This window comes from Prionailurus viverrinus, chromosome A2 (genome assembly GCF_022837055.1).
Source record: "Prionailurus viverrinus isolate Anna chromosome A2, UM_Priviv_1.0, whole genome shotgun sequence".
Classification (NCBI taxonomy): Eukaryota; Metazoa; Chordata; class Mammalia; order Carnivora; family Felidae; genus Prionailurus; species Prionailurus viverrinus.
The window spans coordinates 121,700,398-122,134,181 of NC_062562.1; the positions used below are offsets into that span (position 1 = coordinate 121,700,398).

The 433,784-nt window shown below is 45.7% G+C and overlaps 7 protein-coding genes, 1 non-coding gene and 1 pseudogene across 23 annotated transcripts in view; 4 read left to right on the plus strand and 5 right to left on the minus strand.

Moving 5' to 3' along the window:
* Positions 1 to 330: 330 nt before the first annotated feature.
* On the plus strand, positions 331 to 83,582 carry WIPF3 (WAS/WASL interacting protein family member 3). Of its 2 annotated transcripts, none has more exons than XM_047850363.1 (9): positions 331 to 543; positions 19,031 to 19,181; positions 55,961 to 56,093; positions 58,576 to 58,707; positions 63,720 to 64,475; positions 67,404 to 67,553; positions 68,564 to 68,665; positions 79,215 to 79,291; positions 81,330 to 83,582. In XM_047850363.1, the coding sequence occupies exons 2-9, from the start codon at positions 19,089 to 19,091 to the stop codon at positions 81,351 to 81,353; spliced, it is 1,467 nt and encodes a 488-aa protein (XP_047706319.1). In that variant the 5' UTR covers positions 331 to 543; positions 19,031 to 19,088; the 3' UTR covers positions 81,354 to 83,582. The 2 variants fall into 2 exon arrangements, with proteins under 2 accessions (XP_047706319.1, XP_047706320.1); XM_047850364.1 differs by lacking the exon at positions 331 to 543 and adding an exon at positions 690 to 779.
* Positions 83,583 to 87,189: 3,607 nt separating this feature from the next.
* SCRN1 (secernin 1) lies at positions 87,190 to 152,260 on the minus strand. 3 transcript variants are annotated; one of them, XM_047850417.1, is made up of 8 exons: positions 152,079 to 152,260; positions 127,982 to 128,141; positions 113,485 to 113,666; positions 109,146 to 109,348; positions 105,768 to 105,962; positions 102,885 to 103,050; positions 93,838 to 94,018; positions 87,190 to 91,273 (listed from the first exon to the last, which is right to left on the minus strand). In XM_047850417.1, the coding sequence occupies exons 2-8, from the start codon at positions 128,138 to 128,140 to the stop codon at positions 91,115 to 91,117; spliced, it is 1,245 nt and encodes a 414-aa protein (XP_047706373.1). In that variant the 5' UTR covers position 128,141; positions 152,079 to 152,260; the 3' UTR covers positions 87,190 to 91,114. The 3 variants fall into 3 exon arrangements, with proteins under 3 accessions (XP_047706373.1, XP_047706375.1, XP_047706372.1); XM_047850419.1 differs by lacking the exon at positions 152,079 to 152,260 and adding an exon at positions 150,344 to 150,380; XM_047850416.1 differs by lacking the exon at positions 152,079 to 152,260 and adding an exon at positions 128,604 to 128,729.
* Positions 152,261 to 163,626: 11,366 nt separating this feature from the next.
* On the minus strand, positions 163,627 to 175,296 carry FKBP14 (FKBP prolyl isomerase 14). The gene is made up of 4 exons (XM_047830437.1): positions 174,884 to 175,296; positions 171,359 to 171,510; positions 167,948 to 168,075; positions 163,627 to 165,094 (listed from the first exon to the last, which is right to left on the minus strand). Exons 1-4 carry the CDS (start codon positions 175,078 to 175,080, stop codon positions 164,936 to 164,938), a joined length of 636 nt encoding a protein of 211 aa, XP_047686393.1. The 5' UTR covers positions 175,081 to 175,296; the 3' UTR covers positions 163,627 to 164,935.
* A 206-nt stretch (positions 175,297 to 175,502) lies between these two features.
* PLEKHA8 (pleckstrin homology domain containing A8) lies at positions 175,503 to 270,193 on the plus strand. 8 transcript variants are annotated; one of them, XR_007146351.1, is made up of 15 exons: positions 197,178 to 197,269; positions 200,023 to 200,139; positions 201,348 to 201,503; positions 202,885 to 203,009; positions 206,406 to 206,564; positions 207,554 to 207,594; positions 209,331 to 209,485; positions 211,342 to 211,501; positions 211,893 to 211,978; positions 216,188 to 216,246; positions 217,076 to 217,206; positions 217,834 to 217,904; positions 227,950 to 228,011; positions 259,254 to 259,353; positions 269,790 to 270,193. XR_007146351.1 is itself a non-coding variant. In XM_047830407.1 (14 exons), the coding sequence occupies exons 2-14, from the start codon at positions 200,118 to 200,120 to the stop codon at positions 233,586 to 233,588; spliced, it is 1,425 nt and encodes a 474-aa protein (XP_047686363.1). In that variant the 5' UTR covers positions 175,503 to 175,579; positions 200,023 to 200,117; the 3' UTR covers positions 233,589 to 239,266. The 8 variants fall into 8 exon arrangements, 5 of the variants coding, with proteins under 5 accessions (XP_047686363.1, XP_047686356.1, XP_047686349.1 ...); XM_047830407.1 differs by lacking the exons at positions 197,178 to 197,269; positions 259,254 to 259,353; positions 269,790 to 270,193 and adding exons at positions 175,503 to 175,579; positions 233,391 to 239,266; XM_047830400.1 differs by lacking the exons at positions 197,178 to 197,269; positions 259,254 to 259,353; positions 269,790 to 270,193 and adding exons at positions 176,939 to 177,461; positions 233,391 to 239,266.
* Positions 262,483 to 305,538, plus strand: MTURN (maturin, neural progenitor differentiation regulator homolog). Of its 2 annotated transcripts, XM_047830458.1 has the most exons (5): positions 262,483 to 262,490; positions 269,893 to 269,895; positions 276,266 to 276,483; positions 286,790 to 286,912; positions 300,164 to 305,538. In XM_047830458.1, exons 3-5 carry the CDS (start codon positions 276,322 to 276,324, stop codon positions 300,272 to 300,274), a joined length of 396 nt encoding a protein of 131 aa, XP_047686414.1. In that variant the 5' UTR covers positions 262,483 to 262,490; positions 269,893 to 269,895; positions 276,266 to 276,321; the 3' UTR covers positions 300,275 to 305,538. The 2 variants fall into 2 exon arrangements, with proteins under 2 accessions (XP_047686414.1, XP_047686406.1); XM_047830450.1 differs by lacking the exons at positions 262,483 to 262,490; positions 269,893 to 269,895 and having other exon boundaries at positions 276,080 to 276,483.
* Positions 305,539 to 397,251: 91,713 nt separating this feature from the next.
* Positions 397,252 to 399,069, minus strand: LOC125153778 (peptidyl-prolyl cis-trans isomerase A-like; annotated as a pseudogene).
* Positions 399,070 to 417,708: 18,639 nt separating this feature from the next.
* On the minus strand, positions 417,709 to 418,977 carry LOC125154479 (methyl-CpG-binding domain protein 2-like). The gene is made up of 2 exons (XM_047838841.1): positions 418,508 to 418,977; positions 417,709 to 417,765 (listed from the first exon to the last, which is right to left on the minus strand). The coding sequence occupies exons 1-2, from the start codon at positions 418,975 to 418,977 to the stop codon at positions 417,735 to 417,737; spliced, it is 501 nt and encodes a 166-aa protein (XP_047694797.1). The 3' UTR covers positions 417,709 to 417,734.
* The window catches only part of ZNRF2 (zinc and ring finger 2), a 127,152-nt gene continuing 112,343 nt past the window's right edge, over positions 418,976 to 433,784 (plus strand). For all 5 annotated transcript variants that reach the window (XR_007147804.1, XR_007147801.1, XR_007147802.1 and 2 more), the window contains exon 1: positions 418,976 to 419,444. Coding sequence is in view for 1 of the 5 variants with exons in the window: in XM_047838813.1 (XP_047694769.1) it covers positions 418,976 to 419,444 (469 nt within the window). In the remaining 4 variants the exon portion in view is untranslated. The remainder of the gene's footprint in view (positions 419,445 to 433,784) is intronic.
* LOC125161341 (U6 spliceosomal RNA) lies at positions 424,182 to 424,289 on the minus strand. The gene has a single exon (XR_007150557.1). It is a non-coding gene; the product is annotated as a U6 spliceosomal RNA (small nuclear RNA).

A 433,784-nucleotide genomic window follows, 5' to 3' on the forward strand; every position in this document is an offset into this window, starting at 1 on the left:
AGGCGATTTTGTTCTCCCTTTTGTCACCACAGCTTATGCCGCCTCCCGGAGCATAAGAAGGGTTCCAACTATCTTGCGGTACACTGATGAAGCAGTGGCGTGTTCCCAGAGTGGCGGTGCCTTAGGCCCCCTCTCTCCGCAGCTCTGACTCCGGACGCGGACCGGGAGGGGCGCACCCGTGTCGCTGGGACCCGCCCCCGGGCTCCGGATCCGCCCCGCCCGCCCGGCCGCGTCCCCGCGAGCTGGGCGGAGGCGGCTGGGGCAGGAGCCCGCGGAGCAGGTGGGGCGACGGCCCCGCCTCCGCGTCCCGGCAGCACCAGAGCCGGCGGCGGCGAGGGAGCCGGGCGCACCGAGCGCAGCACCGAACGCAGCGTGGTCGCGGGGGCGGCGCCTGGAGCACGGCCTCTGCTGGACTGAGCCCCGAGCCAGGAGGCGGCGGCGGCGGCGGCGGCGGCGGCGGCGGCGGGGACGTCGGCCGGGGCTCGACTCCTGTCCGGCCCCCGGCACGGCTAGCGGCAGGTGGCGGTCCGCGCGCGTGTGCAGGTCCGTGCCTGGAGGGACAGGGGGGACGCGCTGTCGCCGCGGCCGCTCGGGCCGGTCCCGGCGCGGAGTGGCCCGCGGCGCGGACAGGGGTGCCGCGCGCTCGCCGGTGTCCGGGGATCCCCGCCCCCCACTCTGCCCGTCGCGCCGCGCCTCCGGGGCCGGGCCGTAAAGGGACCGCGGAGGGAACGAGGTCACCGCGGGGTTGCCTGGTGACTTCCCCCCGACCCGACTGTCCGGTGAGCGGCCCCTGGCGCCCAGGCCGCCTGGCCTGGTCCTCGCCCAGCTCTCCCTTGCTCTCTTCCCCGCTTCCCCCCCAGAACAAAAGGCTGGGGTCTCGCTGAGGAGGGGGCAGTCGCAGGAAGAGCTGGCGCGGAGTAAAGAGCTAGGACATTGCAGGGCTGGAGGTGGCTTTGGGGGTACAGAAGCAGCCCCCAACGAGGAAGCCAGTCTGGAGATGTGAAATGACTTGTCCAGGGTCACACAGCTGGTGCTTAGTGACCCGGCTGGGGCCAGACAAGCGAGTCTGGGGACTCCCCTCCCAGCGTTCATCTCCAGGCTCCTGAGGTCGGTAGTCTGTGCTCTGGCGATTTAGATCTGGCCACACATGGGCTTTGGAGTCCTTTGAAGGAGTCAGAGAAGGTGGTAGAGCCTGTCCCCTCCCCCCCCCCCCCCCCCCCAGAGAGGGGCGAGAGGAGCAGGGCTGCAGGAGAGGGCACTTGGGAAGGGGGTGTGAGGAACGAGCCCTGCCCCCGTGGGCAGGCGGGCACAGGCTCGCAGGAACAGTGCCTTCCGAGCGCCGCGTGCCAGCCGCGTGGGTGTGCCTGTGGCAGGAGCCCGAGCCGCGTGGGGACCGAGTGCACGCTGCTCCCTGGAAAGAAGTTCTGCTGGGAGAGGCCCGGGGGAGCTGTTCCCGGCTGGCGCTGGCCCGGGCTGCCCAGATAGCATCCCTGACATTCAGGATGTTGTTGTGTTTTGTGAAGGCAGTATTCGGAAGCAAAGTTACTCTGTAGCAGGAAGTTGGACTGTCACTTTGCCTCCCCGAGAGAGCCTGGGGTCATTGGCTGCAAAATGAGGGCCTTGTTCTGCATGGACTGAGCGATTGAGAAAGTTCATTCCCCATCCCTTATTTGCAAAATCTTTTATCTCTTCAGGAGAAGGATTGGAAGTCTATTTCTTATGGTCAGCCACAGGATATCACTGGGACCCCGGCCTTCCCTGGGTTGGGTTGTTTGGGTTTGTTTGTGGTTTTTTTGGTAACTTCAGGCAAAGCTAATCATGGCAGTGCAGGAGCATCGCCCGTATTAGGAGCAGGGTTGCCTTTGGGCCTTGAAATGACCTGGATAGCACATGAAGGGGGCTTCTGGGGTGTTGGAAATGCTCTCTACCTTGCCTTAGTACTGATTCCACGGTGTAGACATATAGATGTTTATAAAGTCATTCCCTTGAGATTTGTGCGCTTGGCTTGTGTATGGGTTACCTTGATAAAAAAAAAAAGTAAATAAAAATTTAATGCTAAAAATCCACTCACTGTGGTAGCACACAGATTAGTGCAGTTTTCCAGCCAGTGCATTTTAGAGACACATTTCAAAACCACAAAAACCGAATCAGAAAAGAAAAAAAAAAAAAAAAAAAAAAGGACAGGGGAACGAATGAAAGTGTAGAAAAAACGGGGAATGAATTATACGCCGCAGAGACCTTCACCACATCACCCCGTATGAGTCAGTTCTTTAAGGGGGGGGAGAGATTGTTATTCTGCCAATTTTACAGATGAGCAAATAAAGTCACACACATTTAAAACGCCTTAAATGCCTTACTCGGGGGAGCCAGGGTTAAGACCCTGGGTACACAGACTTCAAATTCTGTACGTATGATGAGAAACAGGCAACTTTTGGCCACCTGAGGCAGGAAAAAGAGACTGGAAGCCTGGCTTCCTGCCCTGCCCCCTTTTTGTTCCTTTCCAGGAGTCTCTGTTGTTTTCATATAATTGTGCGTGTGAGATTGTGTCACAGGCTGAAGTTAGCCAGCAGCAGAAGGGATGGAAGAAGCGTGTGTGTCTAAGAACATACAGTTTTAGAAACAGGAGAAAGCCAGCTGGCCTAGCCTGCCAACGCTCTTTTAGGGGATGTATTGTTCAGAAACCATAAAGAACAGGTTGCGATTTTGCAGTTACTCAAACACGCACACACACACACACACACACACACGCACACACGCACACACGCACACACACACACACACACACACACACACACACACACACTAAATAATATAATCTAGAAAAGTTACGAGAAACCAAAATGTAGTGAACTCTAGAGAACACATAGAGTTTTCACCAGGGAGGAACCGTCAACTTTCCCACATCCTAGAATTTATAAAGATATGTTTGTTACCGCTTGAGTAAAAACAAAAACAGAAAAACCACACACTCTACAAGAATAACTCGGCAGATGAAGAAGAGTTGTTTTCTAGCCAACGTGTTATAAATAGACGTCAAATTTGGTGCAGAAATATTTGAAACCTGAAGGTATAGTAACATCATGTCCAGAGAGAAAACTTATCCTCATGTGTGGTCTTCTAGTGATTTGATATTTCTACCTATTAAAGAAGTAGAAACGTGTTTGTTTTACCAGCCAGTTTCATACTGAAGAGTTGGGAGGTTGGTCTTATCCTTGGAAGTACAAAGTTTTGGGTTAGAGCACATGGGTTATGTGGAGCGACCAAAGAGGTATCTCTAGGTGAATCTGCTTAGCCGAGTGCCATCAAGCATGATTATGCATCACAAAGTTATCTTTAGGAGACTTTTGCCTTGTCACAGTAGTGTTCCTGCCATCTGGCTGCTGGAATATTTAGAAAGGAATCGTAATGTTTGACTGACTTTGCTGATAGTATGACAAAACAAACTTTGAGAGGGAACTATTAAATATGAGTTAGGATCGGTGAGAGAATGATTGGTGACTTCTCATGTAGTCACTGTGACAGAACTGAAGAGACGTACTGTTCCCTGCTGATGCCCAGCAGGTACAGCACGTATATTTTCTTACCGGCTTCAGCCAATAGCACACTTGAAACTCCCCTTTTGCAATTCTTAAAAATTTTTTAATGTTTTTCTTTATTTTTGAAGGAGAGAGAGAGAGAGAGAGATAGAGCATGAGCGGGGGAGGAGCAGAGAGGGAGGGAGACACAGAATCTGAAGCAGGCTCCAGGCTCTAAGCTGTCAGTACAGAGCCCAATGCAGTGTTCGAACTCACGAACTGTGGGATCATGACCTGAGCCGAAGTCGGACGCCCAACCGACTGAGCCACCCAGGCGCCCCAACCCCCCTTTTGCAATTCTAGTTGGGTCTTTCCTTAGACCTGTTCAAGTGGGAACCTGACCCAGTGTGCAGCAAGGGAATCGTGTAGTTAACTGCTGTGGTTAAGTGCCAATGAGATAAAGTGAAGCAGAGCAAACATGGGAAAAATGCCAGGCGGACGATATGTGGAGCAGGTACTGTGTGGAAGATTTTCAAGTGCACCTGAAAGGGACGTTCATCGTGTATGGGTGATGTATTCCAATGAGACACTGAATCTGAGATGGTGACATCCAGGAAAGAGTGCTTACGGAATGTAAGCTCCTAGGGAGTAGCTACAAGGAAGCGACAGCCAGCCGCAGTTCTTGAGCTTATGAGGACACGTGTCCATAAGAGTGTGTGTGTGTGTGTGTGTGTGTGTGTGTGTGTGTGACAAAGCAGGATTCCTGGGGTGCTGTCCCCTGTGCCTTGGGAGCTAAAAGCTAACAGGTGCTCCACACTTACTCTGTGCCAGGCTAGGCTAAGACCTTTCTATGTATGAAATCATCACAATAGCCTTATAAAGGAGCTGGTTCTTCTTACTTTCATTATCAGTTGTGACAGAGAGACCAAGGGCTAATCTGCTCTTAGAATAATCATGTCACACCCAGCTCTCAGCAGTCTGCTATCAGCCCATTCATAACCCCAAGACACCCTCTACCTCCCTGACTCTCCCTTTTTGCAACTGAGCTCCTGAAGGGCAGGTACTTGTCTGCTTCGTCTCTGTTCCCAGCACCTGCACCATCATGGCGTATGATGAGTACTGCATGAACAAGAAAGTGAATGGAGGAAAACCCTTATGTTCTAAGATCATAAGCCAATTATTTTTGGATTATCTGTCCTTTTGACTTTTACTGTCTCATTCCCCTCAGTTGATATGGATCGTCAGGCATGACTTTATGGACAAGATGTATAATAGATATCTCCTGTAAAGCTGTAGGATGGTAGGGGTCCCTGGGTGGCTCAGTTGGTTAAGTGTCCGACTTTGGCTCAGGTCCTGATCTCGCAGTTCACGGGTTCGAGCCCCAAGTTGGGCTCTGTGCTGACAGCTCAGAGCCTGGAGCTTGCTTCAGATTCTATGTCTCTCTCTCTCTCTCTGTCTCTCTCTCTGACCCTCTCCTGCTCATGCTTTGTCTCTCTTTCTCTCAAAAATAAGTAAAAGTTATTTTTTAAAAAGCTGAAGGATGGGAAACTCAGCCTACAAAATCAGAAGGCCTCTGCTTCTTTTAGAAATTCAATATTATTATTTCTTTTTTTGTAGAAATTGTATAATTCAGAATACCTGGGTCTGAATCTTGTGTTCATCACTTGTTTGTTATATGATCTTGGACAAATAACTTTGCTATGCCTCGGTTTCCTCATCTGTCAAATGGGCCTGATAATAGTAGTTATTTCATATTTAGAGTACATAAGATAGGTTCAGTGCTTAGAATGGTACCTCATTCATAGCAGTGGTCAATAAATTAGCTATTGTTATTATCATCTGATGCTTTTATTTTTTTTTAATTTTTTTTTAACGTTTATTTATTTTTGAGACAGAGAGAGACAGAGCATGAACGGGGGAGGGTCAGAGAGAGGGAGACACAGAATCCGAAACAGGCTCCAGGCTCTGAGCTGTCAGCACAGAGCCCGACGCGGGGCTCGAACTCACGGATCGCGAGATCATGACCTGAGCCGAAGTCGGCCGCTTAACCGACTGAGCCACCCAGGCGCCCCTCATCTGATGCTTTTAAAAGTTGTCTGCCTTAAATATTCCCCATTCCATACACATTTGAGGAGCTTACAAAAATAGATAATAAACAGAAAATTAGTAGAGAATGAAACCAGGGTAAAGAAAACACAGATTGGAAAGCAAGATAAAATCAGAGGTAACTTAGAGAATAAGCCCCTTTCGTAAGATGCAGGTAGTTTCTAGAGATGAGTCTACTGTGAAGTCTAGTATGGTTTCTGGAGAGAAGGTTACAAATTTGCCAGAGCTTCCCAGTGGCCAGAACACAGAGGAAAGAAAACACAAATAGTTACTTGATCCACAGTGACCATGAGAAAAAAACAGATCAGTTGCACAGCTTTCCCTGGTCCCGAAACCTGGGACAACTTTCTCCTGGTGGGTCTTCAAAGCGGTCGTTGCTGCCGTAGGGACCTAAGTGTTCAACATAGTCCCTACTGTGGACACAATGGAAGTTTTGTGGTAGAAGGCAATAATAAGCGTTTCCTAGAATGTTATTGACTATAGTTCTGGAGACCTAATCCCAGAGCACAGCCCAGTAAAGGCTCTTCTGTGAAGGACCAGCAAGCTGTGGTTGGGGGACATGCTATTTTCTTAGCTATGGTTACTGAGGGCCTAGGAGAGTAGAAAGATTCTTTCTGCCAAAGATTGTCATTCTTGGGAGAGTCAGGTGAACAACCCCATCTTTAAGAACATTCATTTTGACTAAAGCCATTTAAATTGCCAGATCAGTTGACTTCATCCAGAAGGGTGTTTCATGCACATATGCTCATTAATAGAGTATGTATTCATGAATTTTCTTAATGCGGATAGTCCCATAATCTCTGTTTAGCTGCACATTTTATCACAGTGTTTGGAAAAAGAAAAATCCAGTGCTTTGTACGACCTCTTAAACCCCTTAATGCTATCAGGACTTCTGGGTAGTAAGAATAAATACTTTGGTTTTAAGTTTTTTTAGTAATCGAAATAATGGTCATGTCTTTTTAGTCTTACTATATGTTATATGCTAATATAATCTAATATGCCTAACAGTAAAAATATATATTAGTCCAAATATGACTTGTGTCCATTAGGATTGCATTCAGTCGCCAAGCCGACCAAACAAAACAAAAACAGCACACGCATAAGAATCTGACTTAAACAGATATGTTTATTTGTCTTGTGGAAATAGACTCCCAGGAAAGACAGTCCAGAGCTGATGGAAGAGCTCAGACAATGCTTTCAGAGAGTCTGTCTCTTTCCATCTTCCTGCTTCACCCTCCTTCGCCTATAGGACCTCATCTTACATCTGGCTGCTTCATGGTCACAAGATGGCTGCTGTGTCTCTGGGCTTACGTCTGTAGTACAGTCAGGAAGAAGAGGAAGGTGTAAATATCCGAAGAGTGAGAGCCCTTCTGGTGCGAAGGTGTTACCTCTTTATTCAGAAAGTGATGCCCTCCCCAGCTGCTCCCACCTACATCTCGTTGACCAGGATGATGTCACAAGGTTGCTCAAAATATAGGGAAGTCTGAGAAATCAAATATTTTTAGCTGAGTAAATTGCAACCCCTACCCCCACCCCCCCCCCACACACAAATTAGGGGTTTCGCTATGAGGAAGAAGAGGGGATGGTTATTGAGTAGACAGCAGTACAGCCACCTGACTTGCTGCCTTTATTAGCCATGCCCTTGCCTTAATTAGAAATTACAGAAGACAACTCAGTTTAAAGTGTTATGTGTTTCCAGATCTTCATACAATTAGCACGCAAGAATGAAGCATACCCAACTGCCTTATGTAAAGATTCCTGAATCGCTCTCACCCGTCCTGATTCTTTTCTAAGTTTTGGATCTAAATTTCCATGTGCTGAAAGCACTTCATATGCTTCAAAGTACACCCACTTCTCCCTGCCCATCTACCCCTGGTGCCCCCATCCACACACTTTCTCCCATCTTCCTTATTTAACCCTAGATTGTCTTGGCAAGGAGTACTGGGGTTATCCTGGGCTGATTCTTCTCCCCCATCTGCACATGCAAGCTAATATCCTCCTTGCCTGGATCCCATGATGCTAATTCAGATAATGTCCATCCTCGCTCGTATGGATCCCCAAATTTCTCCACCTGTTCGCTGCTTCTCCCTATAATTCATGTTCCTCACGTGGCCGCAGGGTGCTGTCTTTGAAACACAAAGTATTTTAACATCTTTCCTGTCTTTAAAAGCCTACAAAATGAAGTTCAAATTCCTTGACAACCTGGCTCTGTGAGCGCTATGCTGGCTGTGACTGGTTTCCACACACGCCATACGTGTGCGCGTGGCAAAGCTTTGCTCATACCCTTCTCACTCCCTTCCACCATGCAAGGCCTGCCTCAGGGTTTTCTTATGCTTTTTACTTGTCGTTACCCATGGGAGCAGTTAATTCAAAGCACTTTATATTTCTATTAATATTTTTTTTTACCCTGGGGGCGCCTGGGTGGCTCAGTCGGTTGAGCAGCCAACTTCAGCTCGGGTCATGATCTCGCGGTCCATGAGTTTGAGCCCCGCGTCGGGCTCTGGGCTGACCGCTCAGAGTCTGGAGCCTGTTTCAGATTCTGTGTCTCCCTCTCTCTCTGACCCTCCCCCATTCATCCTCTGTCTCAAGGATAAATAAATGTTAAAAAAAAATTTTTTTTTAATTTTTTTTACCCTGGATTCTGTTTTCCCTGATATTAATCATGCTGCACCAGTTTTTTCAATAACAGTCTTATTGGATTGTAATTCACATACCATAAAATTCACGCTTCTCAGATGTGCAATTCAGTGGTTTTTGGAGTATTCAGAGTCACACAACCATCACTGTCATCTAATCTCAGAACATCTTCATCACCCCAAAAAGAGACCTATTAGCAGTCACTCCTCATATTCCATCTCCTCAGCCCTGACAACACCCATCTACTTTTTACTTCTATGGATTTACCTATTCTGGATATTTCAAATAAGCGGGACCGTACGGTCTGTGGCCTTTTGCGACTGGCTTCTTTCACTCCGTGTAATGATTTCTGGGCTCATCCGAGCCAACGCGTGGATCAGTCTTTCATTCATTTTTATTGCCGAATAAGATTTCATCCCCTGGCCATTTTGTTTATCCACTCGTGGGGCGATGGACATTCGCGTTGTTTCTACATTTTGGTTCCGATGAACCACATCACTAGAAATATTCACGTATAGGTCTTTGTGTGGGTATGAGTGTTCATTTCTCTTGGGTAGATAGCCTGGGAGTAGAGTTGGTGGGTCTTACGATAACTGTTGGACATCACAAGAAACTTTCAAACTTTTCTGTGCCATTTTACATTCCCCGCCCCAGCAACGCACAGTTAGCTCTGCCTACGGTAGGAGGAAGTCTCTGCAGAGAACCTGGCACCCGAGCATGTTTTAGAGAATCAGTAGTCATTTTCCAGGTGGCAGAGGCTGTCATATGCAGCCTGACTAGCATGGGCAAAGACGTAGAGGTATAAAGAAAAGGTACATAAGAAAACGTCCCGGGTGTGGTGTGGGTAAAGTATAGGATGCGTAGAAAAGAGTGGAGGATGAGATCTAGAACTTGCCTCCGTATTAAGGAGCTATGAAAGGTGGTGTGTTAAATCGGGGAGTGATGCCCTGTGGTCTGAGAGGCGTGGCCTCTAGTCACTTGGCTGTCACTGAACTGTGCTTGCTGCCACGGGAAGGGATCTGCCTGGCGAGAGATGAGGTGGCTCCTGGAAGCAGACTGTTTGACGTTCTAGCAGAGCTTCAGGCAGGACGTGAGACTAGAGGTGCCGGAATCTGCTGGGCCCTTCTCTGGCCCGAGCTGGAACAGTAGGAATAAGGTGAAAATACTTTAAGTCTCAAAAGTGACCCTTAAAAAGAAAGGATTTGTCTCTCAAAAGTTTAGGAGGACTCACCATCCTAAGTGAAAAGTTACCACCTTAGCCTTAGAAAGTAAAAAGCACCCTCCTTATAAAATCTAACATCATCAAATGTATTAATTAAAGAGGTGGTAATTTATTTTGCAAAATGACTCATTATTTTATAACACTGATTACGGGCTTCCATTGAATAACAAACTCCTTTTGTATACTTAAAGCATACCCCGATTTTCCAAAATTAGAGATGCCGTTTTTCAGAAGGATAGCTGTTATATAAAATGAGACTTACTTATAAATGTGTGATTAATATCATGTATTTTGAATAAGCTTTGTTCTTCTTTTAGCTCATTCAAAGGCAGCAAAAAAAAAAAAGACAGGAAATCAATGTTTTCTGCTTTCACCCTTAGGAACCTCACACACAACGATTTTTATGGCATTTAACTATAATTTAAATACCTGAGTCATTGGGGCGCCTGGGTGGCGCAGTCGGTTAAGCGTCCGACTTCAGCCAGGTCACGATCTCGCGGTCCGGGAGTTCGAGCCCCGCGTCAGGCTCTGGGCTGATGGCTCGGAGCCTGGAGCCTGTTTCCGATTCTGCATCTCCCTCTCTCTCTGCCCCTCCCCCGTTCATGCTCTGTCTCTCTCTGTCCCAAATATAAATAAACGTTGAAAAAAAAAATTTAAATACCTGAGTCAATGATAAATATTATCAATATCTCCATTTTTCCCTTCGCCAAATACTGTTCAGATATTATAATGAATTCAGTGAATGATCTGGGAACAAATTTGCGTTTCCCTAAGAGTCTTCTAAAAGGAAACCAATTTGTGAGCTCAGGGTAGGTGTGACTTACTAGGTTTCATATTAGATTGTGGTTAAAGTATGTCTTCATTGTGGAACTCACATAGACAAGTCTGCATTAATCCTTTAAGCATTTCAGCAGATAATTAACTACAATCTCCGATGAGGGCCGAGCAGATTCAGCCCCAGGAGCTATTGTCATCAGGGCTGGTGTTTCTCAGGTGTTAAAAGTCCTCCAGATCACAGAAGTGAGAGGTGAGCGGGCACTCAGCTTAGTTTCCCTCTCATTTTTGTGCCTCAGCTCCAAGTCCGGTATGCCATTTTCATGGATCCAGACTGCGGAAATTAAAGGAGTCTATAGAAAGCCTTTCGGTAAAGGCTCTTCCAATGGTGTGGGACAGAGAGTTTCATCATGCCAGATATTCTGCAACAGAGCTTGTCAATTTTTTTTTTCAACGTTTTTTATTTATTTTTGGGACAGAGAGAGACAGAGCATGAACGGGGGAGGGGCAGAGAGAGAGGGAGACACAGAATCGGAAACAGGCTCCAGGCTCTGAGCCATCAGCCCAGAGCCTGACGCGGGGCTCGAACTCCCGGACCGTGAGATCGTGACCTGGCTGAAGTCGGACGCTTAACCGACTGCGCCACCCAGGCGCACCACACTGTGCCTTTCTTACATGTTTTCCACATTCTAGAGCCGCTCAAACTGTGGTGCCCAGGCCAGCAGGGTTGGTCTCACCGGGGGGCTGGTTAGAATTACAGAATATCAGGCCCCACCCAGATGACTGGATCAGAATCTACATTTTTACAAGATCCAAGATCCGATGCAGGGGCTCGGACCTCATGAACTGTGAGATCATAACCTGAGCCGGAGTCGGACACTTAACCAACTGGGCTACCCAGGGGCCCTGTGTTTTCAAGTGACTTAAGTCAGCATGGTGCTTAAAAGCATGGACTTTGGAGCCAGGCACCCCAAGTTTGAATGCCAGCTTCCCCACTAATTTCCTGTGTGACTTTGGATAGTTTTCTTAACCTTTCTGTGCCTCCGTTTCCTCCTCCGAAGAATGAGGATAATAGTAGTTATCTATCTGACTGGGCTGTTATGGTGCTTAAATATACAAATATTCAAATATACCAAAAGCCCTAAGAACAGGATCAGACACATAGTAAGGGTTATGCTACGTCAGAGCTAACTTGTTTTACTATTACCTAGAACTCAAACGTTCAAGGATTTTTCTGTGTGGTTTATATTTCTCCCCGCCCCCCATCCCCCCGCTTCCCTGCTTACTTAGGCCAACATGCCCCAACTCCCTCCAAAAGGCTAAATACCTTCAGGACCTGCATACCATTAAGGAGAGTGAGGATATCAACTTTCATTCGGCCAGAAGAGGACAGTGTTAAGTGGGAGAGGTGGCGTATGGGACAGGTGGGAAGTCCTAGGAGACGGCTATGCCCATTTACTCATCCAACAATGAGGAAGTGACAGCAGAAAGTGAGCACTCATAGATGATTTTCACCATCACCTGGAAAAAAGGGTGGTTTTTTTTTTCTTTATCCTTTTCCTTATAGCTTTGGCAGCTTTGCCACATGCTTTTCGAGAAAATGTCTTATTTGTGCCTTATGTGCTCATGGGCTTGTGGGTTATGATTTCCTGGCCGCAGGGCACCTTTGATAAATAAATGACTGATCTGTAGGGTGGCGGGACCCGGCTGAGACCATAATGCAAGCAATGGCTTGTCCCATGGGGCTCATTCGCCTTTATTAGTTCAGAGGTAAGAAATCTCTGTTCTTGTGAACCCCCAGTTCATAGGCAAAGAAACAAAGAGACTCAGTGGAACAGTGACAAAACAAAAAGTTATGAGTACACAGAGAACCTTATTTTCAGATTCCTATTGAAATGTATTTTAAGAACCAGCGAAAGCAGCTTTTGTCAAATAGTGGCAATAATCCTTCTTCCTTATGTTTTTAAAATAGGCACACATTCTATTTGTGAGCAACTGTAAACTACCCTTGGGGGGAGAAAAGTGAGCGTATCGTTTTGACAAAAGCAGCTAGCGTGTAAAATCCCTTACCGTAAGTGATTTCTCCCTGAAAAAGCTCAGTTGGTGTACATATATATGTAACTTTTTGTATTAATGACATAGGCAAGCCCAGTCCACATCTCTTTCTGAATCCGGTGGGGCAGGAAGGGGAACAGAGGGGTAGGAGGGAGGGTTTACCATCTACCCCCCCCCCCCCCCCCCCCCGCCCAGACTCCCGCTAGCTCCTGGTAAAGGGATTGTACTGTGGCGGTCTGTGGATCCTGTGGGACGTGCAGATGTGTTCTCTTGGCCCAGTGATTTTTAAAAGTGCTTTCTGAATTAGTTAGCCACATTTCAAAACTGGATTTCACACAAAAATCTGGATTTGGGGCCTTTGAGCGCAAACTGGGAGGATGTGGCCCATACTGGTCTTGCGTTCCCGCTGAATATCAGTCAGCCAGAGCTCAACGGGGGCCTCCACCTCCAGACCCGGACCGTCACTCCCGGGAGCCAGGGTTCCCACACACCTTGCCCATCCACTGTTTCCTCACCTCTGAATCAGTGGTCACAAGTCGGCTCCCTGCGCAAGGGATGCTGGGAAAAGGAGCTCCTGGCTTCTGGCTGAGGGAGGCAGGACTCCTGGGAGAAATTCCTCAGGCATAGGAAAAGTGTCCAAGAGGTGATGGATGGCCACAACAAGACAGACGTCCACCCGTACCCGAGAGAAGAGACACTTGCAGAATGGTATCGTGCCATTTCAGCCCCTCTGTGGTTCCAGCCTTTCCTCCTTCTCCACCACGCCTACAGCGCCCCCCAGACGGCTCCCGTTCTCCCACTTCTGTATCTCTGCCTCTGTGCCCACAGCCCTCCTGGAGCCACCTCTGCACCTGCGGAAGCACGCAATAGCTTCTACCAAAATGTGTACCTATTGCCGCCCCTACCCCCGGCTCTGAATTAAAGGTGACATTCCTCGACACTCCCCAGCCCTCACGTACCCTACTCCACCTTTTATTGTAGTTCTTGGTGGTGATAGTGTGATGATGAGAAGTACAGTTTCCAGTTACGCGTCTGCTGTGTGTCACAGCCTCCCTGATGTTCTTCAGGTACTGTCTTTTAGTCCCGATAACGAACTAAGAGTCAAGCATTAGAATTGTTTCACAGATCAAAAAAATGAGACATCCCCCCCCCCCCCCCCCCCCCCCCACTGAGGCTAAGTGACTTGGCCAGGGGCCACACAGCTGGGAAAAGCAGAGGCATGAGTAGGGCCCGGGTCTGTCCAACTCTCAGAGCAGCATGGTCCCCTGTGCTCAGGGGGTCTCATGTGGATGTGGCATCAGTTGTTGCCTGGGCACCCTCTAACGCTCGCTGCTTGAACATCTAACCCGCATCCATCCCAACGCTATTTTCTAGAGTTATTTCATGAGTTGGGAGGAAATATCAAGGCCTTTGAGAATCCGGCTTTTTTTTTTTTTTTTTACCCTAGACACTTTTTAATACATTACAGAGCAAAATAACAGTTTTAAATGTGTCGGGAGAGCACAAAGCTTCAAAGAGCTCATGGGAACAGCCTGTGACTTCCTGGAGCTCTGCATTCTTCACTGTCAGATTTTAACAACTACTTTTCTAGATAATTACTTAATTATTTTATCTGTCAGGAAAAAGCCTTCACAGCCATCAAGTACCGCATGTAAAAATACCCTTTAATCCTCAAGTTTGAAAAAAATCACGCCGGCGATTTCAGCGAGCCGGAAGCCCCGTGGCACCTACTTACGCTCAGATCTCTCAGGATAAAGCTAACGGACGGCAAGCGGTGTTCAGGTTCAGGGAGAGCAAGTGGGAGAATTATACTTCCCTGTATCCGGTCCTTTCCACTTGAGGGTCTCAGAAATATTTAAAAACCTTTGCTAACTGGAAACAGAGAAGTCCTATGACCTGAATTATGCCAAGTTACTGAAACAAAGAAATGAGGTCTTGGATCCGAGAGGCCAGAGCGTTAACTCATCTCTGAAATTCACCAGAAACGAAGCAATGTGTCTGAGTCAAAATCCAGTTCTCCACCATAGGAAATGCCAGCGTCCCCCACAGAGTCGTTGAGGGCATTAAACAGAACGGTGTATTATAAGTACCTACTACGGTGCTGAGCACATACAGGGGGGCTCAAAAAGTTACAGCCAATCCTTATTACTCACAGATTCCATAGTTTGCTAACCAACCCCAAAGTCAGTATTCACAGGCACTTCCATGGTTTTTCAAGGACACGCACAGAGTAGGGGAAAATCTTGAGTCGCCCCGTGCACGGATGTCTGTTCCCAGCTGAGGTTGAACGAGGCAGCCCTCTGTATTCTTGTTTCAGCTCTCCTACTGTAAACAGGCGTTCTTTACACATTCTGTGTAGTGCCATGTTTTTCAAATTTTTGTGCTTATTGCTGGTGAGTCTGCTTTTTTTTTTTTATAATTTTTTAATGTTTATTTTTGAGAGAGAGAGAGAGAGAGAGAAAGAGATGGGGAAGGGGCAGAGAGAGAGAGGGAGACACGGAATCCAAAGCAGGCTCCAGGCTCCGAGTTGTCAGCACAGAGCCTGATGTGGGGCTCGAACTCACAAGCTGTGAGATCATGACCTGAGCTGAAGTTGGACGCTTAACCAACTGAGTGTCCGGGTGCCCCTGGTCTGCTGTTTTAAATGTCCCCTCTGGCATATAACGCTGAAGTGCTGTCTAGTGTCCTTGAGCACAAAAAGGCTGTGATGTACCTTATGGGGAAAATGTGTGTTAGATAACCTTCATTCAGGCACGAGTTATAATGCTGTTGGCATGAGTTCAAGTTAATGTACCAACAATATATATTAAATTAGGTGTCTTTAAGCAGAAACACTCATAAAACAAGATTACATATTAATGAATTGACAAAAATCTTGTGACCGGATGTCCAGAGGGGTCCAATCCTATGTTTCTGCTAAGAGCAGAGGCTCAGTATTTGCTAACTCAGTGCTTATGACAACTTCAAGAATGTAACTACCACAAATAATGGGAATTGGCTATATTCTATTAGGTTCCTATATTAGGTAGCTTAAAAATTAGTGGCTATAATAGATTAACTCCAAACCCTCCATGACTTAACACAGTCCATTTTTCATTTCTGTAAAATCCAGTCAAGGGGCGCCTGGGTGGCGCAGTCGGTTAAGCGTCCGACTTCAGCCAGGTCACGATGTCGCGGTCCGTGAGTTCGAGCCCCGCGTCAGGCTCTGGGCTGACGGCTCAGAGCCTGGAGCCTGTTTCTGACTCTGTGTCTCCCTCTCTCTCTGCCCCTCCCCCGTTCATGCTCTGTCTCTCTCTGTCCCAAAAATAAATAAACGTTGAAAAAAAAAATTTGAAAAAAAAAAAAAATCCAGTCAAGTGTTTGGCACATGGCCTTAAAGAGGGGAGTCAGGAACCCAGATTCCTTATATCTTGTGGCTGTGCCCACACATAGGACCTTTGCTTGCAGCCAGTGGATGGAGGAAGAGAGAAAAGCCATGGGTTAGAAGGTCTTTATGAGCCAGCTACAAGTGGAGCCCATCACATCTGCCTTCGTTATCTTGGCCACAGCTCAGTCATATGGTGACATCTAACTTCAGAGGAGGCTGGAAAATATAATCTAGCTTCGTGCCGATCGGTTACATGAATAGTTTTGCCACAGTTCCCCATAATTATTTCCCATGGTCATTTTTCCTTAGATAAATGACAAAACCTTTATGTAAGTGACATTGAAGCTCCTTTTTTTAAATGTTTGTTTGTTTGTTTAGAGGGAGAGAGACGTAGAGAGTGAACAGGGGAGGGGCAGAGAGAGAAAGAGAGAAGTCACACTGTCAGCACAGAGCACACCACAGGGCTCGAACCCACACGCTGTGAGACCATGACCTGAGCCGAAACCAAGAGTTGGACGCTTAGCCAACTGAGCCACCCAGGCGCCCCGACATTTAAGTTTCTGAAGTTGCTTTTCTAATCCCTTTCCAGTTCTTCACCAAAGGAAGCAGGTCTTTCTCCTCTCATCTGTTCTGCTTAAAAGATGTAAGCCTCACCTAATGAGACCTCTAGATTTTCTCTTGCTCTAGAATAGTTCAGCCAAGTCTTTAATCCCTACTGTCAATTTCTGAATGAAATTATTTTGCCACTGAATTAAGGATCATCATAAAAACATATACCCAGGGCCTTTTATGAAAGAAATTGTTAAAATACAAATCACTGATCATTCATATTTGCTCCAGCTAAACGGTGGGCTCACATGCAACTCGCTTTAGCATTCAGCCAGTAAAATGCCAGCTTCATCTGACTCTCCATTATTGTCCAGTGACAATTGACATTTTATTGTGTAATAAAATGACATGGCCGCTACCTGGAAGGAATACCAATGACCACCTGGGGTCTCGGCCCAATTTTAGTATAGTTTTACTCTCTGGACTTGGATGAGTATTTTTTTTTTTCAGTGTTTCTGTTCTTGTTTTACTGTCAAGGGAAGAAACAGTGACATATAAATTACCAGGCGTGAGTAACTTCCAGGGGAATACTTTACAAGACAATTGCACTCTCCTACGGTGACCAGCTCACGCACCTCTTTGGAACTCTTACAAAAACTATCAAGGGTTCTTGCCACATGAAAATTGAACTTACATGTAGAGCCTACACCATGTTAAATTTTGCACAGTTTTAAGGGATTTTTTTTTAAGTTTATTTATTTTGAGAGAAAGAGAAAGAGAGAGAGCACAAGCACGGGAGGGACAGAGACAGAGGGAGAGAAAGAGAATCTCAGGCAGGCTCCACACTGTCCACACAGAGCCCGACTCAGAGCCAAACCCGTGAACCGTGAAATCGTGATCTGAGCCAAAATCCAGAGTCAGGTGCCCAACTGACTGAGCCACCCAAATGCCCTTTAGGGGATTCTTAATCCTGCTGAAAACAGGGTAGTACCATATGATCCAGCAATTCCACTCCTAAGTATATGCCCAAAAGAATTGAAAGCAGAGTCTCGAGGAGATATTTGCACACCAGTGTTCACAGCAGTATTCACAGCACCCGTAAGGTGTAAACAACCCCAGTATCTATCAACAGATGAATGAGTAGACAAAATGCAATTAAGGAAAGACACTCTGACACGTGCTTCAACACGAATGAAGCTTGAAGACGTTAAATGAAATAAGCCAGATACACAAGGACAAATACTGTATTTGAAGTACCTAGAATAACCAAATGCACAGTAATATGCAGTAGGATAGAAGCTACCAGGGACTAGGGGGGAGTTATTACTTAGGGTGTACTGTTTGGGACGATGAAAAATTCTGGGAATGATAGTGGTGTTGATTTCACAACATCGTGAATGTACGTGATGCCACTGAACTGTATACTTTAAAATTGCAAAAATGACCAATTTTACACTGTATACCTTTTACCACAATAGAAAAAAAAAAAAATCATGCTGAGAAGAGGCCGGATTTAGAGCCTGGGAAGCCTGGGTTCCAATCCCAGGTCTGCCAGTTAATAGCTATGTGGGACTTCGGGCAGGCTATTTGATAGCTTTGAATGTCATTTTTCTTACCGATAAAACTGGGACTACACTACTGACCTCAGAGGCTTGTTGTGGAAATTCATGTGATTAGCTGGTCACATAGCAGCCACAGAGGTAAAGAGAACGCGTATTAAGTAAGCAAAATCCTGTGGACTAGATTAAGAACAAAGTACCAGGTTACAGAATTGCTTCTCGCCTCTAAGAGATAAGAATATTAACATTGAATAGTACAAATGCCGCAGGAGTTTAGAGCTAAAGAAACAGGCACAGGCCTTGTTCTGGCCTTCCAGTAACCTCAGAGACAGAAGGAACACAGAAGTACCCCTGCCTAAGTCAGATGTTTATTTCTATTTCCACTTAAACTGTTGTTAGGTTCTGACATAGGTTTCCCTCATTCTTCTACGTGGTGGGAATTTTATCTACTATAGGCTTTAAGTATAGTTTATCTAGTGTAGGCTTTTTTGGCGTGTCTTGATGCGGATTCTGAGACACGCACATACACACACACGCACGCAAGTGGCCCTGCTCCGCAGAGAAATACACTTACTTGCAGATCAGACATCCTATAACGTTAGCTGTTTGAAACAGAACCGTATTTGCAGATCTGTGCTCCAAAGCCCTCTATGTGGCACATACCAGACTGTATAGAAACAACAACACAACAACAGAAAGAAAAGTAAGAGCTGACAGTAGAGAAGGAAGCAGGAGAATGATTAATGCACGTGGCAAGCCTGGTTCAAGGCTGGCATCATGAGCAACGTGGAGCCCGTGACATTCAGAAAGGTGACATTTCATTCCATTTGTTCTGCTTAGGAAAACTGGAGCACGTACAGAATATTTTTAAATTGCATCAGAAATGATTAAAAGTGTGATGCTAAGGAGATCGAACGCAGTTGTTTGGAAAAATCATGATGGAGCGAGGTATTGCCGTTGACATATATTCTACTGACATTGAGACATAAATAGCTAAATTTTACCAGTTTTATCACATAATTCTGCCTAAAATCTAGCTCCTTCTTTTGTGTCTAGCACTTGACACAATGCCCGCCTCACAGTGGGCATTTAATATTCGTAGAAAGCATGAATGAGTGAAAGAATGAATGAACGCACAAGTGAAAGAAAGAAGCCATCCATTACATGCATGTGTCTGCGTGTCACATATTAACCTGTACATGGATAAAGACATCCGGATTCGAAACTATCTCTTTCTCCCTTTCAGGGCAGAAACCATTCTCCTGGGGACCCTTCGTAAGCAAGAGACGCCGACGCTGTGACATATGCCAGTGCCACCACCACCACCACCTCCTCCTCTGCCTCCACCTCCCCCACCTTTGGGGGCTCCTCCCCCTCCCCCCCCACCAGCGCCCCCGGTAAGACCTGCTGTTTTGCAGTTTGTCAGTCTGGTTCACTGTTGAGTGTAAGCTGCTTTGAATGCACTTGAGCAGAAGGTTTTCAGTGTTCAGAACCACCTCCCCTATGGCAGGTGGCATTTTCGGGGCTGTCTCTGGGGGCTCCAGGGTCCGATTCCAAGCCAGCCCCGCCAGGTACTTCTCTCCCCACTCCTCCGGAGCTCTCCCACTTCTGTCGCTGTGTTGTATACAAACATCTGCGTAATTTCTCTTCTGAGTCCTGCTGCGCAATACAGCTTCCCAAGACCCCCTAACTGAGGCGAAGTGCACCAGCCGATGTGGGGTGCTGCTGAGTCGGCTTCCAGTGTGCCCTTTGGGTGGTGATCACATGGCTTGGGCTTCAGTTGCCTAGTTCTGGGTGCAAAGAAGAGAAGTGTCGTGCAAAATGCCACAATGAAACATAAATCTCTAAAGGAAACTTCCGTATCTACACAAGACTGAATTCAGTCCATTCCCGTCTGTGTTACTGGACACTCTTTTTCGGTGTAATGGTTTGGGTTTAGAAAAAGAGGCACAGAGGACAGTTACTTCGTTTTAGAGAAAGGACTTCTCAACCTTGGCACCACTGACATTTGGGGCCAGATAATTTTTGTCGCGGAAGGCTGTCCTGTGCCTTGTAGGATATTTAGGAATATCCCTGGCCTCTACCCACTAGAGGCCAGGAGCGCCCCCAGTCGTGCCAATCAAACGTGTCTCCAGACTTTGCCGTATGTTCCCTAGGGGTGTGATCACCCCCCTCTCATCTTAGAAGAATATCAGTGCTTAATGCTGACAGTGAACCTTTTTTGGGAGGAAAACCCAGAGCACTCTTCCCCACTGAGCCTCCACTCCACGGGCCACTGCAGAAAGCCAGGTCTAGCACTGACCACGCTTCCTGTTTCCAGTGGAAAATGAAAGATACGATGCCATGGTGATGTGCACGCAGAGACAGGGCTGCCTAGGGATGATATGAACCAAGTCCGCAGAAGCCAGGAATAGACCCTCGCCTGCCATCCCCCACCCCGGTGAGAGTGAGGGCATGCCTGGGTGCCACCCCCGGGACGTTTGCTTTCCGTGCTGACCGTATCTAACATGCCAGGGACGCATCCTGAAACGTGGCTCTTGCCCTTGAAGGGAGTGGAAAGAAAACACATAACGTGAATTATATCTAAAAGCTCTCCAACCAGTATAGGAAGAATAGAAGTAAGTGTTGCAGTTCCCCTGCTGAATTTGATCCCACAAGGGATAAAGGAGATGAAGTTTGTAAGTGAAGGAAACATACATGGGACCGTCACGTGGCTCTTGTGTGGACTAGCCAGCACTGAGGAAGTGCCACTTCTAACAAGTTCAGACACCACAATACACAACAGTGTAAACTTAGCCAGAATAAATAAACTTATCAAGACCCATATCATTGGAGATTGGGGAAATAAGCCCTTTTAAACACTGCTGGTGACACTCCAATACTTGGGACTCAATAAACGTTGAATGAGTCTTTCTGGAACATTCTCTGGCGGAAAACCATAAAAACCTAAACGTATCATACTTTCTCCTCTGGTTATCGAGTAGTTTTGTTTTTGAGAATGACTTAAGAGTTTAACCCTAAAGGAACCATAAAGAATTTATACAAGGATGTGCACAGTAATGCTATGTATTCTAGTGAAAAATTAGACCTTAAATGGTTTATAAGAACTAAATGAGATTTAAGTCATGCTGTTAATTAAAAATTGCATTTTGTCATAGAGTTAATTAAAAATTACATTTATAACTGTGCTTATTATGGCAAGTAGTTATGGAATGATGGATTAGAAACAATGCACACTTTGTGTGTAATGAAATCAGCTAAATAATATGTATAAGTAACCGAGATCAGAAGAGAATTTTGAATGCTGGTAATTTTAAATTTCATTAGGCAGTTCTTTTTCTTTAAAGATGCTTAAGTTCATAATAAAAATAATGCTACCTTTGGTTAATTTTTTGCATTCCCTCCTCCATTCCTAATTTTTTTGAGGAGGAAAATAACCAAGTAAATTTTAATAATTTTTTCTAATCACATCTTTCTACAATCTGGAAAAAATATACACAATGAATATTAAAGGGAAAGAATTAACATCCTTAGTATATAAAGATCTCTTACAGATCAATATGGAAAGGATAAGTAGAAAAATGGACACAAGATATGACCAGGTGGAAGACATACAAATATTCTAACCTCACTACAATTGAATAAACACAATTTAAAATAAGGAGAAACTTATTTAAACAATTTAAAATAAGCCCCAACACGGGGCTCAAACTCACAAACCACGAGATCATGACCTGAGCCCAAGTCAGACACTTAACCAACTGAGCCACCCAGGTGCCCTGGTGATGATACTTTTTAAATGTTGGCTCAAATGTCAGGAACCAAGCACTTATAATTTTTAATGGGAACAAAAATTGGTATAATTCCTTAAAACACAATTTGTTAATATAGATCAAAACCCTTTACAAAATGGCTATATTCTGTGATACAGTTTCACTTCAAGTAATTCTCCTTCAGGAACGAATCATAGATGTACGAAATATTTAGCTATAGGATATAAATGAAAGCATGACTTGTAATAGCAACCAAAAAAGAAAGAAGAGAAACAATCTAAAATTTTAATACCAGGCAATTTCATCAAAACCTGATTATGCAATCCACAAAATACTAGGCAGCCATTTGAAGTCATATCAAAATTATTTTGTAACTTCCAGTGTAATGATTGACTCAGGCAAGGATCATCCATGAAAGCTAAAAACACCTCGTGAAACATTCTGGGGGAATACAACGTGCTTAGGATCCCAAGTATCACCCAGATTACTTCTAATTACAAAGGAGGAAATGTACTTTTAAAATGGTAAACTTAGTGTCGCCTATAACGGAATGACCTTATGTCACTAGCCTTTTGCAGTCATGCGACAAGAAATGCGTAGCATCGCCCTGTAAAAATCACCTGCCAAAAATGAATGTACTCTGAGCAAGCAATTACACACATCCGGATGTGGGATCTTCTCCAGTAGAGGTTGGCAAACAAGAACGGAACCCACGGTCCGGTTTTTGTACAGCCCGTGAGCTAAGTAAGAGTGGCTTTCACTTCTTCAAATGGTTGCAAAAAACCCAAAGAAAAATATTTCGTGACACATGAAAATTATGTGAAATGCACATTTCAGCTCATAAAGGTTTATTGGACTGCAGGCACGCTCTTTTGTTTATATTGTCTGTGGCTGCTTTCATGCTACAGTGGCAAAACACCAATGAAATAACTTGTTATTCCCCCCAGAATGATTTTATTTTCTCATTCATCAGACTGTAGTTTTGAAATTACACCCCGTTATTATTATTATTATTATTATTATTATTATTACTACATTTTGAACTTCGTCAGTAAAAATGTTGTGGAAATTTTGTTCTCTTTTTTTGGTTGTATTGTACTTACGTAACACCGATGATTTTGCCTCTTGGCCCACAATGCCTAAAATATTTACTCTCTGGCCCTTTACAGAAAAAGCTTGCCAACACCTGTCCTACAAGCCAGCTGGCTTCATTCAGCCTTCTTTTGGTCACCTGCAGCCAATGATCTTGATACACTTGCACTGGATCGTGTCCCTCCCCTGTGCCACTTTGCAAGGACTTCCCGTCCCTCTCTTAACTGTTGCCCATCCCATCTCTCAGACCTCTGCTGTGCCCCTCCTGCCATGTCTCCTACTTTAGGATCTCAGCGTTGCTCTTCCTTTTGCCTGGAAAGATCTTTCTGTGCATCTCAGCTCAGTTGTCACTTCCTTGGAGCACCATTTCCTCACACCCACAGTGGCATTTGTAACCTACTTTGAACCCCTCCTTCATAGCAGTTATCAGTTTTTAATTTTGTTTCTATTTGACTGGGGGCCACATTGTATGTTTTGTGTGGTCCTTTAGTTCTGTGTGCCTGGCTCATAAACAGGCACTCTGCTCATTGAATGAATGAGTGAATACATGTATGCACGAATTAATATCCGCATGGAAGGGTTGAGAAAGGGAGGTAAATGTCTTCCTAACCAGTGGTCAGGACTTGAAACGTACATGCTCATGGAGCAACGTGGCAGGTTGTTCTAGACGTAACCTTTGCAAGGACCGAGGGCATTTTGTGTGTTATGTGGGATCCCCTGTCATGGAAAGCGTCCTGTCAAGCTTCAGCTTAGCTCTGGAGGATCTGGGGATCAAACCAGGGCCAAAAACTTTTTGGTTTCTTCCTCCCACCTCTCACCTCTTCCCTTCCTGTCCCTCCATCCTTGTCTCCTCTTCTTGGGTGATGTGCAGCTTTTCTTTTTCTAAAAACATGAGCGTGGAACCAGGAAGAGGGCAGATGGGACTTGCTAAAGTTTGGGAGCAAGCTTTAATTAAAAGCCAGACAGTCTTCACCATCTTCTTTCCCTTCTTTTCTTGCCCCATAATCCTCTGTCTTTTGTCTTATCCCTTTAAAATCCAGTAACAATATCAAAATTGCCTGCCTGGTGTATTGGTCCACTTACAAAGAAATTATTATTGTTTCTTTGGTTACAGGATGTAACTTTTTAAAAATCTAAAGAAAACGTAATGGATTTGATTTTTGAAAACGCAGCAGACTTTTACTGAACTTTTGTTTTCAAATCTACCTACGACCCTTTTGTAGTGTCCAACATGAGAGGATAAACTCCTTGAGGGCCTATGGTTTTTTTGTTTTCTTGCCATAATCACATAACACTGTCTACTCAAGAGGGAGGAAATATATATGTCTCTGACCAACTGATAAACCGTTTGGAGTTGGGTTGGCCAAGGGAAAGCCTGATGGTAGGGTCATGGCCACAGCATGTGTTTATTTAAGAAGCGGGTTTGTGGGGCGCCTGGGTGGCGCAGTCGGTTAAGCGTCCGACTTCAGCCAGGTCACGATCTCGCGGTCCGTGAGTTCGAGCCCCGCGTCGGGCTCTGGGCTGATGGCTCAGAGCCTGGAGCCTGTTTCCGATTCTGTGTCTCCCTCTCTCTCTGCCCCTCCCCCGTTCATGCTCTGTCTCTCTCTGTCCCAAAAATAAATAAACATTGAAAAAAAAAATTTTAAAAAAAAAAAAAAAGAAGCGGGTTTGTAAATTCTTGCAGCATTATTTTTTAATGTTGCTCTTCAAGCTTAAACATCTTTTTTTTTATTTTTTTTAACATTTATTTATTTTCGAGACAGAGAGAGACAGAGCATGAACGGGGGGAGGGCCAGAGAGAGAGGGAGACACAGAATCTGAAGCAGGCTCCAGGCTCTGAGCTGTCAGCACGGAGCCCGACGCGGGGCTCGAACTCACGGAGCCCGAGATCATGACCTGAGCCAAAGTCGGACGCTTAACCGACTGAGCCACCCAGGCGCCCCTCAAGCTTAAACATCTTAAGGAAAAAACAATTCCCCAAGGAGAACTTGTATCTTATTATTTCAAAACAAAGGGGAAACTGGCTTGATAATCATTTATTTACAACGAAAGGCAAAACTCTAAGTAAGAAAACATCATGGTGCCATATATTTCTGCCTGTCCGTTCTGGAGATAGCATTTACTAAAATGCTTCAGGGAAATTACAGTGAGAAGCATCTTGTGGCCCCGCGCTTTTCTGTCCCTCCTTACCATTCGCAGAGTCTTTGTTGGCATTCGGGAAACCCTGCGATATTTTTTTCTCCTTGCAGTCTAAGGATTGCATGATTCACAGGCAAGGGGGACTTTCCAGTGTCAGGAAATATCAGCTGTGGCTTACATGGGGAGGTTTTTCCCACCATCTCTGGGATGCAGGAGCTCACGTGGTATAGAAAAACATGTCAACCTAAGAAAGAAAACGTGGAAAATGGAGTGGTATCTGAAGTCCCGTGAAAGCCTTTTTCAGAGTTTTGTGTTTGCTGTGGTTAAAAACAATGCAGAGTTGAGGGGTGCTAGGCGGAAGGGGGGCTTAGTAGAATTGCATATTACCCTATATTCTGGAAAAGGTCATTTGCGTGTCTGCTGGTGTATTTGGAATAATGAGAGGTTAAAAAAAAATTCTTAAACACTGTCACTCCGATTCTCATGACGCTCTGACACTTTGATTAGTGTTGCTAATAAGGGATTGAGAACACTTAACCCGGAATTCACAGTGACCGCTGGGACAAGGAGAAGGCGTTTGCATTAGGCCAAGCTATTAGGAGAGTATTGACGTGTGGACTCTGCTTCACACGTTGCAAAACTACACCTTTGTCTTCAAGTAATTTTAAAAACTTGATTCTCCCTCTCGTGCCCATTTGCACCCACAAGGAGTAGCACTGCTCCGGTGAAAGCGGAGAGCCTGTCTTTTGCAACAGATCTACTCGGTGTGTGAGCGAGAGAGGTGTGGCAGGACCTGCCAGTTATCCTTCCAAAGGGCCATTCTGGGCGGTATTTAAATGTGTTTCTTGTTTCTGCAGCTGTGAGGTGGGAGGGGTGGCAGGAACAAAAAGGAAAAGGCTTGCAGGGGTGTGCTGGAGGCCAGGATTATGCACTAATAATGCCTGGGACTTGGCCAGAGAGCCTGCAAGCTCTCGTGAAAGGCTTTTATCAAATTTCATAGGAGCCCAGGAGCGTAAGTCACTCTCCTGCAGCACCTGAGCTGAGGGATAAGGCGGGAAGGTGCCATGGGAGTGTGAGGCCAAAGGGCCACTCGTGAAAGCCTCGGCCGTCTCTGTAGCCATCCCTAACCAGAGATCCATCTTATACCCCAAATCTGCTGGCCCTTTGCCTTTGAAAGCTTTTTAAACTGCAGCGTAACTAACAATTCCTAAAAAGCTTCAAGTGACCCATCATACGTACCCTGTCGTACTTAGGAGCGCCACTGTGGTTTGGAGCCTGGGATCTTTGGGGGTGGGGCCCCCTTCCCGGGGGTGGGGGCCCCCTTCCCCCAAACTGCTCCTTCCTTTCTTGCCATAAAAGGAGAACACTACCAGTGTCAGGTTATCGCTGGCAGTTAGAGATCCAGCCCAGATGCACTAGAGAAAGCCGTAGGAGGGGAGACGGTGCTGGGACCCGCCGGCACATCTCTGCAGTCGGGTGTTGATGACCGGTAAAAGTCACATTTTCTGGAACGTTTACTGAAAAGACAGGTAGCATGGCGTGAAAAAAGCAGGCTACCTATAGGTAGTGTGGTCCCAACTATACAAAACTGTGTAGGTAGATGCTCACTCATGGTCTCATGGCTCGAGGTCTCTGCTGCTTGCAACATTGGGCACACAGTGGGGACTGAGCTCTGTGACCGCAGACTGTGCCCTTAACCTTGACCAAGCCATTATGCCAATTTATGGAGCTTTTGCTGCACAGACTCACCCAGTCTCTGCCTCTGAGGAGCCTAGAGCCTGAATCCGGAGAGGTCTGGTCTTGTCATTGATCACTGCTCCGTCAAGGTAGGACTGAGTGTGCAATTGGTTGTTCCCAGAGCAGAAACTTTGTGCCTTGAGTTGCTGCCTCATTATGTGCTTCCTGCATATGTGATCCTTGAGATCTCATCTTTTTTTAATTTTTTTTAACGTTTATTTATTTTTGAGACAGAGAGAGACAGAGCATGAATGGGGGAAGGGTCAGAGAGAGAGGGAGACACAGAATCTGAAACAGGCTCCAGGCTCTGAGCGGTCAGCACAGAGCCCGACGCGGGGCTCGAACTCACGGACCGCGAGATCGTGACCTGAGCCGAAGTCGGACGCTTAACCGACTGAGCCACCCAGGCGCCCCTGAGATCTCATCTTTAAAGAGCGCTGTGTCCTCTAAATTAGTCACCTTTCATCCTAAGCTTGCTTCTCTGAGCATCAGGCACTGAACGTGTCCTGCTAGTGTTTTGAGATCTCTCTAGAACAGACAAGTTCAGAACTGAAAGGATCACGGGGCCGGTGAGCAGTTAGTGAGTGGCCCTGAGACCGTGCCTAGTACTGACCTAGGCACATAGTAGGCACTTAATACCTAGCCTTACTTCCTGAACTAGTGAGTTTTGCGAAAATACAACTTGCAAGGCAAACCCGCTGGGAGCTAACCAGCCAGCACTTTACGTCTTATACCTGCATAAGTCTTGAAAGCCAGAACACGTTCTCTGTTGTGTCAGAACAGCCTCAACACATTCAAATTTCAGTAAGAATGTTTTATAAGGCGAATGCAGTTCTAGCAGAAGTAACACATTTAGGGATAGCAAAAGTTAACACCCAGTTATTATTTTAAAAGCCATAAAAGCTCTACCCGTTCCAGTTTGTTACTCTTTTCAAAGAGAATAGACCTTGCTCCTTTCCTTTACATAAACACATTTCAAAACTCCAGGAAGGCGACACGATGTACCAGTTTTGGACATGGGAGCGGTAGATTTCCATTTTAATAAGGTCTGTTCACAATAGAGGAGTTGGAATGTGTTTTCAGGCTGGCGAAGGCAGGATTGCACCTGCTCTGTGTACAGTACTTAAAACATAAAGGTGTAAAAACATGTTTGTGTTCTCCATCGTCCGTTCAGCCCTCGCTGGGCCGAGCCATCAGGGTCAGCAGCGATCATGCAGTGATGCAGCGTGGTGTGTTAAAAATAAATGAATTAATTCAATAAATAAAATGAAAACGTGTGGGCTTTAGAATTGTGCAGATTGGAAACTGAACCCCTGCTGTGTCACTTGCTAGCTATATGATGTCAAGCAAATTCCTTAGTAACTCTGAGCCTCACTTTTCTCTCTGTAAATGGGAATAACAATACGACTTCATAAGGCACACTGCCCATAGGGTGGTAAATACGTGTAGAATGCACAAATCATGGGGCTATTATGAGGATCCAAGTAAAATACTGATAGAAGCTGTTGCTTATCCAGTGCCTGCTTAGTCCATGGTAGCTGCTATTATTTCAGGGACCAGGAAACAGCTGGGCACGTAACCAGATCTGGGACTGGGAAGTTGAGGGCAAGGGTCCCTGTGGCCAGTGTGGAGCAGGCGGTCACACCCCAGAAGTCAGGATCAAGGTTGGAAGCCTGAGTTATTCTTTAAAGTGGGGAGTTAGGCCAGTGGTCGGAAAATAGTCCAAAAACACAGGGCAGAGTTTACCACGTCCGGGTTCTCAGGGGCTCCAACTCCCCTGTGCCGGTATCTGCTCCTGTAGCAAGATTCCAAGGAGGTGAATGGTTGGCCTCCTCTCCTCTCTCGTGCCTCCCACGGAGCTGAGTGGCCTGCGACCAGGGGTGTAGCAGGAAATACCTGAAGTCGGCAACAGAGCCCTCAGCCATGCAACCGTGGAGGAGGAATAAGTGGAGATGTGGCGCGTCCTTTAGGACGATCCCGTGGAATGGAAGCCCGGTCCAGACATTTCCAACGTGTAGAGGAGGCTTTGTTTTCTCAGCTGCTGTTTGCTTTGTCGGTTTACAAGCAGCTGGGCAGTAGCAGACCAAGAGGCCGCTGGGGGAAGGCACACATTTCCCTGGAAGGTTTCACGGTGATGCTCGTGCAAGAATTCCAGCGCAGCTGGCTGGCTCTGGACCCCTATCTAAAGAAAGATGTTCTCTGGGCCTTGTGACAGCTCCGGGAGGCTGTGATTCAGACGTTATGGTCTGACTTTCATTTAAAACTCTACCGGCCAGGGGGAATTTGAACACTGATGGGATACTGGTTGATAAAAAGAAATTCTATGCCATGGAAGCATAGAACGTCTGCTTAAAATTCTCTGTGTTGCCCCCTCCCCACCATGTAATGTGGCTCCTGTTTTTCTGGGGTTAATGTCACAGTTTTTTTTTCTTTTTTTTTTTTTTTTTTTTTTTAATTTTTTTTCAACGTTTATTTATTTTTGGGACAGAGAGAGACAGAGCATGAACGGGGGAGGGGCAGAGAGAGAGAGGGAGACACAGAATCGGAAACAGGCTCCAGGCTCCGAGCCATCAGCCCAGAGCCCGACGCGGGGCTCGAACTCCCGGACCGCGAGATCGTGACCTGGCTGAAGTCGGACGCTTAACCGACTGCGCCACCCAGGCGCCCCAATGTCACAGTTTTAGTGCCACCTCCCTACAGCAGATCTGCTGTCTCTAATCATTGGGTCACAGAATGGCTTGCTTTTTCCCTCCTAAGGCTGATCCCTGATTCCAGTGACTCTGAAGGGGAATGTCGCAGAAGCTGTGAGGCTGGCCATCACGATAACCCTTGCTACTTTTTATTTAAATAAGCCTTGAGGCCTAGTGCGGACGCCAGATAACAAACAGTGGTTTGTAAAACCGTTACCTTTACCCTCCTGTGCCCAGGGACAAGGACACCTAGCACTAGCTGGTGTTTTCTGCTCCGAGCACGGAGGACATTGTGGGAATTACTAAGGCAGAACTTTCCCAGCCGGCAACGCTTCCAGCACCAAGGTCACCCCACCCAGATATGGAAGAATTTTCACCTTCGACATTGTCTCCTCTCTGACTGCATGCCTCTTGTGATTGTGTCGCGGAAGGATTCCGGAGGCGGGTGAGGGAAGAGGAACTTTAAAACCAACTCTGAGACAAAAGCCTTGGCCCTCGAGGTAGCTTAGGAAATATGTTATAGCATAAACAAAACAAAACAAAACCTTGTGGGTTCGGGAGCAGGTGAACAGCGCATCTCAAGAAGTCAGATCGCAGGCATCCAGGGACTTCTTTAAATCTCACAACTGGGACGCCTGGTTGTGTCCCAGTCAACTGGTTGTGATTTCGGCTCTTGATTTTGACTCTTGATTTGGCTCAGGTCGTGATCTCACCGTGTATTGGGTTGGAGCCCATGCTGCACTGACAGCACAGAGCCTGCTGTGGATCCTCTCTCTCCTTCTCTCTCTGCCCCTCCCCTACCTGTGCTCGCGCTCTCTCTCTGTCTCTCAAGGTAAATAAATAAACTTTAAAAAATAAAAAAGTAAAACCCACAACTGTGAAATATAGACGTCTGCCCTTTTGGCCATGCAGACCCAAATTTTTTAGAAACTACCATTGGTTCCACTGGAGGAAGAAAAAGTACAGTCACGCTGGGGGTCAGATCTGCGACAGGAATAGAGAGCACAGCTGCCCCTCGAGGCTTTGTCACACAGGACAAAAATGGCCCAGTAAAACCCATTCCTTTGGCTCAGGGGGCCCTCGTGCAAACACAGACCAGGACTGGTAGGTGAGTTAATTTTTTTTTTTTTTTTTTGGCCATTAATCCATAACTGTTGCTTAAAAATATGCACCAAAAGCCCTTAACGTATCCAAAGGAAGGATTTTTAAAACCTAAGGGAAAGCTAAGGGAAAAAGCCTCACTGGAAATGTGACGTGTCCTTGCTCACTTCCTCAAAGGCCACCATGGAGATTTGCACCCACCGAGGGGAGCATGCGCCCTTCCTTCCCCCGTTTCGAGCAACTGCAGAAAGCTAGGGTCAGTATGGGTACAAGCAGAGACTCGCCACCAATGGTAATGGTTGTTCCCAGGGGGCAGAGAGCACTGTGCCCGCTGCACACGGGTTACCACCACTCCCGACAGCCTGGCTTAGAGCACGGCCTCACCGGCTTGCACACTCGTCTCTCCGTGAGTACAGTAAACCCTCCTGCATCGGTTCGGCTATTGCCAGGCCCTGTTGTCAGTTGCACTCACTTTAGGGGCTTTGGGTCCAGGGGCCTTCTGTCTCTGTGCCAGGAAAGGCTGCCCTCAGCAGGATCCTGAGAGTGGGGGTCGGGAGACAGAGATCGATAATCTTCCTTTCCCCCCGGGGCCCGACAGAGCAAGATGTGAGGGTCATTTCCTCGTGTCCAAGATTTTCTCTTTGGCACACTGCTTTTCCCGTTTCCATTCCAGTAATTTCTAAGCAGCATGCAAACTCACCCATCAGTTCCTCTTTCCCTCTTTGGAGATGTCACTTCAGCTCAACCTCCCCTTCCTTATTTTGACCAAATACTTCATGGAATCAGCGATCCCTGACCCTCACCTGGGCAAAACCATGACTGTTTCTCCTCACCAGGGCCATACAAAACCACCTCCTCCCTCCATTGATTTTACGTGAACGATATAATTTTGTGTTTGAGGTGCATAAATATTCCATTAGTAACAGCGCCAAACTTGGCCTGTTTGGCTTGGATAAGAGTAGTGGTCAAGTGACTGACGTGGAAGGCTTGGCGAACTTTCTGAAATTCAATGGTGTTCCTTCCTGCTGCGCTTTGGCACAGAGAAGTGGGTTGGTGAGACCAGCCACGTGTCCGTGCCGGTTGGGCTGGCCCCGAGCAGGAGTTTCAGGAGCCCAGCTTCCCGCTCATCTGCCTCACCCGTGTCCCCTGTGTGACCTGGGGAGTCCCTGCCCTTCACCCTCTCAGGCCACACAATGGGGACGGTCCTCTAGGGGAGAGGCAGGGGGTCGCTGTTGATTTTATGTCATTTGGCTTCGTCAAGGACTTGCTTCATTTTGTTTTAATTGTTGCTAGGTAATGCCTAAAGAGTAAAGCTATTCTAAATCTTGAAACATTTGTAGGGGCGCCTGCGTGGCTCAGTCCAGTAAGCAGCCGACTCTTGATTTCCGCTCAGGTCATGATCTTGTGGTTAGTGAGTTCGAGTCCCACATAGGGCTCTGTGCTGACAGTGCAGGGTCTGCTTGGGATTTTCTCTCTCACTCTACTCCTCCACAGATTGTATGATAGATAGATAGATAGATAGATAGATAGATGTTTAAACATTGTCTTCAAAGACTGGATTCTCAAGTGCAAAATGGGAAGAGGGTGAGCAAGGAGAGAAAAGTATCATAGGGTGATTTGAGGAACCAGTGAGATTTTATTTGAAAACTCTAAACTCACACAAAAAACACACTCTCCCTTGGTTTAGCTTCTAGGTGAAATGAACAGCTGTATTAGGATACACTATTCTGGAATGTTACTCTAAATTTTTTTTTTAATGTTTATTTTTGAGAGAGAGAGAGAGAGAGAGAGAGAGAGAGAGAGACAGAACATGGGGTGGGGGAGGGGCAGAGAGAGGAAGACACAGAATCGGAAGCAGGCTCCAGGCTCTGAGCGGTCAGCACAGAGCCCAACGTGGGGCTCAAACTCACGAACTGTGAAATCATGACCTGAGCTGAAGTCAGATGCTTAACCGACTGAGCCACCCAGGCGCCTCTGGAATGTTACTTTAAGGCCTTGACCCCAGGAGAACCAAGACCAGCAAGAATCACCCAAGCACCCAGTTCCTTAATTCTTCTGCGTTGACATCCAGAGCACTACTAACCTTCAGGACCCCTCTGACCTGCTGTAACTTCTTGTATGTCGTCCCCTCCCTGGTGGCAGGCCCCCTTGCCCTCTTCATTGGAGGAATCGGTGTATTTTGCCAAACCTCTGGGTCTGTTTGCTACCAGATATTGTTGCCTCCTGCCCCGAACTTGGAGCTTTTGCCACAGACCCATGATGATGGCTGAGTTACAGGTTTTGAGGACAAGTTTGGGAAAAAAATGGGTGTTGCATCCAAAATCATCTGCCATGGACATTTTTCCATGGCAATTATAATAGCACCTTTGGCTTATTGTTGAAAATAGTAATCCTCTAATATATTACTGTAAACAGCTTGACAATTTCACAACTTCCCATGGAGCCTCATTGGATCTTTCCTTATCCTCTGTGAGAAAGAAAAGAGCTTTATCTAATGTGGGTTCCCCTCGAAGTAGACTTGGAGAAAAGGGTCTCTAGGTAGTGTATTTGAGAGGTGATGCCTAGAAGCCCTGGCAAGGGAACGAGGAAGCAAAATAGAGGAGAGAGGAATGCAGGTGAGCGGTGTGTGGGAAAGTGGGGTGTCATCCTGCAGGGGACCCCTGAGAGACTCTAGAATCTGCCTGGATTGTGCTACTGACGGGCGAGGGGCTAGGGCTTTATCCACCAACCCTCGTCACCCTTGTCACCGTGGAGTGCACGCCCCTCCGGGGAATCCCTCTGACAGAGACCCACAAGCAGTTAGCATGTCGGGGCGCTGTCTGGTGTCAGCTTCCGGGCGAGGCAGAGCAGGCCGGTGATGAGACCCAGCAGCATCTACCAGAATCATAGCCAATTCATGGCGGACGAACGGCGGTCCAGAGAGATTAAGTACTTGCTCAGAGTCGCACAACGGGTGGAGTCTTGGCACTTCGTCACCTGCATGCTGTCCCTTGTACCGCCCGGCCTCCAGGGCTGCAGTTATGGCAGAGATGGCTGGGACATGCCCTCCAAGCCCAAGACAGCCAGTGTTAGGAGGCCGGAGAGCAGGACTAGCAGAATATTTTCTCTGATGTGCTTCCCCCATTTGCATTTCCACAGGGATCTTTGCCCGACTAGCATAGCTCCTTCTTTAGAGGTAACACAGCAAAGTGATGAAGATTTCCGAGCCAGCCTTCCTGAGTTTCTATCCTGGAAATTGAGTGGCCTTGGGCAAACTATTTAAACTTTCTGTGCCTTAGTTTTGTTCTCTATTTAAGTACTACCTGCTTCATAATGGCTGATGCAAAGACTGAATGAATTAATACATGTAAAGTGCTTAGCAGGGAATAACAGCCATAAAAGTGTTAGATGGTATTGTTATGGTGCATACGGACGGTCTTTTTCCTTTCACTGGCTTTAGAATTCATGCGAACTCATTATGAAACGAAAGCTCACAGTTCATCCCGCATTCACGTCTTGGTAGCATCTTGCCAAGTTTAAACGCCATTGCGCTTGAGACAATTTGTGTATCGCCTGTCTTCACCCTACCTTGATCAACTCCCTAAGGAGGGAGGTCATGCGGCCTTACCCTTCACAGCATGAGCAGTGCCAAGGGTGGGTCCAGGCCTCGGGAGCTTCTCCGGAAATTGGTGTTCTGTGAATGAGAGCGCACCCTCCCAGGGGTTCGCTGGTGACACAAAGCTCATGTTACACAGGCAAGCCACCTGCTGGTGGTGACATCAGCATAAAAAGAATTTGAAAGGTTGAACCAGAGATGTACTCCTCCCAGAATTTTCTCTATATTTATAGAACACTATTCTGAGGCCCTCAAAAGAATTTTCAGCTGTGGCTCTGTCCTTTAATCCTCCGTGAGATTAAATTGGAAGCGAAGATACAGAGTGGGGCGTTCTGGTATGCAGTATTAACATCCACCAGCAATTATGGGTATTGTTGTTTCATTACAGATAACACTGTGCGGCAACAGGTGGGCTAATTTTAACATCCGTTTGACCTTGACACACTGTTCAAATGGGTCAGGGTCAAATTGGGAGTCCTGTTTTATGTACGAGGACCTCAGACCCACCGCGACACGCAGAGGGCCCTAAGGCAGAACTGACCTAAGCCAGGGTGTTTGTTCACAATTACCAAGTTCTTGCTGGTAAAGGTTGGAGGTGCCCAGTGGTGGGAGGTGGGTTATAGCTACACAACCTACACACCGAGTCACAGATTCAGCACGGTATGGGCTGTCCCCTTCCAGTTCGTTTGTTAAAGTCCTAACCGCCAGGACCTCAGAATGTGACTGCTAGGGTGAATGCAGAGAAAAGTAAGGTTAAATGAGGTCATTATGCTGGGCCCTAATCCAATAGACCCAGTGTCTTTGTAAGAGAGGAGATAGGGATGCAGACAGGCAGGAGACGGCCGCCTGCAAGCCAAGGAGAGAGGCCTCACAGGAAACCAACCCTGCAGACACCTGGATCTCAGACTTCTAGGCTCAGTACTGTGGGGAAGTAAGTTCCTGTTGTTTAATAAATTCCCAGGCTGCGGGACTTGGTTACGGCGCCCTGGCAAACGCATACACGATGCCTTCATTCGTCGGCCAGTGCAGAAACCTCAGCACCTCCACCATCTCGGTGACGCCCCCCTCAGCTACCCCACCGCACCTTGAGGACAGGTCACTTGGGGCAAATCTGGTCCCAGAGCCAGCCACCCCCAGACAGAATCTGCAGCTTGTTTCTTCACTCCCCTGCTGCGTATGCACGTCCTTTCCCCCAACTTTTTGTGCTTTTATCGATTGTTCTGTTCTTGCTTTCTCTGTTTTGTCTTCTTTTGTCTACTGTTTAGAAACGTGCAGAATCTCTGATTCGAAGGGGCCTTCTGCCCCTAAGACCTCGTTTAAAGGCCTCCAAAAGCCTTTGCTACGAATGACATAAACTGCTGAGGTTGCTGCAGGAGTCATGCATTTCAGAATCAATGGACAGATCACTTCTATTTCTGGAAGCTCGGATCAAGAGTTGTGTCGATTCCGTGCAACCTTAAATCATTTTAACATCCATTATGGGACCGTCTTCCAGCCATCACGAAGAAAAGCTCTCTGCTTGCTCACTGCATAGCCTTTGCTGGCTCCCTTCCCAGGACCTTGCTGTTACTAGCTGATTTCCTGCTGCAGCGATGGGGTTCAGTTATGGCTGGAGTGCATGGGTGGACCCAGGGTGAGCCTTCGCAGGTCCTGGTGTAGACCTAGCCTGGCGAAAGTACAGAGTGGGTTCGGGTCTTTAATGGCACCAGAGAAACCACAAAAAGTGAACGTCAGTCCTCTTTTTTTCTTTTTTTTCCAATCATCTCACTCTCTCTTTTCTTGGTCTCCTTCACTTTTTTTCAGGCCACCTTCCCTCTATTACTTTCTCTCTGTTGCCAGAGTTAGCAGATAAAAATACAAGACGCTTAGTTAAACGTGAATTTCAGTTAAACAGCTGTACTACAACTAAAACAAATCATTGTTTTAGTGTAAGTAGGGAACAGATACGGACATACTTAAACTTGACATTTTTCTTGTTTATCTGAAGTTCAGACTTAACTGAGTGCCCCGTTTTTATGTGGCAACTCTGTCTTTGTCTCGGAATATGTGTTCTTTTGTGTGTTTCTCTTATATATAGGTATGTATGTACGTAGAGATGTAGCTGGAGAGAGATATCTCCCTCACAGGCTTTCCTTTTCTGTCTTTTTCCCCTGAAAACCCTACAGGCATACCCCCCACCTTCATTCATATGCACAGCAATGGTTATATCCCTATTTCTCCTTCCACCTTTCTTCATTCTTCCACATCCTTCCCCCTGTTATATATCTCCCTTATCTATCCTTAAAAACTATAGTTTTCCTTTCCCTAAATCTTGGTCACACTTAATAAATAACTTTGTTTCCTTCCAACTTTAAAATATTGAGAAGTAGATGGGGCGCCTGGGTGGCTCAGTCGGTTGGGCGTACGACTTCGGCTCAGGTCATGATCTCGAGGTCCGTGGGTTCGAGCCCCGCGTCGGGCTCTGTGCTGACAGCTCAGAGCCTGGAACCTGCTTCAGATTCTGTGTCTCCCTCTGTCTCTGACCCAACCCCGTTCGTGCTCTGTCTCTCTCTGTCTCAAAGATAAATCAACGTTAAAAAAATTTTTTCTTAAATATTGAGAAGTAGAATCCTTGATAGCTCTCTCTTTAAATATTGGTAAAATAAGGTCATTATCAGCCTTGATATTCTAATTTGCTTTTTTTTTTTTCTTCTGATTTATTTATATTTGTTTTGCCTTGCTGGATCACTGGACCTAAACATGAAAATGGGATCATACCCTCGTACGGAAGGGTGATGGCATAGGATACAGTCAAGGAAGAACCTCATGGGCGGCATAAGAAGTGTGAGGGATTTTTTTTTTACTTTTGTTACCTTTCATTAGTAAATCTTAAAACCTATCAGTCAATAGGCATAAATCCCTCTAATGTCTGTTTTCTTACCAATCATTATGCTAGGCTGTGGGATTCCTAAATCAGTGAAGTCCTTTGGTCTTCCCCCTTGGATAAGACACGTGGAAAAATCAGAATCCAAAGTAATATGTATTCATTGCAGCAAAGAATAAAGAGTGTATGGAGAGCCAGAACTGAGTGGCCACGGACCTTCATCATTAAGGGATTAGGTTAAAATGGCTGCCGGGCTCACCAGGGTGGAAGACAGAGCAGGGGTGACGAGGGCGCTCACCCTGGGCACTTCCACCTTCTCTCAGTTTGCACCCTCAGCACCTCCCTTATCTCACCCTTGTCCTGGCTCTGCGACCTAGCGCAATTCAACTTTGCTCCCTCATAACCCAGCATTTCAGAAGGGAAACCAAATTGTTTCTCTTTCAGAAGCAATCATGGCACCATTTTTTCCAATTTGAGAGAAACATAAATAAGTGACTTTCTTTTTCTTGATTTTTGTTTCATCATGCTCCACTTCATTCCACAGAAAGTTGACACAGCCGTTGTTTAAAATTCCACAAACTTTTCCTCAGCCCCTTTCACAGTGGTTGGCTTCTGTGGTCTGTTTGTTTGTTTTCCTTTTCTGGCTTATCAGTTGTCTAAATCACTTGTTTGCTAACAAAAAAAATTCAAAAAACTCTGTGCGGGCGTCCTCCAATGGTATCATAAAACACACTTTCTAGATTTCCAACTCTTGCGGACCAGCTGTTGGCCACCGATGGTATCTGGGGCTTCCAACCCTTCCTTGACCTCACCCCTACCCCATGACTTTGATGACTAGAGTGCTTTGATATTATGATTTTCTTTAAAGTGTTTCCATTTAAATATGAGAATCTGAAATGTTTTTGTGTGTGTCTGTGGTTTATTTTTAACTGACCTTATTATTCAAAGCAATTTTAGGTTCGTAACAAAATTGAGTGGAAAGAATGGAGAATTTCCTTATACCTCCTGCCCCTGCACATGTACAACCCCCCTCCGCGCCCCCCCCCCCGCTATCGACATAAGATTTTTCATCAAGACTTATATTCCGTGTTTTGTTAAAGATTCAGCATCTTTGAAAGTAGCTCTTTGAGGGCATGGTTACCCAAAACGAAGAGAATAACCAAAGATTAGTAGAATTTTTTAAGTGCTGGTTTAAAAAAATGTTTGTGTATTAATGTTTTACAGTGTCTTACATACTTTCTGCCTGTGAAGGATTATTGGTTCCTAAAATGGGATTAAAGGTACCGGAGATCAAGTGGTAGCTGGCACATCGAAGGCGGTTGATGTTTGTTGACTGTATTGACATTCTATTCCTTGATGAAGCTTGTGACTTCCAGATGCTTCGCCATCTGAACAGTCTTTGGCCTGGGAGCCAGTAGGTTGGTGGTCTTTAAATGGCTTTTCCTGGAGCTGGGGTGCAGCCCCTTCCTTAGGGTGCAAAGGTGACTTCACCGAGTTGCCAAGGGGGGCAGAACTCCATCAGTGCAAAGGAAGGACAGTGGCTGGGATGTATCTAAATTTGCAGAAGCAATTGTTGCAACAGCCTACCTCACTCTGGTTACATAGAGCCTCATCAGTAGGCCTAATTTTAGGAGGTGTAAGACGAAAATACAGTTGAGAGGAGTGAACTAAAAATAGCTCCCCCTTTATTCTGCTACAATTCACTCCCTCAGCTGATAAGTCTGTTCAGTTTATGCAAAATTCTTCCCCCTGTCATAATTGCATGAAGACTTTTGACAGTTATTAAGCACAACGCAAACCTCCATCTCGTTTTGATTCACTGCAGCTGTCATGACCTTCAATTTATTTCTGCCGTCCTCTGGAATTGCTGGCATTCTGTTCAACAGATGCTACTGTATTTTTAAGGGAGCATTTGAGGTGGCCCCATTTTATTAAAGATACGCAGGGAGCGTCATTAATAAGAGTACGTTGTGTGAGGCTCAGGTGGGCCCCTTCTGTGATTCTCATGACAAAAATACTTTTTGCAAAAAAAGTGGACGCTGTATTTTCATGTTAAAGAACCTAATTTTATTTTAGTGAATATTCGGAGTGCTTATTGTATGGAAGACATTGTGCTGAGCACTGGAAGCGTTGATGAAGACATAACTTCCGCCTCAAGGAACTTGGCTTGGGGAAGACAGATGTATGTCAAGATGTGAAATATGTGATCTCAGCAACTAGAGTCAGAATTCTTCTTAAGGAAGGACCTGTGTTGGGAACACATCTTGATAAACCCTGGACGGGTTGTGGGGGCGGGTGGAACTTGAAAGCAGGAATGAGGCAAAAAATAAATAAATAAGAATGGCTATACCGCACCACACAAAGTCAGAGGAAGAATGTACTTCATTCATAAGTAGTTGGGCAGAATGAAAAGATAGTTAAGAAAGGGGATGGGGGGAAGGGGCCAGAACACTGACTTGAGGTAGGTGGCTACGGAGATGCTGGGCCAGATGAAACCCTTCTGTGTTGTGATGAGCAAAGGCCATCTGAGGGCCAGGGATGCCCAGGGCTCGATGTGGGGTTGTTGATTCTTGGATTGAAAAATCCTCCTGTTCTCCACCCACATTTCAAGTAAGTCTGCTAGGCTCTTGAATGATGTGCGTGTTTAGGGGTTACCCTGAGGGGGTGCAGGGGGGTGGGGTGGAAGAAGAAGGGAAAGACTCATAGAAGGCTTTGACCTGTGTTTCTGAGACCATAAGGAGTAGAGCAGAGACATGATGTGTGAAAAAAGGAACCTGGAAGCAAATGTGCCCACAAGACATAAATTCCCCTGAAACTGCAGCAATCTTTGGGAGGCTTTGGGCTTCCCAAGGGCATCAAGAAGGGCTCTGAGCCAGTCTCCTGTAGATCTCCAGGGCTCAGGAACCCCCAGTTGATATCTGCTTATCTAGGTTAAACTTCTAAAATGCGTGGCTATTATACGGTAAGTGGATGAGAGTTGAAATACAGTCAACTGTGACTCTTGGAGTAACTTAGGCTTCTCTGTGAGAGGCTTCATAGCTAGCCCTTGGAAAATAGTCTGATTTTAGTTGGCAGAATGGGAGGAGAAGAGTATGTCCTGCAAAGAGAATGCATGAATATTAACAATGAGATACCAAGTGCAAGACCCATATAGGGAATGGGGAACAAGGCAGGCATGAGCAGTGGGCAGTATATAAAGTGTTGGGGGTGGGGGAGGTGAAGACATGGAATGTGGTCAGATTCTGGACAGCCTTAAACACCAGGCCTAATGAGTTTTATCCTCATCCTGTGGGTGTCTCACCTAGATCTAAAGAAAATTGGACAATCAATGTGAAAGTTTAACTAAAGAATGAAGATTTTGAAAGCAAGAGGCCCATTAGGAGACCATTTAAATTCATGACTCTCGGGGCACCCGGGTGGCTCAGTTGGTTAAGCGTCCAACTCTTGGTTTCAGCTCAGGTCATGATCTCAACAGTTTGTGAGTGAGAGCCCCGCGTCAAGCTTGGGGCCTGCTTGGGATTCTCTCTCTCTCTCTCTCTCTCTCTCTCTCTCTCTCTCTCTCTTTTTTCTTTACCCTCCCCTGTTCATTCTCTGTCTCTGTCTCTCTCTCTTTCAAAATAAATAAATAAACTTTAAAAATGCATATCACTGAAATAAACAATAAATAAATTCATGACTCTCAGACTTCCCACCTCCTCCTACACACCTGAAGGTTGACGTCCTCCCATCCTAAGAATGGCGCCGTGGTTTAAGTGGTGTGGGTGAGAAGTGAAGAGTAAGCTCAAAATGTGGTGGTGGAACTAGAAAGGGAGGTAGGAATTAGATATGTTTTGCAAGAGAAGTTGACAGTAAGTGAAACTGACCAGCTATCGAATGTCAAGAGTGTGAAATAGGGAGTCTTGGCTTTGAGCCTATGGGACTCCAAGGAGAGTGCTGAGATCCGTATCACAAGAGGTGTAAGGAGGGCAGGTGTGTGTGTGTGTGTGTGTGTGTGTGTGTGTGTGTGTACACATGTGTTTGGGGTGTGGATGGGACAGAATGAGTTTTGGGGGGATGTGTTGATTTAAGATGCCAATGGAGCCCTTGCGGGGAGATGTTCAGCAGCCAGCTGGAAGCATATGCCTGGAGCTACACACTCAGCACATTCTGAAGTGGCCTGTCTATGTTGCATAAATGCCAGCAAGGTGGCTCGAGTAGATTCCAGGTGTTTCTGCCCTGCTGGCACCTTTCTGAGTCTTATCCAGCCAGTAATATGTGGAAGTATCTGGCTTTCCCGCTGCTCCTGCTCTGTTCCTGCCCATAAGAGATGCTCAGAGACTGTGTGTTGTTGAATGAGTGAGAGTACTAAGCCTCATGTTGACAAAGCTAGAAGAGTGAGAACAAGAGTTCATATTTTTCTTGTGGATTATGGCACGGAGATACCTTCCTGTATTTACTTCTATTTGGCTCTTTGTCCGTTTACATATAAATGTGTCAAATGTTTTCCTGATGAAAGAAATATAACTTTACAAAAGAGGTTTAAAAAATATAGGGGCACCTGGGTAGCTCAGTCAGTTGAGCATCCACCTTTGGCTCAGGTCATGATCTCATGGTTTGTGGGTTCGAGCCCCAGATAGGGCTCTGTGCTGACAGCTCAGAGCCTGGACCTGCTTCGGATTCTGGGTCTCCCTCTCTCTCTGCCCCTCCCCTGCTCATGGTCTGTCCCTCTCTGTCTCTTAAAAAATAAAACGTTAAAAAAAATTTTTTTTTAATTTTTTTTTCAACGTTTATTTATTTTTGGGACAGAGAGAGACAGAGCACGAACGGGGGAGGGGCAGAGAGAGAGGGAGACACAGAATCGGAAACAGGCTCCAGGCTCTGAGCCATCAGCCCAGAGCCTGACGCGGGGCTCGAACTCCCGGACCGCGAGATCGTGACCTGGCTGAAGTCGGACGCTTAACCGACTGCGCCACCCAGGCGCCCCCCAAAATTTTTTTAATATGTATGAAATATATAGAGTCTTAATTCTGCCATCCTGCTTATTTCCTTTTTTCCTTTGTTTTGACCTGTTAGCATAATATTTTATGCCACTTTCTGATTGTCATTTATTTTAGATATCATTTGTTTATCATTTATTCATTCTGGATATTGTCCCCCTAGAGAGCAGCAACCTGAAACTGTCTGTTTTTTCTTTTTTTTTTCTCTTTTCTTTTTTTAGAGAGAGAGAGAGAGCACAAGTGGGGGAGAGGGAAAGGGAGAAAGAGAGAATCCCAAGCAGGCTCCATGCTCAGGGCAGAGTCCGACACAGGGCTTCATCCCCATGACCGTGAGATCATAATCTGAGCCAAAACCAAGAATCGGACGCTCAACCAACTGAGCCACCCAGGCGCCCCCCTGAGGCTGTGCTTGTCGAAAATTTTAGACCAAAAGTCAAACAAATACAAATTGAATTCCTGGCATGCAGCAGCCACTGGGTCGAAGTGGTGAAAAATGAAGGCATTCACACTTACCCCTCAGGGTTGCTGGGAAGGCACACATGTCAGAATGGGAAATATTCGTAATTATAGGACTACATTAGGCACAGAGGAGGCAGGTGAGAGAAAGACCCACTGGGTTTTCAGAAAGTACTTCATGGAGAAGGTGTATTTATTTTTTTTTTTAATTTTTTTTTAACATTTATTTATTTTTGAGACAGAGAGAGACAGAGCATGAACGGGGGAGGGGCAGAGAGAGAGGGAGACACAGAATCGGAAGCAGGCTCCAGGCTCTGAGCCATCAGCCCAGAGCCTGACGCGGGGCTCGAACTCACGGACCGCGAGATCGTGACCTGAGCGAAAGCCGGACGCTTAACCGACTGAGCCACCCAGGCGCCCCGAGAAGGTGTATTTAAACCAGCGGAGCCACTGAACATTCTCACCCAGAGGAGGGACTGGTGAAAATGGCGTCTGGGAAAGATTTTTCTGGTTGTAGGGTAGGGGGTGGTGGATGGGAGAGGGAATACCCAGAGTGTTTTGTAGGGATTCAGCCATGCAGTAGTGGGGAGAGCCTGGCATGGTTGCCCAGATGGGAGGGGATGTTATTCTGGCACTCCGTGGTTTCCACAGGCCCCCTGGGGGTTGTCATTCGGAGTGCTTTATTCTTCCCAGGACGTGTTCCCGTTGGCTGCTTTGCACGAAGTACCTCCTGGCCGACTCACCTTATTCCGTGAAGGTGTCACGCACATCCAAGCTAGACGGTTCAGAACTAAACTTAAGTTCAAGATGAGGCGGGGCGGGGGGTGGGGGGCGGAATGTCAGCCTTTCTTCTTAGGAGGAACATGAGACATGGTTGTTTCTGGGTGTTCAAATTTACTCGTATTGTAAAAGAGTCGCTCTAGGGCCATGAAATGATAAAGGGTCAGAGAGTCCCTCGGGGGGTAGACAAGCGTGGCCACTAGGGCTGAGAAGGACCTGGTCACTTGTTGCCCTCAGGATATGTTATCTCTGTTCTGCAGATGAACAGAAATCAGAACTTGGTGAGGAGCCCAGTGGGCACATCAAATTAATACATGCCCGTGGTTTAGAAAGGAACCAGTGCAGAAAAGCAATGATAACAGAAGAGCGGCAGCATGAGTCCCGAGTTTAGTGTTCACTTTTTGGTGGGGGAAGTAGGAGAGATGATAAATCTGTTGGGATATGTTGAGTTGAACGGAGGGAATCCTCTGGAATCCTTATTTTTAACTGTAAGGAAAGGCTGGCTCCCACTGATGCACGTCTGATGGCTTCCTCCTTGGATGACTCACTCTACCAAGATCGCTTAGCCGCTGGCAAACTGAACTCAGATGCTTCCTTAAGTGTTAACTTGGCCAGAAGAGAACAGTAGCTTGTAGAACCTGCCATCGAGCCCAGCCTTTTCCACTCTGCCATACTACCTTCTTGCCAACATGCCGGTGACGATGCTTTTAGCGGCCCAACAGCGTTAAAAGAAGTGGCCCAAGGGAAACATAGGATGTGAGCAGCATGGACCACAGAGCTATCAGGCAGGGTGTAGAGAATCACCTATTGGACAAAGAAGGATTCCTTGGTTGCCCCTCTTCATCGACAGGGCCCAGAAGTAGAGAGCGGTCCTAGGGTGATGACAGAGCTATAGAAGCACATACCCAGAACAGCTCCGGTCTGGTGTCCTAGGGGCCAACCAGAGAGGTGGGGAAGCAGGTTCTGGAATGGATGAGAATATCACCAGATCCTGACGTGAGACCCTCTCGGTGTCGGTCTAGATCCATTTACGTTATCATCTATGACAGGTACAAAGCTTTGAGAACATCTTGAGCTTTCCAGAAATTTCAGAATCTCCCCCCCCTCTTGGTTGTTATTCGTGCCCTTTCATATTTGAGCAGTGTTCAAAATCTTCATCCGTTTCAGAGTCATCGAAGGGAGGCCAGAAGCTGAAAACCCCTGCCTTTCGCCCTGCAGCCAGCAGGGGCATGGAAAAGGAGAGTAGGGGGCTGACTCTTAGAAAGAAAGAGGTGGGCCAGTATGGTCCACCCACAGGAGGTTCCATGTTACCTGACGAGGGAGTTTCAGGTACAGGCTGTTTACGGTTGCGGGTATCAGCCTCGGAGCTAGGGTTACCCTGTGCAGTTTCCATTTTAAGTGCCCTCCGTCTACTCCTGCCAAGACTGCCGCTGGCTCACGTTTGAGGCACCAATCAGACTGCTCTGAGTCCGTCACTCAGCCCTGGCAAAGGCCTAGCACTTCGCTCTTTGGGCCTCAGCCTTCTACGCAGCAACACCTGCCCTTCCTTTTCCTTCCGATACCCCCTCCCTGCCCCCTTCTTCCTGCGCTGGCTGTCACACTCCTTGTGAAGCAACATCTACCGCGGTCACAGGCCAGAGGATAATCGGACCACTCCCCCACCCAGCTGCAGGCTTGCCATGTATTCCTGGGTTTTCACCTTCGCTATTTGCCCGGGGGGTGTCATTACTTAGAGACTGTAGGGCCTGGTGGCCAAGGGACCCTGACTTGGCCTGGCCTCACCTTTCCGCTCTGCCCTCGCTAGCAGTAAACAGTGCACCTCATCTGTAAAGTGGACATAACCCCCTTAACAAGTACTTACATCATGGGGTGGGCGGGTCAAGTGCCTTTTACGTGAGTTAATACATGTCAAGCCCTCGGAACGATGCCTGGCGCGCGCAAATGCCTTCCCGTTTCTTTTCCTCATTGCCGTTGTCATTGTTGTCACCCTATGCATGCTGCGGCCTCTGTCCCCAGACTCCAGAGTGACCCGTGTGCGTAGCGGAGTAAAAAGAAGGAACCAGGTCTCAGCGAAAGTTGTCTATTTCAAAAGGAAGAGAGGAAGGAATCCGAGGTTTCAGCTGGGGTGAATGAGAGAAAGCCTTTAACGGAAACAGGGATGCTGGAGTGATATGCTCCCTTTGACAGCGGTGTTAATTTATTAGTTTGCAGATAATCTGGTGGGACGAGAGCATGTTTCTTTTTGGTGGTTCTTTTTGTCTGGAAAAAAAAAAAAAAGGAAGGTATGAAACCTCAACCTGTTTTTGAGACACTGTTCAAACTATGATTTATTTATTAGCAATTCCTGGTGCCAAGCCCTGGACTCCTAATGCTGGCCTCTGTTTTTTTTTTCTTTTTTCTTTCTGTTTTTTTTTTAGTTTCAAGGTTGTTGTTTCCGGGTCCGGCCAAGGTTTTAAAATCAGGTTTTCTCATCATTTAAATTTTAGTCTTAAAAGCCTGGGAACATGGGCATCCTTGAAAAAGGGAGATGGGTGCTGAATTCAATTCCCATCTCTCAGGACAGAGTAACCAAAGGTTAAAAGGGGTGAAGACAGCTTGAGGAATAGGGGCTTCAGCATAAAGGCAGCAGCTTCCCTTCCTGCCCCTGCATGAGCAGACAGATGTCAGAGAGCAAGGGGCTAAGGTTTATATAAAGTTCATTTGAATAAAGTACTGATAGATTACTCACACGGTTTAAAAAAAATAAAAGAGCTGGTGGGGCGCCTGGGTGGCTCAGTCGGTTGAGCATTCCACTTCGGCTCTGGTCATGATCTCGCAGTTTGTGAGTTCGAGCCCTGCATCAGGCTTTGTGCTGACAGTTCAGAGCCTGGAGCCTGCTTCGGATTCTGTGTCTCCCCCTCTCCCTTTGCCTCTCCCCCACGGTGCGCTCACTGACACTCCTCTCTTTCTCTCTCTCTCTCTCTCTCTCTCTCTCTCTCTCTCTTTCTCAGAAATAATAAATGAGTAAACTTTAAAAAATAAAATTTAAATTAAAAAAAAAAAAAAGCTGGATGTGCCGGTACTAAAAGGGGAATGGCTTGGTTTTTGCATGCGAAGAGTTTCCACTCAAAAATAAGGGGAAATGCAGAAACAAATGATCTCACTTCCAGAGAAGTGATGGTTGGTCTTTTAGCTCTTTTGTAATTAAATCCGGACGCACCTTAAACAAACCTTAAGACTGTGGTGGTAAGATGCTTTCCTCAGGGAAAAGGGTGGGGAGCCGAGCACCTGGAACTCAAAACGCAAAGTTCTGTGACAAAACATGAGATGTCCAGATTAGGAGGTTGGATGAGTTTTATGACCATGTTCTACAGCAGCTGGGACAGATATCTTATCAGTGTAGCCACGACATGGGTTTCCAGATACACAGATTTCCAAGAACTGTACCTGGGACCTGAAGAGTTTAGTAGGATGTGACGGGAACTCTGGCACTGGATATTTTTATTGTTTTAATTTGGGTGCCGTTGACCTTGTTGGAGAAAAGAAACAACAGCTGAGCAAACACTGCCATCAGCACTGTTCCTGGGAATTCGGAGACCCAAGCTTCTGCCAGACCCTCCGTGCAAATTCTGGCAATGCTGTGTCCAAAGTGAACTACGTCCTGCACCTCCTCATTGCTGGGTGTTCATCTGGACCTTCAGACATTTTTTTCTCGCTTATCCTTAACCTCCTACTCCAACGACCAGTTGGCCTACAGCCACCATTTGTCACCGACAAACTGTCCAATTCCAGGACACCAGTATGCATGGATAGCAGTTTCAAAATGGCTAGCCACTCCCTCTGTGGGAAATAACACTATCATATAGAGTCCGGGATTTCTATAGAATTCATTGACCTTAATTCTTAAAAGTTTTGATTCATTTACACATTTACTTGTATCACTGTCTTTTTTTTTTTTGTATGACGCACAGTGAGATTATTTCATTCATTTATAATACTGTTGGATAATTTTGTCACATTCTGCATTCTTTCCTGGGATATCCCAACTTCTTAAATGACTATTTTTATTTGTGTCCATACGGTTTACTGTTTACGCTATAAGAGTTTGTGGGTTTTGGCAGATGCGTAAAGGCAGTTGTCTGTCATCAAAGTATCTGGGAAATGTGTCACCGATTGGGCCTCCCTGCTCCAAAGAATGCCTGATATGTTTACCTTGACCTTGTCTCTAGTTTTGCCTTTTCTAGAACGTCATATGAATGGAATCCCAGAGTAAAGGTAAATAAATAAATGAGGGGAAAGAACAGTATACAAAAACTTTAATATTTAAGGGGCACCTGGGTAACTCAGGTTAAGCGTCTAACTCTTGATTTGGGCTCAGGTCATGATCTCCCAGTTCGTGGGTTTGAGCCCCACATCGGGGTGCATGCTGACAACATGGAGGCCACTTGGTGTTCTCTCTCTCCCTCTCTCTGCCCTTCCCTGTTCATGTTCTCTCTCTCTGTCTCTCTCAAAATAAAAAGATAAAACTTAAAAAAAATTGTTTAAACCTTTAATATGTGAAAGACCTGAGTAGTGCCATAGAGAATTACAGTGTGCTTTAGAGAGGATGTGTGGATCATATAAGGAAAAGACTGATTTGGAGAAGCTTACAAGAAAAAAGATTTTGTAAAGTAAATTTGGTTTTGATATAGAGTTTAAAAGAGAAACACAAGGTTGGGAGGTATGGCAGGGCTGGGGCCAGGGGTGCATTCCCAGAAGAGGCAGAAATGCGAGCAGAGCCTTGGAAATAGAAAAGGAACGCGGGAGAAATCCGGAGCAGTTTTAATTCCTCAAGAAATACAAAAGAAGGTTGAAAGATTCCTTGGAGGAATGTGGCTGGATTCCTTGATTTGGGGCAGAATGGAGAGTCACTGAAGCATTTTGAGGAGAGTCAGACAATGGGTGCCTTAAATGCAATTATCTGAGGGTGGCCTTGAATAGACTGGGATCTGAGTTGTGGAGACCAGAGGATCACATCCAGAAAATAAATAACAAAGAACGCAGTTTTACCCCGCTATCCGAAGGTGGAGTTCCTTCGAAACATTTTGTAAGCATTTAAATGTTGTAAACTGAGGCACCAATTACCATTCGTGTATATAGGGCCACTTTTGAGCATTCCCAGACCTCTCTTAGGCTTTTCTGATACCTTAGGACACGTCTGACTAACGGGCACACAGAATAAATCAAGACAAAGCACAGGTGCTCACAGGCACAGTTCAAAGCTGTGGCGGCTTGCTGCTGAGATGCTGAGTGTGGTTCTCGGGACAGAGCTTGGCGGGGCGGTTCTCGCCGCTCGGGGTGCATGCCGCCACTGTAAGGCTTGTTGCAAAACCAACACTGCGCGCTGTTTTCGCTTTTCACCTTGCTTCGTGGAAGCAAAAATCCTTTTCCGATTTCTTTCATTTAGTCAAAGTAGGCGCTAATGTAGGTCTTTTGTAAAAGTGATGTAGTGGGGACTTTCAAACGGTGGGGGATACCTGTATGTGTATATGTGCATGTGTATATGCAATACGTGTGTACACACGTATACAACCATATATATACACACACACGTAAACACACACACATAGACACACTCCCTGACAACAGGATCCTGGCGGTCTCACCCATACTGCGTCCCCAACTCCTAATCTAATGGCACAGAGTCGGCACTCAGATCTTAAATATTATTGAGTCACATTAATAACCAACAGGTTTGCTCTGTTATTTCTGTTTGCCCTCTTTTCAGGGTCCCTCTCTCCAGCAACTTCTGTAAACTACTCACAGATTCATTTTGCTGGGATGCGGATAAAATAGCTTTTTATTTTATTTTATAATTTAAAGCTGTGTTTTTGCCCAATGTCCAATCCACTATCCGTCTGTCGGCTGACTTTTTAAATGTATGGCTCCGGTGTAGTTCAATATCTACTCCCTGCCTCTGAAACTCATCCCACGGGCCCTGCTGATACACGCCTCAGATCCCTCTTTCTCCATATTTCTTTATTGCTACTCTTTCCTTTCCCAACCTGTATTCTTCTGTTTTTCTTCCGATTATTCCCTACTGAAGGAACTTGGAATTCACATTACGATCAAACTTATCAGTGTTGCCAAAACAAGCACCAGAGGTAAAGCTTATAATTAGGGAGGGACTGCCATATAGTGGAACTGCTTAGCTGGTGTGGGTAGGAAAATGCTGGCGTTTATAGGTAAACTCAGCTTACAGAAATGCAGTTAAGCCCAGCAGAGCATATTAATGGAGGCTTTGAATTTTTTGTCCCAAGTGAGATGGAAAAACACTGCAAGTTTTGAGCAGAGTGACGTAATCCGGGTGGCAGGTGCTCTAAGGGTGAGCATGTTGCTCTAGGAACAAAAAAGGACTCTTCACCTGGCCTTCCAGGATCAGAAGTCCTCCTGGAATATAGCCAAGAGACAAGTGTAAAAAGAGCAGAGAGATTAGCTCAAGCAAAGGCCCAGGGGTGAGCTCCAGCAGGGAATGCTGGAGAAGTGGAGGGCCTCGCACAGTGTGAAGGTATTTGAACTTGATCCTGAGGGCCGTGGGGAGCCAGCAGAAAGTTTTGTGGTGGGGAAGGCCATGACAAGCGACATGTCCCTTATACAGTTCATTCGGAGAGCTGAGTGGAGGAGAGCAAGAAAACAGGAGACATGAAGACCAGATGATGGAATCCCAAGGTGATGGTGGCCTGTGTAGGGGTGAGAAAGTTTTCCTTTTTTTCCCCCTCTAGGTTCTTTGGCTGATGTACTAATTAAGTTGACATGAGACACAGTAGCGGGAGAGAAATGAGTTTATTTTGAAAGTATAGAAGCTCATAGAAATAGGAAATTCAAGAAAGTGGCCAAAGCAGGCAGCTTGTAGACCTTTTATTTTATTTTTTTTTCAATATATGAAATTTATTGTCAAATTGGTTTCCATACAACACTCAGTGCTCATCCCAAAAGGTGCCCTCCTCAATACCCATCATCCACCCTCCCCTCCCTCCCACCCCTCATCAACCCTCAGTTTGTTCTCAGTTTTTAAGAGTCTCTTATGCTTTGGCTCTCTCCCACTCTAACCTCTTTTTTTTTTTTTCCTTCCCCTCCTCCATGGGTTTCTGTTAAGTTTCTCAGGATCCACCTAAGAGTGAAAACATATGGTATCTGTCTTTCTCTGTATGGCTTATTTCACTTAGCATCACACTCTCCAGTTCCATCCACGTTGCTACAAAGGGCCATATTTCATTCTTTCTCATTGCCACATAGTACTCCATTGTGTATATAAACCACCATTTCTTTTTTTAAAGATTTTTTTTAACGTTTATTTATTTTTGAGACAGAGAGAGACAAAGCATGAGTGGGGGAGGGGCAGAGAGAGAGAGGGAGACACAGAATCCGAAGCAGGCTCCAGGCTCTGAGCCATCAGCACAGAGCTCGACGCGGGGCTCAAACTCATGGAGCGCGAGATCGTGACCTGAGCTGAAGTCGGACACTTAACCGTCTGAGCCACCCAGGCGCCCCTAAACCACCATTTCTTTACCCATTCATCAGTTGATGGACATTTAGGCTCTTTCCATAATTTGGCTATTGTTGAGAGTGCTGCTGTAAACATTGGGGTACAAGTGCCCCTATGCATCAGGACTCCTGTATCCCTTGGGTAAATTCCTAGCAGTGCTATTGCTGGGTCATAGGGTAGGTAGGCAGCTTGTAGACCTTTTAGACGAAGAAACAGTATGTTTGTAAAGAATCAGCAAGACAAGGAAGTTTAGGCTTGGGGTAGTTCATTGGAAAAGAAGTAACAAGGTTTGTTTACACAGCCCTCTCAGCCTTGAATTCCCTATCGATGACGATAAGGATGCCTCCTTTCCTCCTGGTACAAGGAGGATACTATTCACATGAGAAATTTATCTCCTGCTAACAGGGGAACAAAGGACGGTCAGTGTCCTTGTATTGGTGATTTCCTATGTCCCTTTAATTCAAAATAATCAATATGCCAAAGTGGTATATTTTGGAGCAGCCTGGGAGGAATGCCATCACCTGCATTAAGTCAGCATAGCAGGGATGCAGAAAAGGAACCAGGTTCCAGAGATCACTCAGGAAGAATCCGTAGGAGCTTGGGACTTGAGTAGCTGTTGGGAATGAGGAAAAGGGAAGGGTCTGAGATGGCCTCCAGGCCCCTGGGCAAGAAAGTAGCTGCCAGCCTACAGCAGTCAGTCATCCTGGGGAGGAGATGACTGCAGGGGATGTCCTTCGCTGAGGGCTTGAGAATAGGAACAGATACACCTAGAGCCCCAACGAAGGGGCCTTTAATTCTGCTTTCCCGCCTGTTAAAACACAAAACTCAACTGAGTAAACATAAAGATCTAATTGGCTTTATTCAGTGATTCAGGAATCAAGGAGCATCCCTTAGAGCAAATAGAAAGGAGATGGGCGGAGCTGTACCGAGTGGTAAAGGCAGAAAGAGGGTGGGACAGGGAAGTCATAAACAAAGGAAAGGAATGTTTCAGGCAAGCAAAGGGCAAAGGGAAGGGCAGGGATCAATCACACAAATTACCTTATGGGTGCTGGTAGGATAATTCCAGATCGACTGGGGAAAGTTCACATTCTCAGGAAGGGCTGAGACTGCAGTTTTGTCTTGGTCTGCTCTCTTGGGGACAAGTGGCTCCGTTTGGGACCTGTTGTGCTGTTTTAGCCCTCCCTTTATTTATTTTTTTTTTTTTAATTTTTTTTTCAACGTTTATTTATTTTTGGGACAGAGAGAGACAGAGCATGAACGGGGGAGGGGCAGAGAGAGAGGGAGACACAGAATCGGAAACAGGCTCCAGGCTCCGAGCCATCAGCCCAGAGCCCGACTCGGGGCTCGAACTCCCGGACCGCGAGATCGTGACCTGGCTGAAGTCGGACGCTTAACCGACTGCGCCACCCAGGCGCCCCTTAGCCCTCCCTTTAAAGGAGGTAGCCCTGCACGAGGTACCTCTGTCCTCTAGGGACCAGTCACGGTCTGCATGCAGTGGTTCAGGAAACCAGACTTTAGTAAAGGAGGTTAGAGAGTCCATTCTTCTTGCTTGTGGATTTTAATTGCCTATTTGGATTTCTGAAAACGAGACCTACCGCTGTTGGATCCCAGTACACCTCCTTCTGGAACAGCCTGACTTATGCACATTTGGGGTGTCAGGAACATTGTGTCAGTTAATTTTCTGTGAAAATATTCTGTGTCTCTCTTTGGGATCCCAGGCTCTCTGTGTTCTCCCACATAAAGATGGTAATGGCAGGTGGGAGGCAGTGCTGGGGAGGGGGTGCCCCCCCAGCAGGTGGGGCAGTGTCCTGGGGATTCAGGTTTGGTAACGGGATCCCAGGACGCTGGCTGCTGAGAGCTGCCTGCCCCCAAGTTTGGAGAAGGCGGGAGTGGGCTGAGGGCCTAGGTAATGGGCAGGCCGTGTGCCTGGACACCGGAGAACTAATTTTAGGTTTAGCAGCCACATTGGAGAATGTACCTTTAGGAAGCTGCGAGGCTGACATTGTGCGAATACGATAGGATTTAGAGCATCCTTGAGATAGGCAGCCTGCCAGATTTGGATTAACTGGCTGGGGTTTTTTTAATTGGTGTTTCTCACAAAAATCGGCATGAATCAGACAGATGCAGTAATGGCATATGGCAGCAAAGCGGCAGACAGCAGGACATGCAGCTCAAGGTTTTGATCTGGGCTGGACTGCCGTCCCCCACCCCATCCCTCCACCCCCGCCCAAACCCCACTGGAACCTGATGGACTCATTTGCTGAGATGACAAAGGGACATGCAAAAGCTTTTATAATTTATCGAGAGGGGAGGACAGACACTTCACCACCTTGGCCTGGTCAGAACTGTCTTTGTTTTTGTCTTTGTGATCTTACTGGCTCACTTGGGTTCTTCAGCCTTTGCACGGCTCGGGATGGGCTAATTTGCATTGCTGTTCTGCTACGTGGCATCTTTTTGGGGTTCACGCTATTCCATTTGGAGCTCACTACTGGGGAACTGAGTCCACAAAAGGTTTATGTGGAACTCAGGAAATTGCCACACTCAATAACAAGGTTAAGAAAGAACAACAGCAAACATCGAAGGAATGTTTTGGTTTTGGGTGTGTGTGTGTGTGTGTGTGTGTGTGTGTGTGTACACACACGTGCACCCTTGCACATGCACGTGGGGCGAGGGAGACATGTTTGGTGGCTATATTTGTCACAGGACAAGTGTCCAGGAGTGGCTTTCTCTCTGTTGATTATATTTTTAGTGAGTTGCTAATAACCAGGATTTGCATAGAATAAAAGAACCAGTGAATATTTGGAAATCTTCCCTTTTCTGTTTCTGTGCCCTGTAACCACAGTAACAAGACTTCATAGGGTTTTTTAAGAAGCACATTATGATTGAATTGCTAATAAATATTGCAGATGGCGTAGAAACGACTGCCACTGAGTAACACAGTTTTCAGTGTGCAAATGAATATGTCCTTAGATGTCCTTTTGTGCAAAACCCATGAAGACTCAATCTACATGGTCCCCTTAGCCCTGAAGTTATTCATTCTGGACCTCACCAGAGAGGACGGACTGATGCCATATCCATATCAGGGGAGGGAGAGCCCTCTAGTGGAAAATCATCAGGGTAGACAGTACAGCAGGAAAGAAAGCCAAGAAGTCAAAGAAGGAATGTTCCATTTAGTCCCGCAAGTTGAACTGCAGCATGTAAACATGAGGTGACTCGCCATGTCCTCATGCTGACTTGGAAAATGTTTATCAAAAAATCTTGGCATGTGGAATCATCAAGAATATATTGAGGCCTGTGCTAAGTAGGTACTCAAAGTCATTATCCCAAGGGCTCTTAATGTTCTTCATAGCCCTCACCTAAAAAGTTTGGGATGGGCAAGATCAGGGTGTAGGGGATACATTTTGGTGATAAATTAAAAAATCAAGTTTAAATTAGATGAGATGATCGGGGGCACCTGGGTGGCTCAGTTGGTTGAGCATCCGACTTCGGCTCAGGTCATGATCTCATGGTTCATGAGTTCGAGCCCCACATCGGGCTAGCTGCTGTCAGCTTGTCAGGGCAGAGCCCACTTCAGATCCTCTGTCCCCCTCGCTCCACCCCTCCCCAGCTTGAGCTCTCCCAAAGATAAATATTTGAAAAAAAAAATTGTATAAGATGACCCACTCGCCCACAGCGGGATAATTAGCGACAAGGTTTGTTCCTGGGCCCAGCTACTTCTTTGACAGAAGAACACACCGTTCTAACCCTTGCCGTCCCCAAGGCTGTCACCTGAGTTGAGCCATGACTATCATTATAATGCACTGTGTTATTTATCTTGTAACTAGGAAGAAAGCTCCAAAGCGCTTTCTCTCCCTAACCTCTGAAAATAATACATGTCGAGATTGTGATGCTAGATTTTTGCAAAAGTTTTCATACCCTCTTGACTGGGTCATGATATTTCCCTTGGCCTTTTATTCCTGCCATGAACTACTTGTAAATAAAATGAGAGGAAACTCTAAAAGATTTCAAAACTTGGCAGTTTAAAAGGATTTATGGATATTAATGGTTTCTATCGATAGACTTTAAAAGCATGTTGTGTGAGAAATGCCCTGCTGTACGTGTGCATTAATAATGCTTTCTAAAAACGTGTATCATCAGGGCTGGGGCCCCTTGCTCAGCTCTGTTACTGACTATTGTCCATGAGCCCCCGCCCTTCAAGGGTTCAAAAAGCATGTTTCCGGGCAGCAAGAACCCAACTTTGAAGCTTATGTCCTTCAAAGCCCATGGAAGATACATCACCAGGGCAGTAGAGGCAGCCAGTGAAAATACACCCTCAGCACATTTTAGCTAAAACCACAATTGCCTTTGTTTCTAGTCTGTGACACTGGAGAGTCTCTGACTAAATAGCCAACAAAGCTGGATTGTCCTTTTCTGAACGGAAAATGGCTACAGCAAGGATTTGTAAATCCTGTCTCTACTTCGAGGACCATCTCAAGGTCTCTTACCTTCCTTTGCAGCCTGGCAAATATGGCCACTTCTGAACTCTCGGTGACCTTCCTCTCTGTGGGACTTGCATCATATGTTTACCATGTCATGGCTTAATTCCATGCATGTGTGCCCTGTCTCCCTGGCACGCCCACAATGCCCTTGAAAGCAAGGTCAATGTACTCTACGTCCTGGGTCTAGTTCACGCGCTCATTCATTCGTCTGGTAGCCGCTGCGCCTACCTGTGGCCAGGTCCTGTTATACCCTCTGGAAATAATTTGTGAACAAAACGAACAAGGTCTTTTTCCTGACAGAGTCCTCTGGGGGTGGTGGACCCTCAACTCGTAACCACAGATGGAAATTTTCCACGAGGAGAGACAGATACAAGTTTACGTCAGGCGATAGAAGTTAGCAGAGGAAAAAGGAATAGGGTACCCTTAGAGAGAACACTGGGTGGCCTTGCTTAGACTGGGGGGGGGGGGGGTCAAAAAAAGCCTCTGAAGTGGTGCTATTTAAGCCAAACACCGAAGACACATGGCCTCCCCCAAATAGCAAGAGCTAAGAAGTATTTCTGGCTTTGAGAAATGTTTAGCAAGATCTCGGTTCACATGGTATAAACCTTCTAACTGTGTTTCCTCCGGACTCTATCTTCCAGCACAACCCAACCCCTCCTCTTATTTGTCACCAGCCTACATATGTTCTTTCTGGTGCTCCCTGGTTCTACAAGCCCATGGAGACCCCTACCATGTCAGCTCACGCGAAAATGGAAGTGTTTAAAAAAAAAAGAGGCGAGATTCAACAGAGTAAATGCTAAAGATCTTATTTTATCCAGCGATCCATGAATTGGGCTGCATCCCATCCAGCAGAGAGAAGAGAGCCCCAAGAAGCTGTGCAAATCGAAAGATGTTTACAGGCAGAAAGGAGCCGACGCAGGAAGTTATACTAGCAAACAGCGGATTGTGTTATTACATGCGGTTCTAATCGGATCCCTCTTATTCCCTTACAGGTGGGTACAGACGCTTCCAGCTTGAGAAAGGCAGACCCCAAAGGTCGGAGCGCTCTGTTGGCTGATATCCAGCAGGGAACTCGCCTACGGAAAGTCACACAGATCAATGACCGCAGTGCCCCACAAATTGAGAGTAAGTGAGCGGCAGGGCTAGGCCTGCTGTGAGGCGAGGGCAGGCCACGGGAGGCTCAGCCAGGCACCGCTGGCCTGCTCAGGGAAGTTACCCAGCACCCACTCTGGGCCATAGCAGACTTGCTCAATGCACAGGCCACGTGGGTGAGAGAATCGGAGCTTCCTTTCCAGGTCGGCAGATGATCCATGGTGTATCTTCTACCCCTGTTCCAACGCTAAACACACAAAAACGTGGTGGGATAGCTTCTTTTTAACCGTGACAAAATCCACATAATATGAAATTCACCGTGTTAAGCACCAAAGCGTCCAATTCCGTGGCATTGACCCATTCACAGTGTGGTTGCGGCCATCACCCCTGTCTCGTTTCAGAACGTTTTCATCACTCCACAAGGAAACCCCGCACCCATTAGCAGTCACTTTCCATTCTGCCTCTCCCCCCATCCCTGGCAGCTACTAAGTCCACTTTCTGTCTCTATGGATTTGCCTCTTTGGGCTATTCCTATAAATGGAATCATACACTCTGTGGCCTTTTGTGACTGGCTCCTTCACTTAGCACGCTGTTTTCAAAGTTCATCCATACCATAGCACGTGCCAATGACTAATATTCCACTGTCTGGCGATTTCACTTTGCGTTTATTGACCGTGAGATAACCTCTAAAGATCACCTACCCTGCACCCTCATAGCCCTCAAACTCAGTGAGAGAAAAATTAAAGTGTCATCATTAAAATATGCCACGTTAGGGGCGCCTGGGTGGCGCAGTCGGTTAAGCGTCCGACTTCAGCCAGGTCGCGATCTCGCGGTCCATGAGTTCGAGCCCCGCGTCGGGCTCTGGGCTGATGGCTCGGAGCCTGGAGCCTGTTTCCGATTCTGTGTCTCCCTTTCTCTCTGCCCCTCCCCCGTTCATGCTCTGTCTCTCTCTGTCCCAAAAATAAATAATAATAATAATAAAAATATGCCACGTTTTTGTTTTCACGAGGAGAAAGATGTACTCAGATTTCTCTCCTAGGGTCAGATGACTGCAGCTTTCTATGTATAGAGTAGAGATGATCCAGGCTGAGGCCTGATTCTGCTACCCGGCAAATCTGGGGATTTCTCTGAGGTTCAGTCTGCTTACCTACGAGATGGGGGAAGATGACCATACCTGCTTTTTTGCTTTTTTTCATCAAGATTGCTGAAGGTTGAAATAATACATGCGGAACTATTCACCAATGCCGTCTCTTATTATGTCTTCATGTAGTTTTCAATGATGCACGTGATGGTAATTCCCAAGGATAGTCCTAAAAGTATAATTGTATCTAGTATCTGTAACTATATGTGTTAATACACAAGGATAGACAAATTATTTTAGAGTACTTTCAGCAGTTGCAATACAAATTAGTTTCCAGGGGCGCCTGGGTGGCGCAGTCGGTTGGGCGTCCGACTTCAGCCAGGTCACGATCTCGGGGTCCGGGAGTTCGAGCCCCGCGTCGGGCTCTGGGCTGATGGCTCAGAGCCTGGAGCCTGTTTCCGATTCTGTGTCTCCCTCTCTCTCTGCCCCTCCCCCTTTCATGCTCTGTCTCTCTCTGTCCCAAAAATAAATAAGCATTGAAAAATTAGTTTCCAGTTGGACCCGCCATCTAATTGGTTAAGCCCAGTTACCAGACAAACCCATTTGATCGGAACACTCGTTTCCTAATCATGCCAGTGAATAGGTAAATGTATATGAATACTCAGAATAATCTAAACCCATTCATCCACCAGTGGGCACTGTGCCCTGATTTCTCTGTGCAAGTGAGCTGCAGGCTCTGAACATTTCTTGCTAGGAACTCTTCCCTCAGCCGAACGTCTTCTGATCGTACACAGTTGGTCATCACACACGTCTGGAAGGCTGGAATTAGTGACCCCTGCCCCCCAGGGTTTCACGAGCTTTCTCTCCTGTAGAAGAAAAGATTCAGGGAAGGGTAAGGGGCTCAGGGAGTGAGAGCCAGGGAGACAGAGAAGGAAAATGCCAAAGCACAAATCGTTGCAGACCTTCACTTCCTGCTTGCCATTCTGGGCCAGACTCTGCGGACAAGAAGTTAAAATTACGGGCTGAACTAAATCTCTGGGTTTTCTCTGTCTGGTCCTCCCACAACAACCGTCGAGTTGAAAATAGGGCCGGCGCCACACCTGCAGTGTGTGAGCGTTCTCATTCGAAAGGTGCTGCCGGGTCCCCTGCCGGCATCTGCGGAATGGCAGCATTTAGGCCCCTTTGTTTCGGCCACTCTTCAGGGTACTCGGCTGCTGATGGTCAGTTGCGTGGTTAGGTCCAGAGGGAACAGCAGACAGCACGAGCTGCAGGAGTCTGCGGGGCATCCGGGCAGAGGGCGTTTGGGAATGATGCCCACTAGAAGGGGAAGGCTGGAGGGCTGCCCCAGGCGGTGCTGGACCACGGGCCCGGGATGACAACTGGCGGCTCAGCTCTGCTCACAAGTCCTCACCCACCTGCCTCTTCTCTGCCAAGGTTCTAAGGGAGGCAACAAAGAAGGAGGAGGTTCTGCAAACTCTCGAGGCGGAAGCACACCCCCAGCCCTGGGAGATCTGTTTGCCGGTGGCTTTCCAGTGTTGCGTCCAGCAGGCCAGAGGGATGCAGCAGGTAAGGGACAATTCAGACTGGCTGCCTCGTGGTCTTTCCTTCCTTAACGTGTGGAACCAACAGGGCGATCCTCACGTGCCAGGAGGGTGGTGACGTGTTTTTAGTGAAAAGTCGTATAGCATGGATTGGGGAGCACGTACTGAAAGTATCCAAAACATCATGCTCAAGGGGTCTTGTAAGTCATCCCTTTGTAATTACTGAAGAATGATTTGCCATAGTGTGTAGTGTTTCGCAAAGCTGTGACTGGGGCTCAGACGGCAAAGTACGGATGAAGGGTATAAATCGCGTTAGAAAATCATAGTGACATCACTGTAATGTGAGTCATTGTATCAGTTAGGCATTGCTGTGTAACAAAATAGCCTAACACTTACGGGCTTTAAATAGCCACTTATTTCGCTTATAGTTCTGTGGTTGGCCATTTAGGGTGGTCTCAGCTGGGCCCCCTCTACTAACTCCAGCTTGGGTAATTGGCTTTAGCTAATCTTACAGTTCTTGTTCTTTGGTGCCTCAGCTGAAACGACAGACCTGACTGATCCATACAGTCTCTCGGTAGCTAGCAGACCATTTGGGATTTTGTGCACGTCGGTGGCAGGGTTCCAACAAAGAGGACGGAAGTATATAACGTCTCTTAAGACTTAGTCTGAGAATTGGCACAATATCTCTTCCTACCGCATCCTCTTACCCAAAGCAAGCCACAGGGCTGGCCCGGAAACGAGGGTGGAGAAAGACACTTCACCTCTTGATGACAGGATCTGTAAAATCACATTTCAAAGATACAGAATCAGGAGGGAGTGGACAAGCAAGGCCATTTCTGCAACCAGTCTACTGCAGCCATTTGTGTGTTAGCGGATATCAGATGTTTTGAAAGCATTGCATTAAAATTGGGCAAATATATATTTATTGTGGGTAATGGGAATACTTTTCCTATTATTGTTCTCTTTAGCCAGCAAGCTGAAATAAACTCCAAGAATGTCATTAATCAGGGAATATCAAGCCCCAAGCATTGCTGGCATAGAATCTTCTATCATGTGGCTTTGCTAATAACCTGTGGCTGTTTGACATAAGGAGGTGCATTTGCTGCTGTCACCTACTGATAAAGTCCAGCAAAGATAAGGGCACTAGGGTGCTTTGAGGTCCAATTGAAACCCTCTCAGAAGCCATTTCATTTCCTCTTTTCTGCTAAGGGCTTGGCAAAGAGAGTTGACATTTCTCAAGGCCGCTTTCTTTTCCCAAATTCCTGAGTGATAGCAAATAAACATCCTGTAGGGTATAAAATGTCCACTAGTTTCTCTTCACAGAAGAAAAGATAGGAGAAATACCCAGTCAGGTTTAACAGGGACCGGCCAAAGGAAGCCAGGTCGTCTCCATTCCTACCTGTCTCCTGTAGGACACAAGTGTGTGGGGTTTGAGCCACTCTGTGAAGACAGGCATTGATTTCTGTAGAGGAGATGGAAATCCATAATGAAGTGACCGATGATGCATGCTACAGGATGGAATCTCAAAGACAGAGACAGTAAACAGATGCATGGGCTGGGTGCCATGTCAGAGTAAGACCGACCGTGGCTCTCCTCTCTCAAAACACTTCCATCAGCTTCCTGGCCATTCAGAGAGAAGGGCTCTAGTCTCTGCTACCTCTCCATGGTCTTGCCTCCCGCTCTTGCTAGCACACGCCCTCCATTTCAGCCACATTGTCCTCCTTGCTGTTCTTGCCCACACCAGGCATGCTGTTGCCACAGGGCCCTTGCACTGACTGCTCTCTTGACCGGAAACACTCTTCCTCAGGTGTCCACATAGCTCATTTTCTCCCATCCTTCAGGTCTCTGCTCATGTGGCACCTGATCAACCTATCAGTGAGGCTTTATGCATCCAGCCCACAAAAAATATCAGTCCCACCCCCTGACTCCATATCCCCTCTACACTGATTTAATTTTCTTGTATTACTTTTCACCATCCGATATGTATTTACTCGTTAGTTTATTTCTGTCGTCTCCCTCTAAATATAAACTCTGTGAAGGCAGGAGCTGTGTTTCTTTTCACTGCCTTAAAAATGCCTGATGTATGGTAGGTGTTCAGTAAATATTTGTTGAGTGGAATGCATAAGGAGGTAGCATGGTTGCAGAGAGCCATGAGGCCCAGAAAGCACAGAGTCTACTGCTCACAGTACTTTTGGGAGTCCGTGAAAATGTTTGGATTTCTTTTAAAATCACTTTTAGGGTCAAAGATTCTATTTGTCTTTATAGCAACACGTCCCTAAAATGTCTTCCAAAGTCATAATGTGGCCTTGGCTTAGCGCTCCGAAGGAGTGGCCGTTAAAATAAGATAGGATGAGTAAACTGGGTACTATGGAACGTGTAATGAGACTTCCATGCAGTCCGAGATCTTCTGGAAACACCCACAGGTTGAAGAAGGAAAACATATTTCATCTGTTTAAAATTTATGTTTTTTAATGTTTATTTATTTTTGAGACAGAGAGAGACAGAGCATGAGCAGGCAAGGGGCAGAGAGAGAGGGAGACACAGAATCGGAAGCAGGCTCCAAGCTCTGAGCGGTCAGCACGGAGCCCGACGCGGGGCTCGAACTCACAGACCGTGAGATCATGACCCGAGCCGAAGTCGGAAGCTCAACCGACTGAGCCGCCCGGGTGCCCCAAAACATATTTCATCTTTTGATAACCCCCCAGGCTCTAGATGCACTCCAGCTGGCCTTTCCCCACCCGCTTTGTGGCCTCCTTTTGTGTTTCTGTTTGGATTTCCAGGGTTAACGTCTATGTTATAAAGGAAAACCTCCTCCTTCCTTCCCTTGGCACTTACTCCCCTTGGCTGTCTCCACGGGCCCCCTGCTACCTGGCTTCCTGGCCTGCACGCAGGCTAATTCCTCTCTCCTGGGGGCCTCACCTTACACGTGTGCTGCCAGCTGTCTGCTTCATCCTGGAGTGGGCATGAGCATAAGCCGAATGAGGATTTGTGCCTTCCTTGCCTCTGCTGTTCATGTCACAATAAAGATAGGTTTGCCCACGTCTCATTCGCCTGGCCGCTTAGTCAGCAGAGGCTCCTGTGTTTTTAACTGACTCATTCTGAGCGTTTCTGAATCTTGGAGACATGGTGTCCTTAGTCACTTAGAAAGTCAGGATTGGTTACTCAGCGGCTGAAATCTGCTCCTCCTCAAACTTGCTATTCCTTTAAAGTTCAGGGAGCAAGCAGACATATAGGGAGGCCTCGGCCTGGTTAGGGACCTGCCTTGGTCCTCTGTCTTCATCTCTGTGTGCTATGGGAACAGGCTTAAGACCTTGAAGGCAGGCATCCCTGAGCCTGACACCTGCCCTAGACCTCACATGAAATGTCTAATGTTAGAATCGCAGGGGGCGGTAGGTCCTGTCCTTGGAAAGGCCAGGCGGAGGCCCTCACTCCTGGCCACGGTCAGCCGGGTGTTATGGTGGTGCCTGCCTCAGGCCCCGAGGGGATCCAGTCAGCCAGGGTGGATGCCTCCGTGCGAAGACATTGTCTCTTCCACGACCACCCCCAAAGGAAATCCTCAGCAGAGGAATAATGGCACCACCACCCTGCCTTCCGAGCAGCCATCCTGTAGCTGAGACTTGTAAAAGCAATGCTGCCCAGGTAACTGTCACATCGTAGCCAGAGGAGGGTCACCATCCTTTTGGAAAGCCCGATACTGTCATCCTGCCCACCGAGTTTCAGCCCCAGCGTCGCCGCCACCACACCTTGCTTTGAATGGCCTGGCTTTTGGGGTCAAGTGCGTTGGGGTACCATCTTGCGCCTGGTTGGGTGAACACACCCGGGGACGCACCAGCAGGAAAGCTCCGAACCGCTGCCAGATGCTGGGGTTTATAATCTGATTCGGCAGCTGTGTTTCCTATTCTGCAACACCCAGGAAGCTGTCTGAGAAGCAACCATCTTTTCAAGCGTTCGCCACGTGTTTTCAAGGGGGTTGTAAATTACAGGGGTGCAAGAATAGGAAAATATGGCTTCCCTAGAATTCCATTAGGGAGAGCACTATATTTACTTAGAGGAGTATTTTAACGAGCCTTCTGAGTGGACAGGGATGCTCCGAAGACACATTAGAGCAGTGGCTGCAGAATTTCCATGCACTAAACAAGGAGAGACAAAAACAAAACATTTTTGTCCTCGGTGAGGGACAAAAGGATAAGAAGCACAGCAAAAGGGTGCACAGAGAGCGACAAGGCCCCTCCTAGGGAGCACCTCCACCCCAGTCTTCCATGAAGTATGCCAAACACACGTCACTGGGAGCAGCATGCTACTCCAGGTTTGTTGACTTCCAAAGAGGCATTGGGCTTCAAGTTGGGGTTCGTGGATCTGTGCGGCGAGGAAGCCAGGACATCAGGAGACCGAGAGCCCACTGGAAATGGACATGTCTTCGGAAAAAGAGGCTTTGAAATTCCAGAGCCGTGGGACTGGGAGGTTCAAGGTCGTCGGACCTGGATCCCCAAGGCTGTGTGTCTTCCCACTGACTTCTGAGTTACTTATATATTCGAGGAATGATGGATCTTCTGGTCTTGATGCAAAACCAAAGTCCTTGTTCACAAAATGCTGGAAATGAGGAAAACCTCCCTAGCAAGGAGCTTCTAGTTGGTACGGCTGAGGATCCAAACTAGGATGTAAAGGCTGGGTACCCGACTGGATTGACCCAGTCGGTAACGGTGAATGAGTGTGAGGGTGGCCTTGAGGTAAGGGAAGGCAGAGAGGGTCAGAGCAGCCCTGTGCCCTGGGCTGGGAGACTCGTGGGCCCTTGGCAGGTGCGGGCAGAGATGGGCTGGAACAGGAAGGCTGGCACTTGCAAGGACCTTGGGGCCGGTCCAGCCAGCCCTCTCGTGGGACAGCTGCCGCACCTGAGGTCTCCCCGTGAGCGTGCAGGAAGAGAGCGTCCACCATGCATTTGGCTGACATCACGCTGGACGGCATCTGTCACAGCCGCCCACATACTTGGGTTCCTCCGTCCTCTGTGGCTGACCTAACTCAGAGCTTGTTTACTTCCAGGTGGCAAGACAGGGCAGGCCCCTGGCTCCCGGGCGCCTTCTCCCCGGCTTCCTATCAAAACTATCAGTGGCCCGCTGAACCCCCCTGCATCTCCCAGGCTAGGCAGTGCCTCTGAGGTGCACGGCGCTGCCAGGACAGTCCCTCCTCGCCCCAGCATGCCCGCCCCACCGCCTCCTACCCCACCCCCACCTCCTCCGCCCCTGCCCCCACCCCTACCCCCTTCCTCCCCCACCAAAACTCCGCTGGTGTCCCCACCTGGCCCACCCACCAAAGGGAACCCCCCAGGGGCTGTACCCCCTCTCCCCTCCGTACCTCCCCCTCCCCCTCCGCCCCCTCCCCCAACTCCACCCCCCCTTCCCCTGGCCTCCGTTCTCAGTGACAAGGCAGTGAAGCCTCAACTAACCCCCTTGCACCTACCACCCATCCCACCCCCACTCCCCCTCCTCCCACCTTGTGGGTATCCGGGGCTCAGTGCAGATGCTACCAGCCCCGCCCAAGATGTGCGGGAGCCTCCCGCCCCACCGCCCCCACCACCCCCACCCCCTCTTTATGCCTCCTGTACCCCGAGGTCCTCTGTGCCTGCGCCGCCTTTGCCAGGAGCTAACAACAGCATTGAAGCCCCACCCCCGCTGCCCCCCAAGTCTCCCAGCTTCCAGGCCCAGCCACCCAAGTCCAGTGTTCAAGCCTTGCCTACACCTCCAGCTCCTCCGGGATCCCAGACGTTCGTGCAGAAGAAGAGGCCCGGACGAGGCCCAGGTAAGCACCATTGTCCCAGTCCAGGGTGGCCATATCAGAGGATCACCCAGCCCTGCCAGTAATTATGGAGGTGCTAGGGACACAGCCAGAGGCCTGCTTCTAGGAGCCACTTGGGGACACCCTGAGACGTCTTAACTCTTAGGATTTTGTTTTAGAACCGAGCTATCAATGCCCCTCGCGGAGCACGATGAAACTTGCTGTATGAGACTTTATGTTGTATTCATGTTAGAGACAGGAAACCAAGGGGGAGAGGGGTTGAAAAATTTGTCCAAGGTCATGCAAACCCCTCGCCAGGCATTCTGGCCTTAATCACCTTGCAATTACTAGCTGTGTGACCCTGAACAATTCCTTAGCCTCTCTGTGCTTTCTTCTCCTCATCTGTTAAATGGGGATAGCAATAATTCCCACCTTGTGTGGTTGCTGGACCAGGGCCTGGCAACATTGAGCTCTAGAGAAGGGTTTTTTTATTCTTACTCTCATCGCTCATTTACCCAAATCTCCTCTCTGCGGTGGAGGGGGCTGTGGATGCAGTTTGTTTCCAGAACCAGGTCTCTGCTGTAATTTCTGCCCGAGTTATTACACGCTGGCCCCCAGCCACAATCCGCACTGGCCCTCCACAGACTGGATTAGCATTCTGCCTTCTTTCTGGCAGGTTCTCGTGCTGACTCAAGAAAACTAAAGGTCTGCATTTCAAGCCAAATAGTAAAACTAATTCCTTCACATATCTAACAGAGAGGGTGTTAGATTGAGTATGCGTACCTTTAACTGATGTCCAGATACTGGGGAGGCTTCATTCACCTCTGGTGTCTTTCTGAATGGAAAGCATACGCACATACCCACACATACACACACATACACACATGCTCATAAACACCATCCACAAACACACGCCAACACACATCCACACGCACACATACATATTCCTCGGTCTTTAAGAAAATCTTTTGAGGCAGAAGCTTTCTGAAATGTGTTTCCTCGAATTAGAAATAATACAAGCTCATTGTAGAACAAGCAGAAAGCAACTGAAATCACCAAAATAACATCACCCAGAAATAAAAGCTGTCCCATTTCAGTGTACTTCCCATCATTTTTTTTTTCTGAGTATGTCTACGTATTTACAAAGTTAATACTATTTTGAATATATGATTCAAATATTTCTATTCTCTTTCTGTTTAATGTTCCATCGAAAGCAGTCTTGTCAAACCATTGAAGTTTATTCAGAAGCATATTGATATGATCAGCGGTATATACCAGATTTCTAGCATGAAGTTGATTCTATTTTTTTCTATATTTTTCTATATTTTTATCGTAAATAGTATTGCAGGAAATACTTTTGTAGCAATTGTCACCTACCTTTTGTATATTTTGAAAAGACAGGTTCCTGATAAGGAATTCCTGATACAAAGGGCAAGAATATGTTTTGTTTTGTTTTTTTAAGTTTATTTATGTGTTCTGAGGGGAGGGGAGGGGCAGAGGAGCCTAAGCTCGACTTCTTGGAACCTTGAGATCATGACCTGAGGCGAAACCAAGAGTTGGACGCTTAACCCACTGAGCCACCCAGGCGCCCCAGGGCAAGCGTATGTGTAAGGCTCTTGGTCATGAGAGAGAAGGTTTGAGGCATTCTGTTTTCAACTGAGTGGTCACCATAAGGCCAGCATTCCTAGTAGTGAGACAGCTGCCCATGATTCGTTCATGGGATGGTGAAAACAACAATGCCTTAGATTCAGAGACATCTGAATTCAACCTGGCCTCCCCATCCACTCCCGTGTAATCTCTTGCCAGTTTTTAAATGTTTTGAACCTTGCTTTTATGGGGGGGGGGGGGATTGGCAAATGGAGATAACACCTTTCATGGAGGATCGTTACGCATATTCAGTGAGAGAATGTGCCTGAAGTGCATTGTGTAGAGCAGGGGCTCACTGTGTCATCTCCTTACCATAGGAAGGGACAGTTTTTCCTCCAGAAGAGGAGTCAGCAGCCACCGTAGCCCCTTCATCCCTTTAGTCTGCTTACGGGAGCCAGTAAATCCTAGTGGGTCCTGATTCTGAGAAAGGGAAGACCGGGGTGGTAAGCCCAAGGCCAGGAGCAGATGCTGTTCTGGCCCGTCTCCTTGTGTCTTTGGATGTGAAACTTAGTTTTCCACAAACAAAATGAGGGCAATTTCTGCCTCAGGCCACCTGGGGGGCAGAGAAGGAGGTTGTAATCGTGGGCATTTTGTCACAGGTAATAGCGGTGTGGTGGTCATCGTTTCAATAGGTGAAGAGTAGAACACCCACACTGACGTGCTCCTTCTTAATTGCCAATGAGTCATTCCACAGAGTACTGACAAGGGAGAGCGAGCCTCCCACAGGCATCATCAGGGCCTGGTGACGGAGGTGGGACTTGAGTTGGGCCCTGGCAGGTGGGGTGGATTTAGGCATTGACTGGAAGGAGAAAGAGTGTCTGCCGTGCAGGGGAACCCCCGCGAGCAGAACCCCGGGGATAGGAGCAAGCCCCGACAGCTCGTTCGTCCCACCTCCCTCTGCACCTCACCCACAGACAGTCCCTCCCTTTCTTCGGACTGGGCAACGGTTTCCCCTTCTTTGAACGGTGCCGTCTGATACTGAAGGTTGTTGTCACCGTTAACATTGCCACAGCAGCTAACATTTATTGAGCCCTTCCTACACGCCAGTTGACTTCACTCATTCAACCCTCTCATCAAGCCTAGAAGGTGGGTGTACTGTTATCCCCATTTCACGGTTGAGGAAACTGAGGCGCAAGGATGCTGTGTCATTATCCCTGCAAGAGAACTGGAATTCGGTCCCGAACAGTTTGGCTCCAGAGGCTGCCTTTTCATTCACCGTAGCATACTACATCCAGAGATCTCAGCGCCTCACCTCCCACCGAAAGTTATAGCCTCTGCCATTCCTGTTTCTGAATTCTCTATAAGGGACCAGTGGGGGAAAGCTAAATCCACCCCCAGCACCGCCTGCGAGGTCACCCACCACGGAGCTTTCCAGCAGAAGCCAGCAGGCCCCAGCCTGGACCCCGACACCGCAGCCGGGAGGTCAGCTGCGGAACGGAAGCCTGCATATCATCGGTAAGTGGGCCCGCCCTCGGCCCGTGCTGGCTGCCAGCGAGGAAGGGGCTTCCCTGGCCCCTGGAGGGGGTTTGCCGGCCCACCATTTCAGGGTGCATGCTTCAGGGTGCAGGCAGGAGCTCACTCTAGCACAAAACAGCCCACAGGTTGGGTGAAATAGGGTTTCTCGCGAGGCTTTCTGGGAGGTTCCAGAACCCATTCCTCTAACCATCTGTCTGAGATGAGAAAGAGGGAAGAATACCGACATTTAAACTGTGCGTGTCTGCGTGCATGTGTCTGTCTCCACGGAGAAATCCAGGCATATTGGATTAAAAAAGAATAGAGTGATCTGGAAACGGTGAAAGAACGAATAGAAGGCCCACTAGACGGAGGGAGAGGTAGGGCAAAAATTTGGACATAGGAAGGAAGGTTCTCTGGGCTCAGATACAAAGCCTAGATCACAAAGCAGGGACTGAGCTCATGAAAGGGTCGAACGCCACCTGTCCTCTTGCAGTCAGGAGCTCAGGGAAAATCCTGTTCGCTTTGGGGAGCCCGCGTCCCCGCCTGGGGAGCCCGCGTCCCCGACTAGACACAGGCCGTGCTTCTTCCCACCAGCCGGGCTGCGGACTCCTGTTCTGCTCGCCCCTCCCAAACAAAGGCCTCCCCAGGGGCTCAGGGGTAGCTTCAGGCCACAGGGACTCTGCTGGTGCCGTGTTGCTGTCACGTTCCCCACCTCTGACTCTGGACCCTCGATAGCCCTGTGGCACTTCTGCCTTCAGAAGCTTCCTTAAGATGTTGGTCAAAGCAAACCGGAGTGGGTGATCAGGGAGAGTCTGTTGACCTCGCTTTTCCTGATTCCCCTTGTCCGAGCTAAAGAGCAATCACGGAGAGGTAGATGGGTGTCTTAGGGGGCGATCGCCCAGCCGTTAAAACCCTTGCACTGGGCAGGCAAACCTGTGTGCTCCTGGAAATTTTCAAAACTTGGGTCATCACAATCACTAGAGTAATTTTGCTGTTTTCCACGTGGGCAGATGACTTTGAGTCGAAATTCACGTTTCATACTGTGGAAGACTTTCCTCCTCCAGATGAGTATAAACCATGCCAGAAGAGTTACCCCAGCAAGATCCCCAGAAGTAAGTACCGCCTTGGGAAGCCTCTTGGTTTATACCCAGAATTAAGTGCTTAGTGTGACTGATGGGCTACAGGCTGCCTAAAGGATGACGTCATGATTTCACTACTCAAGGGTACAGTGCTATCCATGCTTCTGGAAGTGTCAGAACATTTCCTGGCCCCCAAGGATTCATTTAGAAGCCTTTTATTCCAGCATTGATTGTTTGGCTTTGGATTTGAGTGCCTAGATTCACCACTTGTCCCTCCCCGCCTTAGGGCTTTTGACAAGGGAGCTGAACACCCCGAGACAACAGCAAAGTGGGACACAGGAGCTTTGTATTAATAACTAGAGAAGATTCTTAAAAACCCCAATTCAGAACTCTAGCAGACTGTGAAATGGGGTAATGTCCTTAGGTCAATGATTCTCAACCTTGAATACACATTAGAACAACCCAGAGAGCTTTTAAAAATCCCAACGGCCAGACTGCACCCACACCAACTAAATCAAAATATGCAGGGTGGGATCCAGGTGTCCATATTTTTGAAAGTTGCCAGGTGATTCCAATGTCCAGCCAAGGCTGAAAAATCTCAGCCTGGGGAGAAACTGCCTTCTCCCAATTTCATCGTGTGGACAGCCTCCAAGGAGAAGCCTGCACTCTGCTTACCTGTTTAGTCCGAAGAGTGGAAGAGAAAGAGTCTGGCCTGCCCCTCAGGGCCAAAAGGGCAGGGAGGCAAGTAGTTTAGGAAAACAGGAAGCCAAGAAAAGCAAGATGGGTTGTTGAACCACACAGTGATGCTGCCTGTCAGTTAATAGGAGCCAGACCTGGTCCAGTGCTGAGCCAATCCGATTGGGCAGGAGCTGGTAAGAGGGGACAGAGACGGCAACATGGGGTAAGGGTCATATGTTTCCCACCCCACAGCATGGGTGAGGCCCCCAATCCCAGACATCTGTAGACTAGCATGGAAAACCATCAGTGTGAACTGGGCTCTTTGACCTCTTCCTTCAGAGGAACTTTTGGCAAAGCCTCTTCTCCAGCGTTCATCTTCCTGCAGGCAGACCAGGGAGCTCGAGCCTGTGCCCTGCTCAGGTCACAGGTGCCCTGTGCCCTTGGAATCAGCCTGGGCAGCTCTTTTTCTGCTGGCCTGTGGGATTGCACATTTAGACAGAAGTGGCCTTGCGTGCTTTTTTTTTTTAATTTTTTTTTCAACGTTTATTTATTTTTTGGGGGGACAGAGAGAGGCAGAGCATGAACGGGGGAGGGGCAGAGAGAGAGGGAGACATAGAATCGGAAACAGGCTCCAGGTTCCGAGCCATCAGCCCAGAGCCCGACGCGGGGCTCGAACTCACGGACCGCGAGATCGTGACCTGGCTGAAGTCGGACGCTTAACCGACTGCGCCACCCAGGCGCCCCGCCTTGTGTGCTTTTTAAATAATATGTAAAGTCTACTGCTGTGAACTTAAAGAGGAGGAAGAGAAGAGCAGGACAGAATGGAGGGCCAAAGATGAAGTCAGTACAAGGCTCATTTCCTTTCCCTAAGCAAGAGTTTGCTCACCTGCCACCTTCCTGCCCCAAATCCCACCGTTCTTTGTTATACCCGGACTGTAACACTTGAATGTGACACATGGCCCCTACCCTAAACCAGAGGTCAGCAAACATTTTCTCTAAAGGGCCAGAAACGACATATTTGAGGCTCTGCAGGCCACACGTTCTTGGTCACGACTCGGTCCTGCTATTTTGACCTGAAAAGAGCCACGGACCACACACAAATGGATGGGCACGGCTGTCTCCCAATAAAACTTTATTAACAAAAACAGGTGCTGGCTGGATTTGGTCTGCCGGCCATGCTTCGCTGATCGCTGCACTAAATTGTTCCAGAAAAGCAGATTCTTCGAAATCTCCTTCTTTTGTGCGGCCTTTCTCAGTAGCGTGCTGTGCAGTCCTTTGACCTTCAGACTCAGCAAGTTCTAACGTTAGCCGTACTTTGAGCCCAGGGTGCCCAGTCTCCTCCCTGAGAATGGAAGAGAAGCCACCGCAGGAGGACACAGCTGGCAGTCTGCACTGCATTCCTCTCATCTCAGAGAGAGGGTCAAATCAGTGCCCACGCAGAAAAAGATAATCTGAGGCTCAGGAAGATGCAGTTAAAAAAAAAAAAAAAAAAGAGGAAACGAGAAAGAAAGCAAACTGACATCCCACAGACCAGAGAGAGTATTTGCAGTTTCAAAAATAAAATATGGTTTTAGGTTGATGAGGCATTGACGGGCATAAAATACTCCCGTGGCTTCCTAGCACAATTAAATTAGCATGTTCCTGCCATCCCTGTGAGCGGTAGGGTAGAACCTTGTTAATTCTATCAGTGTGAGTCTGATACAGTTCATGCCTGTCTGGTTACATCTCTCCTTACAGCTTTCTTCCTTCTCCCCATTGACCTGGTTCCCCGAGATTCGCGTTCTTCATGTCTGGGGGACGGTGTTGGTTCTGTTTCACACTCTTTTGTAGCAATTCTGGCTTTGTCTCCTCCCGCTTGCTCGCTTTCTCTCTCTGCTCCTGACACACACACAGCCCACAGATCCCCTGATGCTTAGCTTTTCTACCTGTTCTCTTCACTGTCTCCGCCCTGCAAGGTGTTAGCTGTTTTCTTCCTTTGACAGGGTGATTTTACCTAATTTTTTAATGTTCTCAAAATGCGTTAGTGGGCCCCTGGGTGGTTCAGTCAGTTAAGCGTCTGACTCTTGGTTGCGGCTCAGGTCACGATCTCGTGGTTTGTGAGTTCGAGCCCCACACTGGGCTCCCCGCTGACAGCATGGAGCCTGCCTGGGATGCTCTCTCTTCCTCTCTCTCTCTCTCTCTCTCTCTGCCCCTCCCCTGCTTGCATTCTCTCTCTGTCTCTCCTTCTCTCTCTCTCTCTCTCAAAATAAATAAAATAAACACTAAAAAATGTCTTTAATGCATTAGGTTCCTCGATAAGCTAATCATGTAATTACCATAGGACCCAGCAACTCCATTCCTGGGTATACAGTGAAAAGATCTGGGTTCAGACAAGACCTCATACACACATTCACAGCAGCACTATTCGCAATAGCCAAAAGAGAGAAACATCCCAATGTCCATCAGCTGATGCATGGACAAAGAAAGTATATAGCCATACAGTGGAATGCTATTCGACACTAAAAGGAAATGAGGTGCCATAGATTCCACAACCCGGATGAACCTTGAACACGTCATGATGAGGGAAAGAATCCAGACACAAAAGGCCACATACTGTATGATTCCATTTGTGTGACACACCCAAGACAGGCAGACCCTTAGAGACAGAACGTAGATTTAGCAGTTGCCAAGGGCTGGGGGTATGAAGAACGGGGAATGACTGCTCATGGATATGGGTTTGCTTTGGGGATGATGAACCCGTCCTGAATCTAGACAGAGGTGACGGTTGCACAACATCGTGAAGGTACGAAAGGCCATCAGTGGCAAATTTTACGTTATGTGCATTTTCGTGCAATAAGAAGAAAGTAAGAAAAAATAAGCCATCAGGAGGGATCTCTGGGGAAAATTGCATAGGTCACAAATGCCTATTAACATAGTGTTGATAGAAAGAGTGAAGTTATCATTATATTGATCAATACCTACTGAGGCCCTTACCCACTAGAGAGATTCAGATAAATGATCCCCCGCCACGCCCTCAAGAAATTCACGTTCTGATGGAGAAAGGGAGGAGAGGCAGACACCTAACCCAACATTTCAGTCTGGTGTTCCCAGCAGTCATGTCAGTGGGAAAGTGGCTGGTTAGAAATTTGCTTACATCTCGGGGCGCCTGGGTGGCTCAGTCGGTTAAGCGTCCGACTTCGGCTCAGGTCACGATCTCACGGTCCACGAGTTCGGGCCCCGCGTCGGGCTCTGGGCTGACGGCTCAGAGCCTGGAGCCTGCTTCAGTTTCTGTGTCTCCCTCTCTCTCTGCCCCTCCCCCGTTCATGCTCTGTCTCTCTCTGTCTCAAAAATAAATAAACGTTAAAAAAAAAAAAAAAGAAAAGAAATTTGCTTACATCTCAACTCCTTTTTTTTTTTTTAACTTTCATGGTTTGAAAATACAAAACATGAAATTTTCCATCTTAACCACTTCTGAGTGTACATTTCGACAGCGTTAAGTATGTTCACATTGTTGTGCAACCCATCTCCAGACCTCCTTCCATCCTGCAAAACTGAAGCTTCGTACCCAGTAAACCCATTAAAATCGGACTACTCTCGGTTCCTCATATAAGGGGCATCCTCTAATATTTGACTTTTTGAGACTGGCTTCTTTCATTTAGCACCATATCCTCAAGGTTATTCACTTTGTACCATCTGTCGGAATTCCCTGCCTTTCTAAGGTTGAATAATATCCCATTGTATGTACGTATGGCATGTGTTCACCCATTCATCCATCCATGGACACTTGGGTGGATTCCACCTTTGGCTATTGTGAATAACGCTGCTGTCAACATGGATATACAAATACCTCTTTGTGTCCCTGCTTTCAATTCTTTTGTGTATATGCCCAGAATTGCTGGATCATGTGGTAACTCTATTTTTTAATTTTCTGAGGAACCACCATATTGATTTCCATCTTACATGCCCATCAACAGCACACAAGGGCTCCAGCACGTCCTCGCTAATGCTTGTTATTTTCTGGGTTGTGTTTTGTTCTACTTATTTATTCATTTTTTTGATAGTAGCCATCCTAACAGTCGTGAAGTGGTACCTTGTTATGATCCAGTTCCTATTTTAAAAGAGTTACTGGGGTGCCCGGGTGGCTCGGTCGGTTGAGTGCCCAACTTTGGCTCAGGTCATGATTACACAGTTCGTGAGTTTGAACCCACGTTGGGCTCTGTGCTGACAGCTCAGAGACTGGAGCCTGGTTCGGATTCTGTGTCTCCCTCTCTCTCTACCCCTCCCCTGCTCATGATATCTCTCTCTCTCAAAAATAAACATTAAAAAATTTTTAAAGAATAATACGTAAAAGAGTTACTTTACATTTATGGCAAAACTAGCCACCACGATTTCCATTAGCAAAGAAACTTGTCCACCAAGTGCTGCCCTAACAGTACTGGGTGGTTCATGTCATGAAATCAAAGGATTAGATGTCCCAAGACTGAGAGAATCCGTAGACACTGCCAGAAGCTGAGCATCTATTACTGCCTTTGCGGAGGGCCGCAGGGCGGTGAGGAGTCTGCCCTGGGCTTAATCTTAGCCGTGCCTGATCATCACTGTTGACCTCACTCGTTCATAAGCTATCTTCCAACATCCCACTCTGTTACTACTCCTGTCCTTCTAGATTATTCCTTCATTCCTCTGAACCGGCAAAGGTGTTATCGTGCCTATAAAGCGTCTCCATTGGCCTACTCTGGTCGTTGGGCTATTTCTCCGCTCACAGACAGTGCCATGCTTTCTTCCTCCTCTTCTGCCCTTTCAGGCATTTTCCCCCACCCCTACCCCATGGAAAGAGACCTTAGCAAGGCCTCCAGGGGACCTCCATGTCACCAAAGCCAGTGGTCAGATGTATTAGCCGCAGTCCGTCACACCCTCCTTCTGAAGCACATCTTCACTTAGATTTTCTGGCATCCCTCGCTTTCTTCCCTCCTTCCACTTTGTGCTTGCTGCCTCCCCATTTTTTGGCACCCCAAATACTTTGGAGTCCTCTCTGGCTTCTTTCTTTCTCTTCTGCTCCACATCCAACTTACCAGAAAAATCTTGGGGCTCCTCCTCTGAAGTATATCTTCGACCTGATCTCTGTCGCCTCGTCTTCCGCCTCAGCCCGGCCGAAACCACTGTCATTTCTCATCTGGAGACTGCAGGCGACCTACCAACAGGCTTCCCTGCCCCATACTGCAGGCCCCATGATTTGTCTAGAGCCCAAGTCTAGTCAGGCCACCGTCTGCTTCAAATCCTCCACTGAATTCCTGTCTCGTTCTATATCCATTAGAAATTCCCACCTGGCTCATCACACCTACATGAAGTGCCCACCCAACCAGCCGCACTCCCCACAAAACCTCCTTTCGCTCCAACAGCACAGACAACTTGGAGCTTGTAGAAAACTCCAAGCGCACTCCCACCTCTGGGCTCTGGGTTCTTTGTACTTGCTGTTCTTTCTGCGGGACGCTTTCCCCTGATACCCATGAGACTTCCTCCCTGCCTCCTTTGGGTCTTTGATCTAATGGCGCTTTATCAGACACTTCTTCCCCGACCACTCTTTATTTGATAGCCCTCCCTGCCCCGTCACTTTTGTTCCTTCTGCTTTATCATCTTCTTCAATTAAGAAATGATTTTGTGGGGGCGCCTGGGTGGCTCAGTCGGTTAAGCGTCCAACTTTGGCTCAGGTCATGATCTCATGTTCGTGGGTTCCAGCCCCACATTGGGCTCTGTGCTGACAGCTCAGAGCCTGGAGCCTGTTTCAGATTCTGTGTGTGTGTGTGTCTCTCTCTCTCTGCCCTCCCCTGCTCACTCTCTCTGTCTCTCAAAAAAAAATGAATAAACATTAAAAAAAAATTTTTTTTAAACAGAAATCATTTTGTGAATCTATATGGAGAGGGAGAATAAGTTGTTGACCCAATCAACAGAAGAGAGAAGGGGCCAGAAGCATATACACTAAGTGTTGAGAGTGGTTAGCACTCAGAGATAGAATGCTGGGTGGTGTTTATTATCCTTATGCCTCACTGTTTTGTCCAAGTTTCCTGTAACAAATACTACTTTTTGAGCATTAACGCTAATTTTAAAATTCCAGTTTATTGGGAGGGACGCTTGGGTGGCTCAGTCGGTTGAGTGTCTGACTCTCAGTTTCGCTCTGGTCCTGATCTCACAGTTCTTGAGTTGGAGCCCCACAGGATCTGCACTGTCAACGCAGAGCCTGCTTGGGATTCTCTCTCTCCCTCTCTCTCTCTCTCTGCCCCTCCTGCACTCGTGTACTCTCTCTTTCTTTCAAAATAAATAGGGGCGCCTGGGTGGCTCAGTCGGTTGGGCGTCTGACTTCAGCTCAGGTCACGATTTCACAGTCTGTGAGTTCGAGCCCCGCGTCGGGCTCTGTGCTGACGGCTCGGAGCCTGGAGCCCGCTTCCGATTCTGTGTCTCCCCCTCTCTCTGATCCTCCCCTGCTCACGCTTTGTCTCTCTCTGTCTGAAAAAGAAATAAAAACATTAAAAAAAATTTTTTTTTAAATAATACATAAATAAATAAACTTAAAAAAGAACTCCAGGTTATTGGGGGAGAGAATCTGATTGGCCGGTCCCTGGCCTGAGCACCTGTGGAGGGGAAGTGTGGCCCCACGGTACACAAGGTGACCCCACTAAGTTCTGTACAAGCGGATGTGGTCCAGGAAGGAGTGGCAGGGTTCACACCAACCTCAACCATGACGTCATGGTGGGGAAGGAGAGGAAAGGCCAGATATGCACTTTCTAAGGTTTAAATCTGGCAAATGCTAGAATTGTCATTTCCAGCGAAACCCGTCATTTGCTTTGGTTGGAGACTGTGAGAGGCCTCCAGCATCGGAACGAAAGGGCCCTTTGAGGTCATTCAGACCAACTCCTTCACATACAGCTGATGAAGCCCGGGCAGAAATCGAGTGCCCTGCCCCTGGTCACAGCTGGGGCTCGCACCGAGGTCTCTGCTCCGTGTCCGGTGTTCTGCACACCTTCCTACCTCTCCCCCTGGTGCCACGTGGACCTCAGCTTGGAGAGCCCGTCCTGGCCCCAGGCTGCCAGTTAGTTGTGCTTCTCCTAGGAGTCCACCCTTGTGCTAACCCACCCCCCTCAGCATGCTGAGTCGCTGCAAGGCTGGCCGGAGTTCTGGAAGGCTCTCAGAGAGACCCAGCTTGAACGGCCAGCCCCGTCTGTAAATCCTCCCTGGCCCTTCTCCAGGTCTTGCAGAGTCCAGCCTCCTGTTGGCTACAGAATGATTCCCCCCCCCCCCCCCCCCCCGCTCTGGCGTGAAAGTAGTTCTGTGCCGAAGGCATCCTTCCTGAAAAATGTGACTTTCCTGGGCCTCCCCAGCTATACTGGCATAAATACAGCTCCTGGAGCCCGCTCTCGAAAGGAGACTGTGATGGATTGAATTGTATTTTGTGAAATAATAGAAAATGTATATTTCACCTGTGCCCTCAGTTTCCGGCACAAAGCTCCTAGAACCCTTGTCATTTCCTGAGGGATAAGAATACTACCAGCACCTTTTGTTCAAATATTTGGTCTTTGACCCCGGTTCCTGACACAGAGCTTCTGAATCCCTTGGAATATTCTGGGTGATAGGAACCTGTTTTGTTCTAATGAGGCAATGCCTGGTGGGATCCTGGGTGGGGGTGGGTCGTCAGAAAGATGAAGCCATCATTAGAAGCTTGGAACTTTGAGCCCCAACCCCCTTCTTCCTGGAAGGGGAGAGGGACTGGAGGTTGTGTTAATGAACGATCACGTCTACCTGCAAGGTGAAGCCAGCAATAAAAATCCCAAACGTAGGGGCTTCGGAGAGCCTCTAGGTTGGTGAACACATCCGTGTGTTTGGAAAATGGTGCATCCATGATGCACCCAACTCCACGAAGACAGAAACTCTTGCTCCCTGGGCCCTTCCTGACCTCATCCTATATACATACCTCTTCATTTCACTGTTCATCTTTATCCTTTAGTACACAATAAACCAGGAACCACCATCCCCCCGCCCCCCAAAAAAAGACAAAGAAAGTATCTCTATGCCTGCAAAAAGGCACAGGCTGGCTTGGTTTATGAAATAAACAAAGCTTTGTCAGTAACTTGGGGGCCATCTCTTTGCTAGGAGGCCTCAGCAGTGGTCACTCAGGGCCCTAGACGCATGGGATCGGGTAGGGATATAAACTAGTTCTTTTTTTTTTTTTTTTAATTTTTAAAAAAATCTTTTTAATGTTTATTTTTGAGACAGACAGAGCATGAGCGGGGGTGGGGCAGAGAGAGAGGGAGAGAGAACCCCAAGCAGGCCCTGTACTGTCAGCGCAGGAGCCCGACGTGGGGCTCAAACTTACGAACCGTGAGATCATGACCTGAGCCAAAACCAAGAGTTGGACACTTAACCGACTGAACCACCCGGGCGCCCCCCAAAAAACCTGTATCTTAACAGATTCTTAAGATGACTTACATGTTCATTGTAGAAAACTTTAAAGTTTTTTTTTTTTTCCAACGTTTATTTATTTTTGGGACAGAGAGAGGCAGAGCATGAACGGGGGAGGGGCAGAGAGAGAGGGAGACACAGAATCGGAAACAGGCTCCAGGCTCTGAGCCATCAGCCCAGAGCCTGACGCGGGGCTCGAACTCACGGACCGCGAGATCGTGACCTGGCTGAAGTCGGACGCTTAACCGACTGCGCCACCCAGGCGCCCCCAAGAGATTCAAAAAAAAAATAGTACCTCCAGGAGGAATCAATATATTATTTCCATTTTTAAAATAGTTCCGGTCATCCTATTTAAACAATTTCTAGCCTGCTTTTTTTCTCCTAAGTTTCAAATATCACCCCAAATTACTTGGGCCTTTGTAAACATTCAAATGGCTACTTCATACCCTGTCCGAAATTGTGAACCCTGGATTTCCTAAATAGTTTTGTTGAACACAGGGTGTTATCAGTATTTCACTGCCATAAATGACCTGTGATGAGTAGTTCTGCTTTTCAGTTGCTTTGTAAGTAAGCACAGCAGCCTGGATTGTTTGGAGGGACAATGCCTGTTTAATTCGGAGTCTGTGACAGAGGCAGGACAGAAAAGCCTAGTACTTCATGCAGCAAAGAGGCATCAGGGACACCATTTGGAACACGTGACTCACAGGAAAAGTCCCGGAAGGCCTGGGAATGTGGATTTAAAACCAACCCATATATATGCACGTACACACATATATGTAAGTCAGTGCCAAAAAAAAATCTAGCGGGATAAACACCAAGCATTAAATAGTGGTGACTTCAGGATAGAAAATGGGATGAGAAGGAGGGCAGGCAAAGACGCCCTTGAGGTTGTTTTGCGTTTTTATTTCCTATTTCCCTATGTCCTTTGAACCTTTAATGAGAATATATTTATGTGTAACTCGTGTAATATTTAAACAAAGTGTATCTTACACTTGATCTTCGCCAAAAGGCCGAGAAGCGATTAAACAAAGTGTATTTTAGAGAACGAGTTGGATCCTCACGGAATGGAGCCTGATTTATTCAGCATATACTTACCTTTTACTCCTTTTTTTTTTTCTTTTTTTTACCAACCCCAGCACGGTGCTTGGCACATTTGGGCTACCGGACAAATGAGCGAGTCTGGAGGGGGTGGCTCGTTTGGAGCTAAGAAGCGCTCGCGTGCGTTTAGACGACAGGCCTTCATAACCGGTTCTCCTTCCAGCAGACTGGTCGAGATGCCTGGGCATCCGGTCTGTGACATGGAAGCAGTGGGTGGAAACGCAGTCTAGGGCCAGGAGCCCGAAGGTTTCAGGTTGACGGGCTCGTGTTACCCTTGATTCCTTTGCTGTTGCTCTAAGCGCCCGTGTAGTCTGCGTTTTCTCCGTGTAGTGTGTGGCGGTCCCCGGGCCAAGAGACGGTGAGATGGTTCTTCTTTCAGGCCGGACACCTGGTCCCTGGCTCCATGCCGAGGCGGCAGGGCAGAGCTCGGATGACATCAAAGGCAGGAATTCTCAGGTAACGCGTCCCTTGGGTCTCTGAATGTAAAAACCGGGAGCCCCCAGAAATGCTGAGCGTGTGCTTTCTCCTTGAAACTTTACATCTTTGCACAGACTCTTTTTTCCTCAGGGAAGACCATTTGGTGCAACCTTTGTTTGCAGCTAGAATGAAACGCTTACAGTTTCAAGCTCTGAAGAGTGAAAGGGGGAATCCCCATCACATCCAGAAGCAAGGTTGACAACCCAGAACCCCCTGCGAGTCATTCTGCAACAGTGCCCCCATTCACCCCCCCCCCCCCCCCCCCCAGTTCATTCTTCCCTGGTTCCAATGGCTTGAGAAGCCTGGAGACAAAACCCTATGACATGTATCCAATTGAATTCAGATTCTGTATTGTCCATAGAATGCAGGGTATCTTAGCACACCCATCGGGGTTTTTCTCCCATTGACAAAATAGCTTCTTTTGGCCAAATTGAGTCACAGTTCAAGTCCTGGTGGCTGGAGGAAAGCTGGGAAGAGAACCAGACAGGTTCTTGTGGGATAAGAGAGTCTTTGACAAAATGCCCTCCTTCTCACACAAGGCAGCTTGGACAGATTATCTCCTGCCCCTGGGCGGAAGTGACATCTCTCACTGCCCACAACAGGGTCTCATCCTTAAAGGCCCTTTATCACTTTGCAAACAAGCATTTAGTCCTGCCTTGGCCTCCTCCTGTTTCACAGTTCTGTGTGGCGAAGAGGGTGGCCTCCTGTTAAACTGGCCCCTTCTGCAGCCACATGGGACAGCATGGCAAGGGACGTGAGAAGGGGAACGAGGTCCTGGATGCCGGGATGATTTCCTTGCAGGAGGACGAGCACCCTCTTTTCTAACCAACCACGGCTCGTCTAAGAATTGTGATAACCACTCAAATGATCACAGGCTCAAAACTGGGTGTGTGGTTGCAGTGAAGGGAGAAGTGTATATGCATAGGACAAAAGACAGAGGGAATAGGCACAGAATTAACAGGCAGGCACCCTGGGAGATGAGAGTTGATTTTTTACTTTCTTCCTAGCGCATTTCTGCAATTTCTGAAGTTTCTGCAGAGACTACATTACTCTTGCGGTCAGAAAAAATATAGTAATAATCAAAATAATAGCCCGCACATTATACAGTTCTTTACATTTTTTCAGATCACTTGCATATGTGATCTCCTTTGATCCTTTTAGGTACCTTCTGATGTAAGCTGGAGAGATGGCTTTAATGACATTTTTTTTTCAGACAAGGAAACTGAGCCCCAAGGGGCTAAGGAACTTTCCCGAGGTCACATGCCCAGACTTCTGACTCCTTGTGCGGTGCTCCTCCCGCTATACCTCTCTGCTTTTCCTGGTGTGTTCGAATCACCAGGATAGGAGTTATCCTCACCCTCAGGCACAGCCAGAATGACTAACCATGGTGCAGCATCCGGTCTCTGGCCTCATGGCAGGCACACACTTAACTCACCAGAGCCCATGAAAGTCTAGTCCAGGATGGATTGGGAAGTCTCTCTTGGGCATCCCGTAGTCAAGATAATCTTTTACGTCTAGCTGGACACCGTGTGAATTCCTTTTCACTTCAGTGAGACAAAAAGCTATCACCCGGAGGGATCACAGGGTTGTAGACAAAGCAAACTGTCCCAGGGGGCACTCTTCTTTTCCGGCTAGGAGGCCCCAGCGATCCATTCGAGGGTGGGAGACCTGAGCTGAAAATCTGAAGGCCTGGGGCCCTCTCTCTTTCCCATTGCCTTGTGTTGGGATCTCCCAGAAGTTCCTGGCTTTTCTTGAGTTTCTGTCAGGTACTGGTGTTTGGTCCCATAAATGTCTACAAGATGGCATTAAGCCTTCGTTTGCCATCAATTACATGTCCCATTTCATCCCGCGTCCACCCACAACCCCCTTGGTAAAAATCAGCCCCTTGCGTATGATGCATCAGGCCCTGGCAGCCTTACGTGGATGCAGAAAGGCTTTGGTGCCCAGTCCCAGGGTGGGTTGTTTGTGTGTAAGGCGTCTTCTCGGTCCACCTGGTAATGTTCTTGTCTTTCCGCAGTTATCTCTAAAGACCCTCCGGTGAGAAGGCAGATGAAGCCCATGTCCTGTGAGCCACCTGGGGTTCCATACTGCCAGATGGGCATCCCCAGGACAACGTGTCTGTCCTCACCACACTCGAGTTGTAATTCAGTTGACACACAAGCTCAGAGTGGAGCAGTTATTTATTGTAAATACGTAGTTTGCACAGGCTTTAAGTCAGTATGGTAGTCGACTTTTGAGTAATTTAAACACACACACACACACACACACATTATGTTTCTCCAGTTTTTTTGAGACGCATCTTGTCATCCATCTGTCGGTACAGACAGAGCCCTGTCCCCACCCCGTGGTGTCCATTCCATGACTGTAAATATGCGTGCAGGCTGGCCCTTCCTAGATTCTGAACCGTTTCTAGAAGATTCCTTAGTTTGCAAGTAGTCCCGAAGTCGCAGTATCCATGACAGCTTCTTATTGGCATGATTCTATATCCTCATCGTACAAACCGCAAAATCAAACCAAATAATGCCTTATAAATGATGCAGCTCAGAGAGAGTAGTGTAGCCCCACACCCAGACAATGCCACACAGCCTCCAGTGAACGAGATGCCACGTCTCGCTTCCGTTTTGCAGTACAGGGATTTTTTTTTTTCTGCCTAATGTAAATATAACGCAAAATTAAGGCAAGAGTGGGCGTGGCCCCTCCAATGCCAACCACAGGCCCTTTTGTAACTGAATGACCCTACAAGTAGCCAGTGCTCTTTACCGTTTACACTGCCCCTCCCCACCCACGTTCCCATTCCTCCTGTCCCACGAAGCCCCTAGCCCCAGTCCTGGCAGCCAGGGTAAGGCGAGATTTATGAGATTTTGGCATTTTTTCTGCAAGTTGGAAACATACGTGACTCCTTATTATGGTCAGTTACAAAGTCTATCTCAGAGATGTTTTTGTTTTTTATCTTTCGCCCCGGGAGCAGGATTTCCACGGAAAATATGACACGAGAAAGTATAAACCGAAGCATGTTAGCAAATATCTGCCTCACATACCTGGTGCCTCACCCCCGCCCTTAGGGACCCTGGAAGCACCCGCCAGGCTTCCCTTCCCTTCTTCAGCTCCCTTCTGAGGTCAAGAGGACCTGACTGGTCTGAGAGCAAATCCCCCCCTCTGTGGGGGAGAAGGGTGGAAGTACAGCGGCCCCCGAATATGGAACTGGTCTGGACGGGCTCTGTCTGACTGCTGTTCTCGCACCCTTTTTCTTGAGCTGGGAAGAGAACAGAAGTGTGTTTTTGCTTGCACCTGACCCCCAAATGCCCCCTGTCCTTGGAGGGGAAGCTATACCAGAAGAAGGACAGAACATAGAAGGAAACAGACCGACCCCGGGGTCTGTGCTCAAAACGGGTGGAGATGAAAGGAAATCGAGAGGGAGAGGGCGGGCAGAGCAGTGGAAAAATTAATGTCCTCTAGAACAACCCACTCAGGTGCTCAGACCTGAAGGACAGCGTGCCCAGACCAAGCCATCCAAAAGAGGTTTCCGGTTAGGAGGGTTTTGGCAGACGTGAGTGCATACACTCAGCTGTTGTCCAGAGTAAAGTGTAAGATGGCGTCCTACAACTGAGCAAGGTCAAGTGCCCTTCTCTGGGGAATCAATCATGCCAAACCGTAACTGCTAAATCAATGGAAAAGCAGCTTTTGCAGGTCACTGGCTCTGGGCATCGCCGATTTGTTTTACTGGCTCCGGAAGCTTTCCAAAAGGTCAGAATGTCTTTATTATAACGGCATGCCCTCCGTCTCCCTCCTGGTGGCATAAAACAATTACAAGGGTTTTAATGATCACGATTAAGAAGGCCAAAGACAATTCCACCTTCAGAGTAGACTGCCTGCCCTGAGGAGGTGTTGATACACTCATGTTCCACGCCACTGGGACAGAAATGAAAAATAAAGCCATCAAGGACACAGGGAAGGGAGGAGCAGAAACCAAAAATTGCAATTAGGGAGAAATCTCAGGAATCTGGCAACACACCTCTCCTCGAGACCTATCACTGAATTTCACACCCTTCGAACTCACGTGGTGCCTGCCTCTGGCAGGACAGGTTAAGCCCCTTGACCGTCAACTTTTGCAGAGGCGACGAATCACGGCACCCTCACTGCTCTCAAGCGTCTCGCTAACACTGTCGCCTGTGCCCCACCCCCACCCCGTGTTTCATACGTATTTTGTATTTATTGATGTGCCCTCCGCAGACTCCTTTCTTTGTACCTAATAAACTTTAATAAGTGGAAACGCTTCTGCTCGTGTCCTTGTTATTAAACCCCGTCGAGGGACACCAGTACCAATCTAGGCCAACCATTTTTAAGGGTTAGAAGGGCTTCTATTCTAAGAATGGCAGGGAACGGGAGATACTCACACGGGAACCAACACCTGCTGCAACATGTTGTGTCCGAAATGGGGCCTTTCTGTTCTGAGCTGACGCTTTTCACTAACCTACGACATGGTGTTTTCCTAGCTTTTGTGGCTCAATGGAACGGATGGGTATTTGGGAAAAGCAACCAAGGGAAAATCTTTCTCAAATGTATTTTCCCTTTAAAAAAAAAACAAACAAACACTGCTTATGTATTTATTTATTTTGAAGTAGAGCAAGCATGAGCAGGGGAGCGGCAGAGAGAGAGAGAGAGAGAGATTGAGAATAACAAGCAGGCTCTGAGCTGACAGCACAGAGCCCAACGCAGGGCTCGATCGATCTCACGAACCGTGAGATGGTGACCTGAGCCGAAATCAAGAGTCGGGACGCTTCATTGACTGAGCCACGAGGCGCCCTTCAAGCACATTGCCCTAAAAAATCGGTAACACTGTACTGTTTTATTAATGTAAAATGGGCAGAGACCGTTGCCTATGGAATTCCTCTGACTCGTGTCAAAACGAAACCACTTTGGCTCTTAAGTGCACTTAGTGCCTGCCCCCCAACCTCACAAACCCCTCGCAGAATCTTTACGAGGCAGCGTCACCTTGATGTGCTGCGGTGGTGTTTTCAGGGGGCCTGTGGCACAGAGGAGATGCGGTTCACCTGCTAGGTAAGCTGGCTGGGGGCCAGACAGAGAGCTGAATCTCTGTTTTGCCCGTGACGAGTTGGAGGATGTAAGTTATGTGACCCGTCTGCGCCTTAGTTTCCTCACCTGTAAAATGCGGCCACAAATAGGTACCTAAGCATACAGTGGTGAAGTGACGTTAGACCTAGACAAGCCCTTAACCCCTGGGTCCCAAGAGACCCAGGTACCGGCACAGCCCAGCTCTAGGGTACAAGCAGTGGGCTCATTACATTGCCGAGTCACAAACAGAGCCGTCCCTGGCTACCCACACCCCAGCCCTTCGGCTTAGATGGTAGCGAAGAAGCTCAAAGACCACGCTCCCCTGGCTCTGCCGTTGGATAACAAGGAGAGCGCAGTCGTTAGAATTCCTAGGCGTTCCTGGAATAAATCTCATCTAGAAGCGAATTTCAAAGCTAGCTGCTACACACACTTTGCATCCGAATTAGTGAAGGACCTGACTTGTTTTATCGGCCCTCTTATTAGTAGAGGTAGAGATAAGCCCTTTAACGACCCAAAGGGCCAGCGTTGAGTAGAGAAGGAAAGCAGCGGCCGAAGAGACTTGACAAAGGGGATGATGAACTTCAAAGCCATGGGCTGCAGAGGTGAAGAAGCTGTCGTTTTAGGCACCTCTGATAGAGTTCAGGGTGGGAAAGGTGGTACCTAGAAGGGTGAGTGAGGGAAGCAGCTTCATAGGAAGGGCTGTGGACTCCAGAAGCAAGATCTGAATTCCTACGCCACGTCCCAGCGTTTTGGGCGTCCTTCATCAACCTGTTCTGTTATAGGTTGAATGATGTCTTCCAGAAATCCATATGGAGGAGTCCTCGCTCCATCATCTCTGGTATTGATGGGGGAATCAGGTAGCAGATGTAGCTACTGAAGATAAGGGGGTACCGAAGCAGGGCGGGCCCTAATCCAGTATGACCGGTGTCCTTGTAATAACAGCAACGTGGACACAGACACATACACTGGGAGAACGCTGTGTGAAGACGAAGACGGAGACTGGGGAGATGCTGCAGGCCAAGAAATGCCAAATGACCCCCAGCAAACCCCCAGAAGCCAGGGCGGAGGCATAGGACAGATTCCCCCTCACAGCCCTCCGAGGGAACCCCACCCTCACCGACACCCGGGTTTTGGGTGTCTCACCTCCAGAACTGTGGGACAATGAACTTCCGTTGTTTAAGCCACCCGGTTCGTGGTGGCTTTGTTACAGCAGCCGTAGCAAACTAATACGTGCTCTGTCACCTCGGAGCTTTGCAGGACAATGTCGCGTTTGTGGGGAAGACGAGAGTTGGAGGTACAGGTTAAAGAGCCAGCAGTCCCTTGTCGTATCAATGAGGCAGTCATCTACTCTGACCTTGACACAGGTCACCTTGTGACCGTGACTAAGTCCTATTTTCACAAACAAGACACTCAGTTGCTTTTTGCCTGTCACGGTGGAGACCAAATCATGGCAGCAACCTGGCATTTCTAGGTCGCAAGAGTGGAGAGAGCTGGCCTTTCTCTTACGTGGCATGGTTTCCTCTTTCGGGGCTGCTCTGGCTTTAGCCTCGAAGATGCTCGGCACAGAAGGCGGCAGCCGTTCTAACGAGCTCGACTCCCGTTTCTAGTGTGGTTTTGTTGAATTGTGGTAAAATATGCGTCAGGGAAACTTACCGCCATAACCATGTTTAAGTGCACAGCTCAGGGATGCCTGGGGAGGGGGGGGGCTCAGTCGGTTAAGCGTCCAGCTTTTGATCTCAGCTCAGGTCATGATCTCACGGTTCGTGAGACCGTGCCCTGCAGCGGGCTCGGCACTGACAGAGCTTGGGATTCTCTCTCTCCCTCTCTCTCTGCCCCTCCCCTGTTCGTATTGTCTCTCAAAATAAATAAATAACCTTAAAAAAAAAAAAAACTAAACTAAATTAAACTAAAACACTCTACCTCTCAGAAAACAATCCTCGTTCCCCAGCCCCCCCCCCAGCCCCTGGCAGCCGCCATTCTACTTCCTGGCTCTGTGAGTTAACTGCTCTTGGGACCTCATGTAAGTGGAATCATACGATATTTGCCTTTTTTTTTTTTTTAACGTTTATTTATTTTTGAGACAGAGAGAGACAGAGCATGAACGGGGGAGGGGCAGAAAGAGGGAGACACAGAATCCGAAACAGGCTCCAGGCTCCGAGCTGTCAGCACAGAGCCCGACACGGGGCTCGAACTCACGGACCGCAAGATCACAACCTGAGCCGAAGTCGGCCGCTCAACCGACTGAGCCCCCCAGGCGCCCCAATATTTGCCTTTTTGACACTGGCTTGTTTCACTCAGAATCATCTCAGTGGATACTCGCATTGCTTCCACACCGTGGCCACTGGGCGTAATGTTGCTGCTGTGAACACGGGCGGAAGAGTACCTCAGACCTGGCTTTCGGTTCTTTGGGGCATATGCCCAGAAGCAGAATTGCTTGGTTATATGCTAATCCCATTTTTCCGATTCTTTGAGGAACTGCCATACTGCTTTCCACAGTGGTCGCACCATTTTTTACGGCCACCAGTACCATACAGGGTTCCGATGTCTGCGCATCCTCACCGACGCTTATTTTCTGCTTTTTGATGGTAGCCAACCCGATGGGTTGTGCTTTTGTGCTTATCTGCAGAGAGTGAAGTTACTCACCAAACGGTACACCGTGTTGGAAACACTGAGCTGACTGGGTTTGATGACGAGTCCGGTCAGAAAAACACATCCCCCTTCATACATGTTCTCTTTTGTGACCGATGCCCACATTTATTCATGAAACACAAGGACATTAATTTCAGTATTTTTTTTTTTTTTATTGTATGCTTGATGTATTTAGAGACAATTCCAAGGGCAAGCACTGGATAGGGAAGTTATCTGGTTTGTCGATATTTGTACAAAAGGCTGTTAAGACTACACGGTCGGTTCCCACTGCAGGAAACAGAAAGATTTTCTTTGTCAGTGTTCCCTGCCAGTAGCATTTTCCAGCTCACACATGGAACTTCTCACAGCACGATTGCAAACACATACGTAATGCATTCCCATGAGAAATCTGCAGGTGACATCTCGGAATGTTGGGAGTCGGTCAGATACGGCACGTTTGGCACAAACCGTAGGAGGAGAGCTGGGGCTTGGGACCGTGCAGAATGAAACGCCACAGCCACAGGGAGGCACAGGGTGGTGCTGGGACAGCAGATGCACGTGACCTGCCACCCCACCCCTTCCGTACGGGAACGGCCAGCCAGGGGGGCTCCCCTCCTCCCTCCTTCCTCCGCGTGCTTCCTGCCTAAACCTGCGAGCTCAGCTGAAGACCTCCCCGACAAATGACTTGACTGTTCTTCAGTCAAGGATGCAGTTCTTTAGTCAAGGATGCAGTGAGTGGTTTCATAGCAGACACATTGGTCCCACCCGGCTTCCCTGCTGGGGCCGGCCAGAGCTGTGTGACACCTGTACCAGTGCGGGATGACATAAGTTAGGGAGCAAAGTAGTTTGCCTGGTTGGCAATTCTTTTTTTTATACCTAGCAATTCACCCAATAGTGAAGGAACTTCACTGCTAGTATCTACTAGGCACACACCTGCTCTGTTAGCTTGTAAGGAAGACCGTCTAATAAGAACACTGTGTCTTATGTTATTGGGCACTAAAGAATCACCAGAATTTCAAGTATATGCTTATTCTACTGAAAGTTCCAAACCACCTCCAAGAAGGAAGAGTACTACCTCTGCTTCGCTAATTTACTTTTACTGGAGCCTCTGCTCCCTTAGAGGATGAGGGCTGTCTTCATCTACGGCAATGCCATCTACTAGACAAGACTAAGCGGCTTATGGTTGGTTACGGGGCATGGGATTGGGGGAGAAATGCCATCCTTTACGGCCATGTCTTCTTGCTGCACAAAGCACACACACCTCCCCCGTCCAAGTCTTAATGGACACACAAATGGTTCTTTCAGGATGCTATTTACACACTGACCTTTAATCACTGTTTTCTTAGTTCCTCTTGAATATTCATTTTCTCCATATTGCCTTTAGAAAAGCAATCCCTGGTCAAGAATTCATCCATGTAATGATAAGCATTTTTCAAAAGCGGGGTCTGTTTGGAGAATTTAAAAAGAAACATACCTTCCCCCAACAGCCTGTTCAAAATCCAAGAGCGAATTTCAAGCAGTGGACGTAAGGAGAAAGAAGTCACTAGAAGGGAGTCCAGCCACATCAACAGATTCTCTACTCTCTTCTCGTCTTTCTCCACACCACCCAAATGCACAAAGAATTCACCCACGCTATTATTGGGGGTTTGACTGTACATAGACCCCCTCTGTGCCTGACAGAAGTGTCCCAGCCCCCGTTGAACTTCTTGCCCGGCCTAGCCATGGAGGGCTGCCATGGCCCATGGTGGCCCAAGACTGGGGCACCACAATTGTGATGTACACCATTAGCCCAGACAATTCTCATTTAGGGTTGGCCCTTCTTTGAGACGCTGGACAAAGGTCAGCATCCCCTAAGAGAAGTAGCCATTGTATTTCCCACTTCATGGTGGTTAGGAAATCGCATAGACTGGCTGGCCCACAATAATGTTTGGCCCATAATAATGAAAGCAGACCCCTGTGTAATCTATCCTCACCAGACTTCTTTTGGTAAACCCCAAATCACCTTGGGTATCTCAGGCACGTCAGGTCCGATGAAATGTTTCTATAATAGGTAGAGGTGAAACCACCTGGTGAAATCTTAGGGTGGCTTAACACATCCCCTTGTTTTAAATAACCACCTAGCAGGTGGACTTGGGCGGGGTGAGGCACCGAAAATGTCACCTCCAAACCTCTCCTCCCCCAACTTAGCACCTGTAGACAGATGCTCTGAGAATGGCTGCTCCATCTACCAGAAGACCCTGAGTTCGTCACCCGTGAAAGCCCTGATTGGGTCACGGCAGCTACGAGCCGCCACGAATGGCTGTGTTGACCCTGTCAGCTCTCAAACGTCCCTCCCACCTCCCACCGCTTGTCGTCTGTGATTTTACGTACAGAACTCACAAAACTGCTGGACCAAAAGCTCGTGGTGCCTTTATACCTACACCCTTGGAGGGGAGCTGGTAGAGAAACCAGCTGTGTCCCGATAAAACCCGTGACCCTCCGTGTCTGCATCTGTGTGTGAGACCCACGTCCCCTCCGGCCCTTATTGCCTGTCGTGCACCGCTGTCGGTGCAGAATCCCGAACCCAAGGTCACTTCGAAGATTACTGACACTCCCAGTATTTCCACTTGCAAATTCCTACCAGTGACGGAGCACGACGGGGCCCCAGCGGTGGGGGTGAGGCTGGAATAGTGGGGCTGCCTTTCTTCCAGGAGCTGCTGACCCGCATATACGTCCCTTCGTCATCTCTGCCCCCTGTCCATCTCCGGAGTGGGTGAGAGTTTCGCTAGCTGGAGGGGAGCCCCCCCCACCCTTGCCCACCGCGGCTGCCTTCGCCGTGAGGGCAGCTACCAGGACACGGGGCACGAGGAATGAAGGGAGGGCCAGGGAGAGCCAGGTGCATCGTACATAGCCTTGTGGGACATAACAAGCCGGGCAGGAAGGCTGGGGGTTGGATCGCTACCCTGCGGCGACCTGCTTCTGCCTCCATCTGCCACCTCCTTGCCCTCTGCCTCCCCGATGCCCGGCCCATCTGGTCTTCCTCACATGCTCTTCTGTGCTCTGGTGGTAAGTCAAATAGTTCGTGTGAACGCGACACTGGAAACAAATCAGTTTAATTAAAGTCTCCGCTGAGATAATGTAGTCGCTGCTCGGATTCCAGCTACTTTAACTAGCATCTGAACAGCCAACGGTCTCTCCTTTTCTCTCCCTCATTAGCTGGAGAGATACGCAGCTTTGTGGGGGGGGGGGGGGGGAGAACCATGCCACAGGGCCATTTAATTAATCCCGGAGTAGATGGCCATAACCAGGCCCGAAATCGTTTCTACGCAAGGCCAAGGGGTGGGCGTGCTGCTGTGCGGCGAGAGCCTCGGGCCTTTGGGGAGAGCCATGTGGGGATGTGGGGAGACCACGCGCGTGGCTGCCTCGGAATCTCCCAACACGGGCAGTTCTAGCTAACTCCGCTAACCAGCTCTCCCGTGCTCAGGAGCCGTCTGTGGGTCCACTGCGCACAAGCGCAGCAGACAGAGGACAGGCCCCTTAGAACCACGAGAATCAGGATGAGCTGCGACTAGAGAGGAGCCCCCTTTGTTCCTTCCCATTGGTTGTGTCCTTCAGCAGACACATCTGCAGGCGTTCTGCACGACGGGCTTGCACTCGTGTGAAGGGGAGGCCGGGAAGCTTGCCCCTCAAGTCCACACACAAAAGCCCCGGGCCCTTCGGTAACCTGAAAGGAACCATTACTGAAAGAATGACTAAGACTTCAATAGATTTTGCTTTTCTGGCACACTCAGCACTGTGGAGCCCCCTGTGAAGGCCTGACGAACGCTCGTCCTCCGTGAGAAGGCTAGTGTGTCCACGGTCACTGAAATACAACGATAGCAGCTGAAAATCCACAAGTAGTCACACAATCGAAAGACAGGCAAATGGATACACGTTACACTGCAAAGGGGGAGCTACGTTGTAGAAGAAGGGGACGTTGCTGGGATTGAGGGCAGAACACAAGAGTGTGACTTTCACACGTCTGACCTTTTTCGTTTTACTCAAACAGGAGAGTGGTTTGTTTTGCTGGTAATTTAGTAAGGTGGGAACGTTTAAATAAGAAGGGGAGAGGGAACGCTTACTTCACTTAAAGAACTTAATCTCAGTGTCAACACAGTCATAGAAAAGATCCCCCACTTCAGTGGGGTCCAGAGGGTCAGAGCTGGTCAGAATTTCTTCCATGGCTTCCAGGCCTTGCTTCTCTAGTTCCAGCATGGTCTTCCTCAGCTTGCGACCTTGCTCCTGAGGAAGGGCGGGAACAGCGAGAGTCACTACGATGGACAAGAAAGCCTCTCAGGGGCCTACCCACCCCATTCGATCTGTTTCCCCAGGGCTACCGCAGGGATCATTCTAGAATGCCAGTGCGGTTATGGTACTGCTCTGCTTGGCATACCTACCTCCTCACTGCCTTTAGGATAAAATCCAGACTCTTGAGTGACATTCAGGAAAGGCCTTTTGTAACCTGAGTACGAGGCTCTTGCTTGCCTCACCTCCCGCCAGGCCCCCCAAAGTCTCCCTTTCTCTTTAGCCAAACTGAATTAATTGCATTCTTCCAACCCATGATACTCCACCTTGCCCTTCCTCGGCACTTGGTCAACACGCACCCATCTCCGGGCCTCTTTGAACCTTTCCTCTGGGCTCACTGTCCATGCCTTTACTTCTGCCGTGGTTGTTCTCTTCCTGTCCTGTAAGGGTCTGTCTCCTTGCCCGTGTCCCCCACTGGACCACGATCTCCTGGGAGTGAGAACTGGGCTCATCACCAGGCTTCAACGCCTGGGACACAGGAGGCACCCCCGTAAATGTTTGCTGAATGGACGATCAGTGAATAAACACGTGCCGCGTCCATCGCCCGACGTACTTTCTTCTGAGCCGCTGAGATTTCTTCTTCCACTCGCTTAGAGCGTGTGACAGTGAAAAGCTTCCATTTGCCCAGTTAGTCCCAGAATGGAGAAGCCGCCGTCAGCAGCCGTCCCCGACTTCCTAACACGCCCTTGACTCAAAGCAACGGTCATGTCTCAATGTCAGAGCCCACCCACCCTCGTCCGTCTCATCTCCGTGGCATTTTGTGCAGAAGGGCTCAAACACACGCCCCTCTCGACCTCCGCCTTCTAGTTGCCAGAGAGCCCCGAAACGACGCACCGAGTGGCATTTTCACTCCGGGCTTACTGTCATCCACCTGGAAGACAGGCACTGCTGGGAACCTCAATAGACAGCCCCAGACAAAAGTCAGTGCAGTGGAGCGGAAGCACTCACGGTTCCAAGGAAACATGCGGCAGGGAAGACAGAGGTGAAAACACCAGGTGACTCTGACATGTCAAAATGGACATATCTGGGGCGCCTGGGTGGCGCAGTCGGTTAAGCGTCCGACTCCAGCCAGGTCACGATCTCGCGGTCCGTGAGTTCGAGCCCCGCGTCAGGCTCTGGGCTGATGGCTCAGAGCCTGGAGCCTGTTTCCGATTCTGTGTGTGTGTCTCTCTCTGCCCCTCCCCCGTTCATGCTCTGTCTCTCTCTGTCCCAAAAATAAATAAAAACGTTGAAAAAAAAAATGGACATTTCTGTGGCACGGAAGTGCAAAGCCTATGGATGGTGAGGCTGCCCTTCTCTGAGATGCTTTCTGAAATCCCTTGGGTTTACTGCTGATGTCGCCCTTCTTTCTATGCTTTTTATATAGTCCACCATGCCAAGCACAAGAAAAAAAGCTCACCCGGTCCACGCAAATGCAAACGCCAATTTCCCTACAAGGTGTCCCTTTCTTCAGGACAAACTAGACTCGTTGCAAGTTGGCAAATACATGCTTGGGAAGCAGATGGGCGTCTAACCGCCACGTTCCTTCCCCTTCCCTTCAGCAAAACAGAGTCTTGGATTTTATACGCAACCCGTCACTAGTGGCTGCTGTGGGCATATATTGGGTGTAGGTCTCGTTTGAATTGATGTCTTGTAACTTTATTTGCCAAAGCTTTGCGGGGAGGGGCGGGTGAGCTGCACCTTGGAGAATAACTTTTTTTAAAAACTAGGAATCTCAGGCGTCTGGGTGGCTCAGTCGGTTGAGCGTCCGACTCTTGATTTTGGCTCATGATCCCAGGGTCGTGGGATCAAGTCCTGTGGAGGGCTCCAAGCTGAGTGTGGAGCCTGCGTGAGGTTGTCTCTCTCTTTCTCCCTCTCCCCTGCTCGTGTACACACTCTCTCTCTCAGATAAAAATTGAATTCAATTTAAAAAACTAGGACTTTGAGAATCTTGTTTGAAAAACTCTTTTAAAATTATAGTAAAATACACATAACACAACGTTTGCCATTGCAGCCATTTTTAGGTGTACGAGGTCAGTGGCATAAGGACATTTACACTACTGTGCACCGCCCCTCCCCCCCGTCTACAGAACTTTTTTGAAGGATTATTTTTTTTTTTTAAACAACACATGATTGCATCTTTAAGGTTTTGCCATCTCATACCAACGTTTTACCCCCAGAAGTACACAAAGACTTTTAGACAGCAGAAAAGCAGTTACCCCCACCAGAACTGCACACATCTATTATTCCCAGGGAACATCCCCAAGGAAACAGTAAATGAAAGAGGGTTATTCCCAGCCCACGGAGTTCTAGGACAACATTAGACGTGGAGGCTTCATTTCGTTAGGTTTCAGGGGACTGGCCGGAAAAGTGAACAGCAGCCTTCTCGGAAGGCCTCAGGTCCCCGGGTTTCTGGAAGGAGGCGTACTGGCGAGGAGGGAAACGATGTGTGGGATTAACGCCTTCCTGCCTCCTCGAGCGCAGACCGCGCCCCCCCTCCGCCAGCCCACCCCTAGGCTCACCTGGTCGCTCTCGATGACAGCGCGTGCCCACTGGTGGGCCTTGTAGAGCTCGTGCCGGCGATCTGGCTTCTCCTGGAACCGAGGCTCCTTTTTGGCAGGGTCGTCGTCCCCAAAACAGGGAGATTGTGCTTTGGGGACAAGTTTCACATCATCCACAAAGATGAAGGGCTTGAATATGGACCTGGAGAGAAAGGAGAGGAGCTTCAGCCCAACTGAGCTTGAGGCGTGAGGACACCAGAGGCTGTCCTTTCATTAGGCCAATGCTTCCTGAGCCAGCTCCCGGCGGCTGGTGGGTGGGGGCCGAGACGGACACAACTGCGTAGTTTAGTAAATATTTTAGTAAAGCTGTCATTTGCCAGCTGCAAGTTCTTCTATGAGCAGCAAGGAGACATCAAAACAGACTTGCTTTGTTCCTGGAAGAACGTTTGGGAGGCCCCTTTCGGCTGTACAAAGTAAGGCGAACAGACACGTGGCGTTTGGAGAAAAGGGTGCAACGGGCCATCCATCTAGGCGGAAAGGCGTCTGCCTTTCTCTACCCTGGGGCAGCACCTGCAATAAGTATAGGAGAGAGGGGACTACAAACACACCCCCAGGTGTACGGGTCGGATCCGGGTTATTTTCTCTCCTCTACGCCGGTGCCCTGGCCACCATGCTTCGAGTGGGTTAGCAGTGAGCTGGGATATTGACTCCTTCAGCCCTGAGGTGGCGGGGCTCGAGGCGGCCAGGGAAGCCCTGCCAGTGTGCCACACAAACACGTTCAGGTGCGCCACGGTCTGAAAAGAACGGGGAACCGGGGACCCTGGCTCCCCGAATTGTGTCCTTGGACCCGGGGCTTCGGCATCACCCTCAGGCCCCCGCCCCCATCCTGCTGAATCAGGATGTGCGTGTCAACAGGGTCCCCGGGGGATTGGCGATAGACCAAGTCTGAGGAGCAGGGCTACAGGGACAACAGGACGGGCTCTTCCCCCATCTGAAGCGCCCCCCCACCCCCCACCGCCCCACGCCCGCTCTCTGGAGGTAGAATGTTCTATGAAACTTCTCGTAAGCCAACATGGTAAAGAGCAAAGAAGCAGTTACCATTTCATAAGAGCGAGAAGCCTCTTGGGATTTCTTTCGGTTAGTGAAAACAGGTACTGTACTAACGCACGTCTTTTGTAAAAGGGGCGTGGCAGAAAAAGAACTTGCGGATAGCGGGGGAGATCTGTCATGAGAAGTAACCTCTTAGGTTAGTTCCCTGAGGAGGTCACGGGAAAGAGGGCTCAAGAGAGTCAAGACACCGAACTCACTCTGCAAGACCGGGCTCAGGCTAAGTTGATTTGATTATTACAAGCAGCGAGACCTTCATACTCCAAGCTGGGGAAGTGGGGTGGGTCCGGTTAAGGATGGGCGCCAGGTACCCTGTTCATGGACCCTCCCTCCCCAGGACATGGGGGGGGCTGCCTTTCATAGAGGGACCACGAAGTGCCACCTCCTACAGCCTTTTGAACATCCATGGGTCGTTGGCCCTTCTACTGAATGCTCAATACAATGCTGCATTATCCAATTAGTCATTCAGTTTGATTCTGCAAAAGGGCTGCAGGGTGAGGGGTCCCAGGAAAAGGGTAACAGACGGGGAAGGGTGGGGAAGCGGGAGGAAAACAGGGGGGAGCAAAGAGTCCGGCACAGACATGGCTTCTGGGGCCTTCTGGTCTCTTACAACACAGCGGCCTCACAGGAGGCAAGCATCCCATCCTTCAGGACCCGAAAGCACAAGGGGTTCCTGAAAAGTCGGTGCCCATCGTGCCGCCTGCCAGCAGGCGTTAATCTGCAGCCTCCTGGCCCGGCGCAGAGACCCTTCTGTGGGACCCTGGCTCTGAGGCTCCTGCTGTGCAGCCCCAAGCCCGCACAGTTCACGTCCTCTGGGCCGCAGGGTCTGTGCCGTGGCCAGAAAGGGTCAGAGTCGTGACCTCCGCAGGCTTACGCTGGGCAATGAGGTGGCCAGGCTCAGTCACCGGGAGGGCGTTACTTTACATCTCAGGACCATTCTGACACGGTGGCCCCGTGGGCGAGAACCACGGTTCTGGGGGGCCAGGAGGGGCACAGTCTGGTATCACTCGTCGGGCTGAGCACGGATCCCAGATCTGCCTGACTCAGGGCACTGGGCTGGGCCTCAGAATGAGGGTATGCGACTCCTCTCTACTCTGACCAGCTGTGGGGGCACTCGTGCTCCCTGTCTCTGACTGGGACTAAAATGATCTCGAAGTTCCCTTCCAGGTTCCAAACCTACAAATTTCTATTTGTATGTCATGCAGTTCATGAACTTGTGACTCTGACTTCAAGATGTTCATGCTGGGGCGCTTGGATGGCTCAGTCGGTTGAGCGTCTGACTTTGGCTCAGGTCACGATCTTACGGTTCGTGAGTTCGAGCCCCGCATTGGGCTCGTTGCTGTCAACACAGAGCCTGCTTCAGATCCTCTGTCCATTTCTCTCTCTCTCTGCCTCTCCCCTGCGCTCTCTCTCTCTCTCTCTCTCTCGGATCCTCTGTCCACCTCTCTCTCTCTCTGGCCCTCCCCTGCGCGCTCTCTCTCTCTCTCAAAAATAAACATTAAAAACAAGAAGTTCATGCTAAGCACAGTCATGGTCTTTTGCATCCAATACATAGGATAACAGGGTAGTAAAAATCAGAACATTCCAGTTGATGGAATTGCCAACCCACTCCACCTCAATAAAGGTGCCCAGTGGCTTTTCTAAAGCAAGAAAGTACCGTATGTTTACTAGTTATCCCATCTATCAGTTTTCTTTCTCAAAATAAATAATAAATACGATGGGATTCCCATAATACTCTAATGCAGCCAAAGCACTCCAAGGATTTTTCCCCCAAAGTCTGTAAGGAAGTCAGCACCCTCAACTGCTACAAACATGAAGCATAGATTTGTCAAGTGGTTAAAGGGAGAGTTTTTGAGACTGAATAAATAAAAACTACTGTTGATAACAAATTGCAATAACACTAATAATTATTTAAACCTGAATGTGGGAATTATAATTCAGGGTTTATTTGTGCCTATGTATCCAAAAAAAGCAGAATGTGGGTAACTCAGTGGTTCCCAAACCTTGTGATTTCTCGCCAAGCCTTATAAAAAATCACACGAGCAATACAAATAGGTGAGGAGAATTTCTGACATTTTCCCACACTTAAAGTTCAGATCGAGGGGGGTGCCTGGGTGGCTCAGGGGGTTAAGCGTGCAACTTCGTTTCAGGTCATGTTTTACAGTTCGTGAGTTTGAGCCCTGCATCGGGCTCTGTACTGGTGGTTCGGCACTTGCTTGAGATTCTTTCTCTCTCCGTCTCTCTCTCTCTTCCCCTTCTCTACTTTCTCTCTCTCTCAAAAATAAATAAACTTTTTTTTTTTTTTAAGCCCAGATGGTAGCTTCTTAAATGCCACTTCATCAAATGTATGCTAAGTAACGACCCGGACATTAAATGACTTGACCAAGGTCACATATCCAGCCAGCGGCAAAGCTGAAACTGTCATCTGAGTCACAAGGCACACCCCTCCCAGGCCACCGGGACAGGGCAGGGCACACTTTGTCACACTTGTGGAACCCTCCCAGAGTGTCCCAGGGATGGCCCTGATGTGAGGCACACCTGAGAGGGCTCCAGAAAGCCGGTTCAAAGAAGCCTCCTAACCCGGAATTCACCCCGGGTCACTCGGCCCCTGCATTGTGTGCCGTGACACGAACACAGGATAACAGGCCCAAAAGGGGAAAGTGCTTCCAGCGGCAAAGCGTCTCCCATCAGCTGGTTAATGAGGAGGTTTAAGGCCGGCTGAGCGACTCTACAGGGACAATCCACCGTCAGGAGGGACAATTAAACAAAGGAAGCCATGAGCAACATAAAGGAAACCATATGACCACGACCCTCAGCTCTCCCTGAGACAAATCTAAGGCACAGTCTGATGACAGGGACCAGAGCGTGGTCTCCCACGCTCTGTCTCGGAAGTCTGCAGAATCTTAGCCTTCGAGCCCAGAGACCAGCTCCCTGGGAGGCGTCCTGGCCTCATCTGTCCCTTTTGTCTTCCAGAATTTTGTGACGCACGCGCCGACCCAGGGTAAAAAACGTTTCCCTGTCATTTGTTTTCTCATTTGGCAAGAAAGCATAATTACCATGGAAACCCCTGACGTTTTATAGCGTGTCATAACTTTCAAAGCACTTGCATTCAGTTCTCCTAGCACCCCTATTTTTCTATTCGTTCACTTTTCTATTCTATCCATTCAACACGCAAATACGTGTTGAGTAATGATTGAGTACCCGTTACCACTCTAGGTACTAGGGATACAGCAATGAACAAGGCAGGGAAAACATTTCCATCCCATTTTACAGATGAGAAGACTGAGGCTCACGGCAGCTAAGTGTTGGGTCCAAAGGCATATTCCTAGTAAGTGGCAGATGGAGAACTAAATTCAGGTCTTCTAAACTGAGGTCAGTTTTCCGCCCACGACCTCACACCATTATATTAACCTTCTGTTGGTTCTTCATACACACTGTGCAGAAAAATAAAAGCCTTTTGGTGCTTTGGGATTTTATCATCAGTGGCCAGCCGGCACTTCTGACCTCAAATACGGCTCTATCCTTAGGAAGGTGCAGAAACTCCCCAAGCCACTCAGCCAGGCTCATCCCGTGCCCTGGAGTCCCCCAGATCCACTGAGGGGAGTCTGGCACAGAGCGGGGCAGCAAAAGGCTCCTGCGTGGGTGAATCTGCTAAACGTTCAACCAGGCTCAAAATAACCCACAATAACCAGTTTTCTCTCAATTGCAGGTGTCTCTTGAATGGGTCGCTCCAGCTTTACTGTCGGTCACTTTAATCACACGATCTCAGCCGCATCTGGCTGAGGGCAGGACCTATCAGCGAAGGGCCTTTCTATTTTAAAGGGAAAGAGAACTCGTACATTTGGGGCATGGGATGAGCTTCGGGCTGGATCCAGATGCTCTGGAAGGTTGTGAGGTCAAAGGGCAGGAGAGAGGAGGAATCTGGTGCTGTACGCATTCAGAGTGAAATTGACGGGGGTGCTATTTCACACGGGGCCCTCACCTCTGGGTACGTCTCTGCTGGTTGTTCCCTGAACAGCACCAGGGATCGTATTTACCTATGCGGCCGCGTCTAACGTTTGTCAAGTGTTATCTCCACCAACAGACAGGCCGCTCGTCACTACATTTGAATTAACCAGATGAGACAGTCTCAGTTGACTCAGCTTCGCCTCTCAAACTTAGCACACTGGGAGAAGAGAAGCACACACACACACACACACACACACACACCAGGTCCCCTGCAACTCCCCAGCTATTTGCCGCTAGTTAAATTAGGCCCAACGTCCCTTTTCCTAGAATTTCTTCCCTATTTTCTGTTTCCTGGGCCGAAGTCCACAGCCTCATACGATGAGAGAAATGGGTTGGGACACAGCCTTCTAATACTTAAAATGGAAAAGTTTTTTAATTTTCTCCCCCTCTTGGTTTCTCCATCCTGTACCCCGAGTGGGCTTTCTGTGGGCTTTCTCAGATGTGGGGGCCTCTTGGCGATGTGCCGGTTTGGCAACCGTATCTGAAAAAGTAAGCCCCGATCCATGGCGTCTGCCGGCTTCTGTGGTGTGAATGTGCCCACTGTGACCCGTGTCACGTTACCAGTGTGACGTCACTGAACACAGGGTTGGGAAGAGACGCACCTGCTCGGCTCTCACGGGCTCCAGGACCCCGAACTTCACAGTCTCAATGTGCTAAGGTCCCTCTCTCCCCTCTCCCTCTCCAATTCTTCACATCAGTGAGGCTTTGGCAAGTGCCAGCTTCCACGAAGGAAATGGCTTCCAAAGGTCAGAACCAGAGCACTGAAGTCAGTCGCTGTCACCACGTGGATAACTGAGGCACCAGCTGACTCAACGGAATATTAATAGGACAGAATCTGCCTCCTCAATAAAATTAATTAAAGGTCTTTTGCATCTCCCTCTTTAGCTCTCAAACTCTGACTTTTGCACCTCCATCCAGCCCTCAAACTTGCACAGAACCCAGTCCATCCTGGAAGGGGCGGAGAAAGAGGAAAAGAGAGCACGAGAACAAGTTATTTCCAGAGAAGGATCTGTAATGAGTCCACCGAGCAAAGGGCAGAGACGTGTCGAAGCAGACAGAGCAACAGTCAGATGGTGTCCTTTGGTTCCGAACATTAATTGGGAGGGATAAAGAACACAGTCCCGCTCTTAAATCATAATCTTTCGCGAGCCCCCTGCTTTGAAATGATTTCCTGAAAACATCTCTCTACTGTTTCCAGCGTCAGCAGAAGCCAGCTAAAATTTCCCCCATTTACTACCTAAAAACCCAAGAGGAGGTAATTATGCTTCCTGCTGACAAAATAGAAAATGTTAAACATGCCCAATTACAGAGAAACACTGAAATGGTGAATAGGAGAAAAGCTTCTGTGACAGTTCTAACAGTCACAGTAGGAAACGCAGCTCCCTTAGCCCTGAAAGATAAAAAATGAATGCCTTAATCTTCTTTAAGGTCTTTTCAATTAATTTAACCATGAATAACTTTCTTTTAAAATTACTTGAAATCTTCCAGATTAAATATAAGCAGGCTATTTCCCAGCCCATTTTTAGGACCGTACTGGGCCATGCACTTCAGTCTAGGAAATGGCATTCCTTTGTGTTAGTGTTCTGGCCTCACACAGCCCTGTCTTCTAAGCACAGCAGGGGCCGGTGCCTGAGACGTGAGGAGCAAGGCAGGTACTTCAGGCCTTCCTCAGCTCAACCCACTCCTTCAAAGGCTCCTGCCCGCTAAAGAACACGGCAGGGCATTCTAGTCACTCTACAGAAGGGCTCTAAGTGCCCACGTGTACCCCTGTGGTGCGGCACAGAGCGCTCCCAAGAGGCAGCTGAGCCACCAGCGTTCGCGGCAAGCTAAGTCGGAGTCCATGAAGGGAGGTTCAGACAACAGGGAGAGGAAGGACGCGCCCCAGAGCTGGTGGACGGACAAGAGGGCGGGAGCAGGGCCATCCATGAGACCAAGCATCCAGAGCTTCGAGATAAGGTCAAAAGGAAGCAGCCGGGGTCAACCAGGAGCGCACCCCGGGAGGTCGACCGGAATACCATGGAGAGGAGGTTCACTGTGGGAGGCCATGAGAGGGTGGCCAGGCTTGTTTACTGGAGGAGTGGGGGGTGGGGGTGGCGGGGAGAGGAGAGATGGAAACATAATCTACAACAGGGTACCGTTTCATGGCTCTCTGCATGTGTCCATGCTGTCTCTCTACCCAAAATGTCATTCCTGCTTTTCATTCCTAACAAACTCTTCCTCTTCCCACAATGCCCGGCGCTCAAGAGATCCTTCCTCAGTGAAGCGTGCTCCTTCATCATCTCCTCCAAGCCACCTGTTACCTTACATACACTTCATCCCCAATACCCAATAAGCATGATATCTGGTATACAGTAGGTGCTTCATACATGCTTGTTGAATGAATACATGAGTGGACGAAAAACTAGGAATAGCTTATACTGAATTTAATAGTCAGGTCCCGCTAAAAGGATCTACTGATATTGGCAGTAGTTTAAAAGTTAAGTCCGACAGGTCAAGAGAGGTACTCGGCTTTTCCCGAGTCATCTAAGAAACCATCCCTAGCTAGACACCATCATTGTCTTCTATTCCTGAAACAGTAAGAGGAGAATAAATATGTTTAGCTGAAAAGGGAATGAAATGGAACAGCTGCAGATTTCCTGATAGCAGTCAAAGATCTGACACCCGATATACAAACAATGATGAGTGTTTTCAGCCAAGAGAACCCCTAAAAAATACCACCGAAACTATCAGAATAGGGCATCTTCATGGTTTTCCAGGCTGAGGGTCAGTCTTAACCTGACACATTCGTAAGCCCACCTTAAAGATTCTGATACAACAGGTTTGGGTCAAGGCACCTGTATTTTTCAAAAACTCCCCCAAGTGCTTCTGATAATGAACTGAATTAGAAACCACTGGAAAGCTGTGTCTAAGCCACTGATGCCATGACTTGCAGCGTATATGACCGAACGTTACCAGGGAGTGGGGCTGCTGTCTGCCTGGCAAATCAGAGATAGTCTTAATAAAAGAAAAGTTAAGCCTACTGTCTATTTACTTGGATTATCTCATTTAATCCTCCCAACAAGCATACGAAGTAGGAGCTGACATTATCCCCAGGACCCCTGGTCTGTACAGCATACTGAAGCTTACAGAGGTTAAGTAACTTACCAGCCACTCAGTGAGAGAGATGGAACTCAAAATCCTGACAGGTGATTCTAGAGGCTGTGTTCTTAAACACTGGGCAGTACAATGCCTTTGCTGAACGTAGGCAGAAAGCAACTCCCTAAAACACAATGTCTTACAAAGTGGTCAGTGCCCGGAGGTGCCTGGTGGCTCAGTCGGTTAAGCGTCCGACTTTGGCTCAGGTCATGACCTCGCAGTTCATGAGTTCGAGCCCCGCGTCGGGCTCTGTGCTGACAGCTCGGAGCCTGGAGCCTGCTTCGGATTCTGTGTCTCCCTCTCTCTCTGCCCCTCCCCTGCTCATGCTCTGTCTCTCTCTGTCTCAGAAATAAATAAAACATTAAAAGAAAGAAAGAAAGAAAGAAAGAAAGAAAGAAAGTGGTCAGTGCCCTTGACGTTGCCTCAATCTGCATTGCCTCTGGGCTATTTTGTCCTCTAACTTACAGGAACTGATTGTTTTGATCAATCTTGGGCATTCCTGCATCTGTCTCACTGTGTGTTATGTATGTTTGCATCCCTCATGCATGTTTGCACAACGCCTGGCCCATGATATCAACTCAATAAATATCGGTTGAATTTAAACCAATTTGATTTCACGGATGTCATAAAAATGATATGACTCCAGCCAAGAACTCCCCTTTGTCAAAGCTCTTTGTGCTGCATTGGCCACGTTGGGGCCAACTGAAAAATGTGACTCGGCTATAGAAAAGAGAGGTACAGGGACGCAGCGCGGGCGCATTGGATGAGCTTTCGAGGAGCACATACTTCCTGCCAGCACAACTGTGTCTCAAACAAACCTGGAAGGATCTGGGGTCCCAGTGAAGTAGTGAATGCACGGCGAGCTTCTATTCTGAGGCAGAACAGACACTACACTGGCTGTGGTGAGGAAGGACTCGGAATCTATACAGACTCCACTGGCTTTGTCCCGTAAGATGTCAATCATAGTCTGCACAGTGATGCTTTCTGTAAAGAAAAAAAAAAAAGAGAAAAAGAGAGAGAAGCTTTAATAGCGGCAAGTTGTTAACCAAAATCCATTTTTTCCTTTTCTTCTCAGTTACAGAACCCTGGACTATAACTGCCCAGCTACAGACTATATTTCCCAGCTTCCCTTGTGGCTCGGGCGGGGTCACATGATAAATCCTGACCAGTGGGAGAAGAAATGCTACGTGCAACTTCCTCGTCACCTCCATACAAGGGACGGTTCGCCCTTCACTTTGTTTGCCCCTCTTTCTGCTGCCCAGGACATGCCCGCAAGTCGGACCACAGGTGGAAGTCAAACGTCGCGTGTGGCTGTCCTCTGGTGCCGGGTAACCCACCAGCCCTGGACTGGCCATATACATCTAGACCATAACACGGGAGAAAAATAAGCTTCCATTTTCTTGAAGCCATATTATTTTGGAGTCTCTTTGTGCTAAGTAGCACTTAGCAATTTCTCAACCAGTACAGTATGCAACAGAACGATATCCATAGGAAAGTATGTGCGATCTATGCACAATCCACTAAGCAAGTTCTCTCATACACACTTGCTGGCTACAGTCAGCACTGTATGTGGAGAATGACCTCTCTGCAGTGGGAAAGAGACACACAGAGAAACATGCAGAACATTCACAGCCATTTTGAGTACCGGCTCTGACTTTAGATAAATGCGTAAACAACTCCTTGGCTACAAAGGACCCCGGTTTTACGTTTTCTCCCTCTGATCATGATTCGTTAAAACACTATTCTTTCCGTCTATGTTCACAGAGATGGAATCAAAGCGTCACACAAAGAAGAGGTGCCTTAAACTTCACTAACACAACTCACGTCCTCTTTGTACATTTCCAATTGTAATATGCCATACCTAAAAGGATTAATAAAGCCTTGATTTCTTCAACTACCCGGTGTTAAACATTTTTCATTGTCTTACGAATGAGTTTATTGATTTAAATCAGGACCCAGTCGGTTGATAACAGCTGAAATCTTTTTGAATCTCTGCCTCTCACTTTATCCCCTTGCATTTAAAAAAAAATTTTTTTTTAATGTTTTATTTATTTCTGAGACAGAGAGAGACAGAGCATGAGCAGGGGAGGGGCAGAGAGAGAGAGAGAGAGACACAGAATCCGAAACAGGCTCCAGGCTCTGAGCTGTCAGCACAGAGCCCGACGCGGGGCTTGAACTCACAGACCACGAGATCATGACCTGAGCCGAAGTCGGAAGCTCAACCGACTGAGCCACCCAGGTGCCCCTATCCCCTTGCATTTTATTTGTGGGGCCATTTCTCCTACAGAGTTTCCCACAGTCTGCACTTTGCAGACAGCAGCCCCTGGTGTTACTTAGTATGTCCTCCCATCCTCTGCATTTCCTGTAAACCCGTAGCTAGGTCCAGAGGCTTCATCAGATTTAGATTTGATGTTCTGGCAAGACTGCTTCATACATGGTATTATATACTTTTATCAAGCTGGGTTTGTTTTTTTGTTAACTTTTGGAGTTTTTTTTTTTTTTGAAGTTCCCATTTTATTTTATTTTTTAACGTTTATTTATTTTTGAGACAGAGAGAGACAGAGCATGAATGGGGGAGGGGCAGAGAGAGAGGGAGACACAGAATCCGAAGCAGGCTCCAGGCTCTGAGCCATCAGCCCAGAGCCCGACGTGGGGCTCGAACTCATGGACCTCAAGATCATGACCTGAGCTGAAGTCGGACGCTTAACCGACTGAGCCACCCAGGCGTCCCATGAAGTTCCCATTTTAAAATGGATCACTGTCCTACCTTCCTACCCTTAATACATTAAGTTCTACAGCCAAAGTTGTGACGTGTTCTTCTACGTTAAGCATCGGCAAACTTTTTCTTAAAGAACCAGACAGTAAATATTTCAGGCTTATGGGGCCCACCACCTTGCTGTAACCTACCTGTCGCAACTCTGCAACTGTGCCAATATGGCATGGAAGCAGTCATAACCAGCACCTAGATAAATGCGCACGGCTGTGTTCCAGTAAAATTTTATTTGCAAAATAGGGGATTGCCAGCAAGTCCCAGTCTGTTGGCCCCTGTTCTAAATGATCACAGGTCTAACTCACAAAACGCATGTATCACTGGCAACTATAAAATGTGGCCTCAGTGGTTTACTTGGAAGGGTTTCCGCTCTGTGCTCGGGCACAGAAGTAATAAGCTATCCAGTCACCACGTTTGCCTCAACATGGATTCTGATTAAGTCAACAGCTAGGTGCGAGATAGAGGGTTCGGGAAGAGAATTCAGAACAGCAGTTCCAAGTCAACAAATGTTCACGGAGCAAAAGACTATAATGGACACCACGAGGGGATCCCAGTATGAGTGAAAGATAGCGCCCTGCCCTCCAGGCTCAGCAGGCCACTGAGAAAGGAAAATACAGGAAGACAAGGCAATGAGTGAAATACACAAACGCTGAGGTAGAAGGAAGGCTACAGTAAGTTGTCACGAAGACAAGTACAATGACTTGAATCAGAAGGAGGAAAAACCTCGTGGATGAGGAAGCGTCCTGTAACAATAGATATACATCATCCTGCCTGCACATCAGGGACATCAACACAAGTTCGTCTCTATGTACAAGGTCCGTTCTCATTTCCACCTCCTTGCTCACCCCCCGAAGTTCAGACAAGTTCTCTGAAACACAGCTGCAAGACAACAGGTATGAGAGGGAGAATCATAAGGGATATACTAACTCACCTTCTTTCTTTTCTAAGCTGTCTTTGCCTGCACAGCAGTCTAGGTGGTCATCAGCTGGAGAAAAAACTTCGGAAAAATTGAACTCGTCCTCTCCCGTCCACCAGCCTTGACTCTGAGCATAACTCCTGAGCTCAGGATGCTGCGCGTCTATCTTAGTGGTGAGCGAAAGCTGATTGCAAATACACTTCACTCCCTCTGTAGAGAGTGCAAAGTCCGGTTAGCTGGAAAGATACTTAGAAGGACTTAATCAAGAAATGGAAATTTACAGCGAATCCCTTCTCTGCAATTTGACTTTAGAGAGAGGAAATGACTATTTTTGAAGAGAGAAACACAATCCTTGGTCCTCTTGTAAGAAGACCTCCCAGAAGGTTTGACCAGTCCTGACCGGGCACTACCACATTTTAAAGGAGCAATGGTCGCTGGATCTAAAACTCACACTCAGAAGGAAACCTGTGCAGCTCTCATTAGGGCTAAATAAACCCCAGGCATCTATTAACCATAGGAAAAATGAAAGGTTTCTTGAAAGAGACATGACACGACTTACAAGACTTATGAACATCACAACTATAGCCCTGCTTCTTCCCCAGTTTAGGCTTCCTCCACTTGAAGGAACACTTTACGCCTCCACCCTCTGCCCAAGTAACATCACTTTTGGAAAATACAAAGATGGCACCTCTTCATTCAGCTTTTTTTTTTTTCGGGTCCCAACATTTAGAAAAACACAGCGGCACTGATAATGAATTGTTTTAAAAGAATGGAATGTACCTGCGAATATACGTCTCTGAGGATATCAGTATGAGTGTGTGTGTGTGTGTGTGTGTGTGTGTGTGTGTGTACATGCGTGTACGTGTATATGAGTGCAGAAATTCTATGGGAATTTTTTTCTCATAAAAATATAAGTGCAGCTAAAAGAGTCTAGAGTCGGGAGCGCATGAATGCTGAGTGCACTCCAGCTTGATGAAACTCCCCTATCGGCTGGCAGGCTTCCTGTGGCTTCTTCCAAAGCCTCAGCTGCAAATACACTGAGGATGACTTCATTCTTCAAGATGCTGTCTAGAACACTAAGAAGTTATAAGTTGTAGCTCAAAAGAGGCCATCCGTACTTGCTGCTTCCAGAGAGCGTGCTGATCTTTTAAAAATTCTTGGGAGAATGAAGTAGAGAGAGAGATCAAACCACAAGCTGCAAGCCTTTACTGCCTAAAAACCAGTTTCTAGAGACAAGGTCAGTGCGGGACAGGGTTCTTCCAGTATGTTCTGCTCCACTGATTTGTTCTTCCAAAATAAGTATTCCTAGCTGATGGGCATTGGCCTTCTGCCGCTCATCTTTTCAGAGGACAACACAAGAATAAAACTACTTAAAAAAAATTAAAAATAAAAAGGAGCTTTGGCCTAAAAAGGGGCTTTTGGCATTCTTCATGCTAAGCTACCCACAAAAATCCTGTGAGCAACGCCACAGATATTATTTTCCTAAAGGGCTGATTTATAATGTATGTTTGCTTTCGGGGCGCCCAGGTGGCTCAGTAGGTTAAGCGTCCGACTCTTGATTTCGGCCCAGGTCATGATCTCACGCTTCATGATCAAGTTCTGAGTCAGGCTCTGTGCTGACTGTGCAGAGCCCGCTTGGGATTCTCTCTCTCCCTCTGTCCACTCCCCCCCCCGCCCGCCCCCCCCACCCCCGCAACTCGCTGTCTCTCTCTCTCTTTCTCTCAAAAGTACGGAAATAAACATTAAAAATAATATATGTTTGCGCCCAAGAATGTTAGCATTCAAGGCCTAGTTTCATCAAGTCCTATTGCAATCACACTGCTGCTGGGATCAGAGGACATGAGATCAATGAGTCCAAGGAATGAATGGCTGAGCTTTTATTTCAATGTTTCGTGAAAACACGCATTTTGAGGAGATGGGTTTTTTAAGCTGCATCTTGAAGAGAAACTGAGCTTCTGAAATGCAGGTCTAGATCAAAAAGTTTTAAGTTCTATTTAAAAGCAATATATGACTGCTTTTTCAGCATGGACCACTAGCCCTCCTGCCGGAAACATTGGAGAGTAAGGCTTCAGCTTAGAACTTTTTTGATAAAAAAGTTTAAAGTTCTTGCACTGCAGCAGGCTCAGTGATCCAGCAGCCACACCGGCTGTCTCAGTCCTGTAAGTGCCATAGGGATGGGGCACAGGCACCAGGAGGTATATGCTGGGCACAGGGGGGTGAAGAAACTCTCTGAGACTGTTGCAAGGGTGCCACCAGCCCATTCGGTGCCCTTGTGAGAATGCGAAGAAGCCACCCTCCTCCAGGCAAGCGCCGTAAGCCAGCCACATAGAGCATCCAACACACCCCTCGTCCACAGAAACCCTCATCACTGCACTGACTCAGGCCACAGAAGACCTTGACTCTCAACTATCGCAGTAGATCTGCTGCTTCTAACTCAGGTCAGCTTTGGTTCCAATCACCCCTTAGGTAGGCCTGGAAAACAGGTTTCATCCCTACCATCACTTCTGAGGAACTGGAAGAGACTTCCTGACAAATTCAGTTGAGAAACTGAAGCCCAAGTTTAGGTTCAACCCGAGAAGAGGGTGGCGAGCCACTAGCCGCGTGTGCCGTGGGCACAGGAGGGGAGAAATGGCGGCACACCGTCTAGGTACTTGTCATCCAGTCCTGAGGAGCGTCAGGGGGGCTTCACTGGCCGATTCTCTCCTAGAATTCCTTCATCCTCTCGGAAACCCTTTAACCCATGCTGGGACCTCATCCTGTCTCCAATATGAGGCTGCTAAGTGATAAGACAGGACAACCACAACCCCCTCTAACATCTCCTTCCTCGGAACTGTCTCAGAACAAAGTGCTGCAGGGAGCACAGAGCCACAACTGCGTGGGCACAAGATCCTTCCGAATGGATCCCCTAGGCCTCTGCTCTTCTAGAAACACTGTCTCACAGAGAAATGAGCTTGTCCCAGAGGCAGTCCACGGTCCTCACACAGATCCAAACGCCTCTTTTCGAGGAACATTCCAAGTGTGAGGAGCCACAGGGCTACGGGTGATGAGGGGCAGCTCCCTGTTGTAGGGGTTCACTCACTGAATGGAATGGGATAATCACCATTCCTTTGGCCAAGTCACAGAGTAACCATTTGGGTCACGAAACGGCCGGTAGCCACAGCCGGGTCCTGCCCAGAAAGCAAGCGGAAAATAAGAAATGTCACGAGCGTGTCTCCCAAGTGTTGACACCTCTGCAGCCCAGGTTCTTTCTAGAAGCAGAGCCCAGAAGTGAGGATACGGCACAGAGGGGGTCTGCCGCACCAGAGTGACTCCTACGCGTCCAGGCAGCATCCGCCTGAGCCTCTCTTGCCCTCGAAGCCCACCCCCCCCCCACCGCCCGTCCACACCGCTCACCTGTGATCTGCTCAGCAGCCCAGTACTTCCCCACGGTCTCCAGCACCCAGGCTTCCTCGCGATCCACAATCAGATACGCGCTTTGGAAGCTGTGGCAGGCGTGTGCATCTTCGTAATAATTGCCACCCTGTCCGTGTTCCTCCAACAAGGCGACGATGACATCCAAGGCTTCTTTGGCTGTTGTCCCTCTTTCCAAACCAAGCCTGAAGTAAGAAGACCGGAAGTCTCCCTCAGTCCTTTCGTACGCTATGGTTCTCACCACAGTAACCAAAGCCTGGGGTGCAGCTGAGTTATGAAGCACGCCGTCACGTGTAAATGTATGAAATATGCAGGCCGATCCGCAGATTCACGGCACTTGAGCTCAGAATGCGTCTCTCACGCATTCGGTTCCAAATCGTGGGGGTGTTTTCTGTCTTTGGGCACCCCCCCATCCCCCCCACACACACACACACAAACAGAAGACTCAGGAACCCAGTGGCTTCTCCCTCGTGAAAGGCAGCTCAGCCAACGCTCTGTTTCTTTTCTGATTCTGACTCCCATGATGCCGGCCAGCTCAGCTCTAGCCGTGTCAAGACCCCCTTTCTGTGGCTTATTCTCCTTCCTGCCTCCAGGCAAAAGGACACCTGTGCGCAGGGCAGCCTTGATCTCTGTTACTCTACACCAGGCATTTTGGTTGGTAACAAAGGGTTCCATTGCCAGCCCTTGTCCTCGGTACATAGGTTTTACTCCATCATCTCACAGGGAATGGGTGCCTGGTAGGACATGATCTATCCTTTTCTGCGTATCTCTCCTCCTACCTATCAGCCTGCCTCTCCTGGTGTGGCTTAGAGCGTCACTTATCAAAAAGTACCTATTTCTTCTGAAATGAAACAGCAGTCTGCTCCCAGCCCTTCCAAATAATCGGCTCCCTACAGAGGGCACAGATACGGCCCTCTGCGTGACCTCAGGCAAGTCCCATAATATGTCTGAACTCCGTGTTATGTCACCTATAAAACAGGTACCTAATCCCTGGGCTCTATGAAGACAGGTGTACGACATACTGACTGTGAAAATACAAACACAACTGTCCAGGACCAAGGGGGTCAGTAGGTCTGAGAGGCAGCACGCTGTGGCCGCAAAACAATGGCTCAGAGATACGGGGACCTGGCTCCCAATTCTATGTGTGCCACCCACTGGCAGTGTGACCTTAAGTAACATAACCTTTCGGGAACGTGATTTTCTCATTTGTAATGTCAAAACGGGACTACGCCCCTGTCGGGCTGATGTGAAAGAGGATGGCACTTGAAATGTACTCAGTAAATGTCCACTGACTCATCTCTTGTTTCCAATCATAATTCTGGCGGCAGGAACACAAGCACCTTAGAACAGAGATGACGGTGCCCACTAAGATGGCAGCATAAGCCAGCTCTGTGGGAATTTTCATCGTGTGAGCAATCGTCTCTAAAACTCACCCAGCCTGATTCTTGCTGAAGGAACCTCCACTGTCCTGCCAGGGAGAGGAAAAGATAATGCTACAGACTTATTTCTCTCTCTCTCTCTTTTTTTTTTTTTAAGTTTATGTATTTATTTTGGGAGAGGCAGGGAGAATGCAAACAGGGGAGTGGCAGAGGGTGAGGGAGAATCCAGGCCGTCAGCGCAGAGCCCGACGTGGGGCCTGAACTCGCGAAACCCTGACATCCTGACCTGAGCCAAAATCAAGAGTCGGTCGCTTCACTGACTGAGCCACCCAGGCGCCCCGACAGACTTGCTCTCGCGACAGGCTTATCTTCGTAGTCAGATAATTATATATCCATTTATTGGGCATTTCTCAATTTTAGCTTATTTAGGAAGACTTGGTGAAAAGGCACTGATTTGCAAAGCTGAACCCTAAGACCTTAGCAGAGTGATACAAAATAACCTTAGGAGACGGTTGGCTTGAGCAGACTTTTCTGTTGGTGGGTGTCATCTTCTCCAAAGAGGACCGACAGAAGCAAGCACTCATCTGCTCTTGAGGATCCAGAGGAAACAAGCATGCTATATGAGCACCTCTCTGATCTGCCCGAGCTGTGCCCCGAGGAGGGCCCCCTTCTTCCTTTCACAGATGCCTAGCAGCCTCTGGTCACATTGCCTCATGCATGCATTCCAGGCAGAAGCCTTGTCCCGGGGCCTTCACAGGGCTCCAATCTGCCCAGGCAAACAGTTGCTAGGAGCGTGGGAATACCTAGCCAGGGGCACACCACCTTTGGAAGCCGTGACTTCTCTTTTGCAGCTTCTAGCTCATTCTCCTGCCGTTCTGCCCGCTGCATTCCACGCTGAGGCGCCCGTACGCGCACTTGCCCTCCCACAAGCCAAGAACCTTGGCTCCGGGAGGTTCCTTAGTGCCCTCTGCGTATGGCGGCGGCAGCGGGACCTCAGCACTCATCTACAGACACCACTCTGATCAGACCCTCCTACCCTCTGTGCCAGGACCAAGGAAAACGATACACCTGGCCACTCCCACTTAGCCTCTGTGCCATGGGCCAAGGACAGGACAGCCTGCTCCACTGTATCGGGATGCAAACAACAGGAAGACTGAGGGGACAGGTGCACCCGGGCCACAGTAGTCTAGGGCCACAAGTTACCCGATATCAAGAGACCCGTTCCAAAGCCTTTCACAGTGCTCTGGCCCCATAGATGGGGCAAATTCACGCGACTCCAAATGAGAACAGCCCCTTTGGCTGCGTCACCTCACTATGGGCATGACCGGGGCAGGAAAAGGGATGGAATTAGCTGGGCCAAGGTTAGAGTCTCACTCTGACATCTACCTTCAGTGCCGTTCAGATCCTTTGAACATATGAGCTCGGTCCACGTTTTTCTGGATCTTGGAGTCAGATGCACCCAAGTTCAAATTCTTGTTTTATGAAAACTACTTGTAAGGATCCCTACTTGCAGTCCATGACTCTCACGCAGGTATGTCAGGCCCAGTGTGCCCATTCCTGGAAGGTCAATAGACCTATCCATCGGTTGGCGGAAGCTACGGACCACAGAGGTCTCTGTGTAAATGCACACTTTCTCCCTGCAAGTCCTACAAAGCGTCAAAACCGCGATTGCTTGGTGTAAGATGTTGGTTCTGGGAGGTTCTTTAGAGGTCATCCGATCTAAGGCCTCCCCTCGAATAAATGCGGAGACTGTGGCCCCGAGGGGTGCTGTAACTTGGGTGAACTCACACGGAAAACCAAGACCCCTGGCTCCCAGCCCAATATTCTTTCAACGAGGCCATGAGTCTGTTGCATTTCACAATCCCCGAAAAAAAGAAAGCCGGTTCGGAGTGTCGTTTCGGTCCCACCCACCCTCGCCTTTGGTGGTTCACTCCAAACTCGGTCATTGATCAGCCACCGCAGGCCAGGCACACAAGTCCCGGTGCTCACGGCACGGTGGTGACCAAGGAGAGGCCCCCATCCCACTGAGCCCACGACGCGCCTGCTGCCTCCTGTTATGTAGTGGCCGGTAGAGAAGGAAAAGGGAAGAGGACAAGTGAGATGAAGAAGGACAGGAGGGGCATATATCTCTTCTTTCTTCCTTGATATGTTATGTATTTTATATGCAGCCTTCCCTCTTTCGTATATTTTAGCTACATTTCAAACCATGAACCACCCACTTAAAACACACCGTTCAGTGATTTTTAGTACATTCACACATCTACCACCACAACCTAATTGGGACATTTTCAACACCCCCAAAAGAAGCCCCATATCCATAAGGAATCACTCCCCATTTTCCCACCCCCGCCACAGGCAATCACTAATCTATTTTCTGCTACTATGGATTTGCCTGTTCTGGACATTTCATGTAAATGCAATCATACAACATGCGACCTCCGGTGTCTGGCTTTGTTACTTAGCACGACGTTTTCTTTCTTTCTTTCTTTTTTTTAATATTTATTTATTTCTGAGACAGAGAGAGACAGAGCATGAGTGGGGGAGGGGCAGAGAGAGGGAGACACAGAATCTGAAACAGGCTCCAGGCTCTGAGCTGTCAGCATAGAGCCCGACGCAGGGCTCGAACTCACAAACCGTGAGATCATGACCTGAGCCGAAGTCGGTCGCTCCACCGACTGAGCCACCCAGGCGCCCCTAGCACGATGTTTTCAAAACCCACCATGTTGAAGCATGTGTAAGCACTTGGTTATTTTTTATTGCTCAATAATATTCCACTGTAATCTACCTTTTTTTTTTTTTCTATCACCTCAAACTTATCAAAAAACACAGGTCTCCTTTGGGAGGACCGTGTTATAAAAATATGAGGTTCGGAGGGAAACAAATCCCGTTCCCATTCCCCCACCTGTTCTGAGCGGTTGTTTCAAAGAATGACTGTGTGGTACCTGACCAGATCCATCCCCAATAAGGCTTCGGTCTCAGCTGCTGGTTCTCTGGCATTGATGGCTTCATTGGCTATGCACACTCCATGCTCATTGGCTCCCATTTCTGCCCCCCAAAGCCAGGCAGGTCTGCTTAGCACAATAGCATGGGTCCTGGGAACTTGGTCGATTGAAATGTACGTGCACTAGAAAACAAAGACAGGAAAGAAAGGACCATCACCTGTCAGGAACCACTCAGTTTCCATCTTGGTACTTAAGCAGAACCACTACATCAGTTGCAAACAGAGCCAGAAAATGAAAGGCCTTGGGAACACAAGACTTAAAAGATACCCCAGGTCTCAACGCAAGCTCAGAGGTCTCTAGAGTGAGGTGCAGTTGTGCCAATCAGGTTTCAGTCTCCGGTTCAAGCCCAGTTTATCCACAGTGCTCTCGCATTTATAGCAATCAGCTTCTTTTTTTTTTTTTTTAACGTTTATTTATTTTTGAGACAGAGAGAGACAGAGCATGAACAGGGGAGGAGCAGAGAGAGAGGGAGACACAGAATCTGAAACAGGCTCCAGGCTCTGAGCTGTCAGCACAGAGCCCGACGCGGGGCTCGAACTCACAAACCGTGAGATCATGACCTGAGCCGAAGTCGGACGCTTAACTGACCGAGCCACCCAGGCGCCCCAGCAATCAGCTTCTTGAACCAGGTATGCAGCCCATCTGTGCCCTGAATACGCTGTCTGGTCATTTCAGCAGGCACAGGTGCTTCAGGGCACAAGCATTTCACACAAACATAACCATTTATTCTCATCTGCAAAATTCCTTCCAGATCAGTGGCTTTCAAACTGCTTTAAAGTTATTGAACCTTACTATAGAAGAAACTTTACTCGGAGGCCTAACATAGAAAGCAGATGAAAGGAAAATGTGTTGCCTGACGAAGATGGGGGCTGGGACGAGGGGGGGTGGTCCCTATGCTCCTGGCAATGATCCCTAGGGCTCCCTGGAACCTAGTTTCATAACCTTCACGTTTGCTCTCATGGTAGAAAAGGGAACGTGATGATAAAACTTTACATTTAACTAATGCATTAAATGCTCTCTTATACACTGTGCTTCCCTGTCTGTCCCATCTGATTCTCACACTAAGCCTATGCAGTGGACACAGGGGAAGAGAGTCCCAGAAGGGCGTGTTTCTAACTATGATCAGGACAGCAAGACCCACACCACGTGGTGTTGTATATCTTACCTTCTCCAGGCTGCTGTTGTCTTTACCTGGAAAATGAGTGAGCTAATCGAGAACAAGCGATTTTGTTTTCCGAAATATTTTTAGCCTTAGAACCCTGCCTTCGCACGAACTCTTACGTAGAAGCATGAAGACAGTAAAAGCGGTCACAGTGCGTTGAGGCAAATGGAAGTTGGGTGGTGGGACCAGCTAACTCAAAGCCCGGCCTGCTGGTTCTACCCTTTCCCTCCCCACGATGGGCCCACGGCACAGACAGCTCCCTTGGAGAAATGAGAAAAACGTTAACCTGGGTGGCCCATAAGGGGCCTGCTGACTCTGGCACGGAATCCAGGGCTCTAAGCTGCACAGCGCTACTTGGCTCTCAAGGGAGAAATTCGTCACCTGCAGCAACCATTTACATTTTAAATTGGGCACTGAAAGCATCGGCTCAACTGTGGCCTCGGATCTTTTTCTGACTCGCGACCCAGTTGTATCGACTGAACACAGCCCGGGACATTATTCTGCATTGATTTTCCATAACGTCTAAGCCTCGGGTAAGAGCTAAAACGCGGGCAGCATGCACACTCATTGGTCAGGTGACACATGTATCTTCATAATCCATGGAAGGTGCTGCTCTGCACTGGGATGATGTTATTTCACTGGATAAATCCTGGTAAGACTGAAAGCTAATTAAATCCAGAGGCTGTCAAGAGGCTCTTGAGTTTTTTCACGGCAAATTGATGATGAAATGCACTCTTGAAATGTTTCCCCTAGTTCCTGAACATTGTTTACTTTGAAAAACGCTTCTTTTACAGCAAAAACCTAGCCAGAGCCATGAACAAACTACGGTCCTCTGTGCTCTTCCAAATGTGATAGCAGTTTATATCTTAAAATTGTATTCTTCATGTAAAAAGCAGTTCAGGCATCGACCAACGTTTTCCAAACCGCTCTGTGTACACTGAGTCAGTTCCAGTGATAAATTCTGTCTTGAAAAGAATGAGTAAATGTGGAAGGAATTTAAGATTCTTTAAAAAAAAAATTTTTTTTTTTAACGTTTATTTTTGAGAGACAGAGAACGAGCAGGGGAGGAACAGAGAGAGGAAGATGCAGAATCCGAAGCAGGCTCCAGGCTCCGTGCTGTCAGCACAGAACCCGACGCGGGGCTCGAACCCACGGACCGCGAGATCATGACCTGAGCCGAAGTCAGTTGCTTAACCGACTGAGCCACCCAGGCGCCCCAGGAATTTAAGATTCTTACGCGCAGATGTATCATAAAGTTATTTTTACGGGCAGGGAGGAAGCAAAAAGAAGAATGGGTTTATTTACCTGTTCTCAAATTCGTTTTTACACATTCGTTTCCATTTCGCCAATTATTTACAGAGCACCAACCACACAGAAGGCATTTTGTGCTAAGCACTGTTTGCAGATAAATCAGGAAGGATGCCTGGGGCGCCTGGGTGGCGCAGTCGGTTAAGGGTCCGACTTCAGCCAGGTCACGATCTCGCGGTCCGTGAGTTCGAGCCCCGCGTCGGGCTCTGGGCTGATGGCTCAGAGCCTGGAGCCTGTTTCCGATTCTGTGTCTCCCTCTCTCTCTGCCCCTTGCCTGTTCATGCTCTGTCTCTCTCTGTCCCAAAAATAAATAAACGTTGAAAAAAAAAAATAAATCAGGAAGGATGCCTAATCCCTGTTCTTTCAGTTGGGAAACAAGGAGAAAGCACACATGCAAATTACCATGACCACCAGGCCAACCTCAGCAGGTATCACCGAGGCCTGTCAAGTTAATGTGTAATCCATCTTTCCCCCTCCTCAACCTTGTACATCTGAGCAATCCATTCCTGCTTTTTTCTTCCACATTCCATTCCATTTATCCCCTTCCAAATACCGAATAATTGGCTTATGTACTGCATATACTGTTTATGTATGTTATCTCCCCCAGCCACAAGGTAAGCTCCATACGGGCAAGGAGATATATTTGTGGTTTAGTTCAGTGATATATCCCAAATCTGGTACACACTAGGCATCAACAGATCTTTTTTCAAGGGAGGGAAGGAAGGAAGGAAGAAGGAAGGAAGGAAGGAAGGAAAGAAGGAAGGAAGGAATAAGTGAATAACAAAGAACAGAGGGACATAATACAGGTTCAACAGAAAGAGGGAAATTATCTAAGTGGCCAGAGGATTTATCAAATGAGTGACATTTGAGTTGATCTTGAAAAAACGGGCCAGACATCGAGGTGCTCCTGACAGAGAGGTAAGAGCCAGGGAAGAGAGAGACAGAGACGGGGCCAGGAACATTCCCCGCTCTGTGCCACTCACAGAAGCTATTGCGAAGGCATTGAGTAACAGCACTGCAAAAGCTCAGTAAGTATTGACTGATAAAAATGTTGAAAACTGAATCCAAAAGACCATATGGTCTTCGTGGGAGTTCAAAATATTTGCAGCCAACTTGACACTTTTTAGCCAAACTCGGAAGGAGGAGGAAGAAAAGAGAGGCCCAAGTAGCCAGATGGGCCAAATCGGCCCCTCCTAAACACCAGGCGGAAAGCCAATGCACCAGACAGATCCCCCTCATATGCTACAGAGCAAAGGGGTTATGGAGATGGGGGGGGGGGGCGCGGTGCACCAAGCCCTTCGGAGCCTGTAACACACACACCCTTAGGGCATCTCTGTCACGGACTGCAGCAGCCTGGGCCTAACAAGGACCCTTCTGTGGCTACAATTCACACACACTCCATTGTGTTTGAAATCTGACGAATCACACCCAGATCAAAGAGGATGGTCACGATTGCTTATCTAAAATCCTTGTCTGGGAGCAAACCTCGTAAATAGGGAACGTTAACACAAGATGTAATTAGCTAAACTGTGTAAAGTCAGCCATCTAGAACATGAACTCTGCAGGCAGTCATTTCTTTTTTATTTTTAAGTTTATTTATTTTGAGAGAGAGAGAGAGAGAGAGAGAGAGAGAGAGCAGGGAGGGGTAGAAAGAGAGGGAGAGAGAGAATTTCAAGCAGGCTCTGCACTGTCAGCACAGAGCCTGATGCAGGGCTTGAACTCACAAACCGCAAGTTCATGGCCTGAGCCAAAACCAAGACTCAGACGCTTAACCGACTGAGCCACCCAGGTGCCCCCGTGACCGTTTTTCTTTTTTTTTTTAATAAAATTCACTCATCTTCACAACGGCCACATCACTATTGAGGAGGCAGACGGTAAGTGGGAGTGGGGTCTCAGGCAGCAGGGAAGGTCTCACCAAAAAAAAAAAAAAAAAAAATCCTAAATGCTCTTTCAGCGTGACAAAAGACATGTTCTTTCAGCGTGACAAAAGCAGTTTCGCTCCTCAAGTCAAAATTCCTAGCCAGAATTCCTACCCAACACAAAAAGGGGAAAGAACACGTTCACCACGCAAAAGCTCAATCTTTACAGGGATGGTTCTGGCCTCAGCTTCGGTGATTAAGCCGCTTAAGAGGTTTGCAGAGAGAGAGACAGAGATGAGCAAATTGTCTTGCTGCCCACGGCCACTCCCAACCAGCCTCGCATAAAACAAATCTGTCAGCTGTGTGACTTCTGGGTGCCAAGGCCACGTAACAGTATAAGGCTGCCTGGAGCGGGGAGCACGGTGAGGCAGGCTTGTAAATGTCGGCACTGTCTGCTGCTGATCACTGAGGTTTTAAAGGTACTGCCTGCACTGAGCCTGTCTCCCTTTCAGGTGGCTCCAGGGGACACGTGCCAGGTTGGAGGATAGAAAAGATGAGCCTTGCCTGACAAAGCCCTGGGGACGGCGACAAAAGACAATTCCCCTGCAGGGCAAGCCCTTTATTATTTTCTGTGATTGGGTCAAAAACGAAAAAGCAAAATCAGCTTCACGCTGGTGCCTACCCCTTGCACGTTCCGGTGCACACCCTTCCTGGATATCACCCAGTGAAAGGGGAACAGAGACACTCACACAATAGACGTTTCAATTAATGAAATGCAACCATTGTGCTTTCCTACTGTACTCAGATGGTGAACACAGCCCTGGCACCACCAGTGAAAAAGCACTCTGAAATGAGCTGATGACTCAGCCAGACTTCCCAGGGTGGAGGGTGGGGGGGGGGGGGGGAAGCAGAGAAAATGGGACGCTTTGGAGGAATATTTTTAGGTTTAGACAATTTGCAACTCTAAAGCAGCACTGCTCATGATCACTGAGGTTCTTGGGGTTTGTTTTTATCTTCCTTAGCCCAGTGTCTTGCCGGCGACTTGGCCGGTTTTTGAAAATGTGCCCTTAAGGTTCATATGACTCTAAATAATGACCAAACAAAGAGTGTCAGCCACATTTTAGAAGCAGGGCCTTATACTCCCTTGAGGACGTAAGATCTTTGAGAATGGGCAAATGCAAAGGCCTGGGGACGGAAACAGGCTTGGGACAGGGGACTGGTGAAGGAAGTTCCCTGCTAAGCCACGCTCCCCTGAGGTGAGGGGGGACGCGCCTGCTCTACACACAAGGCTGGAGGTTCCTGCTCTGGGGACAAAGAGCAGATAGGAAGACCAGCACCCAGTCCCCCCCGGTGGCCACATGGAACTTTGTTCAGCTCTCTTTGATTCCAGAATAACTCGTGCTTTCCCACCGTAAGAGGGAATCTTCGGAAATGAAATTCAGACACTCTCCCCCGCAAAACACACACACATCCCACGAACCACAAATATAGCTGCCATCTGGACAATGTTACTAACAATGTTACCAGCTATCATTAATGGGTAATTTTCTATTCTTCTTGAAAGTATTTTCATTGGGCAAGGAAAAAAGGAAGTGATCTACCAAAAGCCTGCCCCAAACTGTGGAAGTTGTATAATCTCACTGGGGGTCCTGAACCCAAACAGAACTTTATATAGAGGAAAATATAAATAAATTAAACCTAACTTTAAAAAAAGACAGAAAGAAACAATGAGGACTTTAAACTTTAAAGGAAGGGGGAAAATGGAGAAGAGGGTTATTATAATAATAATAAGAGACTCTTTTAAAAAGCATGATGTGTCAAATCTGACTTGGCTATCAAGAATTCTGTCTCCACAAATGGTGACATAATTATACTCTGGGCACCAAATATAAATCAGGTCAACTTTAATTGAAATTCACTGGTTTTTGTATGGGGCACCTAGGTGGCTCAGTCACTTAAGCGTCCAACTTAGGCTCAGGTCGTGATCCTGCGGTTCGTGAACTAGAGCCCTGCATCAGGCTCTCTGCTGTCAGCACAGAGACTGCTTCAGAGCCTCTGTCCACATCTCGCTCTGCCCCTCCCCCACTCACGCTGGCGCTCTCTCTCTCTCTCTCTCTGAAAAATAAAATAAACATTTTTTTAAACAAAGAAATGCATTGGTTTTTGGAGCAGTATTCTAATGTTGGATCCATTTTTTCCTAAATAGAAAATCCAACCATATGAAAATAGGCATACATACCCACCTACAGGCACGCGCGCGCACACACACACACACACACACACACACACACATCCCATACACACAGAGAACATCATGATCCAGGAAATTACTCATCTGCTTCCTCAACACTCCTATCTACGGAAAGGAGCAGGGCTTGAGGAAAAGTCGAGATGTGCTCTGTGATGCGTAGTGGTATAGCATCCTCAGAGAGCACAAATGGATATACACGGATCCATGCTACTCTGCAAACAAACAGACATTGTTAAAACAAAAAAGAGAGAGAGAGAAAGAGAGAAACTAAAGAACATTTAAAAAATGCTCCAATCTTTCAACTGTGGAGCTAAACAAAAACATGCAGTGTAATTTTAGAAATGGAGGAACTCTGTTAAAGGATCCTATTCTTTATTCATTTATCCTTTGTCTCAAGCAAAGAGAATGTGACGGAGAGTAGATGGTGGCTGAGTAGACTGATGGACAGACAGAAGGAAGGAGGACGGGTGCGTGAGTGGACAACTTGGACGGGAGGACCGCCTGGAAGGACGGGCCAGCTGGAAGGGTAGGCGGGTCAGTGGATGAGTAATCAGGATGACTTTTAGTGCACAGTTATTCTCAGAAAATGAATTCCTGGAACCTCAAAACTCAAGTATGAGGTTTCTAGGGAAACTGCAGAATATATACGTTTAAGATGTCGTGAAATGGCTAAGAAATAGATGGGAGTTTATAGGAAGTTCTCACTCTTCACAGTTTAGAAAAATAATTTCTGTATGCCAATGAGAGCTTTTATGAAAGTTACATGATAGTTGTTGGGCTCATAACCCCACCTATGGAAAAGAGCCCGCCATTCTGTACTTGGGAAAGTAACAGAAGGAATTAAAGGGGTAAGAGTAGAGGCACCTCGGTGGCTCAGTTGGTTAGGCGATTGACTCTTGATCTCAGCTTAGGCCTCGATCTCAGGGTCTTCATTCCAAGCCCCATGTTGGGCTCCATGTTGGGCGTAGAGCTTACTTTAAAAAGGGGGCGGAGGGGCGCCTGGGTGGCGCAGTCGGTAAGGGTCCGACTTCAGCCAGGTCATGATCTCGCGGTCCGTGAGTTTGAGCCCCGCGTCGGGCTCTGGGCTGACGGCTCAGAGCCTGGAGCCTGTTTCCGATTCTGTGTCTCCCTCTCTCTCTGCCCCTCCCCCGCTCATGCTCTGTCTCTCTCTGTCCCAAAAATAAATAAACGTTGAAAAAAAAAAGGGGGAGGGGGCGGAGAGAAGGCAAGAGTAAAATTGAAAAGCAGATTCAGAACCAAATGCTAAAGATAGTCTGGGAACTGAGACCTGGAGTCACAGAAGCTCTCAGCACTAGTCAATTCTTTAAAAAAAAAAAAAAATCTCTTTTTACAATGTTCTCCTTAGAGTTTATAAAGTACTTTCAAATATCAACTCCCATGTGTTTCACCAAAAAGTCTGTAAGGCAGACACAGTGGGTGTTATGATCTCCATCTGGCAAATGAGTAAACTGAGTCTCAAAGAGACTCAAAGACCCAAGATGCAGGAAATGGGGAAGACAAGACTGGAAGCCAAGACCCTTGTATCTGAGGCCAGACTCATCCCACCGGTTTCAGGCAATTGTAAATTTCCATTGATTTATAATGGCAGAACAGGCACAAAGTACATGTTCACAGAAGGAGGGCGGGCCAGAGGGAGGTGACGATATTGGTATGTGGGCCCTGAAGGATGCATCTACCAAGGAGAGGAGAGGACAGGAAGGGCATTCTTAACAAAAGCACAAAGAAATGCAAATGTGTTACTTGTTCCAGAAATGACGAGCAGCTCAATGTAGCTGGAGCCTATGGTGCAAGCTGGGAGAGGAAGACTAAGAAGGAGGGCAGAAAAGCAAGCAGGAAATTGTACAACCCTTCTGGAGGGCAATTAGTACAAAAACTTTACCCCACGACCCAGCGATCCTACATCTGCCAGTTGTATCTAGAGACTATACCCGCACATGTACAGAATGACTTACATACAAGGTTCTTCATGACTGACTTCTGGACTAGAAAACAGGCCCAGTGTCCACCAATAGAGGACTGATTGAAAAATTATGGAATATCTCCACAATGGACACTATGCATCCTTAACAAATAATAATAAGATGATCTCTGTGTACAAATGTAGAAGAATCTTTAGAAAAGATTTACTAAATTTAAAAAATGTAGATCTTTTTTGTGCATTTGAAATTTTATATTTAAAAATCAAGTTTCAGGGGCGCCTGGGTGGCTCAGTCGGTTAAGCATCCGACCTCGGCTCAGGCCATGATCTCACAGTTTGTGAGTTCAAGCCCCGCGTCGGGCTCTGTGCCGACAGCTCGGAGCCCGGAGCCTGCTTCGGATTCTGTGTCTGCCTCTCTCTCTGCTCTGCCCCCACTCACACTCTCTCTCTCTCGAAAATGAATAAACATTAAAAAAAATTGTTTTAAATCAAGTTTCAGAATAGTATATATAATGTGCTACTTTTGTGGCAAAAAGTAAGAAAATAAGGCTAAGTATTCACACTTGTTTGCATTTGCATGAAACAGTGGAAGGATGTGCAAGTAATTACTAAAAAGGGTGATGCAGGATGGGAATCAGACTGAGTAGCAATACGGGAGAGTAAACCTTTTTTTTTATTTTTTTTAAATTTTTTTAAATCTTTTTTTTATTATTTATTTTTGAGAGAGAGAGAGAGAGAGAGAGAGAGAGAGAGAGAGGGAATGAGCAGGGGAGGGGTCAGACAGAGAAGGAGACATAGAATCCGAAGCAGGCTCCAGGCTCTGAGCTGGTAGCACAGAGCCCCATGCGGGGCTCGAACCCACAAACTATGAGATCGTGACCTGAGCCGAAGTCGGACACTTAACCGACTGAGCCACCCAGGCGCCCGAGAGTAAACCTTTTTTTTTTTTTAATTTTTTTTTCAATATTTATTTATTTTTGGGACAGAGAGAGACAGAGCATGAACGGGGGAGGGGCAGAGAGAGAGGGAGACACAGAATCGGAAACAGGCTCCAGGCTCCGAGCCATCAGCCCAGAGCCCGACGCGGGGCTCGAACTCATGGACCACGAGATCATGACCTGGCTGAAGTCGGACGCTTAACCGACTGCGCCACCCAGGCGCCCCGAGAGTAAACCTTTTTAATACCACACGGATACATTACCTATTCAAAATGTAAAATTACATTAAAAAGCATCTTTACTTGTTAAAAGTATCCCAAAGGAGTTAAAAGCCTTATGTCCGTATAAAAACCCGCACATAGGAGGGGAGCAGGGCTAAAAGGCAAAACAAAGCACAACGTGCACATAAATGTTTATAGCACCTTTGTTCATACTTGCCCAGTCTTGGAAGCAGCCAAAATGTCCTTCACCAGATGAGCGGAAGGCTAAGCTGTTGTGCATCCAGACAGGGGGATACTTTTCAGAACTAAACTTGCACTATCAAGCCTGGAAACAGTATGGATGAACCTTCAATGCGTACGACTAAGCGAAAGAATCTGCAAGGCTACAGACTGTAGGATTCCAAATATATGACATTCCAGGAAGGGCAAAGACTGTGGAGACAGTGAATACATCAGTGGTTGCCAGGGGTCAGGAAGAGAGGAATGAATCGGGGGAGCACAGAGGATGTTTGGGGCTGAGAAAGTATTCTGTAGACAATATTTTCTATACCTTATGCCGGCTATAATGGTGGATACACATCATTGTCTACATCTGTCGAAACCCATGGAAATACACAACACGAAAAGCCAACCCTGAGGCAAATGATAGACGTTGGTTAGTAATAATGTATCAGTCTTGGCTCATGGATTATAACACTGGACCACACGGATGCAACATGTTAATAATAAGGAAAACTGGGAGGTGAAAGGGTGAAGGGCTATATGGGAACTCTCTGTCCTTTCTGTTCATTTTTCTGCAACTGCAGTAAAAAAAAAAAAAAAATTAAGTCTACCAATTTAAAAGAAAAGAACACAAAGGGAAAGTGAGCCGGGTGCCAGTCAGGGAGAGCTCTGAAATGCATACAAATCAGCCTGGACTCTCATCCTGTAAACACAACCGTTTTTGAAACAAGGCAGGGACAGAGTTTTGCTCTGAAAAGAAAATTCTGGTGACCCTGCAGGCTGAAGAATCTAGGAAAAAGAGAGCCAGGGATGAAGAAGCAGATTACAGCAGCAGGGAGGTGGCGGTGGGTCCGAATGAGCTAGGGGCCGTGGGGAGGGGATGGGGACACAGCAGAGGAAGCCACAGGACTTGGCGACAGCCGTCCCCATGCATCCAGAGGCGTGTGGGAAAATGAGGGTCAACGTTTCCCTGGTTTCTACATTAAACTACGGGGCAGACAATGGTGGTGCTGACAGGGGAAGAAGAACAGAGGAGATGGGGAAGATGAGCTTGGTTTTTGACCGTGACGTTATTTTATTACTCACAGGATACGGATGTGGAAACGCACAGAGGCAGCTCCAGACACAGGTGGGCAGCACAGAAAAGAGGTCAGGCTGCCTTCGAAACTGATTCTGATGTGTGTCGAACCACATCACGTAACCTCCAGCACATGCGAGTGGCAATATACTCTGAGTCAACAAGGGAAAGAAATCTAGCCTATTTTCTAAACTTGACGGTGCCCGTGAAAGGAAAATATTGCGTTATTTAGCCTATCCCTCCCAAAAGAAAACAAATTTTTCTAAAACCTCTATTTCAGACATATTTATAAGTGGCTTTTGTGGGATGCTGTGGTTACCATGGCTACTGACAAGTGATCCCCAAATGCAGTGGTGTAAAACAAGCATTTATTATGTTCACGAACTCGATGGGTCAGGAGATCGGACAGGGCACGACAGAGACGACACTCTCCACTCCACACTGTCTGAGGCTGGACCCGTCTGAAGGGCCATTCACTCGCACATCTGGCAGCTGACGCTGGTCGCTGGCTGAAGGACTCCGGTTCCTCTCCATGTGGGCCCCTCCCTGCGCTCTCTGTATGTGGGCTGGTTTTGGGTTCCTTCCAGTCTGGTGCCTGGATTCTCAGGGCCAGATCCCAAGAGACAGAGACACGTGTAGGCGCCAAATCCTTTCGTGACCCAGCCCTGGAGGTCACAAAGACTCTCTTCCAGCATGCCACGCAGGTCAGAGCAAACACAAGCCCTCACCCAGACTCAGGGCAGGGGAGGGGGGCATCAGCCTCACCTCTCCACGGAGGAGTGTTCATGACACCGTAAGAAGTGCACGTAGGATGGGATTTGGTGCAGCTATCTCTGGGAAATTAAATCTGCCCACGTGAAAAATCCAAGCATTGTTTCAGTCTGTATGACTCTTCGGAAAAAAAGAAACATTTAGGGAAGACAGGCAGGGAAGGTCACTAGTAAGTCAAACCTGTCACAACTCAAACCTGCAAACTTCATCCACGCAGAGTCCACTCTGTTCCGGGAAGAGAGAAACATTCAAATCCAAACGACACGGACAGTCAAACATTCAGGAATCGAAAAACCTAGCTAGCACGGTCGCCAGAGAACCCAGTGTTTTTCTCCGCCTATATAAAAGAAACGTCCTACTGAAGCTTAGATGCTCGGACCCAGTTAGTGGCGCGAGAGGAGAGGCGAGTGGTTCTGGTGAATGTCCTGGGGACACAGTCTGCACCTCCCCCACGGCACACAACCCATGCCAAGTCATGCCCCATGCTGCCTGGCCGCTTCCTCGCCCCTCTTCCATTCACCCAACATAAGCAGCTCCTTGTAAAGTTCTGTTGCTCTCCGGTGCTGCTTAGCTGTTTTTAAAGGACTGAAACAGACAAAGATTCGGGTAAGAAAATAAAATACACCTTGACGGATGCCCATTTAAAACCCAGCACAGTTAGCAGAAAAATCAGTTTATTTTCCAAGACCCAGAACACCAAAGAGCAGAAGTTGCGTCAGTGGAAACAGCTTGTTAATTTACTCGCCCAGAGTTTTTTCTCTAAATTCTTCACCCTTGGGGGACCTGGGTGGCTCAGTCGGTTAAGCCTCTGACTCGTGATTTCGGCTCAAGTCATGATCTCTCGAGTTGTGAGATACAGACCTGCATTGGGCTCCATGCTCAGCATGGAGCCTGTTTAAGATTCTCTCTCTCTCTCTCTCTCTCTCTCTCTCTCTCTCAAAAAAAAAAAAAAAATTAAAAAAAAACCCTACCATTAAAACACACACACACACGCAAATAAACATACCATAACCAAGAAGTTTATTCCGTGAACACAAGATGGTTCCATTTGTCATATAAGTTGAAAGAAAAAAATCCATGTTACTGGAAAAAAACAAAAAACCTTTAACAAAGTTCAACACCTGCTCCTGGGGGGTTCTTCTTAACCACTAAAAACAGAAACTGATGTATACTTTCTAAAATACTTAAAATAAAACTGTATAAATCTCTGTCCTAAAGCCAGCCCCTTAGTGACTGGAGAGACGCTGAAGGCTGCCTCACTCAGGTCACAAACAAAGACAAAGATACCCACTATCTCCACTAAATATTAACGTCGGATCCAAGCTCAGCCAATCCATCAGACAAGAAACAGAGATGTAAGAACACTCAGACTCTATTCGCAGGTGCTGATAACAATCAACCTGGAACACCCAAGAGAATGCACGATAAAAGCTGAGACAACCAGTGAAAGAATGTAGTGAAACAGCAGACTAAAATAGCCGTCACGAAAGCTTGACGATGCACTCTGAGCATATGGAGAAGTGCACTGTCACCCTCCTAGTAGGAATGCAAGTACTCCACCTAGGGAAGGCAATGTGATAATAACCAAACAATTACAGACTTATCTACTATGTGATCCAACAGTCCCATTTCTAGGCACATATCCCAAAGAAGGACTGACAAAAACTGATTTTTCAGCACTCAAGGCAGGAATGGATAGATCATTTTTTAACAACGATACACATACACAAACCAAGACCAGATACTGTGACAGATACACCGGGCTATTATTCACTTCAAAATACAAGAAAATATTTGCAATAACAAAAGGCTGGAAAGCAACCCAAGTGTCCAGCAACATGGGACTGATTAAACTAGGATACATCCATAGACTCCAACGCTCCACAGCTCTAAGTGAGTAATGAATACTACCCCTAGTTACCGTATGGAGTGATCTCCAAGATATGATTTAAGTTAAAAAAAAAATCAAAGTGGGGAAAAGTGTACAGGGCATGCTACCCATTCAAGAAAGGAGAGGAACTGGGATAATTGTGTGTGTGTGTGTGTGTGTGTGTGTGTGTGCGCGTGCGCGCACGCACATGCAAGCACGTGTGCACAACTGTGTACACAGATAATTTCTTTTAAATTTTTAAAAATTTATTGACTTATTTCAAGAGAGAGAGCATGCACAAGTGAGGGAGGGGGAGAGAGGAAGGAGAAGGAGAGAATCCCAACAAGGCTCCGTGCAGTCAACGCAGAGCCCGACATGGGGCTCCACCCCACAAACCACGAGATCATGACCTGAGCAGAGATCAAAGAGTGGGACTTGACTGAGCCACCAAGGTGCCCCCATATGTAGTGTTTTAGATGCGCAAACGAAAATATTTTTCAAAACGTGGAACATCTATAGGAGAAAAAGGGAGTAGAGTAAATGAGACAAAGATAGATACTAGACTTCTACGAATATACCTTATTTTGTACATTCGACTTGGGAGCCATGTCAATATTTTACTTAACAAGGGTCACAGCAATGAACGTGGTATTCTCCACGCGATCCGGTTTCTAAGGCTATGAACAAAGCCACGTGGGAACAGGAATCAACAGAACTAACAGGACAGTCCTGACCGGTGAGCAGGCTTAAGGAAAGTGTGCTGGGCAAAGCCAGAGGCAAGAGTGAGTGGTAACGAGAGACTGTAGCACAGGACTTACCTCAACCTTGCTGTCGGGTTCATGATCAGCAGCCGAGAAATACACAACCTCCTGTACTTCATCCCTGGGCCGAGCTGAGTTTTTCCCAAATACCACCAGACCGTCCTTAGCACGTGGTGGGAAGGCCACAAAACAGTAACTTGGAGGAGCGACAGCCATCCTGCAAAGGGAGAGAATGGAAACAGCCCTAAGGTGGAACATTCGACAGTTTCACCAGTGAAAGCAGTTTTAGTGTCGAACTGTGTGCGGCTAGTTCATTAAGAGATCCCAGCTGGCACAGGAAGGTAGGGCGCCTGGAGCAGAACTGCGGAGACCAGATAGCGGTTAGTGCTCCGTGGGATTAAACTAGCTCGGTTTTGCAACAATCTGCAGTGGCAGCCAAAGGGCAATGATGTAGGAGAACGGAAAGGAGCCTATTGTTCCCGGCAGAAAACACACATGGCAATCTGTCCCAGTAATAGAAAAATCATTAAATGTACTCGTAACAGTGTCCTCCCCAACTGTCTTGGAGCTCGAGATGTGTGGCTTCTCGGGATGTAACGGATTTTGGGGTGGTGATGGGGAAATGGGTCTAGAGACAAAGTGAAAGATACTCCCCCTATTTTGTATATTTTTACTCTACCTCCATGACATAACACTCCAGGATCTCTTGGTTTTCCTCCAACCTCTCCAGTGTTTCTGGGCTGGCTTGTGCGCTTCTACCTGGCCACTGAGCGTCCTCACTGCTTGATTCTTCCTTCCTCATTTAATGCTCTTTTCTTCCTGGAAAAACTCATCCATGACCATTGGTCACTTAGGTGCCCATGACCTGCACATCTGACTCCAGCCAAGTTCTCTCCTTGAGCTCCCGACCCATAGGCCCAATGCCTCCCTGATACCCAAAGCTGACTTCATCCTCTTCTTCCCTAAACTGGGTCCCTTCCCACAGATCTCTATCTCATTGGCCATCCAATGAACTATCCATGTCACTGGAACATCTGGAGCTCAAGAACTATCCTTATCATCTGCTTCTCTGTTATCTAACATACCACTAAATTCCACCGGTAGATTCGATCTTGTAAATCTCTTTGGAAAGTATCCACTTCTCCCCATCTCCACTACCACCACTCTGCACCAAGCCTCCAATACTAGCCTGGATCCCCACCAGTAGTAAGAAGTTACTGCACAGCCACCATTATTCCCCCTCCAAAACACTGGCACGTGCCAGCCAAAGTGATCTTTTTTATTATTTTTTTTAATGTTTATTTTTATTTTTTTTTCCAACGTTTATTTATTTTGGGGACAGAGAGAGACAGAGCATGAACGGGGGAGGGGCAGAGAGAGAGGGAGACACAGAATCGGAAACAGGCTCCAGGCTCTGAGCCATCAGCCCAGAGCCTGACGCGGGGCTCGAACTCACGGACCGCGAGATCGTGACCTGGCTGAAGTCGGACGCTTAACCGACTGCACCACCCAGGCGCCCCCTTATTATTTTTTTTAATGTTTATTTTTGAGAGAGAGAGAGAGAGACAGAGTGGGAGTGGGGGAGGGTCAGAGAGAGAGGGAGACACAGAATCTGAAAAGGCTCCAGGCTCCGAGCTGTCAGCACAGAGCCCGACGCGGGGCTTGAACTCACAGACCGCGAGATCATGACCTGAGCCGAAGTCGTCCGCTCAACCGACTGAGCCACCCGGGTGCTCCCAAAGTGGTTTTTTAAAAGGAAGATTTGATCATGTCCGTTGTGTCACCCTGCTTAAAATCCTTCAGTGATTTCCCATGGTTCTTAGAATAAAGCACCAAAATCCGATCAAGCTCATGCCTCCTCCCCAGCCCCGTCTCATGCCACTCGCCACTCTGTTCTCTCAACTCCAGCACACAGACCCTTTTCCAGCCCCTCCGATCCTCCCACGGCCTTTGCACATGCTTCACCCCTGTTCCTGAGCACTCCTCTCTCTGTTCCTTATACCAAAACCATTTGCCTAGTGAACTGACTCCTTCGCGCGCCAAACATCAGTCGAATTTACATCGCTGTATTGTATGCTCTCGCAGAATCCCCTCGTCTTCCTTTATAGCAAATCTCCACCTGAAATCTTTATGTAATGGTTTTACTACCAACAATCAACACTCGGTCTTTCCACCCAAAGGCTAAGCAATACGAAGGCAGGGGAACCACGTCTCTCTTGCAGCGCCGTAAACCCAGCTGCGCGCAATGTCTTCTGCAGGGTAGATTTTCAGAAAATGAGAAACAAGTGCTCTTTTCGTCTTTCTTAAAACCGAAGCCATGGGGCGCCTGGGTGGCGCAGTCAGTTAAGCGTCCGACTTCAGCCAGGTCACGATCTCGCGGTCTGTGAGTTCGAGCCCCGCGTCGGGCTCTGGGCTGATGGCCCGGAGCCTGGAGCCTGTTTCCGATTCTGTGTCTCCCTCTCTCTCTGCCCCTCCCCTGTTCATGCTCTGTCTCTCTCTGTCCCAAAAATAAATAAAAAACGTTGGAAAAAAAAATTAAAAAAAAAAAACAAAACACCGAAGCCAACTCTCTACGGCTCTTTCTCACCACCATGCCTCTGCACCTGGCTGGGACTCCCTGCCCGGGTCTGTGCCTTTCCTTCAGGATCGGATTCAAAATCCCTTCCTTTCAGGATGCCTTCTACAAAGGACTCTCATTTCCTCAGCATCCATAAGGCCTCCAGTCTGTTCTAAGATGATGTGCATTTGTCTGTAAATGTACTGCTTCAAATGTTTCAAATAAAGATGCCTGAGGGCAGGACGCGGGCCACCCAACCACAGCAGCCCCTTTCCCAAACCCTTACTATAGGCCCTCGACAAACATTATCTATTAAGCCAACCGTCATATGTGTGTCGTCAATGTGTTTTATTTAATGATTCCAAATGCAAGTGAGAAGTAAAGCAATGATCCCAGCAAAGCCACTGGGATTCAAAGCTCAGCCGCACCACCTACTACTGTGTGAGCTTGAGCAAGTCACTTTCCCTCTCTGGGCCTAGGTTTTCCCTTCTGCAACTGTTTTGCCCCAGGCCATAAGGTTATTGTATCAAATGACGTGATGCTTGAGAACATACTTCACAAGCTGTGAAAGCTACGTGAGCATAAGCTATTTTCTTTGGGTTTTGACTGTTCAAACAGAGCGGCATCTCAAAATTTCTACAAGTCAAGCCAGTCAAATCCACCTCACTCATAACTGGGGCAGTTACCCAGTCGCAGAGTCGGCAACATCTCTGTGAGGGACCCTATTGCTATGTCTGCATCCAGGCTGCTTCAGATTCGTCTGTACGTGCACACCCTGGGCTGTCCAAAGTCCTTCCCTGCACTGGGCACCCGAGGGCACCGACAAGTGGAGGAGCCCAGAGCTCTAAAATAATCCCCTCAGAGCTCAGAACACTACCCCACTCATGCTGTGAGAAAGAACCGGCAAGGAGACGAAAAAAAAAAAAATTCCAGTTCCTTCTCCAATTATCCTTTTCTATTTTCACAAGAACTGCATTATCTTCAGACTTGAGAAGCAGGGAGAAGTTAACCAAAACTCCGTATGTGTACGAAAGACCTAGAATAATTAGAAGACAAAATGCTTTAATAGCGAGTTGCTAGAATTTGAGGGTGGGAAGAATTGCTGGCTGAGCCAGATAAAGTGAAACAAATCCGGAAGATAAGATGGGAAGGGATGCATTTACCTGCGTTTGTAATGCCTCTCCTATGTGACACGACTCCCCTTCCTCCCCTATCATTGGGTCATTTCAAAAGTGCTGGTGTCTCCCCTATGAGCAGGGGTCCTTAAAAATGGTAGCAATGCACTGGTCTTGCATTTATGAGCTGTATCTGTAGAAAATAAATAAAACAGGGCTTTGACAAGCACCTATTCTATTCTTCTGTCAGGACATCTGCTTGGTCAGCGAGATGTATGGGTCACGTGACCATGACCGGGATGTAGGCAACACAAGCCCAGGGGTATGTGGGCCCAGAGAGGCTGGCTTTTCCACTGAATCTTGTGAAAGACTGGGAATGCCAGAAGGGCGCAGAATTGTAATGCCTATTTTTTTTTTTTAATGCTAAATGAACCAGCAAAGTGTGTAACACACCCAGTAGCAAACCAGCCAAGGGTAATTGTCCATTTATTTTTCCTGGATCACCATTCTAGGCACTTACTAGCCCCAGAGATGACTCTGCTGGATCCTTTTCCACTCTCTAGATCAATGCTGTCCGGAAGAACGTTCTACCTCCAGCGTCCAATATGGTGGCCATTAGCCTCACCGTTAGTGTGATTAAGGAAATGAATTTTTATTAACAACCTTAATTAGCTTAAATGTAATTAGCCACACAGCTCATTACCAAGTAATAGGAATGCTATTGGACAGAGCGTCACCATAACCTCGCAATAAACCCAGAAATGAAGATTTTCACATTAAGCCTTCCAATAATCCCTTAAGTGCTTCCTTGGGCAGCGCTCCACATATTCTAATGACAAAATATGCTCTCATCCATGTAAACGGAATTACCAAAGAGGAGATAGCACGTTTCGAGAAGACCCCAGAAAACAAACATTAGGAAGTAGCTACCGAACTCACCTGGTGGACTGAGTTTAAGCAAACTTGCTCTCAAGAAGCTGAAGGTGATCAAAGCCCTGGGTACCAATTCATTTCCCTTGATGTGAGTCTCATATTCCTAACCCTGAAAACACCATGTGTGTGTTCCCATTACTGCCTAGAAATCTTTTGGATACTTCTCTGGTCAATTCCACTTTTTATCCGCCAAATGAACTAAATGAACAATTCCACTTTTTATCTCCTAAATGAACTTCTGAGACTTTCACTTCTTTTCAAACCTCCAACCACCTCCTCTGAGCAGACATCTCACCTCCTCCTCCACAAAGAAGAGATGGCTGGGGGAGGAAGACAGTGTCAGACATATGATAAGCAGCTTTTAAGGTCCTGCGGCTGGAGAAAGGGCAAGGAGCTAATAAATCAAAAAGCCAGAGCTGAGGCCAGAGAGAATGGGGAAGAGGCTGGAGAAGCAGGGAGACAGGCCAGTCCATGTTAAGCCTTGAAGACCACGGCAAGGATTTCAGTGTCTATCCCATGATAGACACGGATGTCTAACCCACTGGAGGCTTTTAAGCCGAGTTTTAGGTAGAAGGTGGAGCCAGGGCACACTGGCAATTTTTCAAAGAAGTTGGCTGTGACAGAAAGAGCTCCTTAGATGTAAATGAAGGGGTTGACAAGTAATTCTATTTCCATATATTCACCCTAAGGAACGATCAGGAACACGGACAAGGTTTATGCACAAAAATGTTCAACACAGCAGTACTTATACAGGTGTGAAACTGAAACTTAAGTGTCCAGCATCACAGTAGCTGAAAACTCATGCTACATCAATGCCATTACAAATGTTTGTGAAGTTTTTCAATGTTCATTGATTTTTAAGAGAGAGAGAGAGAGACAGAGACAGAGAGACAGAGCACAAGCAGGGCAGAGAGCAAGGGAGACACAGGATCCAAAGCAGGCTCCAGGCTTCGAGCTGTCAGCACAGAGCTTGACACGGGGCTTAAACTCACAGACGGCGGGATCATGACCTGAGCCAAAGTAGGACACTTAACCGACTGAGCCACCCAGGCGCCCCGAAGAATTTTTAACTGCATGGAGAAACGGCTGGGGAGGGAGATCCAAAATAAATTATTTTAATTATGTAAAACTATGCCTAGAAAAGACTAAAAGGAAATGTGCCCAAAATATTAATAGTAGGAGCCTGACCACTGAATTCTTTCTAATTTTTTCATATTTTCCCTTAATTTCTGATTTTCCTACAAGTATTTACACTTTATATACAGTACCGATTTTAGAATTTTATTTTATTTTTTAATTTTTTTTTTAACGTTTTATTTTATTTTTGAGACAGAGAGAGGCAGAGCATGAATGGGGGAGGGTCAGAGAGAGGGAGACACAGAATCTGAAACAGGCTCCAGGCTCTGAGCTGTCAGCACAGAGCCCGACGCGGGGCTCGAACTCACGGACCGCGAGGTCATGACCTGAGCCGAAGTCGGTCGCTTAACCGACTAAGCCACCCAGGCGCCCCTAGAATTTTATTTTAAAGAAAACACTTTGTCTCTACTTCTGTGTCCTGACACATCTAAAATTTCAAAACAGGCAAATTCTTATCAGTTATGACATTCTTATCAGGATGACATTTTTAAGAAATGTTTATTATTTATTGTTGAAAGACAGCACAAGCAGGGGAGGGGAAGTGAGAGAGGGGGACAGAGGATCTGAAGCAGGCTCTGGGCTGACAGCAGTCAGTCAGTCCAGTGTGGGGCTCGAACTCACAAACCATGAGATCATGACCTGAGCCAAAGTCGAATGGTCAACCGACTAAGCCACCCAAGCACCCAGGACGACATTTTTTTATTGAGGTGCAATTGACATTCATTATATTAACTTCAGGTATACGACATAATGATTCAGTATGTGGACACATTATAAAACGATCACCACAATAAATCTCAGTGACATCTGTCACCATACATAGAATCTTTTTTGCTTGTGATGAGGACTTTTAAGATCTACTCTCTTAGCAAGTTTCAAATATGCAATACTGTATAATATATATTGTTAACTATAGTTGCTATGACGTGTCTTACATTCCCAGGAGTTATCTATTTTATAACTGGAAGTTCATGCCTTTGACCCCCTTCACCCATTTTGCCCATCCCTCATTCCCTAAGGATGGTATGTTTTATTCGGCATTATCATAATTATGCTCTGATACTTTCTTTTACTTTTTTCTACAGCCTGCCTAATTCAGAATTCCTCAAGGAGCACGCAAATTTTCATTACTATTATTCACACAAATAGTGGGGAGGCTTCTCGCGGCGTTGCCCCCCTGTTGAGGCGAAAAGAAGAACGGGCTCTTCAGGAAGCCAATTCTCTGCTGACCCTGAGATGAAATGCTTCTGGACGTGATTCAAGGAAACTCCATTTTGTCCCTATCATCTGTCAAAAACACTAGTTAACATACCAGAGAGTTACACGACAAAAGAAAAAAAAATCGGACAAGTTAACTCATCTACATACCGTATAAAACATGCGTTTTGACATCTGTGTTTACAAGATTTTTTATAAACTATTCAATTTTTCATGCATGACACCAGAAACTAAGGGGTTTTTTTTTTTTGCCTTTCCCCTCAATAACCTTATATAGTATTATGATGTGATATTCCCCTCCACAAAGAAAACTAAAATTCAATGAACTCCCAATCGCACATGCTAATATAGAAATTTACTGCATGAAAAAGTGTTCATTTGTTTATATTTGGCTTTAGAAAACAGTATAACCATTTGAAAACGGGGTTTTTTTTTTTATCATAACTACTCTCTACTTAAACCGGCATTAAAATGAGTGAACAGAGGTTCCTCAGAAATAAAGCCTGATTGATGGCTTTTTAAAAAAATCTTGCTTGTTTTGAGATGCAATTCTTTTTATTATTATTATTATAAATGTTTTTTCACTTTTGGGAGAGAGACCGTGAGCGGGGAGGAGTGGGGAGGGGTGGGGGGGGGGGGGACAGAGGATCCTAAGTGGGCTCTGTGCTGACAGCAGTGAGCCCGACGCGGGGCTCGAACTCACGAGCCGCGAGATCATGACCTGAGCTGAAGCCGGACACTCAACGGGCTGAGCCACCCAGGCGCCCCTTGAGATGCAATTCTTAGCCACTTTCTGAGTCATCCCATGAGAGATGGGGAGCAGCATTCACCCCAGGCCTGAAATGGAACCTAGCTGTACCTAAAGCCGTGTTTTCCAAACTGCATGTTGTGGCCCTTTTGAGGGTTATGAAATCGACTCAGTGGATAGGATCAGTGGTTTTTTGTTGTTTTTTTTTAATAGACAAACATTTTTTAATAAAACAATATATGCATCACACTTAATAAGGGTAAGTGTTGTTACAAGAAACTTTAAGTTCAGGTATATACATGTAAACATGTAAGTGTGTGCATAAACTGGGAGGAGATACAATATTTCTCTTTCTTACTGTGGGTCTCAAGCAAAAATCTTTAAAAGCAACAGGCTTAAAGGGTAGGTCTACTGAATAAGGCTTCTTTGTGGTAAATACCAATTAGGATTCTTGCCAAGTAAGCGATAAACTAATAGTTCCGATTAATGAAACACTGCAATTTAACTCCCATGGATAGTTAAACTGACAGGTGCTTCCTAAGGCGTACTTGCTAAGAATGTTTTAAAGTACATTTATCCGTAGTCTGTAGTGTGTATTTTCTCAAACTGGATTATTCTTCATGTCCTATGCTACAGGAAGACTGGAGGCTGGGCTAAGGGTACAAGCTGCAACTATTAAAACAGAAGGTAGCTGCTATTGTTTCTGTGGGGGAGAAAAGGAGTCGGATTATTCACCAGCTGGAATGGTAAGGAAAAAAAATAGCCGGTACTTTTCCCAGCCCCCGCCTCCAGCCACTTCTCTGTATAAGCCATTTGTCTTCCTTCAGACGAGCCCTGTCCAGTAAAAAATTTCTGCGATAATGCAAATGTTCTGTATTTGTGCTGTCCAATACAGTGGCCACTAGCCAGATGGGGCTACTGAGTACTTGAAATATGGCCAGTGCAAGTCAGGAGCTGAATTTTTAAATAACTTAAAATTAAGGTAGCCCATATTACCCTAAGTGAAATAAGCCCATCACACACACACACACACACACACACACACACACACACACACACTATATAATCTCACTTATATGAGGCCCTAGAGTAGTCACATTCATAGAGAAAGGTGGTTACCAGGGGTGGGGGGAGGGGGAATGGGTATAGGGTTTCAGGGTTTCAGCCCCGCAAGACAAAAAATTCTGGAGACTGGTTGCACGACAGTGCGAATACCCTTAACACGACTGAACTGTGCGCTTAAACAGCATGGTTAAGATGGTAACTTCATGCTCTGTGTATCTTACCACAATTTAAAAGATTTAATTAAATGGTCGTATGTGGCTAGAGGCCACAGTACTGCAGGTGCACAGCTTTAGAGATTGCTGCTGTCAGCTGTGGTGAGGTCCCCCAGAGCTCAATTTCTAACCACCATTGTCCTCCTTATCAAACTTTTCTTAGGAGTCCCGAGTTCCTCGTGGGAACAAGATATTTGAGCTTCCTTGGAGTTCACTGCACAGGAAGGGGGTGGGGGCGGGGGGGGGCGGAATCTGCACCTTCACCCTCTGGCTGGTGCCCACAGGCTGGGTACAGGCATGCAGGGCTGGCGCACCGCACCCCTGTAACTAGGAGACCACTTGCAGAATGTCTAGACAAGGAGGGAGGAAGCCGCAAGCGAGAAGAGGTCTTTGTCCTCAAGTTCAGGGAGTTGTTACTGAAGGGCATGAATGCTCTGAGCCCGGGTAGGGGTTTTCTTCGCCTGACTGCCAGACTGCCCTGCCCTTTTATCCCAATGAAGCTCCTGAGTGTCCCTCATCAGTCACCTTACCCAGTAATAAGAGAGGCTTAAACTGCCTGAGAGGAAGAAAATGACTACCTCTACAAGCTAGAAGCTTATTAACTGTCTCGCAAGTAACTGTGACAAAGTGCCTTTACTTGCACACAGAAACGAAACCCAAATGTCCGGCCAGGCTTCCTTACTCCCCAAGCTCCCAGCTTTCCCGAACGGACTGGGTAGGCTTAAATCCGGTGTCTGTGAATTACCGGCTTCCAGAAAAGCCAAGAAGACCTTATTTTATGATGTTATTTTATTTCCTGATAAATTCATTTTTTAAATGATCGGCATTCTTGCTGAACTGAAAACAGGACAAATGCTAATAATCGCTTACAAATTGGTTTTTCTGTCGGGTGTCTACTGTGGGAATGGTAAAGAATAGATAAGGTGTTCGGGAAAGGAATTCTCTAGCTAGACATTGGATGTAAATGCTAACAGAAGCTGATGCAAGGCTCATCGAGCTCTGCCTGGAAGAAATACCCTACTAAGTGTTTTGTTGAAAGCTCAAGATAGTGGGGCATATGCTTTGGGAGTCCAGAGCCAGGAAATCCCAGCTTCTAATACTCTGTGCTTTGAATGAGGAACGATTTAACAAAAGAAAGACCATATAGGTTGTTAAGTAAGCAGGCTTCGGGGCCAAGCTTGGTGTGAATCTCAGGCCCGTGTCACCTTTCTCTGACGGGGTAACGACAGGGTTATGGTGAGGGCTGAAATGAGCAGAGACTTGCAAATACTTACCAAGTGCTCAGAACACCATGTGGGCCACCGCAAGGGCTCGAGCCTCACGAGGATGAGAAAAGGTACACGGATGAGGAGGGCGGTCCCTTTGTTAACGTCTGATCTGTTCAGACTTCAGAAACTGGCTTTTTCCTTGAAGTATTAAATGCTCTTTCATCTGTTGAAGATTTGCCTCGTTGCCAGTGGATGCCTTTTAAGAGCTACTTAATATCCCCTTTCTTTAATTTCAGAGGCAACTCGTCCCTGCGACACTTGCCCGCTGCGGTCTGCAGAACCAATCTTCAACCGACATACTTAGGGCAGCATGAGGAGGGACAGGGGCGGCAGGCGGCACATTTTGTCTGGTTTGGCCCAGGGTGTTGTCCTAGATAGTGTTTTGTTTTGTTTGTTTGTTTAATCTGAATTTGCAGCTAACATTTTTAATTCTGGGGGTGCCTGGTTGGCTCAATCGGCTAAGCATCCGACTTTGGCTTAGGTCATGATCTCGCGGTTTGTGAGCTTAAGCCCCACGTCGGGCTCTATGCTCACAGTCAGGAGCCTGCGTGGAAGTCTCTCTCTCTCTCTCTCTCTCTCTCTCTCTCTCTCTCTCTCTCTCTCCCTCTCTCTCTTCTCCTCACTCACTGGTGCCCTCTCTCTCTCTCTCAAAAAAAAAAAAACAACTAAAAAATAGAACATTTTCAATTCTAGAGATTTTTCATAGAAATTCAGACACTTGACTTCTGAAATCTCAGAAAAGATCTGCCAACACTGGGCACACATTCCCGTGTGACATCAAGACTGGAGCTGAGGAGGGGGTCCTCTCCACTGTCCCCTCCACTCCCTGACACGGAGGCCAATGAAAGTGCCACTTAGCATCACCCACGGGCTATTGCTTTTTTTGTTCTTTCTTTTTTCATTGTCAGGTCAGTTGTCCTCCTTTACAATGCCCGCTTGGCCCAGCAGCCCCATGTGTACACAGGCAAGAGAATGATACACTTTAAGATAAATAGGCCCTTGTTTATATCCTGAATCCACCCACTACCTGTAAGAGACAAGCAGGTCATGAGCTCTCTGAAACAGAGTTTCCACATGTGAAAATGGGACTAATACCCCACATACAACACAGCACTCCAATTTATGTGCAAGCATACAGAAGGCACCGTGGCCTGTGGCTGTACACAGCTTACTTTTATTTACAAATAAATGTTTACTTTCCTCGCTCTTACTCACTGGTGATGGTCTGCCACCATTACGCCAATCCCTATTCTGGCTCCTTCACCCTTTCTTACCAGTGGTTTGCACCCTGGCACATCAGATACACGTTCCATGGTGTAACTAAAATGTGCTTAACGAATCGGGCCAGGGGGAGTCTGGTTGGCTCAGTCGGACAGGCAGCCGACTCTAGCTTTCAGCTCAGATCACTATCTCACGGTTCATGAGTTCGAGCTCTGCATCAGGCTCAATGCTGGCAGTGTGGAACCTGCTTGGGATTCTCTCTCTTTTTCTCTGCCCCTCCCCAGCTCATTCTCTCTCTTTCTCTAAGTAAATAAGCTTATAAAAAAAAAATCAAATTAGGACGACAGAGCCTCCAGATCTAACCATCAGTTTACAGAGAATGCAGATAACATCTTAGGGATGCAATCAGGAAAGTCTAGACTATGAGAAATTACAAGACAAATCTGACTTCTTCTATAACAACAACAAAAACTGCAAGGGAAAAAAAAAAGATTAAGAGACAAAGTTACTTAAGAGATGTATCAGCCAACTGCACTGACTGGAATTTATTTGGATCCTGATTTAAATAAATGATACAAAAACTTTATAAGACAATTGGGGAAATGTGAACACTGACTGGATATTTGATGTCATTAAGGAATTCTTGTTTTAGACAGTATAACACTGGTTATGTCTGAAAAAAGAGCCCAAATCTTTTAGAGATACAATCTGGGGTATTTCCCTGTGAAATGATAGGATGAAAGTAAACCAAGGTGGGAAGGAAGGGTGAACATTCAGATGCCACAAGTTTGGCTATATAACAAAAATGGCTGAAACGGGGTGATGGGTACACAGTGATTTACTATACTGTTCTCTTTTGTATATGTTTGTAACTTTGTATAATAAGTAACTTTTTAAAAGTTTATTTATTTTGAGAGAGAGAGAGCACGCACGCGCGCGCACACCCACACCCACACACACACACACACACACACACACACACACACGAGTGGGGGAGGGGCTGACAGGGAGGGAGACAGAGAATTCCAAGCCGGTTCCACACTGTCAGCGCAGAGCCCAACTTGGGGCTCAAACTCACGAACCATGAGATCATGACCTGAGCTGAAATCAAGAGTCAGACACGGGGTGCCTGGGTGGCTCAGTCAGTTGAGCGGCTGACTTTACCTCCGGTCGTGATCTCACGGTTCGTGAGTTTGAGCCCTGTGTTGGGCTCTGTGCTGACAGCCTGGAGCCCGCTTCAGATTCTGTGTCCCCCTCTCTCTCCACCCCACCCCTGCTTGTGCTCTGTCTCTCTCTCTGTCTTTCAAAAATGAATAAACATTTAAAAAAAATTTTTTTTATTTTTAAAAAGAGTCAGGCGCTTAATTGACTGAGCCACTCAGGCGCCCCATATAATAAGGAACTTTTTTTTTTTAATTTTTTTTTCAACGTTTATTTATTTTTGGGACAGAGAGAGACAGAGCATGAACGGGAGAGGGGCAGAGAGAGAGGGAGACACAGAATCGGAAACAGGCTCCAGGCTCCGAGCCATCAACCCAGAGCCCGACGCGGGGCTCGAACTCATGGACCCGCGAGATCGTGACCTGGCTGAAGTCGGACGCTTAACCGACTGCGCCACCCAGGCGCCCCAATAAGTAACTTTTTAAAGTAAAGCACATGATAAGATGTTTAAAATTCTGTTAAGGTTAGAAATAGCACTGGACTGATCAAAGACAGGGAATATTTTCTTGGAGTTATTACTCATAACTTGTTTGAGGCTCAAATACCTCTTTGAGGAAGGATTACTGGAGCAGGGGGTTGGGGAGGGAGCTTAGTTTGCCATGGTATATTAATTAGTGCAAGGTATATTAGTGGGGGGAGTGAGCCCCTGGATCCCACTACCTTGCTTTATTTCTCTCCCTCAAGTTTCAAAATACCTGTCAGACTGTAAGACCCACGAGGCAAGGACTCTTACATAAGCCCTCATTTCCCTGGCACTTTGGCACCTAATAAGACCTCAATAAATGTCTGTTGAATGAACGAAGGGGACGGGACAGAGCTGTATTTTAATCTTCAGTGAGACAAAAAGAGCAGGAAAACGTAATTTGGCCAAGGTGCTCCCATGCTGTGGTTCAATCCACGGTATCCATATTTAACCACGCATCCAAATCGTCTGGGGAGTTTGTTAAAATGGCAGATTCCTAGACACCCCCCTGCTTGTAGATTCTGTTCAGTGCATCTGTATGAGATCACAGGAAGCGTATTTCTAACCCATGCCCCGGTGATTCTGGTGCAGCCAGTCCAGAACGGGTGTGCAAAACCCACTGGTACAGGTTACTTCACCTCTGTGCTCCTCAAAAGGATTCCTCATTTCTTGTGCCTGGTTCTCTGACCATGTGTTTCAGCACACACAGAACAGTGCAGCAAAGCCCCTGAAGGCATCCACCAGCCTCAAAGGCCATCAGCCTGCTGCCTTCTTGCTTCTCAATTGGAGTTTTAAGGAAACCACTTAATTTAAAATTTTTTTTCCACGTTTTTATTTTATTTTTGGGACAGAGAGAGACAGAGCATGAACGGGGGAGGAGCAGAGAGAGAGGGAGACACAGAATCGGAAACAGGCTCCAGGCTCTGAGCCATCAGCCCAGAGCCCGACGCGGGGCTCGAACTCCCGGACCTCGAGATCGTGACCTAGCTGAAGTCGGACGCTTAACCGACTGCGCCACCCAGGCGCCCCGGAAACCACTTAATTTTAATCGCATGTTGCTGAATTCAGCCACAGCAATGGCGGCCACACGCTCTGCCTTCGGGCAGAAGGCGGGTGAACCCCATCCCTGGTTAACTTGCGAGAGCAGGATTTCCTCTTCCCTAGTATGACAAACAGAGGTGTGGGAGGCTATGTTTCTTGGTCTCTAGCTTTAAAAGGGAGAAATCAGGGGCGCGTGGGTGGCTCGGTCAGTTAAGGGTCCAACTTCACCTCGGGTCATGATCTCTCGGTTCATGGGTTTGAGCCCTGCGTGGGGCTCTGTGCTGCCAGCTCAGAGCCTGGAGCCTGCTTTCAGATTCTGTGTCTCCCTCTCCGCCCCTCTCCCCACTTGTGCTTTGTCTCTCTGTCTCTCAAAAATGAAAAAAAACACGTTAAAAAATAAAAAGTAAATAAATAAATAATAAAATGGAGAAATCAGAATACATGATCATCAGGAAGACCTGGATGGTTAACTGTTCTGTTTTGCAATTTTTACCGCTTTAATTTTTTTAACATTCTTATTTTTTTTATTTTTGAGAGAGATAGAGCACGAGTGGGAAAGGGACAGAGAGCGAGAGGGAGACACAGAATCCGAAGCAGGCTCCAGGCTCGGAGCTATCAGCACAGAGCCCAACGCGGGGCTCGAACTCACCAACTGTGAGATCATGACCTGAGCCCAAGTTGGACAGTCAACTAACTGAGCCACCCAGGCGCCCCTGCAATTTTTACTACTTTCAAGAAGTAAAGTTTCATCCAATTCTTTAAAAAGGCCCTTAGGGGGGCGCCTGGGTGGCGCAGTCGGTTAAGCGTCCGACTTCAGCCAGGTCACGATCTCGCGGTCCGTGAGTTCGAGCCCCGCGTCGGGCTCTGGGCTGATGGCTCAGAGCCTGGAGCCAGTTTCCGATTCTGTGTCTCCCTCTCTCTCTGCCCCTCCCCCGTTCATGCTCTGTCTCTTTCTGTCCCAAAAATAAATAAACGTTGAAAAAAAATTTTTTTTAATAAAAATAAAAATAAAAAGGCCCTTAAGGGCGCCTGAGTGGCTCAGCCGGTTAGAAGTCCGACTCTTGATTTCCACTCAGGTCATGATCCCGGGGGTAGTGGAGCCTGTCAGTGGGGAACCTGCTGAGGATTCTCTCTCTCCCTCTCTCTCTGCTCCTCTCCACCCTCCCTCTCAAAATAAAATACTTAAAAAAATTTTTTAATTTAAAAAATGAAAATGCCTTTAAAAAAAAAGTGTTCTTCATTTAACATAGATGCAAGATTGGAGACTATCAGGACTCCTCTACCTTGGACAGAAAGTGAGAATCTGAGCCAGAAAAAAAAGAAGAATTAAATGTCATTTCAAGTAACGGAGTATTTCTAAGTCGGTAAGATGGCTAAGAAATACCTCCTGGATGATTTTTTCCAAACACACTTACTTGTTATCCGTTCCAAAAATACTGCAATAAAGGCGACTAGCTAGAAAAAAATGAAAAGAGTGTCTATTTAAAAGCTGTAAAACCTGGGGCGCCTGGGTGGCTCAGTCAGTTAAGCATCTGACTTCGGCTCAGGTCATGATCTTGAGGTTAGTGAGTTTGAGCCCCATGTCGGGCTCTGTGCTGACAGCCGGGAGCCTGGAGCCTGCTTCGGATTCTGTGTCTCCCTCTCTCTCTCTGCCCCTCCCCCACTTGTGCTCTGTCTCTCAAAAATAAATAAATGTATTAAAAAATTTTTTTTAAAACCTGTAAAACCAAATGTTCAGGTAATTAATGACTTTTCGACTTCATCCTAACCCCTAATAATTTAATGGACCGCCCCTGCTGCATTCCCTTCCCCCAAAATACAGCCGCTTAGATGATCGTAAGAATCAAAAACCAAAACGAAACAGATGCAGGACATGTAAATGGCTATCTATACATATCATAGAAAGCTGGAAAACATATAAGTACACAGAATCAAGCTGGTGAAAGAAAAGAGGTCACGCAAATTACATATGGTATCATTCAAGTTACGTATATTATCTAGACAGATGTTGCAAGAAGATCATAAGGAAATGTAACAAAAATTTTAAGAGTAGCAGTATCTCTGGGTTGTAGAATCACAATTTGTCTTCTTTTAATGCTTATTTGTTTATTTTTGGGAGAGACAGAGTGCGAGCTGGGGAGGGGTAGACAGAAAGGGGGACACATGATCCAAAACAGGCCCCTTGCTGACAGCAGTGAGCCCGATGAGGGACTCGAACTCACAAACTGTGAGATCATGAGTTGAGCTGAAGTCAGACGCTTAACTGACTGAGCCGCCCAGGTGCCCCAAGAACCACAGTTTCTTAACCTCTATATATTCAGGCATTTTCAAATTTCCCATGTAAAAGTATAGAATTTGTAACGAAAATATTTTTTTGAAAAAAGAAAAGGAAGCGTGGCAACCAGAATAATCTATTATCCTAGCTCGCTGCAGCTAATAAATATGATATTACAATAGGGCCGAGGCTTGGGAATTAGGGAGAACTCTACAGCTCAGTCATGGCCAATGAACTCATTTTAACTTTGGGCCACATCTGATTCTGCTTCATTTGCCATATATGGTCACAATGAGAAATATGAATAAAGCAAAATGTCTAACGTAATGATTCACGTGACAGACTGATAAGTAAGGAAATGCAGAGCTTTCTATCCATAGTCAATTAGAACGTTGTACATCAAAACCTGCATTTATCCATAAGGTAAGTTAGGTGGTAAAATGGACACTTTACAAAATTATTCTTCAAATCCTTCCAGAATTGTTCTACAATAGAAAATATTCTAATATGATGTTTTCCAACTTTTAAATGTCAAGAAATGTTCATGGAAACTCTCACCTAACAGTCATTGCAGTTGGCTGGGAAAGACATAATGAATATATGTTATGAATTCAATAACACTTCCAAGGGATTTGTATGTACTAAATGGCAACAGAATCCTTACATGTTTGAAAAACAGTGGTGCAGATATATATGGCTCATTATTTAGTCTGTGTACCTTCAAGGTTGGGACACACGTGAATTCAAGGACCATCTCAAAAACTGCATCACACCCAGTGGTCTGTCCATCACTCTGGTGCATTTAAAATATGGTACCACTTAAAAGAAAACTCAGGCTGCAAGATTGGCGGCTATCATGACTCCTCTACCTTGGATACTAAGTGAAAATCTCAGCTAGAAAAAAGAAGAGCCCATTTAGGGATTTTAGAGGGAAGGAAAGAGGAGAGATTAGTTGAATGGCATCTATTTCTCATGGATACAACAATTTTTTTTTTAATGCAAGAAAGAGTAGATACGCGGCACAAGACAGATTAATTTTCCGCTCAAGCTAGCCAAGTTAGAAAAAGATAGTCAGATCGAGTTCATGGTAAAGAAGATGTTTTCCAATACATGATAGGTCGGAAGAAGTTTTCCATCTTTCATAGTAACATAAAGAAAGAAAATGGCTTGCATCGCATGAACAATACAGGTGAGACTGTGCAGTTAGGATAAACTCTCTAAGAGGTTACGTTATAGCTTTTTAAGAAAGAATCAGACAGACCCCAATTCCAGGTACAGTTCTTCCATTTAAAAGTGGAGTTCTTGTCTATAAAAGTCTTCATCTATAAAATGTAGATGAGCTGGTATGAGATTAAATGAGATAATATATGCAGCCTATCTAGAAGAGAGAAACACTCAAGGTTTGGTCCTTTAACTTGTTCTTAAAGAACAGTGTTCTTGAAACATAATGATAAGGGAGATGAAGGAAGAAAAATGTGTGCGAGATAGGCAGGTATCCGGTGAGCTGCCAAAAGCACTCTCCGTGGGAAAGACCTAGAAGCTACTAAGCAAGCCGCATCTAGGATCCTTTCATTTCCTTCTGTTCTCATTTCTAACATTGCTGCCATTGTGTCCACTAATTTGGCAAGGTTGCTTTGAATTATGACCTTCCTATTCCCACCATCTGTTTTCTTCTCCCATCTAAATAATGCATTGTCTCTTCTGATCTTTTCCCATTAATGTAATTTGATATGTACCTGTTAACTCTGCAAACTGGGATTTAAAAACTCTTCTCAATCATTCTTAAAATGGTGATTTACACGCTGTCCCTGTAAAACAAATTAGCTAACTATTCCTTTTCTACAGAAGGCATAAAGTAATAACAGTTAAATCTTGCTGGTAACCAGAGATTACTTTTTTTTTAGGTCTAGCAAAATTTGATTTAAAAACGACTTTGTAGGGGCACCTGGGTGGCTCAGTTGGTTAAGAGCCCAACTCTTGCTTTCGGCTCAAGTCATGATCTCATGGTTCATGAGTTCGAGCCCCACACCGGGCTCTGCGCTGACAGCTCGGAGATTGCTTGGGATTTTCTGTCTCCCTCTCTCTTTGCCTCTCCCCTGCTCATGCTCTCTCTCTCTCTCAAAAGTAAAATAAACATTAAAAAAATTAAAACTACTTTGTAAATACCCATTAATGCTAGAGCCATTTGCTCTGTTTTACCATTAGGGAATGTATCCTATTTTATTATCAAAAGAAACTTATAGGGGCGCCTGGGTGGCGCAGTCGGTTAAGCATCCGACTTCAGCCAGGTCACGATCTCGCGGTCCGTGAGTTCGAGCCCCGCGTCGGGCTCTGGGCTGATGGCTCAGAGCCTGGAGCCTGTTTCCGATTCTGTGTCTCCCTCTCTCTCTGCCCCTCCCCTGTTCATGCTCTGTCTCTCTCTGTCCCAAAAATAAATAAACGTTGAAAAAAAAAAATTAAAAAAAAAAAAAACTTATATTCATATATGTGAATATATGCATGGATGTGTATATACATGTATATGTATACACATACATTTATATAAATATAAGTATATACAAAAGAGGGAGAGAGGAAGGAAGGGAGGAAAGAAAGAATGAAGGAAAGGACCAGGATTAATGGATTAATATGTCACTAACAGGGGCGTCTGGGTGCCTCAGTCAGTTTAGCATCTGACTCTTGATTTCAACTCAGGTCATGGTCCCCGAGTCGTGGGATCAAGCCCCACATCAGGCTCTATGCGCAGCATGCAGCCTGCTTAAGACTCTCTCTCTCCCTCTGCCTCTCTCCTGCTCTCTCTAAAAAAAATTTTTTTAACCTAAGAATTGGCAGTGAAAATAAAGATGGGATACAGAGCAAGAAGCTTTAAATTTTACTTTATCTAGTTATGTCGTTTTAAATTTATAGCAAGCTCATATTACTTTATTGGGTTTTTCATTCTTTAAAAACTCTGATTCCTTTAGTGCTTAACAAAGACATTTCATTTAATTCTTTCAGGTCACTAGGGCACTTCTGAGCGCAATTTCAAAATACACTAAGATTTTACTTTGAGAGGACAAAAATACTCAGAAGAGCCTGGGTCGCTACATTATTTTAATTAGAATATTTAAGAAGTCGGATGAATTACCAAGATGCATCTTGAGCCCCTAACCACCTACAAGCACTACGCCCAACCCAAGGGAAAACGGAACTAAAATGATGTTTTCGAGATCTTTATCACCTAGAAGAGGGGCTCATAAACACAACCGAGAGAGAAGGGCAGCAACCCAAATTAAAATAATGACTGCAGATGCTTATGGGAGTTTTCAAGCAGGTGCAGTTCACTTTAGCGGAGGATATCAAGCACTGATAGACTTAGGCTAAACATATAACTATTAAGAACAGAAGAAGGGAACACTGACCTTCTCAAGCTCCCTCTCTCTAGGTAAGGCTCGAGCCGGGAGGCTCTCACCTCCCTCCCCTTCCAGCCACCCTGACTGAGCGATGTGACATTCCATCCAGTGTGGCGCACCGCCATCCCAGACTGGGTTGGTGACGTGGGGAGCTTCTATGGGAGGGTGTGACTGATGGCTACATCCCTCTTGCCGTCTCGGATGCCAGGTCGCTTCCCTGTCACAAAGGGAATGGGATCACTTGATCTTAGCCATCCCTTCCACTGACAAGAGCTTTGTAACCATCCCTAAGAGTTTGCAGAGAAGAGAGTTCCATATAAGGCCCCAACTGGGGGTAAGGATGACAGTGAGGGTAGAAGAGACACACAGAATGATGGAAAAGGACGTGTCTATCCTTGGTACAGGGCAGGTGCAAAGTGCTCCAGGGTTGTGGCCAATCTACCTCAGAGGTAAAGCAAGTACAGATCCTATCTCATTCCCAATAACTCTTTTACATTTCTTGGCTCTTCCATCCATTTGTTTCCCAAGTTCAGTTGAACTTTTAAAAAATTCGGCAAAATGTTTCCAGAGTCCCTCTGGAATAGACCTAAAATATTATTTTAATGTATAATCAAGGGGCGCCTGGGTGGCTCAGTTGGCTAAGCGTCCAGCTTCAGCTCAGGTCATGATCGCTCAGTTCACGAGTTCGGGCCCCGTGTCCAGCTCTGTGCTGGACACAGAGCCTGTGTCTGAGCTGTGCTGACAGCTCAGAGCCTGGAGCCTGCTTCGGATTCTGCGTCTCTCCCACCCTCTCCCCCTCCCCTGCTTGCGCTATCTCTATCTCTCAAGAATGAACTTAAAAAAAAATTCATATATAATCAATATACAAATTATTAATGAGGTATTTTAAATTCTTTTTTTCATATAAATTTTGAAATCTGGTGCATAGTTCACACATCTCAGTTTGGACTAGCCACATTTCAAGCGCTCAACAGCCACATGTGGGTAGTAGCTAGTGGTTAGTGGTTATTGAATTGGACAGCACAGACCTAGACTCTCATTCCAATGAAAATGGCCCCAAACTTTCCTAAGGACTGATTATTGCTGGATAAAGAGATCATGAGTGACTTTTTAAAAAATAACTTTGGCAGGGGTGCCTGTGTGGCTTAGTAGGTTAAGCGTCCGACTCTTGGTTTCGGCTCTGGTTACCATCTCACAGTTTATGGGTTCGAGCCCCGCATCTGGCTCCCCGCTGTTGGGGCAGACCCTCCTTGAGATGCTCTCTCTGCCTCTCTCTCTGCCCCTCCCCCCCCCAGAATAAATACGTAAACTTAAAAAAATAAAATAAAATAACTTTGGCTTACTGTTCTCCAACAAACACAAACTGCACATGTTTACGTATTTCTGAAACGCTTGACTTTATTTTTAAAAAAAAATTTTTTTTAACGTTTATTTATTTTTGAGACAGAGAGAGACACAGCATGAACGGGGGAGGGGCAGAGAGAGAGGGAGACACAGAATCGGAAGCAGGCTCCAGGCTCTGAGCCATCAGCCCAGAGCCCGACGCGGGGCTTGAACTCGCGGACCGCGAGATCGTGACCTGAGCTGAAGTCGGATGCTTAACCGACTGAGCCACCCAGGCGCCCCTGAAACGCTTGACTTTAAATATCTTTGACATACCAGGGGAATTTAAGTGAATGAATCTTGACAACCATGCTCTAATGCAAGTTATTCTTTTTTAAACAGCATGCATGGCATCGTCATCAGTCTTCATTTCCACATATCTATCCATACCTAGCTCCTATCCACTTCACCATCCCAAACTATTCTCCCTGTTCCCAACACACGCACCCTGTCCTTCTGCAGATCTTTGGGTTAACGTTACGGAATGCCCAGAAGTATTTTTCATATCCTCACCACCTCTGCGCAAATACTTACCCATGCACACTTCCCAATGTGGCGACTGGTATATGACCAAGAGAATTCAAATTCAGATTCTAGAAAACCCTCTGTACCCAGTGCCGTTTCAACATTCTTTTAAAACAGGCTCGTTATTTACCTTTTACTTAAAATGAGACATATTCAAAAGCTATCACATATCCCACTTTGGTTTCTTTTAAAAAGAAATTCACCTAATCGTTCTCCACAAACAAAGCCACTCATGTTTTTCATCCGAGAACGCATCTCTCCCCTTAAAGAATATGCCTAACTTATGTTTTTGGTGCTTAAATATGACCTGGGCAGTTATGAGACCTGGAGTTCGATCCTCACTGCCAGTTGCCAACCAGCCATCTGACCTTGGGCACAGCCCAATCACCCTGCTGGAATCAGCCTCCCAGGCTGTAAAAAAGGGGGGGGGGGGTGCCAGAAGAGTGCTCTCTTAGGTGGCTTCCAGCTCGCCATTCCTGACCTGAGCACTAATCTTCATCTATTCCGTTACCCCTGAAAACACTTGCCTCCTCAGGCATCCCCTCCTTCCTAAATGAGAAGATGGCTGACGGCACAGCAGTGAAACCGGAAAGAAACGCTGTTTAAAAAAAAAAAAAAAAAAAAAAAAATCTTAAAATGAGTCACCTTTCAAGAATGTATCATTCTCTGGTGCCTGGGTGCTCGCTCATGGAGCTGTATCAGTTCTTCCAATGAAATTTGCTCTGAAGAACCTGGCATTTGTTATGTACTGTTCCTGGGTGATGTTTACACTAGACACTCATCTCGTTTAAGAGCCACTTGTAGGTACAAAACACACAGAAGTTATGCATCGAACAGACATAAGCAGCCACATAAATTGTCCTTAGTGGAGCCTGGAGAAAATCAGATCAAAATCACGGAGTTTTAATTGGGTCTTTGCACCACATTTGGTACGTTAGAGAAGATACTTACAGCTCCCTAAACTTGCCACTTCACCTCCCCAGGACCCCGCCGCCCGCTAAAATTTAGCCTGCTGCAAGAATCAGTCCCTACCCCTTAGGATCAGCCACAGCGACACCCCGGAGAGCCTTTCCTGCTGCAGATTTCCCCACCAAGGCATCAGTCAGGGGTAGCTGATGTTAGCTGTGGTCTGTCTGTACTGCTGCTGCCTGGCCTGATTTTTCATGCTGCCATTTTAAATTAACATAGGTCTCTTCTCCAACCCATGACATCTTCTGGTCAGGCGGGGAACACAGGAGGCCACCGGGAGGCTGGACACAAGTGTAATTCAAGACAACTGCAAGTCAGAATTAAACAGCAAATCCAGAAAGAACCCTTACCAAGTCGGTTTTGAGTCACAGCAAATGACAGCTTCCCTAGATGCACTTGGGTTTGATGGACATTTTAAACCCCTCAATCCGAGTTCTCATCAATTCTCTAAAGTTCAAGCGTCCCTCCTGCTCTGCAAACCACCCTCGTCTCAGACCTCACCAGTGATGTCGCCAAGTAAACGGCTCCAGGACGGACAAGCGAAGCGAGGGCTGAAGTGTATAACCGTAGCAGAAATACAAGGATGCCTTCTACCAATAAGTGTCCCGGCGCCTCGGCGTACCTACCCTGACACCCCCCACCCCCAAGAACCTCCCCGAGGTGGCTTGGGGAGGGGGAGGGGAGTTGTGGCAAGTCCTGCAGCCCGCACAGACAGCAACAGCCTGCGCGTTTGCCCTAAATGGGGGGGGGGGGGGGGGGGGGGGGAGGGGGGGGCAGTGCCCTGGACCTGATTCGTGATCACAAACCGGGTAGACGTGGGCACAGAGCCAGGTCAAGGACAGCGGGCCCCACCAGGCAGCCATGTTCGCGCTACCCGGGTAGCAGGTGCCTTACCTCCCGGGAAGGTGCCAGGCCCGCTCCACCACCGAGCGAGCTGCGAACCCCGGGAGCAGCCCGAGGGGTGGCAGGGGTGTAGGGGGGGGGTGCGGGCACAGACCCCAGCGGGGCAGCAACTTGGCTCTCAGGAAATGGAACAGGAAAAGCGCCCGGAGGTCGGGGCAAAGGATGGGGTTGGGGCGTAGAGCGGGGGGACGGACTCAAACTAAGCGGCACTGCCCGCGCCCCGGGGTGGGGCGTCCCTCTCCGGCGCCCCCTCAACCTACTAGCCCGAGTCATCCACCACCCGGGCAGAGGCCATCTCTCCCCTGATTCCGTCCGCCACCCCCGAGCCTCCAGCCGGCCCTTGCCACCACCCGCCGGAATGCCGCCCGGAGTAGCGCTTCCCGCAGGTTCGGAGGGGCCGGGGCTGGCGACGAGGCACAGGGGACGGCGATGGCGGACGCGGCCGAAACGCTCGGGGAGAAGGGGCTGCGGACGCCCTGAGCTCGCAACCGTGCCCGCCGCGGCTTACCTGCGGGGCGGCGGGCTCCGGGCTCTGCTCTGCGGCGCGGATGCTGCGGCCGCCGAGGGTACGCGTGCTGCCGCGGCCGCGATTACTGCGGCGACATCGGGGGCTGCAGCTGCAGTGGCGGAGGCGGCCGTCGGGCGCTTCCCCCTCCCCAGACTCCCGGCGCCTGGGCCCGCCGCCCCCCGCTAACAGCTGGCCCGGCTCACGTGACCGCGGGGCCCACCCCCGCCTCCCCCACCCGGGCCCCGGGGCCGCGCCGCACCCGCTGCGTCTGGGCCGCCGGGACTGCAGCGCCGCGCTCGGCCCGATAGGGGAGGGCGCCTGGGAGCAGAGGAGCGGCCGGGAGGGCGACTGTCGCCGCAGAAAGTGGCTCCTTCTTTGCTAGATTTTTATTTCTCGGTCACGTCCGGGGTTGAGGCTCTCTCGAAAGGGGGAACTCAGGCTTTACGGAGCCAGCCGCCCCCCCCCCCCCCCCCCCCCCCCCGCCTCCCTCGCAGCGCACTCCCGGACTCGGCGGTTGGGTTGCTACGTGCGGGCCTCGGCGCCTAAGCAAAATTTCCCCGCGGAAAAACGTGCCCTGTACTTTGTTGACAAACATGTCCTAGCCGACTCCCCGGTTTTAAAGGTGCCGTCCCGCGTCATGTTGATAAACGAGACCCTACCCTGGGTCCTTGGACATGGAAACCCAAAGAGGTTAAGGAACTCGCCCAAGGTCACAAGGCAGTAGTAGTAAAGCCCAGATTCCATCCCAGGGTTAATAGAGCCACAGACAGGTGACAGGTGTGTTGATGGTCAGGACCTGACCATCGTCTGTTACCAGAATAGAGACGCTACCTTTTATAAATTGACAAGAAAAGCACAACTCAAAGGCTACGAAGAGAGAATTCACGAGAAGAAAACAAACGCACACTCAGCACATGAAAAGATAATTCAAGTTCACTTAACTGCAAATCAAATACACAAGGCAGAATTTTCCATCCATCAGATTCGCAAAAATAAAGTTTTATAACCTCAACGGGGGACAATTTTGCAATATCTTCTCAAATAACAAATATGTATATACAGTCTTTAAGGATTCCACTTCTGTAATTTATCCTATAGATACACTGATACAGGTGTGAAATGATATGAGTACAAGGTTACCCATTGCTACATTATTTGTGCTAGCAAAGACTGGAAGCAAATGTCCATCAATAAAGGACTGTTAAATATATTACAGCACATCAGTACAATGGAATGCAAACCAGCCATAAAAATTTTTTAAATGGGGAGGATCTGGGACACCTGGGTGACTCAGTCAGTCGAGCAACAGACTCTTGATTTCGGCTCAGGTTATGATCCCAGGGTCATGAGATCCAGCCCCCGAATAGGGCTCCACGCCTAGCATGGAGCCTGCTTGAGATTCTCTCTCTCTCTCTCTCTCTCTCTCTCTCTCTCTCTCTCTCTCTCTCCTTCCTTCTGCCCTTCTCCCCTGCTTGCACATTCCCCCCCCCACATATAATTTTTTTCTTTTTTTAATGGGGAAGGTCTATCTCTATGTACTGATATGAAAGACTTGCAACCTATACCAAGGGAGGTGGGGGGGGGGGGGTCAGGACCATGTGCAGAATATCACGTGTTATTATCTGTGGGAAAGAAATATGCTTGTACTCATATTTGTAAATGCATGGAATATCTTTGGAAGGAATCATAAACTGTAATAGTAGGTGCCATCAGGAAAGAGAACTGAGTGGCAGAACGCGGGGAAGGGAGGGAGATTTTTTTCTCATGTCTTTTGAATGTTATTCCTATGCTTGTGGTTTGCCCCAAGAGTGAATGGAGTGTAGGAGAAGGCTGAGGGAATCCGCGGAAGCACTGCAGGACAGAGCAGTGGTCATATACTCTTGGAGCACAAAGGGACCTTATTGCACATTTAGGCCAACCAAGGAAACTGTCCTTTTACTGTTAACCTATTTCTGTCTTTAGATTAGAGTAGGTGTTTGGGGTTTTGTTTTTTTTCAAAGACGTAACATAGTTGGATCTTGTTTTTCATTCAGACACCCTCTGCCTTTGAATTGGAGCGTTTCCATCAGCGGCTGTTAACATTTGGCAAAGTCTGGAGATATTTTTGGTTGTCAAAATGGCAGAGGTGGAGGAGGTCTCTGCTGGTATCTAGTGCATGGAGGTCAAGGGTGCTATTAAACACCCTAGGATGCAGAGCACGATCTCCCAAAACTAAGAATTATCTGGCCCTAAATGTCAATAGTACTGAGGTTGAGAAACTCTGATTCAGACCATCTATATTTAATGTAATTATCAGTATGGTGAGTTACAAATGTAACATCTTGATACTTCCATTTGTCCCATCTGTTTTTTGTTTGTTTGTTTAAGTTTATTTATTTATCTGAGAGAGACAGAGACAGTGTGAGTGGGGGAGGGGCAGAGAGGGAGGGAGAGAGAGAGAATCCCAAGCAAGTTCCATGCTGCCAGCACGGAGCCCAATGCAGGGCTCAAACTCATGAAACCATGAGCTCATGGGCTGAAACAAGGAGTCAGTCACTCAACTGAGCCAGCCAGGTGCTTTTTACTTGCCTTCTTTTGAAGAACTGAGATTTGGGGCGCCTGGGTGGCACAGTCGGTTAAGCGTCCGACTTCAGCCAGGTCACGATCTCGCGGTCCGTGAGTTCGAGCCCCGCGTCAGGCTCTGAGCTGATGGCTCAGAGCCTGGAGCCTGTTTCCGATTCTGTGTCTCCCTCTCTCTCTGCCCCTCCCCCGTTCATGCTCTGTCTCTCTCTGTCCCCAAAATAAATAAACGTTGAAGAACTGAGATTCTTTTTAGTATTCCATTTTAAATCCATTATTGGTTTCCTAATCATACTGTGTGTTTTACTTTTTTTTTTTTCAATTTTTTTAATGTTTATTTTTGGGAGAGAGCAAGAGAAAGAGAGAAAGAGAGTGGGGTAGAGGGAGGGGCAGAGAAAGAGAAAGAGAGAGAGAGAGAGAGAGAGACAGAATCTGAAGCAGGCTGCAGGCTCTGAGCTGTCAGCACAGAGCCCGACGTGGGGCTCGAACTCACGGACCGCGAGATCACGACCTGAGCCAAAGTCGGACGCTCAACCGACTGAGCCACCCAGGCGCCCTTGGGGTAGCTTTAACTCTATGGCTACTTTAGCCCTTCTACTAAGGTATGACTCACATAGGGTCTCTAATAAATGTTCCATGCAATCGATAAGGTGATCCTGGCTGGTAGAAACGTGAACAATTCCCAGTTTTGTGTGAGCTCTGCAAAGTTTTTGGTGCACAGCTCCCAGTAGTTGTTTCTTCCGCAGCCTTGTGGAGATTCATCATTTGCATGCCTAAACTGGTATTCAGTCGATGACTAAAATGCAAACTTCTAAATTTCTTTTCCATTTAGTTTTCTGCAGAACTCTGCCCCACATATTCCAACTGCTTTGACCTTCCTGAACTCTGATCACTCTTTCCTCACCCGCTCAAAACAACTGGGCTCTGTTTGTTTCCCCTTGTCTTTGCCATGTCTGGTTCAGGAATTGCCTCCACGCAGAAGGCTAAGGCGATTGTAGGTCTCTTCTCATTTGTTTCCTTTCTCTTGAGAATCACAATCCCGCTCTGCCTGCTGACCAATGTCTGACCCACGTTGTCTCATCTATTTTGCCCAGTTTTCTAGTTGCTTACAACAGGATAGCAAGTGCCATAGCACATTTACCTTCCTAGGAAGATGTGGAAGGCTAATCTTCCACTAATCTTCATACCTCTGAGGAACCACATGGACTGATACAGAATCAGCTAGGCCCATTATTTAATAAACTATAAATGCATAGTTTATTTATACTTCTAGAAGTTCTTCAACACGTCTAATTTAACAAGAAACATTTATGGAACGCTTGTAGCAGGAATTGTACTTCTGCTACAAAGATGTAAAAGGCATCGTAGCCCCTCCTCTCAGGAAGTCAGAGGCAGGCAAGGAAATTAAGTAGAAATCAAGTAGAAAGGTAATATATGCATATATTCCACGTTCCCGTCAGGGTAACATAAGAATTAGGCACAGATAAATATGTGGATCTAGCATATTGGGAAACGTAAACAAGTGTGAAAGATGATCATAAATGAGGGTTACCCGAACACAGACCATCTAAAAATATTATCGATGACAATGTTGCCTTTTCTTCTAAGCAGTGTTACTGTCTGAAGAACCCCGTACAATGATTTCGAGGAGCTGAAGTACGTGTGTAATTGAGAAATGCCTTTAACACATTACTTACAGAGGTGTTTTCCACTTAGTGCTTCTTCTGGTGTATAATTGTAGCAGGAAGAAAAAGATCTGTCACTGGGCAGATCTCATGGGGATGAACAACAGACAGTATTACGTGAACGAGACACTCACATAAGGGTAAGAAAGCCCGTGTAATTGCTTTGTATGCAATCTTATGAGAATCAAAAGAGGTGCTGAGAGCAAAGCCATCAGAAAATGAGAAAGAAAGCTAGTGAAGATTAGTCAGCCACCTGTCTTAATTCTATGACAACCATGTTTAGGAGGTTAGTTTTCTGAATTTGGTTACCATAGAAACAAACCTTTAGCATGCCCTTAAATCAATTTACAGAATTACTGCCCATATCGAGTATAAGCAACACTGAGAGATTTTAAGTACTGAAATCTATTTTTAAATTATCTTGAGAATTTAAATGATCCATCGAGCCCTTTGAATATGTAATTTGGACGGCCATAAATTATCTTTTGGCAAAAGGTATAAAATTGTATTTATTGTAACTAGGTGATGGGCTTATAAATTCAATTACTCAAGTGTGTCATTTCAGTGAACGTCTTCTATTTAATTTGAAGTAACAGCTCCTAAATGTTCTGGATCTGGTTTTAAAAACAAATTATGTATGCTTCACACGCTCTGTGCCTTTAGGAGTCATTCATGGGTTTAGCCACTGTACAGATGATTTAAAGGAGAATCGCTAAGACCTTGTCTTGTCATCATCAAAGAACAGACTAAAAGATTCTATGACCAGACTGGGAGCTTCAACCTAATCCTGTCCCCCTGATGTTTTCCTAGTTTGCGTGTGTGGAAAAGGTCCACCCCATGCTACCCACAGTTTTAAAACAGGACTTGTTTTTAATATCCTGGTGATACCTGAGGCCACCTTTTAATGGATGAAAGCTTATCCAGAATTGTAGACGTTGAGCCTCTTAGATCGGCAATGTTAACACCACTGCTCCCTCGAGATAATACAGGACTTTCAACAGAAACTATTATTAGTGGGGCGCCTGGGTGGTTCAGTTGGCTAAGCGACCGACTCTTGGTTTCGGCTCAGGTCACGATCTTGCGGTTTGTGGGGTCCGGCTCCAAACTGGACTCGCGCTGACAGCACGGAGCCTGCTTGGGATTCTGTCTCCCTCTGCCCCTCCCCTGCTTTAGTGCGCCCCCTCCCTCTCTTTCTCAAAATAAATAAATAAACTTAAAAAAAAAAGTTATTATTTTCCAATCTTCCCGAGAACTAAACAAAGTCTTGTCTAAATTGCTGTAGGGGGGCGCCTGGGTGGCGCAGTCGGTTGGGCGTCCGACTTCAGCCAGGTCACGATCTCGCGGTCCGTGAGTTCGAGCCCCGCGTCGGGCTCTGGGCTGATGGCTCAGAGCCTGGAGCCTGTTTCCGATTCTGTGTCTCCCTCTCTCTGTGCCCCTCCCCCGTTCATGCTCTGTCTCTCTCTGTCCCAAAAATAAATAAACATTGAAAAAAAAATTTAAATTGCTGTAGGAATTTTGGGTTCAGTTAAAGGAAGACTTATTTCATGCTATCAGTGATTCAGCAATCATCCTACCTATTGAGAGAATGTATAAAATTTCTGACTCCAGAGGAAGAGTATGTTGTTTTGGACATGCATCTAACTTTCATGAAAGAGCAGAAGATTGGTATCATTTTGTTTCCTATTGGACTAATTACCTGGCTTTCAGATAATTGGAAATAATCTAACATATGGAGAGACTTGGGTGTTTAAATTCCTAATTATTCTTCACTCTCCTTTCCATTGACTTTCTACTTTTCAGTCGAAATCCAGGCCCTAGGTTTCCACTATTACATCCCTTATACCAGCTCTTAAACGCGCAAAGGATTTAACTTTTTGTGTACAAAGAGTGATTTATTCCTTGGAGTCGGAATCTGTGTCTGGTTCATTTTGATTTTCAAAAAGCATCTTATCATATTTTTTTGAAACGAAAATTGAGCAGGAATTGTTTTACTGTCCTATGAATTTCTCAGATAGTCAATCTTTCTCGACTGTGAATATAAAGAAAGGATTGAGCTTTAAGACTGATCAGTGAATTTCTAGGACAGGCAAATAAAGCAGATTGGTGGTTGCTTAGGGAGTTGGGGAAAAGGGGGGATTGACTACTTGGGTGTGGGAGTTTCTTTTGGATAAGAAAAACATTCTAAAATGGATTGTGGTGATGGCTGCACAACTCCGTATGCTACAATTTATTGAATTGTAAAAAAAAAAAAAATCATTGTATTACATGGTTTTATTTTTTAAAAATACCCTACCTCAAGAAGAAAAAAAAAAAAAAAAAACAACCAAAAACAACCATTGAACATTGCCCAGCTCAGAGGAAATATAGGTCAATGATAAAGAGTGAATAGTTTTGAAGAATTATTGCCATAGTAGGAAAATGTTAGGAAAAAAGAATCCAAGGAGCAGAGTTGGTTTACCGTTCAGTCTTTTTTTTTTTAATTTTTTTTTTTCAACGTTTATTTATTTTTGGGACAGAGAGAGACAGAGCATGAACGGGGGAGGGGCAGAGAGAGAGGGAGACACAGAATCGGAAACAGGCTCCAGGCTCCGAGCCATCAGCCCAGAGCCTGACGCGGGGCTCGAACTCACGGACTGCGAGATCGTGACCTGGCTGAAGTCGGACGCTTAACCGACTGCGCCACCCAGGCGCCCCCCGTTCAGTCTTAATGTGAGCAAGAATCAATTAACTTTAGTAGGCTGCTTAATTTTCTTAAAAATGTTTCTTACTTTAAGGCAAATCTCCTGTATGAATATCAGTCCTCTTCTTGGTTATTCTACACAAGTACCTTACCCATTCAATTTAATTTAATTTAGCTTCTAACTTAAGAGCTACTTTAAAAAAAAAAAATCTAGGAGTGCCTAGGTAGCTCAGTTGGTAAAGCAACTGACTCCAGATTTCAGTTCAGGTCTTGATCTCATGGTTTGTGAGTTTGAGCCCCGCATTGGACTCTGTGCTGACAGTACAGAGTCTGCTTAGAATTCTCTCTCTCTTCCCCTCCCCTGCTCTCTCTCTCTCAAAATAAATACATAAACTTTAAAAAATATATAAAATAAACAAATTTAGACTGTTTCAAAATGTTTTCTGCACAAAATAGCTACACAACAATACAAGATACGATTATAATGGGAAAAGAAACAAACAAACAAACACCTGTATGTGGTTGAATGTTATAATATCCTAGTCTCCTGCCCGGAGGTAAAATTATTATCAGTTATATTAACATAAAATACATTCTAGCAGAGCAAGGCCAATGAATGAGAAAATGTTCTGAGAAACTGTAATTAAAGCCCAAAGAGTCTCCCTACCTTTACTTCATTCTTTATAATAACGAGAACTGTCCCCCAATACCTCAATTCACATTGTGTGTGAAATGTTTTCACTGCAACTGTTCACCAGAAAAGAAATTACCTCTATCCCTACAGCAGTGTGGAATTTTAAATTAAAGAAATGACTTGTAAATTCCCAGAAATCCCCAAGTGAGATATAATTTAGCTGTTACTGAAGACCAAGGGGACAGCATTCACTTTACTCTAGATTTTTAGAGTAAAAAACCTCAGCAAACATCTCATGCAATTTGTTTTTAGATCATAAAATAAAATTAATGTTAGTCTAGGTCCTAGGCACTTAGATTGGCTTTGTAAATTATTGGCTGACTCATACTCACTACAGTCATCCATTTTATGCCAGAGGCTTTATTAGCAGTACAGGAACACAAAGAAATGGTAAACAAAAGAATCCTTGATTAGTGTGCTAGGTGTTTTCAGAACTCCAGAATCTCCCAACTGTTTGTATGCTTTTCTTTTCCTTAACAATAACCTATGTATATCAAAATGAGCCACTTAATCCCTTGGGGAAACCAAAGCTGAAGGAATGAAAAAAAGATTATTGTTGGTTTTACATGGAGAACTACTAGGAAATTTTACCTAAATTATAAGTGAAACATAGAAATATAGGCAAAGTACAGAAAGACAGATTCCAAATCAACCAAAAGGAAATTTAACTGCACGGTATAGACAAGTTTTCAGAGAAGGGAAATCATGTACTAGAGAGAACATTTCAATGACTATCTTTGATACGAAACTATATATATATACATATTCATATATATGTATATAATCTATTCATAATATATGTATATATTATACATGGCACATAGTTTATACACTATATACAACACATACATATATTTATTTTTTAAAGGCAATCTCTTGACTGTATATTCTTCTAAACATGTGGGCTATAGATAATTCTGAAAAAATAATAAAGAACAATAATTTTGGGAAAGTTTGGGTCTCTTTTCTCTCTTCTGGTAGGGAAGATGTTCACAAAAACATACTTACTGATGATCTAACTTTTTGCTGTGAGAAGTTAGAGTCCTAAAAAATTCCTAACCCTGGGGAAAATAGTATCTCCAGACAACTTACCCTTTTGACTGTACATTCAGTTTTAGGCACAATTAGTTTCCCCAATGACCAATGCTTTACAGAAAACAAGAAAGAATATTCAAAGAAAAATATAGAAGATCGTATATTCAAGGGCAGGGAATTGGTGATGTGAATCATCTCTCAAATTAAGAATCTTAGACCACCTGCATCAGTATCATCATCTAGCAAGTGGGCTAAAATGCAGAACCATGGGCCCAACCCAAGAATGAATCAGCATTGCTGGGGAAAGGGGTCAGAAATCTGCATATTTCACACATATACCATGCATCTCTGGTGTATGCTAATTTTGAGTCACTGCTACATTTCTGCAACATTTAGGAAGCAAAGCAAGCCTCTCATTGTATTTGAGGATGGCACTAGGAAACCAGTGTTTATAAGGTCTTTGTCTTCTGTCAGCCTGGAGCAAGGAGCTGAAGGCAGCAGAGGCAAGGCTGAAAGCAAAGGCAAAGCAATGTTTTAAACAGAGAAAAGAATTTACCCTTCAAATAGACTCCAAACCCTTATGTAAGAATGTATGGATTTCATCGTACTGAAGAGAATATGCAAATCTTCCTAAATAGAATGCTACAGATATTAAGAGAGAAAAGTACTATAATTTTCATGTGTCCAAATGGGCATAGGAATGTATAATCACGCTTGACATTTTAGGTTTCATTTCAAACAGAAGTGGGTAAGAAACAAAAAGAAAATAAATCAAAACACCCTTATGACCAAGTGCTCTGCAACTCTGGAAAGTAAGTTGCTTGTTATTTTTTTCCCAGGGTTATTATTACGATGAGAAGTCCCTTTTTTAATAAAATGGTGAGAGATGTATTTTTTTCCATAACATTCCACCAAGTCCCTTTTTCTCCTCTTGCAGTTTCCAAACAACGCTGAGAAATCATCCATACGCTCAATTCAGTAGGGACAGACAGCATGCTCATATCTAACAGCGCTGTAGATGTAAAGAATTTCCTATATATCAGGAAGGGGTACAAATTCATTTCCACAAGCAAAGATTCAAATGGCTGATTCCCTTTCTGAATCAGAAATCATTGTTTCTTGTTATTTTTATGACAACCCAGCATTTCATTTAATTACATTTTACAGTGCTCACTCACTCACTAGGCATTAATCATCATAATGTCCACCTGTGACAAAATAAAATCCCAAACGAAAACGATAGTGAGAACTACCACCCAAACCACACTGAATAAAACCCAACACACACACTTTCTCTGGTACCAGAATTCACTAGCAGCTGTTGCCCGCGATTCTCAATGTTTAATGCTTATTTCAAAACAATTGAAACCAAAGCACAGTTTTTCTTACACATATCTCTAAACAGAGCAGACAAGGGCGCCTGGGTGGCTCAGTCAGTCGAGCGTCTCTGACTCTTGATATGGACTCAGGTCATGATCCCAGGATCGTGCAACGGATGGAGCCCCACGTCAGGCTCCCCAATGAACATGGGAGCCTGCCTGGGATTCTCTCCCTCTCCCTCTGCCCCTCTCCCGCACTCACACACTCTCTCTAAAAATTAGAAAAAAAAAATTAATGTCAAAAAACAGATAGATAAAATAAACAGAGCAGATAATCACGTTCCATGCGTCACTACACCCCTCTCCTACCATGACTGATCCATCTTCCCTATCCAGTTTCAACATAAAACCTAGAATAACAGGTAAGAAAATCAATAAAGCTGCTAAGGAAACTGGCACTTGAAGAAGGTTTCACAAAACCAATCATTCCCCAAATAAAGTTTATTTTGAAAAGAATACAACATGGTCATATAAACTTAAGTAGGACATATCTAGCAATATTAACGAGTCAAATTATATTACAAGTGAGGTCACAGTTCATGTCTGATTATTACCACGAATGGAAAGGGGGTAGAGGTGCAGCTAAACCAAAGGCAGATGCTTAAAAACGACCATAACCTATTTATATGCTTTCATTTCATGTTTGTGTCTAAAGATTTAGGGGCGCCTGGGTGGCGCAGTCGGTTAAGCATCCGACTTCAGCCAGGTCACGATCTCGCGGTCCGTGAGTTCGAGCCCCACGTCGGGCTCTGGGCTGATGGCTCGGAGCCTGGAGCCTCTTTCCGATTCTGTGTCTCCCTCTCTCTCTGCCCCTCCCCCGTTCATGCTCTGTCTCTCTCTGTCTCAAAAATAAATAAAAACATTGAAAAAGAAATTAAAAAAAAAAGATTTAGATGAGAATTTATGTGAACTCACATATGAAGAAATACGCTGCCCAAATAATCACAATTCTTTTTGCTTTGCCTGCTTTACCGGAGATAGCATCGCCAATAACGTCTATACAAGGTGCTACCGCGTGACAAGCTCTCTCCTTCCCGACGAACACAGCATAAGGCTTTCTGTATTGCGGTTCATAACTCCTCCGGGTTGAGGAAAATAGCAGTGACAATTTAAGAGTTTTTGACATATAGCTGATTTCATCAGAAAAAAAGGTGTTATATATGTTCTTCTCAAGAACTTTATGTTCTGGTGAGGAAAATGTCAACAGATAAGTGGCAAAAGTAGCCTGTATATGATGCAATAATTGTTCATGACTCTCTAAAACAAAACAAAACAAAACAAAATAAAAAAACCTAGAGGTAAACAAGCATGAAAGGACTAAGAAACATGCCTGGATCTTCTCACAGGACAGGGTTTTTGAGGCAATTCAGTGCTAACCCCAAGACTATTCAATGAAACCAGAGCCTTTCCTAGATCAGGGGAAGAATTCAAAAGTACCTACAACAGCCAGTTCACCATCTTCAAAGGATAAGGAGCCAAAGATAAAAAAAAAAAAAAAAAAAAAAAACAGAGCTGACTGCTTTGAGAGCAAAGTGAAGAGAGAATTAGGTCCAATGAGTTCAAAGGGAAGTTTTGCTTTTTCACTAGTAGAGGGCAAAACAAACATACTGAACTTGGGGACTGCGATCTGTTTGCACAAGTTAGCTGTTGACCTCGGACAAAACAATCAATCTCTTTGAAGGATAATGTCCTCATCTATAAAACAGTTACATTAAGATCCACCAGTTGTTTTTTTTTCCCCCCCCCACAGGGCTCAGAGCAATGAAAATCAAAGACAATGATGCACTTGAGATCACTTTGTAAATGATAAAGAACTATTCTTAGTAAATGGAGATTTGGGAGCTTTTTTAAAGGAAAAGGATAAAAGCCAATTTCAGGTAAAATTATAAAATCATCCATTTTTTTGACGCAGGACAGATTTCTATGCAATAGTAGCAGCTGTGGATCCATGCCATTTTTTGATGAGCAGAAACAGGAAATTTTCGATTGGCTTACTAACTTCTCTCATGATACAAGGTTATTGTAGTATAATACATTAGTAATAGATTTTATTCATTAATAAACCAGGAAGGGTAATCTGCTAGACTTAAACATTGACTAGATACAACTCTCTACCTCAGCAACAATGTTTTGACCCGTTATTACAAAGAGCCAGACACATAAATAATTTGTCCTATTTCTCATTATAGATTATTAGTCACTAGGAACCAAACTTTATAAAACTTAAGTCCTGGGCAGAATGTTTCAATGTATACATATTTATAAGTTATTAACTTTGTTACTCACTTCAGCCTTACACATCTCAGTAGAGCAGTAACTGGTTACAAGCCCAAATCAACAACTAGTTTCCTCTTTTCCTTAAGCAGAGACTCAAAGGCAGTTACAGACCCACTGTTTCATTATAACATGAAAATAGTAAGCCTTGGGCTATTGCAAAAGGTTTCTCAAATGTCAGTATCTAACTTGGAGAAAATAGAGGGAAGGAGAAATAGAGGGTGCCGATTTGTTGGGCATGCTTCTGGGTGCAATGTTTTAAAATTACAAGTAAGCAAGTAAACCATAAGGCTTCATATGTGAAAGTGGAAAATAGTTCAGCAGTCTTCTGTTCAAAGACAAATTAATTTTTTTCTTCCCAATAACTCACCAGAAAGAAATGGGCACTTAGGAATCTTAAGGGGTTTTTCAAATAATATTCAGAAAAAAAAAAATATATATATATATAAAACCAGAACAGGAACAGCACATTATTTAAAAATAAGACCTTCTTTTAAAATGGTTGCCCTGTCTTTAAGGATGGATGCCATATAAAATGGGCAGATGTATCTTTATAACTCATCATGTTTATATGTAAATTCTCTGGCAGATATAAATCCATCTTTGTCTTCATCTTCTTTATCAAAAATATCCTCCACCAAAACATCATGATGACTTTCATTCACCACTGCACCATGCTTTTCAAACTCCTTCTTTAAATACACTTTAACCTACAAAATAATGGGTCTCATTAATAATTCTAATTCATAAGACACCCACACCAAGCCTGTTAATATCACAGAGTGGACTGGTAGTTTACTGGATTATATACAACAATGACTAACCAACTGCTTTACAATATATCATTGGATATATTTCCAATGACAGTAACGGAAATTTTTTTTTCTCCTTAAAAACTGTTGCTATACTGCTCCAATATAGACACAGAATATTGCTCAGAGGCAAAGATAAGGTTTATATCATCCAGTAGGGCACCTGGGTGGCTCACTTGGTTACACGGCCCAGTCTTATTTTGGCTCAGGTCATGGGATTGAGCCCAGAGTGGGGCTCTATACTGACAGCTCGGAGACCGGAGACCGCTTGGGATTCTTTCTCTCCCTCTCTCTCTGCCCCTCCCCCACTCACACTCTTTCAAAATAAATAAATAAACTTAAAAAAAAAAGAAAAAGAAAAGCACCCAGTGAAAGGATACTACCTGCTCTTAATCTGAGTCTAAATAAAGCCAAGCATTTGAAAAACAGTAGTCTTTCATTCCATTGAATTATACAGATCTCTTACTAGGGTAAGAATTCCAGGTACTTCTCTCTTAAAATCATATTAAAGAATGGCATTTAAAAAATTTATTTAAAAATTTTTTAATTTTTTAAATTCCAGTACAATTTACAGTGTTATACTAATTTCAGATGTACAATATAGTGAGTGATTCAACAAGTCTATACATTACTCAGTGCTCATCATGATAAGTGTGCTCTTAATCCCCTTCACCTATTTCACCCATTGCTCCCACTTGCCTCCCCTCTCCTAATGGCATTTTTAATTTAACTAAGTGTCTGGTAATAGTCCATGCTGTGGATCTGGCTCTGACCATGCCTCATGACCTCCTAATCTCAGAAATTAAAGCAAAATCCAGCCTGATGAGTACTTACACTAAAAATTTTCACTCATTCAGATATTTAAAGACATAAACAAAATCCTGTTCCCAATTACCCACTAGATTGACCATAATGGAGTTTAACCTGTATTTTCATTTTTAATCAGAGCTCTATTACTCCTTCTGTTAGATCAGTAATTTCAAGTCCTCCTTCCTGCCCGTATCGCCAATATACAAACATATGACATATTTATTTTTAAGATTAAGGAGATTTAATGAAGTTGTTAAAAAAAAAAAAAGGATGATAAGGCCAGATGGATTAATGTAGAATATATCCCTAGGATATACTGTGAGAATAAAGCAAGATGTCAAATATTATGTATATCATGCTATTTTTTGTGTAAGAAAAGAGGAAACAGGAATATGTATTCATGTTTGCTTGTATTTGCATAAAGAAACACTGGAAAGATACATTAGAAACTAATAAAACTGGATGCAGAAAGGGACAGATCACATAGTAGAAGAGGATGTGGGTGGGAGAAAAACTTTTTAATAAACACCTTTTTTAATTGGATTGATTTTTTTTTTTTAACGTTTATTTATTTTTGAGACAGAGAGAGACAGAGCATGAACGGGGGAGGGGCAGAGAGAGAGGGAGACACAGAATCGGAAGCAGGCTCCAGGCTCTGAGCCATCGGCCCAGAGCCCGACGTGGGGCTCGAACTCACGGACCGTGAGATCGTGACCTGGGCTGAAATCGGACGCTTAAGCGACTGAGCCACCCAGGCGCCCCTGGATTGATTTTTTTTTTCAACGTTTTTATTTATTTTGGGGACAGAGAGAGACAGAGCATGAACGGGGGAGGGGCAGAGAGAGAGGGAGACACAGAATCGGAAGCAGGCTCCAGGCTCTGAGCCATCAGCCCAGAGCCTGACGCGGGGCTCGAACTCACGTACCGCGAGATCGTGACCTGGCTGAAGTCGGACGCTTAACCGACTGCGCCACCCAGGCGCTCCTGGATTGATTTTTTTTTTTTTTAATGTGCTGTATATTTAAGGTTTTTTAAATGAAAGGTTACTGAAATTTACCTTGGATAGAAAAAAGTCCTATGACTGGTAATAGTACAAGGTGTTATAAATTTAGTAGCTGTAGATCATGACCCTATGAGTTCATAATAACTTCCCTTATTTAAGACTTAATCATTTCCTGGCCATTAGAATGAAATTGATTGAAACATAAAAAGGGACTTGATTTCTGACCAGCCAGGCCACAATGGAGAATATGGGCAGACAAAAAAAACTGAGTAGCTCTCTACCTCCAATCCTTTCCTCACAACAGCCAGATTAAGACAGGTCTGTGTAAAAATGGCTGCAAAAGCCTAAGTGAATTACAGGGAGAAGACTTCTTCCTTTATCCTTACGCAAACACCAGAACTAAGAGGGGGCTGGGAAAGGTCTTCCGCTCTAGAAAATCCAGACCAGAGTCTCCTTTCTCCAGGTGCTACCCAGAACAAAAGAACCCAGCAGGTGGGCCGTTTGCTGCTAAATGCCAGGAAATTACAACAAAGTGCATTTAACAGCCAGTTGACAGTTTTAAACAGAAACTGTCAACAGGAGATATTTCTCCAGACATCCACATTTCTTATATAGCAACTTCAAAATGGGAATTGTCTTAGCAAAATGGACCTTTCAAAAACTCAGAAAGAGGGAAGGATACAGTAAACCTTAAACATGGTGGGGTAGGGGTGGGGGGAGAGGGAAGCAAAAGAATGAATGGTGCTGAGTCTCAATATATTTCTCTCCAAAACAATGATTTCCTAATTTTAAAAAAGCCAATATTCAAAGCATCAGTATTATAAGAAAACTTATAAACAATATTTTATCCAAACCAAAATAAATTTTCTTTAGAAGTATATTTTTTAATAAGTGAGAAGACACAAGCAAACAAAGGAGTAAGAAGAAGGAAAGATCACCTCATCTTTAGAGAGTTTCCAGTCATCATTAAGATCCATTTCTTGGAATGACTCATGGGATCTTGGTCCATTTCGAATCTCCAAGAGATCAATGTTGAATATCAGTGTACTCTCTGGGGGAATTTTACCTGACATGAAGAGAGACGGAGGTTAACTTTTACTTAAACAATCCCAAAGTTTTGATGACAGGAAACTTATGACACTGAACAAAATATTCTTTTGATTGAATTCAATGAAGAGCCTTCCTAAGGCTATCACATATGATGTAAATTACTTGTAACTATATGTTACTCAAACAAATAGAATAGCAAAGGAATAATCCAAACTGGTAGATCAAAAGCAGTCTGTGTTTGGCTTTGCAATTACAAACTGTTTCGTGCACACAAACACACACATACATACAGATGTGCCTAATGGCCTGGTATTAAATTTCAACTATGATTAAGGTATTATATATTACATGTCAAGAATGACTTAAAGGGCTGTAGATAATTCAGAGTTAATTATAGTACAAGTGATTTAACTAACTTTGGGGGGGGGGTGCACAAAAGTCCTGACCTAGATATACGTAGACTAGTAGCATTTCTACCACTAGGAGGCAGTATCTAACTAAGAGAGATCTGGTGTCCCCGCGAGCCGGTATTAAAGCTTAAACTTGCCCCTCTTTAAGCCTATTTCCTCATTTATAGAATGCATTTATAAAATGCAGAATCTGTTGGGAAGATGGAGGAAAATAAAGCTATGCAAAATATTTAGCATTCTGCTTCATAAATAGTAAGCTCTCAATGTATTACTAAAACATAATTCTCTTATAAGCTTTAAAAACAATACAGAAAGGTTCAACAATTTCAGACTTGGGAAACACCTCCTCTGATATAGAACATATATATAATTATATACATATTCTGAAGAAATTTCATGAGAGAGAAGAAATTAAAACAAATTTCTGAGAAGGGAGATAAAAATCTTTTAAAACATGAAAAGAGCTCTATTAAAAGTCCCAGGGGCCTTTTCAAAAAAATACTTTCTGGGCAGTATGAACAATTTTTTTTTTTCAATTTGTTTCCTTATAACTGTATTTAACATAAAGGTCTGGGTAAACATTACAAATATTTCTTAGTCCCCCCCCCCCCATCCAAATCCCACATATTTCTGTCAAAGAGCATTTGTTAAGTATTAAAGAGAACAAAACTTACACTCTGTGCCCAAGCTTACCATTCCAGATCTAGACAGAGAAGGGGCATGCACTAGGTCGTTGATAAAACTGATGTCTTTCCAAAGGAGACATGCAAACGTGGTACCAAATGACTACAAAATTAGTGTTAAATACACATTAGCAGAATTAGTTTCATGGCTCTCAGTCTGGACGAGTTAAATATAGTATGGAGTAAGAGTAATGGATTAATTCTACATATACATTAAAGGTGAGGCAATAAAGATACAGCAGGAAGGTGATGAACATCAGAGAAACATTTTCTAGATACCTGATTTTCTTCTCTAAAGAGATGATTATCGTAATAATTGAATTTGGTTAGTAAATTCCATTCTTTGCATAAGATTTATATAGCAAGTTCCATTTTAGAATATAATGTTACAAGGGCACCTGGGTGGCTCAGTTGGTTAAGCATCTGACTTCGGCTCAGGTCATGATCTCACGGCTCATGAGTTCGAGCCCCTCCTCGGGCTCTGTGCTGACAGCTCAGAGCCTAGAGCCTGCTTCATGTTCTACGTCTCCCTCTCTCTCTGCCCCTCCCCCGCTCATGCTGTCTCTGTCTCTCAAAAATAAATAAACATTAAAAAAAAAAAAGAATGTAATGTTACACATATGGCATTTACTTTCTTCTCTGGAAACTGGGGTTAGGATTCTCACTTTGTAACTTGTTAAGTTTAGACCTACGGATACTGTGAAGTCTGTTATTGCTACAGTATCAGAGTGGATCCCTGTCTGGTTCTGGTGACTACTTAATAAATTTTTTTCTTCATTATGTAATGCCTGCCCATTGTAGAGAATTTGGAAGAGACAGAACCAGAAATAAAAGTAATTCCGACCCATCCATTGTTATCATTCTTAATTATTTCCTTGTGATTCACTCTGTGTGTGTATATACTTTTTTCTAATACTTACTCTTGGATATAGTATAGCTTTATTTTCCACTTTTGTATATAACATTATATCTTACCCATTTGGATATAATTTTTTTAATCCTTGAAATGCCATTTTTTAATAACTGGGCCATATTTTAGTTAACCCTTCTCACTACACATTGAAGTTGATTTCAGTATTTTTGCTATTAGAAACAATGTAGTGGGGCACCTGAGTAGTCCAGTCCGTCAAGCTTCAGACTCTGGCTCGGGTCATGAACTTGCCCCGTGAGTTTGAACCTTGCATGGGGCTCGCTGCTGTCCCCACAGAGCCAACTTCACCAACTTCAGATCCTCTGTCCCTCTCTCTCTGCCCCTCCCCTGCTTCTACGCGCTCTCTGTCTCTCAAAAATAAACATTTTAAAACAATGTAGCAATGGACATGCATGTCCACAAATATTTCTCCTGATACCTGATTATTCCCTTAGGTTAAATTAGAAAGGAAATATATCTTGTGCAGGAAACGTCATCTGGCCTCTTGTAAATAGCCCTTTGGAAAGCTGCGTGGGTCCCCACTCACACAGCAGGTGTACATCCTGGAACAAACTAGCACAAAGTCTCCTGGAATCAGCTAGCCTCTTTGCTTCTATTTTATAACACTCATTTCATGTCACTCCATCAGGTTTTAGAAGTGAATTATAACAACAGTTACAAAACAACTTTAACACAAGAATGAAAACAACCCCCCCAAAAAAGCTTTGTTAAAGAAAACTTCAGTTGTGAGCCCCCTGCAGCCCACATCTAAACCCCATTTAATACCTGAATAATCTATATTTCACACGTTCAACTCATCGAAACACTTATGTGGAATAATCTTTCTTTTTGGTGTTAAGATAAATTGATGAGTTTCAGCTGGGGAGGATGAAAACGTTCTGAAACTGGATAGTGGTGATGCTTGTACAACAGTGTGAATGTTCATAATGCCATTGAATCGTACAGTTAAAAGTGGTTAAAATGGGAACCATTATTTTGTAAGTATTGTGCCATAATTTTTAAAAAAACATTCTTTTGGTTAATATGGTGGTAAACTGTTAATGATAGAGTTAAAGGTTCCAGAACTTTGTATCAGTAGTTCAGTTGACCATTAAGACAGAATGGCTTTAATTTGGCCATCTCAAATGATAATCAAGATGCAATCATACTTAAAAAAAAAAAATAATACACATCTTCTACTTCTGGGGGAAAAATACATCCTAGTTACGCTGACTTCTGCTTCCTAATCCAGAGAAGAACCCCAATGCTGTAGTAAAAATGTGAAATTGTTATTACCTTTTCCTTCTTTTCCATAGCCCAGGGCAGGAGGAATGGTGAGCTTTCTCTTCTCTCCTACACACATTCCCTTCAAGCCCTGGTCCCAACCTTTGAGAGCCTCCAGGATGCCCAAGGTAAACCAAATGGGCTGACCATTGTTATGTTTGTGACTACAATAGAAAGAAAACATATTAGAACTCTTTAGTAACTTTCTTTTTTTATTGATGTGGGAGCATTTTATTCTACCAATAAGTGATTCAGTTTGGGAATTAACAAAAACAGCTATACACATAGACACAAAACCAGGTTAATTTTGTAATGATTTAATCCACTGCCCCTATTTCTTGATGCAAATTTCATACAATTGAATCAGGTAGAGAAGGGCAGAGGGAATAATAATAAAAACAGTTAAGGGGCGCCTGGGTGGCGCAGTCGGTTAAGCGTCCGACTTCAGCCAGGTCACGATCTCGCGGTCCGGGAGTTCGAGCCCCGCGTCGGGCTCTGGGCTGATGGCTCGGAGCCTGGAGCCTGTTTCCGATTCTGTGTCTCCCTCTCTCTCTGCCCCTCCCCCGTTCATGCTCTGTCTCTCTCTGTCCCAAAAATAAATAAACGTTGAAAAAAATATAAAAAAAAAAAAATAAAATAAAATAAAATAAAAACAGTTAAAAATTATCTGAGATTTACTGTGTACCAGGTATTACCCCAAGTTCTTTGCCTCTTTTAACTCCGTGAGAATGATCATATGAGGTAAGTACCATCATTTCCCCATTGTACAGAGGAGGAAACTGAGGTTAAATGTGCTGGTATTTGATCTAACTCCAAACTTCAAGGTCTTAACCACAGCGATGCTGTCCCAGGAACGTCATCCCGGGCAGAAGAGGGAGAAAATCATGGAAAATGGGTGAATTTGGGAAGAAAGAGAAGTTAAGGAGAAGTTACTGCCAAGACAAGTGTGTCCACACCCACATGGACACTGGAGAGTCAGGAGCATGGCATCTTCTAGTCTGCCTATAAGCCCTGCTGATGTACAGTCTCGCGATGGCCCTGACAGGTGGAAATGGCTGCTCTTCAATCCGAACCCCACCTAGATGCTGCCTGCAGGCATTTTCTGTGGGGCTGTGCAGGGAAACCTGGGGGAGTTGTCCCTCAAGGACTGAGGAAGAAGGAAATGATCCAAATATCCTGGCTTAGGATGTGGAGAGAGGCCAGCCTAAGAAACCCAGCCTGCCAAGCTACTGGGGGGCCTGAGGGCTGAAGAGCACCTGAGCCCCAGTTCACTCCTTTTTGGTACATACGGAAAGTATTCTCAAGGATACCGGATAGGTGAGAATGAGAAATCACTCTACTAGGTTTCATGGACACCATGGTTAATTACTAAATCTAGGTAAAAGCCATTACTTCCTCTTTTCTTAATTTCCCCCTATGACTAAAGAAACAAATTGCCAACTGTAGAACACTTGGGAAGGCTGGAAAAGAATAAAGAAGGAAGAAAACAATCTGCCACCCAGTGCTGACTACAGTTTTGGTACATTTCTTGTCACAGCTAAAGGATTTAAGCTATTTACCACACAGGCTATTATTCTAGACATGGCAAACATGCTTTCCAACAGATCACTTGATGGTACTGCTTCATAAAACTCAGGGTAAGTAGTTCCTGACCATTTACACTGAGGCCGCATGACAACCGTCCCCTCATCAGGTACCAGACCTTTATTTATTTATCTTTTTAATGTTTATTTCTTTTGAGAGAGAGAGGGAGAGACAGAGTATGAGTGGGGGGAGGGGCAGAGAGCAGAGGGAGACACAGAATTCGAAGCAGGCTCCAGGCTTTGAGCTGTCCGCACAGAGTCCAACGTGGGGCCCAAACCCACAAACCCGCAAGATCGTGACCTGAGCCGAAGTCAGACGTTTAACCGACTGAGCCACCCAGGCGCCCCCCTGCTTTTTTTTAATGGGTACTAGAACTTTAGTAGCAAACTGCTGAATAATGTTGTATGGCTACCACCAAAGGCCAATAGGTTTTTCATTCTGAGACCTGAAAGACATCAGGCTGTGTCTAAAAGAGATCAGACTAAAAATAAAGATGCAGTTGAAAATTTTAAATGCAAACCTTAAATCTTGTTTAACATCTACTGTGGCACTGGCCTTGTTGCTAAGAAGATGGAGCTGTTGAGAATTCTATGGCAAGCCACTGTTTCAGAAATTTTTGCAAAGGCTAACAGAGTTCAAAGAAGAACGCCATTCATTTCTCCAAAACCTGACAGGCCAGGTCTGAATGCTCAATAAAGGCAGTTCATCCGAAAATGAGGTCTAGGATGGGCCACAAAGCTTCACTACTTTAGTTCATGCCATTTTCTCTACCTGGAATGTCCTCCTTGCCCCCATTCTCCACCTGGAAGGAACCCTCCACCCATCTTTCGAGACCCATCTCAATTATGATCTCTGGGAAGTCTTTCTCTTACCCCACCCCCCCAGAGCATCATTAATGCCAGACTCCATTACGCTTTGCAAACACTTTGAACACCCTGTACTACATAGCATGAGCTATTTACTTGTCGTCCTCCTTCCTGTAGATGATGTACTGCTGGAGGACAGGAGCCCACTCTTAAGTCACCTTTGCATCCTCAAGGCCTGACGTGTGATCACTCAAGAAGGGCTTGTTAGATGGACAAATAAATGAATGGACAAGGATGGAGAAGCCAAAAAGTTTTAATCTCCCTAGTCTCAAACACAGGGCCTAACATAAAAGAAATGCTCAATAAATAATCTTGGAATGGAATGAAGAGAATGAATGCCTAATTAGAAATCATTACCCTTGTAAAACATCCATGGTGCAATTTCTTTGTTCGTATAGAACAGAATAATGATAGTGTAACCACCTGAAAATCATTCACTATAGTTATTGGATTAATCTTTCAAGGCCATAACCATACCCATCAATGAAATCTTTGAATTTCTAGAAAGAATAAAATAATGAAACAAATCATGGTACTATACCTTGACCAAAATGTCATTTGTACGAACAAAAATTAAACAGATCAATAGGCTAGCATTAGCATACCCTACAACAAGCAAATAAATGATTGTGTATTCTGCCCATGAAGTCCCTGCGAAAAATTTAAAGTAAATTTCACCTACACCAAATTCAAAATGGAATTGAGTCATTTTCCCTCGGGAATGGAGTTTGGGAAATGAAATTCCTTTACAGTTTTTTTCTACTTATTGCCTAATTACACACCTAGATACTTCTGCAATATGTCAAAGATTCTAGTTCTAATTTTTATAGTAAAAATTAACCTTTATCCTTACCACACGTTTCCAAGTTCCAAGGAACTTCAAAGGCACCGTTATTGTCTTTATTGTTTTTAACCAAATTGTTTGTCTTGATTGTCTTTAAACAATTTCCTTGCCCAAAGAAGGAAATAACAGATTTCAATTTTTCAAAAGAGAAGTGAAACCTGATACAGGCCACCTTTCCTGCCAGAGAGCTCGCACAGGTCGATGGGTTCTTCACTATTTTACCTGCGAGGTGTAATTACTTACGTGGAGTGAAATAAGGAGCCATCCTTTTCTAAGTAGCCTTCATAGTGGACCAACATCAAATCTCCCCCTTTGGTCTTGCGATGGCAGATGAACGGCTTCTGGAGCACCTCAATCTTCACTTCTGGTTCAGGGATCAGAGCCCCACTCAAAGAAGTGACCGACAACGTCAGCACCGCGTTCCACAAAAAAAGCCTCATGCTGCTGGCGCAGGAAAGTTCCTACAAAAACAGAGAAAGGGCCCCCGACCTCATAGAACTAAGAAAGTATTTGAAGGCTTCAAGACAACGGCTTTTGGCAAGTTCATGACTACCGCTTCCCAGCAGACGTGGCACACTTACTACGACAACTTTCCCACGTAATGCGAACCCGCCTCTAAAGCGTTAAACCCCAAACCCGGGCCTGACTGGCTCTCACAGGTTGGCTCTTGGGAACGATGGCTCCCCATTGGCTAGCAGTGCAGTCCGCCGGAGCCTCTCAAGCCAATGATGCTGCAATAATTACAGCTGGGCGGAGCCAGGACTTGGTCAGGCCGCGAAGCACAGGGAGGGGTCCTAGAGAAAGGCGGACTAAGGAATTCCACAACCTTGGACTTTGGGAGATTTCTGGGGAACGCAGCTAACCGGAAACCCCTCCGGCAGATTTACAGCTGTGAAGCTCCCCGGCTGAGCGTGCTGAGCGCCCAGGCTAAGTGAAAAGGTAGCGGTATCCGGAAAGGCCTGTTTACTCTTGCGCACGCTGAGAGGTTACTCCCCGCCCCTAGGAGTCCACAATCCTGTATATTGTTACTTAACTTACAGTATAAACGATAAAGGCTTAAATATTTCTGTAGGGTTCGCAAAGCGCATTCCCGTTGTGTAAACCTCACTACACTGCCAGTAAGGCAGGTTCTTTAATCCCATTTAAATGATAAATGTATCTGGGCAAGGAGAGGTTAAGGGTCCTGCTTAAAATTGTTCAGCCCCAAAGCATTTGAGCTCCGCCTTCAAACCCGGTCTTCTGATGCATTCTACAACACCGCATAATGTTATGGCTGCTAACGGTTTATCTCTTAGTGACTTTAATGTAGAAGGTAAATAATAGCTTCTATCGAGGAGACGGACGTGCAGACCTCCACTTTATAGAAGAAACAGTAATCACAGTTACGAGTTACACTGGCTTATCTTAGCTTAAAATTGTTAGCTTTACATTTTTCGCCTAATTTCAAAAGCAACACATGTTCATTGCAGTCGATTTGGAAGAAACTGGAAAGCACGAAAGTAGGTTTTCCAGTTAAAATAAAAGAGCCGAATTAAACATGAATTTCAGATAAACAACGAATCCGTTGTTCTGCATTTTTGCTAAATCTGGCAATCTTATGCCAAAGAAAAAGAGAAAAAGAGATCGCCTATAGCGCCACCATCTACAAATAATCATCTTAACGTTTTGGTTCATGCTTCTGTGACATAGGCTTAAAAGAAATTAGATCAGATTGTACACTTTCTTTCATAACATGCTCTTTCCACTTAATCTATCGCTAACATTTTCCCTGGTCAAACATCCTTGGCACAGTACTTTCTCACATTTTAATACGCTTAGGAATCCTCTAGAGTATCTGTTAAAATGCAGATTTCAACTCAGGAGGCCTGGGCTCGCCGTGAGTTCCTGCAATTTTGACTAGCTCCTAGGTGATGCTAATTCTGCTGTCCATGGACCGCACTTCCAATAGCTAGGCCTTAGAGTTTAAACATGTTTACTAGCCACACTGTATTCCATCGTGAAATTCCCGTCGACTCCGTACGCTCTATTGCTAGCTGCCTCGATTTTCTGGCATCAAATTAGCCTTGAAACAAGATTTGGACCCTGGGGGCTCTAACACAGGAGGCACCCTAAGGGGCCACACTGACCCTCAAACATCCAGAGGTGGGTCCGGCCCCACCTACGGTACCATTAACAGTCTGGACTGTGTCCCGCATCGTCTCATAGGTCGCCCTTCTCCACTCTGACGCATCACCTACTCTCAAGCCCACTTCCCAGGACTCAATTTCCCTGCCTGCAATTCCCGCTACGTCACCCCGCCGCCGCCGCCGTCGCAGCCAAACCCCGGAGTGGACCTTGGGAACGTGCGCGCGAGCGGCGCACTAGACATGCGCGAGCGGGCCCCGGGCCCGGCGCGTCGAGGATTCAGGTAGCGCGCTGTGGCACCGCCAGCCACCGGTTCCCTCGCTACAGTGGCCCCTTGGAGGCTGCAGCCACCACTCGGGCCCACCCAGTGCCTTCGCCTCCCAGTGAACAGCGCGCCGCTCCACCGCACGGGGGCCCTGGCCGGCCGCGTCCTCACGTGCCGAGGCCGCCGCAGTGACCCCGCCCCCGGGCCGAGGATGTGAGGCTGGCCGGGTGTCCCCGCACCGGGCCCGGGCGCCGGGAGTCGGCGGCTCGGCAGCTCTGGGCGATGGCCCTGCTGCCGGTGCTCCTCGCCTCCTGGGGCCTGGGGCAGTGAGGGGGCCGGCGGGCGAAGGGAAACGGCCCCGGCGCGGCGGGGGCCAAGGGGCCGCGGGCGACATGGAGGGGGTGCTGTACAAGTGGACCAACTATCTGAGCGGTGAGTGGGGGGCGCGCCAGGCGCCGGGTCCTTTGTTTGAGCGGCGGGAGGGCGGCGTCGGACGCGCGTTCCCGGGGGGTCGGGGTCACGGCCCCTAGTGAAACCGGAGAGGCCGGCACGGGTCGGGGATACTTGCCCAAAGCCGTTCTCACGGGGCCGTGTCACCCATGCTGTAAGGACACAGTCCTCTGCTGGGGCTGGGTGAGGCCCATAACTGCCCTTTCGCTTCAAGGAAAGCTACAAAATACAGAGGTTTGGGGTGACTGGAAAGGCTCGATGCCCTCGGCGTCAGCGGGAAGGAGGCGCTGACTCCCGCAGTGGGGGTCTTCTGGGAGCCTGTCGAATTCTGGCGAAGGAGCTGGTCTCGCCCGCCCAGCAGAGAGGTTGGAAGGTTTCCTATGAATGCTAGAGGTGACTTGGAATTCCAGAGGTGAAAGGTCCTTTTTCAAACAAAGTCCCCAGTGCAAACACTTTCCCTTTGTCACTTTCGGAGTCATCTGCGTGCGGACCAAGATACCAGAATTCCATCTCAATAGTTCAAAGCTCCAAAGTATGTACACGGTTTTTGCTTGTCTCACTTGAGCGTTCTTTTTGTTTTACAGACCCAGAAATTCCCACAAAATGAAACGGTAGCAACTGTTTTTGTTGCACTGCTGAGCAGAATGGCTTAAAAATATACTCTGCCCCCTTTCCAGTGTGTGGAAGTACCTTCCTTCATGTCTTGTAAGGTCGTAACTATTCTCCAACCGTGAATATGATTCAGAACAAGCATATTTTCGTTTTTGCAACCAGTCTTTAGTAAAAGCCTTCTGCATGCTAGCAACTGTGTTAGGCACCATTTTGGAATTAAACTTTATTATGGAAAAAGAGCTGGGCACTTTTAATTTTAATAGCAGTGTAGTTGAAACCAGAGGTATTCCCAGTATCTCTTATAGTGGGAGAGATATATTTTCCCAGCCTTTGATAGAACAGGCCAGTTAAAAAAAATTTCATTAATGTTTATTTATTTTTGAGAGAGAGAGAGAGAGCTCAAGCAGGGGAGGGGCAGAGAGAGAGAGGGAGACACAGAATCCGAAACAGGCTCTAGGCTAAGAGCTGTCAGCACACAGCCGGATGCAGTCTCCAACTAATGAACTGTGAGATCATGACCTGAACCGAAGTTGGCCGCTCAACCGACTGAGCCACCCAGGCACCCCGGGACTGGACAGTTTTTTAAATGTTTTAGTGTGGTGATGCTCTAGGGTAGTTTAAGGACTCATGTGTCTGTGAGGATCATTTGGCATATTGACTTTGATGAGGTTACACAGCACAGCCAAAAGTGCACCTGTTGGCTGTACCCAGAATCTCTTCCTTTTGCAGACTGTGGTTAGAGGTGAGTTGTTTATTTTCCTGATATTCGTTAGTAAAGACTGAGTGAAGAAAGGTGTTTTAGAAGACCTGGCCTTGGCTTTTGAGGACTTTCTTTGATGTCAAATGGTTCAGTTAGATGTGGGTAACTCGTGGCTGGGCTTTGGTGAATGTCCAAGGCTCATTAACACTCTGCTAATCTAACGGGAGCATGCTTGATCCGGTAATTTGTCTTTCAGGTATCTCCAGGTTCTGAGATATATGGATCTTAACCCCTTGAGTAAAATTTAGTGCCTGGTCTCTCACCCCTTTCCATCACACATGCTTTTTAACTTTTTTCTTTCATCCTGAACACTCTTCCTTCTTTTCTTCCATCCCCCTCCCCTGCCTTTTTTTTTTTTCCCCTCACTTTTCTTACTCTCATCCTCCTTTATATAGAAAGTTTAGTCTGTGTGTATAGTACCTGCTTCCTGGTTGTTTTTTTTCCCCCTGACTATTGTTATGTATTCTTCAATACAGCAAAATTTCTCTAGAAGGATCTTTTGGAATCTTTATCATGTGATGCCTGTACCGTCTGTCTACTTGGAAAAGAGTCTCCTTTTTTCTGCCCCAAGTAAGAGAAGTTAATTCTGCGATTGGTGCCAGGGTGGAAGCCCTAAAAACGGGAGCCTGGAGCCATTGCCAGAGGCAGCTGTCCTTATATCATGCTGCTTGTTCCCTTGACCCACATGCCACCTCGTTGTGGGCATAGTGTTCATAGAAGCCCATCACACCACCGGGTACTTTCACTGGATATACTTAGAATTATTTTTTAGCACACTGTCTTTCATCAGGAGATAAATTTACTTTGGAACAAAATGGTATAGCCTAGGAGGAACAAATGCATTCTCATTTCTTCCACCCGCCTATGTGAGATAGTCTCCCAAAAGAACATAGTGTGACTGTTAATGACAAGCTTTGATGAAGACATTACTACTTTTTCTTCTTCTGATACTTGTTTTTAAAAGTTACAATAAAAATTTTTTTTTATGTTTATTTTTGAGAGACAGAAACAGAGCATAAGCAAGGGAGGGGCAGAGAGAGAGAGAGATACAGAATCCGAAGCAGGCTCCAGGCTGTGAGCTGTCAGCACAGAACCCGACGTGGGGCTTGAACTCACGTACCGTGAGATTGTGACCTGAACTGAAATCAGACGCTTAACCGACTGAGCCACCAAGTGCCCCTAAAAGTAACATGTTTTCGGGTTGCCTGGGTGGCTCAGTCGGTTAAGCATCCAACTCTTTTATTTATTTTTTTTTAACATTTTATTTTGTTTTTTGAGAGACAGAGGACAGGCAGGAGAGAGGCAGAGAGAGAGGAAGACACAGAATCCAAAGCAGGCTCCAGGCTCTAAGCGGTCAGCAGAGGGCCCGATATGGGGCTTGAACCCACAAACGTGAGATCATGACCTGAGCTGAAGTTGGATGCTCAACCAACTGAGCCACCCACGCACCCCAACGTCCGACTCTTGCTTTCAACTCAGGTCATGATCTCACGTTTGTGGGTTCAAGCCCCACATCAGGCTCTCACTAACAACATGGAGCCTGCTTGGGATTCTTTCCTCCCTCTCTGCCCCTCCCCCGTGCTCTTTCTCTCTTTCTCTCTCAAAATAAATAAACTTTTTTTAAAAAGTAATGTTTTTCCTTAGGGTTTTGCACACAGTAATTTTAAAATAGATATCCCAGGGGCACCTGGATGGTCAGTCGGTTGAGCCTCCCGACTTTGGCTCAGGTCATGATCTCACGGTCGTGAGTTCGAGCCCCCGTCAGGCTCTGTGCTGACAGCCGAGAGCCTGGAGCCTGCTTCAGATTCTGTGTCCCCCTCTCTCTTTGCCCCTCCCTCGCTCGCACTCTGTCTCTCTCTATCTCTCTCAAAAATAGATAAACATTAAAACAGATATCCCAGCCACAGTTTTTGTTCGTTGTGAATTTTTCTCTAAATGGTCATATCTGTTTGTGTAATTTTGTCATGCCCACAGCTTGATATGGGAAGCCTTTTGTCAAATCTGAGTAGAGAAGTTAGGAAATCAGTTTGTTAGCTGATCCTTTTAATGCTTGGAGGATATTGTTAATTTCATTTGCCATCTACTGTGTTGTTACCTACTATTATGTTAGGCACAGGGCAAGCAACACTGAACAACACGGACACAGTCCCTGCCTTTCTTGAGCTTACAGTCTGATGGGGGAGAAGGACGTTTATTGGAAGTACTTAGAAGCGTGTTCCAAGTGTGTGTGAGTTGGGGAGAAGGGAAGAAGAGAAGCTAGTTTGGGTCACTGGGGGAGGCTTCTCTGAAGAAAAGATTTAAGCAGAACCTGAAGGATAAATAGAAGCTAGCTAGTTGGCAAGGCCAAGGCAGAGGTGCATTTGGAGGCTGTGAGGAAGAACTTTTTAGCTACAGGGAATGTCGGTATGAAGTCCGTAAAGCAGGACAGAGGCGAGCGAGTGAGGAAAGGAAAGAAGACCTGAAAGGCTGCAGAGCTTAGTGTGAGGCTCCAACAAGGCTGCAGGGGTGGATAAGAAGCTTGAAAGGCCCCTGCCTATCTCTTATGCTGGTGTAAACACCATGGGGCGGTAGGAGTATATGAAAGAGAGAGAAATGATGAGAGTGTTTAAACACTTACTTTGTTTGCATTTATTGTCCTTTGCCAAATACTGTAGTTATTTTGTGAGTTTCTCTTGCCTCTTTAATCAACCGGTAGGTATCATTTACTGAAAGTTGGAAACATCATCAAACCCAGAGAATAGCATTTAAATTGCTTGCATGAGTATAGTACTAAAATAGAGAAATAGAAACAGTTTCTTTTCCTAATACACTAGGCATATGCAGGTACCCTGTGCTCCTTAAAAGGAAAATGAAAAAAGAGAGAGAGAAAACTCACGTGTATTGTCTTTAACAGCCCTGAGCCATCCCACTTTTTAAACATCAGAACACCAGACATTCTGGAATTTAGCGTCACACCTTCTCTTTAGACATTAGAGGATTAAACCTGGAATGAAAAGGAAATATGGATCAAACATTTCACAAATCCCTATAGTGTGTGAAATGTAGAGCTAGGCATTGTATGTTTGTTATTCATATTTTTCAAGCCCTAAAAGTTGGTCAAGGAATATTATACCCGCTCGGTTGTAAATTAATAGTAGAACCATAGTTGAGGCATTAAAGAGACCTAAAATCTGATACCAGCTCTGCTGCTGCAAGCTTCAGACTCACTTTACCATTCTGAGCTTAACGTCTTCCTCCATAAAAATGATGAGATTTACCAGTCAATAATTATAAAAATAGTAAAAGATTTTGCGACGTTCTAGGCACTATTCTAAACATTTTACGAGTATTAACTCATTTAATCTTCACATCCATTTTCCAGATGAAGATACTGAGACACAGAAAGGTCAAGGAACTGGCCCAAGGTCACACAGTTAGTAAGTGGCTCCGGAGTCATTGCTCCATTACATAATACCTTGAAAGGTCCTTCCTGCTTGATCATTATATAATTCTAGCTGATTCATAATGCACCTATATTTAAAATATGTTGACCTAGAACAGCAGACTCCATTTGGGGGTAGGAGGAAGGGAGGAGTTCAGGAGTGAGGAAGACTTTGCTCAGTGTTGTGCCTATGTTTTGTCACAAGGAAATTTTCTGAACTGTGCTGTGAGCTTTCTACTTTGCCATTTTAGGTCCCTTTCCTGCCCGTGCAGCAAGCGGGAGGGCTGCTGCCCTGAGCTCTATCCAGCTGCAGGCTTCGTGGGCCTGGCCAGCAGGTTAGGGCACAACACATTGCAGTACTGCATTCCAGAAATAACAAAAGCTTGCATCATGCTGACCAGATGGTTGTCTGGGGAGGTGCGATAATTTTGCTTACTGCCCCCCAACGCAGCTTTAGGAAGGTGACTCTTGCCCGTATACGTTTGTGCTGTGTAAAAAGGACATCTGGAATGTGAGTGATCCAGAGCAAGATTCTCATGGTCTCGTAACCACTGATCAGCATTTTTTGTTGTTGTTTTAACATTTTTATTGAGATAATAATTCACCCATCATAAACTTCACCATTTAAAGTATACTGGTTAGTAGTTTTTAGTGTGCAGTCATCGCCACAATCCACAATTTAAAAATATTTGCATTATCCCCAAACGAAACCCAGTTAGCATTCACTCCCACCCCACCCCACTCTTACCCTCGACAACCACTAATCTTCTGTCTGTGTAAACTTGCCTATTCTAGACATTTCATATAAAGGGAATCATACATTTTATGTGTTCTTTTGTGACTGGCTTCTTTTACCTGGCATAATGTTTTTTGGGGTTCATGAATGTATAGCATCTATCAGTACTTCATTTCTTTTTATTGCAAATAATACTCCATTGTATGGATATACCATATTTTGTGTATCCATTCTCAATTGGAAATTTGAGTTGCTCCATTTTTTTGGTTATTATGAGTAATGGTGCTGTGAATATTTGTGTCGGGTTTTTGTGTGGACCTGTTTTCATTTCTCTTGAATATAAACCTAGGAGGGGAATTATTGGGTTGTATCGTAACTCTTTTTGTTTAACAGTTTAGGGGGAACTGGGGCACCTGGGTGGCTTGGTCAATTAAGCATCCGACTCTTGATCTCAGCTCAGATCTTGATCTCAGGGTTGTGAGTTCAAGCCCCATGTTGGGTGTAGAGATTACTTAAGTAAACTTAAACAACGACAACAACAACAAAAACACCACACAACCAAACTTCTCCAAACTGGCTGCACCATGTTACAATCTTATCAGTAATGAAAGAATTTCTTCACATTCTCACCAACACTCATTATTATCTGTCTTTTTTCTTATATCCATTCCAGTGAGTGTGAAGTGTTATCTCCTTGTGGTTTTGATTTGTATTTCTCTAATGACTGATGATATTGGTCATCTTTTCATGTGCTTATGAACCATTCGTGTGTCTTTGGAGAAGTGTCTATTTACAGCCTTTGCCCACTTGTTGTTTGAGCTCTTTTTTCATTATGGAATTATAATTCTTTATTCTGGATACAGGTTCCTTATCTAATATATGATTTGCAAATATTGTTCCTGTTCTGTAGATTACCTTTTACTTTTTTGATGGTCTCATTTGTAGCACAGAAGTTTTTAATTTTGGTGTCCAATTTATTGATTTTTTTTTTCTTTTATCGCTTGTGCTTTTAGTTTCATTCTTAGGAAACTATTGTCTAACTTAACACAAAGTTATAAAGATTACTCCTGTTTTCTTCCTGAGTTTTTAGTTTGAGCTCCTACATTTAGGTCGGTGGTCCATTTTAAACTAATTTTTGTGGGGCGCCTGGGTGGCTCAGTCGGTTAAATGTCTGACTTCAGCTCAGGTCATGATCTCACTGCTCGTGAGTTCGATCCCTGCATCGGGCTCTGTGCTGACAGCTCGGAGCCTGGAGCCTGCTTCAGATTCTGTGTCTCCCTCTCTGTGCCTCTCCCCTGCTCATGCTCTTTCTCTCTCTCTCTCTGTCTCTCAAATATAAAATAAAACATAATAATAAATAAATAAACAAACTAATTTTTGTGTATGATGTGAGTTAAGGGTCACCTTCATTGTTTACATTCTTTGCCATATCCAATGTTCAACTCTTTATTCATGATTTCAGTGACAGGGCCATGGGCCAGTATGTTCAAATGCTTTAAATGAAAATGGTTGAAGTCTGTAAGCCCTGAGTTGAAAGTTCTGCTCTGCTACTTACTAATGCTGACACCTTGAGCAAGTTACTTAATCTCCCTGAGCCTCAGTTTTAAGATGACAGCAAGAATAATAGCCATACTAGGTTTTTTACAAAGATGAAATGGATAACATATATGAACCTGTCTAGTACATAGTTCACTTACTGTTAGATTAATTGGACAACTGTTTTGATTAATGATGCCAGAAAAATTCAGTTGTTGGTTTTGTCTGTATGCAAATTGAGTCTCCTCATTGGTTCTGAAAGTGTATGTATTCTGAATTCTTTTTTTTTATGTTTATTTATTTTGAGAGTGAGAATAAGCATGAGCGGGGGAGGGGCAGAGAGAGAAGGGGAGAGAGAATCCCAAGCAGGCTCTGTGCTGATAGGCCTGTGCTTGAACCCACAAACCGTGAGTGAGATCATGACCTGAGTGGCTATCAAGATTCAGACGCTTAACCAACTGAGCCACCTAGGTGCCCCTAACCTGAATTTTTTAAATCCTCCTTTTGGAAGCTGGAGTGATATAATCTATAAAGGAAAATACTCCAATGAGCCATCAGAATCTTGGAATTGACTCTGTAGTCCTATGACAGTCATTGTTTTGAATGAATGCTGATTACAGATCACATAATTCTGTGTACCACTGTAATGTTGCCTCTAGCAAAAATTAATAATTTGTTAAGGAACATAAGAGATATTAGACCATTGCCTTATTGGCACTCCCTCAAAAGCAGCACCAGTCTTTCCATTAATTCTGATGTGTGATGTGGTTGGAGATGTTAGGAGTGGTCTCAGGTCTCAGGTCTCAGGTCATTGATGTGGTCTGTGGACAGGAGGCCTGAGGACCATTGTTCTCAGACTGTACTCTCAGTGTTCGATCTTTTTTTTTTTTTTAATTTTTTTTTAATGTTTATTTATTTTTGAGAGAGAGAGAGACAGAGCATGAACAGGGGAGGGGCAGAGAGAGAGGGAGACACAGAATCTGAAACAGGCTCCAGGCTCTGAGCTGTCAGCACAGAGCCCGATGCGGGGCTCGAACTCATGGACCGCGAGATTGTGACCTGAGCCGAAGTCAGCCGCTTAACCGACTGAGCCACCCAGGCGCCCCTCTCAGTGTTCAATCTTTACCATTTCCTGTTACTGTTACTTTCATATTGTTTAGAATTGAGCAAAAGCCCAGTTAAACTCCATTAGGAATAGATTTGGAACAGGTAAGAAAGTAGGCATCGGAGCTTTGCTGGACAGAAAACAAATGAGTAGACAACAGGGAGGTCCAAAAAATACTGTGATGCTTGGGCATTTCTCTCCCTGGATCCATTTTCAAGTTGGCTGGTGGAGGGTGTGACAGTAGCAGAAGAGATGGAAAAGTGCGTAACTTAGAGTTAGCCAGAGAGAGGGCTGACCTTTCTCAGTATTCGTGTTACATCAAAGGAAGCAAAATATCATTTGCTTGAGAATCTACTCCTTTTGGTAGAATTGTTCCTGTATAGTCCAAGACAAGGATGGCTCTGTCTTGATTTTTAAATACCAGAGGAAAGGTTTCAACAGTCTACTTTTAACACAGTCTAATAGCTCCCCGTCAGTCATTCATTCACTGAGAATGGATGGAACACTAGCATCAACTCTTACTATACCCTGTGTGGATATTAGGGATACTGTTTTGAGTAAGACATGATCCCTGGTCTCAAGGAGATAATAGGCTTGTGGCTGTCCTTCTTAACTATGAAAAGTGCCTTTCTAAATTCGGCTAAATTCATGATTTTGTCCCTTAAGCCTTTACATGGTTGCTTCAAGGCTATGGCTTGACAAAGCTCAGAAGAGCTACACTGCATGTAGCTGGTCCCTAGGTGTAGGGGTTTAGCTCTTACCTATCATCCTCTGGAGTCTTGGAATTTTAAAGGCAAATTTGGGGCATCCCTGACAGGCTGGAATGTTAAAGTCTTTGGTCATCCAGGTTGACATCACAAATATCTTTTTGCTTTTCTTAATGTTTATTTGTTTTTTTGAGAGAGAGAGCGAGAAACACAGTGTGAGCAGGGGAGGGGCAGAAAGAGGGAGACACAGAATATGAAGCAGGCTCCAGGCTCTGAGCCGTCAGCACCAAGCCTGATGTGGGGCTCAAACTCACAAACTGTGAGATCATGACCTGAGCCAAAGTTGGATGCTTAACTGAGTGAGCCACCCAGACGCCCCATGGGATAGGATTAGATTACCAAGCCAAGCCAAGCCTGAGAGTTTTGAATTGGTGGGGAGTCACTTGGGATTTCTGAATAGGAAGAAAGAACAGGTAAAAACAGTACATAAGGAAGATTCAGCTGGCTAAAACATGATAAGGGAGGAGAAAACACTGAAATAACAGGAACACAATGATGATGGAAGGGGAGGAGGGAGGCAGTATCCTCCATTTCACAGATGAATAAACCAAGGCTCGTAAGATAAATAATTGACTTCGAATCACACAACAAATAAACCTTGAGCCAGGTCTGCCTGGCTTTTGTCCTTCCCGTGATTTTACACCATACGCCTCAACATGGGCATGGTGTAACAGTGAAGGCAAGAGTGGAGAAGAGTGTGATTGGACAAGACTTAGTGACTGACCTGGAGGGATGGGGCAGAAAGTGACCCTCAGGTTTGGAGCTGGGGTAGTGAGAGGTTGCTGGGTTTGTTAAGAGTGACATTATAATCAGAAGGAAGATGATGTGTTAAACCTTAGATACTCAGTTTCATCCGTCTGTCTGTTTGTAAATTGGAAAGTAATGCCCAGAGGAATTAAGTGACATGCTCAAGATGACACATCTAGATGTTATGAGTCTGAACTTGGACAAACAACATTTCCTATTTTCTTGAGTAAGGTGATGGTGGAACATATGAGAAGCATTGCCCAGAACAAATAAATATAACCAATGTCCAGTTTGATAGCCCAAAGCACAGACAGAGGTAACTTACAGCAGGCTCCAACAGAAGGTTCTAAAGAGAATTTGATTTAATATATTGTAATTATAGTCTCCTCACCATCTGCATGCCTTACTCCCCAGTAGGCTGTCACTCTTTGAAGCCTGGGATCATCTTTTCTCGTAATCTCCAAGCCTGGCAAATTATAACTGCTCAAAAAATGCTTTGTGAATTAATTAATGGTAAATTAAGAAGCCTGTAATTTAGCTAGTGCTTGGTTATTATCTGTTACTATTAGGGATGTCTCTTCCTTCCTCCTTCCCAGCTGCAGCAAAAGTCTTATGACTGACCTGGCAGAAGAACCCACAGCCTTGTTATCCACTGTCCTGTCTGGAGCTCCTCTGGGGAGGCTGAGCTATGGGCAAGGGTTTTGATGAGGTAGAATATGGCTGAGCACCCATAGCTGGACACGGAAAACACCAAGACTGTGGCGGTCAGGACTGAGTAACTGCTTTGCTTCAATTTGGAAATGGTAGATTTTCACACCATTAATGTATCTGTAAAATATCTATAACATATATTATGACCATCATGTAATATATATGAGTTATGAACACAGCAACCATTAATTTATGGTGAACAATTAAGTCTTGACTCACCACTTCAGAAAGGTTGTTAATTCTGTGAAGAAATTTAATCTTTCTTGACACTAATTAATTTCTCTTGAAATAGATGCTGCGAAAGAATTAAGTTTCCTGTTACTTTGAATCAAGATAGAGGTTTACAGGTTTTGAAAACTGAAAGAGACTATTAAACTCATGCTATAATTCTGTAGAAAAGGAAATGAAAGTCAAAAGAAGTTAGAGACGAATTCAGCCCTTTTGCTTCTTCTCTCTGTTCCCACTTGATTATGGTCACTAGTTTTTCCTCTTATGTTTGATGAAGAAGCACCTTTTCTTCATTTTTTTCTTTACTTTTGGCTTAATTTTCTATAAGAGATTTAAATAGCCCCTTCTTGTGTTTTTCTGCATTTCTAAACAGCAGTATTTCGTTATGGATTTTTAAAAATTTACAGTGTGTTAATGTGGGGTTTTTTTAATCTTGTTTTTATTTTCTGTTAAACAATAAGATTGTCAACTTCTGGTTTCCCATAATATTTAATTGGCAAAAGTTCTTGAAGAAAGTACGATCGGTTTATAGGCAGAGTGATGTACCCTAGCATGAGGTTAACATTTCATTTAGTGGGTGTCTTACTAGTTCTATTTAAGAGTATTGTTATTGGGCCAAGATGGAGTAAGTTCACTGTAGTCTCTCTCCCACTGAGACTAAAACCTGAACAAACTACTCAAGTGCCTGAGAACTCTGAAAAGTAAATTATAGTAAGCCGACTGGGGAGAGAAGACAAAACGTTAACAACCACCATGGTAAAGATGAACACTCTTGAAACAAATGGAAAGATATAGATTCTTAGCAGAGAAATAGAAACTACTAAAAAGGACTAAATGGAGATTTTAGAACTAAAAAAGTATGATATCAATATTAAAAAAAAAATCACTCAGTAGATGGGCTCAGTAAAATATAGATGACACAGGAAAGAATCAGTGAACTTGAACATAAGTGAATAGAAATTATCCAGTCTAAAGAACAAAGGAAAAAAATGAAGGGAAATAAATGAATAAAACCTTAGGGATACAAACTTCTACTTACAAATAAGTCCTGGGGATATAACGTACAGCACTGTGACTATGGTTAATAATACTACGTTGTATATTTGAAAGTTGCTAAGAGAGTAAATCTTAAAAGTTCTCATTAGAAGAGAAAAAAATTTGTAACTCAATGTGGTAATAGATGTTAACTAAACTTATTGTGGTGATCATTTTGCAATATATACATAAATCCTGTTGTTGATGTTAAATGTCAATTGTACCTCAAAAAAAAAAAAAGCACATAGAGTCAGGGACCTCGGAGACAAGAACAAAAGGTCTAACATTTAGACTTTGGAGAAGGGAGAAGGGTAAAGAGTAAGACATTGGTGAAGAAAACAGTCTTGAAAAAATGATAACTGAAAACTTATCAAATTAGGCAAAAGCTACTAATTTACAAATTCAAGATACTCACCAAACTCCAAGCCGTGTGAGCTCAAAGATATACCATACGTATAATGAAACTGCTGAAAACTAAAACACACAAAAAAACAAAACAAAACAAAAAAACCTCAAAAGCAGCAAGAATAGAAAGACAGTACGATAGGGAAACAGTTTCAGTATCTGGGATTTCTTACCAGCAAATGTGGAGGCTAGAAGGCAGAGTTTAAGAGTTAAGGCAAAATAAAAACACCCTTAGATGAAGGAAAATTAAAATGTTAAAAACGGTTCTTGAAGCTGAAGGGAAATGATACCACAGGAAACTTAGAACATCAGGATTAAAAAAAAGCAACAAAAATGGTAAATATCCAGATAAATATAATAGACTCTTTCTTCTCTTTAAGTTCTTTAATATGTGTATGACTGTTGGAAGCAAAAATTATAACCTCATGGGGGGATGGTTGTTATATGTAGATGTAATACATATGGTAACTATAATATAAAAGGAGAAGGATAAAGGACTTCTTTGGTTTTAGGTTTGCATATTTTACTTGAAATAGTAAAATATTATTTTTTTTTTTTTAATTTTTTTTTCAACGTTTTATTTATTTTTGGGGGGACAGAGAGAGACAAAGCATGAACGGGGGAGGGGCAGAGAGAGAGGGAGACACAGAATCGGAAACAGGCTCCAGGCTCTGAGCCATCAGCCCAGAGCCTCACGCGGGGCTCGAACTCACAGACCATGAGATCGTGACCTGGCTGAAGTCGGACGCTTAACCGACTGCGCCACCCAGGCTCCCCTAAAATATTATTTCTAAGTAGGCTGAAAAGTTAGATGTCTATTTGTTAAGCCCTAGAGCAACTAATGAACAAATACTAAGAGATACAGCAGAAGATGTGGATAAAACGGAGTCATATAATCCAAAGGTCACGAAAGGGAGGAACAAAGTAGCCAAAAACAAAACAGGAAACAGAAAATTAATAAAGCAGTGTCCCTAGTTCCAACTATATTGATAATCTATTAACTGTAAGTGATCTAAACAGATAAAAGACACAGATTGTCAGATAGAATGAACAACAAGACCAAACTATATGCTGCCTTTGAGATCTTTAAATATAAAGATACAGATTAAAAATGAAAGGATATACAAACATAGATGCAAAAATCCTCAAAAAAATATCAGCAAATTGAATCCAAAAGTGTATAAAAAGAATTGTATACCATGACCAATTAGAATTTATCCCAAATGTGCAAGGCTGGTTCAACATTTGAAAATTCATCAATGTAATCCATTCTATCAATGGACTAAAAAAGAAAAATCGCATGGTCATATCAGTAGACAGAAAAGCCATTAAGCAAATCACCATTCATGATAAAAACTCAGGAAACTAGGAATGGAAGAGAAGTTTTAAAGAGTATTTTTAAAAAATCCACAGCTAAGGGGCACCTGGGTGACTCAGTTGAGTGTCCGACTTGGCTCAGGTCATGATCTTGCGGGGTTCATGAGTTCGAACCCCATAACAGTCTCACTGCTGTCAGCCTGCCATTGCAGAGTCTGCTTCTGATTGATCTTCTGTCTCCCTCTCTCTCTAGCCCTCCCCCTCTTGAGCTGTCCCCAAAATAAATAAATACTAAAACAAAAACAAAAACCAACAGCTAACATCATACTTTATTGTGAGAAACTAGAAACTTTCCCGCTAGAATCAGGTATAAAGCAAGGATGTCTCCTCTTACTGCTCCTTTTTAACATCATACTGGAAGCCCTTGCTTATCCTGTAAGGCAAGAAAAAGAAATTAGAAGCGTACAGATTTGGAAGGAAGACATAAAACTGTCTTTGTTCACAGGTAACATCACTTATGTAGACAATCTGAAACAACTAACCAAAAAAGTGGAACTAATAACAAATGTTAGCAAGGTTGCAGGATACAAAGTTCATGCGCAAAAGCCCATTCATTGCCTTCCTATATACCAACAATAAACAAGTGGAACTTGAAATTTCAAACACAGTACCATTTACATTTAACCCCCCCCAAAATGAAATACTTAGGTATAAACCTAACAAAATATGTATAACACCTTTATAAGGAAAACTACAAAACTGGTGAATGAAATCTAAGAAAAACTAAATAAATGAAGAGATAGTCCATGTTCATGGGTAGGAAGACTCAATATTGTCAACTTGTGAGTTTTTCCCAACTTGATCTATAAATTCAATGCAATCCCAGTCTAAAGTCCCAAGAAGTTATTTTATGGATGTCAGCAAATTGATTCCAAAAGTCATTTGGAGAAGCAAAAGACCCAGAATAGCCAACACTATCTTGAAGGAGAAGAACAAAGTTGAAGGACTGATGCTACCTGACTTAAAGACTTACTGTAAAGCTATATAATCAACAATGTGTGGTATTGGTAAAAGAAAAGACAGATCATTGGGGGAAAAAGCCCAGAAGCAGACCCACATAAATACAATCAGCTGATTTTTGACCAAGAAAGAGAGACAATATAATGAAGCAGAGTTAATCTCTTCAACAAATTGTGCTGGACCAACTGGACATCCACGTGCAGAAAAAGTTAATCTAGATACAGACCTTACAGCCTTCACCAAAATTAACTCAAAATGGATCATAGACCTAAATGTAGAACACAAAACTGTGAAACTCCTGGAAGATAACATAGGAGAAAACCTCGATGACCTTGGCATTTTTATGCCTTTTTAGATACAATCCCCAAAATACAATCCATGAAAGAAATAATAAGAAAAAATAATTAATAAAAAATAATTTAATAAGACTTCATTAAAATTAAAAACTTTTGCTCTGTGAAAGATAGTATCAAGAAAATTAGAAGAAACATCACACGGGGCGCCTGGGTGGCTCAGTCGGTTGGGTGTCCGACTTCAGCCCAGGTCATGATCTCACGGTTCATGGGTTCGAGCCCCACGTCAGGCTCTGTGCTGACAGCTCAGAGCCTGGAGCCTGCTTTGAATTCTGTGTCTCCCTCTCTCTCTCTGCCCCTTCCCTACTCACACTGTATCTCTCTGCCTCTCAAAAATAAATAAACATTGAAAAAAAAATGTAGAAGAAACATCACAGACTGAGAGAAAATACCTGTGAAAGACATCTGATAAATGGACTATTATCCAAAATATACAAAAACTCTTAAGACTCAGCACTAAGAAAACCAACATAAAAATGAGCCAAAGACCTTACAGACACCCTACCAAAGAAGAGATATGGATGGCAAACGAGCTTGTGAAAAGTAGCTTCATGTCATATGTCATCATGGAAATGGCAAATTAAAGCACCAATGAGGTACCACTACACACCTATTAGAGTGGCCAAAATCTGGAATACTGACACCACCAAATGCTAGCAAGGACATGAAATAGCAGGAGCTCTCATAAATTGCTTTAGAATGCAAAATGGTACAAAAAGAAAAAAAAAAAAAAAACGGTACAGCCAGCGACTCTAGAAGACAGTTTGGTGGTTTCTTACAAAACTAAACCTGCTCCTACCATATGATTCAGACGTCGCTAAATTTTACCCAAAGCAGTCAAAACCTCATGTCCGCACAAAAACCTGCACAAGGATCTTTATAGCAGCTTTATTCACAATAGCAAAATTTGGAAGCAACAGGATGCCTTTCAGTAGGTGAATGGATAAACTGGTACATCCAGACAAGGGAATCTTGTTCAGTGCTTAAAAGAAGTGAGTTGTCAAGCCATGAAAAGACATGGAAGAATCTTAAATGCATATTACTAAGTGAAAGAACCCAATTTGAAAAGGCTACATACTGAATGATTACAATTATGTGACATTCTGGAAAAGACAAAACTATGGAGACAATAAAAAGATGAGTGGTGCTGCAGGGGCAGGGGTTGTAGTGGGAGATGAAAAATGATGGATACATATCATACGTTTGTCTGAACCCATAAAGTGTACAGCAGGAAGAGTGAACATTGAGATAAACTGGACTTTGGATGATTATAATGTGTCAATATAAATGATAAAAAAATGAGCCATTCTGGTGAGTGATGTTGATAAGGGGAAAGGTTATGCAAATACGAGTGAGGGGCATATAGGTAATCCCTGTATCTTCCTCTCAGTTTTGTTTTAAACCTAAAACTGCTCTAAAAAATTAAAGTCTTTTAAACCATTAAAAAAAAAAAAAAAGATAGGAAAAGGTACCATGCAAACACTAATCAAAAGCTGAATTGGCTGTCTGAATATTAGACTAGGTAGATTTCAGAACAGAAAATCTCAAGGGAAAAGGAAGACACTGTGTAATTATAAAAGGGTTAATTCATCAAAAAGATATAGGAATCCTAAATGTATATATATCTAGAAACAGAACGTCAAAATCTATGAAGCAAAAACTGATAGAACTGAAAGGAGAAATTCACAATTATCCTTGGAAACTTCAACATTCTTCCTGTCAGTACTCCATCGAACAAGTAGACAGTAAATCATCCAAAGATAACAGAAGATCTGAATACTATCAACTAACTGGACCTAATTGACATTTACAGAGTGATCCCTCGAACACCAGCTGAATACTGTATGTTTTTCAAATGCACCTGGAACATTCACTAAGATCGACCATATTCTGGGCTATCGTAGAAACCCTGCCCAATTGAAAGAATGAATGCTCCTGTCTTTAACAGAAGTAAACTAGAAATCAATGACAGAAAGATGTGAAAAATCCCCAAATATTAGGAAATCAAACAATATGTTTCTGAGTAATCCGTGGGTCAAAGAGGAAGTCTTCAAAAAAATTGCAAAATATTTTCAACTAAAATGAAAACACAACAGTGGTTGGCCAGGGGTACAGTGTGGGGAGAGGGTTTGACTACAGAGGGGGAGCACAAGGGAATTTTGAGGGGAGGATAATGGAATTTTTCTGTATTTGTTATGGTGGTTGTCAAGAGGATTATGCATTTATCAAAACTCAGAACTGGTAACCAAAGAAATTTCACTACATGTAAATTTTAAAATATTGTTAAGAATTTAAGTGCCGAGTCAGCAGAGCATGTGACTCTTGATCTCGGGCTCGTGAGTTCATGCTCCATGTTGGGGGTAGAGATTACTTAAAAATAAGATCTTTGAAAAGAAAAAAAGAATTTATGTCTCTTTTTAATGGAGTGCAGTTATTTTTAGTGATATGTTTGGATGAGTTACATGTCACAAGGCTGCTGAGTATGGGAAGTTACAGTGTTTTTTAGACATAGGTGTGACTCACAAGTAGTCACTTTTTGGTTTGGATCTTTAAGGTATAAGAACATGTCTAGAAACTGATTTTAAAGTGGTTGTTGTGAAATTAAAAAGGAAGAAACTATAGTATAAAGTTAACATGAGCTATGCTGTTTTAGATCCAAATATATGTACATTTTTTCAAGAAAACTATGCTCATTGGAAAAAATCCATATTGCTTGACATTAGTTGAGCTGAAAAAAGTGAATTTTGCAAACAGTTGCTGTCAATTAAGTATACATTAAGTATAGAAAGACATTGCACTATATGAGAAAACAACAGGCTGGTAACAGTTTTGGAATAATGATCTTCCAGTCTTTAATTTCTTTGAGTAATGTTATATTGTTTTTGAGTATAAATTTTATACTTCTTCTATTGAGTGTATTCCTAACTATCATTCTTTTCGATCTTACTGTAAAAGGAACTGTTTCCTTAATTTCACTTTCAGTTCATTGCAAATGTATAGAAATACAGTTGATATCTGCATATGGCCTTCTATCCTGCAACGTTACTGAAGTTATTTATTCCAATTTTAATTGAACTCCTTAGGTTTTTGCTTTGATTTGTTTTGAAATATGTAAGAGCATGTCTGCAGATGAAGGTAGATTTGCTTCTTCTTTTCCAATCTGGATACCTTTTATTTCATTTTTTACCCTAATTGCCCTCGCTAGAACCTCCGATAAAATATTGAATAGAAACGGCGAGAGGAAGCATCCTTATGTTGTCTCAGGGGAAAAACCTCCAGTCTTTTGTCATTAAGTATGTTAATTGTGGGTTGTTGTTTTGTTTTGTTTTTTTTTTTACATGCTTTATCAGGGTGAAGAAGTTCCCTTCTATTCCGAGTTTGTTGAGAAGTTTTATTGTGAAAGGATGTTATTACATTTTGTCAAATGCTTTTGCTTTTTCTACATTTAGTGAAGTTGATCATGTGATAGTTTGTAAATCTTTTATTTAGGAATAAATCCAATTTAGGCTTGAAGTTAAAAAAAAAATGGATATTGGCTCACTTTTTGACTCTGAAAAAGTTCTTATCTATGGGTATAATATGGTCTTATTGCGGTGTTCAAAACTGTCTTCTGGATTTGTTTCCTTTCCCTGCCTCCCTCAAGTCCTCCCACCCCCGTTCGCTTAGTGGGTGAATCACGTTTAGGTCCCGTGTGGTGGCAGAATGACTGCTGACAGCTCCAGGCAAACATCTTCAAGACCAGAGCCAAAAGAGGCAGTCTCCATTTCTTTCCATCTGTCTCCAGACCCAGCAGAAGTCTCAGGTTTATTTATCTCTGGTTGGGTCACTTGCCCGTCGCGGAGTGTATCATTGAGGACAGGGAACGTGAAGCTCCATTTAAGCCTGAATCACATGCCCCACATAGAGCCAGTCAGCCCCACCCAAACTACATGGATAGAGTGTGGAGGAGGAGAATTTCAGTAACAGGTGTTGAGGGTGGATGCCAGGTTGCCAAAAATAAATGTCCACTATACCTTTTATAGTGAAATAATCCAGGATAATGCAAAGTATGTGAAATTGGCATTTAAATACTTCTATTTCCCGACCCCATCCCTGGCAGAGTAACTTATATAAGCTAAAACTTTTCTTTGCTCATTGAAATCTCTTGTCTAATCCCTGCAAGCAGAGAGTTTGGCTGACACCACATTCCATCTCCAACAGAGAATGGCCAAAAAATTGGGGGGGATGGGAAAGTGGGGTTGGACCAGAAGATTAATCCAATGGTAATCTAAGGGAGCGGGGACTGGTTACACCCACAGTTTTCATCTGCTGTTTTGTTACCTTGAATATTTGATCATTTCCAAGTGTGTTAGCAAGGGTTCTTTAGAAAAACAGGTCCAATAGTATATACAATTGTATATGTATTATATACATATATGTGTGTACTTGTAATATATGAAGGGATTTATTGTAAGAATTGGCTCATGCAGTTATGGAGACCGGTCCCGTGATCTGCTGTCAGTAGGCTGGAGAACCAAGAAAGCTGGTGATGCAATTCGATCCGAGTTCAAGGGCCTGAGAGTTAGGGAGATGGATGGTATTAAGTCCTGATCTGAGTCCACAGTCCCCAGGGCACCAGTGTCCCAGGGCAGGAGAAGGTGGATGTCTCATCAAGAAGAGAGAGCAAATTCTCCATTCCTCTGCCTTTTTGTTCTACTCAGGCCCTCAGTGGATTGGATGATACTCACCTGCATTGGTGAGGGGAGTCTTTCCTCAGTCTACTGACTCAAATGCTAATCTCTGCCAGAGACACCCTCACAGACAAACTTAGAAATAGTGTTTTACCAGCTATCTGGGCATCCCTTAGACGATCAAGCTGAAACATCAATCAAAGTAACTGCAGATTAATTTAAAACAGGAAGTGGATTAATGGCCTCTTCATTCTTGCCGCTTTTCTCATACAGTTATTTCTGAGCTGTAACTGAGCTTTCTGGGAAATGGACCTCGTGAAGGAGCAGTGCATCCCAGTCCTTCTTTGGACTGTCCATCGCTCTGCCGGTAAATTTCATATAATGGGACTGAGACTTCTGTGGTCTCTTAATGTGCCTTCTGAGATTCCAGTAACTTTATGATTTAAAGAGAAGGTTTTTTTGGTCACGGTATTTATAGTTACAGACTACAGGATAAAATAACGATATATAGAACTTCCTCTAGTACAATTATAACTTCTAGGTAAATATAGAACATGTTACAGGGAAGGTGCTGTTTCAGTTGCTATTACAGTTCACCAGCAACTTTCAAAACCTAACTGCAGCTGTGCCGTGTGTGTGTGTGTGTGTGTGTGTGTGTGTGTGTGTGTTGAGGGAGAGGAGGAGCTCTTTAACTTTTTTCAGATTACTATAAGCTAAACCTAGTTTAGTGCCACAGTTTTTCAATTTGTAGACATTATTCCACATTTCAGTAGCTGAAATCAGGAAGCAGAAGCAGCGCCGTGTCATTGATTAATGGCCAGGTATTTTTTTTTCCTTGTGTTAAGCAAAATAATGGTAAGTCTTAAAATTAATGGTGTGTGATGATTAATTTTTTTTATTTGTTATTATTATTTTTTTGATTTAAATCCAAGTTAGTTAACATATGATGTGATGACTCATTTTATGTGTCAGTGTGCCTGGGCCATGAGGTGCCTGGCCATGTGGCCAAACATCTTTCTGGGTGTGTCTGTGAGCGTGTTTCTAGACGAGATTGACGTTTGAATTGGGGGACTGAGTATATTGCCTTCCCCAATACGAGTGGGTCTCATCTGATCAATCAATGACCTAAATAGAATAAAAAGGCCAAGAAAGAGGGAATTCCTCTTGCCTGAGCTGCAACATTGGTCTTTTCCTGCTTTCTGACCTGGATGGAACCGCAGCTCTTCTTGGGTCTCAGGCCTCTTGGTTTGTGTGAATCAGTCATCGGACATCTGTACCTAAGCAGCCCCTAGGGCTCTGCTCAAAGCTTTTCCTGGCCTTCTCTCTGTCTGCCTCAGCCCCAGAAGAGCGTCATGAGAAAAATGTATCCCTAAAGGGCTATAACATTTCAGAGAAAAAAATATGTGTATATCTGACTGAGGAGACTAACAAGGCTTATGCAGAAATAGTCAGAGATGACATTTTAGAAAAAAGATCCAACTCAGGCAAAAGCCCAGAAGCAGGAAGATAGCAAATAATTTTGGTTGCCTAGAATATAAATTTGTAAGAGGACTAGATAAGATGTGTATTTCAACCAAATATGGTTTGTCCCCTGAAATTCTCCAAAGTAAAAGTTGTTAAGCCCTTGAATGTTTTAAGATTATTTCATTACAGTGGATCAATGCTAAGTAATAAGTCAAAGTTACCTTCTCCTAGGGCTCATATGCCCCCACACAGGCTTATTTGCACTCTGTAACTCTCTATGACGTGGAAAGAGCTGCAGGACACGGGTATAAGAGCACCTGGCCCTGGGGGCCCCAACAGACCAGGATCTGCCATTCCCTGCTGACAAAATCCAAAGACAGAGAGATGAGTAGTGGTGACACAAGAAAAGAATTTATTTCAGTGAGGCCCACACCGGGAAGACAGTGGACTGGTATCTCAAAGACTGTTTCCATAGTGCTAAAAATACTTGTGGGTTTATTATGTAAGGAAAATGTGGGGGAAGGGTCGGTGGGTACCAGTGCTGGGCAGTAAAGGTCAGGTCAGTCACTATCTTGGGGTCAATCGTGCAGGGTCTTGCTGGAGTCAGGGCAGTAGTTAATTGCTTGAGGGAGTAGTTTCAGTTCCCATCACTGGAGGCTTTGCCTGTAGGGTCTTTTGCCTGAGTTAAGAGAGATAAGCTGGAAAGAACTTAATCAGAAAGTACAGACTGAGCTCAAAATGGAGGTGGTTGAAGTCGTCTTTCAGAGCAATGTAATCTTTTGCCTTATTTCTAAGTTCGGGATAATTGTTCTTAACCAAAGGAGAGAAGAGCAAGTGTATGAAAACGATAACGTTCATGGGGCACCGGGGTGTTCAGTGGGTTAGGCATCCGACTTCGGCTCAGGTCATGATCTCGTGGTCCAGGGATTCAAGCCCCCGCATTGGGCTGTGTGCTAACAGCTCAGAGCCTGAAGCCTGCTTGTGCTCTGCCTATTATCTCTCTCAAAAATAAACACTAAAACAAATAAAAAGAAAACGATAATGTTCAGGAAACAATAATCTTTTACCTTAAAAAAATTAAAAATCAGGGGCACCTGGTTGGTTCAGTCGGTTGAGTGTCTGACTTTGACTTCGGCTCAGGTCATGATCTCACAGTTCGTGGGTTCGAGGCCCATATCAGGCTCTGTGCTGACACCTCAGAGCCTGGAGCCTGCTTCGGATTCTGTGTCTCCCTCTCTCTCTGCCCTCCCCCACTCCCACTCTGTCTCTCTCTCTCTCTCTCTCTTTCAAAAATAAATATTAAAAGAAAATTAAAAATCAAAGATTACTAGTACTATATTAATGGAAAAAGGAATAAAAATCATCGGTAATCCTATTAACTATCATCAGAATCATCACTATATTCCTGGCCCTTGCAGACTTCTATACATTATGTGACTAAAAATATATGCCCCTATGGGTGTTTGTTTCTAATTTTAAAAATGAGATCACGCATACTGGTATTTTCTAACCTACTTCTTTCCCTTAGAATTTCCCCTGGAATTTAAGCTCCTCGGAGCTGGGACCCAGCTTCCTTTATCAGGTCCCGCTCCTGTGTCCTGAGAGGCACCTCACATGTAGGCCATAATTGAGACCTGCTCTTGCTTCTGTTTTCAGGTTGGCAGCCTCGATGGTTCCTTCTCTGTGGGGGGATATTATCCTATTATGATTCTCCTGAAGATGCCTGGAAAGGTTGCAAAGGGAGCATCCAGATGGCGGTCTGTGAAATTCAAGGTGAGAAACCAAGGCATTTCTAAGTTTTCTTTTTCTTTCTGTCTCCCCCACAAAATAAAAAAAGGACTGGCCTCTGCGTGCCTTTCTCTGCTATTCCTGTAGTACAGAGATACATAGTGTTATGTCCCAAAAGAAAGCCTTACGAATAAGACCTAAAACTGCAGACAAGTTTTACAGGGAGGTTGTTTAAAAGGTATCAAAATAAATGAGAGCAACGCGCTTCACCACACATCTAGTGCTCATTCTTGATTCACTTGCTCACCTGAAGCCAGGGACTCTTTGCAGAGTTTATGTAAGTCTTTTTACTGCAGCTTCAAACACTTCCGTGTGTAAATCAGGACACACACACACACCTTCTCACCACCACCACATTACTTAAAACAAGCAAACGCATAAAGACCTGCAAATAGCCTTTACTTCTTGGTTTGGAGACATCTTGAGACATGCTGAGAAGATGAGGCTTCAAAACAGATTAGAAGGATATTTTGGGGTGAGGTAGGGGGTGAAGGAGAGTGTGGTTTGCTTATTTCTTCTCCTGAAGGTCTCCGAGGCAATTCTCACACTTTTGATCTAACTTGTGAAGGACAGTAGAAAAGGAAGAATAGTGTGTTCTTGATTGCTTTCCAATAAACCCAAGAAGGTACAGAGGCACACCCTTACTTACGGGCGTGCAAGCCTTTTTGGCCTCAGAGCAGCATACTTTACACACACAAGCCAAAAGAGAGATTCTATCTCTATTCTGATAAGGAGAATTGAGTACTACTTTTTTAGTCTTGGTGATACCTTGGAGCCAGCCAAGGTTTTTCCTTTTCATCAGCAGAGGCACCTAGAAAGAGATAAATAAACAGGGGAGGTGGTAAGGGCTGGCATCCCCCCTTGGAAGAAGCCTTTAATGACTGGCACCAGTTGAGCTCAAGAATTTGGGTAGGGTAGGGCACCAGATAGAACTCTTCTAAGTTTCTTTTATCTTCAATTTGTTTTTCATGTTTGTTTATCCTTGAGAGAGAGAGAGGCAGAGCACGAGCGGGGTAGGGACAGAGCAAGAGAGGAACACAGAATCCAAAGCAGGCTGTAGACTCTGAGCTGTCAGCACAGAGCCCGACGTGGGGTCAGATCATGACCTGAGCCAAAGTCGGATGCCTAACGGACTGAGCCACCCAGGCACCCTAGCTCTTCTAAGCTTCTGACCTCCCTCTGCCTGCTGTCAGTTCATTCTGTAGATAACACGCGCATGGACCTGATAATCCCTGGGGAGCAGTATTTCTACCTGAAGGCCAGAAGCGTGGCTGAGAGACAGCGGTGGCTGGTAGCCCTGGGGTCAGCCAAGGCTTGCCTAACAGACAGTAGGACCCAGAAGGAAAAAGGCAAGTATCGATTGTTCTGTGGTCTGGGAAGCTTGGGAAGCACCCACTGGCATCTCTGGGTTCCCATATTTGTATCTTGCCTCTGACCACCTAGCCAGCTTTTTATATCCTGCAAATGCCATATACATCTGGAATTTAAACCACAGTCTGTATCTAACTCCTCTCTCTTGGCATCTCATAGTAGAAAGAGTACAGGCGTTGGAGCCAGATGCAGCTGGATTCAAATCATGGCTTTGTAGGTACTGGCCTTCGGCCTTGGCATAGGTCACTTAATCTCTCTGACTCTCAGCTTCCTCTTATTTTAAAAAGATGTAAAAGTCTACATTAGAAGGATTGCCGTAGGATTCACCATTATACGAAACTGTCTAGGACCCAGTCTGGCACAGAGTTGACCTTTGGTAAAGAATAGCTGAGCCTTGGATCGGGGCACTTTCTGCAGTAGGACCCCACTTTCCCCTCCCTTTCCCTGGGGTGGGATGGATACTCATTGCCGGGTTGCTGCTGCTTAATGCTCATTAACTTGACATCGTTGTCTCCTGAGAACCATGGCACAGCTTTCTATGTGGACTATGGGAAGAGTGCCTGAGCCCTAACCACCACCTTCCCAGCCCCCCACCCATATATATGCACCTAGAGAGATAGGCGGGAGATGAGGCCTCTTTCTCATGACAGGCGTGGCAGATATGCTTGACTCTTCAAGTAGACACAGTAAAATGGCCTCTTCCTTGGTTGTTTTTTAATGCTAACTCAGGAGCAAATTCTAGACACTGTCGGCTTTGACTCAGATCGGGTTGTAACATGCAGCTTTTTCATGGGACAAAAAACAGAAGTGATAATGACTAGCTGAGCCCTCAGTGAGGGAGCAGCTGGAGCACTGTGCTAATGAGGTCTCAGCAGGTGCACAGAGGGTGTCATTAGCTTTGACAGGTGGCATGCTGAACCAGTTCTGTGAATTAACAAGCCATCTTATTAGTGGTAATTGCACGTTGCAGAACAGTTGCCCAGTTTTGAGCACTGTTAGCAGGTAGATAGCTATGACCCCATTTTACAGATAGGGAAAACTGTAGCAAATACCAAAATTCTGAACCATTGACTCTTTGCTCCCAGTTCTGACATTAAAGGATAAAAAGTATGCTGTGTCCTTCTTCCTGTACTGGTGATCATTCAGTACCTTGGCCCCCAAAATAATATAGACTACAAAAGACCAGAAATCTCTTTATTCTGTTTTTCTTGTCCTCATATCTTCACTCGTATCTTATCTATAACCCATACCATAAACATCTGACTTTAGATATAGGTTATATATTCCACTCCATGGTATGCTAACTAGTAAATTGTTTATTTATCCTGATAATTACATTATTATCATTTTCTTATTTAGAGTTTGCTGAAAACACTGAAAACTTGAAAACCAAAATGTCGGAACTAAGACTCTACTGTGACCTCCTCGTTCAGCAAGTAGATAAAACAAAAGAAGTGACCGCAATTGGTGTGTCCAGTTCTGAGGTAAAATATTACTTGTCTTAGCCACATGAAAAATAGTGCCAGATGTTGCTTACAGGTAATTCTTACTCTCACACAATCCCTGACTGTTTTGGAATTTACTATTTTTCTGGAGGAAAAAGTAACAAAATTCAAGAGAGAAGAAATGTGCATTTTGGGGATACCAACAAATGCATTTCAGCATATGGAGGCATATAGTTTTCCTTCACAGAATGAATTCAGGATTAATTGATACCCTTTGGAACCTTTAACATTGCTGCTGGTGTACTAAAATATGCTTCTGCCCATTTGCATCACTTTTTAAAATACAGCCTTACCTGTCTAGCACAGCTGCTTCTGTAGGTGTGGCAACTAACGTGCCAGCATCACGTTTTTCAGTAATGTGTGTCTGTCACCTTTGATAAGACTAACAAGATTTTATTTTTATTATTTATTTATTTATTTTTATTTTATTTTATTTTATTATTTTATTTTACATAAGCTCTATACACAACATGGGGCTTGAACTCACGACCCGGAGATCAAGAGTTGCATGCTCTACTGACTAAGCTAGCCAGGCACCCCTGTAACAGGATTTTATTGGTGAAATAGTAATTGTTGCTTTAGTATAGACTAGTGCTTTCAGAGATGGAGACACAGCTTTCTTTTCCATCCATTGTCAGTAAGGATTGTGATTTTTAATGTTTATTAATAAAGCTGTCATTCATTCATCCTAAAAAATATATTAAAAGACCTGTCTGGTGTTGGGTATTGAATGGCTCACACTACCCCCAGAGGGTCTCTGTTCTACTCTCAGAGTAATTATAATCTAAACAGCAGTGCCTACAAAATGAAGAACCTGCGGATTCTAATTAATGGTTTTAGTAGAAGAATATTATGTTACTAGTGGTATGTGTGCTTTCAGTGTTTCTAAAGAAGGGTGATTTAACTCATTTTCATTCACCTCCTTTTGGGTTCTCCTATCCATTCAGCAGCTGCCTGTTGTGTACCAGACGCTGTGCTGGGGGAGGGGAGGAGAGGGATACCAAAAGAACATTTCAGTCCTGCTCTTGGGGTGTTTATAGGTCAGAGCAGTGATTCTCAGCCCAGAGCAGTTTTGCCCCGCGGGAGACATTTTTGGTTGTCACAACTGAAAGAGTGCTATTGGCATCCACCGTATAGAGGCTAGGGTGCTGCTTAACATCCTGCCGTGAGCAGGAGAGCTCTCCCCCTTCTTCCCCCACTACAAAAATGAGCCAGCCCCTCATGTCAGTCGCGCCAAGGTGGGGAAGCCCTCCTGATCTAATGGGAAGGGAAAATGTGAACATAACAATTTTTAATTCAAGGGTGCCTTGGGAACTTGCTCATGAATCTATGGTTGTGATACTGTGATTTATAATACAAAATATACATTTGGTCTTCATAAGAAGTATGTATTTGGCAGAGATCCTAAAACCCTTGAAATGTCCTGTGATGAGAATGATTAAGTTGTCTTTTGTTGTGTTGAGGAGACTTCTCTTAAAGTGCCTAAGCCAGAGGCCTGGTTGACCTAGGACCCAACCATGTGATTAGAGGGTTAGAACATTCAGACCCACTCACCCACCCCCACCCTCATCTCCTGGGAAGGAGGAGGGGCTGAAGATTGAGTTTAATCCCAAGTGGCCAATGATTTCATCAATATTCTATGAAATGAAGTTTCCATAACCCCAAGAACAGGGTCCAGAGAGCCCCTGAGTTGGTGAACACATGAAGGTTCAGGGAAAGTGATCAGAGAGCGTGGAAGTTCTGAGCCTGTTCCCAGGTGCCTTGCCCTATGCATCTGTTTCTGCGTTGTATCCTTTTCTAATAAACTGGCAATCTAGTGAGTAAAATGTTTCTCTGAGATCTGTAAGCAGCTCTAGCAAATTAGTCAACTGAAAGGAGGGGGTTGGAACCTCCAGTCTGTAGCAGGTCAGTCAGAAGCACAGGGGACAAGCTGGACTTGACATTGGTGTCTGAAGTGAGGGTTGTGGAGCAGCCCTGCCGGACTGAGCCCTTACCCTGTGAAATCTGACACTTATCTTCAGGTAGATAGCGTCACAGTTTAGTTGAATTGTAGACACCCAGCTGCTGTCAGAGGTTTGCTTGGTGGTATGAGAAAACCCATGCATTCATAATCAGTGTCAGAATCATAGTGGTCCACAACCAGTAAAAGCACCTGTTACCTTGTTAGAAATACAAAATTGAAGAAAATACAGAGGCTACTCTTAAAAGAGAAAAATTCAACTGAGTAAATTTTAAAAATCTTACTGACTTTATTTAGCAGCTCATGAATTGGGCAGCATCCCATCTAGCAGATAGAAAGGAGCTCTGAAAAGCTGTACAGGGCTAGAGATTTTTATAGACCAAAGTGAGCAGGAACAAGGAAGTTCTACTGGGCATTTGCTGATTAGTTAAAGCAGGGTTACTTTCCTCATGTAGAGCAAAGGGAAATCTTGGAGCTGGGTCAGGTACCTTGTGCTGATCGCTTGACCCTAGGCCTGCCTTGTCTAGGATAACCAAGCATAGAAACTTGGAGATTTTGAGTCGCTAATGTGAGGCTTAGCATGAGCGACTCCATCTTGGGCCCAATCTAGTTTCTTTTATACCACTAGATGTGTCTACTGTACTCTCTAGTTGGGGTATGACCTCAATTCCCTGAACAACTTACTAATACCAATATTCAGAGGAAAAACACCCTGAGCAAGTAAAATAACTGGAAGAAAAATGATGTTCAAAAGAATTACAGTTGCTAAAACCTCTCAAACTCATCTGTACTGAAATCCAAAAACCTCATTTGACTGAGGGTTGATGGGGGGGGGGGGAGGGAGGGGGGGGGTGATGGGTATTGAAGAGGGTACCTTTTGGGATGAGCACTGGGTGTTGTATGGAAACCAGTTTGACAATAAATTTCATATATTGAAAAAACAAAAACAAAAACCTCATTTGAAAGTAAACAGTTTATGGTTTCTAATGCTTCTCTTCTAGAACCTCATTTTTACTCAATGGGAGACATTTCTCCATTGATTCCACAGTTCTTTAGTCTGTGTGATTCCGTTTCATGCCTGCCACCCCCTTACATAAGACCTGAGGGCTCTGTGCCCAGCACCTGGCACAGTTCCAGCATCTAATACTGTTGAACTGAAGAAATTTGTTGCCTTCATCTGGAGTAGGGGGTGTGAGTGTTGAAGGGTCAGATTGAGGATAAGGCTTGTCTGTGGTTAGTAGATAAAGTGGACACACTCGTTATTTTTCTTTTGTAATTGATGTACATATTTGTCCAGCAAAGTAGGTGGGTACATTATTACTACACTGTGGATAAAAACCTCTAAGGACATTCCACAATTGGGCTCTTTCTTTTTTGGCAAGGTAAAGGAGTCTTCCACTCTCGTTGTTTCATAGGAGGGAATTGATGTGGGAACTTTGCTGAAATCAACCTGCAATACTTTTCTGAAGACTCTGGAAGAATGCATGCAGATCGCAAATGCAGCCTTCACCTCTGAACTGCTCTATCGCACTCCGCCAGGTTCACCGCAGCTGGCCATGCTGAAGTCCAACAAGGTAAAGGCCAGCTCAGGTTGGCCGCAGAAGGGCATGAGGAAAAGTTAAAAAATGATATAGTGAACAATGTTATCCATCCCCCTTTAGTGACTGAGAAAGACATTTTTTTAGTAGACTTCCCTTTATGTCCACTCACATATTTCGGTCCTCAGTCCCCCATGTCCATTTGTTTTGGCAATTTTACCACCTAAACCTGTCTCTGATGTAGCTAGCCTCTTATCAGCCTCCTTATCCAGTAAATCTTGCCAAGATTGGTGGTTGCCTTCTAACTAGTTGCTTTCACCCTGACCTTCCAGGCGGCCGATGGTATTTCCATTCATGCAGTATAAACTGGACCACTTTACCCTACACCATGCCATGCCTTCCTCATCGCCAAAGGTTAAAGTCAGAACTTAACCCCTTCTCACACCACCAGCCTCTTTGTCATTACCTGGCTGAACATACTAACAGCATATATGCCCCCCGTGACATCTTTGCACCATTTCCCAGTGCCAAGAATGCTGTTCTTTCTCACTTACCTTTCCCTGGTTAGTACTTCCTCATCCTTCAAGATTGAATCTCTCCTTTCCTGAATCCGTAAGTTGGTCTAGGAGCTTCTCCTCTATGCATGCCCCTATTTTAGCGTTACTCTGTATTGAAATTACCTTAAGGGTAGGAGCCTCCATACTGTTTATACTTCTAGTATTTGAAACGGTGCTGCATCAGAATCTTAATTACAAGAAATCCAACCACCAAAAGTTTGACTATGGTAATTAGATCCTTCAAAAGACCCACCTTCCTTTTCCTTAGAAATTTGGGTACACTTGTTTGAAAAAATACAGAGGACTGGTTGAGATCAATGACTCCCTTTAGGGAACAATCTAAAATTATTCCTTTGAGTGGAGCAGTTATGTTATGGTCATATTTACCACATTTATATGTGATAAGACTCTGAATATGCTCTGTTGGAAATTTAACACGAAGCTTTCATTTTTCTGCTTCTTTTAAAGATGAAACATCCTATTATACCGATTCATAATTCATTGGAAAGGTACAGTAACTCTTTTGGTTTTTTCTTCTTTCTAAAAATAAAAAAGTAATTTTTTATTGTTGGTTTAAAAGAAATAAAAATATGCTGATCATGATTTGAGGTGGTGCCAGAAAGAAACAGTATCTCATCTTCCACTTTGGGGTGAGCTTGAAGCCATGCAGATCTTACACTCAGCTCTGACTGCCCAGGGAGATGTCTTCATTCTCCCTCATCTGTGGATGAATCTGCCCTCCACATGTAGTAACTTTTCATCACTCTAGTGTGCCGAGGGTTGGAACCGCCTCTCGTGGAGGAGCCAGGCATTGACTTCAGTGTGCTTTTATCCAGAAAAGACAGTACGATTTTATGTTATTTAAAAATAAAAAGCTTAGGTAGCTTTACAAGTTGAATAAAAAACTTAATATCAAAATCTAAACTATTCCTCTAAATGATCCTTTGATTTTAGAAAAAAAGTACACATTTTCATAGTTGTGTTCTTATTATTTGGGGTCTTTATTCAGTTATTATTTTATATAAACATTCCTGTATTTTGACTTACTCCGTATATTTGTCCTTTCAAATTATTACTTAACATTTCATCTCTTTGTATACTATTGTTTGCTTTAGTACAAGGATTGTTCCAATTTGGTTACCATTTTTTTCTTGTTCTAGATATTTCTACTGGGAACATCTTTGTAGATTTTTTGTGTCTGACATTTCCTTAATATACTCCTACATTTTTAATTGCTAAGTTGAAATATGGCATTTCTTTAAAAAATAAATACTTTTCCTGGAGTCAAATAGCTTAGCCCCTTTGTCTTTGTTTTTATTAGAAGGAAATATTTTTGTTCTTATTTGGCTAGATATAATCACTTACAATAAGGTATCATGGTTGTCCCTTTAACAAAATCAGCTCTTCTACTTGCCTGTTAAACACTTTTCCTGTCACCCCAAAGAGCAGCCTATTCTCAGGATGTATCCTGTGTTCTCCTGCTTCTTTTCTGTCACACGTAACTTTTTAGGGAGTATTCTCCCCTGACCACAGCATGTAGCTTCTGGACAGTTAACTGGTAGGGGAACAGGTAGGAGTGGCCAGTGATTCTGAGAGCTGAAGAGAGAGAAAAAACTTCCTAGGGAGAAGCTGAGAAAAGCTAGAAAACTGTTAAATGTGTCCATGTAGAAAACTGATTGAAAACCAAAGAGCTGTCAATGACTGTTTCCTGTTGCTGGTGGGGAGCAGGAAGTTTGAATCCACTGAGGGTCCATGGAAAGCCAGGAACGGCTCTTTGATTTCAGACCTCCAGTTGGCAGACAGGCCTGCTTCCGTCACAGGCACATACCTGCCTTGGAGGCAGGAGGCTGAGACATTTGGCCGATTTAACAATAGTGGTTTCTTTTCTTTTCTTTTTTTTTTTTTTAACGTTTATTTTATTTTTGAGACAGGGAGAGACAGCATGAACGGGGGAGGGTCAGAGAGAGAGGGAGACACAGAGTCTGAAACAGGCTCCAGGCTCTGAGTTGTCAGCGCAGAGCCTAACGCAGGGCTCGAACTCACGGGCCTCGAGATCATTACCTGAGCCGAAGTCGGATGCTTAACTGACTGAGCCACCCGGGCGCCCCAACAATAGTGGTTTCTAATCACTGTTAAAAGTAGTTGGTGCTTGTGAACCCTTCCTCTCTTTCAAGATCTACCTGTACAGTCTATTTAAGACCAAATAATTGGACTTTTTGCCTTTTTTCCTTATAAAAAATTTCAGGCAAATGGAGTTAAACAATTGTGAAAATGGATCTTTACATATGGAAATCAATGATGATGAAGAAATCCTAATGAAAAATAAGAGCTTATATTTGAAACCTGCAGAGATGGATTGCAGCATATCAAGTGAAGAAAATACAGACGATAATATAACAGGTAAAAATGAAAGTAAAGTCTGAAGCAAACCATTGAACGGTAGGATCTTGGGAGTTTGATTCTTTATCCATGATGTGACACTTGAGGCATTGGCCTCAAGACAATGTGCTAGGAGTGCCTAAGGCAGACATTAGCTGGATAACATAGGTCACTCCACAACGTTGTGCCAGCCCATCTGACCCAGTGTTGAGAAGGCAGAATGAAGAGAATTGACCTATTCACTGTTCTGTGATGTTCGTGGGCTGCAGCGAGCAGCAGTGGGCAGCAGCTGTCTGTGCTGACTTTTTAGAGAATATGAGGATTTCACTGGCCCTCTGCTCTAAGTCTCAAGATCCTTTGAACTTAAACTATGATGTCAGACTTAACAGAGTATACAGTTATGGCAGTTCAGGTTGCTGTCCTCCTGGTTTCTGGTAAGGCCTGCGGATATCACCGTTCACCAACCACCAGCAGGTTTTCACCCAGCCTTCTCTGTGTCCCTCGAGCCAGAGTCCTACACTTCAGGTCAGAGCTTGTAGGGATGCCGCCCTTTCAAATTTGCTAATTCCCTTGGCTCTAACCACTAAAACCAACTTCAGATCAGTCCAAGACAACTGTATTAGAGCTTTTAATTGTGTTGTAAGTGTTTAATAATTATTTTGGAAATAAAATTTTAAATAAGTTTCTTGCTCATCTCCCCGGAAATAACAAAGACCCTGTTTTTTTCCAGATGAGCTAGGGACAGAGAAGGAGGGTTTTCATAGCTAATAATCTGAGGCAAGCAATCCACACAGTGCTGATGTCTTATCCCTTGAGTAAATAATAAAGACGGGAATTTCTGTGGAAACAGTACTGTAATTTATTTGACCCAATAATTTTACTTCTAGGAATTTGTCTTCAGGGATAGTCAAGTTTAAGGACAAATATCCTTGGATGGGGATGTTCTTTATGACATTACAGTGATTTTCATTATTCATGGTAGTTATAAAGTCACTGTAGACACTGAGTTAGTAAATACTGAACCATTGCTCTTAGGGGAAATACAAAGTTAGGTTCCTGCAACCCCTATTCACATTTTGGTCGTCGACTGATCAATGTGTATAATCTTGTTTTATGTGTGTTTCTGGTTAAAGACATCTTACTGAATATGTATTGTTAATTCATTAACATTGAACCCATGGTCAGCAGTACTATAATGGCAGTGCTTGATTCGTACCTGAATGGAGCTCACCTAACATATGTATTTTCTCCATAAGGCCCGTCACAGCCTTCTTACACGTCAGAGCATGAGACAGCACTGCACTTGGGGGCACTTGCAAACAACAAAATCAATAACAGAACGCACAAAGCGTGACCCTGTATAAACACACGCGTATGGTGTGAGAACTGAAGCAGGAAGGCAGTTTGTCACCTTGGTTGACCTTAGCTGGGAATGTGTATATCAGGCAACTCAAATGTTTCACCACTGTACACATGTGTACAAACGACTGCAAAAGTGCCACAAGCATTGGTTTTAGGATCACAGATAAACTTTATCAAGAATACAAATTTGCAAATACAGAATACACTAATAGTGAGGATCGACAGTATTTATAAACACTGAAATTTTAAAAACCACGTGCCATCCACGTGAGCTTGATGCAATATTATATGGCCATTAGAATGGTATTTTAAAAAGTATTGAATGATAATGAAAATATTCATGATAAACTGTTGAGTGAAAAGTTTACAAATCTACATGTATTTAAACCCACATTCGTGCATGTGTGTTGTGTGTGTGTGTGTGTCTGTGTAGTATTTCAGACTCCGTGTTTTAGAAATATTCACTGAATGTGTGTTAAATTTTATAATAAATAATAAGTATCTCCTGTTCACAGTCCAAGGTGAGATCATGAAGGAAGAAGGAGAGGACAACCTGGGAAATCATGACAGCAGCTTGGCACAGCCTGGATCAGACTCCTCAAGTAGCTCTCCAGAATCCCCCTGGGAAGAAGGCCAAGAAGTTATCCCGACTTTCTTTAGTACCATGAATACCAGGTATCGTGTACTTTCTAAAGTCACTGACAGTTGGACACCAGCTTCCCTTCTGGAAGTCAATCCTGGTGCTCCTTTCAGACAATGGCGTACTATCACAGAATAGAGGAGATGCTATACCACGTGTGTGCTTTTCTGTTTACCTGTCTGAAGCAGCGGATGAGAAGGAATTGAATTGAGACTATACTCTGAACAAATTTTAGCTTGCTTTCATAGACTGTCTTTGGAAAATGATTTTATTGCACCATTTTATAATAGAAAAGCGATCACTGAAATCAGGCCAAATGACTTGCCCTACAGAGGGGCAGCTGTTTTCATGGCTACCTCTGAATTGCAGAGAGTGCTAATGTTGTATTTTCAATCTTTCCTCCTCTATATCACTCTGTATCATTAGCTTTAGTGACATTGAACTTCTGGAAGACAGTGGCATTCCCACAGAAGCATTCTTGGCATCATGTTATGCTGTGGTTCCAGTATTAGGTAAGGTTACTGCATTTGTCTTGAATTCATTAGTCTCTGGAATCTGTCTCACTGCTATTGTTTTGCAGAAGTATCCTGAACTGTATGTACAATGAAGTGACCCTTCTTAGCTATTTCTGCATGTCACCAGCCACGTACGTTAAAACCGTGTGACCTTAAGCGTTATTCCACGTTTCCGTTTTATTCCTGCTTGTGATTAAACGTTGACCACAAAGTAGTATAAGGAAAAACAGAAATTTTGTATTCCAGAAATCATACTTAAAAGCAAGCAAGAGTGGAAGTAGTAGAGGAACAGACCTTCAAATCCATTGGTATAATGAAAAAAATTTTACCAGTTAAAACATTTTTTTCAAGGGCTTAAAAATTGTATGTATAAATTTAACTCCAAATTACATTTACTTTTTATATAGAGTCGGTAGAACCAGGAATCACTAACATGTTGAAATTTGCTTCATGACCTATTTAGCTGTGCATCTTTTTTAATTCACATTTTTAAATTTTGTGTATGTTTTTTGAAATTGAGATATAACTTACATAGAACTTAAGTGTTATGATTCAGTGATTTTTGACAAACACACCTACCCCTATGTAATCCGTATCCCTATCAAGACTAGAATGTCTTCAGCACCCCAAGGCGACCATTGTATTGATTTCTGTCACCATAGATTAGTTTTGCTAATCTTTCCTAAAATCTCATGTAAGGGGAATCATTATCTACTCTTTTGGATCTGTTTTTTTCTCTCAGTATAATGTTTTCATCCTTACTGTTACATGTATCAGTAGTTCATTCCCTTTTATTGCTGAATTGTATTCTATTAAATGAACATACCACAATTTGTTTATTTATTCTTCTGTTGATGCACCTTTGCGTAGTTTCTTGTTTGGAGCTATTATAAATTATATCACTCTGAATATTGTGTCTGTGAACATATTTTTTCATATCTTGAGTAAATACCCAGGAGTAGAATTGCTGATTCATTGGATTCATCTGGTTAACTTTATAAAAAGTGACTGCACAATTATACACTTCAAGCAGCAATGTAGGAGTATTCTGGTTGCTTCACATCTTCACAAACACTTGGTGGTATTGGAATTTTTGGTTCTGGCTATTCCTGTGAGTGTTTAGGTATCCTTGTGGCTTTAATTTGTGTTGGGGAGGAAGAAGTTTATGCCCTTAACGTTCTTCTAGCTGGCCCAAGAATCAGATTGACATGAGACAGAATAACAGGAGAAAATCAAATGTAATTCCATACATACAGAAAATCCACACAGACATGAAATTTCAACATACAGAAAATCCACACAGACATGAAATTTCAAAGACAGACAACATGAGACTTATATGACATCCTGACCCTTAAAGGGGCAGGGGTCTGGGGACAGGATACAAAACGGAGGAAGATCATTAGTAGGAAGGTGAAAGGAGATGGTTGGAAAACCAAGGCTGCGCTGTTATGCAGATAAGTTTCTTAAGTAAAGAGGAATCTGCTAATTGCTCTCTTCCTGGAACAGGCTTTTCCTTTCCAATGTAAATTTAGGCAGTCAAAGGGAAGGTAAAGAATTTTTCCTGAATCTGCTGGGTTTTGATTGCTTTTCACTCAAAATAATCTTCATGTTCCAAGTGGTCCATCTTGGTGTGGCCTGCCCTTGACCCCTACACTTCCCTGATGACTAATGATGTTGAACATTTTCTAATATAATTCATTGGCCTTTGCTATCTCCTTCGTTGTAAAGTCTTTTCCAATCTTTAATCCATTTTTAAAAGTTGGTTAATGTTCAGGGCTCCTGGGTGGCTCAGTCGGTTAAGTGTCTGACTTCGGCTCAGGTTATGAACTCACGGTCTGTGAGTTCCAGCCTCACATCAGGTTGTGTGCTGAAAGCTCAGAGCCTGGAGCCTGCTTTGGATTCTGTGTCTCCCTTTCTCTCTGCCCCTCCCCTGCTCACGCTCTGTCTCTTTCTGTCTCAAAAATAAGTAAACGTTAAAAAAAAAAATTTAAGTTGGCTAATGTTCTTCCTGCTGAATTGTAAGGATTCATTATATATTCTCAAAAACATGTCATTGTAGACATATGTATTATGAGTATTTCCCTCCAGATTGTGGCTTGCCTATTTCTTTTCTTAATGTCTTTAAAGAGCAGCTTCTAACATTCCTGAAATCCAATGTATCTGTTTTCTTTTTATAGTGCTTTTGGTGTCTTAAGAAATCTTTGTTTATGGGGCACCTAGGTGGCTCAGTCGATAAAGTGTCTGACTTTGGTTCAGGTCATGATCTCACGGTTTGTGAGTTTGAGTCCCACATTGGGCTCTGTGCTGACAGCTCAGAGCCTGGAGCCTGCTTCAGATTTTGTGTCTCCCTCTCTGTCTGCTCCTTCCCTGCTCGTGCTCTCTCTCTCTTTCTCTCTCAAAGATAAATAAACGTTAAAATTTTTTTAAAAAAAGAAAGAAATCTTTGTTCACATCCAAGGTCATGAAGATATTCTCTTGAATTTTTTTATACCTTTTAGTTTTGATTTTATATTTACATTTATACATCTTGGACTTAGTTTTTATATGGTGTGAGGTAAGGGTTGAGAGTCTTTTTTTTTTTCCCTTTGTGATATCTGGCTGTTCAAAAACCATTTCTTGAAAAAACATTATTTTCTCTTTTATATTATTTTGGCCACTTTGTTGAAAATCAGTGAACCTTTTAGGTGTGGGTCTGTTTCTGTACTGTCTTCTGTTCCAGTAGTCTGTTTATTTTTTCATATGCTAATACTTATATTGTCTTAATTACTTGCCTTTATATTAAAGCTTGAAATCAGATAATGTAAGTCTTCCAATTTTATTATTCTTTTTCAAGATTGTTTTGGCAATTCTAGGTCCTTTGCATGTCCATATAAATTTTAACTTTTCAATTTCTATTGAAAAGGATTTTGATTAAGATCATATTGAATCTGTAAACCAATTAGGAGGAAATTTACTTCTTAAATAATTTTGAGTCTTCTAATCTGGAAGCATGCTATTTCTCTCCATTTACTTAAGTCTTTATTTTCACAATGTTTTGTATAGTTTTTAGTGTAGGTGCCTTATACATTTTTGTTAAGAATAAATTTTAGAATTTTATGATTTTTGATGCCATTGTAAAAAGTATTTCATCTTCCAGTTGTTGATTGACAGCATACAGATACAGTTGACTTTTGTGTATTTTATAATATTTTATAATCATGAGTGAGTTAATTTTATAGAATACATCTTCAGTGTTTATTGAAGTTGTATCTTTTTTTCCTGTACTTTTGTTAATAATAGTGAATTACATTGTTTGGATGAATTTAAGTCTACTGTCTTGCTATTTCTATCATCTTGCTGTTTATTTTCTATTTGTTCTATCTGTTCCTTGTTTCTTTTTATTCCCTTCTTAAATTCTAGCCAATCAATTAATTTTTTATTATTCTGTTTTATTTCCTATTTTAGCTTTTTAGCTACCTATCTTTGTCCCTGCCTCTTCCCTTTTTCTTTCTTCCTTTCCTTCTTTTTTTTTTCTTGGATCAATCAGGTGCTTTTTAGAACTCCATTATTTTTTCTCTTCTGGCTTTTTACCTCTACCCTTCGTTATTTTTTTAGCTGCTCCTGTCCCACAGAAATATTCGAACCACATACATGATTTTAAATTTTCTGGCAAACACATTAAAATAGTAAAACGAAACAAGTGAACTGATTTTTTAAACTAATTTTAGTATATTTTATATAATTTAGTATATCCAAAATATTATCTTAACTTGTAATCAATATAAAGAAATGGCTAATGAGATATTTTGCCTTCTTTTTTTGATACTGAGTCTTTGAAATCTAGTATTTTATACTTCTAGTACATTTCAAGTTGGAATAGCTACATTGCAAGTGATAGGTGGCCACATATTTAGTGGCTGCCATATTGGACAATGCAGCCGTAAAGATTACAATATGCACTGTGAACATATCAGATTATCCTCACTTGACACTTACTTAGGACCTTATTATAGTTACCCCAGAATGGTGTGTAATAGAAAAAAGTGATGATAGTGTCCTAGAAGCCTTTGAAACTTATGTTTGGGAAATGATTTAAAAGCAAAAAAAAAAAAAAAAAAAAAAAAAAATGGGGGGGAAAAAACATGCTAAATTTTGTCACTGTAAAAAATACTTTCCACTTGAAATCGTTGCTTTTTTAAAGATGTTTTCAATCTTTTCTTCTAGACAAACTTGGCCCTACGGTGTTTGCTCCTGTTAAAATGGATCTTGTTGGAAATATTAAGGTGAGTGTACAAGCTTGTCTCTACAGAGACCATATCATATATTTGGAGGGAGTAGTGCATGAAATCTCATTCAGAAACACATGATTGTTGACTTTATACTCAAGATGAAAAGTACAGGCCAGCTGTGAGAAAGGTTCTGAGGCAGAAAAAAAAATACTTTAGAAACAGTATTTTTAAAACCTTGAGACTATTTAATTCTAGCTTAAGCCTCATGAGAATTCTCAAACAAAGGAGTGCCTGGGTGGCTCAGTGGGTTGAGCATATGACTTTTGATTTCAATTCAGGTCATGGGATCAAGCCCTGCATCAGGCTCTGCACTGGGCATGGAGCCTGCTTAATTTTACTCTGTCTCTCTCAGGGTGCCTGGGTGCTCAGTCGGTTAAGCGTCCTACTCTTGGTTTTGGCTCAGGTCATGATCTCACGGTTCGTGGGTTAGACCCCACATTAGACTCTGCACTGACAGTGGAACCTGCTCGAGGTTCTCTGTCTCCCTCTCTCTCTGCCCGTCTCCTGTTTGTTGTCTGTCTCTCTCTCTCAAAATAAATAAATATTTTTTTTAAAAAGGATTCTTTCTCTCTCTCCCTCTACCCCTCTCCCCTGCTCTCACTTTTTCTCTCTCTCAAATTAAAAAAAAATGTTTTAATAAAAGAAACAGAATTCTCAACTAAAACGTATTACCTTGAGAACATAAGGAAAAAGGTAATAGAGGCTTAATTTGTTTTGATTTCTTAGAGGCCTGCTTGACAAGTTTATGCATCTCCATGTTATACTGGTTTACTTGATAGCTTTAGCATTTTTAACTTAGATTGTTTCCCTGCTTTTCCTGCAGAAAGTAAATCAGAAGTATATAACCAACAAGGAAGAGTTCACCACCCTCCAGAAGATAGTGCTGCATGAAGTGGAAGCAGACGTAGCCCAGGTTAGGAACTCAGCTACAGAAGCCCTGTTGTGGCTGAAGAGGTGAGGCAGCTGGGATGGGGCAGCAGTTGAAATCCAGCTCAGTTGAGATGCTACCAGCAAAAAAAGTGCCCTGCAAAGACTGCTTCTGAGTGGGGGATCTAACCCAGTAGCCTTCTCTAGAAGGCCTGATGAAGAGAACACCAGCTCTTTGTCCTTCCCTTCTGATGATGATAAACATTGTTAACATTAACAGTATATGTAAGATAGGAATCTTAAAGGGTGATAGACTTGACTGGTTCTTTTAAGTCAGTGGGCCACAAACTTTGGCAGCATCCAAGTCACCTGGAGGGCTTTCTTCAAAATGCGGATTGCTCCAGTCCAAACTCAGACTTTCTGACTCATTAAGCCTAGAAATGGGGGCCCAGAACTAGTATTTGCAACAAGTTCCTAGGCGGTACTGAAGCCACTGGTCCTGGGACTACATTTTGGAAACCACTGTTTACGTATATCAGATGAGAAGGGTCTAGAACAAACTAAAGGGAAATGACAGGGAAGAAAGGACTGCTATGTAACTTGACCTCTGTTGCTGTGTCCAAGATATTGAAGAAGCTGATATCTGCCATTTCTTTATACTCATTCAACATAGTGGACGTTGAAAATAATATTTCTTCCTCTCTTTTGTTTTAGAGGTCTCAAGTTTTTGAAAGGATTTTTGACAGAAGTGAAAAATGGAGAAAAGGATATCCAGACAGCCTTGAGTAAGTGTCCTTTACATTTTGATTGATCCACTGAATAGGATATGGAATGGAGACCCCTAGAGGAGGAGACTGGGAATAGGGGAAATTTCTGCTTTTCCAGATTTCATTTGGTTTCTTTTCTATTTCATTGTTATTATTGTCTATTTCTTATATGCTCTGTTAAAAAAAAAAAAAGAACCCATGAGATTGTGACCTGGTAATCTAGTTCTGGCTTATTAAAAATCAGTATATCTTAAAGAAGAGCTGAATCAATGCAGAGCCATCTCTTAATAGGAAAGCGTAATATTTTCAAGAAGTGAGTTCCTCCTTATCTTCAAATACAGTGTACTTCTATAAAATCAATATCCCCAGAGAAGCTAGTTTTGGAGACCATAACAGAGAGGGCTTGGGGAATTTGCTCTGGAGTGAAATGAAAAATGGGGGGTTGTCGTCGTCGTCGTCGTCGTCGTCGTTGTCATCATCGTCATCTTATAGTCCTCAAATGCCTCGTGTTCGTAGTGGTAGACGAGACTAAGATGAAGGCCTTGGTCAAAGGAGGCCATCCTGTATCTCCAGCATCTTAATGCAGTGGCTGAATATTGTAGGCGCCTAGTAAACATTGGGTGGGTGGGTAGATAAGTGGTGGATCTATCAGATTAGTTTTGGAAAACACGAACGACTCGGAAGCATCCTTATAGTGTTCCTGACAGAGTGACGGAACTCTCACTCTCAGCCTAAAGGAAGTTCTCCCAGCGCCGGCCTTGAGGCATGAGGGGTGAGGAGTGGGGATTGAAATTCCATCTTACTTTGAAGCGCTATATTATTTTGATGTAGAGGAGTATGTGGTCAAGCTCTAAGTAGCCATGATTCTAAATAACGAAATTGTATTAGATGCTTCTGTTTGGGAAAGGGAGCCAGTATTCCCTGCAACATTTTGTCAGTGTCAGGAGTGAGCTCTTCCTTCTGTTCATCTTCCCTCTGGGCCATGAGTCCTGAGGGATTCTGCCCTCCATGTGATTTTCTGAGGCCTTCCTATCTAGAAACTTGCTAATGTGCCATGAAACAAAAAAAAGCTGGGTTTTTTGTAACACTTTATGAAGAATTTAGACAACTTAATCCTCATATCAATCCATTTTACAGGTACCCCAAATTCTGAGAGATTAAAATACATGCTAAGGCCACAAAAGATCTGGAAGCAGAATCACTTTGGGCCCCCTGCCTCAAAAGTCTTCATTTCTCCCACAAAATGTCTTCTCCACCAACCCTGGGCTACCTGCATTTTCTGGGCTTCTCATATATCCCTGAATTCTAGGACAGTCTGTGATATTCTCCCCTATGTGTCCTGATTTCAGTACTAAAAGTATATTCACCATAGCAATTCGTGCTCCCTAATCAGTATCCTCAAACTTTATGACTTTTGGAAAAATTAAGATCTTGGGCTCTCTGGATCCCACCACTTGATAGGACCACTTTGGCAATTTATTGACCTTTCTGTTTCTCGGTTTCCTCATCTATAAAATGGGGATGATGATACCATTTCCCTAAAAACGTTGTCGTAATGATTAAACAGGTTCATGCATATAAAAAGATTAGAAAAGTGGCACATAATAAACACTTAATAGAAAATAGCTTCTCTTGTTTATATTTTCATCATCATGACGTATGAAGTTGATAACCTGCCAGAAAATGGGGCTTATTTGTCCCAAATCAGAAATGAAAACTTTACAAAGCTCTGGTGCCAAACCAGAAATTTCTCTCTATGCGAACTTCCTAGCGTGGAAATTTCACACTTGTAGGTTCCTCCACTGCAGGAAATACAGAAGCTGTGGGATTCAGCAGTGTGCCTGGCGGGCTCCACCTGTCACATGATGCTGTTGCTGTGTTGCGGCTGTCTGTATGAGGGGCAGGGGGAGTGCTAGCCTCCTTCAGCCCCCTCCTGGAGGCGGAAGAGAACTGCTTACGGGACACACAAGTGAAAACAGAGAAGCTTGGCCCCCTAGAGGTAGGGAGGAAGTCGAGGATATCCCCCTTTCTGCCCGACCTCCGCCCCTGAATCCGCCCTTTTTCTCCCCTACTTTTTACTTCGTTTGGAATCTGGGCCCTCCCAAAGAGAGGGCAACCTAGAAAGGGAAATGCTGCTTCAAAACCAAAGTCAGTTTTTCCTTCCCTCTCTTCCCCTTCAGCATGGTTTTCAATGGGAAGGAAAAGAGGGCTGTAAATTTGAGACTTTCCTTCTGATGTTCAAGATGGTTTCAGAAGTCTTCAGGATTTAAATCCTATTTTTGCTTGTAGGAATTCCCTAGTTTCCTGCTGCTGTTCAGTATGAAGAGAAAGTTCCTCTAAGCAACCCACTCTCCCCTCTAGATGCAGATGCAGCAAGCTCTGAGCAAACAAATAGTTTTATAACAAGGGTTCACACACTAGCTACTTTGAACCAACAGGCTCCTTGATGCGAATTTCTTCTGGGCTAACCGTGTCTCTTCTCATTTTGAAAGCATTACCTTTATAAGTAGAACTGATATCTTGTCTGAAATTTAGGAATATAGGTAAAAGAGAGGGTATATGCCTATATTTGTATAAGCAAATTAGCTTCCATGTTTTAAGTTCTAAAATTGAATGTGAATCATTGTAGTAACAGCTACTATTTACAGAGCACACAGTGTAGGAATGGCACCAGGTTCTTGATAAACATTTCATTTAGTCTTCCAGATACTCCTTTTGTACAGTGAGTAAACTGAGGTCTAGAGAGGAAAAGTACCTTCCCTAAGGTCTCCAATCTAGATCAGTGGTTCTCAAAGTGGTCCCAGGAGAGCATCTTCATCACCTGCAAACTTAGTAGAAATGCAGACTACCAGGCCCCACCCATACCTGCTGACAGCAACTCCAGGGACACGGGGCACTTAGCAAGTCCTTCAGGTGATTCTAATCCATGATAAAGTTTGGGATCCACTCATCTAGAGCTAGGACGTTGAAGGTACCTGTCACTAGGCTACATTTTGATTATTTGCGAATTTTGATTGCATCTGAATGATTAACCAATGAACTGAAATAAAAGTGCTGAAATTAGTGCCATAGCACTAATCAGTTAATTTTGCCTCCTTTTCATGATAGTTAGCTAGTTGTCCAATGACAGGGAAGTTTTCCTAATCTAGAAACAGCAAGATAGTAGGGAAAAATTACGGATAAATCTTGACTAGTACTCCCAAATTTGAAAACACTGCTTAAGACAGGTTTTGAGGTAAATGTTCATAAAACTTATATGATCTCAGTGGTCTTAAAAATGGGGGGTGATACAGGGGTGTCTGGGTGGCTCAGTCAGTTGGGCGTCCGACTTAAGCTCAGGTCATGATCTCACAGCTTGTGAGTTTGAGCCCCGTGTCGGGCTCTGTGCTGACAGCTCAGAGCCTGGAGCCTGCTTCAGATTCTGTCTCCTTCTTCCTCTGTGCCCCCCCCCCCCAACTTGTGCTCTGTCTGTCTCTCTCTCAAAAATAAACATTAAAAAAAAAAAAAATGAAAGAAAGAAAGAAAGAAAGAAAGAGAAAGAAAGAAAGAAAGAAAGAAAGAAAGAAAGAAAGAAAGAAAATGGGGGTGGGGGTGATATAGATAAAATCCTAAATGACGCATTGGAAGCCTTGACATGTATTAACTCTCTGGAGAATGTAAGTATAGTCATTATATTGCCGAAGTTTTGTGGCCTAGACTGAGTATCCAGCATCTGGAGGCCTTAGGCCTTATACTGCCCCCTTTTGCATTTGAACCATTACTTGGATTTCCTGTCATAATGATCAGAGCGGATGGTCTCGTGTCAAGGGCTGCTCTTGAACCCGTAGATGCCCTATGGCATTCTCTAGAGTTCATTCTAAGGGAAGAGTTAGGTCCACAAGGCAGATGTGTTGAATGGTCCACCCTATAGCTGAACCCCCTCCATTCACAGATGCCACGTCAAAATGAGCTTTTGGAAAGCCTCCTTGTAAGTAGAAGGCAGAAAAGTTGCTCTGGCATTCCTGTACCATTATACTATGTTATATGCTCTGCACTGTCCCCTAAACGGGATAGCATATTGCCACATCCCTCACCCCGGGATGATTCCATCAATGTCAGGTAGACATTGACCCAGAATAAAAACTTTAGTAGGGTGCTCAGTTGTGTGTTTAATATGAAAGGCTTTTACAGGCAAGAAGAGCTGTGTGAGAGAGCTAAAGTCGGAACTCATGATCTGATATTTAGCACCAAATCATAACTTGACTAGTTATTCTGAAAATACCGTGAAATAGGAATCAAATCCTGCCCTCTCCCAAACTACTCACAGCCTGTGCCTTTCTTGAATGGCAGGCTTGGCTTACAATGCATGTTTTTGTCTTCATAATGCCTAGAGTTAACAAGGGGTAACTCTGGGGACTTGCTTCACTTCTGTCCATTGGTTATTATTTGACTTTCCTTCATACATTCATTTTGTCTGAGGCTTGGTCACTATAAAGAATTCAGTACTCTCCTAGTAGCTCAGTTTTTTGTTATTTTTTGTTTTATCATAAATATTTCAGACATTTCGCAGATATCTACCATTTGACCAAATATATAAAATAGTTCTATAGTGTACCCATGTATCCCTTGACCCCACTAGTCCTTATATTCTCCAGAGAAGATCTTCACCCTGAATTTGCTATTTATGGTCATATGCGTTTTTATAATTTTTCTGTACATTTATGTGTCTATAAATAGTATTGAGGATTGTACTGCAAGTGTTAAACTCATATACTGTACATTGTATACAAATTCATTCAGTATTATTTTTCAGATTTATTCACTTTCCAACCTCTCTTGGTTCCTGATTCTTGCCAAGCACTGGCTAGCATGGTCCATTTGCAGAGCTAAGATGATTGTCATCTCTTTTTATTTAAAAAAAAATTTTTTTTTCAACGTTTATTTATTTTGGGGACAGAGAGAGACAGAGCATGAACAGGGGAGGGGCAGAGAGAGAGGGAGACACAGAATCAGAAACAGGCTCCAGGCTCTGAGCCATCAGCCCAGAGCCTGACGCGGGGCTCGAACTCACGGACCGCGAGATCTTGACCTGGCTGAAGTCGGACACTTAACCGACTGCGCCACCCAGGCGCCCCGATTGTCATCTCTTAAACTCAGTGAATGATTGATTCCACCTTTCCCGGCTTTGCTTATATACTTTTTGCGATCTCTCTTAAAACTTAGATTTGCATTTCTCCTTTGTCTTCTTTACAACCCAAAGTAACTTGACAAATTCTTAACCAGTTACAGATTGACAGTAGAGAAACTGTCATACTCAGTTCCTGGACAGAACAGCATGTACCAACAGTAAGGGAAAAGTTGTTCTCTCTCGCATGCTATAACAGGTTTAGGCAAAATCAATCACTAAATACCTCAGCAAATTTCTGGAGCACCTGGCTGGCTCAGTCAGTGGAGCATGCGACTCTTGATCTCAGAGTTCTAGGTTTGAACCCCACACTGGGTGTAGAGATTACTTAAAAATAAAATCTTTTATTATTTTTAAAAATATTTACTTTGAGAGAGAGAGCACAAGCAGGGGAGGGGCAGAGAATGAGAGGGAGACACAGAATCCGAAGCAGGCTCCAGGCTCTGAGCTGTCAGCACAGAGCCCGATACAGGGCTTGAACTCACAACCTTACCTGAGTCGAGGTTGAACTCTTAACCGACTGAGCCACCAGGCACCCCAAAAATAAAATCTTTTAGAAAAATAAAAATAAGTAAATGCCTCGGCAAATTTCTGAGTTACCAGTAAAGAAATCGGATTTATTTTATTTCCAGAATAAGGTTCTGATTCTTGCTGGAAAAAGGACATTTTTTATTTTCATTATTTTGTTTCACAAAGAGTACACATTAGTTTTTTAGCAGAATGGTTTAATGTGACAAGAAGAATGCCCCAGTTCTCATTGCTTTTAGCTTTGTGATCTTGGGCAAATCACCATCTCTCCGGGTCTTCTGTTTCTTCTTTTGTAAAAGGAAAAGAATTGGGCAAGGTGATTGTCATGGCTTCCTACTCAGAAATTTTGACTCAGTCTCTGAGGAACTGACACATCTCAAAGATCTGGGAGAAGGGGATCATTTATGTCTCTCAGAGGCCAAAAATACTTCCAGGTTATAGAACATGCATTATGATAATGAATGGATATTACAGTGAAGATTAATGTGTTTCATTATCTAATCTTCTCTAGGTAACCAAAATAGGTCAGGCTTAGACTTCATTTTATTTTAATGTAGCCTCACGTGGCAGGGATATTTGCAGCCCTAGAAGTCAGCTAAGGACTTTGGCAAGACTTTTTTTTTTTTTTTTAACGAATTTTCTTTCATTTGTTGGGTTTTTTTTTTTTTAATTTTTTTTTTTCAACATTTATTTATTTTTGGGACAGAGAGAGACAGAGCATGAATGGGGGAGGGGCAGAGAGAGAGGGAGACACAGAATCGGAAACAGGCTCCAGGCTCCAGGCTCCGAGCCATCAGCCCAGAGCCTGACGCGGGGCTCAAACTCACGGACCGCGAGATCGTGACCTGGCTGAAGTCGGACGCTTAACCGACTGCGCCACCCAGGCGCCCCTCATTTGTTCGTTTTAAATTGCAATAGTGTTCTTCCCGGACCTGGGAAGGGACCCAGCCCAGATTCTCTGGTTCCTTCTTCTCCTGTTAGACTAGCCGGCCCACATTTTACCCAGCGGCAGAGTTCTTCTCTGGCAAGGTGTGGGCACAGCGAGGCAACTGCCTCCAGAAGGGCTGGGCGGGAGGACACAGATCATGCTGCTGTGCACGAACACTCCCCCGTCCTGAGCCCAGACCGCCCACGTTATTGGGACTCGTGGCACCTGTGCTTTCCTGCTGTCCTAAGGAAGGTGGCACGAAGTCGAGTTTCTGGGCTTTTTTAAATGGTTGACTCAAGTAGCAAAGCGTAGGAAAGGTGTAAGCCCGTGAGGTTGGCGTAGCACTCACTGGATCCCAAGCCTTTGTAAACAGGCAGTTTGTCCAGCCAGGAATGCTTTGGAGCCCAAGACTGAGGACCAAGATGGCTGTGTTTCCGGCCTAGCATAACGAAGTGTAAATCTCACCTTGTTACTTCCCTGACCACAATTCCAAATCAGAATGGTCACGACTGTTAGGAGAAAATAACACAGTCTGTATAGGAAAAAAGACTAAGAGAGTGAACCCCCCGGAATGCCCACCTGGTTATCTCTGGGAGGCATGATTATAGGTTTCTTTAGTTCCCTCCTTTGGGTGTTTTCCTTCTTTTCAACAATGAGCATGAATTACTTGTGAAATTAGAAACAAGCAGTTAGGTGTTATATTTTTTTAGAAGCGCCACTGTGCCTCCAGTGGGAAATCCAGAATCCTTGGCACGGCATGTAAAGACCCTCACCCTTCGGCCCCAGTGATCTTCAGCCCCAGCGAACTGCTCCCCTGTGCACAGTATGCCACTGTCCCTCACAGTTCCTTGGTGCTCCCTGCAGCCCCAGCCGCCACCCTTCTCTCTGCCCTCGACAGCTTTTGGGACTCCTTTGGAGAATTCCTTGTCTACATGCCCACAGGCTGGGTTCGTTTCTCTCTCTTCTCTGTGTTCCTACAGAAAGAACTGAACACAGATCTTTACTATAGCAGTTGGCAGTTTACATAATAACACTCTGTCGAATGGCTGGCTCTCATAAGTCCGATAACTTCCTGAGGGCCATGGACTGACTGATTTTAAATCACCTAAGGATTTCCCCTGCCTTGCCCAGTAGGCATTGGTAGACACTCATCCCATCGTGGACATCCACTGGCAGAGTTGAACATCGTTGAATTCCGTCTGTTTATTCATAATGGCATTTAATTCTTCACCTGGATTAAGATCACAAGAACTGAAGTGTTCCCAGTATCCTACCCCTGTGACTCACCTCAGGATGGAGCACCTGCGGACCTGTCCGCTGACTGGCCAGCCTGAATGGCTCCTTGGAAAGGATGGCTGGAAAGTTGGTTCTCTTCCTGATGTACCTCAGAGGCTGTGCCTGGTATTTTCTGCCCATCTGCACTGTACATTTAGTAGGCCAGCAACCCTTCCTTCACTAAAGCCTCATAGACCATCTGCAATGTCCCTGATACCATCTGTCCCCTTAGGGAATCAGATTTTAAGAGTGGCTGAGATTGAAGACTTGTATCTGTGAGCATGCCCTAAGTCTATTCAGACTGTTCCCCGAAAAAAAACCAAAATTAATCTTCCGTTCTCCTGTAGACTGCTCACAAGAGTCTTCTTCATACTCGAATTTAGTAATTCTTTATCATTTCTGCTTTAGCTTTACCAGCTGGGGTGCTGGCAATTCCACCTGTTCCTAAAACTTCAGATAACCAGAGAAATCTATCAGATTTCAAATGTACAGTCTTTTATGTCAAATATAAATTGTACTTTATGCAAACTTGAATTATATAAAATTGATAGTAATATATGCTACAGGTATTAAGAAAGGCTCATGCAAGTTTTAAAAATAAAAGTTGACACGAATTACATAATGTCAAAGCTAGAGGGCTTGAGCAAATTGTAAGATGCATTTAAGCTACAGCCACATGGCAGCACTGTTTTGGCCAGTAAAATGCAGATACCTGATACCCTTTGGCAGGATTCTGTGAACCACACTGCTGTTGACCACATGAAATGGTGGTTGTGGCCTTGGTGTCTGTTTTTGCATTATTTTAACATCTGCTCTTACTATAATTTGAAACATTTTTACATCCTATTGTAATGTCACCTAAACATTGATTAAATGGTGGTAGTACTTGTATCAGTCCGGAAACTAGCTCATGGAAATAAGTAAGTGTGGGATAAAGCTTAGATATGATAAAACATGCTGAATAAGGTCAGACAACCCCCGTGACCCCCTGTGCTGTCATTTAGGAATGTGTAAGTACTGTGAGCACTGGAGACGCTGCTCAGAAATGAAACGGAGCGTTAATGTAAGCGCACTGTGGTGACGTTAGACCTGTGCCTCCCGAGAATGCACTTACTCCTGTGGAAGGATCTGTTCTGAATTTTGCGTATATTATTCAAAGCCTTCAGGAACACATCCTTGAACAACATGCAGTCATTTTGTTCTTCAGATTTTTTTTGTAATTAAAATTATTATATGCAAGTTTTTAAACCCCATTTTCAAACACATTGGGACAAAATTCATAGGTTTCTATCTTTAAAGTCTTAAATGTGAATGACTTTTACTAATAGGTCTCACCAAGTACTTTATAACTAGCTTAGTAACTTCAAGCCATTCTTTCCACAGTAGCTTTAAAGGTTTCTAGGTTTGATACTGCATATCCAGGGTCATAGGGACATCTAGAACAAACATTTGACATCCCAGAATAGAATGTTAGAATTGAAAAGAAACTCAGAGGTTACAAAGAGGGAAACAGAGAGGACAGCTAAGGGACTGGCTCAGGGTCACACAACATTCAGAGAACTGCATTTTTATATTCTTTTTTTTTTTTTTAAACATTTATTATTTATATTTGAGAGACAGAGACAGAACATGAGCAGGGCAGGGAGGGGAGAGCAGAGAGAGAGGGAGACACAGAATCCCAGGCAGGCTCCAGGCCCTGAGCTGTCAGCACAGAGCCTGACACGGGGCTCAAACCCGCGAACCGTGAGATCACGACCTGACCCGAAGTCGGACACTTAACTGACGGAGCCACCCAGGTGCCCCTGCATTTTTATATTCTTATAGTGTATTTCTATTTGTATTTAGTGTAGCTTTTCCAGTATCCTCTCTGCACGTTTATTTCCTGATATGTATGGGACTTTTCCCACCATGAAAATAAAAAGAAGTTCAGATACATTTGCCCAAGGGAAGAGTGGAACTATCTGTGTTTCTTAGGGGAAAAAAAAAATTGTGTAAGGCTTTTTTCCTACTCAAGACTCTTGGGATACACAATCTTGTAATTAGACTTTTTTCATCAGCTTGTAATACTAACAGTATCATGCTACCGTGTACATTAGAAAGGACGTGATATAAACAGCACATCAAATTCTGGTGAAATTGTGGTTCATGGCGTTTTTCTTCTTTTCAAGATAACGCATATGGTAAAACGTTACGGCAGCACCACGGCTGGGTAGTTCGAGGGGTTTTTGCGGTAAGTGATCCTGCCTTCTATGTTCTGATGGTCACAGCAGGGTGGTGTGTGTGTGTGTGTGTGTGTGTGTGTGTGTGTGTGTGTGCATGCGCGCATAGCATTTCTATTTGCTTTGTTCTCAAGAATAGGAACATAATGTTGCCTATTTAAGTCTATGTAGATCTTTTTTTGTGTGTAAATGTTGGGAAAAAAAAAGCGTCTGGAATAAAGAAGACTGTTAACATGCTTTCCCCTGTCCACCTCCAATGACATTGTGGGAATTTGCCACAGAAGTGGTTGCCTTTCTGATAAGGGAGTAAAGGGTATCCGTGCAGGGATAGGCAGGAAGCTGCCAAATACTCACCAATGATGGGAGATGAGTGGGGCCTTCAAGCTCATAGCTCCCTCTGCTGCCCATTGTATTCCATCCTGTTAATTCTAAGATTTTAATGGATTTTTCTTGCATTTAGTTGGATTTCGTCTTTGACTAATTGTCTAATTGGGTGTGCCAGCAGCTAGGGCTTCTCAGACCATTATTTTCATTGTTGGAGACGTTTGTCCTTGTGTGTTTGGGCTCCTGTTACTCCGCCACTCCTTCCTTGCCAGCATGTTGACCTAAGAACACACACCTGGAAATCGTAGTCCCCTGGACAAATCACTTAGCCTGCTTTTGTAAAATAGCAGGAGTAGATAGATGGCCCCTTTATGTCCTCAGTAATACTCTGTGATTCTGCCATCTGAGGAGAGGTCAGCCTTAGTCAGGGACAGCTGTGAAAAGGCAGAGTGCCGTGTGGTGGTTCACGAGCAGACACGTTAGCTGCGAGTGTTCTGCAGAAGGTCGTGGGACAAAAACAGCCTTGCACGTGTCTTAGTAATTAAAGGATAGGAGACATTATTTGCCTGAGGTGAGAACTCTTTAGGTCATGACTTATCAGGGGGCAGGTAAAGAAAGCGGGAAGAACACAGTGGAAGAAATAAAATGGACTGAACTGGTTTTGGAAGGCCTGGAGGTGGCTAGGCCCGTACCCCACCACTCACCCCCGTAGGAGCTAGGCTGGCTGCAGCTACAGAGTGCTCACGCTCACCTTCAGTATATGTTTTGTAATCACAGTAATAGCTGCCGTCTGGCCGTCGGATACCTTTGTGAACCACGGACAGTGCTAGGTACTTCCACGTTCATTATCTTAAGTAATCTCAGGATTTACTCTCACCGTTCTACAAGTTCAGAACTGTCCGTTCGAGTCCCAGAGTCCCAAAGTGCAGCCATGGCAGAGCCCAGGTCTAAACCCCCTCCGCTGTCTCCGAGGCCACGTCACCACCGTCTGCAGGGAAGACCGCGTCCGACAGGCTGCCGCTGAGCAGTGGATGCAGCTACATTCATTGATCCCAGAGTAAACACTGACTGCTTGCGGGGGACGGAAACCCACGTTCCCCTGGTTAGATGACAAAGCACAGGAACGCTGAGTTGCCCTATTTACAAGAAACAGCTGTGTGTTGTAGTTGTTGTTACGGTATAGGAGTCAGAGTTTAATCCTGAAATATTAATGATCCAAGAGACGTTGCCAACAGAAATGCAAACGTAGCAGAAAATTTAACATGAGCAAGGCTCTTTAAAAACAATTTTTAATTTATAGCATTTTCCCCAGCATATAGGACTTTAGACTCATTAAAAAAAAAAAAAAGTAGAAATCATGGCAGAATAGAAAGGGAAAAAAAATAAATTGTCCATCTTCTCACCACTCCATACAAAATAACCATTTTTAACATTTTCGTGTTTTACCTTCTTACCTTTTATTTGTATGTATATTTATATATTCTTTTAAGATTATTCTATTTAATTTTATATGTTTATCTAAATATATATCTACTTGTAGGGATTTATATTTTTATATGTACGTGTTTGTTATATGTGTAAAATTATTTTTCATACTCTGTATATGCATGTAAATTTTTTTATGTTTAGCTTATGTGATTTTGTATTATCCTCCCCCCTCCCCCCCCCACTTAACAGAGTCAATCATGGCCATTTTTAAATGCCATAAGAGTTTTTGAAAATCATTTTTAATGACTGCAAAATACTTCCCTAGTATGGAGATAATATGATTTATTTGCCCTATCCTCTGTGTTAGACATTTAAGCTGCTTCTGAGGCTGTTGTCAACAGCACTTGTTTATGTGCATTTTTGAGTAAAACTTTTATCTCCTAAAAAATAGGTTCCTAGAAGTGGAATTGTTATGTCTAATGCCAAGAACTATTAGAACTTAGAATTTTGAGCACTTACTGTGTACCAGATGTTGTCTTAAGTGCTTTACATACATAAAATTGTTAATCTCCTAATTCCTAAGTATGTTCTCTTACTTTCCCTGTTATAGACAAAGAAGCCTGAGACACAGAGGTGAAGTAATACACCCGAAATTATAGAGGAAGAACATTTTGAAGGTTCTTGATAGTATTGCCAATAATTTTTAAAGTTGCTGGTTTTTAAGAAAATAGATTATGTTGAGCATTTGGCAACAGCCTCGTCAACAGAAGAGCTAACTCAGCCCTTGGAGCCTCTTACTTTTACTCTCCAAGTCACCCCTGCTTTAGAAAGTGTATTGTTTCTGAAGGTGCTAAGTAATTAGCAGAGGCAAATTCATTTAACTGTCTTAGTTCCTCAGTGAAACAGCTTCTACACTCCGGGAATTTGATTCATTTACCAGCCAAACAGTGAACTTTTATCTTCCCGCTGTTGTAATTTATGGCACTGAAGCCCAGTCCAGGCTCTGCCTCCAGCGTGATTTTTAATCATTGTTCATTTGACCTTTTTGGTTTCCTCTTCAGTTGAGTTCTATCACTGGTTCCTAAGTCGACTTGACTGCATCATAGTCCTGTAGGAACCTTTGGAGAGATACATAGTCTGGGGCCCCACTCTGGAGAAACATTTCAAAAATTTTATTGTACCTAAATACACATGCATAGGGCTTAATTTTTTTTTTTTTAATCAAAAGTCCAAAAGTTATAACAAAAAATAGCGGCCCCTGCCTTCTGTCCCCTCCTTCCCAGACTTACTCCAAAGAGGCTGCCACCTTCAACTACTGTGACTGTCTCTTCCAGTACCTCTGTAATCCTAAAAATGTTTACTGTTCTTTTTGGCCTTATCAGTTTTAGCCATTAATGTTGACTTTCTGTTATAGATTAGGATTTAGCTGTCTTTAGACCTTGCTATCACTACCTCACTTCCCCTCCCTCCACCTTGCCAATATAATTATATTACAAGTTAACATGATAAAGATGAGCCAAAATTGTATGGGTTTTTTTAATTTTGTTTTTATATTTTCCTTGCATCATCAAATCTCTCAAATCACCACCATTCTGAACCCACAGATATATCATACTATCTTACTATATGTCTTGAGGTTTTTTCCGTGAGACTTCCCTTCCAGAACTTTCTAAACTCTGTGCCAATCTTAATTCGTTGTTCAGGCCTGTTGAACTGCTGTGTGCCCTAGGACTCTTCCTTACAAGTTTTTCTGTACAGAATCCCCATCTCACCCTAGCTTCCTAAGTTCTGTTACCTCCTATTTCTTGATCTAATCCCTTGTTTTAGTGTCGTCCCCTAGTGGCTTCTGAAAAATGGTACAAGGGAGCTAAACATCTGAATTCCTGCCTGCCTGAAAATGTCTTTATTCTGCCCTTCTTTTTTTTATATGTATATTTTTTTTAACATTTTAATATTTTTGAGAGAGAGGGTGAGTGTGTGCATGAGTGGGGGAAGGGCAGAGAGAGAAGGAGACACAGAAGCAGAAGCAGGCTCCAGGCTCTGAGCTGTCAGCACGAGCCCGACATGACGTGGGGCTCAAACTCACGAACCATGAGATCGTGACCTGGGCCAAAGTCGGATGCTTAACCGACTGAGCCACCCAGGCGCCCCTATTCTGCCCTTTTTTACTAGAGTGATGCTCTGGCTTGTATAGAATTCTAGGTTAATAGTAATTTTCTCTCAGAATTTTGAAGGCTTCCTCTGTTGTCCTCCAGCTTCCACTGTTACTACTGTAGAGTCTAATGAGTTCCTGTTCCATTTACATAGACTGTTCCTCATCCCTCAGGGTGCTTCCAGGATCTTTATCCTCACATTCTAAAATTGCATGACCTTCTCCTTTTGTCTTTTTCATTCATTATGCTGAGTGCTGGGTAGGTCTTTAAATGTGAAGGCTCCTGTCCTTCAGCTCCAGGAGATTTTCTCACATTACGTTGAGATAATTGCCTTCCCTTCATTCTCTGCTCTCTCCCTTGTACTTCTGCCATTATTTGAGTATTTGGTGTGTACCGGAAAGTGAGCTCAGCGTGTTGTACATATTACATTAATCTCTTCAAATAAGGAAAGTGGTACCAGCCCCTCTTCTACAGAGGAAACGCAGGCTCTAGGGGGTTAAGCACCTTGCTCAAATTTCTCGAGCTAATAATGTGGGAAGATTTGGGATTTGAATCCGTGTCTCCTTCACCCAAGCCTGTGCTTTAACCACTGCATGATAATGCCAGTCAGCCTCCAATTGCAGAAAGGGAGTGGGGCTTATTCTCAAAGACTTGTCAAGAATAAGAAGGCTCAGGAAAGCAAGTGTAGTGTAATTAATTGAAGATTCCAAAGCCTCCAGAGATCTCAGCAGAACCAGTCCAGTGGATCCAGCCAGCGGATTTTGGCAACCTTAGGGAACAACTGGCCTACGAAAGGAAGAGAGCCATCCAGAGCCTAGGAACTGTTCCATCAGGGAAGGGGTGTGGTGTGGCAGCATGGTTGAAAAAACACAGTCGATCCTGAGTTCAGATCCTGGCCCTGGCCCTCGTTAGCAATATAATGTTCATCTGTAAACTAGGGCTATAAACAGTACAGGGTTCTTACACAGATTAAGTGGGATAAGATACGTTACAGCATCAGTGTACAAGCAGACAACAGGGGTAGCTCCCTTCCCTCTGAGAAAATCGTCACGGGTGCAGAGGAAATATTTTCCATGTCGGGGGAAAGAGGGATGGGCAGAGAAACATACGGATGGGACACAAATAGGAGAGTGAGGTGCCCTGGAAGGCTGGCCACGTGGGAACAAAGCCTGGGGGAGCAGCATGCACGCAGGTGGATTCTGAGCATTCAGAAGGAACGGTCTGGATCATGCTGTGAATGAGAAGGAAGCTTTTCTCAGAACTTCTCCCTCAGCACTCCCTGATTTGTTGGCATCGTTCATCCGCAAGATGGCCCGAGTACATACTTGTTTTCTTAGAGCCCGTGGCTTGGAAGGGTGTAGTATCACCCCCCCTCATCTCCGTGTATGCGTGTGAGTGTGTGTGCACGTATGCACTCATGCATAAGCGTAAAGCGTGCAAGAGCAAGAGACGTGGTGCAGATTCTCACGGGCAGTTCTTTTGCAGTTAGCTCTGAGGGCGGCTCCGTCCTATGAAGATTTTGTGGCCGCGTTAACCATCAAGGAAGGCGACCACCAGAAAGCAGCATTCAGTGTTGGGATGCAGAGGGACCTCAGCCTTTACCTCCCTGCCATGGAAAAGCAGCTGGCGATACTGGACACTTTGTACGAGGTCCACGGACTGGAGTCTGACGAGGTGGTATGACGTCTGCAGGACCGCGCTGCCTCCTACCTTCAGGGAATAAAGTCTGCTAACGTGTTTTGTTGCCCTGCTTCATTCCCAGCAGCAGCTTCGACCCTCTCCAGCCCCGTACTCGGTGGGATGGAGAGAAGGAGGCAAAGCCTAGTGCTTTTATATATAATTTTTTTTTAATGCGTATGTGTTCTGTGTGTTTAAAAATCAAGGTGCTATATATTTCAGTTCAAAGGGCCTCCTGGAAACCAAATCATAGCTGTTATATTAGAATTGAACAGCAAGTTATAAGAGCAGATTTGACAAATGAGTTTGTCAGTACTGTGTTTTGTTTTTACCTTTCACGCCCCAGCTGAAAATGAGCAAGTTCTATAGCAAGGACTGTAACACATAGCCAGTGTTTCGATCAACTTAGACTAAAAACTGGGGGGAAGGCTAAGCCCCTTTGTTGAAGCTATTGAAATGTGGAGTTGGTATTCCTAGACGTTCAGAGAATCCTCTCTCCCACGGCTCTGTGGACAGGAAGCGCCTGTGTAGTTCAGGCGTTTGGGGCATTGGTGTGGGCACGTCAGTGTCGAGGAGGAAGACACAAACACGGAGTGCCATCCTTGTCCGTGGTGGGGAGACTGTGGCTCCGAAGGGGTGAGTGGTGTGGACTGACCCCAAGCAGGGGGACAGTCTGGCAGAGATGTGACAGGTCACCCGAGATGACCCCTATCTAGTGCCCACACTTAGCCGGCATGCTTTCCCCTGCACCATCTGAATCAGTACAGTGAAACTGTGACATTCAGACTTTAGGGCTTATTACCCATTTTAGAAGTAAGGTGTAGAGGTTGAGGAGTTTACTCACAGGCATATAGCTTCTACTTAGAGGAAGCTGATGATTGCAAAGTGTGATCTGGACCACCTCTGCATCAAAATCACATGGACTGCTTCTTCAAACAGCAAATTCCCAGGCCTTACCCTGACCTACTAAAGAATCAGAGTAGTGGGGGGTGGGACTCAGGAACCTACATTTGAATAAACTTTCCAGCTGATTCCTGTACACCCAGGGTTGAAGAACTACAAGATTAAATTCTAGTTTAAATTCTAGTTTGCAGAACTCTTCTGCATGAACTAAATGGTGTGTCCTTTCTTTTCCAAAGAGGAAGAGACTTTCATTGAAATAAAATAGTTAAAGGGAGAGTGAGACGTAGAGCAAGTCTACTCACCATTTTCTTAACTGAACCAGCATCGGCGCCCAGCCATGAGGCTTGAGCATCGCATCAGGGACCACGGTTCTGAATGTGCTCTCTGATCAGTCTTGGTATCATCACCAATAGTGCAAAGCAAGCTGTCTTTACAGCTTTAAGACAGTATCAGAGTTTAAAGGTAGGATTTAATCTTGCATAATACAACCCTGGGTAGGCGTTCTCCTGGAAAGTGTGTGACGCCAGGGGTCTCCAGTAGGCCAAACTGCCAAGAGTGGGCGTGGGAGGAAAGTCATGGAGGCTTCCCCCCCAGGGGCTGCTTCCTTCTAGCAGCTGGAAGAGAAGGTCCAGCGGAAGGTAGTGCCCCAGGGTAGAAGGTGAGGGCCTTTAAAGGGCACAGGTGCATGCTACCTGAGCAGCCCCAGGTGATTCTCTTCCAGGACAAAGAGAACCCTCTCCTTAGGCGGAGGTTCGTGTAGGGAGGGGTTTTGATTTTGTCTTTTATCTGTCTTTAAACGAATTGGCATTTATTTAGCTCGGATTAATGAAGCAGGTATGCAACTTACGTAAGGACTTCTGGAAAATGCTTAAAGAAAAACAAATGTTTAAAGGCTGGGGAAACGGTGCTAAAATGGTATCGCTTCTTCTGTATTTTAGCGCTTGTTACTGGCAGCTGCCAAGGCCTGTGTGTCGTTTCCCCTGCCCCCACAAGCAGCTAGTGTGGATCTCCTCTGGTCAGTGCGACTGTGACGGAGGAGCCGGAGGCTACTTCGGACTTCCTGCCCTCCCCGTAGCCTCCCGAGAGGGAAAAAGAAAGCAACAGCCAGTCTGTGCTCGAACCCTGAACGGAGGCACTTTAGGCATTGTGCTGTTGCAAGGGGGTGCCACCGGGAGACTGTAAGTATCCCTTCGGAGCAGCTGCTGCCGCCCCGTCACCCCCAGTGAGCTCATGTGGTCTCTTGGAGAGGGTGCGGGTACACGGCGCGTGCCTCGGACTCGCCACCCAAGCTCTGGATACACACAGACAGAAGACAGCTGCTCGGCGTGGCCATTTCACAGTTCTATAGGTACGGCCTTGGTTTCCATAACTTGGTTTTCCGGGGAAGAAGAATTTAATATTATCTGGGATCACTGGGAACCCAGATCAGAATAGCTTGAGTCTTGAATAAGTTACATTTTGTACTCCCCCTTTTCCCACCCCCGTAGACAGGCGTAGTGTTTTTGACAGGTATTTTCCTCACTGGAGCATGTTAAATGTGCCCAAGATGTATAAAGCTCGCAGGGTCCTGAATAAAAGGAACTGGAAATTGAACCTCGTGCTACGTGATAAATGCAACTTGACGTGCAGTTTGGCACAGTCAGAGCTTCCTCCTGGACACCCAGCATTTGCTTCTAGTTGAGGTTCTAATCTGCAGGTACCGTCTGAGATGGGAACAAAGAAAAGATAGTTAAGACCTTTGCTGCATGATCCTCCAAGATTTCTGGGACTTTTAAGCTTTCTTTCACCCAGTGAGAGATGAGAAAACATTAGTATGCTTGTCGACAGAGGAGTCACCTTGCCCTCATTGCTCAAAACATTTTTAGGATTCCTTTTTTGGAGTAACCTTTAGAGAGATCCTGAAGAAGAAGGTAATTTGTCTTCTAGGGGTTAGTAGAAGCTGATAAGTAACATAACAAAGTGCTTGGTGCACGTAATTTCGTCACGTGCGCACCTCTCCCCATCCCCCCACAGGAGAAGCCAGACTTTTCACTTCAGGGGGATTAATACACATTTGTCCAACTGAACAAACTCCTTTCGATGCTGGCAATTATCATTATTATTATTTTGTCCTTTGAAAGCAGATTTGCTTCATTATAGCTAATCCTGGTGAAAAATGTTAAGTCGGAGGGATACCTTTTGGGGACCAAACCAACTTACAACTATGAGGTGGAGATGATTTTCTTGTCAGCTCTTGATCCAGCTCTGCAGGGAGTTCTGGAAGCAGGGCTCTCTGGAGGTCGAGCATCTGAGTCCCCAGAGAATTGACTTTGAAAGGCAGTGTTCATTAGGATGTGTAAGTCGTGGCTTGAGGCACCTTGTCATCACTATTTGCATGTCATTTCTGAACAGAGAGTTTCCTCAAATGTCAGTTTGCACAATAAGGGATATCTGGACTCCAGAACTCAGCCTTGCCGCTTTCTGTTACTGGGGATAGCCAGCAGTGCCCCCTCAGAGCACTGGAGCCACCCCCCACTCTAGCTGTTCTGCCCCATTCCTTAGCAGCTTCCTCTAACTCCTACCTACGTGGAGCCCCTGCTACGGACCTAGCCCACAGTCAGGTGCCCAGTCGCCGGGGATTCTGTTCTCGGACTTCATTCAGGAGCTTCTTAAAGAACCCCCGGTCCCATTTGTAGCTGTGAAGCAGGTGACCGCCATGTGCGGAAAGTGACCTGTCATCAGATGAGTGCCGCCGGGAACGTTTGCGGGCATCTCTTTTTGATTATTAATTGCATCTGTGTATATACCCAAAAAGTCCATGCTTTCAACTTTATATTTTTGGAACAGTGTTTTTAATGAACAATAGGTGGAAGGAGCCAGTAAATAAAGTCACTTTTCTTTATTAAATTTGAAGGAAATAAAAGAGCTAGAGTAAGAGGTCTCTTATTAATGGGACCTGATCTGATTAGGAAAATCACATAGATGAAGAAATATCGTTTAAGACAGTAGAGAGTCAGGGGGTCGTGAGCAATATGAGATGATGTGAGGCAATTTTCTGAAAGCTTCTTATGTTTCTTTTCTATTTAAACTAGTACATCCCACAAGAAGTTGGTTACTTAATGGTGCGTTTCTGAATCGATTAAAATCAGTTACTTCAGGTATTAGTCCTAGGTTTTACAACTCTTCAGCTTCCCTATTCTGATGTTTTATGGGTGGTTTTTTTAGGGTAAACCGTCAACCTTTTTTACATTTTAGGTTTAGAATTTGTAAGTAAAATATGTTTTAAGCCATCGTTCTGTCAGCTGAGCTAATGTGCTTGGTCTTAGAAGGCCTGAACTTCAGATGCCCTTTGTGATCTGGTGCAGTCTGTGCACCAACCTCAGTGTGTACAGTAAGTCTTGTGTCCCTGTGAAGTGTATATGGAGGGCTTTCTTTAGAAATACGTTCTGCTTCTGGATGTCCCTTTGTAACCTGCAGTTGCTTACTCAGGGCTTTCATAATAATGACATACAAACTACTCAGTAGCTGTCTAATCGTATTTTAAGACCGCTTACCAGTTACAAGGTTGTTAGGGATCCATTCAGCACTTCATGAACAAACTGTTCGCCGGACCTTCTCTGTAAACGTTCCCGGTTCCCACCCTGTTGCAGCCAGTAGTCCTGTGTATGGAGGCCACTTGCATGACTTCTCTCGTCGCACTGCTGCTCTAAGGCACTCCAGGGCATGATTAAGTGATCATTGGCGGTACGCATGCATTGATCCTTCTCCTCTGCTGTTCTTCTATAGCCTTTCATTCAACGGAAAAAACATACCACGGCTCTGTAATGCAAAAGTTTGCAAGATTTTTTGGTTGCCCTTTTTAAGCACTTCTCTTTCAGAGCGAACAGATGTTTTCAGCTAAGCTATGTGAGAACATAAGGAAGAGATCCTGCTTGTTTTAAGCACCGTTCTTTCTATTACATATATTTTAAAGTGTGGTCATGTGGTCAGTATTTCTTCCCTGTACTTTATAAACAGCAACCACCCTGGGACGGTTGGCACCCCTTGCAAAACTAATGAGATCACAGACTCCTGTGTACATGTCTCTTCATAGGTGCGTGTGGAGTCAGTGATGACAAGACGGGTGACCTAGAAGTATTCTGTTGCTTCCCAGAAGGCTGATGAGCCAGTGTCATGGCATGTTTGATGTCTGAGTCCCCAGTGTCATGACAGTTTCACTAGAATGTCAGTAAACAGCCCAACTACCTCATGTGAAATTGGCTGTGGACAATCTGTGTCAGATGAGACACGTATTTAAGGTTGATTGAATCTGGTTAGTAGATTGGACAAAATGATGTCTCTCTAAGGAAAAAAACATGAGACCAGATGCCAAAGGCTACAATGTACATAGATTTCCTTGGATTAATTTTTTAAGTCGGTGTTGAATTCCAGCCCCAGTATTCTTATCTTGAGTGTTTATGGTCTCATAGATCCACGCACTTTGAATACCTGTCACATGCAGTCTTGTGTTAACTGTTCTTGTCCTAAAGCATTTTGAATGAGCAGCATAATGGCAGTAGAAAGCGAGTGTCAAGTAGTTTGTTGATTTGTTCATTTTAATGGGCCTTTACTTAGAATATAATGTGTTGGAGCCTTTGGGGACCAACCAGTGAATGAGAATTTCATGTTTGGTGTTCATGTAAAAACTGTCCAACTTCTTACTCTATATCTTGTGGGGAGGGTTTTACTTTTTTTGCAAAAATGTTTGAAAACATCTGTCAGATTTTATATTCGTTAGTTATAATAAACTTATTTTTAAAGTATTTTATCAAGCGCTTCTCTTATTTTTAAAGTATTTTTTATCAAGTACATCTTCTAAAGATTTTTCTGTGCACTTCTGAATTGAATATGCCAATAATAAGTCTCATTTGTGGAACACATACTGTTTGCCAGGCATCATTTTAAGCCCTTTACCAACAGTAACACATTTAATCCTCCTACTCACTCTGTAAGGCCAGTACTGTTGTTATCCTCAGATTACAGATGAGAAACGGGCGCAGACTGAGGAAGCCCCTTGCCTAAGATCCCACAGCTGTTAGGGAATAGAGCCAGGCTACAAACTCAAGCAGCCTAGCTCTGAAATCTTTATAAAACTGGTTAAAACCTAAACAGAAATTAATTTTGAAGCATCAAAAGACCTCTGTAATGGCATTGCACTGGGTGTGCCTAGCATTCTAGAACCATTAGCTCCTTTCACAGTGGCTCTGTTCTTTGGCCCGGTTTTAATTCTGTTTTCAGAAAAACCACAAATGCAGAACAGATAGATGAGTTTGCTATGCCTAATATGTGAGTGGCTGTGTGATTAAAAAGTTCACGTTCAATAGGCCATACTTTTTTCGAAATCACTTGATGCCAAAGTAGGGTTGCACCTGTTGGGTTTTCTCTCTTGTATGCTTGTTGGTGGATATTAAATACCTGCAGGTAGATGGGTCTGCATGGCTGGTGTGAGAAACCACACTGTCCACAGAGAAGCTTCCTGTCAATTGCCCGCACGAGGCCTCCTCTCCAGCCACCTCTTTATTTTTACTTTTTTAATGTTTATTTATTTTTGAAGGAAAGAGAGAGCATGAGCAAGGGAGGGGCAGAGAGAAAGGGAGACACAGAATCCGAAGCAGGCTCCAGGCTCCGAGCTGTCCGCCCAGAGCCCGACGTGGAACTCGAACTCAAAAACCACGAGATCACGACCTGAGCTGAAGTCGGACGCTCAACCGACTGAGCCGCCCAGGCGCCCCAACCAGCCACCTCTTTAAATACATGATCTGAGCCAATTAGAAGTCAGGGAAGCAGGATTGAAGGAAGAGAAGCAAGTGAAGTTGTGGTAGGTCCTTGAGCGCAAGGTTCACGTGGACTCTGCTGGAGTGGCCGTGTTGGGCCACATGCGAGAGAGAGAAGAGACAGCTGGTAGAGACAGAAAACAGATGGTGTGGGCCCACTGAGGAACCGTGTAGCTGCCAGGGCACCTACAAACTTTCTCGGCAGGCTGACTTTCTCTTTCCTACTTCCAGTGCTCAGGAGACCTGCTTTCCTGCCCTGGGAGTCCTCCCCTGGAGAAAGGTGGACCTTTACAATACAGCCCCAACTCTCCTTACACCTCCTCTGGTGGGCGTCTGTCCCTTGAAACAATCACTATGATGAGCATATGTGTCTCTGTTCCCCAATGAATATGGGCACATCATTTTTTTTTTTTTTTTTTTTTACTTCTGTTAATGTTTATTTTTGAGAGACAGCACGAGCAGGGGAGGAGTAGAGGGAGGGAGAGACACAGAATCCGAAGCAGGCTCCAGGCTCTGAACTGTCAGCACAGAGCCTAACATGGGGCTCGAACTCACAAGCCGTGAGATCATGACCTGAGCCAAAGCCGGATGCTTAACCGACTAAGCCACCCAGGCACACCCCCCCAGGCAAATCTTTTTTTTTTTTAATTTTTTTAAAATGTTTATTTATTTTTGAGGGAGACAGAGCACGAACAGGGGAGGAGCAGAGAGATAGGGAGACAGAATCCGAAGCAGGCTCCAAGCTCTGAGCTGTCAGCACAGAGCCTGACGCGGGGCTCAAACTCACAAACTGCGGGATCATGACCTGAGCCGAAGTCGGACGCTTAACCGACTGAGCCACCCAGGCACCCCCGGGCAAATCTTAAAGAAAAAACAAAGTGGCCTACATTGAAGAACCACCACCCTTGTCCCCCTTGCTGTATAAAAACGGAAGTGACTGTCCATACCTGAAGTCAGTTTGTATGAGCTCTGCTTGTTCTAAGTTATGGGCACTTTCTCCACAGAACCCTAGGAGCTTTTTTGCAATGGTTTTGTTCTCACAAACCTTAAACTTCAATACTGCCAGGGATGGCTGTGTGAGGACCAGCTATCTCCTGCCTTCTCCATACCTACCAGGAACAGTGCTATCAGGAGGTGTGTGAAGAGTCGGCTTTTGTCCCTTAGCACTGCCCTCTGTAGTACTTGGGAGCCATGGAAAGATAAGCTTCCTGGAGGATGAACCAAGGTGTGTTCAGAAAGAGAACATGTTTCAATATCTGTCCTGAGTTCTAGTGGGTAGGGGATAGAGTAGCCTCCTGATCATGAGGGACCAGCTGACGAGAGGCTGTGTCTGCTGCATGTTATTCTTCCAGAATCTGTGAATCCGAGTACATTTTCTGTCTCTTCTATTTTTCTACAGTAAACACAGGTTCACTTGGAAAATCTGTGCCTAGTGGCTGTGATGGAGAAACCAAAAGAACAATTAGGTAGGAATGGAACCGTCCTGGAGTTGGTGTTTGTATTTGTTCTTACGTTCACATGTGTCAATTAGATGTCTGAGACCCTTTATACAAGCACACATCACACCCTTCATACATTCATACACACACACACACACACACACACACACACACACACACACACATACACACACCCTGACACTGTCCTCATCACCATCATTCTTTCCAGAGGCACAAAATGGAGATACTGCCTTTGTCGCAGGGATGGTTCAGGCTGAAAGAATCGATGAGTGTTAATGGTCTGACATCAGCATTGGACTGGAGACACAAATCACACTTAGGTGGTTTGCTGTGTAATCACATCTCCTTTTTTTAGAGAACAGAATTGTCACATCTTTGCTAACACTGAGTGTGCGGCCAATTTTAGGGCTTGCTGCTTTGGCTTGACGGTCCAAGTTGTTGAAAAGTTTTTAGATGTTTTAAAAGTCAGATCTTGATTCAGAGTTCTGCATGAGATCACCTTCGACATTCCCCCTGACCTTTACCTTTCCACTGACCGTTACGTGTCACTGACCAAACCTTCCCCCAGGTTTTGTGAGTCACTAGGGCAGATGGGGCTCAGACTTTCTGCCTGGCTCCTCCTGATTTAGACCTGGCTCTCTACCGCCCTTCTCTGCAAACTTGTTAAATTCATTCATGTCCAGATAGCAGCCTCAGATGCTTCTGCGATAGCAGACTCCCATGTGGACAGCCCTTAAGTTACCTTCAAGTACAAGCCGCTCACCTGGATTGTGGTCTTGAGCTCCAACCAGACCCACTTGCCTTCTGATCTTCTTAGATGTCCTACCTTCATCTGAAACCCTCAGTCCACACTCGGTCACCTCTTAAGCTTTGCCATTTACGTAGGTGGCGTCACTATTATTCCAGTCACCCAGGCAGGAAATTCCGACACCCTGAGCTCCTGCCTCACTTCCACTCTCTCTACCCAGTTGGCTATGAAGGCCTGCCTCAGCCTCCTCACTCCGGGGGCTGCAGCCTTGACCTCTGAATTCGGTGCTCTTGCAACCTGTCTGCCACTGCCTTCCAAATCTGAAAACACTTTATGACTCCTTGCCGTGGTTCAGATTCTTTCACAAACTTGGAATGCCCTTTTCCCTTCCCCTTCCTCAAAGCCCAGATTGAACCTCACCTCAAAAACTGCCCCACACAATAATCCCAGCCATTAAGTTCACCTCTGAACACCTGTGCTTCTAAACAATACTGCATAAATTAGAACTTAGGGATAGGAAGCATGACTCCCAAGAGAACTAGACATTCTTGGATGAGTCTTTTGTTTATTGGTTGTAGCACCTTCCTCACTAAATCATGAACTTCACCTTATTCAAGTCAGGGCGTCTAGCACCCGACACTGCCTTCCTTGCCCATGGAAGGATTCTAAAACTGTCTTAGAAGTTGGGCATTACTTGGGGCGCCTGGGTGGCGCAGTCGGTTGAGCGTCCGACTTCAGCCAGGTCAAGATCTCGCGGTCCGTGAGTTCGAGCCCCGCATCAGGCTCTGGGCTGATGGCTCGGAGCCTGGAGCCTGTTTCCGATTCTGTGTCTCCCTCTCTCTCTGCCCCTCCCCCGTTCATGCTCTGTCTCTCTCTGTCCCAAAAATAAATAAACGTTGAAAAAAAATTAAAAAAAAAAAAAGAAGTTGGGCATTACCTCACACGGTGCTCCCCTGGTTCTTTAAGTGTGTTGGTTCCATTATCCAACTAGCTAAGAACATTCTGAAGCAAAACCCTGTGCATCTCTCCTTTCCTGCTTCCTCTGCTACTCAAATACTCTGAGTGCCTGACCACTCAGCATAAATAATTTGTGTTTTTTATATTGTGCTGTGGGCTCGGTCTTCGGCTTTGTCCGGCAAAGCTGAGGTCAGCAGAAAGGTTACTCAAGACTCCATGCAAGTCAAGAGAGGTGAGAGAGAGGCTAAGGGAAGTCTCCCTGAGCTGCTTTCAAGCTCCCACATTTATTGAGCATACATCCAGGGAAACATTGTGCGATACGTCAGTGGGCTGCATGTAGAAAGCATGCAGAAAAACAAGGCGGTTCCCAAGACTGTAAAAGAGCAGATGCAGAAAGCAGGGTGGAGAAGAAGATAAAATATTCCATAGATAACATGGTCTAAGGAATTCATGAGCACAGGCAGGACCCAGCCCCTATACACACGTTAATTAGACACTGGCCTGCTGTTTTCAGCAAGGCCAGAAAGCAGTGTTCTTCTTTGCAGTGTGTTCCCTATGTTCTCCTCACCCGGGACATAGCTCTTTGATTTCCCACATATTACCTTAATTAATGCAGGTATAAAATGTTTTTTTAAATGGTGCTTATGTGTATCAAATTAGGAACAATTAGAAGACAAAGTCCAGTTCATAGTTTTCAGCTCTATACGTTTAAGTAAATCACTAGAAGGACTTAAAAAAACAAGCAAATAAAAACACTGATGTTTAAGCCCCTCCTGATCACTTAAATCAGTCTCTGGAAAGCAGCCTGACACTTGTATTGGTAAAATCTCCCCCGTGATTATAATATGCAGCCCGACTGAGAACCCACAGTTGCTGGTTTTGACATTTCAAATTGTGCTTTTGGGGGGTGCCCTGCTGACTCAGTCAGTAGATCCTATGATTCGTAATCTCAGGGTCATGAGTTCAAGCCCCACATTGGGCATGGAGCCTAGTTAAAATTTAAAAATTAAAGAAAAGAAAACACCTTTTTTTTAAAAATAAATAAAATTGTGCTTTGGGTTTTTTTGTCTTGTGGTGTGTGTGTGTTTAGGATAAGTAAGACCAGATCACAAAACCTTCATCCCCTAAATCCTAACAAAATGAACTACCAAAATAAGTAAAAATTTTAAAGGTGAAAACCAGTTAAAAAAAAAAAAAAAAAATATATATATATATATATATATTCACCATCAACAAAGCAAGGAAGGAGCCCAACCTTGCCATTAAGCCCCAAACTCCAAAAGATGATCACCAAAGAAAAAGACCAGATTTTCTGGCAAGAATGAAAAGAGTTCCTAATCCTGCCACCCTATTGAGGGCATTTGCAAACTCCAGAATGCTCATTAAAACCTCAGGTTTTGGAAGGAAACTGATTGGAGAGTTGGGGCAAGATGAGTAGACCTCTCTTCCTTCCTCTGAGTAGGGCTGGCATGTGTGTGTGTGTTGGGGAAGGAGGGGGGAGTTCTTGGAGAGAGATGGGTGAAACACGAGAACAAGAAACAGGAAAAAACCAGCCTGTCCCGGAATTAAGAGACAAAAACCACATCCCAAAGGTCTCCTCCTGTAGCAGATTTCGTCTCCTCTCCATTCGGAAGTTACCCTGGTGCAGGAGTTGATGCAAGCGTCAGAAGACAGAGCAGAGTCTAATCCTTCCAACCAAAAATGTGTACGCACAGCTCCTCCTTCCTCCCACATGCAGACACAGACAAGCAGGTTGGTTTGGCTGATACACACTTCTATGGCTGTGCTGTTCATTAAAATATCAAAATACTTCTATACTAGGAAGTAAATGATCACTGATGGAAGCAGCTCACACTGCTCTGGCCACCCTAGCCCCTCTCACAAGAAACCCCCCAACTCCAGACCACCGACCGGCAACAAAAGAAGTAACGTGTGGCCCAACATGGCGTCTTCGGGCTCCTACCCCAGGGCTGTGGCCACCCTCTCTTCTGTTTGTTCAGTGTCTGTGTTGTGCTGGTTATTAAGTACTTAGAAATCATCATAGAACAGAAGCCCAGGAGAAGAGAAGTCGTCAAATAAGACAGCATACGTGCCAACAGTATATCAAAGCAAATAAATGGTCTGTACAGAGCCACCTTCCACATGAGCAAATCTAAATAAAATGACCCAGCGACCACGTAAACACACAGCCACCAGAATGGGTGGGGGAACAGATGAAGTCAGTTGGGAAGAGAAGCTCACCTAAAGAAGCAAAAGTTCCCACAGGTATACTGTGTTCTCACAAGAACTCAAAAGAGCATGAATCCAATAAGACGAAAGCTCATATATGAGCTGATTAAACAACAGGATGAAGGGCAGACTACACTGCAGCACCCGAGTGGCTCAGTGGGTTGAGCGTCTGACTTCTGCTCAGGTCACGATCTTGCGGTTCATGAGTTTGAGTCCCGCGTCGGGCTGTGTGCTGACAGCTCAGAGCCTGGAGCCTGCCTTGGATTCTGTGTCTCCCTTGTTCTGCCCATCCCTGCGCATGCTCTGTCTCTCTGTCAGAAATTTTTAATGTTTTATTTAGTTTTGAGAGAGACAGAGCGTGCGCGGGGGAGGGGCAGAGAGCAGAGGGAGACGCGGAATCCAAAGCAGGCTCCAGGCTCTGAGCTGTCGGCACAGAGACTGACGCGGGGCTCGAACTCGCAAACCACGAGATCACGACCTGAGCTGAAGGCAGACAAACCGACTGAGCCACCCAGGCACGTCCCCCCAAAAAAGGCAGGCTGAAGAGCGAAGAAAACGGCTTAGCCAAAATAACACTCTTCTAGAATAAATAAGTGAATTAGAAATAGCAAGAAACATGGTTGAAAACTAGATACCATGGAAGAAAAGGCTTGAGGTTGAGATGACTGCAAAAGCCAGAGTAATTCTTGAGACGACAATTGTAGGAAGACAGAGATACTCTAGCATATGCGTATTTGGTGACCAAAACAAGGAACTAAAAAAAGTATTGAAAGATATAATACAGGAAAGTTCTCCTGAAATGAAGGAATGAATCTTCAGATTGAAAAAGGGTCCTATATTCTAGGCAATCTGAGAGAAAGCACTTGACACGAAAATATAACCCGATGGAGTCCATAAACTTCAAGCCTGAAAAAAATTGAGGCCGAAAAAGCAAGCCAGCCAAGGGTCTTAAACTTCTCTACCACAAGATTCAATGCCAGGAGGTAATGGAGAAATATCTCCAAAGTTCTACGTGGGAAAAAGAGTGACTAAGTAGGTGATTGCCAGCCACGTTGTCAAATACAACATGAAGAGTGCAAAACTCAGGGAAAACAACACCCACAAGCCCTTCTTGAGGAAACCGCTTGATAGAAAAGGCGAATCAAATAGCTCAATAATGGAGGAGCTTGTAACAAAACGGCAGGTGATGTGCATTGAATTTACATAAAGAACGAAGGCCAAACCGGGAATTGCATTGTAGATTCAGACTGCACAAGATATAAGCCTTAATAATATAACTAGTAAATTGGGGGTGGGAAAGGGAAATATAAGCGTGTCAGTCTCTTCATAACAGAGAGTTGATGTCGTCTAAAGAAACATACATGCGACCGACCTCTTGAGTCTGTTGGTACCTTTTTAAAAAATAAGCTGGAATAGAGTTTTAAATACCTGTTGGGGGAAAAAAAATATTAAGTTTAGTAGTTGTTTCAATTTACTTTGGTTTCTGTCTTAAATGCAGGCAAAGGAGCCGAGTGTTATTTTTTAAAATAAATGTGATTAGGAATAAATATGATGAATGAAAATGAACGTAAATCTATGACTATAAACGCCTCTATCCTTTCGTTGCTATCTGTGTAAGAAGGAAAAAGTCAGAAATGATACCCAACGAAAAGTTAATGGTGGTTATTGTTAGGTGGGTATTGATTTTGTTTTAGTCTCTTCTTTTTTGTCCCTTATTATATTGCTTGATTTTTATTTGAGAACCATGCTATATTTTTATTTTAAAATAGAAGGGGAGCTGGGGTGCCTGGGTGGCTCAGTCGGTTAAGCGGCCGACTTGGGCTCAGGTCATGATCTCGCGGTTCGTGAGTTCAAGCCTGGCGTCGGGCTCTGTGCTGACAGCTCAGAGCCTGGAGCCTGTTTCAGATTCTGTGTCTCCCTCTCTCTGACCCTCCCCTGTTCATGCTTTGTCTCTCTCTGTCTCAAAAATAAATAAACATTAAAAAAAAAATTTAAAAAAATAAAATAGAAGGGGAGGGGAGGGGGTATTTTTAAAACAAGGTTAAAAAGCATTGTGTAGTGTAGGTGGGTGCCTGTTTTATGCTGATCCTTGTAATGACATTGCTTTGTAACTCCTAGCAAGATACTCTAAGCTTTTAACTTAATCCCACCACACTTCCTTTTTTGGCACTGGCTATTTTTCACTCAGGAGCCACTATCTGTTTAGGCACCCAAAGATACTACTCATCTAAAACTCCCATTTTATGCAACTGAGAAGTGCTGCGTTCTTTTGGTCTAACCGGAAAAATTGAACGCCAGTATGATACCTAGCGACCTGCCCAGGACATCTGAAACAAATGAAGAAATGGAAAGAGAGACTGTTTGGAGTGACTGACAGTAAATCTTACAAGAAGGAAGCCAGAAAGACTCAGCACCGTAGGAATGTTGCACATGCATTGGCTGCAGTCCATCGGAGGAGCTGAGAGGTTTCTATCTTCGTGCTTCTGTGAGTCTGGAAAGAAAATGTCAACCCTGTCCCCGCCCAAGTGAAATCGCTGGGCAGCAGAGCTGAGCCACGCCAAGAGAGGTGCCATGCTGGCATCCTGGCCTCGGACCTCCCGCCTCCAGCGCTGGGAGAAATACACATCCCTTGTGGAAGCCAGCCAGCCTGTGGCATTTGGTTCTAGCAGCCCGGGCTGATGAAGACAATCCCTCTCCTCTCGGGTTACAAACCGAGATGGCACGAGAATGAATGACTCATCCGCCGCCTGCCCTCCCTTGGCTGCCGGGAGGTCCGCTTTGGGAGGAAATGAAGGCAACCGAGAGAGCTGAGAGATGGCAGCACCCAGGGGTGGAGAGCCCGAGCACGAGAGAATACGGAGGGCTGGATCAGACCATGCCTGGGGCCAGCTCCACGCCTGTCCTTCCCAGCGGCACAAATCGGTACCTCCCCCTTTATTGAGATCTAATTGGAATGAAGTCTCTGTCGCTTGTAACTGAAAGAAGCTTGAGGACGTTGTTTGTTTTTTTTTTTAATTTTTTTTTCTTTTTTCAACGTTTATTTTTATTTTTGGGACAGAGAGAGACAGAGCATGAACGGGGGAGGGGCAGAGAGAGAGGGAGACACAGAATCGGAAACAGGCTCCAGGCTCCGAGCCATCAGCCCAGAGCCCGACGCGGGGCTCGAACTCACGGACCGCGAGATCGTGACCTGGCTGAAGTCGGACGCTTAACCGACTGCGCCACCCAGGCGCCCCTGGATTGAGGACGTTTTAAGTAAGTCCAGAGACATGTCCCCTTGGCCAGATTGCCCTATTTCTCTCTCGATGCTTCCTGCCTCCACAGAATATATGGGCGTATTCTTTTGTGGTTAATAGAAGGAAACTGAGCAGCAGGCGAAAATTGGAGCCGCCTGGGGGTCCCATGAAGTCAGGACTATTTGGTACCGCGACAGCATCAGGACACTGGGGCCGACGCTCCGGGTTCCGCTGGCCTCGACCTCCTTCCTAAATAACAGCAATAATGGTGAATATGTATGGACTACCCAGAACCGTGTGAACAACTTCAAATAGCTCACCTCGTCCACCCCTCAGCACAAGCATGCAGTATATGTTATTATTGGCACCATTAACACGGGGGCGGGGAGGGGACTGAGACTTGGCAGTGTGGCTCTGTCGGCCCAGGGAGCACGTGCGCGCCAGGCGGGACCGAGACGTGAGCCCACGCAGGCTGACACCCGGGCCCACATCTTCCCGCCGCACTTGGGACGGGAGAGCAGAGACTCCGGGACCCGCCAGACCTGGGCTCGCATCCCAGCCCGCCGCACTCCAGCCGTGGGGCTCTTAAGCGTGCTCCTTACCTTCTCTGGGCTTCCCTTTCTCCGCCGGAAACCAAGAGGAGGCGGTTGCACCCCCCCCCCCCCCCCCCCGCCCGTTCATAAGATCCTTGCAAGGAGTGAAGGAGGCCGCGTGTGAAAATCGCTGGGCACGCTGCCTCGCTCACCCGGACAGGCACGCGCGCGGTGGCACCTTCAGGGCCCGCAAGGCTCCTGAACGCGGAGTGGGTGCTCACCCTTTGTGCGGGCCCTTCTGGACCCTCCTCATCCTCCTGGCTGTGAGGGGGAAGCTCCGGACGGGCCTTGGCATGGACAGATCTGGATTCTGGTCCTGCCTTTGCGGTTTGCGGTCCGCCTCACCTTGAGCGAGTCCTTTAACCCCTAGCGTCTTCGTTTCCTCATCTGTCAGACTGAGGTGGTGGTGTCAAAGACATGTCTCCACAACGGGGCAAGAAACGAAAACGCTGCAAACGAATGAATAGCTGTGGGATGCAAGCGTTGCGATGGGTGCCTTGCGAACGCAGGAGTGAGTCCGATACACTTCCTGCTCTCCAGGAATTTGCGGTCGAGGAATGGAGATAAGGCGCCTTCTTGAAATAACTGTGCTGTAAAACAGAATGTAACGCAAGCTCCACAAGAAGTGTAAACAGGGGCACCTGGCTGGCTCTGTCGGTAGAGAGTGCAACTCTTGATCGAGGGATTGTGAAATCCAGCCCCAAGTTGGGCGTAGAGCCTACTTTAAAAAAAAAAAAAAAAAAAAAAAAAACATTAAAAAAAAAAATGCTTTAGGAGCCCAGAGCAGGGAGCACATCGTTTTAGAGGATGAGAGCATAGGAGGCAGGCTTCCTAGGGGCCCACCGAGAAGCTGGGGCGTAAAGAATGGTGTGGCAGTTGGCATTCTCTTGGTGGCAAGTGACTGGAGACCTGACAGACACTATCCACCGCCTCACCTCCCTGACGTTTGTAGAACGTCCGTTTGCAGAATACACATGGAACATTCACCACGTGAAGCCATAGGCTGGACCGTCAACAATTTAAAGCCACTGATGTGAAGAGCGATCCTGGGAAGACAGGAGTGGCGGCAGTGTCGTATTCAGTCTCTGAATTCCCACACAAGAACAGAGCAACTAGACGGCAAAACCAAAAGTTCACGAACAGCTTTTACCACAAAACTAGGTGTATTCGTCCCCTAGGGCAATAGCGAGTTGCCACAAACATGGCGGCTGAACACAGCACTTACTGTCTCCATTCTGGGGTTAGCAGGGCCACGCTGGCTCTCAAAGGCTCTAGGGAAGAATCGTTCTTTACCTCTTGCTGGTGGTTGTTAGCAATCCCTGGTGTGCCTTGGCAGGCGCCAGTGTTAACGCCAGCCACTGCCCGTATCTTCACACGGCTGTCTTTTCCCTACGTCTCCAAATCTCTCTCCTTACAAGAATACCAATCATGGGACTTAGGGCCCATCCTAATCCCGTATGACCTCATCTTAACTTGCTTATATATCTGCAAAGACTCTATTTCCAAATAAGATGACATTCACAGATACGTGGAATTAGGAGTTTAGAGTTGAACTGGATCTCTTGGAGGGACACAATTCAACCTGTAACACTAGGTGGCATTATACCTAACATGATGGTAATGAATGCTTTCCTGCCACAATCAGGAAGAAGGTAAGCATGTGTGTGCTCAACATACGACTTCTATTCACTATTGAAGTTGAGCTCCCAGCAACGCAGCAAGGCAAGAAAAGAAAATGTATACAGATTGAAAAGGAAGAAAGAAAACCTTTTATCTGCAAGTGATATATGTAGAAAACCTTAAGGACTGTACAAAGACTATTGGAATTAATAGCCCGATTTACGATATTCGTAGGACACAAAATCAATATAGAAGCATAAGTTGTATTTCTACACAGTTCTTCTAGCAAAAAAAACAGAAAATTCAATTTTAAACATAGTGCCACTTAAAATATTATAAAATCTATAACATAATCAGGAATAGCAATGGCTCTGTCGGTTAAGCGTCCAACTCTTGATTTCGGCTTGGGTCATGATCTCATAGTTCATGAGATCAAGTGCCACATGGAGCTCTGCACTGACAGTGCGGAGCCTGCTGGGGATTCTCTCTCCTTCTCTGTCTGCCCCTTCCCCCTCCCAAAAAAATAAATAAATAAACATTTTTAGAAAATAATCAGGAATGAATTTAGTAAAGTACATACCAAACCTCTACACTGAAAACTATCAAACATATCTAAGCCCTAAAATAAATTTTTAAAGGTATACCATGTTCATAGGTTGGAACATCTGATAACGATAGAATGTCTCCGATGTGTTAGGTTTTTGGTTTCCTTTTTCACTCCACCAAGCAATTCTCCAACACCAGCTGGTCTCCTACAATTCAACTGAATTCAGTTCGGCTATGGTCTACCCACAGAAAGCGTCGGGTGCCACAGGTTAAGGACTCCTTAGTCCTTAACAGGATTGCCACCCCTCCTTGAGATGCCGGCCGCAAGTCCAGGTTGTTGCCTGGCCACCTGTAGCTCAGAGGTTCTGACAACCCCCTTTCAGATTGATTACTTTGCTAGAGTGGTTCTCAACTCAGAGAAACATCTACCTCCATTGAACAACTTATAAAAGGCTGTAACTCCAGAGCAGCTAGATGGAAGTGATGCATAGGGCAAGGTGTGCAGACAGGTGCCGGGAGCTTCCATATCCTCTCCAAGTTCACCCTCTCCCTTCACTTCCATGTGTTCAGTGCAGAAGCTCTCCGAATCGCATCCTTTTGGGTTTTTTATGGAGGCTTTATTACATAGACACGATTGATTAAATCACTGGCTGTTGATGATTGAACTCAATCTCTAGCCGGCTTGCCTCTCTGGAGGTCAAGGGCAGGGACGGAAAGTTCTAACCCTCTAATCACGTGATTGGTCCCCCTGGGAACCAGCCCCTGTCCTTAAGTGCTTTCCAAAAGTCATCTTATTAACAGAGACTCAGGTGTGGTTGAAAGGGGTTTGTTGTGAATATCAAAATGCCTCGGGGCACCTGGGTGCCTCAAAGGTTAGGCATCCAACTCTTGATTTCGGTGCTGACACCACAGAGCCTGTTTGGCATTCTCTCTCCTCTCTCTGCCCCTCCCCTGCTCTCTCTCTTTCTCAGAATAAATAAACCTCAAAAACATTTTTTTAATAAAATGCCTTCTTGATCACTCTTATAATTTAGGAAATTCCATGGGCTCTATTACCTCTGTACCAGAAACAGAAAACCAAATATAGGTGTATCATAAATTGTAGTGTCACAATGTGATACTAATCTCATCTAAAGATTCAGTTCAATCCCAGTAAAAATACCACCATGTAGATATGACACGAAAGGCACGAGCAACAAAAGAGAAAATAGGTTGATTGGACTTCATCAAAATTGAAAACTTTTGTGCATCGAAGACATTGTTGAGAAAGTGAAAAGATAAACTATAGAATGGGAGAAAATATGTGTAAATCGTAGGTCTGATTAGGTGTTGCAGGATTTTTTACCTCCATACCCAGGGTTCATTGTCTCGCTGCTTTGAAGAGTCAAGAGGTGGCCACAGAATACAATGAGCAATAAGCAAAAGTTTATTAGACTATAAGATTAGAAGTAAGAATAGTCTGAAAGCTCTCTTTGCAGAGAGGGCACATTCAAAGGTGAATACCCCCGATTATAGGGAAGGGTCTTTATTTCATAGGGTTTGGGTTGGCCCCTTCCCTTCCCTCTCTCGTTCCTTCTCAGGTCTTAACCTTTGTTGGCTTGATCGCTCTAGGTGCTGGGTTGTCCATTCCCGATCGGCTGGATTCCATTGTGTGAGGGTCATCCTGTCCCTTGTACAACATAAGCTTTATGGTTTACTTATTTTAGGAAGGTATTTTGATTATCAAATTCCTGAAGGGAACCTGAGGGGGAGTAGGTGGTGTCTGTGACATTCTCAAGAGGAACCTTATGCCCAAGGAGGTTTGCTGTGATCAAATGCTCCCAGCATTGTTCCAAATTATGTGTGTTTCCCCACCCAGGGAACTCACGTCCTAACCTTCCCCTCTCTTTTATCCTATCTTTGCCATATCATAAATGGCAAATGACTCGTATTGAGAATATACAAACTTGTATACTTATAACTCAACAACAAAAAGACTAACGGCCCAATTAAAAACTCGGCAAAAGAGAAGTAGACATTTCTCCGGAGAAGACATATAAATGGCCCAACTGAGCACATGACAAAGGCCCAACTTCATTGGTCATTAGAGATATGCAAATCAAAGCAACAATGAGACATCACTTCAGACCCACTAAAATGGCTAAAATGAAAAACCAAAACAAGCAAACAAAAAAACAGAAAATAACAAGTGGTGGTGAGAATAGGGAGAAATTGGAAGCTGTGCATTGCTGGTGGGAATGTAAACTGGTGTAGCTACTATGGAAACAGTTTGAGTTTCTCAAAATCTGTACATAGAATTACCATAAGACTCAGCGATTCTACCCGAAGGCATAGACCGCAAGAGTTCAAAGCAGGGGCTTGAAGAGGCATTTGCATGCCAATAGTTTATTAAAGGTTATTCACAATAGCCAAAAGGTAGAAATAACCCAAGCGTCTATCAACAGATGCATCAACAAACAAAATGTGGGTCTATAAAAAGAATGAATTATTCAGCCATAAAAAAGAATGATGTTCTGATACGTCCTCTAACGTGGGTGAAACTTGAAAACATACACCAAATAAAATAAACCAGCTGCAAAAGACGTATGATGACACTTATAGGAAATATCTAGAATAAGCAAATTCATAGAGACAGAAAGTGGGTTAGAAACTACCACGAGCTGGGGAGTTACTGCCTACTGGTAACAGAGTTTCTGTTTGGGATGCTGAAAACGCTCCAGAACTAGGTATTGGTGATGCTGGTGCTACATTGTGAGTGTACTTAGTGTCGATGAATTGTTTACTTAAAAATTATTAAAATTGCAAATTTATGTGACATATATTTTACCGCAATCTTTAAAAATTAAGAAGGTAGGAGCACCTAGGTGGCTCAGACGGTTAAGCATCCAGCTTTGGCTCGGGTGATGATCTCACCGTTAGTGAGTTCAAGCCTTGCGTCAGGCTCTGTGCTGACAGCTCAGAACCTGGAGCCTGTTTTGGATTCTCTCTCTCTCTCTGTCTCTGTCTCTGTCTCTGTCTCTCTCTCTGCCCCTCCCCCTGCTGGTGCTCTGTCTCTCTTTTTTTTTTTCATTTTCTTTAATGTTTTTATTTATTTTTGAAAGAGAGAGAGAGAGACAGAGCAATCGGGGGAGGGAGACACAGGATCTGAAGCAGGCTCTAGGCTCTGAGCTGTCGGCACAGAGCCTGACGGGGGGTAGAACTCACAAACTATAAGATCATGGCCTGAACTGAAGTCGGACGTTTAACCGACTGAGCCACCCAGGCGCCCCTCACTTTTACACTTTAAATGGGCGAATTGTATGGTAAGTGAATTAGATCTCAATAAAACTGCTAGGAAAAAAAAACACAAAACACCAGTGTAGAAATTGATGAACTAATCCTAACATTTAGTGGAAATGTAAAGGACCTAGAATAACAGAACCATCTTGGAACTTAACAAGTTGGAGGACTTACATGAGCTAATTACAGGACTTTCTATAAAGGCGTAGTCATCAAGATGCTATGGTGTAAATATCCGTGGAACAAGAGAGAATTCAGAAATAAACCCACACTCACACAGTCAATTCATTTTTGGCCAAAGTAATTCAATGGTAAAAGGAAGATCTTTTCAACAAAACGTTGAAAGGAACAAATATCTATCTATATAGGAAAAAAAACGAACGTCGACCCATATCTCACACCATACAAAAACAAAAAACAAAAAACAAAACTCAGAATAGACCATTTAACTAAATGTAAAAGTGAAAAGTCTAAAGGTTCTACAAGGAAACAGGACAGTATCTTTGTGAATTTGGGGCACACATGATTTCTTAGGATGCAAAAGCACTAACTATAAATGCATGTAAATCATACTTAAATTTAAAAATTTGAGTTAAAAGCATGTTCTCAGGAGCAGCAAGGTTGAAACAGCAGAGCCAACATTAAAAGGTTGACGAACCAGATCAAAACAGCAAGTTCAAAACACATCAGTTAGGAAATACACAAAACACAACAGCGAAAGTTACAAAGGCTATGGCTGGATAACTCACCATTGAGAAAATACAAATTGGATTTTAAGAGTGCTAAGAATGGTTTCTTAATGTTTACTGGCTATTCACGGTTCTTCCTCTGGCTATTCCTGGTATTGTTAATGTTCATCATTTTTCTCTTGGGTTGTTGTCTTTCCTTTTTAATTCTAATTCTACTGGTTACATGAATAGCAAATATCTTTTCTTGGATGGTGGCTTGTCTCTTCACTTTGTATCTCATGCCTTTTGTTATCAGACAGGTTTTTAATTTTAATATAATCAAATGTATCTGTTTTTCCTTTATGATTTGGGCTTGTTGGATTTGGTTTAGAAGATAATTCCATATGCAAATATCACTAAAACATCATGTGATATTCTTCCCAATAATTGTATAATTTTTCACCTTTTAGATCTTTAAGCCATCTAGATATTGTCTGTGTATAGAGTGTGGTTTGGATTAATTTTATCTTCTCTTTGTGGAGAGACACTTGACTCAGGACAACTGGAGCAATCCTTTTCCTGCAATTTAAATCCCACGGGGGTATCTGGGTGACTCAGTCTATATTACGTGTCAGACTCTTGATTTGGGCTCAGGTCACGATCTCATGGTTCGTGGGTTCAAGCCCCGTGTCAGACTCTGTGCTGGCAGGTCGGAGCCTGCTCGGGATTCTCTCTGTGTCCCTTCCTCCCCTGCCCCACCTCTCTCTCTCACAAAAATAAACAGATGGACTTTAAAAAATAATAATAAGTGCCACTACTATCATATGTAAATGAGTTTAATTCTAGACTCTTCTATTCCATTTGCCTAATTATCTCTGGGCTGATACCACACTATTTTTTTAATTTTTTTTTTTTTAAATTTACTTTGAGAGAGAGAAAGGGAGTGCATGCGTGTGGCAGAGGGGCAGAGAGAGAGGGAGGGAGAGAGAGAGAATCCCAAGCAGGCTCCAGGCAGTAAGCAGAGAGCCCCGTGTAGAACTCGATCCCAAAATCCTGGGATCATGACCCGAGCAGAAATCAAGAGTCAGATGCTTAACCAACTGAGGCACCCAGGGGCCCCATGCTATTATTTAAAGCGGATCTTGATATCTGATTGGAATCAGTTTCCTCCATTCTGCTCACATACCTCTTGTGTTTCCTCTTAAAATGAGTTTTGACTATTCTTCCCCTTTTAATCTTCTGTATGAATTTACGGATCATCTTGTCAAGTTCTGAAACATAACCTTGTTAAAATATTTTGTAATTATACTAAATTCATTAGATTGATTTGGGGCTTACAAAATTGTTACTGTTAGGGCGCCTGGGTGGCTCAGTCAGTTGGGCGTCCGACTTCAGCTCAGGTCATGATCTCACGGTCCATGAGTTTGAGCCCCGCGTCGGGATCTGTGCTGACAGCTCACAGCCTGGAGCCTGCTTCGGATTCTCTGTCTCTCTCTCTCTCTGACCCTCCCCCATTCATGCTCTGTCTCTCTCTGTCTCAAAAATAAATAAACATTAAAAAAATTTTTTTAAATTGTTACTGTTATTATAAAATTGTATCTTCCCATCAATAAATATGGTTTATATTTTCATCTATTTAGCTATTCTACTATGTTCTTCAATAAAGTTTTGTATTTTTATTTATAAAAGTCTTGTACATCTCTTATTATATTTATTCCTAGGACCTTATATTTTATTGCTGCCATTGAAAAATATATCTCTTAAAAATCACATTTTATAACTTTTGTTGCTGGTGAATAGTAATGTTGCTGATTTTACATAGTTTTTACATTCTGCAACCTCAATAAACCCTTATTTCTAGTAGTTTGTATCTTCTTTTTACTTTTTAGTTTTTTTCCTTTCCATTCTTTATAACTTTTATTTCTTTTTCTTGTCTTATCATGCTAGTGAAACACTCCAGTACTGTGTTGAAAGAAGGGGCAGTGGAACAAATGTCTGGTTCCTGATCACGAAGGGAGTACTTTTAACATTTCACAATTATACAAGATTTTTGCTGTATAATTTTGAAAATCGCTATAATTTTGGTAGCTACCATTTACCAGAGTAAGGAAGTTGTGCTTTTTTTGGAGTTTGCTATGAGTATTAATAATGAAACGATGTTGCATATTATTAAAGTGTCTTCTACATTTATTGAGATAATCATATGGTTTTCTCCCTTAACCAGTGAATATGTAAGTCTCACTAATAGGCTTTCTAATTTGAACCCTCTGTGCATTCCTAGGATAAATCCAACTTGGTAACGATGTATTTTGTAAAAAATATTTATTTATTTATTTTTGAGAGACAGAGAGAGAGAGAGAGCAGGGGAGGGGGCAGAGAGAGGGGGAGAGAGAATCCCAAGCAGGCTCTGCACTGTTAGCTCAGAGGCCAATGCAGGGCTCGAACCCACGGACTGTGCATGACCTGAGCAGAAATCAGAGTTGATGCTTAATGGACTGAGCCACACTGGTGCCCCCGTAATGATATATTTTTGATAGACATTTCTGGATTCAGTTGACTAATGTTTTATTTAGGATTTTTGCATCTCCGTTTCAAAGTAAGATTAGCCTTTAATAATTAGTTTCTCATCCTGCCCTTATCTAATTTTGCCATCAGAATTATTTTTACTTCATAGAATGAAGTGGGCAGTGTTTCCTCATTTTAATATTCCCTGGAACAGTTTGTTTAAGATAACGATGACATGTTCTTTGAAGTTTGAGTCTGACTGGTAAAATCTTCTGAGCTTAATGGTTCGTTTTACTTTATTTTATTTTTGAGGGAGGAGGGTGGATTTTAAAACTCCTGATTCTGGGGCGCCTGGGTGGCGCAGTCAGTTAAGCGTCCGACTTCAGCCAGGTCACCATCTCGCGGTCCGTGAGTTCGAGCCCCGCGTCGGGCTCTGGGCTGATGGCTCGGAGCCTGGAGCCTGTTTCCGATTCTGTGTCTCCCTCTCTCTCTGCCCCTCCCCTGTTCATGTTCTGTCTCTCTCTGTCCCAAAAATAAATAAAAACGTGGAAAAAAAAATTAAAAAAAATAAATAAATAAAAAATAAAACTCCTGATTCAAGGTGTAAATGTAACCAAACTTATATTTCTTCTTGAGTAGTTTTATTAAGTTATATACATATTTTTAAAGCCGCATTTCGTGTATGTTTTGGATTAACTGGTTCCGAATGTCAAGTTGAGGTGTCCACAGGTGACCCTGAGAGCTGACTCTGGGTAGCTTGGACAAGAAGCTGGCCAGCACTGGCCCCACCGTCTCCTAGAGGAAGGGGTAGCACCCATATTCGGCTTCCCACAGGACCAGGAGCTCCCTTCCCTTGGGTCCCCACAGCACCTGCCGCCCTGGTCTCCAGGTGCTGGCAACTGGTTTCCTCAGCAACTGCTATAAACATCAGTCTGCCAAGCAGTCTGTTTGCCTCCCATCGACAAGCTCATCACCCAGGTCCTGACACGACTCCCTACAGTGATAGGAGGACAGTGAACCACGTATCTTGTCCACCATCTTGTCAAGACCACCATCTTGTCAAGACCACCATCTTGTCTCTTCTGGCCGACCCTCATTGTGACCCTATCTTGTCTCCTCTTCTGCCCCCCAACAGAGCCTGTTCCTGATCTCGATCTGTGTCGCATTATGAAATTCATCCTGAGCCCTGACACCTGATACGGTGACAGTGAAGGAACCTACCTTGCACAGCACTGGTACGTAATTGTTCTTAGTATCATGGTTACATCTCCGCTCTTTTGTAGTTTATATCCCGTGTGTCGGTTGTAGTTATTTATTTGTGCCTCCTCTCTCTCTTCCTCCCTTTTTCTCTGACTCACTGCGTCAGGTGCACTAAAGGTTTGCCATGGTGGTTTCTTACTTTGATTTTGGAGTCATTTCAGATTTACGGAAAAGATGCAACGATAATCCAGAGTTCCTGTATTACCTTCACGCGTTCTCCCTAATGTTAGCATCGCACCAAACTGTGAGCATTTGTGAAGAAACTAACATTAGTACAATTGCCTTAGTACAACACATTAACTACAGTACAAACATTATTCATATTTTGACCAGGTTTTTTTTCCCACTAATGCCTCTTTTCTGTTCCTCGATCCGATCCAGAATACCACATTGCATTTGATGTCGTCTGATTTAATTTTTCAAAACGCAATTGCATTGGATAAAATTTACGCACCATAAAGTTTGCCCATTTAAAGTGTACAAGTCAGTGGTTTTTATTATATTGACAAAGTTGTGCAGTCCCCACCATAGTCTAACGTCAGAACATTTGCATCATCCCAAAAAGAAACGCTGTACCCAGTAAGCAATCACTCCCCATTCCACCCTCCTTCAACCCTGGGCAGCCACTAATCTGTTTTCAGTCTCCCTGCATTTTCCTATTTTGGACCTTTCAGAGAAATGGGATCATACACTTTGTGGTCTTTTATGACTGGCTTCTTTCACTGAGCATGTTTTTGAGGTCCATCCATATTGTAGTGTATACATCAGTATTTCGTTCTGCTTTTTTGCTGACAAGTACTCTGTTGTATGGATATACATTTTATTTACCCATTCAGCAGTTGGTGAGCATTTGAATTGTTTCCACTTTGTGGCTGTTATGAATAATGCTGCTACGAGTATTCATGTAGCAGTCTTCGTGAGGCACATATGTTTTCGTTTCCCTTGGAAATGTCCCCGGGAGCAGAACTGTTTGGTCCTATGGTAACTCCATGTTTAACATTTCAAGGAACTGCCAAGCTGTTTCCTAAACTGGTCACACCATTTTGGTTTTTTAATCCACCAGTGTATGAGGCTTCCGATTTATCTGCCTCCTCACCAGCACTTGTTATTGTCTGGCTTTTTAAAAAAATATTATAGGGGCGCCTGGGTGGCTCAGTCGGTTGGGCGTCCGACTTCGGCTCAGGTCATGATCTCGCGGTTCGTGAGTTCAAGCCCCGCGTCGGGCTCTGTGCTGACCGCTCAGAGCCTGGAGCCTGTTTCGGATTCTGTGCCTCCCTCTCTCTCTCTCTGACCCTCCCCCATTCATGCTCTGTCTCTCTGTCTCAAACATAAATAAACATTAAAAAAATTTTTTTTAAATAAAAAATTATTATAGACAATTTAGTGGGTGCGAAGCGGTAACTTGTGGCTTTGATGTGCATTTCCCTAATGACTGATGGTGTTGAGTACCTTATCAAGTGCTTATTGGCCATTTGTATATCTTCGGAAGGGAAACCTCTGTTCGTATCCTCTGCCCAACTTTTCAGTCATGTATTTTCATATTATTGAGTTGTAAGAGTTCTTTATATATTCTGGATACAAGTCCCTTTTCAGATATATGACTTTTAAATATTTCTCACTTTTAAATGCGTTGTCATTTTACTTTTTGATGATATCATTTGAGGCACAAATTTTTTTTTAATTTTGATGAAGTCCAATATATCAAATTTTTCTTTTATGGCTTGTGCTTTTGTTACTGTATCTAAGAAGCCATTGTCTAAGATCATGAAGATTTACTCCTGTGTTTTCTTCTAAGAGTTTTATATTTTTATGTATGATCCATTTTAAATTAAAATTTTTTAATGTTTGTTTATTTTTTGAGAGAGAGAGAGCATGAGCGGGGAAGGGGCAGAGAGAGAGGGAGACACAGAATCCGAAGCAGGCTCCAGGCTCTGAGGTGTCAGCACAGAGCCCTACACGGGGCTTGGACCCATGGACCATGAGATCATGACCTGAGCCAAAGTCGGCTCCTTAACCAACTGAGCCACCCAGGCGCCCCTCTGAGAGCCTATTTTTAAATTAATGGATCTAGGATATATATATATATATATATATATATATATATATATATATACACACACACATATATATATGTACATATATATGTATATGTATATATATATGTTATTTATTTAGAAAATATATGTAATATATTATTTAGTGTTTCTGCTGACTCATGGAGGATGTTCCCTTTCATCGTTTGTGAGCTCATCTTCACGGGAGACTTTTTTTTCATGAGAAGCCCCTGTGGTCTGGGTTTTTGGGTGTATCCTTCAAGAGCTGTTTTGCAGAGAGATCACCATACCTGTATTACCTTTTTGGGCATTTATCAGCGTGGATCCTGGATCACCTGCAAATTTGAACCTCCAAGTTTGGGGTGGAAACAAATGTGGAGATTTTCTTTCTCAGAAAGAAAAGTGGGGACATTTTTCCCACTTGAGCCAAAACACATAAATACCTGTCTGTCTCTCTGTGCATGTTTTTTAGATGCATGTTCTTTCGAATCTACTCTTCCGGTAAAACACAGCCCTTTAAAAACTTCTTTTTTTTTTTTTTAATTTTTTTTTTTCCAACGTTTATTTATTTTTGGGACAGAGAGAGACAGAGCATGAACGGGGGAGGGGCAGAGAGAGGGAGACACAGAATCGGAAACAGGCTCCAGGCTCTGAGCCATCAGCCCAGAGCCCGATGCAGGGCTCGAACTCACGGACCGCGAGATCGTGACCTGGCCGAAGTCGGACGCTTAACCGACTGCGCCACCCAGGCGCCCCTAAAAACTTCTTTATTCAGGGATCCCAGGCCTAACCCCACCAGCATACCCCATCACTCACTTTCCTCTTTGTTGCTGACGTGCTTGGGCCTTCCTGTCTCTCTTGCCAGTGCATTCACGTAGTTAAAACAATTTTGCTGTATTGTAGCAAGCATTTCTAGACAATGTGGCAGGAGAGCTTTTAGATTTTTTTCCTCTCATCTTATCTTATGAGATTTGGAAGCCTTGTTCTAGCCTTTCAAAAGTATGATGTAATCATTTTCTCTTTATAAGAATAATAAAAAATTGAAGATGTGTATAAAAGTATTGGGAAGAAAACATAAGCTACTCATGATACCATTATGTAGAAGTGACCACTATTAGGGTGCCTGGGTGGCTCAGCGGTTGACGTCCAACTCTTGATTTCAGCTCAGGTCATGATCCCAGGTCATGGGATCGAGCCCCGCATCAGTGTCTGTGCTGAGCATGGAGCCTGCTTAAGATTCTCTCTCTGTCTCTCTGTCTCTCTGTCCCTCTGTCTCTCTCTCCCCCTCCCTCTCCCTCTCTCCCTTCCCTGCTCACACTCTCTCTAAAATATAAATACATACATACATGAATGGAAGAGACCAGTATTTATGTGTTTCCTTCTTTCCTTCTTTCCTTCTTATATATGTCTAGATACACCTTCACACATATGTACACGTGTGTCTGTTTTTGTTACATAGCTGGATACATATGTGTACATGTGTTCGTTACTTTTTCACCTGATATTGTGTTGCATTTCTGTTGAATCACTAAAATTCATTAAGTTTCCTTTTCTGTACCCTTTGCTCTAGAAATAAAACAATGGAACACCTCCTTTAAAAACCCTATAATCCTAACTCACTTTATGCCACCGACAAATGCTTTGCATTTAAAGCTAGTTAATGTATCTCCCTCCCGGAACTGATTTTCATTGACTGTTCTGGATAACTAGTTATATTCTGAATATTTTGTCTGGTCTCCAATTTGCGGCAGTCAAATCTCAGACGCTCCCCCCTCTAGGTTTCTTGTTGAAGTTGTTCTCTTAGTGAAGGTTGGAATGTCTTTAGTGGACCCCCCCCCCCCCCCCGCCACCTCAACCCAGTTGCTCTCTATGAGAGGACGGAACTTACTAGCAAGACTCTCCATGGGCAGGGTATAAAGACGGTCTGAAACCCAAGTTGGGAATATGGCAAAGTATGCTTGATAGAATGCCATATTCCCCTCCTCTCCTTCCAAAATAGTTCAGCTTCAGGGGGATGGGCACTGTGTTCCACTTGGTCTTATGAATGGAGGTCTAACTTTGGCATAGCCTTTCCATCTGCCTTCCCAGCATCCATTACCCGGTTGACATGATTGTGGAAGGCAGGTTGCCCATTACAGAGGAGATAATCCTGGAAACTGTAAGGGGCAGGTAGGGTGGAAGGAGAGAAAACATTCTTGGGAGACCATGGTTTTCACCCCACAACCGACAAGAAATCGACTCACACTCTATGCAGCATGAAGAAATGTGCATTTCCTGGGCCCTTCCCAGTCAAGTCAGAGCTATGCTATGTCTCAGCCAAAGGGATTTCAGTTCCAGATTGGGTTCTTGAAACTCAAATTAGTTCCAAGTTAGATTCTTTGGTATTTCCAGTAGAAACAATAGTCTTGAAATCCAACACTTTTGATTTTTAACAGCCAGGATTTATGAGAGGGAAAAAAAAAGTATTTCAAGTTTCAAAAGGCTGTCCCCTAAAAAGACCAGAACAAAAAGTTTGTGCAGTCAACGGGATATTAGAAAGAAATTAGAACAATAATTGGATGGCTCTATCTCCCGCAGATTAAAGATCATCCAGACTTTAGTCAAAATCATTTTATTAAGATAAAAAGATATATTGGGGCGCCTGGGTGGCTGAGTCAGTTGAGCGTCCGACTTTGGCTCAGGTGATGATCTCACAGTCTGTCAGTTCAATCCCTGCATCGGGCTCTGTGCTGATGGCTCAGAGCCTGGAGCCTGCTTCAGATTCTGTGTCTCCCTCTCTCTCTGCCCCTTCCCTGCTCATGCTCTGTCTTTCTCTGTCTCAAAAATAAACATTAAAATTTTTTTAAATAAATAAATAAAATAAAAAGATATAAAAAGATTCAGATCCTGGTGAGTTCCTAAAAGGGGCACAGTAATGTCTGTCAGCAGCCGAAGAGCAGTCATGCAGAAGACGGTGGGTGGAGGGTGGCCTGGCAGGACATGGTGAGATGGGATCAATGGAATTCATCACGCCTCAGTTACACCTCTCTCTAGGAGGATGGGACGGACTGAATGCCTCCCCTGAAGCCAGAGTGCCCAAGATGTCTGAAGGTGACAGTATGGAGAGACAGAAGTGCATGAGGATATCCTGAACTGAGTGAAACCTAAAATCCTGGACAATGCCGAAATGCCCGAGTTTATCTGGAGCTTACTGCATTGCTTTTCTGCCATCAGGCAGAACGAGGGCTCAAAATTTAATTGTGCGACAGGGAAATAAAGTTCAATCGCTTGTGCATTTGAGTTCGTGGCCTATGCAGAACTTGCCCACCAAGCTTTAAGGAGCAACATGAGGGAGTTCATTATAAGCCTGCAGGTGGGCGTCTGGTGGAATCCAAGGGGGGAGATGTGAGCTGGGCTCAGAAAGGACTAGAGACGGAAACTGGAAATTCATCAGGGTCCTTTCTCAGCTCCCGTTCTACTTCTCTCTGCATATCTACTTCCCTCTTCTCTCTTCGAGGATCAGCTTTCTCCACTTCCCCGTCCATATGCCAGAATGTGGCGGCATCTAGAGCCCAAGTTATGCGACAGGTGCAGCCACACACAGATTCCAACTTTCGGTCTCTTGGTCTCAATTCCGAATTCTTGCACAAGAATCTAAATGGCCTCCTTTAGCTCCATTGTCTGTCTCCCTCAATTCAATCAACCGTGACTGGAGGGGCAGTGGCCAGTGGTACAAACCTGATGGGAGATCCATCACCTCGGTTCAGAGCTCAGTCCTCAGGCAGTTGGAGATGGTTGTGGGCTGGGAAGATGCCCCAAAAGACGATGACTTCTCATTCACTGTGAGACGCATGCCTCACTTTCCCCATCTACAAACTAAGAGGAATCCTACCTATAGTATCCCCTGCTTGTAGTGAAGGCAGAGGGAACTAACATGTACTGCTTCTCTTCATGTACCAGCCACTGTAGTAAGTTAGCCAGGTTATCAGCTGCTCCTGGAAACAACTCTAAGAGGCGGGCATTTCCCGCCCCCCCCCCATCTTTATAGGGAAGGAAATTGATACTCACAGAGGCTAAATCTCATAGCTGGTCACTTGCAGAGCTCAGATGCAAACCGAGGCAGCGCAGCCAGTGCGGAGGCGGGGGAAAGAGCTCTTTGCAAGACTGAGATGACACCTGGAAGCTGTGCATTACATTCCTGGCTATTGATAAATTGCATGGGACAGTACCTTACACGTAGTAACCGCTCAGAATTAGAAGTCTCATGAATGAGAGCACCTGGCCCTTCAATTACAGCAGAAGTCGTATCACCCTGGCGTGTTCAGCTTACACTGATCTACCAAACACTTCTGGGAAGTGGGCTCCCATCTGCCTTAAGGGTCTTCTGCCAAGACACATTGGATTAAAAATGAAAAGAGATGAAAACAGCAGCAGATACCTGTTTTGACTGTCATTGATGTTCAGCCACCTTTTGGTGCAACAGTGCAATGGATTAAAGAGCTTCTGAAGCTGCCATCGCTGCTTCTTGTTGAGGTGTGAATTTTCCAGCTTCCGGGCCTGTTTTCACAGAGTCTTTAGAATGTATCCATGTGCTCTGATCTGCTGACCTTCTGAAGCTAAATATAACTCTTTTTGATTGGTGCTGAGCCCATGCACAGAGCTCAGAGTCTCCGCGTAAATGTTTGCTGAATGAAAGGTTTGTCAACGGGTAATGATTAATCACCTACTGTATTCTCAGCCCTGAGAATGTTAAACCTCTAAGAAAACAATGCATGCCTCTGAGAGCAAACAATCTTTTCTGCGCGATCAAAAACCTAAGAAACCAATTAGTAGGGCAATGCAAATCAAAGCCACAGTGAAATACCTCCTCATACTCACTGGGATAACGATACTGAAAAAAAAAAAGGGGGGGGGGAGGAGGTGTGGAATTAAGGGTTGTCAAGGATGTGGAGGAATTGGAACCCTCATACATTGCTGGTGAGAATATAGAACGGGGCAGTCACTGTGGAAAACAATTTGGCAGTTCCTTGATAAGTTGAACACAGAATTCCCAAGTGACCCAACAAGTCTACTCCTACCCAGGTATACACCCAAAAGAATTGAAAACAGGTGTTCAAACGAGAGCTCACACAAATATTCACAACAGCCCTCTTCGCTGCAGCCAAGAGGTGGAAACCACCCAAATGTTCAGCAGCTGTGAATGGATAAACAAAATGTGGTATATCTAGGTGGCTCAGTCGGTGGGCATCAGACTCTTGATTTCGCCTCCGGTCATGATCTCACAGTTCATAAGATCGAGCCCCGCATCGGGCTCTGTGCTGACAACACGGAGCCTGCTTGGGATTCTCTCTCTCCCTCTCTCTCTCTCTCTCTCTTTCTCTCTCTCTCTCTCTCTCTCTCTCTCTGTCCCTCTCTTCCTCTCTCTCAAAACAAATAAGTAAACTTTTAAAAATGTGGTATATCTATACTATGGAATATTATTCAGCCATAAAAAGTAAGGTAATATTCATACAGGCTCCAACATGGACAATAATGCTGTGCTAACTGAAAAAAGCCATATGCAAAAGGCCACATATTATATGATTCCGTTTCCATGCAATGTCCAGATCGATTTCTTTATATATATAAATATAAGCTTAAAGACTGTAAAAGCTATGACCAGACATGAGAATGTCAATGTCCCACACGTTGTCATTCTGTGTGGGTATTCCATCAGATGGCCTTTTTTTCTGAGAGGGAGAATCAGGACACATTAGCCTTGGAGCTGCTGTTGGAAATCGGTCCATCTGCTTGTTCTAATTGAGTTCAGAAAAGAAATACCACCACATCCATGTATTGATATATCAGTAACTTCATTGCCAAATGTATACACAAGACCCTAGAACTATTTATGTGTTATACTTTGGGCTACACTTCCATTGTGTTTTTTAAAATAGTGTTATTACGACTCACGGTCCGTCTCCTGTACTCTATGAATCCACCCCCTTCCAAGAAGACTTTTGAATCATGTTCATTTATCTAAGAGCCTTATAATCGGGGAGTTCTTTTTTCCTTTTTAAAAATTTTTTTTTCAACGTTTATTTATTTTTTGGGACAGAGAGAGACAGAGCATGAACGGGGGAGGGGCAGAGAGAGAGGGAGACACAGAATCGGAAACAGGCTCCAGGCTCTGAGCCATCAGCCCAGAGCCTGATGCGGGGCTCGAACTCCCGGACCGCGAGATCGTGACCTGGCTGAAGTCGGACGCTTAACGACTGCGCCACCCAGGCGCCCCTCCTTTTTTTATTATTGAAGTATAATTGATGTATCACATGATGTTCGTTTCAGGTGTAAAACATAATGATTTAATATTTGGATACATGGCAAAATGATCACCGCAGTAAGTCTAGCTAACATCAATCACCACACACAGTTACATTTGTGTGTGTGTGAGATGAGAACTTTTAAGATCCACCCTCGTGCGGCGCCTGGGTGGCTCAGTGGGGTGAGCATCCCACTTCAGCTCAGGTCATGATCTCATAGTTTGTAAGTTCAAGCCCCGGTCATGCTCTGTGCTGACAGTACAGAGCCTCCTTGGGATTCTCTCTCTCTCTCTCTCTCTCTCCCCTCGCTCTCTGCTCCTCCCCCACTCATGCTTTTTCTTTCTCTCTCTCTTTCTCAAAATAAATGAAGAAACTTAAAAAAAAATCTAGTCTCTTAACAGCTTTCAAATGTACAGTATAGTATTATTAACTGTAGTCACCATGCTCTACATTACATCTCCAGGACTTACTTATCTTAAGACGGCAAGTTTGTACTTCTGATCACCTTCACCCATTTTAATCATTCCTCTACCCCCTGCCTCTGGCAGCCACCAATCTGTACTCTCTGCCTACGAGTTCAGTTTTGGGGAAGGAGGTTGATCCCACACATAAGCAAGATCATACTGGAATTTGTCGTGTTCTGTCTGACTTATTTCACTTAGTGTAATGCTCTCAGGGCCCATGCATGTTGTCACGAATGGCAAGATTTTCTTCTTTTTTGTGGCTGAATAACATACCATGTCTTCTTTGTCTATTCATCCGTCAGGGGACACGTAGGTTCCTTTCATGTCTTGGCTATTATAAATAATGTTGCAAAGAACGCGGAGGTGCAGAAGCTTTTCAAGTTAGTGGGGCTTTTTCCTTTCCAATAAATAGCCCGAAGTGGAATTGCTGGATCATACGGTGGTTCCATCTTTCATTTTTTTTTTTTCAACGTTTATTTATTTTTGGGACAGAGAGAGACAGAGCATGAACGGGGGAGGGGCAGAGAGAGAGGGAGACACAGGATCGGAAACAGGCTCCAGGCTCTGAGCCATCAGCCCAGAGCCCGACGCGGGGCTCGAACTCATGGACCGCGAGATCGTGACCTGGCTGAAGTCGGACGCTTAACCGACTGCGCCACCCAGGCGCCCCCAATCTTTCATTTTTTAAGGAACCTCCATACTGCTTTCCGCGGTGGCGGCACCAATTTACATTCCCACCAAAAGTGCCCGTCCCTTCTCTCCGCGTCTTTGCCGATACTTGTTATTCTTGTCAAGTTCTTTCTTACAGTGGTTGTTCCTTGCACTTGTCTGTATAGAAAAATTACCCTGACCGTTGAAATAGATCATTTGGGGGGTATCTGGCCAGCTCAATAACCACCTTTCATTGAGGGTATCTCCATCTTCATGTGCCAGCTCCGCTTGTAATTGATGACCCTGTGTTGCTGGCCGTGAATGGACACCTGACCTGAGGTGAAGCAATCAGATTGGAGTTGGCATTCAGAGATGAATGAATGACTCCCTTCCAGGTGAAATGGGGGTTATGGAAAATGATGAGCAGAGGCTGCCATCATGGAAAGCCATTCTCATCCACATCTAACTAGAGAGAAAGTGGACACTTAAAGAGAAGGGAACAGATGTGCAAAGTCAGAGGGGGAAAGCCATCTGGCCAGAGAGAGAGAATGAGGTGGAGGCAGGGAGGGGGAAGGGAAGAGGGAGAGGGAGGGAGGAGGAGGGAAGGGAGAAGGCAGACAGAAGGAGAAGGAGGGAGGAGGAGGGAGGAGGGAAGAAGGGAGAGAGAAATTAGTTTTCCAGTTCCTGGTTATCATGAGCTCTACTCTTGCCCTTGGGTTCTGTGAGATACTCGGGATTTTTACAAACATTCTCCTGCCATTTTATTCGTTTGCCTAAGCTAGCGTGAATGAGCTTCTGTTATTGATGAACAGAAGACCATTGACTAAGACTGCTAAAACCCACTTCTCCACCTGGTTTTGAGCCCCCAAACAAAAGAACAGACCTTGACTCTCTCTGAATTAATGAAACACGGTTATAGATATTCAGAGGTGGACTCATCTATTCCACATTCATTTTACAGATGAAATAGCGGTGTCTGAGGAAGTGAAATCGCCCAAACCTTTCCACCGCATCACGAATCTTGGCTGTGATCTAACAGCTACTTTCCTGGCATTGTAACTGAGGACGTGCACGCTCTCCCAGGCAAGGCTGGGACACAGCACACTCTGTGATGTCATCCCGATCATGGGTCATGGATCATTGTATCTCATAAGAGATCCGTCTGCTGCTAGCATGACAGCGGCTTCTGGTTTAGCAAATTACCTGGATACACGCCCCTTCCCAGAGGGAATCCACACCCTTGTAGGAGTTCTGGAGCAACGCTCTCAGGACCCCTCTCTAGAGGATGAGCCACTTCAACGGGGTCCTAACAAGCCTCAACAGACAAATAAAATAGAGGCAGAACTATAACCTTGATCAGAAATGGAAAAGAGGAAAATGCCATTTTGCCACCTTAAAGTCTGTGTGTTTCTCTCTCAACAGCACCAGTGAGATGTTGCTGAAAGGAAGTTGTATGTGTTTTACTTAGAAATAGGGAGTATGAGGTGTGCCTGGGTGGCTTGTGCTCATGCACGAGCCCTCCCCCACTCATGCTCCGTCTCTCTCTCTCTCTCTCTCTCTCTCTCTTTTTAATTTTTTTTAATGTTTATTTATTTTTGAGACAGAGCATGAGCAGGGGAGGGGCAGAGAGAGGGAGACACAGAATCTGAAGCAGGCTCCAGGCTCTGAGCTGTCAGCACAAAGCCCGATGCGGGGCTTGAACTCACAAACTGTGAGATCATGACCTGGGCCGAAGTCGGATGCTCGACCGACTGAGCCACCCAGGCGCCCCGTCTCTCTCTCTTTTAAAAATAAATAGAAACATTAAAAAAAAGAAGAAATAGAAAGTATGAGAAACTATTTTATTTTTTTTGATTTTTTTTTAATGTTTATTTATTTTTGAGAGAAAGAGACAGAGCATGAGTGTGAGAGGGGCAGAGAGAGAGGGACACAGAATCCGAAGCAGGCTCCAGGTTCTGAGCTGTCGGCACAGAGCCCGATGTGGGGCTCGAACTCACAGATCATGAAATCATGACCCGAGCTGAAGTCAGACGCCTAACCAACTGAGCCACCCAGGTGCCCCTATGAGAAACTATTTTAGATGAAAGTCAGGGCAAGGAGGGGAATGATTGAACCATATAGAATTTTGAAGTGTTTGAATAAAGAACTTAAAATAACCTCAAACTATTTCGGTTTCTTTGATGTATATGAAAGGAAAATATTTCAGGTGCGTTGGATCAGATAGACATGTTTTGAAGACAAATGCACCCAAACTCTGTAACCCAGAGCTTCCTCAAACTTTATTTTAATTAATTTCTTTTTTAATTTTTTTAAATGTTTATTTATTTTTGACACAGAGAGAGAGAGACAGAGCATGATGGGGGAGGGACGGAGAGAGAGGGAGACACAGAATCCGAAGCGGGCTCCAGGCTCTGAGCTGTCAGCCCAGAGCCCGACGCGGGGCTCGAACTCATGGACCGCGAGATCATGACCTGAGCCGAAGTCAGACACTTAACCGACTGAGCCACCCAGGCACCCCAAGGTGTCCCCTTTCTTAAGTGTCTTGGGAAGGAGAGGGGGTAGCGCTCATCCCTCCCATGTTGCCCTCTTGGGTGTTGCTTCTCCAGATCCCGGGCTCTGTTTACCTCTGCCATCACCGCTGTGACATATCACACACTTCTCTACCAGTCACCACCTCCTGGACCTCGGGGTCTACTGTGCCTCGAGATACCATGTGACTGCCATGGGCTCAAAGGGTGAATGTGGAACCAGCCCTACTCACTCCCCTTTCTGCCTGACTCCTACCACATAACCACAGAATCTGAAGCAGATTTGCCAGAGGGGAGGGCTCCTTGAATGGACTTACAATGGGGGAGTAACTAAAAGGTAAAATTACGTGTTAGTGTCAGTCTTACTCCTAAAAGCCACAGAGGGCTTAGAATGGGGTGGGGGTGGGGGGTTGTGGAAGAGTCGGTTTGAGCAGGAGAATCTTGGTTGTGCTCAGCAGTTCCAAATTGGGCTCCTGAGACGTCCTAGCCACCATGGGGTTTGAATACGCCTTCTCTTGGGGCACCTGGGTGGCGCAGTCGGTTAGGCGTCCGACTTCAGCCAGGTCACGATCTCGCGGCCCGTGAGTTCGAGCCCCGCGTCGGGCTCTGGGCTGACGGCTCAGAGCCTGGAGCCTGTTTCCGATTCTGTGTCTCCCTCTCTCTCTGCCCCTCCCCCGTTCATGCTCTGTCTCTCTCTGTCCCCAAAATAAATAAACGTTGAAAAAAAAATTTTTTTTTGAATACACCTTCTCTTGTCACCAACGCACGTCTCCCAAAGACAAACAGTGGTTCAGAGAGATCCAAGTCTAGATTCGTATAAAAAAGAGAAACAGGGGTGCCTGAGTGGCTCAGTCGGCTGGGCATCTGACTTCGGCTCAGGTCATGATCTCACTGTTTCGTGGGTTCGAGCCCCACGTCCAGCTCTGTATTGACAGCTCAGAGCCTGGAGCCTGCTCCGGATTCTGTGTCTCCCTCTCTCTCTCTGCCCTCCCCCTGCTCTCTCTCTCTCTCTCTAAAAAATAAACATAAAAAAAATTTTTTTTTAAAAGAGAGAGAGAGACATTTCTCTACACACAACAAAGACTACACAACTCTCTGCCCACCAATGGAGATGTTTTCACTTTCTTTCTGCTTCCAGGGGCAGAACAAGAAAGGGGCTTCAGGAGGCCCTAATGTTTCTTCACCCTCAGGCTCCACAAAAGACCTGGCTGCAGTACTGGAAAGACCACTGTCCTGTATGTGGAGCCTGAACACAGCCCTACACAGGATGCCTCACCGGACTCTGTCTAAATGGGAGAGAGGCAGAGTGATGTATTATCTTTCTGTCTAAGCAACTGACCTTCCCAGTTGCATTAGGAAAGCCAAGGTTCGAGTGAGTTGTGTAGACGTACTTTCCAGAATTAATTTCCATTGCATTATTGGCATACCCCTTCCATTAGTTAATAAGAATGGCCGAAACAGAACTTGTGGAAGATTTTTCTCTCTAGATCTGTAGTTCTCAAAAAGGGGCAGGCTTGCTCTCCAGGGAACATTTGGTGACATCTGGAGACAATTTTGTTTGTCACAGGCTGGGGGGACTTGGGCAGGGGTGGGGGGTGGGGGCTGGAGGCTGCTGGCATCTAGTGGGGTAGAGGCCAGTGATATTGCTAAACACCCTAGACACTCACGGCCAACTCCCCACAAGAGAGAATTACCCAGATCCCAATATCAATAGTGCTGCTATTGAGAAACTCTGCTCTAAGTGCTTGGGAAAAATGAGGTTTTCCTTCATCTGTGACCAGTACTAACCAGCCTCCCACCCTCATGTCACTCCTGAATTTTACTTTTAAAATTCATCTGCTGATCTTCCTACAAATCATCTCCCAGAAGCAGATTAAGAGTGATCATGGCATATACTGTGTACCAAGTTCTGGGACAAGGACTTTACATAATTCGTCTCACTGTTGTCCCCATTTTTCAGGAGAGAACATTGAGGCTCTAGGCAGGTAAGTAAGTTGCAAATGTCCATAAAACTTAAAATCCCAGAGGTGGGAATCAACCCAGAATTCCAAAGTTTCTACTTTTTAACTCAATGCCTGCCTTCCTTCCCTGCTTCCTTCCTTCCTTCCTCCTTTCCTTTTTAAAATAATCTCTACACTTAATGTGGGGCTCAAACTCATGACCCTAAGATAGAGAGTCACATGCTCTACTGACTAAGACAGCCAGGCACCCCAACTCAATGTCTTTCTAAGGAAACCAACAGTATTCAATTCATTAATACTGTTCTACTTTTCATAGTGAGAATTTTTCATCTTCTGACAAAAAGTATTTGTTACATAAATATGTTTGTAACTATGGTCATCCGTCACTTAGAGCCGACTTCATAGATGGATTTAAAAACACATGTATTTTCTAAACTCCCTGCTTTCCAAGAAAAGCTACGTATTTTATATAGTTTAGTCTCAAATTTAAGGAAGCTTTTCATTTTTGGAACTTCCACACTAATGCATATAATGTTTTAAATGGTAGAACCAGAAGTTTGCTCTATCTTGAGCTTCCCATATTAAAAAGAAAGAAAGAAAGAAAGAAAGAAAGAAAGAAAGAAAGCAACATTTTGTAACATTTACAAGAGCATACTGAATGTTTTTATTCATATGCGTGTCTCCTCCATTGTCTTGTATATTAGTTTTCTACTGCTACACAGCAGACTAAAACAAACTTAGCAACTTAAGAAAACACCCATTTATTAGCTCCCAGTTTTATAAATGAGAAGTTCCTGCACAGCCACTACTTAACTGAGTTCTCTGTTCAGGGTCTTTCAAGGCTGCCATCATGGCGTCGGTCAGGGCCTACTTCTCGCCTGGAGCTCTGCAGAAAACCCGCCTTCAAACTCATGGAGGACATGGGCAGAATTCAGTTCAGACTGAAGTCTCATTTCCTTTCTGTCTGCTGGCCGGGAGTTGCTCTCAGCTCCTAGACTCCGCTGTGTGGTCCTTGCCAGATGGCCCCTTCCATCTCCAAGGTCATTTAGTGGAGAATCTCCCTGATGATGAATCTATCTCATGCTTTGACTCTCTCTCTGGGAAAAGCCTAGTCCTTTTTAAAGTGTCACCTGATTAAACCAGGTCCAGCAAAGGGCAATCTCCCTATCTTAAGGTCAACTGAGTGGAAATCTTAATTACATCTGTAAAATCCCTCACATTAGTGTTTGAATCACCGGGAGAAGGTGTGAGTGTGAGTATACGAAGTTGGCATGGAGCTTGGGAATCGCCTGCCTAGTTTACAGTCTGCAAATTCCTTGAGGGCAAAAACTGGGCCTTGTGTGTCTGGTACCCAATAGATGCTCCATCAAAGGTCACTAAACCAAAATGTTTTAAAGGAATTGGGAAATTCTGAAGTCAGGAGGTTGTTACACAGGAGCATTAACTTCAAGGTGAAGACAACTCCCATCAGGAAAAAGATCAGTGCCCGGGATGCCTTTGGGCCGATCACCATCCTGACCTCTTCCCTTACCGAAAGATTAAGTGGAGTTTCTACTTTCTGTATGGGAATACAGCGCTGATTCAGTAAGGGAAGTCAAGGGAAAAAGAATCCCTATCCCAGAACTATGCCAGAGAACAATTTTCCAGAATCACACTTATTCTGTTGGGTAAGGCTGTATTCAGAGGGATGATGGTGTCATGAGCTTCCCTTAGCTGGTCTGCCAGCCCTTCTTGAGGGTGGAACAACACATTATTCTTATTTATATCCCTAGGGCTAGCACTGTGTCTGGTTCAGAGGACCAACTTTAAAGACAAAAGCTGATTGAACATTTGTAGAATGAATGCTATTCAACGTGTCTCTGCTAGTCGTCATTCAATTCCTCTGGGCGAGGGCCCTTCTGACGCATTTTTTGCAATCCAGCAATGCCTGCCCCATTCCTGGCAGTCAGTGAGCATTCAACAGGTGCAATTGTTGGGCTGCGTACGCTTGTTTTAAAACGTACTTTCTCCTCTCCAAACTAGTAGTTGGTCATTTTATGTTATGCAATATGAATTGAGGCTGCATAATATTCAAGCTAGTCTTATGAGGCTTATTTCTAAGAAATACTCAGCTTTATGTGAACGCAAAAGAAAAAAAAAACAAAAAAAAACAAAAAAACCCCACCCAAAACCTGTCCTCTTCCTATCAAATGGATACTCATAGCAGTGTCTGGTAAATGTATTTAGGACAAACATTTTTTTTTTTCTCCTTACATCAATAAGGGGACAGAGCTTGGATTTCTGAACAAGAAAAGCTCCGTTTCCCTTGGATTCTCTCATCTCCTCCATCGCTAGCCTCAGACAAGGTACAAGTTCTCTGCAATTCTGTGGGCGTCCTCTGCGCTTAAACCGCTTTCGGGAAAATACTTTTCCCGACAAGGCCTTCCAACTCCGGATAAACGCAGGCGGGGACTACAAGCCCTCCCCACTTCACTGTACACGGCCGAGCCGCGGATTTCGGGCCCGCGCTGTGACGTCACCGGGCTGGCGTCAGACTCCGCTGGTTGGCTGGGGCGCATGACGTCACGGGTAGGGGGCGGTGCCGGGCTCCGGAGGACTCCGGGATGCTCCGCGTTGGCTTGTAAAAAAAAGAAAAAGGAAAAAAAAGTGGTGGGGGCGTACCGAGGAGTCCGCCCCGCCCCGCCCCGCCCGCCGCAAGCCGCGCCGGCCGAGAGGGGCGGGCAGGGAGGCGGGGCGGGGCGGAGCCGGGCGCGGCGGCGCGCCGTCCAGGCCGCCGCCCACCCCGTACACACAGCATGTAAACAGTCCCCGCCGGGAGGAGCCCCGGGACCGGAGGGAGCCGCGCCGCCCGGCCCCGCCGCCTGCCCGAGAGCCCGCGGAGCCGCGCGCTGCCCGCCCGGGAGGAGGGCGCCCGAGGAGAGAGGAGGGCGGGCGGGCGGCGGAGGGAGCGGGAGGCGGGCGGCGCGCGAGGAGGCTGAGCGAGCGGCGGGCGCGGCGGGCCAGGATGGATTTCCAGCAGCTGGCTGACGTTGCGGAGAAATGGTGCTCCAACACGCCCTTCGAGCTCATCGCCACCGAAGAGACCGAGCGCAGGATGGATTTCTACGCCGACCCCGGCGTCTCCTTCTACGTGCTGTGTCCGGACAACGGCTGCGGGGACAATTTTGTGAGTGCCGGGGGGGAGGGACGGCTGCAGCGCGCGGGAGTGGACGCGCGGCCGCCTCCCTGCGCCCGAGCTCCCGCACGCCCGGGAGGCTGTGGGCGCGGGGTGGGGGCGTAACCCGCCCGGCTCGGCGGTGTCAGCGTTGGCGGGGGCGGAGGGGCGGGGAGCGGCGGGCAGGGGCGCCCTTAGGACCGGGAAGCCGGGCTGGGGCGGGCTGTTTCGAGGACGCGACCCTGCGGCCCGCGCGCTGTGCTCGGCTGGGAGCTTCTGGCGAGGGTCCCCGCCGCTCGCCCGCCCGGGCCGGGGAGCACGGACCGTCCCGCAGGGCCCGGAGTCCCGAGCTTCCTACGGCCGGGCGTCCCGTCGGGGCGAGGAATCCCGTCCCCCTCCCGATGCGCAGACGCAACTCCTCCAGTCGTCCCCGCCCGGGAGATTCCCCCGCCCCCGTGCTATCCTCTGCGCCGCGGGTTTGGACACAAAGCCTCTGTCCACACTAGCGATGCCCCATCTCCAGGACCTTCTTTGCGGAATTACACCTCGGATCTTAGAAAACGCACACGCGCGTGCGCGCGCGCGGGCACACACACACACACACGCACACACACACACGCTCGCGGGCACGCCTATCCCCCTCTCCTCCTGTGCGTCCATTGCTCCTCTGTGAGCTTCCAGCGAGGTGTGCGGGGCCCGAGCTGGTTCCGTCCGGCGGAGGCGGCGGCTGCGGCCCCGGCGAAGGCCCCCGGTTTTGCCAGACGGGAGGAATCCCCCCTCCCCCACCCCACTCGGGTCCTGTGCTAGCAGGGACCGGGACCTGGAACTGTGATGTCCAGATCTTCGACTTTGTATCCTGCGCCCACTTGGGATCTTGGCGCTGGCAGTTTAGGAAGGGGATGAGGCGGGCAGAGGAGTTGGGGTGGGAGGTGCGGGGAACGGGCGAGGATGGCGCTCCTTTAACGGTTTGTAAGGACGGGGAAAAAAATAATGGTCCCCAAATGTAAGATGGAGGCGGCCGTGGGCTCGGGTTACTGTGTGGTCGCCGGCTGGAGCCTAGAGCTGGCGCTGCTGCCGCCCCTGCGGACCGAGGTGGGGCGGCGCCGAGGCGCGGCCTGGCGCCGGCTCCTCAGGTGGGGTGAGACAAAGCGGGGCCCAGGCCCCGGCGGCCTCTCGCCCCTGCCACCCACGGGAAGTTCGCGAAGGAGTTAGAGAGACAGCGAGACCGCCTTCCTCGGCCCCCAGAGAGGTGAGGGCTTGTGTACGACATGACAGTAAGACACGCCCTTCCCACCACCGGCACCCAACCCCGCGGGACGAGAAGCCACCTGGGCCCCAAAAGTGCGACACTAGAAGAGAGATGGCCTTGGGTGACAGTCAGATTTGAGTTCCCTGCCTGTGTGACCGGTCAGATGCCTTCCCCCCAGCCCAGTGTACACATCAAAACAATGGGCATGATACCAGCACCCGGGTGATGATCCGACAGATGAAACACGTAACCATCTCCTAAGATCTGGGCTTCCCCAGAGTTTAGAGCTTGTCTCTTTTTTTTAAAGCCTCAGTTTTCTCGCCTGTAACATGAGGTTCATCCGAACACCTGCGTCACCGTTACTTGTGAAGAACAAGTAAGCTATAAATATAGGCAAGAACACGGTTAACTGTAGTTAAAAAAAAGTGTTACTTATGTTATTGAGAAAAATGGGAGATCATTCAAAAGGGATTTACTCCGTTGCGAACGTGTGAGAAAGCCCCAGGGATACGCTGGAAAGGGCACCAGTGACCAACTAGCTACCGTGTTAGGGTTTGATTAGGAGTTCCTTCTAAGCCTAGTCTGCCAGTGGTCTCCCCCCCCCCCCCCCCCCCCCGCCCCCCTTACTGTGTGAGACAGAGCAAGAATCACTCAAGGTTCTGGATTTTATAGGGGAGAGTTCCACATGGCCTTCCTGCTGGAACTGCAGTAGACCTACCCAAAGAAATTACTCCAAAGAGAACCATCATCGCAAAACATTATGCATATCACACCTTTCTCAAGGCCACTCATAATATATTTTAAATGTTTTCTCACCTGTATGAGTAAAATGCTTGAACATCTTCATTTGCTTCTTCATAATTAAATGAAATAGATAAGAAAGAAGATAGGAAAAAGTAATACCTTGGGTAGACTGGAACATTTTTTTTTCTTTTTTGCGGGGTGGAGGAGAGAGAGAATATGTGGTGTGCAAGTGGGGGAGGGGCAGAGGAGGAAGGAGAGAGAGAACCTCAAACCAGCTCCGTGCCCAGCACCGAGCCTGACTCCGGGCTCAATCTCATGACTGTGAGATCATGACCTGAGCAGAAAAGAATTGGATGCTTAACTGACTGAGCCACCCAGGCACCTCAATACTGGAACATTCGTAAAGTTTCTGGAGGCCATAACAGACAGGGTGCCAACCACCAGATTTTTCTTAGCCCAGATCTCTCCTCACATTTGCCCCAGACCAGGTTGGTCAAGCTGCTGTTTGCCCCTAGTTAAAGGGACTGAGGCATAAACTCAATGTCCTACCTCTGTCCTTTTCCTTTTCCCAGGAAAATCTGATAAGCATTAGAAGAAATTTGAGATAAATGGAACTCCTCTAATCCAAAAGATTAACATTAAGAATATTTACATAGCATTTCTCAATTTACAAGTGTTTTCACACGATTCATTCATTCGTTCATTCATCAAACATTTATTGAGGGCTCACTTTGCTCACCAGGCCAGGGCCTCCTAGAATAGGATGTCTGCCCTCACTTTCCTGGGGCCATTGTACCCATCTGAGAAGCAGTGTAGCATAGTGGTCAGGGGTGCAAAGGTCTCGGGTCAGGCTACTTGGGTTCGCACCCCAGCCCCCCATGTCTAACTGTGTGCATTGGGGAAAGTTATTTAATCCCTCTATGCCATGATTTCCACATCTGGAAATGAGGGATGATAACATTAGTACCTTCCCAGTGCCTAAAATAGGGGTGGTGATATTAATACCTCTTTGGCAGTCTCCACACAGCAATCACTCTGGATTTCAAATATAATCCAGGTCATGATCTATGACTCCCCACCTCACCTAAACTGACTTCCTATAACTTTCACGGTAAAACTTGAGCCTTGCCCTGGCTTCAAGTGCCTACGTGATGTGTCTTCTGCCACCCCTCTGACCTCCTCTTGGACCACTCTTCCTCCTTGATGACCGTGTTCCTGCCACAGTGGCTTTTCTGGTCCTCAGACATGCCAAGCTCATTTCTGCCTCAGGGCCTTTGCATTTGCTGTCCCCTCTGCCTAGAACATTCTGCCCCCACCTCTTTACGTGGGTAGCTCCTTTATGCTGTTCAGGCCTGAGAGACGACTTCCTGGCCACACTTTCCTTCACCTCACCCTCTTTTATTCAAATCGTAGCATTCATTAGTACTTGATACCCTCTTGTGTATTTTCTGCCCGCCCCCCATGAGGAGGGAGAAAATAAGCTTCAGAAGAGCAGTGGCATTTTCTGTCTTTAGCACTGTGTCCCAGAACTTGGAGCAGCGTCGGTTATGTGGCAGGTGCTCAGTCCACGTTCGTAAGAATGAATGAGTGAATGATATTGAAGAAGACAGGTGTTAAACTTCAAGAACGACAGCTTCAAAGAACAGTAACTGCCACGTGTGTAATTTACTATATAGCAGACACAGTTCTGTGTACTTTGTGTGTGTGTACTTAGTTAATCTTGGTAATTTCACGAGGCCCTCGCTGTAATTTTCTCCATCTTGCAGATGGAGAAACTGATACCCAGCAAGGTGTACTAACTTTTCCACTGAATAATAACTAATAAATGGTAGAGCAACTTGAATCCACAGCCCTGTCCTGAAGATACAGCATCCCAGGAGTGACATTCAGACTGTGGGTTCAAGGGCAGCTTCCTATTGGGCCTCACAAAAAGTCTCTGACTTAGGTATTATCCCCATTTTATAGGCTGGGAAACCGAGGCTCCGTTTAAGGAATCCGTCCAGGACTATAGCACTAAGAAGCGACAAGCAGGACTGAAGCTCAAGTCCAGAGGCTTGTCATTTGCACCATGAGGCATGTCCCACAGGCAGTATCAAGCCAGGATCTCCAGAGGCCTTGGGAACAAGGACTTCCTTTTGTTTTCCCTCCACTTTGGCAGCTCCTGGGTCCCTTGTGCACTGTTCCCTCTTCTCAGCTCACAGGCCATTCTGTTCACACTGTCCCTTTCCAAACTGCTGCCCTGATTCAGGCTTCTCTCTGTGGACAGCACACAAGGTCAGATCCTGGGATAAAATGCAGCTGCCTTTGCCCTCTGTGTTGAGCCTTCAGGGACAGAGCCAACCCTGCCTGGCTCTACAGGTGTGACAGGGAGGGGGCCGAGAGCGTGGTGTGCTACCTTCTGCCAACCCAGAAGGACCTGAGGGCTTCGTCAGGTTCGAGGAGTGGGGTGTTGGCAGCCGCTCACATAGCAGCCGGACAGAGAGACGTGTGTGCACTCTCTCCTGGCCCTGGCAGCCCCAGCGGCTCTCCCCCCTTGTCCTAGGCCAGGAGCAAGAACTCTAAACAAAGAGCACAGCCCTGCCCCTCCCCGGTGCCTGGAGAAGGGATGAGCTGCCTTATTGTCCTGTTTTTTTTTTTTTTCTGCCAACCCATCAAAAACATGTTTGGATTTAAAATTTTGTATAGTTTAATCTCTCCTCAGTATAAAAACAAAGACAGCGGTTGTCATTCTATTAAAGAAGAGAAGCTTTATTTATAGAAGGACCACGAGATTTAACTTTATACGTATGTCTATGCTTGTTATTTATATATATTCCTCCCTGATTTTTGTCCTGGGCCTGTCCCTCTCCTTACCTGTGTGACCAAAGAACAACCTTTTCACTTTGGAGCAAAAAAATATAACTTTTCTAAATGAGATTGCATCATTTCATAAGGGGGGAAAAAAGCACCTTCATGTCTAAGTTAGACTCACCCTTCGTTTCCTCCTGTGTCAAATGGGGATAATCCTATGTGTATGACATTATTGTGAGGAGCCAATGAGGAAGAGTGGTAACCAACTGTAAAGCCTTCCACAGTGGCTGTGCATTATTCACATAGAGGGATTTTTTTTTTTTTTTTCAGGGAAAAAGTATGCATGTCCTTAGTATATTCACGGAGCGGTAATCCCGAGGAGGGTAAAGTCACGCTCCCATGAGTTTAAACAGATGGGAATAAACACTGTGGACTCCTGCTAAATGAGAGGCAGTCTAAGGGGGATCTCCTGTCATCTTTATGACTACCCTGTGAGGAGTGGTATTTTCTGTGACTTACAAAGGAGGGAGCTGAGGCTCAGGTTGAAGGCGCGCACACTGCTGTTGACGTCTTGGCTTTGCCCCTTGCTCCCCACGTGACCACAGACACGTTGCTTAACCTCTCTGAGCCTCAGTTTCCTCCCCAGCGACACATCTCAGTGCTTGGCACACGGAGCAGGTCGTAGGCCTGGCCGCGCACTCTTCCTACCCTGGGCAGAATCCTATCGGGGGCATGAGACAGCTTGTACCTCCTCTCTCCCACCATCTCTTCGATGGACAGCGTGGAGTTTTGGGTTAGGACACCCCAACTCAGAATGGACTCCCTGGTCCTAATGATGGCGGAAAACCCACGCAGCAAGAGTGAGGCCCTTCGGCCCTCAAATGGCCCTTTGACTCAGATAACTGAGTCCAGGGAGGAGAAACAGGTGCGTTCTTTGCCCGCCCCCCCCCGGGATCCCCCACTGTGCCGCAGCCCCAGGAAGCCACATGCCATGTCCCCAGGTGTTAGAACAATAGGAGGACAGTCTGTGCCCCAAAAGATACCTGTCGGATTGAATTGCCGAAGTGATCGGATACCATTTTTGGATGAGCTGGATATTCTCATCTACACTATAGAACACAGAAGGTGCTTGGTCCCCTTTGTGCAGATGGCCTGGTTGTATTGTCTTACTCTGGACAAGCTTTGATGATAACGTCTGGTCCAACTTAATGACAGAAAGAAGGGCCACGGATGGCTTGTTTTAAAATCAAAGTTCTCACCAGGGATTTCCACCTTTGCCCCTCTATCCCCAAATGTGATGAGTCAGAGTTCTGGTTCTCAAAGTGTGTTCTCAGAACCAGCAGTATGAGCTTCACCTGGAACTTGCTGGAACTGCAGGTTCTTGGTGCCACCCCCCCCACCCCGCCCCCACACTTGTGTTTTAATAAGTCGGGGGGTGCGGGCAGGGGGGTGTCATGATACTTGGCTGAAGCCACAGGACCACCGCTGGCCTCTCTTTTGGAAGCCTCTTGGCATTCCTCCTATTCTAACAGGCACCCTGGCTCTCACTACACGGTTAGAAAGTCAGTACATTCTGTATCCAGATTCATTATCTGCCAGGGAGTTATATTGTTCAAAGCCACAGGTTCTCTGACCCCTGCTATGGTTTTTTTCATGGCCAAAGTGGCCATTTGGTTCAATATCCAAGTTGAAGTCATTGTTGGTCACGCCCTGGGGTGCAGGATTCCGGGTCTCCAGTCATCCACTTGTCTTTGTTTAAGACTAGACCCCAGAATCTGTTTTCAGGAGCGTCTGCCCAGCCACCAGTCTCTCTGCTGTCTCCTGGTTTTAGAACGGGCCCTTCTCTTCTTCCTGGGAGATTACCATCGTTGCCTGATAGCTCTGAAGAGCACATCTATTTTATCTGGGGACACTGCCGTGGGACCCTGATCGCACAGGCCTGTAGTAAGCTACAGCGACAACTGTGTCCCATCCGCAATAGGTGGCCAGGTCCGTTGACCTGGCCCTGTTTGTCCTAATCTCACTTGGTTTTATATACTTTGCCTCCTGTTGTTTTCCCAACTACGGACTCATTTTTTAGTTCATCTTAACTTGTTTTTTTATGGATCTTTGATAACTGGCTTGATTAAATGTGGAAGGAAACAGTTGCAATAAATACAACAATACTTTTTGTTATGAGATACCATGGGTCTGAACCAATTAGCATTTAATAAACGATGTCCTCTGAGCACCCATGTGCACGTGGGTCTCTCCGATTTCAAACCCCGTGCAGCCTCACGTTATCGTATGGGCGGAGATTTGGTTAAAACTTGTTCAAGCCGCCAAAACCAGCATGACTGAGAATCCAGGGTGAATTAGACAGCCAAAAGAAGTAAATTTAGGCCGCCTGGACAGAAGGCTCTTCCGGCAGGTGTTAGGTCTTCCTTCCCCAAAATATACTCATAAGTCAATAGCTCCAAAAGCGGAGTCATGAAAATTGTGGCACGAACACTCTCCTCACGAGGTTAGAGATGCCCTAGAAACACTCAGGGGCGCCTGGGTGGCTCAGTCAGTTAAGTGTCCGACTTCAGCTCAGGTCATGATCTCACAGTTCATGAGTTCGAGCCTCGCATGGGGCTCTGTGCTAGTAGCCCAGACAGCTTCAGATCCTCTGTCCCCATCTCTCTCTGCCCCTCCCCCACTCGTAAGCACATAAGCTCGCTCTCTCAAAAATAAATAAACGTTATATGTTAAAAAATGCCCTAGAAACACTTAAAGAATCTGTCTGATTTCCAAGCAGTAGTGGATACGGTGCGATTCTGTTGCTTGAGTGATCACACTTTCCTTAGTTTACTTTGTAATTTAAGGTCCAAATGCATTTTAGAAAATCGGTATACAAGGTTTTCATAGATACACTATTTCGGAATTAACAGTAACCCAGGTTGCTTTGGGGAGTGTTCTCAGTGAGGTCACACTGGGTGTCTCATTTGCGCAGTGGGGGCCCTTAGACTTGTGGCACATGGAAAGCCCGGCCCTACCCCTTCCTCCCCATTCTCCTGCCGACACAGAAGGGGAAAGGGGACACTCCCAGCCGCCGTTTATTGAACGCCCACTGCGTGCCAGCCAGGGACTTAAGAAACTTCTTACGTTTGTTTTCTAATCTTCACCTAGATGTTAATCCCATCTTTAACTTGGATAAGAATTTTAAATATGCTGGAACTTTTAAAAATGTGAGTATGAAAATAGTGCTGAGCAGAACTTACCTTAAAGTAGGACTTTATTGTTCTTGCTGAATCCCTACTGATTAAGAATCAAGTGGGGCGCCTGGGTGGCGCAGTCGGTTAAGCGTCCGACTTCAGCTCAGGTCACGATCTCGCGGTCCGTGAGTTCGAGCCCCGCGTCGGGCTCTGGGCTGATGGCTCGGAGCCTGGAGCCTGTTTCCCATTCTGTGTCTCCCTCTCTCTCTGCCCCTCCCCCGTTCATGCTCTGTCTCTCTCTGTCCCAAAAAATAAATAAATGTTGAAAAAAAAATTAAAAAAAAAAAAAAGGAAAAAAAAAGAATCAAGTGCGATAATGGCTATAAAAGCACTTTGTACTCATCCTTTCATACAATGTAAGAAACTACCATTACATAAATGGCATTTCAGCTGCTCAGCAACTCTTAAGGGTCTCTAATTCATAGGGGCTCATGTTTGAGCTGTGCTCTAAAGTTAGAGAAGCCAGAAGTTGTCTTGGCTAGGTTGAGCCAGAAGCTCCTCTAGAAGTCTGCTGGAATTCAAGCAGCATGTGTCAGAAATGGACCTTTCCATCTATGAAACACAGATAATTGGAGAGGAAAGGGCACATTAGCGTCTAGTTAGTCTCTTGGATCTGAGCAGTTAAGTCTATAGGTCCAGTCCTTAGAAATGCTCCAATGAGAAGGAAGGAGGTAAAATGTTTCTTGAGTGATTGACATGGAACTCTCTGGGGTGATGCCCTAATCATTATATTAATGGAAGGGAGCCAGTGTGTGCTAGACGTGGACCATTTCTCCAAATAGATCTTGTCTCCTGCTGCCTCGTTTCTGCTTCTTGCTTTAACTTCCGGATGTCTTCCTCTCTCCCATGCCTCTGCACTGTCATTGATCGGACCCCTCTAAACAGTGACTCTTGGTTAGACACCCTGATGTTACCCTTGTAGCCCAGTGCCTCTCCCCAGCTCAGATGTGCAGAGCAGGGGGGCTTCTGCCCCCAGATCTCTCAGCCTGTTTCTTGGGCTCATTCCAGATCCTTGAACATTTATGGGAGAGACTTATCTCGTCTTAAAGGGGTGCTAAAACAAGTGTCCTCACATGGGAAAACAAACAAACAAACAAACAAAACCAATATACCGTGTCTAGCCTTAAGAAAAAGTAAAACCTAAAACCAGGTCCTTGGTGCATGTTGACATTGTGAAGTAATGCCGCCTTAATGCATCCTAAGAGAAGGTGAGCTTTCCAAAAGCCTTTGCTTTCCAGTGATGGAGTGGTGGCTTTTCTGTGTGTTCCTTTAATTTTTTTTTTTCAACGTTTATTTATTTTTGGGACAGAGAGAGACAGAGCATGAACGGGGGAGGGGCAGAGAGAGAGGGAGACACAGAATTGGAAACAGGCTCCAGGCTCTGAGCCATCAGCCCAGAGCCCGACGCGGGGCTCGAACTCACGGACCGCGAGATCGTGACCTGGCTGAAGTCGGACACTTAACCAACTGCGCCACCCAGGCGCCCCTAATTTTTTTTTTTTTAATGTTTGTTTATTTTTGAGAGAGACAGGGACAGAGCATGAGCAGGGGAGGGGCAGAGAGAGAGGGAGACACAGCATTCGAAGCAGGCTCCAGGCTCCGAGCTGTCAGCACAGAGCCTGACGCGGGGCTCGAACTCACGAACCGTGAGATCATGCCCAGAGCCGGAGCGGGACGCTCAACTGACTGAGCCACCCAGGCGCCCCTCTGTGTGTTCTTTTAAAGTCATTTTGTTTCATTCTGTTGTTGTTGATTTTAAATTCATTTCATTTTGAAGTAAATTTACCATCACCCCCACTCTGCAGGCTGCTCTGGGTGAAGAATGTTTCATTGCAAGTCAATGGTTACAGATTATGCTTAATTAATCCTTCAGCCACAGCTGAAGGCAAAGCCAAGGAGCCTGCAAACCCTTGGTTTCTCCTCCCTGCTGCTTTAAAACCCTCCTTACCCGGCCCCGAGAAGGGCTATGGAAATGGTTGGGTGGGGCCGGGGTGGGGGAGTGGATATGGATCCCACTGCTTTTTTTGCTTCGCCCCAGCGGATCTGATGGCGAATTGAGCAGGTGAGACTATGGACTGAAAGCATGGAGGTTCCCCGTAGGGTAGGCATTTTCTCGTCCCCTTCAATGCGAGCAAATCGAGAACGAATGTGGGAATTTTACCCCGGAACAGAGGCCTTCCAATTTATGGAATGCAAAAAAAAAAAAAAAAAAATCTTTTTGGCTGTCTGTATTTCACACCGAGTGTAATAACGACCGTGTGTCTTTGTTCTCTCCTCTCCCTCGCCTGTGGGCGCGCAGCACGTGTGGAGTGAGAGCGAGGACTGCCTGCCCTTCTTGCAGCTAGCACAGGACTACATCTCCTCCTGCGGCAAGAAGACGCTCCACGAAGTCTTGGAAAAAGTCTTCAAGTCTTTCAGACCTGTAGGTGCCTGCTTGGCTTCCAGAGCCGGCTTCTTTTCTGCAGTGATTGTGCTGGGAATAACACGGGTGGTGGGGAAAGTGGGCAAGGCCTGGGGGTGACTAATTGTTTTTCTCTTGTCTGCCTTGTGGCTTAAAGATAGCAGCTCGGGGAGGGAGGGTGAGGGCGGAGAGGGAGGGGGGAACGGGATGTGACACAGCTGTTGGTTGCAGGAATGATGGTTATTTCTAGCATCACTTGAGTGAAGAGTCTCTGATCGGGTGGGAAGCAGACAGAGCCTCTGTGAGACTTCTGAGTATTCCTGCTCTTGTCCAGTAGACTTAAGGTCACAATTTGTGGAAGCTATGGAGGTTCTCGTCCGTGGTGGGGGTCTAGATTTGGGGGGCTGCCAGAAGGCTGTATACAGGATGTGCCTCCATATCTGTAGGGCTGGAGAAGGAGGACATTGGATACTGGCTCTGGTCTTTTCTCTTCTGATAAACTCTCTTGTAGAGAGCTTGCTTCCTCCCCCGAGCTCCAACACAGGATTTAGGAATCTGTCTATTCCTGCTAGCTGACAGTTTGGTTTTGTTCCCGCTGAAAACACGTGAAGTGAATTCTCACCCCTGTTTTGAAGATTACCTATTTCCCTTTATCTTGATTGGAAGATAAAGTCAGATTACTGTTGTGATGACAAGTCCTCTGAGTTCCGCATCTCAGCCCACTGTGAATATGCTACACCTTCCATGGTATTTTCTCTGGATTTTTTTTTTTTTCAATTCTTTTAAAATAGTGTCTACTCCTCGGCTGCAGTTTTCAAGCTTGCCCTTCGGTTCCCAGAACGTAGCAGGCCCGATCGCATGGCTGCGTCATAGGCCACGTCTGACATTCCAGCATCTCAAGGCTTGTGAGTCGGTTTGGCCATCTTTGGTCAACTGGCTGTCACTCTTGGTATCTGGTTTCCTTGTGTTGGATTCTGTGTGCTGGTTATCATATTTGAAAACTTGTATATAGGAATACATTGAGGCCTGGGGCGCCTGGGTGGCTCAGTCGGTTGAGCGTCCGACTTCGGCTCAGGTCGTGATCTCGCGGTCCGTGGGTTCGAGCCCCGCGTTGGGCTCTGTGCGGACCGCTCAGAGCCTGGAGCCTGCTTCGGATTCTGTGTCTCCCCCTCTCTCTCTGCCCCTCCCCTGCTCATGCTCTGTCTCTGTCTCTGAACAATAAATAAATGTTAGGGGAAAAAAAAAAAAGGAACACATTGAGGCCTGAGGTGATGGCACCTTCCTCCAGAGAGGATTTTGATCTGTTTCTGCCAGGGCTTGGGGGTCCTATCACATGAGACCACCTTCAAGCAATGTGAGATTTGTAGTTCTTGGAACTCTCCAGGTGATGAAAGGCCAGCAACTCTGGTTGTTTCCAGTTCGAGGGCTGTTGGAGTCCATGTAGACCGCGGTAACAAAATACCGGAACCTGGGTGGCTTGTAGACAACAGACATGTATTTCTCACAGGTGTGGAGGCCGGGAAGTCCAAGGTCAAGGTGCCAGCAGACTTGGTGTCTGGTAAGGGCCCACTTCCTAGACAGACAGCTGCTTTTGGCTGTAACCTCACATGGTGGAAGGACAGGGAGATCTCTCTAGGGCCTATTTATCAGGGCACTGATCCCATTCATGAGGGCTCCGCATTCATGACCTCATCACCTCCCAAAGTCCCCACCTCCTAATCTGTCACCTCAAGGGTTAGGATTTCAACACCTGACCTTTGCAGGGACACAGGCATTCTGACCATAACAGGTCTTTGAGACCTCAGCTTAAAGTGGGGATGGTTCGTCATAGCCTGCTCCTTTGGAAGACCCAGGGTTTGACTTCGGCCTCCCTAGCTGTTATAGCAGGCCAGGAATGCAGTAAAGTTGCTAGCTGTTTCTTACAGGTCCACAGATGCCCTCGGGACAAAAGCAGCTTTTATGTTTGTCTCTCTAGGTTCTCATTCTTCCGTGTATTTAAGAAGGCATTTTTCGTCTTTATTCCAGCTTTTTTCTCTGAGGAAGAGTTGGGCCCCAACCACTCATCCACCATTACAAGAACTAGAATTTCAGTGGCTTCGGTCACTGTGTCTGATTTGTACCATTTGCCCAGGCAGTCCATTTTTTGGTTCTTCATTTTCTAAGCCTGTTTGGCTCACTCAGGATAGACGCGTGACTGAAAAGTACTGATGTAGCCCTCAATCGTGCAGTATATATTTACTGAGTACCTGACTGCTCTGTTCCTAACACTCGACTCAAACAGATGAAAATCTTATCCTTATATTCTAGCAGCGGTGGGGGGAAAGATAAAGAAGCCCAGCACATAATGTATTAGTGATAAGTGCCAAGGAGAAAAAGTAGGTAAGTCAGGGAAAGGAGGTAAGAAGCGTCAGAGGTACTCGGATTTTTTTTTTTTTTTAAATCAGGGGAGCAGGGGAGGCTTTGCAAAGACGTTCACATTTGAGTAAAACTTGAAGTGTGAACAGGAGGAAATCCAGAGGAAAGCTTTCCAGGTAGACAGAACAGCAAGCACGAAGGCCGGGAGGCCGTGGTGGATGGGGTGAATATCAGTGTTCGGGGGACAAGGAGAGGGGGAGGTGGTGTGGCCCACGCGGGAAGGGTGGGGAGGAGTCGGAGAGGAGCCTGAGGAATTTCAGGGGTCTGCAGCTCACAGAGGGTTCGGGTTTTACTCCAGTGTCGTGGGGAGCCATTGGAGGAGTTTGAGCGCAAGAGGGACCTGACTTTGCATTTTGAAAAGCCCCCTCTGCCCCTCTGGCCAGCTGAGAATAGGCTGCAAGGGGCAGGTGGGAACAGGGGGGACGGGCGAGGAGGCCATTGCTGTCATGCGGTGACAGGATAAGGGGTTGGACCGGGGTGATCACAGCAAAGGCGGAATGAAGGGCCCAGACTCTAGAGGTGACCTTGAAAGTAGACCCGATGGGACTTGCTGGCGGAACAGAAGTGGGTGTGGGAGAAAGAGAGGGCAAGGCTGACCCACAGGTCCTTGCCCGCGCAGGGAAGGGAGTGGCGCTGTCATTTACTGAGATTGGGGAGGATGCAGAAGGGAAGGCTGGGGGGCCATGCGACCAGGAGCTCAATTGGGGGCATAGCAGTATTTGAACATGCCTGTTCGGCATCTAAGCAGAGGTATCAACGTAGGCAAAATTTTTGTAAAACGTGACCCCCCCCCCCCCCGCCCCAAGTCTTAACCAGAAAACAACAACAACAACAACAACAACATCTATTAGCAGATGATACTCACTTTGCGGCTAGTTTCCTCACATGGGTTCCATTCATTAGCCTTCCACCTGCTTTTCTTTCTGTGCGTGTTCTCTTTGATGGCGAGCACAATACGGGCAGAATTGGCCTAACTGTTCGAGAAGGTGGTCTCTCCCGCCAGGACTTGTTTTGCTGTTCTTCTCTACCAAGAAGCCAGGGCTGGATTTTGGCAACCAGGCAGCCACATGTAAACGGGGTGGGGGGCGGTGGGGGGGATCGCAGTCCAGAAAAATCCAGACGCATAGCTGAAGACAACTGGATTGTTTGAACATTTTCTTTCAGAGTTAGCTGCTGCTTGTCACAGAGACACGCAGACTTGATCTGCCGTCGCCGTTGGATCTGCAGGGTTCCTTTCTAGAGCACAGCCTACATTTTAGGCAGGGATGTGCTCCCAAGGAGAGGAGGCCTGGACTGGTAGGGCGCCGGCTGGTGGCGAGGTTTCTGTGTGGGTCTCTTTGACCCTGGGGAGAGGCGGGTGGGAGGCACCTTGTCAGGGTTAGTGAAGGTGAAGAGCACGCGGTTGCCTTTCCCTCAGCCCCGACGTGCCCCAAGTTCGATGAGTCCAGGATTGTTCCAGACCACAAGGAAGGACTGTGGACTTCAGTGGGAAAGTTCCACCCTCTCCTCCTCCACTCAAGAGTGTGGTTCCTCCCACTGCTGCTATATATCTGTCAGCTTTACGTAAGGGACCTTGGCGTTTAGAAGTAAGACACAGGATGGGGCGCCTGGGTGGCGCAGTCGGTTAAGCGTCCGACTTCAGCCAGGTCACGATCTCGCGGTCCGGGAGTTCGAGCCCCGCGTCGGGCTCTGGGCTGATGGCTCAGAGCCTGGAGCCTGTTTCCGATTCTGTGTCTCCCTCTCTCTCTGCCCCGCCCCCGTTCATGCTCTGTCTCTCTCTGTCCCAAAAATAAATAAACGTTGAAAAAAAAAAATTAAAAAAAAAAAAAAAAAAGAAGTAAGACACAGGAAAAGGCCTCGTTGCTCATGGAAGTACTGGTCGAAGTAACACATACCCAGAGGCCACAGGGTCGTCAAGTAGGTAAACTTCCACGTCATCTCCCTGAAAACGGGTGGTAATCTGATCAACTCCTGCGGCTGCTTTCTGTTTGTAGTCGGGAAAACCACGGGGGAGTCTTTCCGCCTTCATCTTAGAACAGCCTCATCCGTGGCTTTGAGTCGTTTCCCCTTGGCCAACCTATCACCAGCCCCTGCCCTGTGTCGTCTCTCCGGAAAGACGAGCACCAAGAGATGAGCAGCCTTCTGCCGCCCTTTGGGGCTTTACTTGAGCACAGTCCGTTTGACTGTCCGTGGACACCCCTGAACGCATGGTCCAAAGGAGCGGGGTCATCTGGTCCTTCCTCAGCCGTCCTGCCCAAAAGGCTAAACGTGCCCCTTGGCACCCTGGACCTTCCTGCCTAACAACTTTGTAGACTCTGCTTGTCCCCCTCCCCCTCTCTTTTTTGCCTCCCCCGCCCCCCACACTGGAGGAGGCAATATCATAATGAAAGTTTCCCCCACCCCCACAGCGAAGAAACCTGTTGTTGATAGCCAAACTATGGAGAGAGCCCAAATGTCCGTCGACTAATGAATGGATAAAGAAGATGTGGTTTATATGTATGTACACACACACACACACACACACACACACACACACACACATTGGACTATTACTCAGCCATCAACGAGAATGAAGTCTTGCCATTTGCAACCACGTGGATGGAACTGGAATGTTTTTATGCTAAGTGAAAAAGAGAAAGACAAATACCGTAAGATTTCACTCATGTGGAATTTAAGAAACAGATGGACATACAGGAAGGGGGAAGAAAAAGAAGAGAGGGAAACAAACCACAAGAGACTTTTTTTTTCAATGTTTTATTTTTGAGAGAGAGAGAGAGAAACAGAGCACGAGCAGGGAAGGGGCAGAGAGAGAGGGAGACACAGAATCCGAAGCAGGCTCCAGGCTCTGAGCCGTCAGCACAGAGCCCGACGCGGGGCTCGAACCCCGAACCACAAGATCATGACCTGAGCTGAAGTCGAACGCTTAACCGACGGAGCCGAAGTCGAACGCTTAACCGACTGCGCCACCCAGGCGCCCCTAGAATTTAAATTTTAAAACAACGAGAGAAGGGGTGCCTGGCTGGCTCAGTCGGTTCGGTGTCCGACTTCAGCTCAGGTCATGATCTTACAGTTTGTGAGTTCGATTCCCACATCGGGCTTTGCGCTGACAATAGGGAGCCTGCTCGGGGTTCGCGGTCCCTCCCCTACTTGAACTGTCTCTCTCAGAGTGAATAAATAAACTTAAAATGGGGGGGGGGGGAGAAAAGAACCTGTTGTCGGACTTGAAAAGCAAAAAAGTGTTTCCCTCTATCTCACTCGTCCTCTTTTTTCTCACATTTCTTCATCACATTTTCGACAAAGCGTATTGATTGTTTGCTGTTTGCCAAAGCACTGCTTTCGAGAGCGAGGGGCAGGACATGGTGCCCGGTTCTTGCCCTCAAGGAGCTTTCTGATGGGAGAGGCAGCCCCGAAAACATGCAGAGAAATCCATGTTACAAGGCAGAACATTTCTTTTGGTCCGGACACCCTCCCAGATACCGTATAGAATGAGCAGAGGAATCTCGTTGATTCTGCTGAAGAATCTGCTGTTCTTACATTGCTTTGCTGTTCTCTGGGGAAGTATTTCCTGGGAGGACATTAGTTAGGCTGTTTGTGGTCTCTTTACCCAGTTATGTGGACTCAGGATACTACATGTTGAGGAACCCAGGCTTTGTGGGCAGGCTGCCCGTATTCACATCCCAGCTCTGGCGCTTCGTGGCTGTGTGACATTAGCCAAGTTACTTGACCTCTCAGTGTCTCCATTTGTAAAATTAGGCAACAACTGACGATAGCTACCTTAGGCATCTGTAAAGATTAAATGATGCAGTTCTCACTGGGAACTGGGTCCGACACATCACGCGTGATAAGCACGGAATAAATGCTGGCGGTGATGCGGCCCGGCTGAGCACATGCGGCAAAATACCGTTGAGAAGGGAGTAGGACTCCGTGAGACCTTCTGTGGGACTCTTAGATTTGGGGTGGAGAGAGAAAACAGGTGCTAAGTGATTTCAACACATTGCTTAACAGAAGCATCCAGCTAAGGTAAGGGATTTTTTTAAGAGCTGCTGTTGGGGTATTCTAGTCAGAAGTTTACCCACATAAACATAATGAGTTTACCACAAAAAAACATAACGAGAGATGATGTTGTATGTTTTTTTCAAACGTGTATTGTCTGTAGTGTGTGAGGAGGGCTGGGAATTCCAGGCATGAGTGGGCTCACTGAGGAATCAAGTGCCAGGCGGTGACTTCCTTGGAAGTTGAGACCTGAAGACGTGGCGGGATCCAGATGGGCTCGGAGCGAGGGAGAGCTGGCCGAGAAGGAGGGCCCATTGTGGCCTCTCGGCTCAGAGTCTCAGAGATGCCCCGTGGCTGGGGGAAGGTGGCTCGGCTCAGCCCTGCCTTGGCTCCCTGTCTGGCTCCCATGCCGTCATGGCCTCCAGCAGGTCACTGGACCTCAGTGTCCCCCTCCTTAAAATGGGCGTCGTACATGTTTTGAGGTCTTGTGGATCCGTGGGGAGCTTCAAAATCAGACTAAGAGCACAGAGGACCGTCAAAGCCCTTCCACACCGTTGAGGTCCGTCTCAATTTCTGGTTCGTTGGGTAGATCCAGGACTGGATGCAAGGGCAGCGTCCCTCCCACAGGGACACGCGTTCGGCTCTACTCCGGGGGCCTCCTAGCTTGGACCCGGTGTTTTTTCCCTTCCTGGCTGAACGACATATCCAAACGGTACGTATGTGCAGATGACCGTGCCGAGCGGGCTGTCATTGCCGTCTGGGGAGCAGGCGGGTTTATCCCTGTCGTGCAACCCGTCACGGCTTCGGAGACACCCATCAATAGCCTTGATAAATGTGAATTGGAGAATCGTCGGAGTCTTACGTGTTTCTTGTTTAAGTGGCCCTCGGCTGACGGCTGCTGGTCATCACCTGATTGAGCTAGATAATAAAATAGCGGTTATAGATCTAAATAACGGTGATCGTGCCATTTATTTTTTTCCTCGGTGTTTTCGTAGCTTTTATTTAGTGCCAGCCGACAGGCTTCCCCTGGTTAAAAAACGGTTCACAAGAGAAGAGCTTATGGTTTCCAATTTAGCTGCAATCTCAAACCTTATCTTCGCCCTTTCAGTTTCGCTCAAAGCTTTATTTTATTTTATTTTATTTTATTTTATCCTGGACCGTTACTCCTCCTTCTCTTCTAGCACTGTGGACATTAGGGTCATGAGGCATCTGTTGTTATGACAACTTTGTGTGCTGTTCGGCTGATGTTGCTTTGATAGCCCTACCTGGAGTTATAGCCTGCGGTTCCCCATGTTTTCTTGCTGTCTTTGACCCTGGTCCCCCGCTCTGGGGTTACTGTTCTGACTCCATGTTTGTTTCTGTCAAGAAGCAGATACTTCTGGCAGAAAAACCCCCCTCGTTCTAGCTTGCTGGCCCAAGAAAGATGAATATTTTCAGTTTGCCACCAAGAGCTGAGGAGCCGGGAATTAAACCCCACGGGAAGACCTTTTGTGACCCAGAAAAAGTCCAATTCTTGCTTCTACTCCTATAGTCTGGTTAAGAGCCAGGGAGAAGAGAAAGAATCCACCCCCCCCCCCCCCAGTAGGTCGGAAAGTCCGGTAAGAGAAGACTATGCACTCCTGTGGGTTTTACTAAAAGACATTGAATGTTGATAATTGAAGTTTATCATAGCTTCTGTTTTTTGCTCAGGTATGAGCTTTCAAACCCGTGTATTTTTTTAGGAAATATCATGGCCCCTGAAAGTGAGAAAGTACCTACCAGTCTTGCCCATTTGGGTCTTCTATCCACCTTGTCACCTGCCCCTTATTTTCTCCTAGTATCAAGAACACAGGCTGACCGGGGCGCCTGGGTGGCTGAGTCGGTTAAGCGTCCGACTTCAGCTCAGGTCACGATCTCGCGGTCCGTGAGTTCGAGCCTCGCGTCGGGCTCTGGGCTGACCGCTCAGAGCCTGGAGCCTGTTTCAGATTCTGTGTCTCCCTCTCTCTCTGCCCCTCCCCCATTCATGCTCTGTCTCTCTCTGTCTCAAAAATAAATAAACATTACAAAAAAAAAAAACTAAAAAAAAAAAAAAAATAGAACACAGACTGACCAGGATCTCATTGTAGGTTTCTTGGTACCACTGGCATCATTGATCATTGAGATAAATAGTGACAAACTCCCCAAAGCTTTAGAGTGATGCTTAATGCTCAGAGTGTGGTTTTTGGACCGGTCGTATCCCTATCACCTGGGAGCTTGTTAGAAATACAGAATCCCAGGTTTCACCTGAGACCAGCTGAGTCAGAATCTACATTCTAAGGGCATCTCTGGGTGAATCGTATACACAGTCAAGTGCTTCAAGGCGTCCTCTGGAAGGAGCTCACAGGGACCTCTGAAGCCACAAGACACTTACTGAAAGCTGCCTCGCTAATTGGCTGTGCTCTCCAAGGCATAGACATCCGTCTCCCTTTCTTCCATAAAGACACTGTAGGCCACTGTGCTAAGTGAGGGCCACCTTTGGAGACAGCAGATGCTAAGTGCCAGCTAAATGTGTCCTCAACTAATTTACGTAACTTTCTAAAAGAACTGGAGTTAGTCCTACAGATAATTGATCCTCTTCTGGGTCTAAAGAACTTGAATTCTTAAGGGTTGGCATTTCTACCTTTCAAGTACAACCCTGTGTGGGTGGGTGGGCCCCAGAGTTTTTGTTTTTTTTTTTAATTTTTTTTAATGTTTATTTGTTTTTGAGACAGAGAGTGAGGGAGAGTGAGGGAGACACAGAATCCGAAGCAGGCTCCCGGCTCTGAGCTGCCAGCACAGAGCCCGACGTGGGGCTCGAACCCCCCCAACCGTGAGATCATGACCTGAGCCGAAGTCAGATGCTTAACCGACTGAGCCACCCAGGCGCCCCTGGGCCCCAGAGGTTTTTATGTAAGATCATATGTTGCCCAAAGGAAGCTTTGTGCACAGCAAAACTCTAGAAATGCCAACACCACTGTCCAGAGTGAGCATAAAGATTTTTTTTCCCAGTCAGTTGAAAAAATTCCGCTCAACAGACTTAATGATTATACCTATCAGAAGTAGTTGAAACATACCAGATAGCATTTCTGGGTCTGTCTCCTTTTCTTTAGAAGAACAAGTGGATACAGTATAAGCAAGGAGCCCAGGATTCTTACCAGTCTGTCTGTATTCCTGTCTCTGACATGTCTTCCTGACTGTTAAAAATTTGGATCCAGAAGTTAAATGTAGATGTACCTGCCGTAGATGGGAGTAGAGGCAGAGGTGGGAATGCGAGATTATTGCATGTCTGTGTGGTATTCTTTGCAGTCCCAGGCAAATTATAGTTCTGGTTCTTTTTCTGCTCTGCTCTGTGTGTTTCCCAATCATATGTACACATCGAATGCTTTAAAAGGTGTATTACTCAGTAGAAAACATTGAGGCCTCCCGCTGAAGGAACAGCATTGCCAGCTGGAAGGGAACCTCCTGGGTACCTGGTGGTCAGGTTGTAGTCTGCAGTCTGATGGCCTGGGTTTGAATTCTGGCTCTGACACTAACTGGGTAACTCTGCGCGCGTGCGAGTGACTCAACCTCTCTAGGTCTTATCTGTAATAGGGTGATAATCATAGGGCCTAGGGCTATTCCGAGGAACCAATGGAATTAATATATGTAAAGCTGCTTAACTCCCATGCCTAGAAGATAGTAACATGACCAGTATTGACTATTATTATTATTACATCTGAAGTGTGATCAAATTGGTGGGTTGGATGGAAGGCTGTGACTGTAAGTCTGAGAATCAGACGAAGAGGCTAACAGAATTGAGTTTCTTCCTTCCTTCTCTTTATACTTCTTAGAGTGAGGTGACCCAGAAGCGAGCACAGCCGAGGGGCAAGGGAGGAGCGGGGGCTGGAGGCCGTCCCGATGCAGCCGGCACTCCCCCTTGAATAACTGAACTGCTGTGCTTTATAATTATTTTTTTTAAGTGTGTTTGTGTGTGTGTTTGTTTAGAGAAAGCACATGCATGGTGCGTGCGTGTGAGCAGGGGAGGGGGAGAGAGAGAGAGAGAGAGAGAGAGAGGGAGATGGAGACTCCCAAGCAGGCTCCGTGCTGTCAGCGCAGAGCCCCACGCGGGGCTCCATCTCACGAACCGTGAGATCATGACCTCAGCCGAAATCAAGAGTCAGATGCTTAGCCGACCGAGCCACCCAGGCGACCTGCACTGCTGTGCCTCACAACAAGAAGCCACTGAATAATTCACACGGGGCTCTACGGTTTGCTGACCGTGGCCACACTCACTTTCTCGTTTAATCTCCAGAGTTTCTCTGGACGCAGAGCAGGTGTCATGGTTCCCACTTTCCAGAGAAGGACGCTGAGGCTCAACCAAGGTAGTGGCGTGGCAGAGGTCCCCAGCTAGAGCCGTACCTTCTGGATGCCAGGTCCAGTGCCTTTTTCACACAGCCTCTCGTGAATCAGCAGACGCTGCACTAAAGTTGCCTGGGAAGTCGGGAAGGTCCGCTGAGAACTGCTTCTGTTCTTTCTCCCTCCTCTCAGGGCAGGGGGTGAGCAGTTCTAGATGTAGCATGCACGTATTTCCCACGGAAGGGAAGGGCCTCGTGTGGCTGATGCTCTAGACCTAAAACTATGTCCTTTGGATTCACCTAAAGGTAAGATAGGAAGCTAGGAAGAGGAGAGAGGGGAAGAGTTGTGGTAATGGTTTCATGGCTCCCTGCGACCTCTTCTACAAACCACCCTAAGCTGAGGAGAAGAAGGGTGTTGAGGGCTACCTATGGTTTGGGTCTTTTCGAATTACCTACGCATGTCGTGAGAAAGAATAATGGTGGGCACGTGTCTTCAGGACAAGATGGCAAACGTGTAGATGCATACCTCCACCACACCCTCTTTACCCATGGCCGCCATTGCTAATGGACCACCATCTTTCCCACTGAGCCCCTTGGAATCCTCAACCCAGGGCTCCAGGCAGCCACTACCAGTCAGATTCTTTAAGTGAGAGAGAACTCCTTGGCCACTCCTCTTTTAAGGGGGTATCCCTTCGGGGCAGTGAGGAGTCACATTTATTGCCGAATTAACGCATCTGCAGTTGGCATTTTGGCGATGCTGGGGTTCTCCGTAGGGGCAACAATACTTCTGTTTTACCAGTGACCTACATTATCACCACTCATTTGATGCTTTCACGTTTTGCCGTGTCACCAAGCATCTCTTCAAATAAAAATTGAACATCAAAATACTCGTCATCTGTGTCCATTGTGGCCATCTTTTCCCTCTCTTTAGGGGAAAAGATGATCCTTTGCTCACTCTCCTAAGATGTGAGAGGGAGACAGCAGTGGGAGAAAGGGGCTTCTTGCTTCCCCCAAGCATACGCAAGATCGCTCCACACTGTCCTGGCCAGCAGGGATGCGCTCCTCCTGCCTCACCCCTCCAAGCCAACAGTGGCTCTTTGAGACATCCGCAGCACTCTGGGCTCTGAGGGGAAAGCGTGTGGCTGCAGCTGGCCATGCCTGCCTCACCAGGCCACATGTATAACATGACCCAGGGCCTGGCAGATGACCTGGTCCTGAGTGTGTTCGTAGGGCTCTGTGAGACCGGCGAGGGTTGCCGTTGGAGAACTTCAGGGTAAAGGCATCCTTTTGATTGGGATTCTGCTTTGTCCTTGACTCGTTTAAGCATTTGGGGAGAGGCTGGGAAGACAGGGGAAGGGAGCACGGGTTGCAGGGCACTGGGGGGTCATGCAAAGTAAACAGAATGATCTAACTTATTCGAGTGGCTTAAGGCAGTTAGTTTGGCTCATAGGGCCATTCAGTGAAGTTGCCTGAAAGTGATCGGCCAAGAGGGCCACCACGTGAGAAAGTCAGGGCAGTCGCATGCAGTGACCGTAAGTCTCACCGAGAAGCTGTGGGATTGGAAGCACCGTGATCACGGTCGGGGCCCAGGAGGACCCAAGGCCATGGCTTCCTGCCAGCACCAGAGTTTTTCGTTCATACTGATCAGACCCGGCAAACGGCACTCAAGCTTCTAGCCGAAGACCAGTCAGTGCTTTAAGAACACGTTTACTGTGTATTTATTGTGAATTTCCCTGATGATAATTACAGAGCCTCTGGAAAATACAAAAAGATAAAAAGGAAATAAAAACGTACCCATTACCTCATTGTCTAAAAACAACACTTCTGAAATGTGGATGTATTTTGTCAAAGTCTTTTTTTCTAGGCATTTGTGTATAAATTTGAAGAAAATCTGTATTGCACTGAAAATGCAATTTTTATCATGTCTTTTTACACTTAGGAGCATATTCTTGTATCGTTAAGTTACCCAGAATACTCTTTTAAGCGGGTATATGAGATCCCATCTTACAGATCCACTGTGGCTTGTTAAATATTTTGTGAAATAGATTTTGCTAGTTTGTTACATCTTTTAGTGGTTTTCACGCTTTTCCTGCGTGTTACAAATGCTGGCAGCACATGTTTTTAGGTCGGAAAATAGAGGGGGATAGATTTTGGTCGTCTTGATGGAACCGTCAGCGCTGTCCGTTGTACTTCTGCTGACATCTGACATCCCAGATGTGTGTGTGTGTGTGCACAGACACTCTATTATTGTGCATGGGGGGTGTGGTGCCATGCTTTGATACTTAAAAGTAGAGAAATCTCCAGGCTCCCCAAGAAAACTTAGCCTTTTGGGCACCAGCCCGTTAAAGCTTTGACATTTCCACCCAATACGGTTATAAAAATAATCGTAGGCACAGTTGACACCAGTGGGGAATCCATCGGTGCTGTGCTAAGTCCTGTCAGGTGCTGTCAAATTGGGATCAGACGTCTTTGATTACCTTCCCGCCCGCGGGCCACTTGGTACTCACGGCTGGTTCTCTTCTCTCTCCTGTAGTTACTGGGGCTTCCGGATGCAGACGATGATGCATTTGAAGAGTACAGTGCAGACGTGGAAGAGGAGGAGCCAGAGGCGGACCACCCCCAAATGGGGGTCAGTCAGCAGTAAACTTCCGAGGGCTCCCACCGAGGAGAGTAAACCCCCGGTACCTGAGGTGGGGTTGCGTGCTCCTGGGTTAGCATTTTGCGTTAGCACTTCGAAACAGGACGTCTGGCTCCCAGCATCCAAATTCAAACCAAGTACCTTTTTATTGACCACAAAATTTCTGGAATGAGCTTTGCTCAGAAGTGACCTGAAGTTTACTTCCGTTTCCGTGGGTTTCTATGGAGTTGTCTCGGTAGCCTTTGCCATTTTGAAGTTAGAGTCCATTTTGTGGCTGACCGTTCTCTCCTGAGTTTGTGTTGAAGAACTCACTTTCACTGACTCGAACGTAGAGAACTCGGAATGTATTAAGGATTATGTTTTGAGTCCTCACAGGTGACATTATTGAGGGGGAAAGCATGGCAGAGAAGAAACGCAGTCTGCACTTTTTACGTACTTTTTAAGTGTCCATGAGTGAAGGAATTTGCTTACAAGGCATGAGTTTTAATACCTAGTCATTAAACTGCACAAGTGCAAATACAAGGGCAGAAAAGGATAATCACTTAGCTTTGGATGAAGAGGGTAAGAGAGGCAAAGAAGCCTTTGCTTAAGTGTTCCGCCATCACTAAGTTACCTGGATAGATTGCAGCTGGTTCATGGTTAGGTGCAAACATGACTTGCATGTTCAATTATTTCAAAACATGCTAATTCCAAAGCCACTTTTAAAATCTAATAGCGGAAAATGTAGATGGGGTGACATAAATTATTGATTTCTTTAAAATGTTTATAAACCGTTCCACATATGAAATGAAACATTTACGTTCTCTCTTTATAACCAGATGGCAACTTGTTAAATCATGAAAACATTCAGAATCCAAGTGCCACTTAAACTTTGAAGCCATAGATAGATTTAATGGGGAAATAAACCAGGATAAATTTTTTTTTTAATGTGATGGAATCCTTCTTTACTTTCTTAATTTGTCTTTTATTCTTTAAAAAAGAAAAGTCAAGAAAAGGATCCCACTGTATAATTTATTAAAAAAAACAAATGTCATCAGGTGCTTCGAGGAACCTAACTGCCGTGACTTTTTAAAGCGATAGGAACATGAGAATCTTTCAGTCGTGGGTTAGCTTGGTTCAAAGGGGGGAAGTTCTAATGATCAAACTACTAAGACAACTCACAGAAACAACTACTTAATAATTGGAAACACTGCTGTCAGTATTCAGCCAACAAATACGTTTCCAAGGGAAATCCTTTGGAACGCTAAGGTGGAGTTATTTAAAGTAATTCATTTTCTTGGACCTCTCTGCATCTCTCGTGCCGATAACTTAGGACGCAGAATGCCTCTTCCACCACCCTTAACTAAACGTAGCATCTGGGGTGGGAATTTTAACATGCACACACATGCCTGCGAGGTGGTCATAGTTTGGGATTAGAAATAAAAGCAGCAGCAGCGGAGAGCACAGAGCTTAGGGGAGTCTTGTGTATCTTCCAGGCATGTCAGTGTCAACCTGCTTAGCTAACATTTTCTGTGTAATTGATTGGTGCCTTGACGAGCACGGCTGCTTGTGGCAGAACCGCGCGCTGCGGTTTTAAGTCATCGGGTAAAACAATGCGGTGGTTTCCATCCGTGCTTCGGTACCCGCGTGTTTTTCCTTGCTTGGAAAAACCATATCGAAGGTTAGCCTCCAGTGGAATGATGTCCCTCCGAGTCGCCTGTTCACACGACACACCTTGGCGTTTCATCCGGCGGGGTGAGCGTATCCCGTGCTTTGCTCCCCGCGTTCCGACCGGCCCCGTACCCGAGCACGGGTGATTGTGTTCTGTAGATGCCACTCAAGTGTGGTGGCCTCTGTGTTGACACCGTGTTGACTCCACGGGCTGAAAGAGTAAGAATGACTTCTGCCACTGAAATGAAGAAGGTTGACGAGGGACACTGGAATTTTACACGGAGAGGCTCAAAATCTGAGTTTCCATATGTTCGAACGTGGACGTTAATAGAAAAATGTATTTTATGAGAAAGCGTTTAGGCTTTGACCGAATGCGCTCTGGTATTATTATGTTAATGTCTCTGTTTATAAAAAGCGCCCCGAGGTCAGCTCAGCCGGTCACTGGGCTGAGGAGAAATCTCGTCTTTGTTCTGCCCCCGGGGTTGAGGATGCCATTGCTGCATGTTACTTATTTCCAAGGCCAGACCACTGAAGGCATCAGCACATCGGACTGTTTCCTCTCCAACTTCCTTTCCTCTGATTGTGCACACCCGCGCCCGTGCACACGCTCACGCCCACCTGGCTGTGCGTTGTGTGTGCGGGTCGCGTGCGGCGTCAGAGCTCGCCTGGTGCAGAGCTCCACCCGGATGGGTCAGCGAGGCAGGCCGCCTGCGGTGGTTGTCACGGAAGAGGTTCCATAGTTAGACGCATTCCTGACTTTCCCGAACATAGAACACTTACGAAGAGGCAGTGTGGTGCAGCGGAAGGAGAGCCGGCCCAGGAGTTAGGACAGAGACCTGGGTTCTAGTCCTGGCTCTGCCGGTGACCGTGTGACCTTGGGCAAATCACCCAACTTGCCTGAAACAAGGGGTGTTTTCCCTTCCTGCTTCCACCACGGTCGCCCCATAACTGCCTTATGACATGTGTGTGTGTGTGTGTGTGTGTGTGTGTGGAGAGCAACCGTCAAGGAAAGCTTTAGGGAAATGAGAAAGAAATACATTTTGAATCACGCCAAGATGCTAACCTGAGGATCCTGGCCACAGGGCCACCTTGGAGTATGTTTCTGTTGGTCTGTGAGTGTTGAAACCCCCTCAAGCGTGATCCCGAGGGGCTGATGACTTCCTGTCCCTTACACACGAGGATAAAGTAAGGCTTCTGAAGATCTAGAAACACACTCGTCCCGGATAGGCAGGCTTCGTCATTGGAAGGCATAGCTTTTCCTTGTGCCCTGATAGACGGTGGCTTCGGAAGTGGGGTAAGTTCCCTGAAGAGTAGCTGGAAGAGAGTGGAAGAGGAATACTTTTGCTTTTTTGCCGTGTCATCCAGTGGAAAGAAAAGCGCGGGAGAGAATGTGTGTGAGTGCGTGTAGATGTGCGAATGGTGGTGGCACACGTGTGGGGGGGGGGGGGGCGATCGGTGGCTTGTTGGTCATTGTGGGCCAGCTGTGAAGTCAGGCCTCTGGCGACGTGAAAAAACCTTGATCCTGGGTTTGAGAGACATTTTCCGTATGGCAACTGGTCCCTGTCTCTGCCTGACGGTCCTACTGAGCGCACTTCGGGGAACCGGAGAATGAGTTAGGGAGCCAGGGAGGGAGGTGGGACCCCACGCGATGCCTGCCAGCACCCCGGATTCAAGTACACGGAGACGTCCCCTCCAGTCTCCCAGGCTCATAGCAGCACGTAGGACTTTTTTTTTTTTTTTTTCTTTTATGTGGCTAGAACATGAAAAGTCTTTGATTTAGGAATTCTCCTTGTGTCCTGGTTGCCAGAACTAGGTTTCGTGTCCTTCAGTGAAAAATCTCTCTCCTCTCGTAGCTACTGTCGTTTTTCACAGACAAACGGAAACCTTTCCTCCAGCACAACTACGTCTCTAACTGTTGTGTCTGTCTCCTAAGAGCACAAAGTGGATGGACCTAGGGGGGCTGTGCTTGCAGAGCATCGTCGGAATTCATATTTTAGAAATCTGCCTTGCACGTGAAAATTCACAGGTTGGGAAACCGGTATGAACACATCTGATTTCCCACGGTTCGGGAGGCACATGGGAACAGGCGGGACTTAATCTGGGGCGGGAGGAGATGAGAGAGGGAGAATGGGAGAGTTAGGGAGTCCGATTCGTAAAAGAAAAGAAAAAGCCCGAAGGCAGTTATCACGTAAGGTATAGGAAGACTGTCTTCACGGCATTCACGCTAGGAGCCCGCTTTCCTCAAAGGGATGGCCTGAATGTTGAGAGGCGAGGCCTGTGTCGGGGGTGGCTTTGTGGCTTTACAGATGCCCCCCAGCCAAGGAGACCGCGGGCGCGTCCTGCAAATATGGTGGAGTTTTCCTCAATAAGCCAGCCGTCAGCCAGAGAAGCCTGTCTTCCCAAAGTGCCAACGGATCTGAGGGCTCTCATCACCTGGCAGGCGGAACGTGAACCAGACTGGATCTTGCCCTCCGTGTGGAGGCGGCCAGGGGCTGGAGGGCAGAGCCCGCCCACTGACTCCAAGGTGCTTGAGGGTGGTAGAAAGAGCACAATGAAATCTCAAGGGGCTCACAGATCCCTCTTCCCTGTAATGAGTGTTAACCCCGAAGAGGTGCCCCTGCCTATTGCTTCAGATGACCAGAGAAGCCTGAGAGTTTTTTGTTTGGTTTGGTGTTTTTAATTAAAAACTCATCCTCTTCCACAAAGACCCAATCAGTTATCTTGGTTTTGTGACACCAGGTATGACACGAAAGGCTGAAGTTGCTTAGATTCTCCACAGCATATCTAAAACTTGCCAGAATGCCGGGGGCCTCTGGTGTCCATGGCAACGTCGTGTCCATGGCAAAATATCTCTAGCTCGTGTGCCCCGCGCAAATCGTTAAATAATGTGTTGTCGATATTTTTATTTAAATGCGTATTATAAAAATAGAGGGCCCGTGAGCGTTACATGTTAGAAGCCTCATGTAAAGCACTGTGTGGCTGAATGGGCACAAGCCGTTGAGAGTGTGCGCCGGGCCACACGAACATAAACATTTAATCTACTGAGAACTGGATTCAAATTCTTCGGTACTGCAGAGAAGGCGGGTAGTCTGTTCTTTGTAAAACTGCCTTTCCCTGGTTTTTTCTTCTGTTTCGTTTTTGTTGCTGAAGAGTCATTCTTTAAGTACCTTCTGAGAGCCAGAGGGATAAAGACACAGAGCAGTACCGTGCACCCCTGTCGGCTTTTTAGAGGAGAAAGCAAATCGTCCACCCTGGGGAAAATCCGACACTATCTGTGGGCCAGTCTTAATTGGTGTGTGAGAGCAGAGTTGAGTCATCTACTTGAGAAGCAAAATCAAGGAACAGTTTTGGGTTTCTTTTTCCTTAGGCAGAAACGTTTCATGCAAGGTGTGTATGCTTTCTTTGCCTTTATATTTCCTTTCCGCGGAATCTCTTGTACATTACAAAACTGTGAAATGGGTTGCCAAAAAATTGTTGCCCTTTGTTTTAGATGCCTCCGGCAGTGTAAATCCTAAACCGATCCCTGTCTGCATCTGCACTTGCCTCTCTCCCCTGCGAGAGACGATCTCATCCACCCATGTAATTACCATACGCTTGCTATTAAAGAGCCTTCCAAACTATGGTGGTGTTTGCCTCTTTTTTACTCCCTCCACGATGTTTGGTCTGAGAGGACACCTCATGTGACACAAACAAAGGGACAGAGAATGAGGACCGTCAGCTAGCTTGTGGTTGCCAGTGTCGGGGCTGGGTGGGAGATGGCCGGCGGTGGGGGAAGAGAGGGAGAAGGCAGTTAGTTACGTGAACCACTGACATGATTCAAATGCTGTGGAATTTTGTGACATTAATGTATCTGTGCTGATGTCGTGGCTGGTGTTTAGTGCTTTCCCAGTCTTCCTTCAGACCTAGCACTTTAGGCGTGTATACGACGGGTATGACAACCCTATTTTCCCCCATCATAGTGAGGAATCCTTTGTGGCACCGGCTGGAAACCTGTGGTCACTCTGTGATGAATGACCCTGTTTCCCCACTACTCTCTTCCCAGTTACGACTATTTCGTAAGCAGTGACATTTAAAGGATCCGTCCGAAGTTCGTGGTGAAGTCCCATTCTTTGATGAAGAGCAGGTTTCTTTCCCCAAATGAATAGGTCTCCATAGATTGTTAAATGTGATTTGAGATTGCCTCAGTAGACAACAGCGTAGAGGTTGGTGTGTGTGTCTTAGATGACTTCATTTGCAGTTCTTTGTGTTTGGCACGGCTGTTACCAGAGATTGGACGTGAGTAGTGGGCTGTGTGTAGGCATTCCCAGCCTCACTCAGTCAACGATTCTTTCTTTCTTTCTTTCTTTCTTTCTTTCTTTCTTTCTTTCTTTCTTTCTTTCTTTTATTTTGAGAGAGAGAGAGGGAGACAATTCCAAGCAGCCTCCTCACCATCTGCATGACGCCCGATGTAGGACTTGAACTCGTGGAACCGCGAGATCACGACCTGAGCCGAAACCAAGAATCAGACACTTAACAGACTGAACCACCCAGGCTCCCCCAGTCAACGATGCTGACCTCAGCACGGTGCTGGCATGATCTTCCCCAGCCAAAGCCTTTCTTCTGGGGGAATTTCTTTGTGACTGTTATTTGATCACTTTTCACAGATAAACTTTTTTTTAAAAAAATGTTCATTCTTTTTGAGAAAGAGAGAGAGAGTGCGGGGGAGGGGCAGAGAGAGAGAGGGAGACAGAGGGTCTGAAGCAGGCTCTGCCCTGAGAGCAGAAAGCCCACCCGACGCGGGGCTTGAACTCATGAACCGTGAGATCATGATCTGGGCTGAAGTTGGACGCTTAACCGATGGAGCCACCCAGGTGCCCCACAGGCAAACTTGTTAAAATGTAGCTCGACTCCTTTATCTAATTGCAGAGACTGGTGTTAGAAAGACCCACATTTCCCCCTTTATGGCGAATTGTTCTGAAATCCATTGGCTGGGGGTAAAGGTTCTAGCCTGGGCTCCCCCCTGACCAGCGATGTGGCCGTGTCACCTCTCCCCATCCCCCATCTTTGTCTCCTCATCTGTAAAAATAAGACTGTGGACTCATTTCCAAGTTCCCTCCAGGCACTAGCATTGTGGCAATGTGTCTCGTCTTGGCTAGTGGGGCTAGGGAGGGTGGGAAGCAATGTTTATAATGACTGCTGTCTCATGAAACCAGGACTGGGTGGTGACATTGGCAGAACTGTGTTTCTCTGATTTTGAGCCCATCTTCCTAGAATCCCTTCTAGGGGCCAAAATAGCGGGTGCACGTCAGCCCAGATGCTCATGTCCCAGAGTACTTTCTCCTGCCTTCCGACACTTCTCTTTGCGATCAATACTGTGGAATAAAGAGCCACAACAAAATAGGAAGACTTGGGGTATTTTGCTTTGGACTGTAACTCGCGGTCTCATTGCCTTTAGAAACGAATCTCGCTTCCATAGAAAAGTCAGGTCCGGCGGGACGCTTTTTTTTTTTTTTTTTTTCCCCAGTGTTCATTGTGGACATGAGTGGGTTGAAGTCAAACAAGGTAAACCGAACTAAACCCATCACCCAGTATCTGGACCCTGTGCCGGGGTTTGGACCACGTAGGGGCTTGACGCCTGTATGCAGGGGGGTGTGGCACAGCGTTTTGCCTGGTGCCCTGCTGAATGGGGGTGAGCGAACGTTCTTTCCCTTTGGCAGGCCTGGCCATCTGTTACTTTGGAAACCCCAGAAACTCGTCCTGAGATAAGCTGGCACTGTACTTCTCCTCTTAGATCCGGAGTAGAAAAGTAACTCTGAAACGCTCTATCTCTGACCTGCCTTTTTTTCCCTTTTGGAGCAGAAAACATTGACATTTATGAAAATCTGGGCCAGCTGTAGTTAGGCAGCCTAAGGATGAGGTAGGCATTTCCCATTAGGTAACGTTGAAAGGAGCAGAGACATTTCCTCCTCCTTATTCTCTGGGAAAATGCGGCAACACCACAGATGGAGAAACCGGCTGTAGAACGAAGCTGGTCCTTTGGGATGCTTTTTAATTGGAAGCCTCTAGAGGTCAGCACTGCATAAAAAAGGGCTTTCTAGTTTTGGGTCAAGCCGGCGCCCGGGTCTTGGTGGAGCGTTTGGGAGAGAAGGGCCAGCAGACCCCCGGCACGAGGAGAGAGGTGAAGAGGCGGGCTGTGTGTGGGAGAGCAAGGCATAGGGTCCTTTCCCTTACACGAAGCCCTAACATTTGTGCTGGGTTGTTTTTCTCCCCCCCCCCCCCACTTCTCATCCATCTTTCCCTACAGCTCCCACACCCTGGTGGGCACACACTGTCAGCTCAATAAACACGACTTATTGACCGATCGATGAAGCGTGGCATTTAGCTCATTCGGAGAAGGGCTGGGGAGACGCCAAAGAGGAGATGGACGGCACAGTGCACTTTGCTTTGAGTGAGGGGAGGGTCCCCTCTGGGCCCCGGTGGCCCAGAGCCTTTCTCGTTATTAGGCGGCAGGCTTTGCTCAGCCCTGCAACTTGCAGTCAAACTTCAGGGTGCCATGGGCAGTGCTGGGACCACAGGTTTCCACTTGGAACCCCATCAGGCTCCCTGATGCTCCCAGATCAGGAGTGGGTGGGGAAGGGCTTTAGGACCCTTAGATCTGACCAGAACGGAAGTGGTTAGGAGTCCCCCAAAACGGGTTGACACTCCTGGGGCGGGGAGGGGAGACTCCAGGGCACGAGATGCAGTTGGAATATTCTCGGGCTGGTGGCTCAGGCTTCACAGCCTGCCGCAGGCCAAATCCAAACCCGGAGGCAGCGTTGGGAGCTCCCCGTAGCTCCCGGTGGTGCCTCGGAGTTTCTTTTTAGCCCAAGAAGGACCAGAAAAGCCCTTTCTCTCTTCTCTCTCTTGTTCAGGATTTTTCGTGTTCCTGTCTCCTGAGTTAGGCCTAACCTAGCCCACAAATGGTGTTGACAGCTGTCCTTTGCTGGGTGATTTCACTGGGCCTGGGACCCATTGACGGAAAAGGGATATTAGTGGAAAGGACAACTAACATGCCGCACGCACAACAGAAGCCCAGACTCCCCGGAAAAACGTCTTACCGGTCAGCGACTTAACGGCAGTCTCACTGCTACCATTAGGTTTCAGAATCATCCTGGTGAGTGCGGACAAGGCCCAAGGTTCCCTGCTCCCCAGTGTTGGTTGTATTCCGTGCAGCTGACTCTTCGGGCGTCTTGTCGTGAAGCCGGCAGTGCTGAGTGAATAAATCCAAGCTGTGTATGGCATTACATACAAAACTCTATTTTAACAAACTTTTATAAAGCTCCTTCTGAGTACCAGATTAAGTAGCAAGCACAAAGCTCCTTTTAACTCCTCGTATCCTTCCAGCATAAGGTAAATGTCAGTTGGTCGCCCCCTTTGACAGATAAGGAAACTGAGGCACACAGAAGTTAAGCAAATTTCACAAAATCACACAGCTAGTAAGTTCTGGAGCTGGGATTCGAACCAAGGCAGTTTGCCTTCAGAGCCCTTTTAACTGCTCTGCTCTGAATAGGGTCATCAAGGTTGGTCTTAACGTTTAATGAAACCTCTGGCTCTTTGCTCAGCACTGCGGAGGCCCTGCCCGTAAGCTTCACGCAGAGGACTCTAAACACTGTTAGTCTGCTTGGTTGCTGTGCACAGCATGGACTAAAGGGAACGTTACTTTAAGTCTTTGCCTTGCCCAGGACCAGGTTGGCCATGCCCGGTGGATTAGGGTGCTAACTGAGACATTTTTTTTTTTTTCCAGTATCCATGTAGTGGCAAAGATTTAAAAGTGATTGGAAGAATTGGAACAACAGGCTTGTTGAAATAATTTAGTAAATTGGTAAGACAAGAGGATCTCTAGGCAGGTGTGCGGCTGTGGGGACAACCAGTACGCTGTCCTTTCTGTTCCCTTCTTTCTAGGTCTTGCCCCCTGAACGGCCCTTTCCGGGGCCGTTACAGACTCTTCTAATAACAGAAGAGGCTATTACAGACACCTGGTCATGAAGCGGCTTTTATCCAAGCTTGCCCTGAAGTAGCCAGGCGCGTAATTCGCTCTGTGGTCAGGCCAGGACCTGAGAGCAGGGAGAAAGCTCTCCTTGTCCGCTTACCCCTCATACCAGTCACCACCACACACTGGAGACTTCTGTCTCCGTGTATCTCCCTGGGTCGTCCCAACACGCTTCCAGCCCCCCCGCCCTCCAGCCCTTGCCCTCCGCCTCTGTGCCAAGACAGCAGCGTGCACCCCATCAATGCCCCCAGCAATGCTGCTTGTCTTAGCACGGCTTTGTGCAGACTGCCTGGAAATCGAAGGACACGTTGCAAAGACAAAGGCAAGTTTGATTTGGAGCTCATGTTCTTGTTTGGATGACCTCCACCGTTGTTTCCTCTGCAAATGCAGGGGACAAAAGAGGCGGCCAGGTCATAGCCCGTAAGAAATGTTGGCGTCCCAACCCGGCCTTCCTGGGTTCTGAGATCTCAGGTGGCCTCACGCAGATCCCCCGTGATTGGGACCTTGTGGTCTTGGCACGCCGGCGTGGGCTCGTGGGCTCGTGGCTGCAGGGAGAGTGTGCGGCACCCCGGGAGCAGCGCTTTCCCGTTTTCCAAACGATGCGCAGCTGAAGGGAAGAAAAGCAGAAAAGGTGAGTCAAAAACACTCCTTTGAAAACGGCAGTTCTCCAGGGATCACGAGGCTGCGCAGGTTTGGAAAGAGAAGGGCACAGTGTTACATCGTAACGAAGACAAAGTTGGTTTTCTGGATCCGGCTCTTCCTTCCCATAGGGCCTTGGTCTTTTAAATCTGTAGTTTCTTCTGCTTAGATGTGTGAAGGGCCACTTGGAGCCTTAGGCTGCAAGGGGCAGTAAAAATACAAACCATTGTGGAGGATCAACTTTAACATGGGTCTGGGGAGTGTCAGGGTTTAACAGTTTCTGACTGCAATATTCCCTGTCATCAGAAATAGAAATCTCATAGCTCGAGATGACTTCAGCTACAGTTTCACCCCAAATCTCACTCTGCGATAGGATTTCAAGTCGCATGCACCCTTGAGGGCTATGTCAGGGTCTGCCTCTCCCCCGACCGCACCCCTCCATTCTCTCCTCCCCAACCTTGCCTGACATCGAGCACTCTGTATGTTACAGTTTATCTGCATTTAAAACGGGGATATAATTGCGTCCTTTACTAGACAACGCTATGTCTTCAGAAGCAGGTGCTTTGTATTTGCGAGTGGCCTTAGCTTCCAAAGTGTACTCAGAGGAAAGTCCCAGTATGCAAAACAACTGTTGGGTAACCCAGGCCACTTGTGAGCTGGCTTGTACGGTGTCACTAAAACCCGTGCTTTGGCGGAGGAGTTGGGTCATACTTCGTGATAGAGCTGGACTGTGCTGATCTCTTTTGATTCCCCCTTCCTTCGAAGACTGTTTCTGACTCTTGCTAGCTCCCAAACGGCTCCTATAACTGGTTACAAGAAGGGCTAAGTGGGATGATAGGACTGATTTGGGGTGAAACTCTTTTTTTTTTTTAATTTTTTAAAATTTATTTATTTATTTTGAGAGAGACTGAGCCAACATGAGTAGGGGAGGGGCAGAGAGAGAGACAGAGAGAGTCAATCTCAAGCAGGCTCCGCACCATCAGCACAGAGCCTGACACAGGGCTCGAACTCACGAAAAGTGAGATCAGGACCTGAGCCGAAACTGAGAGTCAGACACTTAGCCAACTGAGCCACCCAAGCACCCCTGGGGTGAAGCTCTTGCCGGGCTGGAAACATAATCTGGTGCCCTCCTCATGAGAGAGGTGGGTGGGAAGCGTCTCCCCATGCAGCTCGCGAGCTTTTGGAAAAGATCTCTCATCCGGAAGCAGGCCAAAAATGTCATCTAACTCCATGCTCATGAACTCATCAAACCCACCCACATGGTGTGTTCTCTTCAGAACTGGGGCCAGCCCTCTGCGTCATGCATGAGAGAGTATTCCCCAAAGTGCACTTCAAACCTTGCTCTGACCCCGCAACTGTTCAGCTCTGGAAGAGTGCCGACAAAATTGGCCACGCGCTCTGGAAAATCTCATTTGGAAGCTCGTGTTGGTGAGTCTGGATGAGATTTTGACCCAACGGACACGGGATCGGGTATTCTACTTGCCGCTTGGAGTCCACCCCCCCCCCCCCAGGGACGGCCCTGCCTGCTGCTGAGGGAGAGGGCTACAGATGTGGAGCGGGGCGCAGCGGCTGCTGGGAAACACAATGACCTCGGTCTCTTGGTCTGTCATCAAGACAATGGCACTTTTGTGCATCCTCTAGAAATAGAACTTTTCATCTGGCACCACAGCGTGCTACATTCTGGAGCAGTGATGTCACAAGAAGGCAGAGACTAGGGGATTCATCCTCCTAGGCAGGGTGACTGACACTGTTTCCCGATCTCCGCACATTTACTGATGTCACCCGTTTCCCCCAAACCACAGCGGCCTCGGGGGTGGAGAGAATCACAACGAAAGGCAGATTCTCATGTCTGTGGCTCTGAAACTTACTCTGGGGATTCCCAGCCCTTCTCTCTCCCGTTCCTCCCAAATAGCCCGGGCTATTCCTTGAGATGTCTCTTGTATGTTTCACAGGCTCGCCTTCACTGGTACCCGGTGTTCTCCTTTCTGGCTTTAACTCACGGCCGTTTCTGCTAATGCTGCACAGCTCCAAAGCGTAGCTGGGCTGGGACAGGCTCAGTCACTGTCCACCAAAGGTACCCTCCTTGTGCCACTGCCTGCCAGTGTGGGCCCCGCGGCCACCGGTCCAAGGCGTTGAGGCCCTGGCCGTGTGGTCCAGGATGCTGGCAACCATGCAGGTGCTGCCCTGGTGACAGCCTGCTCTCAGTTTGTATTTATCTGTTAATCCAGCCACTCACCAGAGGAGTCTGAGTCCCGAAAGTTCAATGTACTTCTGCATGACGGGCTCAGAAAAAGCTTTTATCCAGCCTTTCCCAAGGTCACCCTCCAACGTTAGTGAGCCTGGCATGTTTCTTGTGAGTTCTGCCCACGGAGGCTCATCAGCCCCTCCTGGAACAGGCTCTTGAAAGGTCTACCTGTCCTAGACCTGGTCAATCTGTCCAGAAATGGCAGAAGCTGGAACTCACCATCCTCCTGTATTAGGGTGGGTAGGTGCCTCGGGTGACCCCCACCATGCTGAGTGGGGGGGCAGGGTTTAGCCAGGACTGGAAGGCTCAAGGTCCCGTGATTTGAAGTATCCTGTGCCACACAGGAAGTACTTTAGTTAAGACATGAGTCAGGTGACTCCACACTGTAAAAGCTATTATGCATAGAGTTGACCATTAAAAAGTGATTTCTTGGGGCACCTGGGTGGCTCCGTCAGTTAAGTATCTGACTTCTGCTCGGGTCATGATCTCCTGGTCCATGAGTTCAAGCCCCCTCGTTGGGCTGTGTGCTGACAGCTCAGAGCCTGGTGCCTGCTTCAGATTCTGTGTCTCCCTTTCTCTCTCCCCCTCCCCCGCTCACGCTCTGTCTCTCTCTCTCTCTCTCTCTCTCTCTCAAAATAAGAAATACACATTTTTTTTAAAAAAAGTGATTTCTAGATCCTCAGACTAACAAAAGCCTAGGCCACCAATCAGGCTTTTAAGTGGGGAGCCTGTGAAACGGGCAGGTTCTTGGACTGGTGCCCCCAGGGCCTGGTGAACACGGGCAGCTGTGTGCTTACAGATATTCCAGGCGGTGCTGCCTCAGGTGGTCCACACTCAGAGAAACCCTGCGGTTGAGCTGGCCTCCAGGCTAGGAATCATTCACTGTGTTGGGAGGGAGCCAAAGACTCACCAGGCAGTCCCTGTGTGCCAGGCGCTGGGCAAAATGCCTTCATGGTCCTAACGCATCTTTTTCCACAAAGAGAAAATCCTTGTAGAGATGCCACAGTTTTGTCTCCATTAAAATCTCATGACTTGGAGAAAAAAAAAAAAAAGCCACTCCTCTGAGCTCACGTGGTGGCAGAACCGGGAATAAAAGCCAGTTTTGTCTAATTGCAAAGCCTTAGTCTCTTGTCACAAGATGTCACGCTGCTCTTGTGGCATTTGGGGAACAATAATGGGCAGAGGCCAAGTTGTATTTGTCGGCGGTGTTTTTTTACGGCTAAAAACTATTAACACCACCCTCAGTACACGGCAAAGAAATGAGAAGATCGTAAAGAGACCGGAAGGCTAAAGAACCGAGGACCCCCTGAAATTCACTACACTCTCCACAATATAAATGTACCACCCAGCGGGCCAACTGAAGATGACATTTCCCGCCAGATAATAAGCTACACGCGGGTAGAGGTGCTCTCTCTTCCGCTCTCTACGTATCCCCTGTGCTTAGCACAGTCCTGGCATGGGGTAGGCGGTCACAAAACCTTCGTGGAATGAATGAGTGAATGAATGAATGAGGTATGGGGAGAAGAAAGAAATGTTCCTCTTTCTCTCAGGAACGTGGAGAGACTGCTTTGCTCTGAGATTGACCTGCCGTCGCTCACTCATGCATGGAAGCACACAGACCCCAAGACACGACCTTCAGGGACCTGCCTTTATCCCAACATCTCAGAGAAACTGTGTCCAAGAGTTGGTAATGTTGTTGGTAAGTCTCCAAGACTTTTGCATTTTACCAGGGAATGGGAACAGCAGCGGGTGGATGTCCCAGGTCTCTGTGCCCGCGACCTCGTGATCCCTGAGTGACCGTCAAGGACGTGCCAGCAGGAGATAGGAAAGTCATAAAGCCAGATGCAGCCCTAGACGCATCCTGGGACACATCCTTTCCCTGGTGGGAAAGACACATCCTTTCCCTGGTGGGAAAGCAAGAAATGTGCCATGGCCCTTCCTGCTTTCTGCGTGATAGCTGACCTAGGATAGAGGCTGCCCGAGACACAAGACACCCACTTTCTGGTGCTCTCCAAGGCTGCCTGTATCTACACCATCTCGGAGAAGACTCAGAAACTGCCCCATCCCAGCAGGACAGCCCAGGAGCAGAAAAACGCCCTAGGTGCCTTCTAGGCATGGTGACAAATCAGTATGACATTTGCTCTATCAAACTGTCTTAATCGTTACCTTCAAGAAGATGGAAGCTTTTGGTGCCTCTTTTCCAGCCGCCATGGTATGAAACTCCAAATCAATCAGAAGAAAAAATCTGGAAAGAATATAATGTCTTAATCAGCTTGGGCTGCTATAATAGAACACCACAGACTGAGTGGCTTATAAAAAACAGCAATTTATTTCTTACAGTTCTGGACGTCCAAGATCAAGGCACCAGCAGATTCCGTGTCTAATGAGGATCTTCCTCTTGGTTCATGTGTCCTCACATGGCAGGATGGGTTGAGGGAGCTTTCTGGAGCCCCTTCTGTAAGGGCACGGATCCCATTCACGAGGGCACTGCTCCTGTGACGTCATCACCTTCCAAAAGTCTTACCTCCAAATACCATCACGTTGGAGATTAGGTTTCTACGTATGAGTCTTGGGGGAACACGTTCAGTTTATAGCATAAAGTCACCTAGGTTTCTGCATCTAGAATAATGTCCATGGGCCCCCCCCATCACCTGTGCTCAGTCACAGGAACTCTCTGGCTTCTTTTTCCCAATTCTCTCTTTAAAAAAAAATCTTCCGAAATACTCACCACCCCCCCCCCACCCCCCGTCAGGCCCCAGAATTTCATGATCACCAAGGAAGGAAGTGGGGTGGGTCCCTGAAGGCCTCACAGGCCCGGTCCACCAGTGCTGGGCCACCGATTCTGTGAAAGCTGTTGGCACAACTGGCCTTTGAGGCTCAGTGTCCTCAGAACCCTGTTTTTGTCTTGCTTCCTCTTTTCTTTTCCGGTCACTTCATTCCAACTGGTTGTTCCTTTCCTCTTCCACCTCCCTTCTCATTACTGCACTCACATATTTCCCATTACGGGCCCGCCTTTCTCCCTGGTGACCTTCGAGCAGGCTTTGACTCCCAGGTGTGGTAACCAAACGATAGCCTTGACCCTTCTGCTTCGGACCCCACAGAAGACGGAGTGGCGTTTCCCTGCTATTTCCAAAGACAGGAACTGGGATTTTTGACTTGAGAGACTTGAGAGACTTGAGAGAGCTCTGACACCTTCTCGAAGCCGGGCCACTAGGGGGTAGAACTGAGTTCTGATTGGGACCGGGTCCCCCTGCACTATCTTCCAGTCGTGTCTGTGTTGACCTCAGGGAGCACCAAGTCGTGCTAATTAACGTGTTCACAAAAGACACGACTGGAATCACTGTTCAAGAGGATCGGTGAGCCTGGAGTGATTCGAGAGTCGGGTTCATTTACCTGCCAGTCAAACAAAACCTCCAAGCTGTCTGGTTTCCCCGTAACACTAACCGCAGCCGCCTTCAGGAGGGGTCCGCCCCAGTGCTGGTTGGTGACGGCCCCAGGCTACGGGGTTCTCTGCCCAGCAGCCGCTCCTCTGCCCAGATTATCTTTCCCCACCGCGCCTGCAGCTGGTCCTGCGCAGAACGCATAGACGTGGTGTGGATGCCGCTAAGACTGCTAGTCAGGAAGCCCTGCAAAGGACTTCTATTTTTAGAGAAGGCATTCCTCTGGCGCTCAGGCGCTCTCCGGCCTGCTGAGAAGTCGGCTGCCCTTCCCAAAGGGCAAGGCTGCAAACCTCCTCTGCCGCAGAAAGGCGTTGTTCTGCCACAAACAATGGTAGGGTGGCCCTGGCACGATGTCAGATGAGTTGATGGCAGCTGGTTATGCGTTCCCTCTCGGCGTTGACAGCTGAGCCCTGCCAGATCCAGAGTCGTCTTGGATTTGGGTTTTGGAGAATGAATCACACCGAGAGCCAGGGAGGGTCTAGCTCCAGTTGGCTTAACTAAGGAAATGGCCATAAGCCATAGGTTGTTATTTAGTTCTGGCTGCCTGTGTCTTCAGGGGCAATGTAATTGCTAAATGTGGTCGAACGGGCAGCCAGGGCCGGCGCAGGGCAAGAGTCACGGTGGTCAGCCGGGTGGCCGTCCTGGAGGGAGCTGCGGTAGACAGCCGGGCTGTTTCAGGTAAAAGCAGAAAGGGCCACACCTCTGCAAGTGAGCGCTATCCGTGTCCTTATGCAGCCTTCACGTTTTCATTCATCGGTTCACCTGAACCGTACCTGGGATGCAGAGTAACCGGCCTTGTGGTTGAGAATGGGCGCTTTTGAGAAATACAATCACGCTCCAGTCCAGCCCGGCCACTTACTCGTGCTGGGACTTGAAGCCAGTTAATTTCCCCAGTCCTCAGATTTTCCATTGCTAATTTGGGATAAATAACCCAATAGAAAAACAAACCAAGAAAACAGAGAGGCGACCCACTGAGGAACAAATGCAAATGGCCAATAAATACGTGAAAATGTATTCAAGCTCTGGTTGTCGGGAAACTGTAAATTAAGACGGGACCTCATTCTTGGAAATTCTTAGAAAGATCGATAACGTCCAGCATTGGCACGGAGGTCACGCCCCTGTTGGTGGGAAAGTGAATTGGTTCAACCACCTTAAAGGATCATTTGTCAGTGTCTTACCATATGTTTTCTGTGCAAGTCCTTTGACTTCACAGTCCCGCTGCTAGGAACCTATCCCGAAGAAATAATTGTGCATATGGATATGGGTGTTCATTATGGTATTGCTTGGAGTATGCTTTTTTTTCAAAAAGGAATGGAGATGATCTGTTTCTCAGCAGAGAGGTAGTAAGTCCCAGGCAGGTGACTGCAGGTGGCCCTATAGTTTCTGGTACCAACAATTGGAGCAAAATGTGGCAGGAGAGGGGTGATGACAGCAGGAGGGAGAAAGGAAGATGTTCACTCTTTACTCTTTTTACTTAAATCTATGCTTTTGCATCTTTTCTGTCCCAGTTCACCTCTCTGCACCGCATACCTGCCGAGTTCCGTGGCTCAAGTTATGCAGATTGTTGTGGTAATCCCCAGATCGATTTCCTAGGTGTTCAAACATGGTTTGGGGCTGATCTAGCTGCGTTTCAGGGATGAGACAAACTCAGGGTCTCCATGCTCCTCCGCCATCTTAACTCCTCTCCAAAGACCTATCGTTTCTCATCTTCAACAGTATGCCCTGTAAGGTCATCCCTGTTCCATATCGAGCTGTCAGGGCAACACTGAGATGTGAAGGCTGCAGCCGCAGCAGAGCTTAGAGGGAGAGTGTGAAATCAGAAGTTCGGATCTGGGCGCCTGAAATCTCAGATGCCCCTTAGACATCCCAGTGGCGATGTTAGAGGAGTCTGATGTGGGGGTTGGGAATCGCATTTGATGAGGAGTCCCCTAGGGTTTATGGGTGGTGTGGAGAAAAGTTCCGTCAAAAAGAGAGGGTGGGTACCCAGAGCCAACCATAGTGGGCACCCAAGCCCTGGATTCCAGTGCCTTTGGCACGAATTGACTTCCGCAATGCATTTAAACACTCGTAGTGTCTTAATCAATCCTTCCCACCTATTGGCATCATTGGCACCTTATAAAAGTCTCCCTCCATCTCATTGTTAGCACTGCTTCCTGGTTTTCCTTTGAACCTACAGCCCTGTCTGGCTGAACTCTTTTGGTGGTTTCTGGAGTTCCCAGCTTTGCCTTCACTCGACATCCCGTCTTTAGCTCCCCAAACTCCAAGCTTCGTAGCTGATTCAGGGAAGCCCTTCCTGCTCTTCCCACTGAGTACCTCTGCCCACTGCTCTCCCCCGCTGTCTTCAAGACCCAGCCTAGGCAGAGCCCAGACCGTTTGCTCACTCAGATGTCAACAGTTGCACACTTTTTTGTGTGTGTGTGGTTTTTTTTTTGCAGTTTCTCACGTAAATCCCCAAAGACAGCCATTAATATCATCATTTCTATTATTATCCAGGCCACGTTGACAGATGAGAAAATGGAGGTTTCAAGGGCAGGCGGGAATAACCTGCCAAACCCACCCAGATGGGAAGTGTCTTAACATTCTGTTGCCGCGTGACAAATTGCTACAAACTCAGCACCTTAAAACAGCCCACATGGATTGTTTCACGGCCCCCGTGCTTCAGGAGCCTGGGGGTAGCTTAGCCGGGCTCTCTGCTTCTGAGTCTGTCACGGGCTGCCGGCAGAGTGTCAGCCAGGGCTGGGGTTTCATCCGAAAGCTCAACGGGGCAAGGATCCGCTTCCAAGGTTTTCAGTGGTTGTTGACAGAATTCAGTTCCTTTGAGCTGTTGGTCTGAGGGCCTCACATCCTTGCCACCTGTTGAACCGGAGGCCACTCTCTGCAGCTTACTGTGGGGGCCCAGATTTCAGTCTGGGTGATGAACCAACCCCTGACTGACAGAATGTCCTTCTGTGGTGACAGCTGGGAGAGACGGCCGCTTGCTTCATCCGTGTGTGAGCTGAGAGAGCAATGGAGTCTGCTGGCAAGGCAGAGCCCATAATCTCTTCTAGCCTGATCTCAGAAGTGCCGTCCTGTTGCCTTTGCTATATTCTGTTGGCTAGAAGGAAGTTGCCAGGCCAGCCCACGCTCAAGGGGAGGGACCATACTAGGAGGCGGATCACTGGGGGACATGGGAGTCAGGCTGCCACAGGAAGTAACAGCTGAGGTGTTAACTCAGTTATGTGAGCCTCCCGTCTTTGAGATCTTCTTTCTCTGCACGCCTGGATCCTCATGGTTGTTCCCTGCTACAGTCTGAACAGAAAGATAACAGTAACATCACTTTCCCTATGTGACTCCACAAGTTGAAAACTCTTAGCCAGTGATATTGAGTAGCCTGATTTTAATAAGCAAGAAATGGGAGTTTCAAAATCCAAGACAAAGTGTTATTTATTTTAATGTTTTTAATGTTTATTTTTGAGAGAGAAAGAGAGACAGAGTATGACTGGGGAGGAGCAGAGAGAGAAGGAGACACAGAATCGGAAGCAGGCTCCAGGCTCTGAACCGTCAGCACAGAGCCCGACGCGGGGCTCGAACTCACAAACAGCGAGATCACAACCTGAGCTGAAGTTGGACGCTCACCCGACTGAGCCACCCAGGCGCCCCAACAAAGGATTATTTAAAGCTGAGTAGCTTAAGTGATGCAGAGGACAGCACATGGTACCGTGTTATAAAGGCAGCTGATACAACTGTTGGCCCTTTCCAAACCAGTCTTGAACCCGCAGACCACTGGTAAAGAATCTCCGTATGCCCAACCCAGCAAATTGGCCTTTTATTGGATGCCGCCACTCCGGAGAGAGAGATGGGTCAGCGGAGCAGGAGAAAGAAAGCCAGGCATGACATTATCATCTCAGCCTTCTCTGTGAGCCGTCTTCCTCCAGGCCACTCGGGTGGACACAGATTTCAGTCTGGGTGATGAACCAACCCCTGACTGACAGAATGTCCTTCTGTGGTGACAGCTGGGAGAGATGGTTAGTGTCTGCCCTCTCGGCCCATGTCCCCCACCAAAACTCCCCCTGAAAACTTCTGACAGGGACAGTTCCAGCACAGTGGCTTCTTGGCAAGAAGCACTTGGCTTCTTGTATGACAATCTGACATCCCTCTGCTCCCACGTCTGCTTTTCAGACCACTGCTGGGTTGGGCTCTCCCCTTACTGCCCCCACTCACTAGAATGGTCACTCGGTTTCCACGATTCCCATTCATCTCATCATCTGGGACCTTCTGTCTCTAGCTTGACCCCGATGGGTATGTTTAATTAGTAACTATTTATTAAGAACTCACCATAGGGACATCTGGCTGGCTTAGTCAGTACAGCATGTAACTCTTGATCTCAGAGTTGTGAGTTCAAGCCCCACATTGGGGGTAGAGATTAGAAAGAAAGAAAGAAAGAAAGAAAGAAAGAAAGAAAGAAAGAAAGGAGAGAGAGAGAGAAAGAAAGAAAGAAAGAAAGAGAAAAAGAAAAAAAGAAAAAGAAAAAGAAAAAAAAAAGAAAAAGAAGGAAGGAAGGAAAAGAAAGAGAGAGGAAAAAGAATTCACTATAGGTAGATGTTCTTCCAGGCACCGAAAAAGAGATAGTCCTTGTATGTGGACATACATACACAGATACCTATGATGTAGAGGTTAAGGGCACAGCTCAGAAGTCAGATAAATCCTGCGGCTCCTGGCTGGCTCAGTCGGTAAAGCACGTGACTCTTAATCTCGGGGTTATGATTTCGAGCCCCACACTGGGTATAGAGATTACTTAAAAATAAAATAATTTTTTTTTTAAATAAAAGCTTTAAAGGGGCGCCTGGATGGCTCAGTCGGTTAAGCGTCTGAATTTGGCTCAGGTCATGATCTCACGGTTCGCAGGTTCAAGCCCCGCGTCGGGCTCTGTGCTGACAGCTCGGAGCCTGGAGCCTGCTTCGGATTCTGTGTCTCCCTCTCTCTCTGCCCTTCCCCTATTCGTGCTCTGTCTCTCAAAAACAAATGTAAAAAAAAAATTTTTTTTTAAATAAAAGCTTAAAAAAAAAGTCAGATAGATCCTGCTGTTTAGTGGCAGTCGACTCTACTTGGCAAGTTCCTTAAACTTTCTGAGCCCCAGTTTCCTCTTCTGTAACATGGAGATCAGTAGTTCTACCTTGTAAGACTGTTGTGAGAATTAAGTGAAATCATTCGTGTGCAGCACCTAGGACTATGCCTACCACACACGAAGCACTTAACAGTACTTCTCCGTGATCAGCACAGGACAGACCCTTAGCAGCAATTTCCCGTCCCCACCAGACCGTAGGCTCCGTGGAGGCTGGGACCACATCTCTCGCCTTTGCAGCTGCGGCCTCAGTACCTGGCACAATGCCTGACACACGGTAAGGGCTCCCTAGACCTTTGTGGAAAGGGCTTATAAATAAATAAATAATACTGCCGTGAGAGACAAAATATTTACCTAGTTCCGCTTTCCAGGGAGCGCGGAGGTCTCTGAATATCATCTAATTCAAAGTCCGCCTTGGGTGGTAAGTGGCAAGTTCGGCCACCTAGTTAAACAGTTGACCAGGGTCTAATGGCGTAGGCTGGGACTCAGGATTCAGACTCTCAGCTCACTGCGTCCAGCATACCCAGTATGCTGACATCATCTTCCCAGCCTGACTGATGTGGTAAATAGGGAAAAGCCCCTCCGATAGGGACTTTCTAATTTGTGGTGACCATGACTCATTTTGAAAGAAACCATTCAGTTATCCCAGGCGTGGGGCTGAGCAAGTGGCAGAGGGAAAGCCAGCTGCCTTGTTCTTGTTGGTCCAAGGGTGTGATCCAAAGGTCTCTGCAGACTTCACCCGGTACCCCCGTGGGTCATTTTCCTGCATGGCGAGCCTATCCGCTCAAGCGTGACCAGCGGCCATTCTCGGAGATCAAGAACAAATCTCAGTGTCAGGTGATCTGGCTTCTAGTCCAGCTGCACTAGCTGGGTGACCTTGGACACGTTTACTTAATGTCCCCGTGTTTTCATTTTCTCCTCTGAAAGGGAGGGAAAGTAGCACCTGGTAAGGATTTAATGATACGATGTGTGACAGAAGGTACCCAGCACAGTTGCTAGAGCTAGCTTGTGGAATGGGATCCGAATGCGGGGCCGGCGTTCATCATCCCCTGTGGTGACAGGCCCAGGAAATCTCCTGGTCCCCTGAATCTCCCTCGTGGCTGGCCTGATTCCCTCTGGCACGCGGGGCCAGGTGGTGATTTTCAAGATTGATTTCAGAACAGAACTCGTTTGTATCGTTTTGTCTAAGTTCCATCCAAAACTTGACATGGGATTGGAACCGAAGTGTATGAAGCCAGTGGAGTCTGCACTCGTCAGAGCAGAGCCGGGGACCTGTGACCTGCCCCTCGACCTTCTGAGGTGGCCTCCCACGTACCCCCCTGGGCCCCAGGGCTTCCCGGAACTTGGTTTGAAAACGACCCAACTAAAGTATTTTACATGGCCGCTGTCAGAGTAAGAGTCGTATCAACATGTTATTGTAACGCATTATTATTATTTATTGCTGACATTTACAGCACTGGTTCTCAGACTTCAGCCGGCGTCAGAATCACCTGGACCTCTTGTTAAAACACAGGTTATTGGGCTCCACACCCAGAGTTTCTGATTCCATTGTTTTGGGGAGGGACTGAGAGAGAATTTGCACTTCTTTTTTTTTTTAAATTTTTTTTAACGTTTATTTATTTTTGAGAGAGGGAGAGACAGTGCATGAACAGGGGAGGGGCAGAGAGAGAGGGAGACACAAAATCGGAAGCAGGCTCCAGGCTCTGAGCTGTCAGCACAGAGCCCGACGCGGGGCTCGAACTCACGGACCGCGAGATCATGACCTGAGCCGAAGTCAGCCGCTTAACCGACTGAGCCACCCAGGTGCCCCGAGAATTTGCACTTCTAACTAATTCGTAGGGCTGCTGCTGCTGGCGTCTGGGAACCCTGTGACAGCTGCCGATTTCACGTGTGCTTTCCGTGTGACGGGCACTGTGCTGGACTCTTCACCTGGGCCCTTTTATTTCATGCTCACGAGTGCGCTTTGAGGGAGGGATTGTGCTATTTATAACCCTTATTTGCAGATGAGGAAACGAAGGCTGAGAGAGCCAGATAACTTGCTCAAGGTCTTACAGCCACTGAGTGGAAGATTCCAGTCCAGTCCCCATGCTGCACGTTTTGGAAGGAGGGGATGGGCACACTTACTGCCCTATACTTACTTTCATTCACTGACCCGGGGCAAACAAGTTAATGAAATGAACTGGCTCTGAGAGAGAGGGTTCCAGCCCGGTTGAGGTTTAACGGAGAGCAGGAAAACCAGTCACAACAGCAATGCTTGAAGAACTGTGCTTACCGAGGTGTGCCCATTTGGAACACCTGGGAAGCCACACGACTTCTCAGGATACCCTGGAGACATTTGACCAAGAAGGGGCGGTCCTTGTGACAAAGGATAGAAGACAAAATGGCACTTCATTGATTTATTACTTCGTTCGTTTGCAAAAACTTACTGAACGAACCTACCGAATATGCTGGGTGCTGTTTGGTGCTGGGGATACAATGGGAAGTTAAAATAGGCATGGTCCGTGATTCTCAGACCCTACAGTACACTCAACATTATTAAGTCTAGTAACAATTTTGCCCGAGTCTTGATATCTTGAAATTCAGCTTTGGTCACAGGATTCTTTTGTGCCCCAGCCGGCTGGTTCTGGCTCTTCCAAATCGTATTATCTTATAGTATCCGCACTGTCTGTTGACCTAGTGAATTTCCATTCTGACTCATGCAGTTCAACCCCGTCTGACATCATCATCTCAAAAGTCTGTCTTCTCAATAGATCTTTTTCAAATTCTTGATTACGGACAGGATTTGGCTGGTCTTTGGTGACTGGTAGCTTTCAAATATGACTAATAGGTAGATGGTGTTTAATTGGTCTGTTCTTGTGTTCTTATTACTGCTAATTACCCAGTGTGTTGGATATGCCAGGTGGATGCCTAATGACTGGTCTAATGACGAGCTGGAACACCGTATTCAGATCCAAGATATCATGGTCCTGGGAGACAGGTTCATGTGGTTCTTCATTCTGCCAGCTAGCACCTTTCCTGTTAGAGTGGGTTTGAGGCGGCCACGTCAGATTCTAGAGATCGTATAACACGGTTCATTTGCAAGGAAATGTCCCCTGCATCCTGGGCCTCGCCTGCTATGTGTGAAAACTTATTTGGATGAGGGGCGCCTGGGTGGCGCAGTCGGTTAAGCGTCCGACTTCAGCCAGGTCACGATCTCGCGGTCCGTGAGTTCGAGCCCCGCGTCGGGCTCTGGGCTGATGGCTCGGAGCCTGGAGCCTCTTTCCGATTCTGTGTCTCCCTCTCTCTCTGCCCCTCCCCCGTTCATGCTCTGTCTCTCTCTGTCCCAAAAAAACTTATTTGGATGAACACTCTGTGTTACTTGTTCCGATTCGGATTTGCTCACTCCAGCAAGGTTATGACCTATAAAAAAAAAAAAAAGTATTAATTTAGTAGTCTTGACAGCTAGCACGTCAAGTTTCAAAGAATCCTGTGAAAGAAAGAAAATTAAAAGGGAAGAAAGGAAGGCTAGGAAAGAAAGGCTAGTGAGAGATCTGTGACTGATGTGAAATACGGAGTTTTTACCATGAGCTCAAGGAACCCTCCAGGCTGCCTCCCAGAGACGCAATTTCTGGCTCTCTAATCTGTAGATGGGTTTGCATTAAAAACAAAGCTCAACTTAAGCTTCAAAGTAAGAAGTCAGTATTCAGGGCAGACAGAGAGACTGTTTGTTGTGAACAAGCGGCAGTGACCAGTCATCTCCGAGAGTTGTCCCAGAGAAAGAGTTTGAAACCCACACTATAATGATAGCTGGCACATGGGACCTGTGGAATGAAGTCAGTGCTTCCAAAAAAGGAAACAATGAAAAACAATACAAAGAAGCAGCAGCCCACACATTAATGTTCATGAACGTACGTTAACATTGACATTAACTTTGGGTTAATGTCAGATTTTACTAACCAATCCCAATAGACCTGCTCGTGATTATTCTTACTGGGGCGTTTTCAGTGGAAACATATCCAGTCGGTAAAAAGCTTCAGTAGTTGTGTTACGAAGGACACTATTTTCATTTTGACACAACATTAGCCCGGGCTCTTGTGCCCACCTAGATACCCTCATGCTGCCTACTCTGCCCTTGATTTGGGCAGAGTGCCCCTCCAGCATGACATTCAGCCTAGGTCCTATCCTTGTCTAGCCAGGGCCACAGCAGAATAGGGGACAGGGGAAGACGAGGGTGAGGAGTTGGGTATCACTGAGTGTTTAAGAGCTCAGGCTCTAGAGCCAGAAAAACATAGGTTTCGATCTCAAATCTGCCTCTTACTATGTGGCCCCCGGCCTCAGGTTCCTGATAAGTCTTGATAATAACGTTGACTCATTACAGAGATTCAGTGAGATAGTATACACTCAGGGTTTGGTGCATTGCATGGCGCATGATATATAATCAGCAAATGATCCCTGTGGTTACTGGAGTCTTGGTCTTAGTATTTGTATGGGTGGTTTAAAAGAATAAAGTAGGTGGGTCAAGAGCAGTTCTCAGATGAATTTGTACCAGCTATGAAGTTGGTCCAAATTAGTCTCTAAATCCATTATACAGTGCCCTCTAAAGAACATTCTACAAAAATTAAAAAGCCCTATATCTGGGCTGCCCAGTATAGTTTAGCCATTGGCACATGAGCTACTGAGCATGTGAAATCTGACTAGAGAAAGTCGAGTTTCAAATGTAATTAACTTAAACGTAAGTAGCCATAGGTGATCTGTGACTACCACGTTGGTCAGCAGAACTTCGTAAGATTAAAGTTGTCAAATCTGCACGAGAAAGGGCAGACATTGTGAGGGAAAAGTTAAATGTGAGTGGAAGGAAGCGTAGAGCTCAGAGGATTGAAAACATCAGAAAGAATCAAATGTTTAATGAGTGATGGACATGATTCTGATTACAGCCCCTTAGCACAAACACCAGTAAAATATGAAACATCTGTAAACATTAGAAGTCAAACAGTCCAGTTTCAAGAGCTGTTTGACAAATTCCAATTCCACTGAAATGCAAGAGATTGAACTTTGACTTGGAATTTAGAGTCGCAAAACGTGCACCACTTGGTCAACAGCCCTGATGAATAAATGAGGCAGCATCAGACCTAATCGTGAATCCCATCAGGCAGAGAGGAGTTTCCTGAATGCCCTTCTCATGGTGCACGTTGAACTTGGACAGGTGAGAATCATTTTGGGGGAAAGATAATAGAGGAAGCAATGTTTACGTGATCACCGCTGAATTGGCAACGAGCTCGCTCTTTGGCAGCCTGATGGAAAAGCCCAGATGGGGAGAAAATAAAGTTGGCATGTTTTCTGTTCCCACTGGCACAACCCAAGTTACAGGTATAAATGGTGTTTGTTCAGTAATAACTCAAATGTGTCACTGATATTGTGACAGAATGTCTAGGGTCTACGATAAGTTTCAATATTAAAAGAATTATAATCCAGAGGGTCAGGGGTCTAAGAGGAAAAAAAGGGCTCAAACAGCACTGGTTTTATTTACAGAGCAAGGCATATTTACACAGAGATCCCGCATAGTTGGGGTAAAAGTGGCTTTACCTTGGGAATGAAGAGACACGGTGCCTTCCTGGATACCATGTATGGATGAGACCTGGTTTCCGCTGGTTACCAGTTGGGGGCCCTTCAGCCAGTTATTTACATACTCTGTGCCCCACAGTTTCCACATGTGTAAAAATGGGGTTGGGACTGACTGCCTCATAAGATTCTTACAAGGGTCAAGTAGAAAACAATTTGGAAAACTGTAATGCACTTTGCAGACGGGAAGTGTGATCATTGCCACTGTTGTTTTGACTTTCTCAGTAATGCTCCGAGAGAGGGAACAGCACAGCTGACCATTTTACAGATGAAGGGACGAAGCTGAGAGGGCGGGGTTCCATGACTTGCCCAAGGTCATGGGCTGCCAGCACTGTGATGGCGGTACGAAACATCGGGTGTTAGCCAATGGACACAGAAGGTTCCTATTTCTTTTGAATGCTTTAAGAAATGCTTAAACTCATGGGGTTGTGGGACTGGAACAGCCAGACTGCCTTTGGATCCAGACAAGAGGGCCCCGTGTGTTAGTTAGAAGGGCCTGCAAACTGGACCAGATCCAGCCTGTTTGAGTAAGTAACGTTTTATTAGAACACAGTTGTGCTCATTCATTTATGAATTGTCTGCGGCTGCTTTTGTATTATAGTGGTGCAGTTGAGCAATGGCAGTAGTGACCAAAGCCAAAACTATTTACTCTCTGGCCCAGGACCCACGAAGTGTACCCACTCCTGGGTTCAAGGGCCCCAGTATCGCCAACCACACACAAATAAGTGTATCGAAGAACACACGGGCACTCTCTCCCTGGGGATCTGATCAGCACTTGGCAGAGTGTGACCCATGCCCCCAAACAGCCACGGTCGTTACCCAGACCTCCACGTCCGCATCGTGTCCGCAAAAGAGACCACCTCTGGATGCCGATAGGGTTTAGGGCTTCCACTGTTCCTGACTCTGGTGGGTACAGATGGCTTTGGGGTACGAGGAGGATTTGAGGTGCACTTAGACTTCTGTTACTTGGATCAGAAAGGACACATCGATTGATTTGTCAAACCCTTCCTCTCGGCCAGCATAACGGGACTGGATTGTTGCATAACCAAGTATCGGTTCCCAATGGAGTCAGGCATCCTTGCTTCTCTTTGAGTTTCGATTCCTGGTTCTGGTTCTAGGGGTGCTCAGAGATTGGCGTGGTATTTACAACAGATGCACACGGTAACTGGGGAACGGTTTGCAGTATTAGCGCATATTACATTTAAAAATGCTTTTATGTGGATCTCAGGATGAGATTCTTCAACTGGCAGCTTGACGGATGTTGAACAGTAGAACCACGAGTGGTTTTATTTTTCGAAAATGATTTTATCTAAATCATTTAAAAAAATTTTTAATGTTTATTTATTTTTGAGAGAGACAGAGACAGAATGCGAGTGGGTTAGGGGCAGAGAGAGAGAGGGAGACGCAGAAGCTGAAGCAGGCTCCAGGCTCTGAGCTGTCAGCACAGAGCCCGACGCGGGGCTCGAACTCACGAGCTGTGAGATCGTGACCTGAGCCGAGGTCAGACTCTCAACTGACTGAGCCACCCAGGCGCCCCCTAAATAATTTTGATTTAAACTTTTGGCATTCGCATACTGTACGTTGTGTTTTGCCTTTCAATTTTAAGGACAAATTTCTAATTTTTAGAAGGCATCTTTGGGAACATGAACATTGAAAATGGTTAATTTTTTCACCTTTATTTTAATTTGCATTATTTGATGAAAATATATGCAGATTTCATATACTCTGAATGCTCTTTTGACTTATTTTTATAGTCCTTTGAGCATTAATGTCAATGAAATAAGACCTGGGTTTCTTATTTATGATGGTAGTCACTCTTCTTTGGTTTTGGCAATAGCAGAAATGATATGCCTATCTTTGATTTTTTTTTTTTCTTTAAGACAACAGATGGGAAAGCGACTGAATGGAATCATTAATATGGTTATTTTTCCCCATCCCCCAACTGCCTGAAAGGAATTCTCAGTTACATGCATTTCCTGTTACCTCAATATTTCTGGGAATCTATTTCTTAGCGGGGGAGAAAAGTTCTCTTCAGGATTAGGGCTACACAATCCCATGTGACTGCTTTCTGGAGGGTTCGGGTCTCTTTCTCCAGTGACTAATTACTAGGAGGCTGCTTCTCAGAGGTTCCTGCAGCTGCCAGCACCAAGTTCCTTGAAGCCCCATCTGCGGTTGTCTTGCCCAGGAGGAGCAGGAAGGGGCTGCTGGGCTGGCCTGGAAACTAGAAACGAGGTGGCCTTAGCCCCTTTTGTCCCATAGACGGCCGCTTCTCCAGGGGTGCCTCGGGACCAGCCAGCCACTCAGGGAGCCAACCAAAAGCCTACTTCTCCTGTGGTGGGGAGAGACATACTTCCAAATCTACCCACGGCTCTCCTGGAAAACAGGCACAAGCCCTTGTTGAGTATCCAAGTGGCTCCAAGGCCAGCGCTCAACTCTGGCACCCCGGCACTTGGGAGAGCTTCTCCCACACTCCGGAGGAAATACGTATTCGTTCATGCATTAGCTCACTCACTCACTGAGCAAATGTTGACTGCTTGCCCACTGTGCCAGCCGCTGTGGTGGGCATGAGGCACACTGTGAACGTGGTCTTCTTGTGGTATAATAAGAAATATATCTGGCCTTTGTCTCTGGTTCCTAGTGCCGAGCTTCCAAAACCCCTGGAACTTCGTCAGGGGACTGTCTGTTGTTTTTCGTGATGAGCTCCTTTCCGTCACCCTTGAGTTTATGCCAGGGAGGTGACATAGGGTGGGCGGGGTTCCTCGGTCGCCTCAGAAAGACCCGAAGTTTGGAAGGTTCGAGGTTTCAGCCCCGTCCGCCATCGTGGGGTGGGAGGACGGGTTGCTGGAGAGTGAACTCCACAAAAACTCTTGAGATGGGTGAGAGAGAGTCAGAGCAAGGGTGTGATTATGGGACTTGAGCCCCTGGATGTCATGTGAAGTGGCTGGATATCTCACTTTGCAGTCCCACAAACCAACAGGCTCTCTTTTTTGTTTAAGTTCATTGAAATTGGGGTTTTCTTCACTTACAAACACGAGCCTTGATTCATAGAGCAGACGGGCAGAAAATCTACTTCACAGCGACGTGACGAATGCCATTATAATAGACAGAAGAAGGGAGGCATGGGTGAGTGGCTGTGTGGCAGATGCTGTTGGTGCCCTGCCTATCTCCTTGGCCTACCGTGGACATCTCCTGTGGCTTCAGGGGCCCTTTACATACTGTCATCAGCTTCCTCCTCAGTACTCGAGCGTGTCTGTCTGCCTGGAGGAATGTGCTTGGCCCCAGCACGGGACAGACTGAGTAACAATATCTTAAATGAGAGAGTTGATTTCTTCTTCACGGAATAGCAGCCTGGTCCGGTGAAGTTGTCAGGGCTTCAAGCTCCTTCCATATTTTCTTCTCATCATTCGTAGGGTGCTGACCTGGTCCTAAGGGGTCCCAGCTGTGCCTACGTCCACGTGTCTGTTGTTTTGCTTGTTGATTCACTGCCGAGTGACCCCTTGTTCCCTCCTATGACCACTTTTTAGTGCCACCCATAGGCACCTGGTGACCTGGTGGCTCTCGCAGAGAACTCGGGAAAGGCGGAAGACATCTTGGCTGCCATCTTGCCACTTCCATAAATCGACACACTCCAATCCCTCCCACCTTCCAGGTCCTTCCATCATCCCCTGCCTCCTCTAAATCTCAGTGTGGAGTGGAGAGCAGGGCAGGGCATGCCTTCGGGACCCGTCAGTGGCCTCCTGCTTCTTCAATCTGCTCTCCTCCTCCCACTGGGAAAACTCCAGTTTGCGTGAGAGAATGGGGATCAGGATAGCTGTGTCCCTTCATCAGGTTTTTCTTCCAAATGTATTTTTTCATGCTCTGGGTTTTCCTTGCTGTCCCTGAGACTTAAGCTGTTGAAGTCAAAGGCAAAGAACTGACTTCTTAGCGTATTTCTCAGCTTTTAGCACCGTCTCCTCATCTCTGAGGCAACTCGGGTGTCAGGCTGACTGGTGGGGAAAGGACACAGTGTAGAAGGACAGAGGGAGGGGGGACACATCAGAGAACACATCGGTCTAGCACCTGAGCACCAGGAAGACCACAAGGCTGTGACTGAATAGGACACCGTAGCTTCCTGCTACCAAGACTTGGAAACCTGGCTCGCACACCCGTGTCTGGTACATTTTTTTGTCCTGGAAGCCCGAATAACCCCGGAGAATATTTTAATTTTGCGAAGAACATCATGCACATTTCCCTAACGAGGCTGCTAGGTTGTGGCCCAATTTCAAACGAACAGCAAATACCGTGACTATGCCCTCAAATCCAATATTCATCGGAAATATGCCAGGCTCTGATCTGCCACTGACGTATAAGTCAAATATGTTTCCATGGCAGCCACCCGTCCCTGTGACCAGCCAAGAGTCTATCCCTGACCAAAAAAAAAAAAACAAAAAAAAAAAAACATTGTTGTGTCTCTAGGAATGAGACCCAAGCTGGTGATTGCCAGCTCTACCCCATGGCGCCAGCCTTTGCGAGGCTATGAACCAAGTTTCCCGCTTTCAGGTCTTTCTGGTCTACCCGCCAAGCCTCACTTGCAGGGTATGAAGCTAAATGTAACTCCTGTGGCAGATGGTCAGGTCACCTTTCAGTAAAATAAGGGAAAATGGCAGCCAAGGACCTGCACGCCATTTCTGGCACAAACATATTGCAGGTTGCAAATCCCTGCTCTACCTGCATAAAAATGCCGTCAATGGACTACAGACAGAGATGTCTTTCTTTTTTCTTTTTTTCTTTTTTTTAACGTTCATTTATTTTTGAGAGAGAGACAGAGTGTACGTGGGAGACGGGCAGAGAGAGAGGGAGACACAGAATCCGAAGCAGGCTCCAGGCTCTGAGCTGTCAGCACAGAGCCCGATGCGGGGCTCGGACTCACAAACCGTGAGATCACGACCCGAGCCGGAGTCGGACGCCCAACGGACGGAGCCATCCAGGGGCCCCAGAGGTGTCTCTCTTAAAGTGTGTTCTGTGCAACGTGTCAGACGCTATAGGAAAATGGGATTGTATGATCAGATCTATTTAGCACGTCCGCTTCTGTTGAAGTTGAAGAGTCTGTTGACGATGAAAGATGGTGGTGCAATGTGTGATGCTGACCCACTCACGTGGCCCTTGTGGACTTTCTGACACAGAGAGCTCCTGGGACCGTGGCTGGGCGGGACACACTTTGAGAACTGCTGTGACAGCGCACACGTCTCTTGTTACAGGATATTGCCCTGTGGTCCTGACCATTGTGGCTTGGGGTTAGAAGAAAATATTATTTTGTAGACGCTAAGTGACTAAGAAGCAGCAATTTGGAGTTACTATCAAAGCAGCATCTCATCATTCCTGTAAATGTCCAGATAACAAGAAATCAATGGCTGGATCATTGCCACTGCCCATTCCAGGGCCGGGCTTGTCTGGCTTTGTTTCTACGTGTCCAAGGTCCAAGTTGTTTCTCTTCTTTATACTTTCTTTTCTGAGACACAAGCACGGTCTCGAATAACCCTGAAGCACAGCAAGGATCACACAAAGCATCTCAAGAGTCTTTTCGGGTGATGAGTCCGTGGCCTATTTCTTATGAAATTCATTCATCCAAGTACTGGTTAGCACCTCCTATGTATTAGGCCCTACAGAACGTGCAAGGTTGACTAAGGTAAAGCCTCTATTCTTAAATATCTCCTGTGCCAGCCTCTTATGTTCTAGAAAAATGTTACAGTAATGCATTTATAGATAAAGGAACCCATCTGGAGATGAAGTAAATAGCTGGTTCCAGTTTTGGTGCTGTGAGATGAGAGGCTGTTCCAAGGCAGCAGAATAAGGAAGGAAGATCATTACTTCACTTCCACTTAATTTTAGTGAACTTCTTGGAAGAGGTGGTGTTTTGACAGATCTGAAAGAAGAGCATTGGACCGATCTCAAGACGAGTCGTTCAATAAATGTATGAGGATCCAGGCTTGGAAAGTCAGTATTGTGAACGAAAGGAGGCCACCTCCACTGACAGCTCAGAAGCAGTAACGCTGGGTATTCTAAATGTCTTTGTTCACTGTCGAAGAAAGTTCTTCTATGTTTCCTAATTCCCACCGTTGTGAACTGCCAAGCCAGTGTTTCATTATAATCTTGGCTCTTAAACAGTACAGTTCATCCAAAGACGACAGGGTCTTGTGAACAGAAATTCGGCCTTGGACCAAGGTTGTAATAGATCGTACGCTTCATTATACAGGTGAGGAAAAGGGACCAGCTGCTGGATGACAGATTTGCTGTGGAGCAAGAGGGCAGACCCCATGCGGTGTTTCAGAAATTGTGAACTTTGACTGACCCACGAGATGACTTACTTTTGGAGGAAGTGGTGTGGAAGGAGGACCGTAAATGGAAAATTGGGGAGAAGGGGGGAATGTTCCCTCCATCCACTACTCCCTCAAGAATCATTTGAGCCCCCCAGGGAAATGTTAGCATGGTATGATGCTTAACAAATTTTAAAGGAGAAAATAAAATGATTTTTCTATTCAAGCCCAATTAAGATCTACATGAAGACCTGGATAAGTTCTCCTCTCACCCAAAATGAACGAAAGGCCAATTAATAATGTTAGGATGTGACCTCACTGTGGTTAAAAATATTTATGTTGTGGGACGCCTGGGTGGCTCAGTTGGTTACACGCCTGACTTCGGCTCAGGGGATGATCTCACGGTTCGTGGGTTCGAGCCCCGCACTGGGCTCCGTGCTGACAGCTCAGAGCCTGGAGCCTGCTTCAGATTCTGTGTCTCCCTCTCTCTCTGCCCCTCACCCGCTCACGCTCTGCCTCTCTCTGTCTTTCAAGAATAAATAAACATGGAAAAATTGGGGCGCCTGGGTGGCTCAGTCGGTTAAGCATCCGACTTCAGCTCAGGTCACGATCTCGCGGTCCGTGAGTTCGAGTCCCGCGTCGGGCTCTGGGCTGATGGCTCAGAGCCTGGAGCCTGTTTCCGATTCTGTGTCTCCCTCTCTCTCTGCCCCTCCCCCGTTCATGCTCTGTCTCTCTCTGTCTCAAAAATAAATAAAGGTTAAAAAAAAAATTTAAAAAAAACATGGAAAAATAATTTTAAAAAATATTTGCGTTGCTTGAATGTAGAATGGCGGGTAACCCATTCAGGACTAGTGTGGGCAATAAGAAATAATAAACAGAAGAGAGAAAAGGAAATAAAAATGCAGTGGCAATAATAGGCTTGGATTAACACCAGTATTTTCAAAGATGCCCGCACAGCTTCAGATTCAAAAGAAGTCCTTTTGCCAAGGACTCTGACACATTCCATCCATCAGCAGGCTGGCTGCCGTTTCCTAAGGAATGTCCCTAAGATCAGCCCTTTCCCGCTCGTCCTCTGTGCCAGAGCCCGTCTTGTTCTCCCAACGCTGTAACCATCATTGCGTGGCCGTGAAGCTCAGTCCGGCTGCTGTGTATGCTGCCTCTGAGTTATAATCCACCTTATCTGATTTTCCCACGTGCACCCCGTCGTTCATTTTTTCCCCTCCATCTGTAACTGAGGAAATAACAGATAATTGGTTAGATGGCTAATTGAGCCTCCACCAGGCACTTCAGACCTGTCCTGGTTTGTCTGGTGCCCTGCGGAGGCAGATGGGATCCAACTCGTTGGTTTATTTCAGCGGCTTGGAATCCTTGCAGTTGGCTACAAGGGAGAGGTGGTACCTAGTGTTGGACGTTTCCTGGCCAGGGGACAGGGTGTAGGTGGCTGTGCCCCTCCGTGGTTCTGTGGACAGTTTGGAGGCCCTTCTAAGAGAGAAAGGTTCACAACAAAAGCTGGAGAAGCTGTTCTTGTACAGTGATCTATGATATCGGGGTGAGATTGTAAGGCGGAGGGTGAAGGCGGGGTGCCCAAACAAAGCTGCTAAGCTGTGTCGCCACTGTACCACGTGATGATCTGTTGCAGAACCGGGAAAGGGCCACTTTCCCCACTGCTGCAGAAAATTCAGCCCCTGTCTGGCCCCATGAGACCTGGCAGCTTCGAGAACAGGAGGCTGTGATAAACGACCAGAGGCTGGCCGAGAACCTGGTGTGGATTTATGAGTGGGCCATTCTCTGCTACCCAGGGAGAGTAAACTAAAACGTTAAAAAGAATAAGCCAGCTCCCTTGAGCTAGAAGCTGCCGGTGCCCACCCATACCTGTGTGCGCTGCTCCTCCCGTGGGCACCGGGCATCTCCCCGCCACCTTGCACTGTAGGGACCGTGTAACTAGTCCTGGCCAGAGACTAGTGGAGGGAGGGAAGCCAGTCTGAGGAAATCACTGGCTTCTTCAATCTTTCTGAGAGAGCCTCGACCCCCTCTCTCTTCACTGAGCTGCTGGCTGAATGTAGAGGACCCAGTAGAGGATTCTAGAACCCTAGGTGATAACAGGGCCACAAGATGGAAGGAGCCTGGGGCGCTGAATGATGGCATGGAGCAGTCTCTCATACCACACCACACCCCCCTCTTTCCTGGACTATGAAGTGAGTGAAAATTTAAACTTTTTTGTGTGTGTTAAACCACTGAGATTTGGAGCTCGCCTGTTATAGTGACTACCACACTGGCTGATACTGAACTGACGGTGAAAAGTCATGATGTGGAGAGAGGGGCCAAGGCTACTTACTGGTACCTTCTCAAGTGTTTTTCAGTGACGTTTCCAGATGCGCAGATAAGAGTGCATGCATATCCCCAGGTCCTGGGGCTCATGACCCAGCTGGTTTGCTTTAAGTTTCCGTTCCCTCTTAGTCTTCTGAATGGAAAATTTGTCTTCCTTTCTAGAATATATTCATGTTTATCTTCATGTAAAAATAATATTTGCTGAGATTTAGCCCTCAAGTTGAATTGACTTTTAACCTAGCATCCCAAGCAGCAGCCCTGTTACAGTTTGTCTCCAAAGATCCCTTCCGTTGCCTCCCCCACCCCCACCCCCCGCCCCCGACCTCTCTGCCCTGGTTGTTGGTGAAAAGCAAAGCTATGTCAGGAAACCCCTTGCAGGGTTTCAGTGAGTTAACACCCTTCAGATTTCAGATGCCTGGTTTAATTCTTTAAAAACAAAAACGAAAGCAAATTTGGTCTCATTTGGTGTTAATGCTGAGGCTGTTCAAAATGGTTTCACTACTTGGCTTCACAAAAAAGACAGAGCTGAATAAAAAAAAAAAAACGTAGGGGCGCCTGGGTGGCTCAGTCGGTTAAGCGGCCGACTTCGGCTCAGGTCATGATTTCACGATCTGTGAGTTCGAGCCCCGCATCGGGCTCTGTGCTGACAGCTTGGAGCCTGGAGCCTGTTTCGGATTCTGTGTCTCCCTCTCTCTGACCCTCCCCCGTGCATGCTCTGTCTCTCTCTGTCTCAAAAATAAATAAACGTTAAAAAAAAAAAAAAAAAAAAAAAAAAGGTAAAGAAGTAAAAGAAGACTGGAGACGTTTCCTGAGGCCATGTCCCTCTCTGAGGTGGGAGAGGCAAGATGTAGAGACAGCTAATGTTTTTGCTCCTGCCTCGGTGGGTTTTCCTCCTGCTCTGATTGGGGTCACACGGCCCAGATGATGACAAGCCAGAAATGTAGCCTGGGTCCTGGAGCGTCACCTAGTCCACACTTGATTTTCAAAAAGGAATCCATCAAGATTACCTTAGATCAGGGGAAGTCACCTGAGTCCACTCCTGGGCACACTGAAACCCCCCCGAATCTCTTTGTCTTTTCTCAGGGTTCTTATTTGCTTATCTTCAGTGATTTATGTGGGGGAATCACTGAGAAATTCACTGCCAGCGGCAGAGGTAGGAGCATCAAAAGAGTGTTGGTTGGACCGACTTCTCCCTACGTCATGGACTTAATTTTATCCTATGGTCCTCGACATAGACTTAACCACCATTTTGTCAATACGGGACCGTGAAAAAAGCTGCTGAAACACAAAGAACGGAAAACAGGAACTTGAAGCGATATTTATATTTCGATATCCGTAGCAGCATCATTCACAAGACCGAAAGGTAGGAAGCGCCCCTGCCCATTGTTGGCTCCATGGATGAACAAAATGTGATACACACACAAACAGTGGAACTACCCACCCCTTTAAAAAGGAGGAAATTCTGGGGCACCTGGGTGGCTCAGTCGGTTAAGCATCTGACGTCGGCTCAGGTCATGATCTCATGGGTTGTGGGTTCGAGCTCTGCGTCGGGCTCTGTGCTGACAGCTCAGAGCCTGGAGCCTGCTTCGGATTCCGTGTCTCCTTCTCTCTCTGCCCCTCCCCCGCTCACTCTCTGTCTCTGTCTCTGTCTCTCTCTCTCTCAAAAAAAAATAAACATTAAAAAAAAAAAAGGGAGGCAATTCTGACCCATGTTGCCACATGGATGAACCTTGAGAACAATGTGCTAAATGAAATAAGCCAGTCACCAAAAAACCAAATACTGTTCAATTCCTTGTATATGAAGTACTTAGAGTAGTTGAATTTCTAGAGACAGAAAGGAGAAGGGTGGTTGCCGCGGGCTGTGGGGAGGCAGGGGGGGGAGTTCGTGTCTGATGGATCAAGAGTTTCAGTTTGGGAAGATGAAAAAGCTTTGGTGATAAACGGCGGGGATGGTTGCACAACAGTGTGGACGTACTTAATACCACTGAACTGTACGTTTTAACACGGTGAAGGTGGTAAATTTGACGTTCCCTGCTTTCTACCACATAACATGTGGAAGGCAAGCGACATTGGAGAATACGTTGGGAGGAGGAGACGGTCCCCTTGCCCCTCCCCTATGCCCAGATAACCTGGGCAATTGGAGTCATTTCTGTAGTTACAGATTTTGTTTGCACGTAAGCACCCAGTTAGTGATTCATTTTGCTGCCCTCGACTCCTGAGCAAAAAAGAGTAAAGCAATTTCCTCCTTCACGGCAAAGAGCCAGGATTTTGTGTTCTTCAGTTCTGGGCCCACTTCTCCCGTGGAGAATGATTGGCTTTTCTGTGGTTTAAAGGCTGCTGAAAAGGCAACCCCCACGCGGGTCTCTATTTGGTCTATTTGGTCATTGGGGGCCCTTCTAAGGAGGGCTGGGAGTTACCCGAAATGGGGAAGGGTTGGAGCAGGGAGGTGGAGACTGGGAATTTGAGATGGGAGGTGGGGGGGCTTTGAAGGGCTGGGAGGGGTTGCAGACTCAATACTAAAAGGAGGATGTGGATGTGGGGGGCATGGGTCCCCAGCGGGAAGTTATGTTAGTACCTGAGAGAAGGAGCCACTGATGGCTTGCAGAAGGGTTCGAGGCAGGGCCCGTGTCAGTGAGGAGGTGCCCATACGCTCACATGACGGCCGCCTATGGTGTGGAGAGGTGCCCACCAAGGGTACAGAACCAATGCCCGTGGCAGAAGGGGCCTTCCGCCCAGGACAACCACAGTGGATTAAGGAGAAGGCACCACCTTTATTTTGGGGACCACACACACTTCCCTTTCAAGTGCCAGTCCCTTGAAGGAGGGGAAAGAGCCCAGGCTTGGGTGGGGGGAAGGAGGGAGGAGTAAGTGCTCAGCTGGATAGGAGTCGATGGGGAAGAAACAAAGACGTGTGTCGCTGCCTACATCTTTAACAAGTGCCTTGGAATGCATCCAGCCGTCACAATTGTCCAAATTTTACTCCAAATCCAATCTGTGACTCCTATTGTCTTCTTCCACTGGGGGACACTTAGAAAGACGTAACAGATGGCTGTGTGTGGCAATAGTGTGCCTTCCCCACTGCCAGGAGTGAGTTGTTTTTTTTTTTTCATCGATGCCTTTCTCTTTCATCCAAAAATAATTTTTCTTCATATCAAAAGCAATACATTGTTTTGATATCGTAGAAAAGCATAAAGAAGAAAATTTAAATCTCCCACAATGCTACCAGCCCAGAGACAACCACTGCTAAAATTTTACTGCACTTCCTGCCCGGTTTCTCCCCCGCGCATGGGGTAGTGTCTTTGGCCAAGTACGTACGTCTTTCAGGTCCCGCTGCCCAGGTGCGCTGATGAGCCTATACTAAACTTTTCTGATTCCAGGCCCTTCATGCAGTAGCAGACAAAGCTGGGGGGGGGGGGGCAGTGTGGGACATGAGTCAGAGAGAACACTAATCCACCCATAAGGGACTTAAATACCATCTTCTCAGCAGATTCGTGATCAGCCACAGACCTGATCTGACCATAAGCAGTTTAGATTACATTCGGCTGGTTCCAAATGTTTGTTGGAACTGGTGTGATATTTATCCATAAAAACAAAATTATAAGTGGTGGTTGGATTTGCAGGCCATAAAGCTCAAGATGACCAGCGGCGGAACTGAGAGATCGTTGATACCTGTTCTGATCACAGATTCCTCTTAAGCCCTTCTGAAATCGTCCCTCGGAGACCTGAATCCCGGATGTCCGAGTCTTGACCAGTCCCCTTGTCTACCCTAAATCTTCAGAGGGTAGGAGGACTCAGGTGGGAGAGTCACAGCGTCATTCACAAGCCCAGCACTGCTAATTAGGGAGTCGGTATTGAAACCCTGGGCTTTGGAGACAGCGCTGCCTGGGTTCAAATCCCAGCGCTGCCTGGAATTAGTTGTGTGAGTCTGGGACGCTCGCTTAACCTCTTTGAGTCTATTTTCTCTCCTATGAAGTGGGAATCATAACGCATATTCCTAAGGATTTCTGTGAAGGTTAGAGAAGATAGGACGTGATTTCTTGGACTCGAAAATGACAATATCCCACAGATTCCCACCACTGATTTAAATTACTGAAATGAGGACCTTTCTTAAATATCGATAAATACACTCTTTACAACTATACGACCACAGGCAAGAGTACCAGTCGAGAAAAACCAACAGAACTAAAGTTGGCTCTTGTGATTAATGCTGTTATTTTGCTGAAATTAATTCGGCTTCTTGAAACACCAGTTTCTAGGACGGGGTTCTTTTGAGCCGGGCATCCCGAACCCACCATGTGCCGCGCGATGGTTCAACTTGCCGACAACCTTTCTCGGGTCTGGACATTGTAACCTGGAGGGCTGTAGGCTACGTGTGGCCCGTGGATGGACGTGTTTCACCTGACCCTCATAGGATTCATTTTTTCCAATTAGCTGCCGTTATAAAAGAATGAAGACATTACACCTAAAATGCACTGTTCCCGCTCCTCTTGAAAGGCTGGAAGAGCCAGTCCCTCAGGACCGCAGGGTCGGGGGGGGGGGGGGTGTGAATGGCAGTCCCCTGTCACCTGAGCTGGGCTTCCCAACTCCACTCTCCTGGCTCTTCTCATGTGCGTAAGCTGCCAGCCTCTGTGGGATTTGCTCTGGGACCTCTTCCTCTGTGACTTACACCTGTTCCTCAGCAGCCCGTGACGGCCAAACAGCATTTCAAGACACCCCCAAAAGGTAAGAAACGCAAGAGCAAAAAAACTTCTGCTGAAGTTGTGAGCAGCATTCAGTTCTCCCGTGTCCATCCAGATGACCCGGACGAGTTTGTTTGCGTACGTGTGCTTGAAGGTTTTTATTGAAGCGCAAAGACAAAATGTTGAAATCCTCCTAAGCTATCCTTCGTTCCTCCAGGATCCCCGAACCCCCAGTTTGAGCGCCGATTCCCTCTCAGAGTCCGCAGGAGGAACCAACGCTGCCGACACCTGGATTTCAGACTTCCAGCCTCCAGCACCATGAGAGCATACATTTCGGTTGTTTTAAGCCACCCAGTCTGGAGTAGTTTGTTAGGACAGCCTTAGGGAGCTAAGATAGTCACCTTGCATAGAATCGGACCCCAGGAGAGAATGAACCGGACGTGACTATCATTGAAGGGAAAGAAACTGAAGAGAGGGAATAGTACCAGTCCAAAAATGCAGTAGGTGGTTCCCCATCCCTCGCCTCTGGCGGACATGGCCCATTCTCCCCCACGCCACCACCATCATCAGACCCCTGCCCTCTTCTGTCTGCGGCTTCTTCAAGGTATACTTTCCACTGCCTTGCACCTCCTTAATCTCCAGTCTTCTCTCTCTACGTTTGTAGTGAGGGCTGGGTGGAACAGAACACCAGAACAGGTGCATGGCAGGGAGAGACGGATGAGAAGCAGGGTCCAGCTCGGGGGTGGGCGGTGGGGGTGGGAGATGGCTGCTGGGAAAGAGGAAGGCCAACGCAGCCAGGAAGCGCACAGCATCTAATACACATTCTGTCCACAATTGGAACCGGGCAGACCCCGTGAGACAGCATCTGAAGACAATGCCGGAAGTATCTCAGAGAGAAGTCTTTGTTCTGGCCTCGCCAATACAAAACAAAACTGGTTTTTTTTTTCTTTTCAGGCAAAAAGACACCTAAATAGCACTCCAGTCTTCAACAGAGCTGGGTGCAGAAACAAACCACCAGTTCATGCAGTGTGAGTTTTTAAGGGTGTGTTCCAATTTTCTGCGCCCGCTTCCAGGGCAGATGTGAAACCTTGTGTTCACTCCAGCGCTCCTTTCCGGGCAGCGCGTGGGGGCTTTCCCAGCCGGTGTGTTCCCCCCTCGCACATCGCTGCCTGCCACGGTCACGGACAGCACCTCAGTTGAACTCTGACCTGTCTCGACCTGACGCCCACCGAGCCTGCTGCTGTCTGTCTGTTGTAACATTTCTGTCTGTCCTCGGATCTTTGGAATAAGCTGACTGTATTTTACCAGACCTTATGGCTCCTCGTCTGTTACCTTCACGCCCTTCACACTGACGTGCTGTGCTCAACTTTGCAACCGAGTGTTTCACTGGCCGGGTGGCGTTTTCTCCCCCATTCCCGTCCTACCCTCCTGCTATTTGCATTGCATTAATATGCAAATGAAACGAAATGAAACACTTCCTCTTGGGTTGAGAATTCGCAGTTTTAGGGCTGAAGACGGGCTGCTTTAGTTTTTCATAGACTTTTGTGACACCACGTTCTGCTGCTGTGTTGGAACGTAGGACTGTTCCCAGATGTGTGCCTGCCTGCTTTCCTTATTCTCTTCCTTCCCCTTTCTCTCTCTTGCCCTTGCTGGGGATCAGGACATGCTATCCCAAAATACAGAATGCCAAAATATCGGCATTTTGAATATATTTTAAGCCGAAAGAGTTTGAGAAACTGGCAAAAGCAGGAAGGTCACTCTGACTCCCCTCCCCTCCGCCACCCTTCTTCCTTGAAACTGGTCGTAAAACTCGCATGTGAGAGGTACCCTCCCTACACCTAGAGGAAAGGAACAACCTTATAAAAAGAATCCCCCCAAACAGGTCTTGTTAATTTTTCCCCAGTTTACTATACTTACCTCAACATATTAACCTATCCTATTCCTCCGCGATTGTCCACTCGTCATCAAACCTAGCATAAAAATACTCAGGTCTAATTGTTCCTCTGGATCTTCATTTCCTTATGAAGGCTCCCATGTCACGTAACACTTAAATTTATGTGCATTTCTTCTGTTAACCTGTCCTTGTTACTTTAATTCCAGGGACCCTAAGAAGGGCAAGGAAAATGTTTTCATCTCCTATACGCTCTATTTCTTCTTTCCTTTATTTCTTTTGTGATGGTAAAATATATGTAACATAAAAGTTACCATTTTAACCGTTTTTAAAGATATGGTTCGGTGGCATTAAATACATTTGCTAGCAAGTTAATTTTGTAGATATCAATAAACTGATTCTAAAGTTTATGCAGAAAGGCCAAAGAAAACAGAATAGCCAATAGTATATTAAAGGAGAAGAACAAAGTCGGGGAACTGACACTCCCCAGCTTCAAGACTTTTATTTATTTATTTTAAAAAGGGTTTTTTTTGATGTTTATTTATTATTGAGAGAGACAGAGACAGAATGCGAGTGGGTTAGGGGCAGAGAGAGAGGGAGACACAGAATCCGAAGCAGGCTTCAGGCTCTGAGCCATCAGCACGGAGCCTGACACGGGGCTCAAACTCATGAGCTGTGAGATCATGACCCGAGCCGAAGTCGGACGCTCAACCGACTGAGCCACCCAGGCGCCCCTAGTTTTTTAATAAAGCTACAGTAAGTGTGGTATTGCTGAAAGAACAGACAAATAGATCAATAGAACAGAACCGAGAGCTCCGAAGCAGACTCCCATAAATACAATGAACTGATATTTGACAAAGAAATGGAAGCAAATACAATATGCAAAAGATAGTCTTTTCAACAAATGGTCCTGGAATGACTGGACATCCACATGCAAAAAGACGAATCTAGACACAGGCCTTATATTCTTCACCAAAATTAATTCAAAATGGATCAGAGATCTGAATGTAGGATGCAAACCTATGAAACTCCTAGGAGATAATATAGGAGAAAATCTAGATGACCTCGGGTATGACGATGATTTCTTAAATACGACACCAAAGGTACATGAAAGAAGTCATTGGTAAGCTGGACTTTATGGAAATTAAAAATGCATGCTATGCAAAAGACAGTGTTGAGAGAATGAGAGAAAAGCCACAGAACTGGGAGAAAATATTTGCAAAAGACATATCTGATAAGGGACTATTATGCAAAATATGCAAAGAACCCTTAAAGCTCAAAAATGAGAAAACCAACAACCTGATTAAAATCTCAGCAGAAAAACCTGAAAAGACACCTCACCAAAGAATACATACAAATACGGGGTGCCTGTGGGTGGTCAGTCATTTGAGCACTGACGGCGTAGAGCCTGCTTGGGATTCTCTCCCTCTCCCTCTCTCTCTCTCTCTGCCCCTCCCCCACTCTCTCTTTCTCTTTCAAAATAAACATTTTTTTTTTAAAAAGAGAGAGAATACATACAGATGGCAAAGAAACATATGAAAAGATACTCCACATCTTTCTTCATTAGGGAGATGCAACTTAAAATAAGATACCACCTCACACCTATGAGAATGGCCAAAATCCAGAACACCGACAACACCAAATGTTGGGGAGGATGTGGAGAGACAGAATTCTCATTCTCTGCTGTTGATGATGCCAAATGGTAGACCTACGTGGAAGATCACTTGGAAGTTTCCTATAAAACTAAACATACTCTTAACATATGATCCAGAAATTGTGTTCTTTGGTTGTAAGTCAAATGAGCTGAAAAGTCGTCTGGCATCGTTACTCATAATAGCCCAAACTCGGAAGCAAACAAGGTCTTTTAGTAGGTAAATGGATGTATAAACTGCGGTACATCCAGACAATGGAATAGTATTCAGTGCTGAAAAGAATGGAGCCATCAAGCTATGAAGACTTCATGACAGATTAAGTGAAAGAAGCCAATATGAGTAGGCTCTATACTGTACGATTCCAACTATATGAGATTCTGGAAAAGGCAAAACCATGGAGATGGTGAAAAGATCAGTGATCATCAGGGGCCAGTGGGAAAGGAGGGATGAATAGTAGGAGGACAGAGGATTTTTAGGGCAGTGAAATTATTCTGTATGACACTATAATGGTAGATACGTGTGATTATACATTTGTCGAAATCCATAGAATGTACAACACCGAGAGTGAGCCCTAATGTGAACTATGGACTTTGGTTGGTAATGATGTGTCAATGTAGGCTCATCGATTGCAACAAATATACCACCCTGGTGAGGGATGTTGATAAGGGGTAGGCTGTGGTGCGTGGCCATAGAGTTATATGGGAACTCTGTTCTTTCTACTCAGTGTTGCTGAAACTGCTCTAAAAATGTCTGTTTAATAAATAAATATTTTAGGTAATTCAACATGCACTTACCGTATGACCTTGTCCTTCCACTCCTAGGTATTTACACAAGAGAAACGAAAACGAATGCCCACACAAGGACCAGGACACAAATGTTCAGAGCAGTCTTATTCATATGAGCTAAAAACTGGAAACAACACAAATGTCCATCAGTGGGTGAGTGGATAAATAGGGCATATCTATGAAGCAGAACACTGCTAGCAATAAAAAGGAACACGCTGCTGATATCCGTCATTACACTGAGTCAAAGAAGCCAGAAGCAAAAGGGTACATATTATATAATGCCATTTATATAAAATTCTAGAAAATGTAAATTAATCTGTGCGGTGACAAGACAGATCAGCAATGTGGAGCCCAGGGGTGGAGGAGGAAATTACCACATGGGGCATAAGGAGACTTTGGGGGGCAATGGAAATGTTCTATATCTTAATCGTGGCTGTGATTTCTACACATGTGTATTCCTATTAAAAGTCACCAAAGCGCACACTTTAAAAGGGTGTAGTTCATCATATGTAATTACATCTCAATCCAGTAGAAAAAATCTAATCACTTAAATTAACAAAGGGCTTTCACTTGAATCAGGTTTGTTGAAAAATTGAGCATTAGGACTAAAGAAAAGCCGGATCTGGAGGAGAATATGTAGTAAAAGCTATCAAAATGATTTCTGGTCCAGCGTTTCCACATCAGGAAATTGATTTTAAAGAAATCACAAGAACGTCCATCCTCATATTACTCATAAAGGACAAACTGAAATGACCTAACGGTTAATAAAGGGCATTATGGCATACACATATGCTATTCCATTATCTAACATGAAAAGTCATGTTATTTAAGGGTATTTATTGACACAGACTTTTACAATACACTAACGAGGGGAAGGGGGAGTCTGTTTACCAACACACATATACGGTATGATCCCATCTTTAAAAAATATCATTATGTCCCTAAATACATAGAAGAAGTCTGGGTGGTAGTAGTCACATGGGTGGGTATGACATCCACATGGGTGGATCCAACATCTGTTCTCTCTTCCATGGTGGTAGAGTGTTTGACAGGGTTCATGTTCATCCAGCTGAAGGCTACATTTCCCAGCCTCTGTGGCAGCTACATATGACTATGTTCAAGCTAATGGGATCGGAACAGAAGTGTTCGCGACTACAGGTGATTTCTCGGAAAGGGAAGGGGCACGTTCTCCCCGGTCTTTCCACCTTTTCCAATGGCGGAATGAAGCAGCGGTGAAGAGCCATCGTGGACCATGCACACAGGGGAAAGAGCCAGGAATGTTGGAGCAAGAAGATGTAAAAAACCGGGGCCTCTGACCGTGTCACAGAGCAGAGCCAAATTACCGACTCCAGTGTTTGCATGAAAAGGAAGTGAAATCCTACACTTTTTAGGCAATGATTTTTCTTTAGGTCTCTTAAATGTGGCGAATCAATATCTATCCTACTCAATGCATGTAGGGAAAAGACGGGTTAAAGAAGGGAGTGGTTAAGAGAGAAATGCAGCCGATAGGTCAAATAAGGTGGGGGCCGAAGAGCTGGTGACCCCGGGGAGAGCGTTTTCAAGGGGGGATAAGATCAGAAGCTCGGTTCTAAGAGTCAACTCCAAGTGAGGAGGGATGGACAGTAAATGTAAGCACGCTGCCAAGTTTCGCCATAAAGGAGGCAATAACTAGGTAATAACTGGAGAGCGACACGGGGTTGGAGAAAAATCCTGCCTCTCCTCCTTTGCACTCTTCCATGGCGTTCTCGGAGAACAGGAACCTCTCCTAACAGTAATGGCGAACGTTCCCAGCCTGTTTTACTTACTGATGATTGTGTAAAAGTTACTCCAAACTACTGTGCCCTTCAACCGTGTTACATCTCGATAAAGCTGTTGTTACAAAGAAAGCAACCTACTACAGAATAGAGGACTATTTCAGCAAATGGTGGACTCTTTTATAGCAATTACCAGCAATAAGAAGAGTATAAAGTAACACTGGGAACTGTTTATAAATGGGGACACATGGAAAAGGCAGCACGAAGTTCTGAGCACGCTGAAAATTTTGTAGAAATGTGTGTGTGCGGGCAAGGCTAGAAGAGCTTCTGCAAGAGGAAAATACCTTCGTTGGGGAGGTAGAACACCATGGATTTCCCCCCTTTAATTGGCGTTTTCTGCGATGTTGCTGTATTTTCTTTCTAATTAGGCTCCTGATCCTTTCGTTTTGTGTCCCTTCGGTTCTGTTCGTGTCAGGCCTCTTCCGCACGTGCTCTGACAGAGCAGGTCCTGTGTCGGTCTACAGTACTTTGTCCCTGTGTGGCCCACTCCCGAGGCAGCAGGGACACTTGCACGGGGCTTTAGATGGGGGGCAGTGGCGCAGCCTGGAGTGACGCAGCGCTTGTGTGTTCGTCAGTCCTAATAACAGGCTTGCTCCCTCTCCTGCCTGGGGCTGTCACACGGGCTTCCAGGCGCAGACAGGTTCTATTTCATAATCACTTCCTTATTAGTCATTCTCTTCCCACTTCCCCTTTCTGCCACCTTCGAAAACACACTGGTTTAGCAAGCCCCGCGTGCCTGAATCACGGCCAGGCTTCCCGCTCCCCGTCTGCCCACCCCAGCTGCTCGCCCTTCGTTTAGCAAACGAGACAAGGCTTCACTTACCTTGGCAGCCATCTGAAGATGGAGAAACAGCTACTACCTGTGTCAGCGGCAAAGTGTCCCGCCTGCCCCTCCCTCTCTCTCCCTCGCTCCTGACTTAGTCTCTTTTCACAGAGAGGCTACTTGGGGAAACATGCTATTATGCTCTCCTAGGTGTCATGCAATTACAAAGGCAATTTTCCAGGGAGATGGGCTCAGCAGGCCAGTGCCCCAAAATGGGGACAGAAGGGAGTTAGGCCTTTTCATCATACCCCATTGGCTCCAAGTCCCCATTTTGCTTGCCATGATGGTGCTCGCTGTCTGCTTAAGGTCAGCCCTGCCCCTCCCGATGATACACACAGAAAGACAGCCGATGGCAGCCTGACATTTACAGTCTCGTGGGCCATGCTGTCTGCATTCCCAGAGTCAAGTGCGGGCAGCAGGTCCCTGATAAAGGCTTGCAAGTCAGAGCCAGAGAGGCACCTGCCAAGTCCCTGTCACCTGGCTGCATGCAGGAGCCAGAGGGGTGGGGCGGACAGCCAGCGTGCCGAGGGTACAGGTGCAGCTCCAGCCGTGGGTTCTGCCGGGCAGGCCCTTTGGCTGTAAGCAGCCAACCTGATGTCTGTTACTCTGTTCCCCAAGGTGGCCACGCTAAGGCTCAATGCAACATAGTAGAATGACCAGTATGCTGTCCAATTGATTGGTTCTTCAAATGAGACTTTTTGCTTTGGGAAGAAGGCCAGTTTCCAGTGAGGGCAGCCTAGGCAGTGCCGGAAAAAAATGTAGTTGCTCGGCAGCGCGTGGAGCATCTATGTGGCCTGCAACAGCTGTCATTTTGGGCCCACTGATTCTTGTGTCTACCTCAAAGCAGTCTTGCAGAGCCGTCTTCTTACATTTCCTCCCTTACCCTTAGCCTTCCTCACTCGCTTTTTGACACTCTGTTTTACATCTGCACAAAACTTTTGGCAGAAATACATTTTGGGGGCGCCTGGGTGGCTCAGTCGGTTAAGCGGCCGACTTCGGCTCAGGTCATGATCTCACGGTCCATGGGTTCGAGCCCCACGTCGGGCTCTGTGCTGACCGCTCAGAGCCTGGAGCCTGTTTCAGATTCTGTGTCTCCCTCTTTCTCTGACCCTCCCCTGTTCATGCTCTCTGTCTCAAAAATAAATAAATGTTAAAAAAAAATTAAAAAAAAAAGAAATGCATTTTGCAAGCTATAGTCACAGTAAGAATGCCAGGTGCCATCTGAGTGGGAGAGACGTCAAGCAACGTATAATGATGTGCTCTGTTGCAGCTGGGATCCTTCACCCTTTCTCTCTCCTCTTCTGCCTTTCCCGGATCCCCTACTGGGCAAGAGAATGCAAGCATAAGAACAGGGGCGCATCTCCTTTCCCCTCCTCCACATTCTGGAAGGCAGTACAGTACCAAGAAGCGTTCCTTCGCAGTGTTTGTGATTTACATAATGAAAAATGCTTCCTGTCTGTGCCCATTTCATTATTATGGTAAATAGACAGTATTCCAAAACAGTGGGGAAGAGTTATCAAGTTGGACCCTCAATGATTTAAAATTACATTTATTCAAAACCACAAGGAGATACCAACCTCACACCTGTCAGAATGGCTAACATGAACAACTCAGGCAATGACAGATGTTGGCGAGGATGCGGAGAAAGAGGATCTCTTTTGCGTTGTTGTTGGGAATGCAAGCTGGTGCAGCCACTCTGGAGAACGGTATGAAGGTTCCTCAAAAAACTAAAAATGGAACCACCCCACCACCCAGCAATTGCACTACTAGGCATTTATCCACGGGATACAGAGGTGCTGTTTCGCAGGGACACATGCACCCCCATGTTTATAGCAGCACTATTGACAATAGCCAAAACATGGAAAGAGCCCAAATGTCCATTGATGGATGAATGGATAAAGAAAATGTGGTGTGTGTGTGTGTGTGTGTATATATATATATATATATATAATGGAGTATTACTCGGTAATCAAAAAGAATGAAATCTTGCCATTTGCAACTACGTGGATGGAACCGGAGGGTATGACGCTAGGTGAACTTAGTCAGAGAAAGACAAAAATCATATGACTTCACTCATATGAGGATTTTAAGAGACAAAACAGATGAACATAAGGGAAGGGAAGCAAAAATAATCTAAAAACAGGGAGGGGGACAAAACAGAAGAGACTGATAAATATGGAGGACAAACTGAGGGTTGCTGGAGGGGTTGTGGGAGGGGGGATGGGCTAAATGGGTCAGGGGCACTAGGGAATCTACTCCTGAAATCATTGTGGTGCTATATGCTAACTAATTTGGATATAAATTTTAAAAAATAAAACTAAAAAAAATGCTAACTATAATATAAAAAAGGGATGATGTTGGAAATCCCTCGGACATCCTAAGTACTGGTAATGAAGATTTTATTTATTTTTTTTTTAATTTTTTTTTATTTTTGGGACAGAGAGAGACAGAGCATGAACGGGGGAGGGGCAGAGAGAGAGGGAGACACAGAATCGGAAACAGGCTCCAGGCTCCGAGCCATCAGCCCAGAGCCTGACGTGGGGCTCGAACTCACGGACCGCGAGATCGTGACCTGACTGAAGTCGGACGCTTAACCGACTGCGCCACCCAGGCGCCCCTGGTAATGAAGATTTTAGATTTGATCTCCACTTTTGGCGGATTGAGACACTTGACGGACAGATACGACTTGACTGTCCTGAACTGCAGACCCTTGTCGGTCCCCAGGAGGTGATGAAGTCCTTGAAGGTAGACTGTGTCATGTGGAAACATTTTTGCAGCTCCACTAGGTCTGGCGCAGGAGGGAGTCAGTAACTATCTGTTTATTTATTAATAGACAACTGTTTCCTGAAAAGGACCAGCAATATCCATATGTTGAACAGGGGTACTTTTATTAGGACAATTATTTAATAAATGTATGAATTGTATATTCCCTCCATATTTCATCACACCAGGGGAATCAGCTGAGCTAGGAATGCACAGCAGCTGCCAAATTAAGAATGCCTTAGCTGCTCCGAGGGATACTATTTTCACGTATGGCATCGATTACTAGGAGTCTGTGGGACAATTAGGAGTATTTGTGCAATCTTACAGAGCTGTGACTGCTTACGTGAGCTGCTTTGCTCGACCTGTCTTACTCCAAAGCCCTCTAGGATGTGAGTTCAGGTGTATTCACCCCGTCGCAAGGCAGGACCGAACGAGGCTACAGCCTTGGGCGTTGGGCTAGCCTGTGACTCTCTGCCCAGGTGTACGTCACTGTCACCTGTGGAACTTCTTGAACACCACCTGTTGCCCGGGCTCCTCCCAGGACCGATTAAATCAAGATCTCTGGAGCGGAGTCCAGGTATCATATTTTTCAGGCTCTCTAGAGGAGTCTCAAAGGGAGCCAGGGCTGGCACCTTCTGGAAAGCCAGAGGGAGGAAGAGGCACAAAGAAGGAAAGGTAAGAGGAGAGCATTCCTTTCTGCTTTCTGCAAGCTCCCAGTTTGCCTTCAGCCAATAGTGCTGCTCAAACTTTAATACGTACGTAGACCACCTGGGGGGTCTGGCTGAAATGCAGATTCTGATTCAGGGCTTGAGATTCCGCATTTCTAGTGAACCACCAGACGGTACAGGGGTGGCTGGGTGGCAGGCCACCCTTGGAGTAGCAACGATCCAGAGTTGCCAAGTCCAGTAAGCTGACCATGAGCCACCTGTGGCTACTGGGCAGGTGAAACGTGGCCAGTCCACGTTGCAATGTGCTGTAAGTACAAAATAAACACAAGTTGGAAGCTTTATTACAAAAAAAGAATGTAAAATATGTCAGTAGTAACTTTTGTAGTGATTACATGTTGAAATGACAATACCTTAAATATAGTGGGTTAAATTAAATGTATTATGAGATTAATTTTACCTGTTTCTTCTCATTTTTAAATTTATTTTAATGTTTATTCATTTTTGAGAGAGAGAGAGAGAGAGCAGGGGAGGGGCAGAGAGAGAGGGAGGCACAGCATCTGAAGCAGGCTCCAGGTTCCAAGCTGTCGGCATAGAGCCCAATGCGGGGCTTGAACTCACTGTGAGATCATGACCTGAGCCGAAGTCGGATGTTTAACCCACAGAGCCACCCAGGCACCTTTCTTCTTACTTAAAAAAAAAAAAAATGTAACTACTAGGTCCGGGCACCTGGGTGGCTCAGTCAGTTAGGCATCTGACTTGGGCTCAGGTCATGATATCACGGTTCATGGGTTCAAGCCCTGCATCGGGCTCTGCGCTGACACCTCAGAGCCTGGAGCCTGCTTCGGATTCTGTGCCTCCCTCTCTCTCTGCCCCTCCCCGCTTGCACTCTGTCTGTCTCTCTCTCAAAAATAAATAAACATTAAAAAAAATTTTTAACATAACCACTAGGAAATTTAAAATTCCTTACTAATTGCATCATATTTCTTTTGGACAGTGTTGGTCTAGAATACTGTTCACAGCAACTGCGCGGTGGTGAGAGTATTTAAAGGGGCCTGGATGTGAACGCAGTTGTGGGTGGCTGGTTTCCTGCTTGGAACACAGACTGTCACTCACTGGGTGCTCACCGAGAGCTCTCACTGTTCTAAGTGCTTTGTAGGAATTCACTCACAACAGCCGGTGAGATAAGTGTTACTATAATTTCCACTTAACAGATTGGGGACTTTGAGTCAGAGATAGAATAAGCAACTTGCCTACACTCAGCAAGTGTAGTGAGTTTTAGAAGCCCCTGCTGTAGACCCTGTCTACCTATGTACGTCCTTCCTCCACAGAGCAAACCGACCAGGGGGCCAAGAGGATGTGCCTCCTGGAACTCATACTCCCATCCCTATTCTAGAACATGCTCTGGTTACCCAGAATCTCAGAGTCCCCTGCCCACAGAGTTAGAAGGTAATTTGCAAGGCCTATGTGGATCTCTTCCCTGGATCCATCCTCCTAAGGTTGGATTGTTCCTGACGGATCTGGGTTGTGGCTGAGGTCAGCCTTTTGCAGGGGGCAGGAGGCATGGATAGAGCTGCACTGCAAGATGGAACCAGGGTTGGAAAGAGAGGTAGGGCAGGCTGGGTGATGGGGGCTTCCAGTCGTGCTGCTGCTCTGGACCCCACTAATGTCAGGAGCAGGCCTAGTGCCCAGATCTACAGGCTGAGGGGCTGACATAGCTGAAGATGGTTGGCTTCTGAGACTTTGCAGGTGACTCTGGGCCTGGAGACTCACCCTCACATACAACGGCCACAAGGAAAGCCTTACTACGGCAGTGATTAGAGGCCAGCGGTGACCCTCAGAAGTCCTGTTTCTGCCTTGGTATATAAGCCAACGTGGACTCTGACGGTGGCAGTTTCCATGCCTGCCCCTTCCCATTTTCTCCTCAAATTCAAAATGGCCCCCCTTATGGACAGCAGCCCTTTTGTTCCAGAAAGCAAAAAAAAATAAATAAATAAATACATACATAAATACATAAATAAAAATAAGAGCCTCACTGTCGAAATCACAGTGCTGGAATGTATTTCAATAGTTTAGTACTACCAGAGGGAAAAACAAAACAAAACAAAACACCCTGAGCTTTGATAGAGAGTTCATTCTTGTAGGTGCAAAAGGGAAGAACGAGAATATCTTTGCATTTTTCTTTCTGTAACATACAGAGGGTGGTTATATGTACCCCTGAATCTTTTGTGCTGAGTGCCATTAGAGCCTTCTCAAGTCTTACAAAGGAAGATTCTGGAAAACAGAGCACTGTGGACCCCTACCCTTGCTGGGCCGGTGGCAAGAGACTTTTCAGGGCTCCAGTCCTTGCTGTGAAACATTGTTTTCTTTTGTCTGCCTTCCAGGCGGTTCTTTCCTGGGCATTAGATGGGAATTCAGTGATCAACATCAGGAGAACCCCTCGCCATAGGCGGCTTTGTTAGCAACATGCAAATATTCCCCTTATCTAGAAGCCTATCCTCAGCCTCCTTCTGACGCTTCCTTTCTTGCCGGATTATCTTTTGAACTGCACGTAAGATAAATTCTTAATATTCCGCTTAACAGCATCTAAAATAAATTCTTGGCTTTCCTTCACTGGGGAGAGGAAGAAGAAAACACAGCAGCAGAGCAAGAATCTAAACAGCCTGCAAGGTCAGGCCAGGGTGAAGGAGATAATCCTTATCTCCTCCGAGATCAAAATAAGAGGCAATTAATTCACTTGGCTGTGCAAGGGGCTCTGGGTAGACGTTGAAAGAACTCGCAGATAATGAGGATTTCTGAACTGGGGAATGAATTACCTGGGTGGGATAGAATCTTCTTCCCTGGAGGTACTTAGGAGCTGGAGCAAGAGCCAGGCGGTACGTAAGTGCCGATCGGCTTGCGTGGACGGAGAAGAATTAGCCTTGTGTCTGCTCAGGAGGACGATGAGGGCAGCTAGCTGAATAAAATCCGTCTCTCCCCTCCCTTCTAGGTCTTCTCAGGCAATTCACATAAACCAGGCCAGCTGTGATAAATACCTTGCATTGTAGATTTCTAAAACGCTTTCATGTTTTCCGTTGGTTCTTACAGTGGCTGCTCCACGAGTTAGCTGGAAAACGCTTGTATTGTGGCCATGGGGAGGGGACAGCAGAGTGTGGGGAGCTGCTCCCCCTCGCACAGCTGGTTAGCACCAGGGCCGGGACTACCACTGGGCTCCGGATGCGTTGCTCTTTTCCACTGAAGGTTGAACACTGAATCCGGTGAAGTATTAGGGGTGGTGGGGATTCCGCGATAGCTTACATGGCATTTCTGAAAATCTTCCAAGTGTTTAAAAATGAAAATAATATGGACTTCTCACCTTACCTCCTTGTTAATGTTTGGCTGGAGGGTGGGATGGCTTGAGCGTTATTAGAATTGACACGAACCACAGATGCCACTACATTGAAAAAAACAAGGTGGGGGCGGGGGGGTTGCTGTCCTCTGCCCAATTGCATGGTCTGCTTCCCTGTGAGGCTTTGTCCCAGGGGCTTGACGCCAAACCAGAAAACTCTGGGGAACAGCATTGCTGCAAAGAGCCCAGTCTCACTCCAGGCAGATAAACCAGATGATTTGGTTACGGCTTCATTGGCCTGACTCAGTCCTGCATGGCTGCTTTCCTTAAGAAATCGAGAGTAAAACTGAATTTTAAAAAATAATGAAAACCACTCTATATCTCTCCTATGGATCTGAAGTCAAAGAAGGGTGGAGCTGAGTTTCTGTGTTCAGAGGGTTTTTCCAGGGAAGTGACAGGTGGGGTGTAGACCTAACGTGGAATCCTGGAAATGGGCTGGCTGCAAGTATTCACCTTCCAATCAATTGCAAATGCCTTTCTGGCTGCCCACCACCTCCGACCGCACCCCTCACCTAGTCTCGTTTTAAGGTACAGGCTTGTTACAAAAACGTCACACGGAGATCAGCAATGTCTGTGAAAATCAGAAAAATAAACATTTGATATTCCATTTGTAAACATGTATTTGTAAACATGAAAAAAACAAAGACCTTTTTTTTTTAAATTTTTTTTTCAACGTTTATTTATTTTTGGGACAGAGAGAGACAGAGCATGAACGGGGGAGGGGCAGAGAGAGAGGGAGACACAGAATCGGAAACAGGCTCCAGGCTCTGAGCCATCAGCCCAGAGCCTGACGCGGGGCTCGAACCCACGGACCGCGAGATCGTGACCCAACTGAAGTCGGACGCTTAACCGACTGCGCCACCCAGGCGCCCCAACAAAGACCTTTTTTAATACTTCTATAGGAAATACCACTCTGGAACTTGAGAAGAAGGGGTTAGATTTTTCTGCTTTAAATTTTGGCTACGTATATTATATATATTATATATATATGTATATGTGTGTGTCTACATATATTATATATATAATATACACACACATACATAGATACATATACACATACACACACACCTATGTAGACACGCACATATTTGCGTGTGTGTATGAATCCCTTAGACACACACCCTCTTCCAGATAAATCATCCAAATCTGTATTTGCCTGTGTGCAAACATACCATAGAGATCCAACACACACACACACCAGAACCCACAGAACTGAGATCCAACAATATTTGTTTTGTTTTGTTTTGTTCTCCACTGATGACGGCACCTTTAATCTTACCCTTTTGTAACAGAAGGTCTGGGGCACCTGGCTATGACACTGAACAGTGTTTTCTTCCCTTAAGTTTATTTATTTATTGCGGGGGGAGGAGGGGCAGAGAGAGAGAGGGAGACAGTGAATCCCAAGCAGGCTCCACGCTGTCAGCGCCGAGCCCCACACGGGGCTTGATCCCATGAACCGTGAGATCATGACCTGAGCTGAAACCAAGAGTCTGATGCTTAACCAACTGAACCACCCAGGCGCCCCACCAAACAAGTTTTTTTTTTTTTTTTTTAATCTGAGAAAGGAAGGAAGGAAGAAAGGAGGAGTTTTAGCAGAATTAGTTGGGTGGTAGAGGCCTCTCGAAAGCACCTTGCCTCTCACAGGTAGCAGAGAAGGAAGAACGAGAAACTGGAGGGGAGACTTTCCTGCTCCCATTTCCTGCACGAAGAAACTCCCTCTTAAAGTGAGTTGGTACAACCCATCTGCAGGGTATATTTGTCTTATCCATCCATTTGGATCCCATTCTTGTTGCAGAAATTATCCTTGAGAGGCAATGGAACAAATGTGCAAAGATGAATATGTTGGGATGCACATTAGTGACAAGCGAGACAATTAAAGACAACGTAACGTCTGTCAAGGCAAGACATTATTTAATGTGTGGTAAATGTATCATGCTATACCCCCACATATCACAATGAACTGCCATTCAAATGGTGATCCATATTCCTTGCCTGGAAAGATAATGAGAAGTGCTATTTAACGAGTGTTGACCGTGTGGCAGGTGTTTTACATATATGGTGTTACTCAATGCTCATAACCAAGTTCAAGGGATGATAATCCTCATTTCACCGATGAGGAAAATGGCCTGAGGTTAAGTAGGACCAAATCACAGATTCAGGAAGCAGTCGGTTAAGATTTAAACTTTACAGCCCACTGTCGAAACATCTTTGCCCATAGCACTTTTTTTTTTTTTTTAATTTTCGAGATTGAGAGAGAGAGAGAGAGCACAAGCCGGGGAGAGGGGCAGAAGAAGAGAGAGAGAATCTTAAGCAGGCTCCATGCTCAGCGAGGAACCAGATCCACAGCCCTGGGATGATGACCTGCGCTGAAATCGAGAGTCGGATGCTCGACCAAGTGAGCCACCCAGGTGCCTCTCACAGCACCTTTTTGGATGAAATGATTAAGGTAATAAAGGGACTCCATTTACACAAGTCCATATACAGAAACAGGAAAGCAGGAGAGTTGGAGAAATCACCCAATGGGTGAGACCTACAGGCTTTGGAATAAGAATGAGATCAAATCCCAGCTCCCCACATAACCTCGATCAAGTAACTGGACATCTCTAGCACTTCGGTTCTCGTAATTATAAAAGAAAGGCAATGTGGCCCATCTCATGAATTTGTTATAAGATTAAACACTAATTGGGAGCTATAATTGGAGCTTCGAGATGTCCAAAGAGACATCTGGAAAGCTGTTCACCTATGTACAAACAGAGGTCGTATCACTAAGGAGCAATATTTGGAGGTGATTTTTATTTTATTTTTTTCTGAGTGTCTTCGTATCGTTTTCAAGACAGGAAATCCAGGAAAGCTTTTTTTTGTTTGTTTGTTTTGGAAAATAATAATCAGGTGGCAAAGAATGGGGGTGAGGAGGAAAAGGGAGAGAAGATGAATTCAGTGAAGGGGATGTGACACCATCCTTGCTAAACTGCTGCCAGGGGGGTTGAGAGCTTGAATCAGAGCGTTCTGCCTCACGAATGAGCATAATGTGCATTTTCATCAGCTCAAAGAACATTCGGTAGGAGTCACACAGGTCTGATTGTAGAGGAGGACTTTTGCTAGGGCTGCTGTTCCCAGGCCTGGCCCATGTCTCTGTGCCCTTGGCCAGATTCCTGACTTCTCCAGAAGCTCTGCTCTTTCCTCTGGGAAGGAAAGCAGTCTGAAAAAGGAATCGTGTGAAGATACAAGGGATTCGTCAAGTTATGGGAGTCCTCTCTAAGTCATTATATTAATTTAAAAAAAAAAAAAAAAGAGGGGCACCTGGGTGGCTCAGTCGGTTAAGCGTCTGACTCCGTTTCCGCTCTGGTCATGATCTCAGGGTTAGTGGGTTCAAGCCCCACCCTGTGAGTGCAGAGCCTGCTTAGGATTCTCTCTCTTCCTCTCTCTCTCGGCCCTTCCCCTGCTAGGGTTCTGTCTCTCTCCCTCAAAATAAATAAATAAAATTAAAAAAAAAAAAAGAATTCAGTGGAACTCTTGGCCTCTGAGGGAGAGACTATATTTGTCTAACCACTTAAAGTTAATTTAGATTTGTACCCAACTCTTAGAATTATACATACATTTTTAAAAATCTTTTTTTAATGTTTATTCATTTTTGAGAGAGACAGAGTGTGAGTGGGGGAGGGGCAAAGAGAGAAGGAGACACAGAATCCGAAGCGGGCTCCAGGCTCTGAGCTGTCAGCACAGGACCCAATGCGGGGCTCGAACCCGTGAACCGCGAGATCATGACCTGAGCCGACGTTGGATGTTTACCCAACTGAGCCACCCAGGAGGCCCAGAATTATACATACATTTTGATCTAGCAATTCTACTTTTAAGAATTTACCCCAAGGAAATAAGCATAAGTATACAAAATGTGTAGCTATAGGAATATTCATTATAGTACCCCTTTATAATTGTGAAAATTAAGTCCTGACTACACGTCCAATAGGGGATTGCATAAATTACATAGCTCTGTTCAGTGTAAAACATAGGCCCCTCTCAAAGTGCTGTTGTAGGAATATATTTATTGTCATGGTGAAACGTTCACAATATGATATTAAGTAAAAAAAGCCAGGCCCAAAACAAAGTATTCCCAAGATGAAAAAAGGATATTTACACTAAGGCTTTTGAAACATAGCAAACTGTTAGCAATATTTGTTTCTGAACTGTATGAGATTATTTTCTTCTGTTCACTTATTGAATATGTATAATTTGGGGAATAAATAAGCAATGTTATTATAATTTTTTTTTAAGGCAAAGGAACCCAAAGTATAGCCACACTGCTCTGCATCACCCTAGGCCGCTAGCTTCACGAGGACATGTACCACCCCTGCTTTAGTCCGTCATTATGATGCCAGCACCTGTCACGATGCCTGACATGGTAAAGTTCTTCATATATATGTGTCGAATGAATGAATGAAATGTATGAAGAAACAAAGTGATGGCAACAGGGGGCCTAGGTAGACGAGAAACTCAAAACAAACTCAACATACAGCTGCTTGACCTCCTCCGTGTCATTAGGTAGGTGAGCTCTGTAGGATGAGACCCATTCATCTTTTTTTTAAATGCTTATTTATTTATTTAGAGAGAGTTCACGGGTGAATGGGGGAAGAGCAGAGAGAGAAGGAGAAAGAGAATCCCAAGCAGACTCCGCACTCAGCTCAGAGCCCAACATGGGGCTTGATCTCACGACCATGAGGTCATGACCTGAGCTGAAATCAAGAGTTGGATGCTTAACCGACTAAGCCACCCCGGCTTAGTTCATCTTGGAACCCCTCACAGTGCCTTGCATATAGTAGGGGGTGCTCAATAAATGTTGCATGAAAATATAAACAATGGTTTATCTTTTTCCTCCTGGGATCATTTCTGCAGACTTTCCAGTAACATGTAAACGCATGCCCGGTGGCAGGTCATGTGCAAGAACTGTAATAATGGCCATGGCAACAGGAAGCTGTGGCAGTTGGGGTTAGGTTTGTTGTAAAGTAACAGAAAAAAAAACAACAAAGAATGATTTTTTTAAATGAAAAGTTCATTTCTTTCTAATGTTTAAGAGATCTAGAGGCAGGCAGCCCAGAATTAGAAGAGAGTTCTGTGGTGTTAGGGACCCAGTTTTATTCTCTTTTTTGCTCTGCCACAATGGCTTCCATTCCCAAAGTCAACTCATGGTCCAAAATGGCTCCTGGAGCTCCAATCATTTCATCAGAATTCCAGCAAGAAGAAAAGAATAAGAGAAGAGATACCTGCTCCCTCTCCAGAAGTTGCATACATGACCTCGACTATATCCCATTGACCAGAGCTTTGTCAAGGGAGCCTGATGAATGTAATTTTTATTCTGGGATATCTTGTTCCCAGTTCATGATTGGCGGTTCTCTAACCGTGGAAGAAAAGAAAAACTGATATTGGAAAACAACTGGCAGCTTCTGTCACCGAGGTGTCATTGACCATCCTATCACTAGCCAACCAGAGTCTCATCGAATGCATAGCACCTGCAAAGGAAAGTCACCGGGTACTTGGGGCTGCTGTTGACAAACACTGCTCTTTAGTTGCCTTTTAACGACACATTTCCATTTCTAGCACAATCTCTGCCGCTGCCACGGGGGTGATCAGGGTCACTGCTTTCTCCCTAGCAGAGCTGGACCATAAACCAGAAGTCAGCATTTTTCCTGCTTCAGCAATTGCTTATGTCCTGCCGATCATGACTGGCTACAGCATTCAAATCATCAGAGAAATCCAGAAGTGCTGTGAGGGAGTCTCATTACATAAATGAGGAAAGAAACAGAGGAGGCTAAAAGTCTCAGTTTATCTTTAAGGTATTGGAGTGAGGCCACGGGGTGCTGCCCTTCCTGACGTCACCCATGGGTCTGGCGGGCCACTAGACGTGAGAGGAGAGAAGAAATGGTTGGCCCTTAGAGCAAAAGACAAGGAAGCGTTCTTTCTTTGTGGAAATGATACGAAGCAGAGAATCATAATCCTCTTAGCAGCTGCCATTTAGTTAGGTGTTGGGCAAGCCCTTTGGTTGCCAACATCCAAGGCAGCCCTTCACGATCCTCACTTCCCAGCGTGCATGGGCTTACGGTCCCCTTCTGTGTGGAATCAGGATTGACCTGTACGACCAACAGAATGCAGTGGGGGTGGTGACATGTGACTCCTGGGGCTAAGTGGTAAAAGGTATTGAAACTTCTGCCTTGGTCCTTGGATGGATTGCACTCGGGGAAGCCAGTCACCATGCACTAAAGACACTCTACAAGTCCTGTAGACAGGTCTGTGTGGAGAGGAACCAAGATACCCTGCTAAGCACCAACTTCTCGACCTAACATAGTGAGCAACACTAGATGTGGTTCCTCCAGCTCCTGTCTATCCATCAGATGAACTGCAGCCCAGGCTGCCATTGGGCTGAACTGGATGAGAAGTTCCATCCAGGGGCGTCTGGGTGGCTCAGTCGGTGAAGCATCCACCTTCGGCTCAGGTCATGATCTCATGGGTTCAAATGGGTTCAAGTCCCATGTCAGGCTCTGCGCTGACAGCTTGGAGCCTGGAGCCTGGAGCCTGTTTCAGATACTGTGTGTGTGTGTCTCTCTCTCTCTCTCTCTCTACCCACTCCCCCACCCATCCTCTGTCTGTTTGTCTCTCTCAAGTGAATAAACTTAAAAACAGTTGATTTTTTAAAAAAGAAATTCCATCCAGAACCATCCAGCTGAGCCACTCCTAAATTCCTGACCCTCAAAAACCATGAGATACTAAGCCACTCTGTTGGGGGGTAATTTGTCATGCGGCAGTAGATAACTAACACATCCTTTATATATAATGTATTTATCACCACAACACTCTGAACTAGGCATTATGACCCCCATTTTAGTGACAGGGAGACCAAGGCCCAGAAAGGTTAGTTTGTTTTCCCCAGTCAGAGCAGCTGGTGAGGCCAAGCTGGCACTCCAGATTAGCTCTGCCCGCACAAAACCTGTGCACTGAACAGCTGCTCGCTGTGCTAGAGACGGTGGGGACCCATCTAGGACTTCCACAATGCCTGGAAACAGAGCTAAATGCTCCCGAATGAACTGAGTGGTCCTGTTACGGTGAGGTTTACCTGCTAACATCTGGGATTATGCAGGCCCAATAGACAGTTGTGGGTCTGTGGCCTAAAATCCACAGCCAGCGTGAAACTCAAGGGCACAGTCATGCTGTGAAACATCAGGCACTGCCTGCCGTGGGAGCCCCATTTAGGCCCTTGGGATGCAGAAATGTTCCTAAAGTCACAGCAAACATTTAAATTTTTTTTTTAACATTTTATTTATTTTTGAGACAGAGAGAGACAGAGCATGAACAGGGGAGGGGCAGAGAGAGAGGGAGACACGGAATCGGAAACAGGCTCCAGGCTCCGAGCCATCCGCCCAGAGCCCGACGCGGGGCTCGAACTCACGGACCGCGAGATCGTGACCTGGCTGAAGTCGGCCGCTTAACCGACTGAGCCACCCAGGCGCCCCCACAGCAGACGTTTAAACAGCCTCAGGACAGTTGTCTCGCATGAGGTCTCACTAGATCAAGTTTTAAAGTTTTCTGAATACAGAGGGCCGGGATGGGGTCTCTGGCCAGGAACGTGGAGTGCAATGATCATTTGCCCTTCATTTTTTTCCTATGGTGGGTCAGTTTCCATTTAACAACATGGCTGCCTGCCAGTGTGCTGATGGGGCCAAATTCAGTCTGTGCCTCCTTGTCAGCAAAAGGATGTGAACGTTCCTCTGAAGGCACATCAAGGAATGGGCTTCTGAGCTCCTCGTTTGAACTAACTGGTTCATGTGTGTCTCATTCTGGCCAGAGCCCTCACTGAGAGACCACCAGTCACTTGATGTCTAGTGGAAACTTCTGGTCCTGCCGTCGTGTTGACTAAGAAGCCCGAGGTCGTGGGTATGAGGTCTGTCCTCATTGCCCAGGCTTCTCTGTTGCACTCCAGACGCAAATCTGCTCTGGCAACCACATAAGCAGTCCAGTAAATGAGGGAGGAAGGTCTCTTTCTGAAGGATGAAATGTCACTTCTAAAACAGAACTCATTCTCTCTTTTCAGCTCTCTCAAACTTTCCGTCCTACGAGTGGTGCCAATATGCCCCTGAGCTCAAAATTTTGGCATCAACATTGACAGTTTCCTCCGTTCGGCCCTTCAAACGGAGCCAGCCATCCAGGCTTCTCAAGTGCGCCTTCAAACTCTCCTAGGATGATTTCTTTCCATTCCTGCTTTGCCTTTGGGTCGTTACATAGTTGGATACCTGGGCCTAAATTCCCCTTCCCTTCAATGGCTCTAAACTACCTACTGCAATGATCCTAAGTTTGTCTACCTTTCAAGACCCTGCATAATTTTCTCCTACCTGATTTTATTTTCCACGGCTCTCAATGCTAATCCGTCTACACAGACATGCACATAGACACATCCACACTCCCGTGGGTGTACACGCCTTCCACCATCACCCACCTTTCCCTCGGGCTGCCTCCTCCTGCACACTTTTGGATGGTCTCTGTAATCCTGGCTTTGTCCGTCGGAACGCACCCCGGGAGGGCGTTTACCACCTCCGGCACCAGTCTACCGTAATCTCTCCTTCGACCACCTCCACAGGCTGTGATTTTCGGTGACAAGCCACACCTCTGCACTTACCCACGTTTTCCTGATCCCTCAGGCTTCTGGAATCCCCCTGGACTCAAAAAGCCTTCGAGAAAACAAATCTAGAACCGATGGACGGTAGAGCACCGCGGCTGAGGGCCAGCTCACCAGCGCTGCGAGGCTGAGCCACTGTCCAGGGACCGCACGGGGCTGAGATCCGTGGCTTGCTGGGCTGAAGGAGAAGCACCCACTAATTGGTTCAGACCACAAAGGTCAACCCCACGAGCATCCGGTAAGACAGGCACGATGAAAGCCACACAAGCCGGGAGAGAAGAAAGCAGCTGTGGTGAGCAGGGCTGGGTGTGATTAAAAGTGGCAACAGGCGCTGTGGACTGCGGTGGAGAAGCAAGTTGATGACGAGGCGACAGGAGACGCCAGCTCTGGGGTCTGCGGGGGTGGCAACAGGCCCACGCTCACTCGTGTGCTCTCTCTCTCTCTCTGTGCAACAGCCCTTGGAAACGAGGAAGATTCTGGGAACGCAGCAGCTTCCTGTCCTGCCTAGAAGGCATGGTTCTGCTGCCGCGGGTGGAGGGGTGGGGGTGGCCAGCCGCGTGAAACCCCTGGCAGTGTGTGTGACCCCTCTGCATCGCCTGCCAGAGGCTACCACTCGAGTGCCCCCAGGGACCAAGCAGGGAATGCGCGTGTGCAAGGTGGGGCAGGTATCAGGAACAGAGAGGGGTAGGGACCATGACGAATGAAAGAGCACACACGCCATCAAAAAGCATCCGAATGCGCATCGTCTTAAGATAGCGTGCAGGCGAAACAAACATGGGTTTGGCCCACATGTGGCCCACAGACACCCCGCCTATTGTCTCTGGGCTCCGCAGGTGCATGTGCAACACACTACAAGGACTGACGATGGCAGGGGTGACCCTGAGTTGCCAACACGTTGGTGAAGCTCTCTCAAACTGCCAGTACGGATGTGGTCCAATGCGGTTATCTTCCCTGGATGTGTGGGGGTGGGGCTCAGCTGGATGACACGGCTTCACCAGCCACAGTGTATGCTCAGTGAGCAGTCAGGGATCCTAGCAGCTCCCGTGGCTGCACAGAACTTTATTATTGTTTTTTTTTTAAATATTTATTTCTTTTGAGAGGGGGGGAGGGAGGGGCAGAGAGAGAGAGAGAGAGGGAGAACGAGAATCCCAAACAGGCTGCACGTTGTCAGCACAGAGCCCATCGCAGGGGCTCGATCTCATGAACCATGAGATCATGACATGAGCCAAAGTCAAGAGTAGGACGCTTAACCGACTGAGCCCCCCAGGCCCCCCACAGAACTTTAGAAAGTCAACGGGGGAGAGGCCTGGAATCTTACTGTTCCCTCAGTAGCAGTCATTGGTGGCTTCCTGCCTTAAAGGCTCGGCCATAGTTACAATTCTCCTGCTGTTACCCCGTAACTCTTCGACTTTCCCTCTCTCTGCCTCTTGGCTTCTACTTGTCCCTGTCTTGACATTGCTTCTTAGCAACTGCTTATTCGTGATTTGTCTTGCCTTGTGGCTTCTGCCTCTCCTTGCGTGACCCAGCTTCCGTTTCATAGGTGAGCCAGTCAACATCTACCCAGTGCCTTTGCTGGAAAGCTCTTATGCCAGATGGCCTCATAGGCTACTCACTAACGTACAGATGGGTGCTTTCGGTGAAGTTCCAAGAGTCAGAGTCAACTTTGGCCAGAGAAACACGGTCCTTGGCACAAAGCATGGGACTCATTTATAAAGAGCTACTGATTCTTGCTCTCAGAAGGGGCAGTGAGCATAGCAGATACTTGGAGTGTCGTGCCCACAACACTAAGATATGTATAATTTTTTTTAAGTAATTTCTACTACCCACAATGTGAGGATCAAACTCACAACCCCCAAGACAGAGAGTCTCATGCTCTACCGACCGAGCCAGCCAGGTGCCCCTAAGATATCTGAAGCTACATTCAGGATACTCTCTTTGTGAAGGCAGGGGGAAAAGTCAGTTCGAATAGGCATGGAAATCAAAGGCTTACCTCTCAGATAAAGTGACAGAATACCCAGTTCAGAGCAGCTTAAATAACTATGGACTCTTCTCCCGCTAGAAGTAGAGATAGGCGGTTATTGGTATTGGTTCAGCCACTCTATGATATTAGGACAACCATCTCTGAGATTCCTTTGGCTTGTACCTCCTGGTTACAAAATTGCTGCTGCAGATCTGTGTTCAAGAACGAAGGAAGGTTCGGGGCACCTGGGTGGCTCAGTCGGTTAAGCGTCTGACTTCGGCTCAGGTCACGATCTCACAGCTAGTGGGTTCGAGCCCCACATCGGGCTCTGTGCTGACAGCTTGGAGCCTGGAGCCTGCTTCGGATTCTGTGTCCCCCTCTCTCTCTGCCCCTCCCCCACTCACACGCACTCTTAAAAATAAACATTAAAAAAAAAAAAGAATGAGAGAAGGTTCTCACCAGCTGAGTCGGTCCCTTTTATCAGGAGAGCTAAAGCCTTCCTAGAACCCACCCACCTTCACCAGTCCACTTTCCCTTAACATCTCTCTGGCCTGGGCTGTGGCGCCCTCATTGTAGGCAGGCTGGGAAATCGAGTGCCTCGCTCTCTAGTGAGATTGATAGCACCTTGTTTCTTACGCATAGGGATTTTCTCGCGTTGTGTGTTCAGTGCACCATACAGCATTGGGCGCCTTAGGAAGGAAGTATGAAATAACAAAAAAAAATCACAGAAAAAAGGATAGGTTTAAACACCAGCTCCATGATTTACTCTGTAATCAAAAGCAATGAACTTGCTGAAAGTCATCCTCAAGCTAAAGAAAAAGGGGTACCAAATACTTCCTTGCAGGGCTGTTGTGAGAATTAAATAAGATAGTGTGTTTACAATCCTTGGCCAGGAAGAGATACCCCCAAGTGATTACTGTTCTACCATGGTCTGTTGTCTTCTGTTTGATGGGCACACGGTGGGTGGACACATGGTGGAAGGCAGTAGAGCTTGACGGTCAAGAGCACAGGCCCCAAAGTCAGGCGGTTGGGTCCAGTCTCATTCTCCACCACTTACTAGCTGTGTGACCTCGGAGAAGTTTGCAGTCTCTCTGAGCTTCAGTTCCCCTCTTGGAGACTAGAGGTAATAGACCATAGCTCATAGGGGTACACTTGGAAGAAAAGAAGAGATAATGTCCCTTTTAAAGCACTGGGCCTGGGCCACAAAGCACACATGCGATAAATGTTGGCTATTATTATTAATTGCTGGGGTGCCTGGGTGGCTCAGTCGGTCGAGCTCAGCTCGAGACTTCGGCTCAGCTCATGATCTCACGGCTCATGAGTTCGAGCCCCGCGTCGGGCTCTGTGCTGACGGCTCAGAACCCGGAGCCTGCTTCGGATTCTGCGTCTCCCTCTCTCTCTGCCCCTCCCCCACTCATGCTCTGTCTCTCAAAAATGAATAAATGTTAAAAAAAGACTAAAAAATATATATATATTAATTGCATTTTTTTCTCCCTTGGCCCAGAACTAAAACCTATTGAACCAGAAGAGCAAGTACCTTGCTGTTGAAACTTTTAAAACCAAGTGGTCTTCAATGCCCTAGAATACACAAACTATTCGAACCAGAAGCAGCAGCGCACCAAGAGTCGGGGAGTGTTGGAGCAGGTGGGGTGGGGTGGTCTGCCCTAGATTCAGGCAATAAGAAGGTACATTGTCTGCAGAGAACTCTTTTAATAATAATTTTTTTTGACACAGGGCTTGATCTCACGGCCATGAGCTCGTGACCCGAGCTGAAATCCGATGCTTAACTGACTGAGCCACCCAGGTGCCCCAGTAACTACTTTAAAACCCCCAAGTAAGATAAAAAAATTTATTTGCTTTTCATTACCACCATGTGCCAAGATTTCTAAACAATGTAAGTGATCAAATAGACTCCCCAAACCCCATCACGTTTGCCCAAGTTCTAAAGGATTGCTACAATTACTGTTGAGTTTTAATAATAGGCAAGCTTCGCATTAGCACATTTTTATTAGCCTTTAATAAATATCGCATTCTACTGGAGAATTCCAAGTTCCACAGTCAGCCTCTGACACCCACAGAGTCTGGCCCTGTTTGGAATCACAAGAGCCCCCTTCAGCTTGTCTGCAATTCCCTAGTCCTTCACTCTCCTGCATGTAAACCACAGCCTCTGGATCGACCATGGGAACGCGCGGGGCCCCTAGAGACAAAGAGAGGAAACTCGAGTCACTTCAATTCTGTGTGGCTTCGGGGAATTTGATGTGTATTGAAAGTTAAAACAGCTACCAGACGGTGAACTGCAAGGTGTGATATTTTCGTTTGGCAGATGCAAATTTTATTTCATACATGGTGTATCGTACCCCAGTTGAGTGAACTTTTAAAGTAAACTCCTTCTTTGAAATTATGTCTTTGTTTTTAAAATTAAAGAGCAAATCAAGGAGCTGGTGCTCATTGCTGATTGCTTCACGATCATTCCTGAAAACAATTTTGTATCAGAGAGGAAGACGTGAGGCATGATTCGCCCTGATTAGATTAACGTTGCCGCCCGGGTGCTGCGATCCGCAAAGATGGGAGAAGGCGGAGGAAGGCGAGCAAACACCTGTACGTTTTTATTCACATTTCAACCTATCGGAAATCACAATGTGTGTCACTGTTGCCCCTAGATGGGTGGTAGTCGTGACGTATCGTCACCGCCAGAGCCCGTGCATCAACACCAGCGTCCGTGTGGAAGAAAACCCCAGGGATAATAACAAGTCACTCTTCAAGCAATGCTGCAGGAACCACTGCCTTGCTGGACCAAGGAACAGCAAGATGGGGCAGGTGGAACAGAGGGACACTGAACTGGGCATGGCTTAAAAGAGTTCTACGTGTTTTTTTTTTAATTTCTTTTTGATGTTTATTTTTGAGAGAGAGAGAGGGAGAGTGCAAGTGGGAGCAGGGGAGGGGCAGAGAGAGAGAGGGAGACACAGAATCCGAAGCAGGATCCAGGCTCTGGGCTGTCAGCACAGAGCCCGACGTGGGGCTCGAACTCACGGACCGCGAGATCACAACCTGGCGCTTCCCTGAGTGAGCCACCCAGGCGCTCCTCTTTCTTCTTTTGATGTATGAATGCACAAGAGTGATTGAAGATAAATGTGTGGGTACAAGGATGCTCTCTCCATAAATACAAAATTTTTAAATTCTAAAAAAAAAAAAAAAAAAAAAAGGAGCTACTCTGGTAGCAAACGTGGCCACATAGGAGGGGTCTCAGAGAGAACCTAGCCCAAGCCCCTCATTTTACAGCCACCCCAGAGAGAATCGTCCAAGGTCACCCTGATGGTCAGCGAAGACGACTAGACAAAAGTCTCCTGGCTATTGCTGGACCACCTTCTCCTTCATCCGCTCCCAAGCTAAGGAAAGTAGCACCACAGTGTTGGTGCTTTGTAAACTGTGATAAAGAAGCAAGTGTTTAGAAACTTACAGTCAAATCCTAGCACACACTGCAGGCCTCTTTTGTGACTCATCGTGCAAGTTCATATCCACCCGGCCTCACCCTGCTCAGGGAAACAAGTATGCTCGGCGAGGCAAGTGCCAATCACGTGGACTAGCTGCCACGCCAAGTCGCCACGGAGGTCTCAACGTTTTCTCTCAATCCCGCTCTTTGTCATGGCTGGTACCGGTTCTCAGACCGGCCCTGCGTAGCTCCGTCCCACCATCGTACAAAGTCTGTAACAGACTGATGACAGAGAACATCCCTGGATATCTCCGTAAGCAAAAGCTTAAGTCTCTGCGTTGTTTTGTTTTCATTTCGTTCCCCGGGCGTGGTCTCTGAGGGTTAGGAGCACGGGTTTGAATGAGAATCACGACTGGGTGTGTGGCCTTGGGCTGGTGCCTCAACCTCTCTGAGCATGAGTTTTCTCACCCGTGGAATCAGGGCACGTGAGTAGCCAGCTCGAGGAACGCATGTGCAAACGCCAGGGGGCCTGCTACGCAGCAGGCCCTCGTAAGCATTAGCTATTATTAGTGTTATTAACCCTCGCCTACTAATGGGGAAGGTCATCAGAAAAACCTGACGGCCAACTGACCCGTGAGTTGGACCCGGGCAATTAGAGGCTCCTCACCCCCACCCCTGTCCCGGGGTTCCGCTCGCCTTTCCCGCTCCCAGAGGCTGCTCAAGAACGTAGATGTGAGATAATGATGCGGTTTAACAACACCTGCACGGTATATGTGCGCCTAGTTAAAGCCTCTACATAAACTTCTAAGATCTGGCGGGGGCAGGCGTGGCCACCTATTCGTCCCGCTCCGGACCAAGACAAGCCTCCTATGTAAGTTCCCTTTGCTTATTAGCATTGCCACCTACGACCTGGAGCGGCCTGCCTCTTTCTTTGGTCCCTCCTTGCCCTCCGTGTACGGGGCCAATTTTAGATTACACCAAGGAGGATCCTGCGAGGGTCGTGAGCCAATACTTACCTTTTTCGCTGGGGGGAGGGGGGAGATAGAGGTCGTGGTGTGTGTCATTGTGCAGCTACCATGGACGTAGCATAGGACAAGGAGAGCACTAGGCCAGGAGTCAGGGTTGTGGCTCCCGCCATGTTCTCTGGTGACCCGGCCTGTGTCACCATGTTGATGCACATTCAATAAGCAATAATGGGGCTTTGTCTGGTGCCAGGCCTTGCGCTGGGCGCTGGTTGAGAAAGGGTCTCTGACCTGGAATCTCTCACGTTATGGAAGAGACAGAGACACTGACGGCGCATAGTAGGTGCACATCCAGAAGTTGCAGTCCCTCACAGAGGAGCCCCAGCCAGCTCTGGTGGGAGTAAATGAGCCTCTCCGTCTATAGTTCTGAGTTCGAGCCCACAGAGTGAGCATGAGTTAGACTCACGTTAGAGAGGGACGCCTTCCCCTTCTCTGCCTCCCTTGAGGAGAGATTTTGCCCTAAGTGTACCCGTTACCCCCCCTCCACCTCCCGACCCGATCTGATCTGAGGGGTAAATCTGGGAGAACAACTGGGTGCTGGATTCTTTGCTTGGCTGCTCCCCCATGTGGTCCCTTGGGAGCCTCCTCTCGCAGGAAGCCGGCCCCCTGTGCTGAGTTCCAGGGCAGGCCCCTGCCCATCCTGGGGACCTGTGGGAGACCCTCACAGGCCAGCTCTGCCTGCGAATGGGTGAAGGGTTGGCCCATTTGGGGGTTCAGCTCACAGACCTACTGAGCCACATTCTCCTGCTTCACTTCGATCAGCAAGAAAAGATGATACACGGGGGCGCCTGAGTGGCTCAGTCGGTGAAGCATCTGACTTTGGCTCGGGTCACGATCTCACGGTTCGTGAGTTCAAGCCCCACATCAGGCTCTGCGCTGGCAGTGCGGAGCCTGCTCGGGATTCCCTCTCTCTCCCTGTCTCTTTGCCCCTCCCCTACTCTTTTTCTCTCAAAATAAATTAAAAAAAAGAAAAGACGATACATGTTGGGCATCACCTGCAGATATTCTTTGATTTATTTCTCAATAAGTTTGGAATTTGGTCAAGAGAGAGCGATGTTATTTCCTGTGCCCCTGGGGGATCCCAGGAGTTAGGCATAACATGTCACTAGACGGACCGCAAGCTCCTTGCCGCAGGACCCAGGGGCGTGTTCACAGAGTGGCCTCTCTGGCTAGGACACCATTGACGGTTACTTACTGATACTGGTTAAATCACTTAGTGGTTTAGGTGCGGGGGGCTGGAGGGAGGCGCAGGCAGAGGGGAACAGAAAAGCTACAGAGAAGGTGAGGTGTTTTATTCAGGCTTCAAGAGATAAGAAGCAATCTGCCAACAAAGCGAGGTAGAAATAGGCACTGAGCAGTGAGTGTCCGGGGCGGGGCTCATTCTGTGACCATTTGTGAATTTCCTTCATTGTGAAACCCACTTTTTTTCATCTGTAGAACGAGGATAAGACAACTGCCCTCGCCTCCCTCGCTCGGTCCTTGGGAGTGTCCTACAACATACCAGGGGGCAGAAATGTTTGCAAACTAAAAAGTGCTGCGCGAATCGTTATCTAATACTCAGCCTCCAGCACAAACATCAACTGTCAGCAGAGAGGGTTAGAACAGAATTCTGTTCAAGTGGACGAATTCTTTTAATCTTTTAGAAACTGAACCCTCCCAGAAATGGTTTTTTGTTAATGTCCGATGCCCACAGCTGAACCACCAAGCCTCCTGTCTCTTACTAAAGCACGGGTCCCACACAATCTGGCTCGCCTTTACGGATGTGTTAAAAATGATATTTTCAGGGAGAAAAACAGACAGCGCTGTCAGTTTGACATTCCTGGCTGGGGTATTTCCAGGCTGCTGATGTCTATATGCAAACAATACATTCAGAAACCAAATGGGTGCCTTATGAATTTCTTTCTTCTCCCCAGTTTGCGCGGAGGGGAGGCCAGTAGAAAATGTAGTGGCAATCAAATTTCAATGGTAATGAAACAAAGAGACGTTTTTGACTGTGGGTAGTATTTAAATAATCATGAAAGCAGCAGCTGGCTCCTTCCTCTCTTTTGTCCAATTAGGAGGCGCTTTCTCTGCGAGGAATACTCCATGGCAAGCATACCTGACCCTCCATGTGTCCAAAGTCTGTCTGAAAGACTGACTTCTCATCAGACAAAGCCACTTAGAAAAAGAAACGGCACAATTTATTTTTCTGCCTTGGTACGATGCCACCTCAGAGAAAGGCTGCTAGCTCGGAGCAGAAATCGTCTTTCATCCCTGGCGTGTCAGGGAGGGCTGTTTCTTCTAGGGCTTGGAGGGGATTGTGCTAGGTGAGGTAAGAACCCCGTAGAGCCAGCGGCTGTCGGCAAACAAAGGGGCTCGGTGGGACGTGTGAGAGAACGTGTGCATTAGGGCGAGGAGGTTCAGAGTTGCCGCGCAGCAGCAGCTCTGGGAAGGGAGAAGCTCTGTAAATAATCCACTTGCAGACAGTTTTAATGCTTGGAGAATAGTAGCAGCCCATGTGCAGAAACCACCTGATAGGGCACACTGCGAATTGCACTTCTAGCGATATGGATGTGCTTTCACTGCGAGCTGAAGTTCTGGCAGCCTGGGGAGGAAGAGGGACAAGAAGGAAGGCTTTGAACTATAGCTGTAGCTGTCCTCTGCTCCCTGGTGCCGCAGGGAAGGGGCTCTACCGCAGGGGGGGATCCTAGCTGGTGATGAGAGCCAGCGTAATTTCTCCCCCAGACTTAAGACTGATCTCCAGTTGCTGACAAAGCTCACGGAGCCTGGTCGTAGTGGTCACTGACCACCTCTACTGTGTCCAGCTCGGTGCGAGGTCCTCTGGGGGAATCAGAAGACCTCACCGTAATCCCTAGCGTCCGTAGAGCGCTGGATGGCTTACAAAGTGGTTTGCACTTAAGGAGTTGTAGCTTTTGGCCTCCCAATAATCCTAAGGGGTAAGAAGGGATTTGGAAGTTATTTCCCAGGGAAGAGGAGTAAAGCAGTCAGACTTCATAATACTAATAACTCAGATGTATTGAGCATTTGCTGGAATTACCTGCTGAATTTTCACATTGAGTTTCCACAAGCACCATCATCTCCAACTTGCAGATGAGAAGACAGAGGCTCAGAGAAGTGAATACGCAGGTCCTACCGCTGGGCCATGGCAGAGTGAGGCTCTCAGCCAGCCAGCTATGCTGCCTGGACGGGCCGCCTCCCCGTTTGGACATTGGGTCCTGTTCTTCCCCCCAGGGAGACAGCTTCAACAAGCATTAAGAACCTACTGCGTGGGGTGCCTGGGTGTCTCAGTCAGTTAAGCATCTGACTCTTGGTTTCAGCTCACGTCATGATCTCGTGGTTCGTGGGTTTGAGCCCTGTGTTGGGCTCCTTGCTGTCAGCACAGAGTCTGCTTAGGATTCTCTCTCCCTCTCTCCCTCTGCCCCTCCCCCTGCCTCTCTCTCTCTCTCTCTGTCTCTCTCAAAATTAATACACATTTAAAAAGAGCCTACTGGGTGTCAAAAATAGCTCTAGACGCCATTCAACACATATTTCCTGAGTGCCCACTGTGTGCCAGGCACTGTTTTGTGCTTGGAGTACATCAAGAACCAAAGCTCTCTGCCTTCCAGGGGCTTACATTCTCTGGGGGCGGGCAGATGTAAACATGATATGGTTAAGGAAACAGCGTGGTATATTAGAAAGTGATAAGCTCTATGGAAAAAAAGAAACTCCAGGGCACAGGAAAGGGGACCAGGAGTGCTAGAGTCAGGGGTAAAAGAGACGGGATATGATTGTAAATCAGATGGTCAGGGAGGTCTCATTGAGAAGGTGACATTCAAGCATAAACATTGACAGAAGCGGGGGAAGTAATCCTGCCCTCGCACATCGAAGAGCACTTCAGGCAGAAGGAACCGGAAATGTGTGGTGTGGCCAGAACGGCGAGGAGAGCGGAGGGCAATGGGGGACCAGGCCATGGCGGGCCTCGTGAGCTCTTGACTTTCCCTCTGAGCGAAATGGAAAACCCTGCCAGGCCCTGAGCAGCAGAACAGCCTCTTCTGACCTCTGGACCACACTGGTTGCTATTTTGAAAATGGCCTCCAAGGGGGCAAGGGTGGGGGCAGGGAGGCCAGCCAGGAGGCTGCTGCAGTGATCCAGATAAGAGGCGATTCGGCCTGCGATGGTGAACAGAGGTCGGATTCTGCATGTTTTTTGGCCATAGATTCCCCACCAGGTCATTAGACCTGCTAAAACCCGGTAAAAAGAAAGTTGTTTTCGTCAAAGAGGAGAATAGAACACAGGAACTCGTGATTAAAAAAAAAAACAATAACAACAACTGAGAAACAGTGCCAGCTAGGAATGAACTATACTTATAATGACCCAACAGAAAGCACCAAACTGTAAAACCAGAAAACATAATAGAGTCTTTGTTTTTATTCTTTATATCATTAAATTCAATGTATTCATGCAAATTAGCGAGCCTGGCGAGCAAAGCCACGTCATTTATAACTTTATCCTCGTGATTTTGCTGTGAGTGCAGTCCAGAGAAAGAGTGACGGTATTTTAGGAACCATTGCTTCTTTGTCTTCCAAGCTGAACTCGTAACTGTTTTAATCCACTGGGAAATGCAAATAAAAGGAGAATAGGAAGGAAAAGAATGCATGTATTATGGAACTGTTCCTGATCCCCAGGACGATGACATCTTGTGATTTTGAGGATTCAGAGGAGATTGGGTCTTTCTTGTCTTATAGATTCCATCTCTCAGATGCTAATTTGGAAAACAAAAGTGGCCAGATGGACTTCCCATCCCTATCTCATGAGAGGAAGGTGAGTTGTACGCAGTGTGGAAGGCAATCATCCCGGGCGTGGTGTTTTCATCCTCTCTGAATGTAGCAAAGGAAGTGTTTTGCTGGGAACACAGATTGGATCATCACTTGGTCTTGTATCACAAGTCCGTGTGGGCGGGGAAGGAGCACCAGCAATGTTTTCTGATTGACTCCTGTGCGCCAGCCCTCTGCTGTCTCCTTCACCTTTGCTTACCCAGCGTCTGGTCTTTTAAATCAGCCCGATGTTGTTCCTTTTTTTTTTTTTTTTTTTTTTTTTTTTTTTTGTCAACGTTTATTTATTTTTGGGACAGAGAGAGACAGAGCATGAACGGGGGAGGGGCAGAGAGAGAGGGAGACACAGAATCGGAAACAGGCTCCAGGCTCCGAGCCATCAGCCCAGAGCCCGACGCGGGGCTCGAACTCACGGACCGCGAGATCGTGACCTGGCTGAAGTCGGACGCTTAACCGGCTGCGCCACCCAGGCGCCCCTGTTGTTCCTTATTAAGGTGCACGCCATCTTTAATAGTCACAGTTGAATGAAGATCTTGCTTTCTGCTCAACTATATCCTCAATGCTCTTCTATTAAGGGGACATTATTCTTAATGGAGCTCCCTCCTAAAAGTGAGCTTTTAGAATCAGGAACTAGTCTGGAAGATCCATATGGTCCTGCTTGCCAGGGTTGGGTCGGGGAGCAAATCGTACAGCCAATATCAGACTGTGGGGTGAGAAAGTATGACCCAACTTTCCCCTGAGGAGACTACTATGGATAAATGTCTCAGCTTCTTCTCTGCCAAATATGCTTAAATACTCAAAGCATTCTTACTAATCAGGATCACTATTTCTGGAAATTCTAGCCACCAACAGACAAGAAAAGGAAATAAGTAAACAGTGTGATTATTCTTTGTGAGACTTAATCAGGGAGGGGAGGGGAAAAAAAAAAAAAAAAAAAAAAGCTCAGTAAGGAGCCACTGCTAGAAATCCGCTTTGAGGGAAGGCTAAGAGACCAGCCCTGGCTCAGCAGAGCCTCAGACATCAACTTGCTGACTTATGGTAGACAGGACGTTTATTCTTATATTGAACTTTGTCCACACTCGATGTAAGATCAGAAGAAAGAGAAAAGTTTGTGAACCCTATGTCCAAGAAGAAAACAGAGGGCTGAAAACGAAGGCTTCCTTATTCTTTAACCATCTAAAAAGGAAGTCGGACATTCCAGACCAAGGACTATGGCTGCAAGAACTTCGGGTATACAGCCAAATTTCTCACATTTTTTAAAACTCCATGATGCATGATGATCCTTTGTATGCCTGTCCCTATCACTAAACACACACGTACGCACACACACTCACACAGGGATTAGTGATAAACCTTTAAATTTTTTTTTTTCAACGTTTATTTATTTTTGGGACAGAGAGAGACAGAGCATGAACGGGGGAGGGGCAGAGAGAGAGGGAGACACAGAATCGGAAACAGGCTCCAGGCTCTCAGCCATCAGCCCAGAGCCTGACGCGGGGCTTGAACTCCCGGACCGCGAGATCGTGACCTGGCTGAAGTCGGACGCTTAACCGACTGTGCCACGCAGGCGCCCCCTTTTTTTTTTTTTTAATTTGTGATAAACCTTTAATGAGACAAGAGCCTACAAGTCTGTTTTCAGAAACAATGACCGTAAGATTGTTGTCCTATCCCACAGGCAGGTTTGAAAAACCCAAAAGTGATGGCAGTAGGTGGTAGCAATGACTGAGGTTGCAGTTAGGCTGGATTTGGGGGAATGGAGTGCCAGGTGTTTAAAAATGGATCCAAAATTCTGCTTGGGTGTGGCAGACAGGTCCAGCCCATGAGAATGGCTGGGGGAGACAGGGATGGTCACTTGACCTCTGGGGGGGGGCGACCTCAAAGAATATGAGAATAATTTTTCTTTTGGTTTCAAAATATCTTCTCCATGGCTTTCAGTACATGGATCTTTCTAAGTGTGTCTGAATCTAAGAAGGCTGTTTCATGGCAAGGCATACTTTTCCCCTTGTTGCCATGGAAACGGCACGGTGCTCGTGTCTCGGCAGTGTGTGTGCACATACACGCACTGTATATTCATATGTTCTCAGGGAGATGCCTTTTATGCCTTCTCCTTCTGGTGTTCTCTAGAATTTTAAAAGATACATCCAGAGCCAGAAATTATAATTTTACTAATTATTGCCGCCCAATTGTTATTATCCCCTTAGCTTTTCATTAAAAATTCTGATGTCAGGGGGCGCCTGGGTGGCTCCGTCGGTTAAGCGTCCGACTTCGGCTCAGGTCGTGATCTCGCAGTCTGTGAGTTCGAGCCCCGCGTCGGGCTCTGTGCTGACAGCTCAGAGCCTGGAGCCTGCTTCAGATTCTGTGTGTCTCTCTCTCTCTCTCTCTGACCCTCCCCCATTCATGCTCTGTCTCTCTCTGTCTCAAAAATAAATAAAGGTTAAAAAAAGTTTCTGATGTTAGGTTTTTCTTCGACATAGTCTCTCCTGGAGGTGAAATAATCTATTATTTGCCCTTTCATCTACCTCCAACTTTTCTTCCACTTCTTAAATGAACATACTGTAGATCTCATTACATCTAGTTTATTAATTAAAAAAGAAACCTAGGGGCACCTGGGTGATTCAGTCGGTTAGGTGTCCGACTTTGGCTCAGGTCATGATCTCCTGGTTCATGAGTTTGAGCCCCACGTCAGGCTCTGTGCTGATAGCTCAGAGCCTGGAGGCTCCTTTGGATTCTGTGTTTCCCTCTCTCTCTGCCTCTTCCCCACTTGTGCTCTGACTCTCTCTCAAAAATATATAAACATAAAAAAAAAAGAGGGGTACCTGGGTGGCTCAGTCGGTTAAGCATCTGACTTCTGCTCAGGTCATGATCTCCTAGTTCGTGGCTTTGAGCCCCATGTCGGGCTCTGTGCTGACAGCTCAGAGCCTGGCGCCTGCTTCAGATTTTGTGTCTCCCTCTCTCTCTGCCCTCCCTGTTCATGTTCTGTCTCTCTCTCTCTCTCTCTCTCTCTCTCTCTCTCTCTCTCAAAAATAAACACTAAAAAATTTAAAAAAAGAAAAGAAAAGAAAAAAGAAACCTAGGGGTGCCCAGGTGGCTCAGTGGGTTAAGCATCCAACTCTTGATCTCAGCTCAGGTCATGATCTCACCTTTCATGAGACTGGGCCCCAAGTCCGGCTTCACTCTGACAGCCGGAGCCTGCCTGGGATTCTCTCTCGCGCTCTCTCCATCCCTCCCCTGCTCACTCTCTCACAAAATAAAGAAAACATTAGAAAAAAGAAAGTAACCTAGTCCAGATTTTACTCAACCTCTCTGATGGGTAAATGATGCATTTTAGGTACTTCATTCCTTTCGCTATTCTTTGTCCAAAATATTTTTAACTGGCAACACAGCGATTCTTCAGAGGAGTGGTGATGAGTCACAAGTTTGAGTGTGGGACTGATGTTGTCTGGTTTCATTTTCAATCTATATAAACTTGAAAAGAAACTAAAGGAATCTCTGATGCAGAGGAGTAATTTATTTCAGCAGGTCTTTCTTGGGCACCTACTCTCTGACCGTAAATGACCCAGTTCCCTTGAGAGCTGATTCTGACTATGTGGAGAATCTCAGGGACAACTTTCAAGCTGGCCGGGCAGCACAGTGTGTGTGGGTGTCAGGAGACCGGTCCTGGATTTCACCACCGGCTCTGGGCTTTCACTTCAACTGAATTGGGCTGTAGGATGGTAACCTATAAAATGAACGACTTGAATTAGACTATCGCTCTGGTCCTTTTAGCTCCGTGATGCCATTCCTGTAATTCCGTTTCAGAGCCCGGCCTGATGGAGGTATGTGGTTGATCAGGCAGCCTTAGCAAGGCCCACAGGCTAGGGAGTGACTCAGCTGTGCCACTGGGTGAGGTCTGACACCCTATCAGTCTTCCTGTCCCTTGTTGTACCCATATCTACCCAATGCGTTGGCCTACACAGTGGGATGGCACTCCTTCTCGAGTGTCCCTCCAAGACCATACTCTCTTCTGCTTTCATCAAATCTGACTGTCCTTTGTCACTGCCCACCTGAATTCCTCAACCTGCTACATTCCTTCACGCCAACCTATCCAGTGACTTCATTAGCTACATTCAAGGTCCTATTCTTTCATTATGAAGTTACTTTTTGAAGATCCAGACCCTGCCAAAGTCTCCAATTCAGTCCCTACAACTTGCCCTCTCACATGCTTTGCTTTAGCCTCAAGGACAATTCCTGGAACTCACCAAGCTCCCAACTGCCCCGGGCCTTGGCCTATGGCCAGTGCCGCTGCGGCTGCCCAGAAGGGCTCTTCCTGCGCTCAGCCCTTGGTTAACTCCTTCCCACCCTCAGGCTCACTCAAAGTCCCTCCCCAATTGAGCCATTGCTCTCCTCTTCTCCTTCTTGAATCTTACCACCAAGGACAATTTTGTAATCCTTGACTGTCCATCTCCCCCGGTAGATGACAAAACTCCACAAGAGCATTGTGTCATCATATACACAGTGCCTGGCCCACCCGAGATTTAGTGCACGGACGAGCAAACGAATGACAGCTCTTGTCCCAAAGAGGAGACAAATGTTGGCAGTCTCAGGCCCCAACCCACGCTGACGGGGGAGAGACATTTTTGAACAGGTCAGACTTGCCTCTCGCCTATATTTGCAGTGCTCACCTGGCTCTTGAAGGACAGACATCAGCAGCAGAAAACCTCATCACTTCCAAAGGTACCGGCTTAGCCTACAACTATTTGTCAACAGGAAGGCTCTGACTCACTGTGAAACATTTCTTTTTTTTTTTTTAATTTTTTTTTTCAACGTTTATTTATTTTTGGGAGAGAGAGAGAGACAGAGCATGAACGGGGGAGGGGCAGAGAGAGAGGGAGACACAGAATCGGAAACAGGCTCCAGGCTCCGAGCCATCAGCCCAGAGCCCGACGTGGGGCTCGAACTCCCGGACCGCGAGATCGTGACCTGGCTGAAGTCGGACGCTTAACCGACTGCGCCACCCAGGCGCCCCGAAACATTTCTTTACAGAAATCCAAAGCATTTTACAAAGGGGCGAACGTATTGGTGACGACAGCTCTTAGAATATAGAGCACGATGGTAGGAACACAGATCGAGATAGAAAAGTTGCGACTTGCTCCCATCTCATGGCGAACCTTTAGTGGAACGAGGACCCGAAGCTAACTTTTGCCCACCAAGTCACTGCCTCTCTGGGCCTCAGTTTTCTTCCTCTATAGATGCATTTCCTCCCTTCCCCCATGTCATTCCTCAATGGACACTGGAACACCATGATTTAATGCAACTCTTCTGAAATCGGTAATGCCCAAATCCCTCCCTTGTATTTAAAAAAAAAAAAAAAAAAGGAGTAGAGACGAATGCCAGGCATTTAAGTACTACACATAAAATAATTTTTAAGTGTTGTGATGTTTGTGACTTTGTCAGCTCTTTAAAAATTGTTATATTCTCTAAATATTCATGTTTATATCTTTAAAAAATCACTCACGGGGCGCCTGGGTGGCTCGGTCGGTTAAGCATCTGACTTTGGCTCAGGTCATGATCTGACAGTCTGTGAGTTCGAGCCCCGCGTCGGGCTCTGTGCTGACCGCTCAGAGCCTGGAGCCTGCTTCAGATTCTGTGTCTCCCTCTCTCTCTGCCCCTCCCCTGTTCATGCTCTGTCTCTCTCTGTCTCAGGAATAAATAAACGTTAAAAAAAAACTTTTTTTTTTTTTTAAATCACTCACGCGCGAACTTTTCCTTAAACAATTGGCTGATGAGAGTACACATATTTCTGGGAATACAAAAAAGCATTAGTGCCATTTTTGCAGCCCAGATTGATGCTGGCAGGCTTACAGTTGTCCCGCTTGTTCAATTTGTCCTGCCTGAAGAACAGATAGGACTGAGGGATTGCCCTCAAATCTTTGAATGTTTGTTCCAGCTTTAAAATATGGTTTCACATCCTGTTTTTACCGTTAAATCAATGCGAATTAGAAAAATCATCCAACCCCTTTATGTGTTAGTTTTTTCACACGTCAGAGGTAAAGAGTACCTGGCTCTACTTCTGTCCCAAGGGATTTGGCAAAGACTGTCGGAATTAGTGGCTGTGGCCATGCCAGTTCCGTGGAGAGGTGTGACCTCAGGGCAGCACAACGATGTAGGCTTGTCAGGGATCTGTGGCACTTCTGTTACCGGGTGCCACAGAGGATTTCTGGAGTGGAGTTCTGTGGCCTAAGAAGACCGATTTGATGTTACTTTTAGAACAGTGCCTTCCCAGAGGACCAAGTCCCATTGGGTCTGGTCTATAGACAATAAGCGAATTACAGATAAGCGTGCTATATGTGTCTGTGTGCAAGTGTGTGAATGTGCAGGTTACTGTCGGCTGTTCTTCTGAGGTAATTTCCTTCCTCAAATTGGTGTTTTTAACATCCATAAAATATACTCATCCATAAGATTCCGAAGTCCGCTTAGAAAACCTGAGCTGGGGCTCCTGGGTGGCTCAGTCGGTTAAGCGGCTGACTTCGGCTCAGGTCATGATCTCGCGGTCTGTGGGTTCGGGCCCCGTGTCGGGCTCTGTGATGACAGCTCAGAGCCTGGAGCCTGTTTCAGATTCTATGTCTCCCTCTTCCTCCTACCCTCCCCTGTTCATGCTCTCTCTATCTCTCTGTCTCAAAAATAAATAAATGTTAAAAAAAAAAAAAAAAAAAAACCTGAGCTGAAGGACAACCTTGTTATTGTTTCTTGGATCTTCTATGACCTGGTTTTGTCCATCAATGATTAACTTACTTTGGCTAGCAGGGATAATGCTAAAGTTTGAAAATTCACCTAGCTTTCTAAGTGGAAGGACGCTAACATTTACTGAGCTAAACTGTGTGCCCAGAACTGCTTTGGTGATTCCGTGCCCATTATTGCATTAAATCTTCTTTGTAACTTGATGAGGAAGTATTACGCTCTCTGAAGCTCGAGGAAGACCAGTCACTTGATCAAGGTCCCAAGTTGCTAACCAGCAAAATCTGAATCTGAACTTAGTTTGTCTGAGACCAACGTCCATTGCCTTTTCACCTCACTGGCTTAATCCCCCAAATGAAACCACTAGATACATACTTTAACCTGGAATATGCCTCTTTTATGTTGCAGTATAATTAATGTCAGTGTGATATTAGTTTCAGGCGTACGATACAGTGATTCAACAATTCTTTACATTACTCAGTGCTCGTCACATCACGATAACTGTACTCTTAATCGCCTTCACTTGTTTCACCCATCCCCCTACCCACCTCCCCTCTGGTAACCATCAGTTTGTTCTCTATAGTTAAGAGTCTGTCGTTGCGGGGGGGTGGGGGGGGGAGGGATACAATTTTGATGTCAATTGAAGGCTATTTTCTGTCTGTAGAGTGTGTGACAGAATCCAAAGAGGTCCCAAGGCCAAGCACCAAGTAAGACCAAATGCCCAAGTCACACTGTGTCTCTGAGTATGCTCCAGAACTAGGTGTAAAACATTCTGGATTATCTCCTCTTTGGTACCATCTATCCTTGATTGTCCCTTTGTCTTTTATTCTCCTTAAGAATAACTAGTGTTGGCTAGATTTCATGACGTCAAAAAACAAATAATTCATTTGCCCTCCAGGGTCATAACCAGTGATTGCCCTTCTAGTCAGTGATACATGGGCCAGTGTTTATATCTGATACCTTGTTTTATCTGTGGTCAAATTCTGCTCTGAAGATAACAAAGAAAGTTGAACGTTCTGAGTTTTAAAGACTTCATTGTGAAGAAATTCGCTCAAGAAAAGGCCAAGTCTCTGGGAAGAAAGACCGAGAATCTCTAAGCCCCAGGTTTGCAAGCCTTGGTTAAAAAGGTAGAGTCCTAGCCTGCCTGCCTGCCTGCCTGCCTGAAGGTTCCCATTTAGTAGGTTGGGAGTGGGGTCCTGGAATCAACGTTTTAACAAACCGGGGGATTAAGTACAAGCAAAAGCTGCAGGGAACACACATTGGGAAACAGTTCTAAGATACATCTCATCCAAGGAGGATATAATTCTTCACTTACTAGATGGAGGTTCTTTCCTTTCTTTTTTTCTTTTCAGCTGACAGAGATAAAGGACCGCACCTCTTTACCCTAATGCTAAGAGGGAACTACGTGAACCTCCACAAAACAACTCATTTTCTGGGCATGTTTCAATATAAAAAATGGTTAGCTGTGGAGAATTCCAGAGAGCTGAGGTGGGGGAGGGGTGGTAACCAAGGAATGCTAAAGATCCAAGAGAGGACGCCCTCACGAATACCCTTCATGAGGACAAGGAATGTGCTTGGCCCAATCAGTATGAAGGCCATAAATCTGGACTAAGCAGTCGCACTAATTCAAAAGTCCTTTGGAATTTCCAGACAGTTCTGTTTTTTATCGAGTATACGAGTCAGCATATCTTTCAAAAGCTGCCTGAAAATGCCAACGCTCTGGCTGGCTGCCATGTTTCTCCAAGGTGATGCGTACCGTGTGCAGGGCTGTCTTCATGGTTGTTTATGGGCAGGGAGCCATTTGGGTTGATCAGCACCTGAGCCAAACCAGTTGTTAAATATACTGAATGCCATCCCTGACTGTGCCAATACCTCTTGGGCAAGTGTTGGCCATGGAGGTTCACAAAGAGTGAAGGGTGTAAAGGGTGCCTTGAGAAAGGAGAGCTGGAACCTCAGGCAGGGTGGGAAGAGGAGGGGCAGGGAATGCAGAAATACTTAGTTCCCTGTCCCCAATTAACTGGGGTGGCAATCTCTTTAGAGGAGTCAGGGCTGAAGGGCAGGGCGTGGCTCCTGGGGCCTGAGCTGAACCTGATTCAGAGATCATAGTCTCAGCAGTGATCATCTGCAGTGATTGATTACTGATGTCTGCCAAGGGCTCAAGAAGGGCAGTGTATGTGTGGCATGCTTGTTAGCTGGGCTCTAACTGACGTGGAGCTACATTTTGAACTCTCCAGCATTTTGCTGATCTCTCCCTTCAGAAACACACACCAGCTTTTTCTTTCTCCTCATGAATATACATAGCCATCAACATGCTGCTCGAATAAGAGATTTATAGTAGTTTAGGCAGACTCTCTCAGAGGTATCTGGCCTAATGAGCAGTAAATGCCACTCAGCATATGTCGCTAAAAACTATGAACAGGGAAATCCCTATAAGATAGCTTTCCCTGTGTAGCCACTTATTTTCTTTGCAACAGATGTCCAACGCATCAGGTTCTTTCGTGCCCTGGAACCAACTGTCACCCTCAAATCCCCTGGAGTGGATCATGACTGTGGTAGGATTTATGACATCTGTCACCGGGCTTCACACAGAAGACCGGGTAGATTAATATGAAATATGACTGAGTTCATCAGCACTTTCAGCCATAACTGAGCTCTCTGGAAACATCTGTACCACTTGAGCGTGCTGATGTTCCCAGTTGTGTCCAGTTGAATGGATAGGAAATGGGACCAAATAGGGCACTTATCTCCCTTCCTTATCACACTCCACTGCCTGGATTTTGACCTTTTTTTTTTTTTTTTTTTAATAAAAATCAAATATCCTTGGGGCATCTGGACCACTCAGTCAGTTAAGCATCCAACTCTTGATTTCAGTTCGGGTCATGATCTTACCATATGGGATCGAGCCCCATGTCAGGCTCCACGCTGGGCATAGAACCTACTTGGGATTCTCTCTCTCTCTCTCTCTCTCTCTCCTCCTCCCTTGCTTCCTCTCTCTCAAAATAAATAAGTAAACTTTAAAAAATCAAATATCCTTTTTAAAAAATTGTTTTTAAGTTTATTTTGAGAGAGAGAAAGAGACAGAGTACACAAGTTGGGGGGGAGCAGAGAGAGAGGGAGAAAGAGAGAATCCCAAGGAGGGTCCGCACTGCCAGCATAGAGCCTGATGCAGGGCTTGAACCCACAAACCGTGAGATCATAACCCAAGCCAAAGTCAAGAGCCAGACGCTCAACCGACTTGAGCCACCCAGGTGCCCCACAAAAATTAGATACCCTTAAATATTAAATCATCTTGATTAAATCATCTTGTTACAAGATTTCTAGAACTTGTGTTTTCATTGGAAAGCACCAGTCTTTGATAATGTAACCAAAGTTTCTAACACCAGAGAGTTTGCTTTACAGTTTGATCTGGAAGTTTTGTGCTTTGGGCTTTTTTGGGGGTTGGTGTGCTTATGGTACTGGGTTGAATTAGTCAGGATTCTCCAGAGAAACATATATGTATATATATATATATATGGACTTATTATAGGAATTGGCTCATGGGAATATGGAGGCCGAGAAGTCCCACAATCTGCTGTCTGCAAGCTGGAGAGCCAGGAAAGACAGTGGTATAATTCAGTCCAAGTCGGAAACCTAGGGAACCAGGCGCACTGATGGGCCAGGGCAGAAGAAGATGGATGTCCCAGCTCAAGCAAAAACAGCAAATTCTCCCTTCCTCTGTTTGTCCAATTCACTTCCTCAATGGACTGGATGATACCCACCTACATGCTAAAGACGATCTTCTTTACTCAGTCTACTGATTCAAATACTAATCTCTTCTAGAAACACCCTCACAGATGCACAGAGAAATGATGTTTTGCCAGCTAACTGGGCATCCCTTAGCTCAGTCAAGTCGACACATAAAATCAACCATCATATGGCTTGAGAGCATAGATTCTTAAAGCTCATTACGATTTAGAGAAATCATACCATTTAGAGAAATGGTATTTGTCAGTTTTTTAAAAAAAAAAAAAAAGCAGTGTGATATTTGATTACTAATGTGAATTGTAGAAAAATGCCATTGAGGAATTGTGTGGAGAAATACCAAGAAGAAACAGCAGTAGGATGGGGAAAAATAGTTTGGGCCATCGAACCTGTTTTCTGTTAAGTGATGTTAAATGACAGTTCCATTTGTTGAGTTATCAATGTGATGTAGAAGGTTAGGAGCCACACCTGACTTCAGATCCTAACCCACCACCTATTAGCAGTGTGGCTTTGGGCTAGTTTTTAAATCTAAGTCTCAGTTTTGTCACTTTTGAAACAGGGATAGTAATAGCTTTTACTTCATGGGATTCAATGAGAAAAGCCAATGGGAATATACGCGAGGTAACCTAGCACCGTGTCTGGAACATGGTAAGTGTGTGTTAAGTGTTAGTCATCATTATTATCATTTATTATCAGCATTAGGAAGCAGGACCCCTTTCCTCAACGACTTACTTAAATTAATAATCAGGGTAACAACAACAGTAGCAAACACACGTCCAGGCCCTTAACACGTATTCAACTACAACCACCCTATGAGGAAGGTACTAATGTTATTATCACCCGTAACTTATAACTGAGGAAACTGGGTCACAGTGAGATTAAGTATTCACCCGTTTATGTCTGGCTTACTTTCCTTAGTGTAACATTTTCAATGTTCACCCGCATTGTAGCATGTATCAAAGTTTCATTCCTTTTCAGGGCTTTTTAAAGATTCATGCACCTGTTGGGGCACCTGGCTGGCTCGGTTGGAAAGGTGTGCAACTCGTGATCTTGGGGTTGTGAGTTTGAGGCCCACGCTCGGTGTAGAGTTTACTTAAAAAATAAACTAAATTCATTCGTCTGTTGATAGACACTTGCCTTGTTTTCATTTTCTAGCTACCATGAAAAGGGCTGCTAGGAACATGGGTAAATAGGAATATGGGTAAACCCGTATCTTTCTATAATAACACTGAGTGTAAATGGATTAAATGCGCCAACCAAAAGACATAGGGTATCAGAATGGATAAAAAAAACAAGACCCATCTATTTGCTGTCTACAAGACACTCATTTTAGACCTGAGGACACCTTCAGATTGAGAGTGAGGGGATGGAGAACTATTTATCATGCTACTGGAAGCCAAAAGAGAGCTGGAGTAGCCATACTTATATCAGACAAACTAGACTTTAAATTAAAGGCTGTAACAAGAGATGAAGAAGGACATTATATAATAGTTACAGGGTCTATCCATCAGGAAGAGCTAACAATTATAAATGTCTATGCGCCGAATACCGGAGCCCCCAAATATATAAAACAACTACTCATAAACATAAGCAACCTTATTGATAAGAATGTGGTAATTGCAGGGGACTTTAACACCCCACTTACAGAAATGGATAGATCATCTAGACACACGGTCAATAAAGAAACAAGGGCCCTGAATGAGACATTGGATCAGATGGACTTGACAGATATATTTAGAACTCTGCATCCCAAAGCAACAGAATATACTTTCTTCTCGAGTGCACATGGAACATTCTCCAAGATAGATCATATACTGGGCCACAAAACAGCCCTTCATAAGTTTACCAGAATTGGAATTATACCATGCATACTTTCAGACCACAATGCTATGAAGCTTGAAATCAACCACAGGAAAAAGTCTGGAAAACCTCCAAAATCATGGAGGTTAAAGAACACCCTACTAACGAATGAGTGGGTCAACCAGGCAATTAGAGAAGAAATTAAAAAATATATGGAAACAAACGAAAATGAAAATACAACAATCCAAACGCTTTGGGACGCAGCGAAGGCAGTCCTGAGAGGAAAATACATTGCAATCCAGGCCTATCTCAAGAAACAAGAAAAATCCCAAATACAAAATCTAACAGCACACCTAAAGGAACTAGAAGCAGAACAGCAAAAGCAGCCTAAACCCAGCAGAAGAAGAGAAATAATAAAGATCAGAGCAGAAATAAACAATATAGAATCTAAAAAAACTGTAGAGCAGATCAACGAAACCAAGAGTTGGTTTTTTGAAAAAATAAACAAAATTGACAAACCTCTAGCCAGGCTTCTCAAAAAGAAGAGGGAGATGACCCAAATAGATAAAATCATGAATGAAAATGGAATTATTACAACCAATCCCTCAGAGATACAAACAATTATCAGGGAATACTATGAAAAATTATATGCCAACAAATTGGACAACCTGGAAGAAATGGACAAATTCCTGAACACCCACACTCTTCCAAAACTCAATCAGGAGGAAATAGAAAGCTTGAACAGACCCATAACCAGTGAAGAAATTGAATCGGTTATCAAAAATCTCCCAACAAATAAGAGTCCAGGACCAGATGGCTTCCCAGGGGAGTTCTACGAGACGTTTAAAGCAGAGATAATACCTATCCTTCTCAAGCTATTCCAAGAAATAGAAAGGGAAGGAAAACTTCCAGACTCATTCTATGAAGCCAGTATTACTTTGATTCCTAAACCAGACAGAGACCCAGTAAAAAAAGAGAACTACCGGCCAATATCCCTGATGAATATGGATGCAAAAATTCTCAATAAGATACTAGCAAATTGAATTCAATGGCATATAAAAAGAATTATTCACCATGATCAAGTGGGATTCATTCCTGGGATGCAGGGCTGGTTCAACATTCACAAATCAATCAACATGATACATCACATTAACAAAAAAAAGAGAAGAACCATATGATCCTGTCAATCGATGCAGAAAAGGCCTTTGACAAAATCCAGCACCCTTTCTTAATAAAAACCCTTGAGAAAGTCGGGATAGAAGGAACATACTTAAAGATCATAAAAGCCATTTATGAAAAGCCCACAGCTAACATCATCCTCAACGGGGAAAAACTGAGAGCTTTTTCCCTGAGATCAGGAACACGACAGGGATGCCCACTCTCACCGCTGTTGTTTAACATAGTGCTGGAAGTTCTAGCATCAGCAATCAGACAACAAAAGGAAATCAAAGGCATCCAAATTGGCAAAGATGAAGTCAAGCTTTCGCTTTTTGCAGATGACATGATATTAGACATGGAAAATCCGATAGACTCCACCAAAAGTCTTCTAGAACTGATACATGAATTCAGCAAAGTTGCAGGATACAAAATCAATATACAGAAATCAGTTGCATTCTTATACACTAACAATGAAGCAACAGAAAGACAAATAAAGAAACTGATCCCATTCACAATTGCACCAAGAAGCATAAAATACCTAGGAATAAATCTAACCAAAGATGTAAAGGATCTGTATGCTGAAAACTATAGAAAGCTTATGAAGGTAATTGAAGAAGATTTAAAGAAATGGAAAGACATTCCCTGCTCATGGATTGGAAAAATAAATATTGTCAAAATGTCAATACTACCCAAAGCTATCTACACATTCAATACAATCCCAATCAAAATTGCACCAGCATTCTTCTCGAAACTAGAACAAGCAATCCTAAAGTTCATATGGAACCACAAAAGACCCCGAATAGCCAAAGGAATTTTGAAGAAGAAGACCAAAGCAGGAGGCATCACAACCCCAGACTTTAGCCTCTACTACAAAGCTGTAATCATCAAGACAGCATGGTATTGGCACAAAAACAGACACATAGACCAATGGGATAGAATAGAAACCCCAGAACTAGACCCACAAACGTATGGCCAACTCATCTTTGACAAAGCAGGAAAGAACATCCAATGGAAGAAAGACAGCCTCTTTAACAAATGGTGCTGGGAGAACTGGACAGCAACATGCAGAAGGTTGAAACTAGACCACTTTCTCACACCATTCACAAAAATAAACTCAAAATGGATAAAGGACCTGAATGTGAGACAGGAAACCATCAAAACCTTAGAGGAGAAAGCAGGAAAAGACCTCTCTGACCTCAGCCGTAGCAATCTCTTACTCGACACATCCCCAAAGGCAAGGGAATTAAAAGCAAAAGTGAATTACTGGGACCTTATGAAGATAAAAAGCTTCTGCACAGCAAAGGAAACAACCAACAAAACTAAAAGGCAACCAACGGAATGGGAAAAGATATTTGCAAATGACATATCGGACAAAGGGCTAGTATCCAAAATCTATAAAGAGCTCACCAAACTCCACACCCGAAAAACAAATAACCCAGTGAAGAAATGGGCAGAAAAATGAATAGACACTTCTCTAAAGAAGACATCCGGATGGCCAACAGGCACGTGAAAAGATGTTCGGCGTCGCTCCTTATCAGGGAAATACAAATCAAAACCACACTCAGGTATCACCTCACGCCAGTCAGAGTGGCCAAAATGAACAAATCAGGAGACTATAGATGCTGGAGAGGATGTGGAGAAACGGGAACCCTCTTGCACTGTTGGTGGGAATGCAAACTGGTGCAGCCGCTCTGGAAAGCAGTGTGGAGGTTTCTCAGAAAATTAAAAATAGACCTACCCTATGACCCAGCAATAGCACTGCTAGGAATTTATCCAAGGGATACAGGAGTACTGATGCATAGGGCCACTTGTACCCCAATGTTCATAGCAGCACTCTCAACAATAGCCAAATTATGGAAAGAGCCTAAATGTCCATCAACTGATGAATGGATAAAGAAATTGTGGTTTATATACACAATGGAATATTACGTGGCAATGAGAAAAAATGAAATATGGCCTTTTGTAGCAACGTGGATGGAACTGGAGAGTGTGATGCTAAGTGAAATAAGCCATACAGAGAAAGACAGATACCATATGGTTTCACTCTTATGTGGATCCTGAGAAACTTAACAGGAACCCATAGGGGAGGGGAAGGAAAAAAAAAAAAAAAAGAGGTTAGAATGGGAGAGAGCCAAAGCATAAGAGACTGTTAAAAACTGAGAACAAACTGAGGGTTGATGGGGGGTGGGAGGGAGGAGAGGGTGGGTGATGGGTATTGAGGAGGGCACCTTTTGGGATGAGCACTGGGTGTTGTATGGAAACCAATTTGACAATAAATTTCATATATTAAAAAAAATAATAAAAAAAATTTAAAAAATTAAAAAAAAAATTCATGCACCTGTTGGGGCACCTGGCTGGCTCGGTTGGAAAGGTGTGCAACTCGTGATCTTGGGGTTGTGAGTTTGAGGCCCACGCTCGGTGTAGAGTTTACTTAAAAAATAAACTAAATTCATTCGTCTGTTGATAGACACTTGCCTTGTTTTCATTTTCTAGCTACCATGAAAAGGGCTGCTAGGAACATGGGTAAATGAGTATCTGTTTGAGTCCCTGCTTTCAGTTCTTTTGGGTGTATCCCTGGAAGTGGAATTGCTGGACCACGTGGTAATTCTATGGGTAACTTTTTGAGGAAACACAATATTGTTTAGCACCAAAGCTGCACCATTTTACATTCCCACCAACAGTATACCACAGTTCTGGTTTCTTCAAATCCTCATCAACACTTCCTCCTCCTCCCTTTTTGGTAATAGCTATCTCAATGTGTTTTTTAATATACCTTTTTAAGTTGTTTTTTCTTAAGTTTATTTCTTTTGAGAGGGACAGAGATAGTGTGAGTGGGGAAGGGCCAGAGAGAGGTAGAGAGAAAGAGAGAATCACCAGCAGGCTCTGTGCTGCCAGTGCAGAGCCCGACATGGGGCTTGAACTCCTGAAACTGTGAGAGCGTGACCTGAGCTGAAACCAAGGTCAGACACTCAACCTACTGAGCCACCCAGGTGCCCCAAAGGTGTGATAGTTAATTTTATGTGTCAGCTTGTCTAGGTCATGAGGTGCCCAGATACGTGGTCAAGTTATTCTCCATTCTCCATGTGCCTTTGAGGGTGTTCCTGGATGAGGTTAACATTTAAATCAGTAGACTGAATAAAGCAGATGGCCCTCCCTAATGTGAGCCTCATCCAATCAGTTGAAGGACTGACTAGAAACATAAGACAGACCCTCCCCTGAGTAAGAAGGAACTTCTCCTGCCTAACTGACTTTGAGCTGGGACATTGGTCTTCTGTTGCCTTTGGACTCAAACTGAAACACTGGCTCTTCCTGAGTCTTGAAGCCTACTGGCTTTTGGGCTGGAAATACATTAGCATTCTTGGTTCTCAGGACTTCAGATTTGGACTGGAACTACCATCCACTCTCCTGAGTCTCCGGCTTGCCAAATGCAGATCTTGGGACTTTACAGCCTCCATAATCATGTGACCCAATTCCTTATCATAAATCTCTCGATAGATAGACTGACAGATAGATAGATAAGGGGCAGGGAGGAAGAAAGGAAGGAAAGGAAGGAAGGAAGGAAGGAAGGAAGAAAGGAAGGAAGGAAGACACCTCTATTCTGGGTTTCTCTAGAGAATGCTGACTAACACAAATGGAAAGAAAAAAAAATAAAACCTTGGATTCTTACGTACATATAACCTGAAATAATCAAAACCGACACAGTGTTGGATTTCATTATGTAATCCAAGGAGAGACAGGCATATTTGGATCCTGAGATTCCGCTTTGCGATAAAGTTTTAAACTGAAATCTAAATTCCAATGGTTTGGACAAAGTGTTTCTCCTTAGAATCTCTAAAGATAGGCTACGGAAAACTATAAAACAAGAAAGATCATAGTTAAAAACACGACAATGAAACATTAAGGAAAAGAAGAATGGGAGCTCCATAGAGGAATGAGAAGAGACAAAAACTTAGGGCAAATATATTTAAATGAAACTTCCTCTTCTATTAACATTTCTAGGCCCCAGAGAAGGAAGTTCCATGTGTATATATTGACAAGTCACTAGAAAGGAAATATAAGAGGTACCTATACATTTGAAAAAAAATGTTCAACTTCATTAATGAAAGAAATTTCAAACCATTGAAATAGCCATGCTTTTGCAACAATGTGAATTCTCACTGCTGGTCAGGATGTGGTAAAAAATTAGCAGGAAGGGAAATGGATATGAACAAGGTTCATGGATATGAACTTGGATATGAGCTTTCCGGACACCATTTGGCAACACGTTTTAAGAGGCTCGAAAATGCTCATCCTTTCGACACTGTACTTTAATTCTTAGGGAAATATTTTTCTTAGGGAAACAAACTTTATATCAAACAATGTGCACTGCGTTATTACGTAGGACAGTAAAAAGAAAAGAAAAGAAAAAAGAAAAGAAAAAAGAAAATTGCTACAGACAGCTTAAATGTTCACAAAAGGTAATGATTCAGTAGATCATATCTACGAAGTAATCTATAAAGTAGTTTTTAAAAACTGTGTTCGTGAAGTGTTCGTAACATTGCAAATGCTTATAATAAGGTTAAAGAGGAAAAAAATCAATACTAAACTTATATGCCAAGCAGGGCCTAAACTGCCTAGTACAGGTCCTAGAATGCCAGCCATTCCTTATGGTTCTTTTATATGGGTCTTTTATCCGGTGACCTTTCCAGCTGACCACAGCTGGGCCAGGGATGGAACGCTGCCCAGGAAAAGGCCGTTTATCTACAGAATGGCCATCAGGGAAGATAGTGAATAACTGGACCATGCAGAACATTCCTCGGCAGAACCTGAAGTTGAGGTCCAGGGACAGCAAAGCAATAGGACACAGGGGAGAGGTTAAAAAGTTGTCAAGTCTCCAACATGGTGGCGATGAAGCAGTGTCTCCATTATCTACTGTTGTATAACGCACCATCCCCAAACTTGGTGTCTTAAAACAGCAACAAAAATTTACCTTGCTGGGGCGCCTGGGTGGCTCAGTCGGTTGGGCATCTGACTTCGGCTCAGGTCATGATCTCACGGTTCGTGAGTCCGAGCCCTCCATCGGGCTCTGTGCTGACAGCTCAGAGCCTGGAGCCTGCTTTGGATTCTGTGTCTCCTTCTCTCTCTGCCCCTCTCCTGCTTGTGCTCTGTCTCTGTCTCTCAAAAATAAATAAATGTAAAAAAAAATTTATCTTGCTAACACATCTATTTCTTATTTTATTTATTATCATTTTTTAAGTAGGCTTCATGTCCAGGGTGCCGCCTAATGTGGGGCTTACACTCTTGACCCTGAGCCGAGATCAAGAGTCGGAGGCTTAACTGACTAAGCCACTCATTTGTAGGTGCCCTCACAAGTCTATAATTTTTCAGAGCTGAGTGGTGACAGTTCTTTTCTGTTTCATGAGGAGAGTCAGGGAGGGAAGTTCACCTGGGGGTAGAGGGTCCAGTTTCAATATGGCTCACTCACAGAGCTGGCACCTTTGGGCTCACTATGAGCCATGGGCCTCTGTTCTCCTCCACATGGTTTTCTTCATGGACTTCCTCCCAACATGGTGACTGGGTTTCAAAAGGACAAGGTTGAAGAGCATGACTTTTCTTTTCTTTTCTTTTCTTTTCTTTTCTTTTCTTTTCTTTTCTTTTCCTTTTCTTCTCTTTCCTTTCCTTTCCTTTCCTTTCCTTTCCTTTCCTTTCCTTTCCTTTCTTTTCCTTTCCGTTCCTTTCTTTTAGCACATGGCATGTTTATGACCTGGACTTAGAAGTCAGAGCGTTGTTGGAGGTCACCAAGGTCATCCTAGTATCAAAGGCAGGGGTCATAGGCTCCCCATCTTGCCACAGGAGTGGCAACGGTCTGGAGCGGCACGGGGAATAGGAGATACTGTTGCAGCCATCTCTGGAAAACACCGTCTGCCACAAGTCCATAGGGTTAAGGAAGTGAGAGGGAAATAAATAACCTGGTTTGCTAAAGCTGTGCTGGGTCCTGCATGACCTGAAGTCTCAGAGCTACATTCTAGACACCATGAGACCTGATATTCAGTCCTGGGGGCCCATGATATCAGGCCTGTGCTCTTACAGTAAACTTCCATTTCTTGATTACTTAAGGTGACTTTAGCAAACCTTCCACCTTGCATCAACCGCAACAAAAGCCCAACTAATCCAGACACATCATGATTTCAGTTATTGAAAGAAAAATGAGGGGTAGCCTGGGTGGCTAGGCCGGTTAAGTGTCTGACTCTTGATCTTTATTAAGGTCCTGAGTTCAGTCCCCATGTTGGTCTCCATGCTGAGTGTGGAGCCTACTAACAAAGGAAAGGAAGAAAGAAAGAGAAATTAATGGAAGGAAGATTGGAAATATGTTGAAATGTTAATAGTAGTTGACTCTGAGTGGTAGGTTCTTGGGTGATTTTTTTGGGTGATTTACCCCCTTTGAGATTATTATTTTTTAATATGAAATGTATCATCAAATTGGTTTCCATACATTTAAGATTATTTTTAAAACACTGAGGGGTGCCTGGGTGGCTCAGTCGGTTAAGCGTCCGGCTTTGGCTCAGGTCATGATCTCGAGGTTCATGAGTTTGAGCCCCGCATCAGGCTCTGTGCTGTCAGCTCAGAGCCTGGAGCCTGCTTCAGATTCTGTGTCTTCCTCTCTCTCTGTCCCTCCCTCACTCTCTCTCTCTCTCTCTCTCTCAAAAAATGAATAAACAGTAAAAAAAAATCATTAAAAAATTAAAAAACACAGGAAGGCTAAAAAGAACTAAAAAGCTTTACTCAGAAAAGAAATAACGTTCTTCATGGTGTGGAGATTTGTCTTATAAATGAGCCTTCTATCATGTTATGTCCAGTCCCTTAGACCTGGTTCTCATAATGGCCCTGATTGTACCTCGTTCTTCCTAAACCTCATTTTTAATAATCCCAGCTTGGGGCCAGTTATTTGCCAGATGGCTTTCGAGACATCGTCATGTGTAGTGACGACCCTACAATTGGGAGTTCAAGGAAATTGTAAGAGGCCTCTTGTCTGGTCTGCTTCTCTCATTCTTCCCTGCCCTTGAGCAAGCAGACCCTCAGAAAGGGCAGACTATTAAGCCCATTCTGCAGACAACCACTGCATCAGGTTGGTCAGTCAGGCCTGCCAGTTTCTCGAAAGCTCTGTTGCTTGTCACAAAGAACAATGACACTCCACCGCGGGAAAGTCCTCATGGGCTCAGGACTCCATTTCAACTCAAATCCACTGAAGGGTCCCCATTTTGTTATTTCTGCTTTCCCACGACTGCTAGCTGGTCCGAAAGTATCGATGAAGCAAGTTCAAGCCGAACTCTCTCCATTCTACAGATCCTCTAGAGCTGTCCCCACTGGCTCTGTCCCTTTCACATTGTCTTGTATGGGGACAGGACACATACTGTCAGCCGCAGGCATGGCCCCTCAACGTGGTGGGAAGTCAGCTCAGCTCCCAGAGATTACCGGAGCATTCTCTCTCATCCCCCTCCCCCACTTCTCTTTTCCCTTTCTTGCTCACCCTGCCTCACACACTCCCACCCCCTTTCACCTCGCTCACATGCGTCATTGCATGCGCGTGTGCACACACACACACACACACACACCCCCTCTACTGTCACCTCGCGCAGATCTGTTCATCAGGGTTTTTGTTGTGCCTTGGTACAATGTGGTTTCCCCTCATTCAACACCGAAACCTCTTTTATCCTTTATCCTCAATCCCCACCTACTATCTCATTGCCTGCAGATAGGCTATGTTTCCAAGCCTCTGTGAGCTTTGTAAATTTTGTGTTTGCTGAGAAGTTCCAAGCATCCAGGTTTTTTGTTTTTTTTTTAAGTTTACTTATTTTGAGAGAGACGGAGACAGTGCCAACGGGGGAGGGGCAGAGAGAGAGAGCGAGAGGGAGAATCCCAGCAGGAGGCTCCATGCTCCCAGTGCAGAGCCCCGATGTGGAGCTCAAACCCACAAAACTTCCTGATCGTGACCTGAGCCGAAACCAAGAGTCGGGTGCTGAACCGACTGAGCCGCACAGGCCCCCTGCATCCAGACATGTTCATGGTCAAAATGGCTAGGGAAAAAGGGGTGGGGTGGGGTCAAGCCAACATAGGGGATCTGTGACATTTGTTATTCCAAATATGTGACCTCAGGAGGAGCCCTGCCACGTACTAGTGAGACCGGGCTTTCAGATCTGCCCCATGTTCCCCTAGAAACGGCGAGGGCTTCTCGGACAAACAAGATTGCTGTATCTTGGAGGCACCTCTCCGTAAGCGCATGTTCTGGCAAGAAGTAATCGCTGTTGTGACCTACAGTAATGGGTCTGAGCGCTGGTGTGGAGCGACTTCGACGCATTTCTCATTGGCTCGTTTGACAATTGCAGAAGTATTAACAGCAGCTCGGCAGAATCATCTCGATCACACAAGCACAAGGTGAAAGCGGCAATGGGTTTTTCCTTGGTCACCGCGTTTATGAAGAAGCTTCACCTGTGAGGCCTCTGCCTGCTTGCCCGGCACAGAGACTGCCCAGCCAGAAAGAGTCGTCCCTTCGTACAGCCATGCTTGTGTGCCAGGAATGTTGGGGTTTGGTGCTAAGGCATTTTAGTCCTTTTGAAAACCTTGGGGAACAATTAGCTGGAATAGTTTTGTATCGCTAAAGCCAAAAACTATCTGATGAAGGGCCCATCTCTTCCTTGCTTTCTGAAACAAAACAAAAAAAACCCCTGTTACTTTATGCAGTATGCAGCATGAAATACAGTTTTAACTTTAACTACAATTCAACAAACCTTTACTTAATTGCAACGATTTGTTCTAGGCCCTGAGGAGGGAACAGTCTTTAAAACGGGATTCTCTCTCTCAAAGAGCTCATTTCCTAAACAAAGTAATTAGACCTGTGTGATAAATATTGCAAGTATATACGAGGGACAAGGCGGGACACAGGGGAGGAAGAAATGAACTCTGGAGGGTTCAGGAAGTCTTTCTGCAGGAAAAAAGTGCTTGCGGTTTTGCGGGATGAGTAGGAGTTAGTCTTGCAAACAAGGTGGAGAACAGGACATCATTCCAGACAGAGGGACAGAGGCAATACTGTGGGTGAAGGCATAGACAACCGATCTGTATGGGGAAGGCAGTGAGGTCAGGAGTCGATAAGACAAATTGGGAGAAAATGGTGGGGTCAAGAGCCTAATGGTGTTCATGAAGTCTTTTTAATTTTTAATTGAGATACAGTTTACAACCATAGGATCTGCCCTTTTAAAGTATCCTTTAAAAAATGGTTTTTAGTACATTCACAAAGTTGTACAACCATCACCCCTATCTAATTCCAGAGCATTTTCATCACCCCAAAAGGAACCCTGTCACCCCCTTTTCACCTCCCCCAGGCTTGCTTCTGGAAAACACTAAGCCACTCTCTGTCTCTATGGATTCACCTACTCTGGACATTTTATATGCATGGAATCATAGAATATGGGGCTTTTTCCATCTCGTTTCTTTCACGGAGCATAGTGTTTTCAAGTTTCATCCATTTTGTAGCATGTAACATTATTCCTTTTTAGGGTAGAATAATATTCCATTGTGTTTGTTAATCAGTTGATGGCCATCTGGGTTGTTTTCACATCTTGGCTATTACAAATAATGCTGCTATGAACATTTGTTTACACCCTTTTGCGTGACACATGTTTTTAATTCTCTTAGGTATGTACCTAGAAATAGAATTTCCGGGTCTCATGATTACTCTCTGTTTAACTATTTTTGTTTGTTTAGTTCTTATTGCATAATCATAAACTTAACTCTGCAATCCAGCCAGACTTGGAGGAGAGTAAGGAAAATGTGGAACCCATAGAACTGCAGCGAAAGCACAAAGATTATCGAACAATTTGAGCAGATGGGGGTGAAGGGGGCTCTTCTGAGCTACAGAAGAAATGGTCTGGTAGTTAAGATAAAAACACAAGTCAAATGGTGATCTTCCTGCTGGTCTTGCCATTCATGGACCCATAGTGTTTCATGGCTTCTACAACATACCCTCTTTCGCCCTGCCAAGACCACATGCTTGCCATCCAACCACTCAGTGTCGGCAGTGCAGATGAAAAACTGGGAAGCATTTGTGTTGGGTCCAGCATTGGCCATGACAAGATGCCGGGGTCCATGTGCTTCAGAATGAAATTCTCATCATCGCATTTCTCCCCATCGATGGACTTGTCGCCAGTGCCATTAATGGTGTGGGAAGTCACTGCCCTGGCACAGAAATCCCAGAATAGTCCTATGAAAGCAGGAATCTTTAGAGCCAAATCCTTTCGGCCCAGTGCTCAGAGCACGAAAGTTCTCCGCTGTCTTTGGAACTTTGTCCGCAAACAGCTCAAAGGACACGTGGCCCAAGGGTTTGTTGTCCGTGGCGATGTTGGAGAACATCATGGGGTTCACTACGGCTAGGCAGCGCAGGCAGCCCTGGGGTAAGGGTGTCTCCAAGGTCTCTGATTAACTTTCTGAGGAACAATTAGACTGTTTTTCAAAGAGGCCATGCCATTTCCCATTTCTGTGAGCAATCACAAGGGGTTTCAATTTCTGCGCATCCTTACCCACACGTGTTATTTCTGTCTTTTTTTATTCTACCCATCCTAATAGATGATGGGTAGACTAATGATGTTGAACATCCCTCTGTGTGCTCATCGGCATTGGCAAATATTCTTTGGAGAAATGTATATTCAAATCCTTTGCCCATTTGTCAATTGATGAAAACCTCATAAAATTTACAAAGCTTTAGTTGGACTGACACCGAGAGAAGAATAAAAGTACTAAAATCGAGGGGCGCCTGGGTGGCGCAGTCGGTTAAGCGTCCGACTTCAGCCAGGTCACGATCTCGCGGTCCATGAGTTCGAGCCCCGCGTCGGGCTCTGGGCTGATGGCTCAGAGCCTGGAGCCTGTTTCTGATTCTGTGTCTCCCTCTCTCTCTGCCCCTCCCCCGTTCATGCTCTGTCTCTCTCTGTCCCAAAAATAAATAAACGTTGCAAAAAAAAAAAGTTCTAAAATCGAGACATTACTACCAATCTTACGGGGAATTCTATGAACATTCGTATGCCAACAGATAAATCAACTGGATCTTCTCAAAATAAAAAATGTGCTTCAAAGGACACGATTACAGTAGAAAGACAGCCCACAGAATAGGGGAAAATATTTGGAGATCATGTGTCTTGTAAGCTTTGCTCTCCGGCATCTATAAATAACGAACTCTTACAACTCAATAATAAGACAAATAACCCAATTGCTCTCAGGGCACAGGATTCATCCATCTTTGGTCTTACGCACAGAGTCATGAATATTCATTAAGTAAACTTCTTTCAATTGATTTTTTTCATTGTATATAATAGCAAAGCGCTCGTGGCCTACACCACCGATGTGTGTGCGGAAGTATTAGACACTGCAATGTCCTAACTGGGCCGTTACCAAGTTACACCCGAATACAAGCAAAGACATCAAGATTTGGGGCTGAAAAACACTCTCAACACAATTGCTTAAACCCGCTACTGCTCTGGACAAGGAAAAAACGCTTCAAGTTCAGCTCCCAGACTGTGAAAGTGAGACCCAGGGGACCTGGGGTAAATTCAGCGTCTCTGTCTCTAATTTCCTAACCACATGTTTCCACCAGACTCAGAAGTAAACAGCATGAGGAAGCAGGGAAATTGCCTCACCCTCAAGCCGCTGCAAGCTCCTTCTCCTTCAGATCCATCGGAGCCTCCAGGGAAGCGGGTCCAGAGTTGGCTTCGAGGACTCATGCCCCCGCTGCCTTCAACGTGCCGTGTGGCCAGGGTCCCACTCCCACCGCTCCAGAAAGTTGAACAACGCTGGACGCCCTCGCCTCAAGAATGGCGTCAGTCTTCATCCCACGCTAGCTGAGGGTCCTGAGTGAACGAATCGGTCGTCAGTCCCCAAACCTGCTCCTTCTATCACCTTCTGGGGCACTCTTTCTCCCGTTTGCCCTTCTACCCGCTCTGACCCCATCTTTCTTCGCCAGCTCCTCTTCTCCCACCAGCCCCTTCCCGTTTCTTGCAAGTGCATCCTAGGTTTCATATTTCATATTTTCTCCCTCCCTAGCTCCTCTCCCTTGGTGATTTTCAGCAACTTCCTCCTAGCACCGTTATCTATAGTGACCCAGTCTCTGTCCCCAGTCTCCACCTGTGAGCTCCACGCCTTGAGCCCTAACCGCCTGTGGGACGCTGACACTGACAACGGTTTTGAGCAAGTGTCTCCAACTCGACGTGCTCGGACTGTACCAGCTCTCCCCCAAACCTGCTCCTCTTCTTGTCTTCCTTAGCTTAGTCCTCACATCACCCAGCCTGGATAATTCTGAGTCATGGAATATTCTCCCTCCCCCTCCCTCTGTCCCCATATATTCAATCCACTGCATTTCTGATGAAACCATTCCTGGACGTCTCTCCTCTCTACCCCCCGCTGCCCTCCCAGCCATCTGCCCGACTGTAGGCACGGCCTCTCCTTCCCAGTCTGCACTGCTACCAGAATCTGCTCTCATACACCCAAACGTGAACAGTGTCCGGCCTTCAGGTTTTTCCAGAGCTAGGGTGACTGGACGTCCCTGTTAGCCTGGACCAGGGCAGTTGTGTGTTGGGTGCTCTCTTATTCCCTCTGGGCTTTTTACTCCCAAAAGTGACCTAGATGGATGATGAATTACGTGGTCATCCTCTGACGGCCAACAGGATGAAATCCCAGCTCTTTTATCTGCCTTAGAGTCTGGCCCAGGCTGACTTTCTAGCTCTATCTTCTTCCACTCTGGCCCCCTGCCATTCCCCAAACATACTGACCTGACCATCCCAAGCAGTTTCCTACCGTATCGCCACTGTCCATGCTGTTCTCTCTTCCTGAACGCCTTCCCCCCCTTCCCACTTATCAACTCCTCCTGAACCTTCACTGCCATAACAGCACCTCTTCTGTGACACCTCATATGCGGTCTGTCGCCATCCCCACCTGTCGGAGCCTGCTGCTCCCCGTCCTCCCCCAGACCCCTAGCCTGTGATCCTGCAGAGGTTCCATTTGTTCACACCTCTGCCGTGGGTTCTTGGAATCCGGCCCAACACCTGGAATGTTGCAGTCTTCAAAGGGTTTTGCAAGAGAGGATTTAAAGAAGCATGAAGTCAGGAGTATTTTCTCTGGCTCTGATTAGAATTAGGAGCTTTTATCCTTCATATGGGACTTGCTCGAGAAAATCCAACATGTCAGAGCCACGTCTGTTTCTTCGTCTATAAATTAATAAGGACAATAATTGCTGCTGCCCAAAGCTACCCATGTGAACTCAGTAGGGTAATAAAAACAGGTCCTGCTGTTGAAGTATAACACGTTGAAATAAAGAGTGAGATGAGCTTTGCATCTCCTGTCATCTGGCCCTCACCCCGGGGCCCGTGGAGGGTGGGGGCAGGAGCAGTTTCTGAGCGCTGGCAGATGGCTAAATGGAGAATTACCTATGGGAGGTCAAAATGATTTATCCCCATTCAAATGAAACTAATGTGAGGAATAACCATCTATTGATCACGTGCACGGGTCAAATACCGTGCTAAGAATGTTACATGCCGTCTCTTTATGTAAAGCCCATCTCGTAAGATGGATGTTATGAGTTCCCATTTCACATTTGAGGAAGCCGAAGCCCAGAGAGGTTAAGTTCATTTGCCAAGGGCACGAGGCTTGGCAAATGTAAGTGGAGTTGGGATACATAATCATGCTACTGATAATGCACATGTATGTGCCTGAGTCTTTCAGAAGCGTGCTGCTTGGTCCTCACAACCACTCCATGAGTTACCATCATCAGACGGGAAAACTCTTAAGTAGATGGCCCAAGGTCACATAGCTAGTAAGAAACTGTGCCAGGCACTTTACTCCAGAAACCACACGCCTGGTCACCACCTTTGCTGGCTTTCAGGTCTGTTTGATTTTGCTGTCTCAGCTTATTCTATGTTGCCAGCCTCCATCAGACACTCTACTCTTGTTCCTGAAAGTGTAGTCTGCAGACAAACAGTATCAACACCACCTGGAAAGTACGTGAGAAAGAATCTCGAACCCCACTGTAGACCTAGGGAATCAGAAGTTGCATCATAACAAGATCCCGAGGTTCTGGTCTAAGCCCTTGGGTCTCAACCTTGTCTGCATGCTGGACTCCCCAGGGGGGCTCGAAAGTGTCCTGATGTTGGGGCTCCACGGACAGCGATGCTGTTTCATTGTCTGGGTGTGGTGTGAGTCCTGGGCTTTTTTTTTTTTTTCCAACGTTTTTTATTTATTTTTGGGACAGAGAGAGACAGAGCATGAACGGGGGAGGGGCAGAGAGAGAGGGAGACACAGAATGGGAAACAGGCTCCAGGCTCCGAGCCATCAGCCCAGAGCCTGACGCGGGGGTCGAACTCACAGACCGCGAGATCGTGACCTGGCTGAAGTCGGACGCTTAACCGACTGCGCCACCCAGGCGCCCCAGTCCTGGGCTTTTAAAAAGCTTCCCAGGGGATTCTGATGTGATGCCAGGGCTGAGAACCACTCTCTTAAGCAATACACTGTTGGTTCCTTCCTTCCCTCATTCCTTTATGTGCAACAGACCTCACTAAAGGACACGCACAGCTTGCTGGGGAGATGGACAAAAGGAAACCAATTACAATATAGTAGAAGAAGCACTATGAAATCATTATTCCAGGGCCAGGAGAGACTCAAAGGAAGGCCCAATGTCCGGGTCTGCATGAAGGAATCAAGGCAAATTGCTCACAGGACTCTCAAGGACAGATAAGAGCTCTTGGATCTGCTGAGGGGGGTGGTGAGCTGGTGTGGGTGAAGGGAAGGTCTGTGTTTACTAGTAAAATGAGCTTTATAGAATTTTAAGCTAGAACAGACTACACAGATCACTTAATGAATCCAATGGTTTCCTAACATTTTTGACTATGGCCCAATTTAGGAGACACATTTTATGTGTTGGCCCAGAATATATACAGAGTTTCATGGAATAGTATTAACCTTCACTACATGTGATGCACTTTGATATCTTCTAGTCTTTCAACACACTTCTCTTTCATTAGATAAAAAAAATCCTTGGGGCCCTGGGGTGGCTCAGTCGGTTAAGTGTCCAACTTCGGCTCAGGTCATGATCTCACCGTTCATGAGTTCAAGCCCCGCGTCGGGCTCTGTGCTGACAGCTCAGAGCCAGGAGTCTGCTTTGGATTCTGTGTCTCCATCTCTCTCTTCCCTCCCCCACTCATTCTCTCTCTCTCTCTCTCTCTCTCTCTCTCTCAAAAATAAGCATTAAAAAAAATTTTTTTAAGGAAAAAAAAATCCTGGGCATGCCTAACTGAACTGGTCTTCTGTTCCACTAACAGGTCATAACCTGCAGTTTGAAAGACCTGACTTAATCTCTTCCATTTTTTCCTTGAGGAAACAATGACCAAGAATATTTAGACAAGCTAGCCTGAAAGAGTAAGGAAAAGTGTATTTAAATCCCAGTGTAAAGAATTAGTCTGGGCAATAAAGAAACCCTTCTCTAGGGGATTAGTTGTTGGAGATTTCAGAAGGACTTGCCTTCTTTGGAAGTCCTACCAATTTTCTGGGAGGCTAAGACAGCCCTGTAGAGAAGGCAAAAGGGTGAATTAACAAATGAAGTGTCCAAGTACTTTCTAGCCCCACTAAAATATCCTAGATGGATGAATATTACTAAGCAAGAATTCTCAGTTTAGCTAGGTTTGGGGAGGAGTCAATGTCACCTGGAAGGCAGGGGGGAGGGGGTTGTGGAGAGGGCCCTATTAGACCCCCCTGGGGCCCATCTAATATTCATGACTCCCAACCATTCTGATATGCACACTGCCCCTTTAAGGCCAAAATTCCAGCTGACAATAAGCCCCACTGAGGTTGATGGAGGTCTGTCATTCACTCCAGTGCATTGGGACAGGCAGGAAAAACAAAGGTGAGAACCACTGATCTCTTGAGCAATGGTTCGCCAACTTTTTGGTTTCACAGGCCCATAAAAATTCAAACTGATTTAGGAATCAATAACAGGGTGCAAACGTTTATTGTGTCAAATAAGGAAGTAAAAAAGAAAAACCCAAATACACAAAAAAACAAATCTGCCCCCCCCCCCCCAAACTGCCATCTACAACTATCATGAGGATAGAAGGGACATGATCTTAAACGAAAGGAAAGTCTTGCAAATTGAATACATTTAGCTTTAAGAAAATGTTTTAGAGTTTATTTTCATTTATTTTGGGGGGGGGGGGGAAGGGCAGAGAGAGAGGGAGACAGAATCCCAAGCAGGCTCTGCGCTGTCAGCATAGGGGCGGATGCGGGGCTCCAACTCACACACTGTGAGATCATGACCGGAGCCAAAACCAAGGGTTGGACGCTTAACTGACGGAGCCACCCAAGCACCCCTCCCTTTAACAAATTTTAAAGAAATGTTTAATTATGGTATCTATACATAAGACAAAATGTATCGTCTTAACTGTTTTTAAGGGTACAGTTCTTTTTTTTTTTTTTTTAATTTTTTATCTTCAACGTTTATTTATTTTTGGGACAGAGAGAGACAGAGCATGAACGGGGGAGGGGCAGAGAGAGAGGGAGACACAGAATCAGAAACAGGCTCCAGGCTCTGAGCCACCAGCCCAGAGCCCGACGTGGGGCTCGAACTCACAGACCGCGAGATCGTGACCTGGCTGAAGTCGGACGCTTAACCGACTGCGCCACCCAGGCGCCCCTTTAAGGGTACAGTTCTATGGCGTGAATTAAATTCCATTGCTGTGCGACCCATCTCCAGGGCTCTTCATCTTGCAAAACTGAAACTCTGTATCCGTTAACGAGTCACGAAATCCTCCTCCCCGAAGCCCCTGGGAACCATCACCCTACTTTCTGCCCTATGAATGTGGCTACTCTCTAGTTACCTCATATAAGTGGAATCATACAGTATTTGTCTTTTTGAGACTGGCTCATTTCACTTAGTGTAATGTCCTCAAGGTTCATCCCTGTTGTAGCAGGTGTCAGAATTTCCTTCCTTTTGAGGTCTGAATAATATCCCATCGGGTTACAATGTTACATTCATCCATGGATGGACACAGGTCGCTTCCACTTCTGGACTGTTGTGAATAATGGTGCTATGCACATGGGTGTACAAGTATTTGTTTGAGTCCCTGCTTTCAGTTCCTTTGGGTGTAAGCCCAGAGGTGGGATTTGGGGGTCATATGGTAATTGTATGTTTAATTTTTTTAGGAATCATCATACTGTTTGAAGACATTGAGCTCTATATAGATTAAAAAAAAAAAGCAACTACTGCATTGTCCTAATTTTTTTTATTTCACTATGAATATTTCATCACAGACTGGCATTTGTTTATAGATCAATGCCTAGAATGACTGCTCCAACACATACAAATAAATACAAGAAACCAGAAAATCTGGATTCTTTATATTTTGTCTGACAAGAAAGCGAATTCTTTTAAATCATAAAACATCCATTAAGTAGTTTGGAAAATTATACAAAAGCCATTAGCTTGATTACACTAAATATGAAAAACAAGACAGTTCCTATTATTCAATTTATCACGTCATCATCATTTCAAATTTGACCGTAAGTCACAGTCATTCTAATATTGGGCATTGAAGGTAACAGACACTTGTTTTTCCCCTTATATGAAGTCTGTGTATATCAAGCTAAGTAAATTTTCTGCATGGTGGGGCTTTGAAAAAAAAATTTTTTTTTTGGAGTGGTATGTACATTTTAGGTTCTTTGTGAGCTACAGAGGAAATTCTTTTCCTACTGAAACTCATGAGTTATTATCAAACAACCTTAATTCAGTAGAACAAAATCCTACCGTATTAAAATGAAATCCTAACCGTAGCTGTCATTCTCCTCATTATTACTGGTCTTGGCAGGGGGTGCGTGGGTGGCTCAGTCGGTTGAGCGTCCGACTTCGGCTCAGGTTATGATCTCACAACTCATGAGTTCAAGCCCCGCGTCGGGCTCTGTGCTGACCGCTCAGAGCCTGGAGCCTGCTTCAGATTCTGTGTCTCCCTCTCTCTCTGCCCCTAACCCACTCACATCCTGTCTCTATCTCTCTCAAAAATAAACATTAAAAAAAAAAGTACCGGTCTTGGCAGTATTTTTCACTTCTTCACCCAATCATTGGTGGGAGATGGTGATGAAGAGATAACAAAATTTATTAGTAGTATGCCATCTGTTTAAAAAATATGCTGGAGAAACCAGATAGACGTACATTTGAACATTTAATTGAAATGTTTTACTGAAGAAATTAAAGATCTCCTCTAATTCCTCCCTAGAAGTTCAGTGAATCACAATCTCAATGTATTACAAGTTCTGAAAAGCAACAAATTGTCTTTTCCAAACCTATGAGTCTGTTGTTTGCACAAGTCCTATCTGAAGTTCCTTCCTATTTATCTTTCCTTTTTTTTCCTCGCCTCACGGAAGTAACTGAATTCTGGAAATGCTTTTACCGCTCATATTTTTGACGGTGAAAACTGAATCAGAAGATGCCTAATGGACTTCTGCCCCCCATTTTGCCCTGTCTCTGCAAAATATGTGTTTTCAGTGCAGCACATTTTATTTTCCTATTTGTATGAATTGCTTGAAGCTTGATATTAACATGTCACAGAAGAAAATGCTCTACAGGTATGAAAAAAACACATCGTAAGATCTGATGATTTCATGATGTTTAGGTCTGTTTGTTTCGGTGAGAAGGTTGTAAGAGTGTTTTGGACATTAGTGTGCTAGAGGTTAGTATTTGTTCATCTGTAGTTATTGTGCACGTTTTGCCCATGAGAATGATAGGAAAATGTATCTGCCTCCAATCATTTGATTAGACCTGTGGAATCTTCTTTCATGCCCACTGCTACTGATGTGGGTCAGCCTCTCATTAATTTTTTATTCTGGTAAGATATACACAACATAAAATTTATCACTTTAAACATTTTTTTAAGTATAGAGCTCAGTGGCATTAAGTACATTCACATTATCATACAGCTAATTATTTTCTACCTGGGTTGCTGCACTAGCCTTTAAAATCTAGCCTTGTTATGGGATGCCTGGGTGGCTCAGTCAGTTAAGCATCTGACTTTGGCTCAGGTCAGGATCTCACGGTTGGTGAGTTCGAGCCCCATGTCGAGCTCTGTGCTGACAGCTCAGAGCCTGGAGTCTGCTTCAGATTCTGTGTCTCCCTCTCTCTGCCCCTCCCCTGCTCATGCCTCTGTCTCTCTCTTTCTCTCAAAAGTAAATAAACGCTTAAAAAAAGTTAAAAATTCAGCCTTGCTTCTAATTTTGCCCGCATTACGGAAAGACATAGAAATCTTACCTCTGTTGACTTATTTTCACCATGTGCATAGGGAAAAAATGGAAAAAAAAATGGATGGGGCATTCTTTGCCATTTCTTCTGTGCTTTCGGCTTCAGAATTGATGAAAACCTAATGGGGATCAAGTTCTAGGGGCAAAGAAGGGCATACGTACCTGCCGCCCTCGCTCCATCCCTGATGCGGGTTATTTCTTGCTCGGGACATCACACCCAAAGCAATTGTTCTGTGAACCTAGAAAATATACATGCTCTTAAAAACTCATTTGGCATTCAAGTGTCTAACCACCGGAAGCACGAAAAGGTTTTTAGAAGTAAAATGTTTTAGCTTTACAATGTGTGCAAATAATCATTTCAAAAACTTAAGAGCTAGGACTCTCAGGTGGTTAAACTTGGACAGGTTCACACAAGTGTTAAAGGAGCCTGCCTTGCCCCCAGCCCCACCGGCGGGGGAGCTGGAATCCCCTGGTCTGCACTGAGTCTTGAGTCCTGGAGAGGGGTGGGGGTGGGGGTGGGGGAGGACTTGTGCTTTAGAAACAAGGAGCCCATCCATGCAGCCGGCTCAGGCTTCAAGCCTTTGGCAGTGCAGTTTTGTATCACTAGATGTCAGTGTGTGCTTTCACAGCTGCCACCTTCTTTCCTCTGTGGGACTCGTACCAGACTTCACCCAGGGGCCTTCCTCAAGTCCTGGCAAACGCAGGCCTATCTTCAGAACCGCAATTGCACCAAATCTATCGTCCGCTTACGTATTTTAAAACACAAAGACCCCAAGACTGCTCCTTTTAATGCTATGGCCTTCTGATCTCAATGCTTGCATTTAGAAGGCGGTCTGAGAGGCTGTTGTGAGGCAGGTGATGGGACGTCGTTGGGGCTTATGCTCCACGTGGAGTCTTTTAAAAGCATCGTAGATACTGGTAGTGCCCCGCTGCAGGAGACCACAATGTCCTATGCTACCAGGGCTCAAGAATGGGGCAGGGAGCCAAGAAGAAATACGTATGATCCACCACGTAAAGATTTAAGGATTTCATGGTCATGTTTATTAGATTTTTTTCTGGTTTTGAGGCAGCTTATAGCCGGGGGCTAGGGGGCGTTCTGAAACCTTAAAGGATAGTCATTAGTTTCCCGTTGCTGCTGTAACAAGTTACCACAAACTTTGTTGCTTAAAACCACAGAAATCAATCTATCATCTTATGGCTCTAGACAGAGCTTGGAAATCCCAAATGGGTCTAACTGGGTTAAAATCAAGATGTTGGAAGATCTGTGCTCTTCTTGGAGGCTCTCGGGAAGGATCCGTTTCCTTGCCTTTTCCCGTTTCCAGAAGCCACTGGCATTCCTTGGCTTGCAGTCCCTTTCTGTGTTCAAAGCCAGCAGCGGCCAATCAGGTCTTCCTTGCACCGCACTCCACTTCCTCTGTCCCTCCTCCTCCCTCTTTCACTTTCGAGAACCCTTGTCCTTACATGGGGCCACTCAGACAATCCAGGACAATCTCCCTGTCTCAGGTTCCTTCATTTATTTGCACCTGCAAAGTCCTTCTTGCCACAGACGGTAACATACTCACAGGGATGAGCGCATGGACATCTTTAGGTGGGCGTTTTTCTGCCTGTCGTAGTCATCACTTTAAAAATAATAAACGATGCAATGTTTGAGGTGATGAGCCTTTTAATAGCCTAATTTAGCGTAATAGGACCCTGCTGTTTGTACCGTAGACCGTGTTAGAAAATAACAAGCCCTGGATTTCCTTCGTTCCTGGAATGTTAACAATGAAGAAAAATAGATTTGCCACGCCTAGCATTAATATTTGGTCGCCCTCCAATCCGACTGCACAGCACTAACTCTGCTGCCCCTTGTGACTCCCCATTTTCAGGAGGTCTCTCCTAGGGATGGCACCCAGCTAGTACAGGGTGAACACACACGGAGAACAGGAGACGTGGCTCCAGCGCTGACAAGCGTTGTGCAAGATGCAACCCGGGGCTCGGAGAGACCTGACTAAAGTAACCCACGTACCCCTCCATGAAAATTCCACATTGGCTGGGTGTCTAAAGCCAAGAGAACTTAACCCCATGCCTTGCCACAACCTAAAGGCCGGTTTTGTTCTGCTTTGTAAACCTGACTTGGTCTCCCTACTTCTCACACTTGATCTCTCCCCCATGTTTCCCACCTAGCGATACCAGGGACCAGAAAGCTTACCTGTCACCCTTGAGCGTCCCTTCTCGGTCATGCACAAAATCCAATTGGTTTCCAAGACCTCTTTTCCCCCCTCCTATCAATAAATCCTCCAAAATGCCTCCTGAGTTATCCTTCTAAACTGTAAATACAATCACGCTACTTCCCTGTTTGCAGGGTGGTTCCCTTTTGCCTTCTGGAATGATTCCAACCTCTTAGCCCAGCGCACCAAGCCTCTTAGACTCTGCCTCAACCTACTTTCCCAGGCTGTTCGCTCACCTCAGGGCCTCCTCCTCTTCCTTCCAGCTACAATGAGCTGCCTGCAGCGCTTCAGAGGCTCAAAGCTCTCCCTCGCTTCATGTTCCCTCGGCCTGGAATGCCTGTGGTTGCTTAAGCCAGCTCTCTCTCTCTCAAGACTCAGCTCACTATCACTTCTGGGAATGCATCCTTGTCCTTCACCCAACCCCCATCCCTGCACTCAGCTCCGGCGTGCACTTACCACACTGCACTCGATACATCTCATTATTTATGTCTGTGTCCCTGATGATAAGCGGTAAGGTTTTTGGAGGCAGGGACCCTGTTTGACTTAACTTTGCATCCCCTGTGCTAAACACAGGGCCTGACATATTACGGACGTGCAGTCGCTTTTGGTTTAAGGAACGAAGACATCTCCGGTTTGGGTCCCAAGGTATCCTGATGTCTCCAGGCACCAGGGACGGACTCAGATCGGGGCTATGTTCTGAAACCTCCCCAGTTTAGGCCTGTGGCCTCCAGAGTACAGCCAGAGAGCCCAGCTGGCTTTTGGGAAATGGGGGGTGGGGCAGGTTGAACTGAACAGTAGCTTTTATTGCGCTGGGTTTTTGTTTTGTTTTGCTTTGGTTTTTTGTGGTTTTTTGTTTTTGTTTTTGTTTTTTTTTTGCTTGTTTCCCAGGAAAGTTAGTCCCGCAATTATGAGCTTACCACTTCCAATCTGGCCCAACCTGAGAGCGTATATCAATCAGTAGCAACTCTAAGGGAATTGACCACCTTAGGCACGGGCTGCCCTGGCCCAAGGGTGCAGAAGACAGCAAATGTGGCCCACACAAACGTAATGTGGTAATAGCAGCCTGTTAAGTCAGTAGTAATTCAGGACATGCTTATCACCGCTAGCCCTCATGATCCCCAGCAGTTACTGAATGTCTTGTGTGTGCACACTGTCTGGGAGCTCTACAAGCAGGCACTGTAGGGACTTAAAAATAAAACAGAAACAGAGTTTCCGTACTTGGGAGGCTTGTGCAATCTATAGGCCAAAAATAGGGAGCTTGCCTTTACTGGGGCTTTTGGCTACCTCTGGGAGGGGGGGGGGGAGGAGGTGGTAAGGGAAAATGTCTTATAAGACTTTTTAATCATTCATGTCTAACCATAGTGATTTAAACCAGTGGTAGGAAGCAGGGATGAGAGAGCATAGGCATTGGGGGCGGAGCCACATGCATTATGTAGCAGAGAACTATTTTTTCCCCAGATTCTTCTTCACTTCAGTAGGCTGGGAAAATTCCCTTGATACTGACCCCGTGTCACACCTTTCCACTGAGCGTTATACCTTTTCAACAGTAGGTCCCTAATAAAGATCAGGGATTCCTTTGAAAACGCTAGGTATGGAATCTGAGCGATTTCTTCATAATGGAGGAACAGTAGCATGGGTTGTGGTTGTTTTGTGTTAAGGGTTTTAAAATAAGGGCTTTTAACGATTTTTTAAAAATACCGTTCGCAAGCCAAAGTGGATTGAAAGTAGAGCATAATATAAATATTTAAGCTCTGATTACTACTTTATGCCATTTTGATAAGAAAGAATTAAGTTATTTTTATATAATAAAGATAGGTGCTGACATTGTGTCTCGACCTGTATTTAGAAAGGAAGATGATTCAGAATCTATGTTTAACATGGCTTAGGGATCTGGTCACCGATTGATTAACATGAAGTGCTTTTACAGCACATTTAATCCTATTCAGGACCCCAAAGTCTCCTTAGTGGAAGTGTAATTTAACTGCCCTCTAGAATCAAAAGATATATTTTTTAAAGTTTTAATTTTTTTTTTAATGTTTATTTATTTTTGAGACAATGCGAGAGACAGAGTGCAAGCAGCAGAGGGGCAGACAGAGGGAGACACAGAATCTGAAGCGGGCTCCAGGCTCTGAGCTGTCAGCCCGGAGCCCGACATGGGGCTCGAACTCACGAACTGTGAGATCATGACCTGAGCCGAAGTTGGACACTTAAGCGACTGAGCCACTCAGGCACCCCCAAAAATTTTTAAATATTAGAGATTTCAAATAGATAATCCTGGTCTCTCAGTGATAGTTTCTTTTCAAATTTCATTGAGATATATATGCATGCACACCCATCCGTCCCATGGTAGAAAGATATAGGCTGGCCATCATGATATGTCAGAGTGTCCTCAAGATTCATGATGTACATATTTCTTAGTAAATCACTACTAAACAATTATCACCCACAAAGCATTAAGTGTCAATGATGCACTCAAATTACACAAAGTGGACGGGACACCTGGGTGGCTCAGTCGGTTAAGCATCCGACTTGGGTTCAGGTCATGATCTCATGGTTCGTGACTTTGAGCCTCTCATCAGGCTCTCTGCTGTCAGTGTGGAACCTGCTTCAGATTCTCAGTCTCCCTACCCCCCCCCCCCCCCCGCCCGCCCCGGCTTGTGTGCTGTCTCTCTCAAAAATAAGAATAAAAAATAAACATTTAAAAATTAAAAAAATAAAATTGCACAAAGTAGTAAAATCAGTACCAGTATTGGTATATGTGACAATATCAGGACCTGCTACAGATCATCTGCAAATTAGTACAATTTGCTAGAGATAATGACACTGAGATAAAAATTCGTGTATCTATTAACAAATTTCAAAGTCTTTTCAAACAGAGACTGAGTCACTTGAGACTCGCAACTCCTCCGTGAGACTGGTATTATGATCATCTGTGTTTTACAGAGGAAACAGGTTTAGCCAGGTTCACTAGTTTGCCCTAAATCCCACAGTCAGCGCTAGACAGAGCCAGGACCTAACTCTGGCCTGAGCTCGCCCACTTCATGGTGGATGCACTTGTACTCCTGTAGCACTTGACTCCTTCCTTTGGAAGACAGGCATGATTGATTAAAGCATCAATGCGAGTAAAGGGAAAAGAGAATTTGGCGTACTCAGAGAAAAGTAAAAGTGTGCTAAGGGCATTGTATACATTATGGATGTTCTCTGTAAAAAATTACCCAACGATGTGGTCCCTAAATATTCCTCTAAACTAACTTCAGTTTCACAACGTAAGAGACAAGTTTCTAATCACCAATAAAATCCTAAGCAGTGTTTTCTGTATTAAGATGTATTAAGATAAATTTTAGATGGTCCATTTATGTCTTTAAAGAAATGAAACCTATTTAAAGATAGGTAATAATACGGACAGTCCTATAGTTTGGTAAAGAGACTGGGTATTGTAAAAGAAAAGAGACAGAGAAAGAGAGTTTGTAGTGTGTAACACTAAAAAACAAACAAACAAACCAGGCAAAACCATGGCCATCTTTTACCTACTATAATGAGAGGAAATGTGGGCTGGCAGAGACCTTGGCAAAAAGTGCTAAAGTCCTGCTGCCTGCAGGAGGGCCTTAAGACTATGCCACACAGGGGCACCTGGCTGGCTTAGTTGGTAGCGCAGGTGACTCTTGATCTGGCGGTCAAGAGTTCGAGCCCCTCGTTGACCGTAGAGTTTGCTTAACATAAATCAGTAAGTAACTAAATAAAGAGGGGGCGAGACATTTGCAAGGACATGGATGGAGTTGGAGAGAATACTGCTAAGTGAAATAAGTCAGCCTGAGAAAGATGAATGTGGGAATTTAAAAAACAAAACAAACGAGCAGAAGAGAAAACAGAGAGAGAGAGAGGGAGAGGGAGGGAGGGAGGGAGGGAGAGAGAGAGAGAGAGAGAGAGAGAGAGAGAGAGAGAGCGCGCCAAGCCAAGAAACAGATTCTTAACTATTGAGAACAAGCTGATGGTTAGCAGGGGGGAGGCAGGTGAGGGCTGGGTGAAACAGGTGGTGGAGATTAAGGAGTGCACTTGTCCTTGTGAGCACCAGGTGATGTTGAATCACTATCTTGTACACCTGAAATGAATATAACCCTGTGTGTTAACTACACTGGGATTAAAAACTTTTTTTAAGTTTTATAATAATAAATAAACAAAAGAGTGGGCAAGAGAGGAAAGAGAAGCACAGAAAAGAGTAAGTGCCAAAGAGAAGAGACTCACCTAAACTGAAATTCAAACGGGGTCACAGCAAACCCAGCAGTCAGGTGTGGGTTTGTTGGTTTTTTTTTTTTTTAAGATTTTTATTTTTTTAAGTAATCTCTATACCACTAAGCTCTACCAGCTAAGCCAGCCGGGTGCTCCATTAGTCAGGCATTTTTACTGACAAGCCCAAAACTAGCTTATCTGCTCCAGTGTGGGTTTCTGGCCACCAATGTTGTCAATGTGTGGTGCTTTAACAATTCAAAGTAATTTTGAACCTCAAAAGCCATGGGTCAAAGTATCACCATTTAAACCATATGAGGAGGAAGAAAAACAGAACATATTTTTTCATATGATTACGAAAAGCTTCAAAGATTAGGAATTTTAAAGAGCTGGGACTCTGTTCTCTTTAAGAGTCACCGAGACATGAAAAGAACAATTCTGATGATGTACAGGAAAGCATCATTTAGACCAGTGCTTCTCCAAATACAGTCTGAAGTGGTGTGGCACCAGCTTCCCTGGGCTGCTTGTTAGAATGCCAATGTTCAAGGCCCAACCCTGAACTAGGGAGTGGGAATCATGGAGGGTGGGGCCTGGCAATCGGCTTTAACAAGATCTCTAGATGATTCTTTTTCGTGCACTAAAGCTTGCAAAGCACTGATTCAGAGCATCCTTAGTCAAACTGCAGATTACAACCCATTAATGGGTTGTAAAATCAATTCAGTAGGCAGTGACCAGCATTTTACAAAAGTGAAATGGAATACAACAGAAAATGGTGTGCATCCCAAGTTGCATGGGTATGAGCTCATAAAATTTGTTTCAGTTCTAGATCTGTATGTATACCCATGTGTACCGATTTAGATGAAGCAGCACTTTTAATTTTTGAAGAACTGGTAGGATATAATAAGAAGCTACAAATTTTATATGAAGCCAGAACTGTTTGGTTGACGATAAAACACAGTGACAGCTTAATGTGGATTCCTGTTTGGAGAGAGATTGAGGAAGGAAGGAAAAGGGCCAAGGAAAAAACATAGCGAGCCAAGGTTTTCTAACTCCAGAATCCTCATGGGGAAAGAATCAAAAAGGCCTATCCAGAGAGGAAATCTACCACAGAGGAGATGTCAAGGAGGGTAAATAGAAGATAAGGTCATGTATGACCTTCAAGAAACAATCATTGGGGTGCCTGGGTGGTTCGGTCAGTTAAGCGTCCGACTCAGGTCATGGACTCTTGGTCCATGAGTTCCAGCCCTGGGTCAGGCTCTGTGCTGACAGCTCAGAGCCTGGAGCCTGCTTCAGATTCTGTCTCCCTCTCTTTCTCTGCCCCTCCCCTGCTTGCACTGTCTCTCTTAAAAATAAATAAACATTAAAACATTTTTTAAAAATAACAATCATTTAAGTAGGAATATTCATTCACTCATTTATTCATTTCACGGATCATTTGTTTTCCATCAAAGGTGCCAGGCACTGTGTTTGGTGCTGGGGGTATAGAATACATGTGAGGCCTATCGTGGACTGCATTATTTAGTGACAAGCAAGCAAGATAATAGCATGATCAGTGCTGTGAAGGAAGTATTAACACAGCATTTAGTGGGAATACAGAAGTCAACCTGCGATGGCGAGGTTGGGAGTGGGGCCACAGGGGACATCCATATGGAGAGGGCATTTAATAAAAATGGTGATCACATCGTAACATGGTATTCTACTGTGAAACTAATCAGTGATTATTTAGAGCAGTGTTTTCTCAAACATTAGTGTGCATCAGAATCACTTAGAGGACTTGTTCAAGCACTTTTCCAGTCAGTAGGTCTGGGGTGGGGGTCTGAAAATCTGCCTTTCTGAGAAGTTTCCAGGCAATGCAGATACTGTTAGTCTGGAGACTGTTTTTTGTGGATCACTGATCTACATGGCTAATTAAAGAGTTGTGTTAGACAGCATTTCTAGAAACACAATTTAGAGTAGATAGAATTTAGGGGCACGTGGGTGGCTCGGTCGGTTGAGTGTCCGACTTCGGCTCAGGTCATGATCTTGAGGTTTGTGAGTTGGAGCCCCACGTCGGGCTCTGTGCTGACAGCTCAGAGCCTGGAGCCTGCTTTGGATTCTGTGTCTCCCTATCTCTCTGCCCCTCCCATGCTCACGCTCTGTCTCTTTCTCTGTCTCTCAATAATAAATAAACATTAAAAAAATAAAAAAAAATACAAAAGATAGAATTTAGCTGACCCACATGCACACAAAAAATTAGTTTTTCTTCACTATATTTTCATGGTTTAATAACAGTAACTGTCACTAGAAAATTTTCATTTAAATTAACTTGATTGTAAAATGTTTTACTAAGATTTAATACTTAGATATTTGACAGTCAGGCAACTAACTGTTCTTGTTTGTGACAAAGACATACTTGCTCTGTACTTGCCAAAACTGTTTCCTTTTCTTTCTGGGCACACACATAAAACCGCATTTCCTGATCCCTTTGCAGTTAGGTTAGACCATGTGACTAATTTCTGCCAGCTTGGGTGGTGGGTAGGAGGGATGCAAACCCTTCCAGGCTTGGCCAAAACTTCTTTCAATATCAGTCCTTTTCCCTTGGCCAGCCAGGTACACAGGTTTTAGAGAAGGGCTCTGTTAGGGGTCCGAGGGCCTGCGTAGCCATTAGATAAGAGTGTGGGTCCCTGAGTCACCACTTGAAGAGAAACCCAAGATTGCCACTCAGGTGGGAAACCGTTTGAAGAGAGATGAGAGGGCAGACCAAGTGAGCTCACAAATGTGCTTTCCTTCCTTGCATCATGGCCCTCAAGGTTAGGGGTTTGATTCCACTGAGTACCTTAGCCTGTCCTGACTAACATGATTTGCCTGGTGCTGAGTAACACAAAACACATGTTTATGAGCTAAATAATTAATTTCAATTTATGTTCTCTTCTATCCAACATTCAGCCTGTAAATGGCCTCCTGGCCACTCATTTGTTCAACAAATACTTACCTAGAGGCTACTGTGTGCCAAGCACTGCCAATGGTGAGCAAAACTACACGCTTTCCATGCTCTCATGGAATTTAGTCTTGTGAGAAAGGGACATAAATCAAACAATTGCTCAAACATGTGTACAATTCCAGCTGTTATGTGTGCTATGAATGTTGGAAGCCTGGTACTATCAGGGGATTTTTTTTTCCTAGTTAGGAATAAATATTGAGTGCTTTCAGGTGTAATTACCGTCTGAGTGAAAATGATTTAAAAATATAAGTTTGGATGTGATGATGCAAAATATAACTAAATCTGGATACAACTAAGAGTCATACAGTTTTATTGTTAAGTCGTTTCATTTAATAGTTTTAACTACTGAATGGCATTTGCTCCATATTATAGTTACATAAACTTTTTTTTAAAGTTTATTTATTTATTTTGAAAAAGAGAGTGTGAGTGAGGGAGAGGCAGACAGAGAATCCCAACAGCCTCTGGCTATTAGCGCAGAGCGTGACTGTGGGCTTGATCTCACCAATCACATGAGATCCTGACCTGAGCCAAGATCAACACTGAGCCACCCAGGCACCACTACCTAAACTTTTAAAATGCATACATAATGATGAATGTGATATCCTTTAGCTTATCAGTTGTTATCTCCTCAGAGACCTGCAAAACTCTTTTACTTTTTTTAAATCATAGTGTCTCTTACTTTTCTATATTCCTGCTGAACCAGAGTTTTACACTGAAGGCCCCATTCAGTAAAAGTTAAATCAGACCAAATCACTAAATACCTTCTTGAACGAGAACTTATTCTGGTGACCACTTTAGCCTTTCAAAATTTTCTCTGCTTACCAAGTGAACAATGGTTTCAGTAAGCTCATACATAAGATGACGGAATTTCAGATTTGCATGGAATAGTTTTGTTTTCCCATTCTCAGATACACTGATATATATGCATATGTACATACACACAGTGATACATATATATTGATAAATACACATATACGTTTTCATATATATACATACGTACACACACAATGCATCTATATCTGTACATATATTCTTCACTTGTTTAAAAACTTGATTCTCATACTTAAATGATGAAAATAATTACACCAATGACATTACAAATATGGGAAAAATAGATTTATTTTTACAGTTTGCACAAAAATACCGGTTGCTACTTTCACAGAGAGGACACCTCAGCCATTTTCAAAACGAATTTCCAGACCACGCTCTGTCACCAAGATACATCACAGTAATGAACCGAAGAGAATTTTGCTAAATTCCATTTTAGAGACATAGTGGGATTTTTTTTTTTTTTTTAGTTTATCTATTTAAGTCATCTCTACACCCAACCTGGGGGCTTAAACTTACCCCCCCCCCCCCCCCCACGGTCTGCCGACCTAGCCAGTCAGGGGCCCCTAGAGAAATTATTGGATTTTAAGGCTGCGGGTGCCCTAGGGATTTAATCCCAGGTCAGGAAACGAATGTCCAAAAAGGTGAAATTTGCTTACTGCATGTAAGTTATTTCTGCTCCCAGACCCAGACCCCTGGTCTCCTAAATCGGGTGTAGCTTTCTCTGCACCACAGTTTTTGCTTTACTACTGAAGGTCAGGCTCGATTATCTTTCCTTCTTCCAACTGCGCTTCCTCCACCGTCAGTTTTACGGGATAGGTCGAATTAAGATGGAGCTGGCTTCTGCCTTCTTGGTTATTTCTTTTGTTTTCGCTGTTCATAGTCTTATCATCAATATTGCTGAACTTCTGTTTTATTAAAAAGAGATGCTCTGAATAATACCAAAGAGGACCTTAACACCCATCCAAACTGAAAGTTCCGGACCCAAGACCCCGCCATTCCCAGGCTCAGCTGGGAAAACGTGAAGTTCCTACAGCCGGTGTAACCCAGAGTCCTGGAGCCACGTGCAAGAGGAGGGGCCGCTTTCTGGTTGGCGCCCCGAGGGGCTTCATCCCTCCAATCCGCTTAGGCCCCGCGGCGAAGGAGGGGGCGCGCCCTGGGGGAGGGGGCGGAGCCAACGACCTGTCCATCACCGAGTCCACGGGTGGCAGCACCTACCACACCGCTGTACCTAGGCGAGGCGGGGCCGGGGCGGGAAGGCCGCGGCCGGGGGAGGCGGAGCCGGGCCGGCGGGAGCCAATCCGCCGGGCGGCGCGAGGGGGTGGGGGTGGGGCTACCGCCCGCGACCCAAACACCCGGCCCGGTGCACTTTGGAGCCGCGCTGCTCCTCGGCCTTCCGGTGTGAAGGCCGGGGAACCTCCTCCCCTACTGGGCACCCCCACCTTCGTGGCCCAGACCCCCCCCGGCCCTCTTTCGCGGGGGGGAGTGCGGCGACGGTTGCCGGGAAGCGCGCGCCGCCCCTCCCTTCCCTCCTTCGTCCTCCCCTCACGCGCCACCCGTTTTTCCTCTTTCTCCGTTAATAACAGCTGGGTGGCTGGGGGAGGAGGGAAGGTGGCCCCGGCGGAGTCTGGGCGGGCGCCTCCCACTCACCCGCGAGCCGCCGTGTGAGCGGGAGGATGGCGGCGGTAGTTGCGGCCGCCCGGGAGGAGGCGGTACCGAGGCCCCGGGCGCAGAGCGCGGCGGCGGCGGCGGCAGAGAGCGGCAGCGGCCCGTCCCGGAGCACCAGAACCGAAACCAGCGGCAGCCGCACAGCCACCTGAGCCGCCCCTCCCGCCGGAGCTAGAGAGCGGCGTCCGCCGCAGCCCGACCTCCTTCCTCTCCGCCTCTCCTCGTTTCCTGCGACCTCCCGCAGGCCACCGGTCTCGCCCGCCGCCCCCGAGCACAAGAGCGCGCCGGGCGCCTACCGCCCTTCGGGGCGCGGGGCGGCGGTCCTGGACGTGCGGGCTTCTTCTTGCGCGGGTCGCGGCGCCTCGGCCCTTCCCGCTCGTTCCTGCGCTCGCTCCCGCCCTCCCGGCGCTCCGGGCGCCGCGCGCGGGCCCGGCCCGGGGCTGGGCGGACATGGGCGCCAAGCAGAGCGGCCCGGCCGCTGCTAACGGCCGCACTCGCGCCTACTCGGGCTCGGATCTACCTTCCAGCAGCAGCGGAGGGGCCAATGGGACCGCGGGCGGTGGCGGCGGCGGCGGTGGCGGCGGAGGGGCGCGGGCCGCGGCCCCGGGGAGGTTTCCGGCTCAGGTGTCCGGCGCGCACCAGCCCAGCGCCTCGGGCGGCGCCGCGGCGGCCTCGGCGGCCCCGCGCAGCCGCTCCCTCGGCGGGGCCGGGGGGAGCGTGGCGTCGGCGGCCCGCGCGGCGCAGTCCTCCTTCAACATCCCCAACAGCAGCAGCGGCCCGTACGGCTCGCAGGACTCGGTGCACAGCAGCCCCGAGGACGGCGGCGGCAGCAGGGACCGGCCGGCGGGCGGGGGCCCCGGCGGACCGCGCCTGGTGATCGGCTCCTTACCAGCTCACCTCTCGCCGCACATGTTTGGAGGTACGGCTCCCTCCCCTCTCCGGCTCCCCGGTTCCCTGCCTCCCGCGGGCGGCACGTGGGCCGCGGCCGCGCGGGGTTTTTACCCTTCTCCTTTTCTCCTTCAGCCTGAGCGCCGCGGCTTTGCCTCGCGGCCCGCTCGCCCCTCTGGGGAGGAAAAGCGCCGCTTAACCCTGGCGGCGCCGCTCCCGCTGCGCCCTGGGCTTTGGGTTTTAGACACCGGGTGCACCCCCGCCTCAGAGTGGGTCCCCAGCAGAGGAGGCACACGTTTTCCCCTTGGGGTGCAGGGAGCAAAGATTGTTTTTGAAACAAACCGACCCTGCAGCCCTCGTGCTTGTGGCTTTTTAGTATCAGGAAGTGAGCGGAAGACCCATTGCCAAACGTAGTGCTAACTGGGGACCCCAGTGGGGAGCGTTTTCTAAAGGCCAAGAGTCAAAGGGTCTCCAAGGAACGTGGGAGTATTTGGAAAAGGAGGGAGTTCTCTCCTTTGGACTGGCTGTTAATATAAAACTGTAATTCTTAAGTCTATGTCAGTAGCCACACCTTCTGCGAGCAGTTGAATGGGTTGAATGTGTGATGAAAAAAATGCATTTTTGACTCCAGTGAACTGCGACTTTAGATAATGGTTAATGCGAGCTCCTCTTACTTTGGAGGAGGAGGGCATTTTAAACATTGAAACCAGTTTCTTAAAGAGAGGCTGAGTATCAGGACTCTGCCCAAAAGATGCAGTAAGAGCCGAGGTGCTTCCGAAAAGCAGTGTTGACAAGAGTTCAGGAAAAGTCACTTGTGAGAAATGGACATTTTTAATAGCGAAATGATGTGCTTTTGTGTAGAAACAGAGGAAGGGTGCACTTGATCTGAGGAAACGGAGTTTGGCCGCCTCGTGTGTTCAGTGGTGATTTACTTTACCTCAAAACGGTTAATACAGTAAATGAATCAAGAAACCCCTCCCTTCCCAGTTCATGAAAAGAAATTGAAGTTTAATCTGATTAGAGATGCTGACTATAGAAGATAAACCTCCCCATAGCATTGCATTATGTTCACAAGTGAGCGCAGCTAGAACAGTGAAAACACTATCCCCTCCATTTTTGTGGCCCTTTTATTCATGTTTCCAAATGTGAGAGATTTGAGTTGAAGTGGAATGTTCAATAATGTTATTTGCCCTAATGTTCTGTACTATCAATATTCATGGTAACATAATTGAAAACGAGAATGTCATGTTTAGTTTTTTCCATGTTTTTAATGCTGCTTTGCACATTCAATATAGAATAACTCTTTACCTACCTTTAATTGTTATAATTTTGATACGTAAGTAGAAATACTGACATTTCCTAAAATTGGGCCATTAAAAGCTTTTCCTTTTTTGAGAAAAAGAACTAGTGCCGTCCTTACTGTGGCTTGATCATAATTAACATAGTTGAAGGTTAGTTTGATCGTAATTAACACGGCTGTAGTCACTACATTGAGGAGTAACAAGAGTTTCTTGAGAATGGGAGATTAAAGAGCACCTGGGTGGCACAGGTGTTTAAGCATCTGCCTCTTGATTTCAGCTCAGGTCATGATCTCACACAGTTTGTGGGTTCCAGCCCCGTTCCACCAGCTCTGCGTTGATGGTGTGGAGCCTGCTTGGGATTCTCTTTCTCCTTGTCTCTGTCTCTCTCTCAAAGTTAAATAGATAAACTTTAAAAATGAAAAAGTTAGGGCCGCCTGGGTGGCTCAGTCGGTTGGGCATCTGACTTCGGCTCAGGTCATGATCTCATGGTTCGTGAGTTCAAGCCCGGCGTCGGGCTCTGGGCTGACAGCTCAGAGCCTGGAGCCAGTTTCGGATTCTTTGTCTCCCTCTCTCTGCCCCTTCCCTGCTCATGCTCCGTCTCTTTCTGTCTCAAAAATAAACATTAAAAAAAAAAAAAAGGTTAAAAAAATGTCTTAAAGTGAAAAAGCAACTGCATTTAGCAGTTATGATCATCAAAAGATGTATTTAAAAGCTTGCTAAAGGAATACGAAAAAGCCTGTCAAATTAATATCTCATTTCTTTAATATACTGATTACTATCTCTTTTTTTTAAGAGCTGGTAATTTCCTTTAACAAAGAGTCAGTAGATCTGTATGGGTTTATTTTCTCAAAAAAAAAAAACAAAAAAAAAAACCCCTTTAGAGCAGGGGAAGATAGTTGACATTCATGCTATTGCTATTAATTCATAGTAAATTAGCAAATGAAAAGACCTGGTTCCTAAAAGTAGAAGTAAAGCAAATTTATCTTTTCTTGTTGAAGTTCCTAGTTTTGTTTTGTGCACCTAGTTTTGTTTTTTTGTTTGTTTGTTTTTAAATACCTTGGGGGTTAGGATGACTGGAGCCTAATAACACAGTGACACTGTGGAACTTGTTGTGGCAGTATTTCTTCCAGGTCTGTATACAGAATGGAATCCTAATGGCCTAAGTCCTCTGATGTGTGCAGCTAATTCACTTTTTTCTACTATGCATTTAGAACGATTCTAGTTATGTATCATTCTTGGGAAATTGGAGAAAACGGTCAAATTATCTGTGCTTGGTAGTTCAGATGAGGAACCCCAGTTGAGAGAGCCTGGAAGGGGATCAGAGAAATTACTTGCTTCTATTGTATGGTAGGAACAAATCAGTATGCCACTACCTTGAATCCTAGTTAAGACAAGTGGATGGAGCACACTTATGCAGAAACACATCTTTGTAGTGGCATTTGATTTCATGAGATTTTTGCTTCTATTTCAGTGGGTAGGTTCATCAGGGAGATTTAATAGAAGCAAGATTTTCCTCATCCTGAGATTTAGGAAACCAGATGAATCTTATCTTCTTTTTATGTATTTTTCAGATGATGAACCTTATTTTAAAAATTAGACTTGATTATACTTCATTTTGACTTAATTTCTTAGTATGTATTATGGTATTAATGTGTTTATTCAGTTACAGGTTGTACAGATGTTTGGGTGTATATAAAGTAAGGCCCTCTGAAAATTGAGAAAAGGAGTATTTCTGAATTAGTGTGAAGTTTTGCTGTAATTTTGTAAAACTTATTTTAATTGATGTTTACATTATTATTTCCTAATAAGAAAATACAGTGCTAATAAGATTCAAAATTGTTACTCTCTTTTAGGATGTCATGTGATTTATGGAAAAGGAAAATCTAAACGGTACCACTTTTTTTTTTAAATATTAGTCTAACAGGTTGAATTGTTACTAGTTTCGTCATAATGAATAACCAAATTGCATGAAGTTTTCTCTGTTGGTTTTATGTTTTGAATGTGCATTTTAGCTGTGTATACTTTCTTATTTCTCTCTGGAGAAAACCTGAAGAGAGGTGCTTAATCCAGATACTTTAGTTTACAGAAATTCCCTAGAACTGAAGGATGTTTCTTTTGTTTTATGACTGCTGAGTTTAATACTATTAAAATGAACAAAAGCCTTCTCTTGGCTATCATGTTTGTTTTAAAACAGGTCTTCACTGATACATAGGCCAATAATTTAAAAGCCTTGGTGGCATTTTAGGATTTTTTCGGCTTTTTGTCTACATTTTCCCTATTAAGTTGCTGGTGTTCATAAAATCAATTATTATGGGGGCACCTCGGTGGTTCAGTGGGTTAAGCATCTGGCTCTTGATCTCTGCTCAAGTCATGATCTCAAGGTTCATGGGATCGAGCCCGGTGTCAGGCTGTGTGCTTGACAGTACGTAGCCTGTTTGGGATTCTCTCTCTGCCTCTCCCTCCTTTTCCCTCCCCCCCCCCCCCCCCCCCGTCAAAATAAATAAACTTAAAATCAATTATTATGAGTGGTAGAATAGTAGTCTTTAATGATCCAGCAAGGATGGGGAAGGAAAATTGGAGTATACAAATATACCAGTGAATGGAGATTATTTCTGGAGAAATCATGTGGGCTTCTGTTAGAACCTATCCATGCACCTAGAAGTGACCATGTAAAATGAATTAATCTGGACAATTAACTGGTGGTACTCAATTGCTTTTGGCCTTCTAATTGGCTTGAGTTGTGTCCTTGAGTGTTTCAGTAGTCTGTAGTTCAGGCGCCTCCTGTTCCTGAGGAAACTTGCTTCCTTATGTTGGAGTGTATGTTATCTCTTAACATGAATATGTTAAATAAAACCTGTATTTCCAGGCAGATTTATTTCTCTTAATCTTCAAGATAGGTGAAGGTTTCTAAGGTAGTGGATTATCTTCATTAGTTGTTACTGAATTGTTCTCATTCTTACCAGTTATCTAGTGCCAAAAATGTTTGAATTTGGGATATTGTGATTAATCTTCCTATTGCTGAATTTTATTCAATTGAAAATCTTTGTGCAGTGTGGCAGAATAGAAATATGTGCTTTTTCCTAAGCAAAATTACACTTAAAACTACCACCTCTGTCACTTCTCAAAAGAACAAGAACTCTGGTGGTTAATATATTTTTTCACTTTTTTTTTTTTTGAGGATTTCTTTTTTAAAATGTTTGCGAGAGAGCATGAGTGGGGGAGGGGCAGAGAAAAGGAGAGAGAATCCCAAACCGGCTGGGGCACTGTCCGTGCAGAGCCTGACTTGTAGGGCTCGATCTCATAAACCATGTGAGATCATGACCTGAGCCTAAGAAATCAAGAGTTGGAGGCTGAATCTACTAAGCCACCCAGCTGGCCCAGTGTTTCTCACTTGTAATCCCACGTGTCTTTAAACACCGTAGAAGATACCTTGCATTGTATGCTTTGCTAAAGTGTGGACTCTGACCTAGAAGTTTCTGCGTTGGGAATATTTTGAGTGTCATCCTTGTGCAGGGGCCATGCTAATCTTGTCTGTATCATTCCAGTTTTAGTATAGGGACTGCTGAAGGGAGCACGGGAATATTTTGACAGTTCTTTTTTTCCCTCCTCTCTTCTACCTCCAGCTTTATTTTATTACTTTTTCCCCTGGAAACTTCTCTTGACTGCAGGGTAGAAGATGGGCTGGAGGGAGGGGTGGTTTGTGTTGCACCGGGCATCATCTGATAGGAAAGCTGTCTGACCTAAGTACCTCCGATGCTTTGCTGGCTGCAAAGACAGTTGTTTCACTAAGGATGGTGCCTCCAGTAAGTCCCCAGCCCCCTCCAATTTGATTGCTTTGCCTGGTAACTAGTAAATGGGTTCTTATTTGTTTTTTGGTTACCAGTGTCATTAGATACCAGCTTTTTTTAATGTTTATTTTTGGGAGGGGGGAGGGCCAGAGAGAGAGGGGGATAGAGAATCCCACACAGCTCTGTGCTGACAGCAGAGGCTGATGCAAGACTTGAACTCACGAACCATGAGATTATGACCTGAGCTAAAGTTGTACGCTTAACTGACTGAGCCACCCAGGCTCCCCTAGATACTAGCTTTTAAAGTATTGATTATTTAGTCTGTGTTTATAAGGAGAATTGCCTTAATATTACACTTATTGCATATACTGGGTATATGTACAATTGGGTATATTAGTTAGTTGGTTAAAAAAAAGAAATACAGGCAAAGTTTTATGTAGCAAAGTATTTTAATTTAAAAATTAAATGTTTTAATTATGCATGCACTTGACTGGTATTAACTGATGTTTAAATTTGTACTTGTTTAAGTGTTTAGAAATTGGGGAAAACATGTCTTTTGTGTAAACAACAAAGGGTTCAGAAATACCTTAGGTTCTCATTATATGTTTTCCATGCTCCTTATTAACAAATTACTATAATTTTTTTTTTTTTTTTACATTTTTTTATATTTTAGAGACAGAGTGCAAGCAGGGGAGGGGCAGAGAGAGAGGAAGACACAGAATCAGAAGCAGGCTCCAGGCTCAGGGTGTCAGTACAGAGCCCAACGTGGGGCTCGAACCCATGAACCGCGAGATCATGACCTGAGTTGAAGTTGGACACTCAACCAACTGAGCCCCCAGGAACCCCCCCCTTTTTTTTAAATTTTAGAGTGCAAACAGGGGAGAGGGGGCAGAGGGAGGGAGATAAAACAGGCTCCACGCTCAATGCAGAGCCTGACAAAGAAGGGCTTGATCCCTCGATCCTGGGATCGTGACCTGAGCCAAAATCAAGGGTCGGGTGCTTAACTGGCTGAGCCAACCAGATGCCCCAAATTACTGTAAATTTTGCTGACCAAAACAATGCATATTTATTATCTCACGATTTCTATAGGTCAGGAATCTGGGTTCAATTTAGCGTGGTTCTTTTGCAAGACTGCAATAAAGGTATGCTAGGACTGGGTTGTTTTTTCAAGACTCGACTGGGATAGCATCTACTTTCAAGCCCCCTCTGGTTGGTAAAATTGATTTCCTCATGGTTGCTAAGCTCATGGCAGCTTGCTTCTTCAAAGCCAGCAAAGGAGAAAGTCTAGCAAGATGAACTGATGCTATACTCTTACGTAAATACATGCGTGTAATCACACACAGCCCGTTGCTTTACTGCTTCCACTGGTTAGAAGTCATAGGCCCTGCTCAGACTCAAGGGGAGGGAATGACAGGTGTAAATTTCAGAAGAAAGAGATCATATGTGACCATCGTAAAGTGTAACCACCTTTGGTTATAGACTTTGGCCAGTTAAAGATGCAACTGTTCTAACTTTATTTTTAAATTCATTTTTTATTTATTTTAGAAAAGTTGTAATAATGAATGTGGTAAATATTGCTTTAGTAAACATAATTTTTTTCTTTTTAAGGGCTGGCATTGTAGTTGTCAGGGGTACAAACCTGGCCTCTCTTGTGCTTGCTCAGGTCCCAGTTGAATTTGAGATTATTATATATTGTAACAAGTGCCATAATAAGACTATTACAAAATGCTTTGTAAGGTATGTTGTCTCAGGTAAGGAATACTTCACAGAGGAAGGTAACACCTCAACTGTATTTTGAAAGGTTTAGAAGTTGTATGCAGGGGAGACGCTATAGACTAAAGAATCCACAAAAGCCTTGGATTTTGATAGGGTACACTGAAAGGTTTGGATTGTAGTGTGTCAGGAGGACTGATGACAGCATGAAACTGGAAAACTCGGTTTGGACCATTTGTTGAAGGATTTTATAGTGCTGTGCCTTTGTTTTACCTAACCAACCAAGTTTTAAAGTAGCAACACTCCTATCATAGTTGATATGGATGGCAACCTTCCTGAGTACTGCAGTGTGCAGTCTGTGACACTGTTTATGACATTGCTAATCATGATTAAGTTGGTTGTTAGGAGGGGAGAGGTAGCAGGAAGATAATCTAGGAGGACTCTTGCTTAAATTTTTTTTTTTTTTTTTTTCAACGTTTATTTATTTTGGGACAGAGAGAGACAGAGCATGAACGGGGGAGGGGCAGAGAGAGAGGGAGACACAGAATCGGAAACAGGCTCCAGGCTCCGAGCCATCAGCCCAGAGCCCGACGCGGGGCTCGAACTCCCGGACCGCGAGATCGTGACCTGGCTGAAGTCGGACGCTTAACCGACTGAGCCACCCAGGCGCCCCAATTTTTTTTTTTTATTTCAGAGAGCGCGTGAACAGGCAAGGGGGGGGGGAGAGAGAGAATCTTAAGCAGGCTTCCTCACTCAGCTCGGAGCCCAACCCAGGACTCCATCTCACTACCTGGGATCATGACCTGAGCTGAAATCAAGAGTTGAAAGCTCAACTGAGCCACCCAGGTGCCCCAGGCTAGGACTCTTTTAGACTATAATTGGTGGAAGATGCCTAAATTGAAATTATGGCATTGGTGAAGGAGAGGAAAAGTTGGATTTGATTAGGATTTCTAAGGTAGAACCCATAGGATTGAGAGCCTGGATGCATAATGATGTCATTAACCAATATTAAAAAAGGAAAGAAGAAATTTTAGGAAATGATTAGTTCTTTTAGGCCTGCTTAAATTTTGCGTGGTTATAGGAGTTCCATTTAGAAGTATCCTTTAAGCAGTTGGAACATCACTAATGTAGAACATTACAAAAACTTGAGAAATAATCAGCAGATTGTAAGTGAAGCCAAAAAATGGGCAAAATTACTATGGGATGAACATAAATTGAGGAGCAAGCATGGAGGCCTGGGGAACAAGAATTTTAAGAGACAAGCAGAGTAGGAGAACAGCCATTAGAATTGAACCCAAGGAAAAGAAGTTGATTGAAATATTTTTTTATTATAAAATTAATATTCATTAGAAAAAATCAGAAAAGACTGAAAAACACAAAAGAAATAGCAAATCACTTGTAATCTTGCCACCAGAAATAACTGGAATAAAATGTCGATGTCTACTTTTTCATATACATGTTTTTGGAACATTCATTCTATACTTTTCATTTTAAACTTTTCTCATGTTCTAATGTAAGATTGTAAGGCTACACATTTCCCTCTGAGAGTTGCTTTAGGTGAATCCCGCAAATTGTGAAGTGGTTTTACCTTGGAGTTAAAAATATTGCTTAATTTCTCTTGTGATTTCTTCTTTGATATATGGGTTTGATATTCTTTGATAACACCCTGTTTCCACTTCATCAGTTTCTTCACTTTGAATTTTTTATAACGTGGTTTTTAATGACTGCTCAGGGTTCCAAAATTCAATCCATAAACATTTAATGAGAACCTATTTTGCCATTCACTGTCCTAGGGATACAGAAGTGAAGAAATAAAACACATGTCCCTGCTTTCAGGTACCTTATTTTCTACTCTAGGGAGACAGTAAACAAGTAAAAACATAGTGTGTCAGAGGGTGTTGAATGCAATGGGGAAAAATGGAGTGGGAAGGTGGATAGAGATTGTGGGGTGGAGGCTTGCCCCTGTTTTAAATAATGTTTTGGAGATCACCTCACTGACAAGGTTGACATTCAAACCAAGGGGAGGGAGCAAGCCATGAAGGATCTCTAGGAGAAAAGCATACCCAGGCAGAAGGAACAATTTCTAGAAAGGCCCTGAGAAGTGAATGTACCTGATGTGTCCTGGGAACAGCTGTGAAACCAGTATATTTGGAGTGCAGAGGGTTGTAGGTGAGAGCAGAGAGGGGTTCGGTAGGACAGAATCCTAAAATGCCTAGTAACCACTGACCTGGTGTTTTGACTTTTGTTTTAGGGAGAGATGGGGAGGCATTTGAGAGGTTTCTGAGCAGAAGATTGACATAACTGGACTTGGGCTTAAAAAAATTTTTTTTTATGTTTATTTTTGAGAGCGAGGACACACGCACGCACAGGTGAGAGGCAAAGAGAAAGGGAGACAGAATCTGAAGCAGGCTCTGCGCTAACAGCAGCAAGAGTGACACAGGGCTTGAACTCAAACCATGAGATCATGACCTGAGCTGAAGTCAGATGCCTAAGCCTAACTGACTGGGTCCCCCAGTGCCCCCCCCTCCTTATACTTGGGCTTTAGAGGATTACTCCAGCCACGATGTGAGAGTGGATGCTGGAGGGCAAGACTCAGGTAAGGAGTTAAAAAAATCAGGGCAGCAGATAACAGTGGCTTGGGCCAGGGTGGTAGCGCTGGAGGCAGTGTGGACTGGCCAAATTCTTGATGTCCTTCCTGTTCTTACCGACCAGATATGCGAAGAAGGGAGAGTGAGGGGAGCTGGGGTTTTATACAGTTTGTTTGCAGTGGGCGCTGTCACCGTGTACTATTGCTGTCAGAACCCTGACTCGCAAATGTTTTATGTTTCTCCAGTCACTTCTTAAAAATCTATCAGAGATGTGGCATTGTTTGAACCAAAGGCATGCATTTGTTCAAGGCATTTGATGTTTATTGCTGAATTGCCCTTTGGAAAGGGCTGCTTCTTCAAGCAAGGTATAATTTCAGGACTATCTGATTTTTTTTTTTTGTCTCCCCATGAAAACTCTAGTGAGGTTTTTTAATACTTAAAGTGGATTTTGAGTAATGTCTGTCAGTCATTATTGTATTCAGTGCCCGTTTTTTAATAATAAATTTAGTGTATCAAAAAAGAATAAGTACATTCCATCATTTGAATTTAATGAATTCTGACATCTTGTATATCCTAATTTTTGTTTGAATTCTGATTAGTCTGTGATAATGTGTCAATTCTATTTGTATACATATGAGCTGAGAAAAATAAACCATATACTGTGCATAGTGAGTTATTACATGTAATTCATTTCAAAGAACCAGCTTTTGGTTTGAATAAATTTTACCACTTTTATTATTGATTTTTTTTTAATTTTTTTTTTTTAACGTTTATTTATTTTTGAGACAGAGAGACAGAGCATGAATGGGGGAGGGTCAGAGAGAGGGAGACACAGAATCCAAAGCAGGCTCCAGGCTCTGAGCTGTCAGCACAGAGCCTGACGCGGGGCTCGAACCCACGGACCATGAGATCATGACCTGAGCTGAAATCGGAAGCTCAACCGACTGAGCCACCCAGGCGCCCCTATTATTGATTTTTAAATTTCATTAGTATTCTTTTATCTTCTTTCTCATTTTGTAAAGTTAATTTTGCCCTTTCTCCTAGCTTTTCTTAAATTTTATTTTTTTTAAAAATTTGTTTAATGTTTTATTATTTTTGAGAGACAGAATACTAGTGGGGGAGGGGCAGAGAGAGAGGGAGACACAGAATCTGAAACAGGCTCCAGGCTCCGAGCTGTCAGCAGAGAGCCCTATGCGGGGCTCAAACTCACAAGCTGTGAGATTATGACCTAAGCTGAAGTCAGATGCTTAACCAACTGAGCCACCCAGGCACCCCTAATTTTTTTTTTAAGTAAGCTCTACACCCAGTGTAGAATTCACGACCTTGAGATCAAGGGTTGCATGCTCTACCAGAGCCAGCCAAGTTTCTTAGTTCATTTTATTTTTCATTTGTTCTTTTTTTAATGGTAAAAACAGTAAGGCGATGATTACCCCCTTGGTACATATAAGTAGTCACTTCCCATAGCTTTAGATACTTAGTATTTTCACTGTCATTAAATGAACTCCCTTGAGAAATAATTTTGTTCACTACATTTATTTATTAGTTTTTAAGTTTATTTATCTTGAGAAGGAGCATGCATGGGATAATGGCACAGAGAGGGAGAGAGAGAATCCCAAGCAGATTCTGTGCTGTCAGCGCGGAGCCTGATGCAGATTCAATCTCATGAACGATGAGATCGTGACCTGAGCCAAAATCAAGAGTTGGTCGCTTAACTGACTGAGCCACCCAGGTGCCCTTTGTTCACTACATTTAGATTTTTTTTTTCTTTTAGCGAGGAGTTAAAGTGTGGCTTTAACGTGTTTTGGTGGGAAATTTACTGTTGTTCTTACTGCCCTTTTGTTATTTCTAGTGTTCCCTAGAAGTGTTGCATTGTGGTCATAGAGTCTTAAGACTTTTTCAGTGGCAAATGATAGAAACACAATGCAAAATAGCATTAAGTGGGAAGACGATATTACATGTGTTGGAATGGTTCTGTGTTCATGCACTGCGTATTTGGTAGGTCCTTTCAATCCGCTAACTCTGGTCTTTGATTTTGGGTAGTTTTTAAAAATTATTTCTGTGATTATTTCTTCCACCATTTTCTTTTCTCATTATTTCAGTGTTGGATGTAGAGTGATCCTTTGCTTTATCTTTTTTTATATCTTTTTGTTCTTTAGGGGGGATTTTTCCCCCCAGCTTTTATCTTCTAACCCTTTAGTTGATTTTTGTCTGTTTCTGTAATCTTTTTAAATTTCCAAGAGTTTTTTATTGTGAATTTTTTCATACATTTTGTTTGTGTTTTGTGGGTACAAGATCTTTTCCTAAGACTATTAATGACATGTGTTTGTGTGTATGCATATGCTTTTTTTACCCTCCCAATTACTCAGTTTCTTCCCAGTTGCTTTTTCTGTTTGACTTCAGTCTTTCATTAGGTTCTTTCTTCAAATGTTTGGTGATCGTTGGTTGGTTATTCACTCATTTTTAAAGCACTAAAAAGCTGATTGGAAGCTGTCTGAACACCTAGGGTTATCTGTCTGTGCCCTTTTTCTTAGGAATTAAGAAATTCCTAAGAATTAGTGTCTTTTTCTCTTGAACTGGTCATATTTTCCAGAGTGGCTTCTCTCTGTCTCTCTCTCTCTCTCTTTGGCCTGGAGGATGCACTTTTTTATACCTCTATTCTAGGAGCAGAGGAGAAGAAAGTCGGGACTGTTAACACTCAGTGTGGTACTTTTCACTTAATTTTCATATTCATTATCAGTAGGGACCTCTGCCTGTCACTATTCCTGTTGTCCCCAAGTCCAGAAACTTTTCTCCCTCCAGATAACAAACCTCCAGTCTAATGCCAGGGTTGGGGTGGGATAGCTGCCTAGTTGCTGCAAGTCAGGGAGGACAACTGGAAAGAGACTTGGAGTAACTCTCTTTTTAGTCCTTTTCTCGCGCCTGCCACTTCATGTGGCTGCTGTAAATCTGGTTGCTTTTCTGCTTTCCTAGTTCTGTGATGAAATTTGCCACTGCTTTTCTTTCTGTAGTCTAACGATAACCCTTTTATCCCCTCTATCTTTTATAGGCTTATTTCCTTGAAAAAAATACATTCTTAAAGATTTTAGTAGGGTGTTTGAACTGAGCAGAGGCTGATAAATATGTTCAGGCAATTGTCTTTAACTGGAAGTCGTCTTTTTTTTTTTAATTGCCTAAGAAATATGAATCCATTTTTATGAAATTTTGACGGCTCAGATAAAATGAAAGTCACTTTCACTCCCCTGGTGATGCATTCACTCCCCAGATGTCACTATTATGATTGTTTTGTATGTGTACTTCCTAACTTTTTGGTAAATTGATTCACATACTTGGAGAAAAACGGTTTCATTTGTATGAAATTTTGTGATAGAGCCTATTGACAAGACCGGCGGGGGCGTACTATCTTCTGAAACCTGTTTTTTTTCTCTTTAATGGGTTAGGAACTTTTTATGTGGGAGGACATAGGAGTGTAACTCTTCTGTAACTGCCGCATACTTACTCTTCCATAATCTGCATATATACTGTAGTTTAACCCTTCTTCTGTCGGTAAGCATTTAGGACGTTTACACGTCACCAGTGTTGTAAAAAACACCTTTATGAATATGTGCACATGTATGGATCTTTCTCAGACATCAACCCTCTGGAATTAATGTCAGACTCCAGGTTTAAGGGCACTGTCTGAAGACTGCCCTCACTTCAGATTCAGTTACCTTGGGGGTTCCCAGGCCATCTGTACTTCTGATCAGCTGACTACAAATTTGGAGGAACTGGGGTGGCAGGGGAAGGTCCCATGACTGTTCAGGTTTGGGAATTCACTAGAATAACTCATGGTACTCAGGAAAATGCTATACATGGGACTATAGTTTTATTATAAAGGATATAAAGTAGGAGCAGCCAAATGAAGAGACACGGTGTGAGGTCTGGGAGGATCGTGAACCCAGTGCTTTCCTGCTTTCTCCTTACCCTCCTACCACAACTGTGTGTTCACAAACTAGAAAGCTCCCCCAAACCAGGTGTCCCTTTTTATTTGGGTTTTATTACGTAGATATGGGTGGTTAAATATTGGCCTTATGGTTAGCTTAATCTCTGACCCTCTTTCCTCCCTAGAGGTTGCCTGGCTCATTGCCCCTCACGCCTTCACTCACAGGGTTGGTCTTTCTGGTGACTAGCCCCCATTCTGAATTGTCTCAGTAGCATGAAGTCACATGTCACCGAGGGGGCTTGTGAATAGTGAAGACATTCTTATCACTCGGGAAATTCCAAGAGTTTCAGAAGCTCTGTGCCAGGAACCTAGGAACAAGACCAGACAGACACCTAGAAGTAGAATTTTCTGATTGAATGGTATACACACTCTAATTTTTAATAAATATTGAAACTCCCTCTCAGAGGCATTAGTAATCTGCTTTGTACCATATATGACAATACTAAATTTTCCATAGCTTTTCTGGTATTAGATGCTATTTTTTCCTTCATTTCACTTGATGAAAACTTTTGATGTCCGTTTCCTGATTGCTAGTGAAAATGAGCATGTTTCCATATATTATTAGCCACGTATATTTCTTTTTGAATTGCCTACTCATTGACTTTGTTCATTTTTCTGTTATGTTGTCACCTATTTTATTTATATTGATTTGTAGTTCATTATATATTCTACAAATTAGTTTTGGGTTGTTTATATGTTTTAAATATTTCCTCTCAGGTATTGACTTAAATTTTTATGAATTAGATTTATTGTGTCAATTCTAATGGACAGGGTTATGAATTTAAATATTAAAATGCTAAGCTCTTGTTTCCTATAAGTGAAGAAGAAAGGGCCTTTAGTAATGGCAAGATGTGGGGAGTGATTTTTAGCTATGTTAGATATATTAGAGCTAGTTTCATAGGGATTTAAATTATATAGGCCCCCATTTGTGTCTGTCCCATTATTTGGGAACATTTAAACTCTTTAAAAGTAATGAAGAATGGAAAGAAGAGGAAGATATGT

What these genes read in the sequence shown, in the direction of transcription:
- FKBP14 (XM_047830437.1), bottom strand. Translation starts at nt 175,080, where the DNA reads ATGAGGCTTTTTTTGTGGAACGCGGTGCTGACGTTGTCGGTCACTTCT. An exon ending in GGCTCCTTATTTCACTCCAC is followed by an intron (nt 171,511 to 174,883) that starts GTAAGTAATTAC and finishes TTTCTATTGTAG; the next exon opens with TCACAAACATAACAATGGTC. An exon ending in CTATGGAAAAGAAGGAAAAG is followed by an intron (nt 168,076 to 171,358) that starts GTAATAACAATT and finishes TCTTCATGTCAG; the next exon opens with GTAAAATTCCCCCAGAGAGT.
- WIPF3 (XM_047850363.1), top strand. Translation starts at nt 19,089, where the DNA reads ATGCCAGTGCCACCACCACCACCACCTCCTCCTCTGCCTCCACCTCCC. An exon ending in CCCCAGCAAGATCCCCAGAA is followed by an intron (nt 68,666 to 79,214) that starts GTAAGTACCGCC and finishes TTCTTCTTTCAG; the next exon opens with GCCGGACACCTGGTCCCTGG. An exon ending in TCAAAGGCAGGAATTCTCAG is followed by an intron (nt 79,292 to 81,329) that starts GTAACGCGTCCC and finishes GTCTTTCCGCAG; the next exon opens with TTATCTCTAAAGACCCTCCG.
- LOC125154479 (XM_047838841.1), bottom strand. Translation starts at nt 418,977, where the DNA reads ATGTCCGCCCAGCCCCGGGCCGGGCCCGCGCGCGGCGCCCGGAGCGCC. An exon ending in GCTCACACGGCGGCTCGCGG is followed by an intron (nt 417,766 to 418,507) that starts GTGAGTGGGAGG and finishes TTAATAAAACAG; the next exon opens with AAGTTCAGCAATATTGATGA.
- MTURN (XM_047830458.1), top strand. Translation starts at nt 276,322, where the DNA reads ATGGATTTCCAGCAGCTGGCTGACGTTGCGGAGAAATGGTGCTCCAAC. An exon ending in ACGGCTGCGGGGACAATTTT is followed by an intron (nt 276,484 to 286,789) that starts GTGAGTGCCGGG and finishes GTGGGCGCGCAG; the next exon opens with CACGTGTGGAGTGAGAGCGA. An exon ending in TCTTCAAGTCTTTCAGACCT is followed by an intron (nt 286,913 to 300,163) that starts GTAGGTGCCTGC and finishes TCTCTCCTGTAG; the next exon opens with TTACTGGGGCTTCCGGATGC.
- SCRN1 (XM_047850416.1), bottom strand. An exon ending in AACCCGACAGCAAGGTTGAG is followed by an intron (nt 113,667 to 127,981) that starts GTAAGTCCTGTG and finishes TTTGTTTTCTAG; the next exon opens with TGCACGTACATTTCAATCGA. An exon ending in CTGTCATCGAGAGCGACCAG is followed by an intron (nt 91,274 to 93,837) that starts GTGAGCCTAGGG and finishes GCCCTTCCTCAG; the next exon opens with GAGCAAGGTCGCAAGCTGAG.
- PLEKHA8 (XM_047830393.1), top strand. Translation starts at nt 197,209, where the DNA reads ATGGACCTCGTGAAGGAGCAGTGCATCCCAGTCCTTCTTTGGACTGTC. An exon ending in TAGGACCCAGAAGGAAAAAG is followed by an intron (nt 201,504 to 202,884) that starts GCAAGTATCGAT and finishes TTTCTTATTTAG; the next exon opens with AGTTTGCTGAAAACACTGAA. An exon ending in GCCCTGTTGTGGCTGAAGAG is followed by an intron (nt 217,207 to 217,833) that starts GTGAGGCAGCTG and finishes CTTTTGTTTTAG; the next exon opens with AGGTCTCAAGTTTTTGAAAG.